Raw genomic sequence first — 576716 nt, 5'->3', positions numbered from 1 at the left:
TAAAATATATTTTACAATCTATCTTTAGCGAATATATGCTTGCATATTTTCCCCGCAAGATTAGATAGGAAAATGATTTTCTGTGAAACTGATTTTCTAACCCATCCTAAATTGTCCTTTGGATCATTCTGATCAGAAGCTCACACGGCAACAAAAAGTTTTTAACGACTAGTTTTCGAGCTACGGGTAATCAAAGCTGCGAACATATTACAGTTTTAATACCTACGTGACTAAGAAAATGGCTTTGTGTGAAACTATTTCATACCGTCCCCAAAATGTATTTCAGATCGTCCTAATCAAAAACTCTCACGGCCAAAAAATTTTTTGCTGAGTAGTTTTCGATCTACGGGTGATCTAAGCTACACATGTATTTTATTTATAGTACCTAGAAGTGTAGGAAAATGGCTTCCTGTGAAACTTTTCCAAACCACCCCCAAAATGTTCTTCGGATCGTTCTCATCAAAGGCCCTTTAATTATTCCTCTCTTTAAAAATAATTTTTTTAATTTTCTTATATATTAATATTTTATGAAATATTGGCGAAAAGTGAAATACCTTTTTTCATCGTTAATTGTTTATAACTTCTGCAAATTTTATGTGCCGAAAAACGCTTATGGCACATTTTTCTAGACATCAATCGGAACCCAACGAGGTATTACACGTATTTTTACAACCATTATTTCTATGTTTCTCCAATTTGAATTGTTAACTAGACTATGAATGTTGGACGCCAGTAATACTAACCTCGTGTCCATACGACTTGAGCAACCAATGTAAGGCTGCCTGGCTACCTTGTGTTCTAAGGCGCGATCGTCTTTTAATTGTGCAAGCAGAGGACAAACCTAACTGGAAGAAAGTCATCTGGGAGGATAAAGCTTTCATTAAATTGCATTGCCGAAATAAGAAGTTGAGCCTTGAGCCGTTGTTAATTCAAAAAACTCTTTCGATTTTTGATTTCCTGTAAAAATAGTTCCTTGACACTTGTTTTCTTATAAAAATCCTCAATTTGTAAATCGTTTTCCAATCTATTGCGCGTTTAAATACTGCACTATTTTCTACAGAGCATTAAATTAACTAGCTTACTTAGTTGTAGTATATACCTCGAGTATTTTTTTTATTACGTAGTATCAAACATGGACTTTGAACGAAAATAATTGTTTTAAAATTACTTTTAAATCAGTTTAATTGTTTGTATAAATATTTATTTGCACATATTAATAATCGTTAAAATTAAAATTATTATAATATGAAAACATTGTCTGGATTTCTTTCTTCAACTTATAGAATGTATCAAACAATTGTTTACCCTTTGAAATTCTAAGAATTTTATTTTTAGAATTGAAATCTTTGTTGATTTATCTTAAAATTTAAACCTTAGATATATTTTTTATTTGAGCGTAATGTGGCAGAATGAAAATAAAGGATCAAAATTCATAATAAGTTATTTGTTGGGATATGGTGAAGAAATTTAAAATTAAATAAAAAACAAATGAAAACAAACAATTGACTGAGTTAATTGTTGAAATACCATGTATAGACATTGTTGATTACACTGCCACATTACACAAACATACATGTCACACATATATAACTGATATTCCCATATAATACAAACTATACAATTTGCGCTCTCGCGGGTAAACAGTGATGTTTACGAAAAAATGTTTCAAACAAACGTTGTTTATCTTTTTATAAGAAACCGGACATGGACTAATTAGTTGATTTTATGAACACCTATACCAAAATTTTGTTTATAGTATCAATATTTTTAAGCGTTACAAACTTGGGACTAAACTTAATATACCTTGGTATATTTCATATACATGGTATAATTAATTTCACTTTGAAATAAATAATTAAATCATTTCTTCTTCACGAGAGATGAAGGCTTAATGTATTCTCAAAAGAATAAATAAACCAATTATTGGGGTTATTGAATTTATATACTAACGAAGTATACTTTTTTAAGACACTTTCTAACATGTAGTAATCACATGACGGTTTTTATAATAGTAAAAATATAAAATTGCAAAATTACTTAAAAGGGCTGGAGTGCTTATGCCCTATTTTTTACAAAATCATTCTTGTCAAACTGAAAATGCATCTGTGGTTCCCTTTGAAAATTTTAAAATATATGATCTAAGGTGGGTCCTGTAATAAATATGATTCATGATTCTAATAGATAATATGAATAATTAGTACTGATTATTTGATCTGCTATTCAAATACTGATTCTTGCATTCGTCATGGAGTAAAGCAAGCAATTTTTTTTAAAATTTGGTAGCCAATTTGATTTTATATTCAAAAGCTGGCAATCTTGCCACTTTGCTATCTGTCTCCATTAAACTCATGATATTTGGCTCACCTTCCTTCAGTCGAAGGGGAGATGTATGTCTATTAGATGAGGTCGTCGCTACTTTTATGTCCTTGATTGGGGTTAAGAGATCGACTGGATGGAAAACGGCAGATTTATAATGATATCTTTGACCGATATTATTTCGACGGAGCCGAAATCATTTTCACTGGTAATAAAATTTTCAAAAGTATAAACCTTTAAACGATTCAATTATTTGTGTTGCCTTTTAAATTGATTAAAAATGTTTAAATAAAAACTAACAATAATAAATTACAATATTTGTAATGATTGAAGTATTGAATGAAAAGAAATTACTATACAATTTTTTTCTGATAAAAATTTTCATTATCAATACTTCCAATTAATATAATAAAATTATGACACTTTTTATGACTAAATAATATAAATATAATTAATTATTTCATTTTTTTATTTTTTAAATTATATAATTAATTGTAATATTAAAAATTTTGAATTTTAAAACAGTTTTATAATAAATTAATCGTTTCTATAAACGCATTTCAATGAGTTGTCTAAATATTCTTTGCTCTTATTTTAATTTCATTGTACTAAAATTTTTTTATTTTGGCCTATGTAAAAAATTGGAAATTAACGTTTAACTACAATTACTACTTTTCCCACCAAAATAAATTTTATATTTCATTCTTTTTAAAGATAAAATATACGTAATGTTTCAGACAAACTTGTACCCAAGCCGATTCGATTATATATTTTCAGCTTCCGAATCTTAGCAGAATTGTCTTAGGTATTCTCATACTCGTCCTAATTAAAAAGAAGTAGAGAAAGACATTTTAAAATAGAAACTTGTCCTTTGTAAAACTTTTATTGAAAACAAAAAAATAAAAATACATACGACAGAAATCGATATGAAAAAAATTATTACTAAAAACGGACTTTAATATTATTTTTTTAATTTTATCAGGGACAGCTTTCTAATTAATGTGTTACTTTATTCTTAGTAGTTATGTGAAAACAGGATTTTAGAGGGGTGAAAGGTCCTTTCAGGTTTAAAGAGGTTCAAAAAAGCCAAAATGTTGTTTCTTTTGGACGTCATACGTCTCGAAATTCTCTGAAATTATAATTTTTGAATTAAATTTGAAACGGATTACACGATTTTGCTGAAATTGAGTAAGGTGAAGCAATTTTCACTAATAGACTACAAGCCCATGCTAAAACTTTTTGGATGAAAAGACTCACCAGGATTCATGTTGAAAAAGATGCTCCAACATATAACAGTAATTTTAAGCACCATGGCGTCAATTTTACGCATTGCAGGTGAGTACCCTGTTACAATTTGATTTTGTTCCCATAAGCTCTGCTTGGTTTTCTATGGTAACATACAAATACAAGTATTTCTATGATAACAAGACAAGTAATAGCAGTTGGAGTTTATCATGGATATAGGAATATTTTAAGAGTTTATACAAATATGCCTAGCTGACTTTGGAAAAATGGGAGATAAATAGAAGGATAATAATTAAAAGTCTTGAACATTGTTTGTCCTTGATTTATACATTTTGGGTAAAATTTGTAACCAATATTATATAAATGAGTGCAGTTTCTTTTGATTTTTTATAATAATTTTTGAAGGAGGAAGTTGCAAAATTACTAAACCATGATAGGGTACTTACCTGATGACAAAAAATTTTTACGGGCTGTAAATGGTAGCAAGCAAGATATCAGAAATGAATGGAAAGAGGGACGTTTGAAACGAATACGGAGAGAAAGTTCGAAATCAAACTTGGCTACATTACTTGAACAACAAACTCGAATATTGGCATCATTAGTACCTGACGAGATCTTGGAAAAAGTTGATAATTATAAAATTCGCCATTACGATGCTGTCTTTTTATATGGAGATGTTTCAGGTAAAAAATAAACTTTTATTTCTTTTTTAGTTCATTTGTTGAATCTTTATAGCACCTTTTTATGACTTAAACAACATTTAAAGTGGCTTGCCAATTGCGACAGAAATCGTATTCAACTCTCTGCCTTTCTCCTACGGACCCTACCAAAATATGTCATCTTTAAATGACAATATATTAGCCAAAAAATTAAAAAATGTTGAATAAAAAAAGTTCAATATTTTTGATAAAATATTTAAAATTAATTTGTGAAAATAATCCTAGTATACATTGAAAAATAAAATCCTTTGATGTATAAAATAGAAAATTTAAACGTTATTATTTACTTGAAATATTTTTGAATCTATCGGTCCCGATTTGTGCTAAAAATCATGTCTGAGAGTACCATTGACGACGTATTTAAAACAAATTCATCCGCTGATGACATTTCTGCAACTACTTCGGTCAACTCAACAGAAGCATCTAAAACAGTACAAGATAATGGAACGGTTACTGCATGTGATTCTACATCACTGTTATTTAATTTATCAAAAATTTTAAAAATGGATAAAGACAGTCCAATCAATCAAAATTTACATCGGTTTGTATTCCGTGAACATTTAGTGATTTCTGACTATCAACCGCAAAATTATTTAAGTTTGAATGGAGCTTCATTTACGCAGCAAGGTAAGTACCTGCAATTTATTTCTAAAACGGATTCACTACATATCTATAAACCGGAATTTTCTCGCGTTAACTACTTTTAGAATTGCATAAGCCAGTATGAATGTAGACTCGCCCAACCGTGGCTCATGTTTGGGCGAATCTTAATGAGTTGTAAAAACACTGACACAAAAAAGTCGCTTCAATTCTTCCAGTTTTTAGTTCTCCTTTCGTCTATTTAATCGCTTAAAACTTTAAAAAACGTATAAGCTTTATCCATTCACGTTTGTCCATTCAATTTGTTTATCGGATTATTAATAAAGCAGACAGTTTTAAATAATTTGTTTAATTGTTTTTGGCTTTAGTTATTTGTGCACCAGACTTAAAAGCTGTTGGTGGCATTGTAATTGATACACAATTAGTTGGACCTACACAACGTGATTTTTTAATATTTGTGTCGTCACAATTATCATACCAAGGCCATAATGGAGGTTCACATATTACGTCATGCGTATCGGCAAACTTACATACGATCGAAGAAAAACGTGTCGAATTTATTAATTTAGGTAATAAATATTCATCAAACAGCGAATCGATTGTTTCAAATTTAAATTTTTTATATGAATTTAGGTGTGAATTTGGTAAATGAAAAACATCTATATACAGCCTTACAAAATACTGGCTATTATATGGCTTCTCACAGCCGTTTAGAGACAACATTAAGTAACTATTGGTATCCATTTGATAAAACTCAAAATTTAATATTAGAAGGAGCTAATTTTATTTTAATGCGATATTTGGCTGTTGCCAAATATATCGGAGACTTTGAAATGGTTACCTTATACATCAATGGTTTGTATATATGTACTAATATTTCAACAAGGTTGAAGTAAGATACTATTTGTATTACTCCATCAGTTTTAGGTGTAAATCAATTTACTCAAAAGCTAAAAATTTCCAATCGATCTGTATATCTGGATTCTATATCTTCTGTATTTGTGTCTGTTGTCAGATTCCATGCCTCACAGATTCTTGTAAATACAGGATTTATATTTGTGTTACAATGCGTGAGACACGAAAAGGTAAATTAGAAAAGGGTTGACTCTGCCCCAGCCACTACTACATGAACCATTTGGAGTTGTTTAAGAACAACAAGAGTACTTTGACGTCAACGGACTTCAAAGAGGTCATCAAAGAAAGACTGGCTCAAGGGAGTCCACCTGTTCATGGCACCTGGGATTTGACAGAGTAGATGAAACATCGTTTCTGCCTCCTCCCCACTGAGACTGCTACTGCAATAGCCGTGGTACACTATCATATCCAGGCATTCAACATGCCTGCCGCCTAGCCAGTAGCATAACCATTAACTAACATTCTTTTTAATGCATCTCAAAATTTTTGTGGATTTTCAGGTGACTTATGTCGTAACATTTATATTTGTGATGGTCCTCTAAGTGTTATCGTTAATAATACAAAATGTGATGTTGTTAGAATGCAACGAATTATAGTTGAAAAATGTGGCATTGAACATAATTGTATTGTAACGTTATTACTAACTGGACAAATTGTGAAGCAAGAATGGCATAACTGTTCTTATGTGTTACATTTGAATCCATTGATTGATATGGAAAAAGATTCACCATCTCAATATACAAAATTTCCTACATTTTATGAATGGGAAAAAGACTTGCAGCTATTTTCAAAGTATTCATAAAAACATGTTATATACAGTAGCTTCTTACATTGTATAAGCCACATTAGAAAGCGAGCTATTAAAAAAAAGGCCAATCAATTTTTTCGTTCTCTCTACTACACTTCCTTCTATGCTACTCTGCGATCAATAACTAGTTGCCATATAAATAACTATTTGCGTGCGACAAGTAACGCACAGAATGAGCAATTAGCAACTTGCATAGCACGGAAAATCGTGCAGAACGAGGGAACAAATTTCGCATTCGCAAAAAGATAGGGGAGACAATTTTTTTATTGTTTTTGTTTTTTCTCAAGGAGAGAAAAATCGGAATTTTTAGTCTGTAGAGAGGCAAATCAAAAATTTTTAGTCTAGAGAGAGGCAAATAAAGAATTTTTAGTCAAATAAAAAATTTCATAAATTCAACCTTATTTTGGTATAAGCAAATATTTGGCCAACTTAATCAATAGTTATATCAAGGGGGCAAGGCAGCTCCTTAAGTATAAATTTAACATTCATATATTTAATACTCCTATATTTCTAGCGCCTTTAAATACAATTATCAGACCGTAAGTTAGACAGAAAATAGTCGGCTCAATCTCCGTCGCAAATCTCTTGAGTCGAGTAATGGGGGGGGGGGGGGAACGAATGTATAAGCTATCATATACAAACTGATGGTACAACTGAGACACGAAAAAGATAGAGAGAAAGATAGATGGATATATCTCTGCACCGTAGGGGCTTCGCCCGGTTTCAGAACCTACTAGCTATTTAGGAGTATTAAACATATGGTAACATTTATGGTATCATAATACATGCTCAGTAAATAACAAATTTCATTGTAGATATTTGGATTTTAAAACAAAACGGTTGGCTATATATAAAAATTATTACGAAGATCATCCAGATTTAAAAGATTTAATCGCTGATTATAGTCAAAATCTATTGTTATGTAAACCAGAAGATGTATTAGATTTTACATTAAAATATTTCCGTCGATTTTCTAAAGATCAATTACCATATAGTACATATTTTAAAAAACCTAATTTGTAATAAAAAATTTATTTTTGTCAATAAATATTCATTTATTTGCAATTCTACAAAATATTATTTTTTTTATTTAATGGTAATAAACAACTTGTTTAATTTTTCATTTTTCATTTTATGAGAGTGAAAATTATCTTTTTTTTGTCAATCACTTTTAAAAAGTATTGTAAAATACATTTAAAAACCATGCCGGTTCGCTGAAATAGCAGAAAGGAGGAGGGGGGACTATACTATAAAATTCTGTTGATTTTTTACCTGGCTGACATATTTCTTACAATTTATCCCCTCCTACCAAATAATTTCTGCTCCAGAAAGGATTGGCACAAAATATCGAGGACGGTCTACGGTGCATAGCCTCGTCAGAATTTTTTGCATTTTCGATTCCTATGTCTTTTAAAACGCAAAAATCTATATATTTGATATTAATTAATCAATATTAGACTAAGTTTTGGACTGATAAGATATATTTTTATATACCAAATTAATCCGAATATTTTATCTTGGTTGATGAGTTTGCTCTCTCTGCCATCAGTAGGTTTTTGTGTTATGTGAATCCGAGAACGAAACAAGGTATTATAAGTATAACTTTATTAATTTATAGGTTTTACCGAATTAAGTGTCCTTTATAATGTTGCGGGTAAAGGTGGGCCTTCAAAATTAACACAGATGTTAAATAGTTACATGGGTGCAATGATACAAGAAGTATTATCACATCATGGTGATGTATTAAAATTTTCTGGTGATGCATTTTTTTGTATGTGGAAAACTGATCGGAAATATTCATTGAAAGAAATTGTCCATGACGCAATAGATTGTGCAATTTTTATACAAAGGCGATGTGGATCGTATTTAACAGATGTTGGCGTAACCTTGAGAGGTCAATATAATATTATATTGTTGGTTTTAGCCTAGAGGTGGATTAACCTATACGTCACATTAAGGAATAAAGCGTTATCCAATTCATAAATCTATACTTTACCGACTGCCATCTTGTAAATCTTGCAAATCTACGCATTTGGGGCCATTTGGGGCATTGTTTTCAATCAAATATAAAGGGAAAAGAAAGTGCACCCGAATCATTTTAAATCAACAGTAAGTTAAGTAACCATCCCTTACCTACGAGAAACGGTATTGGCAGACAAAAACAGTGCAGACAAAAAAAGTAGAAGTTTACCGGATATAATATGGTGTATTTTTCTTGGAAAAAATAGTACATGTATTTTATGAAATAAATAGTGGCAGACATCTGGGCATTTTTTAACTTGTATAAAAGTTATTTTAGGGCTAAAATACCGAGTCCGTAGACACATTTGGTTAGGTTAATCCACGCAGTGGCAACCAATTTTTTATTTCCACTTTATCATTTTCATTAAGATTGTGATTTTCTATAACAATTTTCATTTAACAATTTTTATGGCGATGAGTTCACCATTGACGAATATACAGAATGTTCTATTTACATCTAGGCATATAACTATCACGAGTATGACAGAGTACATGCGTTAATCAATGCATCTAAGTAAGAGGTATTATAGGTGTTATATGAAATTGTAATAGTGACTTGTATCGTGGCTTATCTATTGTAGTTCATCTATTCAACTAAGAAACTCCCACTCTCCAAGCGTCTTACAACTATCTTAACGCATATCGAAGCTTAAACACATGTATATAATACCTCTCACTTAGATACATTCCTTAACGCATGTATTCTGTCATATTCGTGATATTTATATGCCTAGATGTAAATCGAACATTTTGTATGTGAAAATAAGAAACCTCTACCGAACAGGGCGTTCTTTTTTTACTGGACCTGAAAAATTTTGGATTTGATCGGACAAGCTTAAAATTGATGCATACACGTTTTTCTCCATTGAACCTCTCTAAGATAATTGCAATTTTCAAGCTAACGATTAATTGGTACCGCGATTCATCACAAAGGGTCCTAAAAGAGAATGCCCCGCTACCGAGAATTTTCTGACAAGAAATTATTTCAACATACACAATCTCTCAAAATATCAAATTATATCAACATATATACAAAATCTCAACAAGAAATTATCGTTTTTTAAACGAAGGCCCGAGGTCTAAAAATGATACTGTTTATTTTGTTTTATGATTCGAATTTGTATTTTCAGTTAAAATTGCTATAGCTGCAGGCCCAGTAATATTTTCAATAATAGGAAATGAACATTTGTCACATTATGTAGTAGCTGGAACTCCAATAACTGATGTTAAAGAGGCACAATCGCGTACTGACTCTGGTGAGATACTTATTTCACAATCGGCATGGAATTTAACCAATGAATTCGAATACTTAATCACTGATATGCATGATGGAAAACATTATAAAGTTACTGGTTTTAGTTCAAAATGGAAAAGTTCAGCACGTCGAAGGCATCAACAAGAAGGTTTACTAATACGGCAATAACGAATTTCTGTACAAGAGAGCGTACTTATGTGTAAAACTGTGTGCGCTCATCGCGTTATTGTCTGGCGAACCGCAGAATAAGCGTGACCCCAGTTCTTCACTGAGAGTTAAATTTTTTTTTAGTTATTCCATCGCATGAAGATAAAATTTTCACGTTTTATCTAAATAATCGTGAGTCCAGTAAGGCATCAGACTCGACATCTTCAAGTAATGGAACAGAACAATTACCTTTTTCATTGTCACAATTCTATAATGATGAAAATGAAGGCTTCACACGTAATTATCATTTTAATTAATCTCACTTCTCTTGAAAATATATTAAAAATATTTTTGACAATTATCATCTGTAACAGAGGCAGTCATGTTTCAATCGCGCAAAATCCTTACGAATGTTTTTTAACCTTCCAAATCTTTTTTTCTTCGATTCTGATAACTTTTACATTATTTACAGTTCGTCCACTTGTCGACAAAGCTATTAAAAATAATTTAAGGGAAAAATTGCGACAATTTGTTATACCACCAGTGATGCGTGGTGTTGAATTAAACGAACCATTAGAATTTTTAACAGAAGTTCGCCATGTTGTCATTTTAATTTTGAATATTATAATTGAAGAAACTATTTTAGAAAAATTTGTTAATTTAATAAATGATTCTTTTGAAATTATCTCTCGGTAAATTGTCTTATTTTAATTTTACAAATGCATCCTTGCAATGGCGTAACAAACGAAGAATTACGCCTTTGCGAAGATAATGATTATTTTGAGGATAAAATAGTTTTTTTTTGATAGAATTGTGGACGAAATGAAAGGGTGTGTGAATAAAATTTCATTGTTCGATAAAGATTATATGGTTCTATGCATATTTGGATTAAGAGGTATGAAAAGTTATATGGAAAGTCAAATTGCGTTGCAGTGTGGACATGATATTCGGCAGAATTTAATTGGAATTCCAGAGATCCAAACAGTTTCATGTGCTGTTACAACGGGTAAACATTTTTAGATAAATCAGTCTTTGGCAATAAGGCAGATTTTCATATTGATGAAGCAAGTATTATCCCAGGAGACCTGTAGATATAACCATACGAGATCGCTGTACCAGCATTTTGGTAGTATTCGATTACACACATTCAAAAATTAGATTACACAGTCCCCCTTAGAGGGAAGATATATACCTCAAAATAAAAAATAGATATGGAAAGAGGAAGCGCATTGGGTGCATTGAGAAACCGGGCAAATAGATAATGATATGTATCATTTTAGCACCCAAATAATATGATTAGTGCAAAATTGCGCAGATAAGACAATGTATATGATTGAATGTTTACAAATAGTATTATAACCCTGCAGTCATTCCGCTTACATTTTTCAACATACCTCCTGGGCTAATAAGTTTAAATCAGATTTATTAATTCCATTTTTTTTTTAAATTTCAAATAAAGGTTTAACTTACTGTGGAGTTGTTGGCCACACATTAAGAAGGGAATATACAGTGATAAGCATAACTGTAAACAAGGCTGCACGATTAATGATTGCTTACCCAAATAAAGTGACCTGTGACCGTGATACATTTTTACAAAGTAAATTAGATGCAAAATATTTTATACTACAAAAATATGTTAAATTAAAGGGCATTTCGAAAGTTGAACCTGTTTATGAATACCGAGAACACACTGCGAGTAATATGTAATTAGTTACAAAATAATCTTCTTCCACAATTTCAGTTAGAAATACTTCGTAAACAGCAATAAAAAAGTAGAGTATACATGCATTTGTTGCAAGAGGAGACAAGGTGGAACAGTTTACTCTATCTTTACTTCCTAATCCTGCAAGACAAAAGTTGGGCACTCACTTGTAATAAGGCTTAATTGCTTTTATTCTCGTTTGCAAGGAATATAGTGGATCTACTTTCCACACTTTCATTTTCTACCATTTTGTTCTGGCTCTCTTCCCCTATAAAATTTTTGCAATTTTCCCCAAAAGGTCTTTGGAGATATGACTTTTTACATATATGGTTTTTGATCGAAACTCAAACATTTTGTTCCCAAAAGTTTTGGCGACATTCAAAAAATATTTTTCTGGGGAAAAATTAATGCAGAATGACAAGTTGAAACATTTGCAAAGATTTTTATATCTAACTGAGAATGTGAAAGTAGATAGCTAAGTATTTATTTGTACATTAATGACAATACTCCATAATAATTTTTGAAGTAACAAAAAGAATCGAGTGAACCAATTCCCTTTATTGGATCGTGATTTAGAAATGGATTTATATAAAGAATTATTAAATAATTTTATAACAAAGAAAGCTTTTAAGGACGAAAATAGTCTTGCTACTGCAAACACTACCATTGGGTTAATTATACAAGGTGAACCGAAACAAGGAAAAACTACTTTGGTTTATGAAATGATAAATGTAACACCCAGCGATATACCCGTCCACAATTTTTATTTACAACACAAAGACCATAAAGTAAATATTACAATAATTAAATAACATAGAAATATCACAATACTTGAAAAAAAATTCGAAAATTATATTTAAAAAATATAAATACTCGTGAGCAGCAGTACTCCACCAATAAGGTCATATTTCTACTCCACCCCATTAGATGCTTTTTATTGATATAGAATTTTTGTCTTTTCTTGTTTTTGACTTTTTAAAAAATTTACACACAAAAAATCGGAAAAGGTTCAGAGAGTTGAAACTACAAAAATTCACTTCCTTATCATTAACTCAATTATATGGAAAATTTTCTACCCTCTAATTCAATTTGGTGGGGCTTTAAGGGAGCGTTAAAAGTAGAGGTGTCTATCTAAACCCAAAACTTTTTCTGTTAATCAGATATCCATTTTCATATTTTCGATCGACAGAAATTTAAAAAATGGAAAAAATAACTTACAAAATGAGACCTTTATATCAACCCCTTTTCCACTTGCAAACCTTATGTTTATCATTCTCCGATTCGAGTTTCTGCCCTAAACTTTACTCAGTAAAAATAGCCGCATCGGAGAAACGTAATTGTATCAACAACAACAAAAAATCACGCGGAAAGAATCGAGAAAATGGGGCCCTTCATTTTTTTTCATGAAAACACCCTTCTTCTTTAAAGCAAATCCAAAAAGATGCAACCCTATACGCTCAACTAATATCATAAAGAGAAAAGATTAAAATTTTTTTTTTTTTTGTACTTTTCTTTATAATGGATAAAGTCAAAAATTACTTAACCGATTTTAAAATTTTTTTACCTATAAAAAGCTACATTATCAACGAGTAACATAAGCTGTATTTTATTAATTAATTAAATAAGGTTGCGCGCCAAAAAATTAAAACCAATAAAATTGTGAACAGACCTGAGAAAAAGTGCAGAAGACAAAAAAGTGAAAGCTATAACGTGGTAGTTTTTGATAAACTACTATAAGTATAACATAAATGGATTATCTTCCATGCTTAAAGCGAGAATGCCATTGGCCTCCCAAATTATGACGATGATATTCCAGTCGACAATGCTTGGATTAAATCCCTCTAGTTCATCTTTACATTCACATTTTTACAGTAAACTAATAATTCAAATAAACTAATAGGTAGTTGATGATATTTTAAGGAACCATATACGACAATTCGAATAATATTTGGCTTACCAGTGGGCTTAAAATATGCAGAAGTAGGTCATGATGAGCGTGAAATGGCATTGATTAGACATTTAAGTAAAGTTAAAGAGACAGAATTGTATTGTGCATTGAATGAGATATTTGAAGTACGCTTCGAATACTCCGATATGTACAAAAAGATAACACAACACGAAAGGCATGCAATTAAAAGAAAGCTATTTGAACATTTAGTACAATCGGTATGTGTAAAATAATTTTATTAAAAGGAAATAAAACTGGGCTGCTTTATGCCCTGTACACACGACCTCAGTATTTTATGTCAGCAAGTTCATAAAACTGGCTTCATGTAAACAATATTAGAGGCTTACTTTTGAGGTGAAGCCAGCAAGCTAATAAAAAAAAATCAAAAAGCAAGAGAACTAACCCTGTCTACACGAGACCAGTATTACACGAGGCTTTCATATCCTCATATAGATATATATAAGCATTAGCCTAATGTCAAGCGAGCAAAATAAAGTCAGTACGATGGAATAAAATGACTTCTTATATCCGTGGCCTTAAGGCAAATTCAATTCTTTATTGACCAAACAATTAAAAAATGCAAATTAAGTAGTTAATTTGAATCAATGATTCATCTAAAATTGAAGGCAGAAACGACTCAAAAATCAAACCTAAATCATTTAATGTAATTTTCTATCTGCAATATATAGATTTTTCCAGTCAACAATGCCGCAAATTCATTTTTACACATTTGGTGCATTGTACTAAACATTTAAAGGTTAAGCAATAGACTCTCAACTTCCATGCAGCAAATTTTTTGTTCTTGCACAAAAAACTTCAAAAAAGGTTACAACTTTTGCCCAAACGCATTCTACTGTTCATACTCTTTAAATTACACTTGATGAGTTATTTTAAATTATAAAATCATGAACGAAATTTGGTCTTAAAGTTAAATTTAATAGAGTTCTATCAAAACTAAGTGGCACTGAACAAGAGAGAGTATAGATACGAGTGCACATACATATACATCATACACTCTCTCTTGCTCGGTGCCACTTAGTTTTGATAGAACTCTACAAATATAAGTTAAATTTATTACGTTTTGTAGTATTTTCCATCACTATGGATATTAGTGATCGATCATGCTGAATTTATCGACGATAAATCATGGATTTTATTAAACTATCTGTTTAAATTAGAACGATGTTTTACAATATTAACAATTGGACAGAAACCGTTATCTGAGAACGGTAAAGAAGTGATTGAACGTTTAAAAATGAAACAGATTATATTGCGACCATTATCAAAGTGGTATCATGCAGCATTAGCATGTCAGATGTTAAATGTTAGAGCAATACCAGTCGAATTAGAAAGGTAAAAACATTACAAACATGGTCTGGAGAACCAAATAAGGTCGTAATTAAATTTACTTATATTGATATACTGGAAAAATATCACAATAGAGATAAAAGGGCAGAATTTTCAGAAATCTATACGCGGTTTCTTATAATGACCGCGCTAATATAACACTTGTATATTAATAGTAAAAATCTAAATCAATATTTTTAAAAAAAGCCTAATTTTAGGAAAAACTTGAACCTATAATTATCATCTGATTGTTTTTCACTAAGTTCATTATTTACATGTTCAATTACAAAATTTAAAAGTTAAAAAAAATGTAAATATTAAACTTAAAAAAAAAAATTGTAAGATCCTAATTAAATTTTATTACCTTCGAATGCGTTTATTTCGATGGATCATTCTATACCTACATGTAACTAGATGTTAATAAGACCAGGCAACTACATGTTAAGACATTTCACAGTAATAAAAACTTATATCTATTAAAGGATGATTCAAACTAGAAGTAATGGCAATCCTGGTTGGATTCAAAATTATTTAATAACTTTAAATCAAATGAAAGTAATTTCAATACAAAATGCACGACCAGAAGATATTTCAGAATTAGGTCTAGTGATTCCACCCTCTGAAACATTGATCAGGTAATAATGCATAATGCCAAATAAATTAACCCAGTTTATTGTTTAAATACCTTCTATGTATTGAGTTCAATAACTCTAGGGGTGCACGTTCATTTTAACTATTTGTTATTGTTAATATTTTATGATGCAGTTCCCAATCATTTAAAGTTATTGGACTCGGAGAGAGGCATTTTCATCTTTGCCTTAGTCAAAATTTTTTTTCTCAATTTAATCTATCACTTCCAATAATTATTCAGTGACGCCTCTAATCTAAAAATGGTATGGACATATAAAGGGCACACAAAAAAGGGGGGATCCAAAGTGAATAACCAAATGATTAATTTTAGTCAAAATACGATGGTGAAGAAGCTTAAAGAACTTACTTGAAAAACGCCGGACATTATACTTACAATTAGTTTTATTTTAGGTCCTTTTCTTGACCATTTAATTAATATTATTATTATACCCATCGGTTTAAACTATATATAGCTTATTTCAACTTAAAGAGTTTTTTTCTTAATTTTCTATTAGAAAAAATTATTAGGCTTATATTTGTCCTTAAAATTAAGAATTTATGAATGTTTTAAGACAATCATCTTTAACACTTCACCCAAAAGAAAGTACATCTGCTCAATCAAATAATGTAAAACGAGATGATATTTGGAAACTGTTGGAACAATGTATTGTAGACAGTGAGACTGTTTTACCAAGAACGTTTATTGCAGAACAATCAGCTGAAGTTTCTCCAAATTTAAGAATATGTCGATTAGCATCCCATTTTAAAGTTGATGAATTCAATTCAGAATACAATTCGATGAATGCACTAATTATGAAAACATTTGATTCGCTATCATCTTATGAACAACATTTAGTAAAATGTAGTTCAATATTAGGTGAACGATTTTTGCGAACTATGTTGTCATACGTTATGTTAATTCAAGCCAGTCCATTTCGAACTGCTTCTGGTAAAAATTAATGAAGTTATTCCTTTTGAATTTTTATCATTTTTTATTTTTTTTTATTTATAGCTGTGAAGAATTTGTTCGATATAAAAGTTTTAACATGCGCTCGTGGTAATTTCGATGAATACTTGAGTTTAATATTGGAGTCGAATACATGTGATGATTTGAATGAGGGCAATGGAGAATTATGCCAATGTCAAGGATTAAAATATGACGGTTTGTTTTATTAATAAATCAGCTAAATCTAGAATAGACAAAAAATTCTAGAAAAGTAATAAGAGAATTGTTAAAATAATCTTATGATTAGTTTTATCTGTCATTTACAAGATTACCTTCTACTGCGAAAATTGAGGTTTCGGATTAAGTATTTTATTGTAAATTAGCAGTTACCCGCGTCGCTGCGCTGGGCAATTAAAACTTTAAAAACAAAGACTATCGCGTTATAGCCTTCTCTTCCTTTCCCCTTTTTAATTCCCCTTTTATTTGCTATTTAATGGGTTTTAATTTTTTTGTCAAGTACTTATTTTTAGAAACTTGTAAAGATTTACCGAAATATGCTGAATGTGGTTACATGAAATTCGAATCACATATATTTCAAGAAACAATTTATAGTTTACTAACAGATCACCAAAAGAAAGAAGTTCATGGTCGAGCAATTCGATATTTAGAGAAAAATACGCGACGTTGTAAATTTTGTGGAAGGGGTGTTTTTCATCGGTTTGATGGTATCAGTCGTTATCAAGTAAATAGAATTGTTTATTGTAATTATACAAAATTAAGATATAATACGTCTCACCCAATCACTAAATTCGGTCTACATTTTCAAATATCATACAGAAAGATTATCTTCAAATGAGTTGCCGACAACTGTTAATGTTTATTTTATAGGGTTTTTCCAAAAACTTCCAGAAATGATATAAAACTATCGGGCACGAGTATAATATTATTAGACATTTAGGTATACTCTTTACTAATTATTCTAGTTTTTGCTATATTCATCTTAAAAGAGTCAAATTTAAAAGTGAAAAATGAATATACATGAACCTACAGAGAGGGGGGGGGGCTGAACGTGGAATTACTATAAATATAAGTATGTATTTATGCCAATATACTGTTCAATTTATGGAATTTTTAGGCCAAAAATTCCTATTTTGTCCCCACTTATACCAAAAATCTCGGTTTTGTTACCCCTCTTTTGGATCTAAAATTAGGTACGCTCATTCTTTATGGCACAATATTATAGACATGACTATAAAGCACAATGGAAGGCATTCTAAAGATATAATAACGCCAAGGACTTTTATAAGCGGCATAATAACGACCATTATAGACCACTGGCTCTAAAGCATACATAAAGATCATTAGGGACTGCCAGTGTGGCACAATCAAGAAAAGAACAGAGACTAACCTTTTGTTGTCATTATAAATTCCTGCGTTATAAGTTCCATCGATTTAGGTCAGTTATTCATTGGCTATCTTTGTGGTTTGAAGTTAAAATTTCAATGGAGACTTACGTTTGACAATGAAGTCGGAGACTTATTTAAATGAGGACATTTTAGAACCAAGTTAATCTTGCCATTCTTAAACAGCTTCGAAAATTTTAAGAACAGAGATTTAGGATGGGTGAGTCCCCATTAAGTATCATAAAGGATCTTATTGGAATCGAAGACAAGAGTTTCACTTTAGGGTTGTTGATATAGCCTTACCTGCCACCTTATTACAAGTTTTGTATTTATAACTACAGGTTGATCATTGGAATCGAAATCAAATGATGTTTCATGCAGATGAACTCATACAGGCAACAGAAAATTTATCGGTTCACTCAAGTAATGTCACTACAAATCATTCCTTCGAAGGCATTAAATCATCGTTTTTAATATTGGATCCAATATCGTTTGAAACGATTTCAATAAGTTCAACCGTGCAAGCTGTTAAATTTTACAATGTTATAAAAAAGGATAAAAGTAAGAGATTACCTTACCCAATTTGTTAGAATGGTACATTCTAAAAAATCACTCCATGAAATCTTTGCGAAGTTCGTTTGTCAAATTTTGTTTCAGAGATTCATCAATATTCATCTATTCTCTCATAACATAACACTAAAGGGATTTCTATTAAGAGTGCTCAAGCATTTAAACTTAAATCAAACAAGCTATGTATGACATATCATTAAAATTTTATTTCAAAACGTAGTTCATGTCATTTTGAGTGTTATTTAATTCCAACCCTTGGGAGCATTCAATATCACCCCTCACTGAGCGTCGACATACGTGTATGCAAAAATGTAATTTTTCGATTACCATGTTGTCTGATTATTTATTGATGCCTACGTCATACAAAGAACACACCCTCCAAGTTTCAGGTCTCTACGATCAGCGATTTTAACTATACGCTGATCTGCCAGTCTGTCATTCAGGACAAAGAATTTTATATGTATAGACAATATTTAACATTGATACCCTATTAGCAATGATTTACAACACAAAATGTATAAAATTTTAACAACATTTTACAGATCGATCTAAAAATAATAAATTAAACAACGATAACTTGAATGTATTATCCCAAATACCCAAGTTTTCTGACAAAAATTTGGCAAAGTGTCAATGTAATTCCATTTTGAACTGGACATTCACCCAATTTATAATACATTTACGTGGCGCAGGTTAGTTTTTACAAAACATTAAAATAAAATAATTTTGATCCGTGTAAAAATTGTAATTTTAATAATGTAATAATGATTTGATATCTATTTTAGGTAGATACGATAAGCTGTTACAATGTAAATTAGATTATGCTCATTTCTGTATCCATAATTCTAATATACCATTGGCTTTCAAATTATTGGATGATGCCAAAACCTTACTTGAGGTATTTAAAATACGAGCATTATTTATAGTTTCTGCCCTTCACGAACTAGCTTAACTCAATTGCAATTCGATGATGATGTGACGATGATTGATTCCCTTCATAGTCGGACACATATTATTACCCTGAACCTCAACAACAGATGCGACTACGACCTTTGATCAACATGAGAAAGATCCGCTTCCAAGACTTGGTTACCCAGTTTAGTGTTGAATCTCATCCTTTTGGATTCTTTCTGACATTAGAGCTTGTCCTTTTTTATTATTGGACGGACTTTTTCTTGAATAGTTCTCTGGACAACCTTCAAATTGTGCCTCCTCGTTTTTAAAATCACTTACAAAAATAACTGGTCGTGTTTGATTTTTGACAATGAAAGGATAAACCAAACATTTCTTCCTTTTTTTTTGTAGCTTTTCAACTAGCAATAGTACATTCCTAACGATGCCATGGTGAAAAAGAAATTTGAAGAAAGAATAAGTCCTAATGAGTCTTAGAAACTCTGAAAAAGTCTTAGGAACTCTGAATTTCTCAACGTTTTTGTACTGTTTAATTCAGAGTTATCGAGATTAAATTTATTCATTAAGTCTGAATTAGACAGTCCAAAAACGTTGAGAAATTCAGAGTTATTGAGAGTTCCTAAGACTTTGCCAAGGTTTGCCTTACCATTATAATGATACAAATGACTTGTTGCAAACAAGTTGAGTTGCAATTGCGTTACTGTACCAGCGGACGAAGGTCCAAGAGTAATTAATCCGATTTTAAAAACTCATTCAAATAATATCCAAATGCAATTTCAGACTCAAACTATTTACGATGAAGATAATGCATTCGCAACATGGCTTATTCCAATTCATAACGGTCGTATTCACATGTTAATTGGTGGTGCTAAATTACAATTAAAAGAATATAATGCTGCATTAAAATCATTGCATACTGCCCTGTCTTATTTTGGACGTCCATTTCCAAAAACGAAAATTGGTTTAAAATATGCAATAAAAAAACAACATTACCGTCAAAAATTATTTCTTCGATTTCCACAAAAATTTATTCATAAAAAAACTGGAATGTATGGTGAATTTTGTGAAATTCTTTCAGATTGCTTGGGATACTTATACGAGTTGTATAAAGTAATTATTTTTAATAATTTGTGCTCTGATTAAATTGTCTAAGAACCACTCAACTTTTACACATAGAGAAAATAAAGTAGTAGGAAAGTTAGCTTTTAGAAAAAATTTAATATCGAAAAATTGGACAAAGGGTGAAAATAAACAAATAGGCAAACTTTAGGATTTAATATTAATAGGAACGATCTAAGAAGTGAATTAGAATATAGTATCTAATTTGACTATACCATAGGAAATGTCTGCATGGAATTTAGCCAGATTGGCAGGAACTTGGTGTTTAAACGAAGCATTAAGAGCTCGATTGAGTTTTCGCGCGATGTGTAAAGCGTATGCAATAATGATTGAAATTTGTACTTATTTTGATATGTCATCGGATCTATTGGAAGTGCTGGCGATAAAATTGTGTGCAAAACGACAATATGTTATTGAAACTAGTGAATTTCAATCGGTAATGATACTTTATCAGTCAATACTAGCAAACAGGTTAGTAAAATATTCGGAATACTTATTTAAAAAATACCTGAAATATATTTATGGAAAACTGAATAGATTAGACAAATGATAGTAAATTTTAATATTAAACGAGAAATTTCGAATTTGTGTTTTCATCTCTTCCCTGACTCCCTCTTGTGCATGCTCCGATTTTGTCCATTAATGACCTTCCTTGACCTTACTTGTCCTTTCACATTGACCACGATGCCATATTTGCTAGAGATTTTAAAAATTTGAGACTAATTTATCGTGTTTGGTGCCAACAGAAAGCCTCTTCTTGATTACTACTCCTCTTCATTTAATCCCTTTTTAGGGTTGAATCAATAAAACAGTGCTCGCAAAGCAAGCTCTGGAGCCATAAACTACGTGTTGGAATCCATTGTCGCCCTAATCCGTGTCGAAATTCTTCCTGAATGCCTTTTCCTAGAACACTCTTTACGTATTTAACCACCAAAAATATATATGTAGGTGTGTATTACCACATTACAACGGTTTCGAGTTGTTTTTATCAAGTTTTTTAATACTAGAAAAAATCCAGATTTAAGATATTTTAAAAAAACTAACTGAACATTCATGTATTTGTTCTGAGTTTAAAAAAAATATTGACTGCTTCTTCATTCTGAAGATATAGTTACTCAAAGTTAAATTTTTTGTATAACAGAAACAATTTTCTTTAGAGTATAATTATCTTTAGAGTGTAAGAGAGATGTTTATTATATACAGAATCACAAATGTCTATTATTATTATTTATCATACAAAATACATACATAGTACAATAGAGTTAAACTAATATGTTTGAATATGCATTTGTGATACATATATACGATTGCTGTATGATCTAGCATACAACATTTTTACAATATTGTAGGAAGACAACACCCTTAATACTTCACCACTCTTTGATGTAAAACTTTACTCTTACTTTCAATTTTTAGATTTGTTAAAGGTAAAATGTATGAAGCCAAAGAAATCGGATATATTATCCTTCATCTAGCACGTAAATTACATGATGTTCGAACAATCAAAGAAACAATACAACATTTAATTGATACATTATTTTTTCTAAATAAATTTACGGAAATCTTATATTACATTAATGAGATGTATTTTCATTCGGTGGACTATTGTGATGTCACACAACGTGTAGCTTATTTTGCAGATTGTATTCATTTTACATTGAATACTGGTTACGCCATTATTGATATGTCCCGATGTGAATACCATCGTAAACTCGAGTATGGATCAGTCGATCAAATTTTTTCTACTGATAGTGAGAAAAGATTCTTTGTAAATATGTGGCTATGGTAAGTTTTAAAAAAAGTGTAATAATAGACCGTAATTATAGGTTAACAGCCTCAGGCCAGAATGCTTATTTTCTTATTTCTACCCTTGAAGATATTGAGAAATAGGTCAGTTTCTAGAATGAGGATGAGGTCAGGCGATTTAACTTGGGTTTAAAAATATTCAGAAGTATTCTACGATTCCTCGTGGCAACATTTCAACATATCGTTACGATTTTGATTGTCTCTGTCATGTTTACTGAGTGCAAGGGACAAAAGAGTTGAAATAAGGGCCTAATTTATTAAGAAAGTAAGTCAATTTGCTTGGTTTTACAAGTGTTCTAACAATCGTAGTATGATGGTTGAAAATATTAGGTTCCCAAAAAATATGGGATAAGGTCCGAGAATTTCCAAGTAAGATAAAGGACCTAAAAAATGGAAAATTTCGATATGTTGTCCACGCAGTTTACTCGCAATTATTATATTCTTCGATTTTTGTTTTAACACGTATCAAGAAATCGATTGCATGTACTTGACAGAGTATTTGCTTGATGTATTATGCTGGGACAATGATTTTGAGATGGTATTCTGTTAATAGGTATGTCAGACATTCCAAATGGAATGGTGCAAAATTATATTACCCCCAGGAAATCACTAATAGATTCGATCAACCCAAACGATGCAGTTTATTAGACCAGTGGCTAACATTGCAATTTTTGGAGGGGTTAATCATTACATTGGTTTATAATGCTGATATACATTACATTGAAAGAGTTACAGAATTAAAACATCAAATTGAAAACATTATTAAACAAATGGACTTCATTTCGAGGGAAAAATCTTTTTTAAAATCACGGTAAATACATTGATTGATAATTTATAAAGAATAGTCCACGGGACAGCACTTTTTTTGTTCAATGATCAATATATACGTGTAACTTCGCGAGTGGTTTTTTTCAGCTAGTCTACTTAACTTTCTCTCTTTTTCGAAAGTGCTGCGTTTTCAAATGAGAGCATGATATAACGTCATATTTATGTTATCGGTCTGAAAAAAACGCAGCAGGGAATTTGTCGAACACTATGACCACTTGATAACATTAATAATTATTAAACAATTCAACAAAAATCAGCAATTTATGTATTGGAAAACAAAACTACTTGAGTATGGCATGTTCGAGGTGGTAGACAAGCTCATCGATGCAGTATTTTCGTCGGGAAAATATTTTATTGTTTAATAATTATTAATGTTATCAAGTGGTCATAGTGTCTGACAAATTTCCTGCTGCTTTATTTTAAAGCTTAAATATAGGACGTTATGATGTGCGCTCTCAATATTGAGGTACTGTCGAAATTTTCATTAGCTGTTCGAAACTTCTGCTACTTCACTCTCACTAGCACAGTGCCTATTAGTAGAATGCTCGATGGCATCTTAAATAATTTCCTTCTTGCTACACTCTAATCCGTTCAGTTTATGCTTACTATTCGGCCGTACAAGCTATTAACTATCGGAAGTAGTTTGATTATTCATCGAATAATCAGTATTTTTAATGTGGCTTTAATTAAATAATACAAAATTTTCAGCTATTATCATTTAAAAGCATATTATTTAAAAGTTAACTATGCCCACCCAAAAGTGGACAAATTGTTACAAGCAGCTAAAGATAATGCCTCCAAATTTAATGATTTATATGACCATGGTTTTGTAAGCCATAATGAATTGGTAAGTTATTTAAAATTAATTTCTCGATCTCTTTCTCTAAGTCTACGTTAAATTAATATCTTATCGCGAAAGGACCATTAAGCTTCGAAATAACAAATACAGGATATTCGAATCGAAATACTTAATTTAAAACACTTTTACTGAACACAACAAAATAATCCAATTTTGGATGGTAGATTAGGTGTAGAAATAATGTTTATTTTTATTTCAAAAATAGCGAAAAAAACGAAAAAATAAAAAAAAACTTTAGTATAATAATATGTAAAATGTTGTTTAGGATTTCTTGGGCTTTGTGCTTTTTCAGCATTCTTTGAATATTCTTCTTTTTTTTTCAAATTTTTCATCGTCTTCGGTGTTTACTTTATGAAAAATAGAAATGAATTTGATATAATTTTATAAATAAACAGGACTTTACTACGGTCAGAGTTACTCATAAAACGCTTTCACTTCATTTGGGATTGAAAGATTAATACCTTTAGCATAAGAATAAAACCTTCGAAATTTTTATAAAGCGGTTTATAAATTAAATATAAATGCAACATTTCAATTCTTAAGCTTTAAAGAAAAATAGTTTTTACCCGAAGAAACTAGGACACGCCTTTGTTTAATTAAATTTCCTAAATGACTATTTAATATCTTTTAACTCACCTGTGGGTACCGATTACTCTTTTTACTTAGTAATCTCTCCAGGTAGTTTTCGTATATTCCAATGAGATTAAGCAAGAGAGGTATTTTCTGAGGTGAGACTCACTCAATGCAAATAAAAAATATCCTACCAATTACTTATTTTTAATTAAAAATTTATCTATGGAAAAATATAATAATGCAATATAATTTAATTCTTTTTATAGACTGAAAAGCAATAATCTGTCTATTATTAAAATCACTTACAAACAAAAAAAATTACCTTTTTACTTTTTCAATTAAAAGTAATCCTCGAAGAAATTCAGAGATGCCCTGGTGGAAAAAATATTTGAAGAAAGAATAAGAAATTCTGAAAAAGTCTTAGGAACTTTGAATTTCTCAACGTTTTCGGACTAGTCTAATTCAGTGTTATTCAGAGTTCTTAATACTTTTTTAAAGTTTCTAAGACTTTTTCAGAGTTTCCTAAGACTTATTAAGACTCATTATTTTTTCCAATATTTTTTCCACCAGGGTGACGATAGAAAATTATCCCCAAAAACATTATCCCCACCCCCAAACCTTATGATTCGCATATGTATAGTAAATTAAAATTCCTCTTGTAATCCTTTTAAAAACAGTAAACTATTTTCTGTTTAGATTCTAAACAGGTCGACACTCTGTATTTAAACTGCTTTTAACACTTCGGAACATATCTTTTTTGTTAAAAGCCATAAAGAGTAAACCGAAGTCAAAGCCTGTCCAGCTATGATTTAACTAATTACAAATAATATCAAATGATATAAAAGAAATTTTATTAAAATTTGATTTGTAACTTCATTACAGTATTGGGAAGGTAAACTGGCTCCAGAATTGGTTGATCTATGGAAAATTTCATCGTCGTCAGTTCGAGATTGGCGTGTTTTGCTTGAAGATCCTTCGAAAATAATTTATTATACATTTGTTCTACCTTATAAACCAATTTGTTCTTAAAATACACATATTAAATTAACATGATCGTATGATAATATTTCATGGACATTAATTCCTTTGATTTTATTTCAAATTGATTTTATTTGTTTGTTTATATTTAGAGTGCTCCACAAAAAAATGTTACGTATCATGATACGATTGGTTACCATGAGTGTACCGTATTATTTGTAGATACGTAGAAAATGGTATACTTATTCATGAAAATTACTCCCATTTGCCGTTTCTAATCAAAACTGATTAGAACGTCCCAGCAAACGTGTACGAATTCTTTTTCTTCTCACAATCGGTAGGGGAAAGTGGTGCAAAATGATCCCCCGTTGGGACCGTTGATTTAAGTTATCTTTAAAAGCAATCTATTATATTTATCGATAGATGGCTTCCACGTGATCAAATTAATCGTTGAACAAAGACTTATGGCGATGTAAAAAGTATTTTGTTGCCCATAGCAACATTAATTTTACTGATTTTTATATTAGGTAAAATGATCTCTATTTTTGTGTAAAATTGTAATAAGTAAAATGATCCCTCATATTTCCCATCATGTTGTGTGTGTTGATTAAGATTTGAATGATTCTACCAATGATTTTTTTATGCTGATACTAATCGCGGATACAACATTAAAGCACAATTAAAATTTTATGAGAACGGTTTGGAATGAGATTAATTTTACCCACCTAGTTTTACAAAGCCAGTAAAATGACCCTTTTTGAGGAAAATTAAATGGTTCTAAAAATTTGAACAAATAAAAAAAAATTGTCTTGCCAATATTGACACACTTGAAAAAAGAAACCCAAAATATTTCGGCGTTATACATGCAGTTTGGCTATAAATAATTTTTTTTAGCACTTATAATTATAAATAAAGACGCATTTTTGAAAAAACTGACTTCGAGTTCTATATTTGAATTGCACAATGCTATTTTAAATTTCTTTTCAGTTTTCAAGCTTTTAAATCTTTTTCGTGGAAAGAATTATTACGCCACTGGAAGCAAAACAATATTATGTTTATTTAATCTGTATCGAATTTTATCCTTGTAATTTTATGTTTCCATTACATCAGTTTCATTTATTTGTTTTTGTTATTCAAGTTCCTATTTAATTGATCTTTCTGATAGAAAGTTATAATTTTCACGCCGAAAATCGGAACAAAAAATATTGCAATATCTTTACGTTTTGAGGTATTAACAAAGTGTTTACAACACATATTTAAATAAATTTTATGCATGAGTGCCACCAAATGTTGCTCGGTAACTTCTGAGAAAATTATGATTTAGATGATTAAGATATGTAACCAAGTTGGGGTCCGATAAAACGGAACTATTGACCTTCACCATACAAAAAAATTTAGAAAATCAATTAATCAAGAATTACTTATCAGTCCAGTTTACAATTTACCAAGATACATCAATTGTGGTGGTAGACTCAAAATTTATAACTATTACTATTGATTTTAATAAATACAACAGGTTACTTAAAGATACAATTATTGGTCTGCCATCCAAAGGTGATATCCACCACGGTTTTTTACGTCTTGAAATGGTGTTATCATAATAATTATAACTCTGCAGGGGGCAAACATATACACAATAATATCTTTTTGAATAAAAAAATAAGTACTTATCAATTTAAATCATTACAAAATATTTTTTATGTCTGCTCAAGCAATTATTCAAAACAACGTTTTAATTATTAAGATAAACAAAATAGTTTCTGGTTCATCAATAATTTAAAAATTTGGTTTACGTAGGTACCCAAGAAATTTTTTTATGGACAAATTTTTTATAAATTAAAATATATTATGATAACTGTTACTAACAAATAAATACATCCTCTTAAATATTTCGAAACGTAGTTGTTTATTTGACCCGATAAGTTTTCAGATTGAAGGAAAACCGTCCCGCAGGTAAGGTGAGACACACGTAAAATTATTTGACTGAAGTTTTAAAATAATTTTATAAACTTACGACAAGACTGTTGCGAGGCACAGTGGAGTATTTACACGAAATTTCTGGACATAATATAATGAAGGGATGTTAATGCTCAAAATTCATTCAAAAGACTAGTTAGATGCAAAAGTACTTTTTATTCGGCAATAATAAAAAAAAAAAATTTTCAGTCATACTTGTCTTCAAGCCCACTTCATTTTCTACTTCAATTTTTTTTAACTTTTTCAGCTTCTGAGACACTTTTTGTCTTATCTATAGCTATGCTTGCTTTTGTTTCCACGTAACGTGATTTTGGAATTATAAGTTACAAAGTTTCACTGGAAAACTGCTTGCTCCTTTTTTTTACTTTTGCCTTAAGCTATCTTAATCTCTTATTCTCGTCTTAAAAGAAAAGGTAATGTTCAAGCAAGATTTTTTTTCATAAACTCATTAAAGAATATTTTAACTTTGCCTTGTTAAAAAAATCTTTGCCCGACAAAACCTGAAACATAAACAAAAAGCTTTGAGTATGATAAATTTAAAGAAAACATTAACATTGAATAGTAATAAATAAAGCACAAAACTTCTTCTTCAATATAAAAAAAAATCGTACTTAATTGCACTAACAAACGCAGTAAACGTAAATTGAATGGCACGGTAATTCTAGAGCGACAACAATAATAACATGCATCTGTAAGAGCAGATAGTTTACGGCCTACAAAACAGGCGGGCATGAGGTTGAGGTAACTCAAGTGACCTGTTTGAGATGGAGTGGTGTTATCCAAACACCAAAAAACAACTTTCAATGCAAGACAAAAGAGTTTAGTTTTCTGACTTTTGTCCAGAAATTTTATTTCAATACCCCACCGTGCGCCAATGAAAAAAATATCAAAAGCTGGGTCGTCTTCGGCATGAACAAAATATTATTTTCGCCTTGTAGTTGAGGCTTTACTGAACAATTAATTCAATGACAGCAATTTATTGTTTAGTTCATACTACCCACTACTTCGCAAATGAGATTTTGTAACATTATAAGTATTTGAGCTTTTAATCCCATTATGATTTAGGTCGGTGGTTTACCGTCGCTGCTCTTTCTTAATTTACGAAACGTAAGAATTCTGTCGGTACATAAAGAAAACATAAGTACAAAGGCCCAAATACCGAATCTCATAGAACCTATGTAGTAGAAAGACTTTACATACAGAAATTCCCCTGTCAATAGTTTTTAATTATTCTTCAGATAAAAAAACTATCTACGCATAGACGTATTACTCATTTGTTGACTACAATTAAAATAATTTATGTACAAAATTCTGGCAATTTATGGAAAATTTAAAGATATTTAATAGTGAAGTGGAATATTATGTTGGAGGAAAATTTTTTGGAAATATTCGTCTTCGGAATTTATTTAAAAACTTTATTTGTTTAGGAAAACTGATAAAAAATTCTTAGTATTTGTGATATTATTATATTATCAGATATTAACATAAAATTGCATGAATAATTAATTAATTAATATAATGTAATAAATAATTAAAAATGATATTGTTTTCTAAAATATGAGTAGTAAATATTGCACAAGTTATATCTACATTTATTATTACCTACGTTATTACGAAAAATAACCTGCTGATATCGAAAAATTTTCTAATCTTAACGAACTTTTTGAGAAGCTGTAATTACACCAAAGCATCACCAATTAAGTTATAGGTGCAATTAGACACCATACAATCTCTGATAGGTACTCACTCCATCGTATTCGTATCACAGGTAATATAGTCTTTTTATACAAACAGTAACTATATAGTTGCTACTATAACTTCCATAATTAGAAAGTTCCCAAATTTTCAATTCAGAAATATCTAATTTAGCTTTTATTTTATTTTCTTCGCGCCGATTTTTTCATTAACGAACTTTTTAAATATCAACAAAAAATTTTATTGGGATATTTTTCGGGTACTATAGAAACATTTTGAATACCAAAGTCACAATTTATCCTTAATTCTTTTAATCTTTATTTATACAACTTTATTTGTTACGATAAATTAACAAGCAAAAAACTCGATTCCCTAAGTTTCTCATAGATTAACTAAAATGGATTTTTCTGGATAGGTTCAAGATATACAAGGAAAGCTCTTGAATTCAGCTCTATTCTAATTTTTTTACAATCAAAAATTTCTACTTTTAGTAGGATATAGTAATATTAAAATATCCTTAATTTTTGTTTGTCGAAAGAAACAGGTATTTTTTCAACAAGTTCAACTATTTTTTCCTTAAAAATTTACTTTTTTTTTTTTTAATTTACAGTTTATTTTATTAATATTTTAAAAATTCCAATATTATTTTGACTATTGGGATTTTGGACATTTTTTTTTTTATTACAAAATTATTTTGTATTAATAATAGCCTATTGAATTAAATAAAGATATTTTATTTATTTTAATCTTTAAATTTAATTTTAGAATTTATTTTATTTGAAGTATACCTTTATCAGTTTTCCACCTTTTTATCAAAATAATTTGCTGGTGTCTTCTCTAGATAATAAACCATACAGATTTATTTATAAATTTTTTAATTGTTTTAATATTTAATAATTTATTAGTAATAATTATGACGTAGGTGTTAAATATTAATATTATTATTATTATTATTATTATTATTATTATTTATAAAAATAGAATAAATTGTATGTATATCACGTTGTAAACTAATGTTAACTACTTAATTATTGTATCATGACATATGATTTATTAGTAAGGATCTATTACTAGCATACGACTTAGAAAATAGTTATGTAAAGTATATTTATTTGCCTGTATCACGGTTTAAGTTTCGCGCCAGTAAATTAATTTTTAAAACTAGTCTTTTGCGATCTAGTCACTAACGATCATAGCCAAAAAAGAAAAAACCAAGAAGGAATATTTTAAGAAGTTCAAATAAAAAGTCAACCATTATTTTTTGAAACTTTATTTTTAGCGCAGTTTGCGAAACGTTTTTTAATGTTTTAAGCTGGGGTTAACGAAGGCGAACATCATATATCAATGAACACAATGCATAGATTTTGCGAAATATTTGTTTGATATTTGCCTATATTCGTTATTCGATGTTTGCCTGGCCGCAACTTTAAAGAGCAAGATTCCTTTAATTAAATATTAGGTACCCATCGAACACTACTGAAACTAAGGCAAAAATACATAATTCTGTAGAATCCGAAACTAAACGATAAAATTTCGGTTTCCATAGAATAGTGACAATTATAAATAATTATAAAATTTTATTTCTTTTTTTGTTCTAATTCTTTGGCTTGCAGCACTTCCAGCTTCATGGAAAGTTTATTATGCTTTTAATCTCTATTTTTTTAAGCTCTTTTTGAAGTCTCCCAGAAAACGGTTATGGAACGGCAAAACTCGTTCAATTATCTCATTTACCTTGTTGCATCTCGTATGATTTTCTACTTTTGGGGCATTATCTCGATTACACAATTTTTTATAGTGTTAACTCTGGTGTTAATGAAAAGATCGGGCCTATGTTTCAATTAAGTAGTTTTATCTGTCTATCACGACCATCGTGTTTCGGCTATATGGTAATCTACACGGTTCTATGGTGCTTTTGTTTTTCCTAAATTTCATTTAACGACGCATTATTTTAAATATTTCTTATGCAAGATAACAGTTATTGGAAAAACAAAACTACGAATTGGAGTGTTATCGTCTAAATTCGAGTGGATTTTGTATTCGTATTATTTTCGCGTTTTGCATTCACATTTTTATTTTGAAAAGTTTTTAATAAGAGTCACTATTAATGCGAAGTAGAAAACAATTAAGTAATTGAAGGTTCTAAAAAGAATAGATACTACCTGTCTCCTAAAAAGAATTTTTTCTCCAATTCTTCGAGGTAAAGACTGGTTACTAGGTGGGAAGAAAATTAAGTTGAACTTTCATTTTAGATCTAAAGACCCAAATGAATTTTCAATACAATGTTCAAAATACAAATTTTACAATACATTTTAATTAAATTTTAAAGTGTTTTATTTAAAGATTAAAAAAAATCTTCTTAAAAATTGTATATGAATACGTCATATATTTTGATTAGACAATCAAATCTAGTCTAATCAAAGTCTAAAATTAAATAAAAATCAATCAATCACCATGTATATACCTACTTAACGAAATTTATCCATAATTATTTTAATTATTGACGACGCTAAAAAATATTTTATCTATAATGTAGAAATTCTTTATAGTAAAATGATAATGGAGAATTTAAAAAATGAAAAACCGTGGCGTGCCTAATGGTTTTAAACATGTGACGTGTAATAATAGAAAAGTTGCATTTTTTTAACTTTATTTTTTTCGAAAGTTTACTAAAAAATTGTTAATTGATTTTTTATGTAATTCTACTATTGAAAATTGAAAATTATTTTCCTAAACCAGAAATTCAAACACCAGTGACGTCAACACATCGTTTTAGCAACACCACCTCACGGAGAAATGATAAAATAACATGCAGAATGATAAATGGTTTGTCTAATTAAACTTAAATTTCCATAGAAACAAACTGAAAAATGCGATTCTGATTGGCTCACAGCATCCACGGGTGTAAATACGTCACTACCGTTTGTTTTATTCAAAACTCTTTTTATCAATGATTATTAACAAAATGGAATTAGTTTTTAAAAAAATTACTTAAATATTCTTTAGATGAATAATTATTTCATTTATATATTCAAATATATATTCGATTATTTTCTTTGGAGAAACGTAAAGTCACTTGTCTACGCTGATAAACCAGATAAACAATTTTTAACAATTGAAAATTGATTCTTTAGAATCAAAAATTTGTAATTATGCTTCAGAACTTTATCGAAAATGTTATGTCGAAGCTCAACTAACCTTTCTGGAGTTTTTCCGAATATTAAACGTTTAATAAGTTAAAAACGGTGAACTTTAAGAAGAAATCACAATGAGCTTTTTGACGTAAACATACCCAAAAAACCTCGGGTAGCTTTATTTGGTTCAAAAATTGACATTTGATTGTTTCTTTGGAGGGGAAGGGATATACAAAAATTGGACCAATAGGATTTCTGGCAACATCCGGAATATTAATCTATATGCTTTTCTTAACAAGAATCAATTGACAAAATGCGGTCCTCAACTTGAAAAATTGTGAACTTGTCTTTCAGTCGCGCCATACCATATTCTTTCTCTCAGAAAAAGCAATGGTAAAGCTTTATTAGCTGCATTTTAAATATATATTCCAATCTAACTACTTTGCCTATGGAAAATTTAGGTTCCAATCACTAGTCTACTGAAACATCTATGGAAAAATGCTTAACTTTCTGTGCAAACTGTCAGGAAACTCGAAACGATAAATTATTAATAAAGTGTATAAATAAATGTACGAATATTTGTTCTGTGATAGTGAAGGCTACCTCCCTTTTTTCATTTAGTTAAAGTGGAAATTTTCTGTTTACTTTTTATACAAATGGAAAAATGTATTATATTTACGTCAAATATACAGAAAGGATGCCTCCCACTTTGAAATTAAATATGTTATCTTCGTTGTTTTATTATTAACGAAGTATTTAGGAGATGGAAAAGAATTTCATAGCCAAAACAATTGTCAAATGAATCGGATTTTAATGAATCGTTATTTCCTTAGCTGATTATAATAAAGTAACATATTGACTATCATCCTTCCAATTATAATCTATATATATAAAAAGAGAGTGTTTGTTTGTATGTCCCCGATTTTCCCTAAAACTAACCATTGACCTTCGGTAGGGGATTATGTCATTGGGTAGCCCTTAGGCTCCCATTGTGAATAAGGGAGTTTGGTGGGGGTGGAATTAAAAATGATCTAGAAATTCATAGAAAATAGATTAAAAAAATAGTTCTAATAGTACAATAGGCCCCACTGTCAATAGTACAATTTTCACTAGATGGCGCTACTGGCGCAAATGTCTTTCGATTTTTCTCGAAAATTCTGGAATGTTCCATGGATTTCTATCGAATTTTCTAGAATTTTCTAGAATTTTCTCGAACATTCTGGAATGTTCTATGGATTTCTATCGAATTTTCTAGAACTTTCTCGAATATTCTCGAATGTTGTATGGATTTGTATTGAATTTTATCAAACTTTCTCGAACAATCTGGAATGTACCATGGGTTTCTGTAGAATTTTCTAGAATTTTTTCGAACATTCTGGAATGTTCTATGGATTTCTATCGAATTTTCTAGAATTTTCTCGAACATTCTGGAATGTTCTATGGATTTCTATCGAATTTTCTAGAACTTTCTCGAATATTCTGGAATGTTCTATGGATTTCTATCGAATTTTCTAGAACTTTCTCGAATATTCTGGAATGTTCCATGGGTTTCTATCGATCTTTCCCTTACTTTTCCGTACACACAGAGAGTGTAGACATAATATTGGGATCGGCCAAAAAAATCTTACTTCTAAATCTATCTTAGAGAATTAAAAAAAAAAGTCTTTCATTTAACAATTTTGATATTTAAATGTGCAAAAACAACCCAGCGAAGCGGGTTTAACAGCTAGCTTAGGTCTAAAATACAAACTTTCCAAATAATACATATCCACAAATAAGTGCTAATATTTCTAATTTCTTATGTAACTAAAACTAACCGGGAATTGTTTAAAGTCAAATAAAGTGGCATAATGTGAATTTCACAGCAATTTCACAATTCCACCATAGTGGTTGTATTATCGATATCTCGAATGATTGCGCTACCAAAACTGTCGGCTTTGTCAAGTATTTCTAGATAGATACAAATAAGACAAAGTATATGGTGATAAGCAAACAATAACCAAATGCGAAATAAAGGTGCAATTCCACTGAGGCAACATGTAGCAGGCGTCGTTGAAGTATGCTACACATAGTAATTCAATAGAGATAGAGGGAATACAAAACGACAAAAAATATGTCTCCTTGCCGCATGTTGCAAGTTGAACAATGTCGTCGTCTATCCAACAGTAAACGGATCGGATGATAACATGAAATCTGGACAAATTTAATTAAATTTTTTGCTACGACATGTCGCCCAGTGTTGCTTCAGTGGAATTGCGCCTTAAGAATTTATAATACAATGGTGGACCAATATGTATATACCTTGGGCTCTGATAATTGAAGACGGTAGATGTGCACATAAGATCAAGAGGTGTGTAACCCTCGCAAAGGTTGCTTTTAATAAATTCAGGTCGTTAATGCCAAACAAAAACATTTCTAAAAAAACAAATGACTTGGGTGCGTTAAAGAGTTATGTGTGGCTTGTTTTATTTTATGCGTTGTATAATTGCGGGCTGTGACAAAAGAACAGAAAACCTTCGGGAATACTTTTTTTTCGTATGGGACTGAGATGGAAAAAAGTAGAGAAAGATAATGAATTTTTAACCTTTCCTGTATATTTTACTGCAAAATAGGGGAGTAAAACACCTCCCTCCTAGCGTACATGTATACGAAACGAAAACATGTTTCGAGTTGCCTCCAATCCCAATCATCCACGCTTCCATATCTCCTTTGAGAAATTTCAATGATTCTAAATATTTAAACGCAATAGTAAAAATAGATTGTTTTGTTTTCCATTCGTAAACACGAAATGATATAAAAAAGAATCCAAAGTACATTTACTAATTTATTAATATTTATTGTTATTATATTTATTAAAATGGAATAAAGCTTTATGAATTGTGTACAGCTATGACGAAGAATATTGTTTTGTATTCTGATATTGGAGTTTGAACTCTAATTTTCTAATTAATTAGAAAAACGTGAGTGAAATATTATAAATTTTACATTGCTTGTATAAAAATGCAAATTTCAATTCAGCAAATTATTTATTTCCTTTAAAAATATTTATAGCGTTAAATCAGCAATAATTTAATTTAGGTACGTTATATTTTGAGTCTTGCTTTCAAATAATAGTTTCGTAAAACAATTGCGCATTATCTGTTATTACATTCGCTATATGGAGAAAACTCTATTTTTAAATGAAAAATAATCGTGTTATGGCAACCAGGGGAATTTTCTTTTAGCAATAGAAACAGAAATTTCCATATATTATTAATTGTGTCACAACAACTAATTGTAAGGCTATGGTAATTATAAAGGTTTTTCTGTTAAGGATTTGATTCTCTACATTACAGCTTTTCAAAAGCTTTGCGAAGTATCGGATGTTTATTTTTTCAAAATTTTAGTTATTATTCTACGCCAGACTACGAGTAGAACAAGAAATAGCATTGACTATTTGGTTAACTAGAGAACATTTTATGGCATTTATTTACAAGTTTCCGTATGGCATTTACAGTTAAACTTGAAACTTGATTCTTTGTAATAGAATTCATGAATAAAATACTCATATTATTTTCTGAAGCAAAGCAGATTACCTACACGGAAATGTCATAAATTGTTTAATATTACTTTTTTAAACGCGAATTATTCAAATTTTAGTGAAGGTCTTACACATCTAATCACAAATGCAATCAACTTAGGTACTAACTAGGTTTATGTACACAATCCGTTTTTGTACCATCTAGGGATACCAATATACCTAGTATGACAGAATACATGCGTTAAGCAATGCATCTAAGTGAGAGGTATTATATACATGTGTTGAGCATGTAGTTGTAAGACTACAGATACGATACGACAGATGGGGATTGTCCAATTATTTAAATAAATAAATGACTTCAAAAATAGGCATATTTAAGATTGATCTTATGGGAAAACGGTAGATGGATGATATGTTTTCATAGATTTCTACAAAACTAGTCGGTGGAAATATAAAAAAAAAAAAAAAAACATTTCAATTAAAGTTAAAACTTTAATAAATTATTGAAAACAAAAAAAAATCCGATGTGCCCGATTAATTTAGGATGTATCAGTACGATTGTGGAGAGATTGATGGTGAATTATGTTATAGCTTGACAATATAAGACGAAAAATAAGAATAAAATTTTTCGATATCTGGAGTAATTTTCAAAATATCGAAAATTGAAAATAAATAATTTCAACCACAAGTCTAAACTAGCCTTGGCGCTCGTACTACCTTAAATCAAATTAAAGCTTCAAATTTTATAAGTAATTTTTTTAGAGAAATCAATAAAAATGCTACTGCAATTAAAAATCTTTAAGGAGGTCATAAAACGTAATTCAAAATTTTAAAGAGAAAATGAAAAATCAGAAAAAAACAGCAGAACGGAATCTTGGAAAATACAATCCTCTCTCGTCATTAACCAAATCAATGTTGATTAAGGATCCATATTTCATCTGATTTCTAACATTTAAGGAAACTTAAATTCGAAAAAGCTCCTGGTGATGATGTAATAACCAAAATTGTGCTCCGTTATCATCCTTAACATTCTTATTCATCAAGTTTCGAGTTCTTATCCGTCAAGTTTCGCGTTTTAGAAAGAACCATTCAACAGGATATGTGGTCATGAAACGTGGAATTATGTTTGGTTTGTGACCACTGACCACAATTCCATCGAGCTTTACTCAAAACTTGTTCGAAAGAAAAAATGCTTTAGACATTTAACAAGATAAAATGTTCCACAATCTTCCCGGATAAAAACATACACCTTCTTACTCCTTTAAAAGAAATTGAAAAAGTTACAATGCACATGCTACAAATGAAAATGTCCAGAATTTGGGAGCAATCCACCGAAGGCAGTTGAATGGAGTACAGATAGGCAAAGAGCACACTCTCGACAAGCCCTCCTTCATCAATCCTGCAGTTTTTCCAGATGGTATCTTTCTCATCGAAAATGAAAGAATCAACTTCTGATTTCTGAAGGTACATGTATACACACTGTTGCTAGATTTGCTCTAGCTTGAGCAAATTTAGCAACAATGTATATACATCTTTAAACAAGTGTCAATCGCATTTTATGGGTTCAGTAGCTACAAATGCCTATATAAAAAATTAAATACATAAAAATTCAGTAAAATTCAGTAAAATAAACAAAAAAAAAGTTTTGGAGCCGTAGTTTCAAAAAAAAGCTTATCAAAATAACTCTCACCTATCAAAAATCAAAAAAAAAAGTTAATATTAAAAATATTGATGTTTCCTGTTTGATAAGAACTACAACTTAACTTTCTCTACGTAAAAAAAGATTAATTTCACAATATTTAAATTTTACATGTGATCTGCTCATGATAGTACAAAAACATTTTTTTTTTACTTGGAAAATTATGATAAATCTACAAAATTATGATTTAGATTAAAAATAAAGACGGTTTACTGAAAAAAAAAAGTTTATCTTATCTCTCAGACAATTTGAATTTATTAGATATAATATGAGAAATACTGTTACGTCCATATTGATTTTTTTTTCTCGAGTTTTAAAAATCGTCGACAAGAAGGCACTTACTAGACACACAACCCATATACTTTATAAACAGTGGCAATTATTGAACTCAAATCAGTATATTCAGCGCAATCGTACAGTTAACAGCTAATAAAGTATTCCTACAAGCGTTTTATTATTTATCAATTATTTTATATAATTTTAACAAGTTTTAATAAATATTTTGAAATAATTTTTCATTAGTGAAAATATAAAACGACGAAAGTTTTTAATTGTTGTAATATTTGTGCAAATTTTTTTTAACCGGCGTTATAAATTTTGTTATTGATTTTTTCCACAGTTTGAATTTTTAGATATTTTCAGGTATGTTAAAATAATTTTTTTTTCTTCATACCAAAAAAAAAAAATAAATAAATAAATAAATAAAATAAAAAGTTAATTAAATTCATACATAATTTTTGTAAGATGGTTCAATTTTTGTTGTATTTATTTACATTAAAGAAATTCCTTCTATTTAGTATCAAGTGAACTTTGCTCAAATGAAATACTCAATATTTATCTCAACATACTCCTACATATTATAACAAATTAAGTACGCATTAGCTATTTTAAATTTATTTCTATAAATAAACCTTCTAGTCGAAAAGGACTAGATATTCTTTTGTTATTAAAATCCACTTGTAAGATTTCAACCTTGTTCATAAATTATTACAACCTTTATAAAAGCAGGTAAATTTTTTTTTAAGTAAAAGGTACCATGGCCATTTCTTTTTATATGCAGCAGGAAAGATAGCCTTGTGACAATTTTTTTTCTCTACAATAACATTATACATTTTTTCTCTTTTAAATAAATATTTATTGTTGTCAATGTATTTATTGATCCAATTCTAGCTAACCGGCGCAGCGTTCATTTAACTCTTCGTACCACCGTACCTTCACACTTGCTTTCTAGAATAATCTTTCACAGTTACACATCTAGTTTTATGCGTTATAATTGAATTACAATCATGTGTAATGTGTATACAGTCTATAAATAGCCATTCAACGTGGTTACCAGTACAAAGTCCAAATACTTTGCTTGCATAAAGTACTGTTTATTTATGTTTTAATTTTTTTTCTAAAACTTGTTTTCAAATGTTTTGTAGATAAAAAATCAAGCACCTTTTTTTTATTTTATTAATAAATATTTTTTTAAATAAGATTATTTTGGTATGCAGACACAGACAGACCAATGTGGACTTTGTAACATAACATATACGATGAATTGAGGACATTATGCATTTTATTTTTATTTTTTTTATGCCAAATTATAAAAGATGTTAATTAATTACACTTGAAATGATGCATATAGAATTACATACATGTTTTGAAACAATATTTGTCCTGTTCTTTAACAGGAAAATTAAGTTTTTTAGTCTTTTCAAATATAAAGAAAATTTTACTCGATTTCCAATGGATTAAGGAAAATGTGTAAAAATAAATTTCGAAATAGCCAAAACTATTTTTTAATTGTTAAAGTTACCCTTGAGGAAAAATATTTGAAGAAAGAATAAGTCTTAGAAACTCTGAAAAAGTTTTAGGAACTCTAACTCTGAATTTCTAAACGTTTTTGTACTGTCTAATTTAGACTTAATAAGTTTGAATAACTTTGAATTAGACAGTACAAAAACGTTTAGAAATTCAGAGTTATTCAGATTTCCTAAGACTTTTTCAGAGTTTCTAAAATTTTTAAAGAGTTTTTAAGATTTATTAAGACTTATTCTTTCTTCAAATATTTTTCCCTTCAGGGTAGGTATATATTTATATAAAAAAAATCGCAGATTATTAAAGCATAAGGTTATTCCCTATTCCTTAAAACGGCTATCTGGGCCTAATAACACAAGGGTCTAGAATATTGGAAATTCGAATGTGTAAATAAGCTCCAGTCAACTCGAAAAGTCGATAATCTTTTTATCTAATAAAAAAAGATTTAACCAAGTTTCTAACAAAGAGGGAGAAATTTGGGGGCACGCCAAGATGCGGGACCCACATCTTTCACAGGAAAAAATCCAGCGTTATAAAATACTTTCTCTTCATAGAGTTGTTTCTATTTCTCACTTTCTTATAATATTTTTTGCACTCATACAAGAATATTAGTTAGAACTACTTGCGAGAGAATAGTTCTGGCAAAGTCTAAGCTTCTTCTCATTACTATTTCAAGGATCAAAATGATAATTTATTACAGTATGAGATTTTACAACTAGAGTTCTGTATTATCGATTTCCTTTAACTTACTTAAAAAGCTGCAAAAGCTAGAATTGCAGGCAATTGAATTCTTGGCATTTTTCAAAGAATATTCCCATTACAAAGCAAATAAATACTGAAGTATACAGAATTTTCTTTGTTTTAAGCATAATATTAAACAAAATCTTTTCTCTTTCAATTTTAACAGGATGATGAATTTCGAAAATTTTGATATTGCTATTCCAAGTGAACAAGTTGTTGAAGAAGAACCAGCAGCATTATTAGCCTTACAACGTTTTTGGCAACCAAATCGTCGTCAACATAGCTCATCATTGTTTGATGAACTTGATGGCTATAAAGAATTTTTACCAAGTGCTTCTACTCCTGAGGTTTGTACATACACATTATTGAAAATTAATTCTTCGGTATCCTATTAGGTTTTGCTTATCCTCTTGCTTAATCAATAAATTTTACACCTATTCAAATAGTGTTTTTTACAAAAGAGAAATTTAATCTAGTAGTACTACGTAAATAAAATATGCACTTTAAAGTGATAAAATTTCCCCTGCTAATTTTTTAATGATTGGTATTAAAACTGGATTATTATAATCAAACTATTTAAGCGGCTAGACATATCTGTGTTGTATCTCTATTATACACATTATTCAAACTTTATCTAATCAGAATAATTAACGCTCTTGAACTAAAAATCAATTAGTTAAGTACCCCAAGAATTTATATCTTTTATCTCATGTTTTCTGAATTGAAATAAAACGTGCCAGCTAAAAATAGTACATGTATGCAATACTAAAAATTAGGCCGAAACAATTATGTAAAACATCCGAAAAAAAAAAGTATTTTATAATTAAATGATTAAAAAAATTACTACGTTATATTTCGAAAACGGGACGAAAAATAAAAGAACGCGAAAATAAGTACGAGATCTTTTTTAGGGGGATTGAAAATACAATATTTAGTTTTTTTATTCGAGGTGTCTTCATGATTAAACGGGGGTAAAATTTGGCTTTTTTGACCTCAATTTTCGACACAATTTTATCGATGCCGAATTTTACTCATATAATCTACCAAATCGAATCATTAGAAATTTGATTAGCATTTATATACTTCATATAATTTAACCAAAAGTTATTTTTCGTAACAAAAAAAATCTAACAAAACTAAGATATTCAAATCATGGAACTAAGTAAGATATTCTAATCGATCAGATTTAAACAAAAGAGCACGTTTTAGGTGATTTATTTTTACGAAGAATTTAGATAATATTTTATATTCACGACAGATAAATACATTTAATTGGCACGCGAAAAGGCAAATCTAACATCTGGTAATAAATGTTTATAAACAAAATTATATTGACTCCTATTGTTGTCTATTTTTTGCACGGATTTGGGTAATTGGAGGTCAAATTAATAATTGGTACATTATAAATATTGTTCCGGACAAGTAATGTTTACTACATGCTTTGACGTAGGTTCCAGTTACAATTTACAGTTTGTTTATTGATGATTAATGCATGGTACTATATGCTTAAATGAATTCAATTGATTGCTGACGTCACAAAATTATTAGTCTGAATTAAATAATAATCATTTTATTTGTTTACTATATCAGGTTGACACTTTGACCTTTGATTGATAAAGTCGCACTTTAATTTAGTCAAAGGTTACAATACCAAATTTAAGGATGCACAATTTGAAAAAAATTAAATTTACTATTGGAAGAAATTTGTTTTACGTCAATGACCTTTTATGATAATCTTTGCAGTTAATAAACCCGTGAAAATTTTTTTTGAAATTAATTATTTATTCAAAAATGTAATCAAACAAGTTTTTTAGCTAAAGAATATTTTAAATAAAGTCTCATAAATATTTTTTCGAATGTAGACTGTAGAGTAGTTTGGGGGATTTAGACCAATCGTTTTTAAGTTGGCCAGTTCAAAAACATTGTTCGGAGATGTCCCTTTTTCTTTATATAGTCTTGCAACCCAGAAAATTTAATTTTTAAATCTCGATTAATGTTTAATAATTCAATAATTCAAGGCAATTAAAATTATACGTCTAGTATGCATTTATAGTTATGAAACAAAAAGGAACCCAAAATCGAGCCTTGTGGCACATCTTTAAAATATATACACACTTAAATCCTTTTAATATAGCACTCCCTAGCCTATATAGTTTGAGCTTACGCAAAAAAATAAGGCTTTCACAATTAAATATCTTTAGAAAGAAGCTTTAAAATTATTCCTTGCATTAAAAAATACTTTGTTTTCCCTGAATATGATTAATTCATATTTTTTAAATAAATTTATGTACCAAAGTATTCAGGAATAATAAAATTACTCTATTTTCACCTCAAATAACTTAATGATTTATTTGAGACAGCCCAAAAGAGTAAACAACATACTTTAAATAAAACGTAATATAAAATACTAGTCTAAATAATTATTATATTAATAGTATGAGTAATTAGTATAGAGAAATTTTATATTTTTAATTACAGGAAGGTGAAACTTCTGCCAAGAGAACTACGGAACAATCTTGTGTCTGTAGTGACCAAGAAAGTGACTGTGAACTGTGTGGAGATGAATTAGAAACACAGGTTAGCTATACAATTTTTTTTTTATATATACATATATTTAATAAAAAAAACATTTTTAACGGATAATTTAATTACCGTTATTTTAAACTGAATTAATTTTATTGCTATGTCAATTATTTTATTTTCGAATTTCAATCGTATATCATCGATGTTTGTCTCCAAGATGTGTTCACGTATGTTTAGTTGTAAGCATTGACAGTTATTATGTACTTTTTTTTTTATTATAGACCGGACACAAATCAAATTATCATAACACTTTTCATTGTGTTTGTATTTTCATTTTGGGATTTTTTAAATTATGATTTGTCAGTTCATTAAATCGAAATTGAGAAGAAAAGACGCTGATTTATCAAACAAAATTTGCTATCAAATGAAAGCTACAAAGATAATTATTTTTTTTATTTTAAACTCGCGATAAACGCGTATATCGTGTCTCGTTCAATTTTTATAGCTTGCCTATTATGTTTCTCATTGCTAGATGGATGATTCATTTGATTTAAGAAAGCCTTAGCCTCTTACCCAGTTAATACAAAACTGAAACAAAATTAATAAATGGCGTCTGGATGCTATCTATATGTTCTAAGATGAGAATAGCTGTTAAACAAAAGTGATATTTTTAAAAATTTGTTTCAAATTCAAGGTAAAGTTATTAACCGATGCACCATTTATCAATCACATAACAAGGAATGTGACATACGAAATTTTTTATTCGACTACTGAACCTAAAACAGTAGCGGAAATAAAATTTTAACCAAATCTATTAATAATTTATTTTTATATGAGTATTTACAAAAAATTAGCGGCTTTGGCAATGTTTTGTTTTGATCAGTCAAGGTCTTTTCATTTGCCAGAAATATTTTAAGGTATCTATTCAAATAAATAATACAATTTTCGTTAGTTGTCTTTTAACGATCGTTCTTAACTATTGAAATTAACGAACGATCTTTAATTTAATACTTTAATAACGAATAGCGGAAAAGTGATATAAAAATTTTCGTTTATAAAATTTAAACAAACGATGTAAATTGGAAATTGATTAATAATAATTAATAAATAAAATAATTCAAGTTATATAAAATCAACTTACATCGGTTATATAAAATATTTTAAAATGCTGATGGCTACAGATTTTTGCTTTGTGTCTGGTCAGGTAATTTAATCATTTTCATTCATATCGCATTATTTTAGATAATACTCTAAAAAATAAACAAATTATCCTTTGGAGCCTTAATCCCAGCATGGATTAAGATAAAAAAGGATTATGTTGATCGTTCCAGCTCAAACCAAAAAAAATAGAGTAAAAATCAGTGAGTTATAAACGATATGTCTCTGGTGGCATAAATTTTTAGAAACAAAAAATGTATAATTTTTCAACATTTTTTTTAAACGACATGTTTTGGTCATTATGGCTATGCTCAAACTGTGTGACCCGGTTAATAAAATCACAATTTTATAACCAATTAGTTAAAAATATGCATTTTTTGTAGCTAAATATATAACACTTTAGAAAATTTTTATTTTATCAATTCAAATAAGCGCAATTAATCATAAATATGAGAGTTGAACTTACTAAACTTTTTGAGTCATTATTAAGCCCTATGTATAATTTATTTTTTAATAAATTATTAAGAGCTTGACATATGATTTCAAAAATAATCTCTTTGATATATAAAGTAAGAGCAGTACGATTTTTAAAACCAATTTTTGGCCATTGAAGCGTTTTAATATTACTTACGTCGTTTAGTAATAGTAAATTTTTTATTTGTTCACAAATTTTAATTAATACTTTAGAAATAATTATAATATAATAATTGTCATCAAGATATTTTTTTTTCATTTATTATTTATTCTTTGTCAGTTTCATAAAAAGAAAACTGTTTTTATTTTTTCGCTAACAAAACGCTTCAAAAGCGTAGTAAAAATAAAAATTGGAAATATCGCTAAGAAATTTTAATTAAAAAGTAAAATGTTTTTTCTAAATTTATTTTTTAAATCGTACTGTTTATATATTTAATTTTTATTCTAATGTGAGACCATTTCAGGATGTAAAAATTTTTCCTCCAAATGTAATCCGGAACCATATACCTAAAACTATAATTAAAATTAAAAAAAAAAAAAACTATCATAGTGCAATTTAGTGCAGACTTCGGTCTGGATTTATCTTTAAACAGTGTGATTTTAAATCAAGTTTCGTGAAAATGATTTCGTTTAGCAAATGATTCCATTTTCATTTTACCAAAAAAAAAAAATTAACGAAAAAGTACCGAACGTGCTTTTTTGAAATAAAAAACAATTTCTTAATAGAAATTGAAAGGTAATTTTTTTTTTCAAACAAATTTTCACCATTTTTCACTCTTTTCAGGTGTATTGATTGAATGTTTTAATCATTTTTAAGAGAAATTATTTTTAAGTATAATTATCAGTGCTTTACCATTTTATGGGAAACATTATATTTTTTTGCATGTTTTCAAAAACTTTTATTTTTTTTACAATTGAATTTTATCGCAAAGATTTTTTTTTTTAATTTTTAAAATTTTTATTTAAAAAAATTCGTATTTATACTATTAATTAATTTTTGGCAAAACAATCGAAAATTTATTTATAAATTTACAAAAATAAACTTACATAAGCGTGACACGTGCGCATTCGTCGCGTTATCTTGCATTAAATTCAGTTGTAGGTTTTCATACATTTTTCATTGGAAACACATTTTTCTATTTATAGAATATTATTGTAAATGATCCGTAGCAAAAGTCTGTCTGTACCTCTCATCATCTTTGTTAATTTTAATTTTTTCTTTTTTTCTTTTGTTTCCATAAAATTTTCATCGACACTAATTTAATTTTAAGGCAATTCATTAAAAAATAATTTTATTGAAGAAAAAAAATCATCATTTTATTGAATTATTTTGTTGAAGCGTAATATATCCAATAAGAGCCTTTTTTTTATTCAGCTAAATAAATAATTATTTGAAGTTTTTTGAGTCTTTTACTATAACGGCAATAAATGTAAATAAGTTAAAAATTTTATGCAAGGCAATTATTTTCCAGAAGTATTAGAAAGTGCGTATAGATTTGTTATCGACACAATTTTTGGCGCCATAAAATCTACATGACGTCATTGTATTTGTTTGATTACAAGTTGATTTATTTTTAACCTGATAGCGTTCGTTGAGCCAACAGTGTAATGACGTCACTGTTTTTTTAATAGTTCCAAATATAACCAATTTTCAGTTTCTGATTATACTTTTTAATTAGAAAACATGAAACTTATCCAATATCGATCTAAAAAAAAAAATTAAATGAAAATGTTTTTAGTAAAGGACTCAAACAAATACATACATATTTATATTTTTTCCTATTAATAATTAATGAAAATATATTTATTGAAAATAAAAACAATCCTATTTTTTGAATAAATATTTTTTTAAATATTAATTCTTAACAGGATCTGTTTTTATTCACGTACATTGTTTTCTTTAAATTCAAAATTTTTAATTATAATAAATTATTAAAAAAAAATGAAATTACTACAAAAATTTTCAAAATCACAAATATTACAACGATACGTGTGTTTAATTTTCAGGAACATCTCAATCAAACTGTGTATGATGAGGTTCTTGCAAAAGATCGATCACCAGTAACACTTGATGCAGGAGCATTAGGTGATATTCCAGTGAAATATGTAGTACCACATTTAGAACCACATCAACTTCCAGTAATTGGTGTATATATTGATCCACGTGTCATTACTGGCTTCCGTTATCGTGTCAAGCCATTACAAGATTTTTATTCATGTCCAATTAAAGAAGCCGCTCTATTCCAAGGAAGGGCACTTAAATTATTAAGTATTGGACGTGGTTTTGCACGACGATTCACATTTGAAGCCGATCCAAACTGTTTAAATAATAACGAGAATTATTTCTGGAGTGATTCAAGACCAGAAGGTTTTTCATTTGAAATTGAAGCTGTATCTCCTGGTGATAAATTCACCGCCTTAGATGCTAATCATGAAGCACAAGGAACACTTGATGTTATTCAAAATGAGGTAAATATAAAATTAAAAATGTATAAAATAGTTTAAAAAAAGACGAGTTGTTCAATTTCAACACAGCCTTCTGACTTAAAATGCCAGTAGTTGAGAGTTCAATTCTCCTCAAACGCATATTTAAAAATGCATATGCATTTTCATTTCCGAGGCCCAACGATTAAAACTATTTTCTTTACTTGCAGGCTCCACAAATTGAAATAAGCAGTGTTGTAACTCCTGAAGGAGTTGAAAAGAAAGTAAAAGTGTCCTGCCTTTGCAAAGTTGAATGGTATGAAGATAATGGTGCCGCTAAAATCTTACCATTTACTGGAATTGCCACATACTTTAAGCCAAAAGGAAGCAACAGTGCAACAGTATTACGTCTTACCAACGTCTCAATTGGACGTAGCCGTAAAGGTTATACATTCCTTCCTGGTCATCAACGCAGTGCACGACGTGTTATTGTCAAAGGAGAAGACATTAACGACATTCCAACTAAGTACATTATTACTGGATTAGAACGATATGAATTACCAGTTTGTGGTACATATGTAGATCCACGAGTAATTCCTGGATTCTATTATCGCGTACGACCAGCCTTAAGCAAACATCATTTATTCAATGGACGTGCTTTACGACTCATCAGTATTGGATGTGGTTATGCTAAACGAATTACATTCCAACCTGATTCATTACTTAACCCAGAAAATTATTTCTGGAGTGACTCACATCCAGATGGTTTAGGTTTTGAACCAAGGGCACTTCACGTTGGTATGAAATTCACAATCCATGCCGATGGACAAGCTTTGGGTGAAGCAACAGTATTTAGAGCAGATTTTCCACAACGTGAAGAGAGCCAAAAAATTGTAAGTAAACAATTTTTTTCTTAATTAATGAGAGTTAAAAAAATTAAAATCGAATTTTTCTAAATTCTTTTTTTTTTTTATTTACAGGAAACAACAAAAGCGGGTAAAGCAATTATCACAAAATATATCCATGTTGATGTAACCTGCCATGTAAGATTAGCTATTAGTGGTGGAAATGCCTCCGATCAAGAATACCATTTAATGCGAGTGTATGGTTTAGCGGTAGTAAGAAAAGACCCAAGACAACCTGAAGCACAAGTAATTCGAGTAGACAATGTCGGTTTAGACTCACAATTGAACCTTCTCTTCTTCCATAAACAAACTGAATTAACATTCTACCCATTAGAAGTTTAAAATATAAAAACGAAATTTTTTCCTAATGTGATTTGCTTTAAAATATGATGTTTGCAACATACTTCTTACTGATTCGACATAAACAACGTATTAATTTCTGCGTAACTATTGTGATGATTTAGTTTTAAATTATTTACGGTACGATTTAGTTTTTTGTGACGTTGACGTTTTCGAATGTCACTGATAATTTTGCAAAGATCCATCGTTGAATGAGAAGGTGAATAAAAAAATGAATACATTATAAGATTTTAAAAATTGAATTTAAATATTTTATGAAATTGTTAAACAAATAAATGTAAGTCTGATTATATACTCGTTAAAAGGAGAAAAGGCGGCTCCATCATCCCAGCAAATGGGTTTAATAATTATTTTTGTTCAGTATTGAAAATGATTATTTTTTTGAGTTTATATTTATTATTTTAAATTTGTTGAGTTTTCGACAAACAATTTTTTTTTTAATTAAGTGATAAGAAAATGGTCCTAGACAATTTTGAAATACTTTTTTATATGTCAAAATTTACTGTAAGAAAATAAATGTGTCTTTATTTTGAATACTATTTTTTTGCTTTTATTAAAGTAACATTATTTTCCTTTTCGAATGTGAAAATGCTGAGTGTGCAGAATAAGTTAGCTGATTTAATAATTGAAATACAAGTAATAAAGTTACAGCAGGTAGGAAAATTAATTATATTTGTTTAAATGATAAATTAGTAAAATATTAAATATCTGACATGTTTGTCCCAGAATATATAATTGATAATAGTTCCAATCCATAAAAATAGTCTTAGGACTGACTAACCAAGTATGCTTTTTCAAAATGCCGTCAGCCATCTTGTTACCAAAATGTGACGTCAATAATATGTATAAACAAATAACAAACGTTGTGTTTCATCAAAAGTCAATAAAAAATATTCCCTTTTCAACTCTTACCAGAAAATGCGCAACCTTTTGTCGAGATTTTTGCTTGCCGGCCAAATAGCCTTACCGTTAGTAACCTGAGCAGTTTTATTTTCTCAGCGAATTCTCATTTTCTGCCATTTCTTTCCTTTTTGTTTAGATTTGCTCCAATCTAAGTGCAATCATCTGCATATGCCTTCGAGGCATACTCTTTATTTAAAGAATTACTGCCGTCTACTATTACTCTTTCCTGTACAGTCTCATAATTTTATATTTTTTCGCATTCAAAATGGGAATAAAGTACTCTTTTCTCATTTCAAAGCCACTTTCTTCAAGGGTTGTACATTTTATAGCGATCGAGCTCACTCCAAGAGATTTTAGGCATTCTCTAAGGTTGAGGCTTCAGTACAAGCGACCAAGAAAAGTTTTTTATAAATCGTTGATACAGAAATGTCTATTGAACTGTACATTATTTCACACATCCTGTGGACATTTCTGTATCACAGATTAAAAAAATTTACCATTTATGCTTCGTCGCTTGTAGGTACTTAAGCCTCACTCATATGGAATCTTCTCATTCTATTGACGTTTTACAATGTACTTATTTTATGTCCAAAACATAGATAAAATATAGTTGATTCAAAAATGCAGCAAAACTGCATCCTCCGTCCTCAGTAGATATAGATGTTTCAATCATTGTGACTACTACAAGTAATTCTAACTCTGAAATCATTATACAAATTCATGAATCTCTCTGAATTTTTAACAACAAAATACTCCAATACGACACATTTAATGATGATCTTTACTAGCATTTGTTTCACATTATCTGGAGATTTGGATCACATTATAATTGCGTGATATCGTTAGCATTCAAACGACTAGAATTAATTCGATGAGTTTTCACTGTTTCGATTAAAATTAATATTTATTATTTTCTAAAATTATTTATTTGCAATATTTTTACACAAAAATAACATTTTTTTAAGCAAATAATAACGAAATAATATATATAATAAATTTTAAAAGTTCTAATAAATTATATTTTTAGAAAATATATATTCAACATAGCTGTACATGTAAATAAATTTTCATAATCGAAACGGTATTCCATCTAGCTTGCTACAAGATGTAGTCATTAGATACACATTTATTTCTAATAAATTACAGAATCAAATTAAACTTTTGAATGATCACAGAAATATTTTTGCTTTTCGAAAATAGTTATTAGTTTACGTATTTTGACAAGCAGGAAAGATGTAGCATAAATTGGCCATTCAGATTAATTCTAATCAATAATATTTCTGTAAATATTCAAAAAAATTAATTAATTAATTTTGTTTCACTTTCAAATTCCTTCTTCAACATAATGGCACCAATTGATTATTTTTAGGTTTGGAAGAATATTCCTTTTAATTCGCCATCACATAATTTTTTCACTTCCTCTGAAAAATAAAATCAATTTGATTGCAGGATTTATAAAGATAAACGCATCATCTTATGGTTTTAAAACCATCTTATAAGTTTTAGATATATTAAATGATATATTATACCCCAATACTGATCAAGCCAAATTGGAACAAAGTCCTTGTAATTTTTAATACAGTTTATTTGGATACAGTTTCTTATGATTTAGCGATAAACTTAATAAATTGCAAAAAACAAAAACAAATTTGACGATTATCTATTTTTGGATTAAGCATTAATTTCTATTGAAATTGGAGACAAACAAATTTCTCAATTTTCTTTAGTAGGTACTTTGAAAAAATTACAATTTTTTTAGAACTTTGGTAAAACTTGATATATAGTGTAATTTTGTCCCAAAAAAATACAAAAAATCAGGTTCTTTTGACGATTGCTCGAATTGTTTTCTGTGATATTACTCAAAATTCTGTATAAAGTCTAACATTTTGGAGAGATTTTCTACAGTATTTAGAGAACTACTCATCTACTCACCAAATGAACTGGATTTTTGTATATTTTTTTTTCGGTTTTCTTTATACTATATTCTCCAAAACACAGGGACAAAAAAGCTGTCTATCATATCCTGGCAGTTTCCAGGAATTTTTAGCACACTATGTTGATCTTTTTTTTTATTTTTTTATTTTTTTTTTTACGAAAAGCATAATCTTTATTCATTTTTATACCATGTATATATGAAATATATATAGTATATTAAGTTTCGTCCCAAGTTTGTAACGCTTAAAAGTATTGATGCTACGAAAAAAATTTTGGTATAGGTGTTCATAGAATCACCTAATTAATCCATTTCCGGTTGTCCGTCCGTCCGTCCGTCTGTGGACACGATAACTCAAAAACGAAAAAAGATATCGAGCTGAAATTTTTACAGCGTACTCAGGACGTAAAAAGTGAGGTCAAGTTCGTAAATGAGCATCATAGGTCAATTGGGTCTTGGGTCCTACGGACCCAAGACCCAATATTTTAAACCACTGTTTACCCACGAGGGCGTTAATTAGGTGTAAATTTTATAGTATGTATTAATATAGGACTATCAGTTGTGTGTGTGTCTATTTAAAAGTGAATATCTTTTGTTATTTACGTGACGTCAAAAAAACAAACGATTGCGCATCAACACTGTCTATACATGGTATTTCAACAATTAACTCAGTCAATTGTTTGTTTTCACTTGTTAAATATATTTTTAGTCCTCTTTTTCGAGCATTCCTTTATAAGATGGTCCCAAAACTACTAATTATTGATATCAAAACATTACTTACCACTAATTTCAATTAAATTAGCATTCTTATGTTGAATAGCAACATAAAATTCACGTTTATTTGAAAATTTTCCGACTACCCAATAATCATTCAATGTCTTTACAACAGTCTCGCCAAATATTGAGTTTGTTATTGATTCGGATTTAATATCAGCAATTAATTTTAATGCCTCATGAGATATATTAATATTACCGGATTGTCGATTATCTAAATGTATTGTACTTTTATATGCTAAATTCATATTGTTAAAGAATACATAACGTGGTCCACTATCACCAACACTTGTTATTAAACTGGGTATTTGCTGTGAGCTACAATATTCAGCTATATCGGAACCTAATTTTGTTAAATTTGGTTCCATGTATGTATCTAATTTTGTAAATAATTCCATTGTTAAATCCGTTTTTACTAAAAAAAAAATCATATTAATTTTATTAGTGTCCGGGGCAGAGAAAGTTAATGCAATTAACAAATGTGGAAGGGTCTCCCACTTTAAGAAACTCAATCTAGTGATTATAAGAATCAACTTTCAAGTTTCTACATTTCCTGATCATTCCCGATTTTCTAGTATAGTTTATCATATTTTTCCCTTATGAGTTAGAAATCCATACAGATTAAAGTCACATAGTAATTTAATGTCATTTGAAGATAGAATTGTTAGCCAAAAAAACTTAAGTTTTGTATTTTTCTTCATGGAATTTAAAGCAATTATTCGAAAACTGTGTCTTAATTTAATTCAAAATTACTTCCGAGTAATTAGGCCTCAAAGTTGACGAAAATCCCGATCTACTAGTTAAATGACAAATATTTGTTAAGAAATAGCCTGAAATTCGAATTCGATAAATCGCTCTTTGTAGATGATTTTAAACGATATCTCAGAAACTATGAATCCAATCATGAAACGATTCCAATTTTTTTATTTTTTGGGTTAAAATTATCTTATGTATTTAAAAATCGAAAAAATAACAAACAACTTTTTGCTTCTATTATATTTTCCTTCGGAATTTATAATTCGGAATTCGGAATTTGTTTGACGATTGGTAAAATATTTTCTGTGATATCGCCCAAAAGCTTATATGAAATCTTATATTTTGAAGAAATTTACGGCAAAATTTCGAATTACTCATCTAGTCGTCGAATGAACTGTTTTTTTTTTTTTTTTTTTGCCCTCTTTACTTTATTAATTCCAAAATTGAGAAAATAAAGAATGTTTTTCTTGGTATTATATATTATCGATTAAATAAAAAATCAGGTAAAAATAAAATCGAAAATATAAATAGATCGTGATTTGAATACAATAATTGTTTAACGGTAAAGTCAAAAAACATAAAAATGCATTATAATGTTGAATAGTTTTTAAATTTTGTTTATACTTGAATTCCATAATAATTACCGTCAAATCATATTCCATGATAATTTTCGGTTTTCTCCAAAAGTATACAAAAGAAAAACATAATTTCTAAGTAAAGTGATTAATTAAATTCATTGAACAAGTTAACTCTCTGAATGTTTACTAAATGAAAGGCCAAGATCAAAACCTTGACGTGGCGGATGATCGTCATTTTGTGTCAAATAATTAGAATCAAGATACAAAGTTATACTTCCCCTCGCTTCTTATTGCAAATATTTTTTCATTAAACATAGGGTATCATAACAAAGTGGAAGACCCTACATAATAACATATACATACTGTCTAAAAATAATATCACTGAAGAACTAAATCCTCGATAAACAATTAAATAATATTCTTCTAATTGATTAGTTGCTGATGAATGTACATAAACTTTTGGTATTTTACCCACTGTACTATTTTCCGTTAAAGATTGTGGTCCTATTACATAACGACAATAGTGTAACGGTTGTGATGGTGAGAAAAAACCAGAATGGCGTGGCATTGAACCACCTTTTAGCTCAATTTCAACATGAGCTGGTAATAAAATTGTTACCATATATTGATAAATAGGTTGAAAATTACTTGGTTCGATTCCAGTCCAAATTAATGAATCGTTATACATAAATGCTGTTGATTTAATTGATGGAAAATGGTTTTGGATTTGATTTACAAAACATAATACATTTAAAAATGTTATGCTATTTAATGGTAAATATTGCATGCCATTAAATATGTTTAGCACATCGAAATGTTCAAATTTTAATGTTAATAAATGCTGAAATTAAAATTAAATGTGTTAAGCAGTCTTAAACAAAGACTTAGTCAAGTTTAAAATATTCTTAATACTATGGAAATAAAAATAATTATTAAAAATTCAGAAGTAAGTTTTCCATAGAAACAAAATTTCAACATCCAAAAATACATATTTGCAAAACTTTTTTAATGCTTTAAGATGTCAGCGCTACGGAGGCAGAAATAAAAAACTATATTTTTCAAACAAGTTTTGCTGTCAAACTATGTTACTTTGAGAGTGTGTCCCTTGACAAGAAAGTACTATTTCTGATTTATTTGTTTTCTGTCGCTGCGTGTTTTCTGCCAAGAAAATCTTATTTGTATCAAACCACTATTTTTGAAAAAGTACTTCAAAATGTTGATTTTGCTAATAAAAAGCCACCAAAAATTTATTTCGAAAAAATACACACGCTTTCTTGCCCAAAACTTATATTAAATTTTAAACCTTTTTTAAACTGTCAAAAACGCGGGCATTCAAATTGATGACGTAATATGGGTATCACTATACGAAATAACACAAATAAATTTGACAGATATATTCATAGACATCTGATTATAATAATTATAAATACTTATCTATGTATATATTGTACCAAGCTGTCTACACTGAACTAACTGATGGTCTATGACTCATACCGCTATGACTTTTACGTGATATACGGCTATGATTACGTGATATGCAGTTACGATTTTTAATTTTAATATTTTAAAAGAAAAATGTGCTTTTATGACTCGAAATCAGAATATTTAAGTATATTTTTACATAAATTATAACTTTTTTCAAATTTCATGATTTATTTTTGACTAACGATAATACCCTATTATTGTTGTCAAATTATGCTCAATCATGTATCAATTATGGTGTGCAGAGTGCTAAAAATTACTAATATTAGGTCTAGTTTTAAACGTCAGGTTAACTCAATTTTGACATCGTCTTGAAAAAGTATTCATCTACCATTGTAGATTTTAACATCTCCTTAATTCGACAGAAATAAACTTCTTTATAGCTTTTTGTTGTCGGGAGTTTTTTCTGCTAGAATCAATAAACTAACAGAGTGTGTAATTCTAAACAAATTGACTTACCTTAGGAAAGAATAATTCTAAACACTGCCTCAAACATTCAACACCTGAAGAGTCCAGTAGTGATTGAAATGTACCAGAAAGTAACCGAAACAATGCATACATTTGTTTTAAAACTGAAATATAAACATTATCCTGAATTTCATCACCCTGATATTCATTATATTCAGTACCATCCTTTGTTTTTGAAACATTTGGAACATTTACAATCTACAAATGGGATAATAAAATGAATATTGAATTTTGTAGGTACTGAATTTAATTTCTTTTCATACCATAACCATCCAAAAGTTTGGCTCGACTTGTAGATAAACCTGTCGAGTTTTTTGTGTATGAACAGAATTACATGGTTCCTTTGAATTGAATGTTCTTGAAAGAATTAGAAAAAATAATTAATTTGTTTTAATGCAAGACTATCTTGGAATATTAAGTCTTACTCTGTAAATTTTATCACAGCTTCAACTAAACCAATGCTACGAATTTTAGTATCAATGTCAGCACTGAATGGATGATAAAAAAGTATTTTCTTCTCTTCCTAAAAATATATTTAAGGATAAATAGAAAATTAAGCGTGTGATTCTGTACATTCAAAACGTACCTCGCCTTCTTTTAGGCATAATGTGGAATTGAAAATATAAAAACTTTGTAATACAATCCTATTTTTTTGTGTCATTATAAACAATCGTTTAAAATTTATTGAAAATTATTCAAAACTGATTAAAAATATTGTTTGATGGATGCACATTCCCATTTATGTCAAAATGTCAAATGCAAATTGTATATTTTAAACAGTTTTATGTATTGAACATTGCATATATGTTTTGTTTTGCTTTCCACCCACCTACTTTTCATGAAAAAATAATGAAAATACCAAAACCTGTTTTGGATATCACCTTAAACAAAATTGAACATCCATATTTATCAATATATATGTATCAAAATGACTCTTCCAATTAAAGTCATAAAAAATTTAAAATTCCATTAGAAAATTCCAAAATTGCTTTTTTTTCGTTTTTAATTTGTTCAATGAAAAAACTTGGGAGTTAATATTATATGAAAATATGGATCTCCAGAACACATTTGGAATGAGTTAATGAAAAATGATGTAGAAACTTTGAGAAAAAATGAAAAAACTCAAGAACTAGTTTTTCTCGGTTCGAATGAGTTATCGAGTGCTTATAAGCATCTTATATCTCTATAGATTTCCGTTTTCCGCAAACAAAATTGAAGCACCCACTTGTACTTATATTATGCAATATGTGCGAGTAGATTACTTTGCCACTCGAGTGCGTAATATCAGTCCTGAATAGCCGCACGAGTTGCTATGTGATTGTTAAAACCTTTCTGGACGATTTTCAATGATAAATATCTATTTGCCCATTCACTTAATAAATGACTTGCCTTCCGCAAATGGTAAGTTGAGTGCGAGAAGTAAATTTGACAAACGCGAGAGACGATAGCTATATTCTTTGCGGAAATCAGTGCGGAACAAGAATTTTGATGAAAAATCGACATTAGTTAACTAATGTCGAGTTTTCATCATACTTTGAAATAATGTGCCTCGATAATTGTTCAACAGGTTTCATCTAATTTTCTTATATTTGTTATGGCAAGTGTAAAGCTACGATATCTGTTTGATTATTTTTATACCATGCATATATGTAATATGCAAGATATACTAAGTTTAGTCCCAAGTTTCTAACGCTTAAAAATATTGATGCTACGAACAAAATTTTGGTATAGGTGTTCATAAAATCACCTAATTAGTCCATTTCCGGTTGCCGTCCGTCTGTGGGCACGATAAATCAAAAACGAAAAAAGATATCAAGCTGAATTTACAGCGTACTCAGGACGTAAAAAGTGAGGTCGAGTTCGTAAATGACCAACATAGGTCAATTAGGTCTTGACCTATGGGTCCGTAATCAATCTTGTAAACCGTTAGAGATAGAACAAAAGTTTAAATGTAAAAATCTTCCTTATCAAAAAATAAACAACTTTTGTTTGAAACATTTTTTCGTAAACATCACTGTTTACCCGTGAGGGCGCAAATTAGGCGTAAATTGTATATAGTATCTATTATATAAATTGTATATGTATGTGCAAGGTGATAGAGTAATCAACACTATTGATGCATGGTATTTCAACAATTAACTCAGTCAATTGTTTGTTTTCACTTGTTGGACTTACATTCACTGCAATCGCTGCATAGCAGAAAGTCCCACAACTAGTACTATATTTTATCTATAGCAGAAAGATTAGTATCCAAAATTCACTTTTGCTTCCAAATATTATTCTTATTCTACTACATTTCATAGTATTTATTTAAAAGATAATCATTTTTTAGACAAATTATAAAACTATTAATAACGTGTAACAACTTCTTATTTTACAAAATATATTTTTTCAAAAGATCAAACATACCAACGTAAGAATAAGCCACGCTGGCAACACGTCCGAAAAGCAGTGCCTCATGGTGGATTTGTGGCTTATGAAAGAATATTATTTTCACCTTAGTGGTCATGTAATGAGCAGAGTATTGGCAAAATATATTTGATAAAAAACAAAAATTTCTTTTATAACAAAAAATTAAAATTTACTTTAATTTAAATTAAACAATTGTTTGGAGAAACTATAACTGCACGAAAAACTTTCAGGTAGGTAATAATGAATCAGTTTTTTATATAATCGTATTTTATTAAAAAGGTAAATAATTTTAGAAAGGAAGAGTTGCAATTGAATAAGAAGAAATCCATTTAAAACAATACAAGTTCATAAATGTCCAAATATTAACCTTACAAATTTTTCAAAACCATCGGAATTCAAAATGGAGGGAAAAAATTTGCATACCATGATTATAAGAAAAATTCCTTCACTAGTTGTTTTATTCATCATAAATTAATGTTTTTTTATAAACTTTACATGAAAAAGGTTTTTCTATATTATATCAACCTTTCTCATGTAAAGTTAATGACAAGATATTTACTCAGAAACAGCGTTTAATTCAACATGAACGAACTCACACTGCAGGAAAAATTTTTTTATATGAAATCTTTAATAAAACCTTGATCAAGCAAGGGATACCGTACAAGACAAATGGAGTTTCGACGTAACTTCAAATCATTATTCATTGTGAAATTATGTTGCTTATATTTACTTTTGAATAAAAGTCCTGATGGTCACAACCTACAATAATGGTTTTTTCGCAGTCGTCGTTTCCAAATCAGAAAACCTATCGTAATTTCCGATATATTCAATTCAGAAAACTAGAATTATCGTTTTAATTATTAACATATTAATGAAACTACGTCTATGAAATTGTGACAAATCTACTGAGTTTATGAAAACTAATTTTTTTAAACTATATAGTGGTTTGTTTTTTAAAAATGAACATTTTTGGTATTTGAACTTCTCTTTTTTATTTGTAAACACCGACTTCGAAAATCGGGTCATTATCGGAACGCAGCTATAATGGACTTTTATAATATACACCATAGGAGTCTAAAATTTGATGGATCATGTACGGGGAGCTGAATTTATATGCATAGTACTAGAAACAAAATTATTTTCATGTAATTTGGTAATAAAAAATTTATTCATAAAAAGCAATTAATTCGATATAAAATATAAATGTATTTATCTCATCTAATCGAAAAATCTTTTTCGTATAAATTTTGTGATAAATAGTTTACTCAGAAATAGCAATTTAATTCAACATAAAAGCCATTTTATAAAATGATTAGTTATTTACTTTTAAGTTTGTTCAAGAATCACAGACCATGTTTTAAATATGTAAAAGTTTGTTGTGTCGAAATAAAAAGTTTTTGTAGACATATTCATATTGTTTTATATATTTTTATACCATGTATATATGAAATATACATAGTATTATAAGTTTAGTCCCAAGTTTGTAACGCCTAAAAATATTGATGCTACAAAAAAAAAAATTGGTATAGGTGTTCATAAAATCACCTAATTAATCCATTTCCGGTTGTCCGTCCGTCCGTCCGGCCGTCCGTCTGTGGTCACGATTACTCAAAAACGAAAAGAGATATCAAGCTGAAATTTTAACAGCGTGCTTAGGACGTAAAAAGTGAAGTCAAGTTCGTAAATGAGCAACATGGGTCAATTGGGTCATGGGTCCGTAGTACCCATCTTGTAAACCGTTAGAGATAGAATAAAAGTTTAAATGTAAAAAATGTTCCTTACAAAAAAATAAACAACTTTTGTTTGAAACATTTTTTTGTAAACATCACTGTTTACCCACGAGGGCGTTAATTAGGTACAAATTTTATAGTATGTATTAATATAGGAATATCAAAGTGAATATCTTTTGTTATTTACATGACGTCAAAAAAAACAAACGATTGCGCATCAACACTTGCGCATTATATGAGAATATCAGTTAAATATGTCAGATATGTATGTATGTGAAATGTGACAGAGCTATCAACACTGCCTATACATGGTATTTCAACAATTAACTCAGTCAATTGTTTGTTTTCACTTGTTTCTCCTTATTTTATACCATGTATATTTGAAATATATATCAAAGTATATTCAGTTTAGTCCCAAGTTTGTAACGTTTAATAATATTGATGGTACGAACAAATTTTTGGTATAGGTGTTCATAAAATCATCTAATAATACCTAATATGTACATTTCCGGTTGTCTTCCGTCTGCCTGTGGACATGATAACTCATAAACGAAACAGCAAACAGATATCAAACTAAAATTTTTATAACGTATTCAAGGCAAAAAAAGTGCGGTTGAGTTCGAGCAATATAGGTCAATTGAGTCTTGAGTCCGTAGGACATAATTAGTAAACCGTTAGTGATAGAACAAAAGTTTAAGTATAAAAAATTTTTCTTATGAAAAAATAAACAGCTTTTGTATGAAACATTTTTTTGTAAACATCACTGTTTACCCGTGAGGGCACAAATTAGAACAAAACTTTGGTGTCCATTTTCTCCAAAACTATAAAAGATAGGGAGTTAAAAATTTGCAGGTAGCTTTAATTACGTCACCTTGTGAAATTTTCGAAAAGCGAGCGATTTTAGGAAATACTTTCGAAAACCAAATAAATGAATTGTGTTGGTTTTTAAAACTCTTCTAATTTATAAAAAATAATGCAAGTACTGACATTCAACACTTTCTACACAGAGTATTTCAACAATTAACACAGTCAATGGTTTGTTTTCACTTGTTTTAAAATGCGTACCAATACGAAATTTCATGAAATTAGCTAAGCCAAATTTCGAACAACCAATGTCAGCGCTTAACATGCTTTTTATTTGTTGAAATTGTCGAACGACCAACGTCAGCGCTATAAGTTACATTAATACATGTTTTTTAATATGTGGTGAAATTGTCGAACGCCAATGGTAGCGCTAAGCTAAGTGACTAAGTTTTAAAATGTGGTGAAAACCAATAAACTAAAAGTCTTGTTCTGACTCAGTATTTGGAAATTAATAGTAAACCTTTCCATTTAGTTGAATGATCCGCCGACTTTGCTACTCTACAAAATCAGGCAAGGGTATTCAGTGATAATGGTTTATACAAGTCTTTGATTGTTATCCTGAGGTAGATAGAGAAAATTTGTTGTTAGCCTTTCCCAAAGTTTATTGAACCTATTAGTTTAATGGGGGTGTTACATTCATCTACTACAAGGTAATGCTTATATCATGTACTAGAATCATTCAAGCTTTGCATTTTTCAAAAAATACAAACAAGCTTAAAGTGGAGAAACATATAGCATTCGATAAGTAGAATCCAAGAAAAAAAAGGTATCACCATGAAAAATGGGATCAGAGAATTTAATATTAACCTTTTTAATTCTTCAATTGAATTACGATAAAAATAGAAATGCTTTAATAATATTTAACATTACCTACTTATTTAGCTCTCAACTAGGCAATTTGTATGACGTAAATATAGTAAAATGCACTAAGAATATCGTAAACTAGGCAATTTGTATGACGTAAATGTAATAAAATACTCTAAAATATTGAAAAAGTGTCAAACACCAAAGTTTTTTTATGTTTTATTTTTTGAAAGCTTTTTTTGCATAAACAGAATCTGTGATAAATTTTCTTAATGATGAAAACTTTTTTGGGCCTCACCGATTAATTTTTGTACAATTAACATTATTGTGAGTTCTACCATAAGGTACTGTGCTAAAAATCACAATTTTAAAATGAAATAATTCAAAATTTTGCCCCGTAAGAGGCCCCAAAACTGTGTTTATTATGATCAAGGGACTTTGAACTATCAAATAGCCGGACTATCTTAAGACGAGAGTTTTATTACAAAAAACAAATATATTCAATTTTTGAATCGCCGCTATTTGCTCGATTACTGTGAAAAATACAGAAATTTTCATATGAACCCTGTTTTTCAAAGCTCAAAATTTGTATATTCATTGCAGCTTATTTTATTGCATTTTACTAATCAAACACTGCCGTTCTCATAGCTCTCCACCCGTTTGTTTATATTTTTTGATAACTTTGTTGAATAAACTATTTTAAATGACTGTAGTAATGGTAAAATTTATTATAATTATATCGCGCTAGACCGCCACTAAATTCATAGATTGACAATAATGGATAATAATGTATATCCTAATTTCTATTTAATTAATAACAAATTAGCAATAATTTTGGTATTTCATAGAAATAATATCACTATCATATATTGGCAAACTTAGCACCCTCGACGGATTATTTATAAACTTTTTTTTTTTTAATCTTATTTTTACTGTTATAATTATTTCATTTATCACTCTTTTGAAATTAATAGTCGAAAACTGCGGTTGTAAATTGGATTTTGTGCACGAAAATTAGAGACTTAACATTTTGAGCTTTTACACTTATTTAAAAAGGAAACTTTTGAACTAACGACCAAAAATTTTAGCTGTATTTAACAATTCCTTGTTAAGAATTATTATAACAATCCTAAACGATATTTGTTTCTCAAACTTCAGGAATTTCAGGAAGGCCTTTCATAAATTGGCATGCAGCTTGGAGATAGTTGACATAATTTTTTTGTAAATCAATGGTTTTTGTATCCGACACCCGTAGTTGGGGAATTTCACGTAGAGTTGGTTCCTAGCTCACAGAAACCAGAGAAATTCACGCCACGTCACCTCACTTGCGTTACTGTAGATAACAAAAACCACTGACCTATACCTACAGAAACTTGTCCACCAAGCTGCATGACTATATTTGGAAAAATTTGAGTGACAAAGTTATCAGAAACCACAGACACTGACGTTTAATCAGATCACGCCACCTTACTTTCGTCGCTATACATCTACAGAAACTGACATAACGCTTTCTTACCAAGCTGCGTCACTATGTATTTGAACAAAAAATTGGGTGGATAAGTTATCAGAGAAACAAACAAACTCATCTCCCGGAAGACCAAAATGACAATATACAAAACTCTAATACGGCCCATTATTACCTACGGCAGTGAAAGTTGGACATTAACATTGGAGGATCAAGAAAGAATCAGGAGATTTGAAAGGAAAATAATAAGAAGAATATATGGGGCTATCCGAGAGAACGAAGATGACTGGCGTATCCGAACCAACAGAGAAATCCTTGAAATCCTACAGGGAGAAGACATTGTGAAGTTCATTAAATCACAAAGACTCAGGTGGTTCGGACACGTTCAGAGAATGGAAAACACACGAATGCCAAAGAAAATACTTGAAGCAAAGATATATGCCACTAGAAGAAGAGGAAGACCTCGACTCAGATGGTTGGACCAGGTGCTGGGTGACTTGAAGGTGATGAGAGTCACTGGGTGGGGATCTGCAGTCAAGGACCGCTTTGCTTGGAGGCGTATTGTAGAGGAGGCCAAGGCCCACCCCGGGCTGTAGCGCCATTTGCCATTGCCAAGTTATCAGAGATGATATTTGTTGTATTCTGAATAATTGTTATTATCAATTACTATCAATTTAATAAAATTCTAATAAATAATAAATGATTAAATTTTTTTTCGTAAATTTTAGTCTAATATATTTGGAAAAAGTTTTTGAAAAAACATCCACATGACTTTTCTCCTCAGGCGAATATGTTACGACAATTATACGCTTCGAAGGGGTATATTAAAAACTTGCTTGCAATATTTTGTTTTTAGTAAATGAATTGTATTAAATTTGGGTAAACAGTATTCAAAGTTTTTATTTTGATGTACCTAATTATTTTAAATTTTTCACAGCAGATCAAATTTGGATAATTCAGGTCTATTAAGCGGGCCGGGGTGATTTTTTCGCAATCGGGAGATATATGATATTGGATACAAAGTTGTTAATGTGACCAAAATAAGCTATCCAAATATGCAATAGCATTTAATCAAATCTATTTTATGTATCTTATCTTTCAATAAACTCGAATTAACTATAAACTTAATACCATTCGAGAGTAAAGACCCTATTAATCTCGAAAAATACATTGGAATTCTGATATGGTCACCAGTCACCAGTCATATCATTTGTCAAGCGTCAATGTAGATCTTTCCAGAAATCGCTTAGACCGCCACTAGGCTAACTTATTAAAAAACAAAATTTTTCTTTGTTTTCTACAATATCACATTCTAAAATTGTCCTATTTTTAACCCCCGAACCAAAAAAAGGAGTGTTATAAGTTTTACCGCTGTGTGTCTGTCTGTCTGTGGCCTCGTAGCGCCTAAACAGATGAACCGATTTGGATTTTATTGTTTCGTTTGAAAATTAATTTTTTGGAAAGTTTTCTTAGCTATACTTCAAGTGCGAGTTTAAGGTCCCGTACCCGGAACAACTAAACAATAACCTATGAACCTCCTGAGGTAAAAGGTAATTTAATGGGTCGCGTTCTTAGATACGTTTCAAGTGCGAGTTTAGGATTCCATATCCGATAAATTTCTCGAGGGGTTTTCAATTTCACTTGTAATAAAGCAATTTTGCAATTCTAATTCCAATCTCCGGAAAATTTATCCTTTACAATGTAAAGCAATAAATTAAAGAAGGTATATAAAATATGAATCAATTTTATTAATTATTTATCAATAAATAGAATGAACAACAATCAATATTCATTCAATTATTTCAAAATTGAAAATAATCATAATAAATGGGTGCTTAATAAATTACATGATTGTTTTTAAAAAATATATCTTTGACTATTTATCATAATTTATTATGCTGTAAGTATATATGTACTATTTACTATAACAATATTATAATGAATGTATATTATGAAAACGGAAGTGATTTCCGGGAGGGTGATACAATTACATGACAAGGGGAAAAGTGGGGTATATGAAACTATATAGTTTAAAACTAAAGCACAACAATATATCACAATTTTTTAACTATCATAGAGTTTGTCTATTTATAAATAGAAATATAGAGTATTTTAATAATTGTCGTATTTGTTCAACACGATATGTTTTAATAATATGTCGTCTACATAATGAACATGCCGTGGTTGATATCACTTTAGGAAAACAGATCAATAATTTTCTTATTAAGTAGGTATATTGACAGGTTTCAAGCCTGAAAATGGCCTAGATTGAGACCCTGATTCCAATATTTTTCATTCATTCGAAATATAACAATTCGATGTCAATATAAACACCATTTATGGCAATATAAATAAAACTGACAGTGCTTGATAAATCGCATATGAGTTTAGTTATTTGCTGAAAAATTTGTTTCACCCCTGACACCATTTATCAGTGTTTTTTTCAGTTTCATATCTTTTATATAATAGATACTATAAAGGACGCCAAGATCCAATTTGTATAGCAAATAAAACAATCGCCCAAAAGGACGCAAAAGATGTAAAGAAATTAATGGAAAAATTTTGTATTTTATAAAAATTAATATTTAATGATTCCTTTTATTACAGTGTTATGATTTTAATTTTCAAAGAAATTTAACAAAAAATATCAAGATTTTATTATAAGTTATTAAAAATTTTAACAATAAAACATCTGGGAAATACTTTAATTATTAAATTTACTTTGCAAAATATTAATATGTACTTTTGATTTTTTTTTTCATTTTGATTTCTATTTTATTAAATACTGTACTATTTAAAAAGGTCCAGTACTGTCTTTTTGCGAGGCTCTAGGCTCAAGATGTTTGGTAGCCCATGTAAGGAAATTTTTTATAGTATATATGGTAATATTACTTATTTAAGACACAACTCGAATCACTGGAAGAGTCTGGGGCCTCTCAGAGACTTCAGAGCGTCTGGGGCCTCTCAACAACGTGGGATCCTAAACTTGAGCCTATCTTGCCTATGCATAAAGACGGCATTGAAACTGTCGTTAAATTATTAACTAATTTAATTTTCAACCAGTTCAATTATAATGATGGCAGTTATAAAACGAAGCAGGTAATTTTAAAGTATTTCGTTGGAAATCTTGTACTTAATTTTTCTAATGATAGTTTGGGATTGATTCCAGACTCTAGCTATAGTAATAATATAAATTCAATTGTTTTAAGAAGAAAGGAACATCAAATTTGATAAACATATATATTTTAGAGAAAGTCCAGGCGATAAAGTGATGGTTATGGCTTAAACCAGGAAGTTTTATTTAATTAGTACAGGATCTACTTTTTTTAAAACCGGGATAGGTAGTTAATAATGGCGTATCCACACTCGCGTTTGAGAAAAATTGTAAAAAAAATTCACAAATATAATAACGTGCGGCATTTTTTGTGGGCCAATAAAAATCGATCAATAAGTTAGCACTCTTTATTATCTATTTGCTAATATTTTAATTTTTGCTATAAAAACTAGGAAAGACAACTGCCAATGAAGAAATTTACTCAATCTCTTAATCTTAAAAACCCGACATTTTTTCTTCTCTAATCTTACTACAGCTTTACACCGCGTACTTTTGTCTCCGCGATACAATTTATTGACTCATTAAAGTTCGTCTCAAAGGTATTTTATATTGGGTAGAATTGCGAGGCCCGATAGACGTTCCTGACTCATTGTTGAACGCAGATAGGTTTTAATTATTTTCAGTTTGCTGAAGCTTTGCTCACAGCTTGCAGATTTCGTAGAATGTGCATTATATTCTTAAACCTAACATTAAGAAACGCTTTTTGCAAGTCATATTGGCACAGATGTTGTAACAGATCTTTTTATAATTCCCAGGTGGTCCCCTGGACGGGAGTGTACGACTGTTTTTCAAGGACTAGGTGGCAGATCGCAATTGACTGCCTCGAATTTGCAGTCGCTAACATAGGAGTAAGAGCTTCTCTTGTGATTTCGCACATTCGAAGACAAACGAGATCCAGGAGAAAAGCTATTGTGATCTCATCGATACTAATGCCAAAAGTTCAGCACATCAGGAAAAAGATCCCACAACATTAGATAGAAAAATGGCTTTTTGTGAAACTCACCCTAACGTGTTCCTTGGATTATTCTAATCAAAAGCTCTCAAGGCTACAAAAATCTATAACGAATAATTTTTGAGGTACGGGTATTCAAAGCTACGAAAATATTACAGCATTAGTATATGACTAGAAAAATGCCTTTCTGTAAAACTTTTTCAAACTGCCTCCAAAATGTTCTTCAGGTCGTTCTGATCAAAAATTCTGATGGCTACAAAACTTTTTAAGGAGAAGTTTTCCAGCTACGGGCGATTAAAGCTACTCATATTTTATAGTTATATAGCCCGTAGCTCTAAAACTACCCGTTAAACAATTTTGTGGCCGTGAGAGCTTTTTATCAGAACGATCTGAAGAAAATTTTTGGGGTGGCTTGGAAAAGTTTCATAGAAAGCCATTTCCCTAGTTATATTGGTACTATAAATATAATATTTTTGTAGCTTTGAACGCTCGTAGCTTGAAAAATACTCGTTAAAAAGTTTTGTGGCCAGAAGAGTTTTTGAACAGAGCAATCTGAAGAACATTTTGAGGGAGAGTTATTGATCAGAATGAGGGTGGGTTAGAAAAGGTTTCACAGAAAGTCATTTTCCTATCTAATATTGTGAGATCCTTTGGCCGATTTTGTTTTTTGTATACCATATTTTTTCACCCCTACGCTTGGACTAAGTGTACCGTATGCATATAAAAAAAATATGTTTACATATGCAAGCTTTAATAACAATTTAAAAAGCAACCGTAACAGTTACTGACAGTAGCGGCAACAAAACAGTAACTTATGGTTGAAAACACTATAAACAACACAAAAATATATTACATGTGAGCATAATACATGTGTTCTTTTTGTAGTCTAGTGCATACACTATTTACACTAAGCACAGAAAAGGACACTACCCTTTTCTAGTTACACTCGGTAGACTACACCGAGAACAAAAAGAACAACTTGTATGATACAATTTTATTGTTATCTACATAAATATTAAAGTATATATAAAAATCAGTGATTTAATTAAAGTATTAATTATTATATGTTTTAAAAGAGAACGCGATGTAACTGTTTATAACTGAATTCATTCAAAATCCCCAACAAGTCTAGTTTGTTTGTTTGTTTGTTCAAAAAACCCATTATTGGTTGAATTATTATACTTTTACTTTGATATTGTATTTGTTGGAAGAAGACACTTAATAATAATTATTATTATTATTTTATTAAATTGTACGATTGTGTTTATAAAAGAACGCGCAACAATTATATAAGTTTTTCGATTTGTATTAGTGAAATTATTTTTTGAATGAAATATTGTGTTTGGAATAAAGTTTGAATTTTTTGTGTTTTGAAGTTGTGTGATTTAAAAGTGTTAATTGTTGTTTGGGTAAGATATTTATTTTCTTTGTAAAATTTATTCTTTTGTGATAAAATCCATGGACCGATTTTGCTCATTCACAAAATTAAAGTCACTTTTTAGCTTAATAAATTCTCAAAAACGTACACTGCCTGTGACCAACAAATCAGTATTTAGTTTTGAGTGACGAAGGGCACTCTCTCCATTAAATCAACATCAAAATGGTTTTTTTTATTATCAATATTTCTGATTGTTAAATCTTTTGATTAAACTCATCAAAGATTTATATTCCATTTTCCATTTTAAATATGAATTTAAAAGATTTAACTGCCGAAAATAATCGGCAGACTAGGAGAATACATGGTGGAACCCCATCAAAGAATTAGATACATTCTAGTAGCTTATAAATCCTCATATTTTTAGCGAACTCTGCAGTTTGCTCCATATTTCAGTGATCCATAAACGGGCTTTGAAGCCTCTGTAAAAATTATATTTTTACAGAACGCAAAAGATAATGTTTCATATATTGGTGGAAGCTGCGGAAAATTAAATGGAATATAGGATATCAATATACTGTTTAAGTACCCTGCGCTTCTTTTTTGCAAATGTTAGAAACGAACACTTTGAATTTCAATAAAAGCCGTTCCCTCTCTATCTCAGATAGATTTAGAAAATATCGTTATCAAATTAAAAACCCAGTATACCTAGAAAATGGTAGCGATTTAACGGAAATATGTTTTGAGTAGTTTTGTCTGGGAGCCTGCGTGGCGTTGTCCAAACTGTGCTGTAAAATATTTTCGTATACAGGATGTTTCTAGTTACAATAGCAAAACTTCATCAAATGGCATATAATGACAATTTCTAGATAATATGTTAAAATAATGATAATTAGCCAAAACTTCTTAAATTTTGATGTCCATTTTTTCCAAAACTATATAAAGATATGGAGTTGAAAATTTGCAGGTAGCTTCAACTAGTGGTCTTGAGAAAAATTCTCGAAAAACGAAAAAAAATCTAGAAAATACTTTCGAAATTTTTCGAAAAACATAATTGTGTTGGTTTCTGAAACTTTTCCAATATATTAAAAATAATGCAAGCACTGATATTCAATACTTTCTATACAGAGTTTTTCAAAAATTAACTTAATCAATTGTTTGTTTTCACTTTGTTTTTATAGTTTTTTTCCTCATTAAAGTAAGGAACATTTCACAACAATTCACAAGAAATCAAAATAGATTTATTAAAAAAATATTTTGTTAAGTTTGTTGAAAGGAAGTGGAAATATTTTTATTTTGAAAAAAGATAAAAATTATTTTAAACCACAAGTTATTAAATCAGTAATGACAGTATGACACACACACGCATATAGTTTGTTCTTTTTTCACTCGGTGTAGGACACTGAGTGTAAGCTGAACATGATGGTACTATGGAAGTGTAATAAAACTATCCTTTTTCTATTTACATTTAGTGTAAATAGTGTATACACTATTGTTCGAAGAGAATTTACGTGTGTGTATTCAACTTTGTAACATATAATCAACAACTTTTTCCTTGTAATACATTTCAAGTAAATGTGGAAAAAATACAAATTTTTTTTATCGCAAACTACAAGCGATTTATGTTTGAAGCAGAAACTACAGTTTGACTAATAAGTCTTTATTGTAACTACAGCGATTAGCAGACGACAAAAAATCATTTCTCAAGATTAGTACAGAATGCGTAGATCCTAGAATGCGTAGATGCGTAGACGACAAAAAATTATTTCTCACCATTAGTACAGAATATAGCGAAAATTTCTTCAAGAATGAGAGACTATTATCTTACACGAAATTATTAAGGTAGTACGAGCTCCAAGGCAAGTTAAGACTTGTTGTTAAAATTATTTGTATCTTATTTTCAACTTTGATGATGAATTTTGTTATAACTTCATGAATGTAGACGAAAATAAAGAATATAATTTTTCGATATCTGCCTTGGTTTTCGAAATATCGAAAGCGAAAAAATTTAAACAAAATTTTCAATTTTTGATATTTTGAAAATTACTCCAGATATGGAAAAATTTTATTGTTACTTTTCGTTTTATATTGACAAGCTATAAAATAATTCACCATCAAAATCGAAAATATATAATTTTTTAAATATTTGTCCTCACTATCGTGCTTATACATCCTTAATTAGTGGAGAACAACGATTTTTTTTTTGTTTTCAATAATTTATTAAGGTTTTAACTTTAATTTAAATAGTTTTTTTTTTAATTTTCCACCGACTATATAGTTATGGAGACATATATGAAAACATATCATCCATGTACTGTTTTTCCATGAGAACAATGTTAAATATGCCTACTTTTGAAGTCATTAATTTATTTAAATAATAGGTCAACACCGCCCCCCCCCTAAAATTTTCAAAATTGATTTAGACTTAGTCCAGTTCATATAAAAAAAAAAACAAGCCTTTTATTCAAAATTGCCCTGACGCTCCTACATCCTTGATTTGTTTACAATAAACAGTAAATCCTGAAGAAATATTTTCAGCTGAAAACCAGCTTTAAGATTTATGATTTTGTCTATGATGAGGCACCATTAATCGTTATTCATTATTCATTATTTTACATAAAATTTTAATTAAATAAAGATCTGTAGACGATAAAAATGTAAAAGTAGCACCCACATAATTCTGTATTTCATTGTTAATCGCCATAATAATTAGCAAAATTGTAAAAATAACTAAATTTGGATAGTATAAAAAGTGAAATTCGCATATTTTTTGTTTTGGAATACCAAACTAATTAACCTCATTCAAGGAACTGCGATCCCATAAAATAGAACGTCATTCCATAATGAAGCAAAATTTCTATAATTCTTTTTATCTGTCAATTGGAAATTTGATAATAAAGAAAAATTAAGTTATAATCATGGCTCAAGTGTCGAATTCATGGAAATCGAGTTTTTCGGGTTTTAAATAATATATATAATTTATTTACCTCCTGTATTTACTAACAGATAGACATTGATAAAACGTAGAAACAAAAGGCAGATTATTTACAACTGTCGAAAAGATTTGATTCTAAAATTCAAAAAATTGTATTCTATTTTTCAACTCTTTCGACAATTGACGTTTATTGCTACGTGTTTATCTTATCAATGACTTCTTTTTAATAGAAACTACACTAAACAAAAAAAACATCGTTGAAATACGAAAATCGAAAGTTAAAATTTCTTTTTTCTTTATTAATAAATTTATTTTTATCATTCTTCAAATGGCAGATAAAAAAAAAAAGGGAGTTACATAACTCAGAGGATTAAAATTATTTTGTTGAGAGCGCAGGATACAATATCCTTCTCGAATTAAGGAGCAACGACGCTTTGAACAGTCTAGTTTTCTTTTTTTGAAGCATAAAATCTTTGCGCTCATTTGTTTATGATGGAAGCTACAGAAAGAGAAAAAATGATATAAATTAATAAGACTTTTAAGGTATTTCCAGCATGGTATTTGCAGTTCCTATGCTAAAACTATAGTAAAACCCATTTTTTCGACAGAATTTAACAATTTTTTTTCACCGACTAAGAATAGGGATTACTATTAAATATCCGAAAGTTTTTGAAATTTTGACCGTTTAAAACACGAGAAAATACCTTTTCCCAATTTTGACAATTTACGTCAAAATTAATATCTCGAAAACAAACGACGTGGTGCTATTTTTTCTTCTTCTAAAAACATTCCTTTCAACTCTCCTATTTATAACCCCCGAATTAAAAATAATGGGGCGTTATAAGTTTGACCACTATGTGTGTGTTTGTATGTGTGTCTGTTTGCATGCCTGCTTGCCTGTCTGTCTGCCTATCTATCTGTCTGTCTGTGGCATCGTAGCACCTAAAGGGATGAACCGAATTTGGTAATTTAATGGAGAATGTTTTTAGCTACGTTTCAAATGCAAGTTTAGAGTTCCATACCCGATGATCTTCGAAATCGGCTCAGTTTAGAAAAGATTTTAAGGAAAAAGGTAATTTAATGGAGGATGTTCTTAGATATGTTTCAAGTGCGAGTTTAGGGTTCCGTATCCGAAAAATTTGTCGGGGGTTTTTAAATTTTGAAAATTTCACTTGTTTTCATTTCTGTGAGTTTTACATGCGTTGACCCTCGAAATCAGAACTTGGCAGCTGATTATCTCGCGATTTAAACGATCAAAATTCTGCAACTTCGGGATCTCACAGCTAACATTATTATGAAAAAAAGGCCAAATCTGTTGGCAAGTGCAGCTTTCATGGTGGAAATACCTTAAGAAAGAATTGAAGGTGCAATTCCATAATCGAAATATTAAAAAAGTTAAAACGTTTTTTAGTGGGAACCATGTTGTGCTGTCGATGCTTTAAATTTTAAATTAACATTAACCTTTAAAAAAATGTATTTCAAATTGATAATAATTTATACCATATGTTTATTCAGTTTTTTTAAAAATATTAATTATATCTATAACAGCAGAAGAAAGTTTTTTTTTGTACAAAAACTGTGAAAACGAAACTTATGGAATTTTTTTGCAAGCATTTACAACTAGTATTGATTATAATACGACAGATGATCATAAAAATTTTTTTGTCGATTCTTTGCCAGCTGATATTAAAAAGTGGTGAAGTGTGAAGAACAAGCCTTCCAATAGGTGGGAATTGTCTCTCATTAGAATACCTACTGATTTTTCATCCATTTCATCTAATCCAAGTTTGTTAAATGAAATATTTGGAATAGTAAATGTGATGTTTTGTAAACAGCGACGAAAACCGTTTTTTTTTTTTAACTTTGAATGTCCAAACTTATTTTTAGGGTTGGAACCCTAAATTTTTGGAACCTGAATGTTTCTCTCGTTCTGCACGTACTAAATTTTGATCTTAATCACATACATGACATAATTTTGCTCTAAATTGTCTATTCAACGATCTAATGAAGATCGATTCCATGGTATGACAATTTCTGACAAGTTTTTTAGTCTATAAGACCTAATAGACGTAAAGCAATAACGGAGCGAAAGTTTGATAATTTTTTTTAATGCATTTTTGAGGATTGAGAGAGATCAAGTTTGATAATATAAAATATTGAAGTTTCAAACTGTGGCCTTTTTGTCGGATTTGTGGAAATCAAGACTTTCATGTTTTTAACCCCCGGGTGTTAACAGTTTGACCGTGTGTATGTCCGTCTGTCTGTGGCATCGTAGCGCCTAAACGGATGAGCCGATTTTGATTTTTTTTGTTTCGTTTTGAAGGTAATTTAATGGAGAGTGTCCTTAGCTATTCAAGTGGGAGTTTAGTGTTCCGTGCGAAAAATTTGTAAGGGGCTTTTTAAATTTTGTAAATTTCACTTGTTTGTTTGTCGTATATGTTTCGGGAAGTTGTTGTGAAAAGGAGTTTGCAAGTGTCGAAAAATAGGTTTGTTTTAATTGCACTTTAACTCTTTCGATAATTGCAAACATGCTACCATTTTTCTCGTGTATTCAGAAAAAAGTTCTCCAAATACTTACACGAAAATCGAAAAACTATTTCCATAAATTTGACATTCAACAGCCACAGTTAAAACTTAAAATTAAAAATGCAGACAAAAATAATCATAGAAATTTCATTTCATTTTGGGCTCACGATCTGAAAAAGTTCGCAAAATCAAAAGAAAATTTATGACAAAAAGAGAAAAGAATTTTCAATTTAAAAAAAATTTTGACTAATAATATTATTTATAAAATGAAGTAATTAAAATTGATTTATTATAAATATTATTTTTACATAATTAATTAACTGGCAATTAATATAGTAACAGTAGGTATTATTATTAAAACGATTGTATACGCAGGTATTCATTATAAACATTTCGTGAAAATAAATATTTATAGTATAAAATGAATGTAAATTTAACGTTAATTAATTACCATTAATTGTATATCTAGATATAATTAACTATAATTTGTTTTCATATTTGTGGGCAAAAATGATCATAATGTCAATAGGTCACAATAGATTTAAAAAAATTAGAGCAAATTTGAACCACATGAATAATATATATCAAAAATTTGTTTACCGTTTTTGAAATCCTAAATCTTTAGCCGGTTTTCCACTAAACGCACAAACGAACAAACAAAAACAAAACTGCAACTTTTTACCAACTTTTTAAAGAGTGGCAATGTAACGGCCTTACAGTTTCAGTTTTGTTCTTGTTTTTCAACAATAACTCAACTGTCCGTTTAATAGAAAACCCGTATTACACCTCACGCTATGTCGCTATAAACTTTCATACTTAACATTGGGAGAAACTATTAAATCGTAAAATTGCAATGTTTCTTTAAATAATCAGGTCCTAAATTCAACACTTTGCAATTTGCAACCTTTATGCCTATCATTAAAGAGGCCTTCAGAAAATTCAATAGGAGAAAAGAGAGCAGAAGGTTCTAAGATATTATAACATTTCCTGTTGCAGTAGCAGAGGGTTAAGGTTTTTTTCAAAATTAAAAATTATAAAAAGGTATTTACGACCAACCATGACCCAAGATGGATTGAAAAAATTTGGCCATAATAAGTATCGTATGCTTCTTTGTTGACAAAGGGGGGGGGGCTGGCTTGCCAATTTTCGCACCCCGCTGCCCAATAAATTTTTTTATCTTGGAATTGTCCAATAAAGAAAGCAGATAACGGCTTGTAATTAGTTAGATATGATAATAATTTTTCTAGTAAAGGTAAAGTAAAACAAGTGAAAACAAAAAATTGACTGGGTTAATTGTTGAAATACCATATATAGAAAGTGTTGTCATGTAAGTAAAGAACGATAGTCACTCTTACACACAAAATAATAAAATATCCTTCTTCTCACTTCTTCAGTGGATATAGTATATGCTATAAACAAACAAACACGTACATAATATATGTAACATATATAAAAATATACAATATCTGAATACATACTATATAAAGTTTCTAACATAATTTGCGCCCTCTAGAATAAACAGTGATGCTTACGAAAAAATGTTTCAATCAAAAGTTGTATAATAGTTTACACGATGGGTTCTACGGACCCAATACCCAATAGACTTATGTTGCACATTTACGATCTCGACCTCACTTTTAACGTCCTAACGACGCTATAAAAATTTTAGCTGCATATCTTTTTTCGTTTTTAAGTTATCGTGGCTATAGACAGACAGGCAGTCATTCAGACGGACTACCGGAAATGGATGTTATGAACACCTAAACTAAAATTTTGTTCGTTGTATCAATACTTTTAAGCGTTACAAACTTGGGACTAAACTTAGTATAACTTGATATATTTCATATTTTAACAATATTGTACTAAAATAGTACTTTCAGTTTATTGAATTTTAATTATTAAAAACCTGCAAGTTAAAAATATACAAACTTATAATTATTATTTATTATAACTTTAGAGTTAAGATAAATATCAGTAGGGAGGTACCTACACTCTAATTAAAATTAAAAATGTAATAATAAACACGACATGAAAAGCATCCATCGTGCTTAGAAGAATCTAAACATAGATTTTATCAATATACACTGTGTTCTCCGATGAAGTTACCAAGTGAAAAACAGTTTTTAATATTAAAATTATTATGGTTTCCTAAACCCTTGGTTACATTGTAGTGAAACTTTGGTATCTTTTGGCACATTGTGATGAAACTTTTGTTGACTTTACCATACACACGTACTCATTGAAAAATTACATGTCAAAACTATTTTCTAAATTATTTACTCTAGCAAGTTTTTTTCTATGCTACCCTAATCTTCTTTATTCCTTTATCAAATTCCATGATTCACCCCTCATTTTCAAGCTTATTATGCCTAGGTTTGACAAAAAATATACTTACGGTCTAAAAATGTACTGCTTAGAAAAAAACACGCTAGAAAAAATGAAACGAAAAAATATCATAAATTTAATAAATTAAAATAATAAGTTTATAAGGCAAACATGTTAGTTTTTACAGATGCTCTCCTAATACTCTAGACATGTAATTACTACTTTTAATACATGTTCTCCTAATATTAATTTAAGAACTTTTGAGTTTGTTGAACGAGTACAGAGTAGCCACGGGTTACGGTAAACTATACGGGAGCTGAATAGGAAATTTTTATGTATTTTTTTTATATTTTTAATTCATTGTTTACACCGTTATAACACAGTAAAAAATATAAATACTGCTTAAAAATGCTGTATTTAAGTGTAAAAAAATATTGAAAATACATTATAATTTTGAGATATTTAAACGCAGTTTTTGGCGCTCTCTGTTGATGACGTATAAGTACGTGATCTGTCAATTGGTGACAGTTCAATGTATAATTTACACTTTAAAAAAATGAATTTACAACACAGAATTTACACTCGTTATTATTAAGTTTTCTAATAAAAAGCCGTAGAATAGTATAATTTAATGAAATACCATATAAAATGTAAGTAATTAATATAATAAAGTATGTCAACAAATTTGACAAGCCCGTACTATGATATCACGTCCGTATAAAAATTTGAATTTCCGTGTTAGAAATTTTTAAATGTCCTCACTGAATTTGTACTTTTATTAATTAATTTTAAGTACTTAAAAAGATATTAATAACTAAAATAATGGTTTAGTTGAAATTTCAGTCATTAAAGTTACGGGAGAAAAATATTTGAACCAAATTTAAATTTCATGAATATTCCCTATTCCCTACGGGTCGAGCTAGTCTGAAATATTATTCCTCTAGCCTGTTTTTTTCGTGGGTACGCGATATCTTTCTTATGCTTTTATCAAATTCCATGAATTACTCTTGATTTTAAAGTTTATCGTGCTGGCTAATGACGTAAAGTAGACTCACTGTCTAAAAATCTACCGCTAAAAACCGGCTAGAGAAATAATTTAATTTTGTTCATTATATAATTTGTATATCACATCTGTTATAAAATTGCTAATGAATAAAAAAAATGCTGGTTTTTGGTATGTTTTAAAACCGAAAATTAAGAGAGTGATAATATTTTTTACAAAATAATTTGAGCTTTAAAGACGGAAGATTCAGTTTTCGAATGAGACAAATTTCAGTGCGATGAATATTTCAGAAGATACAGGGTTTTAAAATCAGAAGTGCCAATTTAGCTTGGGCAGGGAATATCTTGATCCTAAAAGCTCTTTTTAATGGAAAATAAATAAGCTTCGAGTAGTCTGGTCTCAGTTTTAGTACATGGTGGCAAGGGATGAAAAAAATTCTTAAATAATAGATTCGAAAACAAAAAAGCACAAATTTTCAAATGAGTTATTGAGGTTCCAAATACGACGAATTTTCGCAGAGATACACCTATTTCATATTTTGGTAAAATTTTATGTTTTTGAAATTTCCTTTAATACTTCTGATGAGTATAATTAATTTACTATATATTTTTGTTTTTTACAGTTAACGGTAATAAAGAAATAAATAAGTAAAATGCTTTCTTTATTATTATTGTTGAAAGATTTCTATCTAAATTATCTTATTTTAATCTATATAGTAATATAATAATGATTTCGCTTTATATATATTATCATTATTATCGATCATAAAATATATTTTATATGCTCTTAATTGTAAACAACATTATCACTTAAGTTAGAAATAATTATACACAAATAAACGAAAACCTGAATTTTTTTTTTATATTTTAATTACCTAAATATTCTTATTTAGACTTTACGTAGGTGTCCAAATATATTATGTTTGCAAAACCGTTAGGAGACAATCTGAGAGTTGTCTAAATAAATTCAGAACGATGTAAATATTGATATTAAAATTAAAACCTTAATAAATTATTAAAAGCAAAAAAAAAACCCGATGTATCTCACTAATTAAGGATGTATGAGCACGGCAATGGGGACACAAATTTTAAAAAATATATACAGTCAAACCTGGGTAAGTGAGAACTGGATAAGTGAGAAAACTCTATAAGTGAGAGTAATAGCCAGGACCTGTCATTTTAAGCTCCTAAAACCTCTATTAGCGAGAAACAGAAATCTCTGTAAGAGAGAGACGTTATTCCATCATGGACCTCCGTAAGTGAGACTTCTATTTATCTATACCTCTATAAACGACATTCGAGTCTCTATAAGCGACAGTTTTTTATACCTCTATAAGCGACACTCATTTTATCATATTACATATTTACTACCCGTGTACCTGCATTAGCGAAACTCGGGTTAGTTAGAAACCTCTATAAGCGAAAATGGGATTGTGCTCCCTTGAACTCTCGCTTATCCAGGTTTGACTGTATATTCAATTTTGATGTTGCACTATGTTATAACTTGACATTATAAGATGAAAAGTAAGAATAAAATTTTTCGATATCCAGAGTAATTTTCAAAATATTGAAAATTGGAAATTTTGTGTAATTGTTAAGCTTTCGATATTTCGAAAACCAAGACAGATATCAAAAACTTTTATTCTTATTTTTCGTCCACATTCATGAACACTTTTTTCCTTAGAACACTTTTTTCATAAGTGATTATGCACTACAGGCTGAAATTTGAAACTGGTTGAAACTTCGTCTTCGGCAAGCCTTAGAAAATTCATGAGAATGGGACTTTAGAGTTATAAATCGATTTTATATTTTTACAATTGTGCAATTTTAATGGCCCTGCGAAAGAAAACTTTCCATTTTTCAAAATTTTCCCAATTAAAAAACATTTCGGCCTGTTCGTAATCACTTCTGAAAGACTTCTCTATACTGAGAAGATGTGAGTATACATTTACATTATAATGAGGTCAAATCAGGAATAGATGAGGACAGATTATATTCAAAATTGAATGCGTTTTAAATTTTGGTAGTACTATCGGCAATAGACTTTGCATTCAGAATTTAATGAAACTTGTCATAGTTGTCCATTATTATATCATAAATAACCAGTTAAATTTTTAGGGGCCTTCAAAGAACTGAAAATTTGAACGTAGAGTTTTGTGAAATAAAATAAAATCTGTGATTTCCCATAAGGATCAATGTTAAAATATCTTTAAAATATCTTTTTTTCAGTTCTCTGAAGGCATATAAAAATTTAACTGCTTAATTATGATATAATAATGGACAACTATGCCAAGTTTCATTAAATTCTGAATGCAAAGTCTATTACCGATAGTACTACCTTTTCCGGTAGTTACAACAAGAATTAATCAAGAAACAACTAAAACATTAAGCAAATTGAAAAAACTAATGACAAAATATGTTTTATGTCACGTACTGCAGAAAGGGTTTTCCTATTTTTGTTTATTTTTTCAAAAGTTTGATTTTAATTTTTAATATTATTGTAATTAAAAAGGTAAAATTTTTTAAATACTATGGTTTTCATATGTTCATGAATAATATTTAGACCGAAAATTTTGTTTAACCAAAATACATAAATTGTTATATTTTAGTTTTATTTTTGATTTAAATGGCTAATGGTCATAGGCGGAACTAAATTTATATTTATAATCTATCCATATAACATTGAAATGAAATATGTGACTTATTATTATTACTGTTTAATTAGGGATTATTTCTACGTTGAAAAATCAAAACTTTGAACATTTGCCTAATTTTCCTTTTCTATTTTATCAAGTAACCACTGACCAAGCTTAAATTTGGCGAATATTATTTTGTTCACTTTCGAAAAACACAGATTTTCCGCCGGGTGTCAGTGTTTTCCGCCCTGAAAGCCTTCTTCCTGGCTATAATAATTTTCGTAAATGAAAAAGATGTAAGACGTAAAGGAAATAGAATTGTATAGTATATTTTGGGAGGGCAGTTATCAGGTTTGTAGGTTTGAACGAATTATTTGTGATAGAGCTACATTTCTAAGATTATCTCCGCCCTTAATGACATGAATGGATGGTTGAGCCCATGAACAGGAAATGGAACGATACAGAAGGCTGTTAGATAATAACCTGGACATAGACAACCTCTTTAAAGATATAAACCTTCTGGTTTGGGTGCTTAACGGTCGCAGAAGATTTAAAAACTTTTTATCCTCGGCAGAATGTCTCAGAAAAACCAGAATGAGACATCTAGCATTCGGCTTGACAAAATGTGGTACTCAGTAAAGAAATAATTAAAGTGGAACTTTAGACCTTTCCTAAAGAAGACAAATAGAGAGAGAAAACGAACTAGATGCACCAGACGTTAGAGGAGACTTTGAATAAGAGTTAATCTGATGTCGGTAAAAAGGGCTACTTGTTCGGTGTCTGCTTCTCGTGATTACCACTACCACTACATTCCTTAGGCGAATAAACAAACGAACTTTTATTTGAGTGTTGTTTTTGTAAACAACTCTTGAAAAACAACTTTTGATATGTAGTCTCTATGGCAATTGCAGGTTATGGCGTCACTAAGTGTTTTTTTTTCTTTCTATTTGTACATTTAAATCCGTCACATTTTCGTAGTGATTGATGCCCAAATATTGATTTTCACATGATGTTTTGGCTCGAAAACGAAGGTCTTTTGAAGCAAAAAAAAATTTTTAGGACATAGGCCCACTGATTTCAGCAATAACAAGGTAGTTACACAATAGACACTTCCAGTAAATTTTTGGATGTACCAAAAGCACTTCGAATCGATTTTAGAGACCAAAAAAATGATTTCTTTAATAAAATATTTAAAATATCAATAAATATAAATATACTATACTTAAAAAAAATCATGACGTCATCTGTTATGACAATTCATAGTATACCAAACAGTGTATACAACTAGACAACGCCTGGGCCCAAAACTTGCGATATGATGAATGAGAAAGAAAACTGCCAATGAGTTCCTCTGTGTCCTTATCTAATCTGTATATCATTGGCTACATATTGTTTACATTATTGCTATTAAGTAAATAGATAAGAAACGATTTATGGAATACTATTTAATACATTAAAAGTTATTCAAAAAGTAGAAACGCCATAAGAAATTTTATATACATAACAAACACAATATAAACAGTCTAATTTTTAATAAAATTAACTAAAAATTTTATGGAGTTTAATTATTATTTAAATTTAAGTGCACTTTCATCTACCAATATTTGAATTGCAATATTTCTGAAAACACAAATTGTATACTTAGTATATTGTGTTTTTAGTAAAAACTGCGGCCACATATTGGAGAATATGCAAATCTGCACATTAAACACTTATTCATTTTTTAGAAAAAATAAAACAAAACTGTATATAACCAGATTCCTCGCGTTCTTTATGTAAATAAACTCTTTGGATTCAAAACCATTCATTAAAGATGTTTTTATAACTTTGCAAAAATTTGAACTTTTACATTAAATTTTTAATTAAAAAACGATTTCCATAACTTAGATGATATTTTTTGGACTTTAACTAACTTTTAAGACAAACAAAACAGGAAAAAAAATTTTTTTTGAAGTGTCTATTAACCATAGTATTTTCTATATATTATATCTTTTGTTAGGATCCGCTTAAATTATCTACTTTGGCGTTTATGGATTTGACATCTTTATAAGTAACTGTAGTTTTATTATTTAATTTTTAATTAATTATCAAAAAACATGCCCGCATCATAACATAAAATGCTACAACATTAGCAGGGTGTGTATTACGATGGATGGATGTTTACATTAAATTTATGATGACTTTAAAAATATTAAAATCATTTAACGTATTAATATAAAGAGGATAAAAATAACTTCATGGTTAAAATAAATTATAACAACTAGCTAACATACCACACAAAAAATACGTTCGCTTACATTTTTTAATAATTATGCATTTTTCCTTGTTAATTAAAGTGATGTTGCAGTTAAAATGCTTCTAAAATGTAGTAGTTAAAATTCCTACAATGAACATGCAATTCTTAAGCTATAGGATTATTCTTCGATTCGGATCGAATAATCAGTAAATTTATAATTTTTTACCTTGACTAATATCAAGCCGAGAGATAATTTTATTGTTTTTACTTCCTTTAATTTAGGTAACTCGTAGTCTCTGCTTGCCAGACGAAAAAACTTCGGATCGATTTTTAATAATCATTTTCTCGTGATCCAATCGAGCTGAAATTTTGCAAGCAGATTCGTGGTGACGATTAAGGAAGAAAAAAGAAAATTAAAATAAATTATCTTGAAAGAGAATAGTTTTCGGAACTAATTTCACTCTTCATATAATATTTATAACAAAAAAAGGGAATAAGATAAGAGGGGGTTCAAGGGTAGTTTCTGCCTATCGTAATATTTACTAATCTGTATATACAGTGTGTCGCATTTAAGATGAAGACACCTTTATTTTTTTGTTATTTATAAGAATATCAATTAGAAATTTTACAGTCATGCAAAGTGATGGATCACATTTTTTAAGATTCTTAACCGAAATCTGAACTTTAAACTCAGCCTACTACAAATTGACAAATAGGGTCGATTCTTAAATATTTTGTTTAGCGTCATAAATTATTATATCTTATTAGAAAAAGTTTAGAATATTTTTTTATACCCATAAACCAATTTTTATGACAAAAATTCCACTTTTAATTTTTTTTCATTATTTTGGTCTACACTCAAAATAATTACAAGTTTATTGAAACAATTGAATACATAGCATTAAAAAATTGTCAATTGATCCAGTTTTTAGATTCCATGCACACTAGTTACAAAATTAAAAAATGAACTTATAATAATATAATTTTGAGTAAACTCCAAAATAATAAAAAAATACGAATTGATCTGATATGATAAATTCATGAAAATCGGAAGGTATAAAATAGGTATGGGAAAATAGGTATGGGTATAAAAAAATATTCTATGCAACTTTTTCTTATGTTTTTTTTCGATATATATAAAAAAACTCTAACACTATAGGCAAAATATTAAGAATCGGTCTTATTTGTCAGTTTGTAGTAGGCTGAGTTTAAAGTTCAAATTTCGGTTAAGTCTTAAGTATCTTAAAATTTCCACCCTGTACGACTGAGCAATATTTGAAATCGATATTCTTATAAATAACGACACGCTGTATACATAAGCGAAATGCCTCTGACTGACATGACGACCCGATCAACTTGAAATTTAGCACGGTTACTCATTTCGCAATGTACACGCTCACTAAGAACGGATTTTTGGAAATTTAACTCTTTAGATGGTGAAAAAGGGAATGAAATTTTGTATGAAAATCTATCATTTTAGAATCCATTAAAAATACTTAGTTACCTAATCGATTTTAAAATTATTTCACGTATAGAAAGCTACAAAATGGGCTGTATTTTTTCTTTTAATTAGAATTCCTCACCAAAAAAACAAAACCCATGAAATTGTGAACAAAAGGAAAGGTAAGTGAGCGCAAGGGTAGTGAAGTCTACAAGGCTTTGTTTTTATATTGCATAATTATGAAAGTCATTTGATTTAAAAGATGAGGGTCTTTAAAATTAAACGTAATTATCAATCGGTAATAATTGCATACTATACAAGTTATAAATGTCGCGCTTTACTATAAGAATAAATAAGTACCTATATACAAAAGATATCGTGATAATTGTTAATCAGATACACTTTTACAAAAAATGTAATTTGCATACATAATTTAATTAAATTAATTATTATTCCTTGTTATTATTGACGTGTGCTGCTTATTTATTTAATGAATTTTATATTTTTACAAAATAAAAGAAGTCAATAATTCACGCATAAATTATTATGAAAAAAAAAGTAAAAGTAACAAGAAATATAGGTACAATCAATGCACCGAAGAGTTCCATGTCTAATGCTTATATTAAATAACTGATTTATGTAAAGTAATCAAACTAAATGGTCTTAAGTAAGTTTTTATGTTTGTAGAAATTTTTATTTTGCCATAAAATCAAATTACTTTAACACCGGTAATGATACCAGAAAAATTTATTAACTTCCTAATAGAATATTAAAAATAGCGTCAACTATAATTTGATAAAAATGACATGGGATTTTCAATCAAATCGATGATGCGAATACGATACTGCGTTTGAATTGCGCTAGATTTGAGAGTTTATTTTCGTGTTTCTTTTTTTTTAAGATACCTTTAAAAAGCTAATAGATAACAAAAAGAAATTGGGCTTCTAGAAAGTAAAACTGGTGTTCGAAAAGAATTCGGTGTAAAGAATTATTTCTGTAGTTAGCTTGTCAGAAGTAAGTCGCATAAAAACGCAGATTAATGTTGCCTCAACATCAACACATTACTCGAAAATAAATTGTTCAAACATTAGCGCTGGTGCCAAAAAATCATTTAGGAAGACACCCTTACTTCGCTGATCTTTTTTTCATTTTTTGTAGGAAACAGGAGTCCTATGGTTTTAGTTTTACTGTTAAGACAATGGATTAAAATCTTTAAATTTCTAAAGCTATCATCCTCCAATGTACTCCGAAAAGGACATTCCTTAAAGTACAACAAGCCAAGCCTATATTAGCTCTATTAGTTAAAGCGTAACTAATTCCGTGCGCGGTATTCCAAGGGTAGTGGGTTCGATTCCCGCCGTCACAACAACAAATTAATATAATGGTTATAATGGGCTGATGTAGTGCATGGTATATTCATAAAGGAACACTTAGCTTCTCGAAATAAATGAAGAAATGGAATAATCAGAGAATTCTCATTAATGTTGAATATTTCTGTCTCAATTCTACGCCGCTCAAGAAAGTCAACTCTAAAATAAAACCATATGTTTAATATTCAATACTTTTGAATACTCATATACATGTATTACAATGATTTAGTTTCGCCGTGACTTTTTACTTATTTTATTAAGGTTGATCGGACACTATACTGCAATTTTACAAGAATCTTTTTAACAGAAATTAAAAGTTTTTATCTGTAAGTTAATTGTTTAAATATGTAAATTAAACAATTAAATTAAAAAACCTTAATAAATTAAATTTTTTGTTTTATAATGGTCTATAATTCGAAGATTTGTCTAAAAGGCCAAAACCACCTGAAAATTTATTCTTCTCCTGATTTAGTTCAATATTTGAAGTTGTTTACTATCTATCTCAAAATTTTTCCAAAGAAAACTAGATTGTATTATATACTTTCAAATAGGTATATATAATTCGCAAAAGATTCTTTTGAGAAAGTTTAAATTACAGTAATAGAAATTATATGCACGAAATTTAAGATGACGCGTTTTTTACCAAGAATTTTAATATATATTTCGAAAATTGTATATAGACTTTTCTGCAAATACGCGCTTACATTAAAAAAATTAATGAAATTAAAAAGCTAAAAAATAAGGAGATAAATTATTGTCTACAATAAATATGTGAATATATGATTATGGTACCTACCATATTCGAATACATATATCACAACTCTACATAGTAAATCAAATATGGATTTGCGCTCCACTGGCGCAAAAAACATTTATAATTACAATAACATCAACATCAACAAATATAAAATATAACATACTATACGTCTATAACCATTATCATAAATAATATAACAATAATAAATCATTTCTTTAGCCATATTGTTGTGCATAAAAAGATTTTAAGTAGTATAAGTTTTTATTAGACAGTTTACAAGTAAAATTTACAAAATTAAAAAAAATCCCGAGATATTTTTCAGTTACGGAACCCTAAACCTGCACTTGAAACATAGCTAAGAACACTCCCCAATAAATTACCTTTCAAACGAAATAAGAAATATACAAATCGGTTCATCCGTTTAAGCACTACGATACCACAGACAGACACACATAACGACAAAACTTATAACACTCCCTTTTTTTGATTCGGGTGTTCAAAAAAAGTTTAAATTTGGTAGTGTCTATTAATCCAACTTGCTTTGACATCACATAACTTGGCAAAAAAAGTTCATGCGAGAATTCGTAAAAACGTATTCGACAGTGAAATGTATAAAGTTTCAAATGCGCATATTGAATTTCATGCAAAATAATTTTTCCACCCCGTGTGCGTTTTCAAATTTCTTAGAAAACTAAGATAACTATTCGCATTCATCCGAGCGAAAAAAAAAATTTATATTTATTATGTGCTTGAACTTTGCTCTCGTTGGAAATTATAATTTTCCATACCTGCATTTATAGAGAATAAAAAAAATGCAATTTTTTGTTGTAAACCATATATTTAGATAAATTACATGCATATAGGCCTTAGAAATCTTATTTTGATCACAATTTAGCGAACTAGTTACACAGATAAGTGAAAATATATTTGATATTTTTACTATTTTATTAAATTGACTAAAATGAAAGGACGAATAATGCATTAAAATTCAGGAAAGGTTGATCAAGAAATGTTAAAGAATTTTCCACAATAAATGTTACACTCCGTGTTCCGAATAAGTTCTAATTTACATAAAGAAAGGTAGTACGAGCGCCAAGTCAAGTTTAGACTCATGAAAATATATACTTTTTTAAATTTGTGTCCCCACTACCGTGCTCATACATTATTAATTAGTCGAGCACAACGGTTTTTTTGTTTTCAATAATTTATTCAGGTTTTAACTTTAATTAAAATATTTTTTTTAAATTTCCACCGACTAGTTTCGGAGAAATATATGAAAAAATATCATCCAACTACCGTTTTCTCATTAGATCAATGTTAAATATGCCTACTTTTGAAATCATTTATTTATGGTCGAATCACCTCCCTTAAAATTTTTAGAATTAATTTAGACTTCATATTAAACCTACAACCTTAAATTGAAAAGAATAATAATATTTAAATTCTATTTATCGAAGTCATATTAAAAGTCTTTAGGAATGCCTCTCAATATTTATTTCTGATTTCCAGGGAAAAAAGATGACCTCATGTGCAGCTGGTTAGATTACACTACTAAGTATATTATTCCTTTCTTACCTTTGTTCTATTGCATAATTAAAATAAGTATACTTTTAAGTATGTATAAATAAAGTATTGAAAAACAATTGGTAAATTTGTGAGGCATAGTTAAATGAATATTACATATGTTTTTTTTTTTGTTTACGATTAGTCTAATTAAATAATAATTCTACATAATATGCAAATACAATACTTAATCGTGTAAAAATTAAATTTAATAAAAATATTTGTGTTTTAAATATAATAAAATTTCTAATAAAAAATGTAAAATATTACAGAATTTAAAAAAATTATAAAAGCTAAAAGTTACATTACTATACAGGGTGGTTCAAGTTATAATAACAGGACTTAATAACGTTAAAATAATGACAATTTTTCTTTATACATATTGCCGGGAATGCATCCTTTACAGATACAGTGTGCTAAAATTTTGAAAGAAGAAAGATATTTTTGTGAAACGCTTGTTTAGTAAAATTGAAACTTTAATAGTATGAGCTAATGATCTTTCATACTTCAAGGCTTGGCTTATGATGATAAATTACGGAAACCAGCGATGATCCATTCTTGAGACATTTTATAACAAATTTGCAATCTTTCTAAGCTTGACAATATTTACAATGGTACCTTTTCTATAGAAAAGGTACCATTGTAAATATATACTAAGCTTATATTAACTTCACTTGTAACTAACGAACAATGTAATAAAATCTTAAAAGTCAATTTTAAGCCAAGTACTTCTAATTGTCCCATTAACTTCAAAATTTGCACTCGCATAAGGCAACGAGTGTAATATAATTTCGACATACTGTATCTGAAAAAGACGCTTTCCCAGCTATACTGTGGAAAAATAATCAACATTTCGATATTTGCTAAAATTAAGCGAATGGATGTCATGACAAAGCTTTTGGATGTATTACGTTGTGCTAATAACAGAGTAAATAAGTTTATTATTTTGAACATTCTTATAAAGATACAAGCTTGATATCCATCGGTTTCGCTTGGTTTTAAAATGACATGACCACCTCGTTACAGCCCTCACTATAACGATCAGGTGGTCATGTCTTTACTTAATAAGTGTATTTACGCTATAAGTGTATTTACAAATTGTCATTATTTTAACCTTATGTAGCATTTGATTAAATCCTTTACTGTAATAACTTGGACCATCCTGTACATTTAATAGGTACGTCTATTGTAATTTCTATCACAAAATGCATAATATATTACACACATGATGTGTTAATACATATTTTATTATGTTAGGTATCATACAATATTAAAATTAAATCGGTATTGTTATGCATTGTTATTATAATGACATACCGGACGGATATTGTATGTGAGAGTTCAAATACAAAATAGTATTTAAAGGACATTATTTATTATTTACATATTATTATAAAAATTGTCTACTTTCCTGCGTTAACACTAACAAATTCTGAAATATATGTAAGAAAATTGTTTGTAAATCTTAAACTATAAATTCCGATCGATTCCAGTGGATAATTTTCGCGTAAAAGGTGGCTGTTATGATTAATTTTCAATTTTTTGCATGTAAATTTTACAGCAAAAGTCAAATATTAATATAAACCAAATTAATTAATCAATCCTTATTACTTAAGGATTGGATTAAAATAATAATTTTTTATAGCTTAAATGCATAGTCTATTGCTAGGAATCTAAATTTGGTCTATAAGCTAAATTTATCACATAATACTGCATACCAACGTTTTGCTCTTAAAAAGTTAAAAAGTTCCAGCTAAATTTTGTGTAATTATAAAATATTAAGTATTTTTCGGTAAATCTTAAAGTGTAAAACACACTTTATTTTTGACAAAATAGTCAGACGTTAAAATTCGTCATTTGCATGTGCTAAAACCATCAGACAAAGGGCTCTTTCTAAACTTGGGTCATTTACATAAATCTCGGAATTATCAAAATATATTATAGTTGATGAGAACTAGATATTTGAAGCGGATTTTAAAACCGTGTCAATTCCTCGATCAGCTATTTGATTATTTCGACTACAATTTATAACTATAACTGTGAATATTTGGGGAGATAGAGATATATTACACGTTGATAATGTGGTAACTGTTTCACGGTGGCCAAGGCCGTCCTAACCCTGTGTCCCTAATCCGTTAAAACCTTAATCCGATAGCTGGATTTTTCCCCCATGAAGCCACTGTAGATAAAATCTTCAAGCGGGTGAGACCTTTTTATTGTCGGTCGAGTAATTCTTCAGTCCACGGATATTCTACGCAATCTGCTCTACAATTTGGGTGGCACCATAAAACGCCTATACTACTCGATAAGAAAGGTACACCCGACTGTGGTTAAAAGCGTTAAATTTTTGTCAATTTCAAGCGGTTTGATTTAAATGAATATTAATCCAAAAATTATTTCTAAACTCAAACGTATATAAATATTATATTAAACAAAATTATATAGGGGAAGGTCGTATAATGATCCCTCAGGGACCCCTCGTTGTATTAAGTGAACCATGAAAGCCATGTAGTATATTTATCGATAGATGGCTTCCACGAGATCAAATTAATCATTTTGTGTTCAACGTAAAATTTATTTATTTATTTTTCGTGTTTGTTTTCGCAAGCTAGTTTTACTCTTGGCTTCTGTTGACTTTTAATAATATTATAACACATTTTGATTGGCGTATAATAAATATTAAAATCAGTTTTTATGATGATTTTCATATATGTTATTCCAGGTAAAATGATCCCCTTTATATACGTTAAAATGATTCCTATTTTGTGTGTATAATTATAATAGATAAAATGGTTCCCCGTCATGTGGCTGGTCTTGAATAAAAGGTTAATCTAATCAATGATGTAAAAGAATAATAATATTTTATGTGAACTGATTAGTAAAAAATGTAATGGAATCATTTTATCCACATATTCTTTCAAGGTCAGTAAAACGATCCCTTTTGAGAAATATGCAATAGCTCTAAAACTTTGAACAAAGCAAATGAAATTGCCATGCCAATATTGCAACGCTTGAATAAAGAAACCAAAAATATTTCGACGTTATACATTTCTCGAATAGTTTGACTATAAATTACATTTTTCTTAAGGGGATCATTAAAAGGCACCTTCTCCTATGTCTATTAAACTTACAAACGTGTCAACTACCTATTATTCTTCAATACGGAATCCTTAAAAAATTTTGGAATTGCAAAGGATTTTATTTAAAAACAGTACAAAACGAGTTATATCTAAATATAAATATGTGTTCTTGTACATATAATAGTGTCTCTACATCCTATTTAATAAGGAAGCCGTTGCATTAATATCAATATTCTTCAAATTAAATTACGGTACTACATATTTAAATATCTACGGAACCATAAAACTTAAAAAAAAAATTATTTTAATGTCACTAAATCAATGTTGTTGATCTTGAAATACAAAATGCAGAAGTTTTTTATGTTGTGACTTTTTGAATGGGAGAAAGTAATTTTAAAAATTAAAACATTAAATATGTCTAACATATGGATGAATGCAGACATGAATACCCGTGGAAATTTCTATAAATAACTATACTTCACAGTCAACAAGTACATCCCTCATTCGAGTTTGCGATCGATAAGTGACATCAATTATAAATGTTTAAAAACCCCAGATTCATTTTTATCGCAATTTTTTTTATAACAATGTGTCTGGCCTTTTTAACCCCTCCAACGAAAAAACGATGTCTGCGGCGATCGTATCTCCTAAACGGAAGTACCGATTTTGATTTCTTTTAAGATAATTGAATCGAAAGTGTTCTTAGCTATGTTTTAAGAAAATCGAATCACTTTGGGGAGAGTTAATTAAAAAAAGTATAGAGAATTTATTGCCGCCTTTATAACATTAATATGATTTCGAAAATATCACAAATAATGTACATATCGTACCCGTAATATATAATTTTCCGATTCGCTGGACTCGGATGTCTGCACAGAATCCATAATTTCCGAAAGTTTTACTCAAAGTATTACCTAAAAGAAAAATGGGTGGTAATTTGTCGCCAAGTTTGTCCGATGTACGTTCTTTCACAATCTGAACAAGAAAATAAGAAGTTACCCGAGTTTTGTGAGCCCAGTCTTGAATTTTAGTTCAACCCAATTTTGATACATTCTATTAGTGGGAGGTTTCAAAATTCGCCAATATACTGAATATCTTCCAGCTTGAGCGCATACTTTTTTTGGTGACCATAAAAAAACTAAAGTTCGCTAAATAGCGAATATACGAACATTCGTCGAATTCCGATTATTTGCTTATTGAAAGTTTGGCAAATGTTTCGATACAAATCAATTATTTTTTAAGACAGCCGTTTAAATTTCTGATAGTGTGCATTTATGATACTGAAAATAATAAACAAGTCTTCCACACTATTCACTATTTTCCGTAGGCGGAACTAAAGTGAACATTTCAACATTTCGATATTTTCTAGAAAACGAATGGATGGCACGGCTTCTAGAGGTTTGTTGTGCTAATAACAGAATAGATAAGTTTATTATTTTGGACATTCTTATGAAGATATGCAATACTAAGTAATATCTTCACAAAACACAAAATAATGTTCTTATCAAAGTAGATAAATGTTTTATCCGGAGTAATATTTCAATGTAATATCTGAATCATATTATTGAACAAAGTATATCTATCTCTAAATAAAGTAGAAGAATTTATTATTATTATTATTTATCAAAATAATACTTTAAAAAATGTCTATTCAGCTCACTGCGAATGTAATTGATGATGGATGTTTTTAAAATAAATAATAATAATAATTATTATTATATTAAAATGAATCAAATATTATAAAGTTATGATAAATATTTTCTTGTTCACAAAAATAAGGTATTACGTATCTATTAAAACGTTAACGTATATCAAATTTTAATTAATATTAAAAATAAAATGTTGCAAATATAATTATTAATATTTATTATGATTCATCGCAAATGTTTAGGAGTTATATTGAAACGTTTAGAAGTTATATTAAAACACACTCTGCCTGAAAAAAAAAAATGGGTTTCCCCTTCGCCTCTCTAAATATGCTCATTTTGAAATTAAATGCAGCTTAAAATTAGGGTTGAACTAATACAAAAAACAAAAGAGCGCCTTTCGATTCATCTCGATAGACACGAATACATCCCTGTACTGTTTGAGAGTCTTAAAGGAATTCAAACAAAAATTTTATGTGTATTTTTAGTCGCCCAATAAATATAAAAAATGGATTCATTTTCACGTTTCAATAAATAATTTGCAGATATCGCTGAAATACAGCTAAGAAATTAATCGTCCAATGATCTCGATTTTTATACTTTTTTAGTCAAAATTACATTAAGGTAGTACGAGCGCCAAGGCAAGTTTAGACTTTTTCAACTTTGATGATGAAATAATAAAATTTTTCGATATCTACCTTGGTTTTCTAAATATTAAAAGTGAAGTACCTAAACAAGATTTTCAAGTAAATTAAAAACACAATACTTTGCTTATTATTCCATCGATTTAAATAAACCGGTGGAATAATAAGCAAAGTATTGTGTTTTTAATTTAATTAAAATATGTTCCACAAAGTAGAGCTCCAAACCATAACAAAATTTTCAATTTTCAATATTTTGAAAATTACTCAGATATCGAAAAATTGTATTCTTACTTTTCGTCTTATATTGTCAAGTTAAAACAAAATAATTCACACCCCCCCCCCCCCCCTAATATTTTCAGAATTGATTTAGACTTAGTCCAATTTCATATAAAAAAAACCAAGCCTTTTATCCAAAATTTTCCTGGCACTCGTACATCCTTAAGTATGTATTGAGTATTATACTTATCAATGACTATAAAAAGTTTTCGTAACCTATACTCGATAACGGATGGAAGTATTCTTATTTTACTGAGTCCACTTTGCGATTCGCCATATTAAAAATTATTTTACAAAATAAAAATAATAGGCTCTGCCTATAACGGAATTCGTTTCGTCTATGTGAAGTTAGGTTAGATTGAAAGGCTTAGTTAGCAGTGTTGAGACTCAGCCGGGAAGCTCATGACCAATTATTTTGTCAGTGTCTATTTCTCCCGTCTCTCTTACACCATTTAGAAAAACTTTTTTCCAATTTACCCATGTGGGAAATCGATTCTATAGTATTCTCTCGTTTCTTTTTTCTCGTCACCTTCCCCGAAATAGTTATCGTTTCATTATCTAAGGCAGTTAGTTGTTCGTACCTGTATGTAATCACAACCTCATTTGGTGTCTGGTTCTACCATGAACTAAATAACGTGAGTATACAGAAACCAATTAAATTGAGTCGATTTTAAACAATATGAGTCTGCAGATCACCAGAATGCATATTTCATTTGATTAGATAATAACTTCTATTTTCAAAAAAAAAAACTTATTATAATAATTAACCAATGTAATAATAATTATGTTACATGCAAAAATTAATTATTATAATTAATATTTATTTTATTTCTTATTATTTTGCAGTTCTTTTTAAACGAACCAATACAACAATAAAATACAAAGAGTAGCATTACTTGAACAATAAAATAACAAAAATAATTATTACGATATGGCAACCGTTGAGAATAACAACAAAAGTGGTGCTATTAAAATAGCTGGATATCTTGAAAAGAAAAGAAGAAAGGTAAGTAATGAAAAATGATATCATATATCGTTCAAACAACAAATACTTTTAAAAACAGTTTAACATATGTTCATTCTGTAACAATAGAACAATTGAAAATGCAAAAATGGATTTAAATTACTTTTACTTTCATTGAGATTTATTCTAAGATTGTTTGTGTTTATGAGATATGATTAATTTAATTATTATCAATTTTATTTAATTAAAAAAAAAAAAAAAAAAAAAAAAAAAAACATTAAAAGAATGCACCGAATGTATTGGAAATATTTTGTTGAGCGACTATTTTGCAGCCTTTCGATAAGTCTACAAAATATCATAGTCATTTTAGTCATTTTTTGTTGTAATTCTGACTTAAAAACTTCTGGTATTTAAGTCAAGTTTACTTAAGAACCTAGTTTTTGTTAAAATTAAAGGCTAGAAATTGACTACTTTGGCGGTACTTTAACTTATAAGAACCAAGTTTTTGTTAAAATTGAAGATTAGAAATGTATTAATTTTGGCGGTATTTTAACTGGTAGCTTTGAGAAAGTTGGACACAATGCAAAGTTTTGGATTTTGAAACCGCTTGAATTAAAATAGTGCCATAAAAATTATAAAAATTATTTCACAAAAAAGATGTTTTTAGATAACTTAATTCACAGACGTAAAACGATTTTCGAAATCGATAGATATATAAATAAATATATACGAGGCATACATACTTATGTTTGTTTTCCGCCTTCTAGTAGTGAAAAATAAAAACCAGAAAAAACTATATGTACATATCGATTGAAAATCTTACGCTCTGTAATTTGGACTGCTGTGTTTTTTTATACTAAAATGCATAGTTTTGAATAAATTCTTTAAAACTGCGGAAAATTTTTATTTTTCAGCTAAAACTTGGCATTGGTTGCATTGCTTGCCTCCAAGACTTCAGTAAATTTCCCTTTGATGGGAGTACATTAATGTCTTCTAAATGATTTTGAATTTAGGTCCTGGGAATCAGACAATGATTAATTTGGGAATCAGACAAATCTTTTAGGAGAAAAGAAATTATTGTACAGTAAAAGATGTTACAAAAATCGGCTAATAAATGAAAATGAAAGAAACTGCTCGCATTTTGCTAAAACCTCATAGAATGTGTTGTTTGTTTCTTAGGTGTCAAATATCATTAGTACCACATGAATTAGTGGCGCAAACGCTTCGATTTGTTAATAAACGATAAACATTTAATTCAATGGAACGATTAATGTTAAAGTTTACTCACAAAATTAATAAATAGACAACTGGAATTACATATACGTTATACATGTCGAAAAGTTTTCGACTATTTGACAGTTAACATTTACGTCATACAAGTTGCCTAAATAATAATTCTTTAAATGCACTTTAACATTGAAAGTTTCATTGAATTAAAAATTTATTGTTTATTGACAAATAGAAACATTTGCGCCACTAACTCAGGCCTTACTAATGATATTTGACACCTAAGAAACACATTCCGTGACCTTTTATCAAAATGCGAGCGGTTTATTTCATTTTCTATTAGTAGATTGCCACACGTATGGGACTGGGGATAAATGACACCCCCGTATTTTGATTTAAATTTTAATACAGGTACATGAAATATTTTGAATTATGTTAAAAATTTGCAATCATTTTCAAGCGTGTGGTCTCCAAATGGAAAAAATATTGGTTCGTATTAGAAGGACGATTATTACTCTATTATAAATCACATTTTGAAGTAACTAATTTATGCCCATGCCGTGGATCAATTAATATGGGTGTAGCCATCAGTGTACGACCATTGAATTCACAAACACACAGTATTACCGGTATTTACATGTTTGAAATTGTAACGCATACAAACAAACGAGTATTACTTGTAAGTACCTATACACCTAAAATTCATTCTAATCAAAAATATTTATCATCTGATCTTGAATAATAAATATTTTGAAGAGAACTAAAGAAAAACAAATTCAAGAACAATGGTTACAAGCTTTATTGGATGCGTTAGGTGGTCAACCGAAATTAGCATCAAGTCGTGTTCATCATTTTCGATATTCTTTGGATAGTTTAACATTATCACCACAAAAATCATCACAAAGTGGTTTACAATTTCGAAGACAATATACACTGCCACAAAATATTAAAAATATTGAATTGCATCGTACAAAAACATTCTTGGGTCATTTAAAATCGTTAACTGGACGTCATACACGGAGTTTGGATGCAATTTTAAAGAAATCGAAAGAAACTGAATTTATGTCAACAATTCGAGATGATACATCTGAATCATCAAGTTCTATTAATGAAAAAGGTATGTAACCTAAACCTAAATTTATTAAAAAATATAATAATTAAACCAATTTAGGAAAAACTACTTTTGTATCGAGAATCAAAATACTCATTCAATCAATTAGATACTTAAGATTGGCACGCAATTAATTTTATTTAGTGATTTAAAACGGATTTTAATTAATTCAAATTTAAAACTGTTTTTATGGAAATTGGTAATTCTTTTAAAACTCTGAAGAAATCTATACTTTTTGCACTTTTATACTTCTCGCCCTAAATTCCGTTCCCGATTTTAAGTAGGGGAAGGTGATCTATAATGATCCCCCTAAGAAAAAATGTAATTTACCAAACAATTCGAGATATTTATAACCTCGAAATATTTTTGGTTTCTTTATTCAAATGTTGCAATATTGGCATGGCAATTTCTTTTAATTTATTCAAATTTTTAGAACTATTCAATATTTCTCAAAAGGGATCGTTTTACTGATCTTTTAAGAATAAGTAGGTAAAATGACTACTTAATTGTTCTTTTAAATTGCATCAACGATTCGTATGAAAACAAAAATCATCTAAATCAATGGGGGATCATTTTAACGTAGGTAAAGGGGGATTATTTTTCTCGTAACGACATATTTTAATATCGTCATAACAACTGGCCTTAAAATTTATTATACGCCTATCAAAATTTGTTATAATATTATTAAAATTCAACAGATGCCAAGAGTAAAACAAGTAGCCTGCGAAAACTAATACAAAAAAAATGAAATTTTACGTTGTAATTTGTGTTATAGATCATAAGCAGTATAATTAATATTTTTGCTACGAAATACAAAATAGCTTATACATCGCCATGAGTCTTTGTTGAACGATTAATTTGATCACGTGAAAGCTATATATCGATAAATATAGTAGATGGCTTTAATGTTTCACTTATAGCAACAAGGGATCATTTTACCCTGAGAGATCATTATAGACCACTTTCCTCTAATATCTAATTCCAAAGACAGATCCTAATTATGATGGATTTTTTTTCACATAAAAATTTGAAAAATATGACCTTGAACCAAATTTTTTTGAAAAATTTAATAAGATTTGCATGTGATAGAGAAAAATCTTTCTTATTTTTATTTTGGTGACGCCATCAAGTACAAAAAATCATTTTTTTTCTCGATAAGGTAGCCAAATATATAAAGTTTAAAAAACATCCAGATTTATTAAAATTTTATATTTAGTTTATTAATTAAAAAAATTGCATAAAATTCACGTTCGATTGAACAGAATTCTTTCTTTTTATTTGATGACGTCACCAAGTATCAAAGAAATTCGAAATTATATCTTGAGAAATAAATAAATAATATATTTTTAGATTTGGATGAAAATGAACCACAAATAACAAAATATCGTAGTTTAGAATCAATTTCATTAAATAAAGGTCAAGAAATTTTAAAAAATAAAACCGATAAGAATGAAAATTGTATTATTGAAAACGATACATATGAATGTGTAACAGCAGTTAGTAGTAGTACATTATCAACAAATAATAATACAGACGAAGAAAATTGGCCAAGTGAAAATGTAAAAATAGAAATTAATGAATTATATGATGAAAATAGAAATGAACGAAAAGTCGAGAGTGTAATGATTGAAAACTCTCTCTACGAATTCGATAACGCTAAAAGCTCGCAAGATTCAAATTCAAAAACTAATTCAAACGATACCTATAACGCGGAAGAAATTTATGCCGAATGCGATAATGATAACGATATGAAAGCAGATTCAAACAAATCATCAGAATTAGATATTGAAACAAATATTGAGAAAAAAACTGATGAAAATAATGAAGAATGTTATTCAACAACATATGATTATCTTAATAATATGGAGGAAGATGTTTATGCTGATATTGATGAGAAAACGTTAACACCTGGATTACCACCGCCACGATGTAACAAACAAATTGATGATAACTGGCCAAGTGAAAAAAAGAAAAAAATGTTTCAATTGAAATTTAAATTTACTAAAAAAGATCCCACAAACAAAATAAACAAATCATTAACGCCTAAAACTAAGCAGGTGAGCACTCATTATCAATTTATTTTTATTATTATTTAATCGAAATTTTAAAACATAACTATTTTCTTTTAACAACCAAAATTATCTCTGGTCGAATTCGATTGGCTTGGAAAAGATAAAGCATATATCTACGCAATTAGACTATTACAGAGATGTCGAACCAATGACACGTGTGCCATTGATGGCACCGGACATAATATTTTTACGAACGCACGCTCGTTTGTTATTATAGTTACATTATTGACTGCAATTGGCATTTTGAAACAAATCACAAGTCCGTTAGTCAAAAAAGCGAACCATAGCAAAAGGAATTAATTGCAAGTAGGTACAATGAAATACAGAAATAAACAATCGACGTCTACAATTAAATATGTTGGCGAAAATTGTCATACGAGCGCGGCAAATTACTCCGCTGCAAATATCATTGCTCGACATAGTAATCCTTATCAAGAGAGAAGGTTTTTGAAGGAAGCTAGGTTTGCAGGCGCGCCTTCAAAGCCTTCAGGGCATCAAAGATACTCTTCTAGAGACACAATAAAAGAAATAATCTTAAACCTGGCCGGAATAGTAGCAGATCAGCAAAAAATTGACATTAACTCCGCTCCTTTTATATAGCTTTATCTTGACGAAAGCACTAACGTTATTAAATCGGCATGTTTAATTGATTTTGGGCTCATTAAGCATTTCTTTAGAAACAATGGTACGTTAATACATAAAGGTTTGCCACCCCTGCACTAAGTTATCCCCCTTTCTTAATAGTTTATCGTTAAAAGGTTGTTGTCTGTTAATTTAAAAAAATATGTACGAATTTATTTTTTCAATTTTCAGAAAGCAATAAGGAAAGAAAGTTTTATGAATAAATTGTTCAAACATAATAAAAAGAAGGCAGATAGTGAAGATTCCATTGCTAAGGACGATAATGGTTACATGGAAATAAATCCAATAAACGATAATGATGATAATGATAAAGTTTCACAGAAAACAATAACTCCTGTTACTCAAAAAAAAGTTTGTGGCGCACAAGTAATGTTAACACAGTCTACAATGCAAGAACTAAATGAAAAATTGAACCTAGAACGAAAAAAAGTTCTTAGCCGTTGTTATTCTGACGAAGTATGATATATTTGATTTGAATTTAGAAGTTGTAGTGCATGTTTACCTCTAGTCTAATCATTTTAGTGCATTGCTTTGTGAAAATGTGCTAATACAGTGCAACCTTAATATAACGAACCTCAATATAACGAATTCCTCGATTTAACAAATTTTTCGCAATCCCCTTGAATTGTCCATAAGAGTCAATTATCCTTAAAATATACCTCTACATTTCGAATATTTTTTGCGAACAGCCTCTTTATAACGAATTTTAGACAAGATAAAAAATTTAAATACCTCTAAATAACGAAATTCGTCAATTCAAAACCTTTATATAACGTATAAAGTCCCACCAATATATGACAGTTAGTATGCTCCATAGTAGTAATTCATGTCGCGAGAGGTTCCGACACTTTTTTCCTCTTTATAACGAATTTTAGACCAACTTAACCTCAATATTACAAACCTCAGTTTAACGAATTACTTGATATAACGAATATTTACTGGTTCCCTTCAGATTCGTTATATCGAGGTTGCACTGTAATTATTTTTTTTTAAAGCAGAATTTTCATATAAATATCATTATTTATTATATGGCCTTCAGTAAGCCCCATTTGGCGCAAGAGGATATTACACCCATTTTAAAAAAATTCGACAATTAGATTTCATAGTGTGCTAATAAGCCACTAAAAAACCCTTATTTTTATTCAATCAACAAGCTTCATAAAAATGCATTTAAATTTTACATATTCAAATTTCGCGCGTAATTTGCCTCAGTGTTCATGACGTCAGTTGGCTGTGTAATTAATTCGCTGATATTTTGTATAACAATTTAAACTTTTTAGATTACACAGCCGTATGACCTAATAACATGGCGGTTATTATTTCATGAAGTTAAAAAACAAAAAAAAGTGAAAACTTTGAATTGAAAAACTAACATTTTCCGACTGCTTTTTGTCTAAGCTATCTCAATAATATATATTTAGATTTTTTTTCAATAGAAGTAAATCTGATTGATCCGAAATAGATTTGGTGGCCAATTGCTATTTATACCATTTTGGTATTTCAAACATTTTTTTATTACAATTGCTATTATATGGTACATTAGGATCGTACAAAATCCATTAATTGTTGTTTCACAATTTTGAACTTTTTAGACGATTTTTCTGAACCCTCTGAAAGGATGTAGTTACAAAAAAACTTTTTTTTTAAGTCATTATGTTCAAGGGGTTTTTAAATTACTAACCCTTGAAACTTTTTTGAAAATGCAATCCTAATGACAATGGTTGTGTTTAGAATTTCTTAAAGTTTTTTCTCACGGGGGAAAGCCAGATTATTTTCCAGCAGGATTGAATGCCACAAAATTAACACTAATAGGTTGGCTGATAAGTCCCCGGTCTGACACATAGATGGCGTCGCTAGTATTAAATGCATATTATTTTTATATAGTACCAACCTTCAAATGATTCGTGTCAAAATTTGACGTCTGTAAGTCAATTAGTTTGTGAGATAGAGCGTCTTTTGTGAAGCAACTTTTGTTATTGTGAAAAAAATGGAAAAAAAGGAATTTCGTGTTTTGATAAAATACTGTTTTCTGAAGGGAAAAAATACAGTGGAAGCAAAAACTTGGCTTGATAATGAGTTTCCGGACTCTGTATTTTTTCCCTTCAGAAAACAGTATTTTATCAAAACACGAAATTCCATTTTTTCCATTTTTTTCACAATAACAAAAGTTGCTTCACAAAAGACGCTCTATCTCACAAACTAATTGACTTACAGACGTCAAATTTTGACACGAATCATTTGAAGGTTGGTACTATATAAAAATAATATGCATTTAATACTAGCGACGCCATCTATGTGTCAGACCGGGGACTTATCAGCCAACCTGTTAATATACTTATAATGTAGACCTAGATTCTTGAAATTACCTATATTTAAACGGTTTTCAAATTTCTATTCCAAAAAGAATGATACTGACAAGATAAATTGTAACTTACCTAGTCACTGGTCAGAGAAACTGCAATACTGGTGTCAAGGTAATCAATTTATTGTTACCGAATTTAATTATCAAGAGGGCAAAGTTACATACAGAATATTAGGTAACTCCTAATATTTCTATTACTTTCTTACAGAATGATGGAATTTATGAAGCAATTGATACAGGACAAACAAACAATAAAACAGGTATAAATCAGCTGTCTGGATTTGATGACTTTAACACTTCTGAAATGAATCGTACCATCCTTGTTTTAGAAGAAATACCAGGCTTACCACCACGTAAAGGGTCAAGGCAACGATCACGATCTCCATGGCATGACGTTCCAACGAATAACACACCATATTCCAAACAACGTAGTCATCACGAAACAATAGTTAGCCCAAATGATTATAATAATTTAGAACATAACGAATCGTCATCGAAAGCAAGCTCAAGTAATTTCGAACACTTGTACAGTGAAGTAAATAAATCTACTAAGAAAAAAGAAGAACTTGAAGAAAATAAAATCGATTCATCAGAACTGTCCGTAAAGCAATTGATTCATAGATTTGATGAATCGAAAGTTTGCGTTGATGATTCAAAAGATCAATTAAAGTCGACTAGTGCAGATGATGATGTTATCCTACGAAAAGATAATTGTTTAGTGAATTTGAGTGATGATTATGAAGGCCGAAATTCAGAGGAATTAAACGTATTATTAAATGAATTATCGAAGATAACAATTGCTCCATTGGTACAACCACGTGTAATAAATAGTTTAATTCAAGTTAAACCTACTCAAGACAGTAAGGATAATAAACAAAATCACCATAGCAGTTGTACACCATTATCTGACGAAGAGGTAACTTTAATATAATTTATCATACTTGTTCCTAATATTAAAGAAATTAAGACAAATTAAATCCACATGAAATTTAAGATACACAGAATTGATTTTTATCCAAATCGAAAACAATATTTTTTTGATTTTTAGGATTAAACTTCCAACCGATTTTTTTGTGACTTTTAAAACATATAAAATTTTCATAATAATTCCCGTTCAATTACATTCTCTAATAATTACCGATTTGGGGCCAATCTGAGCCCAACATATACTTTGATAACAATGTATCTAAATATAAAAAGTAATAATATTTTTTTAGTGGTTGGCTTTGGGTCCAATACGAAGAAGACGATATTCTGAACCTGACTATGATGTTCCAAGATCCCATCGTTCTTTAGATTTTGTACCACCGTTACCACCAAAAACCAATAGCACCATTTCTGAATTGAATACTACCACACCTAAATTTTTTAATCAACCACTTAATTCCACGCCAATAATATGGTAATTAAATAATTATACAGACTTATATTAAATATAGACTGATAGCTCATTATAAAAAATTAATTGCAGTGGTGTATTACGACACCATAAACATGCGGTAACTGCCTGCGTTTAGCTGAGGTTAGCGCTTAGTAATTTACTAAGCGCTCGCTAAGTACCAGTACCTGCATCATATAAAATATTTCATTTTTTCTTTAAGATACATGACGCTCCAGTACTATCTTTCCGTTATGTATACCTTACATAGGCTGAACGCAATCACTGCGTTGGAAGCTAAAGATATGGCAGGGAACATTTTTATAATGAACTGTTGGTCTATATATATTATTAACTCTGTAGTTTAATCTCATTTCGAACAAAATTAAACAAATATATTTTTAGTGATAGTATAGAACCACCTAGTATTGCTGCATGGTCTCGAAGTATAACACCAGATTCTTTAGAACCGAACGATACACATCACCATAGTATTCGAAAACATGAAGAGCTTGATCGAAGTATGGGAATTGAAACAATAGCAAAAAATTCACCGTTAGTTTCTATCAAAGAAAATGCATTTGGATTTTTAGAACATGATAAAAAGAATAATGATGTTATTCATGAAAAGTTTTTCGATTCACTGGAAAATACAACATCTTTTTAACCCTTCAAACCAAAGAATTGTATTTATTTGGAGTGTTAATCAAAGGATTCAGAAAATATCAAGAAAGTAAGATGCTACTCAAAAAGAAACGATTAATCTTCTTGATTAACCGATTCCTAGCATAGTGTATCAAAATTACATACGTATACGTACGGGCATTTGACCAGAAGTTGCATGCGTATATGCTAATACTGGTGGGCGGACACAAATTCTGAACTAAAAAAATTACGAATAAATCCGTTGATTAAATCCATAAAAAATTATTATTTTATTAACCTAATGACCTATAAAACCAAAAATTTTTAATGATTTGTATTATTTATTAATGATTGTGATGAGAAATGTATTTTTTGTATTTGTAAAATTTATAATTATTTTTAATAAATTTCCAACCTTACATGTATATCATAGACCTCCATAATCTCTAATATTATTTGAATAGAGGCCTATAAAATTGGGATCAATAAATTCATCGTCTCCCCTCTCTAATTTATTACACATTTGGACCCATTAATTTTTGTATAGTTAAAAACAAAGAGCGTCAGGCCCATGAGCACAGGAGGGAATTTGGGGGCCAAAACTCCCTCCCCCATTGAGTATCTGCCCACACAAATTTTGAAATAACAATATAGTACTGTGACTATACCCATTTATGAGAGGAATTTCCACTGACGAATGAGATATCAATGCATATTTTGAGCTCGGTACATTCTTTGCCTTTGAGTCGAGTACTTGGAACAGAAAAACTGGATATTGGCCAAGCTATTGAATTGGCTGATGCTGCGAAACATATATTGGATGAAAGAAGAGGTTCGCGTCATAACAGACTCAACGCTCGAATATACAGACTGATTCAGTTGAAAATTATAGATCGATTTTTAAACCATCGCAATATTTTCTCAAATTTTGCTTATCTCAATTTTTGGGTGCCAAAAAATCACTCAAAGCACTCGATAGTTGCAACAAAGATGTGTTTCCGAATGTCTACTAAATGCTTGGCGTTCTGGCAATTTTGCCTGTGACAACAGCGATAAATGAACGCGCCTTTTCAACATTGCGCCTCTCAAAACACACATTAGATCGGTTTAGCCATCGCTCAATATACATTGCGGGGTCTATGCACACAGAGTTTTGGAAAAGTTTTTTTCTGCAGCTTGTAGAATTAACTCATTAAAAAATAGTGACTGAAATCCACATTTTGACTTAATTAAATGTTCTCTTTCTCTAAAAAAGAATTTCTTGTTTTTATTGACTTAATGACCTAACATGGCGAACAAAAGTTTGAATCTCTACCTTAGATAATTCCTACGCACGGGCCTGGTGAGCGCCAACAATTAACCTTCCAAGTCCAATTAATTTCAAAAAATCTTATTTGTTCTTACCACATGCGCTACCATTTAGTAGTTAATCGACGACGCCTCTCTTTCTCGAGGAAAATGATTGGTTGGAATTAAAAACATCAAAATACGGCAAAAATAAAAAATCTATGTATTTCTTAACAAATCAACAATGCACAAACCATACATTAATGTTTCTTGTAATTTATTCCAACCCACAGATTGAGCATGCTGTATATTTGGTATATATTCACTCAACGTCGATTCATGGGCAATTAATGACCCATGTGTTTTCAAAAATATACTTAAATATGATTGAGCTAATTCATAGTCTTTATTCGAATTTAACATCGTTTCAATCATTTTAAAAAGTTGTAACATCACTTGAATTGATCCTCCATTTTCTGGAGCTAAATTTTTTATTTCAAAATCAATCATTTGCGGACCAAATGATTTAATCTTTTCTATAGCCTCGTTAAAATTATTTGTTTCTTCTGTTTTTTGTAAGATTTTCCCAAATACTGATAAATTAACAAAATCAATTGGTGTTAATAATTTTGTGGAATCATTTTGTTTTGCATCGGATAGATCAAATTGTATATTTAACGATGGAATTGTAGGTAAGAAAAATGGTGCTGCTTTTGGTTTTTTTGGTGGGGCACGTGGTTTGTTACGTTGTTTAATTATATCAATATTTAATAAATTTTGCCATCTGGAAGATGCAAATCCGGATAATGTTAACAATTCTGTAGATAGTTGGTCTGGGGATTTGTATTCGTCGCTATCGTCAATTTCTTCATCACTTTCGTCTTCTTCGTTTGTAGTATCCTTGGCTACACTAGGTAATATCATTAATGGTGCTTCTAATGACTCCGAAAGCGGCCTTAACGAAACATGTGCATATAGAGTTCGATTTGCCCAGAGGAATATTCCCAAGTAGTCTACAAGACTGGTTGCTAAGAATTCGCCAGTTGGTGAAAAGTTCAATGAAGTACATGCCGCTTCCAGCTAGAAATAAAAAAGTTTGCAATCAATGAAATGGAATCAAATTGAATTAAAGAGGTTTGTAATTGATGTTAGATATTTTTGGGATCGAGTTACGATTTTTTTCGGTCCTAACTACCCTACATATTGATTTTTATTCAATATGTAAACAAACTGTGTTTTTTTGTAAGTTTATCAACACCGCGAAAATTCTAAATTTTTTTTTGTTTTTAAATTAGAATAGTTTACGAAATAGTTCATAAAATCGCTTTGTGATAACATTTCCCTATAGAATTGCAACCGAGATCTCAGAAATTCCCCGTCCTATGGTTGGCTCCGAATCGAAAAACCATTAAAAATTTGTTTATGATTGGGATACAAATATTTGTAAGTCTTGGCATGTTATTTAAAATCCTAATGGAAATATTTAAAAATTAAATTAATTATCGTTTAAGATTTGATTATATAACGAATAGATAAGTAAAACTTCCAGTGAAAAATATAAAATACATTCAATACAGTTAAAATAGCTTATCATAAGATTCTCAAGGCTAGGATTAATAAGGTTTGAAAAGTATTCCAAATTGGGTTCCAAATATTCTAGGATGATTGATTCGACTTGCGAACTAGCCCTATACATAAAAGCAATAAATTGGGATGTGAAAAACAAATAATTGTATTGTTCCGTTTGGGAAGGAAAAAATAATAATAATAAATATTTCGATAGCTTTAATTTCAAGGTTAAACTCACCTTAAACTGATCAATCAATTGTGACGATGGAATATCCCAAGTTTTTGTAACACAATCCATACCCGTGGTCACCAACCACCGCGCGTCTGGGCTAAAAGTAATATCATTAATTTGACCTTCATGACGACCAAGTTTTCTCACAATAACTCTAGAATCAATATCCAAAATTGCACAACTACAATCATCCATGGCTATGGCTATTAAAGAACTATCACCAAGCCCTGCTCGAAAGAATGATACTGATTCACCTAGATGAATAGTCGTTTTAACTTTATCCGTATCATTTTTAAAATTCCAAAAATGTATTTTTTCATCTGCACCTCCTGTAACAACTATTTTATTTAGAACATCAATTGCAACTCCTCGAACGGCTCCTTTATGTGCAGTTGGATTTCCGTAAGTTGCACGATGTATCCCACTTTGTACGTTAAATCGATCCACATGTCCAGTACTATATCCAATAATTGTAAAATTACCACAATGACTTAAACATATACTTGTGGCTGAGACCTCCAAGTCTAAATCTTTATTTTTACGTTGAAATCGTTCTGGTATCAATTTCAAGTCGCCCATTTTTAATTTATCGTAAGACCATGTGGTTGTTACACTAAGTCCTAAATGTACGGCAACTATATTATCCCATTCCTTTTCTCGCGTTACTTCCGATGTAAATTCAACTATTGGTGGCATTTTTAAAGGATCTTCTTTAGTTCGACCTCTTCGTTTTGTAGCTTTCCGATTATATGATGCTTTGCCTAAACTTTTATTAAACTGTTCGGTTTGTGTATTAAATATTCGTAAAGTTGAATCAGCTCCAGCACTTAAAATATTATGGCCATTAGCACCATGGAAACGTATAAAAGATGGTGGTGCGCTATGGCCTTCACGGATACGTAGTAATCGGGGTCCTCCATCAGGCATATCAAATATCCATAATTTTAGTGTATTATCGGGAGATGATGTAACCATTAATGGTTCGTTTGGCAGACATCGCATTCCTACGAAAAAAAGTTATTCATTATTATACTATGTGTCCCATAACAAAAGCATTCATTCACTCTAATGTAAATGGTAAAACTCTAACAAGAAAGCCTCTCTAGTTTTTGAGTCTGATGTGCTATAACGATAGAATTTTTTTTTATCGGAATTAAGAGTTATTAAGGGTTATATAAATGAATTTCTAAGAAGAGTCTCTTTAATTTTTGAATCCAATGTGCCATAACGATAGAACTTTGTTTTATCGAAGTTAATGAGGATTCAAACGAATATATTTTGGGGAAAATAATCTTAATATTATTTTTTAAATACTCTTTGCTCTGACCAATATGTTTTCAAGTTAAGAATATTTGTGTCAAATTGGATTAAATTTGGACAGTGCCAGAATTTTTTTCTATTTTCAAAGTACTCGAAAAATTAATCCTTGTTTTTTTAGATTTTTTTGAGTATTTAAAATGCCAAAATTATGAACATTTTGTTTAATTAACGATTGGTCAAATAATTTCCGAGATTTCACTAGAAATGGCTCCGAAGTACAACTTTTGATAAGACAATTTCAGTCGTTATCTCGTAAACTATTAGTCCTATCATCAAATGAATCTAATTTTAATTTTTTGATTCCAAATTACTTTGTATACTGGGTTTTATCCAATTGCGAAATAAAATACAAAAAACGTATTCATTTGTCCGTAAAACAAAAAATTTTGAGATATTACTTAAAATTCTATTTTTGTAACGATTTCAGATGGTGTTTTAAAATCTACTCGCCCAAGCGTCAAATGAATTTAATTTTCGTGTTATTTGAACCTTAATTGCCTTAAATAGTACAAAAACAGAAAAATAACTTTTAAAGTTCGTATGATTTTGATAAAATTAAAATTTTTCGGACAAATGTATTGTCCAAGATCAATCCAGAATATTTCTCATATAGAATTTCAAACAAGACCATAGAAATTACTCATCATTTGGGTCAAACATGCCGAGTTTTATCAATTTCTGAGATATATCAAATTAAAATTTTATAAAATTGGAAGTAAATTTTTTTACAAACCGGTAATTGCTCCATCATGTGCAAGTGTTAGCTGATTTGAAACTCTACGTTCCTCCAAATTCCAAAAAACAATATGACCATTTAAACTACCAGTAGCCATAATAGGTTCGCCGTCCGTACGAAATGAAATTGTTGTAACAAAACCCCAATCTTGAACAAATTCCATAATCGTTTGATCCACTTTTAAGTTGTGCAAAATAATTTTGCCATTTGTCAATCCTACTGCAATGACATCAATAGCAGGCGCTTGCTCCAAACATGTAATCGCCGAATGCCATCCTTTAAATGTATAAATCAATTTACAAGTATTTATATTCCAAAGTTGCATATAACCCTGTTCACTTCCCAGAAGTATTTTATTAATGTACGTATTGGGATGAATTATCGCTGATATTTTAAAATCATCGTTACGAAACGTTAATTCTAAAAATAATTCTTCTGTTTTAATATCCCATATTTTGACGATACTATTCTCGTCGACTGATATCAAATGTGGTCCGAATGGTATCATTAAATGTATTTTAGCCGTGTGTCGTTTATAACAATGTTTCAGCTCGGTGCCTCGTCTCCAAGCGTATATAACATTCTCACATGCTGTATAAACATGATATGCATCAGATGTGATGGCTGTGATATCGGATTCATGCAATCCTCCAACGCTGAGCAACGAAAAATGTGATATTCCATATGTGTGAAATGATTTTCCAACACATGTTACTATTAAATTTTCTTTACGTCGTTGAATGTATCGTACTTGTACGGGTAGATGGTTACTAACATAACCTAGAGCTCGATTTGGAACGTAAATTTTACTTGCGGTTTTCGACATTTTTTAATTTTAAAACTAATTAGCTTATTTTTAAATTTCGTTAATGAATATTTAAACTAGAGTTATCATATTTTATTTATGAATAACCTCTTAAATACTTCTATTTGTTTTTAATCAATATTAACCACAATTTGAAATTCATATATACATTTACACGTGCTAATCACAACTTTTTTCAACTTGGTTCGATTGACATTTGACTACATGTGGGTGACGTTCTAATATTTATATTTAATACACATCTGTTAAGGTAGTATGAGAGCATCAGTATAATACGGAAGCCTGAATGGTTCATGATCAATTTATGAAAAAGTAGCGCTACGCTAGCTTTTTTTTTTATATATGTCCTACCCACAAGTATAAAACCAACTTTCAAAAAGTGCACTTGTGACTTGTGGTTATGGATACAAACCTTGAAAATGTCAGTCGGTGATAACTATTCTTTAGTTAGCCACTACCGAAACTGTCTGGAATTATTAAGCTTGTGTATAAGCGACTTACTAACACAAAACATTGAAAGTACGAACCAAAGGTAGTATTTTTCAAAAAAATTCAAATCGAACAAAAGTTGGCCAAGATGTACAAAAAATTGATTTTTTATACTCTATGACGTCATTAAAAAAATAAAAATTTGATTTTGCTCTATCACACCCACATTTTATCCTATTTTAATAAACCAAGTACGTAATCCCAATAAGAAGATATCCAAGATATCCAAGATATCCAAATATTGATTTTTTATACTCTATGTCTATAGTAATTGTGTCTCCATAGAGTTAATATTACCATACTACCTTAAAATAAAAAAAATTGAAGCGAATAGTTGTTTAAATTTGATGAACGCTACCGTAGTGTAGTTTCTGAGGGCCTAGAAAAATAAAAGCACCAGAATAATCTTGTCAAACTTTACATGTTTTGAAGTAAACACGTGTTTTCGTGTTCGTTAATTAATTAAAAAAAATGGCACTTCAAGATAAAATTCTATTAAGAAAAATTAAGAATTGTGAAAAAAAGAAAAAATTAAAACTATTACAAAAGAAAGAACAACAACAAAAAGAAAAAGGTAAAGTTTACTCAAATTGTTTATAATTTTAGGTTATGTTTGAAGCTTGTAAAAAAATTAAAGCATGGTATTTTTTTTTTAAATAGCTTCAAAATCGAATGAAAATGAGGAAAATGTTCAAACTCAACCAAAATTGATAGAAATTGGTGATAAGAGAAAGCGTGAAGATGATGCTCCGGTTAAAAAAAGTAAGTGGATATATAAATTTTTTACATTTATAGTATACCTAATTAACACTCGTTTTTTTTTTTTTTTTCAGAAAAACGCAAGAAGAATAAAAATAAACAAAATGATAACACAGAAGACGAAAATGAAAACAATGAAAACCAAGAAAGTGAGGAAAATGATTTAGATGACAATGAGAAACCAGCTCATTCACAAGACTTGGGTGAAAAATTACCAGGATCAAAAGTAACTTTAGAAATTTTAAGCGATCGCAAATTTGATTCATTAAAAGATGTAGTCTGTGAACATACATTGAAAGCAATTGAAGATATGGAATTTACGACAATGACAGAAATTCAGGCGAAATCCATACCGCCCTTATTAGAAGGCCGCGATTTAGTGGCAGCTGCTAAAACGGGTTCGGGTAAAACATTAGCCTTCTTAATTCCAGCAATAGAATTGATATATAAATTAAAATTTATGCCACGAAACGGTACCGGTGTCATAATAATTTCACCCACACGAGAATTATCAATGCAAACGTTTGGAGTTTTAAAAGAACTAATGAAATATCATCATCACACGTACGGTTTAGTAATGGGAGGAGCTAGTCGTCAAACTGAAGCACAAAAATTATCAAAAGGTATTTTCTTTTGATCTGGAAATTTCAAGAATTAATTAATTTGATTTGTTTAACAATTTTACAGGAATTAATATTTTGGTAGCCACTCCAGGAAGATTACTCGATCACTTACAACACACTCCCGATTTTCTATTCAAAAATTTACAGTGTTTAATTATTGACGAAGCAGATCGAATTTTGGATATTGGTTTCGAAGATGAAATGAAACAAATTATTAATATGCTCCCAAGTAAGAATTTGTTAATTCATCAATATTTACTTAGAAATCTTTAAATTAGGTTTTATTTAACGAAATATGGCTGGAAATTTTCGAAACAACTTTTTTTATTTAATGAAGTCTGTTTTAAAAAAACAAATTAACTTAATTTTCAAAAACTTTTCGATAATCCTTTTGCCAATTTCTATTTCTAATGCAGAATATTTTGATAGCAAATGCAAAAGGTTGCTGTGATAGACGATAAACTTTTGAACATTATTGAATAGACCTTTTTCACATTTTTTTTTTCTTTTTTTAAATGAAAGTAAAAGTCATGATAAATAGTCTAATTTTTTTCCCCAAATTTTTTGGGGGCCATATGACCGAGAAAACAGACATTAAAATTCAAATTGGCGAAAACGATACGGAAACACACGAATTTACACGAAGGTCGGTTTGACGTCATTTAAAGTTGATAATAATGATTTATTAATGCGACTGTTGACACTGATTTATTGTCATTGCTTGTCGAATTGACATCACAAATCACGTGTGCGGTGGAGCCAACAAAAAAAACCGTTTTAAATTATTTCAAATATTGTGACTTTTTAAGAAGTTTTTTGACAGTGTTTTTATTGTTAAAAATACGTAATTTTCGAGTTACAGGCTCTACTCGACCTATATTTTCATAAAAAATTAACAAAAAGCATTTCTGTTTTACATGAAAAAGGTCTATTAATTTCCTATATTATTATAATAGTATTTTTATAAAAAAAATTATTGGTATTGTTGAAGAGCCATCCATACTAAATCTTTGCCTAAAATTTTTAAAATAGCAAAATTAACTTCCGATTATATATTTTAGAAAGACGACAAACAATGTTATTCTCAGCCACACAAACGAAAAAGATAGAAGCATTAACAACATTAGCATTGAAAAAAGAACCAGTCTATGTTGGAGTACATGATGATAATGTTGAAGCAACTGTGTCGGGATTAGAACAAGGATACGTTGTTATACCATCTGATAAGCGTTTATTAGTGCTATTCACATTTTTGAAACGTAATCGTAATAAAAAAGTTATGGTATTTTTCAGTTCATGTATGAGTGTTAAATTTCATAATGAATTATTTAATTATATCGATTTACCAGTTATGAATATTCATGTAAGTATTCAAAAAATTTATTATTATTTTTTGTCTCAGAATCGGATTTAGATTACTATCTACTGGATTGCAAGCGTGCAATCTGTATATTAAGTAGTTTTTTACTCAAATCAGTAATCATTTTTGAATTATTTTTTACAACTAACGATATAAAAAAAAATTTTTAATAATTTAATTATATTAATATACATTAACAATAATTAAAAATCGTAAAAACATTTTTAAACAGTGAGTTGAATAAAATTAACTGTCAAATTCAATCAGCTATTGCTTAAATTTATAAACATACCCTCAAATTTTCTCTGTTTTTTACAAAAGGCAACGTACTTTTTATTTATTATTTTGATTGTAAATCAAATTAAAAATTTTTAATATAAATTACTATCATTTATTAATATTTGTTGGCATTTAATTATGATACGTTTTAATGTTTCCGATAAACAACAGAGATAGAAGCCAACCAGATGATAATATTAAAAAATTAAACAAAAAGTATACGGTAAATGTTTTTTGTCATGTGTCGGTGGCATCGTAGCTCCTAAACGGATTAACTAATTTTGATTTTTTTAGTTTCGTTTGAAAGTTAATTTAATGTATAATGCTATTAGATATGTTTCAAGTGCGAGTTTAGGATTCCGCTCCTGAAAAATTTGTCGGAGTTTTTTAAATTTTGTAAATTTCACTTGTGAATTTTTTCTAATGTACGTTTGAGACTTCATTCTATCTATTAAGATGTTTTTTCTGCAAGCTGAATTTTGTCGATTTTTTATAAACCCTCGATTTCCAGAGTTATTGTACTAGAACACTTAAGTATAATCTTTCGGATAAATATTAAATAAATGTTGGGTCAAGTTTAAGTGTTTTTACAAACTTTCCTTAACGCAGCTCTCTACTATCTCTACTATCAATTTGATTACATATAGGGATACAAAAAAATAAAGCCATTGGGAACAAAATTAATATTAACATTAACATTCTTTTAGGGCAAGCAAAAGCAAACAAAACGGACGGCCACATATTATCAATTTTGTAATGCGGATACTGGAATCTTATTATGCACAGATGTTGCTGCCAGAGGCTTAGATATACCCGCCGTTGATTGGATTGTACAATATGATCCACCAGATGATCCAAAAGTAAGTTGCAATTTGGTAATCTTCTCGAAAATGTGGTAATAGAACATTAGTAATAAATTTTTAAAAAATGGATCCTTTTAGGGAGTCAAATCAATTTTTATAATGATGAAATTAAAAAGGCGAATTTGATCTTAGTGCTCCTCGGTACTTCTTTTTTTGTTTACAAAAAAAAGTATTGTCAGTTGAGCTTTTGCAAATGATATAAAAACAAAACTGATATTTTTTTAAATCTCATAAATTATAACTAGAAATTTTAACAAAAAATTAAAATAAAATAAAAATTTTTTCCTCCTAGGAATATATACATCGAGTTGGACGTACTGCCAGAGGTGAAGGTTCCCGTGGTCATGCTTTGTTATTTTTACGGCCTGAAGAATTGGGATTTTTACGTTATTTAAAACAAGCACGTGTACCATTAAATGAATTTGAATTTTCATGGTCTAAAATTTCAGATATACAATTACAATTAGAAAAATTGATACAGAAAAATTACTTTTTAAATTTATCTGCAAAAGAAGCTTTTAAAGGATATGTTCGTGCTTACGATTCACATCATTTGAAAACGATATTCGATGTTGAAACGTTAGATTTACAAAAAGTTGGATCATCGTTTGGATTCACAGTACCTCCTGCTGTCGATTTAAGTAAGTATAACTTTTAATACACTTGCACAAAAACTTAGCACAGACTCAATCGCCTCAAAACACTACCAATTATTTTTGGACAGAATGTATATTTAAGGGTATTAAAAGTTTTGTTCAAATTTTTCCACGGTTAGAAAACCATTGGAAAAAATTAGTTTTTTTAGTTTTAAATAATTTTGCTATTTTTGCCAGCCAGCCAGCCACCCTGTTGGTATTATTTTATAATATAGAAATTAAAATTTTCAGAGGTTGGTTTTAAGAAGAATGACAGACCGCGTAAACGAACTGGGGGTGGTGGATATGGATATTATAAAAATTTAAATGCTCCTGCAGGTGGTAAAAAAGAAGTAGAAAAAGCAAAATTTTTCCGACAACCTAAAAATAAGGGAAATAGACAATTTAGTCGTTAAATTTGTTATTGTTTAAGTATTTTAATATTAAATAAAAGAAATATTATAATAAAAAATTTATTTTCTAATTTATACTATCCCCGTCTTTTGTTCAAGAAATTTTCGTCTATAATTTCGATTGTAAACATTATCTAAATTCTAAAGCAATTTTTACTTAAAAAGTGACCCAAAATATTAAACATTGGGTTCCACCTGTTGGACGAGTAATTTCTAAAAAAGCTATTGACTAAAATTGTTTATAAGAAGTGATATTTCAGAGAAATTTCGATAGTCGATACTCCCGATACTTCACAAAAGTATCGTTCAATCGAAAAATCAACAAGATTTCGATGTTGTATTAATTAGGGAAATTAGACTAAAAAAATAAAGTTAATCCTTTTTGCCAATTAGATAATTATTTTATTTTTAGAATGGCTGCGAAATAAAAAGCTTTTCGTTGCATATTTCCGGAATAATTAAAAAAATTTATATATTATCTCAAAAATTACTCACAACCGTTAAATGGACCATTACTGTGCTTTTTTGGTCAAAATTATCCTATTTACTAAATTTTATCAAGATCCCTTAATAAAGAAGAAATATTACCCCTTAAGAAAATTGAAAAAGAAAAACGGAAAACAAACAATGCAATATATAAATCGATTTGACAATCTAGTCCGTGGGACAGCATCCGTTTTGTTAAAATATTAATTAATACATGCTTGGAACTTCGTGAGAGGTTTCCTGTTCCCGAGCGTACCAAACTTTCTACGACTTTTTCGAAAGCACTGCGTTTTCAAATAAGTATGACAACGACACGTTAAAGCTATCGGTCTGATTTGTTTACCACCTCGAACATGCCGTACTTAAGTATTTTTGTTTTTCAATACATACATAGTTTACTTTTGCTTAATTTTTTAATAATTATTAATGTTATCAAGTGGTCATAGTGTCTGACAATTCCCACCTGAGTTTTTTTAGACCGATAGCTTGAATATGATAACGAAATATGACGTTATCATGCTCATTTGAAAACGCAGCACTTTCAGTCAATCACGAAGTTTCAAGTATATTTTGATCAATTAACAAAATGATTGTCAGATTTCTTGTTTTGTGTAGAGTATAAGGGAGACGAAAAGCATAAATATAATTGTGACATCTGGAGTCTGTGGCGATCAAATATACGATCAAGTTTATCGGCCTTTGCGGGGGCGATTATTAAGTTTGACTACTTTGCGGGGGTTATCAACTATTAAGTTGGAGAGCCTTACTCTGTAAAGGCGCTGAAACTCGTATACTACGATTTTCCATTATCTCTTATGAGCTGCTTTTCCTCTACTTTGATTTTGTGAAATGTCGCCTAAAACCATACTAATGAAATATTTTCTGGATTTTACGCTTACGAAAATTATTATTAAATCACTTTATAAGAGTTAGCTTAAGTTTTCACTTGTTAAATAAAATACTAAAAGATTAGAAAATAATCATTCGAATTTTTTTTTATTAAACAACGACATTTTCATATAAATACAAAAAATGAGAAAATATTTTATATTACAATTGTCAAAAGTTTAAAGACACAAAAAGAAAACTGAACAAAACATGATTAATTCACTTTTGATTCACATCACATAATATATAAATTAAAATAGAAAATATTTCAAACATCTTTTTTCACCATAAAAGTCATCACTTGTAATTTAACATCAGTGGGTAACGAGAACTCATTGATAAATGGACCAAATGTATTACATACATTATACAAACTTCGTTTCACCGCAGATTTAAGTGTCGTTTGCATTTGTCCATAATATTGTTCACGACTAGATGTTTTTCGTGTTAATGCAATCGATGTAGTTTTACTGATTTTTTCTAAACATTGTGATAATCGTACTAGAGATGTTATAATTGCTGGTAAATCTTTATGAACAATACCATAACTATCTTCAAAATACGATTTGGATGCTAGCATTGATAAACCTTGAACAGTCCATACAATCGGTTGACCTTGGGAAAGAATGTACTTAATTTTTGCATCTCGTAGTTCACCAAAAAAATAATTAACACCCGGTATACTATTTAAATACCCTTGAATTTTTGTACGAATCTTATTTAATAGATCCGTTAATGGATATTTTTTTTGAATGATTTCCATAGTTTCACCAAAATCCTGTGTTTGTTCTGGATATTTCGTACAGCCCATATTTCTTAAACGATATACAGTTGGTTCGTAATTAATACTTTTGCTGTTTGGGCTTGGTATTAACGGTTCGTATGATTTTGTAAAAGATTGTGGTGGATCCAATTTTTTTGGAACATTTGGTTCAATGATCTCTTCCGTTGTTACTTGTTGTAAAGATTCTGTGTAATCATTAATTAAACATAAACTTGCTGTAACAATTGAGTTCCAATTGTAAGGATGACCTCCAGGCTGTGATAATGTAAAAATAGATGCTCGCCTTGCCATATCATTAGCAGCTAATTTAAATAAATCTAAACATGCCAAATGTTGAATAATTGGTAATTTTCCCAGACAAATAGCTTCACTTAGCGTTAACACAGTAGTGGATGGGGTTGTAATCGGAAAATTATGCTGACGAGTTAAATTAACTTTGAATAATAATTCCATTGAAGACATTGTGAAAACAAATAATGATGCAAATAGCCAGGCACATAGAATTAAAGTTGGTTGGAATAATCCTTGTATGGAATCTAAAGGTTGATCTTCGAATTCCAAATATGATAAACTTAGTACATAATTACGTAAGTATCCTCCATAAACGTAGAATAACAGTAGATAATATCCAATAGGTAAAGATGCATTGAAAATACTTGTAGAAAATAAATTAAACATGGTAGATTTTATTTGCAAAAATGGGTTTTGTTCGATTACAGGAAAGAAAATGTTCTTGGCACTGACTAAATGTTCTTTGATGAAGTAATAAAATCCAATCCATAAACCACTGATTGTTAAGAATAAATTAGGCTCATTTAAACATTTTAAAAGTCCATTGGCACATATTTTTACAATTGAATTATAATTTTGGATTTGCAATAAAGTTAGATATAACCATACAGTCATTAAACCCGATAAGGTGTGTAATCCACACAGGATTATACTCCGAATTGACAATAAATTTATGATAATTGCAAAGCGTGTAGATAAAAATGGATTTCCAGATATGTACTCTTTACTGCAGATAACACCTTGTGCGAATGTTATACCAGCTAATGGCACTAGGTAAAATACAGTACGCCATGAAAAGATTGTATTAAAAACGATGCTCAATCCATCAATTGGATGCAATATATTTAAATTAACTATAGCCAAAAATAATGTTAGAATAAATATTTGCGATATAACACTCCATACCACAGCCGTTGATAATCTCCATAGTAAGATTTCTTTAACACCAATATTATTTCTTATAATATTATCGGATGTTCGCATGATTTGTGTTCATAACCTCAGTTTCTCAATTGTATAAATTCAATAAAAACGATTAGCTTTTGATTTTACTTATTTCACACATACAAATTTATATATTTTAATTTAAAAATGACTGAAATTTGGTTTCAGTATGCCCAAATTGACAGTCATAACTTTTAACCGGTATAAGAAAATATAACCGCCAATTTGAAAAATAAATCTTTCATAAATTAAACAAGGATACTCAGTTTCAAAATGTTGTGAATATTCTCTACATCTTTTATTCCTTGTTCCGTTTATTCATAGATACGAAAATAATATAGATGCTGTCACGAGACTTATTTTACTGAAAATTATGTTGGCATTATTGAAAAGTTCCATTTTGAAACTAAAAATTACGTAATGGTCTTTTCGATTTACTGAGAAAAATGAATCGATAAGAATGTACGTAAAAATACTCATTAAGTATAATGGAGGTAATAAAGACATCAGTTTCATTATTCAAAATCTACAAGCTATATACCATTTTGCTGCTTTATCACGAGTTTCTTTTATTTATGCGTCTTTAATATGCATTTATTCGTCTTCATATAGTTCGAAAAATCAATTAACTATATATCATTTTCTACTTTATCATGATTTTCTTTTATGCGTTCTTAATAAGTGCCTATAAGATTACAATCTTTGTTGTATAAATAATTTTAAAAAACTTACCTACACAATCATAAATTGTTATTATTGTTATTTTATTTTATTCGACATATTCAAGAAAATCAATTATTTTATATTTATCTTAATTTTTTCTTACCTGTAAAAATATTCTAGGACCGAATGTATCGAAAAACCTTTTATTCGACTTAATGGAGAAATTTTTAAATGCACTTAATATAAACATTTCGGAAACTAATTTTATTTTTGATATTTAATTAATTACAAATTTTTTAATTATTTGTTAAATTTCCGATTTTTAATTTAATTAAACAGTATAAATTGATCCATGCTCGGTTGTCATCGTTTTGAGGGACTATCCTTGGTAGATTACTCTTTTTAATAAAAGTTATGTGAAAATATATTACTCTGATTGCGAATTACTGAGTGCTTCATCTTCTTGTTCAATCTGAAAGTTAGTGCATCAATCGAAGTGTATGAGATACAGTGTTATCTAAAAACGGAATGTTACGATTGTTTTGATCAGGTTTGGAGTTCAAGTCTCACCTCTCTTTCTGATTGTATCTAGAATTCTAGCACAATTGATGAATATATGTTTCTATGATGGAAGTGCCAATAAGATACTTTTTATACATTGTGAAAACTAAATATGAAAAAAAAACCTTTAATAGTGGATTACTCCTTTATTTTTTACTCGTTCTAGTCGCTGTGAGCATTGATACAATATATTACAGTTTGCGACTCCATCTTAACAGTACTTAACAGCTTTTTTTTTTTAAGTTAACAAACAACATATTTTTTTTAATGATGCAGATGAGAAGTTTTAATATACATGCACGATTTATTTAATTGTTATATCCACGTCACTAACCCTAAATTGAAATATGAGAAAATAGTTGACGAAGAAATAAAATAGATGGCAGGCAATTAACAAAAATAAAAAACAATAGAAATCTGTTAACTCATATATATGCTTTAATGACATATTATCGTTATTAAGCGTTGTTGCAATAGTTATTTTGTTACCTATCATAAAATATCGCAGAACGTTTTTTGTTTGTTCCTAAACATGAATATTTATTATTGCTTGATATAAAATTTTTTTTTAATGATTATAAAATAAAAAATATACTATTTTCTCTTCACATAACTAATTAAAGGAATTTTTTTTTGTTCATTATTTTTATTTTATTTTCGAATTATTGATTGATTTGATGTGGTACAATAGACGTGGTTTTTATTTATTAATGTTTTGTCATCATGATAATATATAAATTAGTATTATTTTATTTTATTATGTGTAATTTTTTTATTTATGTATATATACAATCTACATAAAATCATTTCATTATATATAACAAAGGTATGACGCATCTTCCCGAGCGCCACATTCGCGTGGCAAGCGTCATACTATTTTTTTATTAGTATTATCAATTATTATTTCTTATTATAAGTTATGGTGTTTTATTTCTAAAAATTTGAAAATCATTTTTATTTCTTTGTAGTTTTTCTTTATAAATTCAAACAGTTTTTTAAATTCATACACAGATTCTGAACAAAATCTATATATAAAATTTTTTTTATCATATTAGTAATAAAAAGTTTTATAATGAAGAAATATTTGACTACCCATTAAAAAAAATGGTTTTCAAATTCGATTGTATGGTGACGAATAATAAATTACGTTTTGTAGTCATTAATAATGGAAGCATTGGCGGTGCTGAGTGACGACAGTCTAGACCTAGAAAACGGAAGAACGGTTTTGATTGCTAATGTTTATTAGTTTTTTGACAATATCCCTTTATCAAATCAAAAAAATCGTTCAATTATATGTTTTTTTAAATTAACCTAATCAAATTTATTTTCATTTTTGAAATGAATAAATGGCTTTAATATATGAAATCGTAATTGACTTTTTTTTTGTATATGACTAACTCTTAAAGTTGTATATGACATATAAATAGCAAACATTTAATATTGTTTTGTGAATTTTTATGATTTCAAACAGAAGTAATTATTCATATTATTATTTAATATTAAATGCAATTCTATAATTTTTTTGATAAAAGGATCATGTCATTTACCTTTTTGTGGTGATCGTAATATGTGATTTTTTAGTGTCCTACTCCTAACAAATAGCTTGTACTTATACATGGATGCTATGTTTAATATCAAAACAATCTATTCGGATAATTTAATATGGTGCGTGCAAAGTGTTAATTTTATTTATGCAACCATTTACTAAAATAGCAAATAATGTATTGTTGTTCTTTTTCAATTATTGCTGATTTTTACTCTTTTAATTATATGCTTTATTAAATAAAGAATATTTTTTTATAGTTATGTTTCAAATGTAAATAAATTGATGTTATATAACAATACATGTCATATAAAACTTTCTTGAAATTATTATTTTTAATTGAGTATTTTAAAAATCCCGGTAAATTTATTGAAACGTCATCTGAAACACGAATCAAGTATCTATGGAAATAGTTTTATCATCTATAGTCTGATAGTGATACGGTGTTGTTGAACGCCATCATTACCAAAAATCAATTTTATCTATGATAATAGTTTTATCTTCTATAGTCTGGTGTAGTTGAATAGTAAAAACAAACGAATTATGTTCGTAAATGTAGTTCATACTTCAAATATGTGACTTTACACGATTAAAAGTCTAAATAGCCACTCTTGACAATTCGAATTACTGTTTTGGTATGAAACATAGCACATATGTACATATTTTTTTTAATACTTATACACCACTAAACAATATTCGTATGAGATGTTTCAAAAAACAGCTCTCATACTCCACTTTTTTTAAATATATTTTTACTAAAATAAATTTTTTAATTATGATTTTTTTTACCTTCGGGTACTTAGGTATAAATTCCAATTGTTACAGTTAAAATTAAAATGGCAGTCAAGGAGTTTATTTAGCTTTAACAATTGAAATTATTACATTTTAATATAATTAATAAATAGAAAACAAAACTGTACATAAAAATATCATAAAAAATTACTTTTTGTATGTAATTTACCTTATTTTTGTTTTGGTAATAAAACATAAATCATAAAATTTACGAATTATAAAATAACTTATGTCTAATATATTTTTTTATTTATTTTGTATATAGTTTTGCACAAAATGATTCGCTTTATTTTTAGAATCATTTTGGCAAATTTTTTTTTTAAAATGAAATATATTGCAATAACAAATTCATATACATTTACCTATAGGACAGTGACGATTTATATTATTTATTAAATATTGTTAATACAGATATTTGAAAGAATTAAAAAATTCTTACGTACATAAAAATTAGTTTCAAAAAATTCCATGTTTTACATGTTCAATAAATAAACTATATAAATTTGGCAACATTTTACTTCTCTTTGTAGAGCTTATTCAAAGAAAAAAAGAGTTTAAATAATTTTCATAAACGTCTATAAAAAACTATAGACATATAAAATTAAAAAATAATTGATTAAATTGAGGCTGTATTATGCAACTCCATTTGAATTCTAAAACTCAAACAAAGTTTATGTTTTATATTTAGATCGGAGTTTCTGTTTTAATTTTTCTCTTTTATGATTGATAATAACATTGGCATACATACATTGTACATACATATGCTTTGAAAGTTTGAATTTCAATGACCCTAGAGATTTGCATACTGTTGGTATTTATTTTTTATTTAAAATTTTTTGCGATAGTCATCCAACGATTAAAGAAGGATCTTATAAGGGCGTTTCGTCGTCCGAAATTAAGGGTAAATAGTTGGTACTTAAGTATTTATATAATTTCAACTTCGTTTATTTTATCTATCTAACGCGATCTCACCATGCTATCGAAAAGCATTGCCGATCAGTATCAATCGGCAGAATGTGGACGTGTCGATCGGCATAAAAGTACGCAGATCGATACCGATTGACAAAGTTGCTAGAATGAAATATTGATTTTTTTATAGCGTCAATAAACAATATTAAATAGTAATGTTTCGATTTTACTAAATCTATGTTTGGAATTTTTTCTTCAATTGAAGAAAAAATATAATCTTGTTCACAGTATGTATGTACTTCTTTTTTATCGTAATTTATATTGGCGACTTAGATGTCAACGTTTTTTTAATATTATAATTCGTTTGTTGCTTAAAAAAATTATAGACAAAAAAAGTGAAATCGAATGATGTAAAACAAAGAGTTTTCTTATATTCGCCACTGATTGATAAATATAAACAAGTTTTAACAAGTAGAGATTTCTAAAAAACAAAAACTAATGTATATTACGACAGACATAAATAGTTTAAGAATAAATACAAAGAGAGCGATACTAATCAACAAGATTTTTTTTTAGTATAACAATTATATAATAATATAATTACAACCATAATCATGATTTTTTGTTCATTTTATTTATTATTTCTCTACTAGATCATTTCTTTTTTGTTAGTTTAAATGTTATGATAGATAGTTTAGAAATCTAAATAGTTTAATGTTTATGACTAGGTTATGTAAGAATTTTTTTTTGTGCACCATGTTTTTTTTATTACGTAAAATTATCCATTTGATTTACGTGTTTTTTTTTTTTTTGGTGTGAAATACATCCGATGACTTGTATTGTAAATCTAAAATCATTACTTTTTGTCATCTTGTTTCCTTATTTAATTAAGAAAAAAATTTGTTTGGAAATTTGAATTCGATTTTAAAATTTGAGAGGATAAAAATCATTGGGTGGCATTCAGAAGAAATTTATGATCTATAATCAATTAATGAACGATCAGTAAAAACATTGAGTCATTTGTTCTGTTATATTTTGTAATTGGATATCTGAAATCTAAAACTTTAAATAACGAAATTGTTATTTAAATATTATAAAATAATGTATTTTATAAAACATGATCACTGATGGTAATTTTTCGAATTTCAAATAATATAAAATCGATTATCATTTTACTCTCGATCATGTGACCATACAAAAATAGTTCACTGATCGTTAATATCTTCTGAATGCACCCATCCATAAAGTTTCAATTTGTTTAATTCAACAGCAAATAAAATGTGAAATGGCTAAATATGTACATTCAAATTTCCATATGTTTTTCACGATGTATTTAATAAATATTTTAATGAAAAGTGAGTACGCTAATTATTTTATTTTTTTTTTTTGTGTTACAAAGTCCTTTTTCCCTAATTATAATTTATTATATATTTTTAAAGATAACAGTTGTATTTAAATATAAATAACGGTTACGATTGTTATATTTATTTATTTTTTTGTTTCGAAACACTGTTCTTAAAATCACTAGTGCAATGTTATTATTTATTATTTTTGTTTTTTTATTTTTTATTTCTATGAAAAAAATAAACACACACACATAAAAAACAGCACTCGAAGTAGGCTACCGTTTTTCTTTTCTTTGTGATGTACTTAAAAATTGTTTACACAGTTACAAATTTCAGTGCTGTTTTTTAGGCCATTTATGATAAAAAAATAAATTCGAACAAAATTTTTTAAATTACTATATTCTATCAAGTTGTTTTTTACAGCTTTTGCGCGTGCATAAAATATAATAATCTGTTTTACAAATGTAGGCCAGAATAATTTTTTTTTTTTATTTTGAAAAATTACGTTTAAATATTTTTTTAAATTTTTTACGTGCAACGTAAAAAAGGCTTGAATATTTTTTTAATCATCTGTATTACTTTTTTGTGATATTCTTGATAGCGGTTATTTTAAAATTTATTGTGAAAAAAGCTACTAATAAATATATAATTGTGGCAGGCTCTTATATAACTTATAAGGTTCTTTTTTTTACAAATTGACTAAATCGGCAATATGCCATACTTCATATTGTTATCTCACAAATATTTATTCATTATTTTTATTTATTTTTTTAAGAAAAGGTTTTTTTTTTTTTCATTAATTAATTGAAAATATAACTATTTAGTTATTGATACCCGTAAAATGAAGACTTATTTTAAATAATATTTTTTCACAATTGTGCGCATTCGAATATATATGACACAGAAAAGTAATTAATGGCGGTAATATTCAAATTTATAAATAACCGCCACCAAACTATTTCAAAAATTTTTTTATTAGTGCGCAAAATATAATATGTATACATATTTTTTTGATATTTTTTGTAATATTTTTTCCGATATTTTTTTAAAACACTTTGGCTATCTTTTTGTTCGTTATTTACCTGTTTTTATTTTTGAAATTACAATAATTTTTTTTTTGTTTTTTAAATTTTTATTTCTATCGAAATAGAATAGTTTAGTGAGCAATTTTTAAAAACCTAATGTTTATTAACAAAATAATATATTTTCAAAAGTTTTAATTAATAATTTTAATAATTAATTGTATTTTATATATAAATAATATATATATATATATATTTTTTTATTAAATCTATGAGAATTTTTTTGTGGAGGTTTATTTTTGTATTATTATTATTATTTGGAGTTTCCTGTTTAACTGTTTTAAACACTTTAACAACATTTTTTTTGGGAATTGCACCTGCTTCCAAATGAAATGTTTATTTTTAGGTTTTTTCATAAAAATTTGTTCCTTTTTTTGTTTATCACACTGATAAATAACATTTCACACACACTTACAACATATTTATTGTTTTTCCTACAATAGTTTTTTTGTTTTTGTTATCTAGCTTAAAATTTAGTCCGTTCAGTTCTTATTACTTAAGTATATTTTTTGCTGAGAAAGATATAAGCAACTAATTTTTGATTGTCCCACCAATTTTTTATATTCAACACAAAAACATACTAATTTTTTTTAAAAGAAAAGTTAAAATTTAAAAAATTGTTTCGTTTAAATGTTAATTTTTTTTGGTAATTAATCCATTTGAATATTTCTAAGAGCAAACAATTATTTTATCAGATTCAATGGAAGACTAATTTATTTTGTCAATGTTTTTAATTTATTGTTTAGTTTAAACTCGTTATCCATGAGCAAAATAAATAGAGTATTTATTGATAATTCATACAAGTTAATGAAATACTTAATAATATTTAGTTGCTACACTCTTTTCGTAACAGTTTTTTTGTAATATTTAATATAATAGTTGCTACACTAGTTTTGTAACAGATTAGTTTCTTGTTTATAAATAACGCGTTAGTTATAATAAACTTTAAAAACAATTTTGTGATTTTGAAATCACAAAAAATCGGCTGTCGAAACTTTGATCTCGTATTAATAAGTATTTAATACGGTGGGAGGGGTAGTGTATTTAAATGAAAGCTCCCAATTTTAATTTTTTAATTTTTGTATACTCAACATGAAATGTCGACAAAAAAAATTACCTACATAATTTTTTTGGATGAATTTGGATACCTGTTTTAGATTTACTGTTAATTTAATTTTTTGGAGATGCAGAAATATGTACTAGTTCAAAAAATTTGTTAAATACAACTGATATTCATTTGTTTTGTTCTTTGCATTTGGCACATTCTTAAGGGAAAAAAATAGACAGATTGTTGCAGAGAATAGATAAACGAGCATTTTTCACAAGTCATTTCTGTATAGATAATGAGAGCTAGTGATTCGAGAGAACAATTATCTGGCTATTTACCGGTAAGTTATTTGGTTAATTAACCGGTAAAATAAGTTTCTGAATGATAATTAACCAAACATTTTTATAAGTGAGACTATTTTTTTTAAGTGAACCTTTTTAATAACTTACAAGTGATCATTGAAATTATTTATTCAATTTACTTTTACATAATAAAACTAGAATAAGGAATACAAAATTTCATTTAATATTTATATATCCCGCGTTATGCTTAATAGCTCCGATAATACGTTGTAGATATGATAGATGGCATTAAAAACTTCTTTGATTAATTGTTCAGTAATTTACCAGCAGTTTATATATTTTACTGGTAAAATCGCATCCCTAAATGAAGCAGCTGCATTCATGAATGGAATTTTTCGCCATTAGAAGTTGGTAAAGTTCGTTAATGTACCATAGTTTAGTGTTTCACCCAAGTATATTATTGTATTTAGCCTTTACTTTTTTTAAAAATTTTAAGATGAAGTCCCTTTCCTCAATTCTTTCTTTATTCATTTAAAAAAGTCAATTAAACATATAATGTCGATTTATAGTATTCAAAATAGGAAATTTTATTAAATAGCTAAAAATGAAATGATAACGCCACTTTTATGGTACAAGAGATGGTATAAGTTCGATTTTCACCCATCTGATAACCAGATGAAACATTTTTTATGAAATTTTATTGATTTTTAAACACTCCTTTCATAGTTTTTCTATCTAAAAGTATTCATGCCTATTTTTAATTGAATTAATTGTAATCAATTTTTTTCATTTTTTTAAAGCAAGCCTATACCATTATTTTCGTAATTAAATTATCTTTCTTTTGATACCGATATTACGATTGGATAACAGATCGGTGTAGATCTGTTCATACCATATGAACAGGTAGGTAAGTCAAATATAGATAACTATACCGATTTGTTATACAATCGAAATTAGTATCATTACGAAAATGAGAGTATAGGCATACCTGAAAAGAACCGTTGATAAAAATTAATTTATTAACAATAGCCATGAACATTTTTCAAGAAAAACTATGATAGGAAGGTTTAAAAATCAAAAATTTTATAAAAAATATGTCTCATAAGATGGGTGAAAATCGACGTTACACCGTCTCTTAGATCATTATAATCTCAGTATTACTCAAACTATGATACGCTATTACTGGAAAATTAATAATCACAGCAGGCTGTTCATTTAATAAACGATGTGTAACTACGGAAGCCACTATCAAGAGTGTCTCACTATCAATTTATGAGAAAGTGGCGCTACACTAGCATATTTTTTAACTGTGTACTACCCACAAGTATAAAATAAACTTAAAAAAAAAAACACTAGTTCATTTTTAATAAGGCACTTGTGATTTGTGGAGTTATGGAAACGAACCTTTTTGAAGATGTCGGTGATGATTATCGTTTAATTAGACAGTACCGAAACTATCTGGAATTATTAATAATTGTATGTCCGGATTAAATAATAATATGATAATGTTTATAATTTGTCTTATGTAGTTAGTTAAAAATTTTATTTATTTAAAAAATACAATGCTTTAATCGGTGATGTTTTTTTTTTTTGAATCTGCAAATTCCTAATTTCTAACCTTTCAAAGTATAATTAAGTGTTTATTATGACGTTTAATTAGAAATCTGCACATGACAAAATACCGACACCTTCAAAGAGGTCCGTTTTCATAATGCCACAAGTCACAAGTGCACTTGTTGAAAGTGAACTAGTGACTTGTTTAAAAGTTGGTTTTATACTTGTGGGTAGTACACATTTAAAAAATAAGATAGTGTAGCGCCACTTTCTCATAAATTGATAGTGAGCTATTCAGGCTTCCGTATCTAACAACTTGTGAAAATATTCCGACAAATAATACGATGAACATATTTGTACTCGATTTCACGAATGAAAATCGTCCGAAGTGTTCGGAAGTTTATTTTTTCCATTCTATAAGCAAAAATCATCTTTAGAGAATTTGTTTTTTAACATAAAAATAATCTTTTGTAGATTTATTAAAACAAAAGAAAAATTTGTATCTTACCATGTTGTTAAGTTTTTGAATCAGCTAAAGTACAAAATTGTAAAGCTTAGAAATATCGAAATGGAAAAATACACGAACGATGAATTCATTCAAAATGATCAATATTTTATAATATTAGTTATAATAAAAGTATTTCCGATATAATCACAAATATAATATTGGTGTATGTCAAATTGTAAATGATAAGGTTCCTTTGTTTTTTTTTTTACCTAATTCGGCGGGAAGTTTAAACTAGTTTTAAAAATGGAAAACCAAAATGTATTTTATGTAATAACAATTTCCTATCTAGTCCAACCCTGTTATTTAGTTTTTTTTTTAATATTAATTTATAGGTTGCTTTTATCTTTTACTTTTCATTTTTTTAAATTATTATAACAATTGTTTTGTGTTAAACATATTTTTTTTTTATAATTTTGCAAATATTTTTTTATTCAATATTTAATATATAATATATATAATTCTTAATTTCTAAAATATTTATAAGATGGTTTTACCAGATTCTTTGAAGAAATATATAAATATTTTTTTTTGTATTTGATTTCGTAAATATTAACATAGCAATTATAGTATTAAAAACAACTTTTTTATCATTAATTTTTTTTATATAACTTGCAGAATTTGTTTTACATATCGGGCGACATTGCTGCATTTTTTCCAATAAAAGAATATTTGTTTGTTTTTTTTTTTTTTTTAATCAAAAAAATTTTCAACACACACATGTGACTGTTTTTTTTTTGTTAATAATAATTCGATGTTTTTTGTTATTTGTATTTTTTATTAAATATTTGTTGTATAATTATGATAATTTAGTTAAAAAATTTATAATTAAAATATTAAAGATATAAAATGTAGAAAAATTAGTTGTAAATAATAGATTATAAGCAGACAAGTGTTGTCAGAAGTAGTTGAACTAAATATTGGCCCTTCAAGCCGTAGTTTTTAAACCGGCTTAATAATTACTGGACTAATATGTCTTGCATTTCCTTAAGCCACTTGTAAACTATTAAACTGATTTACTAGAACGTATTCGATTTCAATATGTAAGTCGTCGTGTCGTAATCAGTGGTAAAAGTACTTCGTTTATGACTGAAATTAAATTTTTTGATTTATTGCTTAATATTTTTCAAATTATGCTAAACATTAGCGATAATGTTAAAGTATGTTAGTTTATATGTCCTTTTTGAGAAATTTGTTTTTAACTGTTGATATATCATGCATAAGTTATTTGAAATTAGTAAAATGGGCCTTTGTCCTAAAATATTTTTATTGCTTTAAAAGACGTTCGTTATCGAGCCAAAACATCGTGTGAAAAGGAAAGTAACACTTGGTGGCGTCATAACCTGCAATTACCATAGAGACTATATATCAAAAATTGTTTTGCAAGAATAAAGACAAAAATATTTAATTGCTTATATCTTTTATGCTTATCAATCGATTTTAATTTTGATTTCAGATCTTGTCATCTATTTTAGCACAATTTTTAAATTTTAACGAAAAATACATTGAAATTGACATCAGGACAAAGGCCTAACTGACCTAAGGTTTTACAAACTTTTATCTAATGAAGGAATTTGTATAACACTTTTAGGATTTTTTTTTATTTAAAAATATATTGCGATCTCTGCTCGGGCAACAATTTTAATGTGTAAGAAAAAGGTGACTGTTGACATTGTAGCTTAGAGAGTACTTTTAACTTATAGAACCGTGTTTAAGGTTGTCGTATCGCTCCAGTATCACCTTTTTTCAATCTCCTTTTTATTTACATTTATTTCTTTAAGCAAAGTTTGAACCTAGCACGAAAAAGCTAATTATTTTAGGAAAAAACGTTCTACAGATTCCGGTTTTTTAATTTCTGAAATAAAAGTATCTTATTGTATATTTTTATAGTTTATTTGGAAAGAGAATGACTATCGAAAGTAACAAAAGGGAGAATAAATCTTGATTCAAATTTCATGTTTTTTCATTAATTATCACATGCCATACTGTTTACTTATGCTAGTTTTATATAAATTTTCACATAGAAGATACTTTTACCAATCAAAAACTGACACGAAAGACTTGCCAATCAAAAATTTGTTTTGTCTGCTCATAAAATGATAATTGTTGGATTTTATGGGTTTATTTCGTACCTCAGATTATAAAATGTGTTGTAATACTGTATTTTGATTGTTTTTTAATTTTATACTTTGACATTTAATTTACGGTTAAATTAATCAAATAAAATTAATTTTTTTTAAATATAAAATTATTTTGATGATTAAAAATAGATAAAAATTAATACACATTATTTTTTATATTTTTAGACTAAAATAAAAGATCAAAATAATTTCAAGAATAGTGTAGAAATTATTCAGGTACGTCATTTCGCCATAAATAGTACCAACATGAATAAAATAAATACAAATGCATCATAGTGTAAAAAGTGGATAAATCAAGTGCACATGTGTGCACCACAAAACTGTACATAAATAATTATATTTTTTGTTGTTTATTTCACATAATTAATTAAATACTTTTTTCAGTAGTCCATGAAATATAATAATAATTTACTCCATTCCATTAAGTATATTAATTATTTATTTTTTTTGAATAATGTAATAAATATTGTATGCAAGCCATTCTGGAGGCGTACATAGTTGCAATCGTGTTTGTTTTATTTTTGCAATATACACATATCACAATGAGCTTGTTGTGTGTTTGCATTTTTTTTGATATTGTTTAGGTCTTTTTTTTTTTTTAATTTTTTTTTTTAATGTTGGCAGTGGAATATATTTTTTTAATAATAGGAATATGAATATTTTCGCAAACTTTTGGTGTGTAACTGTCATTTGTTTTTAAATTTCGTTTTAATAAATTAATTGATTGCAACTCGACGCAGTTTTTAAAAAAATGTTATTAAATATATTAATTCATCATCATATCTAAATTTACAAATTAATTAAAATTTGTTATGAGCACCTTGTCTATAATAACGATAAGTTAACACATTTTTTTTTCGAAAGGCCATACGTTTTAACCATTCGTACAATGTTCGCCCGTTATACAGCCGTCATCAGACACTATCATCATTAACATAACGTTCTGCAGCTGATGGATCCAATTGTTCTGTAGTGGCACACACATGTGAAAATCGTATTGATGGTGGTCGTGTACCCATACCACCACCAGCTGTCGATGGTCCCGCCACCGGTGATACCGGTGGGAACATGTGTGTTTGTCCTGGAGGTGGTGGAATTTGTGTAGGAAGTACATTCGCCGAAGCTGATAGAGAGCCCATTGTGGAATGATGGCGTGTTATACCTAACGCTTGAGCTTCACCTAATAATGCACGACGTCGTAATTTACGTCGGCGATAACAACATATACACACCACCACTGTGGTGAATATAATTCCAATTGCTAGGATTTGATATAATTTTGAATAATCTGATGCTGGTGGCTCTATATAACCTGTAAAATTGAACAAAATAAATAATTTTTCAATATTTTTTATTACAAAATGTCTTATGTACTGTTGTGCATTTTAAATATTCCTGAATATGAGAATCTCAAATCGAAAGCTTTAAAAAAATTATAAATTAATTTTTTCATACGGTCACATACGGACAGTAAACACCAATAAGATGTACATTGAAAGTACTACGTCACGCCATATGAAAGGCTATGCAAGCTTACAAGTACAAAAATATGTAAACTTGCAAATACTTGCAAACTTGCATATACAAATATGATAGTATGTCACGGTTTGATGTCATTCAAGACAAAACGACACTCTACACTGTTTTAGAAGAAAATTTGAATTGGCTTTTTAAAATGCAAAATACATAAGGTAAATAGTATTTCTTTTAAATAATACTTTCTTGGTGTAAATCAGATACATTTTTCAAATTTAGGACAAAAGCCTATTCAATCAAATCAAAATTTAGAGTATATTATAATTAAGAATAACAGATATGTTAAATATGAGAAAAGTTTAAAACCTTGTCTAAGATCCCGGAGTATTGTAATTACGAGTTGGTTCGGTTGAGTTTGTCAACTTTAGAGGAGTTGGTTGGGTTCTGAAATTTTTAGCCCTTGCGTTTCTCGGTCTATTTTTTTTCCCAAATCCCACTAAATAATATCAAAATCGATAAAGGAAATAGCAGGTTGATATTTTCTTTTTGTTTAGAAGTAGATTTCAATGTGTTGTAGCACTTACTTATTAAGAAGTTACAATTTGATCATTCTTAAGCTTTTTCTCATAGTTTGATTGAAAGATTTAAAATTTGCACAATAGTACAAAAGAAACCACAATTGATTAAACTAAGATAAATTGAAAAGCTTTTCTTGGTTAGTATAAGGTATTTACTTTGTAATTGATTTGTTGTACAATAATTGAAATTGAAATAATTAGAAAACATAACCAATCTAAAATAATTAATTAATTAAATTTGATTAAAAAAAATAAAACACTCACATAGTGCGATAGCTGCATGCAGAAAGTGTTGATAGTTTTGTAGGCTGACGCAATTGATAAGAAGTAGAGAAAGACTTGTACAGTTGGGCGGTTGGAGGCGGCCGGGGCGGCGGCTTCAGGGACTTCCCCGAGACCTATACCACAAACACAGCATAGAGGTCAGTACCTTCCACCAACCAACCACCTAGCCGACCCCTCACCACTCGACTGTTTTTTTTGGTTCTTTTTAATACCCGCGTATACATTACGCTAAGAATTGACCGAAGAGAAAACTGGTTTGATCCGAAATTTATACTTTGATATATTGTTGTGTTTTGTGCCTATCTATCTAGAAACATGTGTCGAAAATGCTTCGAGATATTAGGCGTAAATTGTACAATTACGAAATTATTGTTGATATAGAATTTCAACAGCAGTTTGAAAAATATAAATCATCGAGAACAAAGTACAAATTTGTGGTTAAATCTTTTCCGTGTAAAACGAAGTTTATATTTGTAACATTAAAATCGAATGAATGAGTTGCCTCGATTTCCCTTGCCGTAAAAATGATTTATAAAAAAATGTAAAAATAAAACATGAGAATATTCGATAGAGTTCCTGGCATAGATAATAGAGTATTTATTTAGTATGCGAGAGCAACTCCAGATGAAATTTCTATCATCTAAGTAAATAGGTCTTTTAATGGATTTAAGGAATGTCTAATACATTCATATTTAATTTTTTTTTTCTTATAATCGCTGAATGTTTTAACTCGGGAGTCCCCTGTAGCAGCTCCAATTTTGATTATTTTCTTTTCAAAATGATTTTTTTTGTATTTATTTAAAATCAGAAACATTTCAGAAAGAGGAAATAATCTGGAGGGGAAAAATTCAATGTCCCGACTGATATACCGACGCCCAGTCTAAATTGCTAATGATAGAATTTTGAAATTTCGAGAGGATATTCTTTTTATACTGCTGGTGTAAAAATTTAAGGAAGGATTTTTCGAAATTCTTCCCCAAAGGAGTGAAATAGGGGATGCAAGTTTGTATGAATATATACAAACATTTTTGAGTTCACTGCTTAATCGATTTAAAAAATTATTTTATTTATAGAATGCTACATTATCAGCAAGTAACATGGCTATATTTTCTATTCAAAATAATTAGGGATTCGCACTAAAGATAAAAATCAAGTAATTAGTGAACAAAAGTGAAGGTAAGAGAATTGAAGGCTATAACGTGGATAACTGCTGGTTATTTATATTGTTTAAACAATATTTGTGAAACAAAAAATTTATTTTAACTTCACAAAAATAAAAATGGATTTTAACTTTTGGTGCTGAATCCTAACTTTTTTGAAAATAAAATACAACCCATGTTAATCGATGATAATGTAGCAATCATTCTATAGGTTAAAAATTTTTTAAACTCCTTTTTTAAAAGACACTTACAGAATAAAATCAATGTCCTCTCGAAATTTCAAACTCCTATCATTAGCGATCTAGGCTAGGCGTTGATATACCAGTCGGGACATTGCCTTTTCCCTCCTCCATATAATTTCTCCCGCCTGAAAGGAATATTATTTCGAACAATATATTGAGGACTCCATAAGAATGGCTATTTTATGTAGTCCTTGATGTGACTCTTATAATCAACTTGAGAGCTACAGTAGGCGAGGCAACTAATTCATTCTGTTTTGAGTCGACAATAAACTTTTATTTTATGAGGCTATGATCACATATTAATACCGGCTTACCTAGTATTATTAAAGAAATGAAAATGTATACTCGGGTATTCAAATAATTGGTAAAGAACCAATTTCACTTTTTTTTTTTAATTTTTATTCTACTTTCTACAAATGCATGCAATAATAATCGAATTTTTGTATAGAAATAATTCTTTTATAATAAGAAAATTTTAATTCCTCCTACAATTTATAATATATCTTTTAAATTTATTTGGAAATTTTGATTGACATAAAAAATAATTTGCTTTTAAATAGCAAGAATATTTTTATAATTAGTATTGCAAATTTAATAATATTTGAAACTTACATCCTTCTTCATCGGAGTTGTCATCATGACCGCAATTATTAACTCGATCACATTTTAAACTGTTCGCGATACAGTAACCAGATTGATGACATTGGAATTGTTCTCCGCAAGATGGACCACTAGTAACTTCTGTCCAAACAGCGCGCCAACCTTGAGCTCCTACTGATTTATCAGCAGTGATAAATCTAGATTTAAAAAAAACAAAAAAATTTAAAATCATTGCTTGTATTTTTGTATTAAAATATTTTTTAAGCTACTTACGCCAGCTTTAACATATTTGTATCTGTCAAATATTGCCATTTATCTGTTACGCCTTTTTCGCCACATAGTTCAATCGGAAGACCTTCCATGTATATTCGCATAACTGCCGCCGAACAACCTCGGGACACAGGTTCTCCTTCTACAGCGAATCTTTCGAAATTGAGTAATATTCGTTTTCTTGGGCGAACATGTACGTACCAGTTACATGATTTTGATGACATTCCTTTACTAGGTCCATCATAATTCGATGGGAAATTGGGACTTGATATTATACCGGCATCCATGTTACTTACATTCCCACCGCAATCGCCGAATATGGATTTGGCTGTTTCAAAGTTATATCGCGCTTTGAAACCACTGTATACACCTTCGGCGTCTGCATGCAAAATGACTTTTAATCCAATGGCACCAACATTTGATTCAACTGGTCCGGGTGCAGTCATACCACAATATCGGCCTAACAGTTTTTCCATGCCATCACGATATATGTTATAAATTTCTAACCAATCTTCTTGACACACAGTATCACTAGAATTTAGAAAACATTATTTAGATTTTTTAAATTAGAACTTTTTTTTTTTTTTTTTTTTTTTTTTTAAATTAGAAAATAATTTTAACTCACCCGTAACTACCAACTGTTGAATTTGCACTATCCGCCCTTACTTTGAAGTTATCAAAAACTAATATAACTTGTTCATTGGGCGTTGCTAGGAACGTGTACGTACAATTTGTGGCACTAGGGTAGTTGGACGGGTAACGGGGACTATTAAATTCACCTCGTTTCCTGCTGGTACTTCGATACGTAAACGTACAAGTTCCGTCCGGTGCAGCGGTACCCGGTATTCGATATTCTGTCATATAAAAAAAATTTATTTAGAAATTATACATTTTCTTTCACTGTAAAGAGTACGAACGCCAGGGTAATTTTGGATGAAAGGCTTGATTTTTTGTATATGAAGGACTAAGTCTCAATCAATTCTGAAAATTTGGGTCAAGGGGGGGGGGTTTCTGGATTATTTAAACAAATAAATGACTTCAAAGTGAGCATATTTAACATTAGTAGTATTATATTATTATATGTTTTCATAGATTTGTCCAAAACTCGTCGGTGGGAATTAAAAAAAAAAAAACAAACTATTTAAATTAAAACCTAAATAAATTATTGAAAACAAAAAAACCCGTTGTGTCCAATTAATTAAGGTTATAAGCACAGTAGTAGGGATACAAATTAAAAAAATATATTTTTTCAATTTTGATGGCCAATTATGTTATAACTTGACAATATAAGACGAAAAGTAAGAATACAATTTTTCGATGGCTGGAGTAACTTTCAAAATATTGAAAATTGAAAATTTTGTTTAATTATTTAGCTTTCGATATTTCGAAAACCAATGCAGTTTTCGAAAAATTGTAATCTTATTTTTCGCATACATTCATGAAGTTATAAATTCATCATCACCTTGGCGCTCGTACTACCTTAAAGAAAATTCGTACCTGTTTCGAATGTGTATTTTGCTTTAAATCCACGTCCTTGATTTTCTCCACTGCTAAATACAAGAACTAATCGAGGACCATCTGATACGAATACTGTAGGTTCAAGGACTTCCCCACATGCTTCCGTGTCAAATTTATCATATGAATCGGTTGCCTCTTGTCCTTTCAAATATATTTTTAAATAACCATCCGTGCAGCTGAAAAATAAACGCGGTTTATGATTTAGCTCATTCTATAATTTCAAGTTAGAAATAAAAATAAATGTGATACTTACTCTCCCTTCTCTCCTTTTGGTATGGCAAATTTTAGAAATTCTAAACGAACTCGTTCTAAGTGCTGTGCATCTTGCATTCCATACACAAAATAACGACATACTGTTTTTTGAATATATGGGTAAGGATAATTTGGACTAACAACAAATCCGGAACTTTCGCCCTTTGAAAGGATCTTTTGATCACATTCACTCCCTTTTATATGTTCACCTTCGTTTTTCATTATAAAATCTGCAAAAATTAGAAATTATTTAGTTAATCATATTAAAGAATTAATAAGAGTGGTGTCGAAGCTGGATTACTAGTGCTTAATTTTATTACTCTTGTGTATAGACTACAAGCCCATGGTAAAATTTTTCGGGTGAAGCGACCCACCAGGAATCACGTTGAAAAAAACTCTCCTATTAAAAGTAGGTTTAAGCACCATGGCATCAGTTTTGCACGGTACAGGTGAGTACAGGTGAGAATATGAATGTCACGCCCCTTGGTGTCTCACCCCTACACCATCAAATATGTACGGGGTTGCTGAATACTTACTCTGCATAAATATTCGAAGCGAATTACATAAATGCCGCACAGAAAAAAAAACACATAGTGCTTCAGAAATTAACTAGAGATCAAAATTTTTTTTTAACTTTCGGTACCGATGTTACCGGATTTATTTCTGTACGGAATTTATGTAATTCGCTTCGAATACTGATGCAGAGTTAGTATCCAGCAATGCCAGACAAATTTGCTAGTGCAGGAGTGAGACACCAATGGGGTGTGATATTCATATTTTCACATGTATCGCGCAAAACTGACGCCATGGTGTTTAAACTTACTTTTGTATATTGAAGCGTCTTTTTCAGTAGGATTCCTGATAGGTCATTTCACCCGAAAAATATTAACATAGGCTTGTAATCTAGCAACTTTATTGAAGGTAATACTTTTCTTGGAGATAAGAAGTTTCCCTTATTGACACGAAGCTTCTCATTAAGATTTCTATCAATAAAATTCTGGTTCTCAAGTTCTGTTTGAAGTAGGTTAGTGCAGTGTTAATCGATAGGGATCAATCAAAAGCCTCGCAATATCTTTGAACTCCTGAGAAGTTCAATAGTTTGGTCGTAACTATCTAAGTATGTAAAATCTTCATGATTAAGGTGAGCTTGTCGCACCCCCTCTTCGATTTGAAACATTACGTAGTATTTTGGTTAGATCATCACAGGAGTTTGCGTTCGAGATTGCTCCGATATCTGTAAGGCAGTTGATTCACTTTTATTCATTCTAGAATGACTCGAACAAAGCCAAAACAGAGTAAAAATTTCCATTTTGGAGAAGAAGATGCATTTCTTGCTTCTAGGTTCATAAGAGATAGATATTTCTACAGACTCTGTCTAACATGCGACCAAAATTATGCGTCTGATGTCAGTGTTAAAGTGAAATTTTTTCGAGATGAAAACTTACCTAATTTTACAAATGATTCTGAAAATTCAAAAATTCCTTTAAAACCGCGATTTTGCGTATTAGCAGTACGAGGAATGGTAGTAAAGGTAACCAACAAAGAAGATTCGCTAGAATAAAGCACCAAATTTCGCTGTTGTCCACAATATGTTCCAATTACGGCAGAACTATTATCCAAGCCGTCGTATATTTTAACGTAGTCAAAAGGACAACTGTAAATGGAAATTAATAAGATTATATAATATTCAACTAAACAATAAATGAATACAATAAATACATACTGTGGACCACCAAAGAATAAATCAAAATCTCGAAATTCAAGACGTATTCGTTGTCCTGGCTCCCCAATAAATTGATAATTACAAGTTAAATCTTTAGGATATACACCAGGGTAAGTGGGACTTTGTAAAAATCCTTGACGACGTCCCGGTCCTGATATAGTAAAACTGCAAGGCGTACCAATTACAGGTGTGCCAACTTCGTAAATAGCTGAAACAGATTCCAATCAACTTTAAATATTGCAAGTCCTTAACTAATTACTTTTTGTATTAGTATAAGATTGTCTTGTTAATTAAGGAAGTTTTAATCGTCAGTTCGAAAAACGGCACAGGCTTCTTCGTGCTAGAATTTTGTAAGGAATTCATAGCATCTGTTTGGTTCGGTGATGTAAGGCCACCCTGTATATTGGAAATATAAGATTGTTTTGTTTAAATATAAAATATTTTGTATTAACTTACAATCGTTTATAAAAGAATATCGGCCAGAAAATAAATCTGGTGTAGTCGCATTTTTATCAGTGGTGAAGGCAAGGGCAATGACTCTTCGCAATGATACACGTCTACGTGGTGGAATTGGGCCGCAATATCGACCACCCCACGGCGAATCTATCAACTGCTGACCTCCACTACCCGGTGGTCCTCCTGAACCCCCACCAACTTCTGCATATACATCCATGAATTCGTGCATACACCTATACATTATATAAAATAAAAATTACTCCAACAATTTAATTTTTTATATATATTGTTCGTTTATTCCAAAATAGTCTAGTCGACAAGTTTAAATTGGTGAAATATAGCAATAATGGTCGTAAAATGACGTGTGATAGCTTGTTGGATTCAGAATGAATTCTAGAAAAATGTTTCTGAAGCTTTTTTCAGCACATAAAAAAAAGTGCAAAAGTTATAAACAATTAAAGATGAAAGAATAGGTATTTGGTTTTTCGCCAATATTTCATAAAATATGATTATTTAAGTTATTAAAAATAAGGATTCTTAAAGATAAGAAGATATCCAATAAAAACTTCTACTAACGAAAGTTTATTTCCATCATATATAATTTAAATTATCGCTGAAAATAGGTCTTTTGCGTCAAGGCTTGCGATATAGGTTTTTAGATTGTTGTAATATGGTAAAAAACGAGTATGTCACACAAAATAATTTTTTTAAAGTACCTACTAAATATTAATGTAAAAATTCCAAAAAATTATGGTGTATTCTGAATACTTTAAAGAATTTATTATTGTTGGAAATAATTGGCGTAAAATTTGTTGGCTTCGTGGAGCCCTTCTTATAGATATACTTAACAAGATCACGTCAAAAAAGTTTTAATACTTTGTTTATAATAATTTATTTTAAGTTAACAAAAAATGCATCAAGCATTTAAAAAAATTATTATAATCAAAGTATAAAAATTTTTTGACGTGAACTTATTAAGTATGTATATAAAAAGAGCTGAACGAAGCCAAAAAATTTTAGGCTTTTTTAACATTTTTTTAAATTTACAATTAAGACGAAAATTCGAGAAAGTTTTGTTAATTTACAATTGTCTGATTTGTTGAAAAATTTACTTTAAGATTTTCCAACGGTAATAAATATTTTAATGTGCTTAGCATACATCATAACCTTTTCAAATTTTTAAATTAATTTATAAAATACCATAAAAAAATTATTTAGCTTGAGACACAAAAAAACGTATCTTCTCCTTAAGATTCTTTTTTCTTTCTTTTTTTTAATTTCTTAAATATTAATATTTTATGAAATATTGTCGAAAAACGAAATTGCCTTTTTTTAATCTTTAATTATTTATAACTTGTTCAATTTTTTATGATGTGAAAAGCGCTTTTGGCACATTTTTCTAGACATCATTCCGAGTTCAACAACTTTCACAAGTATTTTTACGACTATTTCTATATTTCACTAATTTGAACGTGTTGACTAGACTAAAGAACAGATTTTGGAGTATCAAAATTCTTGTTTTATTTTTAAAAAAATCTCCTTTATGGATAAAAACTATATGTGCTAAATACTAGATGCAAAGTTGTAATACTACTTATAAAAATTGCTAATATTAAGAATTCGAATTGTGTACTCAAGCTCCTAATAAAATTACCACTAGTGAATTAAGGCATGCAATTTTTTATTAAGGATTATGCAAATTTGTATGAATAAAATTTTCTATAAGTAAATATAATCACTAAAAATTTCACATTTCATTTTAATTTTTAGTTGGGTTGTATTAAAAAAAAAAAATTATTTATCTAACTCGTAAATTTTCAAAAATGATTCTATTATTCAAAAAACCTTCAGTGTGTTCTGAAATTCAAATTCAGTAGCTGGATTAATTAGAAATATTGTCAATTGATTAGCTAATCAGAAGCGTTATCACGCTAATACACTGTGCCCGTAAATTTTTTATCCATTATATATTTTTGACTTTAAAATAATGGAGGGGTTTTGTGATTTTAATATTTTCTCTTGAAATTTATATCCAGAGACTATTTTTGACATACAAAAATATTAAAAAGGTAACTTTCAGTAAAACTAGCTTCAAATTTGAACTTCTTAAGGGCAAAACAATATTTTGCTAACTTTCTCAGAAACTTCCGAGGACTTCAAATATAAATTCCAAGAGTAAATCGAATATCATTGCACCTCCACCACCTTAACATTAAAAAAATATATTGGAATGATAATTTATTTAGCAAAAAAGGTGGAATCTTATTTTATTGAAATTCAAAATTTGTTAAATATTTTCACAGAAGGATTTTTGAAAGTTTACGAATAAATTTTTAATGATATGCTTTTATTGCTCTGTATCTAAAATTAATGAGAAAAGAAGTTGTGAATTTTGTAAGCAATGTGTTTTATGGATTGAGTTTTCTAAAAAAAAATAGGTTTTTGTGCATTTTTGAAAGTGTGTATTTTAATTTGAAAATATTGGGTGCAGTTTTAATTTAGTTTTGAAAACTTTGTTTTTATTATGTTTCAACCTTATTGTGAAAGAACTCATTATGCAAGAAAAAAATGTTTTTGTGTTGCAATTAAATTTCTTAAAATGTACACACAAAAAAAAAATAAAATAAAATAAAAAATAAATAAACCTAAACGAAAATTACTGGACTATGAGCCTATAATGAAGCGATACATCCTCGTCTCTTTTTATCAGACTTCTTGAGAATTGATAAGCGCAAATTTTTCGATGTCGAATTTGTAGAAATCGAGTTTTTCGATTTTCGTATAATAGCTATTTTTTTGACTGATGAACATATATGTTAAAAGAATTATTGACAATAGTATATATATGTGAGAAAAAATGGCAGAAAACATGCAACCGTCGAAAACGTTGCAAAATGGGGCGCAATTGTCAAATTATCAGTAAAATCTGACAATAATTTTTTTTACTGTATTTTTATTAAGAAACGTGATTGTTACGTATACAGATATTTTTTAAGTAAAAAAATCCTTTTAAACTGTATTGAAATGAAAATTTGACTGATAAGTCTAATTTGACTGCTTGTAAAAGAATTATTAAAAAAAGCTTTTATGTTTAGATGATGGGATTATGACAATCAGTTTCCTTTATGTACATTTTATGGTGCTTAAGTAAAAAAATCTACCAGAAAATATTAAATATAATAAATATTGTGATTTTAAAAATATGTATATTTGAAAAGGTTTGAATTATAAGAAAATAGGTAAATAATCGATTAATTCTCAAGAAGAAATTTTTTTTTTGAAATTTATTCGTTATTGTGTTTGTGGCTGATAAAAAAAGACTAGTTTCAAATGATTTTTAATTAATTAAAATAAAAATAAAAAATTCTATAAATCAATGAAAATTAAATAAAATAATTAAAATATTAATAATATTTATAATTAAAACAACATTGTGTAAATAGTAAGTAAGCATTTTTTGTAAATTAAAAACTTGAAATCATAGACTTATAACGATTAAACACGAAAAACTTCAATTTTCCCTTTTACTACCCTATACTACTTAAAAAGAATTTAAGAAAATGAAATAATTTGTATTGTTAATTGTAAATTGTATGTTCAAGTAAATTAAATTAGTTTAATAAATGTGTGTTCGCCTATGCGCCGTATTCTAGTGGGCGAGTTTTGAAGTTATTAATCACATGCTTCAGCATTGCCACAAGGGATTTGAATCATTTTCTACCCTTTTTAATCTTCCCGTGCTTTAATATTATTTTTATAAACCCTTTCCCATCTTAAACGCAATGCTATAGGATATTTATCACTTCATTGTGACTGAATGAAAGACAAGAAAAACGTGATAGGTAAAAGAAACATATGGCTTAATGGTTTCCAATATAATTTACTTAAGTTAGATACTTAAATACTTTTCTATGCCTTTTCAAAATAACATATTTTTGTGCCTCATCCTTTCTTTGTTGTTTAGTGATGATTTAAACACCGTGTTCTGTTATTGACTGCAGAAACCCGGCTTACCAAAATAAGCTAATTAAGACAACAAAAAAAACTCCTAGTCCTAATTTAGTCCCGAATAAGTATTTTTCTAATGTTCATATGTTAATGAAGTATTTTGTGTACTTTTTAAAAATCGAATTCGAAAGTACAAGTCTATGATTTTTCATTGAATAAGTAATTAGTGTTGAATACAAAAAATAAATGATAATAAAAACTAATTAATTAAAACTGGAAATAATTGATATTTGGTGTAAACATAATAAATATTAATACTAATATTTTATCTAGTCAAAATAATAAACCCACAACTTTGGGAAATTCGCATGGACCTGAAAATTGAGACAACTTTGTAGTATATTATTACAAATAAATCATCATTTAAGCTAACAATTTTCAATAATTGGCCAAAATTTCTATGATCAAAAAAGGGTCAATGATTTCAAAAAAAGATAAAGTCGTAAATGTACAAGATACCAATCTTGTACAAGATACCAATTTCTCCATAATTATCACTTTTCCACATGATTCTTATGTAGAAAGTTCAGCCAATTAAAACGAATTTAATTGAACGTTTTACTAATCTCGAAGGTACACAAAAAATTCGTCGAGTGGAAACTTACTGATTCTCAGTTTATTGAATTATGTAATATCTTATGAATTCCTCAATATCCGTGAATGATCGTGAGTCGAGTATAAGGACTATTTTGAAGGAAATTGTATAATGCACAAATTTTGAAAATGACATATTCAAGATAGCATTTACCGTTTAAGAGCTGTATGAAAAACTCATTTTTTAAATTTCAGTTCCTGAATTTGTGGTAGAACTGGGATAAGACTTTTCACTTGTTCATCCGCTCAATTTAAACATTTGAACGTTTAATTGATTAAAAAAATGTCATAAATAAAATCTAAAAAGTTCTCATCGATCCAAGATGTGGAAAAAAATTTACGCGGAGTCAAAGGTCACAAAAACAGGTTTTTCGCGATTTTCAGGGAATTTTTAATGCAGTAAAGAAATGATAATGAGTCATAACAGCCTCCTTTACGCCAAAATTATTCACTGCAAAGCTGGCGTCGATTTGATTGTCCCTACTCTCTACCATGACTACGGACCCAACGGATATATGTAAGTAAAAATTGTATATATGTAACTTACACTGACCAATAGAAATGTATTATACCATGTATATATGAAATATACATAGTATATTAAGTTTAGTCCCAAGTTTGTAACGCTTAAAAATATTGATGCTAGGAAAAAAATTTTGTCATAGGTATTCATAAAATCACCTAATTAGTCCATTTACGGTTGTCCGTCCGTCCGTCTGTGGACACGAGAACTCAAAAACGAAAAAAGATATCGAGCTGAAATTTTTAGTACTCAGGACGTAAAAAGTGAGGACAAGTTCGTAAATGAGCATCAAAGGTCAATTGGGTCTTGGGTCCGTAGGACCCATCTTGTAAACTGTTAGAGATAGAACAAAAGTTTAAATGTAAAAAATGTTCCTTATCAAAAAAAAACTTTTGTTTGAAACATTTTTTCGTAAACATCACTGTTTACCCGTGAGGGCGCCAATTAGGCGGAAATTTTATAATATGTACTATACTTGATTATCAGTTATGTATGTGTCACATGTTTGTATGTGTTATGTGATAAAGAAATCAACACTGACTATGCATGGTATTTCAACAATTAACTTAATCAATTGTTTGTTTTCTCTTGTTTTTACTTGTATTAAAGCTTCAGTGATGTACGTGGCGTACTTATACATATTATGACAATTGCAACTCTTCCAACTTTTTGAATTGTTATATTTCAGACACGGTGGCTCTTAGGAAAAAAAGTATTCAGACATTTTTATATTTAATTATCTGATCTACAATTTCCGTCTGAACTTAGTTTTTGTGACCTTTGACCACGCGTAATTTTTTTCGCACGTCTCGGAAGGATGAGGACTTTTTAGATTTCATTTATGATGGTGTTTTGAACAATCCTACCAAATTTCAACCGGGTGCAAATTTTTGTACCTTCACTGACATTTTTTTATTTAATATGACCGGATAAGTAATGTGATTAAGGTTTGTTTTTATTTCAATCTCGATGCGAATTTTTTCTTTAAACCATTTTTATTTTTATTTTGACTGGATAAAGTATAAATAAATAAAAAAAACTGTATGTGTGAGCAATTCAAAACCATTATTAATAAACAAAATATCTGTTTTAAATAATTATTAGTATAGTGTGTCAACATTACTCACGCTGGGAGTTCTCCCACTGCCGCTCCACTATAAATTAGCAGCAATACACAGTAATAATTGAATTTAAGAGAGTCAAATTTTTATATTGGTTTTAAAATTATAGAAAATGATGATTTATGATTTGTTCATATCCAAGAAACTAGATAATTTTGATTTTGATATAGAAATTATTTCGAATATTTTTTTTTTCAAAAATCTCATATTTTCTTGGGTATAAACATAAACTAAGAATTTATCATAAAATTTTGAGCCTGTCAGATCATAGTTTATGTTCTGACATACCTGGTGCCTAGGGTAAATGGTATGCCCGTCGTCTCCTGGAGTATTCGGGAAATTCGTTATATAATCCGTCCCAACTCGTTAATCGCAGGTTTTCGGCCCAAACTCGTTATTGGGGAATTTTCGAGGTACCTGATACCCATGGTATCCGATTCTGTCGTGATATTCGTGTTCAGCAACCCCAAAAACTACCGAGTAAGGAGTTTAAACCGATTACGAAGTAAATTACCTGAAAAATCACGGAGATGACGAGGATAATGTTTACCCTGGGCATCAGGTACCTCAGAGATAAATTTTGACGCGATATTCGTGTTTAACGATCCCAAAAACCGCCGAGTAACAAGATTGGAATCATTACTATTAACCGAATTGTGAATTTAGTAGGTATATTAACAGTTAATTTAAATTGCAATTATTAATGCAAATAAATTAATTATGTCGCAAAATTTCCAGACGCATTCGATTCGTTAGAGCAATTGTAGTCCACGATGTAACTACAATGACAAAATGAGTGTGATCGGTGGCGTGCTCAAAATATTATGTCGAGTGCCATTAATGGAACGCGTCCCATTGGTTCACCTTCCCTGCCCTAGAGCTTAATACGCTCAAAATTTAATATTATTAATACGCATTAAAAAATATTCCTGTTAATATATACATATATGCTCAAAATTTTAAGATGAATTCTTAGTCTATTATTTTTATTGATTCAAAATAAAAAACGATGAATAAAATTGTTTAAAAAAAATTAATGCGTTTTATTAGAATGTGAATTCTTTTTTTGCATATCAATGCTCTATTAATATATACATACAAATCTATATATATAAATATTTACATACGGGATTTGTGTTTGATAATTGGGCATTGTAGGTACTGATTTAAGTAAAAGTACACATTTCTTAATTCCCTAGGAGTATCGTGTTTTTCAACAGTGATGCATTATACTCGTTTAATAATAATGCCCAATAATCCGTTACACATACGGTAATATATACAAGGAACATGTACATTTACATACAAAACATTCATACATTACATTACATATAAAATTACACATTCATACACGAGAGGGGATTGGTTTGGTTGAAGTGAAACTGCCATTAAATTATGGGTGGTTGATTATATGACCTTTATATGTAGTGTTTAATTACTTTCAAAAACATTCGTCGAAGTTTTCACATGGTATTAATTATAGGGTAAAATACGATTCATTCGAATAATGAAAAGATAATCATTATTTTCATTAACAAATAACAGCATATAATATTATGAACAGTATAGGATGATTTTCTTGTTAAAGATATTATGTTTTTGAAAATTATATTGCAAGGATTTTAATCTTTTTATGAAGGGTTTGTTTGTATAATAAAAGTATAAAAATACGAATCTATAACTGCAGCTGATGTGTGCGTTTCTATAGGCAGGCATGGGCGAGTTATTTTAAGACGAAGTCGCCATTGTTATAACTTTATTGTGTGCCATAAACTTTATTGTGTGTCTCTTTATCGAAGCCCGCATTGCTCATAGAGGTAGAAGCGAGATGGGTATACGATTCTTCTACCTATCTCAGTTTCTCTTATAGTAATGAGATAGGTAGAAAAAAAATGTTGTCTCTCTGTCTTACTCGTATTTTTCGTTGTTACTGTCTTACTCATATTTAATTTCATTTTATATATTACAATCTGTAGAGCTCAATTTCATTGATTGAAAGCGAAAAGTTTTTTATATGGACTCAGAGTATCATATTGATTACGAATTCGGAAACTCGTAAACAAAAGTGATACATTTTTTTGTATGTATAACACAAAAGTGATACATGGAGAGGTAATAGGGAATATTCGTGTATTTTTTTTATATTTTTAATTCATTGTTTACACCGTTATAACATAATAAAAAACATAAAAACTGTTTAAAAATGCGTTAATTAAGTGTAAAAAATATTGAAAATACAGAATAATTTGTAGATGTTTAAACGCAGTCTTTTGGCGCTCTCTGTTGATGACGTATTAATATGTGACGTGTCAATTGGTGACAGTTCAATGTATAATTTACACATTAAAAAAATGAATTTACAGAACAGAATTTACACTCGTTATTAAGTTATCTAATAAAAAGTCGTAGAATAATAAAACTCAATGTAATACCATACAAAATATAAGTAATTAATATCATACAGTATGTCAACAAATATGACAAGCCACATACTATGACGTCATATCCGTTTTAAAATTTGAATTTCCGTTTTAGAAGTTTCAATTTCTCTCACTGAATTTGTACTTTTATTAATTAATTTTAAGTAATTAAAAAGATATTAATTACTTAAATAATGGTTTAGTTTAAATGTCCAGCCAATAAAGTTACGAAAAAAAAATCAACTTCTTATATTGTTATATTAAATTTTTTTATTCTATATTTTATTACAAGAAAATAAATTTTTGATAAAAAGGTATACAATTTAGTAAAAAAATATATTTGAGTACCTCTCAATGGTAGACTGATAATTTTCTATTGTATAACATTGACGTAAGATGTAAGAATATTGTTTCACATTCACTGTTTTCACGATATCTTACCAATGATATTATCAAGATTTTGGGCCATTTTATTTTTTGCTTTTAAACGCACCTACAATATTTACCATTCTGAAAGCATCCATTAATATCCCAACTTCAAGACAGACAAATCTTACTTAACTACACATATTGTGATGTCGATTTATCGACCGACCGATCATTGTTATACTGAAAACGTACAGCATCAGACGATGGAAAAGAAAAATCATGATTTTAAGCCAGGATGTGGGCTACTTAGTTGGACATAAATACTATTAATGGATAAATTTAAATGTCGATTGAGTGAAGTATAAATATAAACAAATAAGTATACATACAAAAATTTACAAATATAAATTTTTTTTATAGAAAAATGTATTTTTATCATATTTCGCAAATATTTCGATATTTAGTATTTCGACAGCGGTTCCAGATAGCCTCACGGCTAATCCTTCCGCCATTACAATCGTGACCCCCCAATTTGTTAGGGTTTCATGATAAAAATAAGATGTGAAATCTATTTTTATCGGAAATACCAACTAACGGTAGAGTACAAGCATGAACGCCATTCATTTTCAGGGCTAGTTGCTTCAGCAGGTGAGTTGTTACACTATCCTTAACCGATTCTTACTTCCATGGCCACCGTCTTGCTGTCTTAAGCAACCAACACCTTTCATGGTATTTTTTGGTACATTTGAAAATATAATTAATTTTATTTCAAACTTGATTAATTTTTGGTTTTTATACAAAAGATAAAAGAAAGAGAAAAGTTTATTCGTCTAAATATAATAGCAAATAATCAGCCTTTAAAAAAATATAAAACTTGAGCCCTAGTAGATATATGTGGAAATCTGTAATTAAATGCGCTTTTGCAAAAAATTTTATTGGTGGTTCGCGGGAGGAAATTTTGAAAAAAGTATACAGAAATGGTTTTGAAGCCGGTGCAAATTTTTCCTTACAATAATTACATATCTTCAGTAGGTCGAAATATTCAGCCAGAAGTTTTTGGAAATTTTAAATCTGTTTAAAACCACTCTTTAAAATTTTTTTTGCGTCTGAGAGTTAACTTAAGTTATACTGATTAAAATTTTATTTCTTTTCAGAATAAATTATACACCCGGTATGTGTTCCCGAACATGTATTGCAATTTTTCCATGCATGGAATAAAATTCAGCAATAGTTATGAATGTAAACAAATCGTTAGATATTATGACGAGGAAAGCGGTATTCAACCATGATACAGAATGATCATTATTTTGATTTTTCAGTTCGCTTCTTTCCTACTGAAAAATTTCAATATTTCCAAAAACTTCGATACTAAAAGAAGTTTTAGAAAATTAAATATTGAACTTTCGTTTGTTCTCTTTTAGAGCTAGTTTAAAATATGGTGGAAGTGCCAATAAATATATACTACATAACAAGAATTCATATGTTGTATTATTTAATTGCGTTTCCACCACTAATCTATTAAACTGCAAGTATGAGTAATATTTTCGATTATCGTACATATGAAACTATGTATGTGGGAAATTTGTTTGCTGTTGGGAGTTAAGGTCTAGGTTACCTAGGAAACTAAAACTTTTTAAATCGATTTTGGTTGCCATGAATTTTGAAAATGGTAAAATCTTGTGTGTCAATTTGTATTTTTTGTCAAAATTTTATGTTTTATCATTAAAAAAAATTGAGTTGTAAAAGTTATCAGAAGTTAAAAAAAACAGAGATAATTTAAAGTAAGTATAATGCAATTTTTATGTAATGTCATATTAAATATCTTAACCAAACGTAATGTATTCACATATTGGGTTGGCTACTAAATCAGAAATATGTCTTTTTTAATATTGATACTACAATTATTTCATAGTTTCATTTTTTAAAAACTAAAGGAAGCTATAAAATTAAATTCTTTAAAGAATGCAACAAGTTTTTGACTTCTAAAATTAATACCTTAAAGTAAAATATTTTGTAAATAAAAAAAAGAAAGCGCTAAATTTATAATGTATCAAGGAACGAAAGGAATATAGTTATTACCGGGTGTCCTACTACACCTCTCGATCTTTTTACTGTGCCATTCTATATAAAAACCCTTTTCTTTTTGTTATACTCTAATATTTTGTACTACAATTTTTATACCATGCATATATATAATATGCAAGGTATACTAAGTTTAGTATTTATTGCACGAACAAAATTTTGGTATAGGTGTTCATAAAATCACCTAATTAGTTTATTTCCTCAAAAACGAAAAAACATATCAAGCTGAAATTTTTTATTTACAGCGTACTCAGGGCGTAAAAATGAGGTCGAGTTCGTAAATGAACAACATAGGTCAATTGAGTCTTGGATCCGTAGGACCCATCTTGTAAACCGTTAGAGATAGAACAAAAGTTTAATTGTAAAAAATGTTCCTCATAAAAAAATATACAACTTTTGTTTGAAATTTTTTTTCGTAAACATCACTGTTTACCCGTGAGAGCTCAAATTATGCGCAAATTGTATAGTATGTATTATATGGGAATATCAGTTATATATGCGTGACATATATGTATGTGTAATATGATAGAGTAATCAACACTGTCTATACATGGTATTTCAATAATTAACTCAGTCAATTATTTGTTTTCACTTGTTTTGTTTGAATTGTTTGTAAAATATTTCATAATAAATGTTTAGCGTATAACGTACGTTTGTAGTTTTCATTATTTGCATCAAATTTAATATATTCATTCTATTCAATTTAATATACACAATTTTCATTATAAAAAGTTTCGTTTCGAGGTAAGCAGGTAGATATTGTTGTACCTAAAACCTTAAAGTTGTAAACATATAATTTACACGGTTGAAATTAATGTTTATAATATTTTTTTTTTGTTTTAAAGTAACGGGAAAAAAGTTTTTATTATGTATGCGTATAAGCGAAAAATGAATTAAATAGAAATTGTTGGGCCAGTAAACAGCTTCGTGTGGTTAGTAGTTTCTCTATACAGGTTTACTGGGCCTACACATACAAATTACTCGAAAAACCAAGTTATCGTGAGTAATTTTTATAGCAAAAGTTTCAAGTTACATTTTTTCGGATATCGAATAAATTTTAACATTTAATTTAAAATTTTACTTTCCATATTTGAAATTAGCAGAATTACAATTTCTATCAACATTCATAGCAGAGCTAAAATTTGACAGCCAGCTACCTGGTTTGTAGAATTATTATGGAGATTAGAAAAACGAGTTAGGGATTAAACGAGCTACTTTATAAGAAACCTAGCTGACTTTCAAAAGAGAGGGGATCGGACTAAATATTTATTATCAATTCAGGTGAAGAATTCTCACTGGGCGGATAGAAAAGTTGGTTTAAAAAAATCTATACTAGTATGCAAGATATGAACGATTAAAATTTCTAATTCAACAAAGAGGAAGATATCCACTAGTGACGTCATACGTGGGTATAGTCATAGGAGATTACATATAAAACTTTGTTTTGCAAAAAAGAGATGGGTAACCTTTGAATACAATCTTTGATTGCTTATAACATTCACTTTCCAATTTTGTGATGATATCAAGTCTAGTTTTACATTTTTATGGGTAATGTGACCAATTCGACATCAAGAATATCCCCTTTTGAGCTTTGATAAACTTGATTAAGGAGAGACATGGATTTAGGCTGTTATTCGTAAGAATTCATGAGTTTCTCTGAAGTTCTTCATAGCCTACTTGATTTGTTCTAAATAATTGATGAAACTCCTTTTTTTTTGTAGCGTTCTTAACAAGTGAAATATTAATCGAAGTATCAATTTTAACGGATTTTATTTCTATTGATTCAAAAATTCAAAAATAGAAAGATGATTCTTTTAATTTTACATCGATTAGACTAATATGTAATAATTTTTTGGAAATGTGTTGGTATTACGCAGGGAAGTAAACCAATTATTCATAATATCAACTTGAGTAATTGCGTGTAAATTGCTGACCTCGGTATGGAGCCCTAAAATTAAAATTTATTTAAAAAAGCGTGGATTTAAGAGTATTTTAGCATATTTATATAAGGTTAAAATAAAAACTTTTAAAATTTATAAAAATTCTCAACACTTATAAATAAAATTATGAACTTCATTATAATCCAACTATGCATGCCATATTAAATATAAAATATATTTCAATAATATAAGACCATACAAGGTTTTATTTCGTTTGAGCTCCATTGTAAACATTTTGTGCAAGAGCATGGAGCTTTAAAGGTATAGAAATATTAATGTAAAAAATGTGTATTTCAATTTAAATATGCTATTTTTTAAGTAAAATTATATACGTAACAATAGAATTCTATGTATATTAGATGCATGAGGATGTAATATGGTGCTTTTACATAAATATAGGCCACATTTAAAATAAAAATTTTAATAGATACTTTATAGTTGGGTAAATCTACCGCTTTTTGATATTTAATTCGGAAAATTCGAAAAAAAATAGGTTTTAGAAATAGATTTTTTTTTTTAAATAGGCTAATTTTTTTGAATAGGTTTCCTTCGTTCTAAAAAGCAGGGGACAATTTATCTCTACATTGTTTTCTTAGGTGACATTTTCTTAAATATTTCTACTCCTAACGATAGAATTGAGGCGAATTAAAAAATTGCTTGCTATAGAACCCTGAACGTAGCATAAGAACCTCAAAATCTCAAGAAAACCGCAGTAACCTCAAATATTTATAGCCTCAATTTTGAGAAAAACGTGATTTTCTGAAAAATTTAAACAGCCCGTACACTTCAGGGCAAATCATTGGATTTTTACTTCTTTTTTTTTTTTTTTTTAAATTGCATTACAAAACAAAAATGCAAAAAACTCGAAAAATCCAGATTTGAAAAATTTTGCAAATTGATTATCAAAATTCGGTAGGTTTGCTCAACTATTATGTAAAAAATTACCTACCAAAGAAGGGTTTTTGACCTTTATTTTCATAAAAAATAAAATAAAGTTCGAAAACTAAAATTCCGGCGACCTCAAAATCATTCATTAAAAAGTATGAAATCAGAAAATGTTATCATCTGAAATAGTTATGATAAGCAAAATCGCCATTACAGTCAGGGGACCGTTATACAGCCGTTTAAGATTACAATGTTTTCCACAGGATGGTCCCTCGACTGTTATGATGATTTTACTCATTCCAGCAATTTCAGACGAAAATATTCTCTTGTTTCATACTTTTTAGAGTATGATTTTGCAGTCGTCGTGGTTTTAGCTTTTGAACTTAATTTTATTTAAATTATTTTGGGAATATGATTAGGGTAGCGGTTTCGATTCCTGCAGTCCCAACAAAATTAATTTAATTAATAGTTGTGACGAACTGGTGTAGTTCATGGTATATGAATGAAGCGGGTGCACGCAGCCTCTGAAATTGAGAAGCTGATAAATGAAATTATCAGCGGAAAGGTGGTAAAACACATATATGGTATCACAATGGGCTTTAGCTTTAAGTGTGTCCTTCGTGGACGGCCAATATAACCTAACCTAACCTATGAAACGAAGATAAGCAATTATTGAATTTTGAAAACTAAACATATTGCTTAAATATTATTCAAGCAATATGGGGGCTCTCGTCGAATTATGGAAATATCAATATTTTTTTATAGGTCTTGAAATTAAACTAATCGATTCTAGGTATTTTAGGAAATGTGGAATGTGTTTCATGCATTGTATTGATATAATATCTACTTTCATGCAAATCGAAGTAATGGAAAAAATAAAATATAAAATAATTCTATTGGATAAATAATATCACAAATCTTAAAAGGATAAAATTGGAAATTCAATGGATATTTTAGTGAAAAAAACCTATGTAATATTTAGAGGTTTTAAAAATGTGGGTGCAAAAATATTCCCATCAAAACATCAATTTGTAAAATCAAATCTTTAGTAGTCATAGAATTGATAAGTACTTCGAACGAATGTAATTGAAGGCTGAATTTCAGACCCCTTTTGTAAAAATGTTAAAGTTTTTTAAGAATAATTTTTATTAGGTAATTAGTTTTCTTTGGGTCAAATTGTTAATTAAAAGGCCACACACAACACTCAAACTCATTCAGAATATTCAATAACCTACACGTATCTTAGAAAAGTTTCAAATTGAAGAGGAACAATTACATAAAGATTTGAAAACACTTTTTAGAGTTTAATTTTGAGGTAATAATTGGAAACTTTTAAGGTAATAATTGGAAACTTTTCTAATTGAAGAGTATAGGTACATCAAAAAATAAATAAAAAACATATATGTTACGGTTATTCACATATTGTCTAAATTTTATTGCAGTTAGCCCTAACCAGCCTTATTTTATAGTATTAGAATTTTATTTTGTAAAAATTTTGATTTATTAGGCAATAACTGAATTTTAAATGTAAATAATATAAAATTATTCCATGATCAATTTCAGTTGAATATGGATATGTTTTTTTTAAGTCAGAAGTTATAGTTTGATTTATATTCTTTTTCGACCTTGAATAGAAAAATTGAAAATTTGAGGTTCACCGATATATGTAAAATTCTAAAATTATAGTTTTTTATTTTAATATATACTAATTTTGAAGTGTTTGATGTAACTATCAATTATTAGGCGTTGAACTAAATATAACGTTTGAAATGTTTTTGGTCACTTTTCGAGTAGTCAGAATAAAATTATAAATCAACGCACTTATAAAATCATTTTGTTAGTTCATCTATATCAGTTTAAAACAAATAACATATAGTTCGCAGTCTGTTGTCACTTTGTCAAGGTTGTCAAGGATAGTAGAATAATATAATCTGCGGACTAATAGCATCTATGGCTTAGAAAAACCACCCCGAAATCCTAGGATGTCTACGGACAACACGATCGGAAGCACTTGAGATTGTTCGTTTCATCAGGTGCATTAGGTGCGACTCTCAGGCTAAATCTGGTCTCACTCAGGACTAACAAATTACGGTCATACTCGTATCTTACTTCCAAAATACGACTACTATGTTCTCCCAACTTTGGGAACAAGTTCTCACTAAAGAGACTCATCAGACGGGAATGGGATGAGAACTTGGTTGATCCAAAGTGGTATTTTATTCCGACGGGTCTAAGTCAGAGAAGACTGTAGTCGCTTCCAAACAGAAATGATTGCTATTAACGATGTATAGACAGGATAGAACTCAAAACTTTAACGTGCAGCGACGTTACTATCAAGACCTACAGCAAAGATGTACTAAAATCATTAAGTTCGGTCTACCTAACCTCAAAGGTAACACGGAACAAATCAATGTAAATCATTTATATATGGATAACAGGTCACAGGGACCTCCAAGAGAATTTTGAAGACGTCCAGAAATTTTGAATTGTAAGAAATGGCACAAGGGTGTCGAACTGAGAGCTACTCTTGAATGAGGAAATCCCAAGAAAGGCCAATTTGTGGTACTGCAAGATAGATATGGTCAGAGAACAATCGTGGGCGTACCGAAGATCTCCTCTCACTTCAAAAGGTCTTTGTAAGCCAAACCAATGCAGCTATCACAAGACAATAGACGGTAGGCACGCTGAATGATTGGGCCAACCTTTGCCTAACGATTATTGCAGCAGCTGTCACAGTAAGAAGGAGGAAGCGATGCCTCATCTTCTCCGTCGCTGTCCAGTACTTGCAACGAGAGGGTTGACTCTTCTGAGTCAGCCTTTCTTTGACTACTCAATTTTTTTGTTATCACAACGGACTAAATGGTGTAGGTGTGTTTCACTCCAGCGTACGGGCACGTCCCCACGTACGGGCTTGTACGCACGATGCTCGTACTAGCGACTTGTTAGCCCTTGCAAGATGTGACCGTATGCATAAAAAATATAAAAAATCCATTGAAAAGTTTCCCAAAAATCATCAAAAATGACTGCTATTTTAGACTCCTTAGATTTAAGGAAATAAATTTAAAAAGAATATTAATACTGCTCGTCTTTAGTTACTTTGTGCCCGTACTACTAGTTAGATTTGGCTACGGACTTACACTCCAGGATAGCCACTCTAACCTAACCTAACCTAGAAAAATTAACTCTTCTTTGTGTTGAGTAAATTGTAATTATTTACACTGTACAATTACAATAAATAAATACTATAAAAATATTACATAATATGATTACTTCCATAAATTACTGAATTTCATAATTATGAAAGCGGTTGGTAAAAATATTTTAAAATAAGTCTTTCTTTGCTACGATCTTTTTACAGGAAAATAAGCCTAGATGAATACTCGACGTTAAAATCTTCTTGGAATGGCGAATGACTTAACAAATGTGCTTTTAGTTACGTGGAATCGATAGCTACTGTTTGTCTATATACGGTAGGTTTGCATAGATATCACACGCGCTTCATATACCTTAATTATGCTGGTAGACAAAACTTCCGGTCGATGCGTGTTATGCATAACTCGATATATATTACTAACCATTGTATTGTACTGCATACAAATCTGTTGTTTGGTTAAAATTTTATAGAGTAATAAAAGGAGCCAAAACTTATAGAATAGGATGCAGTAAGACCTTTCTGCCCTTTACATAATTAGGCTTAGAGTAGCTAATTTGTTGGATTAGAATCAATTTTTTGATATATTTGTGTTAAAAGACTTATTTAAAAAATATTAAATTCTACAATTACATATAATGGTAAATACTTATATTTACATGCATGCGATTTTTTATTTATTTATTTATTTATTTAATTTTAATATTAATTAAAAAAACAAAAACATATTATTTGTTTGTGATTTTGTTTCAAGTAATAGGGAATATTAATGTAATTTTTTTATATTTTTAATTCATTGTTTACACCGTTATAACAAAGTAAAAATTATAAATACTGTTTAAAAATGCTTTAATTAAGTGTAAAAAAATATTTAAAATACAGAATAATTTTGAGATGTTTAAACGCAGTCTTTGGCGCTCTGTGTTGATGACGTTAATATGCGACCTGCCAATTGGTGGCAGTTAAATAATTTACACTTTAAGAAATGAATTTACAACACAGAATTTAAACTCGTTACTATTAAGTTTTCTAATAAAAAGCCGTAGAATAGTATAATTTAATGAAATACCATATAAAATGTAAGTAATTAATACCATACAGTATGTCAATAAAAATGACAAGCCATATACTATGACGTTATGGCTGTTTTAAAATTTGAATTTACGTTTTTGAATTTTGAATTTCTCTCACTGAATTGGCATTCTTACTAATTAATTTTAAGTAATTTAAAAGATTTAATTACTAAAATAAATAATGGTTTAGTTGAAATGTCCAATCATTAAAGTTACGGGGGAAAAAATATTTGAACCAAATTTAAATTTCATGAATATTCCCTTTTTATGAAACGTCTAATCAAAACTGGCTTCATAAAATTCATTCAAATACGATTTGGAAAACATAATAGCCCGTTCATGTGAGATTACGCGGTACAAGTCCATCCTTAACTGATTTTGACTTGTTTCTACCAATTCGTTAAGAAGCCTATTGATTGTCATTAGCCCTAATGATTTTCAAGGACTTGCGAAAAAAATATTAGTTGGTGACGACGAAATTTTTGTTATTAATAAATATTTTTTAGTCTTTACAGTTGAAATATATTCCATTCGGGTTGTCAATTTTGGTTTCCCAGAAGCTTTATAGAATTATTCTGTTGATTTGTTTTATGTTTTATCCATTATATAAGATGTTTTTGTTTTAAGATGATAATAATATTTTTGTTTAAGTCAATTTAAAGTTTAATAAATTTGTTTACATCAGAAAATTATGTTTTTTGTACTAAATTCACGAAATAATGAAATTGATTTGTAAGATTTCAATATTTCGATTCATATGGATTTTAAATTATGGATAAATTGAAAGTGATTAAAAATACATATAAATCTGCGACCAATAACTAAGAATATTATGATCTCTATCGCAATTTTTAAAAATTCTAACATAATAATCTGATATGAAATGGTAAATGTAAATAAATATATATATTTTAATTAGTTTTGTTATCAATTAAGTATTAATTTTTATATTTTTTATATAAATTTGTATGCAATATTTTTATTTAATTTCTAAACATCGATATTCAATATCAAATAATACAAATTGTCACAAAAATGTATAATTTAAAAGTTAAATTTAGAACGTTAATCATTAAATAGGTATTTTGAATCGGTCTCTAAAATTTTTGAGAAAAAATAGCCTCATATACCATGTTTTAATCAGTATATAGAGGTATTATGTTTTTCATAAATATTTTAGATTGAAAAATCATCACGTAAGAAATTTCTTACTCATGTAAATAATGAAATACACCAAATTTAATTGTGACATATTTGTATTTAATTTAAAAAATAATGACATTTAAGCATATTTCCACATAATATAAAAAAAATTTACATGTATACAGGTTTCAGGGATAGAATTGATAAGAATAAAAAAAATTATATTATTAATTTTACAATTAAAAATCATTTTTATTAAAATCTCTTATGCCGAGTTACATCAATTTTTGGTCGGAAAGTAAGGAAGAAACAATATTTCTCAAACTTAGGGGATGCTCAGACAATAAAGAGGAATAATTATATTTCCAACACATTTTCCATGCAGTGTTTATCAAAATTATACGCTTAAAGTAATGAAAACCTTGAACAAGGCTCTGATTTCTAAAAATAGTCAAGATTAGTCTAGAAATAATCAGATCATGTAGTTGGTTACTTGAATTGAAAGTTGAATAAAATGGTCTCTATCAAATTGGGATTTAAAAAAAAAATTTTTTTCTTTTGTTTTGTTTCGTAAAAAAATTGCGTAACGTCATAATGTCAATTAATAATTGTATAAAGTGTATAATATTTAATTAACATTATTACGTCACAACGATATTTTACGATCATTGTTCTGGTCGGGTGTTTTCGTTTCTCTTTTAAAAAGTTCTTTTAAAACTGTTTGTAATTTTAAAATTATCATGAAAAAAAAAAAACAGTTTTGTTATAAAATATGTTCCATTTTTGTCAAAAAAAAAAAAAAAAAAAAATTGGTTCAAAATCCCAATTATTTCATTCAAGTTGCCACAGGATTTGATTTCTAAAACTATTTCTGGAATCTAGAACTATAACCAATTTGCTTATAAAGACTTAGGATGGACCGTATAAAAATTTCTTTTATTCCATTTTTTGTTCAATAATAATTAATAAAAAGTATTTAAAAAAAGAATTGACATCATTAATTTTTTTAAGAGTGTTTTGTTTCTTCTTTACTTCGGACCAATCGGCAATCTGATCAAAAATTTTGAATAAAGTAATTTAATTTTCTCGACGAACAAGGCTTTTTATAAAGAATAACTTTTTGTAGTAAAATTAATAATTTTTTTCTCTAGTCAATTCCTTCCGTAGACATTCTGTATAATAAATATTATTAAAAAATAAAATATATAAAATCAAATTATCTTTTTAAAATAACTTATTTAAAAAATAAATTGAATAATAAACGAAAAAAAAAATAAAATAAACGAATACTTACTCAGGTGGTGTACCACGAAGATTGAATGACGTAAAAGATAGGTCAACACGTTGCCCGGGGCCCGCCACAAATGTATATATACACTGTGTGGTGTGCCCCAGAGGATTGAAGAGTTTGGGCGCGTGAAATGTGCCCTCCAAAGGAGCCGCGCCCCGACTCACGAATGTCTGGTCACACTCTGTAAAAATTAGTTATAATTTAAAATATATTTAATTTTTTCACAAATTAAATAATTATTATATAGATAATTTTAATTGAAAAATATTTATAAAAATTAATTTCGTTTTGATATTCACTTTATATGAAGTAAAATGCTATTTCAACCACTTTTCCTTAGAAGGAAATGAAAAATAAATTTACTTGAGGGTAGTACTATCGGTAGAAGACTTTGTATTCAGAATTTAATGAAACTTGGCATAGTTGTCCATTATTATATCATAATTAACCAGTTAAATTTTTAGGGGCCTTCAGAGAACTTAAAAAAAAGATATTTTAACATTGATCCTTATGGGAAATCACAGATTTTATTTTATTATACAAAACTGGACATTCAGATTTTCAGTTCTCTGAAGGCCCCTGTTTTAACTGTTTAACTATGATATAACAATGGACAACTATGCCAAGTTTGATTAAATTCTGAATGCAAAAAGTCTATTAGCGATAGTACTACCTTAAAGGAAAATAGGATATTTATACTATTATTTGGAGCACTTGTGATTTTAGTTCATATAAAATAATTTTAATTTCAATTAATCAAAATTTTTTGTCAATATCTAAATAAAGTCAGTTGGAGTTCAAATTTTATTTATTTTGTTTAAAATAAAACTCCTTGGGAGGAAATTAATTAAAGAATTATTTTGAAATTCAATTTTTTAAATATTTTATTTAAATAATCATGTCATGTCATATAGATTCAAATATGACCATTATCAAATTATCTCAGTTTAATAATGATAGTATAAATTGAAGCATGTCATGATTATTTTTACAAAATGTATAAATAATGGGATTGATTGATTGATTGAATTAAAAGATTTGATTAATTGAATTTTTAAGTTTTCAAAAATATTTGAAAATAAAACTATATCTATAAGTTTGAAATAATTTAGTCTTAAAATCCGAAAATAATTAATAAATTGCGTAAAAAGTTTAACTTTATTTAAATAGAAATTTAATTACACATTATGTTCAGCAAGAAATACAAATTTACATGAGATTATTCAAATTTTCTTGCTGATAATTTAAATTTACATGAGAAAACTAAATTCTTCTTCAATCGTTGTTATATTTGAGTTTTATCACTCAACTTCAGATTCAAAGTACAAACCGATTTTTATGAGTTCCTATGGATTTGTAAATCGTATCCGATAAATTTTTTTTATGGTCTGGGACAAATGAATGTGTTTTGTTTTCGGCGTAGGATAGTCCACAAAAGAGGTTATTTGGTTGAATAATAATTTTTTCGGTACGGAATTTTGTAAATGAACGCTTTCTGTCTACGTTAAGTGTACGTTCCTGATACTACATTGAAATTCTAGATGATAAATCAAATGGAAATCCTTAACAAATAAATTTAGTGAAAAAAATTATGCTGATAACATTTTTACTGATTTTTTCACGAATGTTATAAAAATAAATAAAAATTTATCACTCTACTAAAAATAATGACTATTTTAATGGATTTTTATACTTTGATAAATCAGTTGTACCTACTTATTTTCAGGATTTTAAGACATCAAAATTTTCTGTTTTAAAATAGATAATAAAAATTAATGAAACATAAAAGTATATAAAATGCTCTCAACATGCATTCAAAAATATATCATAAAACTTGAAAGTGAAAAATTGTCCATGGAAACAACAAGCACAATATAAAGGATAGTTATCAAAAAAGTGTTATGAAAATTTGATTGATTGTTCGGTGCAATATATACGTAACTAATAGGTAAAAAAAGGAAAACCGTGTGTTAACATATTTTTTTTTTCATTCTATATTAAACCAATCAAAAAAAGTACAAACAATTGATTTTTAATAAGGAAGTGATTTTTTGTAAAAATGCCAATATTATTATGCCAATCCATAAAATTAAAATACAATAAAAATTTTTTTTTGTTTTTTAATATTAATTTTTCAGTAAAAATAAAATATATATGTATTTTTATAAACGCGAAAATGTCTTGTTTCTTTTCCGTTAAAAAAATAAAATCTCGTTTTGGAAAATATATTATCCAGTGGTAGTTTTAATTTACTTGGTCGAATTCTACTCTTTTAAACTTTGATATTTATCTACGTATTTTTCTTACTAAATTAAAAAATGTCGAAATATATTCAGAAATAGATGTCAATTAAATAATAACTTTACTGTATTTATTTTAAAATAGAAGGTTTGTGGTTTGAAGTCTTTTGGTGATACTTTTCTGACATGCAAATATTTCTTTAAAATTAGACATGCGTTTTTTTTTTACTCCTTGGGCTTTTTTTTTGTAATATAAAAATTAATTTTTGATGTTGAAAAATATGTATAAAGTAAAATTTCTTTTGTATATTATATACCAATTCAACGTTTGTCAAAATATATATATATATATACAGATTTGAATAACATGCATTGTCTTGGTTCGACATTTGTTGTATAGGATATATAAAATACTAAATGCCATAATCAGCAAATTGTTCTTCGTGTAATATGGTTTAAATTTTCACCAAAAGACTTTAAAAGCGTTGATAATACTTAACTATGTTCGCGGTAGTCGTTGAAATAATCAAAAACTTATTGACAATTCGCTTAGTGCAAAAGGGTATGTGGTATTTATTTAATGCCGCCTCACGGAAATATTTACACGAGTATATGGATAATTTTCAATGTTTACGTATTTTATTTTCATATAATAATCCAGAAACCTTTGGCTTGAGATATTCGAAATGTAGAAAGTATTAAAATGTTTTATCTGTGTTCGAAATATGCCGAAACATACGTTTCCTATTGTGGCCAGTTATTAAAAGCAGTCAATTCAACAATTTTTTTTTGTTTTCTTCCCGAAAAAAAAGGTCTAAGATTTTATATTCTCGCTTTCTTGCTTCCATTTTACATTCTGCAAGGTACAGTTCCCTTTTTCATTTTTCCAACTTAAACACAAATACTTGCCTTGCTTTTTTACAAATCAGGTCATTATTTCTATTCTTTAAAAAGTAGGCAAAATCGTAACTGTTTCGAGAATTTCTCATTATGTTAGCCAAATAGAAGTATTTTTCAATCCTCATCAAGATTCCTCTAAAAAAATTTCTACGGAATCGCAATATAGCAACCTTAGTATTAATATATCTCATACCTTTCTTATTTTCAATTATCAATGAGATAGGGCAAATTCTATACCGATTATGAATTTCCTTTTTTTCCCATAGCAATATTTAAATTTGTTTTCGAAAATACCACATGATTTTTAGATATTTGCTTAAATTTATTAATTTATTAAATTTCTTCTACTACGAACATAGTTAATAGTTTTTGTTTCTTCAAAAACTAATTAGAAATAAATTAATAAAGTATTTATTTGCCAAAATATGATAAATAAATTAAAATTAAATACAATGAAAAAAATTAATCTGAATGTATTAATTAATAAAAAAAACTATATATATTACATAATATTAATTATTAAAATAAAAAGAGCCGAAATTATTATTATTTTATAATAATTATGTATTATAATAAATGTATATAGATATATAGAATAGCATGATAATATTGTATTACATATATATCAACATACTTGGAGATTTCGTGGGCGTAGGACAAAAGGGCGCTAGGGGCGCGGGACTGCTAGTTGTGCCCTCGGCGTCGGGCGCCTCGTAGTATGCTGCTACACAGGCATATTTTATATATCATAATGATAATAATAATATACATACATATATATTTGTAAATAAAATGTTATTTTTTTAAGAAAAGGCATTTTAATTTTTTAAATACTTCGTTTTTGTGTTCATTATCTCATGATATAAATATAATATATCTTATGATATATAAACACACGCTGACATGAAACAACTTTACAACTTAATTGAACAATAAAGTCGTATAAGGTACAATTTAATAAGAACGAAGTGAAAAATGACACATCGATACAAAAATTCGATAAAATGTAGGGGTTTAATGGTACGATGTTAACCACAAGACAAGGTCCCATCCGATGATCTTCTTTCACTTCGCTATTATTTTTAAAAAGGCATTTTATATAATTAGGCAGCCGTTTTCTTTTAGACGAAACTTATTTTTATTGAAAGTGAATATAAGTTATCGCTCAACAAAGAGTTACACCATCAAGAGTTCGATAAATATTAAATTACTAAATGATTTTTTCAAAATTGTTTTATAAAATGCCTTTACTTGAAAAAAACTTAAAACTTTTAATGAAATAAACTTGTAATAAACTGTATTTGGTTTTCAAAACATTGCACCGTTTACAGTTTAAATTTTTTGTAAAGATCCATTTATTTATTCGCAGATTAACTTGATTTAATTCGAATCAAAAGAATTTGGAAAATAATTTTTACAGAATATAACAAAAAATATGACTGCTGAAAGTTTTAGAAGCATATTTAATCAATAACTGGAAATCGAAAGTGTACAATGTTCGAGCTAGCGCAATTGATAACTTTTACATCTTTTACTATAAATGCTGTGTCGTAAAAAAACTAAGGCGTTTTAGGCAACGAACAAAACTATGGTTTTTTAATGCAAATGAATTATTTTTGTTTAATAGCTATAACGATTAATGGAAAATCGCACGAGTTATGAAAATTGTTTTTGCAACCATTGATGTAATAATAATAATAATAATGGGGTTTAACCTCCGTTTCTCTGACATATACGCCTATAACAGAGGCCACCCACATCATTATTTGGTAATCTTTATTTATTTAACTTCATACATATTTAAAATTAAATTTTGATGTGGATGGATTCGGTTACTTCGTTCTTGGATTTCGGTAACTGCCGCTGCCTGGATTCGAACCCGCAACACTCTGTATATACAGTTGTAATGGAGGTCTATTTTTTGGCTTATTCAAGTTAGAGAGTAGTTGTATTTTATAAAAATGTTTCGTAGTTTTGGTCATTAGTCATTCATTGTTTAAAATTTTGTCATGCCCGATAGATAATGATTTCCAAAATACAAAATCTCTTACGAAAGAGATATTCAAAATAATTTTACATTTTTATAATGAAAATAAAACAGTTAACAATAACGAATGTAGAAATAAGAATCTAATACTTTTCTCAGAGCTTTCGATTAAAATTAAAAATTCAGAAATGAAATTGTTTTGCTGTTAGTCAAACTGATAGTCTTTTTAGACATTATATAAATCATTTTTCTGCCAAGTATTGAAACTGTTTTCGAGGTATAAAGAATGAATTGAAACAGTCTATATTTTGTTACACTCTGCAAAGCTATGCATTACAGTTTATTATTTATTTATTTAAAAAGAAAGCATTTAAAAGCAATAATTGACCAAAAAAAAAAGAAAATTAAAAACTTTTCGTTAAAGCGTTATTTATTTTGCAAAACATAAATTATATGTATTTATTAAAATATGAAGAATAAAAATAAAAAATTATTACAAATAGTTACAACATGAATTTTCGATTTGATATTATGAAAAATAGTGAAATGATGATATAGAAATTATGAATGAAAGAAAATACGTGACAAGAAGGATTTACATTAATTAAAAAGAAATATTATAATATAGACGAGAATATCTGTATGAATTGGATAATATTTACAACGAACGAATTTTTAGTGCTAGGGCCAAGCGAAATGTTTGACAGTTATTTCAAAACGATCGAAAATTTGAGTGGCTGTTGGCAAAGTCGTTCCTAATAAGTTATTACAAAACTTTTATATTCGGAGTAGTTTTTCTTTCAAGGTGGGAAACTTAAAATTGATTAATATTGATTAGGAAGACATCCAAATAAGAAGATAATTGAATTACAAATGCAAAAATTAATTATTTGAAAAATAACAGTTTTAAGGTATCGAACAACGGGCAATTCGTTCTTTCGAGCATTAGATAAAAATATGTTTCCATTTTTTAATTCAAGTATCGTATACAGGGATAATCCAAGGAATTGTAAAGTGGACGAGCTGATCTTGAATGACAAAAGTTTTAAAAAGGCCAATCTTAAATGGAAGGACGCATTTGTAGTACTGCAATTCAGACATAGTTTGAATACATTCGTAAGCGTTTAAAAGATTGTTTCTCACTTCAAAGGCCCATTATAAGCAAACTCGTTGCGGCTTGTAAAGCATACTGGTAAGGCGACAGGCACGTTGGACGTTTGGGCCTACCAGTGCACCACGACTATTGCAGGAACTGTCACAGTGCACTATCAATGGATCATTTGAGTCGGCTTTTCTTTAACGTCCATCTCTAATCTGAAATTAGTTGATGAAACAGTACTCTTGCTGTTCTTAAACAGCCTCAAATGGAGTAATTACATAGAGTAGTGTGGTCGAGGATGGTTTAATCCACTTTTTGGTATGACAACGGACCCTATGGTCTAATTGTGTCTCACCCCCAGGATGGCTGCTCTAAGCTAACCTAACCTCCAATTAATTTTCTCATATAAATATCTTCTCTTTTATTGTCAACCAATTAAAAATTTCTTTGTCCACGAAAAATAAGTTCCTGGCTATGAAAATTTTCGTAGAGAAACAGTTACAGTACACATGACTTTGACAATAGTCACTTAAATTACCAGCCGAGCCGTTCTCAAAATACTCTTATTTTTCATTCTTGGCCGTAGAGCTAACTGATAAATCAATGAAAATGAATGAAAATACGTTGGATATTTTTTTATTTTTTTAGTGCAATCCTATGGGAAATTAAATACAGTATAGATTTTATTAGTCGTACTTATAAAAAAAATAAATGTTATACTACTAATAAGGTAAAGATATACTCTCGGTCGATAATCTATCACGTCATCAATATGTGGGAAGTGTTATAACATATGTGTATCATCTAGTTTGAGGGTATATGACGTATAAACATAAGAATAAACGTGAGAATTTGGGTCAGAAAATGTAATATTTTCAAGAGCTTATGTTCATTGATTCTGGTCTCTTATAGTTTTTTTAACGTTATTACATTATTTTTTAAAATTCGATTCGTTTTTTAAAGATATTTTTTCTATAATTTTTACTTAGTAATCGGAATTTTAGAATATTAAAAAGCTTTTTTCCTGGCTTATTGATGTGCTTGGTATGCGATTTGTGTCTCCTTTTTATAGTATGACATGAGATTTGTCGTTCGAGTTTGCAAATTATTTGATTTTGGTATACTAAAGAATTTCCGTATTAACTGTAGTAGTGATTTTATAGGTACTAATTTGGTTTTTCATTTGTGATGGATCAAGAAGCATTGATTAAAAACGTACTTGTAACATACAATTTATGTTTGATCCAATTGTATGATATCGACATTGGAAGAAAAAGCTGTACCCGAAAGTTCCAAACAGGTATAGGTAAGTATCCTTTTGTATAATCCAAGTTTGCTATTAAATGATAATGGAGATACTCGACCAAACAGATAATACCTACTGTCCCCAACTTAAGCAGTCTAAGTCTTAGGAGTGTTTAGTGATCAGCTTGCGAGACTTGAGTGACTTATTAGTGTTGTGCTTCACTGGCGGTCCGGCATATCGTTGTAGAAAGGTAATGGAGAATTCTGCTTTAATAATTCTATGGGCTCTGATAGCTAAAATACCTGTATTTTTGGACACAAATTCTGGTAGTAACATTTAGTGAAACCAGCAGGTTAGACATATATAGTAGATGAAGTATCAGTTCTAATACGCTACCGTGAAGGGCGCCTTTATGTATAACTAATTCGAAAGCTTGCGGTAGGCTTAAAATTATTTTTGTTTGTTTCAAAGATTTTGTTTATTAGCTTATCTACCTGACTTTATAAAGAAATCTAAATGTTGGGTAGCAATTAGTCACCTTTTGTCCTGTTCTAACGATGACATCTGTCTGTCCTGTTCCAACGATGATTCTGATGATAATTTTCATAAGATATGTTTGGAACGGATAGACCTGTACTTTTAATAAAACCTGTAGGTATAAAAGCTTAATAAATCATTGCTTAGAGTAAGCCCATGGAATTAATTTTAAATCTCTATTACTTTGAATCAAAAATATAAAAATTTTTATAGTTCGACTTTCAGACATATATAATTACACCAAAATATATTCCCAAATATGTATATAATATTATCAAAATTCGTTTTTATTTATTTTTTATTAGTTACATTAATTTAATGTACATTTCTAACCTTCCTACTCGTTTTCTGGACTTCTCTCTCTCCTCAAGTCATAAATTATGTTTATTAACTTTTTTTTTTGTATAGAAAAAATACAATTTTTATATTTGTAGGAAAAATTTATGATTGCAATTATCATGTATACGATTTAGCCAAATAACTTATTATTATCAATATAATTTATCAACAGTTTTATTTTTATTGTTCCGTAAATTTTGAACATTATTCATTAAAACTTTGTTCTACATGTATTTTTTCAAAGTTTTGTGATCACTTTCTATCTATACCCAGTTTCTACTGGCTCCAAAGTCGTATGTAGTAAACTCTTTTTAATAACCCTAAAATAATAAATAAAAAATTTTAAAGATTTTGTAGCCTTTAAGAAGTCCATTCCAGTTTTCCATTTCAGAAGTTCATTATGAAAGATTTTTAGTGAAAGGAACACTTAGAAAGACTGAAAATAGTTGAATGCATGTAATCAGATAGAATGATTATTGCAGTAGTGACTAATTGTCAACATACATAGGCTCTCAATGCAAGAGTAGAAAATGATGTAGCATTTGAAGAGAATAAGAAACATGAATATATATATGTACAACCCGCATCCTCGGAAACCCCTATAAGTAAGTCGAATATACTCAGAAACGTATAAATTTGTCATGGGATGACATATGACACATTATAATAGCCACCCTACATTAAAATAGAAATATACCGAGAAACAAGGAGACATGTAGCCTAGCAATATTAGTAGCAATATTACTAGCAATATTAATAAGAATCGTTTGGATATTGTAGATTCAAAGCTTCCATCGACCATCCAATGAAGCAATTACACAAAAAGGCCAACCCATCAGCCAAAGTAGGATTGATAGTACTTATAATTCTATATTTGATCAGATAAATGATTTCATAATTTTGTATATGATTAGATTTAACGCTATGAGCAGATTTTTAGATTTAAAGCTTTGAGCAGATTGAGCTTATTGGTTTCTGTGTGTTGGGCACAGCTATATAAAACTGTATATAATGAAAATTAGAAAGTATGTATCGGGTACAGAAATAAAAATCCTCTCTTCACTTCATTTTCGACAAATAAAAGTCGAGTAAGTAAGTATATACGACTTACACATGAAAAGAGAAGTAATAAGATTTGGTATTTTATAGATATTTGAAAGAGGTAGACATTTTTTAAAGCCTTAAAGCAAATAGAAATCTTCTATTAGTATTAGGTAAGCAAAAAGAAAAAGGGAAAATAGCTTGAATGACGAAAATAATATACGGAACTGTTCAAAAAATACTTTCTACTCTCTTCTATAGTTTAATATTCGTATATTTTTAAAGTGATGCGTCGGATATACGTTAAATTATAATATCAAGTGACTGTGTTTGTGCGTTATCCATTATTTCAGCGGTCTAGAAACAAAATCTAAGCAGGTGAAATTTCCGGTTATAACGATGTTCATAACTTTTCTACAACCGCAAAAAACACGATCAATCTGAAAAACACAGCTTCTCTTAAGTATCACTCTTTTGGAAAAAATCCGTATACTCACAACACCATATTTTCACTGCTATTATTTTATTATAATCCTTAAAGTCTATAAAATCAGCCATTGCATGGATATTCGTGATAAAAATTACTTCCTTCATCATCATTTACTCACCATGATGATGAACCAAAACCAGCATGCAGTTTTTTTGATTATATAGTAGCTTATACAAATTTGCCTATCCTGTTTAAAATCTCTGTGCACGCTATTGAGTACATGTACTGAAAGGCATATTTTATTTTATCGTTTGAATGAGGCTAAAATTCGGGCACATCACTAATATTAGTATGGTGATATCTATAAATATCTTTATAAAAAGAAACGTTAAAATACATTTTTTTTCTTATTCCTGTTTCATGTTCGTGTGTGTATATAGCATTGAGCTGAACTTAAGTGGTTTTATATCGCGTTCTTTCTGGGTATGTAGTATATATTTATGCATGTGTTTGTACGTGAGTATATGGATTAAGAGCCAGGCCAAAAAAATTCGTTGATTTTACTAAAGATTATTTGAAGATTGTTTATAGTAGTTGTGTACACACACATACTGCGGTCAGTCAAGCGAATGATAGAACGGGGATCAGATATATGCTATCGAAACTGTTATTTATATGCAATATACAAGCTGTATAACAATTTTCAGCGTAATATATTCATTTAAATACCACGGAAATCATAAATGAATCTTATTTATTTATTGTACAACAATAATTACTAACTGACCAGCTCTTCTAACATTTAGCTGACTGGCTGTCATAATTGTTATCTATATGCAATATACAATCTGTATAACAATTTTCAGCTTTAGTAAATTCATTTAGGTATCAGCTAAAGTAAATTCAACGAATTTTTTTTGGTCTGGCTCTTCCATTAATAAATTTGTTTCCTGTATGGAGAAAACATTATAGAAAGAAGAAGCATCAAGTAGTTATTTTGTAGTGTTACCAGTGCTATAGTATAGAAACTCCTTGTATCTGTTTCTTCCTGAATCCGTAGATAAAAAATTTAAGTATATATCTTATATAGATCCAATTTTTGATAAAGAAAATAGTGAAAGTAGTATAATATCACGAAAAAAGTCTCTATAATGCAGTATCTAACTTGTGGTCCAAATAATTACGATCTAAGTAATTTTCGTTTACTTTTATTTCATGAACCGATAAACTTTTTAAGAATTTAAATTGAAAAGAATTGGCCTAATGAAAGTAAATAATACCACCTTTCTCTAATATATAAAGAGCTATCAATACTAACAGAATGTTGCTAACGGGTAGTCATAGGCCGTATTCAGATGAATAATTCTCATTTTACGAATAGAATAGTGAAGTTACCCCTATTAGCTCAGTTGATAAAGACATAACCAATTCCGTCCGCGGTATGCTTATGGTAGCGGGTTCGATTCCTGCCGTCCCAACAAAATTAATTAAATTATAGTTGTGATAGGCGCTTATCTTTTGGTGTAGTGCACGGTATATGCACGAAGGAGGTGCACTCAGCCTCTGAAATTGAGGAGCTGATAAATGAAATTATCAGCGGAAGGGTGGTAAAACACATATATGGTATCACAACGGGCTCTATAGCAGAAGAGTGTCTTTCGTGGACAGCCAATATAACCCAACCTAACTTGTGACGTTTCAATTTCCTAATTAAACAAAGAGGAAACCATTCACTAGTGACGTCATACATGGATATTGCCACAGAAATTACATATAAAACTTTGTATTGCTAAAAGGAGATGGGCAACCTTCGAATGCTATAACTTCTTCGTTTTTTAATCAATTTTAATTTCACTTTCAAATTTTGTCATGCTATCAAGTCTAGATTTACATTTTTATGGATAATATGACCAATTCGTTATCAGGATTAACCCCTATTAGGAAAATAATTTATTAAAGGTAAAAGAAATGATCCTGCATTTGTATATAATTTCATTATGACGAGTATATCTTTGACGGTTGGATGAAAATTTGCAATTTAGCACTAAGACGAAATTTAATGGAAGATTGGTTCTATTCTATTCTTATCACGAGGTGATTGAATCATAATTGAAAAATTTTTCCATCCCAGATTTATCACTGTTTGATGATGTTTAAATGCTTATCTTTTCGATAGATGATCCCTTTCAGGTCAGACGGAGGTAGAGATTTAAGTCAATGTTAAGTGCGTATTTCTTTCATAGAAAACTTATATGCCCGTTTTGAGTGTACTCCCTGTCAACAAGATAAATGGAGAGATTTTATCCAATTCAATGTGGTCTTAAATGGTGTGGTTTTTGTACTGACCTAATCGAATTTCTATTATAACACACAACACCTTTAACATCTAACCACCATTAAATTCAGATGTTAACAGTTGTTAGTGATGCTTATTCATATCTCAAAAATAAATGAATACCTCCCACATTTTTTTTAATTATATTATCTTTTATGGTATGGATTACTAGCGATATGCTAGCGATACACTTGAAATAAAGGATAATTTGGCTATTGATAGAAGAAGGTATCGAATTTCGAAGACACTCTCTCCTTATAGATTTTACTGCTTTATTCTCAAGTCGTATGATTAATGAAATTATTCACATTATCGAGTGTAATAATGGAAATTTCCCTTTGGGTTCACAAAGCTTTATAATACCAAATAAAACATCTTGGAGACGATCCGAAATTCTACTCTTTTAGTGAGAAACGTTAGTGAATTATGGAGAAATTTTAAGCTCTCGACAAAAAGGGTTGCGCAATATGTTTGATGTGCCTGGAGTGTGGGACGGTAGCTACTAAATGCATTGACCACAGTTGTTTTACTTAGGTTGGTTCATCCGATGGTTTCAGGATTCGAAGGTACTGATTACTTGGGAAAATAATATGGAAGTACATGAATAATATTTTGAAATGATTTGTAACAATTTCGCAATACTATATAATATTTTCGGAACTATCTTTCATTCTGATGTGACAATAACTCTTAAATGTGTTTTAACCCTACAAATGTGTAGGGTGAGGCATCTTTTAGTCAGATTTTAAGTATAATATATATATAAGGGAAACAAATATTTTTCAATTATTAGTACTTCATTTTCAAGAGTAAATCTTCTGATTAAGAATCTAATAGTATTTTATTCAAATACGAGGGAATATTCATGTATTTTTTTATATTTTAATTCATTGTTTACACCGTTATAACAAAGTAAAATATATAAATACTGTCTAAAAATGCTGTAATTAAGTGTAAAAAAATATTTAAAAAAGAAAATAATTTTGAGATGTTAAAACGCGCTCTCTGTTGATGACGTATTAATATGTGAGCTGTCAGTTGGTGACAGTTAAATGTATTGTTTACTACAGGTGTAATACCCACGTATGTAGTAATTATAGTATATATTCCTGGTAATACCAAACAAAATATAAGTAATATTAATATCATACAGTATGTCAACAAATCTGACAAGCCACATACTATGACGTCATTCCCGTTTTAAAATTTTAATTTCCGTTTTAAAAATTTGAATTTCTCTCACTGAATTTGTACTTTTATTAATTAATTTTAAGTAATTAATAAAAAAAAAAAAAAAAGAAAACCGACTTCAAAAGAAAAACTTTTCCAAAACAAATTAAAATACACTAAAAAGTAAAATAATAACGAAAATATAATTTAGTTAAAATTATTGTTATTTTTGGCGTCGGTGTCAGCCAAGGAAACAACTCTGACAGAACAGTTTCTATATTAGCTTGACTGATACCGACTCCAAAAATAACAATAATTTTAACTACATTATATTATCTTTATTATTTTACTTTTTAGTGCATTTTAATTTGTTTTGGAAAAGTTTTTCTTTTGAAGTCGGTTTTTTTTTTTGTTAAAAGTTTTTATTATTTTGTGATTTTTAGTGAGCCTGAAGTGCACTAACTAATTTATCACTAAAAAAGAATCATCGAAATCGGTTGGCGTGATATTGAGTTATTCGTCCTCTTGTCGTGCATACTCACGGGAAGCACTAGCTTTTAAATAGATTATCAAAATCGGTTAACCCAGTCAAAAGTTCTGAGGTAACAAACATAAAAAAAAATACAGTCGAATTGATAACCTCCTCCTTTTTTGTTTGAAGTCGGTAAAAAAAGATATGAATTACTGAAATAATGGTTTAGTTCAAATGTTTAGCCAATAAAGTTGCGGAAAAAAAATATTTGAACCAAATTGAAATTTCATGAATATTCCCTATTGCATCAGCTACATATAGTAGACCAACCCAATTTTAAGAAAATATATAATTGTTTGTTCCTCTGATGGGTTAAGCTTCACTAAGTCACTATATTTGCTTTCCTCAAAGCGTTGAGTTACATTTGTACTTGACTCAAATAAAAGTCTATTGGATTAAAAGTGTTGTGTGTTTGGTATATTGATAAACAAAGTTGATATAAATATTTCCCTACATTATTGATAGAATATTTCTTTCATCAGGAAAATAATACTGAATTTTCTTACATGAAAGACGATTTTACAGCCCCGAAATTATAGCTAGTTCCAAAACTTACCAAAATATGTTTCACTCTATATATTATTATTATTTGTTTTTACAGAAGGTAAGTATTAGAGCTTCCTTGCTATATAGTAGTATTGTTAGTATTAAAATGTATGTCATTTTATTGTCTAGATTCTACAATGTCTAGATGTTTACGTCTATTTAAACATTGAATTGTTGTTGTATATCTTTTGTATACTATACACCTTTAGATACTGAAATAATAATAATAATAATAACAATACATGAATTTATTCAAGGGTGATTATAACAGTTTAGATTAATTTAAAACCCTAGGGAATCATTTACTTTACCGCAGAAAACTCTATGATATATGCCATAGCCAACTAACATTATTGGCCGTTTAATTAACAGCTTAGCCTTTTTATAAGCGCTGGTTTACTAGCGGCTGGAAAAATATATATGGCTATTCAATTAAACAGCTAAGCAAATGACTTGAATCGGTAATCTTTAACTACTTGGTTAGTATAGTCATTTAAATTTAGTTCCACATTCTGCCACCTGGCGCTGAAACCTACACACTGGCAATATGGCTATGGTAAGTAATAAAATTGTTGGTGTTTCTCAAAGTTTGACTACGTTTACCCCAAAAATTGAGTGTGAGAGTGTAGTAACTACTTTGAGAGAGGCTATGACAAGCCAGTAACCTATCGGTAGGTATTCTAAAAATGTAGTTGTAAACCTGCTGTAAATCCGTGTCGCAATGATAGATGTGCTTGTTTTCAAAACAAAGTTGTTTGCGGTTCCAAATGCATTGGAAGTTTAACTTGCGTTACACTATTTGGTGTCATGGTTACCAAATAACAAAATGTTGTATTTTTTTAAATAACTTTAATAAACAATTTCTAAAGTCAGACATTTAATCTTTCTTTTTGTCAAAAGGTCACCATTTTGTGTGAATGGCCTAAGCATCAGCCAGTCATTTCATTAAATCTTGTATTACGCGCTACAGCTGAGTTCATTCAGAACGTTAGTTGAACTATTAGTAAAAAGGCAAGACTGTTAATTGAACGGCTAAGAAAAGAAATTTAAGTTGCAATAGTCATCCAAATCATTAAGTAACTCTGTTGAGCTCCATCATTTGTCCATAATATTGATCTACAGACATTTTTATAGCAAATTTTCATGAAAATACTTATTATTTTTGGGAACACTTTTTTCGTGTTTAATATGGAATAACCGATACTAATATTGAATAAACCGTTCTCTTCCGTTGAAAATAAAAAGTATAGTAAAGTTGTTTATTTGTCAGACTTGTTTTTACAAAATTTGTTTAAGCAAAACAATTTGTTTGAAACGATTGTATTTGTTTGACAAAACAGCACTTTTATAATTAGAGATACAAACAGACAGTCGTTTTAATTGAAAATCAATTCAGATAAAAATAAACCACAACGCATTGAAGCTCATCCAATTAATAATATTGTAAAATTGCGAAAAGAAAATTGTATATTTATTTGAAATAAAATATTTGTATATAAAATAAAATCATTCTGTATTATATTACTATATGAACTTTTATTTATAAAAGACGACATAGATTTTACAAAATACTGATGATAATAACTGGAGCAAACAATATTTTCATTGATTTATTTACAAACAACACACAGCAGCTTTCTCCCTTATATACATTGATCTTGTCAACATACCTACATACATAAACAGATATATATATAGGAGAAGGTGTAGTACCTGGAATTAATTTTTACATTTATTTGTTTTGAAAACCATTTTAAACAAGTGAAAAACGTAGTAAATGAATGTCAGTGTTTGCAATATTTTTTATAAATTAGAACAGATTTAAAACCAACAGAATTATGGCGCCTTCTCGGACGCCATTTGTATTTTTTCGAATATTTCGAAATTAATCGAAATTATTTTCTAGATTTTTGTTTTTTGTTTTTCCAGAATTGATTACTACAAGACCACTTTTTGAAGCTATCTGCAAGCTTTCAACTTCCTATCTTTTATAAGTTTGGAGAAAATGGACACCAAAGTTTTGTCCTAAGTTGTGAACCCTCGCGAGGAAATAGTGATGTTTACGAAAAAATGTTTAAAACATAAGTTGTTTTTTTTTATAAAGACCGTTTTTTTACACTTGATATTGTGTTCTATCTCTAACGGTTTACGGGGCCAAGACCCAACGGACGTATGTTCCTCATTTACGAACTCAACATCACTTCTTTTATCTTGAGTACGCTATAAAAATTTCAGCTTGAAATCTGTCTTCGTATTTGAGCTATCGTGCCCGTAGACAGACGTACAGTTGGACAGACAATCGAAAATGGACTAATTAGGTGTTTTTATGAAGAACACCAATAGCTAAATTTTGGTCGTAGCATGAATATTTTTAAGCGTTACAAACTTGGGTCTAAATTTAGCATACCTTGATATGTATATCATATATAAAGGGTATAAAAATATTGAAATGAAAATTGTTTACGTTTAGAGTACTATTAATTCTCAAAACTTTTTTTGAGAGTTTCAATGTTAAATATCTGTAAACCATGGTTCAAGAAGTGTGAGCCATAGTGCAAGATCATTACGTATCATGGCTGAGACTATAATGTATCTACAATCATCGCCACTGATTGTACCTGCAGGTGCTCTCTTCAACTTGTAATAATCACAAATCTCTCTAGGAAACACCATAATACCATGTACGTAATTGAAACTTTTAAAGCTTTACAGATATCCTCTTTATTTAGCATCTAAAGCTTCAGATACTTTTATTGATCTATTTGAATGAGACATCTTTTCCCTCAGTTTTAACGTCATCCTTAAGGTTATTCGATTGGAAGTGATACTAAGTACACTCTGGTGTGATCCATGCTTTTTGTCTTATACCATGCTTCATGATATAAAATATGAGATTCGACTAAATTTTTTAGGTGAAGAATTCTCACTGGACGTGCAGGTAAGTGAAGTTGATTTACTAGTATGCAAGATATGAACGTTTAAAATTCCGAATTAAACAAAGAGGAAGATACGCACTAGTGACGTCATACGTGGGTATCGCCATAGAGATTACATATAAAGCTTGGATTTGCTAAAGGGAGATGGGCAACCTTTGAATACAACCTTTGATTGCTTATAAGTTCTTCGTTTTTTAATCAATTTTAATTTCAATTTCAAATTTTGTCATGGTATCAAGTCTAATTTATGGGTTACATGGTCAATTCGACATCAGGACTTTTCCCTGTTCGTAAATTATGATTCAAGATAAAGCACTTTCCCATATATATATAGATAGACAGGACAAACCATTTGAGGTGGTGTTGTGTATTACCTCTTATAATAAATAATAATGGCAGTAGCATTCACCCAAATATTATAATATATACCTATAATAACATAGATAATACGTTTATATTGTTTGTGAATATTTACCAGCAGAGAATTGATGTGAAGGTCTTGAACAACAAACTTTTTACTCTTAATAAAATTTAATAAACCATAGATATCAATAGCTATAAAAACTGTTTGGTAGTGACATATTTGGGTGCGTCATTTTTTCATTTCTGTCTCAAAGTGATTGAATATTATATCAATATTGACTAAAATCAGGCAAAATTTATGAGTGAATTGCGGGAATGACATTTTTTTTCCACTGTTCTACTCATTAATCGTCTAAATAGTACATGGTTATTAGTAAACATTTTGCCAACGTTTATTTGGGCCTCGCGGTATCTATTGCCATACTATTGTTTGAAAGTACTTTCTTAAACGAAGAAAATTATCATATTTCCTTAAAACAGCAAACCCTTACGACTGAAAACCCTTTTAGAATATTGATTTTCGATGTTGGGCTCTATCACATAATTCATATCACGGTAAAAAATACATGATGTTTACTACAATGCTGGTATGGTATAGAGACAGACACTATAGAATCTATGTTAGACGTATCGGGAGTACCAGACGTTTTAGTAGTATCGGCAACCAGTATGTTCCTGACGTTACTATTCTTTCAATACAGTACTTTAAATGGTGTTCAGGCGGATACTGACAAAGTAATATCCACAAAAAATTTTTTACCGTGTACAGTTATCAAAGCGTCGGCAAAAAGACGGATTGTTTTAAAAAATATAGACGAATGTTACAAATTAGCAGCAAAAAGGTAGAAATTATCAAGGTCAAGTTAAAAGAATAATTTTAACAATATTACTATTCATTTTGTTAAAATATATGGCGTTCACGATCCTTGATAAAGTACAACATACAAAAATGCTCATTTGAGTTTAAATAATATTATTTTTATAAATTTTATGGAAGTTAATATATTTTTAGATAATTAAAAAGTTTTAGATATTAATAGGGAAATCCCTCAGCGATACTCTCAGATCCCTCAGTGATTAGTTTTTCAAAAAATTAAGTTATGATGTAGTTTTTTCGGAAAATGAAGCCCTTCTTCTTACTCATTTTTTATCAAGCTGTTATGAAGTTGAAACGTGGTACTTATGACGAAATGGAAAATAGTTTGAAAGGAAGCACCTGTGTTAATACAACCATACAAAATTGCATTTAAATTGCTGTATTCGATCTATTTTTTTTTTCGGGTCAAATTCAAAACAAGCCAAAATGCGCAGAGTCGACTACCAATCTTGATTTGTATATGTATCTTTGGAATAAATGTTTATCGATACGTTTGCAAAAATAATAAAAAAATAATTTTTTTTCGAAACGATATTTTTTTTATCCAATATGTTACCTCGATACCCAGAAGTAGAACAACTACGTTTCATCTCTTGATATTTGAAATTGCGAAAATAACGATAAGTAACTTTTTGTCATCAGGAATGCTTTTAGTATAATTGGCTTTTTTCCTCATCACCGAGCTAAGAACAAAAACCTAGTAAATAAATATGGCCTAGCATCATTTTCTAATAATTAAGGAATTTAATGTACATTAAGAGTAATTTTTTTTATAGTAATTATGATAATAGTCTTTTTTGTAATAATTATAATACTAGAAGGTAGAAGAGATATGCATTATATTTACCCAACTACTAAATTATATTTAGATATGAGAAATGAATCGATAATCAGGGACCTATATTTTCCTGAAAACTTTTCCATTTCCTGAATACCACTTTCTATTCAATATTACAATGACGGTAGCGGTAGAGAGATGATTTAATATACAAACAATAGATTTGAACAACAGAATATTGAAACGTTCATTTCTAGTATATAACATTTTTTCCTGCTACATATTTTTCATTCATTGTTTAAATTTCCAAAGAAATATGGTTTTATTTTATTTTATAAATATTCTATTTTTTTATTCTTCGAAAATAATTTTTAAATAATTCAATTCCAAAAAAAAAAATGTTAAAAGTCTGTTACTCGGTATTTGCTTTAGAAAAATAGTTAGAACGATCAAATCGGAGGTTTATGGAAAGTGAATTTTTCTCGATATGAAGCTTTTAGTTCATTGAATTTAAGATTTGAGTTCTGTGAAGCTGAAATCTCGAGAACGCTTTAAAAAAGCTAAATTGAAGTTTTCGAATTTTTACGATTTTTGTTAGTTAAGAGCTTGAACCTAAATCCAGCACTGCTTGTACTTGTGTAGGGAATTTTATTTTCTTTAATCGGCATGAATTTCGAAATTGATAAAAGTTGATTAAAAATTAAATTAAAGTTTAAACTATATTAACGTTAATAAATTAAATCGATTATAAAGAATTCACATTTGAAGGTGTTACTTTTTGGCTGATCAAATAATCAAGAAATTTTACAGAAAGAATTAGTTGCAAATAGTTATTTTTTTAAAGTTAAATACTAAAGTATTGGGATGGTTGTTTCCAGAAACATTTACTTGTTATAAGAACATCAACAGCAAAGTAATCACCTTTCTTTTGTCTTTAAAATTGCCAATTAACGTAGCTTTATTGTAATTGTAAGTGACAAAAAGGACCGTAAAATAGAAAAGTTGTGAGTCCTAGCTTTCACTGATAACTTTATGAACAGCAGAAGATAGAAGGGCTAAACAACTAGTCGCTATTAATAAGAAATGATATTTTAGAGTTCATTGTCATCTGAGAATATAAAATTGAGTTTAAAAACTTGATGACTTAATTAAAGTTATTATGAATTCATAAACTTTGTTTGATATAATTGAACAAAAAGCAAAATAACAGAGGGTGTAACTACGTTTTAGTTTATAATTATTAATTGTATTTTTAATTTTTATTTCATTTTAACCTTTTTAATTGTAATTTAGGTGTTTCGGTTTTAGGATTTTTTAATGAAACATGTAACATGCACTTCAATTTGACAAATCAATAATTCATAATTATATTTTTTTTAAATTTGTTAATTATACCTTTGTTTTAAATAATTTAAATTAGTTCGCCTCGAAAATACGAAATATCTAGAATGTTTCTACACCTTTAGAAAAACACCTACGCTCTAAGTTTTGGCGCTGCCGAAAGGGAGGAGTTTGCTAGAGGAGAAGTACATTAATTTAAGTTTTTCTAATCTAGGTTACCTAGGAAACTAAAACTTTTTCAATCGATTCAGGTTGCCGTGAATTTTGAGAAAATCTTTTTATAACTGTCAATTTGTATTTTTTGTCAAAATTTTATGTTTTATCATTTAAAAAAAAATTTTGTGTTGTGAAAGTTATCAGAAGTTAAAGAAAACAGAGATAATTTAATGTAAACACAATGCAATTTTTATGTTATGTCATGATAAATATCCTAATCAGACTAAATGTAATATACCTACTCACATACTGGGTTCACTACTAAATCAGAAGTATGTCTTTTTTAAACTAATACTACAATTATTTCAAACAGTAAAAACTAAAAGTAGCTCTTGAATTAAATTCTTTAAAGAATCAAACAAGTATTTGACTTCTAAAATTAATACCTTAAATTTTCAGGAACATATCTTTTAAAAAAAAAAGTATCCGCTACATTTATAATGTAACAAGGTACGAAAGGAATATAGTTTCAACCCAGTGTCCCACGATAAGTCGTGTTTTTTTTATTTAAAGTCAACTTAAAAACTAGGAGAACTTTATCTAGCTAGGAGAATAGTGGATCGACTTCTAAGATTAATATCCTCCACAGTTTGTATCGTATGTTTTATAAAGTTTTATTTTTTATTTTTTGAAATATACGAACATGTCGATGAACGTGTCTCGTTAGCACAAATACTCTAATTAGGGTGTTTGTATATATTCTTGTTGTATGAAGAATATATTGTGTAAATTGCCTTACCTGTAGGTAAAAAGGACGTTTATAAGAGCTTTTGGGAAATGGGGGATTAGAAGATTGAAATGGCGTAATATAAAAATAGTCTGTACCTACACAGACTTTTGCAACTGGTTGAAAATTGGATGTTATTATTAAAAGTGAAGGGATATTTTAAATAAACAAAAAGGAATTTGTTTATTTTGTTTACTCGTTTTTAATATCAAAACTGAGAAATGGATTGACGATTTTTCGCATTGCAATAAAGGGTAGAACAGTAACAAAAGCTTCCATTTATTACATGAAAAGATCTCATTACATCGAAGAAATCAATAAGTTTGGATAATAGAATACACGTGGAAATCAAACTTGAATTTTATCTGTGCTTTTAAAAAAGAAAATCACTTTTCAAATTTTCTTAAGATTTTCTATGAAATTCCGTGTTTTTGTTGGAGCATTTTGTTTTTAATAATTCACTCGTTAATAATAACATAATTGATAATTATTCCACAAACATGTGTGGTTTCGACATAGTTACGTTACGATGCATTCCATTTATATCGGTTAATAAATTAGTCTGTATATTCAATATAATTATTAATTTGGTACTTTGGTAAGTTCACAAACACAATTATATAATTATTATAATTACAGGTAGTATATTCAACGAAGAATATAGAATACATACAGTGTGTCCCCGGATTGAGGTAACTATACTTGTAAATTTTATTATTTTGCATTTTAAGAAAAAAAGTCATTCTTTATAAGAAGTTTTGCTTATTATGAAAAGTATGTAGGAATATTTAAAACTTCTAAATAATGTATAGGGTTGCCAAAAATTTGGTATCACTATTTTTTTTTTGGGTAAACTACCCTTCGTTTTTAAAAGTTGACAAAATGTTACGAAAAAAAGTTACTCGAAATTAACAATTATGACTCTATACAAAATATCAAGAAGATCTTTCCAACTTTGACAATTCCATTCTTATTGAATGTTTATCTGAGAAAATAAATTTTTTAATTTTCTAAACTAGTCTAAAAAATTACACTCTCGGATAGTACATGTTAATTGATTTATTATTATTTTCTTTCTTACGTTTTTTTTATAATTAGAGCTTTTGTTCCAATAAAAAATGATGCTATAATTAAAGTACACGGATCTTCTTAATATTTTGTATAGAGTCATCATTTTTAATTGCGAGTAACTTTTCTTAGTAACATTTCGTCAACTTATAAAAAAGAAGGGTAGTTTACCAAAAATAAAAACAGTGATTCCAAATTTTTGGCTACCCTCTACATTATTAAGAAGTTTTAAATATATACCTACATACTTTTCAGAATAAGCAAAACTTCTTATACAGAATGACTTTTTTTCTTTTAATTCAAAATGAGGAAATTTACAAGTATAGTTACCTCTATCCGGGGACACACTATATATAAATTTTAATGATGGTCATTTTTGACATTTATAAGGTAGGATCGATAAACATTTGAAGAAATTTTTTCAAAATTTCATCATCAGTACTAAAGCAATAGCTCCATTTCCTTCGAAAATTCTCTAAAAGTTGATGTATGCACTAAAAATTTCCCATGGCAGGCTGAAATCCAATTAGTAGGCTTGGAATTTGTAGTTTTTTTGTAGCTCTAACATCATTACCAATTTCATCCAGAAATTAACAATTTACTTGGTAGTAATTTACCTGGTAGTAATTGAAAAACCGCTTGAAAAAGGTGAAGAAAATATTTGCATTTTTTAGTACTATTATCAAGTGCACAATTAAGAAGTGAAAACAAGCAACTGACTGAGTGAATTGTTGAAATACCATGTATAGACAGCGTTGATAACTCTGTCACATTACGGATATAAATATACATGTCACACATATGTATCTGATATTACCATATAGTACATACTATACAATCTCCGCATAATTTGCGCTCTCACGGGTAAACATTGATGTTTACGAAAAATGTTTCAAACAAAAGTTGTTTAGTTTTTATAAGGAACATTTTTTACAATTTATCTTTTGTTCTATCTCTAACGGTTTGTAAGATGGGTCTAACGGACCCAAGACCCAATTGACCTATGTTGCTCATTTACGAACTTGACCTCTCTTTTTACGCCCTTAGCACACTATAATATAATTTCAGCTTGATATCTCTTTTCGTTTTGGAGTAATCGCGATGAAAGACGGACGGACAGACGACAAACAAACAGACAGACAGATAGACAACCGAAAATGGACTAATTAGGTGATTTTATGAAGACCTATACCAAAATTTTGTTCATAGCATCAATATTTTTAAGCGTTACAAACTTGGGACTAAACTTAGCATACCTTGGTATATTTCGTATACATGCTATAAATATTAAAATAAATTAATAAAAATGAATTGAATAACCAATTATTATGACATAAAATTTATTTACTATTTTCAGTTCATCATCATGATATAACTGTTGTAGGTAGGTAATAATGTTAAATGTTAATTTATATGAAATATACTTGCGAATAAACAACTAAGAACACATCTCAATGAAGATGATACTTTATTATTAGAGTAAAGTGAAATAGGTGATTATCGATTTTACTGTCATTTCTTGTGTCAATTAACTACAAATATCGGTTTGGTTTTATATGTATTTTAATAAACTGTTCCTGTTCTTTAGTTGTAGGCGTTCTAAATAGAGACTATGTATATAGGTATATACTAATGCGATGACTATATAATATATAGTTTAGGAGCTATAAGAGAATGCGAAAATGTGGCATGAAGTTGCAGTACTGGATTTACAATTGAATTTATATTTGTGGACAATATACATATGGGTCCTCTCATCTACTTATTTTTTATTTATCGTAAATCTACTAGAGCTCCACACGGGAGGGTTTGAAAAAAAAAAATAATTTAATTATTTTACTGTGGAATAGCCGGTGTCTTAAAATAGAACTACGAAAATAAGCTTAAACTGGCTTTCAAAAGGGTTTGGCTTATTGAAAAAAGCCTACTCTTTTCAGTCCAGTCATTCTATATAGACAACGATTGCTGTTTTTTTAAAGAATACTGTTTAATACCAATTGCTTCACGTCATTAGTGATTTACTCAATACATGAAGTATTTTATAGTCCCAATGAATGGACAAAAGCTTCGTCCATTTGAGATTATCCTGTATTTTATGCAGAAATGAATAGCTATCTTTAAAGAGCTCTCGTTGAAAAATGTGAAAAAATCGTTATTCCATCGGTTCTATTAACAGCTACCTTTTCTCGTAAATATGGGTGAAGTTCACATTGTGCAATGTTTTTTCAATCCAAAATATTCGATATCATGTAAAAAGCAGGACATCTCGAAAAACCTATGTTTCACCGTCAAATGCCCCCCCCCCCCACGGTTTCAATTTTTCTGGGATAAAATTATTTTATATAGTGAGTTTATTCGAAATTGGATTGCAAAGTTTTTCTTGTTTTTTTGCGATTTTCTTAAGGGAGAAAACATTGAAAAAATTTATTTTCAGAAAGTGAATAAATTAGTTAATTAAAGTAATTAGGTTTTCCAAAATTAGGTTTTTCTGATGATTGAATGAGTATTTTTTGAGATGCTGTTAAAACCATGATACCTTGGAGCGCATTTCGGTGATATATAGGAAAATACTAGTGATATGAATCCGATGGTTATATTTTGCGGATCAAAATTACCTCATAAAGTATGTTTTATCGAAATTTGAAATTCAAAATTATTCTCAATTTTTTTTTTGCTCTTCTCCAAAAAAGTTATTCTATGCGAATTTGATAAGATTCCTTAATTACAATAATGATAACTAAATGAAGACGATTATTTTTGTCAGGCACAGTCCGTATAAAATAGGGCATCTTTGACCGGTGACAAAAAATTTTGATTAAAAGAAGTAGTTATGGGTTGGTGCATCAAAGTAAAAAGTAAATATGAGTCTAAGACAATAAATATTATTTAGTATGCCATTTTCTATGGACATTTCTTTGCAATATTATATTAGCTCCTGAACTAATATACATAATATACATTCAAAATTGATAGTACATTATTCTCTAGACGTTATTGGTTAGAATATGAGTTCAATGTAAACAGATATATAGAGGAAAAAAGTTTATAGTACAAGTGTATATGTATTTAGTACAGAATGATTAATGGAAAATTGTACCATGGGAATTAATTAAATGTTACCAATTATAACAGTGTGACGTCATTTACATTTCCATTCAAATTAATAAACGAGCACATTTTTTTACGAAAATTTATTATGGAACTACATTTTTTAAATAATGGTCAAAAGTGTCTACGGATTATAGATCCCGTGCAACATTTTAAACCATTGAATCGAATGGATAATACAACCAGGAATTATCAAAATTAACGCATTCAATCTATCTGATGAAAGTGCTTATATTCTGGCTATACTGACACAATTTAAAATTTTTTATAAAACAAGTGAAAACAAACAATTGACTGAGTTAATTGTTGAAATACCATGTATAGACAGTGTTGATTCCTCTGTCACATTATACAGACATGTCACAGACATATAACTGATATAGCCATAACATACATACTATACAATTTGCGCATAATTGGCGCTCTCACGGGTAAACAGTGAAATTTACAAAAAAATGTTTCCAACAAAAGTTGTTTATTTTTTTATAAGGAACATTTTTTATATTTAAACTTGTGTTCTAACGGTTTATAAGATGGACACAATTGACCTATGTTGCTCATTTACGAACTTGACCTCACTTTTTACAGCATGCTGAGGACATGCTATACAAATTTAAGCATGATATCTCTTTTCATTTTTGAGTAATCGTGATAACATACAGACAACCGGAAATGGACTAATTAGGTGATTCTATGAACACCTATACCAAAATTTTTTTCGTTGCATCAATATTTTTAAGCGGTACAAACTTGGGACTAAGCTTAATATACTATGTACTTTCACTTAAACATGGTATAACAAGTAATTATGAAAATACGATAAAAAATTTAAACACAGAACCTACAGTGCTGAAAGATAAACGAAGTGTGGAATACGATAGGTTTGAGTTAAATTTCTGCCAGTTTTACAAATTTGTTCATTTGTTTTTAAATTTCTAAACTAGCTAATCTCAGTTATTTAGTCTTAAAAGTTGAAAATCTTTACGTCTTATTAAGTAAATGTGTTTCTTTTCTATCTCACATTCAACCTTCTACTGCAGTATTCTTTCCTTTTTACTCAGTTTCCTCGTCCAAGGTTATTGACATTAAAAACTATTTAAATTATAAGGCAAATGGTTGGAAACTATCAATTTCATCCCCTTTAAAGTAATCCCCTCCCGATGCAAAGTACTTATGCCTACGGATTGTTCAATCTTCGAAACACTGGTTGTAGTCACTTTCCGGGATTGCCTTCAGTTCCGTCTTCGCTGCGGCTGGACTCTCCTCTATCGTATCAAAACGGTGTCGCCAGAGCAGTCTTTGGGACTGAACAGCCAGAAGGCGCACGGCACCAGGCCAGGTGAATACGGTGGTTGCGGAACGATATGGGTTGAGTTTTTGACGAAATGATCACCACTTATGAATGCAGTATGGGATTGTGCATTTTCGTGGTGTAAAAACCATGAATTGTCTTTCCACAATTCCGGCCTTTTTAGGCGGATAGCGTTACGCAAACGACGCATAACGTTCAAATAATATTCCTTGTTGACTGTTTGGTCGGGCGGAAGGAATTCATAATGCACAACAAACGCGCGCAGTTTAAATTCAAATGTCATCTTATTTTTTGGACACAGTATGTATATAATCGACTCTCGGCTTTGTCTCTTCCTTGGTCTTGGTTGATTTTCTTCATAAACGAGCTTGATATCTCAAATTGACAATAAATACTAATACTAAATTTCATAAGTATTGAAAATTCTTCAAAGTCTCTCTTATCATGCTATCATTAATTGAGAATTAGCCTGTACATAGTGTTGGTCCACAAATATCATCAAAATATTCAAAATCACGTATTCATTTATGTGTGTTAAATCAGTTTTGATGGTAAATGGTTTTGAATTTCTATTTTATTTTGTTTATTTATTTGTTTAACTTTGTTGGTTAGTGAAGTTTGTTTCAAAATGAGAATATATGGAAAATCAATGAATGTTTTCCTCATATGTATGAAATAAATATTTAGAAAACCCTTTTAGATGAAATTCCTAGCTGGGAAATTATTGATAAATTATTTTTTGTATTAATAATATATAAATAAGCTATAATCGTAGTTATATGCTTATGTAAGAAATAGTTATAATAGTTCATATTTAAATATAGGCAGCATTTTTTAATAATTTTAATCAGAAAATTGATCTAAAACTACATATTGTTCGTGGTTTAACCCCTTTGGGGATGACTTTCCAGAAATCCCTTCTTAGTGCACACTTACGTAATTTTAGAAACGTGTGTACAAAATTTTATGCTTCTGGACTGAGTGTTTTCAGCAGTGCATTAATCCATCGGAACGGAAAGAGCGAATTGGACAAGAAGTTGTTCAAACCATGGCAATGCTGCGGATACAGTGAATAGCGTCCTGATTAAAATGTTTAAGTAAGTACTACTTAAATACTACTTAAATGCTTTTTTATGCATTTTATTAGATGATAACAAGTGAAAACAAACAAATGAATGAGTTAATTGTTGAAATACCAAGTATAGACAATATTGATGACGCAATCGTTTGTATTTTGGCGTCAGTTAAGTAAAGAAAAATATCCACTTTTAGACAGCAACACATTCATAACTGGTATTCCCATATAATACATACTATACAATTTGCATCCAATTTGCGCCCTCGTGGGTAAACAGTTATAATTGCAAAAAATGTTTCAAACAAAAGTTGTTTATTTTTTTATAATGAACATTTTTTATATTTAAATTTTTGTTCTATCTCTAACGGCTTACAAGAGGCATCCTACGGATTTAAGACCCAATTGACCTATGTTTTTGAGTTATTGTGTCCACAGACAGATAGCAGGCGGACAGACGGGCAGACAACCGGAAATGGACTAATTAAGTGATTTTATGAAGACCTATACCAAAATTTTGTTCGTAGCTTCAATATTTTTAAGCGTTACAAACTTGGAACTAAACTTAATATACTAGGATATATTTTATATATACATGACATAAAAAGACACTTTGAAAAAAATTTATGGGACCAATGAAGGGAAAACATTTGGTTTTTCTAAAAAAAATATAAATTAACAAATAGTGCATAGAATTGGAAGATGACGTTATTTGAAAGAAAAATATATTCGTTTTCTTAAAAGTTACATTCCAAATTGATTGATGAACTACAATAAAACTTGTTTCATTTCTAAATCCCGAAGTAAGCGCATTAGTCGATAAAAGAGCAATACTTATAAGACGAGCTGTGCAATAACGTAAGTATTGGTAAAAAAAAACCAACTTTTATTTGTGGTACAAAAACTCCTATTACATGGATTGATACGAATGAAATATATATACCTATATCGTACCAGTCACTATAGAAATTTAATTCTTCTCTTATACGATATTGTTACGTTAAGGGAAATGGTTTTTATAAGAAATATACCATTATATTTTCAGTCAATATAAGCTAATTGATTGTATATTTCTTTTACGTACATGGCATTTTCATTAGAAAAAAACTCAACGCTATAATGAATATATGAAGACATTGTACACTTTTATTTCAATTATAGTATTACAGCTTGTGACATTAATGGTGCTGTAATATGACCTAATTTATTTCTAGGGCTTATGGTTAGTGTGAATATCTGTAAATAAAGATGGAATAAACAATAAAAGATCCAAGCCTGCTACGAGATTATACATTAATTTCACTGGCTTCCGTGTTCTAAAACAACTAAAATCGTTAAAATAGGAATCGCTATACATTTATGACAGGAATGGGCATGGTTTTCATGAATTTTTACGATAACAGCTGATAACATATTTGTACATCATTAAAAAAATAATTGATAGAAGCTTTATTTTTATACCATGTATATGAAATATTCCAAGGTATACTAAGTTTAGCCCCATGTTTGTAACGCTTAAAAATATTGATGCTATGAACAAAATTTTGGTATAGGTGTTCATAAAATCATCTTATTAGTCTATTTCCGGTTGCCTGTCTATCGTCTGTCCGACTGTCATCACGATAACTCAAAAACGAAAAAATATATCACGTTGAAATTTTTAAAACGTTCTTAGGACGTAAAAAGTGAGGTTGACTTTGTAAATGAGCAACATAGGTCAATTGGGTCTTGGGTCCGTAGAACCCATCTTGTAAACCGTTAGAGATAGAACAAAAGTTTAAATTTAAAAAATGTTCCTTATCAAATATTAAACAACTTTTGTTTGAAACATTTTTTCGTAAACATCACTGTTTACCTGTGAGGGCGCAAAATATACGAAAATTGTAGTATGTATTATATGGGAATATCAGTTTTATATGTGTGACATGTATGTATGTGTAATGCGACAGAGTAATCAACATTGCCTATACATGGTATTTCGACAATTAACTCAGTCAATTGTTTGTTTTTACTCGTTTTTTTCTTTTTTGTAATATACAACATTTTGGAATCACCAACTTACTTTTTTTTTTAAATCGTCGATTGTCTGATTGTGAAATATATTCAACCGAAGCATTAAAGGAACGTTTTGAATAATTGAAAAATCATCGAATTTGGAATCGCAATAGCTCCTTTGAAACTTGTAATTTCTGGTTTTGGAATCTCTTGCTCACTCCTTGTCACTTTGCCTGGAGCGTTGAAAGGGTCAAATTTTATATGAAGTTTAAAAGCGTGCATAAAAATTATTTTGCAACAAATTTGGTAAAACCATTCGCAAGCTTATTTATTTTTCTTGAAAATGCGTTATAAAAATTCCCGTGCGAGCTTTTTGAATCAAGATATTCGCTTTCCAAGCAAACTTGACAGTTCTGGATTTCAAATCTTGTATCTTTTGAAATAATCATCGTACTAAAATTTTTCTCATGTAATTCGAAAACTTAAACTGCTTTCTTTTAAACTCTTGCATATTGTTTTGTAAACCACTCTCCCACTTCTGTTTTTAAAATATATTAAAATCTGAAATTTTCATATTTTAGGCGTTTTGTCATCTGACCGCCATTTTATAAAAACAAGCGTTACCTAAAATCTTATCTTGCTCATTTGAAAACTTGTACTTTCTAGTTTTGAAATATAGAACTTAAAAATAACCTCCCGCCGCTTTCTACTGAGGATCGAAAGGATGAGGTTTGTAAACTCTCTAGCGGTAGTAATTTAAGTCCGATTTGAATTAAATTTGGTATCAAGAAGGGTTTTGGTATTTGAAAAGTCAAGTTTGTTAACGAGAAGGAATATAAAAAAATATATTTTTGTATTGATTTTTTTCTAAACGCTTAGTTTTCGAAATAAAAATTCTTAGAAAACTAAAAATGCAATATTCGACTTTAAGAGAAATGTGTTTTTTCCCCCCACTCTTTGAGGGAATTCCCTTAGCTAACGCAGCTCCTGCGATGCGAGTTTTTTTTTTTCTTTTTAGAGTAGGAATGAAGATTTTAAAAGTTTAACAATACAGGCAAAGTTGTAATTTATTTGGATGCTTCAGTTACATTTCTTCGTAACTGTATATACCTTTATTCAATGGATCTTACGACTCTATAGGTAGGTATACTAATGAAAATAAATTTTTAAATTTTATGAAAAACTTTACAATATATGTTTTTAATTACTTTTTTTGCGTACACATATGCTCGCTTCGTATTATATTCCAGTCTTTTTTTCTTGCAAACAATAAATTTCGAATAACAAAAAGCTGAAGTTTAACAATGGATTTCGTCCATCTTTGTCTTTACACGGTATACAGCTCATTTTATTCAAAACCATTTTTCGTTTCATATTATATATAAATACCACGTGGTATACAGAATTTATGCGCTTCTAATGGTACGATGCTGGAGACACTACTGTAGAATGATTTGGTAATGCTTAACATTAGACTTCTTAAGTTTATAGAAGAATTGGTGGATATCACTTTAATATTCTATGTTATTTTCGAAAATACTTTCCTGTATGAGGCATTTTTAGGGACAAAAGCACTTTTGAAAATATATCACTCTTGGTATTCTTCCAAAGAATTATTCGATAGAAAAATTAATCGATTAGTTAAACTACTATTCATTGGGTGGGTAATCATGGTAGGGTCAATCAAACTAACGCTTGCACTCCCAGTGAATATCCTTGGGGTTAAAGGAAGCTGCTATGACAAATTTTCAATTGTTTACATGGTATAGTTAAATTAAAATTATTGAAAAATAACAATTAATAAAACGTGTTGCATTAAAAGTTGTGAAAATAAGAGACGAAATTGCATAAATAATATTTTTTAAATAGAAATTATCATAAGTATTTATTTAAATTTGTTAGAAAATAGTATTAAATTTTCAATGCAAACCATATATGCAATCTATAGACTTATATGTCCATCCATAAAATTATACTAATAAAGTGTGTCGTTACTATGGTAACTACCTGAAATTAAAATCATACAAGGAGCGAATAAATGTAATGAATATTCACAGCCTAAAGTCAGAATTTTTCGAAAAAACGATGATCTAGGCGCGTCCATTGTTTACGTACACTAGAAATTTGCTTATAGTCTTAAATATTGTGCGAACATAAAGTGGCTAAGCATTTTCAGCCGCACTGTTTTCTTTTTGTGAATAAAAAAGGCATCTTGTTGTATTCTCACTTGAAATAACTTATTATGTATGTTTTTTTCATTATACGACCTTTGACTTTTGAGTGAATATGGTGGCATAAGTTATACAAACGCTTATTATAATTATTACAAGAAGAAAACCGTTGGAAAACTTACTGTACAGTTTTGTAACTAGTTAGTTACAAAAATGAAACTTATTTCGTGCCTTTTGTACAACTTTTGTGTATATACTTCATAGAATACTTTTTTCTAGAAAGGTTAATTTTTCCCATCAAAGAGGAAATATATATTATAAATTTCAGTTAATCAATTTATACTTTATTTGTTTTTGAGTATATTTGTAGGTAGAAAAGGTAGAATCCGATGTAATACATCGAACACTCAATGAAATTTTTCATATACTATTATTATTATTACTAGACAATGTGCCCTTTTCTTACAGAAGCACAATACTGTTTTCAAAAAAATCTGGTACGTAAGTTCGTGATACCGATTTGTTTTTCATAAATAAACAACAAAGTTGAATATTGTTAATTGTTTTTGAGATGGTATGTTTTGCCAAACTAAAGGTGTAATTTTGTTAAAATATATTCCCTTCAGGGGATATATTATCATCTCTTCAAAAATTAGCTAGATCGATTTCGATTGCTTTGGCAATCCTTTTCAGAAGCACTAAACCCCCTAAAATATACAGCCCACAGAAATGCTCATAATTTGAATAATTAACTAAAGATTAATTAAAAGTTCAAGTTATCGATTATGCACAAAACTATTAGTACTTTACAACACCGTTCAAAGGTTTTTTTTGCTCAATAAATATCTTTACTAATAAGTTCGAAGTAAATCCACCAGAAGTTGATTTAGTTTTTGAAAGAGAATAGCTTATATTTGGCCGTTTTGAGCGACAAAATCTTTCGTTAAATCAAATATGATTTTTTCCCAACGGCATAGTATAGTGATGGAAATTTTTAGTTTGCTCGTATATTTTTTTTTATAGATAAGTTTTTATTTTTTGTTGTTGTTGTAAACAATTGTGAATATATATAAATTTTGTATTATTCATTGTGTATTAGACTAGGGCATTATTCGTTTTGGGCGCTCTTTACACGTTTTCAACACGTTTACAGCGTTCAAAAACATGCTTATAACCTTAATTGTAGAAGTTCTTCAAATAATTTTAAAAAGATCGAAGAAATCAAAAGATTTAAGCAAGAGGTAAAAAATTTATATTTCGGCTGAATAATTTGTTACAAAACAAGTAACCATGTAAATATCATAGAAACAACAATATCTAACATGGTAGACTATATACACTTTTAATTATCTTATAATAGGAAATCTATTCTTGTGTCCGCTACAAGCTTATACAATACAAAATAAAAAAACATCGAGAGGTGTCGTGGGAAACCCGGTAGGAACTATGTTACGTTCGTACATTGGTGCATTATAAATGTAGCGCTTACTTTTTTTATTTACAATATATTTTTCTGAAAATTTAAGGTATTAATTTTAGAAGTCAAATACTTGTTTGATTTTTTAAAGAATTTAATTTTAAAGCTACTTTTAGTTTTTACTGTATGAAATAATTGTAGTTTTAGTTTAAAAAAGACATACTTCTGATTTAGTAGTCAACCCAATATGTGAGTACATTACGTTTGGTTTAACTAGGATATTTTTTATGACATAACATAAAAATTGCATTGTACTTACTTTAAATTATCTCTGTTTTCTTTAACATCTGATAACTTTCACTACTCAATTTTTTAAAATTTTAAAACATAAAACTTTGTCAAAAAATACAAATTGACAATTATAAAAATATTTTTGTATTCCCTCAAAATTCATGGCAGCCTGAATCGTTTGAAAAAGTTTTAGTTTCCTGTAGGTATCCTAGACGTCGGTTTTTGGTGCAGTTTTTTTTTTTTTTGGTTTTAACTCCCAACCAGCAATAAAATATAGTAAGATAAGGAACATAGCTCCAATAAAATTGCGCTTATAAGAGAATGCGCTTATATGAATACATAATAGGTCTTACTTTCTGCAATTGTAGCAGCGGTTATGATAAATATTTCCAATCGTAATAGACTAGAATTAATCATAATTTTCAAGATTATTTTTGACTACTATTTTAAGAATTGATAAAGGTTAAGAATTTTTAAGTTTTAATATTATATCGAGTTTCGAGCAAACATATGGACAAGCATCACATGTCTTTCCCAACCAAATAAGTAGATAATAATAAATTTGTGGCTAGTGAGACTTGTATTCTACTCATAAGAAATAATAATATAATATTATAAATAGAACAATCAATGATATCGTACTTTCACAGTTCTTAGGGAGATAATATTACATTGTTATCATAAGTTTAAGACCAATACAAAAGTAAGAAGTGGATTTTCAACCACTTCTAAAGTGAATAAAAGCGTGAATAATGGGAAATATTCATGGAATTTTAATTTAGTTCAAATATTTTTTTCCGTAACTTTATTGGCTGGACAATTCAACTAAACCATTATTTTAGTAATTAATTACTGTTTAATTACTTAAAATTAATTATAGTACAAATTCAGTGAGAAAAATTCAAAATTTCTAGAACGGGAAATTCAAATTTTTAAACGGACGTGACATCATAGTACTGGCTTGTCAAATTTGCAAATTTGTTGACATACTGTATGGCATTAATTACTTACATTTGGTATGATATTTCATTAATTTCTATTATTCCAAGGCTTTTTATTAGAAAACTTAATGATAACGAGTGTAAATTCTATGTTGTAAAATCTTTTTTTTAAAGTGCAAATTACACAGTGAACTGTCATCAATTGACATATCACGTACTAATACGTCATCAACAGAAACCGCCAAAAAACTGCGTTTAAATATCTCAAAATTATGATGTATTTTAAATATTTTTTTACACTAAATTACAGCATTTTTAAGCAGTATTTACATTTTTTACTTTGTTATAACGGTGCAAACAATGAATTAAAAATATAAATAAAAAAAAATACATGAATATTCCCTATAATTATAAATAGAATAACTGAAGAAATAATTCTTACAACGTATTTTGGTTATTTTCAGTACTGATCATTACACATATTGACTATGATCTGTGTTATACAGTTTTCATTTCTCCCAAATGACTTGAAAATGTTATATAAAAAACTCCGATAGATATATTCCAATGTACACAAGTTTATTTTTCTTTTTTTTTCTGTTTATAGTTAAACTTTAAATGAAGATAAATGGTTCAAAGATTTTTTAGGGAAATAAAAACGGTTGGTAAAATATTTAATAAAATATACCTAATTTTTGTTTGTTTATAGAAAAACTAGAACCATAAAAAAATACAATTTTGATTTGAAGAGCTAAGATATTTTTTAAATTTGTTTTTTTAAATTTCTTTTAGTACTGTTGCGATATTTATTTCGAGTTCTATATATAAAACTTTACGTTTGTTTTTTCAACTACAGTCAATTAGGCGAGTTTTTGAAAATGTAACATGGAAATTTGTTTTATTTTTTTGTTATTTTATTTGTAAGAATGTCTTCGGAATATTGAATGAGAGAAATTTTTTATTAAGTGGTTTTCGTGTATCATTGATATATGTTTTTGCTTTTGCCGGCAACCTTTATTCTCGTAGCCTTGTAGAGGCCAATAAAACATAATGGTCTGTATGATAGACGGGAAAATCTATGCGAGATGGTTGCAACGAGCCTTTAAAAATTATTCGGAGATTTTGTTATATCTGTCGTTTTTCATCGGGACTCTTTCTCGTAACCTCAATCAAGGGAGAGATATAATAATTCAAGATTCAAATTATCCCAGGTAAGATTTTTCGACACGACTGCATTGTGAAACATAGACAAATAGATTGCGGTGGGCCTTTTTTGCTACTTTTTTGATATCTGTTCAAGTTTCGCAATGCAGCCATGTCAAACAAGCATCTCTGAAAGAAAACGGCAGATGAGATAACATCTTTGATTGGTATTTAAACCTTGTCGCAGTCAATTAGCCATGATAAACAAAGTGTTAAATAATCTATGTTGATAACATTGACTAAAGGATATAAAAATGTATATGATAGTAATTTCTATTAAGCAAATAATGAAGAATTTTCACATTTAATATAAAAAAAGTGCTTGGTCGGAGATTTTTGAGAGAAGTTTTAATTATTTAAAAAAAATAATTATTTGAATTGAAGACCAGGAACATTTTATCTTTAACATAGCATAACTTATATGAACTAACAAACCATTGTTTTAATTAACTACCTGAATATGCATATTAACAAATTTGTATGCATAAACATTTTCCTATACTGAATATAATTAACTCCATAATCAAAAAAATATGTAGAGCAGAGTTGGTTATATCATACTGCCATTAAAATCGTACCACTTTTAGATTTTACACAAAATAATCTAGTTTTTCGACATTGTCTATTTTACACATAATATTTTAGTTTATTATATTACTTGATTGAAATTTTTACTGTTTAAATTTATTTATTTAATAATTTTATACTTTATCTATTGTTATTAAATTAGAGGGGAAATTGAGAATAGGGGTGAAAAAGCATTCTTGTTGGTTTTTCCAAATATTTCGTAAACTAAGCAAAATTGCGAGTTTTATATAAAAAGCTAAATTTCGAGAAATTTTCCATCGGATTAGTATTTGTCAAAAAAAAAAAAAATTTTTTTTTCAGGAAAAAGAAAGATGCAATTTCAATTTTGATTTTTTTTGCATTTTTGCCTGTATCTTTTTTTCTGGACAAAGATAGGTATAAGCATTGTCGCGGATAAAAGAACGTAGATTAGAAATTCCGTTTTACTCAATGAAAATGTATTTCATAATTATTAGGAAATTTAATCTACTTTCTTTTGTCTGCACCAATACCTATTCGTATCTTTACCCAAAAAAAAAAATTGATACAGGCAAAAAGATAAAAAACAACAAAAATCGAAGTTTTGTATTTTTTTCCTGTTTGTTTCTGTTTTAACATAAAATTTTTGTTGTTGTTAAAAAAATCTGATTTGATTGAAAATTGGATTCTCTACAAAAAGTTTTATATAAAACTAGCGAACCCGTTAAACATTGTCCTGTGGAAACGTAACTCCAATTCATTATTAATTAATACCTATACTAAGCTTAGCTTGCCCGCTAATTCCGTTAAGCCCATCCGCTGGCCCGTCCCGCTAAACTCATTCCGCTTAATCTAAATTTTATCATTTGGACAGCCTCCCATCGGTCTGGCTGGTGTCTTCGGCAGTGGAACTCCCTGTGTTCGCAAATAGCTCTAATAAATACCTATTCACAATTCCTGAGTAATAATAAATAATACCTCAGTACTATTAACAAGACATAGTAAATAGGAAGTTGAAATAATAATGAAATAGATTATTTATATGCGCTTCCACCACATAATGAAATTTTATTGGTGCGGAACCCTCAAAAACAGTTATAGTCGACCCAATCTAAATCATCATCGTATCCACTTTAACACATAAATTTCATCAAAATCGGTAAATCCGTTAAGAAGGAGTTCAGTGGCTAACATCTACACACAATAAATATATATTTAATAAATTTCTCGAAATTTGGCTTAGTTTACGAGATATTTGGAAAAAAAACCAAAAAGGATGCTTTTTCACTCCTATCTTCAATTGACCGATTACTGCAATAAAATCCCATAATGCCTTAGTTCCCTTTGTATATGACATATTTAATGGCCTATTTGGTCACATTGAAAACAAGGTCATGAGCGTCTATGCATTGCATATGAAATAGCCATTAGAGCAATTAACTAGTATTTAATGAGTCCTGTGGGAAGAAGCACATCTGTTACATGTACATTCAATTAACATCCAAAAATAATCCGTACAAAAAGTATCAAAATAAAATTATATTTTATATAATCTAGGCTACTCAAACTTACCGCAAGAAGAAAAATGTCAAGATCTTAAAATTGAATGATGATTCGCAAACAATGATTTTTATTATCTTTCATGTTATAGTTTTTAATTCAATTTAACAATTTAACAAAAACATTATAAAAACAATATTAAAAAAAAAAAAAAAACAGAATATTTCTTTCACCTCAGTCTCACAAAACAATTCAGTTTGCATATAAAATATGGATGCTGTTATATAACTTCAGTGTGGTTGTTGGTCTTTCTCTATAAATGACACAAATAATTATGTATATACACTACCCTACGATATGTAGGTGCTTATATTATAGTACAATTAAATTAAATATCGAAAAGGAAAAAATTAATGCATCTTTGTACATTTTCCACAGTTGCTTATTAGGGTGTAAACACATTGTAAAAAAAAGTCGACCTGTTGGGGGGTTTTAATCAGTTTTTTTACAAATTACAAAAAACAATGCATCAAAAAAAAAAAAAAATCAAAAAAGTTTTAGCTGAAGTATTTGTGCACATTTTCGTTTTTTTTTTTTTGATTTTCTATTTTCAAAGTTGAACAAGATATGCCAATTTTAAAATGGAATTTTTCTGCTCATTCAATCAAATGAAAAAGTATCCATTTTGTAAACCGTTAGTGATAGAACAAAAGCTTTAAATTTTAAAGCTGTGTGTAACTTTTTTTTCTGGCTAACTTCAACTAGTGGTTTTGTGAAACATTCTAGAAAAGCAAACAAAATTCTGGAAAATACTTGCAAAAATTTCGAAATTTTTGATATTATTGAAAGTATTTTGGAGACGCCTTTACTTTTTTATGAGAGGTAACTTTTATGTTTAAACTTTTGTTCTATCTCTGACGATTAGAAATTTTTTTTTCTTTTTCATTTGATTGAATGAGCAAAAACTTTTAGAAAATACTTTCAAATATTTTCAAAAGAAAAAGACAAGTATTTTCTATAATTTTTTTGCGTTTCTAGAATGTGTCACAAAACCATTAGTTGAAGTTAACCCGAATAAAATCAACACACCTTTTATTATAATTTTGGAGAAAATGGACACCAAAGTTTTTCCTAAGTTGCACCCTCGCGGGTAAACAATGATGCTTATGAAAGAATGCTTCAAATAAAAGTTGTTAATTTTTTTACGAGGAATAACTTTTATATTATAACATTTGTTCTATCTCTAACGGTTTACGAGATGGATACATTTTCATTTGATTGGATTAGCAAAAAATTACATTTTAAAATTGGCATATTTCGGTCAATTTTGAAGTTAGAAAGTCGAAAACAAAAAACAAAAATGTGCACAAATACTTCAGCTAGAACTTTAAAAAAAACTTTTTTTTCTTTATTGTAATTTGTAAAAAAACTGATCAAAACCCCCCAATTACCCCCCGAAAAAGGGGGTCAGGTACATTCCTGAGAGATCAAACTTTTTTTATATAGTGTTAACAACCTAATAAACAATTGTGGAAAATTTCAAAGATGCATTAATTTTTTCTTTACTACCATGGTATTCTATTTAATTTTATTAGACTATTATGGGGGTATATATATATGAAAATGGTGGTGTTTTTTAGTTAAAAGTATATTATTATTATTATTATGCTTGGGATGTAGTACCCATACTTTGTCCTACAACGATAATGAGTACAATGAACACCGCTAAAAGTACCAAAATACAACAAATAGCCACCGCAACCATTATTTCCATTAGTTTTTATTTAATATTTTATAAAAAAAAAGTAAACTTTATTTAAATATGTATGTTAAAAATGTTTTCCACTTTTATTTTCCACACTTTTCACTTTTTTTTTAAACTCAAACCTTTTGTTCTATATTAAGGTACTTAAATATATTTTTTTTAATTTCACTAAAGAGATCACGCTTATAATTTTTAATTAAAATTTATGTATTCAAATAAGTTAGTTAGATTTTTTTTGGTTAGATTTTAAGAACAGATATTTTTATGCATACACAAGAATCTGCAACAGAAAAAATGAAAATCTTGTCTAGACAATACTTACTATATTACTAAGCCGGCTCAGTGTGCGAGTTAAATCGTCTTTAAAAGGTTCGGCTACTGACTGGGAGGTTGCGGATTTGAATCCAGGCAGCGGCAGTGTAACCAATTATAATTAATGAGGCGGTAAAATTGATCATACTGTCGTCACTTGGATAAGAATGAAGTAACCGTCTCCACTCACATCAAAGTATAAAATAAAATAAATAAAGATTAAAAAATTAATGATGTGGATGGCCTCTGTTATAGATAGATATGTTAACGAAGGTTAATCCCCATTAATATTATTATTATTTATTACTTTCTTGATTAAAGCGTATATTTTTCCCAATTATAAAAAATTTGCTATTGATCTTTAAAAAATGTGGATTTATGAAAAAAGAAATTGGTAAGCAAAACGTTTATAGTTATTAAAGTTTATAAGCCTCCCATTGTAACATTTATTCTGGTATCATTTCTCAGTGACGTGAAACCGGGATAACTACCTTATAATTTAATCATAGTGCAGAAAATACGTAAGAAAATGACTCAAATTTAAAAAAAAATTATCCATCCCGTCCGGTTTTTCAACGGGATAATTAAAAAAGTCTTTGAAAAAAACTGTTGGAAACTGTTTTTTGAAAAAAAAAAAGGAAGATGGAGACTAGCTACAATACAAACCCGTTCGAAACATTTTATTTTGACTCGCAGGAAATCCGTTCCCAAATCTTAGCTTTTAATGTTATCAAAAAAATATAAGGTTTCGAAACACCGGTTGCAATTTTGCAAAAAACAGGTATAGCAAAAAAAAAAAAAATAAATAAAAAATAATAATAATAAAAACGGAAAAAGTATTTTGAGAAAATAAAAAATAGAGGTTGTGGAGCTAAAAAAACAAAACAAATGAGACAGGCTAAAGTCAAATCCGTTCGAAACTTTACGAGAAATCACTATTTTATCGTAAAATGTATAAATTTTCGAAAATGTAAGAATAGGTGCTTCGGAAAAGGCGCGATATAATAATGTTTTTTCCGAAGGGATTTGATCAGTCTCATTTTTTTCGTTTTATTAGTCCCAAATTATTAATTATTTTTATCAAGATTCGCCGCTTAGTACCGAAATCTCCACCGAAGTTTCGAAACGTTATGTTATTTTGAAAGGAAAATTTGTTTGCAAAAAGATACCATTGAAAGCTACAATTTGCAACCAGAACGGATTTCCTGCGAGTCACACAAAATAAAAAAACGAAAATCGCAATATTATAGGGATAAAACCGTGTTTTTTTTTGTAATGTTTCGAACGGATTTGACTTAATCTAGTTTTATTTTCCCGTTTTTTTTTGTTTTTTTTGTTGTTTTAAACAAACCTGTGTTTTGGCAATTTTTCGATGTGACAACTCTTTTGCTTGTACTATGGATTGTGTTCAGAAAATATTTCGCTCCTACAACGCTCCCTTTTACCTAGGGTTGTTCACATGTAACTGCAACCATCTTTGTAAGCCTCAAAAACCAGAATAATTTCAGGTATTTTAACAAAGCATTCTCAAATCATGTACGACAGAGAGAAGAGAGTAGTTGACTCTGGGTCTTTAATCAAAGTAAACAACTGTGTATTTATTATATGTGGCTATTTATATAGCCCAGAATTTGTACAGATTTTTCAAATTTGGTTGAATCAATTGAAATTAGTCCGTAAAAAAAAGACCGATTTAAAAGACGATTCAAAATTATAATAGATGAATGTAAGACATTAATTTCTTTTTCCCATTAATCTCATTATACACATGAAATTTAAAGATATTTAATTAAAATAAAGGTAAAGTAAACAAAAAATTTTGTTTCGATTAATTAGCAGGTATACAGATCGTAAATTATTTTTTTATTTTCAATAATATTTGAATTTTATATTATATTGATATTATATTTTTTTGGGTTATTTTTGAATAACAAAAAACTATTTTTAATTTATAACACATCAATTATTAATTACATAATTTTCACTAATTTTATATTAAAATTTTAAAACTTGTAAAATTAATTCACAACCATTTATTATTATTTTAATTAAAAACAATTATATTTATCACATTTATTTATTGATGAAAATTCTACTAAAAATATTCCAATTGTAATTTGTTTTAACATTTATATAAAAATTATTTTTATTTATTTATTTTTTTAAATTTATATAAATTTATAAAAAATTAAAAGGTTTATTAAAACTTAAAAAAAAATTATTGTTTTAATTAATTATTGTTTAGGAAGGCCTCTACAGTAATACTGAAATACGTTTTAAAAATTATAATTTTATAAATTGGTCCAATTTGGTTCAAATTTTCGATTTTATTTAAAACTTTTCGTATTTCAACAAATATACATTCATTATTTTTTTTTTTTGTTGATTTGCGAGATTTTTGTACTGTTGATTATAATCTGCAAAAAAGAAAACTGTTCAAGATTTTTTATGTCATTTTAATCGATATTTTACAGAAAAGATACTTTTCATTTGACGAAATTAATTTTAATGGAAGTTGAAATTAACGCTTTTTATCTAGGAATTACTTACAGATATTATTAAATCAATCCAACGCAATGTTTAATTCAGTGGACAGTTTTGACATGGATAAATTATTTGTTCCGTTGGATCAAATTTGTTGTTGTTTTCTGAGTGATATTTATTACTATAAAATCCACGTAAAATAAGTTTAAGATTATGGTAAACCTACAGTATTGTAAAAAAGTTTTCGGTTTATTGCACGGTACATACATATAAACCAAAAATATGTTATTTTTAGCTTTACAATACCACACAACTACAAAAATGTATAATATATTGTGTGCAAGTGCTTCTTATAAATTTGATAATATAGATATCTATCGTCAATCATCAATACTCTAACTATAGTCGTCTCTGTTCATCAAATGATGGATCTTCGATGAACTCAATAAAATAAAAATTTTGTTTTAATATCATCAACCTTATATTTTATGGTATTATAATCCCACTCTCTAGATTTTTTGATATAGAAATGTCCAATTGAAAAGGATAACCTATATGATTCATCATTTTTTAAGCCAACTTTGAACGATAAAATAACAATAAAAAGCCCGATGACCTATGAATTTTTGTGATTTTTGGAAACTTTGTTAATGAAAAAATGTATTTATAAAGTTTTATTGAAATCCCTAGTATAATTCAATCCTTGCCTATCTCCTTAAAAATATATATTACCAGGTGTTTAGGTTTAATAATTCGACCATTTTGCATATAAGACTGTAAAGTGAGTTTAAAAATTATTTTTAAATAATTTATTTTCTAAAAAAAAAATAATAAATAATTTATATTGACATTATTTACAAAAGTTATACATTTGATAACATAAAAAGATTATGTTTTTCTCATGGTAAAAGTTTTCTATGAATGTTATGGAGAAATAATGTTGTATACATAAAAATCCCTTATACATTATTTTTTAAGTTATGCAAAATGATTGAAAAAGTTTTAGTTTAAGAAAACTTGTAAAGAATGAGACGAACATTTTTTTGTATATCTGATGATAATGTTTTATGGATTTTTATCTTACTTCTTTCTTGTAAGTAAATGAACGGAGTTTTTCTGGTTGTCAAAAAATTAAGCCTGTTGATGGAACGATATTTTATAGTAAAAGCTTTATTTGATCAGGAGATCGTATTGGCCTAAATATTGATCAAATATATCGTACAATTGGTTATCTTCTTGACTTTTTTTTACAATTTATTCGCTGTGTAAATAAATAAGCTTTTTGTTTAGCCTTAGTTAATAGGAACATATTTTTGTGTTTTAAGCTTTAAAATAACAATAATATAATAATTGTATATTGATAAATTCATCCCAAATGAAAATTTTTATTCGAGAAATTATTCAATTCATGCTTTAAAGCTCTACAAAAAAATAAACCAATAGTGTCTGTACATGAATTTACAAAAAATGTTCGTTTAAAATAATGTTTATGGTAAAAAAACAGTCAAGTATACGAAAATAGTGTCAAAAATAAATCAATAAGTATTATATTACCATATGTTTCAAAAAGCATGCTACGTACAAACATATTACAATAAGAAGTGGATACTTTTTAATGCAAGAATGCGTTATTTCTTAGTTTGTTAAATTATAAATGTTTTCTTATGTTTAGTCTCGTTAAAGAAAAAATTTGAATTTTTTTTAATGGATTTCGACCTGACAGCTATTTATATGATAAACGGGAACCCATACTACTAGACCAACTAATCGTAATATAATTAAAGTAATAAATATTAAATTATTCTTGGAGATCTTAGGTAAAATTATCGTGTTGTCATCAGTCAATTCAAAGTCAGTTAAAATTGATTTCTAAGATATTATTAAATTTTAAGATACAAGCGAAATTAATATAACCGAGTTAAAAAAAATCAATCATATACGAATAACACACGTAATTAATTATGATCACTGATGGATTATCTCGTTAATGGAGAAAAAGACTGGATAGAATAGCTTCAACGAATTTTTCTATTGACAATTTTACTCCATTATTCAAATAGGATTCACTTTGAATCTTTATATAAATCTATCTCAATTTTTATTATTTTTATTTTATTTTATTTTTAAAATATTTGATTTAATTTAAATTTAATTAACCCATATATTTTTTCTTACAAATAGTCTAAGATCCGAATGAGGATCGACCTTCACCCATCTGCTTACCGAATGAATGTTATTTTTTATGAAGTATAAATTGTTAACAAATATCCATGCAAATGTGGTCAAGACTACTTTTTTTTAGTGAAAATATCAAGAGTAAAATCTTTTGAAATTTTTTTCTGACTTGCATATCTAACGAATTTTGGTCTACTCGAAAGTAAAAGCCATAAGAAATATGCAGCACCTGAATTGTCTGCATCTTTTCGTTCACGATAATCGCATATATACAAGTTGTGAACAATAATTACGTGCATCTGTTAATTCATTGACTCGCATATCTAAATAAAGGTTATTTTGTTACAAATACGGTGGCATATGATTGGCCACGAAATATTGGTCAAAAATAAAGTTTACAAGCTTTCCAAGTTTTTATTATACCATGTATGTATGAAATATACATGGTATATTAAGTTTAGTCTCAAGTTTGTAACGCCTAAAAATATTGATGCTACGAAAAAAATTTTGGTGAAGGTGTTAGAATAGAATTAGAAATAGAATTTCCTAATTAGTCCATTTCCGGTTGTCTGTCCGTCTGTCTGTCAACACGATAACTCAAAAACAAAAAGAGTTATCAAGATAAAATTTTTATAGCGTACTCAGGACGTAAAAAGTGAGGTCGAGTTCGTAAATGAGCAACATAGGTCAATCAGGTCTTGGGCCCGTAGGACCCATCTTGTAAGCCGTTAGAGATAGACAAAAGTTTAAATGTAAAAAATGTTCCTTATAACAAAGTAAACAACTTTTGTTTGAAACATTTTTTTGTAAACATCACTGTTTACCCACGAGGGTGCTAATTAGGTGCAAATTTTATAGTATGTATTAAAATGGGAATATCAGTTATATGTGTGTGGCTATTTAAAAGTGGATATCTTTTTTTATTTACGTGACGTCAAAAAACAAACGATTGCATCATCAACACTGTCTATACATGGTATTTCAACAATTAACTCAGTCAATTGTTTTTTTTTTTTTCACTTGTATTTATATTAAAAATAGTCTTGACCATATTTTCTTAGGCAACCCATTACAGGAATATTTGCTAATATTTTACATTTCATTAAAAATTACTTTCATTCGGTAAACAGATGGATGAAGGTCGACTCGGATCTTGTACTAAAAACTTAAAATGTAAAAACGAAAAATATTAATTATTGCATGGGTTGTGAAATAAAGCAATAGTAAAATAACAATGGTCGGCTATAACAGTTTGATGTATAAAATAGATAATAATTTATATTTTGACAATATTTTTACTATACTGTATAGTATGATAAAAAAATAGTCAGTGATTTATATATTCGTAAATTGAATTCGACCATATCATTCTTAATCGTATTTTTTTCTATATTTGACTTTAATATTTTTATGTTGCTATAGGATTTAAAAAATACTAGTTAAAACCTGTTTTAGGCTAAACCCACACTGATACTATCTATAAAAACATTATTAGACATAACATTTTGGTACTTAAGAAGACATTACTTGTATATGAATCAATGATTCCCTTGTAGCTCAGTTGGTTAAGGCGTAACCAACTGAGCATCTGAAAATAATTGAGAAACTGATAAAAAAAAATTATCAGCGGAAAGGTGGTGTACACATGTATGGTATCTCAAAGAGCTCTATAGCCTAAGTGTGTTCTTCGTGGATATCCAATATAACCTAACCTTACGTATGTTTTTGTATAAAATCAAGATGTTTGATCAGGTTGCCCCTCTCTTATCCTTTGGCTGGCGACTCCCTTGTTTGGGTTTTTTTTATTTGTAATTGATTTTCAGTATAAAAAAACGTTTTCGTTGATCATTAAGTAATGTTTTGTCACAAACCGTCTTTAAGTTAAAGGTTTTCTATAACGACATGTTTTTACGTACATCAGAATAGTTAGAATAAACAATCACTTTTAATCAATAAAAATTAGTTTTGTTTCGTATCCAATTGAAAAATTAGCGATGTTACATACAGCTTAACAATTATATAAATTTATTTCGTTTACAAAACGAGATTAAACGTTTCATTATAAAACGAATTACAGTCAACAAAACCGGATATTAACTATATGATGAATTGGAAATAGAATTTTAGTGTTGTTTAATTTGTGTGTTCTGTATTTCTGTAATGGTTGGTTCTATTCATTTCTACCATTCATGATATTCAGTGGTGAGTGATGAGCTTTAGGCAAACTGTATTCTCTATTTTGTATCTATTTTGCATGTATCTATTTTGTATAATGTGTTATGTGAAACAATTAAATGAAATGTCGGTGTATCAAATTAAAAAAATTGTGACATTTCAATGAAATTAAAAAATATAATTCTTCCTAAAATACCTTTCTTTGTACAGTCACTTTTAAAATCCAAGTTTTTGAAAATTTACAATGATCTCTACAATTCGATGTCTTGTCTGAAATATGATTAAAAAATTAGTAAAAGTTAAGGTGTTTATCTCTGTACGATATTGTAAAAATGTTGTGTACTATACGAACACCAATAGAGTACATGCGTAGTGTACATACATAGTTAAATAAAGTATTCCTTTTAACTCTAATGTACAAACGCGAGGTATTCTCGTTGTCAAACTTCTGTTTTATCGTATTAAAGTCTGTATCATATTCGACATCTCTCTTTAACTACTTATATTATAAATATAATTGTTTCTTTTCAACAATAGGATTAAATAACTTTGAGTATTACAGGAATAGGTAAGGTAATTTTACCTCAAGAATGACATGGTCAATAATTTAGTTTTTTTTTTTTTTTTGAAACTGAAATACATGAATTTTTAATACATTAAGAACAAATACATGAATTTTTAGTTAGTTTTTGAAAATATCTTAAATCTAGTTTTTTTTCTAGAGTTAAAAAACTTGTTAAAACGCAACAAAACCCAACTTCTATTATGCTCTCCATGTTAATTATCCGAAATTTAATGAATTTTATCTCGAGTTAGAAACCGTAAATCGATTTGAAAATTTGAAATTTTTATGGTAACTTTATTATTATGTTCTAAATAAGTATTAAAAAATATAGAATTTTGTTGATATGCCTGCAACAAGACAACAGCCTTAAACCCACACTATTTCTTTCGGGCAACAGGATATTTCAGACTCTAGTCAATTTTGGTAAACTTGAAAGGAATTTCAGCTTGATTTAGTATCTACAACGTATTCAGCAACATGAGCTTTTGAAGAAAAAAAGTTCGCATGTTTTTTATTTTGCAATTTTTATTGGCTTTTTTGAAAATGTTGCATCCTATTCAAGTTATCAAAAAGAACGTGATAATCGTATTGTCTTGAGAATGATCTTAAAACACATTCGATTTATAATAACAATAATAAAATTAATAATTTACTAAAACATGGCATAAATTCTTTCATGTTCCACCTATTTTACGGGTTTTTTTATGAAACACTCTCATCCAAGGATAATTACATTAAATAACTGTATTTTATACAGTAGCTAGCACGATTCTAGCAAGTTTTATTATATAATAAATGTTAATATATTTTCTATTTAGACTTATAAGTCTAGGACCATGCAGAAAAAGCCAGACGAGACTGCTGTGTCTGAAAAGTTGCTTATTTTTTTAAAAGGAACATTTTTTATATTTAAACTTTTGTTCTGTCTCTAACGGTTTACAAGACCTTGACCTATATTGGTCATTTTCGAACTCGATCTCACTTTTTTATTTCAGCTTGATATCTTTTCATTTATGAATTATCGTGTCGGTAGACGGGTGAACGGACAGACAACCGAAAATAGGCTAATGAAGTGCTTTTAAACACCTATAGCAAAATTTTGTTCGTAACATCAATCTTTGTAAGCGTTACAAACTTGAGACTAAACCATTGACATTACATTACATAGACTGAATGTCAAACGATTTTAAACGTGCCAACATCTAAGGTAATTACTTAGGTTTAATCCATTGTAGATTCGTAAGAAAAAATGTAAATTGATACGTGATAAGTATTTTTTTTAAGTCAAGTTCAGTGAAATCACGATGTTTTATGCAAAACATTTTGTGATATGAAAATTTAACATTCAAGGTATGTTTTTTGATAAATGTCTCTACATTCAATGTATCATTCAATGTATATTTTTTTGATAAATATCCCTATATTCTTTTGATAAATGTATTTTTTTATAAATGTCACTAGCTTACCTAAGCAATTACCTCAGATGATGGCACACTTTTTACTGTACGGTAAGATAGACGATGCTCAGTCTATGTATAACTATAAAGTCAATGGACTAAACTTAGTGCATGATATAATACTACGCCGAGAACAGAGTCTATTTGAGTACACATAAGTGAAACATTTCGATTATAATTCATCACGCATGATTTCATATTGAATTGGTTTTTATGTAATAAAATGTTTAATTAGGTTATATACACTTGAGTAAAACATAGCATTAGTTAATGAAATTTACTTCTTACTTCTACCACTGCTTTGGAGAGAAAATAAAAACCGTAATCATGAATGATCAAAACATTGATGCTGATCTTAAGGAGAAACATTTTGAAGGTATGAACATAATAAACATAATAACATATTGATTATGTTGTACAATTTGATGCATCTAGATAATGAATATCTCATGAGAGTCATTTTATATTTATTTTTATTCGTATCAAAGTGATTATTTGTTCAATTATTTATAATCCAGGAAAAAAACAATAAATATAGATCGAACTTCAGAAAACTTCCCTGAAAAATGAATTTTTAAATAAATCTTCTATTTGTGGTTTTAAACAAAATTACAAAAGTCCCCATCGATCCATATGCCACTATAAAAGTTACTCGGGGTCAAATATCACAAAATACGATTTTTTGCGAACGGTCGCTGCTATCGAACAAATAGATATTATAAAATTTGTATATTAGAAAGTTTTCTACAAAAAGCATCAAATTACTTTCTTTTTTCGTAAGACTAACGATTTTCAAGAAAATTCGATTTACGCATTCCATTCTCATTCAAGAGTAAAAATGGAAATGGAGCTAGTTCATACTTCAAAAATTTTTGACGTCGATCCTCCAATACTTTTTTAATGCTTATTTCATTCATATATTTATTTCCTTTTTTTAAATAAAAATTTATTTGTTTACTTTTTTAAAAACCGTTAGTCTCACGAAAATGCATGTTATGTGTAAGAAATTCCAAATGTATAAATTTGATAATCACCTTATTTTTTTCGATAACAGTGACCGTTATTGAAACATTCACGAAAAATCGTATTTTGTGACCTTTCCGGGAATTTTTTTCTAAGTGTCTTTATTCTCTGTATTTTTATTATTATTATAAGCCACTTCGAAGCTGCATAAAGTCGACCAAAATCGATTGGACTCATGCTAAATTAAAAAAAAAAAATTTGGTCGAAAGATTTTTAGGCAGGGGCAGCTTTGTGTTGAACATTAAACTATTGTAAAGTTTTCAAAGATTCCACCTAGTGATGTTTTATTGTATCGACCTTACGAGGGGTGGAACAGTAGAGTCCTTGAATATTTTCCTTAGTTAATCCAAATATTATATGGCTAAACAACCTTCAAATATCTGACTAATATTATTTGGATGATAATGGCATAAATGCTGTTTTATCATAGAATATAAAACATGAAACAGTAAACATTATAGTATACTGAATAATGGTGGAGGTTTTCATATAATAATCTGGGCAATTTTCAAGTCTGATAATATTTAAGAAAATTAAAAAAGGAAATATTTTATATTATATTTGGTAGTTTGTATCTAAATAGCTGCTAGATGACCCAAATCAGCAACAGCGTAATTGTATTGAAAATCAGATATTTTGGCCGAAATAAAAGAAACTCGGATTAAGTATAGTAACCACGGACAAGTCTATTATAGGGTAAATAGATTATTGATCGCAAAGGAAATGCAGAAGAAGGTCTAAGACCTGTGCCGACGTTTATTTGAGTTCAACTTGTGTGTTGTTTTAAGGATACTTTTTTATATGGACTTAGTTTGGAAATAAACGTAAGAGTATTTGTTCGATATAAAATTTTATAGAGAACATTCCCTATAATTTAAATAAACTTAGAAGAGATCTAGTTTCGAGTATCATAAACTCCAATAACCAATAATATGTATTTTCATTGAACAAAATAACATTAAACTAGGATGAAGGTAATTTAATTATATATATCTTTACTGGGAACTTATAAAACATCATTATTATCAGTTACCCACCACCTATCAAGTGTTATAAACACAAGTTTTTGAAAAGAAAAACAACAAGAACAACTTAGACTTACGTTATAGTCAGGGGACAAAAAGCCAAACCGCATTCTTTATAGTCCGGGGAATAAACGAGTTTTGAACAAATTATCAACCGTTTAATATATTTTTGTTTTACATGAGGTGATAGGCTCTTTCAACAAACTTTTAATACTCCGTACTAACGGAAACGGGATTAAAGTTATTTAATTAATAATAAAACTCAAAGCATTATGAATGAGTGCAAAATTTGTTCATGATTACGTCAACGCTTTTAGATGTACGACCAAAAGAATCATTGTAGTATTATTTGACAAAATATAGGTATCTGTGAGAAATTGGTCAATTTTCATTAAAATTAATTAAAAGATGGAGTTATCTGAAATATATTGTCAGTTAGTTTGAAAAAGTCGATACATTCTCATATTAAAATTGGCAAAAAATTTATTATTTAAACCTACGAATCTTCTATTAGTACAGTAAAAGATGCTACAAAAATCGGCTAATAAAGGAAAATGAAAGACACCGCTCGCATTTTACTAAAACCTCATGGAATGTGTTTCTTAGGTGTCAAATATCATTAGTAAAGCATGAGTTAGTAACGCAAATGTTTCTATTTGTATATAAATTTTTAATTCAATGAAACGATTCATGTAAAAGTTCACTGAAAAAATTAGAGGTAACTTGTATGACGTAAATGTTAAATGTTTGTCAAATTATCAAAAGTATTTTGCATATATGACGTATACGTAATTCAATTTGCCTATTTATTAATTTTGCCAGTCAACTTTAACATTAACCGTTCCATTGAATTAACAATTTATTGTTTATTAACAAATAGAATCATTTGCGCCACTAACATGCGTTTCTAATGATATTTGACATTTAAGAAACACATTCTATTAGGTTTTAGCAAAATGCGATTCTTTCATTTTCCTTTATTAGTAACATCTTTAACTGTACTCAATAGTCACATACCAACTCTTTATACTAATTCTAAGATCAATAATTATTTACGGTAATGATTGGTAAAAATACTTTATACTATACTCTAAACTCTTGTAATAATAATTTTTTATTGAGCAACACTTAATACGTTGCTATAATAAATAGATGGTGGAGGTGCAATTATTTTAGGTAGTATATTCGTTTCAGACCTATATTATGCATTTATCTGCGCTCCCACCATTTTAGAGTCAATTTTTGTTTATAAATTGTCTTTATAACTCTGAGTATAAGATATTACCGAGAGCATCGACCGCGGACTAAAAGAATGAGTAAGAAAGTAAAATTGAAAATTATTTTTTCCTACAAAATTGAAGATTTCATGATATTTATCAAATTATAATAAATAAAATATTACATATAGGGCTATTCAAAATTATGTAAATAAGTATGGTGTAAGAAAGAGATTTCACAGAAAATTTTAGGTAGACTAGATTTTGAAATCTTTTTTTATTGAAAAAAGGTTTGGGTTGAAGTAGGTCTGGTATCTGAGAGTGGGTGCGTTAACTGTGTTCATTATTAAGAATACCGGAAAAAAGCTGCAAATATTTTCAATTTTGAAATCATTATAAAACTATTTATAAGTGAAGTATATATCAAGGTATTCTTAATTTAGTCCGAAGTTTGTAACGCTTAAAAATATTGATGCTACGGATAAAATTTTGTTATAAGTATTCATAAAATCACCGAATTATTCTATTTCTGTCCGTCCGTGGACACGAAGTCTGAAACGAAAAGATATATCAAGATGAAATATTTCTAGCGTGCGTTTTTATTATGAACTATTAAAACATAAGATTTACAATAAAACAAGTTTGTAAGTTTTACAGTAAATTATGAATATTGTTTTGGAAAGTGTACCAATATCGTAAGCGGAAAATGGTCACCATTTGTGAATATCATTTTTAACGAAACAAATTCATTTTTCAGATCATATTTTCATATTTAAACATAATTTTATTAAACCTTGTAATGGATGACATGAATAAATAATAATGTCACTTCAAATAATACAAATGAATTTGACGAAATGATTATATTTATCAAACAACTAGACCGGAATTATATATTTTTAAGTATATTTAAAAAGTTCATTTATTATTTAATCAAAATTTCTGTTCTCTTTTTAGCTCTTTGAACAAAGAAAATAACAATAATATTGATTATCTTATATGCGTGAAGCGTTCTTGTTCATTTTTATATTTTATGTGGTATCTCTCGCAATTACTTTTAATTACGATAAAAAATAATTATTTTTTAACTTATTAATTTCACAGTGAATGTTATATATAAATATAGGAAACATAATCCGTTGTATGTGATATGAGTGTAGGAAAAAAGGAGAAAAGTTTGTCCTACTTTTTATCAAGAGCAAATCATGCGATTAATTTGATTTTTTTTTGCTTATTAATCTTTCATAACTTTTAACATATACTCACATTGCTTTTTATAAGTGATTAGTTTTTTAACAAAATCATTAAAAAGGGTAAAATTCTCAAATTACTTGCAGTATTTTATAAAACGATTATTTTAGAAAACAGGGTGAATTGAATATCAACACCAATTTTCTTGCTTTGAATAAAGATTTGATAACATTAACTGTAATGTGAATACTAATCGATAAGCCGAAGAGTCTGAGCAGTATATTCATAAATGAAATAATGGGTATACCGTTTATAACTTTATTATATTTCTTTAAGTTAACGGAGGTGTAATTTTGTTATTAAATTTATTTTTAACATGCCTCGAAAAGACAAATACAAATATTTATAGACTTTTTATAATTTACATCATTGCGATCTCACGGTCAAAATATTCACTTGATATTTTTTACCCGACTGTAAGGGTAAATATCTTGTAAGTATGTATGTATGTATGTTTGTTTGTAAATTTTTGTTTACCTCGTGTCTTCCAAAGGGCTCAATGGATTTCAACATTTAAGGTATCATTATATTTGTCACAAAAAATCCTAGCGTTCATAGATAGGTGTTTGAAAAAAAATGGCGGATTATTGGAGCAAAATAGTAATACGTTAATAAAAAATGAGGAACAAAACCTATCGAGTATGGCTATAAAATAAAGGAAATTAAAAGGGTATTACAAAAATATATATAATTTATATGTTTAAATTTAACCAGGAATGTATGAATTGGTTTAAAAGTTTTAATATAGTATAATAAGAGGGATTTTTTATTGCTAGGACTTTTTTATTTTTATTAAAAGTCTAAAATAAAATAAACAATAAAAAAAAATAAAGACCCGACTGCGTTAAATAAAATCTGAAAAGAAAGAAACAAGTTCAATATTTTACATAGCGACTTTAACAGTCGGGAAAAGTAAAATACTGGAGTTGTTTCATTCTATTCAGATTTTATTTAACGCAGTCGGGTCTTTATTTATTTTTATTACTTATTTTATTTTCACTATACTAAAATTAAGTAAGGGGAAACCTCTTTATTAATGTGAATCTTTCTAAATATGGACTATTTTTCTCTTGATTCTGTTCCTTTAATCTTTCTACAAATCATTTTTACGCTCTCACAAAGCCATTTTCGAGTAAAATAAGATTTAAAGTTAGCTTTTGTAATTTATTTATTTTGAAATTTTGATATTTATTGAAATAAATGATAATAATTACAAGATTTTATGAGATTACCAGTTTTAATATATTAATTTTATTTTGTGTAAATATTATAAAATAATTTTTTAACTTGTTGCATATAAAATTTTCATTTGTAAATATGTTAACCAAATACCATCATTAATAATATGAAATTAAATAAAGATTAAACCTAAAAACATATCAAAATAATATGATGTTTATATAAGCTTTTTAAGTGTGTAAAGCTCTAACATGTGAAACCTATATGAACGTGGTTGATAAAAGCTCTATAAATTATCACTCAAAACAGATATCAGCATTTATAAACTTCTGTTTGAATTTTAATCTTTAAATTGGAAACTCTTTGTACTTACGTAGAACCACTGATAATAAACTTATGAAAGTATGTATCTAAACCAAAATTAATGTAATTAAACTATTGGAATTAAAATAATGAAATTATTAAAGGTCTTAGGTATAAAATTTACCTAAATCAGTGAATATATTAGTTAAACATTTATTGAAAAGTTCATCAAATTCTTGGCTAAATCTCTAAAATGAGAACGGGCATACCTTGACAGGTAAAGACTACAAGTAATCAGTGCTGGATTCAATGAGAAAAATACTATCGCTTTGTATTTATAGCGTTCGGAAATCAAATGTAACGATCTATTTTGAACTCAAGAATGATATCGATATCCAATCTTTCGTAACGTAAATGATAAATTATCGATGGAATGGTGGTCTGTATGCCTGGATATTGCTCTGAGCGAGCTTATGTTGGCTAAATGCAAATACAGTTTGTTGGATAGTCAATATTAAACGAGATCGTTTTTTTTTCTTATAATTTTTTAGAGGTGATATTTTTAGCTGCGTTTGATTTCTTTTATCTTTTTGACAAAATCATATTTAATCTATAATTATACGGATAAAATTTTTGTGTAGGCTTATATTCACGTGTCCACAAAGAGCTTTCCAGGTTGATAAAATTTTTCAAATTCAACATAAAGTACGGATAACTTTTTAATTCGTAAGCTCTTTAAGATCTTACTCAAAAGTAAGGTAATAAAAACGCTGAAAATAATTTTCTTTAATTATTACATCTGCTTAATATTGAATTATTTTGGATAATTATTCAAAAAGGAACAAATATTTCTCCTATTATTCTGAAATACGTCTTTTATTATTTTGTTTGAAAATTTATCAAAGAAAAGTATCTTTTCTATTAAATAAATCCATCTAAGAAATAAATATAACATTCAACTTACATAAATAAATTACTAAAAAATTATTTTTTAGAAAAAAATTTATAATTCACTTGAATTTAAACGGAAATAATTTTAATTTTTTTAAATACACTAAATAAATTAAGCACACGCTATTTTTAATTAATTAAATAATTATAAAATGAATTTTTAAATTAATTATCTTCAGAAAAGAAAAATTTTTTTTGTTAAGGATTTACAGCGCTAAAAATTTATTTTTTGAATATATATTAAAAAACAATAATATTATTTAGTGTTTTAGCAAAGATATATTAAATATATTAAGATATATTATTATTTATTAATAATATATATAATATATATATATATATTTTAAAGATATATATTAGCAGCCAGCAGTGTTTGCAACACAAAAACTTAACTGAAAGTGTTATGTTGTGTATAACGGTATAGAAGCACAGCGCGCCAATAATATAATATCCAGTAGCTCTCTATGGTAGGTAGATAGTATAGAAGGAACGAGGAGCTAAAATTCAACATTCAGTAGCTCAAATATATTACATTCTCTATGTCCATTTTATATATATTCACATATTTACTTTCTGTTATAAAGTTTTTACATTTACTCCGAAAAACGAAATAGAAAATTATCATGATACTTCCTAAAAAATCACTTTTTCTTAGGATCATCTTTAAATCGCACAAATATGCATTCTCATTAATGTCATTTATCAGCAGGTAAATTTTTTAATACCCTTTAAGGTGCTAAATTTTTAGAACTGAGCTGTTAAAGTTTGCGTTTTTAACCCTTACTGAAGTTTTTTGAAGGTATGTTTCAAATCCAATATTGAAGTGCTTTTAAAGGTATGTTTAATTATGAAACGATGCTAATTTTTAAAGAAAAATATAACAAACTGCACTCATTTTCCATAAAATACACTTATAATGATGAAATGAATGGAATTTGTGTGTTATTTTTTTCTTCTGTAAGTGATTCTATCTAAACCTTTGGGCATCAATATTTCAAAAACTGTGGTGTATGTCTAATAATTATACTCTTAATTTTCGTCTAATTTTCCCAAGTTCTAACAAAATCCACACTCAAAATCTGAAACATAAATTTCTAACATTTTCATACACTCAATTTTTTGAGAATGTTCTTAATGGTATGAGGTAGTTATATTGTTATAATACCAATCTTAAAGAATGTATGTCGATATCTTTATAATCCCGACGATGATTGGCGTAAGTATTTTCTTAAAAGCCACTCAATATACATAAGTCGCTTAATCTTTTCAGTTTCGTATAAATGGAATTTAAAAAGAGATCAGACTCCAAATTATTTTGTCAATCCGGGTAGGTGGTGGTTAGTTGACGAGGAAAATTATTCTGGATAAGAGATGATAAGTTTGTCAAAGTTTTTCGATGTGTTTCGAGAAATTGCTTAGTTTTCAGAATGAGGTTGGCATAGGTTTGACTTTCATCGATCGAATTTCTATCGTAACACTATCATTGAAATTGTACAGGCAAAATAAGGAATATATATGATTAAGTTGCTTGAATCATTCCTAGAAACTTGAAAAAGATACTGTTGAATCATTAGAAGGACTTCGAGACAATAACGAGAGGGATGAGAAGACGTTTGGGGAGGGAGATAAAATAGAAGTATTAAATATCAACAAAATTGAAGAAATTAATTTTTACTATATTAATTCAATAAATAAAATAAAATTACTGAAGCCAGAAGTTCTTGGACTGGATCCCGAAGGCTAAATCCACCACGGGTTGTTTGTTGTTTGTTCATATCTCTAGCACAAGCAAGAGAGTAGTAATACAAGCTCCCAATCTAAAGGTATCTTTTGTGTTGTATGTTAAAAATAAGATAATATTATGGGAACGTTTAGTATGTTGAACAAAGATGGAAAGAATATATTTTCATACATCAATAATGGTACACTGTACGAGAGAATATTATATGTCGCTATTATGTACCTTTCAAGCTACAGTGTGAACAGAATTGTAAGCTTACAGTTTAGAGCTTTAACGCGTCTGCGTATTATACATATATATAAAATATGGGGTTAGATGTAAAACCAAGAGTAAAATGTACCATGAACCATTCTACATTGAAATAGATGTATAGACGTATTATTTCAGAATGCAGGTAGAAATGTAAGACTGATTGTCAATGTGGTTTTGATCTCGAAAAAAAAACTTTTCTTTACGAAAGGAAAAATTTTCATTCTTCTGGCTGTCTATATATCAATGGTTATTGGTTATTAATGAGTTAGTTGTTATACCATATTTCAGTTTTAAACATACCGTTAAATTTTGTGGTGGTTAAGTTTCAAATGTGTAAAGTGATGTATCTTGAATCTAACAACATGATGTACCTTGAATCTAACAACATAACCACACGTAAACATGGTAATATGGGAGAAAAAAATTAAACAATCAAGTACGTTTTTCATACATGACCACTTATAGATAATAATAAGTTACACTCCTTCTGATTCATTAAAATACAAATGATTACATGTTGAAGATATCATCTTCAGATACAGTTAGTGAGGGTGATCCAAGGTACATGGGTTTGTTAAATAGTAAATTTGATATTGCACAGATTGCCATGATTCACAGATTTTTTCACTAGTAGTCTTATATTTAGATTATCCAAAGAAAATTGCCATTGTGATATTTAAGAATTTTTGGATTCTTTCAAAAACACTAAATCGTAAATTTTGGTTCTAGGCACTACACCTTCCCCTTCTGTATAAATGCTATCATAGCTTTAACCTAGAATATACAGGCTATATCAGTCTCTGTAATACTTTTTATATTTGAAGTTAGCTGAGAAATAATTTGAATGTTTGTATACAGTGTAATTTTAAACTTCTTCAGCAATACGTTATATTAGGTTTAATGGATTTTATCTTCTAAATACATTTCTAATTCATTGATACTTGTGAAGTCTTAAGAATTCTCAAAACCGACCAAATATGTAATGTTAATATTTTTGAAAATGCCGTCTTGTATTTGCTTATTCTTGTGCCTCATTTTAAGGGGGTGTTTGTATGTTTACTTCGACAATTATACATAAAAAATCCTGTTTTAAAATAATTACAGAGTTTTGTACGTATTTTAGGCCATAAAATACGCGCTATACAGCAATCCCTGCGTTCCTGTCTTATTTTATAACTTCGAAATTAATTGATCAAAAATTGTTTAAATTAGTCGCACTACTTTTGCGAGTCTATAATTTTACAAAAATCTAACAGCGTGTTCTAATTCACATAGCTGTGTGCCCATCAGAGCCTGACTTCACCAGCTCAATTTTAAACTTTTTCGATTCGCCTGTGATGAAAATCCGATCAATTGCGTAGTCATATTATAAAATTTATTGAAATTTATTTGGTTTTGTGCTTTTTCTTGCCGCTACGAGCGAAAATAGTTGCTTTAATTGTAGCATACATAGGTACATAGTTTTCATTTTCCTTTAAACATTTATATAGCTTTCCCATCACTTCTTTAATACTAATGTGCATTAAATGATATTAGCATTATTTATATGCATTTGATGATAAACGGAAATTAACAGATTTAAGGTGGTCGGATTAATAATTTATATTGTCAATCCGGGATGCCATAATTTATCCAGATAACCAAGTTAAATATCTGAATAAATTATGTATATGAATTGAGCTTTAAACCAAAAGTTATTATTTTTATTTTAAGCTCTAATTATGATATTCACTTAATAATATTGAAAAACCATAAGAAATAAAATATTTATTTTTACCTAAAAACAGCCTGAGATTACAATTGCCTAAGTCTTTGAAAATCGCCCTGAAAAAATTGCCTGTGCGCGTAAACTATTTATAGAATGATGAAAACAAATACAATAATATAGTTTCCAGAATTAAAAATTTTATGTATACTTTACCCCAGTGATTTTGATCAATCATTTAAACTAAAGCTATAACATTTTTTTAAATTTTCAATTAAAACTTTTAATTTTTCTGTTTGTTATATTTGTTTTTTATAACACAATCTACAAAATTGAAAATCTATTTTAGGAGGATAAATATTCCGATAATTATAGTTGCAGTTTTTTCAATCACATATAAAAAGACTTTAAAATCAACTATAATATTATCGGTATTATATATATATCTACATATCTTCATCTCTTTTTATGATTATATTTTATGGTTGTATGTGTGAATGAAATAGCACCTATTCTGTGTACAGGGTGTTCATTCAATTTTAACCAATATTGGAAATAATGTGTTGATATGTTTTGATAACAATATTTGATATATTAAATCAAAGAAAAGAAATGTAAGATAATATGGCACTGTAAAAAATACCCATCTATTTATGATTCATATATCAAGAATGTATCATCCAAGTCTTAATTAAAATTTATTTAACATTTTTTTTAAATTTTTTGAAAATGTTATTTTTAAAAATATGGTGGAAGCAGAAATAAATGTGTGATGTAAGAATTAATATAATGCTGCGACCATGCAACCAAGTTGAACACCAAACAACAGCGATATAGGCAAGCACCAAAAAGTGATATGCTTATTTTCGTTGTTATTAATATTCTTCTTTATGTCTGGCCGTAGCTTTGAATCCTTCCTGTGTTACTTTTTTCACAAATAAGTTTTTGTGTATCGAAAATACTCCTCTCGTTCAACACTGCTGTTTTTAAAAAGACGCCTTTGCAGAAAATAAGCTCTGTCTATGTTCTGATTATCTATGTTTTTCTTACAGAAACATACATACCAAGTGCTAAATTTACAGACAAAAACTGTGCTACATAAACACTGTTTTACTTTCACAAAAGTTGAGTAACAAGTTAGTACTTATAGTAAATGAAAAGTTTTATTGAGTGGAAATACCTTTCCTTGAATAGTTTTTTTCATCTATTGTTTAGCTTTATATATTTTCTAAAAGTCTTAAAATAGTTTTCTCTATTGATTTGAAAATTTTTTAGGATGATAATAGAAAAACTAGCCTCTCTTCCTTGATCATATCTGTTCGAATTCAATTTATATTTAGTTTGATGTTAATCGAATATTGCATTCTTTCTTTATTATCTAAGTCAAATATGCATTGCTTTGTAAATTATTCGACTTATATTAAATTTTTAACAAGATGGTGTAAGAAGCATTCAATTTATACATTAATACAAGTGTTCAGCGGTTTAAGATGATATATCTTTTTTTTAAGTATAATTATCAAGCAATTCCTCTCAAATTTAAATTAAATCTATATAAATTTGGATTTCAATTTAAGTGAAGGAGATGCAACAGTGAAAAAGATGCAACATTATTATTCTTTAAACATTTTTCTTTTCTAATAACGATGATAATTTCTAGTATGTGTAGAAAATTTTTTTATGTCTACTTTTAGTTTTTACTGTATGAAATAATTGTAGTATTAGTTCAAAAAGACATACTTCTGATTAAGTAGTCAACCTAATATGTGAGTACTTTACGTTTGGTTTGATTAGGATATTTATTATAACGTAACATAAAAATTGCATTGTATTTACTCTAAATTATCTCTGTGTTCTTTAACTTAAAAAATACAAATTGAAGTTATAAAAAGATTTTTGCATTTTCTCAAAATTCATGGCAATCTGAACCGATTGAAAAAGTTTTAGTTTCCTAGTTTACCTAGATGTTGGTTTTTGGAGTCTGTTGTAGTTTTTTTGGTTTTAACTTCCAACCAGCAAACAAATATCGAGCGATAAGGAACATAGTTCCAACATAGTTCAAATATTACTTCTGTTCTCCAAAAAGTACCATTTTAGCAACCGGTTTCCTAAACGGTACTCACCCGTCTCCAAAACTTTTTCATACTGATAATAATAAAATAAATAAATAACCTGCACAAAAAATGCATACAAAGTTTTTATTGGTACTAGGTATAAAATAAAAAAAAAAACTTTTTAAATTAATTAATTAAAAATATGTATGAAATTCATCCTGATGGAATTTTATAACAATCTAGAAACATTTAGTAAAATGTCAATATGGTATTCCTAATAGCTATATATATAAATGTCAAAATATCATAACAAACTTATCTGATTTTGGACGTCGTTATTTTTTGCAATTAACCATCATATAAAACTATTTTTTATCTAGATTATTGATTTATTATTTTTTTTATGGAACGATTACAAAACCAGAAGCTGTGATCGATTTGCAGTGAGCTTCTCTCTATTATTTTCGTTTTAGGTTCCTTATTGAATGGACAACAAATTACTAGAATGGCCTTTCAAAATTTTTCTTATATTTCAATAATTCTTTGATCCTACTCCTGTTAAGGATTGAATTCAACGCAATCATTTCGATTTTTTAAATCCATATTTTCTAATTTTTTTTTAACATTTCACGTATATTATCATCGTATCACATATAATCAAAAAACGGAATTACTTTTTTTCCACCGCTACTACCGCCTCTTGTATGGTTGACTACCGCCTCTTGTATGGCAGCGAAAATTGATAAATAAAAATTTTTATCAAATATCTAAAAATTTAAGTTACTTTAGGACGTTCCCAGAAAATTACGTTTTCTTAGGGTCATCTTCTAATCGTTTATATGCATTCTCATTAATGCCCTTCATCAGCAGGAAATTTTTTAATACCCATTACGATGTTAAATTTATAGATTTGAGGTGTTAAATTTTGTGTTTTTAACATATATTAAATTGTTTTTAATAGATTGCTTTGTTATGTAACTACGCTAATTTTCTTAATATTAGTTTGGAAAACTGCTATTTATAAGTTAAAAACAAGAAAAATATTTATCTATAAAGAAAATTACAACAAGCGGTATAAGTTTTTCTATAAAATACATTTATAGTGGTGAAATGAATGGAATTTATGCTAAGAAAATTTTCTCTAGCATAATTTCCAGTGATTTTCTCAAAATCTTTAGGAAACAATTTTTCAAAAACTTTGGTATATATCAAAAAATTTTTTTTTAATGTTAAATAGAGCCATTTTTTTGGGAACGTCCTTAAATGGGCTGTTCCTTATTATATGCATAGTATTTGTTATAAAAAATTAAATTGCATAAATTTCTTTACAGTTCAGAAAATTTAAGAACATGTTTTTCAATCCATTGTTTCATGTCATGACGTTGTTGGCGTAGGTCACAGCCAGCCTGTGACCAGTAATAATTGATATACTTAGTCTAAGATTCATTCATGTTTATAGATCAGCATCGTTTTCGCCCAAGTTAAAAAAAACTGGTAAGAAAATAATTTAAGGACGTTCTGTAGGTAGCTACAATATGTATATATCAGTTTTGTCTGTGACAGTAAAAACATACATATGTACAATTTTGTGGTGTTATATGGAATGGTAAATAACATTTTACACAGTGAATCAAGCCCACCTCTCTTCCTGATTTGTTTTTCTGTGACAAGAATATAATTTAGTTTTATGATTTCAGGGGCTGTTATATATTATAGTATAGGAGATGGATAATATTACTCACTCAACGACTATGCCTGCTATATGACCGTCTTTAATCTTTTATTATATATAATACTTACAAATAATAAATATAATATGAACAAAAATGTAGAAGATTCAATTAAAATCTTAGACAAAACAGAATCTATAATTAATGAAACAGTATACTTTAAAAATTCAACTGTATACTTAAAGAATGAAACGTATTGAAAAATTCATAATTTTCATCATCAAGACTGATTTTTTATGAAGTGAGCTCAAAATGGTTCTTTTTGTCTACCTCAAAGAGTATAGGATAGAGAAGAAGCAGGAATATAATTTTAAGTGACATCTGGAGTCTGTGACGATCAACTATTAATTTTGTCGGCCTTTGCGGGTATGACTATTAAGTTTGACTACTTTGCGGGGTCGAGTATTATCTATTAAGTTTAAAAGCCTTACTCGTTAGAAGCGCTGAAACTCGTATACTACGATTTTTGCATTAGCTCATATGGACTGCTTCTCCTCTAGCCTATCCTCTTTGGTCTACCTCTTAGATTAGAAAAGATTTTAGCTAGGAGTTAACATTAGAAAATTTTTGATACTGAAACCATTTTTATCGATTCTATCGCTTTTTCTTTAAACTCCTACAACTTAAGGATATTCTTGAGGAGCATTTAATTCGAAGAGCATTTCATTTATGCCAATTGAGAGACAGGTTTTCAAATTTACAAAAAATGTGTATTCCAGTTTCCTACTTTTCATAATCTGCAGAGATTGTTTCATATTACATTGATTTTGTGCATATGTTTATTGAGTTTACAAAGGTAAGTAGGCAGGCCAGTCTTGGCCGTGAATGTTTAAAACCGGTTGGAATTGTGTACTATTCCTTTTGTATTTAATTGTTGTCTCGAAAGACTAATAAATTCCACTATAAACAAAATTTTGAGTTTTTAACAATGGGAAGGATTTTGACGATTTTTTTCTTCACCGTATATGTTCAAAAAAGACATTGACAGTTCTATAAGAAAAACAAACGGCTGGTAGTTTGCCAAGTATCGAAAAGTTTGAAAAATGGGGGCGCATTTTCTACATTTGCATGTCAATTTTTTTTAACGAATTTTTACGTATCAATGAATATTTTTAAACACATGTGGCGAAATATATATTAAGTTTAGTCCCAAGTTTGTAACGCTTAAAAATATTGATGCTACGAAAAAAATTTCTGTATAGGTGTTCATAGAATCACCTAATTAGTCCATTTCCGGTTGTCTGTCTGTCTGTCGTCTGTCGTCAGTCTGGCCGTCTGTCATCGCGATTACTTAAAAACGAAAGCTGAAATTTTTTAGCGTACTGAGGTCATAAAAAGTGAGGTCAAGTTCCTAAATGAGCAACGTAGGTCAATTGGGTATTGGGTCCGTATGACCCATCTTGTAAACCGTTAGATATAGAACAAAAGTTTAAATTTAAAAAAATGTTCCTCATAAAAAAATAAATAACTTTTGTTTGAAACATTTTTTCGGAAACATCACTGTTTACCCGTGAAAGTGCAAATTATGCGCAAATTGTTATGGCTATGTCAGTTATATATGTGTGACATGTATGTATGTGTAATATGACAGAGTAATCAATACTGTCTATACATGGTATGTCAACAATTAACTCAGTCAATTGTTTGTTTTCACTTGTTTCTGTTGTTGTTCAAACATGTTTTTGTTTTCCAGATAAACGTTTTCATGGAAAATATTCATATTGGTAAACATGTTAAAATAAGGGTCCTAATGTCTAGTAATGTTTAAACAAATTTAGCTTCTTTTTTATTGAATAAAATTGTACATTATATGATCAAGTAATTAAAAATGAACAAAAGTTACAATCAATGTAATACGACTTACGAAAAGTATAAATATAGCATTCCTTTTTATCTACAATTTTATGACAATGAAATAAAATAATGGCTGTTCGAGTACTCTATTCATCGTTTATTATGTTTTCTAATATATTCAATTTCATCAATGTAAAATGTAAAATGAATATATGAGAAAATTCGTCAAAAACGACCAGATTTGGGAAACAATAATAACGCGTCTATTTCACTTGTCACATTCATCAGAATAGCTTTTATTTCAATATAAATTTATGTCCATAAAACATTTTGCCTTTGCCTTGAGTAAATCGAAACCTTAAAAATTTTTTTAAGTGGCTGGAGATTTTTGATTCCCAATTAAAAATCATTTAAATGATTAAAATTATACTTTTCTAGAAAAAATGTCATTTATTAGCTTTTTTAATCAAATAATTGTTAACTCTTAAATTGAAATGAAATATTTTCGAAAATTTTCGAAACATTTGAAAGTTTTTTCTATTTTTGTTTTTGTTTTTTAGAATCTTCCACTAAACCTCTTGTTGAAGCTACTTGCAATTATCCACTCGCTCTATTGCATAGCTTTGGATAAAATGAACATCAAAGTTTTGTACTAACCTGCGCCCTCGCGGGTAAACCACAATGTTTACGAAAAAATATTTGGTTACTTTTTTCATTAAAAACATTAAGCTTTTGTTTGGTGGATTTGTCCAAGATTCAATTGTTCGTAAATGAATAACCTATGTTATTCATTTTTAAACTTAAACTCAAACTCACTTTGATATCTCTTTTAATTTTTGAGTTATCGTGATCACGGACGCACAAACGAAAATGTACTACTAAGGTGATTTCATGAGCAGCAATACCAAAACTTTGTTTGTAGCATCAATATTTCTAAGCGTTACAAACTCCAGAAAATTTGTATCCCTTGGCATATACTTCATATATACAGGATATTATAACAGAACCGGGTTTAGAAATAAAAATGCTACAAGTAGAATCTAACCACAAATATGTTTACGAAAAAAGTAAAAATAAACTTTTGATATAAAAATTAACCCAGCTTTCAAATACTAGATCTCGTATACAAGAGAATCTCCACCTAACCCATATGTAAATCGGTTTAACTTATAAACGAGCTCATATAAAAAAAATCATTTCACAAAAAAAGATTTCCTTTTTTTTTAAACAAAACTATATATACACATATTTTGAATTGTTTTCTTTCTGACCTTTTTCACTTAAACTCCCAAAGAAAGCAATTTTGTAAATAAATAACATACTTTTTCATATGTTTAGTATCCATACACAGTTTTTCCTAGATATATGGTTTTCGTTCCGAAAATCGACATTAAAATTTTTCTGTTTATTTAATTTTTTTTAAATGTATGCGTGAATGTAAGTCGCCTTATTAGCTCAGTTGGTTAAGGCGTAACCAATTCCGACCGCGGTATGCTTAGGGTAGCGGGTTCGATTCCCGCCGTCGCAATAAAATTAATTTAATTAATAATTGTGATGGGCTGGGTAGTGCAAGGTATATGTATGAAGAAGGTGCACTCAGCCTCTGAAATTGAGGAGCTGATAAATGAAATTATCAGCGGAAAGGTGGTAAGAAACATATATGGTATCACAATGGACTCTATAGCCTAAGTGTAAGCGTGGAAGCCAATATAACCTAGCCTAACCTATGCGTGAATGTATATTTCCGTATTCATCTGTATTTCCATTTTATTGGCAGGTGATCACTTGCGAAAAAATAATTTGATTAATTTGAAATATTGACAAGTGTTGGTGTTTCATGACACTTCAATTGGATTTCTAGTCACATTAGATTGTAAAAAATTCTCAAAGTACAATGACAAAGCTCTTGGTGTAGATTCTAACACGCATATCCGACAATTGTTTATTTTAAAATGTCGTTTTAGTAAAAACTGGGGCATATAGATGGATATATTTAGTGTGAGATGTTTGAAACAGGTGTTAAAATAAGGACCTAACTTTACCTACCTACTTTTCGAGGAATATATGACATTTTTTTGCTTTTATTTGTCAGCTTGGAAGCAAGGATTCAGGTCCTTCGAAGTTTAATTTAAAACAATTTTGAAAAGTACTAGTTTCCTTATGATAATGAAGTCTGGCATAAATCTGGCTGAAATCTAACGCATTGTCCAGAATGAATATTGTTTATCGTACGGATTCACGAAATTGTATTAGTATGTGGGTATCGAATAAATAATATCCAGATTTCTGGGCAAGGGTTCGCAAACAACTGAGTATTCGTTTAAATGGTGGCTTCATTTGATTTCGATCATTATTTATATTTTTTAATTATATTGTAAACTAATGCCTACCTTAAAATTAATTTAGTTAATAGTTGTGATGGGCTGGTGTAGTGCATGGTATATGCATGAAGGAGGTACACTCAGCCTCTGAAGGTGGTAAAACACATATATGGTATCACAATGGGCTCTATAGCCTAAGTGTGTCCTTCGTGGACAGCCAATATAACCTAACTTAACCTAACCTAATGCCTACCTATTCAATGTTAATAAATAGTTTCTCTACAAAGCTATACAGACTATTGATGTTAGATGCGAAGAAGTCAGTGAGTTAGATGTAAACAGAGAGGGATGGAATTGCAATCAAAGTCCATTTTGTGAACTCTGGAACTGCACTAATAATTTGTCTGAAACGCGAAATATTTACTCTTGATTACTAGGCAGAGGAATATCATACAAGCGGTGGTTGATTTGGAGCCCCACTAAGTGTACTATTTTTTTTATATCTAAGAGTGGTTTATTTTAGAAATTTGGGGTTCTCAAGAGAAAAACGTTTTTTTTGATGTTTTTAATGCTTTACCCACTTTTGAACACAATCCAAGCTAGAGAATTTTAAATTTATTTGTTGGTTGAGTTAGTGTCAATTGCTTGTTGAGTGTATAATATTTTTAGCCTCCTTTCCTTTATGTCAAAATATCATGTTTTTCTTGGTTTTAAACTTTTGCACTCCTCTAAAACTCCATTAAAATGAAATAGAGCCTTCCAAGCTTTGCTTCTCGCCCTTAAATGTAAATACCTCATGTTTTCAAAATTTTCTATAAAAAAATCATTTTAAAACAAGAATTATCTAATGAGGACAAAATATGACCTTAATAATGACGAGCTTTGCATACCACGTGTATATTTTTTTTTAAAATTTCTTTTTATTTTAAAGAGGTTTGTTTAAAATTAAATTTTATGTGAATTTATTACAAAATTTATAACAAATGACATTGTATATTCATTATAGGAAAATTGAACATATTATATAAAAATGAACGGGTTAATAAATGGATTGTCATGGACATTAAATGATGTTGCTGACATAATGTTTGATATGTTGGAATAGGTAAATACAATCCTTCTATGTTCGTCCAATCATAATACTGTAATAGTTAAATATAATTTTAGATAAAGTATTCTCTTTATGCATGTTGGATACACGTATAGTCCGGAAGGTTTCGTTACAAATACAAAAGTCATAATAAGACGGGTTATTTTGAAAAAAGATAGTTGATCTGATATGACAAATAAGTGAACCGACCGTTAGCTGATTAAATAGTCGGTATTTTTTTTCATAAATAGTATAATTATACAGAGCTGAAAAACCGCCAGATGCATTGTAGAGGAGAGGGGGGCAATGCTCTATCAAATTTTGTTATAATTTTGTAAAAATAGCTAAAAAGTGTTTATTTATACAAAACCTTTAATTCGTGACTAAAGTTAATGAAATAAAAATTTTTTCAATATCTTTATTTCGTTTCAAGTAAATGAAAAAAAATTTTTTTTTTTAAACTAAGCAAACAGCCCCTCTGTTGTAAAATATACTTATAAAATAGTAAAGATGACGAGAAAACTAATTTTTGAAATATTTTTCAATGTCTTTACGTTTCCTAACTTTTACTTTAAACTTTCTATCAAATAAAAAAATGTTGAATTTTTAAGGAAATTTGAAAATGTTTTCGTACGATATTGTTTTACACATTTTAGATATTTCCAGAGATCTATCACCTGATTGCGAGCTGGGAAGTTCTGCAACTGGACCCTGAAAATTACAGGGCATTGTTCGAATAATTTGTTTCTTTACTGCGGCAGCTTACGGTTGTTTTCGTACTTTTGATTAATTAAACAATCATCTAATTAAATTTCAACCGGCATACTTTAATCTTATTTTTGGTGTTTTATTCATGCGAGCAGGTCACGATTTTTTTATTTGTGAAAAAAGTTTCAGTTGGCTTACTATTATTAAATTTTTTTAACCACTTCCGCAACCTTTCAAGCCCACTTCCACTCCGTTAACTGACTGAATCGATCGGCGTAAAAACACAACTTTAAATGCAACGATACCTCCCGGACTAGTAGTTATAATCTAAATCATATTTCATAGAGTGTTTTATTATTCTGATGGAAACAAAACTATCACATGTTTAATCACACTGACTTGTCTTTAAAGTTTCTTGATAGAACATATTCCATTACGTATTCTTGTGAAATGCAATTTGTGAGATGTTTGAAAAGCATACAAGTGTTTTTCATGTTACCTAGTTTTAAATTTTCGAAATTTAAAAGAAATGAAATTGATATATTTACAGTAAATTATAAATCTAGTAATGAACTAGAAGAGTGTAATAGAGCCTGTCATGGTGGTAGAATTCACTGGAGAAAGATATGTAAAAAAATATATGGAAATAAGTATGGAACCCTAAGCGATATATGGAAAGATTTGAGCCTAAAGTCTTCAAGTGTCCAAAGAGTAGTTAGGCTTCAAACTATTTTTCATCTATTAAATTATTTGGTCACTTATAAGCTTTATGATAATGGGTTTTCTCCTGCTCAAAGCTCCTGTTTATCTTAGAAGTCAATCAAGAAACACCGAAAAATCCGTTGTAGCTACTTCTATATTTGGATATATATTTCATTATCGTCAGCAGCATAAGCGAAAAATGTCCACGTAATTATGAAATTTTCGATGTTTTAAATGGAAATTATGTCGGTGTCAAACTACTAAACATTCGTTTGCACTTGCAAATAATAGAAATAAATCTGTAGCATGTATGACCCTCACTTAAATCCAATATTTGGATAAGATTTATGATTTTTGGCATCAAACCAGTGAAATATTCGCCCAACATGCTATAATTATTTCGAGAGCATATAACCATAATTATTAAGTTTGCATTAACCGCAGCTTCTTTGGTATAATTGAAAATCGCCCGTATTATATTAATTGATTGGGAGCTGTCCCATGTCAAACATACAATATGAGGGGACTAAAATTTAAAATTTTATTCGCAATGTAGATACATTATAAAATACTACGCATCAAATATAAAATACACATTTAGTATAAAATAAAATAGGAATAGGATAGGAATATCCAGGAATATTAAGTATAAAAAAACGTAAGAAAGTAAATGATATAGGTTGGAGGAATATAATACTATGGTTATTATTATGATCATATAATATAGTATATCGGTATGGAGAAGGTTCGGAAACCTTCAAGTCTTGTGTTCCATATTTTGTACCTTGTACTGTTAAATAACGGAGAGACGAAGAAGTAGCTGACATGATCTCATGCTCATCAGTTCTGCTCATCTCTTTCAATGCAAGGTTCAAGCTTGGCTATTATTATTTATATTGGTACCCATACCCGATTAGGATAATCGTGTAAATTGCTCAAAACCAGGAATAAACAATAAAAAATGCTCAACAGTCGGAAATGTTTTGATACTTAAGGAGGATTACAAGATTGTTAAAAATAGTTGTCTGTTGTTAATTAAAAAAATTTATGTAAGTACTCATACGAAAAATTCTTTGTAATGAATATGTTCATGCAATTTATACGAATTGACTTGTTTGTAACCGATACGTGATTAGATAGTTTTGGTTTTCCTCAGTTTTGCTTGTCTCGGTGCTCCAGCAAGGCTTAAACCCTGTATTAGGTCCGTTAGTATTTTCTCTGTGGTTTGTTCTTTAAAGTCGTCAGTGCCGAGGGAGGTATGTTATCGTGAATAACACTCTTACGAAACTTCCTGAGTGGCTTCATTTTAGTGTAACCTACAACGTTTACATTTACGTAAACGTTGGAAATTGGGGCGTTTCCAATGTGGAAAACGGGAAACAGGTCAATAAAACGACCTATTGAATGCAAGATAAATTTTCAAAGTTTTCGTAAATGAAAACATTGTAGGTTACACTGAATTAAACCTACTCCCGAAATTTCGTGCTTTTCACGAAAAAATACCCCTTCTCTGCACAGTAGGCTGTTACTACCTCTGAACAATTTCCTTAAACAGTACCAAAATCGACAAATGACGCTGTCTATACCCAGTAGATATCTAAATGTAATGGATACTGATGTTGGAAAGAGAAGGTAAACTAACTTATACTGTAGCTAAACAGTGTAAACAATGAATGCTATGTAGGTATCTATAGAATATAGTTTTATTATCTTAAGCTATAACTTCATATATTACAATATTAAAAGTTCATAGTTTCTTATTACTGGTCACAGCTTTTTTTATATATTTTTTTATTAAATTAAAATAAATGTAATTTAAAATAAGTGAACTAATTTTTTTTGGTGATTTTAAGTATACTCCTAGGAATAATATAGTTAATTTAAAAATATAATTAAAAAAAACTGCACTTAGCTAATTAAAGTTTAGTCTCTATTTCATTATATTTTTTTTAGTTGTTATTCTGTCTGCCAAGCTGCCCTGAAACTACTGTCTTTCTAATCAACTAATTTTAATTAAGAAAGAGGCAGGGGGAAGACAGAAGTAGCGTTAACAAGTATTTTGCTCTTGTTAATACTATTAACTTTCTGGAATCTATAAAAGATGTTTTTTGTGTAGACTAAGAATTAATAAAAGGTGATAAAATGTACTTCTTAACACTTCATTTTCAATGTATAAGAAGCGGAAATAAGGTAAAATTGCATGCCTTGTGGGAATCGAACCCCGGATATTATTAGTAGATATACATGGTATATAATATCATATTTAGTTTGTATTGACGTGTTAATAAAGTGTCGGGGAAAAAAGTGTGCGATTTTGGAAAGTGTTTGATTTTAAAATTAGTTTTTGTTATAAATTAGTCGAACCTTAAAACTTGCATCTTTTGCTTGTGAATTTATATGAAAAGAAGAGTATGAGAGAGAAAAACTGCACTAGGATAACCAACAGCAACAAATCAATCACTAAAAAAACAGCACCGACTTGATAGTTCAAATCCTGCGGAATGCTAATAAACTTTTTAATCAGGAAGAATGTGTACACCTGAAAGAATGTCAACCTACTGGATTCATCTTTTGAAAACTTAGTTAATTTTCCTAAAAATTTGTTTATGTAATTCAACAATTTAAACTTAAAATGCAAATTACTTGATTCACTGGAAATTATAATTTATGCAATTTTTTTCGGTTTTACAGTGTTTTCAACATCACACATTACTCTGCCCCTCATTGTATTATTGAAATATAAATGGTTTTATTCTTATTTTAAATTTTTTTTACGTTTACCAACATCAAAAGCGATAAAGTTTTTTAGTTTAAAATATCATTTAAAATGTTGTATACTTCGACTCTCTTGTGTAAAAATATGCATATACATATCATAATATACTGACTGAATTCACAAACATTTGTATTATCTTATAAATACTTACTACTAGGAAAATAGTAGAAAAACGAATTCAGAATGATGCCTATAAAAGTTAACAACTAAAATGTAAGCGGATATTACTCCTAGGTGGAAAAAATTAGGTGGAAAAATCATTACAATTTTTTTTTATAATTAGCTACTATAAGGATGGACGCATTATATTCGTAATTTGGAACTCAGTGGGCGAAGGATGCTGAAGGAAATAAAATATGTGCAAAATGCTGTGAAACTGAGAGGGAGGAACATTTAATGATATTTTGTGAAGAGTTGATGATCTAAATGCCAATTTGGAATGTGGGGTATATCTGCTAGTGGGGTATAATGTTGTAATCAATTCGTAATAAATACATTAGATTTACAGAGGAGTTAAACAAATTACTAACTAGTTGTCTAATTCTGTATAAATCTAAGAGTGATTTCCTGGCTTAGTACTTCCATTCTGCACTATTAGGTACAACGTACCTACATATTAAGCTCAATTAACTCAAAGATTGAAATACAATTGTCTAGTCTTTATTAAATGCTAATTGTGAACTACCCGTTTCGCGGGGCAACTTCAATTTTAAATACAAAGATTATTATGTTATAGCCTTCACATACTCCATCACTTACCTCCCTTTTGTTCACAATTTCGTTTAACCTCTAAAATTCAGATCAGTGTTTCCTTACTATATTATGCATTTATTATGTATATACAATACAAAACATACACAAAACTTTCCTCTTGAATCACTTTATCTTAGAAAAAATCGCATCCGTTGCGTAGTTTTAAAGATCTAAGCATACAAAGGAATTTAGTTTAGACAGGCGGAAACGACTTTGTTTTATACTATGTGTTGATTCCTCCCTGAGTTTTAATATCGCGCTTTATTATTTTGTTTTGTTCTATAACTTGAAGGGTAGCGCTTCTTATCGATTCTAAATTAATGACAGGCTGTATTAGTTGGGTACATCTACCAGATATTTATAAAAAATTCGTAAAATTTTCGGAAATGGCTAATTTTTTTACAGCGAAAGAAACCTATTAAAAAAATTAGCCATATCCCAAAATTTACGAATTTATTATGAAAATCCGGTAAATTTACCAAAATAGTATGGTTTTTGTCGTCGGAAAAAGATTTGTAAAGAGAGAGAGACGTTCCATTGGAAGGGAGTTCCATTGATTTTGACGTATGAAGAAATGCATTGCTAGTCATGGAAATGGTTTGAAAAATCTTAATTAATTGTCTAGCTCCAACTTTTCAACTTTGTGGACAAGAATTGCTTACATGACTAACAAATAGACTTTCTCACGTATATCAGTTAATATCAGTTTGTAGTGTATTTTAATATTATTGGACATTGGCCTTTATTAATAGAACGTACGTGACTTGTCTATATGAGCAGTTGAATAACTATTTCCAAGCGGTTTTCATATCTAAATTTGCCAAACAAACTTAAAAGTGACTAAAGTTACATGATCCTAGCTGTGGCATTACTATCGTAATATATAGAACCATGTTGATATTCAAATTTTTAAATATTCCACCTCTTTCAATTTTGATACAGTTTATCTAGTATTGCGATATTGTTTATGATGATATTCCGTCTATAACTTTTTACATAAAATTCTGAAATAAAGTCTACTAAAAATGGATATAAAATTTCATTAAATACTTCAGTATGATAAATATCTTTTACCGTAAAAATACTGTTTAATTCCATGCTGTGCTTATTTATTACCCAATAGTTACGTGACGAAATGATCACCCTTTTATGACATATAAAAATAATAGCCATATGGGAGAAAAACCACCAGAGACTATAAAAATTTACTCAAATAGTTAAGCTGCACTTAAATGCAAAGCATCAAATATGACAAGATCATAGACGTTGCGCGATATGATGAAGCAATGAAAATGTTAGGGATAACATTAAAGAGAGATAGTCTGACAAACCTTTGTGTTGAAATAAACCGTATGGAGGTGCAGAAGTGGGATTAATATAGTAAAATAGAAGATATATAGGAATCTAGATAATTATGGTTAAGATAACTACTAAATCATGTAGCGAGTGGATGACTGGCCCTGAAGAAGTGATACTTTGATATTTGTTTGCCAATGTTCCTTAAATGGTCTGAAAAAGCCGAAAAAATACTCTACGAGACGGAAGAATAGTTAAATTAAAAAAACAATATCAAGAATGAATGTATAGTCAACGTATTTGAAATAAAATTCAAATTTACTCTGACTATATTAAGTTTGCGTATTACCTATAAATGCGTATTTCGAATATAGTGTAGTCCGCATCAATACGAAAACGCTAATTGTAATTATTTTCCTGAGAAGTGTTACTCGTCGCTTATTTAGTGACTATTTCATTAGTGAACCACCCAGCCTCGGACGAAGGGTGGAGCAAGTGGAGCGGGCGTTCCAGGCACCAGGTTGCAATTTCGCATTTTAAGTGTTGAAATACAGATTCGATCACGCTTTACTTTGATTTAGGAGTAGAGCCGGTGCTGGAAACATATTTCAAGATAATTATGATTAACTAATACATATTGATTGTAACTACATTGTGATCGAAATATCTATTTATCGAAAATGAATCTGGGCATTGGAAATAGTTTGAAATGTTGTGAATTTCTAGAATCCCAACCCTAATGACTCGATTAGTTAAAAATAACTAATTCTTTACGCGGTATTCCAGGGATAATAGATTCCTATCGTCACAACATAAATTAATTCCATTAATAATGGTGACCGGCTGGTATAGTACAGATCATACGCATAAAGAAGGAATATTTGATCCTTAAGGAAAGTAGGTATCACATTGGACCCTGCATTCTAAGTGTGCATCTCATGCACAGCCATTATAACCGAACATAAGCATAGCTAATATCTAGGATTATGGCTCCCTTAAAACAGGAAGTAAACGTTGATGAATAAGTCGGTTTATATAAACGAGTACTTCTTAGAATCTGCAGAATTCAACATGACTAAAACATACCTTTCCGCTAATACTTAGGCATATTATAATAAACAAACTTCACAAAATAATATAAATAATATATAAACCTATATTTTCAGTATATACATTCAGTATTTTCATAAAATAGTTCCGAGAAATTTATTACAAGCAACGAGAGAGATAGATTATCATATTTCTAGGAAGCGGTGAAAGTATAAAGGTAGTTATAGATAACACGAGTATTATTAAATATTCTGATATGAAAAATATTATTATAGAAATAGTTTAAATATTTAAAATGTTCTATTTTTTTATTTTAGTCTAGCCGCTGTATTCCAAATTTAAACCTTTAAAGTGTGTATAATTTAAATTGTCTTTTAAATACGGAATGTTTGACTGGGAAATCGTGTAAAGATGCATTTTAAAAAGATGCAGTTTTTGAATAAGCTTTAAAATTTTCAATCCCAATACCTGGTGTTGATATTTAATTTCGTGATAACATTGAATAACTTTGATGATTATGAAAAAGAAACAGCGGATGGTAGTAAACGCCGGCATATGTATTAACGTACAGTTTTCAGTTTTAAAAGAACTTTTCTAAAGAGAAATGAAAACACCCGGCAAAAAAAATGTTCGTAAAAGATGGTGTAACGTCATAATGTTAATTAATAATTGTATAGAGTTTATACTATTCAATTAACATTATTACGTCACAACGATGTTCTACAAAGAATTTTTTGTCGGGCTTTTTCGTTTATAGTTCTTTTAAAACTTTTTCTGTCATTTTAAAATTGTGATGAAAAAAATAAAAAAATAAATAAAAACAGTTTTGTTATAAAACTTATAAATGATCTTTCCATTTTTGTCCAAAAAAAATTTGGTTCAAAATCCCAATTAGTGACGGTTTTATGTAGCGTGTGTTGCACTTTTCTCAGATTCTAACATTAATATTCGAATCAAGCAAGAATTTTTTTTTTAAATTGCAGTTTTGTTAACTTTATTTTCAGACCTTACTGCAGGATTCTGCATCAGGACTATTTATTCTTGTTACTTTAAATAATATTTTAATGCAAGTCATTCAAAATGTGTATTTTTAGTTATAATATTTACTCAAATATGGTGACAAATTGTCATGAAGGTACTAAATTTAATTTTATGTCTATTTCCGCAATTAAAAATTTAATTCTTTTTATAAAAAAATATTCAAAAGGCTCCTTTTATTCGTGGAGGAAGTTAACCTTTGTGGCTTAGTTATTTCGTACGCCATATGCCTAGGGTGGCGAGTTCGACTCCCGCCGTCACAATAAAGTATTAATTTCATTAATAGCTGTGATGGCCTGGTGTAGTGCATGGTATTTGTATGAAGGAGGTGTACTCAGGCTCTCAAAATAATTATAATCTAACCTACGTGAAAGAAATCAATTTCTTTGAGTTGCTAGTAGTTCTTCATTCTTACTTACTTTTTTTGGCATTTCAATTTTATAAAGCTTAAGTTTTTCCTCTATTTGAGATTCAAAGAATTAAAAATTCTATGATTTGGTCAAGTTTGGGAGAGTCAAATTCCTATTTTTGAAATAAATAAACAAGAAAGCTTTCATCGGGCAAACATCTTTCCTTTGAGTAAATGTTTCAATAAACAACAAAGTATAAAAAGAAAAAAGAAATTATAAAATTAAAAATAATTTCGTTATTTATTCAACAAATTTAAATAGTATAAAGAATTATTTATCTACGCTTAAAAGTAAAGTTATTCCTTTAGTTCATTCATTGTTTAAGAAAAACCATTTGACTAATAATGTTAAGTAAGCCAAGTAATAGGCAAAATAAACAGCGTTAGTATATAGGCTACACAATGTTTAAACACTAGTAATATAAATATACAGGTGATATCATTTCGAAATGTATATAGGGTTGGTAATTTTATTGCACATAATGGATGCAAACATGGAACATCTACAAATTATGTTATATTATAAAAAAGTGAACATTTAACCGCTGCCTTCTTATAATTTTATCTTAATTAGCTTTATGTTTGAGTTTTATTCAACTAATAAACACCCCCTCTGCGTTTTTTATACCATGTATATATGAAATTTATCAAGGTATACTAAAGTTACTCCCAAGTTTGTAACGCTTAAAAATATTGATGCTACGAACAAAATTTTGGTCGGGTTTAATATCACCTAAAGAGTCTATTTTCGGATGTCCGTTTGTCTGTCTGCCCGTCTGTCAGCACTATAACTCAAAAATTTCATTAGTATGGAGCAATTTCCCACAAAATGCAAAAAAACTCAGCCTTTAAACTTTTAAAAGATTCCAAAATATTCTACAATTGATATTAATTTCATTTAAAACATCTCAATATATGTTGGAGCTTTCTATATCATTATTATAATTTCTAAAACTATCCAGAATATTCTAGATTCAATCAAAACATTTTCAATTCATTTAATACAGTTTCATATATTTTAGAGTTTTTGAGATTATTTTCGAAATAACTAGACAAATTGAAAACGTTCTAGATCAGTCCAGATTAATGTAGACGAATAATAATAATATATTTACATAGGAAAAAAGTCCACAAAAAAAAAGTTTTATTCGAATAAATATATAATTTTAAAATTTCAACTTCCCCTAATTGCTTCACCTATGACGGTATGGCATGGAAAGTATTGAATTTAGATTCATTAAGTTGTGTAGGTACTATAAAGTCAAAATTTGGTAAGAATCGTTTATCCTTATGATTTACCCCAAATTTCAATTTTAATAATTGAAAGCAGTTTCTAGAAGACTATTTCATAAAAAGTGAAGAGACTCATCAATATCGAATTCAATCAATTTTGAATGATGCAAATCAATCAAACCCCGTTGATTATAATGCCTTCTTCTTTATTTTGTTCAATAAATGAATCGTACTACATTTTATGAAGCATATATGCTATTGTTAAAAATACAATCCGTATATACATGATATACACTTTGCTATTATAATATGAGAAATATTTTATGAGGTATCAGGTGCCCATATTCACTATTTATAATCTAAACTCCATTGTGACTTTAAAAACATATTTCTTATTCTATAAATTCTTACAGCTTCTAAATAAATAGAAATAATATTCATAGAAAATTTTTTTTTTAAAAGTAACGATACTTTTTAATATTTAGAAAAACTACAATATAAATATATAAATATTACCTTTACAATAAGTTTATACCATCGATCTCTTAATATTCAGAAATTCTGGAAATTTCATAATCCAAACGAACTTTTTCTTAGCTTTTGATTGGAATGAAATCAAATATTTTTTCTACCTTAACTAATTTATTGAGGTTTTATATGAAAATAAAGTATATAGAAAATTAGAAACTACACTTTTGGCAAAGGAAGATTTGATAATTATTTTTGAGAATTTCGACCAGAGTATGTAAGAAAAAATTTTAAATGATAGACGAAAATGATTGAATATTTAAATATGAAAAAAGTATACGATGAATTGTAAATTCAGACATTTCAGTAAAGTCTTCAGTTATTTTACATTTTAGATAATAGGGAATCACTAATTTTAAAATTAATGTTCAGGCTGATTTATTTATAATTTTGCTTCATGCGACTCCCGATCAGGGCTATTTAAAACATTATTAATCATGTTTCGATTTTACGGGGACAGAGATATTAACTCTCTCACAGTTTCAGTTACAAGTGGTTACTAACGATAAATTTTACACTGAAATGCAACTTAGAAGATAGAAGTACATGTCAGCAATGATTTAACTAGGGGGTTAAGTACATGCAGAAGTGATAGCCACTAAGGTCGGTCCTACCTTTCTTTTAGTGTCAAAGGCCTATATCGGACTTCTTGAATGTCTTAAATGGTTTATATTATATGAATTATGGATAATTTGAGTGGGTTGGAAGTCTTCTGAATTTCTGGCTATTTACAGAAGCTGTACTCCAACGACAAGGAAAGGTTTACTTTTGGTATCACAATGGACCATTTCATCTAAGCGTATTAAATCCGGTCGGCCATACTTATTCAATTTCAAGTTTTTAGGTGCTTGTGATGTCAAAATTTACAATTCATTAGCGGGTGATATAGATGATTTATAAAATAATATGATTTCAATGTTGTGATGTAAAAACTTAAACAAGACATTTTATTAAAATGAGACAGAAAGTGAAAAGCTCAATGTGAAAAATGGATATTATGAATGAAAAAAAAGTAGCAAAATTTTGCAGCACTTATTTCATAAGGATAAAATTAAAAAATAAAAGTGGCATTTCTTTTGATTTTTTATTGCAATTATCTTGTTATTAAAGTGATATATAATAAAAATATGGTGATATATGGTGATATATTGATTATTTGAAATATTGATATTTGGTGATATATTGAAATTTGATCTTTTGAAATATATTGATTGAAAAGATAATTACATTTAATAATTGATAAATAATGTGATTAATACATTAAATTATATTTAAAAAAATATTTATAAAATAAATCTGTTTACCAGTGTTGGCTTGAGGAGTGACGTAGAGCTGTAAACAGATAAGCGACAGAACCAAACTTCTCCCTGTGGTGAGCCGGAGTTCTGGGGCCATACTGTGTCCTGTAAACAAAAAATATTTTTATTATTATATTTCTTATTCAATTTTTGTTTTTAACATTTAGACATTTAATAGACGTTTTGATTTCGGTCAGTAGGTTATTACGAAAAAAATTTAGTTATTAGTTTTGTATCGATAATATAACATTGTCTAATAAAGTCAGCCGTGGCAATATTCCTTCTCAGTCTTTTATTTGCTACATTATATTATTATAGCATGCTCTGTAGAATACATGTACATAGTTAAAATATGAATGATTAAAGATTGAATTGAATTGAATCAATTGAATGATAAAAATTTTACCAAATATTTTATTATTTTTTTAGTAATTTACAAAAATTATAATCAGGGTCTAATTTTGGGCTTTGATATAGATTCGAAAGAACTTTCAAAGTCAAAATCTCTCGAAGCCAAGTGTGTTTTCTCACTTTTTCCGCTGATAATTACAGCTCCTCAATTTATTTGAGAGGATGAGTTCACCTCTTTCATACATATACCATTCATTACGCCCATATTAGCTATTAATTGAAGTTATAGTTTGTTGTAAAAACAGGAATCGATTCCGCTACCCTAGGAATAACTGAACCACATGGGTAAACTTCTTCTACTTAACTTTAAGTCAAATAAGCATCCTTTTGAATATTTTCATGTTTTTATAAAATAAAGTAAATAAAATTTTTAATTGCGAAAAATGACATAAAATTAAATTTACTATGAATCTAATGTTATCTAGAAATGTCCAAAAGTAAGAAAACAACAGCAAAATTTACAAATCTTAAAATTACATAGCGCGGTTGATTGTAAAAACCATTTTGAAACAATGGTTAAAAATTGTTATACAGGATTGCTCAAGTTATAATGGTAGAACTTCATCTTATGATAGACGTTAAAATAATGGATATTTCTCAATAAACTTATAGCCGAAAAACCGGAAAATCCTTTTCTAAATATAATGTTGAAAATTTGAGAGGAAAAAGGATGTTTTTGTGAATATCGCTAAAATGTCTTTTTAGAAAAACAGCGCTTTCTCGACTGATTTAATAATTCCAACATAAAATTTAAAAATTTTCCTTGAGCTTCCACACTATCATAAGCCAATTTTTACACAGCTAGGACTAGACTTAACTGGGACTAGAGTGGATTATATTTAAATAACTATGTTGGCCTAAGTGTGTCCTTGTTGGTAGCCAATATAACCTAACCTAGCCTAACTATGTTGGCCACTACATCGTTTGAATCATTCATGGATATATTTTGCACAAATAATACAATTTCAGTAGAATGTTTTATTATAAACAGATCTCCGAGCGGAAGTCTCTTTGTCAAGCACTGTACGCTTAACTTCATTCATATAAAATTAAATAAACGTTTTTGCTATTATGAAAACATTTCAAAAATATGCAAATGAATATAAATAGAATAAAGCATACAAATTGTAACTAGTTCCAATGTTGATTACTCAAGTAACTGTGAATGAAAATTATAGTTAAGTTTGTCATTATTCGCAATATTTTTTTAAAAATATAGTATTTAAAAGTACCATAAAAGTTACAAAAAGTATACAAATTGCATTTAAAATCATTTTGGGTAAAACTGATTCATACCGTTAGAATTTTATCCTCTATATTACCCAGCCATCGCTATGTTTTGCAGTCCATAGAAAAAACTTTTTATCTGTAAGTGGTAAAAAAACTATTTTATAATATTTAATTTTGTGAATTATATTCATCTCATAGAAAAATTACTTTTTTTGGATAAATTTTCTTTTTTTTGCCCCAATTTCCTAGATTAATTATATATTTGACGTGTAAAACTAGTTTTTTTCAGTTATATTAAATAAATTGTTATTTTTAGACCTTAGATAATATAAGCAGAAAAAAATATTCTTTTTGTCTTCTTTTTGATGAATTGTTTACGTTTGACAGTATAGAAAATGTAAACTTTGATTAAAAGTAAACTCGAAGTTATAGTAGTAATGAATAATTAGTAAAGTAAACCCAGAAAAAGTATAAATAAAAATATTATCAATGATAATAAATGAGAGCTCTAGGATATTTCGAAATGAATTTCGATTTTTTGCCACAATTTCCTAGATCAGTTTTTTGTATTTTATAAATACGTATTTCGACTACCAAGTAGTCATCAGTATGATTTGCTAATCGTAATTACTCTTATGTTACTCGTTGCTAATTTGGTGGCGGACTGCACATCGATGTTTTCGTGTACCTACAATTTGTACTGTTCAAAGTATCTGTAAAATTGTAGTGTCATGGAAGGTAATTGGGTGGCGTCAATGACACTACAATTTGACAGATACTTTGAACAGTATTAATTGTAGGTACACGAAAACATCGATGTGCAGTCCGCCACCAAACTAGCAACGAGTAACATAAGAGTAATTACAATTAGCTAATTCATGGATGTTGGATATTTTCTTTCTTATTGAATTAAGGTGGGGATGGATATTCTTGAAGAAAACTACGAAAATTACTGAATTTAAAATAACTTTTCATGTAATTTTAGCAAGATAAATTATACTTTAGACAGGCTTAGACAGGCAGCTTGCCAAGAAGGAAAGATAAATAAAGTTTAAAAAAACTAAAATATTTCGAAAGGATGTTTCGTAAAACATCGTGTGACGTATTAATTTAATTATGAATTGTATAGAGAAGTTAACAGATGCTTTTTTGCAATTTAAGAATTAGGATTTTTATTTAGAGGTTTGTGCATTCAGTTAAAATTAACAGTTAAGTTAATTATTCAGCAGGTGGAATTACAGTCAGCCAATGGGTTTTATACCGGACCCTTGGGAATTTTGAAGTAAGTTTCTAAATTTTATCGAAAATCGACGTTAATTTTTAAATTATTTACATTTAAATATAAATCAGTTAAAAAAGAAGAAGTAGCAGTAAATCTGTGTCTAGGAGAACATTAGTTAACATCCACTGTGCCTAAATAACATTTGTAATCTGTGAATTCTTTTGTAGATTTTATTCATTTTTATTTAACTTCTATTTAATTATATATAGCTTTTAAAAAAGTTTCCTTTGCCGATTTCAATGTTATATATGACCCAGAATTAAAATAAAATACAAGTGAAAAAAAACAATTGACTGAGTTAATTGTTGAAATACCATGCATAAATAGTGTTGATTACTCTATGAAATTGCATATATAACACAATTTATATAATACATACTATACAATTTACACCTAATTTGCGCCCTCACGGGTAAACATTAATATTTACGAAAAATGTATCAAAAAAAAATTTGTTTATTTTTTGATAAGGAACATTTTTTACATTTAAACTTTTGTTCTATCTCTAACGGTTTACAAGATGGGTCCTACGGACCTATATGTCAAGGCTAATTGACCTATTTTGTTCATTTACGAACTCGACCTCACTTTTTACGTCCTGAGTACGCTGTATAAATTTCAGTTTGTTATCTTTCTTTGTTTTTGAGTTATCGTGCCCACAGACGGACGGACAACCGGAAATGGACTAATTAGGTGATTTTAAGAACACCTATATTCAAATTTTGTTCATAGCATCAATATTTTCAATCGTTACAAACTTAGTATACCTTGCATTTTACATATATGCATGGTATAAAAATAGAATCATTTCTTATTCAAAAACCTAATTTTAATATGATTTAGTCTTTCAATTAAAAATGCAATTTTAATTTGTCAGACAGAGTTAGTCAGTTAGTTAACGCAACGTCTCTCAGATGCTAGATAATTTCAAACAAACCTAAGTTCAATTAAGAAAGAAACATTCGAAATTCAGCTGTCTTAAAATAAATTATTTAAAACGTTGCTGGTGCTCGTACCAATAGCATGTATACGGTTCGAATACTTTACCCACTCTAAAACTATCAAATGCATCTTGTATATAATAATTTAATATTACATTATCTGCATGCTTGTGTATTAAATTTGTAAATACATACAACAAAATAGAGCTTTTAGTTATATATAATATGTATGTAGAGCTTTGTACATAGCTTTATATTTATTATTATTTAACAACACGTTGGCGTAATGATTCTATATTATTACATAGGTACATACATGTAATAGACAATACTTGTACAGTGGGTAGGTACTTGTACATAATAATGTAAATATTATACCATCTCGTTCACAACTAAGAGATGCTTTTTAGTTTCGAAACATATTATTAAAATTATTTATATTTCAACTTTGTTTCCGGTTTTGAGTCATCTAACTAACGGAGACTAATTAGATCACATCATGAACTTTTATGTTAACTTATTTTCTATTATTTTTATTTTTAGCTTTTAGAAATTTAACGCTAAGGCGTCGGCATAGAATAAGTCCTTCTACATAGTTATTGGTATTATTCATAAATCAACTTTAATGCCACTATGAAGAATTAAAATTAATTAAAAATAATGAAGAATTCTGAAAGCTTTTTACTTAGTGTGTAATTTCCTCGTTTTCGCCTTCTCTTAAAAACAAGAAATAGCATATCTAGGGAGCAAAAGTAAAGAATGTCTCAGATCTCATGTTCATTGTGATGAGATCTGGGACATTTTTTACTTGCTCCCGTGGTGTGTATACTGTATGTTTATTTTTCTCCCCGACGGAGAAAGAAAGCGGAAACTTTTTTTTGCACAGCAGGACGAAAGTTGACACTTTTTGCAAATGTTGCACTGAATTGGCCAACATTTTTTTCTTACATACAAGTTACATAAATAAATTATAAATAGATAAAAAGTTACGTAAAATTTAAGAAAACGTAAAATGTATCCTTCTGGCAAAACTTTTCGACAGAATTTAACGATTTTTTTCACAGAATAAGAAAAGAGCTTACTTTTCGTCAAAATTAATCGTAGACCAATAGCCGGGCATTTTTTTTCTGCAATTTACTGCAGAAATTTTTGGCATGTTGTGATATGTTTAGGGGTATTCTCCGAGTGTAAATTCAAATTGGCGGGACGCAGAGGCGTGAGCTTCAGCCGCCATCTTCGAAAACATATTTTATCAAATATCTCGTGAACCGAGCATGGTACAACAAAAATAGTATGGATCATTTTCATGGAGAATAACATTTTCTAAGACTTTTATTCGGTATAAAGTATACGTTTTTATTTGTAGCGTTCCAAACTTTTCTTAATATGGTTATTGCTAAATATTAAATTATTTTTGTTGTACGATGCCCGGTTCACGAGATATTTGATGAAACATGTTTTTCATGCTTTGACAAAGAGTTTTTCATGCTTTGACCCTTGAAATTGCGAACATTGACAGCTGATTATCTCACAATCTAAGTGACCAAAAATTCTGCAACTTCTGGATCTCACAGCAACATTATTCTGAGTCTGTGAACTGGCCAAATCTGTCGACAAGTGCTTTCATACTGGAAAAACCATAAGATACGCCTTAAACCGTGAAACAATATCATTTTTATGTCTGCACTCAGGATAATATTACCACTAAAAAAAATATTTGATGTTTGTAGTTTTCTTTTGAAAATGCTAAAAATTCTTATATCAATTTTGTGTAGATACTTTATGTGTTTACTGTGGACATTGTGTAATGAAATGAATGCACTTATAGAGAAATCGTTTTAAACAAGTTTTATTACCGAAAATGGTTGAAAAAAGAATAAAAAAAGTTACTCATGACTTACATAGATAATGCTTTACTACTAAAATGTTTACATAATAGAACATGGTATAGTGTTTTGTCATCACCGGATATAGAGTTTTGTCATGAATGTCAATGCTCAATGCGTTCCTTAAAAATCACTTAATCATATATACAATCATTAAAATTTTAAAGTGAAATGTCATAATAGTGAGTAAAATTTTCTATTTTTCACCCCCGAATCAAAAAAAGGGTGTTATAAGTTTGACTGCCATGTGCGTGTGTGTCTGTCTCTCTGCCTGCAATTTAGTGGAGATTATTTAAGTACGATTTTAGGGTACCGTACCCAGAACAACTAAAAAATAGTCGATGATCCTCAAAATCGGTTGATTTTGGGGAAGGCTCTAAGGAAATAGGTAATTTAATGCAGAGTGTTCTTAGAAATGTTTCAAGTGCGAGTTTAGGGTTCCTTTAGTGAAAAATTTGCCAGGTGTTTTTTAAATATTATAAATTTTATTCGTGTATTTTCTGACTTGTATTTGAGTTGAATAATAGATCGAGATAGAACTCGCCTAAAGTGTTTGACTCCCCCCAAAAAAACTTATAATAATCAAAGTAGATGATTATTATCATGCAGGTTTACTTCGAAATAAAACGATTTAAAATTTCGAGTGTTCTTAAATCTGAACGCCATTTATATCTTTATAAAAGAGAAAATGTATAAATATCATACGAGCTAGTTATTTAACTCAAATTTAAAACCTATTCGAAAAAAGCCTAGAACTTGATAAACATAGACTATTACACATTCCATTAATATTCTACTTGGTCTAATACTTTTGACGTCATTATTCCAATCTAGTAGTGATTGGATAGGACGGAGCCATTGTACTTTATGAAATGTTAAATTTAGATTTAGTGCTTGTCAAGCCCATTTGCGATAAATAGTCTTAGAAAAAAATGAAGAAATTATAGTTTATAACCGTCATATTAAAGAGAAAGGTGAAAGAGTACAAATTTTTGAGAAAACTTCCTTTCATGGGAATAATTAACTATTCAAGAATGGAAGGTTGCCTTTTTCATTGAGTAATTCAGCAGTTTAAATGTAAATTGTTATTAAAAAAATATCAAAAATTGACGAAGATATGCTTGATTAAACGACCAAAAAATATTACTCTGCCCGTCAATGAACTGATATATCTTTATTTTATAACCTTTACTAAATTTTTTTCGACTTTAAAAGCTTATAGAAACAGTTATAATTAAAATTTTGAATAATACCTACGCTCATCTTTGGAAAAAGTTATTGCCAAGATTTTTATGACAAAAATTTTCATCATTATGCCACGGGTTTAAAAATACAGTTTTGAGATAATAACATTTGAACTAGTTTTAGTTTCAATCCACTCAAGGTACTGAAAAGTGTGAAATTTAAAAAAATTTATTTTCATTATTTATTTTTGTACCTGTACCTAAACTTAAAAAAAACTATCAGTACAATCCGGCACAATTAAAAACCAGAGAGTGTCGGATTCTTGGAATGTTAAAATTATTGGATTGTTTAGAAAAACGCATAATAAATATCATCACTGGCACTCGATTATCGGAGGATGCTGGACTATTGGATTAGCCGATCTATTCAAGTGCGATATTATTGAGATTGTACTGTATTTGTATAGGTCTTCGCCCTTAAGTTTAATGCTTAATAATTGACTTTAAATGGCATTTGAATTTGGATAAGTAAAATCATAAAACATTCTAAAATAAATACTTATCAATTGATAAAGTTTTTTATTGTATTAATTTTTTTTTTCGTTTTCATTTTAATATTATTCACAAATAAGATATCAATACCAATAGCAGATATTAATATATCCATGTAGAATAATATTACAAAATTTATTATTTTAACTTTTTTTATTATCCTTAAAAACCATAAAAATATATTATTTCAAAAAATATTTATAGAAAAACGAGTAAAATTTTTATGATTTTTTTTTTATATTTGATATTGCATATCAGACAACAGACATTTATTCATTCTTGATAAAATGTTATTATAAGTATCATAACTATTTTTATGATTTCTCTTGACTGGACAATGTTTTTTTTTTGTTTTTTAAATAATACATCGATTAAGGTAGTACAAGCAAGCACCAAGGCAATTTTAGATTTAAGGTTGAAATTATTTGTACCTTATTTTTACTTTGATGATAAATTTTGTTATAACATTATGAATGTGTACGAAAAATAAGAATAATATTTTTTTATATCTGCCTTGTTTTTCAAAATATCGAAAGCAAAGTAATTTAAAAAAAGTTTTCAATTTTCGATGTTTTGAAAATTGCTCTAGATATCGAAAAATTTTATTCTTACTTTTCGTCTTATATTGCAAGTTATAATATAATTCTCCATCAAAATTGAAAAATATATATTTTTAATTTGTGTCCCCACTACCGTGCTCATTCATCCTTAATTTGGCGGCCGCAACGGGTTTTTTTGTTTTCAATAATTTTTTAAGGTTTTGATTTTTATTTAAATAGTTTTTTTTGTTTTAATTTCCAGCGACTAGTTTTGGAGAAATCTATGAAAACATATTATCCATCTATCGTTTTACCATAAAACCCGTGTCTAAATATGCCTTCTTTTGAAGTCATTTATGTATTTAAATAATTGGGCAACCTTCCCCCTAAAATTTGCAGAATTGATTTAGACTAAGTCCAACTTCATATGAAAAAAGTCAATGTTTGTATTAAATATTGTCTTGGTCCTCGTCACATCCTTAAGAACAAATATGTAAATTAAGTGTTCGATAATCAAGAAGATAAGCCAAACTATTTTTTATTTAGTAGTTTGGCTTACTGGAAGAAGGTGTTCAGAAATCCAATGATAATTTTTAGGCAAGCAAGTGCCAAAACCTCATAATTTCTGTGCTATAGAAAGAGGAATGGTTCATGTTAAACGTTCATTGAATAAAAAAAAATATATATAAAAATTTGTAATAAAAATTTAATTAAAACTATTTTATAAACTTTTTTTTTTTTAATTTGAAATTAAAAATAAATAACTATATAAACGAAATTACCCATTGTAATTAAAACCATACATATTAACATACAATAATGTAATGTCCATTGACTCAAACATCATCATTCGATATCAAGTCATTTGAGGTTACTGTATATCTTTGAAGTATCTTTGCGAGGTTGATGTATTACATAGAATGCGTATAGAAGAATCGTTCAACAGACGATATTGTTAGTTAAGGAAGTACGAGCGCTTAGGCAAGTTCAGACTTGTGGTTGAAAATTATTTGTACCGTATTTTCAACTTTGATGGATTTTGTTGTAACTTCATGAATGTAGACGAAATATAAGAATACAATTTTTCAACATTTGCCTTGGTTTTCGAAATATCGAAAGCTAAATAATTGAAAATTTATATATTTTTTTAATTTGTGTCCCCACTACATCCTTAATTAATCAGGCACAATAAGTTTATTTTGTTTTCAATAATTTATTAAATCTATGAAAATAAATCATCCATCTACCGTTTTCCCATAAGACCCATGTTAAATGCTGCCTACTTTTGTAGTCATTTATTTACTTAAGGTAGTACCAGCATGAAATCACTTTTCGACAGATTTGGCCGAATTTTTTTTCTCGGGTTTATAAAAGCTTTATTTATGAATTCCTAAAATTTCATAATTTTTGACCGTTTAGATCGCGAGATATTTAAAGACAAAGTTCGCGATTTTGAGGGTCATGTCCCATTTAAAGCATGTAAAATGTCCGGTCTCTCCAACTATTTTTTATGATATTATTATATATTGAAGAAAAAGTAGAAAAAAATGTTTATACAATACAATTCTAAAAAAAAAATTTAGAAATTAATTTTCACTTTCGAGATATTAATTTTGACGTAAATTGATCGAAATTGGGACGTTGGCATAATTATTTCCCATTTTAAACGGTCAAAATTTCTGAAACTTTGGGAATTAATAGTAAGCATTATTAAATTCTTAAATTTAATTTTTCGTTAAATTCTGTCGAAAAAAAAATTGTACCATTGCTTTAACATAGAAACTGCAAATACCATGCTGGAACATCGTTAAATAACAGGACAATCCCCCTTTACATTTTCAGAATTGATTTAGACTTCTTAGTCCAACTTCATATAAAAATGATGCTTTTTATCCAAATTGCCCTGGTGCTCGAACATTTTTAATGTGTTAAATATCGAATATTTGATAATTTATTGCTGAATTAGATGATAACAAAATTAAAGCTCAAAATGATTTTTAAACCGTTTTAACTTTCTTTTTGCGGAAAGCATTTTCACGAAATCATGTTTCCAATAACAAATCTCGAACCTCAACTGCAACGGTTTTCTTAATATTTTTATTTCTGATACCATGAGTGCTAGAGAATTAGAGAACCGTTTAAGATAATCGAAAAAGGAACAATATTCAAATAAGACTAACCATATAGCGAAATGAGTGAAAAACAATCGAAAAGTGAACCATGTTGGTGGATATTTGTTTGTATAAAAGTTGCGGAACCCAAACGCAACATGAAAAAATTTATTCATAAATCGTTTTTAATTACATAAAAATGTTGAACAAAAAATTACAATTACAGTGTGAATAATAATAATGACTCTTCAATTCCATGTTATAATTTATTCTAAGCAGAGATATTTTGAAAATTAAATACACTACAAAATTAAATACATGAAATTGAAAAAAAAAAAAATTAAAAACAGTTGAAGAAATATGGTGGGAGCGTAAATAAATACATAGTCATAAAATGAAAGGGTATACTTTATTATTTAAATGCGTTTCCACCATTTCTGAATACCTGTTTGGCACAAGTGATTAAAAGTTAATTTTATTAAGATGTACTTTTTGAATAAGCTATCATTTTTAGTATTACTTCGTATAAATGAATATTGTGAGTGTTCCAATAATTTTTAATCAAGAAATTCCGAAATTTTTCCATTTTTACAGAACTAACCGACATGTTTTTAAACTTATATGGCGGAGTAAAGAAATTGTTTTTATATCTCCCCGAAGATGTCACGAATAATAGGGGATAATCCTGATGTCAAATTGGCCATATTACCCATAAAAATGTAAAACAAGACTTGATACTATGAGAAAATTTGAAATTAAAAGTAATTAAGAAACGAAGAAGTTATAAGCAATCAAAGATTGCATTCAAACGTTGCCTACCTCCTTTTAGCAAAACAAAATTTTATATGCAATATCTTAGGCGATATTCACGTATGATGGGGCTAGTGAATATCTTCCTCTTTATTTAATTGGGAATTTTAAAGTTCATACTTTGCATACTTTTAAAAATTAACTCCACTTTTCTATTCGTAAAGTGGGAATTCTTCATCTGATGTGATAAAAATATATCGGGACCTATTTTTTGCTTATTTATTCATCTCCTTTTCTTTTGTTTCTCTCGTCTCTGGTAATTCCTCTTAGAAAAAGTGGAATTTCTATGATTATTTTTTGTTTGCTTTTTGGAGAATTTATAGATTTATAATTTCATTCATTAATAGAGCAAAGGAAATTTAAACTGTTTTGAAAAATAAAAAATGATCAATCGATGGATTGAAAGAAAATGATTGAACAACAGCTGCATCATCTGTCTCTCATATCCTTAATTTTAACAGGACAGAATCCTGATGTCGAATTGGCCATATTACCCATAAAAATGTAAAAGTAGACTTGATGTCATGACAAAATGAAAGTGAAATTAAAATTGATTAAAAAACGATGAAGTTATAAGCAATCAACGATTGCATTCAAAAGTTGCCCACCCGCTTTTAGCAAAACAAAGTTTTATATGTGATCTCAATAGCGATATCCACGTATGAGGTATATCCACTAGTGGGATCTTCCTTGTCCAATTAGGAATTTTAAACGCTCATATCTTGCATAATAGGAAATATATTTAAAAACCAACTTCACTTTTCTATTCATGAAGTGAGTAATTTTCATTTGAAGTGATAAAAAAAATTTAGTCCGATCCCGCATTTTGAAAAATCCAACAGCGGAAACTACAAATACTATCAAGAATCATTCAATTACTTTGAGTATTGTATCTTTGAAAAAGTCGTATCTTTGAAAATTTCACACATATATCTTAAGTGATCAATTATTATCAAGCATATGCTCATTCTTTTTTTGTTTATGTTGAGCAAGCACCTCAAATATTCCCGTGCAATTTTGAAACATCCCCTAAATTTTGAGTCCAAGTACACAGAGAAAGTTGTATTTTTCTTTCATTTAAATGCTTGGTTCAGGAAAGAAAATTCTTGATTGTTGATTGAAAGTAAAAATTTTCTATCGTATAGAAATAGATCGCCAGTTACGATAATTTACGAAGAAGAAAAAAAATTTGGTAGGTCAAACATTATTAATGACATAGCATTTGTTGACAGGTATACCCAGTCTAATATTGTTTTGTTTGTAGGTAGGTACATATGAAGCATACAATAAATAATATGAAAGCATTGTTTTTGACATATGAATGTGTTTTTATGTTGGCATTTTAAATATCCAATATGCATCATGAATTGGATATTTGCATAAAATATATATTTTTTGTTTGTGAAAATATTCAATTCTACATAAGTGGCATCTGTGAACAAAAATTATAATAATTACCAAATTGATGAACATTTTTTTTTTTCGAATTAAATAATTAATCGGTTTTTAATTTTCAGAGCTTGTCAATATCAATAATATTATTAGTTAAAAGTTTTTAATTTTACAAAAAGAGTGAATCGACTAGTGCAGTAATACTCATATTTCCACTCGAAATTTTACAGTTTATTTACAATTTACAAGAATAGATAAAGCCAGAGTCACTATTAAAATAAGCCAAATATTATACGTGGCAGGATTACGAGGATTGTCGCCTACTTTAGATATCAAAATATAAGAAATACTTTGTATATTTAAGCAACGAAATAAAGCCTTTAAAAGAAAATGTTGAGTTGGAATAAATAAGAAACACTACAGTTTACTTTCTACATAAGATCTAATTACATTTATTATTTATCTTGAATCATGTCGCATATCAAAGTTGGAAATAGCAGAGGTAAATATTAAAAAGAAAATGAACCTTACATAATGTACTGATGGGACTAATCTTAAGATGCATTGCATAGATTTCTTTAAGGAAGAAAAACCTTAAAAAATATATCTTTTGTTGTGTCAATGTCCAGTTCTAAAAAGCCGGCGTTTTTAAGGTGTACTGAGTAAGGATAATAGAATCTTCCAATGTTGTAAATGATCTGGAACGCTAATTAACTATGACAAAGTGAAATTCAAGAGAGTATAAAGGATATTTTACAAGGCAGTGCAATTTGCTCCAAGCCTTAAAAAAAGTTCCACCAGATAGGATCAAACCTAACCTTACATTAGGCTGAAAAATTTTTGAGCATAAATAGAAATGGTATAATTGATTTGTTTAATACCAGGGGCGAGAAAAGCGCCACACTTGCTTATGTAACAAATAATACTGCCGAAAGTGCTTTAACCTACGTAGAACTGTAATGCATTTCAAATTGACAATACGAAAAAACTACAATGGGAATTTTTCCTTTTAGATATTAAGACATTCGAACGACAAAAGAATGAATTATAATAATTCGCATATTAAAGCATTTCAAAACACAATACTAATTCAACAAAGGATAAAAATTATATGAAAACAAGTGAAAACGAACAATTGACTGAGTAAATTGTTGAAAAACCCTGTATAAAAAATGTTTAATGTCAGTGCTTGCATCATTTTCTATAATTTAGAAGACTTTCAAAAATATCGTAATTATGGCGCCATTTATTTTATTTTCAAAAGTATTTTATATAATTTTTATCATGTTACGAAAATGTTTCACAAGACCACTTTAGCTTTTTAGTATCTTTTATAGTTTTGGAGAAAATGGATAAAAAAATTTTGCGCCCTCACGGGTAAACAATAATGTTTCTTAGAAATTGTTTCAAACAAAAGTTATTTTTTTTATAAGGAATATTTTTCATATTTAGACCGTGTTATATCTATATTGGCTTAAAAGATGGGTCCAATGGATCCAAAATCGAAATGACTTATGTTGCTCATTTACGAACTACGTTCATTTACAAACCTCACGTTTTTTGTCCTAGGTACACTATTTGGACACGTTAAAAATTTCAGCTTGATACCCCTTTTCGTTTTTGAGTTATAGAGTAGACAGACAACCGAAAATGGAATAATTAAGAGATTTCATGAACACCTATACCAAAAATTTGTTCGTTAGTATCAATATTTTCAAGCGTGATTTACAAACTTGGGTAAAAAATGAGTATACTCTCATATATAATTCATATATACAGGGTATAAAAACCATGGCAATTGGAATAAATTAGCCACGAAATAACAATAATCACTATACCACCTATATTGTACCATATCATACCAATTCAATATATATACGGTAAAGCCATCTTTTATCGGTCGTTCACACAATAAAACGTAGTACATGCTTTTGTCGTAGCATCTAACTGAGCGTAGCATGACTAGAATACAATATAAAACATGAACGAACGAGAAATATTTATATTATATATAGAAAATATAATGTGGTTTGTATCATTGGAGAGAATTTAAGCTTGAAGATTATATAGTATAAAAGCTTACCGCAAGGTGGCTGCTGAAAGCTTTTCCATACAAATACGATCGCATCGTTCTGTATTGTATGGACCTATACATAACAATAGTGATGTGTATATATATTGGCCATACATACTTCATGAATTTTGAGAAGCGCAACTGTGTAGTTTTTGGTACATATAATCGGTGTTAAAGGCGTTGGCGACGGGTGCGGCGTGTCTATAGTAACATTTACTTTTATTTTATATGTTGAAAATTTCTCTGAATATAGCTCTATATGTATATACATTTATTTTACTATGCTATATGTATTACCTTCCAGCCATCTAACGTTCATTATACGAACTAGAAATGAATTTAACAATATAAATATACAAGGTGTTCATAAAATTCCATCATTGAACAAATCAAGAGAGTCGGATAAAATCTTGGGAATTGAAAAGATAAGAGAAGTTAAAAGAACGAAGAGTGTGATTCGTCTGTAGATAAAATTTATTAAATTTAACTTGAAAACAAACAATTGACTGAGTTAATTGTTGAAATACCATGTATAGACAGTGTTGATTATGTAAGTAAAGAAAGAGTATCTTTCTTCTAATTCTTCTAACAAACACATACATAATATATGTAACGTACAAATTTAAAATATATACAACACCTGTATACCTACATCATACTATATAATTTTTCCAATCTAATTAATTTCTTATCAGACATTTTTTACATTCAACTTTTGCTGTATCTCTAACGATTTACAAGATGGGTCCTACGGACTCAAGAACTAATTGACCTATGTTACTCATTTACCAACACCTTACTTTTTACGCCCTAAGCACGATTTAATAATTTCAGTTTGGTATCTCTTTTAGTTTTTGAGTTATCGTGTTTATTGACAGATAGACAAGCGGGCAAACGGACAAACAGAAATGGACTAATTAAGTAGTTTTATGAACACCCTTACCAAAATTTTGTTCGTATCTTTTTTTTTCTAGATGCGATGAACCATTGAACGAGCTATTATCCAAATTCTGTTTTAGAATTTTGAGCGTAAATGTTTCTAGTAACTGTATCTAGTATAACTTGACCAAAAAAAAAAGAGACTATGAAAATTTCCTATATTTTTTTCAATTAATCTCGCTATTCATAAATTCCAACCAAATTTTAAGGAAGTTTCCACTTAAATTTTTACATCCTGTACAATTTTTTTTTCATTCTCATTCTTCTTCATTCGTTATCCGACTGTTACCGAATATACTGTTCACTCCATACATAAATCGTTGGTATAAATCAAATTTAGTCAAACGGTAATTTGACTATACCACAGCTTTCTATACCACATACACGTGAAATCGTGTTTGTATACGGAGATTAATTTAGCTATCTAAACATGGATTTTAATTGAATTTGTGTTCTGCTAGGTTTTGGTATAGTGCAAAGAGTATAGGGTAGAGAAGAAGCAGGAATATAATTTTAAGTGACATCTGGAGTCTGTGGCGATCAACTATTAAGTTTGTAGGCCTTTGCGGGTATGACTATTAAGTTTAACTACTTTGCGGGGGCGACTATTATCTATTAAGTTTAAAAGCCTTACTCGGTAGAGGCGCTGAAACTCGTATACTACTATTTTACATTAGCTCATATGGGCTGCTTCTCCTCTACCCTATGCTCTTTGGTATAGTGTTCTACTCCCTGACTAATCATAACAAGTTAAATTGCTTGAGAAATGGAAAGTATTATTTTTGAAGACTAGGATCATTCGTGGGCAAATGGAAAAGAATTTTCTATCTCTAAACTTTCCTCTTATCTCTTATTTGTGGTTTAAAAGTTAGATATTTGTTGAAAATAGATTTATGCCTGTACAAGTATGGACATTCAACTTAACTTTTTAGTTTGTTTTAATTTCTTTTAGTTAGACGTTACTGCTTTTCATTGCAGACTAAATATTGGCCAAATCGCTGACTTTAGTAGAGAGAGAGAAGGTATTAACTGGAAAAGATAAAGCTTCTATCTTCTTTCATTTTTTCAAAGTCAATTGGGTGGCATTTTTAGTCTACAATAGTAGAAAATAAAATTTTTTTTTAACCTCCGAACTAAAAAAAATGGGTGTAATAAGATTGACCCCTATGTGTTTGTGTGTCTTTTTGTCTGTCTGTGGCAACGTAGTACCCAAACAGATTAACCGATTTTGTTTTTTTTCTTTTCTTTTTAAAGGTTCTTAATGGAGATATATTTCTTAGATATATTTCAAGTGCGAGTTTAGGATTCCGTACCCGAAAAATTCGCTGGTTTTTTGTTAATAACACTTGTGGTTTACGCAATTTAGCGAGATTAGTAAGCAAATTAACTCATTATACCATGCAAATATGAAATATACATAGTATATTAAGTTTAGTCCCAAATTTGTAACGCTTAAAAATATTGATGCTACGAAAAAAATTTTGGTATAGGTGTTCATAGAATCACCTAATTAGTCCATTTCCGGTTTTCTGTCCGTCTGTCCGTCTGTCTGAAAACACGATAACTCAAAAACGAAAAGAGATATCAAGCTGAAATTTTTATAGCGTACTCAGGCGGTAAAAAGTGAGTTCGAGTTCGTAAATGAGCAAAATAGGTCAATTGGGTCATGGGCCTTTTTTAAATGAAGCACATATTCGGAATTTTCTCGCCCAAGATTGTCAAAAAGGCTCTTTTATGACTCAGCAATAATACTTAGTACATGTCTATTGATCTATTTTCGAAAAAAGAAAAATTTCACACACAAATTTTTTCGAAAAGCATCGGCATTATAAGATGAAAGTTTTGTTGAACTTTTAACTCTGCAAATTTGAATTTAAATTTTGCTTTAATTATGTGCTCGATTATAGTAAAATCATCTTCACAATTTTTTTTTTTTTTTGAATTTTTTTAACTAAAGACAGGCGTATTCATTTCAGTTTCAAGCATGATCATTGAATATAAAGAAAGCAAAAATATTTCTAAGAAAGATTTTTTTTCTTGTTGGGGGGTTAGTTAACATAATAAATATAAAATACAATAGTACGTATCTTAGACTAGTAAGCGAGTATCCATTATATTTGAAAGAGAATAGTTAAATTGGGCGTCAAAGTTCACATCTATATATAAAAGATATCGTTCAGTTTAACAATAGTACTAGTAGTACAGTAAAAAATGTAATAAACATCGGCTAGAACTGAAAAATGAAATAAATCGCTAACTTTTCCTAAAACTTGATGGAATATGTTTGCTAGTTGGAGTAATAATTGGTAGTTAAATCAAATAGTCCATCTAACGTTTACTTAAAAAATTAATAGATAGGCAACTTGTTTTGCGTATATCCTATACATGTATAAGAGCTTTTCGATTATTTGACAGTCAGTCATGAAAAACACAAACTTGTACATTTATAACATATACGTAATATAAATTGCCTATTTATTTATTTTTTCAACTATTCAAGTCAAATATTACGAAGCGCCCCATTTAAAAAAAAATTAATATTTTATTGTTTATTAACAAATAGAAACTTTTCCGTAACTAACTCATGGTTTACGAATGGTATTTGACACGACACTTAAGAAACTCAATTTTCCAGAAAAAATTCAAAGCGCCGGAGCTGCTTTAGCTTAGGGAATTCCCTCTTAAGCGATTGTAAAAATAACACTTTTTCGATAGTTTTTATTTCAAAAATTTAGCGTCTAGATGAAAAATCAAAAGTACATTTTTTCCTTTTTTATTTAGAAAAATTCAAAATTTTGTACTTCACTTCTACCACCCCCCCAAACCCCTGTTTATCTGTCGATTCTTCAAAACCTAAACCCTTCTTGATACGAAATTTTATTCAAATCGGACTTAAATTGCTACCGCTAGAGAGAGTACAGACACATAATCGTATACTTACAAACAAACATATTTATATAAATTGGTCATTTATTAGATGAACATTTGAAGATATTTTTTCAAAATTCCATCATCTGTACAAAAACAATATCTTCCATTTCCTTCAGAAGAAATTCGCTAAAAGTGAGAGGTTTAAATATCATTTTCCTTATATCTGTTACATGTTTGACTGTACTCTAGATAAAGAAGTCATCTATAAATTAGTTCTTGACTTGGTTAATATTACATATATATATATATATATATATATATATATATATATATATATATATATATATATATATATATATATATATATATATATATATATATATATATATATATATATATATCAGTTATATAAGTAATGAAGGCTAAGCTCTGGATATAAAAGGGAATTTTTTTTAAATTTATGTTTTATTACATCAAGCAGAGAAAACTCATTGAAAAGTACTAGAAGCCAGCCTTAGAAAAGTACTAAATTTTCGTCTTATGCTGAACTTTTTCACATTACTACATATTGATTCGGTAGGCGGTATATATTAACCTAACACAAAATTACAGCCCGTAACAGGGGTTTGTTATTATAAATAGTGGTTGAGGCATCTAAAAAAGTTTCATAAGGAGATTACAGATGTGAGTTTAGAGAAAAAAAAACCATTAGCCCAAAAATTGATGAAGATAGTTTAAAAAATAATTTTAATATCTCCTTTTATTTTAATAAAAATTTTAGTATCATGTCAAGTAAAATAATGTTACAAAGACAAAAGTGTACCTAAATATATTACCAGATAAGTACTATGAAATAGTTCAGGAGCAAATGAATGAAATTATCATTTTTTAGATATATTTGCCTATCCATAAAGGATATGGCAGTTTGTTTTTTTATCTTAAACGCCGATATTCAAAATACCGACTCTTCAAAAAATATTTTCGATTTAAGATCTCTGATTCCACAGACACTACTTTAAGTAATTGATCTTTGTGTTAGGATATAAAAAAAAAAACGGCGATGGTTGGATAAAAAATTGGAAATTAACCTTATATGTTTGTTTTTTTGTTTTTTAATTTTTGGGTTTTGAGGGTTAGTTCGAATTTCTTTTTAAATATATCCATTTGATTCGATATATTACCCGTAAAACGAAAATTTGACTATAATTACATAAAATCTCAGTTCTTATTATAAACAATATTAATATAATTAATTTAAATAATTCGTATCGTCGGAGCAGCATTAGCTAAGCGAATTCCCTCAGACATTGAAAAATAACATAATTTTTCTAAAAATCGAATATTGCATTTTTAATTTTTGAAGAATTTTTATTTCGAAAACTAAGGCGTCTAGAGAAAAATCACAAAAGTACGTTTCTACTTAATATTGATCAAAAAATACAAAAATATTTTTTATTTTGAAAAAATTCAAGGCTAAAAATATAGAAATATCTTGATGTTAAATTTAAAATTAAAGGCAAGAGTTTTCGTTTTTAACATATTAAATATTTTTAAGATCAGACGAACTAGAGCTAACCTCTACTTGTTGACAACAGGAATTCTGGACGAATCTCGTCTTTCAGGAAGAACGATTATTCCTTTAAAGCTCCTGTACTAGATAAACTAATATTATTATGATTATTATTTTGTTCTAGTTAATTGGATTACATGGTAAATGAAGTTATATTTTTGTTATAAAATGCATCACACCCTTCAATTGACTTAGTTTGTGTTTGCTAAAACAATGCAGAATATTGGAAAAAAACGAGTTAAAATTAAAAAACTTACTTTATTTTACTAATTTTAATTTTACTTTATTGTTTGTTCGTATTTATGAGACCTAATTATATTAAATTTTTAGTTTTTGTTAGCAACTAAAAGAGAAAAAGATTCCTATGCGCTTCTTCTAAATTGTACCGCAATATTAAATAGAAAAATGGCTACCTGTGAAACCCACCCTAAAATGTTCTTTGGATCATTCGGATCAAAAAAAGTCTCACGGCCATAAAAATCTTACTCGTGTTGAATGAAACGAGTAGTTTTCGAGCTACGGGCGATGAAGGCTGCAAATATTATGTTCTTATTATGTTGCAATAAGAAATTTAACCTTCTTCCTAATTATTTAAAAACACTAATCTGTTCACAAAAATTATTAAGATGAAAATTAAAAAGTTAGATTAAAACAAAGACTGATTAATCACTATTTAATATTATATACTTATTGAGTTTGCCATATACCTATTGCTAAGTATTATTGGTTCTTTTTTTAAATTCAAATTTTGTGTTATTGTTACCTTGTTGTGTATATTTTGTATTATTTTTAACCACCGAACTGAAAAAAAGGTGTGTTATAGGTTTGCCCGCTATGTATGTGTGTCTGTCTGTGGCATCGTAGCGAATAAATGGATGAACCGTTTTCCATTTTTTTTGTTTTATTGAAAGGTTATTTAACGGAGAATGTTCTTAGCAATGTTTCAAGTGCGAAATTGGCGATGATCTTCCAAATCGATTCAGTTTGGAAAAGGCATGGCATATAGTTTTAGTTGAATGGTCAAATAAACCTGGCTCCATTCATTACGAAAAGTGAAATAGTAAAATAATTAAGTAATTGTAAACAATAATTCAAAAGAACAGTCAATTCAAATATTTCAATTTCGTTAAAAATATTTCCAAAAATTTGTCCCAAAAAATGATAGCTCTCTAAGTATCCTTTTCATCTCATCTGATGTCCTTGACCATGACTTTGATATTGATTTCAGAGGAGTGTGTAAGAGCTTTATTATAAGTTTAAAGTGTTTTTCTGTGCGTCTGTGTGTTTCTCAATGACATCGTATCCCCTTAACGGTCGAACCGACTAGATTGAATGCATTTTATAGCTAAGGCTCCAAAAATCGGTTTAAAAGGGATAATCGCATTTGATCTTAGATATCATAAGAAATGGTTCTGGAAAGTTGTGGAATATACGCACTCATAAATGACAGTGATTTTAAAATTATTCGAAATTATTTGAATATAAAAAATAAACTAGAATGCGAAAGTAGGTACACTATCGATTTTTCTTTCTATAAAATAAGATTCATTATCATAATGATAAGAAGAAAAACTTCATTTAATGACAATTTAAAAAAATAATAGAAAAAAAATCATTCTATTTTACGTACAATGAGTCCAAGGATGAAGTTGGATGGGAAATTATTTTAACATTTTTGTCGATAATGTTACATATAAAGAACCAAAAGTTGTTTAATTATTCAATTTACAAGAACTTTCATGTCGTGTATTAAATATTTAATGGCTTATATCATTTTCAAATTAGCAAAAATAAAGACTCTTTCGGGCGTTGTCTAGATTCGAATCCTTGTAAGTGAGGTTGGTGTATATCAGTTATATAAAAAGATATATTAAAACTGATACCTTTACCAATTCACGGACTGATTGATAAATGTACACAATTTTTAATACTATTCAGTTATTTATTATTTTATACTAATAATGTTTTTGCTGTGTTGTTAAATTTTCGTTATCTTGTTCTTTCAAGACTATACTATACTGTTTAAGACTATACTTACTTGCTGTACTGTTTTCAAAAACTATGATCTTTAATTAATACACAATTATTTATAATTAATTATGATTAAAGTGCTTAAAATAGTTAAATTTCAGTCCCCTTTCTTTAAATAATTTAACTTTATGTTTAGTTTTTAAATTAAAATGTAAGTTCCATACAAATTTTCACGTCCTCACCAGTTAAGCACACCCTCATGTATGAAATTGTTAATTTATTCGGAGAAATACAAAATATAAAAACTTCTTTTCAGCTAAATTTTCACAAAAACAGTATTAAAATTGATATTAAACTCAAAATTCAAGTCTTTTTTAACAGAGCAATAATTTACACGTCTATACTGCAACACGAATTCCAATTAGGCTTTAGGACATCATATGAAACTATGTACAACATAGTCATAGTAGAAGCCCTTATGAAAAAATGAAAAGGCGAAAACTTTACTATTGTTTTATTTACTTAACAAAAGTTTTTGATTCAGTCGACCGAAACATGCTATGGCATAAACTGCAAAAGATAGGAATTTCAAGTAAAATGTTAGAAATAATTAAATCGATTTACACTAGTGCGAGGTGCTGTACTAAAATAAACTTTTTCAACGTGTCAAAAAGCATCGAAACCTCAAAAGAGAGAGACAAGGATGTCAACTTTCAGCGATCTTATTTATTCTGTTTATGAATGACCTACCAAATGTCCTACAAGAAGTTGATACAATAAAACCTTGTATTAAAATCTTAATGTTTGCTGATGATTTAGTGCTTTTTTCGGAATCGTCAGGTGGCATGAATCGGACATTAAATACAGTTTCTGAATACTGCGATAAGTGGCGGCTGACAAGCCAAAAAGAAATGTTTTTCATTGGAGAAAAGAAAATCGAAATAGTTAATAAAGTTACTTGTTGAAAAAAAAAAATTATTCTGACATACATAACTTTGATCTTATAGCTGATAATAATTTCATTATCAATTTTAAGATAACAAATACTTCCTCTGTATTATTGAAAAAACCAATGAAAGAACATAATGCTTTATCAACTAAAATGATGTTAATTATTAAAATAAATACTAGGATAGTCGAAATAAAATTGTAAATTAAATAAAATGTATATTTAAATGACAGAATTTTGAACAACATCTTGAGTTAAACCAAGGATCCAATTCTGAGCTCTCAGAAATCGGGTATTTATCAAATTTTATGTTCAAATTGTGATAAAATACTCCAAGAACAAACAAAACGACAGACGACAATTCGCGAAAAGGACCGTAAAAGCGATGTCCAGAATCATTGAATCGAAAAATCTTGCATTGCGTACCATGTTTTAAGTACAGAACACAAAATTTTACCAGCAAAGTTAGTTAAATCTGTTAGGTATTACAATAGCTTAGATGCTTACGAAAGCATTTTAATCCAACAGGCACGCAATAAGACTCTCAACTGGATCGATAAAATGGACATCTGTTTAAAATAAGGCCATAAAACAATTCTCTCGTCAGTTATAGCGAACTTAGACACACACATTTCACTAACAGTACCAAATTTTAATCCAAATTACAGGTATAAATTACGATCGATAATAATTTTTCAAACCTACTAAATAATTTGCTGTGAAATGTTACAAAAAGATTGCCGGCCCTGAGAAATTAATTTTTTCAATTTTGTGATAATTTTTGTATTTTATTTTTTTAAGTGTTGCTATAATTTGTTGGAAATGTTTTACATTTTATCTTTTTGCTTTGTAAAAAATGTTTGTAATGTGTAATATGAATAAATTAAACTACTGGCGATAGTTGCGTTTCAATCGAAATATCGATGTTTACCAAGATGTAAGTCTGTTGTAGGTTTTTTAATTATATTTTTTAATAAAATTTCTTAATATACAATTTTATTTCGAGTATCGTGGTATTTATTTCAATAACTCTCAGAAAAAATCAGAAAAGATGGCCATGAAATATTTTATATTGACTATTTTTATAGAAATCTGTAATTTATGGTAATGTCAAATGACTACTTTTATAGAAATCTGTAATTTATGGTAATGTCAAATTAAATTAATTTAAAATTTTTTTAAATTTTTATTAATATATCTTTATAAATTATATCTCATGTGTTACTCTGAAGTATGAGCTATATTGTGAGTTTTCATTGAGAGTTTCATTAAAAACCATTCGCTAGTTTTAGCATGAAAGCGTAACAAAGAAACAAACATGCTTACTTTCGCATTTATAATATATAGAGATATATTATAAATTTTGAATACTGCTATAGAGAAAATATACATATAGGGCCCTTTATCCAATTCGATTTAAAACATATGTATTCCTCACATGACAATATTTCATGTGTATACCAAGATGGAAGACTAAATATTTCTATAACGCAGGAAAGTCATTCGTATTCGTATTTAAAAATGAGAAAATTCACGACATTTTTGCCTCACCTTGTCATATAAAATGCCATTGATTGAAAAACTAACCTAGAAGTTACTAGAATTTCCACCATCATACAAAGTGCTTCAAATGCACTAAGTATAACATTAATAGTAAAATTTGCCTCTTTTTTCAATCCTTTAACACACTGTATATTACAATCAAATTGACACACGACAAAAAAAGTTTAATTCTGTTTTTCTCATCCTCAAAAGGTTTTTTTTTTTTCGGTTATATAACCAAATCAAAAGGACATCAATCTAATTTAAACTGTTAAAATGTCAAAATTGAAATAAATTAAAAAAGACTTGATAATAATATATTTTCTAATAATAAAATATGTCTTACATTGTAGTTGTTAGTGAATTGTATAGGTAATCGTTCAAGCTGCTATAGCAGTATTGAATGTGTCATAAAACATATAATATAAACAAAAAGAACGTTAACTTTAAGAAAGAATTTAAGAAATTCAAGTATAATTTAATCTTGAGGTTTAGGGAAGTATTTGCTGAAGATTGCAAATCAATCATTTAAAAATAATAAGCGAAATTTAAAAAATTTTTAAATCCACCGACAAATTTTTCGGGTGCGGAATCCTAAACTTGCTCTAAAAACATCTAAGAACACTCTTCATTAAACTACTTTCTTCCTTAAAGTCTTTTCCAAACTGAGCCGATATTGAAGATCATCGTCAATTTTTACTTTTTTGGGTACAAAACTCTAAGTCGCACTATAAACATAGCTAAGAACACTCTCCATTAAATTACCTTTCAAATGAAACAAAAAAAAAGTCCGTTAAGGCGCTGGGATGCCACAGACAGGCAATACCTTAAAAAAGTAAAAATCAATTAAAAAATTAAAAATTGTAAATAAGTTATGTTTGTCAATCGCTGAAAAACGATAAAATTATGCTGTAATGATTGAAAATGATGTTGGAAAATTAGTGGAATGAAATTAAAAGGCTATTATTACTTTTTTTACATTATTACTGGAAATTAAAATTTGGGAACATTAATTTAATGTTACATTTTTTACATTTCAACGAAACTTTATTGTCATAAAGTGGTTTGAAAACTCTCTTTGTTTGAAATTCCTTATCGCTGCTCTATCATTCTTTATACTATAACAATATCCACCAAATTAAGCATAACTAGATAGGTCGATTATGGTTTGCTTAAACATGCCGTTTAAGAAACTACCCAGTCAGCCATGAGAGTAAAAACAGTCTACCCTTGATGAAAATCGACATAGTCTCATTTATGGAAAATATTATTCAACACTGATAGTTTAATTAAAGTGTATTTTGACGTAAAGGTTACTGTTATGGCAACTTGAACTGTACATAAGTATCTATAGTATTTTATTATTTTTCACTTTTCTTTTCACCTTTAAACATTGATGCCTCGTTTCTTTAATAATTCATCAATAATAATTTATATCAAATTAAGTGTTTAATTTTTCATTAATTATATATAGGAAAATTGAATATACATCTATATGCTGTTTTTTAATTGGTTTTAACAGGTATTAATAAAATTAGATAATCATTAAAATATTTGAATAATTTCCATTAATTATTGCATTTTATACCCTACGTACCGGGAGCCCTTTAAAAAGCAAAATTTATGTTCTGTTTACATTTTTTTAAATTAAAAAAGATAAGTTTGGTAATAAAGAAAATTAAAGTCTCACTTAAAACAATGTTAAAATCTCAATTTTCTTTACAACAAAACTTTCCGTAATCAATCCTTAAAAATGCAGACAAAACGAATCATAAAAGTTTCGCTCCATTAAGGTGATTGTAAACCTACAGTATTGTAAAAAAAAGTTTTGGTTTATTACACGGTACATACATATATACCAAATACATGCTTTGTAGTCAAGCAATGAGTAATTTTTAGCTTTACAATACCACATAATGGCAAAAATATATAATATATTGTGTGCAAGTGATGTTTATAAATTTGATAATCGCTCTTTAATCATCAATACCCTAACTATAGTCGTCTCTTTTATTGAAATCCGTAGTATTATTTAATCCTTGCATACCTCCTTAAGAACTCATTGTATATTATAGTATTCTTTGAAATATTGTTTCGTAAATTATCATCGCAATTTATGGGTATTTAAACCATTTTTTCTGTAAATCGTAAATTTACTTGTTTATGGAACTTTTTTTTGTTCATTTTGAACTTTTAAAAGTAAAAAAAGAACGGATAATTATTTAAAAAATATTTTTAATATTTAAAAAAAAAATTTAAAATTAAAAAAAAAAAGTTTTTTTACTAGAATAAGTATTGTCATCGAAAATAAAATCGATATCGTGGTTTCAACGGAAATACACGTTTTGAGGGTCCCTGATTCCAAAAAAGTGGTTTTAAAAAATAAAATGTTGCGTCCGTCGGTATGTCGGTATGTATGTTACCAAGCTGGAGCCTTCAATTTTAAACCGATTTTTCTCAAACTCGGTATATAGGTTCAGTTTGGTTATAATTCCAGACAATTTTTTCATTATTTCCCTAGGCCTTTTTTTAAAGGTACTTCCCTCTAACAATTTCAATTAAACTGGGTACAAGGCTAGACCTTAAGGTGTTCCTAGGATTGGTATAAGCCACAAATCCGGGAAAATTCGAGAAGGCCCACATCATTGGGATAACCTTTTTTTGGGTTTTCACAAAAATGGCTCTATTGATTTCGATTAAACTTGACACAAGGCTCGACCTTAAGGTGTTCCTAGGATTGGTATGGGCTACATACCCAGGAAAATTTGAGAAGGCCCACACGCTTGGGAAAATCTTTTTTTTGGGCTTTTCTCAAAAATGGCTCCAACGATTTCAATTAAACTTGGCACAAGGCTAAACCCGAAGGTGTTCCTAGGATTGGCATAAGCCACATATCCGGGAAAATTCGAGAAGGCCACACCCTAGGGAAAACATTTCAAAATATAGGAAAATTGGATTTGCTTAGCCTCACCCTTACCAAACTACATCTTTCTAACTATTATATTAAACCCAAAAAATACCCAAGCAACTATTTACGTTCAAGTGCAAGTGCAATAAAACCTCAAAAATCGCAAAAATCGCATGATAAAATCGTATAATTATTCAAATTGTTCACAATCAAATAAATCAAATAAAGAAATAAATAAAACTTAATTAAGCCAAATTAGTGAAGTTAAGAATTCAAAAGTAAGAGTAACTTTTACAGACTCTTAACGACAAAAGCGGTTCAAAACATAAAACATAAAAAACAGCTTCTTCACCCCATAATTTTTTTATCGTTATTTTAGATGATTCAATGTAAATGCTTGAATCAAGCGCTACCTTGTTGATAGCGCTTTTCATACGATGGCGTTGGATAAATACTTAGCATCAATGGTGCTACGTTACAATGTATTTAAACCCCCCCCTTCATCATAAACATAGCACGAAAATGATGTTGGAAAATCAATTTATTGACCCCCTCCCCTGGGTAAAAAATATTACGTAACACCTGAACGTTCTCTATATAATACTGAAAATTTTGAATAATTCTGTATAAATTCAAATATCCAGTATGCAGTCAAAAGACAAATTTTAATTTAATCTAACTGTGTAATGTGTTCGTTTATTTTTTGCATTTACAAACCGCGTGTCACTAACTGAGTCTGACTACATATTATATTACATACATATATATATATATATATATATATATATATATATATATATATATACTACACATCTGACACAAATGCGGTGAAAATTAATTTAACATTCGCCTTTCTTATATTCACATTAGCTAAAAATTCCGCACACTTACCGCATCTATGCATTTTAAATATTTTTACTACAATAATTTTTAATTTAGGAAAAAAAAAAAAAATTAAAAAAAACAATGAATTGAATTAATTGTTGAAATACTCTGTAGAGACAGTGTGGTCGTTTTTGAAAATTTTTAACACACTTTAAGGAGCTTGTTATATTCTTATGTATCTATGAAACGGAATTTTTGAACGTGATTCTCCCCCACATCAAAACGTCAGATTGAATCGCATCTGGAAGGAATCAACTTCGCACACTTATTAAGGACCGATGACAATACAATCATTAGGATAATCATACCCGATTATCCTGATTAGTATCTTCAGGATTATCGATTTTATAATGTAAATAATTCATACAATTTTGGTGGAAACGCAGATAACATTCCATAATATTAATAAATACTTAATAGTTTATAAAACATAAAAACACGATTTTGTAGCTAGGTGAACTAAAAAATAGAAAATAAATAATAGTTTTAAAAAAACTAACCAAATATGCTACTGTTGCAACTATCAGAACTTAAAAGTAGAAAATAATTTACAAAAAGAAAAAAAAATTAAGAAAACACATTTTATCGTAATAAAGCGTGGGATGCATCTTAACATGTCCTAGTTTGCGCCCTCACGGGAAAACAATGATATTTTAAAAATGTTTCAAACAAAAATTATTTATTTTTATATGAGAAATGTTTTTTACATTTAAGCTTTTGTTCGATATTTCTTTTGTTTTTCAATTATCGTGTTCACAGACAGAAGGACCTATTCCAAAATTTTGATTGTTACATAAATATTTTTAAGCGTTACCTACTAATTTGGGACTAAACTTATTATACCTTGATATATATTCCATATATACAAGGTATAATGATAATATAAATTTTTTAAATTAAAGAAAGAGGTATTCTTCATATCATAGTAGTTTTCTATATGCTACATATTTTTGTGTTTTTACTTCAATGCTACTCACAAATATAGAGTGTCTCGTAATGACGGCATTCGGACAATACGTACGCAAAAATTTCCTATCAATTAAAATAATATTTACGAGAAGCCACAAGATCCAAAATTCATTGATGATTCCCAAACTTCTCATATAATTTATCATATTTTTCTTGATTATTTTGAGTTACGATTTTTGTAATATTTGGAGATGGAAAATTAAATCAAATATAATTTGCAAGTCCGACAAGTGAAATTTACAAAATTTAAAAAAACACTTGAAACATATATAAGAACACTCTCCATTAAATTACCTTTTTTCGTTAATGTATTTTGAAGATTGTTGCCACTTTTAAAAAATTTTTCGGGTACAGAACCCTAAACGTACTCTTGAAAAATAGCTAAGAACACTCTCCGTTAAATTAAATTAAAAAAAAAATTAAAATCGGTTCATCCATTTAGGCGCTACGATGCAGCCAAACACACAGACACACACACATAGCGGTCAAACTTATAACACCACTTTTTTAGTTTTGGGGTTAAAAAGTGTTTGTCTGTGATAACGATAAAAATTGAACACTTTTCAATAATTTTGGGTACAAGGATTTTTTTAATATAGGTATTTATAAAAAGGTGAAACTACTACAGCAGAGTTTTTTTATCCCATGGATAAAAGTAGACAGCAAACACTAAATCATTATTTCTCGAAAAATACGTAAATGAAAACTATATTAACAAGCTAAAATTGTTGTTTAAAGTAATCTTAACAATTGATATGAAATACATCCAGGTTAGATTACCGATTCATGTTTTGGGCTAAGTATTGGTCTAATATTATTCAAATATAGTAATAAACTAAACGAAAATATCGTACATAACTTCAGAAAAATTATTTTTGTCTTGTTACGCTATCTGATTCTTATGCAAATATATTATAGTGATTTATAATGACAACAAAAGTTTCTTTTGCGTTCAAAAAAAAAAAAAGAAAGATATGCCACGCCATCACATATAAAATGTGAGACATCAATAAATTTTAAGAACAAAAAATATATATTATTCAACGATATAAATAAAACAGTTTATGCAAATTCAAGTGTAATAAATTATTTTTAAATGGAAACTAAACACACGTGACCACTACTACGCTTTAAGATACGAGAATATATGCAATTATGAATTGAATTGCATGTACACGGAGTAATTATTTCAGTACGGAATTTTTATAAAATTTAATTCTGATCGTTTTCATTACATGAGGTGTAGTATATCCCTATCCATATCCCTATATATTATAAATGTGAAAGTAAGGTTTGTTTGTTTGTTTGTTTGCTTCTATCGCTTTCACGCAAAAACTAATGAATGGATTTGAATAAACTTAACAATAATATAGGTCATACATCAGAATAACACATATGAGCTATGAGCTATAATTTACAAAGATATATTAAACAAAAATTAATTAATTAAATTAAATTTGACATTACCATAAATTACAGATTTTTGCAAAAATTTTTTATTGTAATGTCAAAAAATATTTAAATCCTTATCAATATTTCGAGTGTTATAAAAAGAGCACAAGTGAAACCAAGAGAGGTGGAAGCTATAATACGGTGGTCTTTATCAATATATTTCTTTTAAACTCAGCGAAGCGGGTGGGTATCACGCTAGTCTTACAATATATTTATACTTCAAGTTTCATTAGATCTAATTTTCCTTTTTCTTTTTAACTAATTACACTACTTTACATGGTTTTTGTCCCTTAAATGAAAATTGTTTATTTCTTAACAATAGTTAATAATGTTGACTTAATTTTTTTATCACTTTAGATGAAGAATTCCCACTTCAAGAATAGAAAAGTGAAGTTGGTTTTTGAAAATCTATAGAAATGAATGTTTTAAATTCCAATTTAACAAAGAGGAAAACATTGACTATGACGTCATTGCACAATTCGCCATAGAGAATACATATAAAATTTTGTTTTACAGAAAAGAGACAACAATCTTTGAATGTTGATACCTTTTTCATTTTTTAAACATATTTAACTTTCAACTTTCAAATTTTATTATGGTATGAAGTTTACTTTTACAGTTTTACGAGTAATGTGGAAAATTCTAGGTTAGAAAACAACCCTATTGGCGTGCACAGAGTTTTAAAAAAATGAAAATTGAAGACGTCACGTTTTCAAAATATTTATTATCTTTTATTTACAAAAAACAGTACAACAGTATTAAAAATGAATCGCCTTAGCTTTTATTTTGTATAAGTATCTGTGGCCCTTAAAGTAGGCCAGTAATAATCACCTTACATGGCCTGGTCCAAATATCGTTCAGAAAGGTTTGGAAAAATGGAGCATAAATGCTAAAAACCTTTGTTGTGCTTCAGGAAGGCTATAGGAAAACTTGAGCATAAATGCTTAAAAGCAATGTTAGTTTTATCTAAAGCCTGAAAGTATAAAAACAAATATTTATAAAGTCTGCAAATAAAAAGTGATGATAACTTGATTCTTAAAGTGTAATAAAAATGAAACAAATATATGTTTGGATTTAGTTATTGCCACTAAATAAAACGAAATGAAATTCACTGAAAGCAAATGACCTTTATTTTAGTTTGTAAACTAGTGTTATTAATCAATCAGAAAAGTACTTTTTGAGCATTTTAAGAGACATTTTCAAAGCTCCCAATTTATGCCTTTTGTAAAATTTAGAATGAAAACGTATGTATGCCTTTAAAAGAGAAAATTGTAGCTAACATTTCTAACTTAAGTGACAGAAAAAATTAATTCCCCCTCCCCTCAAGAAACGAAAATTATATGAAATGTAGGTGGGAAATTAACTAGCTCATTGGTACAACTGAAAATTAAATTGTTTTTGATCTACTCTTAACGACCTGTTATTAAAGACTTGAAAAACTCATGATGCGTAATTGTCGTAAGAAAGTGGCCTTCTATCAAATGCATAAGGATTAAAAATAAACTGTATAATACCTGATGGGAACGTTGAGTAGATATTTTAAAATCGTAATAATAAGGAAAAAGTTGATAATCATGAAAATACTCAGATTTTCATCAAACATGGAAAAAACCACCCCTATCAGTTTTCCAATCTAAAAGCACACCGCACTGAAATTAGTTAGCCTATGGAAGAATCTCACAACGTCACAAGCACACAGTAGACAGATTGTGGCGACATTTTAACACCCCTTTTTATGATAGTTAAAAAATGAATAAAAAGTATAATATTTTTTATGATTTTGTCAATTTCATTGTTTTCTAAAAGATAAAACTTTTAATTAAATTCAAAAGATTGAAACGTAATTTTTTTTAAGGTAAATCCTTAAAAAAAGATTTTTTGGTGCAAAGAAAAATGTCTTGCAGTAAGTTATCTTTTTTTCTGAGTAGGTATCGAAAAATTTGATCGAATTCTAAAAAAAACATGATAAAATTTGGAAGTCTCAATCTATAATGTTTTCATAGGAGTTGTCGTTATCTTATAACTAATGATTGGACGAAATAAATTGATGATCCAACAAAGTTGATATAAAATAAAAATGGTATTGTCGAAAATATAGTAAGAAAAAAACGAGCAGACCAAATATTTAACAAACGTTAAATTAACCAACTAACAAAATTGAAATGAAGACTACCACTCTCTGGCAGGCAGGGCTACAGCTACATATCATATGGATGAAATAAAATCGACTTGTCAAATACATAAATTTAAAAACCAATGAAATGGAATTAACTGATTTTACAATGTGTTTCAAAAATACTAAGTTCCAAAATTAAAATTTTCCGCAAATAAGTAAAATCTTAATCTGCATAAAATATTCAAATGCTTTTGATGTTTAAAAGTTGTTTTAATGTCCAAAACTTCGTAGTAATAGTATAAATAAGTAATTTTTAATTTTTTTTAAAGAAACAAGTGAAAATAATCAATTGACTTAGTTTTTTTTATTACACATTTATGTAACTGATATTTCCATATAATACATACTACACAATTTGCGCCTAATTTGCACTCTCACGGGTAAACAGTGATGTTTACGAAAAAATATTTCAACCAAAAGTTGTTTATTTTTTTATAAAGAACATTTTTTACATTTAAACTTTTGTCCTATCTCTAACGGCTGACAAGATGGGTTCTACGGACCCAAGAGCCAATGGACTTATGTTGCTCATTTACGAACTCAACATTTACGAAAATTTCAGCTTGATATCTTTTTACGTTATTATATTATAAATATAATAAAGTATTGTGATCGAAAAAAAAATCGATATCGGGGTTTCAACGGAAATACACATTTTGGGGGTTCCTGATTCCAAAAAAGTGGTTTTTTAAAAATGTTGCGTCCGTGTCGGTATGTCGGTATATCGGTATGTCGGTATATCTGTTACCAAGCTGGAGCCTTCAATTTTCAACCGGTTTTTCTCAAACTCGGTGTATAGATTCAGTTTGGTTATAATTCCAGACGATTTTTTCATTTTTTCCCTAGGCCTTTTTTTAAAGGTACTTCCCTCTGGGCCAAAACAGGATTTTTGGGGTTTTCTCAAAAACGGCTCTAGCGATTTTGATTAAACTTGACACAAGACTAGATCTTAAGGTCATCCTAGGATTGGTATAAGTTACATATCCGGGAAAATTCGAGAAGGCCAACACCCTAGGAAAAACCTTTCCAAAAGCAGGAAAATGGGATTTTCTAGGGAGAGGCTGAGGGGACAGCAGTGAAACTTCGTATCAGGGTTTATATCAACAAGGTCCTGGGTTTGATATAGCTCCTCTTTCGGATTCCTCTTCCTGGAGGGGATGAAATCGTCAAAAGTGGTCAAATAAAAATTACCCAAAATTGAACAATATTATTTAAAATGTCTTTTTAAGTAACTTTTGTAACTTGGTAATCTTTGCCTAATCTAACCCTTACCAAACTACATCCTTCTAAATATTATATTAAATCCAATATCCTGTTCCTCATTACTTGTTTTTAAATAATTCTTACAATTGGTTGCTTTCAATAAAAATATTACAAGAATAATATATCAATTTTATAATATACCAAGTGAAAACAAACAATTGACTGAGTTAATTGTTGAAATACCATGCATAAATAGTGTTGATTACTCTATCACATTGCACATACATATACAATTTATATATTACATACTATACAACTTACGCCTAATTTGCGTCCTCATGGGTAAACAGTGATGTTTACGAAAAAATGTTTCAAACAAAACTTGTTTATTTTTGATAAGGAACATTTTTTACATTTAAACTTTTGATCTATCTCTTACGGTTTACAAGATGGGCCCTACGGACCCATAGGTCGAGACCCAATTGACCTATGTTGCTCATTTGCAAACTCGACCTCACTTTTTACGTCCTGAGTACGCTGTAAAAGTTTCAACTTAATATCTTTTTTCGTTTTTGAGTTATCGTGCCCACAGACGGACGGACGGACAACCGGAAATGGACTAATTAGGTGATTTTATAAACACCTTTACCAAAATTTTGTTCGTAGCATCAATATTTTTAAGTGTTACAAACTTGGGACTAAACTTAGTATACCTTGCATATTATATATATATGCATGGTATAATAAAGTCTGGCAAGATGTTTCGGACCGTTCATTTCGTTTTTGAGTTATCGTGTTGACAGACTTCTTAAAATATTTAAATACATATCGGAATCTTCTACAATTAACCATCATCATCATCAAGTTTTGATTATTCAATACGGGATAATCCTGATCTCAAATTGGCCATATTACCCATAAAAATATAAAAATGTAAAACTAGACTCTGGATTAAATTTGAGAATGAAATTAAAATTCATTAAAAAACAAAAAATTTATAAACAATCAAAGATTGCATTCACAGGTTGCCCATCTCCTTTTAGCAAAACAAATTTTATATGTAATCTCTATGGCGATACTCACGTATGACGTCACTAGTGGGCATCTTCCCCTTTGTTTAGTTTCCAATTTTAAACGTTCATATCTTGCATTATAGTAAAAATTTGTAAAAACCAACTTCACTTATCTATTCGTGAAGTGAGAATTCTTCATCTGAAGTGATAAAAAAATTTAGTCCGATCCGATTGAAATAACTGCACGGTTAAGTTTTCAACGTAAAGAATTTAAAAGAGAATCTGAACTTAAATATAAAAAATAATTATAAAAGTTTTTTTTTTAGGTGACACACGTAAATTGAAATTTGATTTTATTATGAAAAATTTTTAAAATGCGATAAAAAAGTAATATTGGGGCTTAACAACAAAAAGAATATATGAAAAAAGTTTAGTGTGTAACAGTAGGTTTCACATACACAACACATTTCACATCACCACAACATTCTGTTCAAGTATTACCAGTGAAACAGGATTTTAGTTAAATGGATAAGTATCATGCTAGTCAAAATTAACTTTTACTAATTAAACATTGGTTAGTTTCTCATTGCAAACCTTATTAGTATATAGAGTTGTTTTGTATTTAAGATCAATTTTATCCCATTAGGTTACATTAGGTTAGATGAGGTTAGGTTATATTAACTGCCCACTAAGGACAGCTAATATATGTGTATTGCCACATTTCCGCTGATAATTTCATTTAACAGCTCCCCAATTTCAGGGCTGAGTGCACCTCCTTCATGCACATACCTTTAACCGCTACACTTGCCCATCACAACTTTTAATTAAATTAATTTTGATGCGACGGCGGGAATCGAACTCGCTACCCTAAGCATACCGCGGACGGAATTGGTTATGCTTTAACCAACTGAGCTGATTTTGTAAGTTCGCAAAACACAACAAACTGCCGAATTCAATATTAATGAACAATTTTTATGGTTTACGATAAAATAAGTTGATTTTGTTGCGAATTAAAGATCAAATACTTTCAATGTGGCATTAGGTACTTATGTTTCCTTAAATTCATTATTAGGCCCGGCAAAATCTGTATCATTGAGCTTGGATAATTTTCGCAGGATCCCGTTTAAAAAATGCAACTCGGTGGAATATCGTTTAAACTAATTTTTCTTAAAGAAATAAGTTATATGGAATAATCGCTTCGGAAAATTATATCATATAATTGGGGTCAAAATTAACAAAAAAAATGTTGTTGATTTTTCTCTAAACCCTAGAGTTTTCGAGTAAAAACTTCGTTAAATTTGAAAAAACGCGAATTTTACGATTTTCATTCCTCAAAAAGTCTATGAAAAATCAGATTTTTAATATGTACAAAACTTTTATTGCAGTTTACTGAACAACATCTCGTAAAAATTTTTGGTTTAATTGCATTTTAAGCGTTTGATTGTTAATTGTTAAGAGAGCACGCGAAAAACTATTTTCTGTTCTACACATCTTAGAAAAATGGGATTTTCAACAATTGATTCGAAAAAAAGTCATAGATGTTTTACTTTGTAACAATGGTAATTTTCTTAGAATTGATTTGGTACCTCATATTTCATAAATTAAGAACTTAAAAAATATTTTCCTGTAACGAAAATTAAGGCAAACAGAACACGTTTTTTTTCTTTCAAAGAATACGTTTAAAATGACCGCTTGCTACTTTTCTAATTTATTTATTAAAATTTAAAACAAGCATGAATGCCGTTTTAGTCCAGTAAATAGTGTACTTCTTCTAAATTGTGTTTTCCCCCAAATATCTAGGATCTAATATTTCGAAAACAATCGAAAAATTTAACTCTTATTACCATATAGATCTTATTATCATTCATCATTTTTCTCAAAAAAAGTGTAAAATGGAGAATTTTTTCAACTTATTCGACCAGTTTTTTTAAATGTTCTGTAAGGGTGCATAGATAAAAATCCACATCTTACTTGGTGCCGCTAGAAACTTTGGCCATTGCTATTGGCCAAATAAACCAAATATTGGAATCCATATCTGGGATGATTTATGGAAAATTTAAAACTTTGAAAATATTCGTAGGGTCGTGGATCACGATTCTGAAGCCAGAATTCCAATATATTCCTCCTTTTGGAGTAATTCACGCCCTGCTAGTTCATAACAGCAACATTATGTAAATATTGGTATTGCTAATCACCATTTAATGCTGAAATGGCGCGACTAATACCCTTCCTTATTGAGGAACTACCTTAAAAAGGGTGTTTACAAGTTTTGGTCGTAAAATACAAAATCCTATCATTTTGGGCTTCAACCGTAGAAAGTGTAACTATACAATTCACACACTATATTCACTATACTACTAATATGTCGCTAACATGATACACACGCCAAGCAAGCAAGCAGGCGAGGCAAATATGAGCACCATATAGTACCGATGGTGAAAATGTTACACATATTGAACAAAAAAAGATATATATGTTTGTGGAAAAAAAAATTCACACACATAGAGGAGTAGACCATAGTAGACTAATATTATGAACCTATAAATTGCTGAATTTCACCAAGTGGACGTCGTCGACATGTTTTATCACATAATAATTGATATACCCATCTATATAATATAAAAAAAGTATATAAAAATCATAAATGAAATTTTTTTTTACACTGCTTATTCTTTTTGGTTATATCTCAGTTTGAGCAAAGTAAATAGCTGTATAATGGAGTAAATAATGTTTTTTAATCGAAAAATTATTCATTTGAAAATGAATAAGAAAATACGGATTTTGACCATCCAATTTTTGTATTATGAAATATGTTCGGAACTCTAAAAACTTTAAATAATTTCTGTCGATAGAATGTTTGAGACTGAGAAAATAGTGATCTTTTGTCAATTTCCGAAGCCCTAAATGATTTATTTCTGTACGGTATTTATGTAATTCGCTTCGAATACTAATGCAGAGTTAGTATCGAGCAACGCAGTACATATTTGATAGTGCAGGGGTGAAACACCAAGGTCTGTAACATTGAAATTTGTACCGCGCAAAACTGACGCCATGGTACTTAAACTTACTTTTACATTTCAACCAAAATTTTTTTAGCAAAGGCTTACAGTTAGATAACGATCCCAGAAATACGAACAAAAATATTGATAAAATATTGAAAAAATTATTTATAAGCCCCCAATCTTCGTTAATCATTTGCAGATCTTATGCCAATAGTTTAATGGGCCTCCTGGTATAAATGATCATATTTGAGGGTGAAACCAAAGACAAAGGGTGAACATCAAGAACATATAACCGTCATTTGAAATTTTTTCTGTCCATTATAATTTAACTTCTGGTTATTTTTAGTGAATTGTCGAAATAAATGGAGCTATTGCTTCCGTACTGATGTTGGAATTTCTTAAAATTTCTTAAAATGATCATCAATTCTACCTAATAGAGGTCAAAAATGATCACCGTTAAAATTTCTATGTGTCTGTACCTTCTCTAGAAATCGCAATTTAAGTCCGATTTGAATAAAATTTGGTATCAAAGGAGGGTCTTGATATTTCCGAAAGGTAAGTCTAACAAGATAAACAAGGGGTGTGGTGCGCTCAAAGCAGCACAAAATTTTGAATTTTTTCAAAATAAAAAATATTTTCGTATTTTTGATCAGTTTTAAGCAAAAAATACTAGCACCAGTAGTAGAGTAGTTTTTTAATCTCTGAGGGAATTTGCTTAGATAACGCAGCTCCTACAAATTAATCTGTAAATAACTATATATTTAATATTGGGAACTAAAACCACCACCCAATTTTTCCAAAGGATCAAAATTTCAATTCCAGCGGTAAAAAATTAGCAGGCTCTTTATATACTCGATATGCAAAATCAGAAATTATATTTGTATCCCCAAAATCTGCTCTATTGTATCTTATTGACATCAAATAAACATTCTGAAGTATAATCTTTCCCTATACAAATTAAATTTTAACACGCACAATATTGATTGATCCCTTGAACGATGTATATTGACAATAAACCTTTAGCTACTGGTGTTAAATTCAACTAAATACAAATATATATATATATATATATATATATATATATATATATATATATATATATATATATATATATATATATATATATATATATATATATATATATCTTTTCCAATTGTGTTCCATCCTCTTGTAATCAATTCAAACAAAATATCTATTGAAACGTGTAAAGGAAAAAACATACATTTATATAGAGCAGAGCGACAAAGAATAACACGATGACACATAGATTATTCAAAATAATACAAAAATGATTTGCATTGATAATGTTGGAAAAATTATCATTGTGATGTTATGACACAAGGTGTTTTTACTCTCATTTACATATGATGTTGTTTATAAATAAAATAACATATACATACAGTGGATCCGCGGTAATCCGACAAACGTTTTGCAAGGTGGTGTTAAATTATCGAATTTGTCTGACTAAAGAATACACATGCCACAAGTAGTACGACTACTGTAGTCCGGAAGTTTTTGAAAAAGAAAACCTCGTAATCAGACAAATTGTGATAAGATTTCAATCGTTTTCTAATTTCAGCTAAGAAGGTTGGTAATTAAAATGCAGCTTTATTGTTTTCTAATATAGCTGCATTTTAATTACCGTTATAGTTATGTCGGATTACAAGGGGTGCCGGATTACCGTGTGTGTACAGTATATACATATTATATATATAGGCCCCAACGTGGCTCATTTATGAACTTGACCAATTTTTACGTCCTGAGCACGCTACAAAATTTCAGCTAAATATCTCTTTTCGTTTTTAAGCTTTCGTGGCGACAGACGGACAGTTGAAAATGGACTATGGGTGAAAAAGTTTGGTCATTTTCATAAATGATATATATTGGACTTAAAAATTTTGTGCAATAAATTGTAGAAAATTAAGCAGCATTAAATTAAATTTTTTATTACCGTAAAAAATAGATAATGTAGAATGAGACATTAACAATCAAAATGTGAATAACTAACATGCTGCAGATATACCGAGGAAAAATTATTTTTTATATACCTCTAAAACGGTTCCTACCATTTGTTTCAAATACAACGCATTAAATCATTAGTTTATACCCCATTTGTTAAAAGATAACCATAAAAAAAGTGAAAACAAACAATTGACTGAGTTAATTATTGAAATAACATGTATAGACAGTGTTGATGACGCAATCGTTTGTTCCATGACGACATGTAAGTAAAGAAAGATATCCACTTTTAGATATCTAGCCACACACACATAATTGATATTCCCATTTATAACATATACTATAAAATTTGCATCTAATTTGCGCTCTCGTGGGTAAACAATGATGTTAACAAAAAAATATTTCAAACAAAAGTTGCTTATTTTTTTATAAGGAACATTTTTGGCATTTAAACTTTTGTTCTATCTCTAATGGTTTACAAGATGGGTCCTACGGACACAAGACCCAATTGACCTACGTTGCTCATTTACGAACTAGACCTCACTTTTTACGTCCTGAGCACGCTGCTGGCATCTTGATACCTTTTTTTGCTTTTTGAGTTATCTTGATCACAGACGGCAGGTGACAGACAACCGGAAATGGACTAATTAGACGATTTTATAAGCACCTATACCAAAATTTTGTTGGTAGCATCAATATTTTTAAGCGTTACAAACTTGGGACTAAACTTGGTATACTAAACTTAGTAAATTTCATATACATGGTATAAAAACAATTTATTTTGCAGTTGGGTATATGTATACATAGATACAATATCTTAGTATTGTACATACACTGTCGTCATAAATAGTGCACGAGTTTGTTTTTCACGAGCATGTTTTTATGGACTTGGCTATAACGAGTGAACTAACTTTAACAAATCGAATTTGATAGTTAAAAATAATGTTCTCAGCAATTATTTTGAGAATTTTAGATAAAATAAAATTGTACTCTATTTTCATCGAAATGCATATTATTATATTATGGTATCCATCGTATTCATAATTATATAGTGTATCATATAAATAAACCAATATAATATTAAAACACATAGACATTCACATTCATTTAGTTTTGTTCGGTGGCGTTTTATCCAATAATTCTGAATGGTTAACAGCAAACATATTTTGGAAATGTAATGAGATTTATAATATCAAATACGATTTATATCAAACGTTATTATATTGGACTTTATAAATATACAGAATGTTCACGATGCGAGATTTTGTGTTTAAGTAAAAATCGATTGAGGGATCTCCAATCATTTAAATAAATAAATGACTTTAATAATAGGCATATTTAACATTGGTTTTATGGTAATACGGTAGATGGATGATATTTTCATGGATTTCACCAAAACTAATCAATGGAAATTAAAAAAAAACTATTTAAATTAAAGTTACAACCTTATTAAAAATATTGAAAACAAAAAACCCGTTGTGCCAGACTAATTAAGGATGTATGAGCTGCACCGTAGTGGGTACACAAATTTAAAAAAAATATATTTTTCAATTTTGATGTAGATGTTATAAGTTGTTGTATAAGACGAAAAGTAAGAAAAAATTTTTCTGGAGTAGGTAATTTTAAATTATTTAACTTTCAATATTTCGAAAACCAAAACAGATATTGAAAAATTGTATTCTTATTTTTCGTCTACACTCACGAAGTTATAACAAAATTCATCATCAAAGTTAAAGCTGAGGTACAAATAATTTCAACCCTAAATGTAAAATTGCCTTGGTGCTCGTACGACCTTTAATATGAGATTCCTTTCATAATAATAAAACTAAAACATTTGTAAGAAATGAGTGTTTGCATCAAGATTGCAATGATGTATAATGGTAATGTTTCGAGAAAAGTCCGAAGGTATCATTTTCAACAAGCATTGGTATTTATAACGTACAAATTTCTATCAATTTCTCTTTTAATTCTCAACTAAGATATTGCAGATATCAACGAAAATTGAAATTATCCCCGTAATTCTTAGCACAATAATGTATGTATAGCAACCTTCTTTGGGCTGTGTCCATTAATGTTGTCAAATTTAAACTAAACAGAATATGGAACTGTTGTAAAAAGAAGTTCAGAGTTTTTAAATGTGTAGCAAATACTTCACATTTAACGGAATGCGTAGCAGAAGTATGCGTAGCAGAAGAATAATGTATAGAACAAGTCTATTTGCTATTCATATGCTTTTCTATAATGTACCTTAAATATTTTACTTTTTTTTCATTGGTTTGTAATTTTCAATTTAAATTAACTTTTTTTAATGTGTAGTCGTTATTAGTCAGAATTTATTATTTAATTTTTGTTCATTTTTTTTCCACTTTTAAGGAGTATTATTATTTTATACCGATTATGTTCGAAAATTGATTTTTGTTATACCTACATCATTTAATAGAATTTCTGTATAATTTTGTATTAGTACCAACTGCTGCAATAATCGAAAGATTCAAATGCAATATTATTATTTTAATATTTTTATACCCTGTAATATATATCAAGGGAAAGTTAAGTTTAATCCCAAGTTTGCAACGCCTAAAAATATTGATGCTACGAACAAATTTTTGGTATAGGTGTTCATTAAATCACCTAATTAGTCCATATCCGGTTGTCCGCCCGCCTCTCCGCCTGTCCGTCTGTCTATGGACACTATAACTCAAAAACGAAATGAGATATCAAGCTGAAATTTTAAAAGCGTGCTCGGGATATAAAAAGTGAGGCTAAGTTCGAAAATGAGCACCAAAATTCAAATGGGTCTTGGGTCCGTAGGATAAAAGAAAGAGAGTTGAAAATTTTCAGGTAACTAGTGATGTTGTGAAACATTCTCGAAAAAGAAAAAAAATCTAGAAAATACTTTCGAAAATTTTCTTAAACCAAATAAATGGCGACCAAAAAGCCGCCATAATTATGTTGGTTTTTCAAACTCTTCTAATTTATTGATATTCAACACTATCTATGCAAGGTATTTCAACAATTAATTCAGGCAAGTGTTTTTGTTCACTTGTTATTATTAAATTTAAAAGCCTTATAAGTTTTTGTTAGAAAACTCAGATATAACCCAGGGAGTCAATTCCAATAATCGATACACTCTGTAAAAGAATACTTTACTACCGTATGTGAAAATTATTGTGATTATTATTGTACGTTTCTACGTGTTATTTACATATTTGAATATTTGGGTGACAGACTTACGAGCATTTGTATGTAATGTATGGATGTGTGTATGTATTAGTCCGAGCAATTTAGATATTTGATTACTTAAATTCTGAAACGAGCAGTTTTCCAACGTAAATTTGTAGGTTTTTGATTTTCAGAAAGGATTTTCGAGACCCGTACTCTCACAGCACTATATATTTCCAATTAAAAAGTTTTTAAATATAAGCAATTTTTTTAAGAAGATGTTTGTGTAAAAATATTGCTTACATTTAAAAACTTTTTAGATGAAAAGATTATCTGTAAAATATACCTAGTCGATCTTATTGAGGATTTTCCTGGTATATTTTCGCTAAAAGAATACTTGATCTACATATTTATATCATTTTATTACCATCACTTAATTGTTTTTCGATATTTAAGATAGAAATATCAAAATTCTAAAAAATCGTTCATAAAAATATAAATATAGTTATCTCTTGTCTTGATGTGGTTATTGTTTTAAATGAAAACACATCGATTTAGATATCGAGGAGGGAGTTCAAAAATGGTATCTAGATAGTTAAGATAGACGATACAGAAAATAGAAGGTATCCACTCTTAATAACACTTGACCTGATGTGATTTTTGTTTTAAGTGAAAATACGTCGATTTGAATATCGATGGAGAAGTTTCAAAATGGTACCTACTTTGTGATATCTCATTTGAAAGGGTAGTAAATTCTCTATTTAACCATGATAAAACATTGTAGATTGGGGACACTGTTGAATAAAATTACAGTCATAAGAAATTATTTTATGCCATGTTCGACAAAAACAAAATGTATTTTTGTCTAGCAAATAATGGTAGCCATTTCTAACAAAATAATTTCTTAATTAAGACTGTAATTTAATTCAACAGTGAATCCAATCCAAATATCTTCTGTGTAGTCTATCTAAATCAATCTATCGAATTCATTATTTTTATCGTGGTTGAATAGAGATTTTTAAGCTCTTTGTTGGGGTGGATAGTGGTGAATGGTACATAAAATTCTCTAGGTAATATTTTTGAACTTTCCCGTCGATATCCAAATCAACGTGTTTAAACTCATAAAAATCACATCAGGTCAAGAGTTATTAAGAGTGGATACTTTTGAAATGAACACACTGTATATAATTTGCAAGGTGTTGTGAGAGTATGGATCCTAAAAATCGTTTCAAAAAATTGTAAACCTACAATTTTGCGTTTAGAAACTGCTTTTTTCAGAATTTAAGTAGTCAAATGTCTAATTTACTTGGACTATGTATGTATGTGTGTATGTATTGGATGAGATATTTATTTATTCTGTTGGATGTTGACAAAATAAGATAGATTGATTATTGTATAACAGTTAACAGAATATGGTAGCGTAGATGCATCTACAATAGTAGTAAATACACTGAAAGGCATACGAATAGGAGTAACTGGCAATTTGAAAAATCAATTCATTGTCAATAATACACTAGCTGGCAACGTTTTCGAGAGTTAAAGAAGACTGAATTTTATATTTCTGTTCATTTGAATCTAGGTAAGTAGTTGCGTTCATTAATGTGGGATGCGGTTGTTTTTAATTATTTGAATATATTATGTCTGGTGCGATGTTGTAATATTGTTTGAACTGAAAACAAGAAAATGATTTCAAAATTATAATAGAAAAATGATGATATAATCAGCAATTTTCGCAGCCTTTTTGAGAGCATAAACGTAGTAAACGGAACCACTCTCAGATGCCAAACGTACATTTATATATAAATGTACGTTTGGCATCTGAGAGTGGTTCCGTGCGTTATTTCAATAAGAAAACTAATATCTAAAATCTAGCCTTTTTAAAATGAACTTTTCGTGACATTCGTCAATCAGCTCTTATACCAATATAAAAAATTTAATAAAAATTACCATAGAAGGTCGGAGCGCTGTGAATAATAAACAATATTGGAAACTGAACTTAAGCGCTTAGATTTTTCAAATCTTTTTGAAAATAAGTATTTATTATTTTATTTAAGAAACATAATTGTAGAAAATAGCCCTGAAAAAGTTCCAGAAGCCCATTTTAATCTAAAAAATTTTCTGCCCCATTAACATGCCATATAGCCTAAAATATGCCATATATCTAAAAAAGGCGAAAGCGTACCTTTTGATAGTCATTCTAGAAAGTATTGTGCTATTAGTAAGAGTTCATAGTTTTCGAATACTGGAATAACTGTGTGAATATTTATGACTAAGTTTTGGAAGATGGATAAAAATGAGTTTGGTAACCGAAAAAAATTGTTTTTTTCTTCGGTATGTAAGTACCGTAAGTAATACTAAGTTATTGTCTTGAATTTGTCGTATTGTGCTTTAACTTATGTAAAGTGTTGTCAATGACAATGTTTTTTACTACAGACAAAAATATCACAGAAAAACACCCAAAAAAAAAATTATTTCCATTACTATATTTTCATTAACAGCAGTTTGGCCAGAGTTAAAATCATTTTCAATAAATGACAGACTTAGTATTATTCATTCTCCAATAGCAGGCCAGTGTTAACTTATGGTTGTGAAAGTTGGACAGTTAATAAAAATTTGTGGAAATCCTTGGAAGCGTGTGAAACATGGTGTTGGCATAGAATATTGAAAATAAAGTTGACTAATTATACCTCGAATGATAAAGTGTGGACAAAGGTTGAACTGAAAAAACAAGTATTAAATAGTGTTCACAAAAGACAGCTTTTTTGGGACATATAATTAGGAAAGGGAAATTATAATTTGTAACACTATCGGGAAAGATAGAAGTGTGTAAGAAACGAGGGAGAACACAATTAAGGTACGTAGATAGCCTGCCATGTGAAAACGCAAACGCCAATCAAATTATTCTGGCATACGATCGAGCTAAATGGAAGAGCATGTTGGTCAACGCTTGTAATGTACAAACATGACACTTATTATTATTATTATTATTATTATTATTATTATTAAAAGCAGGACAAAAAAATTGCAGAATTTTTGGTCGCGATGAATATTGAAGATTCTAGAACTCATGAATCCACAAACACGATAGAAAAGCCTAAAAAAGGACTAAAATTACGAAAGCATCAAACAAATATATTCACAGTAGTCAAATATTTTGTGAAACAAAATAGAGAAATTCTGTTTTGAAATTTTCAAACGCAGTATACAACAAGAAAATTAAATAGGTTTTTGCTACACACTGCAGAAATGATTTTCATATAAATAAAGTTATATAATTTAAATTTTCCCGCCATAAAACAATAAAACTTCAAAGTATACTCTTACATACACAAAAATACATATAAATACAATTTCAATGAGAGTATAAGGTTCACAAATATAGTATGTATGTATGCATGTATATGTTATATGTATGAGGACAGGGACGCCAAAGGCGGTTAAGGCGTCGCGGCCTCGAATGGACGCAGGGTGGAAAACAGTAACTGGGGCGTGGCACACCGGCGTCGATACCCTTCTACTCACTTTATATGTTATACCAAAAACCATATTATACACAATGACTAGTCATAGTTATACACACAGTATAATAGTATAGTATAAGTTTACGAGTTGTACGAGTTATATCGAGTATATGTATGACATTTGTGCTCTCCTTGGTGTGCTCATATACCAAAAAATTTGGTGTGAGCTCCATACAACCTCTGTATATAGATGAGGTCCACGTTACCCCTAACCAACTATGCAGATTTCTGGTCTAGAAATTTGAAGAATTTAAAATCAGACATATATAATCATAAAACAAGAGCTAAAGATAAAATCCGTATTCAAAAGTATCGAACAAAGAGATATAGCAATAGTCCGATATGCAAAGGTAGCACATTATATAATCAGAGCTGCCTGTCGACATTAGAGCTATACAAGTGATTTATTAAATGTACAAATATGATTAATTTTCTCTGTATGATATATTTATACTCTTATTGAGTCAAAAATAAATTGATTATTATTATTATTATCATTATCTATAAACGAATTTTCCAAAGAGGTTAAAACAGCTCGGTTAGCAGAAATAACTTTGCAAGATTGCATATGAAGTAGAAGGTCCTACGTATGAATCTGGGATAGCGGAATAATCCATCGTGAGTAATATTATTTTTTATCCAAGCCACTTTGCCGGAATTGTCTCTTAAACTTAAAACGCGTTTTTCTAACTACAATTTTGGAGGTGGTTGAAATTATATTTCAAGTTCAACTCGACCGATTTCTTTGGAATTTGGTGGGTATCTTCCTTTTAAATCTCTCTATCGTCTGAACTTCGAATTTAAAAATTCGAAAAGTTCATCAGGATTTTTTATTTTATTTCTACACCCTAACGAAGATCACACCATAACGACATCTTTACTTATTAAGAATTTTTCAAATTTTTTTTAAATTCAGATCAATACAAAACTGGAATTGTGTCAACCAGCCTTGTTTTATTGCCTTGTTTTTTTGTAACCCCCACTTCAACAGCCTGTATTTCGACGAGTTTTAAGTATTTTCTTTTTGTATTTTGTCATTAAATATAATTATGTCAATAAATATCATATGAAAAAATATAATAAATTAAAGAATAAAATTTTGACTACATAAATATTTTTCATTTTCTTATAATCTTAGTTTGAAAAGTGCCTACAATTGAGGCTTCTAGACCAGAATACCCCCTCCTTAAATAGATTCCACCGAACATGAATTGGTTCAACCAGTGGCTAGTTTAGTATATTTTAATAATAATGGGATTTAACCTCCTTTTCACCACATCATTATTTGTTGATCTTTATTTATTCTAACTACATTCATATTTACAATTATGATGTGGGTCGAGTCGGTTACTTCATTCACATCCAAGCGACGAAAAAGTGATCAGTCCTACCGCCTCCATTAATTATAATTGCTCATACTGCCTCTGCCTGGATTCGAAACCGCAACTTTAGTCTAAGTAGACAATCGGTCAAAGACTAACGACTTAGATCGCTTGGCCACTTAGGCTCTTATAGTATATTTAAGGAGATATAGGGAGAACTTTTTGTTGGAAACATAAATTCGTTACAATTTTCTTGTATATGGAGGTAATATTTAACAAACTATAATACACCAGTTTGTGTAACTAAAGTGTATAATAATAATAATAATAATAATAATAAAGCCAAAGTAAACCAACAGCGTATCGTATACGAACGACGTTTTGGTTTAATCTTTAACGATTGACTACTATACTTATACTGTACAACGAACGTTCATATGTATAAAAGCCACATTTTAAATAAATGTGTGTTTCTTTTTTTTCTGTTAAATGATTGCTATATATATATATACAAGGATCTCCAAGCCCCCATCCTCTTTCTTATATTTTATTTTATAAGAGATACAGACAAATTTAAAATAATAAATTTCATTCTAATAAAAATACTAATAACTTTTGATCCAATATTGATAAGTGGTTGTTTGGACTATGTCGTCTGGTTCTACAAAGTAATACTTATCCTACTCGCAGTTTTAAATACCGTATACTTGTGTTAAATCAAATACAAAAACCAATTACGCTATCTGATGGTAAAAAGTGAAACTATATTGAAAAGTAAAGCATATACATAATTTAATGCATATGTATTTTCTACCTCAGGATCATCAGATTATTATGCTATAATTATATGCTATCACTACAAATCATGGAAAATTTGTTATTTAATTAAATTACAGGAGTTCTTATTTAACCCCCGAACCAAAAAAGGAGTGTTATAAGTTTGACCGCTATGTATGTCCGCCTGTGTGTCTGTATGTGGTATCGTAGCGACGGATGAATCGATTAGGTTTTTTATTGTTTCATTTGAAAGGTAATTTAACAAACAGTGTTCTTAACTATGTCAAATTCGAGTTTAGAGTTCCGTTCTCGGAAAAACCAAAAAATTAGCGATGATCCTCCAAATCGCTTCAGTTTGGAGAAGGCTCTAAGGAGAAAGGTAATTTAATGGAAAGTATTCTTAGATACGTTTCAAATGCGAGTTCAGGGTTCCGTACCCGAAATGTTTCTCTGGGGTTTTTTAAATTTTGTAAATTTTACTTGTTTGTAAATAGTTTCAGTATCGTATATTGAATGTAAATGCACAAAATGTTTACAAATTTGGTGGGAGAGCAGTGCCGCCATTTTGAGAAAAGCCGTTTTGGCTATATCTCCGTAATCGTGTACTTAAGGCCAAAAATGGTATTAACTTCTATTGTAGATAGTTATGTTTTCTAAGATAAAAAGAATTAATTGAATTCTTAAAATTTATGACATCAAAAGACCTATTAATTTACCGTGAAATAGTATTCTCTCCTTCTTTAATTGACTAACCAAATGCTATGTCTGGCACTGCACCTTAAATAGTGTTTGAAATAGAAAAAGTAAAAGAGTTGCTTTTGTAAAGGTATAATATAATGATAATTATATTCGTTAGTGGCAAAGCAAATAAAAATTCAATTCAATGTTAATTAAAACTAAAACATTATTTATACACAGACAGTCAATCACAGTTTATACCAAAACATAGCACAGTTCCTTAACCAAAAGTTTGAAATAACTGCGAATCAGTTCGTGTAAAAGTACGAAAATAAGCATGCATGTATTGTATCTTATAAGTGTCATATGTAGAGAATTACCTGCTTTTCAGATTATGTCTTATAATATTATTTATATTATAAGAACAAACAAGATTTACAAGACCTAGACCGATGAGTAAGACAAAGACTCTAAGCCCATTACAATAAGTTATTCAAAGATAGTCAAATACTATCTTCGTTTTGGTTTTGATCTTGGTCTCGCTGGTCAATAGCTTTCTTTTAATATAAACTGCTGGTAAAACCAAAAATATGCATACAAAAACATTTAAATCGAAAACTAAATTTCAAAAGTTCAAAACTTGAGCCATGGTTAAAGCCTCATTTTTCCTTATTAATCCTTCAAATGACAGAAAAAAAAGATAGTGAGTCATGGGGACTGTCAACGAAAGTGAAAACTTAAAACAACTGTTTTTTTTAAATAAATTTTGTAATTAATTATAATATAAATAATTGTGTATATAAAAAACTATTATAAATAATATAAAAAAAAAAAATTAACAACACACAGTATTTTCAAGCAGTCACGATCACCCATTGCTTAACTTTAGAAATCGACTGAGAAGCGTTGTCTTCAATGTGGTACGTATGGAGCGTGACGCGTGACAATGACGTAAGTTTCATCATTTTTGTTCACCCAAAAAAGTGATCTACGCGTATAAAGAAATTTTCACTTAAAAGAAAAACTGTTTAGTTTTTTCTCATTATCAACTCACGGTCTCTAAGATCCCGCAATAATATGTTTGTTGAAAATAAAATGTAATAATCTGACAACACAGTACAGTGTATAGGTATTTGATTGATAGCTTTTGTAAAATCCGTTTTGTAGGTTTTTAGATTATTTTTTAAGTCGTAGCGAGTAGCTAGTATTTTGAAGTATTTATTATTTGATTGAAATAAATAATATCATCTACGTCAAATTGAAAAACTATGGAGCTAACCATCTACCAGATTCACACAAAGCAAGAAAATTGTTCTACTAAACTACATGTACGTAGTTTTGGTATCCAAATATATGTTCTCAAATACATATAGTTCTCGAATCACACTGGAATCCTACAGCCGCGCCAAACTATTGTAACTCTAGCAAAATATTTCTTAAGCTAGATTGGCTTAAAACAATTAGGTTCTGTATCAACCATTCTAGCGACTGTTTGGTAACGATATGATACTTTTGGGTCCTTGGTAACGCATTCTCAGACAGATTCAATCAATTCATTGGAAAACTTTGTTTGTTGATGAACGACATGTTGACGGTCTCCCACTGTCCCGTGCTCAATAAAATTTCACATCAAACGACGAAATGTGTTAACAGACGGTGCTTTTTTGGAGATTTTCGACGATATGCACGTTGAATTAACACGGCCGATCGGCTTTTTTCAATAAACAGCGTCGCTTTTTTGCCGCGTTGTTACAATGTGAAGCGGTTAATGGTTAAAATTGTACTGAATTGACGTTTCAAAAATTGTCTTATCAACTCCATTGATTGACAAATGCCAAAAAAGAACGCACCCTGTACAGTGTACAAGTATTGGTACACCGAAATGTACGATAATTAATGAATTTGATTTATAGTGCACCGTTTTGTGTAACACAAGCTTGTTTAGACTCGTAACATATCTAGCTTCATTTTCATTAATTTGTCACCATAAAATTCAGTAAAATCAAAAAGAAGTAATTTTTCTATCATCGAAATAATAATAGACTTTATTGGACATACAATTTTTAGAATACTCGGTATACTTATATTTCTGTTGTTTTCAATTTGTCAATTTTTAATTAACTGAAAATAAATTGAATTTTTTGTATTGTACTTTTTTTGTTAGAATGGTTTCTGAAAATATCAACCAACGAATAATTATTGTGATGTTAGTTTTAATTTTTCCTATGCTAGTTTTCTCTATAATTACGATATAACTGTCATTATTGAAATTAAAAGTTCAATTTTTTACCAATTATTTATGATTTGAAAGCAGAAATACGTGAACCTATACTTCCAACACTGCTAGAAAATGTTTGAATACCCACCCGTTGCAGTACAATACATTAACTGTTAACTGTTGTTGAAATTGATGTTTTATTACAACGCGTTGATAATTAATGACCAATTTAGAAAACATATTAAAATAAAAACATGACAATATTAGTTTTAATATTCATGGAAAGAATAACAATATCACAAACATTTCTACTAAGAGCCATTTTCTTCAATGTCTGCTAACCGATTGAATAAATCGGTTTCAACTCTCGTTTTGAACCTCGTGCCATCCTTCGGTTTTGGTTCTACGACACAGAAAACCTTATTACATGGAAAAAAAAACCGCTCTGTAAAGAAGAAAAGAGTAGTTTTAGGGGTGTTTGTCCTATTTTCCGTAGCGTTGTGACGTGGGTAATAAAATTTTCCGAGCGTTTTTGTTAATTTGATTTTACTCAATTTGAGTCAATTGGTGAAATTCGATCTTTCGACATATATGGAACAAAAAAAAAACATTATTTTGTAGTAATTTTTCCAATTTTCGGCGAGGTTGCAATGAAAAAGTTGAATTCTTTCCACATGTTTCAAGTAATTCCCCTTTAAAAGTCGAAAACCGTATCTTTCTAGCACGTCTAGAAGGGCTTTAGAATTTGTATCGTTAAGTGAATCAGTGTGTCAATCAGCTTCAAACAGGGCTATATTGTATTTTAGATTCTCAACTGGCAATTTTCTCGGGTTAGATATTTTTCTATATGACACAATAATAATATTACAACCATTAATGTATCTAACATGTTATAATATTATAAATATGACAACAAGCATTTTATACCATGTGGACAAACTGTATACATCATCATCATCTCCATGGACCATCATCAGTCGCGTCCATCGTTTACTTAAATACTATCTCTCTAACAACTGCTTATGTTTGCTTTGGATGACATCTACTTTTTCTATTAAAGTTAAGAGAAGTATATTTGTGTAAAAGGAATTTGTAAAATGTTCGCGGAGCTCTCTTATGCAATAACATTACAAACAATGAATTGAACTGAATGAATTATACAACGCATTTCTAACAGAAAACGTATCAAATTTCTATGTGTCCACTTTGGAGTCGCTTAAATTATATGTATTACCTTTAATAATCGGTCCCAAAGAAAACCCGTATTTGGTATTAAAATCTGAAGGAAATCTGGCAGATAATTAAAATAATAATATAAATAATAACTCAAATTAATTAATTCAGGCAGAAAATTAAAACTACTTAAATTACTCGTTGTAGTTGCTTCGGTGTCACTCTTTTAAGTAACCAATGAACAACGAACAAAGATAGTACCGAAGGTAAAGCGTAGGACCGCAGGTAATTCACAAAATTGAATTTATTTTTTTCTGTTTTTCTCTGCTAGTGGAGATACAATATAAATTTAAAAAAAGAAGGAGTTTAAAATTGTAGTAGTTCGGTTTTTCTATAATGTTAAGTCACCAGTTCACCAGGACGGTTTGCTATAATCAGCTCTTCTACAATATCTATACGCAACGATTCAAGGTGGGAAAGTTTGAATTTGATTTACCTTCAATTTAAAGATTGTCATGTTTAATCTTTACACTAGTTCCTTACCCGAAAAATGAGCCGGGCTTAGCGCCACTCTCATTAATCGTTAAAATACTTACAAAAAATATTTCTAGCATCTTCTCGTGTTCTTCACTCATGTTTATTTCAAAATGAAATAGAATTTTTTTTATTAAATCTATCATACAAACCGGAAAGTGCTTCATAAAAGGAGTATGGATTTGGTATTTAAAAAAAGAGTCGATAATCATAAATTCATTACAGTCAAAACTGGTAGTATCTTATAAAAGTACTTTAACTGGCAAAGTCAGTCAAAAGTACTTTTGATCGCAAACTTTCTTTTAATAGTACTTTTGACTGAAAACAGTAAAAATAACAGTGAAAAATAGCTTGAACTTACTGATAAAAAAAACCACTCGGTCATTACAACTGACCGATAAAAAGGACCGACTTGTTTATTCAATAAGCTTCCTCTCTGGCGATCAAACCAGAAGCGTCAGTCAAAACCACCCTTAACCGCAAATTTACAATCAAATGCACTATGAACCAATGATTTTCACACAAAATTACTATACACCAACCTGTGCAGTCAAATGTAATTTTGCCTGTATTTTTAGTTAGAAGTACTTTTGACCCGCTAAGAGTTTTGACTATGACGTGTACCTAGAAATCAATTGATCGGTTTTTTTCGAAGTAAACGTGAATTATAATAATTGGGATGTTTTTTAAAAGGATACTGAATTGATGTGAATATCAGAGTCCCGATCTATTTTTCGGGTTAGCGACCTCTTTGTACGATAAATTTCGTTAGACATTTTACTTTTGAAATTCTCATAAATCGTTCTATTCGTTAAGAAATAAAGAGTATTTATTTTCAATATTTGATCAACTCTCTTTATTAATAACACAAGTAGACTGTTTCATGATGTTGACTAGCATAGCTTCGATAAAGTTTATATACTGACACCGATCTGTAAATGTATACTTTGATATTAAATAGATGATACTAGAGAATGTACATTTACTATACCAAACAATTTCATTTATATAGTTACCAAAGTACAAGGCAAGTGGTTTTCTTTTCCATCACCTTACAAGTAGTTTTCTTACACAGAAAAATATATTAATAAAAATCTTCTTTGTAGTTTCAATTTTGAGATATATATTAATTTTATCATTTATCATTTCATTAATATTTGTGACATCGTTAAATAAATATTCGCCTGGCAATATTAATAAATATTCTGCATTCATTTTAGTTCGGTTGAGGGATTCTTGTGTTTGAATTGTTTTCTATGTAAAAATAAACAAGTGAAAACAAACAGTTGACTAAGAAAGAAAGAGATTTTTTTCGTTTTTCGAGAATGATTCACAAGACAATTGCAGTCTTTTCAAGACAAAAACCAATGAAGTTATCACTTCGGCAAGACCAATCAAGGGCCAAGCAACGAAGACCAAGACGCAACTCTGCAAGTCGAGGACCTAACGTTGCAACACCAAAACTCAAAACAAGACTTTTACCAAACCTGAAACTAATTTTATTATACCAGAGTAAATTTTTCTTTTGAATTTTAAGTAAAACCAGAAAAATTTAAAAAAACTATAACTATTCTTCTAACCTTCGGTACAAGACAGTTTGGGTGACAGACTATGATTATCTGTTCTCATCATTTTAAATAAATAATATATTCGTAGATAATTGATTAATTTTGTAACGATTATTAAGAGTAAGACTCTAAAAATAACACAATAAGATTTAATCAATACTTAAAAGTTCAAAACATAAGGCTGGTTATGACATTTTCGTAGCAAAATAAACATATTTCCTGCACATGACTTTTTTTAAACACACTGAAGAAAACGTCATGTAAGTAAACGAATTCCAGGTTAAAAATATCAAAAATTCAAGCTTTTTAAAGCCCTTTTTGAGAGAATCATGTGATTAGCCATAACTTTCTTTCATCTGATTTTTTATCTTTATCTCACGATTGATCACTAAATTGGCCAATTTTGAGTTTCATGCCTGTGAGATCCTTGGGGCCAAAGCCACAACCTATGATATATCCAAATTTCAGAAATCTTAAGTAGCTCAAAAACCTTACCAATCGTTTCATGTTCTCAGACACGACATTTTTCTGGCAGTGTGATATGAACGCTAAGGCCGCTTGAGGCAAATCTATGAAATTTTCACTGATTTATCATTTAGAAGCGCATAACCAGCTGAGATTTTTATCTTGGAAGTTTAAGTACGTTCTATATACCTTATTAAATAAACGAGCTCATCGCCCATATTAAACCATCATATACACTGTATATATAATAGGTACGTATAGAACCATTCAATATCTCTCAATAAAACATTTCATTTTTCTTTTTTTAAATGGAAAAGGTTTTTCAAAAGTATTTTTATTTGATTTTGTTAACAAGGTACTAAAATTATATGTGTTATATAACATTTTGATTTTCGTTAAAAATGATGATACAGATTGGCCACCACCTCAAAGATTAAACTCAAAGAAGTTTCTTTTTACGCTATATAGGTTGAAGGGCTTATTCAGCTATATTTGGAGGTTTGTAGCTAGTTGTGTAACTTAATATTTAATAATTTCTCATTTCCGTCTCTTGCAGACCATTTAGAAATGGGCAACAACACTGCATATGTTCCATTCAGGATATGACTTATAATCTTGAATGAATGTAATTGCCAGCTTTTCGATTATACTTCCATCATACATGTCCAAAATGATATAAATAGTGGGAGTGGTAAGTCTAAAATCTCTACGCGGCCTAATGCATATAAACTATTGCAATCTAGCGCATATAAACTATTGCAGTCTTTTTCTTGGTGGCGTGACATTATTTTACTCAGGTTGATTGTCTTACCTCTTGGGGTTAGGCCTTTCACCTGTAGTATAGAGCAAGATATCATGCCACTCTCATGATAGTGATTGTCAGTACTACCAAAATAATCCTACAACCTTATCTAACCTTAACTGTGAACAGTTTTCAACATAAGGCATCTTCTATATTTTGAACACTTCTGAGCCGATACCTAAGACACTCCCCTTTTTTGTTACATCGATGTAGGTGGATGACTCCTGTTTTTCAATTATTGATTAATTTTCGCACTCCTCTTTTTGGCTTTTGACCCGATGGGGGGGGAGCGGGAATTTTTGATTTAGAAAGGGGCAAATTAGAAAGTTTTGGATCCAAGACCCGCAAGTACGCATATTGTCGAGATCCTCAAGATCATTCAAACCTGTATAAGTATTATTATTGGGAAAACTGCTTTGTCTTGGGAGAATCCATCCTATACATGTATCTATCTGTGATCGTATGTGTGTGAATGTTTCATACGGTGCTTTTTTCTCATCTTTTTCGTGTGGTATAAATAATATAGAATTTAGAAGAAATACAAAAAACCTTAAAATCATAGTATAAAGTTCTCTTCTCTCCTTATAAACACTTTTTTAAATAAAGAGTATACTATTTGACGTTCTTCTACGTTTTTCTTCGATATGCTTGTGCTACTGCTATGCTGCCACGCCTCTTGAATGTAATATATGTGTATACATACATCCATACAACATATATATGTATGTTTAGTATTAGAGTGGTTTCTTACGTTTCTTGGATATCCGTTCAGCAGTGAGTAAATATAATGTTCTTCATTGATTTCGAGAGAAACATTCTTTTTTTTTTTAGAATAGTGAACTTTTTATAGCAAATACTCACACATTCACGTCCATCAATCGTTGTTATGTCGTATACAATATTTTAAAATTGAGAACAAATAATTTTTGTCAAATTTTTGGAGCATATTATTGAACTGAAGTCAAGGCTATATAAAGATATTTCTTGTTTCACATTTTTCGCGTACTCCATTTTTTCACAGCACATCTTTCCGTTATTTTTTTATTTTGGGATCATACAGATTCGAATCGCACATCCAATAGCGGCTACCGAGTTAAAGATCCAAACGAGTGTAAAAAAGTCGTGGATTTGAGCCAAATTCCAAATCCAACAAATAGTTTTTTAACGCTTTATTAAATTGATTGATTGCATCACTGGATTGAATTTCCGTGGCAGTTTTTGGTATAATTTGTATCCAGTGTAAATCGGTGATTTTTCAAAAAATGAAAGCCCTCGTGTTGTAAAATTTGTAGTGATGAGCGAGACCAAGAAAAAAACCAAGACCATACTAATCTTGGTCTTGATCTTAACCATTGTATCTTGGTATCGGTCTTGGTCATGCAGAATCGAGTCTTGGTCTTGGAGAGATGAGTCTTGGTTTCGGCCTTGGTCTTGGAAAAATATTCTCAGTCTTGGTCTTGGGCAATTGAGTCTTGATTTTTATCGTGCAAAAGACTACTTTTATTACAATGGTCGTCGTATATTACATTAATTCCTTATAATTTTAGTGCAAAATTTGTGCGTTTTTCCGCCGATGTATGCTGTACTATATTTGATCACTTCGTTTTAGTTCATAATTCAATAAAACTTCATTTTCTTTGTTTTTGAATCATTTTTTTATGTTCAAATAATCTTAAATTTTAAAGATTATATCATAATTTTTTATTTCAATTAAAGCGTGTAATTAATTTTTTTGTATACAGTTACATACAGATGAGATAAATTATTAATATCTAAATATAAAGAAAAAACAAAATTATCTTCTAACAAGTGACTACTCAACAGTGAAGAGTCTAAAAAACAATTTTTTTTCCTCTTTAATGATACTAATTATAAATAACGATGAACTAAAGGTATATAAATCTAAAATATATAATAAATAATAGATTGCAGCAGTGTATATAAATATACGAGAACGTTAATTAACAGCATAAAACTGAACGGTTACTGTTATAGAAGTTACTTGTAGCCAATAAATATCATCTACAGACAGCAGTTTTAACAAAACCAAAGCTTTTTCTATGTGAAAACTTGTTACATAAAATAAAATTGGAAACCCGTTAAAGCGAATCAATTGCATAAGTTACATTGTTTTAAATGCGAAAGTTTTTAACAAAAATTATAAAATGAACCAAACATTATAAAATTTAAAAATAATAAAAAATGGTCGATTTGTGGGGATTTCAAATTTGACATATCCTTGGGATATATAGCAGTAATTAAATCATGGCATCATGCAATATTAAAAATTTTAGTTCGATGTTTAGAAACCTTTTACTACCAAACTAAATCAGTTCAATTCAATTTGATTAAAATCAAGCTCAATGGAATTGATTCCAGATGACTGACTTACTATAATAATAAATAAATTAGATGGTGGAAACATGAAGATAATGTGCATCAGTGGTTGTTATAAGATGTGCATCTGTTGTAAAGATACCCATGGCTAAGAGACTATTCGAGATATGTTCCAATATATTTCGATATGCATTGCAAACGAAGTAAATTCAATGTAATGTCCGGGCGGTCTTTGACAAACAGGTACTACTGAAACTGAAAAATGTTAAAAAACAGAACCCTCTTTAGTATAAAATATCTTTGTACACAAAATCTTGCCGGAAAAAATGAAGAAATGCTCATTCTTTTTGAAATATGGATCAAACAACTGCCTTCTCTCTCAACAGTCAGAGCTCACAATCTTAATTGATGATATCGCATTAATGATAAGTTGATATAATAATTTCGCTAGAATACTGCCCTAATTATGTCGTTTGGGGGAGGTGGAATGAAATACCTTGACGTTTGGGGAAGGGAAATAGTACAAGTTTGGCCTCCGAGTAGGGCTGAGGTCATAGTTGTACTAAACTGTTGATATTGATATTGATCATCCATCATTCATTGTCCCCAAACGATTTGAAATTAGTTTAAATCTGTATTTCCCGCGTATAGTTGGTGCTTCGGTCGCTCGTATTTGTTTTGAACTCTTTTCAGCGTTTCCAAATGTTGAATGCCTCATCAGGCTATTCCTTACAATACCGATAGCTAATAGTACAGGGAAGAGATCGTTCAGCGCATTAAAAAGCGTCAAAAATTATTTACGCTCATCGATGTGTCAAGAAAAAGTTAGTGATTTAGGCTTACTGTTTATCGAAAAAGACAAGCTTGAAAAACTTGACTTAGATGATGTCATTCTTCATCAATTTGCGACTGAGAAAAGTAGAAAAAAGTTGTAATTTAGATAGTAAATTATAAGTTAACTGTAAAATATATTGATTATACAAAATTAACTAGCTATTCATTATTTTGAAATATGGGGGGGGGGTATTTTACAATGAGGGCCCCAAAAACCTGAGGTTGCTTGGGGCCCCGTCAGAGGTAAATCCGGCACTGTATTGATGTGTCAATTATCATAGAACTTTAAAAGTTTTCAATGAAGGAAGATTATCAAATTCGTTTTCCGATTGCAGTAAATAATAATTGGTTAAGATTTTAGTTAGAAAACATGGTCTCAATTAAGCTTCATGGCTTAGTTGGACGAAACATAACCAATTTCGTACTTGTTTAATTAATGGTGATCAGTACATCGTATATGCATGAACGAGGTATAACCAGTCTCTCAAAATAATTGCGGAGCTTAAATTATCAGCGAAAAAGATATTAAAACATATAATTGTTACTTAATGGGCACCAGGACTTCGAGTAAGTGTTAACATGCCTTAACCTAACCCCTAATTTACCTAACTACATCGCACTGATCAACAAAAAAACATCTTTTGTAAATTGAACTGATTTTAAGAGAACATTAAAAAACGTCATATTTAGCTCGGTTTTTTGTGGACATCAATAAAAAGTCATATAGCTCAGTTATAAGTTTATTTACATTAATAAATATTTATAATTTTAAAAGCTTAATATTGAACTATTTTTTCTTATATAATTGAGATCTACAGCTTCTCTTCTTTACGCCCAACAATAGTCCACTAGCAAACCAGGAGTCCTCTTTCTTTGATAATGCTGTTCCATGCCCACTATATCCTAGCGGAAAAGTTCACTGTGCTCATTACTAACGCCTTCCATACTTTGAGGCACAAATTTTAAATGTGAGATCTGAATATGTGTTTTGAGCGATATTTTACTGCCAATAACGTACATGGCTTATATCATATCTTTTACAAGTGTTTCCTAGTTTTCATCTGTCACATTTCCGAGAAAATTAGTTAAAACATGAACCGTGGATTTCCAAGCCTTACTCTCTTCTTTATGCAATTTACTATTAAAAGTATTGTCTTTAATCAACTTTCGTATTTGAGGTCCTATAAAAATACCTTCACACAGGTTCGTGAAAAAACCTTATTGACCAGTAAGTGTACTTACACTCATAAAATTTTGGTCCATTTTTTGGGAAACACTGAATTGTCACAGTGTATGCTGAAAGACTTTTAAGACACATTTGAAATATCATTATAATCACTAGAAAATTATCAGAATTTTATTAAAAGGAATTCTATATTTTGATTATTATTGAAACTTTCTGTAGACATAAATCTAATAATGTATTTTGTATGCAACAAAATAATCTGAGATGGTTTTTTTTTTATATATATTTATTATTTTAAAGTTGAATATCTAAAAACACGTCTTTAAAAACACTTCAGTTAGAGCTAGCTAGCTAACAAAACTAGTATATTGTATATACATGTACGTACATTAATTAATTATCTTTTCATTATGATTGTGCCTCATTAATCTTCATAAATTGTTATTACATTATATGTATTATATAGCACATGTATAGACTTACAATAATATTTACAGGGATGTTTTGCAACAAACTACAAAAAATTGTTGAAGTATTCTAAGGCCTGTGAATATTAAAATACATTTTACTAACATACCTAATGCAATAAAAATACTAGAGAGATACTTTTATGCTAAGTAATCGTAAAGTTTCAAGTTTGACTTCTTAATAAACATCGATCTTCAATACGGTAGTTGCCTGATGTCGATTTTTTCATATTACGCTATGGCAAAATTTGAAAGTGAAATTAAAACTGATTAAAAAACGAAGAAGTTAAAAGCATTCAAAGATTGGTGCCCATTTCCTTTTAGCAAAATAAAGTTTTAAATGTATTTTATATGTATTTCTATGGTGTTATCGGACAATGACGGCACTAACTTACATTTTCGTCTTTGTTTAGTTAGAAATTTTTCATTTTGCGTACATATAAAGATTTTCAAAAACCAACTTTACTTTTCAGTCCGTGTAGTTAGAATTCAATTCAACAAACCCATTCTTAAATTTTCAAAATTGATTGAGAGCGTAAATGGCCGAGTGGTCGAAGGCGTCATTCTTAGACCATTTGACTACTTAGACTTAGGTTGCGGGTTCAAATCAGCGGCAGTGTGAACAATTATAGTGAATGTAGGTGCAAAATTGATCGCATTGTCGTCGCTTGGATAAGAAAGAAGAAACCGATTACACTGACATTATAAATGTAATTGTAAAAATTAATGTAATTTAATAAATAAAGATTAACAAATAATGATGTGGGTGGCCTCTGTGATAAGGCGTATGTCAGAAAAACGGAGGTTAAACCCCATTATTATTATAATTACGCTCGTACTTCCTTCAAATAATTCCAATTTATTTTGTATATGTATCAAATTGGTAAACTATCCCAATAACAACTTATTTATTTGCATGATTTTTGTATAAATAACTAGCTTGATACCCGCCCTCTTCACTGGGCTTAAAACTTTAAACCACCGCTTTATAGCCCCCACCTCTCTTGATTACACTTATCCCCCTTCCATAGCATCCCCCCTCTGTGATAAGGCGTATGTCAGAAAAACGGAGGTTAAACCCCATTATTATTATAATTACGCTCGTACTTCCTTCAAATAATTCCAATTTATTTTGTATATGTATCAAATTGGTAAACTATCCCAATAACAACTTATTTATTTGCATGATTTTTGTATAAATAACTAGCTTGATACCCGCCCTCTTCACTGGGCTTAAAACTTTAAACCACCGCTTTATAGCCCCACCTCTCTTGATTACACTTATCCCCCTTCCATAGCACTCGAGTGATTGTTTTATACAGCTAAAATATATGCACAGTTTTCAATTTTTTTTCAGTGTAAACTTGTCATAATTCATTGAGTATATCAGAAAAGATGGTCGTGAATTGTTTTACATTTACTATTTTTAATTTTTACATAAATATTTAATTTATGGTTCAAAATGATGATCCTAGATGGAGCATTAAAATGTCAGATTAAATTATTATTCATTAAAAGATTTTTTAATTTCTTTTTTTTTAAACATATCTGTATAAATTATAGCTCATGTGTTATTCTAATATATTGTTGTACAGTTTCATTTAAATTCATCCGTTAGTTTTTGCATGAAAGCGAAACAAACGAACAAACAAACATCTTTACTTTGACATTTATAATATATAAGGATTTTGTCTCAAGATTTGTAGGAGTAATGTATATTGGTGTTAGTCAAGGATTTAAAAAGACATTTTCTAAATAATTTTTAAAAATTATGTTTAATATCCTAGAAAATTGAAAATATCATAAGCATTTTTCGTAGAACAGTGTGTATATAAATCAGCATCATATGCCGTAAAATAATTGTAAATGTAATTATCGTGCATATAATGAACTGCTGTGATAATATATGTACATTGTATGCATGTGTACTATAATGCAATTATCCAACGTCAATTAGTCTATTTAAAAACATTTGTTATAAAGAATTACAATAGCATTAAGAGAGTGTTTCTCAACAATTTCAGTAATGAAACATAGTTTTGATGATACTTCTAGTTTTCATCATTTCAAATATGATGAAAATTGTCAATTCTTCTGGTATGTACTAGTGATGTACCGGATCCGCAAAAAAGTAAATCCGCTGATACGGATACAGTTCCCTTGACCTCACTTATAGCCCTTCTAGCCTCAATTTCAAAGGTTTTAACTTTTTAGTGCGGAATTCCCAAATTTTTTCATAATAAAATGCTCATGTTTTCACTGACAATATAGATTTATACTGGGGAAATAATTTTTTAAATTAGCCCAGTAGTTTTTGAGTTTATTCATTACAAACAAACGAAAAATCAAAAACAAAAAATAAAACTTTTCGTCTTAATTTGTGTAGATGTACTCGCACAATTTCAATTGATATCTAACTATTGTAAATTTTTTGTGAAATTAGATTTTGACTTCTTCAAAGAAAACAAATAAAAGCAAACATTGACTTTGTTAATTGTTGAAATGCACTGTATAGAAAATGTTGAATGTCAGCTCTTGCATTATTTGTAATAAATTATTTTGGTTTTGGTTTTCGAAAACTTTTAAAAGTATTCTCTAGAGTTATTTTTTTGTTTTTCGAGAATCTATCACAAGGACATTAGTTAAAGTAACCGGCAAATTTTCAACTCCCTATCTTTTGGAGAAAATGGGCACCCAAGTTTAAGCCTTATTTACGCCCTCTCGAGTAGGTAAATGTGTTTACGATAAAATTTAAACTTTTGTTCTATTTGAAAGGAATTACAAGATCCTACGGGTCTAAGACCCAAGTGACCTATGTTTTTCAATTACAAACTCAATCGCACTTGTTGTGAGCACGCTAAATAATTTCAGCTAAGTGATTTTATTAGCACCTATATCAAAACTTTGATATATATTTCATATATACAGGGTGTAATAAATTCAATAAAATGTGATCAATCGGAGTCCCTTTCATAGCTTTAGTATTATTTACCAATGAAATACCTACTTATTACTATGAATAAGGATATAATTAAAATTATTTAATAAACTTTTTGATTTTGAAAAAACTTGAAGAGTTGATTTGCTTGAAGAGTACATTTCTTCGAAGAATCAAATCTTATTAATTTATTAATTTGATTTCACATGTCAGCAACATCATTCAGGGTTTAAACTTTGTGTATTTAAGGGTCTGTTTTTAAAATTTTCATTTTAATTAGATATCTACCAGGTGTTCCACATAAAATAGTACGATTATTTTGACGAAAGAGTCTGTCCAAAAGGTTTTCTAAATTTTTTAATTCAAGTAAATTCTGCCGGCTTCTAAATTAATCTTCATACTCTTTAACTGAACGTTATATTTGATTACTGACGAGAACAACAGTTTCTTGAAAAATGAAAAGGTTACCTACAAATTTTCACTCTAATAAACATAATTACAAAGTTTTTGTAATTAAAATTTATAACGGAAAACAAATAGTAAATTATTAAGAATTTGTAAAATTTTACGTGGTACACCCGGTATTCATTCATCGAAATGTGTAAATACGTGTAAATTGTGTTGACGTCTTATTCATAGTTGAAAATCTTCTGAGAATTTTAAATCATAATAACTATTATACAAAGATGAATCAAATTATGAAATTACCTATATTTTCACCATTTCTCTCAAGATTTCCTTTATATATTTCTTGCTCCAAACAAATAGAAAAATATAGATGCGATTACACACTAAAATTACTCAATAAACAAAGTTTAATCGAATTCTATAAAAAAATTTTGTATGGAATTATCGTTTTTTGTCTCCGATTAGGATAAAATTTGTTTTCTAGATTAATATTACACGAAAAAATGCAAAAATAAGATCTATTTGACGATTAAGGATGTACGAGCGTCAGGGAAATATTGAATAAAAGTCTTGATTTTTTTAAATATGAAGGGAGGTGGGTTTGCTCGATTATTTAAATAAATAAATGACTTCAAAAGAAGGCATATTTAAAATTGGTCTTATGGGAAAACGGTGGATGGATGATATGATGTCTTAAATTTCAGTGGAAATTGTGCTCGACTAATTAAGGATGTATTAGCACGGCAGTGGGGACACAAATTTAAAAAAATATATATTTTCAATTTTGATGGTGAATTATGTTATAAATTGACAGTATAAGACGAAAAGTACGAATAAAAACTTTAGTTATTTTGAAAATATCGAAAATTTTATTTAATAATTTTGCTTTCGATATTTCGAAAACCAAAAATTTATAAGATATCGAAAAATTTTATTCTTATTTTTTCGACTACCTTCATGAAATTGAAAATAAGGTGCAAATACAAATCTAAACTTGTCTTGGCGCTTGTACTACCTTAAAAAGGCAGTTTCTGAATTGCGACTCAAAATTATCAACGAAGAGCGATAATTCGCAGCATCAAAATTTATATGGCCCCCTCCAAAAAGTTAAACGTTCAATTTTAAATATTTTTTATATTATAAGCTAATAATACTATTCATTTTCGTAACTATTATGATGCATCCGTTATATAAATAGCAATTGTCGTATATAGAGTTCATTTTCATATATAAAGTTATTTTCTAGGAGAGTTTTGGATGTTTCTTAAAGATAAACAGAATACATAAAACGCCGAAGGCTTCAGTTTTAGATACTTCTAAGTATGTTTACTAGTAAACATACAACACTTACATCCACTATTATGTAACCGAGAATGCTCAACTAAAGCTATCAAACTTTCATGTACATGTTCTTATTTCTCATCTCAAAGTATTTCAGATTTTGTCAAATTTTAAAATGTAATATAATCGCTTATCAAGTTAATTGTTTAAACATCCAGTAAAAATTCAATTGAGTACCAGTGGTTGTATTGTTTTTAATTAAAAGATTTTGATATTATTATAAAACTTAATTATAATTAACTTCAATACTACAGGATGTTTCTGAAACGTTTTAAACTTAAAAACGTTTTAAAACACAAAGGTATTTAACTAAAATGGCCATAATATAGGTGAAGAAAATATTATTTTATATCTGTGTTTAAATATATTTGAATTTTATCTCTTGAGAATGCACGAAAGTTCGGAAATTTTTGAGAAAAAATAATAAAACTTGTATTTTAGTATGTACTTATCTATTGTATTATAATATGTACTACCAAAACCCTAATATAAATTCAATTAAAAAATGTGATTTTTGGCGTATGTGTTTGACCAGAAAAATAATTGTAATTTTAATTTCTACGTTAAAATGTTTCTAATTGACTACATTACTACTACTTAAAAATTATACTTTCATTACAATACAATACACTTCTAAATAATACTACTTAACAAAAAACTGCTATAATCTTTTTCTACTTAAAATAATTATTCTCTCAAAAATTTATTCTTTCAAATATATCTTTTTTTTAAATTTCTATTATCAAAGAAGAGTAAAAACTGAATATGTAGAAATATTTTGGACAGCAACGGATATTAATTTCTCTTCATGATATAAGTCTCACTTAAATTTATCACCCAAACATATATCCATGGAAAAACTGACCTTTGAGAAATGAAAAAATCATAACAAAGTGGTAGAAAATAAATTTTAATATTAATTTTTTATAGTAGAATAGAGTAGGTTACATAAAAATTTGTTTTGTTGCTAGGATCACTTTAAAGTAAGTTAAAGTGATATGGGTATATGAGTTGTTTGGTTATAAATTATAATTGATTATAAAGTGATTTTATCAAGCTAATAATTTGGTGAAGTGAAAATATAAAATAATTGAAGCAATTGGAACGATTGTGTTTCGCTAAATACAGTTTAGTGGAGTGATTTTGATTAAATTTAAGTAATAATTCGATCTCATAGTATTAAGTAACCATTTTTATCAACGTCAAGTTTTGATGAAAAACAAACTTAATTAACAGTTACTTTGAATAAATCTGGATTAATTTGTATAACATATAGTGGCCGAGAGCTCTAAGTGAACTGATTCTAATTGAAATAGTTGTGTCAAGGGGAGTTCGATCCTAGGCCGTGCGCATAAATAAAATTGATTTTATTAATACTTCTTTTATTATTTGAAAACAATAAATGTTATAAAATAAAGTTATCATTTATATCATAGAAGTGGTGTATACATATAAAGCGGGGTATTGGCGTAAATGATTCAATCAGGCTCATAATTTTTTATTTATTATTAGCTTCTTTTTTTGTATCGGAGTAACTGCATTGCATTTAATTAAAAACCTCAGTACAATTGCACGTATCTATTCGGTGAATAGTGAAATGGATAAAAAAATCGAAGAAATGTTTTGTGCTATTATGAGTAGGTTGGACGAGTCGGAAAAAAGTGTTAAAGGGGACCTAAAGGAAATTAAAGATAATTTGGTTGCTCTGCAAACAGAAAATGTGTCTCTTAAGGAAAAACTTTTGGATCAGCAAAACAAAATTACTCTTTTAGAAGACAATGTGGCCAAACTACAAAAAACAATTAATAGGAAAAACATAATCGTTCATGGTATTAACTATGTTGACGGGGAAAGTACTGAGGGACTTGCGAATGTACTTCTCAACGAACTTTGTGAAAGAATGTCTTTAGAAATATCTATGGATGACTTTGACCAAGTATTCAGATTGGGTAATAGAGGGCCTTTAAAAGTTATATTAAAAGATATGAAGGTCAAAGATCAAATTTTTAGACAACGAGCTAAATTAAAAGGCACCAAGATATACCTGAACGATGATTTGCCACTAAACTTGCGTATTAAAGCAAAGCAAGAGCGTTTGAAGCGGAAAAAAGAAAATGGTAGTAGCAAAAGACCCAAACCAGAATCATCAGTAGAAGAAGATCAGTTCTCTCAAGAAGAGCATCATATTCGTGGCAGTCTGCCTACGGCTAAAAAAGCCAGAGAGGCCTTCAGTAACAGCTCAGGAAATAAAAAAATCCCATCTGCAAAAAACTAGGAACTCTAAATTTTTGTTTTTGGAATATCGAAGGCTTGTATAAAAGGTTAAACGATGAATCATTTTTAAAATACAAAGAAAAATTTGATTTTATTGGTCTCACTGAAACTTGGATGCCAGAGGGAAGTAAATGTAATGTACGGGGATATGAATGTATTTTAAAGAATAGGCATAGATTTTCAGAGAAGGGTCGGTATCCCGGTGGTATAGCATTATTATACAAATCGGAATGGGAAAATAATATTAAGTTCTTAAATACTGAATTGGACGAAAGTCTGTGGTCGTTATTAAGAGTGAACAAAATGAACATTTTATTGGGAATAATTTATATACATCCTGAAAGCTCACGTTATGCGAAACACAATATATTTACTTCTTGTGTAAACTGTTTACTTTGCATCTTTGTATTTTTTCTAACTTTTTAGTTATACGATTATTATATTATTATTTCTGTTATTATTACTAGTATTATTGCTTTCTTAATTTTTTATTTTTTTTTAACTATTTGTCAGGATTTGTTATTTAAGTTCGAACTTTGTTTGATTCAAATTTTATTAATTTATATCAATAAAGCTTATTATTATTATTATATCCATGGAAACAAATTTTAAACAGTTGAAAATTACAGAAGTATTATCTTTTAAAACGAATCATTTAAAAGTATATATGTATAGGATGTCCGGGATTCGATGGGCATAGCTTAAAAGTATATTCATTGGAAAATTTTAAGTCGAAAGTGAACAGTAAGTTAATCTGGTAAAATGAAAGTAACTTAATCTGGTAAGTAATAAGACCATGTAATTGTTTTGTTATATCGTTGTTATAGTGACATTTGATTGTTTATGTTGGTATTTTTTATTTTTTAAATTGAAATTTTAAGATTAATTTAATGGCTACGTTTACAAATCCATAATATACCGAATATTCACTTTATTTAGGAATATTTTGACCGAAATGCAAGATTGAGGGAAATCCTAATAAACAAGGGTTTGTATATGTTCATCGTCATTTGTTAGAAAAAGATTTTGCTAAAGCTAATGCTGAACGTCCCGTACAGAAAGACCTTTCCGATGAAGAAAAATGCCCGTTAGTAGTGTGAAACATTTTCAATTATTAAAACATTCGACTATTTTACTCAACAAGGTTCTTACTTTATTTTTTAAATTTTTAGTGCACGTAACTCCTTAAGTATTGGGTTTGGAACAAAAATTTTAAAGATACTTTCGACTTTAAACTGTGTCTCAATGAAAACGATTTTAAGCTATGTCCATCGAGCTACTCTATATATAATGTATTAATTTTTGATAGTAAAATTTTGATGGAGTAGAAAGATGGTAAAAAATTTGGTAGTATCTATTATTTAGAAGTAAAATTTAATTAAAGCACAGTTCTTAAAAAGTAGAAAAATATTAGAATAGAAATATTTTAACGTAAAACTAATACAAAATAGTTTTTTAAGTAGGAAAATTGTGCAATAGTAAAGTAGAGAATAGAATTATTTTTCTGGCATGTTGATTAATCTACACCTTTGATATTATTTCCCACATTTTGATAAATTATAGCTCATTTTGTGAGACATTCTTTTTGCTGTCTTTATAAGACAACCTATAAACAAAGTCCATATAATACGTCTGTTCTCATACGTATACAGTACGTCATATGCTATGCTATTCCTTTATTTATTAAATTTAGAAAGGATAAACAAGTCCCTGACATGAAAAAATATTTTCTGGTTTTTAGTTATGATTTATTAGATTTTACATAAATTCTCTAGCTGTACCATATTTCAGTTGTTCTCTCTATGTTGTTATATTTCGTTATTTTTATATATTATTTATTTGATGTGTGAGCTCTTGCTACTGCTGCTTACTACTGGAATACTGCCGCTTCTTCTTAGATTCTTTACAGTGCGTAACACTAAATGATATAGTTTTATCTTTAAAAGGAAAGAAACATGATTGTTATATTTGTCACAGTCAAAGCTCTTAGCCAGTTGAAAGTAGTTTTAACTGAAGAAAAAGAGACAAAAGTACTTTTGACTGCACAGGTTGGTCAATAGTAGTTTTGTCTGAAAATCATTAGATAATAATGTTTTTGACTGGTTAACAGTGCCTTTGCGGTCAAAAGTAGTTTTGATTGACGCATCTGGTCAAAACTACTTTTAATCACTAAAAGGGGCTGCTATGAATAGCTCAGTCGCGCCAAAACAACTCGGTTATTATAACTCTGGAAAAACAACTCATCACAAAAACAATCCTGTGCCAAAACAAATCGGTAAAAAAACAACTAGCGTTAACCCTGTGATTTCGTTCCTTCAATAATCCGCATAGGAGTCGTTATTGTAATGAGTTTTTTTTGTACCGAGTTGTTTTTTTTGCATCGAGTTTTTTTTGTGCCCAGTTGAGTTGCTAGTAATAAGTTGGAATGGAAATAACTATTTATGTAATTAGTATTGCAAAATGATTTCTTACAAAGGTTTGGTTTTGGTATTATAAATGATACAAAGAAAAAGTTACAAGTAATTAAAAAATTGATAGTAAAATAACGAAAAAAAATGTAGTTTTTTTTTTTTTTTTGTTTATTAATTTTAAATGATGTTAAAATAATTGAAGTAATAGTAAGCAAAAATCAGTTAGTCAAAACCACTTTTGACCAGCTTCATTAGGCAAAAGCACTTTTTTGACTGAAACAACGATTTGTAGAATGACAAATCGTCAAAAGCCTGCGGTCAAAAGTACTTTTGATTGATTTTGCCACTTAATAATAGCTTTGACCGGTTAAGAATTTTAACTGTATCATATACACATACTTATATTTATTTTATTATTATATGCATACGCTTTTTTTATCCTACTTTCGAATCTAAGGTGTTTAGAGAACAACTTATCATTGAGGATAGTTGAAGAAGTAAATTTGTTTCTTTCAACTGTGAATATGTGTAATAAATCATTAAATTAACGAATAATTAATTGGTAAATAATGTTGTAGATTTTATCTAGAAATCGCTTCCATTTTGATCCGAAGGATTGAAGTTTAAATAATAGCCTATAAAAATTAATAGAGCCAAATCCTTCTCTTAAGAACTTTCCTCGGGAAGTACCAAAATATCACGTTTTCTTAAGACCATCTTTAAATCGTCTATATGCATTCTCATTTATGTACTTAAGAGCAGGTAATTTTTTTTATATTCCTTACGAAGCTAAATTTTTTGATTTGAGCTTTTAAAGATTCTATTTTTGACATGAAAATCCTCTATTGAAATGTTTTAAAAGGTATACTTTATTATGTAACAAGGCTAATTTTCTTAATATTAATTTAGAAAACTAATACTCAGTAGTTAAATATTTCCCTAAAGAAAATTATTACAAGCGTTGTTTTTCCATAAAATACATTTAAAGTGATGAAATTTCATGTTTTCGTGTATTATTTCTGCTATAATTTATTTTCTCTCAATGTTTAAGCATCAATATTTCATCCATTTCGTCTAATTTTCCCCTGTTTTAACAGAATCTAACATGAAAATTTGGAACAGAAGCCTCAAATAATTTCATACTGAATAATTTCATTTCTTAGCGAATTTCCTTAAAAGTAAAAATATTTGAATAAGAGAAATTAGTAACATCAATTTTATTACAAAAATACTTATTTATGATTAATTTAAATCCATAGAACGAGAAAACCTGATACATTGCAAAGCAATCTTAGTCAAAGCACTTCCGAATATTTGTGAAATTCTCGAAGATCTCGAAGTTTGACCATCTATAATCGAATGCACGAAAAATATGATTTATCCATGACCATTTAAGTTTTTTGCATTCAAATATGCCGAGCATATGCGATGAGTCTGTGATCTTATACATATTATGCTACTGTAAACTTTAAACCATGTATTAAAATTTTCGATTTTGTGTACTGTTCACGAACAAACTTAAATAATGTAATTTATTGCATAAATTTCTACACAGCAAAAAAGTAAGGAACTACTTGATGAAAAATTTTTCCAGTTGTAAAAATTTAATGCCATGGATTTTCAAATATTGAAGAAGGGGGGGGGGCGAAATGTATGAAAAATATTTAAACTTTTAGGAAAAATAAAATATATACAACTAAGGTCTGAAAGTTTAATTCTGTTTAGTCTATTTGTTAATGTTTAACTTTTTTGAATGTAACTTCTATCTATCTAAAAAAAAATTTTTTTAATGATTTTTTTGAAGAGCAATTAATCATTTTCAATTTCCAAACATCTGAAAATTTTCTAAAAAACTATTTGCATTAAAATTTCCACGACGAAGAAGACAATAAAAGAAAAAGAAGTTGAGAGTCACAATTTTTAATTTAAACAAGCCATGTGAATTGTTTATATTTTATATTATTCAAATTTTTATTACCGCTTATATGCAAACTTCCTTATATTCTGTTTTTACTTTGTTATATTATAATTATAATAAATTATTGCGAACGAAAAAAAATCTATATCGGGGTTTCAACGGAAATACACGTTTTGAGGGTCCCCGATTTCATGAAAGTGGTTTTTAAAAAATGTTGCATCCGTCGGTATGTCGGTATGTCTGTTACCAAGCTGGAGCCTTCAATTTTCAACCAATTTTTCTCAAACTCGGTACATAGGTTCAGTTTGGTCATAATTCCAGACGATTTTTTTCCCTAGGCCTTTTTTCAAGGGTACTTCTACCTCTAGGCCAAAACAGGATTTTTTGGGTTTTCTCAAAAACGGCTCTAACGATTTCGATTAAACTTGGCACGAGGCTAGACCTTAAAGATTAGTATAAGCCACATATCCGGGAAAATTCGAGAAGGCCCTCACCCTAGGGAAAACCTTTCCAAATACAGGAAAATGGGATTTTCTAGGGACTCCTACTTTCTGCTGAGGGGACAGAAGTGAAACTTCGTATCAAGGTTTATATCAACAAGGTTCTAGGTTTGATATAACTCCCCTCTGGGACCCCTCCCCCTGGAGCCGTGGAGCTGGAGGGGATGAAATCGTCAAAAGTGTTCAAATCAACCCTACCCGAAATTGATGAAATATTATTTAAATGTCTTTTTAAGTAACTTTTGAAACTTAGTAATCTTTGCTTAACCTCACCCTTACAAAACCAGCCAATTTTTACAATTGGCTGCTTTCAATAAAAATATTACAAGAATAATATATCAATTTTATAATATAAGAAAGTCTTGTCTGATGCTTCGGACCGTTTATTTCAATTGTATAAGGAATTTGAAATGAAACAACTTTCCTTTATAAATTGACTCCACATGATTTTGTCTAAATTGTTTAGTCGAAGACATATAACAACATAAATGTAGTTTTTTTTTTCGAAGATTTTCATCAATTTGCTTTTGCAATACACCTTTTAATGTCTAACACCACAAGCCTTTGCTGAAATTTTGCGGGCGATATTATCCATCAGAAATCATTTTAAAAAAGATGCTCCTATATGTAAAAGCAAGTTTAAGCACCATGGCGTCATTCTGATGCGGTACAGGTGAGTACTGGTGGGAATATGAATGTGACACCCCTTGGTGGCTCACCCTTTCATCACTAGATATGGAGTTACTAGATACTATTTCTGCTTAATTACTCAAAGCGAATTGCATAAATGCTGTACAGAAATTAACACGTTGGGCATCGGAAATTGACGGGAAATTTTTTAAATTTGGGTACCGAAGTTACCAGATTTGTTTTTGTACGGAATTTATGTAATTCGTTTCAAATACCAATACAGAGTTAGTATCCAGCAACGCCGTACATATTTGATGGTACAAGGGTGTGACCACAAGGGGTGTGATATTCATATTCTTACCTGTACTCACCTGTACCGCGCAAAAATAACACTTGTTTAAACTTACTTTTACAAATAGAAGCATCTTTTTCAACACACCTGTAGGGTCATTTCTCCGCAGCCGACAATACTTTAACAATATGATCATCTTAATTACATACAGAATTCTAAAAAGTTTTAGTGTTTGAGTTTATCGCCTGTGATGAGTAACTCATGAAATTCTTGGACTGAATTTTCTTAAAAATTTCTTTTCCGAAAATCTATTCTGTTTTTTCAAATTCCATAAACAATAAATCTGGGAATTCTTCGTTTGCCCACAACTATATTATTCTTAGTTCATTTCCGAAAAATTGTAGAGGAATCTCATTTCATCTGACATGAATGAGGCGGTATATGATCAGTTTTCTTTTAAGTAGTGACCTCCACTTTCATTGACACTGTAATGCATGGTATAACAACATAAAGAAAATAAAAATGAAGAAATAAGACAAACACAAAAAAACAATGACAACAAATGATATATATTACAAATTATAGACTATAAATCTTTAAAAAAAAAAAAAAACAAATACAAAAAAAAAACTTTCTGTTGTCACACTTTTAACACAATAACATAACCATTGCTGGCTGCGTTTGTTTGCGTCTGTTTTTCTGTTCGTTTGTTTATATGATGTTATGTTATATAACGATATGTTTGTGTCATTGGTGATATAAAAATTAAATAAAGTCTTTAATATTGTATATTTATTTGTACAGAATGATTCAAAATAATTGAAAAAGGCAAAATCTATAAAACTATCGACGGGAAACAATGAACATTACTTTGTGCCTAGTATAAAGTCTATTTAACAAATTTTCTTACAGACTGAGAGGCAATGCATTACCGAAACTAGAGGTTTGGAGTCATAACATTTTGCAAATAAGAATATTACAATATTGATCATCTAAGGTGCTATTCGCACCGTACATGAATTTTATTGAAGGCGTTTCGATACACTACTTTATTAACATAATTGTATGGATGTATATATAATTGTACTGGTTGCATTTATGGTTTACATTAAAAATATATTATTAATTTCTAGCAAATTTAAATAAGTAATTATGATAATTTACATTTAAAAAATAATATTTTTGCAATTTGGTCTCTTATTTTCAATAAGAGACAATTTTTAATGCAACAAGTTTAAATAATTGTAATTTGTAACATCAAAATTATCCACTGGAAGCGCTAACGTCGATTTTATGAGGTCCCCACCATGACTACGCACACAACGAATAATAAGAGATAAAACTTTATATAAATTATAATCGGAATTCGAAACATGGAAGTTTTTGCTACTGCTATGTAACTCGGATTTATATGTGTTGCTATGTTGTTGTTGTTGAGATATTGCCAATAGGTTTCATCGAAAAACTGGCTTGTATTAATATATTTTTATATCGTAAGCGCTGAGAAAAAAAATTTTCTCAGCTTCAAATGATTAAAACGGAATATCAAACATTTTACACTTGATAGCGCTTTCATAATTTTATTTTATTCCTCTTGAAACAACCTTTAAATTAAATTAAAAAACACATTGAAATCGAATAATATATTTGGAATTTACCATAGATACTATAGACTAATACATAGATAGGCCAACTTTAAACTTCTTTTTTGTTAGAAATTATCAACTATCGCTTAATTTAATTCATTGGCTCAAATAAAGTTTTTACATCTCATTTATTACAGATATAGTTGCCTTAAAGGAAATTTCAGAAAAAGAATATAAAGACTACAGGTAATGGCTGTAAAATATGCTCCAAATCTTTGATACATTTTGTATATATTTTCGGATGATAAACATATTGAAATGACAAATGTATTATAATCATATAAACTATAACCGATTAAATATATGAATTTATACAGTAAAAAATAAATGAAATAAATAAATTTGATTATATTCCACATACAGAGTGATTATAAAAGATTGTCTGTTTATGTATAAAGTATACAGAAAAAGTTCACACTGCTAATACAAGTGATAAAATTACAAATTTTCATTGTTATTTAAAATTTTATAAACTTTACACATATATCAAAAGTCACACAAAGTCAAAATCCCAATTCGTTGTGTGCGTAGTCATGGTAGGGGCAATAAAAACGACGCCAGCGCTTTCAGTAAAAAGAGGATAAAGGAGGCTGTTATGACTTATTTGCAGTTGTTTACATGTTAATGTTATAGAAAATGTCAAATTAAAATTATTGAAAAACACTAATTAATTAAAAATAATGCATTAAAAATTGTGAAAATAAGAAATCAAATTGCACAAATATTATTTTTTCAATGTAAATTATCATAATTATTTATTTAAATTTGTGAGACAATAATATTAAATTTTCAATGTAAGTCATAAATGCAATCCATACAATTATGTATGCATCCATACAATTTTATAATTAAAGTAGTGTATCGTTACCATGGAAACGCCTCCAATAAAACTCACACACGGTGCGATTATATAGCACCGTTGGCTGTGTAAGAAGTTCTTAGTTCAATAATTTAGTAATGATTTAAAGATATATGCAAGTTCTTAAGGACTAATCCTATTTAAATTTTGACTGGCTTTGGACAAAAAATCAAAACGTCTATTTCATTATATGTGCCAAATTTTTAAAATAATTGATTATAATGTTCGAAAATTCATGACACAATAAAATTAGAGATAAACATAGAAAATTATTTTGAAGAAATTTACTTTACTTACTTGATTTTCATGGTGATTTTATAACTTATTTAGGAGGACAACTTTTGTTCATCATCAAAGAAGCGTTGATCAAATGGAATATATTGGATACGTACCTGGAACAAAAAAATTTGTTAAATTATAAAGAAAAAAAATTTAATTAGGTGATTGTAAAATTTTAAGTCTCGCAAAATTATTAAACTATAAAGTTGTGTGTTTCCGTTCTCATAGAGCTGGACCTTCTTTTACTAAAAATTCAAAGTCTTTTTAAGCTTAAAGGTTAATCTTTTAGTAATGGTCTTACAATAAAGCCCTTAAGCCCTCTTTCTCTTAATTCTTCACTAATCAAAGTTGGACCATATAAATAAAGATATACAATAGGTTGGGACATTTTAATAACCTTAAATGTTACATTTTATTTGGAAATATTTGATAATACATTAAATTTATAAAATTAATTTCTTGTTACGCCTAAGGGGAATGTTTTCAAACATTTTCATTATTATTATTAAATATTTCAATACAATTCCAATATCACTTTTCTATTCGCAACAAATTGAATGCAAAGCATTTTAAAAATCTAATAAGTAAAATATTGACGAAAAGTACAAAAAATGTCTTTATACTTATCTACAATGTCTACAACTAGTTTCAAAAAGTATAAGGTCGTATGTACCAACCGCAAATTCATGGTATTCAAATAAGCAATAAAATCTTTTTATGAATCAACAAACTTATAAATCCCAAAAACAAAACAAAACCAATTCTGTGGAAACTTACTCTCAAAATATTTGTATCAAACTTATTATCTTTCCCAAGACCCATCCGGTGACACTCTACTCTGTGGAATACGAAAACCGAATAAAACCAAAGGCGAAAAGGCGAATATTATTGTATATTTATTTTAGTTATAGCCTGTGTGTTAGAATCCTTCAAAAGTGTATTCCTGTATAAAGATCGCTCCGAGTTTATTCAATTATAGTTAAACTAGCTCGACCTTGTGATAAACATCAATAGTAATTTACTCTATTTTATTTATAGGCAATTTTATTACAGATATGGTAAACAAATTACATAATGAACAAAACTAAATGTTAATATTATTTTTCTAGCATGTGTGCCAATCTTCCGCTAGTAGCCAGCACGATAAGCTAAAAATGAGGGTTAAATCCTGGATTTGATAAAGTAATGAGAAAGTTATTTCGTGGACAGGAAAAAACGCCCTTGAGAAATAATATATAAGATGGAATAATAATATTATGTATCCTTTTTTAGCCCCCGAACTTAAAAAGGGTTGTTTGACCGCTATCAATGTGTGTCTGTGTGTTGTAGCGCCTAAACGAATGAACCGATTTTAATTATTTTGGTTTCATTTGAAAGGTAGTTTGCAAGCTCAGAGTTCCGTGCCCAAAAAAAAAACTAGAAAATTGGAGATGATCTTCAAAATCGATTCAGTTTGGAAAAGGCATGACATATAATTTTATATTTACATTACGTATAAATAATTACTATGAATTTTGTAGCTAAGTTTCCAAAAATTGGTTTAAAGTAATAAATCGCATTTGTCGGGGGTTTTCACTTGTTTTTTTTTACTAAAATAATATTCAATAATATTTCTCAAATATTTCAAAAATATGTCCCAAAAAATGATAGCTTTCTAAGTATCCTTTTCATCTTATCTTATGTCCTAGACCATCACTTTGATATTGATTTATGAAGGAGTGTTATAAGTTTAAAGTTTTTATATGTGCCTCTACACAGTCGAACCGACTTGATTGAGAATATTTTATTGGTAGGTTTCCAAAAATCGGTTTACAAGGAATAAATCGCATTGGTCGGGGTTTTTTTTTTTTTTGTAAATTTCACTTGTTTTCTTACTAAAATAATATTCAATAATATTTTTAGTGTGTAGTACTTATACAATATATTACAATATGTTGAAATATATAATCGTTATTTAAGCGTTATTAATAAAATATTAAAGAAAACCTTTAAATATAACATTTCAATGTACGCATCAACGAATACGATTTTCATCAGAGAACATTTTTCTTCTTGGAATGTATAGTAACCACATCAAATCATTCAACTTCAAATTAACTTTCATTTTCCCAAATAATATTTCAATTGTTTGACTTTCCTATTATAAGTACCTATTGTTGTGTAGGTGGGAATAAAAACGCTGAAATATTATATGACAAACTTAATGCTTTCTTACATTTTTCCCATTCTTTTTTAAAATAAAACTCTTTTTTCGCCGGGGTTTGGGTTTTTTATTCATTTATTTACATGAGTGGCAGATTCCAGTGCTTCGTTTTCATGCCTATATTAGGGTCTATAATTCAAACCAATTGCATAAAAATGAATTTAATGCTACTTGGCTAGTCGATGTTAAAATATCCTCGATGCTTCTCTATTCCTGCAAAACCTCTTGCTATAGGTATCAGTATGGCCAGTTCACTGGACACTTGTATTTAATTTGCCTTGCACGTCCCTCGTTCATTCATCATATCCTCCCTTGAATGCACTTATCTTCCAGGTAAATAATTAAGATAAAACCGCAATGGCAGCATGCAACCTTCGGACACAGAGCTAGGTTCGCTCTAATAAATTTTTTTTGCAGGCTTCTTACTCCCGCGTTTCCTTTCTCGCTTGACTCTCATTCGCTCCCGATAACTCCTCGAGGAGGCATTCACCTTCATAGAATATATAATGTAGAATTACATAGTAGGTATAAAAGTAGATAAAGCTATTATGGAAATATCATTATGAGAATAAACCATTCTTAATTTTTGAAACAATTTATAATGAAATTGACAACCCGACCCGGCTTCGCACGGGTGCAATGCTGATACTAAATATACTAAGACTCTTTATATACCAAAATGTTTTTATTTACGTCATCAAATTAGAAACCTCTAAAATTATCAGTGTTTCTCTACTATATTCTACATGAATTATACATATAAACCTTCCTCTTGAATCACTCTATCTATTATAAAAAAAACCCATCAAAATCCCTTGCATAGTTTTAGGGACGGACAGCAAGAAGGGACTTTGTTTTGTACTATGTAGTGATATATAGGGCGAAGCATATTATGGTACATTTTTTAACTAGCAGTTATTTCGACACTCGGAGCTAAGACAAGTGACAGAAATTTGACATTTGCAAATAAATGAAAACCATATAAAAAATCAGATATAAAAAATTGTTTCAAGCAAAAATTTAATCAATTGAAAGACTCGATCAAACAAAAATGCATGTTTATTTTTAGGTGGATAGGTTCTAGGTTAACTAGGCTCTAGGTGTGGTGAGCCTGATATTTTTAAATGGTTTATATGCGATAACTGTTTTTTTACTTGCGTCAATCGTCGAGCTATTATTTTAGGTCGCTATTATCTGGAGTCAAGTGCAAATATTATATACATCCAGAGACAATTTAGTCAAGCCCAATAGAATTAAGCTATGTAAAGAGGCTTTGAGGCTCCTCAACCCACTAAAAAATTTACTAAAAATTAAGATGTGAGAATGGGCTCCTGTATATCCAGCCGAGGCAATTATATGAACATCATTCTCTCCCATTCTTAATCGCAAGTCATACTCTTGAAAATAAAGTACTAATCGCTGGTAATCAATGCCTCACGCCATTTCATGCGTGCTCTTGGTGACCTTTTATCTGATAACAAACACGATTTTTTTCATCCAGGCATTTTCGGGATTATTCTCAGCCGACGCTCCTAGCGCTCAGACTAATCCAAAGATACCTAATTCATCAAAACAACCCCGTCGTTTCGAAGATTACAATCAACATACAAATGAAAAAAAACGAAAAATAAATTTTATCTTTTTATAATATTTAGCGTAGAAAACACCCACAAACATGAAGTAATAAAATTAACAAACCTGTTAAACACACTACGTCTAGAGACTGTAGTGATGAATAGGAAATAAAAATGTTTTTATAAGCTATAATAATAATAATCTTCTTCGTCTATTCATCAATCTCCATAAAACACCTTTTAAAACAGTCATTAAAAATAACCTTTAATATTATCAATTATACGGAGGAGTTTGATGTTTAGGTTGTTATGATACTTCATCCTGTTGATAAATAGGAACCATCCTACATGGATTTATTTGGAACGGGAAGTGAGAGGAGTATTTCAATATTTGTATTGACAACTCGCATAGCATAAAATAAATAATAAATACTCTTGTGCTTCTGAAATAAGTTTCCAAATGAGTAATCATATTATACAACACTGAATAGCCTTTTTAACATTAATTAACATAAAGTTAAACTTATATAAATATATCGAAAGGTAATTTTTAAACATAATCGTACAGTTTGAAAACATATATCAAGGTAAAAATAGAGTTTTTAAAGATTATAACAGTTTTAATAGAAAGTATGACCAACGTTTGTTTATCAAACATGGTACTTCATTAACTGATAGAAATGTTGTAGCTTTTGCACGATGCCACAAGAAGGAGTTTAATTCATATTTCGTAACTCTAAGGACTTCTTTCAAGTAACAGAAATTCAGTATTATGTTTCCGGTAAACGATATAAGTAGATATACGCTCGATAAATGTTGAAAACTTGTTATCGAAAATATTGAATTATTAAAAACGTAATATTGAAAATTCATTTTTATATATTCTGGAAAGACATTTAATGTAAATAAATCTGGAATTACATCTGATGTAAATGCAGATGACAGCTGATGTAAATGTCAAAAAAATATTTTAATAAAATATTTTATAGCAAATTTAAAAAAATCCCATGTGAAAATTATAAATATAATTATTTAAACCTAATTCCTAAGAAATAAGGTTGTAGCTTTTATACTTTAACGTATGTCTGGCGGGCGCTGGCTCTTACTCTATTAGTCATATCTTGTAGTTATATATCATTATTTTATGTCATTTTAAATTTTTGCTTTATAATTTTATTGCTTTTGTACTGATGATGGAATTTTGGAAAATTCGTTTTCATTGACCCTACATCGACGTTATTTTTGCCATCTTGAGAAGAAGGGTTTTAATATTTATAGGGTCAAGGTCGTTAATGAGAAAAATCGACGGATAAACAAGGGGTGATGGCAAGGGATCCGCAAATTACAAAATTAAGAATTTTTTCAAAATAATATTTTTGCATTTTATGATCAGTTTTAAATGTGTTATTTTTTAAATCTCTGAGGGAATTTGTTTACCTAACGCAGCTCCTGCACTACGGATTTTGTTATATTTATGAATTATTTTTAAAAGAAGTTTTAATTGTCTAGTCCTAGCTGATTTAATTTTTGACATAATATTTTAGTATAAATAGCAGCAATTTTCAAAAGAATTTTTACTGCTTTTAAAATTATCTTAAATTGTGACGAAACATATGTCACAATAGATTTTTATTAAAAAATCCTAAATTATAGTGTACTACTTCCATGTAAAATAAAATAAAATAAATAAATAAATTGAATTTATTAGGTGTATATATTAGATTCATTTATTAGTTTATATCCATTTGACCCCCAAAATTGGAGTAAGACTGACAATTAGAAAAAGTTTTTAAAAATTGAAGCTGTTTTTCACGAACATATGTTACTCTAGCTTATATTTCAAGACTCTGGAATTCAAAATACAAGTAAAAGCAATGTTATACAGCTTAATTGAATTATTTTACAATAATAATATTCCTTATTATTTTATATACAATAATACTGTTTTTGATTTAATGGCGTTGAGGAATTCTTGTTTTTGTGTATGTATGTAGAACGTATTAGAAGGACATACAATAAGGACTTAAAACAATTTTCCTGCTGTATAATTTAGTTTAATTTATTTCTAATTGCATGCTTTTGTCCATGCATATAATAAAATTGACGCCCACCGGGTGTCAACAGAATCATTTAAAATACCCTAATTCTATTTTTATTAACAAATTTATTCTTAAAGGAAATCAGTGTTTTTGATTTGTACCAATGATATAGATTTGAAAATGAATATTATTTTTAATTTGTCTGAAAGGTGCATATATATGATGGGAATAATTTACGTTCAATTGAAGACCTAACACGAAGAAAAATAAACAATTGTTAATTGTTGAAATACCCTGGACAATGTTGAATGTCAGTGCTTGCATTTTTATACCATATATATATATATGAAATATACATAGTATATAAAGTTTAGTCCCAAGTATGTAACGCTTAAAAATATTGATGCTACGAAAAAAATTTTGGTATAGGTGTTCATAGAATCATCTAATTAGTCCATTTTCGATTGTCGGTCCGTCTGTCTGTCTGCCTGTTTGTCTGCCCGCCTGTCTGTCAACACGATAACTCAAAAACAAAAAGAGATATCAAGCTGAAATTTTTACAGCACGCTCAGGTCGTAAAAAGTGAGGTCCAGATCTTCTTTTGTAAACCGTTAGAGATAGAACAAAAGATGAAATGTAAAAAAAATTCCTTATCAAAAATAAATAAATTTTGTTTGATACATTTTTTGTAAACATCAATGTTTACTCAAGAGGGCACACATTATATGTAAATTTTATAGTATGTATTAATATGGAATTATCAGTTATGTATGTGTGACATGTATAGATGTGTATTGTGATAGAGTAATCAACACTATACAAGGTATTTTTACAATTAACTCATTCAATTGTTAGTTTTCACTTGTATTTTATAAATTTAATAAGTTTAAAAATCAACACTTTTATGGTGGTCTTCCGGGCTCCATTTGTTTTAGTCTTGAAATTTTCGAAAATTTTTTGAAAAAATTTCTAGAATATTTTTTAGTTTTTCAAAAATCTTTCACAAGGCTCACTAGTTGAAGCTACCTACAAACTTTCAACTTTTCTTCTTTAGGAGAAAATTTTGTCCAGATTTGCGGATAAACTACTATTCTTACGAAAAATTTCAGTCAAAAATTGTTTATTTTCCCATATTGAACATATTTTATATTTAAACTTTTGTTCTATCTATTTTGTTCCAGACAGGCGGACAAAGGGGAATGTTATAATGAGGTGATTTTATGAGCACCTGTACCAAAATTTTTATCATCAATATTAATAAACGTAACAAACTTGGGATTAAATTACGTATACCTTGATATACATTTCATATATGACAGGGTGTAAAAATCAACATTCAACGTATAATTAAGGGCATATAATAGACCCCATATTTTCTTATATAAACTTGCATCATGGCTATTTTATTTATTTTTTATTTTTCCGGAATTAATCTCTATCATTCTTCTATCTTCCAGCTTTTAAGACTAGTTAATAACTTTGCGTTAATCAGAAATTTCAAAATTTACTTTTATTTTAAAGTGCTTTTCGTAGGCTACTTAGTGTGCCTATATAAAATCTATCGATTGCCGTTTCCAATAGTCAAACAAATTGAATATTCCTTATTTACCATCAAATAATGATATTAAATGTATATGTTTTCTGTAGAAGTAATAAAGGAAATAGTTGAAGGGTAATAAGATAATATGACATGAAACAACAATAAGAAAGGAAGATAAACGGAACATATCAACAAATGTATCACAAAAAAAGAAATCCAAGGATAAGAAAATTAATATATAATTTTATCTATATCGTCTTATGTATATATTTTTGTCATATTAATAAAACGTGTTGGAAAACCTATTAAAAATCAACGGTATTTTATTTCTGCAACAAATGACGATGTTTTCGACAAACTAATCAATTATTTAGACGCTATAAAACTGATATCTCGCAAATTCTATTGGAAATGAATTTTAGCCGGTACCATTTTACCTGATCTAAACTAGATTTAAACTTTCATGAATATAAAGATTATAGGACCAAAATTTAATTGAAAATGGTGCTATAGCATTATCTTTTTTTTTATTTCGACATCGATTTTTAGAATTAATTTTTTTCAAATTTTTTCAATTTTAATAGAACATATTGTTAATTGTGGCTCAAATATTATGAAAATAAATTTATTTGAAAGTTTTTTCTGTGTTTTTGAAGTCATGACTTTGGTTTTTACGAATTCACTCAATTTGAAGCAGATGCTTGTCAAAGAACGATTCCACCGTGTTCAACAGGATAAATACAGGAATGCAAAAGTTGGAAAAAAAAGGTCTTAAAAAACGAATTTTTACGATTTTCTTAAAATCGAATCTTTGCAGAAAGAGGAAAAATCATTTAAAACCCCCTTTCTCACGGCGTGTTTATTAATCTTCCTGTGCCTTTAATAGAAGGTTTTTAATGTAGTATGGTTGTTTCACTCAAACAATTTAGTAAAAACTGAAAAATGTATACTTAAAATGTAATGACTATGATGAAATGTACGATTTTGTGGTAACTATACTAATTATAAACCATAAAGGTGTAAGCAAGTATTCTCTTTATTATTATCCATTCTTTACCAATTAATTAAAATTTCATTTAATTAAAAATTGGATATTTATATTCATCAAAAAATGACTTTATTGAAAACCTCAAAAATTTATATTCAAAATAACCTAAACATATGTTTGTCATTTTGTATTATTTTTAATAAAGCAATGTCCACTGTACAGTAGAACCTCAATAGAAAAAGCCTATATAAATTCTTTCTATTTTGTTTTGCTTTACTACTTTTTGCAATCTTTTCAAGGATCTATTACAATCAGGCCAATTCAATTTTAAGCTGCTGTTAAATGTATATTGTACTATACAAGAATACTTGAGTAGTTAATACGTGATGGATTATATTATTTACAGTTTATTCCATGACAATTATCGACCAAAAACTAATCGCTATGTCATGCTTGGTTTTGGTACTAGCCGGCAGTTCTTCAAATTCTTTTTTTTCTTTTCCTACTAAATAACGGTGTACATTTGTATAATTTAAAAACACTTGTTTATGAGGTATACTTCGGTCACGAAACCGCCGCTGATATTCCCGCACTGATGTTCTTGAATTTTCGTCACAATATCCGTAAATAATGTGAATAACGGCATATTCTTATCATTGATTTTAGTATAAGATGACAGTTCCTCACAGGCTTCATGTTTACATATTACATGATTTTAGTACACATTAAACCCCATTTATTTCCCTTAACTTTTAGGTTTTTAAAAAAAACTAATTCTGATAAATACCATCAAAAATCTGAATAACGGACTGCATACGGGAGTTTTCGATCCTTTAACACTATAGATTTAACACAAAATTCGCTACACTTATGATGGTATCATATAGGTATATAAAGCTAGGTAAATTTACATGGTGGGAAGAAAGGGATTGACTTGATGTTTCACATTAAAAGTTTATACGTAATTTATGCCCTGAAGAAAACTCTTTTGGGATAACAGGTACAAATATACAGAGTGTCCTGTGACTTGATGTATATAGCTGAAAATCTTATTCTTTGGGCAGTATAAGTCGAAAGTGCTTTTTATACCTTTGTCCAAAACATAATAGTTAAAAAGCTATGGGCACTAATGAATTAAACCAATGAAGTATGGACATTTTTGTAGTATTTTGTAGCAGTCAAGTATTTTAAGTGGTGTGTTACTCGTTACAGTACTAGGGGGACTATTTTCAACCATGTTAAGAATGGCTCCTTCGTCGAAATATTCTTGCGATACAGGACGTTCTGCATTAGCTTTACTAAGGAGGTTTATTAGGAATTCTTCGATCAAGAAACCCCGGCTGAAATTCCCGTGCTGACGCTCTTTCATTCCTGACACAATATCCGCAAAATAAAGAGAATAACGGTATATACTTGATTTGTAAGCGTAGCCATTAATTAAAATTAGAACTTAAAAAAAAATTGTCTAAGAGACGGTATAAGTAAGGTCAATCTTCACCCATCTGATAAGCAGATGAGACATAGTTTTTATGAAATTTTATTGATAATTATTCACGCCTATCACAGTTTTTCCATCGAAAAGCACTATTTTAAATTAAATTAATTATTTTTGCAGGCTAGCCTATACCATTATTTTCGTAATTATATTATCTTTCTTCTGATACCAATTTCGATTGGTAAACAGTTCGGTGTAGTTGCATATATTAATTACCTGTTCATATGGTATGAACAGATCTATACTGATCTGTTAACCAATCGAAATTGGTATCAGAAGAAACATAATTGATTTAGGAAAAAAATGGTATATGCTTGTCTTGCAAAAAAAAACTCATGGAAAAAAATTACTTAATTTAAATTAATTTAATTAAAAATAGCCATGAACACTTTGGTGTCGGCCCATCAAGTTACAGGCCACCCTGTATATATAATATATAAAGTATACAGTATACATTGGTGCTATGAGGTAAAAAGGTTCCCCAAAGCAATATTTGAAATTCTGATGATAAATTCATTAAAACTTATTCAACTTATGTTAGTCATTGTGTAGGTACTTACCTTTCTACATAAACCACCGCCCCCACCCCAGGTGGTTACATGTATTTGTGATTATATATACAGTATATTATTATTACTCTAGATAACTTCGCTAGATAATAAATATATGCAGCGATAAAGAAAGTTTCTAAAAAATATAACCAAATTATTTTAAAAAAATAGATTCTTTTCGAAAACATGTTTTTAATTGAAAGTTGTTTTCAGGGGCGGCAAAACATATTTGAGGGGAGGAGAATTTTGTATACAAACAAAAATTTTACAATTTAACGGAGAAGGAAGAGTTATTTAGAGGGAAAAGTAGGGAAAGACATGAAACCATTTGTTAATGGTATATAAACAGTAAGTTAATTTATATCATATCTGACACCAAATGAATATCTCAGCCACATTTTCAAATATGTATTATAGTTGCCAAAATATAGGGGGTAAGGGGCCTGGCATTTCCAATAAAATTTTAAGGGGAAATGGTAAAAAGTGCCTTGCCTGTCCATAGTTGTTGCCGCTGGTTGTTCTACACTTATTTATATCATTTCTTTTGATTTAAATTCGTACATTCAAATTCGTGATCCCATTATCAAACTTTTAATTTAATGATTCGTTTTGTCTGTATTTTGAGGAATGCATAAATTTTTTAGAAAGGTAATTTATAAATTAACATATCGAAGTTTTAGCCAAGGCTTTAGCTTCAAAATTAAGGTTAAAAAAATGCAAGAAGTTTGATTTTAAAGTTGTTGAAAAATTGATCATTTTCAAAAATCGAAAACATCCTACCAGTATTGTTTTGCGTCGTATGTTTTTAATAAATTTCTTTAGCAAATACGGTAGAGAGAAAAACTACAAAATACAGAAATTGAAACATTCGAATCTCAAAACTTGATTTCCATAAAAACAACAGTCGATCAGAGTGTCAATTTTCTTTATTATCTTACTCAGCACTACCAATGCTTTACGCTTTATCCTTCAAATGACAAATTGTTGGTACACTGCCAAAAAGATTAATGTGCATATTTAACTTTTAATCAAAATACTCGGAAAGTCATGAAATTTTCATCATTGATAAATGTATCTCATTGATAAATACAGGGTGGACCATTTTAATCTATTATGCAAATAGCTTGTATTAGCATCTGTAGTTAACCATTCAAAAAATAACTTTAGCAAAAGTTGCATAGTGGGGAATGTCATGTTCTGACATCGGATTAGAATTATTTTTCTGGGTTGCTTTAATAGTCCATTTATACCTTAAATAGTAAGAGATAGAGTAACACTCAAAAAAGAAAGTTGATGCTCATAAAAAAACTAAAATTTTTTATATAAAACATTTTTTCCAAAATCGTTAGCCTTCGGAGGAAATGCGACTTAAAAATAAATGATGATTGCATTTAATCGAAAGAAAATGCTTAAGGTTTATCAATAATTGTAGGTCAGTCATGGGCACAGGCATGTCATGCCCTCTGACAACTTTTGGTTTAAGCATTTTTCTTTAGATTTTCTTTCGATTAAATGCAATAATGGCATTTTTTTAAGTAGCATTTCTTCCGAAAGCTAGGGGGCAGTTCCGAAAATTTACCGATTTCCAAAGTTGTATTCATCAATGATAATGTATTAGCTCATTGATTATTTTCATCAAATAGAAATTCGATAAAGCCAACATAACTATAGTATTGAAATATATTAGGTTTTCTATGCGTATATATAAGTATAATACAGAGTTCACATTATATATCGATAACATCAAAGATAAAATATAATTTAGATTTTAGATATTCACTTGGGAGTAATATTGTATTAAATTAGTATCATAGGGCAACAGTTGTTTATTGTGAAAATGACTACTTTATACCAAATGCAGTATAAATGTCTATGTATGTATGGTGGGAACACCCACATGGATACAAATAAACTTTCTTTCATATATTTATATTACATCTTTCACGAAAATTATAAACAGCTTTATATATTTTTATATTTCATGAATTTGATTTTTAGAGTCTTTTTATCGGTAATTATGCGAAATTATAGGACTTATAAACAAATTCAATTATTAATCGCAGCATTAAATCACAAAATGAATCGGCATAGAAAAGGATCAAAAAAGGTAAAAAAACATCAAAAAGTCAAAGCCGATTGTATTGCTCAAATATTAACAGACATATTGAGCTATAGAAATGTTTTTTTTATCAGCAATATTGCTGGAGTTTAAAAATAATCAAGTGCATGCTGTTAACATAAAATAAGGTACACACTTAAAATTAGGGTTCCATAGTATAAGCTTAGCGGTAAAACGTAGTTTTGTATCAACAAAACTCGAAGAGCAATTTTTACCGGATGTTCGTAGTCAAATGTAGTTGATTTCAATATCATACTTCTTTTTCACCAAAAAAATTTGCAAAGACCTTTTTTTTTTACTCATTTGACCTCGTCACTTTATATCCGTAGAAAAAATAAATGAAATGTACATGGATTTATCTGTCGAATTCAAGATAAATTTTATCAGACGTATATTTTAGCCGTGTACATTCCGGGTGGTGAATATTTTTTGTCATAAAGTGTTTTTAGTTTGTGAAGGTTTTAGTTTGCTACCTTGTAATTCAAAAAAACTTCAATTGTAATAATGAGACGATACTAATTCATTTTTTGAATCCATACTTATACAAAATTTGCTGGATTTAAATATATTTTCTCGATTTTGTGGTCATTTTAATATTTTTAATTAGAAATGTAATTTTGGTAATTTATTTTTAACTCGATAAACATTTTTAAAGTTTTTTTTTTTTTTTTTAATAATTATCTGAATACATTATACTGTTTTATATGTTAAATATAATTTCTTAAAAAAACCATTTTATTTTGAAGTCAATGAAAATTCATTCTTGACTGTTAACTCCCCTTTTTATTTTCACCAATGCGGAATTTGTAACTTTACTCCGATTTGAAAAGCAAAAATTTTATCCTATCCTATTTTATAATGTGAGATGATGATAGCTCTTGGGGCTATGATTTCAATGTTTAAATCTGTTTAATCTATCTATATATATAAAAATGTTATGTTCGTTTGTGTATTGCTTATGGACTGAAAAAATTCTGCATCGATTGAGATCAAATCTTTACACGATATAAAACCTGTTTCGAGGATGGTTTTTATCTAAATTCAACCTCCAATTGGTGAATGATTGGGGGCGAGTGTAAGTGAGGATAGACAAATACAGATCAACGTTTGCCAAAATGTCTTGTTACTAGGGTTTTTTTAATTTAAAGTGATTTATAATATTTATAAAAATAATTCTAATTATTATTCTCATAAGCAATATGTTAGGAATATCGCTTTATTAATGCTTATAAAGCCATATATTTAAAGCTCGCACCGGCAAAAATTGACAAACCATTAAGGATAGAAACTAGAATTTTTTAACCGATTTCTAAAGCAAACACAGTATACAAGAATTTCTTACAAAATCAAATATGTTTTTCCTATTCATGAACAATAGATTATTTTCAAATGCATCCAAGTGGTGGGGTATCAAATAAAAAAGCACGACGTGTACATTACAAAACTATTATCCCAATGCAAGGGGATATGAGGAGAGGGGCGTAAGTTAGGGCGAATGATATAATATTTTCAAATATACCCAAGTCTGATACTATATAAAAGGGCATATCTACATTAAAAAACTTTAAGTTACATGAATATCAGTTCAGCCTCTTTTTATCGGATTTTATTAAATTTCATAAAATTTGCTAGATACTTCTCATCTATTTTCATGCAACCATAATGTCCCACAACGAAGCGTGGTGGGATACAGCTAGTCTTACATAAAAATGACTTTTCTATGAATATAATGGTTTCTGTTTTGTGAACCACCTTTGAAGATATAGTATATACAATATACAATGTTTAAATGTATCATAATTAGAAACTACTATATACAAAAGTATATAAAATATAATATATTAGACACTTGAGGAAGAAAAGATTATAAATTTCAATTATTTTTGAAAACAATAAGAATTTATATACAAAGTTAGAACAACAACGTGTCTGTTTTACCAGACAACCAAAATATAATATTCTTTAAATAGTCTACGTATTTTCATTTGTAAGACACACAACATCATTCAAAATAATTATGAGTTTACAAAGAAATTATAGTTTATACAGTTTTAGTTCTAAATATATCAAGATGCGAAAATGGGCGAAATTAACTTGAATAATTATAAATCTCAAAGACTTATGGGCGGTTTGAGACTTGTTATCTGTTAGCTTTGGAGTAAATAAATGAAGGCTTAGATTTCTGTGAAAATAATAGATTTGCAAGAATGCATCCGATAATCACATTTAATCAGTTTTGGTAAAGCCATTGTAAAATAACCAAGTTATCTGCTAATCGAAGATGATCAAATTAAAACAAATTCCCTTAAAAGTCATTTTTAATCTAAAAAAGTTTAAAATTTTTTTAGTCAAGTCTGGTTGTAAACGTAAATAACAAACGACGCCAAACTACGTTTTGCAAGAAAAAAAATATGTACCACCTGCAGTTCAGAAACTATGAACTCTTGACATTAGTTGCTATCATTTTGAAACTATAATAAATTTGAACAACTGAAGCCAACCCACAGCTCCATATGTCCAATATTTTTTGAGATATGATGCTTGAAATTTACCTACTGGTTTTCAAAAATGTTAAAATTTTGAGTTTTGCATAAGTTAAACCGTTACAGATAACACAAGTTTAAAAGTAAAAAAAAGTTCCTCATAAAAAATAAACAACTGTTTGTTTGTTGGAAACAATTTTTCGTAAACTTATTTGTTTTCTCGTGCGGGGCAAATTAGGGAAATACTCTGTTGTCCATTTTCTCAAAAAACATTAAAGATTCAGAGATGCAAATTTGTAGGTAGCTTCAACTAGTGAGCCTTTTTTATGCAAATCCATATCATAGCGTATATAAAAAAGTAACTGTATGCAAGATTTCGGCTCAATCGGTTGAGGTAAACTTCTTAAATATATAATTGCAAGATTTAACCCGTAACATATATATACAAATATTGCAAGTTAAATAAAAGCATTAATAATTGGTTGATTCCTGTTTAAGAATGCATGAGCGCCAGGACAATTTTGGATAAAAGGCTTGATTTTTTTTATAAGAAGTATAAATCAATTCTGAAAATTTTACGGGGAGCGGGGTGTTGCCTGATTATTTAAATAAATAAATGACTTCAAAAGTAGGCATATTTAACATTAGTTTTATGGGAAAACGGTAGATGAATGATATGATTTCAAAGATTTTTCCAAAACTAGTGGATAGGAAATTAAAAAAAAAACTGTTTAAATTAAAGTTAAACCTCAATAAGTTATTGAAAACAAGAAAATACGTTGTGGTTGACCAATTAAGGACATATGGGTACGGTAAACACAAGTCTAAATTTGCCTTCGTGCTCGTTCTACCTTAAATAGATTTAAAAATAATTGATATGAATACTGCGAAATTCTTAAGTCTTCGATACTTCTGAATATTTGAGGAAATTCTCAAATTAATTTAATGCATTTGCATAAAAAATCCTATCTATGCAATACTTAGGTACAACAAAAAATTCATATATTTTATTACATATGAAAATAGTGTAAGGTTTTTGAACATACATACAACAAATTTTATATGAACACATTGCGCAGTTCTTTTTACTGTAAAATATGCGCACGTAACATTTTGTGTTCTTATATGTTAAAGTTCGGGCGCGCCTTTATCTTATATATGAATGTCTACAATTTTATATGTTATCCACATATAAATATTGTGTTCATTAATCGAATATTGTGTAGACATTCGTTCGAGTACAAGAGTTTAGTAGTGTTTGGTATATACACAAATACGATAGATATTTATTTATAAGAAAAACGAATACAAATTGTTTACATTATTTTAAAAATGTTTCATTTCTATATTTGTGCAGTAAAGTGTTTATTTAAGGGAATTTATGCAGAGTGGTCTATTATTGACTGCAAAACGTGGGCCTACAGAATAAGCTCATAAAGACGACGGAAAACGACGAGGTCTACTTTGCGAGATAATTAACAAAATAAATTAATATAATATTAATAAAAAGTAAATAACTTTATCGAATCACAGTTCAATAAAATATTGAAGGCTGGTATTTTGTTATTACATAAACTAAGAAATAATAATAATAAGATAAGAAGAATAAGTAGGATGTGTGAGATTGTGCATAATTTAGAATAAATTTTGGAATAGATGAGCATTAAATCAACTTATTAGACCATTTTCGTCAATTTGATTTTTTTTAAATCGAATAGTAGATAATAAATAAATGAATCATCTTTTAAGATACTACGAGCACCAAGGCAATTTTAGATTTACGATTACTAAATTTTTGTCAAGTGTCTCAACTACCGTGCTCATACATCCTTAATTAGTCGGGCAGAACAAGTTTTTTTTGTTTTCAATAATTTATTAAGGTTTTACTTTAATTTAAATGGTTTTTTTTTTTTAATTTCCACCGACTAGTTTTGGAGAAACCTATGAAAACATATCATTCATCTACCGTATTACAATAAAACATATGTTTAATATGCCTATTTTTGAAGTCATTTCCTTATTTAAATAATCGAACAATCTCCTCAAATTTTCAATATAGGTACTATATTCATAGAATTTTAGAAATTTTTCGACAAGCTCCTATTGCATCGACTGTTGCTTCGAAATATCACCTCTCGTAAACCATTATAACATATATCTCAGATAGTACTCGCCTAATCATTTAAGGAATCCGATTTTTGTTCTTTTCTGTCAAAATTACTCTAGATAATGATTTTTCTCCAAATTGGAGGGAAAAAAGTTTCCCCGATTAATTGATATTTTTTTGAGGGATATCTCATTGAAAAAATCGATAATATCGAAAAAAAAATGTTTCGGAAGTTTGTGTTATTCGGCATATAGAGTTTTAACCCAAGTTTGAACGACTAAATCAATAGTTTTTGAGATATCGTCCGGAATTCTAGATCCTTAAGCTCTTATTCGAAGGAATTCTGAAGATATTTAAATATATATATACTCATGTCTTCGTCATATAAAATCGTTTTTTATGTTATTTGAGCCACGAAATTACTCGAAAACGATTTTTTTCCAAAGAGACAACAAAAACTCCCTCAATTTTTTTCAATGATAAAAAACAAGTAACTGATATATCTTTCAGAAGAAAATTCTAATCTCACCATCATTTTAAATATGATGTGTTATACAGGATTGTTCAGTAAAATGTTAACCACCTGCAAGTATTTTACTGTGTTCATTTAATTCTATTATTTTAGTGTATCTATAAGTAGTAACATCTTACTGAACAACCCTGTATATAAAGTTTTTAATAATAATAGAATCTCTCTGTATCATTAAATTTGTTTAAAAACATCAATCTTAATTGTCAAATTAGTCATTGGTGTAAATAGGGCTTTTATATAGAATTACAAAAGTAATAAATTATGAGAATAATATATCTATAAAAAAAAAACAAACGCATAGCACATCCACAGTCAGAGACGAGCCAATGGATACAGCGAAGAGCACTGTGAGCAGAAACAAATGAGAAGGATCTGTTTACTGTATAAACATAGAAACAGGAAGAATCAGGGACGTAATATAATATATTAGGGTAACGTGTAGTACCCCAGGTACAACCAGCCATTTAAATCATTCCATTGGGAGAATCACTAATTACGTCAAGGCGTATGGAATGACTAGTCCATGAAAAGAGTCGGCTATTTTATATTGGACGGCCCATTCTTAGATTTGAATAGAATTGTAAATTACAATTGAATAATATCCATCATATCTGACTGTTATCGTAGTTCTATTTAAAGCCATCGATTGTCCCATGACATATAAGTGATCCGTAGATATTGCTATATGTATGCGATGGCAACTATTTGATGACAAAATTTGCTAACTAGAAGGTAAGTAATGAAGAGAATTGAAATAATCCATGTGCTTTCAAGTAAAATAGAAAAAATAGTCTTATGTATTTGACGGTCAAAATTTTCGTTTGTGCTTTTTTGTCTTAATCATCACATTTTACTTATATAACTACTTATTTGTACGTATTTTTAATGCTACGTATCAGTTTTAAACATAAGATGTTCGAGAGGTAAAGATTTAAAAAGGCATAGTCATCTAATATGGTTCAAACAATGCACTATACTACCGATCTATGACATTAGAGACGCCATAAATTTAACCAGTATTTCTTTCTTTGTTCTAGGTAACCATTTATTGGGAAATCGAAGTACAGATAGAGAAAAAGCAGTTTCATTGACACAAGTCTCAATAAGAATAACAGTTGAAGCTGTATTATGCTGGATGCTCAGAGAAGAGGAACCTGTTCCTGCTTTCTGTAAGTGTAAGTTGTTGGGTCTTTAATTATTACATACATTATACGATTCCTAGAGTGAATTGTGAAGAATATATGTTGGATCCAATTACTAGGTACAGTAGGAATGAGCATCAGAAAGATTTGGTACATCCATGCTACATTATGATATTTTACTATGAATCACAAATATATTACCATAAATTGATACAAGTTTTTAACGATAATCAGTGACGGATTTACGGAAAACAGCCCAGTGGGCAGAATCTCCCAAGGGTTATTGAAAATATAGTTTAGAGACATTTTATTTAGTCTTAACTAAGTCGTTACTGGACTTAGCGCCCCTTTGCAGTGATTTTTCATAAAAATTTGTCTCTTCCCCCCTTAGTTTTTAGTCTTCGTAAATGCACTTTGGACTCTCTTGTGGTGAGGGGCCATGGGGAAACTACTCCTTTGTAACCTCTTAAAACCCGCACTGACGATAATCATTGATTTTTTAAATACCGGTGCAAACTTTTACTGAATGGTCAGAGAAGAGGATCTTGAACGCTCTTGAAGAGGAACTTTTAGGCTTTTTAATCAAACACGAAAATAACGCCAATCAGATACATTCAGTGATGGTGATTGCAGGTATGTTTTGATGTGATGAATGGTACATCATCACCATAAATCACAAATCACTTACCACTAATCGATCGTTTTGACAGATAAGGTTTTATCGATAGCCATTGATTCTTCCATTATTATATTTTAAAACAATGCTTTAAAAACACATTAATATAAATTTTGATCCCTTGATACTACACTCTCACCTATTTTATTGGTATGGTCTATACTGTAACAAGTTTAAGTGGAAATTTGATATAATATTCGTTCGTTTATTCATTCGTTTCGTATCAAAACCAAACATAAAATTGTGTCATTTAAAGGTTTTTTTTTTGTGTGTTCTGTTACACAATTGTTTTTCATCATCATATTCGTCCTCTCTAGTATTTGTTTGAATGGAAATCAAATTCTATGTGGAAAAAAACAAAATTGCTTAATATAAAATTTTAATTATTTGTATGATTTCTTGTTGATATTCCGACTATTGTTTTTGATAAAGGATATTAAGTTTAATGATACAATTATAAACTGATATATGTTCTTAAGAACCGATTTTGTTCTGGTGTCATTTTTTAACAATAGTGGTTTTGAATGCATTTTTTGTTCTTGTATACGACCATCTACCAACAGAGATAATCCAAAAACCAGCAGGAAATTTACTTAAAGTAAAAAATTTTATAATATTTATTTTTATTCAATTATTTCAATTTTGAAAATTTTAATAAAAAAAATAGTTTAAGGATGTATTAGCACGGTAATGGGGGCACAAATTTAAAAAATATATATTTTCAATTTTGATGATAAATTATATTATAACTTGATGATATAAGACGAAAAGTAAGAATAATTGAAAATTTTCTTTATTATTTCTTATTTTGCGTCTACATCCATGAAGTTATAAATAACAAAATTCATCATCAAAGTGGAAAATAAGATCAAAATAATTTCAACCCTAAATCTACCCTGCTCTTACATCCCTTATATGGACGCAGATACTTGGTTTATTTCTTTTCTATGCCATTGCTTATATCTTTACTTTCTATTAAAAAGTTTTTTTAATTTTTTTTTTTTTTTCATTTTTCGTTTTTTTTTTTTTTAATTCATTCCTAGTGAAAATTATCAACAACTTTCAAAATATGCCGCTTTTTGAGATTCCTCCATAAGAGCTAATGTATTTTATATCCATTTTCAGTGACTATTTTCTTAAAAATTTGAACGGATACCTATGCGGAAATTTTAACCACATATTCCTTGAATAAATGTCTGGCTATAAAAAATTTTGGCCTTTAAATCAAACATTGCTGACATGCACATACATTCTTAATGAAAAACAAAACTGTTTGTAGAACCAAAATCTTAATATTTTAACGCCGAGCTATATTGTTCTTCCTTACTACTACTAAAAACTGGCTTTTGCTGTGCACGTATTAGTAGTTGCACTAGCTGTAAAGATTTTGATCTAAAAAAAAGGTTGCTACACGGAAAGAAATGCATGGCCTTTATTACAATGCTGGTATGGTATAGGGACAGACACTCATAAATGGTATATGATATTTCTCTTTATACTATTACAGTAAGATCCATAACTATGGCTTTAATTACAAAACTATATAGTATAAAAACTTTGACGCCATTTATATTAGTAAATAGTAACTTCAACCCGACAGTATGCTTTTGAGTCCCATACTGCATTGCAGTTGTCGCAAAGCTACTTGTTTTTCCCGCTATGATTTTTGGCATGTTTATCCTTAGTCATTATTGAACTACGATCCTATTCAGTATAGGTGTAAACGCTATGTACAAAAATTCAGCTCATTCCGTTAGATTCCGAGGTTGACCACTTTATTTGACTTAGATGATCGATTTATTATATTTATTTGCACTTTTGTACACCATCAACAGCAAATATTTCTCTTTTTTTGTTGGAAATAAATGATTTTTTATTAAAAATTTGTTTTCTAAAAACCGTTAAAAAAATAATGATTAAAAACTCAACCTGTAAGTTTAAATATCAAAATAATACATGTACAACAACATTGTTTTAAGTAAAATACTTATTTATAAAACATTGGAAGGTTTGAGATGATGATACTCATAAGGGATATGTACTCTGTTACCTCTTATATATGTGATACATTCAGCTAGCTACTAGCTCTATATTCTATTCGTTGTGTGCGTAGTCATGGTAGGGATAATAAAATCGATGCCAGCGCTTTAAGTGAAAAATTTTGGAGATAAAGTGGGCTGTTATGACTAATTTGCAATTATTTACATGTTAATGATATAGAAACTGTCAAATTAAAATGATTGAAAAACACTAATTAATTAAACTTAATGCATTAAAAATTGTGAAAATAAGAAATCAAATTGTACAAATATTATTTTTCAAATGTTAATTATCGTAATTATTTATTTAAATTTGTGAAACAAGAATATTAAATTTTAAATGTAAGTTTTCAATGCAATCCACACAATTATATATGCATCCATTAATTCTATAATTAAAGTAGTGTATCGTTGTCATGGAAACGAAATTCACGCTCGGAGCGAATAGTTCTGTAGCTCTGTTCGTATACACCAAGAACAACAATATCACATTGTAAGTGTGTGTATTATAAAACATACATATATGTGACACAAGATCACGATGCCATTGTTGTACTGTACTGAAGACATATAAATTCGAACATACGTCTATCGTACAATTTGATACATAAATTTTGCACCAAATTTTGTGGAATTATACTACAAAATAGGGGATAATCCTGATGTCGAAATGGCCCTATTACCTATAAAAATGTAAAGCTAGACTTGATTTCGTGACAAAATTTGTATGTGAAATTAAAATTGATTTAAAAAACGAAGAAGTTATAAGCAATCAAAGATTGCACTCAAAAATTGCCCATCGGCTTTTAGCAAAACAGAGTTTTTTATATGTAATCTCTATGGCGATACCCACGTATGACGTGGGTTCTTCCTCTTTGTTTAATTAGGAATTTTAAACGTTCATATCTTGTAAGGATTTTTCAAAACAAGCTTCACTTCTATTCGTGAAGTGAGAATTCTTAATCTGAAGTGATAATCAAATTTTAGTCCGATCCTCTATTATGTTAGTTTTGGTTAGGTTGTAGAGACTATCTATATCAGGGATGGCATGTGACACAATATTTTGGGCACGCCACCGATCCCAAAGTTCGCAATGAAGTATTTTATAAAGAATAAACGTACTCTTTTTTGTTTTTTTAGTTACATTAAGGAATACAACTCGTATTTTAAAACAAATCACAAATCCGTTAGTCAAAAAACCGATCACAGCAAAAGGAATTAAATGCAAGAGCAATGAAAATAAAAACAAAAATAAACAGTCGACGTTTATGATTAAATATGTTGGTAAAAATTATCCTAAGAGCGCGGCAAGTTCTTCGGCTGCAAATGTCATTGCTAGATTGCTAGTATGAAACATCATACACTAGCCGGGAATATGACAGATCTACAAAAAATTGACATTAACTCCGCTCCTTTTATATTGTTGCTTTGTTATGATAAAAGCACTGACGCCACTTAATCTGCACGTTTAGCTGTTTTTGCGTACGAAACCCAATAATCACGAAGTCATAATTATTGGAGGGCACATGGCCTCAAAAAGCATTTCTTTAGAAAAAATTGCACTTTCATCGTTCAATCTTTCTGTTTCTTATGACGGAGGTCATGAGAAGGCATGTTGGATTAGTTAGCGAAGGTTTTAGTTTTAAATTAAAGTAGTTTTAAAATACCTTATACCTAATCTTAAAGCAAGCACATTTCATTAAGTTAACTGACCTGCGTAATTAATATATTAGAGTTTTTCATCAAGAACGAACTTTCGATTATAAAATGTGTTCGAAATTAAAAAGTTTCTTAAATTTGATACAGCTGTTTCAAAAATCATTAGCAGATTAACTGAAATAAATTAAATTTAGACATACATACAATTTCTCAAACAACCTCCTCTCCTTTCTTACGTAAGATTCAATCTCGTTTTCCGTGTTTCATTTTCTCATGTAAACATTTTTAACCCCTCTTCCCCAAATGCTTACGTAATTAATGAATGGCCCTGAAACGATCGAATAATCCTAAACGGAAAAAAAGGTGACGATATTTCAGTGAATACTCAGACGAAACAATTTAATTTACTCACGGTTTCACTGTGAAACAGTCACCAGAAAAAATTGATCTAGGCATTGGAACCAATTCAAAATTGTATTTCATGACTTTATGGAATTGTTTCTTGCGCTCAATCTTTTTGAATAAAACTGTACTTTCATCGTTTGTTCGATGTATTGTAGAATAATAATAATAATACTAAAGTCGTTGTGCTGCTTCCTTCTCCAATTCTCTCACACTCCTAATTCTTTCATGCTAACTGTAGTATTCCTTAAAACTCCAACTCCTACTACAATTCTATCATGCAAATACAATCTACGCTTCACATATCAAAAACGTTTATCTTAAGTTAACAGTAAAACATCTGCAAATGTCACTATAGAAATATTTAACTCTTTCTATTACAAATAATATCAACATATATTAAACATGTATAGGGACTTTCAATAAGAATGATACTTTTTAATATTTGAATGAAAAGAAAACAATTCAACTATCAAAGTAAATTGTGCTTTTGAAGCTTTCACATTGGTGTGAACAAAATATCTTGAAAATGACAACCAAATGACCAAGACTTCATTCGAATTTTTGTGTAATTCCTATAATGAAATAATTGAACTATATTAATTTGAATGTATTTTTTGAATATTTTATTACTTTCTTTGCACTGGGCTATGAATTTAAAAAAAATGAAAAACTAAAAATTAGCATTCAATGTATAATTAATTCATGTCATAGGTTAGGTTAGGTTAGGTTAGATTAGGTTATATTGGCTGTCGACGAAGGACACACTTTGGCTATAGAGCTCATTGTGATGCCATATATGTTTTTTACCACCTTTCCGCTGACAATTTCATTAATCAGCTCCTCAATTTCAGAGGCTGAGTGCACCTCCCCCATGTATATACCATGCACTACACCAGCCCATCAAAACTATTAATTAAATGAATTTTGTTCCGACGCCGGGAATCGAATCCGCTACCCTAAGCATACCGCAGACAGAATTGATTACCCCTTAATCAATTGAGCTAATAGGGCGACAATTTATGTCCTAGAATAGGGTACTTTCGGTAGTGACAAATAAATTTTGTTTGATAAAAATAAAATTTATGTAGAAAAAATACTTATATATTATGCTTTTGAGTCATAAAGGCACATTTTTGTTTTATTATATTAAAACTAGATCGATCAGTACGGAATTCCGCTCCCGTAGTTACCGTAACCCATGGCTACCCTGTACTTATGGCTAAAAACAACAAACAACAAATTGCATAGAAAAGTGGTGAAAAAAAGAAAAAATGTTAGAGATAGAACAAAAGTTTAAATGTAAAAAATTTCCTCATTCAATTTTCATTTCCTTATCAAAAATTAAACAACTTTTGTTTGAAACATTTTTTCGTAAACATCACTGTTTACCCACGAGGGCGCTTATTAGGTGCAAATTTTATAGTATGCATTAATATGGGAATATCAGTGTGTGTTTAGCTATTTAAAAGTGGATATCTTTTTTTATTAACGTGACGTCAAAAAACAAACGATTGCTTCATCAACACTGTCCATACATGGTATTTCAACAATTAACTCAGTCAATTGTTTGTTTTCACTTGTGTCATCATATTTTCCCTATGGAGGTCGCAAAAAATGGATTTTTCAACTCTTGTCCTAATATTCGGATGGTCTAAAAGAAAAGAATCAAAAACAATATTAAAGTATTATTATTTTAATGAAATTTGAGGCACTGGTCAAAATTTTAAAAAATTAAAAAGAAAAAAGTTACGACTCTTTAATTTTTTTTTTTTTTTTTTAAATATTCCGCCTTTAAAACTTAAGATCTCATGATCAAATCAATTGCTGAAATTTTATGATTTTTTTGGTCCATTTAACTTTTAGTCAAGCCAAAGCGCAAGAAAGAAGATTTCGAGTAATAGGGTAAAAGCAATACAATATTCTTAGAATGGGAATATTTACACACAAGAAAATAAGCCACACTTTTATCAGCGATTCAATAAGATTCAAACGATGTAAACAAGGAAAAAGCTTTATAGTTTCAATATTAACGAAAATCATTTATTTTAAAGCGTTCATTTCGAAAATAAAATATTATTTTCGAAATTTATATAAATTCTAGTTAATGATCGAACAACCTTTGTTATTGATTGAATATAGATAAATTAGAATTTCACAAGTTGATCGAAGAAAATAGCAAAAAAAAGAATATGTAATATGTTCTCACAAAAATCTATCGTTTTTCATTTGTACTTGGTGGGGTGTGGTAGTACAGCCGTTCACTTATGCAATTTATTTTAAAGTGTTTTGAATACAGCCATCGCGAACACACTTATGTTCTAGTAACGCATATCACATATTTTATTCTTACACATATGTAAAAAAGTATCACGCGATTTCCACACAACCTCTATATATAAGGATCCGAAGTCTATTAATTGGACCAATCGTAAAAACCGTAAGACCATAAAAATGGTTCCAAATTTAAAGAGACAGGAACAGTAATAAAATAATAATACATTAAATTTGAAAATATGATATAGAACATATTTCTAAATGAGCCAACCTTTCCATAGCTCTCAGCGATCCTAATAACCTCAACAACAATCGTCTAATTTTCAATTGTGTCCAACTGTTTAAGCTTTTTTTTCGAGATGTACCGTTAAATGAACGCAAATAAGTGAATCAGTTTTCTGTTTTCTAATAATAATATAGTTTTTATTTCATTACGAAAAATAAATTAACAAACAAAAATCGTTAAAGTAGTTCGGCTGTAACATGATTAAAAATAATATTTGTATCACGTAAATGTTTTTTTAATGCTTTAAAAATATCGTAAAAGATAAAATTTTAGACTTCAATTTGACTAGTTTTTGACGTTTATACGTCAAAAATCAAAGTTTTTTTTTATCTTTTCTTTTTGGAGAGCGCCTTTAGGTAATGTTTTTGTTTTTTTTTTTTTGTGCATAAACAGAATTTGTTATAAATTTTCTTCATGATGAAAACTGTTTTGAAGCTCAATCTACGATTATTTTTTGTACAGTTAACATTATTGTGAGTACTTCCATAAGGTACTGTACTAAAAATCACAATTTAAAATGAAATAATTCACAATTTTGCCCCGAAAGAAAAAAATGAGCATTCACCGTACTTGCTCAAATAGCCTAACTACTTCAATATTAACATTAAGAAAAAAGGAAATCTGAAAACACGTATTTTATCTTCTAAACGCTTCTAGTTCTTCTAGTATATGGAGGTAATAATATATTACTGTAAACGTATATTTTTTATCGTAAATTATACTTTAAATCATAGTGATTTTCATTCAATTTGATAAATATAAGGTGATCATCATCATTGAACAATTTTCACACAAAAAAGAAATTTTTTTTCAAATGTGGAAGAACTGTTCTTTTATTGATTGTTTTCTATTGTATATTCTTCTACTATATACGACAGACATTTTCACATCTCGTAAATATATGTAGATACTAAGATCTTCTATATCTTTTCAACCCGGTTTTATCTCACTTCCTGTGAAAAACGTTCTTCAAACTAATTCTTAAGATATCTCATTTTTGGAACTTTACATATTATATATACCCTTCAATTTAAATCATTAATTGTTTGGAATTAATATGTTCTAAAAATTATCAAAATCTAAGAAATTGAGGTAATCAAACTTCTTCTGACTCAAAACTTTGGTGAATTCACTTATGCTCAAATAAGATTTGCATATAAATGAACATAAAACAAGTTTTGCTCTGTAATCAGGGGTGTTATCATTTATAATAATCTCTGTATATTATGAAGGACAAAGTAAGCATGTTTGTTTGTTTGTTTGTTACGATTTCACGCTAAAACTAGCTAATGGTTTTAAATGAAACTGTACAGCAATATAGCTCATACTTCAGAATAACACATGAGATATAATTTATAAAGATATATTAATAAAAAAAAAAAAATTTAAATATTAATATTATTTGACATGACCATAAATTACAGATTTCTGTAAAAATAGTCAATATAAAATATTTCACGTACATCTTTTCTGATATACTCAATGAATAATTACGACTATTATACATTTAAAAAAATATAAAAACCATACATATATTTTACCTGTGTAAAACAATCCTTACTATTATTTCTAGTGTTATAGAAAGGGGATAAGTGAGAGAAATCTTTATCAATCTTTACTTTTAAACCCAGCGAAGCGGGTGGGAATCACTCTAGTTAATCATAATAAACAAAAAGCACAAAATCAAAAAAATGTATGTAAGAGGAGCTGAGCTTTATCTAACTTTAACTAACTGCATCTAGCTATAACAGTAAAATACCAAAAAGTTTTTCTAACAAAAATAATTACAAATTTTAACAAATGTAATTTGAAATGTTACAAGTAATATTTTGATTGTATATTGTGTCACAAATGGTTTTGTTATGGTCGTAGAGATATAGTAAGTACATATGTACTTATCAACCAACTCTTCTATATCTATAATATGCATACAGTATCCAATAAGTATCTATTCACATTGGTATGTAGATATACCTAAAAATTAAATACAAGGTGTTACAAGCATTCGTATACTTCAATTCTAAAAAGTCTTTATATATTATTCACCAGAATTTTAATTAAAATCAATTGATTTTGATGAAACTTAAATGTAAAATCAAAAGAAATAGAAATTAAATATTCTTCTTTTAAAGCTAAAAGCAAAATAATTAAAGAAATATGTCAGTAAGAGGGAACCTACAAAACTGTAGCCTAGAAAAATTTTAATAGAATTTTTCTACATGTGATCAATTCCAAAACCTCTTTCCCTCATTCTAGTCAAAACTAATACATTTTTTTAGACCAAGGCAGGAGCGGGAAAATGGACCACTTTGATCTGTCATTCTCACTTTCTTCACTTTCTATATTGCAATGTATCTACGTATATACATAAAACTAGCTCAAGTCGTGAGTAATTTCGCAATGTGGTACCCGTGGCTAAAAAGAGGGTTAAAAAAATGTATAAGTGAGTAATGAACTTCCTTTTAATTTATAAGCAACTTTATTACAGATATGATATACAAAGTACATAATGAACAAAATTAAGATTTCTCTAGCCTGAATTTTTCCTAAACGGTGCATATCGCGAGTTTATTTATCTTCAATAACCAACACAGCTTGAAAATGGGGGGTAAATAGTACCTGATGACCGATCGGTATTTTTTTAGTTAAAATTTTATCACAAATATAAGAAATAAGAACCGTTTAAATTGTCTCCATGCAAATGTCAATTTAAATGTCCCGGTAATATATTTTATTTCGTTAACTACGATATACACCTATAGATGTCCGGAAGAGTAATATTTTGCAGTGTATAGTTCAGTTTTTCCTGAAAACACGAATAAAATGATGTTTTTAAAAATGAAACCCAGCTAGATCGTCTTTTCGCCCCAAAAACCCCTGCATACTCATTATGATGAAAATCGTTCCATTTCCGAGATCGTTGACAAGAATTGCTTGTTTTAATATTTAAGATATGGATGGACATTAAATTTCCATTCGTCTCTTATTTCCACAATTTCCAATCCAACAAGTTCATTTCATTCTTATTTATCAATAATTTCAATTTGAAGAAGTGAAAGATAGTCATATTTGATAGTCCCTTCCACCATGTATTCTGCCAATACACCTACATGATAAAAATTATAGTATTAATGACATTTTTTTTTTATTATACTTTTTTTTCAAAGCATCCTGTATATTAATGTAGTTATTGTAGGTTCTTCTATTCACATTTGAAAAAGGCGGATAACTATACTGAATATTAGTTTTCATACTTTTTTTATAGCATAATGTTAAATAACTTTTACGATTTAACAAATGCATACATATACCTAAATGTTAGTATCACATAGATGAAATAAATGTATATTCCCACGCAGATAAACCTTTTGAACGTAAAATATCAACGGAACAATCACATATCTATTTGATTTTTTATATTTTAACTGGGAAAGTTGCTTGCATTAAATGTACAAAACAAAAATATGTTTAAAAGCATTCCATCAAAAATAACATCGGATTATAAATTGGTCAACGTAAGCAAGTGAATATTTTTTCGGTTTCAGATATTTTTGACAGAAAAGAGAGCAAAGGACATCATTGACTCATATTCTTATTATCGTAAAGCATGTAGAAAATTAGCTTACTTTGCGCGTGTATCGAATTTATAGAAATTTAGTTTTTTGATTTCGTGTTTTGACGATTTTTTTTGTCTATCGTATATGTTGTAAAATTAATTTGCTTTAAAGTTCAATTGCGTTTTGCGTGTCTTTTTACTTATTTTGGAAACTAATTTCATTGTGTAATGTAGTTTGGTATTTATAATTGTATACTATACTAGAATTTTTACATTCAGGCCACAAACACCTCTAAAAACAAATTTACAGGTTTATCCCAAAAAATGCATGTGTATGTTTTGCGTTTATTTTTGACCGAGTATAAATCGGTTTTTTATTTGTATACACATAATTAAGAGACTAAAAAAGTGCTTAGTTATGATATGATTATAAAGCTTATAACTTGAGGAATATTGATAAAAGTTTTTTAAATGGTAACATTTTTTAAAGCACTTATTGACTTAAAATCAACGACTTCAGCCGGAAAATTATTATGTGACTTCATCATGTTGATTCTAAAATATTTTTCTCGGGTAAAGTTCTGAAAAACTTTACGTTTTCTTCGCGGAAAGACGTATGAAAGGATGCTTAATGGATAAAGAAAATTCTAAATTTTTTTTATTATTTTCATTTTTACGGTATGGGATATTGACGTAAAGATGTCAGCGTCTCAGCCTCATCTGATTTTTGCATTGAATGAAAAGACAAAAAAAAATCATATTTGCTCCACTAGTCTTTTATAATTGTGAAAGTTTTTCTAGTTTTTCATATTAACTTTGTGTTCTTATATAAATTATGTACATATAATTTTATCGCGGTTAACTTTTTTTTTAAGAATTGCACATTCGCACACTACAAGGATACTTAAACGACATAATTATCCAAATTAAAATTAATTTTTTTTTTAATATTTTAAATACTTCCTTAAACAAATTTTGGTTGTCAAAAATTGTTTCATCAACCTCTTATATATGTGTGACATTGTAAATAACATTTCCGTTAGATATGATATATCTATAACAGTTTACACCTTTAGTTATTTTTTCAATCGCTATAGATAGAGTCTTTCTAAACATTAAAATAAAAGAGTGATGTGCCTTTCCACACTTCAGCTGCAACAAAAATAGTATGAATTATTATTTTATTGTGTACCTATGTCATGAAAAATTGCGTATGCATACGTGTTATGCATAGTTGTAATTGAAAATATTATTTAACATTGATTGTCTTATGACGTATTTTTGCCCACACAATATGTATATAAATTTGCATAAATTAAAATTATCATATTTCCAAGCTTTTCCTATTTTCTCTAAACTGCACAAAGAAAGAATAATACAACAAACAACATCTAACAATAACAATTGCACATTCTCACTCGATTCTCAGAACAAATCAACACAAAATAAAGATAACAAAAGTATCACGTTTAGTTCTTTTACTTCTGCATCCACACATCCACACCATGTTGATAATAACAATCTTTTGAACAGACCCTTCAATAGTATGGGTTGATATCTACTGGATATATTTACGTAGGTGTAGAAAGAAACAATAGAATGATAATAGAGAATATATTGTTATCGTTGATAATATTTAAAAGAAAAGTTCACAGTTTTAAGGAATCACGGAGAAATAGGAAAGTACTGTGTGTTTATCTTGACTCGTTCGCTGACTTACAGTGGAGCGGAAATCACAGTTTATAAAAGTAGAATTTACATTATGACTTTAAAATTAATTTTCGCTTTAAACAATCATTGAATTTGTAGATAATTAAAAATTAAGTTAATCAAAAAAAGACCGAAATATATGCAAAAAAAATAATACATTTTCAGTTTTTATTTATTTATCAACAGATTTCATTTGAAAACAAAGGGATAATTAAAATGGACCATATTAAGGTCTCAAGTCATATCCCAAATTTACAAAATTAAAGCTCCAAAAAAGTTTTTTAAACTATTTGGTATTTAGCTTGAAAGTTTTAATAGTGTGACTCCAATAATTGAATACCTAATAATTGTGAAAGTGGTAATGCCACACCTCAAAATATAAAGCAATTTAATTTTTGAGATGAAATGTAACTTTAAACTACAAAAGCAAAAATTAACTTTATCATGAGTACCTATTTTATTAGAAACTTCGTTAAATTTATAATAATATGAAATTAAAGTTAATAAAAGGTAAGTCACTGGTTTTGTGTTTGTATCTAAAAGGATTTAGACAGAAAGTTGAAAATTTATAATTACATTCTCTGTTGATTTTAAAATTGCATTTATAAACAATTTGTGAAAAGTTTAATTGATTATTATTGGAATTTTACAAACCTATTATGTACCTGTTTGTACACAAAATTAATTAGTAGCATACCTTTATGTTTAAATAAATTTATTGCTTAATTTATACAGGATGATTTGAAACAGGAGCTTTAATAGATCAAATAAAAAATAGAGGTATGGATTCTAAGAGGAAGAAGATTCTACGAAGTTATCTTAACAGTTCCTGAATTCAATATCGGTACCATTAACGAGATGAACACTTAGTACTTAATATTAATTAAATTTAAATTTCTATAATAATATTTGCGTTCATAGTTCTAAAATATAAAATTAGAAACTTTTTTAAATGAATGAATTGAAAATTTGAATGTTAATTTTCAACAACACTTTAACTAAAGGAATTTCTACTAAAACGTATAAAACTGAGATATGTTCAATCCTTCATTGACATATTTATGTTATACATAAAAAGAACAACGCCCTTTTAAACAAACCTCAATCGAATACATATATTCGATATAAACAAAAACGAAATAGTGTTATATAAAAACGCCAGGGAAAAAAACCAATGTTTAAAATAATCAAAATTCTAAGAGCGTTTATGATTTTTCATAAAAAATGGATCATATTCATGTATTACTGTCAGATAAAATAAACGAAAAATCAATAGAAATGAAAGTGTCCAATAATGTAATAGTCCAGTTCAGGAAAACAAAGCTAAGCATATATAAATACAAGGGAGAGGTAGACAGTAGAGAAGTGTGCAGCTCTGAAAACGCGGTGATACAAAAAACTCCCAAACTATTTTCTTATCATCTTTATATACACAAAAAGCATTAAAAAAATAACATAATTTATTTTTTCAAGTGAATTGAAACATTGTTTTTTAACTGAAATAAATTTTTTTTAACAACTTAAGGAAGTGCGAGCGCCTTTTTAAATATGAAATAGGATTAAGTCTAAATTAATTCTGAAAATTTTAGGAGGGGAGTTGCCCGATTATTTAAATAAATAAATGACTTAAAAATTAGGCATATTTACCATTGATCTTATGGGAAAACGGTAGATGGAAGATATAATTTCAAAGATTTTTCCAAAACTAGTCGGTGAAAATTTAAAAAAAAAAAAAAAAACTATTTAAATTAAAGTTAGTACCTCAATTAATTATTGAAAACAAAAAAAAATACGTTGTGCCCGACTAATTAAGTATATATAAGCACGGTAGCAGAGACTCAAATTAAAAAATATATATTTTCAATTAAGATGATGAATTATATTATAATTTGACAATATAAGGCAAAAAGTAGGAATAAAATTTTTCCATATCTGGAATAATTTTCAAAATATCAAAAATTAAAAATTTTGTTTAATTATATAGCTTTCGATATTTCGAAAACCAAGGCAGATATCGAAAAATTTTATGATTATTTTTCGTCTACATTCATGAAGTTATGATAACTTCATCGGACTTATTGGATGATTTTATGAACACCTGTACAAAAATTTTGTTGGTAGCATTAATATTTAAAAGCGTTACAAACTTGGAACTAAACGTAAAATACCTTGATATAATTTATTTCATATATACATGGTATAACAACACTATCACTATATTATTGAAGAAGACAATGTACAAACTTTTTACCGAAATCGTTAAACATAGGAAAAATATATGTTTGTTTGATTTTAATTTGCGAAATAAGGCGACATCACTCTATCATTGAGATCCTTAAGGTATTTCCAGCATGGTATTTGCAGTTTCTATGTTAAAGCAATGGTACAATTTTTTTTTCGACAGAATTTAACGAAAAATTAAATTTAAGAATTTAATAATGCTTACTATTAATTCCCAAAGTTTCAGAAATTTTGACCGTTTAAAATGGGAAATAATTATGCCAACGTCCCAATTTCGATCAATTTACGTCAAAATTAATATCTCGAAAGTGAAAATTAATTTCTAAATTTTTTTTTTTAGAATTTTATTGTATAAACATTTTTTTCTACTTTTTCTTCCATATATAATAATATCATAAAAAATAGTTGGAGAGACCGGACATTTTACATGCTTTAAATGGGACATGACCCTCAAAATCGCGAACTTTGTCTTTAAATATCTCGCGATCTAAACGGTCAAAAATTATGAAATTTTAGGAATTCATAAATAAAGCTATTATAAACACGAGAAAAAAAATTCGGCCAAATCTGTCGAAAAGTGATTTCATGCTGGTACTACCTTAAATGTTTGGTAAGTACCATATCTTATTATGATGGTAGTTGAAGCATCGACCCTTCGTCTATCTTGGTGTATGACGATTTATTTAAATTCTTAATAAAAGAAATACATATGCTGTAGATTCAGTGGCTTTTAAATGGTGAAAAATTTAACTGAGAAAAGATGGGTTCATTCTTGAAAAATGACAACAATGTAGACAAGTTTCACTGATTTATTTTATATTCTATAATAAGTTTTATTAGCGTTGTATGCCAATACAAGAGAAGCTAGTTCGCGAAATTTAGCATCTTACTCTTGGGCAATATTGGATGAGGACCTCAGCTGGGCCTTCCAGAAGAACCAAGTTGGGTCTATAATCACTTGAGAGCAAAACGTTATTTCCAATCGTAAAATGACCTTGGTTGGTAGTTTTCTTCAGAGAAAAGTCTAATAAGAGATCAATCTTGACACAATTTCTATTAACAAAATCACTAATGACGCCAATCAATCAATATGGCAGTCATAGCACTCTTAAATCAAAAAAGAGCGGGCTATTTTTTATTAGAGAGTTCATTCATACATTTGAACAGTACTGTTGTACATTACTGTGGTTTCTTAATATCGTCAAAATATTTAAAATTTTAATAATTGGAGGCCGAAAATCGAAGACTTCCTTAGAAATAAAGCATGAAGGGTAAGATCAAAAAGGATTAATAAGAAGGAGAGAGGGGCAACCGTTTGTGAAGTAGTCAAAGGATAAATTCTTTTGTTACTTTACACATAGAAATGGTCAAGTATCGACCATAAGCGATACTTGTCGTAATAAAGTATTCAAAAATAGTTTAATCTACATATTTAACAATAAATACATTCTATACATCCGAAATCATGAAAAAGGCTTAGCTAAATATATGCTAAAACCCAAAAGAAAATTTATGTATTACCAAAACATTGAAATACTATACGATAACATTTCTTGTACACACATTAGTCGCAAAAACGAAGCAGTGAAGTTCGAAAAATTTGAATAGTACCTAAGTCGAATTTGAAAACGGTTTTCTGTTTTCATTTTATAATTGCATTTTAAATTAACCGTGAATATACAAAATTCACAATTCGGTTATTATTGATAAAAATGATTCCAAACTTCTAACTCGGGAATTTTCGGGCTCACTGAACACGGATGTCGCGTCAGAATTAGTCTCCAAACTACCTGGTGCCCCGGGTGAGCGGTATTCCCGTTATCTCCTTGAGTTTTCGGGAAATTCGTTATATAATCGTCCAAACTCGTTACTCGGACGTTTCTGAGGTCGCTGGGCACGAATATCGCGACAGAATTGGAGGTACAAGGGTACCCCGGCACGATGGTGTCTCCGATTGTACAACAGGTACCTCGGATATCAATTATGTCACAAAATTCGTGCTCAGTTATTCCAAAATTCTCGAGTAACGAGTTTAGACTGATTATGCACCGAATTTCCCGAAATTTCCAGTAGACGACGGGGATACCGAATACCCTGGGCACCCGGTACTTTGGAGACCAATTCTGATATTCATATATATCCGCGTTCAGTTGATGTTCAAATCCGACTTACTGTACAAATTTTTCGAACTTTGATCGTTTTTAGTGCTTCGTTTCTGAGACTACACATCACTGATACTGATAAATGTGATATAATGGTATTTTATAATAAATAGAAAACTATACAACAAAATTAGAAAATGTTTTACAAATGAATGATTACCCGCATATTTAACACACACACACACAGACTTACACTCATACATATTTTTAGGTAGGTAAATAGTTGTTTACCATTTAAAATGCATGAATAAATTGATTTGTTACATATATACATATATACACACATACAATATACAATATCCTATATATCCTATATTAATAACGACCTTTAATATTGTTGTATATCGTATACTAAGTAATTTAAGTTTTGCTATTTAGTTAATATCTATAATGATCAAATAGTTTAGACAAACTACTTTATTTTATTTTATACGTTATAATTTTACAAAGTGTATCAGTATGATTTATGTTTAGCCGAAAATAAGAGATAGCCATCAAAACTGGAAACTACAATACTTTATTTAGATGTAAAAATTATTTTAAAAAAAGTAATTGAAAATGAAAATTTCACTGATTTATTTTATATTCTATAATACGAAAATTAACAATATAAAATAATTCACTGAAATTATCATTTTCAATTACTTGTTTTAAAACGAGTTACAAAGGCCCTTAAGATTTATGGTTTCTAATCCCCGAACTAAAAAAGGGGAGTTATAAGTTTGACCTCTACGTCTGTGTGTCTGTGTGTTTGTCTGTCTGTGGCATCGTAGCGCCTGAACGGAAGACCCGATTTTAATTTTTCAAGTACGAGCTAAAATTTCCGTACCCGAAAAACTAAAAAATTGGCGATGATCTTCGAAATTTATTCAGTATGGAAATGAATGGTCAAATAAACCTGGCTCAATTTATTTCGAAAAGTGAAAGGGTAAAATAGTTAATTCAAAAGAACAAAGTCAACTCAAATATTTCAATTTCAATTAAAATATTACCCAAAATTTGTCCCAAAAAATCATAGCTCTTTAATTATCCTTTTCATCTCATCTGATGTCCTGGACCATAATTTTGATATTGATTTAAGAAGGAGTGTTATAAGTTTAAAGTGTTCTGGGCGTATCTGAGTGCCCGTGTGTTTTTCAGTGGCATCGTAGCCCGCAAAAGGTCGAACCGACTTGATTGGGAACATTTTATAGCTAAGTTTCCAAAAATCGGTTTACAAGGAATAAATCGCATTTGTCGGGGGTTTTTAAATTTTGTAAATTTTACTTGTTATTAAATACCTAGAAAAAGCAAAGAAAAAGTGTTCGAGTGTTCGCCCAAAGGAAGTTGATTCTTTATTTTTTACGAAAATAAATAATTTGTATTGTCCCTTAAAAAGGCTTATTTTTCAACTACGAACTATTATTCGTAAGTTATCAACTTCTAAAGTTTCAAATTTACTGAGCTGACGACGCCACATCTTAGAATAGATACACAGGATTGGGTTAAAATTATCTAAATAATTTTCATTAAAATCGAAAACAAAAAGTTTGAAAAAATCGAAAAACTTCATAAAAAAAGTTTTCTTTTATTTTTACCTAGCGAATACGGGTGCACTAGGCTATAAACTCTTTTGAATGACTATTTTCGAGGTATCAGGTATCAGGTATCAAATGAAACCAATATATCTTGAAAAAAATTAGATTTCTTTGCACCCAATAAGTGCAAAGAAATCTAATTTTTGAATCAACAAAATTAATCAACAAAGTAAGGTAAAGTAAATTATTTTAATGTATAGTACTTAATACTTAGACATATCATATGTATACATACACAGCTTTGAGTTTGTCTAAAATCTTTAAATCATTTAAATCAATTGGTACGTGCAAAATTCTAAAGGGGAAAGTTATTATAAACATCTTGTCAAAATTTTATTTCATATTGTAAAGTGTCCTGAAGTGTGTTTCGAATAAACCAAAGTCTTGGTGATAATTGGTGTGTGGCCAATATTAACGGCTAGATTTTGCCTACGACTTTGCTCTTGATTATGATTTATTTTAATGGATCCCATAATTGATTGATTTAGAGAACCTCACTTTAACTCACTTATCCACTCCATATACTACTCACAAGGCCAACTTCGAAAACTCATATGCTTTTCTTCAATCTGCTTGTCCTTGCTTAATCCGCCCCTTAAACATCAATTTTACTCGCATCCCCTTGGAACATAACGCGGCCTTCGGTCTTGGTCATAAACTTTTGTTTTGAACCATGACCACATAAACTTACATACCCTATTTTACCCCTTTGAAAAATGAATTTTTTGAAAATAGTCATACAGTAAACTTTTGTTTAGAGCCATGAGCTCATATATCATTTTTTACATTTCTTCATCTTTCATCCCTCTTGTACGAATATTGTTTTTGTTCACATTTTCGATATTAGTGTTTTACTCAACGAAAAAGACGTGTATTACTTAAGAATATATGGAATTACAGCAAGTTAAGAAGAATGGTGCTACACAATTTCCTTAATAATGTAATCAAACGTGATAACTTATATATTTATAACTTCAGTAATGTCGTCCTTTAAAGAATTGTGTCCTATACCTATCTCTGTGGCAAAAATAAACACAGACAAAAAGCAAAAATCACAAAAAAACGAAATTTTGGGTTTTTTCCCTGCTTGCTACTGTTTTGGCATGAAAATTATTTTTATTTTAGAAAAATACTAATCCGATGGGTAATTTGTTACTCTAAAAAAAGATTTATATAAAATTTATCGAAATTTTCCCTTTTTTACGAAATATTTGGAAAAAATCAAAGGAGATGTATTCACACCCCTATCTTCAATTTCCAACCTCTAATTTAATAGCACTCCGCGACTTTTTCTCCTTTAATAACCCATTGAACGATTCCTGCAAATAAAACACGTGAACGTTAAAACACGTCTTAAGTAGTTCCCTATTGCCCCATTCTTTATGCCATAATCAATGCCCTAATAGAATGATGGTACATAAATGTAAATGAACTTTAAAAACATTCTCTATATAATATAAACAGTTTCTTATGTAATCTGTATTTTATTTGTATAATTCGACATATTGTAGATAAGTTCAAAAACATGAGAGAAGGTTAAATAGACAACGACGATTGTTTCATACCCTTGGGATAGAAATCTCTATGTCATCAAAGAGTATACCTACGCCTTCGAGATACTATAGCTCCCATGTGTTCATTTCGTATATCTATATACATAGATATTTGTATATTACAGTGTGACCCCTTTACCATACATGTATGTATTAAAAAAAGGCAAATAGTTTTAGAAACAAGATAAGAAGTTCAAATGTAATTTTATAATGTGTAATATAATCTTGTTGTCACAAGCATCTCGATTATATTCCATTAAACTCCAATTCATTCTCTTCAACTCTTCAAAATCTTCAATTCGTTCAATGATGCACACAATTATTGTTATTGGCTTACATATGTGAAAACAAAACAGTAATAATATTATTTGCTTATCCAATCGAAAGATCTTTCAAATAATTTTATCAACTTTTTAAAATTATTTGCATAAAGAGAAAGATTATGTAGTTTGCTGAAGGTAAAAATGATCTAAGATTCAGAAAGACGAAATTGTGGAAACTAACTGTGGATACACTCAATGCTCTTGACAGAGATAGGAATCCATATCAATCAAGGTAGACAGATTCTCAAGACTGTAAAAATAATCTGTAATAATAAGATCTGTGATAGAGGATAGTCCTGATGTCGAATTGGCCATATTACCAATAAAGATGTAAAACTAGACTTGTTACTATGAGGAAATTTGAAATTGAAATTGATTAAAATACGAAGAAGTTATAAGCAATGAAAGATTGCATTCAAAGGTTACCCCATCTCCTCTTACAAAAAGAAAGCTTTATATGTAATCTCTATGGCAATACCCACGTGTGACATCACTAGTGGGTACCTCTTTTTTGTCTAGTTAGGAATTTTAAACGTTCTTATCTAGCAAAGATTTTTAAAAACCAACTTCACTTTTCTGCACGCCTAGAGAATTCTTCACCTGAAATGATAAAAAAAAGTTAGTCCGAACCCCTTTTGACGAACAAGGAACTGGTATATATACTAACGCTTCTTTCCGAAAAAACGAGACATTCAGTCGCAAAGACAGAAGTATGGTAGCAGTATACCAAATGACGTTAAAGTTGATTTACGCTGTGAAGGAACTACTGCTGGGTATAAATTTTCAAGAATGTTATCGAATAACCAAACAGTTTGGCTATAATGGATCTGAAATAAAATCGAAACTAAGTGAATTGAATAACAAGTTTAAAAATACCTAGAAAAGTTTTTGGAAATTGAAAATGTATCCATAACAAAAAGTGTAGACTCACGTTAGATACTAGACGTTGCGATAATGGAGCTACTTATACTCAAGCATTAAGTCTATGATATAGCTGCAAGTTTATAACGAAACTTTATCAGTAGAAAAAAAGACATTAAAATAGAAATTAAATATCTTGTAATGTCTTATATGCCACGGGGAAAGTGAATAAAAGATTTATTTTATGAATATCTTGTCAGAATTTAATACTCAGCTAGTGAGTTAGCTGAAAAGTTTGGATATAAATGTTTGCTTTAAATTTTGCATGCTTAAGACGTTTCTCAATTATTTATTTCAATTTTGTCAACCTAAAATGTTCAGCAAGAGACCGATGCCCAATCGCGGTCAAATAAACAATTAACGGTAAATTTAATGAAAAGAAGCCATCAGTAAAGACCTTAATATCAACAAATTTGCCCAATAAGTTACGCAGGACTCAAAATACGTAATTTTTTTTATTATTTGTTAATAACTGCTTTCTCAATCTCATTCTAGCCGCGAGACCGTATAACTGGTTTACGTTAGATCCAAAAAGCCAATAAATTATGATATAATTTAATGATAACTGATCATTTTAAATCAAATTTCCAGCTGGTTTCATTCGATCCAACGTAAAATAAATTCAACAAAAAAGACCTCTATACTAACAAATATTCAAAATGAATTAAAATGGTGGAACAATTAGCCCAAAAAACCCTTAATTTGGATATAATTTGTGAATTAATGACTTCTCGGCCACATTTTGATCTTGTGATCTGTTCCATTTATTTCCAGGAGCCCAACATGTACACAGGACTATCTATGGTTGCTACTGGATTAATTTTAGAATACCTATGATTGTAATAATCATTATTTTATCATTCACTTTTATTAATAAAAGGTAGTGAATACTGATTTAATAATAATAATAATAATGGCATTATTCATTTTGATCGTAACATATATATTTTTAATGACTATATAATGATTGAGTTTAGTTTAACGATCGGTTTTAAAACCATTTTATTTTATCTAACAATATAATAATTATTTTATAAGTTGTACTTGTATTAGGTTTATTTAAAGTAGGTAGATACAATTAGTTTTAAGTGTATGTATTTTTTATATGATTCATTAAAATGGTAGTCTTCATATTTAATTACCTACCTAATGCAGTTAAATAAAATCATATTGTTCAAGACATATAAAATTATATAATTTGTAATAGTAAGAAATATATCCATAGATACCCTTATTTGGGTTTTTTGTCACAAGCCTGAGCAGACTTTTTTTCGTAAGGTACCAGCGCCTAAGATGGACCCATTCTTAAGATTTTCCACTTTCAAAATCTAATACTTGTAAACATTCAAATAAGTTTAAAACAAAACTACTTAAGTTCAAGGGTTTCATAAAAAAGTAAATATTGCTTGCATCCTTTGTTGGGTTTCATTAAAAAGAAGTAGTTATTATTGCCTGGAAAAATTCCTAAAAGGACCCACCACTAGAGTTTCAAAGGTGGCCTTGGAAACCTTTGTGGATTTAATGTTCAGCAAGAATATTTATACAATGTATATATGAAATATTCATAGTATATTAAGTTTAGTCCCAAGTTTGTAACGCTTAAAAATATTGATGCTTTGATATAAGTGTTCATAAAATCACCTAACTAATCCATTTCCCGTTGTCTGTCTGTCAACACGATAACTCAAGAACAAAAAGAGATATCAAGCTGAAATTTTTAAAGCGTACTCAGAATGTTAAAAGTGAGGTCGAGTTCGTAAATGGGCAACATGGGTCAACTGGGTCTTGGGTCCGTAGATTCCATCTTGTAAACGGCTAGAGATAGAACAAAAGTTTAAATGTTCCTTATAAAAAAATAAACAACTTTTGTTTGAAACATTTTTTCGTAAACATCACTGTTTACCCGAGAGGGCGCAAAATAGGTGCAAATTCTATAGTAGATATGTATTATATAGTAATATCAGTTATGTATGTGTGACATGTATGTATGTGTAATATGACAATGTAATCAACACAGTCTATACATGGTATTTGAACAATTAACTCAGTCAATTGTTTGTTTTCACTTGTTTTCTTTTATGTTCAATATGCAATTAAGAGCTTACTAAGCGCTATTTGCATGCTTATTATTAAGATATAAGAGATTTTCGTCGTTATTTCACAGATCTTTTTATTTATACCATCTCCTAAAAGCCCGTTCGAATAAAAAAATTTTGTGTTTATTTCCAAAATTTTGCTTGTTTTTACTTTGAAAAATTGTCTAAAAAATAAGAGAAAAAAAAGATGTTAATTGTTTTTATTTAGAGAGTTTTGTTTCATAGATAGATTAAGTTTTGCTAAGCCTAAGATAGCCCACGGTTATATTATGACAAACAAACCGTTCTATTATGACAAAAGTCAAAGAAATGAGGAAATGTAGGGCTTCCATTCCGAAAAATGTTGATGATTTTACGACAACTGTCTACTGACAAATGCTTAACCTTGGTCATTTATCGGGTGGAAGATTTATATCTTCTCATTTCTTTATCTTTAATTAATCGTTAAAAATAAGTTTCTTTTTTTAATCAAATTGAGCATAAAAAATATTTTATTGCGACATTTCGAACTCTCTGGCGGGACTTGGAAACGTATACGGATTGGAAGACCAGTAACTTACTCATGTATTGGGTCAGCACATTAGATAAAATGTATTCTCCACCTTGCTCAAATTGTTCAAATTGTGCGAAAATTTCTGTTACCAGCTCCCCTACCAAATTCTTTATAATCTGGAAAACGCAATTTAGCATCAACGCGAACTTTCCTCGCTTAATCCTAGAATACTAAATTGTTTTGATAAATAAACGCATCGAATTTAATTTGCATTATTAATCGATAAAACTATTCAAATTCGATATCAGTTTTGGTTCGAAAGAGTAAAAAATATGTTCGGCAGGAGTTTAATATTCAGATTTAATTACATCCTCCCTACCACAATTGTTTAAAGAAGATTATTTAAATATTCTGATGAAAGATTTAAATCAACCAATAAAGCATAAATAAATATTATTTTTTATTAATAAATATTAGAAATGTATTTTAATAGCAGCTAACTGCATATATACACATCTATGAAAATACAATTGAATATTATTAATATCCTAACCATTAACTAACAGCTAACTATACTTCACTATTCAATGATACTTATATCCGTTTAAAGTCTACAGTCTACAGCTACAAGCTAACACATCCGTTTTAATTATTACTATTCTTTATTATAATCATCATTCAATAATATATATTATTAGTACGGATGTAACAAATTTATGATGGATTCATTATGAATATTTTCATTATAATTCGATTAGTGTCAATTAGTGAGTATTATTTATTTATACTATCCTATCATACAAAATCAATTATTATTCAAATGAAGACAGATATTTCTTTTTCACAAAAGGTCCGATAGTATGTCTGAGATTAGTTCACTTTATTCAAAGTTCACCAAGGCCAATCATACTCAACTTTTCCCATTTAGCTTAAAAGAAGAAAGAATTTCAGCAACCCAAGTACGTGTTTCTAGAGTAAAGAAGTGTTTTCATAAATATCGTTGGTTGGAAGCAGCTATGGTTTGAAAACTTTTTCATTTTTACTGAAAAAATTCTATGATAGAAAGTCGCATCAGACCCCCGACAAATTTTTTGGGTATGAAATCTTAAACTCACACTTGAAACATATCTAAGAAGACTTTCCATTAAATTACCTTTGTCATTAAAGCCTTTTCCTTGATGATCATTGCCAATTTTTCAGTTTTTTGTGTACGAAACCCTAAACTCGCACTTGAAATATAACTGAGAATACTCTCCATTAAATTACCTATCAAACAAAACAAAAAAATGAAAATTGGTTCATCCGTTTAGGCGCTGCCACATACAGGCAGACAGACAGACACACATATAGCAGTCAAGCTTAACACCCCTCTTTTGTTTTGGGGTTAAAAATTGAAATAAACGCACAATTTCATTAGAAAACATTTATTGCGTTTTAATAGTTCCTGTAAATAAAAAGTTTAAAAGTGTAAATCTAGACATTTAGAAGATATTCTTGACATTAAGACTATGAATAGCCGAATAAGATTTGGTGCCCGAATAATGATTTTTTTGCATATGCATTTTTTAACACGGAAATATTTTTCAGCCCTCTCCGAGTCAGAAGCAATAATTGGTTTGATGATAGAGACTAACAAGTGAAATTTACAAAATTTTAAAAATCCCCCATAAATTTTTCGGGTACGGAACCCTAAACTCGCATTTGAATCATAGCTAATAACACTTCCCATTAATTTACATTTCAATCGAAACAAAAAAAAATCTTAACCGGTTCATCCGTTTAGGCGCTACGATGCCACAGACAGACACACAGGCAGACAAACAGACACACTGAGACACAGACACACAGGCAGGCAGACATACCTAGCGGTCAAACTTATAGCACCCGTGTTTTGGTTGGGGGGTTGAAAAGTGATCAAATACGTGTGATGCAGCAAATATTCATATTTTTCTGTTCGATTTTCGGAATCTGTATAATTTTTTCATTATAAATATAGCATAGATATAGATTTTTTATTCAAACTAGAATAATAATATATATCCATAACCATAGTCTAATTTTCTGTAAAATTGATTTAATATAAAAAGGTGACCTATTATGAATAATTTCAATTATATCCTATTTTTGCTTATTATACTGAAAAAATGTTTATCATACAATTGATTGCACATCTTGTGTTAAAAACAATTCAACCAGGTTAGTGTTTGTTCATCGGTTAGCTTAATAATCATTTAACGCTTTTACTTTTTTCCTCGATATAAAAACTAGAACATATAATATAAAATATAGTATAAAATAATATGTTTTCAGTTTGAAAATCGATGTTTAGTTTACGAATCAAAACTTGAAGTGTTTGGATTAAAGATTTAAGCACAAATTTTAACGAAATGATACTCGTTTCGATATTTTCAAAATAATCAAAGCTGAAAATAATCATAAAAATTTCAAGTCAATGATAATTTTTTTATGAGATAAGAATAAAATATAAAAACGATCAAAAATAGCACAATCTTTATAAACCAAACATGTAATCCCAATAATTTTGGTTCATTTTTCAAATATTTCATCAAATTTAACGTATCTTCAACAAATTGAAATACACAATCATGGATAAAACATTTTGTTTTGTGAGAAAATTTGGCCAAAATATCAAAAAAATTGATTTTTTATAATGTATGCCGTCATCAAAAACCAAAAAATTTAATTTAACTCTATCACACCCAAACTTTATCCAATTTTTATAAATCAAACATGTAATTCCACTAATTTTGGGTCATATTTTTCAAATATGTCATCAAATTTAACATGTCTTCAACAAATTTCATAAATACACTATTATGGGAACCACATTTTTATCAAGGGCTTCTAGTGAATATCTAACATGAAAAATGAAAAATATAACCCTAAATTCATAGGTTTCATAAAAAAATTCCTTTAAATTCGATTAAATTCGGCCAAAATATCAAAAAAATTGATTTTTTTAAACCCTATGACGTCACCAAAATCCTAAAAATTTGATTAAGATCCATCACACCAAAATTTTATCCAATTTTAAGAAACCAAACATTTAATTCCATTAATTTTGGATCATATTTTTCAAATATGTTATCAAATTTAACTCGCTTCAACAAATTTCATAAATACACAATCATGGGTAACACATTTTGTACAAGGGCTAATACTAGCGAATACATGAAAAATGAAAAAAATGACCCTTAATTAGTAGGTTTCAAAAACGAATGGTGTTATTAAAAGTTATCTTTAAATGGTGGAAAGTATTGGCTATTTTGCTTCTGAACTTCCTTAAAAGGACTTATAAAGGTTAAGACGAGCAGTTTTCGGAAGTAATGAATAAATACGAATTTTTTCCGTTCCCTCCACCATTTTAAAATTTAACTCCAATAAATACTTTTTGTTTGCACTTTTGAAGATGGATCAAAAAGTTTGATAAAAAGTTAAATTCGAAATACGAGACACGGTTAAAATATCAATTTTTTTATCAACAAACTATATAAATTTAATATAGGTATCAATCCTCAAAGGGGGATAATTTGAAATGATTCAAAGAATCAGAACGGTCTATAAAGCATCTGCTGCAACAAAGGCGAGCAGTAACATACAAAAACTAAAAATTTCGTTAAAAAATATCCTTAATTATTGTAAAATATTCTAGTAACTAATGAACGATATTAAACGACGCTTTTCTTGGCTAAAATCTCGAAAATTCATCAATCTACAAAAATAAAATTTGTTTTTTTTAAATTTATCCGGATAAATATTAAATTTTAAGTTTGGAATTTTCTTTGAGTAAAAAACATCTATATATTATTATTTTAGGTAAATTGATCTCATAAATTTTTGCCATGTGTTATTTTGTCGGTTGTTATGTGTTATATTGTCAGCAATGCACATTTCATTATTACTTTGGTTGCTGTGTTATTGTTGGTAAGTAATTTCATGATGCGTCGCATTGTCCATTTGTTATTTATATACGGTAGGTATATATGTTGTATTTGAGTTATATTGTTTAGTATACGTAGAGAAATACAGAGTTATAATAATAGTTCACAACATCATATAATGCGGCAAGTTAGAGAATTATATACTGGGTACTTAAATAAACCCACAATATAAATACATAATATGAATTCGAAAGTGTGTTTATTTGTTCGCTTTGCATCTTAAAAACGGGAAAACGAATCGACAAAATTTAATGGTCATAGTTACAGAAAGGCAAAGGAAAACATTCAAATCGTATTACAACTTATAAAAAAACTAATTATAAATAATTCATTGCAACTGTTTTGAAAAATAAAAAACGACCAATCGATGGATTGAAACAAAATGGTTGAAAGAGAGCACCATCATCTGTTTCTTATATCTTTAATTTTAATCGGAGATAATCCTGATGTCGAATTGGCCATATTACCCATAAAAATGTAAAAAAAAACTTGATACCATGACAAAATTATTAAAATTGATTAAAAAAAGGAGAAGTTATAAGCAATCGAAGATTGCATTCAAAGGTTGTCAGTCTCCTTTTAGCAAAATAAAGTTATATAATCTTCATAGCAATACCCATGTATGACGTCACTTATGGATATCTTCCTCTTTGTTTAATTAGGAATTTTAAACGTTAATATCTTTGCATACTAGTAAAGATTTAAAAAAATCAACTTCACTATTCTATTCGTAAAGTAGGAATTCTTCATCTGATGTGATACAAAAATATGTCGGAACCTATTCTCTTGCCTATTTATTCATCTCCTTTTCTTTTGTTTCTCTCGTCTTTGGTAATTAATAAAGAAAAATGCGTTTTTAATTGTAGCATGTGTGATCATATTTATGGAAAGCAAATTTCCTGTTTTCGACGATTATTTTTTGTCTGTTTTATTCGATTAAAGAATTCCTTAGCAACGTTAATTTTCAAACCCTTTCAATAATAGAAATTTCCTACTTATTGTTTGCACATATTGTGTAATTCGACTTTCTATTAACAGAGTAGGCATAAAAAATCATTGAAAAACTCTATTTTCATAAATTCGACGCACGGCTTACAACTAAAACTTCAATTTTTTTATTACCTTATATACTTTGTGCCGCCTGAAAAAGGGCAGAAAAAATAATCGAAATATTCCATTAAGAACTGGCCTCTTTTAATTCGTTTCGAGTTTAGGTCATTTAGAAAAAATAATTAATTGTATCTGGTTAAAATTATTATTCTACAAAAATTTATTTACAACTTTGGCAGAATGCTAGTGACCTCGAAATATAAAAGAGAATGTTTTTTTTTTTTTTGTAAATAACAATTTTAGGTCAAAAAAATAAGACAAAATAAAAATGCTGAAACACAAAAAAAGAATGAAATAACAAACTGCATATAAGAATGTATGTTTATATGTAATTTTTTTTAATGAACGATTTTCCTGAATACATTTTGAATCGACGCCAAATATCTAATTATTATAAATGCATAATTTAGTTTTGACATATTATCAGATACGGCTCGCTTGAAACGTTAAGGATATTCACAATGTACAAACAAATATTTGGATAACAATATATGATGTCAAAAATATATAGTATGTAATTTTACAAATTCAATTAAAGACGAATTAACTAGTGCAATTTCTCAATGGTATCTAAAAAAAGTTTTTGACTATTTATTTGCGTATCGATTTAAAGAATTATATCTCCCAAACGAATCGAACCCAATTCAATAACACCAAATGAATTCAGGAATAAGAAAATTTTTTTGAAATCTGAAAAACAGTATTTTCCTTATATCGGTGCATGTGTCTCAACCAAAAGTGGTGGCAACGGGATTAAAAAAGGTCATAGAACTTTCGAAGTTCTACATTTGAGTTGTCGATAAACGTCAATTTGCTAAGAGGTTCGGTACTCTTGTGATTATTTACGGAATTTTGAAATTGGCGACCTCTGCCCCGAATAGCATAATGTTGAGAGTCCCAAGTATCATCAAACATTTTTGAAAAGGCGAAAATTATTCACATCCGACGTCATTGCCCAACTTTTGTCATAAGAAATTTGAGCACTCCTATTGCTCGAAAAGTAGCTCGAAATCTTTCAAAGTATCGTTCGGGAAGAGCCAGTCTCTTTTTTTAAGAATTGAATAAATAAATAAATAAAAAGCACCGGATTTTCTAATATGACACTGCTGTTTTCTAGTACTGCTCTAGAAGGTCAAATTTTCTTTTGCGACTTCTACGATTTGAAATCCATTTTCCTCAAAGTACAACTTTTATTCTTTAAAACAGCCGTAATGTGTAGATGAAGTACTGACTGACTATTATATGACAAGGCTTAATAGGCACTCTGGAACAATCACTTAAGCCTTGCCTATCTTAGTCTAGATGAAAATGATATATGTTTACAGAAATTTACGAAACAACTCGAAGGGATTTTTTCTAAAAGTTCGCTCAAAAGAATCAATTTCAATGAACGCCCTATAATTTTAAAGTAAAATTCTGTATGTGTGGAACATATTCCCACATATATGTATATACCATATTAGTATATATACATATATTGTATGTATACGTTGTGAATAGTGAATTTTATTCAGTAAGGTTGGCACTGGTGCCTGCCTATAGTATAGTATTGTATAGTACAGTATAGCAGATTTGCCTAGCTTTTATACTATATAACTATTTAGTTATTAGGACTTTGTTTATTCTGCATTGCAGTTCTGAATATCTTTTTTATTATATTATATTAAAACTGTGTTTTGTTACACTACGCTCACAGTAGACTGTGAGCCTACAATGAAATGAAATTGACATGATTCTACTTGTCTGCCTAAAAACTGAGCCATTCATGTATCGAGCTTATAATATCAAGTTTTTTCGTGTTTTTATACCATTTTTAATTGTCTTCCGTATATGGTAAACATTTTTGACAATAGGATAAATAATTTTTTATCATTTCAATATTAACAAGTGAAATTTACAAAATTTAAAAAACCTCCGATAAATTTATCGGATACAGAACCCTTAACTCGCACTTGAAACGTATCTAAGAAGACTCTTCATTAAATTACCATTTTCCTTAGAGCCTTCTGCAAACTGAACCGATTTTGAGGATCGCCTATTGTTCAGTTGTACCGGGCACGGAACCCTAAATTCGCACTTGAAACATAGATATGAGCACTCCCCATAAAATTACCTCTCAAACGAAACAAAAAAATTCACGATGCTACAGAGAGGCACACAGAAGGCGTTTTTGGAAGAGAATTAAGAAGGCGTTTTTGGAAGGTGAATTTTGTAAATGGAAAACCTATGTAAATAATTTTATTCGTTTATCCTTCTCACAAGCAGTATGTTAGGAATGCTTCTTTATAAATCAAAAGTCTAAAATTATATTGTATCGTTGTACAAAATCAGTTTAATCACATTTATTTGAAACAATAAATGTGATTAAAAAATGTTACGAAATTGACGAAAAAAAACCTATTTCCCAAAATTCGACTTGTGAGTCCCGGTAAAAACCTCAATGATGAAACTACGAAACTTATTTTTATCAATTCTCTAAATGGAAAGCAAAAATAATCATAGAAATTTTGCTTTGTTATGAGCACATGGTCTAATACCATACCATATCATACCACATACCGTATTATATTATTATAACAGTTTTATAGTATTCCGTTCACATCAATGGAATAGAATGGAGGATACAGACGCATGGACGACAGTATGACTAGTGTCAATCTGAATACATTCAAAGTTTTTTAAAATTGTAATAAATTTTTTAACTGAAATTATGTTTAGTACATAAACATTAATATTGCCAATTTTAGTTGCTAACAGTTTTTGTAATTCATATTCAAAAACCAGACTACCACGATTTTTCAAATTGAACGATCTAGGGTCAAACTAGCAACTAATTAATAATTCTTTCTTCACCCTCTTTTCTTTCTTTCCTTCATATTTAATACTACACGGTAAGAAAATTTTTGCCGATATCACTTTGTAAGTATTAGTGTAAACGCAATGTTGTATGGTTTCGATGATTTCGATTTGCTCTAAAATTTTAAACATGATAATTTTACCATTAAATCTACCGGAACATGACCAACAGTTAGAGCGCATGAGCTGATGTCAGTATGGATGTCAGGCTCATATCGACTGGTGATCCACAATACTTTTGGTGAAAAGTACTATTTAACACTGTAGTCACTGATGCTACTAATGGCATACCAGCATCATTCATTAAAATGACAAAGTAGCTTAATAATTATAGAGAAACGAGCAGTGTGACAACAAACATAGCGTTTACAAATATATTGAATAGGTATTTGAAATGTAATATGCAGCATTGTCGCATCTACAATGTAATATGCTCAAGATCATACTTAGTCGAGTTGAACTTTCTTCTATTTACTAATGAGAGTGACGCCAAAGTTCTTAAACCATACAGTATTGTAGATAACACAATAGTTATGGATCTTACGGAAATATTAAATAGAGTAAGTATTATCAGATACTTTTTTAGTATCTGTCCCTATACCATACTGACATTGTAATAAACGCCATGAATTTCTTAACGTGTATATTCTTCGAGTACTATCACAATCACAAATCCCAAGAAATTACAAGTTGTAGGACTTCTACTTTAGTCTCCGCAGAATCATATTTCAGCACATCAACTTCTGTGACCCCAAAGGATTTAGATAAGATTTTAACAAAGCGCAGTTTCATGTATCAGGAAAAAGATTAATTCTACGAATTTTTTTAAATACACATTTTATAAAATAAATTCAATTTCAAACAAACAATATTAGTTTAAGCTCTTCGAAAAATTCTTAGAAAATTTGTACATATAATTTAATGTAGTTATTTACAATAAATAAATATAATTTTTCTTCTTTCATATAATTGAAAAACGTTCGTTATACGAAATAGAATAGTACAAAAGAACTTGCACCGGATAAACCGTAGATAATAAAATTAGAATTAATTGTGTAAGGGAAAAAAGACATATAAATTTTTATTTTTTACTTTTTAATGATGTATGAGCACGGCAGTGGGGGCAAATTTAAAAAATATATTTTTTTTAAATTTTGATGATAAATTATAACTTGACGATCTAAGAAGAAAAGTGAGCATAACATTTTTTGATATCTGGCGTAATTTTCAAAATATCGAAAATTTAAAATTTGGTTCAGTTTTTGATATTTCGAAAACCATCTTATTTTCGTCTACATTCATGAAGTAATAATAAAATTCAACAAATAACAAAGTTGAAAATAAGATAAAAATAATTTCAACCCTAAATCTACTCGCTCTTACATTCCTTTTAATGGACGGAAACACTTGATTTTTTTCTTTTCTATGCCATTGCTTTTATGTTTACTATCTATTAAAAAGTTTTTTTTTTAAATTTGTTTTCAGTCATTCCAAGTGAAAATTATCAAAAACTTCAAAATTATGTCGTTTTTTGAGATTCCTCCATAAGAGCCAATGTATTTTATATCGATTTTCAATGACTTTTTTCTTAAAAAATTGCACGGATACATATGCTGAAATTATAACCACATATTCTTTAAGCAAAAGTCAACCTTTAAAAAAATTTTGAGCCTTTAAATCAACATTGTTGTCACGCTCATACATCCACACAATATGTTATTAAAAGTTACTCACATTAGTGATATTATGCATCCCATAATTTTTTTTTTCTAATTTTGATTTGAATGACTGAACTATAACACCTTATACACACATCCATGGTGCATTTCTCTTCGTGGTATGAGAGTATAAACAATAATTTTACTGATAAAAGATAGTTTTTCTGAGAAATTCAATTTACTAGATTTAAGTTAATTTCTATTTGACCTTCAGTTGATGTTCATTCAAAAATCGCTACCCAAGCTTAGGAGGTTTCATTCAGCTAAACGTACATCAACGTTTGTTTATTACATACTAGATCCGACCTCTGTCTATTATGAATATATGAATATAATAGCTCTAAATATAATATAATTTTGCTTACCGTAAATTTTTCTATTTTATTAATATTTACCAAAAAGGTTTCTAATTTAATAACGTCTACCCCCCCCTCCCCGGTATCACGTCACATATTTTTCAATATTATAATTAGAAATAATTAAATTAAAACAGCAGATTAAATAAACCTTAGAGATGGAGTTAGTAATACTTTTAAATCCTTATACCATGTACATGAAATATACCAAGGTATACTTAGTTTAGTCCCAAGTTTGTAACGATTATAAATATTGATACTATGAACAAAATTTTGGTATTGGTGTTCATAAAATCACCTAATTAGTACATTTCCGGTTGTCTGTCTGTCTGTCGTCTGTCGTCTGTCCGTCTGTCCATCTGTCATCATGATTACTCAAAAACGAAGAAACATATCAAGCTGAAATTTTATAGCGTGCTTATTACGTAAAAGTCAAGTTCGTAAATGAGCAACATAGATTAATTGAGTCTTGGGTCTGTAGGACCCATCTTGTAAGCCGTTAGAGATAGAACAAAAGTTGTGTATTATGTATTATATGGGAATATCAAATATATATGTGTGACATGTATGTATGTGCAATGTGACAGAGTAATCAACACTGTCAATACATGGTATTTCAACAATTAATTCAGTCAACTGTTTGTTTTCACTTGTTTGTTTTCGTATGAATTTCGAACTTTTTATATTTTAGATTTTGACATGTGATGTTACAAAGTTTTGGACCAACCCTTCCCATTGTCGCACAATTTCACATTTTGTTGACCTCTCCCCTCCCCTTAGCAAGTGAAGTAATTTATAACTGGCCCTTTATTTTTGAAAGTTTTCGAAAGTTAAGAAATTTATCCCAAAATCGATATAACGATAGAATAAGAAATTGGTGGAAATTAAAGGCTATTATTAGTTTTTTTCATTCTATTTGACTGTTTCTAAGTTGTCTGTCTTTATGAGAATCGTCAAAGATAAGTTTGATGATAAAGTCAATTGTGATTTTAACCGTGGATCGAGTGCCGTAGACTTTACCGAATTTCATAAAAAGAATTTCATAAAGAATTTCATGTAGAAAGTTATCAGCAAAATAGTTCATAACACAAAGCCGACTACTTCTCTAAAGGATTGATAAAAGGAGCTTGTATTTTACAATTCCACTTATTTTTTTATGTTGGAAATATGTTTTTTGAACGTTAAACGTTTTCTATTTCTATATGTTTGAAACTCAAGCCATGGTTAAAACTTATCATTTTGCTTTCTTACTAAGGTACATTATCAATCAATAAGCTAGTCAAAAATATCGTAAAAACTACTGTCCTAAAACAACCCAAATACGAAGGTGTGAAGAGACAATTTAGAGAAATTTCACACAAATAAACTTTTAAAACAAGTAAAAACAAGCAGTTGACTGAGTTTTGTTGAAATACTATGTATAGACACTGTTGATTACTCTGTCACATTACACATACATACATGTCACACATATATAACTGATATTCCCATATAATACATAGTATACAATTTGCGCTCTCACGGCTGAACAGTGATGTTTACGAAAAAATGTTTCAAACAAAAGTTTTTTATAAGGAACATTTATTACCCAATTAACCTATGTTGCTCATTTACGATCTCGACCTCACATTTTACGTCCTAAGCACGCTATAAATTTCAGCTTGATATCTCTTTTCGTTTTTGAGTAATCGTGATGACAGATGGACAGACAGATAATCGGAAATGGACTAATTAGGTGATTTTATGAACACCTATACCAAAATATTGTTCATAGTATCAATATTTTTAAACGTTACAAACTTGGGACTAAACTTAGTATACCTTGGTATATTTCATATACATGGTATAAAAAGCTAGGTAATACACAAAATATTTTCTATACATTACAAAAGGTATCACAGTGTTTTTGGGGGGGAGAGAGTGGTAAAAAATAAGGTAGCATAAAAATGTTTTCTATTGGGATTAAAATATTTAACCAATTTAGAAATATTTTTGCAATTTACATTTATTGTTGTAAAGAAACAACAACAAGCAAACATATTTGGCTTATAAATGTTATTATACACAGTTTTCCATTTTACAAAAATATAAAATGGTTCTTTGTTGTTTGTGTTTCTTTTTTTTTTTTAACAAGAAATAAAAATGAAAATGCTTATTCAGACAAAAAGGAGAGACTAATATAGAGAAACTAGAGTGATACCCACCCGCTTCGCTGGGTTTAAAAGTAAAGATTGATAAAGATTGCTCTCGCTTATCTCCTTTCTATAACACTCGAAATAATGGTAAGGTTTGTTTTACACAGGTAAAATATATGTATGGTTTTCTATTTTTTCATTGAGTATACCAGAAAAGATGGCCGTGAAATATTGTATTTTGACTATTTTTACAGAAATCTGTAATTTATGGTAATGTCAAATTAAATTAATTTTTTTTTTTTTAATTAATATATCTTTATAAATTATATCTCATGTGTTATTCTGAAGTATGAGCTATATTTTCATTAAAATTACTGTACAGTTTCATTAAAACCATTCGCTAGTTTCAGCGTGAAAGCGTGACAAACAAACAAACAAACATGCCTACTTTCGCATTTATAATATATAGAGAATATATAATAGAGAATAGAGATAGAGATAGAGATATCCACGTATATCCAAATAGAGAGGACATTGTTCTGAAAAATTACTCCCACGTGGAAATGACAAAACACTAATATTAGTTTTTTGTTGTTATAATGATATTAAATGATGAGTTTATTTATTACAGATGGATGAAATATTAGTTTCGTTTTCCTAGAAAACTTTTAAACAAATCTTCATTCAACTATACCTGGACCTTATGTCTCATCTTCTCTGTCACTGCCCAGCTTTTTCATGAGGAGATGGACTTACTTGAGCCAGCCTCTCTTTGACGACCTCTCCGACCTAAACTCCGTCGGCGTCAAAGCTCTTCTGGTATTCTTAAACAGCTCCAAATGGTTCATGGAGTAGTGACCGGGGATGGGCCAGCCCTTTTTCGGTATCACAATGGACCCTATGGTCTAAGTGTGTCCCAAAACTTCTTCTTCCTTTGATAAGGAGCATTCGCATATTCGCTTTCGATATTTCAAAAACCAAGGCAGATATCGAAAAATTGTATTCTTATTTTTCGTCTACATTCATGAAAATTTTGAAATAGACAGGTACGTTCAGACAAATCCTAATTTTTGGGCCAATCGACTTTCACAATTTTCGGGTCAAAACAAAGGATTTTTATAAATATTGAAAAATTATTATTTAACCCCCGAACTAAAAAAAGGGGTGTTATAAGTTTGACCGATTCACCGCTATGTGTGTGTGTGTGTGTGTGTGTGTCTGCCTGACTGTGGAACCGTAGCACCTAAGCGGATGAACCGATTTATTTTGTTTCGTTTGAAAGGTAATTTGATTTATTTTGTTTCGTTTGAAAGGTAATTTAATGGTGAATGTTGTTAGTTATATTACAAGTGCGAATTTAGGGTGACGTTTCCAAAAAAACTAAAAAATTGGCGATGATCTTCAAAATCGGTTCTGTTTAAGGAAAAGATAATTTAGTGAGAGTATTTAGAAATGTTTCAAGCACGAGTCTAGGGTTCCATAACCGAAAAATTTGTTACCAGCTAAAATTCGAGTTTCTAAAAAAAAGTCTTAAGTAATGATTTTTTTTATTAATTTTTATAAAATACCCACTTCCATCATCATAATATTAAAACGATAACATTGGCACACACGTAAAACACAAATATACAGTATCATGTAGTTCAGTTTTAAAAATGACAAAGTAAAAACTAACAATATTTTTATGATATATAATATTTTGTTTTTCCAATGTTTGTTCGTTTATACAACTACAAAAAACATTGCAATAGATAATTGAAAGATTTGATGAAAAAGCAAAAACTGTTGTATGTATGTATTCTCTCTTTTTTTTATTTGTGTTTTATTGTTTTGTTCACGTTTGTTCCTTTAACGCTTGTTGTAGGTAGTGAACGATGGCTGGCTCCAACATCATCAACGACGGGCGGCGGTAGATTGACGATTTATAAATAAATATGGAAGTACACCTATAAGTGGTACAGTCGTAGGTGTATGTGTAAATATTGGTGAATTAATACTACAGCTGCAGGAAAAAATTCTACATTTTTTTAATCATGATGCTTCTATCAGGCTACCTCATATGTACAATCCTAGCTCAAACTGTTAAACTCAACTCAATTATTAAATGCGGACGAATGCATTCGACTAGATGTAGGAGAAGAGTACATCGGCTTCATGAAAGCTGTTTACATGTTGAACCGCATGCTGTATGGCACAGATCAACAAATAACTTCGTGCAGTTGAATGTAAACTACATAGAGTCCAAGTCACGACTGCATATTTGCAGTTCGTACGAATGAAACTCGATAGTAAATTCGATATTCGAAAATTTGAACAGTAAGGCGGTTTTGAATGCGGTTTTCTGTATTCGATTCGTTAGAGCTTCAAGAAATTTTGTGACCTAAATTGATTTATAAGAAATTAATAATTAAAATTAAATTTGACCGTAAATGTACTAAATTCACAATTCGGTAAATAGTGATAAAAATGATTCCAAACTGATTACTTGAGAATTTTTTGGGGTCACTGAACACGAACATAGCATCATAATTGGTCTTCGAGGTACCTAGTACCCAGAATAAACTATATCCCTGTTGTCTACTGGAGTTTTGGGGAAATTTATTATATAATCGATTCAAACTCGTCACTCAAAACTTTTTTAAGTCGTTGAACACGAATATCGTGATAGAATTGGTTTCGAGGTGCCTGGGAACATCAGGTACCTCGGAGACCAGCTTTGCATATTAATTATGCAAATTGCATATTTTTAATTTCTTATAAATCAATTTAGATCAAAAAATTTACTGTCGCTTTTACTGTCTTACTGTTAAATACGTCTTACTGTTCAAATTTTTCGAACCCCGACTGTTTTTACTGTTTCGTTTCTGCGACTATTAATACTTACAATTGTTTCAAACAACTTTATAACAATATTTATTTCACAATTATATATTTTTTTAATTTTTAAAAGGCTTCAAAAATAATACTGATCAAAACAGTTTTTTTAGTAGCATTTAGTCTAAGAGACGATATTAGGTCGAACTTCACCTATCAGATAACCAGATGAGATATATGTTTATGAAATTTTATTGATTTTTAAATACTCGTATCATACATAGTTTTTCTTTCGAAAAGCGTTCATGACTTTTTTTAATTAAATTAATTTTAATCAATTTTTTCCATGAAAGGTTATTGGCAGACAAGCCTATACCATCATTTTGGTAGCTAACTTTCTTCTGATACCAATTTTGATTGGTAAAAAAATCGGTGTAGTTGCCTATATTGACTTAATTGTTTATATGTTATAAATAGATCTACACCGATAAGATAACCAATTGAAATTAGTATCAGAAGAAAGATAATTTAATTTTTTTTAAAAGGCTACATGGAAAAAATTGTCTAAAATTAATTTAATTAAAAATAACCCTAGACACTTTTCGATAGTTTCAGATGGATGAAGTTCGTCTTAATACCGTCTTTTGTACCACAAATTTTCGCTTGAAGAAATTATAGTGTTTCAAGAATTTATTGTATCTCCAAAAAGTTTAACATACACTAATCAATCGGAATTTAAAATAGTTGTAGCCTAAGGAATCTTAGAGAAACATAATGTCCATACAAAAAGGAGTTCGACCCTTGAAACGAAAAGATACTGCTACTCTTATAGCCGCCTTCCTTAACGATATAAAGAAACCCTGAAAGCCTTACGAAAAATAACAAAATTGGTTCGAAGTATTGATCAGTTATGCTTAATCTCTTCTGAATTGATGATGACGTTTGCACTAGCTTTATTTTCCCCATTAACTTCAACTCTTTTGAATATTTAAAAAATATTGAATCACACCCTATTTCTTAACATTTTAAAAGATAAATTGAGGAAAACAGCAAGAAAATTAAAAAGAAAAATGGACCAAACAAAACATATGTGAATTGTATACCTTGTAAAATTCAAATTTCCTAATTTTATTAACGTTTTACCGCTCGCGCTGGTACTATATTATGATACATGTATTGTGATTGTCACAGTTTCTCTGTCAATATGTACACACTGATGAGTTTATCAATAAATATTGCAAAGACAAGTCGTTTTTTCTATTTTTATATTATTATTATTATATTTTTAGTGAAACAACAAAAATATTAAACTTTTAAATGATACAAACAATATTTAGTTTACTTTTATAACTTTTTATTTGTTTTTATTTCATATTAAAGTAATTTTTCTTTTCTTAGTTTGTAGGTCGGGAGTTTGTGCCATCATATCTACTGTCACCTGAATTAGAGATAAGACCATTAATCTTTTCAGAAGTATTCAGTAAAGATAACCGATTTTTTTTTCTGCGATTTTAAATTGAAACTTCCCATTTTCCGAGAGATTTGACAAATATTTTCGATGAGATAAGATTTGTGATTTTTCTGAAAGATAGAAATTATAAACTCTTACATTTCAGTAATTTCATCATTTTTCCATTCAAATTTCTAATTCGTTTACTCCCCTTTGTTTTTCTTTTTCATAATTCGTCCTTTGCACTATTTGTAAAAGCTTACACTCTCAGAAAAGTTTCCTCCCATAGCGGCAAAATCATTTATGCCTTTCGATAGACGTCGGAGGTTTTTAATTCACTACCATCCAGCTATCATACGATCTTTATTCATTTGTATGTAGACATTTAGCAACACAACTTTGTATTAAATCTCTATAACGCCCGATTCGTTGAAGAAGCATTCTAGGCCTATCATTTTTTAAATCTTAAGAATTTTAAATGAAATTAAGTGGAAGTTTATCAAGAAAAAAAAGAAAGTTTATCCGAATCAAATTAAAGGGTGTTATAAGTTTGACCGCTATATGTGTCTGTCGCATTGTAGCTCCTACAAGGTTGAACCGATTGATGATATTCAAAATCGGTTTATTTGGGAAAAATCTGTAAGGAAAATAGTAATGAAATGTAAATTGTTCTTGGCTTCGTTTCAAGTGCGAGATTGAGGTTCCGTACCCGAAACATTTGTCGGTTTTTTTTTTTAATTTCTTAAATTTCACTTGCTTAACATGCTTTCTACTTCGAAAAATTTATTATATTGAAGCATCGTCTCGGAAAACAAATGTTCTGACCTGAATAAATGAATTTCAAAAATTCAAAAATGTCTTACTTCTACCATTTTTTACTGTCACATCTTACGAATTTATTGCTATTTCATTGTATATGACTAGAAATCGAGTAAAAACAAGTAACTTATAGTGTCTATTTAATGTAGACCTCACCTTGAAAGCGCTGGGGTTTCCAACGATATCATTTAATAAAATAATTGCTATATATATAAGCTCAATTGATATTTGCCTGCATTGCTTTCAGAGTAAACATGCTAGTCACTTTTTTTTAAATAAATAACACCACTATAGCGAGTGTCTCCATCTGTAAATAAGTGTACTCATATAGTATTTGTTGTTTAAGTGCCAAACTGATAAAGCTGTCCAGAATATACAACAATCTGATAAAAATATTATAGAATATTTTTATAAAATTTGTATGTAAGACATAATTTATATCGAGAAATTGTTTCTAAGAAAAGAAACGGTTTATTACCGAATAAAACTATTATTTAAAATAGATATGCGAGAATTAGTTAATAACATCGATGAATAAACGGATACATTAATGGCGGCAGAAACAAGCGCCTAAAAAGCTACTTTTTCTCCCCTTATACAAAAAATTATGTGAAAAAAGCCACAAAAATACGATTTTCTTTGAATTGAAAAGTTGCAGCTACGAAGTAGTATGCTATATTAGAAAAATTATTTTGCCATGGGATAACGGGCGACTTAAAATAGAATTGCGATAACGACTTTAACTGAATTTCAGCAGACTTCGAATATCAGCTGCTTGCCATAATTCGTAATTTTCGCCATAGTACCGTGTGTGTTCCCAATAATATCAACAAATCCATTCTTCGAAACAAAATGGAAGTAGAAAAACGAATAGAAAACATTTCTGTCTTTTTCTGTCACTTTTTTTCTGTTTCTCTTTTCAACAAAATATTATTTTAGATACGATATCATATAGAAAGTTTAAGAACACATCTTTCCCCTTTCATTTCGAATTTTCGTCTCTTTTCTCAAATTTTTGTGTCTCAAACAAATTATTTTAATAAATATGGTGGGAGCGCAAGGAAATACAGCTAGTCAATTATATTTTAATATTTCAGTTATGATAAAGTCAGGCAGAAATTTCATTTTCAAAGAAACACAATAAGTAGATAAGTGTGTTTATACAAAACTTTCGAGCCGATGTTCTTGATATTTCAAAGAAGATTATATCACGATGACAGATTTTACAATCTGAAACCGGACGTTGGAAACTTGTACATTATTTAGAAGTTTTAAATATTCCTACATACTTTTCAGAATAGGCAAAATTTTCTTTAAATAATGACTTTTTTTCTAAAAATGCAAAATAAGAAAATTTACAAGTATAGTTACCTCTATCCGGGGACACACTGTATATTCCTCTTGAAGAACTTAATAATATTCGTATACAAATATTTTAGAAGAAATTTTAAAATTTCAATATCGAATAAATAATTTTAAATTCTTAAAGACAATAATGCAGCAGCATTCTATATACTCGTTGAACTTAAAAATAAAAATTGAACTCAAGAATGTAATAATTTTTACCTTTCTGATAAATTTACTTGTTTTCATACCGAAAGTAGAAATAAAAACCTTTGTTTGACAAAAAAGATTGATTTAAATTGTCTTAGTCTCTTACACATGTATTGTATTTGAGGTAAAACTCAAAGGCGTTTTGGTTTAGATTCTTTGATTGCTTTAGATTTCTCATTTAACATTTGATAAAGTTGAATCACTATTCCAACTATAGAATTCACATGAAAATTGCAAGTTTTATTTACTGCCAATCCTTTATGAATTTTAAAACTCTTGCTAAACAATGAAAACATGTTGTTTTCATATATTCCTTTAACCCTAAACTACCAGATCTCCTGCTAACTTAAGTATGAAAATCAGAAAGTTATTAATCAGGAAATTAACATCTTTATCTACCAAAGAATTTAAAAAATAAGTCTCTGATGCACAGGCATAGACAACATAGACTCGTTACTCGTTATGTATGATAAATAGGTATATGTTGCTATGCACAGTGTAGGGCAAAATAGTGTGTGATTTCGAAGACTATGACAAAAACATAATGTAAAATTCAAATTATTTTTTTACCACCTTCAACTACTTGATACTTGAAAACGCTTTTTTGTTAAATAAGTTCTGAGAATTAATTCTGCTTTTAAGGCAATTTAGGATTTCAACTACTTCTTATCAGATCCGATTGATTGATTGTTTTGTGATTGAATGAATGACAGGATAAACGTGATGGACAAAAGGAAAACGTACCCTACAAATTTATTTTATCAACAATATTAACTTAAAGATTTTTCTAAAAAATTGGCTCAGTTGATTTTTTTTAAAAAACCTTTCTTAAGATAGAACTTATATCTCAAATGTACACTTCAAAAAATTCTAAACGATTTACCGTATAATTTTGATTTAATTTAATTTTTACAGTAGAATCCCAATAAGTTTAAAATCAACAGATTGTTAAATAACTTGAGTTGTCATTACTCCCCCTAGTTAGTGAGGAAATCCGATGCAAAAAAGCCCAATGTTACATATAACAGCAGGGAAGAGTAGAATCCAGAAAAGTGTTTATTGAATACACTACATCAATGGTGTAACATAAACTGGAACGACGATCACTGAGTTATGCATAAGTTGTTGATGGTGTAATGTTCTGTATCCATGATGTTGACTGCAGGTCTATTTTTCTGATATTATTGACGTTGATGATGTCAATCAGTCAAAAGAACAAGGTTAAACATAAAAGTGTAATTTCAACCAAAATGTTACCAATTGATCCATATGGACGAGATGATCCTTCGCTTGATACTGACTTCTTCACTTGACTCTTAGTCTTACGTCTCTAGTGTGTATATATATTTTTGATTCATAGAGACAAAATCTCAAGGGCTCCGCGGGAAAAGGAACAAAATAATTTATTAATTTGCAGAGGTTTTAACGTTATGGAGGTTTAAGTTATCAAGACTCTATTGTATTATCATAATTTAGTTTCTATCTCTGTTGTTAATCGGAAATATTGAAACGCATTGGGGCCACAAATTTGAAATATAATCAAATTCCTTATATTATATTATATATAACGCGTTTATGAAAGGTATCATAATTAAATGTTTTTAATTGTTAATAAATATAACAATAATATATATTATAACTTTTTATTCATAATCAAAATAATGCTGATAACAGCTGATCATTGAATTTGACAGTGAAATTTTAGTCAATTGAATTTTAGAAATATTTTTATGATTTTTAATTATTCTTAATGCGTATACTCTTAATGCATTTTAGTATTATTTTATCGTCCAAAGTTGTCTGAAAAATGATGAATCATATAGGCAATCCTTTTCAATTGGATATTTCTATATCAAAAAATCTAGAGAGTGTGATAAAAAACTATCTAAGATATTTATATAATCTTGTAGTTTATAATAATGCCATAAAAAAATAAGGTTGTCGATGATTTTAATTTGAAAAATTTTAATTTAATTATGAGTTCATTGACGATCTATCATTTGATGAACAGACATGACTATAGGAGTATTGATGATTGAAAAGCTAAAAATAACACATTATTTTACTACAAAGCATACATTTGGTTTATATGTAAGTTCCGTGCAATAAACCAAAACTTTTTTACAATACTGTAGGTATTTTCAGTGTGAAAAAATAATTTGGAAAAAATTTATGGGATTTCGTTATACAACGTTTTCATAATCGCGCATTTGTCTGCCCCACTCTGTACTATATAGACACACACATACCTTTTTCACCTTATATTTCACCATCATGGTAATAATAAAATTTCTTCTACTCTTAGCGTGGTAGAGATACTATATGTATGTATGTATGCATGCATTGTTTATCATTTAAAATCAAGAATAAACTTTTATCCTTAAGCCAATTTTACATAACTAGTAAGTTAACGACATAGTTTATCTTCAAAGTTGATATGATGTGAATCTAATAATCTCTCATTTTATCATCCTAGACACGGCATACCATCATACTTTGGGTGTGTTTGTGTTTCTCTCTCTGTTCTGCTCTCTCCTAAATATGCACGATACCATAAAACTGACAATTTTATCACATATCCAGTGATCTAGATAATTTTTATATCGTTCGTTTAAAGTAGTATGAGACTGTTTTAAATCAAAAACACGTTAACGTTAATATTTCCGCTTTGGCTTTAACTCTTTCAGTTTTGGTATTGAATTTTTGTTAATATATCAGTTAGACCACAACGGAGGCATATACCTACTACATTTTCTTTGTTTACCAGAAAATTTCCTAAAAAATTCGTTTAAAACAAATAAAGCAAATTCCATACCCTTATTTTTTTTAAACTGTAAATGTACCGATTTTGTCAATTTTTCTACAATTAAGTTAAGGTTGGGGTACAATCAAAAATTTTGCCCCCGAGAATTTTTTTGTATATAAGAAGAAGTAAGCATGTAACCAAGATGTATTTTATGCACGGATATTTTGCCTATGAGTAAGGAGGAATTATAATTTATTCGTTTTTTTTTTAAGCAACTAGCTGTGCCCGGCTGTTTTACCCGCAATTAAAAGATAGTGGTGCTACCCGCGATTAAAAGAGAGAGGTGTTAACCCCGATTAAAAGAGAATTTGAGAGTTTTTATTGTTACTGTGTAAATTATTCAAGCCTTCTTCAGAAAAAAGTTCTGATAATCATTTTCACGAACTTTTACAAAACTCTTTAAAAACACGTTTCCTGTATGCTGTCCCATAGGGACCGTGTATTTTTTCGAGATAAAAAGCCTATGTACAATTCCAGACTATAATCTGTGTCTTTGCCAAATTTCATCCAGATTCGTTCAGACGTTCTGGCATGATTAAGTTAAAAGCATCCATCCATACTAGCTTCATATCCACCCGCTTCACGGAGCTAAAAAGTAAAAACCACGCCTCCACCTCTCTCGATCTCACTTATGCACTTCCATAACATTCGAAGGGATTGGTTTACACAGCTAAAATATATTCACAGTTTTCAATTAATATTTTAAATTTCTACAGAAATCTTTAATTGATGGATCAAAATGATGATCATATACGAGCCAGTAAAATCTCGGACAAAATTTAATATTTTTTTTAATATATCTTTATAAATTATAGCTCATGTGTTGTTCTAGTGTATGAGTAATATTTTTTTAGAGTTTCATTCAAATCCATTCGGTAGTTTTTGCGTGAAATCGTAACAAACAAACAAACATCCTTACTTTCATATTTATAATATATAGGGATATGGGTAGGAATATCATATTACTTATGTATGAACTTTAAATAATCACACTATACAAACAGAAACTGATGAATATTTTCTTCCACCTTGATATTTTCTTTTGGCAAAGAACGAACATACAGTGACACACTACTGCCACCATCATCGTTGGCCATCGTCGTCATCATGAGCAGCAGTAGCATCATCATGAACATAGTATCGTCATCATCAAACATCATACTACCATCATCCACCATCGCATCGCATCGTTTCTGGTTAACGCCCTTCTGTTACAACACATTCATCGTTCTTCTTGTTTGATAATAAAATTAACAAGACGAGTAGTGAGTAGTGATGTTTTATGATGTGGCAGTGATTTAAAATTGTTCTGAATAAAAGTCGTTCACAATATTTTTATGTTGAATGATCGCTTATTCTTTAAATAAATATACATTTTTAAGTATCTAATAGAAGATTTTTGTTTTCCCTCCGAAAATCAAAAACGATGTCAAGAGTCAAAAACTGTTTAAAACTACCCAAAATAAAAAGTCATATATATTCGCATAAAATTTTCCACCAGAATCACAGAATAATATTAATTTTTTTCAATAACTAATTTTCAGCAAAAACCTGTGCATTACTTTATTTAAACGCTTATACAGGGTGGGCCATTTTAATCTATACACTTAAATATCTCGTTTTGTAGTTAACCAATCGAAAATTATCTTAATTTTCCAATTAAGATCCTAAACGGTAAAAGATAGAATAAAACTTTCAATTAGTAAATTGATCCTCAAAAAAAAAAAAAAAAAAAAAATTTTGTCTAAAACTTTTTTTCGAAAAACGTTAGCTTTCGATGGAAATACGACTTAATTTTATTAAGCCTTACTTATATTTAATCCAAAGAAAGGACGCTAACTACGGAAAATGCTTTAGCCAAAAGTTTAAAAGTGCAATAGAGAACATTCACCTGTGTCCATGACTCTTATGTCAGAACATAATGCCCCCCATCAAACTCTGCAACTTTTGTTTAAGTTTTTTTTTTTTTTGGGTGGTTGACTACAAAACAAGACATTTGCGTGTATAGATTAAAATGGCCCATCCTGTATATCAAAACGGTGAGGTTTGATAAAAATTGTCAAGAGTTCAAAAATACTTTGAATCGTCCAACATATAATATCTTATGGCTTTCTACTTAAATTGTTGACCGAAACCACAAAATAATCGTCATTTTCGTCCACAACGTCATCATTTTTCAAGTGCTTAAATCTCGAGTGAGGTTAGGTAAAAAATGTCACTAATGCTGAAAATTGTTCAAAATGAAAAATCCAATGGTTTTTTTGAAATTTTAAATAAAGAAAATGTTGTGTCCGGAAGTGGTGTACTTCTATCCCATTTTATAGACGTAAATAAAAAAAAGCGCAGGTTTGTATGAATATGATTTTCTTGAGTACATTCAGACAAACTTGTCCCACCGACTCTCATAAAAACCAATTGGCGAAGAGTTGATTCCCGGATTTTTTTCTCAGTTTTATACCTCGATTAATGTGCACTTGTCTTTATCTGAAAAAACAGTTTGTGCGTAAACTACATTAAAATAAATTATGCCAAGTTTTTCAAGAAATAACGATCACCGTTTCTGAAAACAAACACCGTGCCTGAATATTGCAACAAAATAAAGTTATTCATTAAACAAGCAGTTTGTGGGACCTGAGAATTTAATGGCAAGAAAATTAATGATAATAGTGACCACCATTTTTTAACGACAACTATAATTCATAAGTTGCGTCAAATGTGTAACGAATTAATTTCCCTCGATTCAAGAACCTATTCCATTACATCACATTCGGAAAGTGACCAGAGAATATGGGATTGCATGAAAATATAAGTTTATAAAAACAGAAGCAACTATATACAATCGTTTTTACAACAAAAAAAACTGCCATTTACCTACATTCGTAATAAGACAAGAAATCTGCATAAAATAACACGTTTATCATAAAAAAGTTTGCGAAAATAAATTACAATAAAAATGATCACCAGTGTAACAGATTTACGCGATTTTCGCATAAACAAAGTTATTGTCCATTCCTCTAAAAGTTGTATCCACCTTTGCATGTTTTATTTTGAATGATCGCTTATTTTTTAAACAAATATAACATTTTTATTTTATATATTCACCATTTTCATGTTTCAGTTAATGCATAAATAAACACGAAAACATCATGTAAAGTAAATTGGTGGAACATTTTAGAGTAGATATTACTAGAAACGCTGTTGTTTTTTTATTATATACAAAATTGTATGCTTAGTTGATTTTAAGCTTAATAATTATAATAAACATAATCGAGTTAATTATGAATTTTTAATTCCTTTCTTGCTAGTAATTTATTTATTGGAATCTATTTAGAGCGAGAAAAATTTTATTAGTCCGAAATAGATTGTTAATTAAACCTGCAAATATCCAACCTCTCTATTGAGGTTTTTATCTATCTTCTAAGCCTCCTAGATTTTAGATCTGCATAATTTAGATTTGGTTATACCTCTGATATTTTACAATTTTGAAGGGGATTCTTGGGCAAAGACTAAACCTCTCGAGAGTTAAACTTGAGCGTGTGGTGGCTTTTAATCTTCAATACCTCCTAGGTTCTTGATTAACTTCTATCTTATACATATTTTACAAGATTTAATTTGTAGAAAAAGAATATGTCCTCGAAATATTAGTTCTAAACACAATAGGCAACTGACACTAGATAAACACTACATGTAATTATTTTGCCGATTTTTTCCAACCCTGAAAATAATTTTACTATAAAATAGACATTCTGAGTTCTTATTTGCTGCATACAGCTACTTGTCGTGCTTGTTGACCTCAAATTCACAATTTGCGCTCTACGCGATGATGCCTTATCGCCCGGTTAACATATGAAAATTGATTCCACAATTGTCATTTTTTACAGATGTTATCACAAAACGCTTTAAGAAAGTCGAGTATTTTCTATATTCAAAGTGTGCACTTTCGAAACTAATTTATATCCAATCAAGAGTTTGAATTATGCATTGAAAATCGTCTTGGATTCTAATAAAACTGATTTCACATGCACATTTTCTGATATTGTTAGCCTGTAAACAAAATAACTTTCGCCTTACAAAATGTAGGGTCAACTCTAAAATTAGAAACCTGTTATACAATCGTTATCAGAAAATGTTGGTTTGTAAAATTAGCTAGACAGATTAAATCCTTTGATCAATTATTTCAAAATATTTGTTTTATATTAAAATATTCTAATAGTAATTGTTTCGTTTTTTACTCCTATTTTTTTTCAAAATACTTGAATTCACTTATAATTTTCAACAGTAACAATTTCAGAATCACACTCGCTTTAAACATAGCAATTGTCAATAAAATATACCTAAAGATGATATTTCGAAATGAATTTATTTAAACATCTCACAATATCTGCATATATTTATTTATATAGCGGTACCTTATCTCTCTTATACTTTCTCCTATCGTTCTACCATCATGCCTCACATCGTTCGCATTTCAAAACACGTTTTCCTTTGAAAACGTACTAAACATATTTACATAATTTCTTCTTATATTATAATTCCTAATAACATTTATATATAAATGCAAAACACATCGACAATATATCTATCCCCTATTGATCTAACCTCAAAAATGTTTTTTAGTATATCATTTAATAGTGCGAATATCTTTAAGATTTTTCGTATATTTTTATTTGTGTAGATATAGCCACACATAATTTTAATGAAGGTTTTCCTCAAATAATATGGCATTTAAAAAAAAAATGAAAAACGGAAGATGGTGAGGGATCCATATCATTGTGTTTGCTTCTAAGAAGTATGCAAATTATTTAAATCTTGCATTAATTGAGAAGAAATTCAGCAAGTGATAACATAAAACACGCATTATATTTGTTGAAACATCTATGATTTTTTCAGCTCTGGCATGTTCTTTTGATGAAAAATGAAATTCTGAAAAACATTTCGTAAAAAAGCAGAACAATTTTCCTTGACTAAAAAGTTTCTGTCAATTGAAAGTTTGAAATCAGATATCGCACTTAATTAAGAGATATTAATTAAGATTATAAAAAAAGTACGCGAAGAAAGATACTACTACGTGTTCGATTTTATATCCACACTGTTCACTGACCGGATTTCTCTCATATTAGACAATACTGAAATACTTTTTATTTCTTCCTCCAAATTAGAAGTGAGAAAATAAGGCCCTCTAATCTATCACCACTTTACGACCTCTATATATGGACACACACATACACATTATTTTAAAATGGAATACAAATTTTATATTTTGGAAACAAATTTCATATAATTAATAGTTTTGGACGGCACACGTAAGTTTCTGAATGTATTCACCAGTTTGATATTGCACACTTAAGATTGCTTTTCCGAAACTTTTGTCAAATATAGAATTTTCCGAAAACCATCAATTGTTTCGATAAACAACATATTCGTATTTCGATAAACAAATATTAAATTTTTTTATTTGAATTTTATTTACAAAGCAAATTACAAATCGAATAAATGAGATCAGCTCACTATAATGGCTTTTATTTTAACACTAGCTTAATACCCGCTCTATTCGCTGAATTTAAAAGTAATGGTTGGTCAAGACCACCGCGTTATGGCCTTCACCTCTTTAGCTCTCACTTATCCCTATTCTATAACACTCGAAATAGTGTTAGGTATAGTTTTACACAGGTAATATGTACAGTTTTCAATTTTTTCTTAAACGTAAAATAGTCATACAATAGTAAATCAGAACAGATGGCCGTAAATTGTATCTTTTTTAACATTTTCATAGAAATCTTTAATTTATGGTTCAAAATGATGCTCATAGATGGTATAAAACGAAATTTTAAAATATTTTTATTGTTATTATTATTATTACTGTATTTGAAGCCTAACGGATGGTGGTCATAGATGATGTAGTGATATGTTAACCTAAATTAATAGTTTTTAAATTTAATTTTTGAGTTTCATTCAAATCCATTCAGTAGTTTGTTCGTGAAAACGTAACAACTAACACACGAACAAGCATATATAGAAAAATATATAAAATATATAGGGATAGAAATTGGTTATAATTGGTTAGAAGGATTTAAACAACCCCCTACATGTATAAAGGCAGGCAGTATATAATAGATTTTAAGAAAATAGTTAAGAATTTATAGAAAAAAAAAAACGAATGATTATAACTCTCAAATGTGACATGTTCTTATATGTTTAAAATATACCACTAGTTCGATTGACATCTAGGCATATAAATATCACGAGAATGACATAATACATGCGTTAAGCAATGCATCTAAGTGAGAGGTATTATATACATGTGTTGACCCCTATTCTCAGCAAGCATACAACAGACATCGAAGCCACGACACAAGTCACTTTTGCAATTTCATATAACATCCATAATACCTAATCTGTCATACTGGTGATAGTTATATGCCTAGATGTAACTCGAACTAGTGGCATACCTATGGGTAAGCAGGTATAAGTAGTTTGATACATCCATACATCCTCACAAAATTTCACAATTATAATAGATCAGGATGGGGATCAGGATCAGAATAGGAAGGAAAAATGAAACAGACTTAACAAAAATGAAAAAGAGAATCTCAGTGTATCAAATGTCTCTATATTAATATTTATTTAAGAAAGTTAGTTAAACTATACTCAAAGTATATTTAATAAAACTATTTCAATGTTCAAACTCTTTGTTAATATTAAAGGGCGTGGTTAGTTTAATTTTCTCATTTAAGAGAAAATTATTTCTTTTTTAACATTTTATTTATGCACGTTTTATAATTCATAGTTTCATAGCTCATATTATTATTTAATATGAATTATGCATTACAATAAAAGAGTAAGAGCCCACGATAACCAATTTACGAATGAAGAATTCCTGGCTTATCTGAAATTAACTCCTCATTTCTTGTTTCGGTACGATCAATAATCGAATTGAAACGAAAATGCGAACAAACAATTGACTGACTTAATTGTAGAAATATCCTGTATAGCAGTGTTAAATGTCATTTCTTGCATTATTTTTATATAAATTAGAAGAGTCTTAAAAACCAACACACGGCGACTTTTCGAATATTTCTAAAGTATTTTCTAGAATTTTTTCCAGAATATTTTAGAAGACCACTATTTAAAGATTCCTGCAAATTTTCTACTCCTTACCTTTTATAATCTTGGAGAAAATGAACAACAAAGTTTTGTCCTTATTTGGGCTCTCATGGATAAATAATGATGTTTACAAAAAAGTGTATCAAACAAAAGTTGTTTGATTTTTTATAAGAAACATTTCCTATATTTAAAATTGTCTTTCACGTCTAACATTTTACAAGATGCATCCAACAAACTTGACCTATCTTACTCATTACGAACTCAAACTAACTTTTCGCGTCCGAAGCACGCTATAAAAATTTAGCCTAATATTCCTTTTCATTTCTGATTCACCATGTTGGCAGACGAACGGGCAGTCGAAAATGAACTAATTAAGATTTTAAGAGCACCTAAATCAAAATTTTGTTCATATTATCAATATTTCTAAGCGTTACAAACTTGAGACTAAAATTATTATACTTTGATATATATTTCATATATACAGGGTATAATGATACCTTGCTGATAGTACCAAAACCAAAATAGAAGGAAAACCTTGACAATGTTTAGGAACGACATGTAACAGCCTTGGAGGAAGCTCACTACCTCTTAGTTGCTCCTTCTTCAACTTTGTTAAAAGGTAAGAATGTACTGTTGACCTTAAGAAATTTAAAATAAAATGTTCGCCAAAAAATTCAAAATGAGCCAATGTTATCTCATCCACTTTGTTGTGAGAGCTGTGGGTTTTATAGACCCGATGATTATTGTGTTAGTTTGTGTCTTAACTAATGCCCTGAAATAGCTGCATTTGTAGAAGAGATAGCAAGTTAATAACAGTTATTTTGAACATATTTTGTATATAGTGGAAACATCTTATCTGAAGATATTACTGTAAAACTTGTGCAAGATGTTATAGTGAAGTATATTTATATCATTAGCTAGTCAGACGTGTAAACATTAGGATAGTAGCATAGCAACAACAACAATAACACAAATACATAAGCTACCCATCACTCCAACAGCTAGCTAGCTAAGCAGCAACCAGATGTATAGTAAAGTAAGGATTGCGAACGACGAAGACGAAGAAGAACAAGCTCTAACTCGAGGGAAATTTAATTTGGTGTCGAACGAACGAGCACCTTCTTTTATTGTATGAAGAATGTATATGTGAAATTTGTAATTTTACTTCTTTCTTCAATATATGCATATTTACTATCTCTTATCCTATATACAGAGTGTTCAAAAAATATTGTTCACAATTTCGATAGCAGATTTAAATTACCATCAAAATGTAAATCTGCAATTTTTAATATAATTTCTTTTGGACATGAATTTGAAGTATACATAGTTAAAAAATATTGAATTCTATTTGGGGGATGGAAAACATTAAAAACTACCCCCAAACTTTTTTGAAAATATCTCCAAAACATACGAAGAGATGGGAACAGGATTTAAATAAATAAAAAAGTAGATGGCGTAATCACTTTTGACGTACTTGCAATAGAAACCAAAACATTTATAACAAACAAATCTAATTTATAGTTCAGCCGCATAAAAATATTCCATCTTTCTAGCATGTACAGAACTGAAAAAAGTAATTTTAGGTGGTTTTTCCGATTTTTCGGGGATAAATATTTTTATATTTTATGCGGCTGAACTGTGAATTAGGTTTGATTATTGCAAATATCTCGATTCTATTGCAAATACGTTAAAATTAATTAGAAACAAGTGAAAACAAACAATTGACTGAGTTAATTGTTGAAATACCATGCATAGTCAGTGTTGATTTCTTTATCACATAACACATACAAACATGTGACACATACATAACTGATAATCAAGTATAGTACATATTATAAAATTTCCGCCTAATTGGCGACCTCACGGGAAAACAGTGATGTTTACGAAAAAATGTTTCAAACAAAAGTTGTTTAATTTTTGATAAGGAACATTTTTTTCATTTAAACTTTTGTTCTATCTCTAACGGTTTACAAGATGGGTCCTACGGACCCAAGACCCAATTGACCTATGATGCTCATTTACGAACTTGACCTCACTTTTTACGTCCTGAGTACGCTGTAAAAATTTCAGCTCGATATCTTTTTTCGTTTTTGAGTTATCGTGTCCACAGACGGACGGACGGACGGACGGACAACCGGAAATGGACTAATTAGGTGATTTTATGAACACCTATGACAAAATTTTTTTCCTTGCATCATTATTTTTGAACGTTACAGACTTGGGACTAAACTTAATATACTATGTATATTTCATATATACATGGTATAATGATTTTGTAGAAAATTTTTATATCTACAGTTTTTACTAAAAACTTTTTTCCATATTTTCGTTGTTTTCGAGATATTTCCAAAAAAATGATTTTACGGGTAGTTTTTAATGTTTTTCTACCTCCTAAATAGAATTCAATATTTTTTATGTACTTCAAGTTTATGTCAAGACGAACTTAATTAAAAAATGCATACTTCCGTTTTGATGGTAGTTGAAATCTTCATTTTATTGGACTCAAATAGAAATTTTACAAACCAAATTTTACAGCTCTACATAAGCTTAAAGAAGGACTGGGCTGATGATCTTTTTAATCAGCATAACGAACAAAAAACTGTTTTTAAACATAGCTAAAACTCATCCCCCATTAACGAATAGGAATTTTTATTCCAAATTTTGTTGGGTTATTTCACCAAACACGTTGTATGCCTCACTTTTAGTAATATATTTTAATATTATAAACATAAATATCGTCCGGCAATATTATTACGGCCGTTTTCAATACTACCGCCATAATTTAAAATGCACTCCAATTATTTTCCAAATACAAAATAAATGTCTACAAAAATGCACCTTCTTTCCAAACAGATTTTCTATTAGAAAGTTTAAAATCCGATGCAGTGATGAGTCATGTTGACATTTAAGTTCATCCTTATTTCAGTTTGTTTTTATTGTGTTATTTTATTGTTTTACTGTGTATATTAAATTAAAGTTTTGGACTTTATAATAACTTTTACACATCTGGAAAACATTTGGAAAAAACAAAATTTTATGCAAATGAAGAAATTTGCTTTTCTTATATAGGGACTGTAAAATTTTCTTGTTTAGCTTTTTATTTTTTAACATATGGCGACAAAATACATGTTTTTATCCACAATTGTGGTAAAATTGCAGAAATTTTTTAGTAAAAATAAAAAAACAGCGTATTTCATCAATCGAAATTTTTGTTCGTATCCACAGCTTTGAACTTTTTTTTATTGGTTTTGCTATTCTAAATAAAAGAGATAATTTTAAAGTACACATATCTGCAAAAAATTACTCAATTTCAGTCGCCCAGGGCTTTTTGAGTTTTTAATATCCCGTCTCATCAAGTTTTAAAAAAAAATGTATATTTGCTTTATAGTAAATATTTCGATTCAAAAAACAATGAATAAGCTTTCAAACATGCAAAGATCTCTTCTTTGCATGCTTTGCTTCTTCTCTTTCATAGACTTAGAAATAAGCTTTAAAATTATTTTATTTAGAAACAGTCAATTTTTTCGAGATCCAAGATTCATTAGATTTTTCCTACATGCATCGTTTGTTTAAGGGGCAGCGTATTAAACAAATATTACAATACATTTGATAATGTCGCACTCAATGACAGTTTAAGTTAACTTTTGTTGTTTTCAAAAACATACATAAAATGATAAAATAATAAGAATATATTTATAACAATTTAATGAATGAGATGAACTTATTACTTTACAAAATTTAAATGAAAACAATTGAAATCAAACTTAATATTCCCAACATCCTTTTATTATAGAATTATAATATATTTTAACATACATTAGTTATGCAAATTTTCAAGTACACCATCCATATTACAAAGAGATATCAAAGTTCAACAATTTTGATAAAACTACTTTGCTTCTTATAATAATCGAACATTTACATACAAACAATACTATCATTTTGTTATACAGTGGAACTTGGTTAAGTGAGACCTGGGTTAGTGAGAAACCTCCATATCTGGAACTCATGCTGAGGTTCCAACACTTTGGTACTGAATTAACTCAGTGGGACGAAGCAAACCTCTATATATGGGATTCGATCTTTCAATTTTATCGTCATAGTTCCTATAACTGAGACAGCGAGTGAATTTCATATGCATTAACCTCTGTAACTGAAAACTGAGATAACATCGTTTTGTTTGTTTACTTATTTATTCTTATTCTGTCCGCAAATTCCCTTCAATAACCTTCAGTTAATTTGGCTTTAGTATCAAACAGATGTTTAATTGAAAATTCCAAAGCGAAGACTCAAATCCTAATCAGTACGTAAAAAACTGAAGTTAATATCCGTTTATGAAAGTGAGAATTCACGCGATGAAGTCTGTGTCGAACTAAAGTTACAAAACCTACTCTTTGAAGAATAATTCAGAATAAAGATAATATTCAATCGCAATGTTCTGAAGAGGAGACAAGGAGAACTAAAACATGTACCTTTGTTTATCAGAATATCCTGAACTTGAACAGTATTTGCTAACATGGGTAAAGCAACTTTGTATAACAAAAACGTTCCAATAACTGAACTGATGATGAAAGAAAAGGCGATTTTGCGCGAGGGCTTGGTGTTCAATACTTTTGTGGCAGTAATGATATTGATAATACGTTATTTTATTTAAAAATCGCACCTCTATAAGTGAAATAACCTGTATTCTGACTTCTATTAATGGAGCCCTCTGTATATGAGACAGATATTTATTTGTCCCTGGATATCTGAGACACTGGGTAAGTGGAATACCTCTACAAGTAAGACAAGCTTGCAAGTCCCTTGATGTCTCATTTTACCAGGTTCTACTGTACTATGTATGTAATTTCATATTTAATTCCAGCTATACTGTAGTCCGGCTACATATGAGCTATCAAACATACCCAGATGTTAATGTTAACTCAACCCATATAATCTTACACCAACCCATTGAGTTAAAGTATGAGATATCACGGATTTTGGGGTAGTTTTTGAACATTTATTGAAAGAGAAATTAAAATATGGCTAGCCGGATTATAATATACTGCTGAAATTACAATCCGGCTACAACATATGTACATAATATATCCATTAGATTGAATTTTGTATGCAAGTTTCAGTTTCATATCTGTACATACAGTTATGCAGTTTAAACTTTATACCTTTCTTTAAGTCTCAAATGAGTAAAATTTGTAAATGTAGATGCTTTTGTCTATATATCGGAATATTCTATCTAAGTCATAGTATAGCTTTTCAAACCATGAAATATTAATTTCAAGTCTAAAGAACAAAGTCATCCTAGACCGGATATCTAGAGAATCCGGATTCGAGTGCCGGCTTCTGTATAATTTTTTCGTTTCGTTCTCTTTGTCCAAATGAAAATACGTAATGGCATTTTCCATTTAAGTGTATATTCTCACTCTCATATGTTAAGTGGTATAATGTGTTAATATAACAAAAGTTATTAAAAGTATCATGAATGAGAAACTTTGACTCATAAAGTACAAAAAAATTTGGAATAAATGTAAAAAATAGTTTCATAATAAAAATAGGAACAAAGTTGTTTAAAAACTAAAAAAACCCATAAATAAAAACACGATACACCTAAAACATAAAATTAGGGCTTTCGTGGTACATTGAGATTCACGAAAACGACCAATAGCTTTCGTCGTATTTTGGGCAGCTTAATCCGAAAATTTAAGTCGTATTTTCGACAAATTATCAAGTATTTTGTTATAAACAATTTAATTGTTCATAACGCTACCAGTCATGTAGACAATGATTTTTGCAGTTATAACTCCGCAAACAGTTATTATTATTCTTTAAAAGTAACACCTAGAAAAAAAGAATTTTCAAAAATATAACCTAGAATAAAAAATATTAAAAAATTTCGTGAATCGGGAAAATAGCGCTTTTTAAGATATTTTCGCGTATATCTCGGATTCTAATGAATAATGTATAAAACTCAAAGACATCTTATTTTCAATCTACAGGTCAAAATATTTAATTTAGGTGTCGGGAAATAAGCCAGTATCGTTTAAAAGAATGTTACACCACTTCAAAATCATGAAATTTAACGAAAAAACTCATGTATTTTATTTAAACGTTTTTTTTTATGTACAATTTAATAAAATACGAATATGTTTTATTATTTTCCTATAAAAGAAAAGAAAATATTTTATGCTAAACAAGACATCTCTTACTTGATTTTTCCCGGAGATATGATCATTTGAAGTTAAATATCGTTACTCGCGTGTGTGACCTGTTCGTGGCATTAACTGTGGCAGCCTACCGTAAAGCAGTTAATTCCAGTTTCAGCTCGTTTATAACAAGCGTATGCAAGAATATAAGTGTCAGCCCGGAAGGAAGCCTTTTCTCGTATTCCTTGTACAACTTTACTAATCATAACTAATCATAAAAATTTCCAGTTTACTAATTTTTAAATAAACATGTTAATTTTTATCTTTTTACGTACCACTTTTCTCAGTTCTTTCAGCACTTCTTGATGTTAATGCGAATCGATCAAGCACGCATACATAGAAATCAATATAAAACGGCGTTAATACATTGTTCTGGCTATGAAACATAAGGATATATTGAAAACTTCAAGAACTTCTCTGTGGCAATTTTACTTATAATCGAGAGATTTACGAGGCAATATCTTTTTAACAATATACCGGATTCAAAAAGTGTTAGAAAACTATCTTCCTCGAATTTATCCTTTATACCACTCTATCGCTCCAATGCAAGAGTTTCGGGGTATCCTGTATAAAACATATAAATTCAAGTAAAAACATAATTTAGTAAAACAAATAATTTTCCAGTTTCGTAACTATACAGAAAATCAGCGGGATGCAATAGATTATTAAACGTAACTTTTTATTATGTTCCTACATGCTTTTAATTTTTTTTTTTTTTTATTGTTTAAACAAGTGAAAACAAACAATTGACTGAGTAAATTGTTGAAATACCATGCATAGACAGTGTTGATACATAAATGTCACACATACATAACTGATATTCCCATAATTACATACTATACAAATTACGCCTAATTTTCGCCCTCACGGGTAAACAGTGATTTTTACGAAAAAATGTTTAAAAAAAATGGTTATTTTTTTATAAGGAATATTTTTGATATTAAAACTTTTGTTCTATCACTAACGGTTTACAAAATGGGTCCTACAGACCCATGACCCATTGATATCTCTTTTCGTTTTTGAGTAATCGTGATGACAGACGACAGACGACAGACAGACAGACAGACAACCGGAAATGGACTAATTAAGTGATATTATTGGGACTTAACTTAATATACCTTGCATATTACATATATGCATGGTATAATAAACTAAATATACCTTGCATGTTACATATATGCATGGTATAACAAACTTGGGAATGGTATAAAAATTTTAAACAGAGATTGTAGTACAGCTACTAGTAATCATATTTTATGATTTAATTACAAAAAAAAAAAAATTAAAACTTAGTAAATTATTTAGTTTTTTAAGCGTCTTTCGTTTTATTAAAAAAGCAATTTTTATACCATTAATATATGAAATATACATAGTATATTAAGTTTAGTCCCAAGTTTGTAACTCTTAAACATATTGATGCTACGAAAAAAATTTTGGTATAGGTGTTCATAGAATCATCTAGTTAGTCCATTTCCGGTTGTCTGCCTGTCTGTCTGTCATCCGTCATCCGTCGTCTGTCGTCTGTCGTTTGTCGTCTGTCCACCGTCATCACGATTACTCAAAAACGAAAAGAGATATCAAGCTGAAATTTTTGTAGTTTGCTGAGGACGTAAAAAGTGAGGTCAAGTTCGTTAATGAGCAACATAGGTCAATTGGGTCTTGGGTCCGTAGGACCCATTTTGTAAGCCGTTAGAGATAGAAAAAAAGTTTAAATGTAAAAAATGTTCCTTATTAAAAAATAAACATTTTTTTTAATTATGGCAAATTGTATAGTATTATATGGATATATCAGTTATATGTATTTGTGTGACATGTATGTATGAGTAATGTGACAGTGTAATCAACACAGTATATACATGCTATTTCAACAATTTACTCAGTCAATTGTTTGTTTTCACTTGTTTTGTTTGTAGTTTATAATTAAATATTCTTTTCCAAACAATATTAATCTTATATATTATACAGTTCCCTTTATTTTTGCAATATATGAGGATATATTATATTTAGTCTAAATTTTGTAATCGTTACGAATATAAATGATAGAAAATATATATTGATACTTGAAAACACCCAATTCGCACCGTGTGTGAGTTTTATTGGAGGCGCTTCCATGGTAACGATACACCACTTTAATTATAGAATTGTATGGATGCATATATAATTTTATGGATTGCATTTATGACTTATAAATATTATTGTCTCACAAATTTAAATATATAATTATGATAATTTACATTTGAAAATTAATATTTGTGCAATTTGATTTCTTATTTTCACAATTTTTAATGGATTAAGATTAATTAATTAGTGTTTTTCAATAATTTTAATTTTGACATTTTCTATAAGATTAACGTGTAAAGAACTGCAAATTAGTCATAACAGCCTCCTTTGTCGCCAAAATTTTTCACTGGAAGCGCTGGCATCGATTTTATAGTCCCTACCATGACTACGCACACAACGAATTGGTTCATTTCTGTCAACAAGATAATACAATAATAAGCAGAAATTGTTCATTTCCAGACAATAAAAATTAGAACTTTAATTTTCGATAAAACATTAGAGCATTAAAGTATTCAATTATAAGAAACGAGAGTTCATGAAACATTGAGAAATCAATCAGTAAAAACTGAGATTGCATTTCATTTTATGTACTCATAAAAAATTAATAAAACTTGTAATCGAATCTTTTACAAGGTGCATCAAAACAATGATGTCCAGGGCCAGTCAATGAATCTTTATAAAAAAAATTTCGACGGCTATGTTAAAAGCTAGCATAAAGAAATTAAAAAAATTTGTGCGATCTTGCTCAGGGTGTGAGACCTACCTATTCTCGGGGGTGAATAAATTTAAGATGAAAATGAATTAGGGGTAGAAAAGTACCATTAAAACATATTTCGAAAAGTCAATGCTTTCCGAGTTATTGGCTATTGAAATTCGGAATATTTATCTTCAAATAATTGAAAAAGTTGACATTTTTTGAAAAATATATATCAAACACTTTTTAAAGCATTATCTGAAAATGAAAAAGTTTCAAGTCATTGGAGTTGTAATGAAATTAAAGTTTCACGGACGTTTCTTTTTATGTTTGCTTTAGTACAAAAACTGATAACTTTGCAACAGGAACTAAAATGAACTAATGCTAATCGCTATCCAATTAACTTTATTTAGGTACTGGCAACACGCTCAAAAAGTTCTAGCAGATTCGGATATAAATTTTTTGAAAGATTGCAAAAGATTTAGAGAAAAATTTAGCTTTTTTTTCCTTTTAATTAATTAAAAAATATTTTCCATTCTAATTACTAAACTGCCTAGATTACAAGTTTTTATCTCTTATCTTTATACTAAGCCTTTATGACTCAATTATATCACTATAATCACATGGCACTTCATTTTTGCCAAACTGCGTAATATTAGCCAAAAGAGAGGCAAGCATACTATATTACGAGTTTATTTATAATATCAAGAGTTTTTATAGTCCACAACAAACCAACTTACCCACCCCCACCCCCACAACGAACTGACAAAATAAATAATAAAACTTTTTCAACTTCTCATTTATACAATAAGAATATAATAAAAATATTTTTACCACAAAATTTTTATACCTCAAAAAAGAAAACTAAAAAATATAAAATTTTAAAATACAATTCATCGTTTTCAAAAACACAATACAAAACTATCGTATAATAATATAAATAAATAAATCTGTCAACAGCAAAACTCAAATATTTAATAACACAAACATAATATAACATAACAGATTTTTGAAAATAAAAATTTGTTAAAAAACTTTTAAGTCAGCAAATTTATTTACAGCTAGAATGAAAAATTAATTTTATATCACGTATGGAAAAGGAGCAAATGCTTGCTAACTTTGAAACAAATACCACCACTTAATATTCTTTAACCCACTGACCTTCGCTCAAGCACCTTTAAAAAAAAGCTTTATATTCTTTGAAAATTAAGGCTGCAGCCTTTGGTCTTGCTTTGGGTTTTCGCTACGCTTGAAAAAGCTAACTAATTAATTACATGGGTAATTTTGTTTTTCTCTAATATTTCTAATTCTTAAACATTTACCAAGCTAATTAAATTTTGACTTCACATATATTTAATGTCAATTTCAGTGTAGGATAACATATCAGATTTTATGTTACACGTCGTATACGACTACTGTAAGGCACGCTCGCTTTTTTATTTCGCTTTTACTAAAATTATAATAGTCGCAGAAACGATGTAATGAAGTTCGAATAATTAGAACAGGAAGTCAGATTTGAATGTGGTTTTCGGGATTCGATTCGTTAGATCGTCAGGAAATTTTGTGACCAAAATTGATTTATAAGAAATTAAAAATATGCAATTTGTATAAATAAAATGCTTTTTATAATTGCATTTTAAATTATCCGAAAATTAGTAAACTCTCAATTCGGTTAATAGTGATGTAAATATACTAAATTCGCGTTAGCGGGTCGCTGAACACGAATATTGTGGTAGAATTGGTGTCCAAGATACCTAGTGCCCAGGATAAACGGATCAATTCCGGTAGGAGTTTTCGGGAAATTCATTATAATAATCGGTCCAAACTCGTAACTCAAGAATTTTTTAGGTCGCTTATACGAATATCGTGACAGAATGGGGCATCAGGTACCTGTTGCCCGGAGTACACAGAGTGTTAAAGGTACCCTGGACACGGGATACTTCGTAGATCAATTTTGTTGCAACATTCGTTTTCAGCGACTCCAAAAACCACCGTGAACAAGTTTGGAATCATTTTCATCACTATTAACCGAATTGCGAATTTAGTATATTTACGGTTAATTTAAAATTCAGGTATAAAATACATTTAATTTATGTAAATTTCATATTATTCACAAAATTTCCTGACGCTCTAAAGAATCGAATACCGAAAACAGTATTCAAATCCGACTTACTGCTCAAATTTTTCGAATTTGCCATTTTTAGTGTTTCGTTTCTATGACTATAAGCGTGGATGCCAAATGCAGTTTTTATTTTTTGTTTTTTCCTTATAATTCTATTTAAAATAGTTTCTAGTTACGTACTGGTAATTTCTCTATCTACATTAATGAAAAAGTACTTACTATGTACAAAGCCTCAACAACTAGAAAACTGCTACACATCGAATACATTTTCTATGAGTAGACGTTTGTTAAAATTAAGATATACAAATCACGTTTGTATTTAAAGAGCTTAAGACTCAATTATTAATGTATAAGAAAAATATAACACAATAGAGCCCACCATATACAAGCAGAAATAAAATACGAAAAAAGATGACTTTCCAAACAACGAATCTTTTATAGAAAGAAAGTTTTTATTGGGTGGCTCAAAAAAAACATTAACCAAAAAAAATGTAGCTTTAATTGATATTAACTATAGAAGAGGTTGTTGAGAAATGGTAGTTATAACAAACTAGGGCAAGTACAATATTGTTTCAATTTAAAAATCGAATCAAATTTCTCTAATAATTTCCCAATCTTCCAGTATATTTTATTATACTTGTTTTTTAAGAAATTCACCTAGAATAAGGCCATGCTATTAAAGTTTAACGTCATAAGAAGGTAGGCTATTATCACAAACAAAATATTTATGATTTTTACGAATTTTTATCCGGTTGTTGTGTGATCCCTAAACTTAAATAATTCGAAAAAGTGGAAAATTTATTTTGTCTCTGTTGTCTTTCTAGAGTGATTTTGATTCAAAATTGACGAATTTCAATTCATTTGATTATTTTTCTGAAAAATTGAGTGAAACCGATCACATAAATTCCTCTTCCTTCTTCAATTTTCTTAAGTCAAGGCATCCCATTAAAAAACCGGGAAAATCACTCATTTTTTATCAATTTTTTTTGAAATTTTTTAATTAACCGTTCAAATCACACAAAATCTAAATTTTGTGTTGAAAGTCAACATTTTGAAATATTCTTTTTCTTACCCTAAATGCGGTGTTATCACCTTTTACATATTTCACCAAATGCATAGATATTAAGGCACATTAGACTTAAGAAGATTAGAGATGATGTCCATAAAGCTTGCTACAGATATTCACGTCATTTCAACTCAAACTGCTACGATACCAAACAGGCCAGTTCTTTAAGAAATTCATAGTATGGTAGACAAAGTTTCTGAACCACTGAATATATATAAATAAAATACTTATTGACCCTATAAACGAACTTATTCTACTTTAGTAGTAAAAACAACTGATAGATTTTTGTTTTATATCTGTTTTTATTTTTCAAATAATTGGAGCTTTATCAACTTTATTGTATGCTGTCTTAATGATTTATTTTATCAAGCCAAAGCAGAATATTAAAGAACAGTTTGTAAATGTTGTTAATTTAGAAAAGTTACCAAAAACATGCGAAATGACTATCAAAAAACCTATTCTATATTCTATTATTCCTGTGTAATATTTATAAAATATGGTTTAGCGATTATGACCAATTTTACAAATCAAAATAAAATATGAGGCTACCAATGTTCCTATGATAGCGCATATTAAAAAAAATAAGCATTCGATGACTAACTCATTTCATATTTCGTGGACATGCATAAAAATATCACAGAAAGAAAGCCAAGCTTACTTATTACTTACTTACAAGCTATACAAATACATCGCCATTTTAACTTTGTGTTTTAGTTTTCAGTGACATAGTGCATGCTTTATAACAAAATTGAAATAATTAAAGAAAAATAGCTAAAATAGTATTTATATTTAATTATAAGCAGTACACTTTCATACCAAAACGGTTGGATATTTCTGTTTTTTTAAAATTTCTGTTTTTTGCTTTTATATGCGGCTGAGCTATAAATTAGATTTAATTATTGCAAATATCTCAGTTTTGCAAATACGTCAAAGGTGATAAGAAATGATATTAAAAAAAGTTTTGATATCTACATTTAAGCTTTTCCACATGTTAGTGTGTTTACGAGATATTTTCCAAAAAGGTGATTTTGGGGGTTGTTTTTCATGTTTTTCTACCCCATAAATAGAATTCAATATTTTTAACTATGTATACTTAAAATTTATGTCAAAACGAACTTATATTCAAAAATGCAGGCTTCCGTTTTGATGGTAATTTAAATCTTCATTTTATTGGACTAAAATTAGGTATTCTTCATATGGCCATCTTATTCCCCCAGAGCAAAGTCATGAATCAATCACGAAATACTGAAGGATTTCTAATTTCATAACCTGCTGCTATAAACTAAATACCATTGAATGGTAATAGTCAAGTAAAAGCAATCTTTAGATAAATCTTAAGAGGGTTTTGAATCAGAACAAGACGTGATACTTATCAAATTATGAGTATGAAAAAAATGTGAATTACGTCTTTTTTTGTTAAGTCAAGAAGAAGAAATATTTTAAGAAGGTTTTGATTTAAAACAAGACGTGATACTTATCAATTCATGTTCTGAGAATGAATAAAATTTGAATTGAATGTTGGAATGATAGTAGACGACAGTAAAAAAAAACCATAGCATATCTAAAATATTTTGAAACAGTAGCATGCTTTTGCAATGTGCGTGCATCATCACACAGTTGCAAGAATATATGTTCTTAATAAGGAAACTGGTCAAAAAATACTTTTTTCAAAAAAATAATTACTTTCTATACTCTGATTTTTAAATAATCAAACCTTTATTTTCTTGAATAAAGTATTAAGATTGTTTTTTGGGTTTTTTATTTTCTTTCAAATAATTTACTAATTTAGACTTCTTAAACTTAGGTTTAGAATTCTGAATAGTAATTCTTAGTTAAAATAGAAATAGTTAAACAAATACTGTTTGTTTCAAAATTTACTCTACCAATTTACAAAATTTAAAAAACCCCAGACAAATTTTTCGGGGCGGAACCCTGAACTCGCATTTGAAACATATCTCTCTCTCTATTAAATTACCTTTTAAAGAAAAAACAAAAATCAAAATCGTGTCATTCGTTTAGGCTCTACGATGCCACAGACAAACAAACACACACACATAGTAGTCAAACTTATAACACCTCTTTTTTTAGTTCGGGGTTACAAATCAATATAAAGATAATTTTAAAAGAAATAATTTTTGTTGGAAATATTTTTCTGCAAATGTCATGCTTTTCGAAAAAAAAAAGATGTTTAAGTTTTGACTTTCGTCAAAACTTAAAACTTTGGAAAAACTTTGTTTTTTTCAATTTATATAAAAAACTATTATAAATAATAAAAAAAGGAGCAAAAAGAAGTGTTCACTTCAATTTAAAGCATTTTCGAATCACCAAGCCTTTTTACATTTCTACATGAAACCCACGGATCCGTAAACAAGATAAACTCTTTAATTCAGTCATATTTTACCTAATTTGATCATAAAACCAAAACTGCAACCAGACGATATAAAATAGGGTAGCCTAATTGACATACAAACTATGAATTCATTTCAAAGATCGCGGGCATCAACTAGTTTAGCATACTTGTTAAAAACTATTTTCCATGTGAAATCATAATAAAAAATTATTATAAATTAAAGATATTTTACTTGATACAAATATAATATGCATACATACAAATATCATTTCATATTATATTGTATTTGAGACATTTAAATTGAAAATATTTCACTAGAATAAAAGAAGAAAAAAAATTATATACATATATACAGATATATATCCCAGGAATATACAAGAAAGACAGCAGAAAAAAAGAGAGTATGGCAAATATATTCATTCAAATATATATGTAAGTATAGACTATGAAGAACAAACCGGAATTCAATATTCCCGGTATAAAAGTATAACAAAAAACGGAAATACACATCCATACAAGTTTTATAAAAATTGGTTGCCCATTTCTTGCATACAAAGAATATTATGCACATAACATTCATTCTTGTATCTATAACAACTGTTTCTGTATATTATATAGATATTGGTGGTTCTGACTTGCACCTTTTTCGTCATAACAATTTTATTCTTCAATTTTTTTTCCACATATAGGGTGTTTCCTAATTTTAAACAGGTCATTGATCATCAATCAATATATATAAAATGCTAATGTTAGTACGTGAAGACAGGGTTTTCTCTATGATCACCTACTCCAATCAACTTCGCGTTGGGGCGGTAAATATCCCTTGGATGAATGAAAGTGGGTGGTTGTGGGTGGCAAAAATGTGAAAAAATATATATCTGTCCTTTTTTTACTCATGTGAACTTTCGAAAATTTTCAGAACAAATTTCTGGAATGATCTAGAAAGTTACAAAATGTGTGTAACGGTCAAAATCGATTCGAAATTTTCTAGAAAATTCTGGAAATGATCTAGAAAGTTTGTTTAAATTGACAACTACAATCATTATCAACTTTAAATTGACAGCCGAGAGTTGTTGGAACCATCTCTGGGCGACTAGTAGAACTATCAAACCAGAACAAGGCACCAACTTTCTGGGCTTTTATCCAAAATTAAAATCTTTTAGTTTCAACCAAGTTTAGTGTTTTTTCAAGGGTTTTTTTTGTTAAAAGTAAGTTATTTATATTAAAATATTCTGCCTGGATATAAATTTTACTAAATTTAACGATTTTCTAACAAGAAAAATGATAATAGAAACCAATAGAATAGAATAAAACCCTTCTCTCGAACATTCATTTTAACCAGAAGCCTCTAGAATAATCTCAGGGTATAAAAGGAGACTCTCGGTGACTTGAATCAGTTTTTCTTGAGAAACCACAGAGTTCGAATCTAAAAGGAAACCAAAGCGAGAATAAATGGAAAGCATATTAATCAAATTAAATTTTTGAAAATGTTTCTAACTTTGAAAGTGATATACAACTAAATTTTCTGGTACTAGAAATTTATAAATTCGACGGTATATTATCCAAAATCCAGCGACTTTCCGTCAATCTGATCGTGTTTACAGTCGAGAGAAGATTAATTGAAATTAAGAGTGAACAGTAATGAAACAAATTCAAGTGATTTTGACAAGTGAAAAAGAACGAACTATTTGAATATTCTAGAGTGTTCTGGTACTAGAAATTTCGATATTCGACGATATATAGAAATTTGTAATATTTACGTTAAAAAATGGATTCTTAAATATTATTTATACCATTAAACATGCGATGTATTTTAACCTGAGCAACGCCGGGTTGGCTGCTTGTATTAAATAAAAAATTTAAAGAAATTCTGGACATAAAACGTATGATCGATTCATTTGTGGCACATCAGAGACGCAGATACACCCCTCTTTTTAGTAGACAGTTAAAAATATTTATTTAAGAAAAAACTTCTGAGCTTTGAAGGTAGAAAAGCCCCAAATGCGAGTCACAACGGACTTTTATTCAATTGTTAGAATCACTCCAAAAACATTTCTAGCCTACTTCTTACTAATTTTCAGTCATATTTACTTCAAATTATAAAAAGGTAAATTTTTTTCGTTTAATCTAGGCGCCATTTATATCAATAAAATTTTGACACCAATACCGTAAGCTCCCAAGTTTCCAACCGTTCCACATACTACAATCTTTATCCTAATTCATTCTAAATTTACATACCTTGTTGATAAAATTTATGTAAATATCAGTTTTTTTAATGACATCACCAAGAATAACAAATCGTTTTTTCGATAAACTAAAGAAAATTTGATCAATGTATTTAAACTATTATAAGCATTTTAAAATAAGCATTTGGCTTATTAAAAGTGGAAAAAAAAAGAAATTTGAATGATTATTCTGATGAACTATTTATTGCTTTAATTTGTCTTTCCACGGTAAACATTTAAATAAAATTATTCTCACTATTATTCTAGCCAAATTCTCGCCGTTTAAATTTTCCGTATTCAGCCTGTTACGTTTGTCTTATTTTTTAAAACTACACACATATCTAATTAATAATGAAATTCGCTTCTAGTTAACCATAAACCAATTATTATTAATAAATTATTTTTAATAAATATTATGAGCTATATAATTAACATAATGACCAATTGAAATTGAAATGTTATCCACTCGTTCAATTGAATGACATTAACAATAATAAACTCATTCGTGCAATTAACGATAATAATATGCAAATGTGGTAAACATTTAGAACAATACAGGATCCAATTCAATGCACAAAAGTCTAATCACGGAGAGATATAAACGTCGACGGTTAACATGTTTACTAAAACACCTATATTTACTCTGAAGTCTCCTCTAAATTTTTTCATCAATACAGTTTTTGCTTTTCTCATTAAAAGTATTTGAGTAATAAATATTAAATTCACTTACCATATCGCCAGAGTCGGAAGCAAGGGCGTGCGGGGGGGAATGAAAGTCCTAGGACCCCTAGCTTCACCTGAAAACAAAAAAAATCTATTTAAAGAACAATATGCGAATAATATAATAATAAGTTATAGTAATAAAACCAAGAAATTGTGAAAAATTTTCATTTATGCACGAACTATTCTCTTTTTTCAACATTTTGAATCTGGCACAAAAAACTATCGATTTCAAAAGTTTCATGCTATCAATTTCAAAAGTATAATAAATTTTTAGTAAATAAAAATTTATGTTACAAGCCTGAAGTTTCAAGCGTTTCTGTAAAACTTTTTCTTATTTCCACGTGGTCCATCGAAGACAGAACATAGATAATTTACATTTTATTCACTAGTGCGAATGTCACAGACAATTCAAACATGGATGGAACAATTTCGCTAATTCTTTTTTCGTTGAGTTAATTATTTGTCTGTAGAAGGTTAATTGTAACACAAAAGATTAAACACAATCAATGGTGGAAACGCATATAAATAATGCTTTGTATTACCTTATTATGTACTTATGTATTTATTTGCGCTCCACCATATTTATCTAAAATTGTGAACAGGTATTTAAATGGTATTGAGGTATAATTTATTGTTATTCAGGTATTGTGAATAGATATTTATTAGAGATAAATACTAGCGTAGTGGCTCCACTGCCGAAGGCTTCAGCCAGGCCTGTCTGAGAGATAGTAGTAAAATTTGTGTTTAGCGTGCGGGCTAAGCAGAGGGTGGACTTTCAAGCTTAACGGACTAAGCGGGTGAACTAATAATGAATTGGAGCTGCAGATAGATAGCTTTTAATGAATTGGAGTCTCAGGTTAATTAAGATTAATAATCGCTCTAGCTAAGTTCACCGGGGTCATCTAGATTCTAACAAAACAGCCAGGTTGCAAGTATTTCAGAAACGTTACCATAACTGGCAAGAAACATTTAAATTTGTGAAAATCGATAGTAAAACTTCAATGAGAGTATGTTTTTATTCGATTTTAGTTGTAATTTTATAAGAAACAAAATTTTTATTCTGAATGAAAGAAACTGAAATCACTTTCCATTGAAATTAGAAGATGAAATCATGTAATTATCGATCTGGCATAGCCGATTTACTTATCAAAGATTTCAAGTTTGGCATGCCATAAAATATTTGGATTTTAGAAAGATTGTAAGAGTAATCTAAACACCTAGTAAGATAATATGCTATAATATAGTTAATATTGAATGTAAATCGATCTAAGATATGCAAATTAAATGATCTCAATATTATTAAAATCATGTTTATTTGTTTACATAATAAGTAATATGATCGATAATATTATTATTACTAATGTGTTTGATTTTATCTGAAAATAATAAACTCACAATTCACGGCACTAATTACTTAAGTAATAAATAACAGTCTTCACCGGATGTCTAAAATATCAGTACTTTCATTTAAAAAGAGTCGTCAGAATTTTATTCAAGTCTAAACTCCAACTTCCATTGTCTAGGTTCCTATATTTTTATGTTATATTTGTTTCATTTTTAGTCCATTTTGATAAGTTTATCTTCCTTATCATCTCGGTGGATTCCTGCAAGTCCAGGCACACAAGAAATAGTGCAAACTTTTTTACGATAATGATTACTACTCTATTATACCACAATATGCTTAAAAGCCATCTGAGAATGCAATTTAGTCAAGTTGAAAGTACCAAAATTGTCAATGTCAAAATGTGTGGCATCATGAAAATTTTTTTAGCTTGTCATGCAAGTTTTTATGTCGTTTTGATCACAGTATTTATTACACCATGTATAAGCATTATTCTTATTATAGAACCATAAAAATTTATTCCCCACGCTTGACCTAAGAATCAACATGTCTACAAACAAGAAATATGTCTACAGACAGGGATGTGTGACTTTGTGAAAATGAGGGTGAGTTTTTCTCCGGTGAGTTTATCAATTTTTTGATGACGCTAAAATCTTAACCAGTATAGAACATTTTGATTAAGTCGTTCAAAACTTCTTAGATATATGAGACACGAATACCCGTTTGTATGAAATATTCACATCTTGGCAAGGATTCAAGGGTCCAACGAAGTCCCCATAAAGATGTGTTAGAAATACGTGTATTTCTACACTGTCTTCATCTAGTATTTTATCGACAAATTCTTTAGAATACAGGGTTGTTCAATAAGATATTACCACGTAAATGAGAGTCATTTTATCCAAAAATATTTTACCACTTTATTGAGAAAGACACATGGTTCAATAAGATATTACCACTTAAACGGAGAAGTCGTATATTTATTAACGACAATATATACTATCATATTACGTAATAAATTTTACTAACATTTCTCTCATATTAAGTTTTTAAAATACATGCCCCACCCATTTAAATGATAACAGCTTTTTGCACAAAATGTTTTTCATTTAAGAGGTAACATCTTATTGAACATTCCTGTACGTAGCATACGTAACTCAGTCTGCTACCAACTAATATCTACCTAATTAATTCATGCATCTTGCATCATGCATGATAAGTTGATGGAAATATCGCAGTAGAAATATATGTAGTTAGATAACAACAATAATGATATACACACAGTTAGTTAAGTTCGAATCGTGTAGATGATATTATAGGTGTTTGGAGTCATGGAGATGTGTAGGAGTTTAATGTAGGTATTATTATTTAGTAATACCGAGTGAAAATTTAATCGAATTTAATTGAAACAAAGGTATTTCATCCAACCCACACAATGCTTTCAAGAACATCTTAATCTTAATCTTAATAACACCAGGATATTTCTTAAGTTCCTTTTTGCCTGCCTGCCTTTTATGACATTGAGGCAAAATTCACCAAATGCGCACGGTAACTCATCATAAGTAAAAGTTGCTAACTGTCATTATTTCAGCTGGGTTTTGATGAACGGAAAGTGGCCCAAATTACAGAAGAAATCGTTGCTATTAGGAAAGTAACGATCGCTATGTATGAGCAAGAATCTTATCATAGTGGAAATGGCATCCTAGGTCAAGTTGAATGTCTGAGTAAAATGTCCGCTTATATACCCAAAAAATTTTTGCTTGGAGCATTTTTATCGATAAAACTTATTTGTTAACTCTATATGTGACATAGTAGTGTCTGTATATTTTTGGGCTCGTTTTTTTACATTTTTTCAACTCCATCACGTTAAAAATCACTTATTGATTGGGTGGTAAAATGAATTTAAATACATGCAGGACCTTGAACAGTATTAAGACTTTTATTCTTGTTGCAGAATAAACGATGAGTTGTGAGAGAATCCACAAAAACTTATAGTTTTAAGATTCTATATTATAAACCTTCAAAGTACATATAAACTTTTGTATATAAAATTTAAGCTAAGAACATGTCAGTTAATATTTATTTGTGGCGGGTGAGTCGTATCCTTATCATTTTGAATTAATGAGAACAAAGTTTAAAATTGACAGGACCATAGCCTAAAATTTTCCGGAATGGATATAGGGAGGAACTTCTAGTGTTTGCAAATATCATCAGTCCCATTATATTTAATTACGATTATAATATAAAAGCGATATAATAACAAAATGCTTTCTGAAAATCTAAACTAAGTTATTTTGATCAATGGGATACACAATACCTTATCGACACATACTAATACAAACAGATAAACGTAAGAGCCAGCTTAAAAATTTACATTCAATTTTTCATAAATGCCACACCCAAAAATGATTATTATTCTATTATCAATCTCCCGTTTACCATTAAGCTGGTTTAGACAACTTTTTGCAAGATATTTCAAGTGATTCCATTACCATATATGCTAATCTTAGCATAAAGTGAATGTTTTACAAATTAAACGGAAAAACTTGATTAATTGTTTTAAGTGATTCTTTATGTAGTAACAATATATAACTAAGAAAAGTTCATTAGCTATTATGTTCTATCCGCAATATATATTGTATGTAACATTGTTCTTTCTTACCCAAAGAGTAGGTACTTACAGTTACTTATTCAGAGCCTTAAGGTAAAAAATTTTAATTGATAAACTTTGATAAAGTTTTCTTCTCAAATATAATCTAGAAAAATTTATTTTCATTATTCTTATATCAGTGGTGAAGATTATTTTTTTACTATATAATATATAAAACAAGTGAAAAAAAAAACAATTGACTGAGTTAATTGTTGAGATGCCAAGTATAGACAGTGTTGATGACGCAATCGATTGTTTTTTGACGTCACGTAAATAAAAAAAGATATAAACTTTTAAATAGCCACATACATATAACTGATATTCCCATTTTAATACATACTGTAAAATTTGCACCTAATTAGCGCCCTCGTGGGTAAACAGTGATGTTTAAAAAAAATCGTTTCAAACAAAAGTTGTTTATTTTGTTATAAGGAACATTTTTTACATTTTAACTTTTGTTCTATCTCTAACGGTTTACAAGATGGGTCCTACGGACCCAAGACCCAATTGACCTATGTTGCTCATTTACGAACTCGACCTCACTTTTTACGTCCTGAGCACGCTATAAAAATTTCATCTTGATATCTTTTTTTGTTTTTGAGTGATCGTTTTGACAGGCAGACGGACAGACGGACAGACAACCGGAAATGGAGTAATTAGGTAACACCTATACCAAAATTTTTTTCGTAGCATCAATATTTTTAGGCGTTACAAACTTGGGACTATGTATATTTCATATATACATGGTATAAAAATAATAATAATGCTATTTTATTAATTCTATTGTTTTTGGTAAATTCGAAACGATATTATTAATAAATTAAAATTAATATCACGCCTTTTCTTTAAAATAATTAATAACGAAAAAAATGTTTTTATTGTTTTTATTACTTTCGTTTAGTAAAATATAAGTTTATAAGACTTAATAATATTTAAGAAAAATCATACCAAAATGATCTACTTGTTAATTATAGTGTTTTTATACCATGTAAATATGAAATATACATAGTATATTAAGTTTAGTCCCAAATTTGTAACGCTTAAAAAAATTGATGCTACGAAAAAAATTTTGGTATTCATAGAATCACCTAATAAGTCCATTTCCGATTTTCTGTCCGTCTGTCTGTCAACACGATAACTCAAAAACGAAAAATGATATAAAGCTGAAATTTTTACAACGAGCTTAGGACATAAAAAGTGAGGTCGAGTAAATGAGCAACATAGGTCAATTGGGCCTTGGGTCCGTAGGAACCATCTTGTAAACCGTTAGAGGTAACAAAAGTTTACATGTAAAAAATGTTTCTTATTTAAAAATAAACATGTATTGTTTGAAACATTTTTTTGTACGCATGACTGTTTACCCACGAGGGCGTAAAGGCGCAAATTTTATGGTATGTATTATATGAGAATATCAGTTACATGCGTGTGGCTATGTAAGAGTGGATATCTTTCTTTCCTGTCTTGTCGTCAAAAAACAAGCGATAGCGTAATCAACACTGTCTATACACAGTATTTCAGACAATTGTTTGTTTCCACTTGTCTTTAACTGTATTTCTTCAGGGGCTTACTTTACCAAAACAAAAGTTTAAAGAACTAAAGAAACACGCTGTTGTAACTAGCTGAACTAAACAATAGTAAATAATTTCTGTAAGTTCAAAGAAATTTATTGACAGATATTGGTAATAAAAAAGTCATTATAAAATATCTCAAAAAGCATCCCACACTGTTTTTCAACTTATAGAAATTATTTTCTACTTTTTAGTACAGCTAGTTCGTGTGTATTTGGATTTTAATCTATTATTTTTTAGTTCAGCTAGCTTCAAAAGCAAGTTTTTTAGTTTTTATTAAGATTATAGAATCGGACAAGCTCATTAAATTATTATTTTTTTTAATCGGTCCTTGATAAGTGCGAAGTTTCAATTCAATCCGACGTTTTCGAGTGGGTGAAAATCACGTTCAAAGTTTCCATTACATTAAGTGTGTCGCATTTTAGATGAAGACATCGAAATCTGAACTACATACTTCTACTACAAATTGACAAATAGGATCGATTTTTAATATTTTGCCTAGCGTCAGAGATGGTTAGAGATATCGAAAAAAAATTAGTATATTTTTTTATACCCATATACCGATTTTCATGACAAGTTTTGCATTTTTTATTTTCTCATTATTCTGGTCTACACTCAAAATTATTAAAAAATATTATATTCAATTTCGTCTCTTATTTTTTCAAAATCTAAGGCAAGTTTAATTAATTGTTTTCAATAATTTTAATGGGGAATCGGTCAAGCAGGGAGTTTCCAATTTCAGACTGTAGGTGGCACGCAAGTGAGAGTGGTACTTCTAGCGGTAACCCGCTTGGTAATCCTGCTTGACCGATTCCCCATTTGAAATTTACTATATCATTTTCATGTAAAGAATTGAAAATATGTTTTTATAATCATATTTTAAATAAAACGCATGATTTATTGCAAATTTTATAATATAACAGCGCTGCGGTCAATTTAGCTGTCCCCTCCACCTACTATACTACCTGCCAATATGACATTACACGCTTTATCATTTTAGAGACTAATATTAATAAAATTGAGCATATAAAATTATTAAATTGACACACGGTATATTTATTCGTCCATAGATATATAATGTTTGTATAATGTGGAGAGGTAAATGGAGGTTCTGCATATTACACTTTATGTTATTGTTGTTATTCATTGATGATCTAACGATACCACATTATAAAATTATATATATTATCGATTATATATATTATATTACAATGCATTCACACTTCTCATTCTTTATGTTTTAAAGTGCTTCAAGAAATTGGAATTATTGTTTTATATTTATTGTATTTTAATGTGATTCAACACATACAATTCGAACACCTCAAGCTTTTACATATGTATACTGCTCCATACAGGTACCTCTTTCAAGAGTCAACTAGTATTTCTAATCTATTGTATTAAACTGCTTGTCTTTAAATTATACTTACCTATATTTTGCAAAATTCCTCTGAAAATAAATATTCTTAAAATTAGCTTTGAAACGTGATTTATTAATCAAATAAGGTTCAAAGCCCTATTCGTTGTGTGCGTAGTCATGGTAGGGACAATAAAATCGATGCCAGCGCTTCCAGTGAATAATTTTGGCGTTAAAGAAGGCTGTTATGACTAATTTGCAATTCTTTAAATCTCTTAAGTGTCAAATTAAAATTATTGAAAAATAGCACATAATTAAACGTGTTGCATTAGAAATTGTGGAAATAAGAGACCAAATTGCACAAATATATTGCAAAAAATATAATTTTTTGAATGTAAATTATCATAATTACTTATTTAAATTTGTTAGGCAATAATATTAAATTTTCAATGTAAGCCATACATGCAATACCAATCCATGCAATTATAAATCCATCCATACTGTTCTATTAATAAAGTAGTGTAGCGTTACCATGATAACGCCTCCAATAAAACTCATACACGGTGCAAATAATATAAATATAAAAAAAGCTACACAATCATTGACTTATCATTGGCACTGTAATTGGAAGATTTAGGAAGGGATATGGCAGCATCGAGATGATTGCGCCATAGCTTGAAACGTGATCGAAAATTAATAAACGCTGCAATTTGCGACTACTGAATCATAAAAAACACCTAGTTTGCATAGCCACTACAAAGCACATTTTCTGTATCGATGAACAATACTAGAATAGTAAACCGATTGCGTTTTAAAATTTTGAGTCAAGGTTCTCCTAATAATTTGTTATAGAAATTCAGACGATATCTCAAAACCTATTCGTCAAATGATTAAATGAACCAATTTTTTGTAGTTTTTAGGTCAAATTTACCATAAAAATTGAATTTTATCAAATTCTATAAGAAAAGAAAAGATTATGGCAAAAAAATCGAAAATCGAATTTGTTGTTTTTAACTTCGGCAAAACTCGTTATAAGGTTATTTTGCATTTCTCCTTTCGAAGCGATGAATTCTAGAACACAAATATTGTATCTTACCTAACATAACCCTGCATCATATCCAAAAGCAAAAAAAATCACGACTAAAAACTTGAAAAATGAATTAAAAATTTAGCCAAGATTGTTTACTGTACATCAGTTTTATATACACAACCATAAAGAGAGTCCTGTCTTACCGCTTAATTACATATTCAGAATAATAATAAAATTAAAATATGCAACCATGAATGTGCCAGTTACTATTTTAAAAAAACTCAAAAGCAACCCAGCTCCATTACTAAGATCATATTTCCCCCTCATTAGGTGCTTCATTATAAGGTATATTTTTTTGGAATGATTTTTTTGTCTTTTCATGTTTTTGAATTCTAAATTTATACATATAAGAGTAGGAAGAAGAGCTGGTAAATGAACCTAACAAATTGCATTTTCTCAACATTAACTTCATTTCCAAACAAGTTATCAACACTCAAACTCATTTTGGTTGGAATGTGAAGGTGCGCAGAGTCATAAACACAATGAAAAACATTAAATTACGAGATAACAGGTGACAACAAACAATTGCCTGAGTGAATTGTTGAAATACCCCCTGTATGCAAAGTTGAACGTCAGTGCGTGCATTATTTTTGATAAATTAGAAAAGTTTAACACAATTATAAATTTGATTTTAGAATATTTCGAAAATTTACGGAAGTATTTTTTAGAATTTTATCGGTCCACTAGTTAGGACCGTCAGTTAGGTTAAAATTACTTACAAATTTTCAACTCCCTATCTTTAATAGTTTTGGAGAAAATAGACACCAAAGTTTTGTACTATTTAATAATGTTTCAAACAAAAGTTGTTTGAAGTTTTTTTTTTAATATTTGCATTTTATGAAAGGAATATTTTTTATATTTAAATTTTTGTTGTGTTTCTAACGGGTTACTTAGTCAATATGATGGGGCAAAGGCGCAATTGACCTATGTTGCACATTTTCAAACTCAAACTGACTTTTTACATCTTAAGCACGCTAGACGAACGGAAGGAAAGATGAGCGGATGGACGAACAACCGAAAATGAATTAATTAGCTATTTTTTTGAACCCTTATACCAAAATTTTGTTCATATCATCAATATTTAAGCGTTACAAACTTTGGGCTAAAATTAGTATGGCTTGATATACATATATTTTATATATTCAGGGTATAAAAAAGAGAAGAACGCTGAAAAAGTTACACCGCCAAGAATAACTCCCTTGACTGAACTTACATTTTCAATCATGTATCTAGCTTAAATTTAAGAAGCTGCATAAAAAAAGAGGTTGAAAATCCCATTTAAAATGCTGAAATATATACCAGACAAATCTCAAAGCCCCATAAATCTGGTTCTGATGAAACGTATTTTTACATCCCTGTTAACCTCCAATACAGTACAAAAATCTACTTTTTTAATTATTAACAATTGTGTGAAAACAAACAACTGATTGAGTTAATTGTTGAAATACTATGTATTCAGTGTTGGTTACTCATATACCTATCACATTACACATATACCTATACATGTCACGCATACATAACTGATAATCCCATATTAATCATACTATAAAATTTGCATATAATGTGTGCCCTCGTGAGTAAACAGTGAGGTTTATAAAAAAATGTTTCAAACAGAAGTTGTTTATTTTTTAATAAGGACCATTTTTTACATTTCAACTTTTGTTCTATCTTTAACGATTTATAAGATGGGTCCTACGAACCCAAGGCCCAATTGATATATGTTGCTCGCGAGTTCGACCTCACTTTTTAACCGACTTCAAACAAAAACGGAGGAGGTTATCAATTCGACTGTATTTTTACGTCTTGAGTACGCTGTAAGAATTTCACCTTGATATATTTTTTCGTTTTTGAGTTATCTTGTTCACAGACAGAGGGACGGACGGAGGAACAACCAAAAATGGGCTACTTAGATGATTCTATGAACACCTATACAAAAATTTTTTTCGTAGCATCAATATTTATAAGCGTTACTTGGGACTAAATTTATTATACTATGTATATTTCATATATACTTGGTATAAAAAGCTGTATACGTAGGTCATTTATATGATAACGAAGAGTTTATATAAAAAGTGTGGGTATGTATTTAAAATATATTATTGGAATTAAGTATAAGACCACAACAGTATGGATGGAGTATCTGAGATGTAGTACTTTAAATAATGATAATAATAACAAACATTGAAACACAACAGCGACACAATATTGTACTGCATGCAGCAAGCGAGCACAATATATAAGTATAAAGAGAGCTATAGTGGAGTCGATGACATGAATAAATATTAAAAAATATCAATTTACATAAGCTTTTAAAAAAGAGCATCAATGTATCTATTCAGCATTGGTTGGTTGTATCATATACCGTAACACTTTCTAATACCTATACATTTATATGTATATTGAACTATACAGTTGTTCCTGCAACTTGTATCACGTAGTTTAGAGCTTCAGCAATTATTAAAATGATATAAATGATGCTTAAACTATAACCACACAAAGAAAAGACCGAGAGAGGCGATCTGGAAATATAGTAAATCGTATTTATGTGTTGAGAGTGCCAAGGCAATTTTAGATTTAGGGTTGAAATTATTTGTACCTTATTTTCAACTTTGATGATGCATATTGTTATAACTTCATGAATGTAGACGTAAATTAAGAATGCAATTTTTCGATAACTGTTTTGCTTTTCGAAATATCCAAAGCTAAATTTTCCATTTCGATATTTTGAAAATTACTTTTCGGATATCGAAAAATTTTATTCTTACTTTTCGACAAATATTGTCGAGATATAGTATAATTCATCATCAAATTGAAAATATGTATTTGTATCATTTGTGTCCCCACTATCGTGCTCACACATTCTTAATTTGGATTTTTTTGTTTTCAATAATTAATTAAGGTTTTAAGTTTAGTTCAAATTTAAGTTTTTTTATTAAATTTTTACCGGCTTGTGCTGGAGAAATCTATGAAAAGATATCATCCATCTACCGTTTTCCCATTAGAAAAATGTTAAGTATGTCTACTTTTGAAGTCATTTATTTATTTAAATAATCGTTCAACACCGCCTAAAATTTTCAAAACTATTTATTAAAAAAATCAAGCCTTCAAAATTGCCCTAGCGTTCGTACATCCTTAAATAAAATTTTAATACTAAACAGGGTCTGTATTCGAAACTTTTCAGAGAGACAGTGCAGTTTTCTCTTATTCGAGGAGAAAAATGTTCTGGAGATATCCTTTATTTACCATTAAAGTTTCCCCAAAATTCAATTTAGTGCAAGCTTTTTTCCATGACAAAGTTCAAATTTAAAATTAGTGAAAAATATTGAATTACTGACAGTTTAAGCTAATTTGGAGAATTTACTATTGAATGAATTATAATTTTCTATAGCCAATTGCTTTAAAATTGTTTTCAATAAGTATTAATTTTTATAGTAAATAAATGGTGGAAACGCAATGAAGTTATCTTATATATATATGTATCAATTCTTAGTATGTACATTTATTTGCGCTCCCACCATATTTTTTAAAGCTACTTTTTTACTATATCATATACAATATACTATATCACGAAAAAATAATTTTCGGTTTTGTGTCAATATTTCATGTTTTGAAGAACCCTAATTTTAGAAGTAATCTTGAAAAATGTAGATTATGTGTTTTCGGAAAAGCTTTAGGTTTTGAGGTTTTTTTGATCCTCATTCTAAGAAACTGTGTACGTATAGCGTTTATTTTTTTTAACACTACAGATCACATCGCTTGACTGTTGGTAAAATAATTCAGTAGAAATATTGAAAAAGAAACAAGATCTACAAATTATTTACTTTATAAAGGCAAACAACTTTGATTTGAAAGTTTTTTTCCTACAGTCAATACTAGTTACCAACAACTACGTTTTCAAATACAACTTCTATCGAAATATTCTAGAGTTGATGTTGAAATTTGTCAAGTAAAATGATATACATTTCTCTTGTTTTATGATTATTTTGAATGAATACAGACTAATTTTTAACATTTAATTCTTCAATTTTATTATTAAAGTGTTTAACATTTAACTTTCAATAGATTATTTCTGTGGTAAAGTTCAGTGCAGTTCTATTTTAACTTTTTTAAGAAAGTTAAAAGTTCAATGTTTAATTATTTTAAATTTTATCAAGGTATTAGTTTCTAGTATTACGATGTCTTGCCAACAATGAGCAGTAATCTAAATCTATTTAAATTTAAAAACAAAAAACCTTTGTTTGAATTTTTTTTTTAAAAACGACAAATCCCACTGGATGAAATTTAAAACCCCACTGAATGAACATAAAAATATATACACCAAATAAATTGAATAAAAATATTAATATTATACAAGTAATGAAATAATTGAAGAAATTTTTAAACCAAAACCCAATAAAATGTAATTAGATATGTCTGTCAATTAAAATGTAATACAAATTACATATATAAAATAGTTATTAGTAAATACATAATATTTAGTAAATATAATGATACAGTGATGATATTACGATATCCTATTAAATTTCCTTATTAGTTAATTTTTGATGTAACCAAATGTGTATCCTGTATTATCCAGTAATATTTAAATGATAAACACATGTATATTATATTTATATATAGTTTGGCTGTTGCTATTGACAACAGCCATTATTAATAGATCTAAATTAAAACTAGATTAGCTAGATAACTTCATATTCGTCATGGTACGCCTGTTGTCAATCTCTATAGAAATGTTAAAGTCTTAATCAAAAATATTTAACTTAATAAAAAATGAATCTAGGTTTCAAGGTGGCTTTAAAAAACAAACTAATACAAACAAACAAAAAAAAGATTCTGTAAAACAATTAGAATTGTAGTAAAAATTGAAAAAGTCGTATTATATTATACGACATATAAAATTAGTTTAAATTAGTAAGTGCTAGTTGTGCTAGCACTACTTTTCAAGAAGGTGCTAAAAACACAACGAGTTATCTTTTTTTGTTTGTTACTTTAACAATAAATGAGCCTATCTACCTATAGATCAAAACGATAATAAGCTTAAACTAAATCGACCCGTGCGGAATTCCGCTCCCATTGTTACCGTAGCCTGTGGCTACCCTGTACCCGTGCGTGGCTAAAAACAACAATCAACAAATTTCGTAGGAAAGTGTTGAAAAATATCAAAAGTTCTTAAATTAATATTAAAAGAACATGTTTTAAAAATAGTAAGTATATGTCTAGAGAATTAGGTTATCTGTAAAACCTAACATGTTTGCCTAATAATGTTTTGAGTATTATATGTATAGAGAGAATAAAGTTATTATTTAAATATATGATATTTTTGTTTGTTTGTTTTTTCCTAAGCGGTACATTTTTAGACCGTGAGTATATTTTTCGTCAAACCTAGACATTATAAGCTTGAAAATGAGAGGTGAATCATGGTGAATCATCCTAAAATTTTTCTTGGGTCGCTCCTGAATGTTAATGTATGTTATATACAATGTTGTTATTTGAATGGATAAAAGCTATTCTTAATGATAACAACCTGTACATATATTTATGATATTTGACACTGACCGAAAAGTGACGAACGATTTAATACCTACCTAAAACGTCCTATATACGTTATGAATATTATGAAATATGATTTATTGCGATTCAATCATAATAGTATTTTATTTTTTTTATTCATACATATTTTTGTTCATTGCATCATTTTTGAATTATTTTTGTTATAACAAAACGCGTTCGAATTTATCATACTCCAAATGTTATCCATAAACGCTGTCCATAAGACCCGTATATGTAGAGATTATTGAGTTTTATGTTTTTTGGTTCAAAGATTGTGAATTTTTTGGTTCCCTGCTGAACAATTTTTATCCTACTTTTGCTAAGACCATATTAAAATCCTGATTATAGATCTATAATTTTGTAGTCTAAGCCTCCAAAAACTCTATTTATGTGAATTTACAATATAAAACTCTCATCGAATCAATGTCATGTCAGGTTTTCCATTTAATATATTTTATTTTATTTATCATAATTAAATATGTGAAAATCATATCAACTATATATATATATATATATATATATATATATATATATATATATATATATATATAGATGATTTTCTATTAATATTTTATTCATTACATTTGATATATACGTTTTAGGGTTTCAGAATATTGTAATAGAAATCCTATAATTGATAAAAAAGAAAATCAGTTCTATACATTCAATTAAGTGAATTGTCTTCAAAAATGTGTTATTAATAGAAATATTCTATCAATAACTACCACGTTTTGATACGGACACGGAAATAAATGATGCTGTATATTCTTATTTCATTCATCTTTGTATTTGTGAGATTTGACGTTCAAAAATTAGTTCATCAACACTAAAATTCTCAGGATATGCGTCTAAGAGATGGTATAAGGTCGATCGGAAAATATACCATTATTTTCTGTCTAAACCGAATTTCGAATGGTTAACAGAGATCGGTGTAGATCTATTCATATCATATGAACAGGTAAATCTATATTGGTATCTGCATCTCTATATAGGTATCTATTAACCAATTGAAATTGGAATCAGAAGAAAGATAAAAGTGGTATAGGATTGTCTGAAAAATCATTCATGGAAAAAATTTATTTAGGTTAATTTGATAAGAGAGTTTAAAAATCAATAAATTTCATCAAAAATATGTCTCATCTGGTTATCAAATGGATGAAAATCGACCTTATAGCGTCTCCTGTACTATATTTTGTAATTTTGATCCAACATCGGGGTCATTTGACGATGAGTCGCATATTTTGTGTTGCTACTCCTTTTAGCGTAAAATGTGAAAAATAATAATAATGTACCTTATGATCACTTTTAATTTTCTTGATAGATAGCGTAATATAGACAGAAACCGCATGAAGAAAAAAACTTATTTACCGAGCAACCAAGCAACCGAGAGAATAGTCCCCATGGTACTTTTGTTTTCAAATAAAACTGAAATTCACTTTTTATGTATAAAAAGTAATAAATTTTGTCCTGACTGTGAATTTTAATGTTGTTTATTGTATGTATCTAAATTTTTCAAACCATCTCAAACTTTCTTTCTCGAATAAATCAAGAATCACGTCAATCTCTTATCGAAGTAATCGATTAATCGAGAACATGCTTTTTGGGGAAAGTCGATTAAAAAATCATATCGAAATGTAATCCTGCACGTTTTGTGTGGTCGATCGAAAACAGCAACCGTTTTCACTACGATATTCTGTAGAAAGGTCCAATATACAAACTTTAAAAAACTTTTTTTTTATAAGTCGATACGATTATTGTTACAAAAAAATAAAAATAAAAAATAAAATAAAACTCATCGTAAATAAAAGTTTTTTAAGTAGTGGTGTTGTTGTTACTATTTGCAAAAGCATTTCAAAGAATTTCACTTAATCTAATTTTCTACATAACATTTTAAAAAAACTTTATCTTGTTACAAAATAATATTGATAAATTTTTGTTTTCTATGTGTGTGTGTGTGTTTTATTTTTTTATTTTACTTTAGGATGTTTATAGGGTCTTGAAACCCTATAATACTTCATTAACCCTTATAACATTGCTTGTATACACATCTCATTTTTACTGTATCTACTCGAAGGATGTATTTTATATCTCGTATCACACATTTGTAACAAAAGTTCATGTAGTTCATTTGGACCAAACCTGTGTATAGTCGCAGAAACAAAACACTAAAAACGGTAAAAGTTTGAAAAATTTTAACAGTAAATTGGATTTGAGTGCGATTTTCGGCAGTCGATTCGTTACAGCACCAGAAAATTTTGTGACTTAAACTGATTTATAAGAAATTAAAAATATGCAATTAGCCTAAATAATATGCATTTTTTAAAGGTTTTTCGAGTCGTTGAACCACGCGTATCAGAACGAACTGATAAGCACTGTGACTTAGCAAATTGCCCATGTCTATGTTCTTTTTTTTAAGTAAACCACTTGTTTTTAAATTTAATGAAATATATGCGTTTAAAATGAAATTTGATATAACATGCGTATTAAATATCCAGTTTTTAGTAATTAGTGACCTATACAAAAACTACGCTAGATTTCCCTCCAAGAAGTATCTCTGATAAAAATATGCTCCAATCGCTACTGATAAGCAAAACTTCATATTCTAATTAGCCAAGAAATTTTTTTTAAAGGAAACGTATAAAAAAATATAATTTAATTAAAATGAATAAATGTGCAGTAGAATTCACAGATTACAAACGTTACTTAATCACAGTGCGTTATGTTCGTAACACGTTAAATGTTAATATACAAAAGTCTATAATAATAGAAACTTTCTCATGAATGTTAATTGATGTTCTTCTAGACACAGAGTTGCTGTTACTCCATCTATTTTACCTAAAACTTAAATCTTAAAAAAACCTCTGTTAACTTCTGTATACAATTCTTAATTAAAATTATAACGTCACACGATGTTTTACGAACATTTTTTCTTCGGTCGTTTACGCTTCTTTTTCGAAAAGTATTTTAAAACTGTATGTAACTTTCAATTAGGGGATCGGACTAAATTTTTTTTATCACTTCAGGTGAAGAATTCTCATTGGACGTGCAGAAAATTGAATTTGGTTTAAAAAAATATTTTCTAGTATGCAAGATATGAACGTTTAAATATCCGAATGACGTCATACGTGGATATCGCTATAGAGATTACATATAAAACTTTGTTTTGCTAATAGGAGATGGGCAATCTTGGAATGGGCAACCTTGCTTATAACTTTTTCATTTTTTAATCAATTTTAATTTCATTGTCAATTTTTGTCATGGTATCAAGTCTAGTTTTACATTTTTATGGGTAACATGGCCAATTCGACATTATCCCCTATTATTGTGAAAAATAAAAAATTATAAACTTATATGCATTTTGTCGACAAAAAAAAGTTGTTCAACAACTCAATTGAATAGTATATGTTATATACTAACGTATAATGTATACTGGTAAAGCAATTTAGCTAGTGTCTCTGTATGGAGAGCATTGAATGTAATCTCTATCATTGTTCATTAAAACTGATATCCGGAGTTTGTACTTTTTTTTATTATTCAATTAATATACAGCCAACATTGTAATTGTGCACTCTGATATTTTCAGTCAAACTAATATAAAATTAAAATCAAGAAATGTAGCGACTAATTGTTTAAATACATTATACATACTATAGTTTTCAATCTGTTTTTCTATGTACTGTTTAGTACAAGTAATATACACGTTGTTACCATTAAGAGTGGGTATGCATCTATTCAAATTATAACGTTTGTAGTATTAAGTTTAAATGTTCACACCTTTGAGTTAACAACAATTTCAATTTTAATTTTTTAAATCAAAATAATGATTCTGTTCGGCCACATAACCGAAATCATATTCAAAGATAACTGGTAAAAAATTAATTTTCCAATAAAGCTAGTATATCGATATTAAAAACATTTTTCTTTGTTATACCATGTATATATGTAATATACAAGGTATACGAAGTTTAGTCCCAAGTTTGTAACACTTAAAAATATTGATGCTACCAACAAAATTTTGGTATAGGTGTTCATAAAATCACCTAATAAGTCCATGTTCGGTTGTCTGTCCGTCCGTCCATCTGTCAACACGATAACTCAAAAACGAAAAAAGATATCAGGAGGACGTAAAAAGTGAGGTCGAGTTCGTAAATGAGCAACATATTTCAATTGGGTATACCATTAGAGATAGAACAAAAGTTTAAATGTAAAAAATTTTTTTCGTAAACATCACTATTTAACCGTGAGGGTGCAAATTAGGCGCAAATTGTATATTATGTATTAAATGGGAATATCAGTTTTGTGTGACAAGAATGTATGTGTAATGTGATAGAGTCATCAACACTGTCTATACATGGTATTTAAACAGTTAGCTCTATCAATTGTTTGTTTTCACTTGTTTTATTTTAATTTAAAGTTGTGAACCTCTAAAAAACATCATTAAAAAGATAGTATTTCAACAATTGGCTCAGTCAATTGTTTTTTTTTCACTTGTTTTATTTTAAGTTAATGTTGTGAACCTCTAAATAACATCCCTAAAAAGATAATGAACTCGAATAGAAACACGTTTATTATCTCAACTACAATAAAGCTTGTTTGTGAAAAAAGTTAATCTCAAATATTTTCTTCAAGTATTATAATCCTCCAACTTCAAACTCAAAGTTTATTGAAGATTTCTAGATGCAGCTTTTTTAATTTATTCTTAATAATTCATGAAATAATATGGTATAATTAATTCCAATAGAACTGCAGTTAATTTTTTTAAAGAAGCAAAAATTTCCCCTTCTGCGTATTCACCAATAATGCATACAATTTACCAGCGGTGGATTTACACTAGGGGCAGTCGGGGCTAGTGCCCAGGGTGGCAAATTTTCTAGGGCGGCAAAATTTGGAAAGTGGAAAAAAATTTTTGTTATTGTCATCAAAATTGCACAATAGAAATTTTTTATTCTTTTAATTAATCATATATCATTTAATAAATAATTTAAGAAATTCGACCCATACAATATTTGTCATATCGAAATTTGTGATAAAAAATTTTCACCTTAAGTGAAAATTTATCTTCGAAATAATTTAATTAATTCATTTGAAGATTCGAAATGGTAATATTTGACTTTTTAATTTGCTGGAATCATAAAATTTAAATTTGTTTCTTTTTGGAAAATTAAGAACGTTTTTGAGTTATTTTTGCATTTAAAAAAATAAAAAATAAATTTTATCATCAAATTTCTTAAAAATTGAATAATTTAAAAAAATAAAAATAAAAAAATAAAAAAACTACATAACTTTTTTAGTGATATTTCAATGATGGGGCCTGTTTTTTTTCAGTGCCCAAGGGCGGCTACTAGCTGTGTTTGGATCTCCTTTTCGTTTGTAATCATTATGAGGGGTTAAATTTCCAAAATTTCTTTGAAAATTGTATTTTACAGCATTTATACTTTTAATAGTTCGAAATTCAGAGTTCAAAAATACTTAAATGTATATCTAATTAATTAGTCTTCAAGAGAATAAACATTCATCTTCATTTTAATTGCTCCATTTTTATCCTATATTAACTCCTCTGAAGAGGAAATTTAAGAATTTCTAAGTCTTCAGTTTTTATTTAGAAAAAAAGTGTGAATTGCGTAATTTTCATTGTTTTTCCTTCCTTTCAAGGTTTGAATTTCCATAATCCTTTGTTACGTTAATTTCAGGAGTCTCATCTATTATAACCAACAAAAAACAGTTTTGTTTAATTTTATTGGCAGCGAGAAATTTATTTCATTACATAATTAATTAAAAAGACGGTTTTAAAACAGTTATCTTAATAGTGACTAAAAAGTGCATAGACAATAAATTATATCGTTTTCATAAAAAGAAAATTAACCCATAAAAACCACATTCAATTCTCATACTACCCTACTTTTTACAATAATATTTTCTATCATTATCAGAAGCATAATGAACTTATCAGATGTATAACTACAATTATTTTCAGGGTGATTCCTTGAAATAAAATTAAATAGGCTTTTAAATGCCACAATTTCAATTTTTTTCATTTTTCGATTGGAATAAACAAGAGTGAGATTTCCATTTTGTAATCCAGTATTATCTTAAAGAAACTTTAGAAGTGAGTGTTAGAAAGATTTGAACCAGCAAAGAGATGCGGCAAAATACTAAACACGTATTCCGAGTTGTAGTCTAAAAAAACTTAAATTCAGGCTGAACCTATAATAAGTTATACTCAATCCATTAGGCTCTAAGGTATTGGACGCCTTTTAATGCTTCACATACGAGGAGACTTTATCATAATGCAACATAAAGCGTGAAGAGCAGTTAAAACCATCTCTAGGTCATTCGTGATCCATGCTAGAAATGGGCCTGTAAAATCCCAAAAATTCAATAATGAAAAATGAAATTTGTTATTTTGTTACATAAAATACGAAATAATCCTGTTATTAGACAAATTTTTCTAGATAATTGATATTGAAGGAGAGAATTTCCAGGTTTTGATTTCAAAATGGACACTTATAAAACAAAATAAATAAATACATAGACAAATTTCTAAATAATCACCCTATATGATCTTTTCTATATTATATAACTAAGCTTAGGACAAAAACAATTCATATAAGATACGACCGGAACTTTTGTCAGCGGTATACATCTACCTGATAATCGTATAAATGATGAAGTGTTCAACGTGCCATAAACTTCTTGGTGGATGAATGGCTCGCTGGTTTCTCTATCTTCTATTATTATCACAACGTATTTATTCATTCGATGGATATGCTGCGTTTACAATAAGAAAAAAATAAAAATCATTCAATTCAGTATTATTATCACTTAATAAATACGGGACAATGGAAAAAAGTCAACGTTGGCTTTCCTTTCAATAACAAATTAAAATATAAACCATAGTCTTTGCCATTTTGACTTTGACTCTATTTCAGGTGAATCAATCCAACTTTTATGTGAGTTTGAAATGCAATATGCCAAATTTAAATTTTTACTAGGACAGGGAACTTTTACTGGGATCTATTTATAAGTTTTTGTCTGAATAAAACGTCTCTACGTTAAAGATTCACGCCTTGCGAATCTTTATATTTCCATTCGTATAGTAAAACATTTTTCATCCAAAGGTCGTACAGGCTAAAAAATGATTGTATTGTTTTGCAAGCCAAACTACTAGCAATCAAAAAGTTACAAATCAATTGATTCCGTCACAATCTACACGGATAGTTAGACGAAAGTAGTTATTAGTTATGAAAAAGTTATTTTGCACTGGATTCCGAGACACAATAGTGTGCAGAGGAAAATTATACCAGATGAACAGCTAAATCAAGCACCTGAAAATACATCAAACTCAACGATAAGCTATCTGACCAAAGGCTTTACGAAAATAAAGCTAGCGAAAGAAACCACAAGCCTACGAGTGAAAGAACTGCTCTTTGCAGACGAAGAAGTCAAACCTAACCTAAAAAAAACCTACAATGATGTTTTTGCTAGTATTACAATTAAATGAAACATGGACCTTGCATCAAATCGGGTATTTTGGTTTTTTTGATATGTTATGTGCAATGTAAAGGCAATGATATTTTCAAGTTGTCGACTTCGGTAAACAACCGGATCATGCCGAAAAATAATAAAAACCTCGAAAATTTTGACCTTATTTCATTTTTTGCCGATTTTGACTCGGAAGGACTGGTTTTTCCTTAAAAATTGAAGTAATTATTTTAAAAGAAGGTTAAATTTTCAACAATTTGAGATAAAACCGGATTTTATAGGACCAACAGTTTTGGAGATCAAAGTTTGCCTATTTTTTCCAGTTACACAATTTTAAGCAAAATTCCATGTTGTAACTGTTGAGATAGAACAAAAGTTTAAATAAAAGCAACTTGTGCTTGGAACATTTTTTCGTAAACGGTTTTCGAAAATTTGGAAAATTTTCGAACATATATTTTCTTGAATTTTCTAGACCACTAATTGAAGCTACCTCCAAATTTTCAACTATCTATCTTTTATAGTTTTGGAGAAAAATTTCTAATTTGCGCCTTCACGGGTAAAGTGATCTTTACGAAACAATGTTTCAAACAAAAGTTGTTTGTTTTTTTGGATAAGAAACATTTTTTATGATAAAATTTTTGCTCTATCTCTAATTGTTTACAAGATGAAATTTTGCAAGAAATCGTATAACTTGAAAAATAGACAAAGTTTGAAAAGCTGTATCTCTTAAACTATCGATCCTACATAAAGCGACTGAATCTCAAATTGTTGCAAATATAACCTTCATTAAAAAAAAATACAATTTGTGATGAAAAACCAGTCATTCCAGCTAAAAATTGCCAAAAGTGATATACGGTCTAAATTTTCGAGGTCTTTCTTATTTTTCGGCATGATCCGGTTGTTTGCCGAGACCGAAAACTTGGATTTAATATTGCCTTTACATTGCAAACAACATATCAAAGAAACAAACATACTTGATTTGATGCAAGTGTCACCCCTTGTTCATATTTAATTGAAAATTTTGCATATTAGCAATATTTTTTTTCGAATACTTGGTATATCTACAAAACTTTGTTGTGTCACAGAGAGAAGAAAATATGTATGAAAACGCGGCCAATGTTTAATGATAAGGACACAAACATAGTATCATACATATTGTACACTGTATACTGTATACTGTATAGTATGTATAATACCATATCGTATATACATGTGTGAGGTGCGTGCGTGTTGTAAAGGCGGCGGCCAAATACTGTGTTGTTTGGAGACGCTGATGACGATGATGATTTTGACGACGGTGGTGGAAGTGGGGGACACACGCAGGGGGGCGCGGCTCGCGATCAATAGCCGCATGCAGGCGCTTCGTTGCTACTTCACTCTCTCACTATACAGAGAGTTATATTATATGTATATATATAAAGTTCTCTTCAATTGATAAAGCTCATCTTTTGTACGTATGCCCTATGTACGGAATACATGTACGTATATATGTATTTGACTACATAGTATTTTATATTATACGTTCGTTTATTTTATAAGCGGGTTTGAACTTTGAATATACATTTCATTATGCGTAAGTTGGTATGTTTTTTTTAATTGGCTGCAAAAATGAATTTTTGTGGTAATGGATAATTTAAATTTCTGTAAGGATGTACGAACGTCAGGGCAATTTTGGATAAAAGGCTTGATTTTTTTTGTATGAAGTTGGACTAAGTCTAAATCAATTCTGGGAATTTTGTCTGATTATTTAAATACATAAATGACTTCAAAAATAGGCATATTTAACATTTGTCTTATCGGAACACGGTAGATGGATGATATGTTTCATAGATTTCTCCAAAACTAGTCGGTAAAAATTAAAAAAAAAAAAAAAAAAAAAACTATTTAAATTAAAGTTAAAACCTCTTAATAAATTATTGAAAACAAAAAAAAAGCCCGTTGTGCCCGACTAATTCTATATCTATGGTCATTACTTACATACTGCAGAAAAGAGACAAGCTCACTCTATGTCAGAATGTATAAACAAATTTCTGTCACGGGTACAAAATATTAGCATTTAGTTTGCCCTGCATAAGTTTTTTGACTTAGTGTACTAATTAAATAATAATTCAATGTAATTCTAGGATTTCGTACCCTTTTACGTATTTTGATTTGATTTCTTTCAATGTTCAATTGAGCTTAATTAAATTATACATAAAAAGAAACACAATAGGTATTACTCTCAATACTTCTAATAATTTTGGGGCTAGAAACTTCGAAAATCACATTCCAAATCAAATTATTTTGTCATTGAATTGTGTACTTAAGGATGTATGAGCACGGTAGTGGGGACACAAATTTAAAAAAAATATATTTTCAGTTTTTGTTATAACTTGACAATATAAGAATAAATGTTAGGTTATATTGGATGTCTACGAAGGACACACTTAGACTGTAGAGCCCATTGTGATACCATATATGTGTTTTACCACCTTTCCGCTGATAATTTCATTTATCAGCTCCTCAATTTCAGAGGCTGAGTGCACCTCCCTCATACATACCATGCACTACACCAGCCCATCACAACTATTAATTAAATTAATTAGCATACCGCGGACGGAATTGGTTACGCTTTAACCAACTAAGCTAATAGGAAGACGGTAGAAGAATAAATGTAAGAATACAATTTTTTGATATCTGGATATCTGTTTAATTATTTAGCTTTAGATATTTCGAAAACCAAAGCAGATATCGAAAAATTGTATTCTTATTTTTCGTCTACAATCAGGAAGTTATAGCAAAATTCAACATCAAAGTTTAAAATAAGGTACAAATAATTTCAACCACAAGTCTAAACTTGACTTCTCGCTCGTACTACCTTAATTGATATATAGAAAAAAAATTGAGTTGAAGGTGTATACTTTAAGGATAAAACTTTTAAGTAACTTTTTATACCATGTATATATGAAATATATCATAGTATATTAAGTTTAGTCCCAAGTTTGTAACGCTTAAAAATAATGATTCTAGGAAAAAAATTTTGGCATAGGTGTTCATAAAATCATCTTATTAGGTCATTTCTGGTTGTCCGTCCGTCCTTCCGTCCGTCTGTGGACACGATAACTCAAAAACGAAAAACGATATCGAGCTGAAATTTTTACAGCGTACTTAGGACGTAAAAAGTGAGGTCAAGTTCGTAAATGAGCATCATAGGTCAATTGGGTCTTGGGTCCGTAGGACCCATCTTGTAAACCGTTAGAGATAGAACAAAAGTTCAAATGTAAAAAATGTTCCTTATCAAAAAAAATTAAACAACTTTTGTTTGAAACATTTTTTCGTAAACACCACTGTTTACCCGTGAGGGCGCCAATTAGGCGGAAATTTTATAATATGTACTATACTTGATTAACAGTTATGTATGTGTCACATGTTTGTATGTGTAATGTGATAAAGAAATCAACACTGAATATGCATGGTATTTCAACAATTAACTCAGTCAATTGTTTCTAGTAAATGTTTATCCTAATTGAAGTAAATTGAAAATTTGACAAGTATATCTTAGACTTTCAAAAAAAAAAGAAAAGTGAAAACCTATGATACTTTTCTCCATAGAAGAAAACAAATCGGCCAATAGTATTGTAATGTAACGCACTACGCTTGGCTGGTGGATTGCCAGTAGGAGGCCAGTTCCACTTTATAAAATACTAGCTACGCCCCGCGGTGTTACCAGCGATTAAAAGAGAATGGTGTTACCCGCTATTAAAAGAGATTTTGATCGTTACTGTGTAAATTAATCAACCCTTCTTGAGAAAAATGCTCTTAAAATCTATTTCATGAAGTTTTACAAATCCCTTTAAAAACACGGTTCCTGTATGCTATCTCATAGGAATCGTGTATTTTTCCGAGATCAAAATTAACCTATGTCATTTTTTGACCACTATCACTACCTATGCAAAAAATCATACCGATCCTTTGCTACATGAAAAATTAAAACAAATCTTTCCCACAGGAACCATAACTTTTACCGGAATTAAAAGTAATTCTAGACTATTTTTGGTCTATCTCTGTACCAAATTTCAGACAGATTCGTTCGATCGTTCTGACTTCTTTGAGTAACAAGCATCCATCCATCCATCTAATTATAATATAATGTTTGAGGCGGGATCAGATAATGTTTGAGGCGGGAAATTGATAATAGGGCATGTTAGTTGGATCTAGCAGGGCATTAAACTCATTTTTGAAAAAGTCTAAATTAAATTATATTGTGCTAATAAACCGATTAGCACAATTGAATAAAAAAGTTTTATGCTATCGGTAAGTGACATTAAATTTTACATTTTACGAAAACTCTCGAATAATGATAATTAATGGATCTGTGGTCACGACGTCATGCTATGTAAACAAATACGCTGATATTGTGTTTAATAATTGTTTATAATTTAAACTTTTTTTGTTTAGCAGTATGATGGTAGTAAAATGGCGTACTATTATATGAAATTTCAAAACTTTGAATTGAATTTTAAAATTTATATTGTTATTTTATGAACTTAAACATTCTTCTTTTTGTCTAGGCTATCTCAATAACATATTTTTAGATTATTTCTTGTATAGAGTAAAATATCCTATTGTATAGGCAAAAATTACAGACAGGGTGCTTTTTCAAGCTGACATATGCTTGAATCTCCGTAAATAAATTTAATCGAGAAAAATTCTTTAAGCAAAAAATATTAGTCTCAAAGACACACATCTTATACCGCATCGACTTCGTTCTAAGTTTTCAGGTTCAATTAAAATCTCACTCTGATTCATTACCGACAAACATTAGATAATTGCCTTAAAATAGAGTGTTGTTCTTTATAAATGGTAAAGCGAATAATTTAGACAGTAATAGATCTAGAAAAATCTAGCTTTTTGTGCGTTTATTCAATTTGAACAAAAATGGTCTTTATAGAAAAACAAACCACTTTTATTGGATTTATTGAACAATTTTTTTCCGAAGAGTGTCTAGATTTCGTAGAAACAATTATACGAAAAAACAATTTTGGTTAAAACTTTTAGTCCGTTTTTGTATAAACTGTACGGTTTGTGGAAAAATGTTTCGGACAAAAAATGTTACTTTTTTAATCAATCAACAACTGTCTAATTTAAATTGTTCATCTATCGATTACCAGTTACGGAGTAGAGTGGCCTTTACATTAAGTTTGATAACCTAGATCAAGTTTAATGCCTGCGTAAGATATGCGCCTATAGACACAACATTTTTCGCTTGAAGTATTTATATCGATAAAAGTTATTTATCGAGTTTCAAGCATACGTTAACTTAAAAAAGACACGTTTTATAAGAAACAGGTATCGCTTTTGAAAATGTAAAAGCATTCGTACATAACACTGTATGTTGCTATGGATACTTAAAAGAAGTGTTAGCTTAGTGTAGCAGCTTAGTGTAACCATCGTTTCATTAGAGGATAAATTTAAAAATTTTCTTACTACCTCTGTGCTTAGCTATTAACTGTGCTTTTATTTACTTTCTTACGTATTTAAGAAGAGCCTTCTTAATCGACTTCAACAAGAAGGAGAATCACACTCCCTCCATCACGATTTGTTTACTTTAATAGTTGTCAGTGCATGTAAATGAGACAATATTTAATTCCCTATAACGTATTATATTCTTTTTAAATACACCTCAAAAAATATAGATACGGTTTTTTTTTAATGATGAATACATACTTGAAACTTCGTGAGTGGCTTCCTTATTCAGGTTTTTAATGTTATCAAGTGGTCATAGTCTCCGACACATTTTCTGCTGGTTTTTTCAGAACTATAACTCAAATATGACGTCATCATGCTCATTTGAAAACGCAACCTTTTCGAAAAAAAACCGTAGAGTAAAGTTTAGTAGACTCGTCAAATAAAAGCCATTCAAGAAGTTTTAAGAATGTATGTATTTATCATTAAAAAAAAACCCGTGGTATCCCACAGTCTAAAACTTCTCATATCAATGTTCCTTTAAAATTTTTTGGGCATTTATTTTAAATGGGTTACTTATATAATGTATATTTTTTATATCGTTCTATTGAGAAAGCAATGACAGCCATGTAACAAAGCGTTTCAATGAGAAAATTCTAATTAAATTGAAAATATATAAACAAATACTTTATACGTTATTAACCGTTAGACTGTGAGAATATGTAACTATTTGATTATTTTTCCTAGAATATTTGGGGAGAGGAGTGAATTTTTTACTAATACAAACAAAAAATGGTTATAAAAAATACTGTAGGTAGAGAATTTTGAAAATTTCTTATTATATTAATATATTATCCATTTTTCTAATATAAAGGCTTTATTGGTAGAGTTCGTTTAAACCAAAGTGGCAACAAGCAAGAGAAAATGTATGATGTACATACATGCGTTGGTATCTACACTCTCTCTTGTTCAGTGCCACTTTGGTTTGAACGAATTCTAGCATTTATACTGACTCCATTGTAAGTTTTATGTACAGCCCATTAGCCAATTTACAGGTTGTCTTTTTTATGTTGACATATGCTTGAAACTGTAAAAATAACTTTTATCGATAAAAATGCTTCAAGCGAAAAATGTTAGGTGTGTAAGCGCATATCTTACGTAGACTTTTAATTTGACCAAGGTTTTCAAGCTCAATGAAAAGTTCACTCTACTTTATAACTGGCAATCGATAGATGAACACTTTAAATTAGAGAGTAATTATTGACTATAAAAGTAATATTTTTCCACAAACCGCACAGTTTAGACAAAAACGGACTGAAAATTTTTACCCAAAATTGTTTTTTCGTATTAAAATTGTTATTTTGTGTAATTGTTTCTGTTAAATCTAGGCATTCATCGAAAAAATTTTTCCAATAAATCCAGTATAAATGGTTTGTTTTTCTATAACGACCATTTTTATTCAAATTGATTGAACATACGCAAAAAAAGGTAAATTTTTGATATCAATTACTGTTTAAACTAGTCGGTTTACAAAAACTGTCTGCGTATTTATGTAGAACAACTTTTTAATTTAAAGCGTTCTTCTAATATTTGTCTATTATGAATCAGAGTGAGGTTTTATTTGAACCGGAAAACTCCTCTGATCGAATTCGATGCCGATGTCCAAACAGACCAAATTTCCAAAAGATTATGGCAGGGTCTTTTGTAGTGTATATTTTATCACATATACTAATCGAAACTTTTCCATACCAATTTCTTTAATTTAATTTCAAGTTTTTCGATTATATTTACATATACCTACAATATAAATGACCTATACTTGAAAAGTTTTCACCAAGGAGACCATTTTGTCGAATAAAAACAGTATAGAGTATGTACAATGCAACTTTATAGATTTCTTTAAATTTATTTTTTACACACAGAATGTATCAACAGAAATTGTATCATTAAATTTTAAGTAAACAGAACGATAAAATAGTTTATATATCAACAAAAATAACATGCATGGACACAGTTTTGTCCTAATAACAAATTCATTTTAAACGAATCAGCTATTGGTATTGAAAATCCTCAAACAATATTTTGAAAGAGTGTTTTGGAAAGATTGCCATGCTTCCTTTTGCAAGGAAACATGGCAATTTTCCAAATTTGGCAAGTTTTTACGGTGATACAAAATTATACCATAAGTTAAAACAAGTGAAAACAAACAATTGACTTAGTTAATTGTTGAAATATATACGCTGTATACAAAGTGTTGAAGATCAGTGCTTGTATTTTTTTTTTAATAAATTTCACAAGAATATTTAGTTGAAATTTTTAACTCTCTATCTCTTATAGTTTTGGAGTTTATGGACAATTTTGTCCTAATTTTCGGCCTCACGTGTAAACAGTGATGTTTACGAAAAATGTTTCAAACAAAAGTTGTTTATTTTTTTATAAGCAACATTTAAACTTTTATACTGTCCCCGTTTACAAGATGGGCCCTAAGAAACCAGGACCCAATTGACCTATGTTGCTTATTTACGAACTCAACTTAGCTTTTTACGTTCTGCGTAGACTACAAAAATTTCAGCTGAATATCTCTTTTCGTTTTTGTGTTATCGTGTTGACAGACAGACAACCGGAATTGGACTCTTTAGGAGATTTTATGAACACTTATATCAAAATTTTGTTCGTAGCACCAATATTTTTAAGCGTTTCAAACCTGGCACTAAACGTATTATACCTTGATATATATTTCATGTATAAAAATCAAGCCATTTGCGAATGTCTAATAAGATTAATGGTCTGATAATCAGTCTACTACGATTTCTTTGTAGCATCCTGTTCTCATTTAATATTCTTTTCTCACTTTTTCACATAAGTAATTGTATTTATTGAATTCTTTATATAATATAGATGTTTTCTTTTTACACCATATATAACACAATAACAATTCTAAAACTCTAAAATACTGCACAAGTATGTTTCAATTAACAAAACTCCATAAATATAACTTGAATTGAAAATGTCTCAATACCAATTCAATAATATTAGTACAGTTAAAGATGTTACAAAAGTCGACTAATAAAGGAAAATGAGAGAAATCGCTCTCATTTTGCTAAAACCCGCATGGAAAGTGTTTATTAGGTGTCAAATATCATTAGTAACGCATGAGTTAGTGGCGCAAATGTTTCTATTTGTTAATAAATAATAAATTTTTAATTCAATGAAAGGATCAATGTTAGAGTTCACTTAAAAAATTATTAATTAGGCAACTTGTATGCCGTAAATGTTAAGTGTTTGTCAAATAATCGAAAACTATTATGCATGTATAACGTATACGTAATTCAAGTTGCATATTTATTAATTTTGTAAACTTTATTTTAATTATTTATTTTGTTTAACTTTAACATTAACCGTACCATTGAATTAACAATTTATTGTTTATTAACAAATAGAAACACCTAAGGAACACATTCCATGAGATTTTAGCAAAATGCGAGCGGTTTCTTTCATTTTCCTTTATTTGTAACATCTTTAACTGTATTATATACATATACTGTGCAATATTGGTTGGTAACACACAAATGTACATAAATTTATTAAATTATTAAGATTACAATTGAGTTAAAAACAATTCTATTGTAGTACCTTCTTTTATTAAATAGAAACTTATTTCATTTTTAAAAATTTTAATTTTTAATTCAATTACGTATTTTGTGAAATATAAAGTACAGAAAATTATGAGCTTACGTCAGAGGTGAATTATCCATAAGGTAAAATAGGCACGTGCCTACAAGCGCGAGGCCACAAACAGACACGCTCGTGGAAGTTGATATGGACATTTGTACAAATGTATGACAGTCTAATACATATAATTTCTACAGAAAGGGAAAATTTTAATAAAAATGAGCAGCAAGCCTTGGAACTTCAATAATCAAAGAAAATGAAAAGGACACAAAGGTGCTACGGAAGAGAAAGCTCGCAGCAAAGGAATCTGATGAAGCGTAACAGTATATCTAGTAATTATAGACAGACTTGTGGTTGAACTTGAAAAAAGGCAAGAATTGTACAGCAAATTTTCGTTTTTAAGTACTTTGATCAATTTGAGTACTGAAAATAGAGGAAGTATGTTAGTAATGGTGATTCTGGTGATTTAGAAAAGTGCTTTTTTGATTAATGTATCCACGTTTTTATTTAACAACGATAGCTCGAGCGGGAGAACTGCCCCCAACAACTAACGAGATTTTACAGGTTCTAAGAAATATAGAGCTTGAAACTAAAGAAATAAAAAAAAGTCTTTATTGATAGATTTTTTTTGCGGGCGGCGCTAATTTTTAAAACTGCCTACGCGCGCATTTATAAATCCGCATCTGCTTTAGGTACTGTTTTTCCTAACTGTACTGATTGTTTATCAGTTAAATAATTGACTGTTCACAAGTTTTAATTTGTGAAAAATAAATGTTCTGTAATATTTTTTTTTTGTTCCATATAATTCATTAAATGTTTCAAATCAAATACGATGAGTGGTTACTTAGGATAACATATAACGTGTTTTATAAGTACGGTTTTTATAAGTTGGATAAGTGCTTAAAACATTCCTCTCGTCAATAATTTATTTCTAAACAGTTATCAACAGCTCGTTTTTGCCTTAACGTACCCACCTCCACGTTCCATACATGTAATTTTACAAAATTCTTTAAATAAACTCTTACATATCTCGGGAGTGATTTCTTGAAGCTTTTCCCTTTATATCTGTTCCAAATGATCTACATTTCCAAACGGCCATTCCTATCGAACTTTTATAATTTTTGGACTTCCTGTACACTTGATGTCAAAAGTGAATAGCAGAATGTTAATATTTCCGAAAGCAGAGATTTTGGTAAAGAGTCATTCTTTTTTCGTTAATCTTATAATAAAAAAGTTTTCCATATGAAGCCAATTTAAGAAGACCGCTGCATATAGTATAGAAGTTGTGTTTAAACTTTTCACATAACAACACATTATAAAGTTATTTAGAATGAATGCAATTAATAATCTTGATAATAGATTCGCACTTGTTTAAAAGATAAATTACAATGCATTTGAAGCATAGTAGGAGACAGAAAAAAATTAATTGTTTCGACTAAATTCTATACTAAACTTCTTTCTTAAAATTTGAAATTTTGTAGTTCAGAGTTAATTGTCAACGTTATCCTTAGTTACAGAAAAATGTTAGATTGAAAAGTGAATATAAAAATTATTCTGTTTAACTTTGCTATTACAAATATTAGAACAGAAGAGCTTCTCGCCCCGTTCAATCTTCGCCCTTGTTCATACGTCACTATTAGTAGTTGTTTTTAGTACGTTTTGATATTATTATGCAACGATTGACACTAATCCGATATAAAAATGGGCATCAATCCGATATAAGCAGATATACTTTTGTCGTTCGTTAGACAGATTCGTTCAGGAAAAAAAATCACTTACGTACGAAATATATATTATATATACAGAGTGTCCCAGGTTATAGCAGCAAATGGTAAATAACGTAAAAATATTGACAATTTCTCAATACACTTATAGCCGGGAAATTTTTATCCATCACTAGGTACAAGGTGTTAAATTTTTAGAAAAAAGGATATTATTCTGAATATTTCCAAAACGGCAGCTTAGAAAAATTGGCCCAATCTAAAAATAGTGTTAATACAAAGATATATTATCCAGTGTTAATACAAAGATAACTACATTGCATGAATTTTGATGTCAGCAAAAAATCCTCCCCCCCAAAATTAATCCCGTTCCCAATAGATCCCTCCATAATTTTAGAGGAACGGGGGTGAAAAACTTAAAGTTTATCGAATAACTTCATAAATTTGAAGAAATTATCCACCAAATTCAAAAAAACGCATCTCTCTAGTATATATTGAAGAAAAGGAATAATTTGGGGATGTTTTTCCGATTTTCCCGGGGGATTACGATGTTGAAAATAAAATTTTTCCAAGTATTCTGTTTGACTTTATTTCTGGTTGACTGGTGAAAACGCTATCTTTCTAGTAGAATAGAAAATCGTTATTTTAGGGTGATTTTTCCCATTTTGGTTGGAGTTTTCCGATTTTTCCCGAATGTTTTAAGCAATTCCCCTTCGAATTACAAAAACCGCATCTTTCTAGCGCGTCTAGAAGTCCATTAGAATTTGTATCGATATATCAGTCAACTTCGGGTAGGATTATACAGCTATTTAGAACTTGGAACTCTCAATAATCAAAGATTTGTATAACTATTAATGATAACTATTACGGCCAGGTTCTGTAAGAGTAGAGGTCTCGAAAATGCTTTTTAAAAATGACATACGTAACATAACAACGTTTCTCAACGTAACATACAACGTTACGTTAAGAAACGATTCGTTTCAGAATTTAATGAACCAAATTCCTTATTTGCCCGGACTACATGATAATACATCTCTAATTTGTAGCTAACCAATAAACAAAAACAAAAACAAACAAAAAAACGTACTACAGAGATTATATTTAAACAAGAATATAGATTGTTACATATTTATTTTATCTGTTTTTCATGATCATTTAACACAAACATTTAGAAGGTAATCATTTGTCATTATTAAAACATCACAATTGTTGTTTAAATACTAAAGTAGATAGAATTGCTGACCGCATACATACATACACACATGCGTAACATGAACATCTATTACTAAACAGGCTGGTGTACCAAACCAAAAAACAATGTATTTACTAGCCATAGACTCCTGCGAGAAAGAATGTGGTGTGTGCGAATCCTACAGAAAAATGTGTAGGTGTATGGGTATCATTAAATGCCAATATTTCTTACGAGAAAAAATGCTGCAATCTATATGAGCTTTATTATTAATTACCCCACTGATGTTAAGTATTCTTAAAAAAAAAAAAATATGAAATCGTATCACAAAAAAAAAAACTGAAAATTTGTGTGCCAATTAATGAGTATTAAAAAGGTAGTACGCGAGCCAAGGCAAGTTTAGACTTGTGGTTGAAATTATTTGTACCTTATTTTCAACATTGTTGAATTTTGTTATAACTTCATGAATGTAGACAAAAAATAAGAATATAATTTTTCGATATCTGCCTTGGTTTTCGAAATATCGAAAGCTAAATATACTCCAGATATCGAAAAATTGTATTCTTACTTTTTTCTTATATTATCAAGTTATAACTAGTGTCCGACCGAAGCTTCGGCTTCGGCTTCGGGTTCGGCCACCTTCGACCAAAAAACCAACTTCGGTCTGAATTCAGGCCGAAGCCGAAGCTTTGGCCGAAGGTTCTTAGCAAACGTCGGAATTGAACGAATTGTTCTAAATGTTATTATTTTGAAATAAATTTCAAGGTAATTTTTTTAATCATCTTTAGATTGACTTCTAGATCAACTTCGCAAGATCATAACCTCTAAATCAACTTCTAGAGATCAACTTTAATATTTAAGTTTTAAAATCATGTTTTCAAACCTTCGGCTTCGGCTCGGCTTCGGCTTCGGCCGAAGGTTGTGGCGATAGCCGATTAATCGGCTTCGGCCAAAAATCAACCTTCGGTCGGACACTAGTTATAACATAATTTACTATCAAGATTGAAAGTATATATATTTTTTTAATTTGTACCCCCACTACCGTGCTCATACATTCTTAATTAGTTGAGGACAACGTGTTTTTTTTTGTATTCCATGATTTATTAAGGTTTTAACTTTAATTTAAATTTTATTTTTTAATTTTTGCACCGACTAGTTTTGGAGAAATCTATGAAAACATATCATCCTTATACCGTTTTACCATATAAAACCAATGTTAAATATTCCTACTTTTGAAGCCATTTATTTATTTAAATAATCAAGAAACCCGCCCTAAAATTTTCAGAATGGATTTAGACTTACCCTGCTGTATAAATTTCAAGTCGATTCTCTGTATGGTATACGATAAATTAAAAACTGCCCTTTTTATATGTTGGTATATGAAGAAGTCATAATAAATGTAGGTTTTTAATCAATAAGTGCTTTTAAATTTTTTTTACAATTCACATAAAAAACTTTTATCAATATATAAGTTTTAAGCTTTAAAATCTTTCCAAAATTAAGAACTGTGCATAAAAATGAAAAACTCTTTTTGGTAAAAACAATGACTTTGGTAGCTAATTTCTCCTAAACCATACAGAGAGTCCATATTAATTTTGCATAAAAGACAGTATAAAAGGATGACTAATTGACAAATGAAATTTCAAATCTTTGGTATCATTTTCTATTTAAGGTATCGAAATACCTTTAACAGTTGAAATGAAAATGATAACAAAAATTTAAAATAATATTTATCAATAAATCACCCTTGTATAAGCCTTTTGTGAAAAATTCGTGTGGATTCTCTGTACGGTTAATGAGAAATGTGCTCATTTTTTTGGTAAAAAAACTAACTTTGATTGATAATTGCTCATAAACCGTTTCGTTTCGTATGAATTACTCACAAAAGACGTATAAAAGAATGATTAGTTGATAACATTTCAAACTTTTTGTATCATTTTCATTTTTTCGGTATCGAAATACCTTAAGGCCAAATTGCAATTGTCAAAAATTTATTCGCAAGTAAACAAATTTTTCTATTTGATTTTGTGGTAACTAACATGAATTAATATTTAGTCTAATATTTGCAAAGTAATCGCTATTCGTCATTTTAATGTTCTTCCTTTTAATAAATTTCGGCCTCATTACCTACGGTTAGATAAGTTATTACATTCAAATAATAATTTTTGTATTTAAGGCGCATCAAACTATGTATTTAGTACACTTGATAAGCTGGAAAATGTGGGAAAGTTGCGGAACAGCTTCGATTTCAAAAATCCTTGTTTATTCATGGTCCTTAGAACTTCAAGAATATTAAGCAATTAAAGATGGTTGCAACCGCATTAATACCAACCCTAAAAATCACAGAGATTAAATAGAATTTAAATTCAAAATTTCACGTCGAAAATCATATTTCGAAGGTTTTTGGGATTGCTGATCAATTCAAAAAGCAACTGAAGATAGTTGCAACCCCACTAAACCCACACATTGATACCCTATTAAATCCTTCCCTAGAAGTGACAGAGAGACAAAGAGAAAAATTTTTTCTCAAAATTTTTAAATTGTCTCTCGGAGGTTTTTCGGGGTCGCTGATCACAAATTCGAGATCAAAAAGCTACTTAGGATAGTGGCAACCCCAGAAAACTACCCTAGAAGTGACAGACATAAAAACAAATTTTGAAATTCTTAATTTCACTCCGGAAATAGTCTTTCGGACATTTTGAGATCTTGTACTAATTGAGAGCCATCTGGAACTACTGAGATTACGGATGTTGAACTGATTTGCCCGGCTGAAATGATAATAGAACATAATGAAAGTTACGATGAAGAGAAACTTCTCTACGATTAGGATGGATGTCAATTATATTACTAATAGTATAAGATCCGAATTAAGGTCGACCTTCACCCATATGTTTACCGAATGAAAGTTATTTTTTATGAAATGTAAAATACTTACAAATATCCCTGTTGTGGGTTGCCCTAAAAAATATGGTCCAGACAACTTTTAATAAAAATATCAAAACTTGGAAAGCTTGTAAATTTTATTTTTTGACTGATATTTTGTGGCAATCATATAGCACCGTATTTGCAATAAAATTATCTTTATTTATATATGTGAGGCAATGAATTAACAGATGAACGTAATTACTATTCACAACTTGTATAAATGCGAAAATAGTGAACGAAAAGAGGCAGACAGCATAGCTGCTGCATATTCTTTTTGGCTTTTACTTTCGAGTAGATCAATATTCGTTAGATATGCAAGTCAGTGAAAAATTTCAAAAAATTTTACTCTTCATATTTTCACTAAAAGTAGTCTTGACCACATTTTTTTAGGCAACCCATTGCAGGGATATTTGTTAACATTTTATATTTCATAAAAAATAACTTTCATTCGGTAAACAGATGGGTGAAGGTCGATCCTAATTGGGATCTTAGACTATAATGTTTTTTTTGTAATTATAAATAATAATAATTGCCCTTTTTATGTCTAACATTCTGTATATTTTGTTGTATTCATTTATCATATATTTTTTAAATATCAAATCGAGAAGCATTTACAAATTCAAACTGAAAACCAATTATATTAAATTGAGTGTTTACATTTATTTTGTGGAACTGTATTTATTATCATAGAAGGAGTGTCGCCAAGCAAGCCCATATTAGGGCTTCTATTTCTAAAACTCAAAATAGGGTATTCTATTCTACTTTGTTTGAAAAATTACTTCAAAATGTTGATTTTCCTAATAAAAAACCACAAACAAATATATTTCGGCAAAATAAACACGCTTTCTTGCCATAAAATTAAATTAAATTTTAAACTTTATTTTTCTCGCAAAAACGCTGTCAGCCATTTTGATGACGTAATATTGGTAAAAACAACGATCGTGAATGTAATTATTATATGTATAAATAAAGTTGATGGTAACATAGCCTACAATTACTATGAAAGCCATCAACAGATTCATAATTAATGCACATTTTTTTTGTCTATATGATGTCACATCATGGCGGCTCGTGTTAAAGGTCACGTGATATATGGATTAAAAATTACGACTTTTAATTTTAATATAATAAAACAATAATGTGCTTGCTTTTATGACCCATAATCAGAATATTTAAGTATATTTCTACATAAATTTTAATTTTTTTTCAAATTTCATAATTTATTTTTCATTATCCTATTCTTGAAATTTTTATGTTGCTTACACTCGCGAAAATGTGCGATAGTCTGATCTTGCACACACCAAGAACTCCAAGATGGACTTATGGGACATACTGTATACATAATATAAAAATTTTAGTATTCAAATAAAATCATGACAAGAATTTAATATAAAAGCAAATTTGGCAGACAATTTTTCTTTGCAAACTATGCAACAATTGCCTATATATACACGATATGTAAAATAGAGGAGAGTGCAGTACCAGAGATTGAAGTTTACCGATTGAAGTCTTTTTTAAGCCAATTTTTATAAATATATCAATGAAAAAACCTCTATTAATAGCACCATTATTCTTATGCACAGTTTTATTAGAGAATCTAATATTAAACAGGTAACAATAACAAATTCCATCACAAGTATTATGATTCATACTACAAGATCATAATGTATCAAGAACCACACCTTATCACTAATACACCTAGAATCACCCCCACCAATCGTATCTGAAGGTACTCTGTTCAACGTTTAATTTTTACTCTTCAAATGGCATAGTATAATGATTTTAAACTTTGAAAACTCTACAAGTTTCTTACAAGCATCCACTTACTAAGCTTTCGCGATAACATTTTCAACTGGTATTTTTATTGACAAAAATTGAACAGTCAACTTATTAATAATGGAAGAAGACAAGCAAAATTTTTACTTTGAAACACCAAAGACTCATTTTTCTTCATTTATTGGAAAATTTTTTCGAAGAGTACGAAAAAACTTTGTGTACATTTGTGGAAAAACTTTCAAACAGAAAATGTTACTCTTTTAATAAATAACAACTTTCTAATTTGTTCGTCTTCCTTCTAAGTGTTCGTCTATCTATTACCAGGTATGGAATAAAGTCAGCTTTTCATTGAGCCTGAAAATCAGGGTCATGTTTAATGTCTGCACAAAATGTGCGGATATTAACCCAACATTTTTTGCTTGAAGCATTTTAATCGATAAAACTTATTACTTAAGTTTCAAGCATATGTCAACTTAAACACATAAATTGTAAAATATTTTTTTAGAGGTTTAATTAAAAATAAAACAAAAATATAATATTTTTAATATCAATGAAACTGGTTTTACTGGAAAGATAGATAACTATGTGCTATTAATTGGCCGAACAAAATCATTATTATGATAAAAAAATTTCTGTCAAAACAACTGTCTGTTGTCAAATTGATTATCAAACAAAAGAGTCTTGTCAACTCAAAGATGCGAACCTCTAAAAAGAACACCCTATATTCGAGGTATTACACACTACCCTATTATTCGATTGTTCATATTCAGCGATTATACAAATAGATAAATAGTAAATATTCATATTATTTACTATTACCAGTAAACAAGTAAACAAGTAAATAAAGCAGTAGCAGTAGCATGATACGATCAAACATATTCATCAATATAAAACTTTTATATATTTGTCTATGAACACAATATTGAGTTGAGTAAGTATAAGTGAAATTAAACAATTGACTGAGTTAGTTGTTGAAATGTCTTATATAGACCATCCATTTGCTGCCAGGAGCCCCCGACTCCAGGAGAACCAACTTGGCAGAGAATGGATGATCATTCAGAATTCGCCATTGTCGCCCAGTTACCGAGATGTGTGCTCAGCACTTCTGATATTCCTAACTGCCCCTATCACTACTGCGAAAGCTGAGCGGACTTTCTCTAAATTAAAGTTGGCCAAAAACTTTTTGTATAGCTCAAGGAAACAAAATAAACTCTGTAATTTAGCAGTACTGCCCATCGAAAATCAAAAAGCCCGAGATTGAGATATAAGTTCTGTGAATGAGTGCAGTCCGCCACCAAATTAGCAACGAGTAACAGAAGAGTAATTACGTTTAGCTAATTCATACTGATGTAGTAGTCGAAATACGTATTTATAAAATACAAAAATCTGATCTAGGAAATTGGGGCAAAAATCGAAATTTATTCTGTGGAAGAGGTTTTAGTTATAAGTTCTTGCGTTTTTGTGTAGCTAACGAAATGTTCCCAAAGCGCTTGTAAAATATTGCGAATATACCATGACAATCATGACTGTTCCTACTATAAGTTAGTAGGGGGACATTCATTATTGTTCATTAATTACGTAAGCATTATAAGCATATAAATAGTCAAATAGTTAAAGTTAACTGCGCTAGTTGCATTAAACGACGTTGCTTGGCTTATTGACGTCGCCCCTGCAGTGCTTAATGCCAGATAAGAGTTTCTACGCGTATTTTGGAACCAGTCAGGATCAGCATTATTATTTCGCTGCCAAGAAGGGGGATATTTTTAACCTCAAGTTGTATAACACATTGGTAGCTAGTTTCATTATTTCCAGGGCTAGATATCATAAAGAGAGAAATTATTTTCTACTTTATTATTTAATTACTTATTTTCTATACTTTTTTAAAGAGAAAAATTATTTTCTACTTTTTAGTACAATAAAAGTTTGCCTCTAAAAAAGTATTTGTTAACCCCCGAACCAAAAAAAAGGGGTGTTATAAGTTTGACCGCTATGTGTGTCTGTTTGTGGCATCCTAGGGCCTAAAGTGATGAACCGATTTTGATTTTTTTGTTTCGTTTGTAACGTAAGTTAATGGGGAGTGTTCTTAGATAATATGTTTCAAGTGCGAGTTTAGCGTTCTAAAACAAAAAAATGATCCTCAAAATCGGTTCAGTTTGAAGAAGGCTCTAAGGAAAAAGGTAATTTAATGGAGAGTGTTCTTAGATGCGTTTCAAGTGAGAGTTTAGAGTTTCGTACACGGAAAATTTATCGGGAGTTCTTAAATTTTGAAATTTCTATTATTAAAAAAAGTTTTATACATGTGTCGTCAATAGTGTTACTGTTTTAAAACTTTAATTATGCTAATTGATTGATTGACGGTATTGGAGCATAAACTCAGATGAAAATATTCGTGATATTTATTATGTTCATTGCATATTAACTATAGAATTATTAAATTTAAATAAACATATTTTAGTTTCATTAGATTGTATTTATTGTTATTTACAACAATCCAACAGTATTGATAGTTCTATCAATACTGTTTCATACAGAACTACCAATAACAACGGTCCAATAATGATAGTAATCATATAATACTAATGTATCTACATGTATATAGCAAAAAACATCATTTTAATACATTGATGAATATTATAATAACACATACAACAAACAATATGTCTACAAAAAGACATTAAATGCAATATATACAACAGCATTTGCATAGATGGGCTAGTATCAATAATTCCATGCAAAAATCATAAATGCAAAAACAAACGAAAATTAATTACTTGGATTAGATCTGGGCAACCGTGAACGCCCAAATTTATATCAGCTTTGTTAAATACACCTCGATATTCTAAGTAATAGTTTATGTCATAAATAAATGTGCAAGCCAAAACGTTTAGCGAAACCATACGAATAAAGCAATATATTTTCATCAGATAGTCATGATACGCTCAAATCACTTAATTCACCTGATACGCCAGTCAAATTCTACATTAAAATTGCAAAACGTGATATAAAGCTGCTTTTTGGTATGTTATTTAGACCCCTACGTTTTGCAGAGCAAAAAATTTGTGCTCTCTGCGTAATCAGTGAAAAACTACAAAATTTTCGGACTTTTTTCTATTTTTGCAGTTCAATTAAAAAACTATGAATTTTTGACAATAGTTGCTACCATCTTTTGAAAGTAAATTAAGTTTGTACAATTGAAACAAACTCTCATCTCCGTATGTCTTATAGATTTGAAATATGGTGCTTGAAAAATTTACATGGTTTTCAGAACTGTTAAAGTTTTGAGTTTTGCTTATGTTAAACCGTTAGAGATAGAAAAGAAGTTTAAATTTTAAAAATATTCCTTAAAAAAAATAACATGAATTAACGGTAAAGATAATTAAATAATAATAATAAAATATGAATCATAATCAATAATCAATAATTCATCTGATAATTATTACTAAATTACAGAAAATTATTGCATTTGTCGAGGGTTTTTAAATTTTGTAAATTTTACTGGTCTATTTAACATTTATTAAAAATGAAATCTTATATATTATTTCTCTAGTCTATTTTCTTCCTCCCGCGAGTTCTTGCTTATTCCTTTAACAAATTCCATGATTAAATCCCTCATTTTAAAGCTTATCATGACGAAAAATAGATCCACGGTCTTAACAAATTTAACTAGTTTAAATTGAATAAAGTGAGTAAATATCATTATAGACATTTATCAGTAAGTAAATGGTGGAAACGCAATTAACTTATCTAATATATCCATTCTTCTTATGTAATATGTATTTATTTGCGCTCCCACCATATTTTTCAATCATTTGTTTATCGAAATTTTTGTTGTGGAACGGTATATTTTTAATGAAATTGGTTTCATGAAAGGCTCTAAACATATTCAAATTACAGAAATTTAGGTATTTCAGTGGTAACTTGCTTACAAATTCGAATTAATGTGCTGTTCCGATCCGTGTGTATTTGTCCTCAGTAAACGGAGAGACATTTCTTATAAAGTATGAAAGTAGTAGTCTATAAATGATAACTGACCTCATTCAAAACTTAAAAGAATAAATAATAATAATAATAATAATAATGGGGTTTAACCTCCGTTTCTCTTACACATACACCTATAACAGAGGCCACCCACATCTTTATTTACTAATCTTTATTTATTTAATTACAAACATATTTACAATTACATTTTGATGTGGGTGGAGTCGGTTACTACGTTCTTATCTAAGCGACGACAATGTGATCAATTCTACCGCCCCCATTAATCATAATTGTTCACAACTCGGCCACCAGGGCAATTTTAGATAAAAAGCTTGATTTTTTTAAATATGAATTTGGACTAAGTCTAAATCAATTCTGAAAATTTTAGGGGGGGGGAGGGGTTTTCCCGATTATTTAAATAAATAAATGACTTCAAAAGTAGGCATATTTAACATTGGGCTTATGGTAAAACGGTAGATGGATGATATGTTTTCATAGATTTCTCCAAAACTAGTCGGTGGAAATTTAAAAAAAAAAAAACCATTTAAATTATATTTAAAACCTTAATAAATTATTGAAAACAAAAAAAAACCATCGTGTGCGATTAATTAAGGATGTATGAGCACGGCAGTGAAATTTAAATTTGAAAATAAATATTCTTTTGCACAGTATATTTTATCATTTTACGAAAAATTTGGATACAGTGGTATGTTTTGGAATGAAATATTTTGCAATTCAATATCTAAAGCGAGCAAATGGGACATAGGTGTAATTGTTCTAAAAGATAAAAGTAAAGTGTGGGCTAAACGGGAGGGGGCTAAGCAATAGTATTAGCTATTAGCTGCAAATGTTGATTTAGATTTAATAATCGCTGATCAAAAGTTATAATCAAAAAAATTAAATAAAGGTGAAAGAAGTTCACGGGGTTTGCTAGTAATCAATAAAAATTTTATATTAATACAGATAAATTAGATATAAAGGTCTGCCTAAATAAAAACATGCACATGTATTTTATACGAATTCTTTTAGTTATTTAATTCGAAACTTCAGAAAATCAAGATAACTCGATTTTCTATATATTTCACACATCAAACTTTTTTCATTAAGATATTTTCAACATAATCGAAAAACGTGTTACTTTTCATTCTTGATGATCAAGCATAAAATGAAGTTTTCGACATACGATGTAAAAATCAAAATAACGACATTTTCACGCGTGTTGTTACATAGAAAAAACTACGTATTAAAAAACTTTTTTATGTATAAAATAGTATAATGTATAAAATTAAAAAAAAAAAAACCATTTATCACAAATTTCAAATTCAATACTTTATTTTTATACTACAAACTTTTATTTAATTACAAGCTTCTAATAAAACTTTGGTTTTGTGTTTGTTACTTATGGTCAAATCTTAGAATCAAAATTTTCAATAGTTCTCAGTAGCTTTAAAAGCTTTTGAATTTTACTTACGAATTATATTTCAATGATAATACATGCAATATGATGTCTTCTATCGGATCTCGTGATAAGAAATTCGATAGGATTTTGATGGAAGTTTAAGAAGTTTATATAAACCATTCTAAATAGCAAATTTATTAAATACTATCTTGATACTCGCTTGATTGATTGAGATTGTAAAGATTGGTAAGGATTACTGCCGTCACCTCCCTTGCTCTCACTTATCCCCCTTCAATAATACTCGAAATAATGGTAGGGATTGTTTTACACAGGCAAAATATATGTAGTTTTCAATTTTTTTTAAATAGCCATGAATTGTTTTACATTTACTATTTTTTCCAGAAAGCTTTAATTTATGGTTCAAAATGGCGCTCATAGATGGCGCAGTAAAATGTCAGATTATATATTTTTTAAATATATCTTTATAAAATACAGCTCAAGTTATTGTGATGTATGAGGTATATTGTTGCAGAATTTCATTCAAATCCGGTATCAAAGGCGTTTGATACCGTTTGGCACGAAGGGTTAATATTCCAGTTAATTCAATTAAAATTACCTGACTATATAATCCATTTGTTATACTCTTATCTCAAAAATCGTAAGTTTAGGGTATGTATTAGCAAATCTTGCTCAACAGATGGATCAATTGAAGCTGGTGTACCCCAGGGCAGCATTTTGGGACCACTTTTATTTAATCTGTACATAAACAACGTACCCAAAATTCCCAAAGTAAATCTAGCATTGTATGCGGACGACACGGCACTATATACGCAATCTTGGAGGATTGACACCATTGCCAACAGACTGAACACCGCAATTAAGAAAATTATTAAATATTTTCAACTTTGGAAAATCAAAATTAACACTCACAAGACAGAAGCCATCATATTTACCAAACGAAGACCCACCCTCAATCATCATATATATGTCAATGACGAACAAATACATTGGTCGAAGTACGTCAAATATTTAGGAATACACCTAGATTCAAAACTAACTTTCACTAAGCACATTAATGAAGTAAGATCGAAATCTTTAGGAACTATTAAAACTCTATTCCCAATATTTAGCTCTAAATCCATCTTGAGTGAAAAAAATAAACTTCTTATATTTAAAACTATTATACGACCAATCTTGACATACGCTGCTCCTGTTTGGAGTAGCACTTGCAAAACAAATTTTAAAAAAATACAGTCAGTTCAAAACAGGGCTCTAAGAATCGTTGGAAATTATCCACGATTTTATAGCTCAAGAATCATTCACAAAGAGCTGGACCACCCATATCTAAAGGAGACAGTCTACGATATGACAAAAAAATTTTTTGAAATGTCCTCTGTCCACGAAAACGAAGAGGTAGCCAATATCGGAAACTATACTAAAAACGATTTATCACACAAGTATAAAAGTTATAAACATAGAAGAACTAAGCATCTACTATTATAACAAAATTCAAATTTTAAATTTCATCATTCCCAAAATAAATAAATATCAAATTCACTGATAGCTTTCTCCGATTTATTTCAAATGATACATTTACATAAGAAGTAGGGTTTTTTTATATTATGTTGCACATCCTTTTTTCCCTAAATCTATCCTTAAGAATACATTGTAAAAAAAAACATAAAAATTGTTAAAATTAATACGTAAAACAAAACTTGGAATATACCAAAGATAGCAATAAGAGATGGTAATAGAACATTGGAACATCTACGAATATTTGTAATACTTAATTGTAATATTATAATCTGGCAATAAATTCTTTTTATCTTTATCTTATCATTCAAATCCGTTTGGTAGTTTTTGCGTGAAAGCGTAACAAACCCCACAAACAAACATACTTACTTTTACATTTATAATATATAGAAATAGGGATTGGCCATAAACCTTATTATCTTAGATAGGATTTTAAACGGGGAAAAATTGGATAGCAGCAAAATTTAACAAAACAGCTTGGGAATGGGGCAACAAAATTGAAGATACATGGATTGACATAAGGTTTTTAATGAATTGTGTATCCGATTGATCTTCAATATGGAGAGAAGACAAAAGGATGTGAGAATGGCGTTCGAATTTCAGGACTATGCCATGGTTAAAGCTAAAATTCTATAATTTACTTCAAAAAAAATGCAGAAATAATCTCAAATTGTGATAAAAACAAGTTGTCAACGTTTTGTCAAACTCAACAGACCAAGAATCGAATTATTCAGTCAGATCTTCAAAGTGCAATGTTAGTGACTCGGGAAAAATGCCTCTTCAGGACCAATTCAATTTGGTATCAAAATATTCCCCGGTATTTATAGGATTAAAAATTTCCATGAGTTACACAGATTTTCAAAATTTTTCAAACCCCGTTTAACAACGTTTTTAATACTAGACGTAAATATTGCAGGAAAGTATGGGGGTAATCATAACTGTCTTCTCTCGTAATTTTTGCATTACAATGAACAATTTTTTAAAGTTATATGTCCAATTTTATAAGTCGAAATTGAATTTTGAGAATTTATCTAAATTTTGCAATATTTCTCTAGATTTATTTGACTTAAATTTAATTACAAAATAGCAAAGGATTCAAATCCTCAGGAAAATCTGAAAGTTTCTCTTCTCGATAAATTTCTCTTCTATGAAGTATCACATAAAATCATATCCACCCTTCTTCGCAGCGTTTCCATTAGTCAAGACTCGACCCGCTTAAGGAGGTCGTTTCGTTGGCTGGAAGTAAATTGTACATTTTTTTAATTAACATTGGCGGCGAAATGACCTTCTTAATACAATTAAGCATTTGATTTCTTAAAAATATAGCATAGCAAAAAATATTGTCTTAAATCAAAGTACTTACTTGCTGCCTTAAGAACAAACTTTTTTTTCAGTTTATTATTTATTTCTCAATAAATTTGACGGTAAAGTATATATTTTAGTGAAAAAAAAGAAACCTGAATATTTAGAAAAACTAATTTTCCTTTTTTTTCGCTCACATCTAATCGATAACTAGTAGTATAACTCAAGAAAAGTTGGTAAGGTCTTACTTTCTCGTGAGACTGTCAACAAATGTTTAAAATTTTAAAAAAATTTTCACAAAAATTTACACGGTAAATTATGATCGAATCTTCTATACGATAGATAAAGACTTAATTATAAAAAAATTTTCCTTTTCATCTATTTTTTAATTAACATTGTCGGCGAAAGAACCCCTTTAAATTAATCTTCAAAAATAAACATCGTTTTGCAATTATCTCCAAACAAATAAACTTTTAACAAGCCTCTTATTCCCGAGAAGTAAAAATTGCCTTAACAATAAATTTAATAAATTAGTAAAGTTTGACCACACCCAATAAAATTTATTTAAAAAAAGAAAAAATTCCTTCAAAATTTGTAGAAAATTTATCCTTTTTCCATCATTGGTGCAGTTTTTCGATTTTCAAATAACCTTACTTCGTTATTTATTGTTTGCACCCTTAAAACAGGCAAACTACGAAAATAAATCCACGTGAAACCTTTTCCGTGTGAACACACATTTTGAGAAACAGTTAAAATTAATGCCATCCTTTGATGCATGCATAAACTTAAGGAGAAAATCTTATGCCCCACCCTTGACCCCAATTATAACCTATAATGCATTGTTGTATCTCATAAAAATTTACAATCAGTTTGAACGTTTTTTTGATAAAATTCATTGTAAAACCTCTCAAAATATATTTTAATATACAATTTATAAATCGGGAACACAGATTTGAAAGTTTTACTGAAAATTATTTGTTTATTATTCAAATAATTTTTTACGTCAAATGTTTAATAAAAAAAATTATTTGGACTATAAATTTTAAAAAAAAAGTTCATTTTAATCATTAACATAAATAACGTTATAAACTTTATAATTGCTACACAAAGTAAATACTAAAAAAAATTTCTCCCCTAGTATCAAATAAACCTTTTAATTTGAAAAATACTTAAAATTTTTCCAAAAACGTTCATCTAGATTTATAAGAATAGGACCCGCCCTAGTTCATACACCTAAACAATTTGGTTAACTTATTTATAAAAAAGTACAAAAATTTTCAACACGCCCTTATTTTTTAACGTTTAAAACAATTCAAGGAAATTTAACTTAATGCTAACTTAAGATTGTTTAAAAAAATAAACCTGACCTACCCTTGAGCTTCAGCTGTCACAAAATCCGAAGCTTCAACTCCGCAGTATACGTGTCTCAATCGAGGCATTCTGCTGCAATGTATGCTGAAATAAGAATCTTCGTAGCTCAAATTACTGTTTGAAAATAAATTAAACACATAATCTCTGTTCACACCACCACCCATTATATATATTTTTTTTTTAAAACCAACCTTTACATCCAAAAATTAACTATACCATTATTACTCAAAATAAAAGAACGTAAACAAAGCGATTTTAAAAAACTGTTCATTATTTTTTTTAAATACACTTAACACCACACTTGGTCGTCTATCTTTTACTTTGGGGAAAAATTTGATTTGGTAGATAACTAAGAAATTAGCTAAAACGCGTGAATTATAAAAGATAAACAGAATTGCCTATATATAACAACATATGTCAAGAGATATTCATCTCAGAGCATCCCTTCTTGCTATTAACCAATTTTTGAAAACAAAAACTAGCACACAATTCCTTTATTTGTGACACAAATGTAAACACATCGGCATTTATAACAACATGCATGTTGCAATTTTCACAACCGCCCCACCCGTCTTTTCACGGCAGTTTTACACGACGAAACGATGAAACTCACGTTTCAAATGAAACGACGATTCACCAAATATTATCTACTTTTATGTTTCATTGTGTTGAATTGAACAATAAAAAACAATTTCTTAATTAAATCCTTTTTTTTTTCAATAAACCTTTAAATCCAAAACACACAAATTGTTTTTATTCTTGAATTTCAACAATTTATTTAAACTACAACACTTCAAGCATTTAACAGTTTTCGTGATTTATTTAAATAAATTAATCTCACCAAAATTTTTTAATATATATTTTGTTTTTAGTCCTACCTATTATTAAATAAAAAACAGTCTGCTCTCTATAAAATGCCCCTCACGGCGGCCCACTAGCTCTGACTGCACGTACTCAAAGGCAGTGCTGCTAATCATTGTGATATGGGAGGGACTGTTCTATCACAGTCTAGTGTCGTTTTCAAGCGATTCTAGGCCTGCTTCTTGCGTTTATCTGTAACTAAGGCTAAAGAATGGGAGCGGCCGCGCCGACGCCTGTTTTACAAACCGAATTTATACGATTTTCACCGAAAATTTTCATTAAAAACCACGACGCTTATCTACTAACTCCTACCGTTGACCACAATTTGCAAACTGGTCAAGGCTAAAACTCAGTCTGGTAATTTACATAGTTTTATATACTTATATTTAACCCTATAATACCTATTTACGTACCCAAAGTTTATCAGAATATTTTCTCTTAAAAAATCTTATAAACATTTTCATACGTTCATTAGACGATGAAAAATAAATTTCTCCGGAGCGAAATAAATGAGAAACTTAGGTTTAAATGCTATCAATTCACAATCTTTTATGAAAATCAAAAGCTTGAGAAAAAAATTGAGAAAAACTTTTTTTTTAAGAATATTTACCAAAATATAATTAAATTTGAAGAAGTTTGTATTTGTTAAAATTATTTAACACTAACGAGAAAAGCCGAGATTAGATTATCTCAAAATATAATAAAATTCTTATATCTAAAATATTAAAAATTCTAATTTAGAAAAATCTCTCAATAATGTTTCAACCCCGTTAAAAGATAACGCTGCGAGATTAGGCAGAATGTGCACTAAAAATTTTTTAATTTCAAATCGAAAAGAAATTTTATGTTTAATTCGATTTTTTTTAAATTCAGCTCACGAAATCGAAAAATCCGTTTATAATCTTCCCAGAGCTCGGAACGTAAAAACAAAATATTAGATACGTTCTCGGATAAAAAATTTACACTGAAAATATCTTATTTTAGCATGCAAAATAATTTATCTTAGGCTCTACCAGGAGTGGAAGGATTATGATGTTAGGATTTAAAAATAATAATCCCAAATTTTAATAAATTCACATACAACTGTTTATTGAGACATAATATTAAATTAAATCAGTCCTCACAGAATTAATGTTTTGACACAAGTGTATTTTCATTATTTTTTATTTATTTTGTTTATAAATTAGCCCGGATTTTGAAAAAACCAGTCAAATTTCTAAAGTGTATTTTTATTCCGTCACACTAACTTTGTTTAGAGCTGATCAGGACAGAAATAAGCAAAAAAAAATTAAAAAGTATAAAAGCAAATTATTGATTACTTAAAAATTGGAGAATCCATTGATTAATTGTAAAATAGTAATAAATATGTTTAGGGTTTTGTTTTTATTAGATAAATTTTTGTATGTTTCTTTGCGCAAACGGTGTGATTGAATTTAGCTGTAAAATATTTATTATTATAATTAAGAATAAAACAGCGGCGGAGTCTTTTTTTTGTTGTTTCCAAGCTATTTTCTCAGGTGACTAAATATATTAGAATAAAATATTGGTCATAATGTCCATAACCAAAAAACAGAAGTATGCTCTAGTTTTTGAAGTTGTTCCTCTTAAATTACTGCTAAAATACATCACATCGCAAAATGCATATTTGCAGGAATAAAATATATTTATATAGTAATCATATAAAAAATCACTCGAATCGAGTAGTCAATTTTAGCGCACATTTAATTAAACATTTAGATGTCCTCAATTAACATTTTCTTATCTTTCCCTATAATTTATCTCCACACTCATAACCAATATCAATAAAAAATAACCTTATATATTAAAAATCTTTCCCGAAAAATAAATTTTTTATCTAAATTAAATTTCTATATAAACTTCACAAACAAGCTGCCATCTCTCGGCACATAAATTGCGACAAACCTTTAAACAACATTCCAAAACGAATGATCGCAATAAATATACAGAGTGACATTCTTTATATATAATTAAATATGCGCTTACATTTTTTTTTTTTTTTGTCATCGCATAACAAAAGTGATGAGCCATTCAGCAGGAGCAGAGTACTCACAACAAGGGTAAAAAAATGTCACAAATGCTCTGCTGCTAACCTCCCATATTTAACTTACTTATCCATACAAAATATTCCTTATTGTGTCAAAATTACAAAAGTTTTTTTTAACTACATGAACGTTTCAGTCAAGACGTTAACGTCGCTAGGCGCGTCTTGGTTTTTACTTATCAACTACAAAAAGTTACTTCAGAGTTTATTTTTTCGTTCATATTTAAATTGATTAAAATAGATTAAAAAAAAGAAAACAATTTTTTTAAGGTGTACTTACACTCGCGCATATTTAGTGTTTTAAACCAATCATAGGTCTTGATAAAATTTCTTAATAGAATAAAATTCCAAAATTATTAATTTATAAAATAAAAAAATTTAGTTTTACTAAATTTTTCGACATAATTTTCTTTTTTTTTATATTTTTAAAATATTTAAAAAAGGGGCAACGATATTTTTAATAAAAAAAATGTTATATTAATAAGAATTATCAACATCCTATCTTATTTATTAAAGCATCATCAATAATAATTAAAACAACATATACAAAATTTTAATAATTACCAAAATCAAACTTGAAAAAATATTAATGAATTATACAAAATTTTGATGTCTAGATAAACTTGTGGGGGAGAAGTCAATAAAAATAAGAATAAACACTATTGCAAAAATGTCTTTGTGGAGACAAAATAGTTCAATAAGTAATAATATATCCAGAAAAAAAAAACGAAATATTTTAGGGGTTGTACGTACTAATTAATTATAATTATTTAAATTACAAATGCATAATAGCCTACTTAATTGAAAATTAAGGTGCTTAGCTAGAAAGAATTCAATAGGGTTCAGTCAATTATATTATTAGTAATCACATCGCAAACAATTTACGTCGATAACAATAACACAGTACTTATTAATATAAACAAAATTAACAATTCATATCAAAATATGCTTCAAATCCAAGCGTTACGATTACTAATTAATAATACACGGCTACTCACTAACTAAACACCTGGATCGCTAAATGTCTCCACAAGCGCATATGCAAATTAACAAATTATTAAAAAAAAATATGCTGCGGGGGGTACGAGAAAGGGATTTTTTTTAAGAGCGATGATACTGATGGACAAATGGATGATGTTAACGCGAGTTAGGGACACCGCCTCACATTTGGCTGCTAGGGGCCGTTTTTTTTTTTTCTACTTTCTACGGTTGTTATATACAATGGTTGATTGGAACACACGGATGGGCGTGGACACATCTAGCTCCAAGATTGATATGAGTCCTGATGCCATGCTGCTTGATCCCCTCCGCCATTTAACCCACCAAGCGGCTGCTGTGCCAATGGAGCGCTGCCCCAGCCACCTTGTTGATAGCGTCGCTTTGAATCCCCCTGGTTTTGATTGCCCCCGTCCAGTTTTCGCTTACCTAAAATGAAAAGTAATTAATATCAACTTATCAAGATATTAATTATCCAGTAATAACATTAAATTTTGGAAAAATTATGGTAAAGTTAGAATTTAATGTACACCTTAATATTTTTGAAAGATTTCAATCGATACTTATGCCACTAAAAAATCAAGACAAGAGTGGTGAAAGCATGTTTTTTCATCGAATATTTTATATGCTTTAAAATTAGTTTCAATAGGAAAGTATTCATGAAAATAACTTTGTACATCTAAAGTCGGGATGGTTCAAGAATTTTCAAAATTCATTAATTTTCGATTTTTCAGTAGATGTTTTTCCGAAAATATTTCAGAAATTCATACACCTTACAATTTTCCTCAAGCTTAACATTAAAAATGTAGAAATTTTGGCCAATTTACAATGTACTTCTTACAATTGATTGCTCAAAAAATATTTAATTATAGATAAAATATTTTAAAATTTTAGAAATTGCTCGAAATCTATCAGAGAAATTTCTCCTCGTCTATTACTTTCAAGGATGTCTCAGAAACTATAGATCCAATCATCAATTAAACTTTTTATATTTAAGATTAAAATTATTGAATCAAATTTGGAGACAACAATTTGTTCGATTAAAATAAAATTTGATACTTCTTGATTCCCCTAGTTATTCTCGATCAATCATATTCTCCAAATTTCTCGATTTGTGCCTACTTTGAAGTTCCCATAATTTTTCCAAAGTTAAGAAAATATGTTCATTATAACTGGATTAATAAAACAAGAATATAATTTCAAAAAATATTGAAAAAATATTTTTATTTATGAAAGAAAAATTAAAAATGGATACCATTGGCACTAGAATAATGAATAAAATTTATAATTGTTATTAAATTATTAACATAAAAAAGTTGATCAACGATATTTTAAACTAAATTTAATGACAGCCGCGTGATTTTAAATGTGCTGCTACCCCGTGGCGAATGAAAACAGTGCCAACGGTATGCTTAACAAAAATAAACTAAATTACTTATACCTAAGGTAATATATAAGTTGGTTGGATAAAAGGTTCCAATTCATGTGCCCAAAATTAAGCAACTACCAACATAGCTGGAAAGGAAAAATAAGGACAATAAGGACGCAATTAAGGACATTGAGATAATGAAAGAGGTAAAATTAAAGTTAAACAAGTCTCAACTTTTTAGTATAAGATACAAGCCACAAAAAAGTTTCAGAAAATTCCACGAGGTAAGCAAAAAAGCAGAGCTTAGCACATATTTTCATTAATTTTGAATTTAAAATATCGTAACTACTTATTAAGCATCTATCTATTCATGATTTTTATTCCATGAATCTACTAAATGCTACTACAGCCATCTTCATTGAATAAGACAAAATCTTATAAAATGTAATTTATTGCACTAAATATTTGTAGTTAAATGGCTTTATTCCTATTGCAAATAAAAAAGTATGAGATTTGTATAACTAAACCAAGGAATTACATGAATTATTTGCAAATGGAAAAATAATTGAAGGAAAAATCAATTGAGGCTTTTTCTGTCGAACCAATAAAAGGTTTCCTACTTCTTACATTCTAAAAAACAGTTTTGATTTGAATTCATTAAAACCGCGTTTTTAAAAATGCGTTTTTCCAAAAACACAAAGTTGGTCAGTAAAACGTTAATATTAAATGGTAGGGGCGAGTTATAAATTTTCTGTCGCTGCAAACTAAATATGGCCACAGAATTGACTTACGAAGAGACTAGTTAGCCGTTTTGATTTTTGAAACTGCTCCCTTTCTTCTTATTTCGATAGTCAGTCGTGTGGCGGCCATATTTAATTTGCAGTGATATACAAATTTAAATTATTCCTTACCATTTACATGTTAACATTTAACTGAACAACCAAGAATTAAGAATTTTTTTTTCAACATTTTTCAATCGCGTTTCTACCGGATTCTTATAAAAAAACTTTTAATAACATCTTACTGAACAACCGCGTGTTTTTGTTAAAACGTTTTTCCAATCAAATATTACTCGCTTCATTCAAAACTTTTGGGAAAAATGACACTTCAGATAGATTTTCAATTTCATATGTTGTATATTTTCCTAAATTATAGTTTTTCCACTTTAATGAATACATAAAAATAATTTTGTTTAAATTATCAATTTCGGGACTGTTCTTTAAGAATTTAAGAGTCATTTTTACCGTTCATGGATTCGACTATCATAATTTTTAAAAATAATATTGAAATCTGTCGTCTTCTCACCTGGTAAACTTTTGGCGTTGCGCTGCTGCTGCTGAGGTGGGCCACGGGGAGGGACGGCCTGTCTGCCACGGGCCCCCGCCGCGCCTCCCGGTCGTGCCCCCCGGCTGGCCCCACGGCCCCCCGCCACTGGCGGCCCACCGGCCCGGCCACGAGCCCCCGCCGCTCCACGCCCACGACCACCCTATTGCACATAGCACAACGCCATTATTAATTACTTATAATAAAAATATTTTAACTATCCTGTAAGCTAATTCTACTAATCTTATTAGATAGGTGAATTTATATTTGAACAATTTTTCCTACAAATAAATTCAACTTTCTTTCAAGTTTTCGTCTTATTTATAATAAATAACATCCCCAAAAAAAATAAACATTGAACTATATTCTGCATAAACTGGATCACTCCAAATTATGTTGACCCTTTAACCCCATTATTATTTATCACTGAAAAGAAAATAACAAAAGCGTTATTTGGAATACAGTGGACCCGCGATAATCCGACAAACGTTTTGCAAGGTAATGTCGAATTATCGAATTTGTCGGACTATAGAGTACTGCCACAAATCTCCTTGTAATCCGGAACTTTTTGAAAAAGAATGCCTTGTAATCCGACAAATTACATATCAAAGTGATTAAGATTTTCTAATTTCAGCCACGAAGAATTCATGTATTTATAAGAAATCTGCATTGTAATTACCGTTATAGTTATGTCGGACTACAAGGTGTGCCGGATTAGACAGGGGCCGGATTACTGCGGGTGTACTGTATGCCAATATTCAAATTTTGTTGTCAGTTTGTCGATTTTTTGAATTTTGGCAATTAATTTTTGTTTGCTACCATTTTGACCTAAAGGGGGAAAAGGGTTAATCGAAAATTATCAATGACTTGCAAAAATATGCAAAAGTAACAATTAAACAAAATTTCTGTTTATAAATACAAATATATAAGATCTTGGGCCAACTCTACACAGTCCGAATGGCACATTTTGAATTCAAAGTATCCGGTTGTAAAAATTAATAATCTACTCATAAATTATACAGTAAAAATCGACAAATATACATAAAAATTTTATAGAAATTTAAAACGAATTCATTGTAGGTCATTGTTTGTCAATGACCACTTTATATGTTACTTATATTGCCTTTTTTATGCCAAAATCAGAGGGTAGCGTATAATTCGATAATACGCTGACGTTAAATATTCAATTTTTAGTGGATACACAAAACTTACTACTGGCCTAAAGAAGTAATCATTATTGATTACCAACGTATTAAAAAATTAAAATTTAAATGATCCGAATGAAAACTTTTTTTACTCTTCCATATACGAATTGGAATTGATCATTATTATTTTGAACAACTGTTATCAATGCATATTTGCGTTTGTTCTGGGAGGGAAAAGGATATAATGAAAGGGTTATATTACCAGGAATGATCAATGGATATATTTTTTTTTTTTAATTGTTCCAATTAAAATCCAGCGGTAGCAAAACAAACCTGATTTTGAGGTCCATTAGTTTCTCCAGACATCTCGAAATAAATGGATGTAGCATCTTCAATATCCTAATTATATTATATAACACAAATTTTACCTTAACCATTAACATACATAAATAAACCAATTTTTTTGTATGACTGTTTTAAATTGAAATCTGATAAAAGTGTAAAAATCGCATAGTTAATCATCAAAAACCGTCATACAAAAATATGTTATAATGAATGGGGTGACGTTCACAATAATATCCTTTTTATAACTTGACGAATTTGAATTATTTCAAACAACAATACTTATTCCAATATCTACTGCATTCAAAAGCGCTTTTCTAAAAGTTTGAAGTTTTTCTTTTTGCGTTAACATTTCACATTCTATATGCGATTGATGGCGCAGTTAACGTTATCCTGAATTCAATTTTGGTACACCTAATTTTCAAAATATTCAAATTAGTATTATTCAGTATTATTTTAATGTCAAGGTAAAAATATTTAATATAAACGAGATACTCTGTAATGAAGTATTGAGCTAACCAAAAATTAGTTTCTTTGCACGATTTCATCTTACGATAGATAGATAAGTAAAAACTTTGCTGGTATACTATTGATTCCTTGTTCGAACTGTTACTTTTCGCGTTTTTACTATTTTTAACTGAATAGGAAATCCATGCACCCATGCACTTCAATTTTTGTCTTGATTGGTGACGGTCAAATATCTTTCCTTTCAAAAAAAAAAAGGTATGACAACATCTCATTGAGAATTTATAAAAAAATTCTTCAATTTCTTCATCAGGATAACTTTAATTGACCATAATCATCTAAAATCTCTTTTTTTGTTGCTTCAATCTCGTACAAAGCGCCTTTATTATATACAGCTACCATCAGACCATTCATTATAACATAATTATAATGGAATTTTACAAAATTAAACTGAATTAATTTCGTACAATTCCATCTAAACATCGAATCAAAAAATTTAGCCAAATAATCAGTATTGCCAATTCTTTATGGTCCTTAAAATTTACCTATAAAAATGTGATAAATATACAAAAATCACACGCTTTAAAGCAATATAAAAATAAAGCATTTTACAAATTATGGTGTTACAAGCGAAAATACTTAGCAAAAAATTTCTAAAAGCGTTAATAAACAATGAAGTTGAAACATCAAACAATCCTCCCGCTTTGGTGTTTCTTATGAATTTTGGACAAATCATCTGCAAAATGATTATCAAAAAAAGCGAAAACAAGCTTAAAAACTAAAAAGCATTATTAAAACTAATAAGCACTAATAAAAAAGTCACACATTTTAATAAGCGATAAGCATTATGGTAAAAAGCAATTAAAAAGGATTAAAAAACACTGTTATACAGCAAAAAATATAGTTTTTTTTTTAAATAAATGGAAATTTCTTTTTAGATTTGGTTTTTTATCACTCAAACCAAAAGTAAAAAAAATAATTTAAGCATCGGATAACAAACAAAAAATGTGAACATAAAAATAGCGACAGCTGTGAAGAGCAACCTTTGTTTTTTTTTAATCACAAACGACAGCGGTACACAATCATATCTGAGCCTCAGCAAAGTTAGATAGAGCACCTGTGGCGTATCTAAATTTCCCTATGTGTTCATTATCCTAAAAAAGATTTATCCTTAATAAAAAAAAAGTGTCCCTAACCAGTATTATTTATTACTTTTCCCGGCCTCTTAAAATTTTTCGACAAGCCTTTTCTGTTAATTTTATAAAATGTTAGAAATTTCGATGTTTTTGAAAAATAAAATTATTTTACAAGTAATCGATTTTTTGTATATTCTGCAGGTGGCTCAGATATGAATTTGGAAATTTGAATGTGGCATTGTGTTTTTTTTCGATATTAGTGAATTAATTATTCCATGCTTTAAAATAATTTACATTGCAAATAAAAAGAAAAATTAAAATATACAACTAATTTAAATTGAAAAATTATTAAACTAGAAAAATATCAATGAAAAATGAAGGCACCCAAACTGTTAGTAAAAATTGATTCAAAATGGCAAAAGAACAAAGCAATTAAAGTTAGATTTTTGCATGGCTTGAAAATTAACACTCTGCCACAGTCAAACTGCCGTCTAATTTCTTTTCCTTTCTTTTAATAAAAATTTTGTGTACAATTACTTAAAAATAATTTAATCGCAATGGTATACATGTAAACTCCAATTGTTCACTTTCTTTTTAAAAACATTTTAATAAATTTTAAATAAGAAATTCGAAAATGAACAATTTAAGAGAACATAAACCATCACACACTTGCAATATAAGGACAAAAAAGAAATGACAACATCGATCATAAAGAGCGTTAAATAATATCGTGGGACCCACCGGCTGAGGCTGTCTGCCCCCTCGGCCTCCACGTGGGGCATTCGTTGCCACGGCAGGCGGAGGATAATCAAAGTAAAAATCTTCGTAACGGTAATAATCATCATAATAAGGATCACTGTAGCCGCCTCGATAGTCCCCATACCCGTAATAGTCGTAATCATAATCTATAAAAACACACAACAACAAACAGACCCAATTTTAAACAGATTCGCCGATTTTTTTAAAAACCAATTAACATTATTTTAAATTATCATCCTGGGAATTTAAGTTTAATTAAATTATAATAAAACAGAAAATATTTCACACCCAAATTATATTCCACATCTTAAATCTTGAATTCATTTTTTTTGAAAATGTGGGATTCATATGAAATATTTTTTGAATTAAAATGGCTCGTCCTGTTTATATAATATATTCTTTCACTACTAAATGATAATTTTGTAAGCATGCCGGGAAAAGACATGAAAATATAACAAAAATAAATGAAACTGAACTAAAAATAAATAATACTTTTTAAAAATCTACCAAATAAAATATGAACTAAATTTTTATAAAATATACAACTAAAAAAACTAAAAATAATGATCAACATAGTAGAAACTTACACCAAGGTACTAAAAAATTGTTTAATAAAATTAAGGATGAGGATGAGAGAAATAAATACAGGATTTTAAGGGAAATCGATTTAACTTACCAATCCATGGTTAGCTGTAATTTTTATTTTATGTAAAAGGCTTCACAAATTGCATTTACTACTACAAATTACATCCCTATCCTCTACTTAGTTGATTTTTATGCTAGACTTTTAAGTTAACGTCTAAGATTGGGAACTGACTATTTTAAGATATAATGCTGAAGAAAATGTTTTCAAAGGAAAAATTTGTTTGTAACGATTTATGAAATACGGTTTTTAAATATGACTAAATCGATAATGGTGCTGAAATTCAAAATAAGTATTTTTTTATAATTTATTTTTAAAATAAAATATAATGAATCGTTAGAAAAACAAGACTCGTCTAAAGAGGTCATTCGGTCATCGCTATTTCAACTTCATCGTTATTTTAACCTAGAGCTGATAATCAAATACACAAAGATTAACGGACAGAGAGTAACCATTCATTACATTACAGTCACAAAATAAATATTTTAAAAATAGGAAAAATTCGCCACCATTTCAGTTCCCAATACTACCGAAAAATTTCAATATAATGCAATTTATGTAGACTTTCTTTTACTAATATACTTAATTCACAAAAATTACAAAAATTTACTCTTGGGGAATAATACAAATCTCAAATTACTCAAAATTGTCACTTAAAAACAAAGTGAAATAAATTTTATAATAGCCAGTCTGATGTTTTAAAATAGGAAAAATATAAACCTAACAAAAATACATAAAAAAATCTGAAAAAGTAAAAGGAATCTATGCTAGAGCTAGCAACACATGCGTGATTAGTCTGAGACAACCGCCAAATACCCGCTCTCCCTTGCAGTGCCATTACATATCCTATAAGATTTTTGTCATAGGCGTTTTGTTAGTACACTAAACAATAATGTCTATTTTCAAAAAAAATAATTGAGCCAAGTATAGATTTTTTTTATAAAACTGGCTTAAAAGGTACAAATTATAAAACAAAAAGGATATATTCTAATATCCAAAATAATTTTTTCTCAAACTAGGTCTTTTTCATGTTAACAAAATCTAGTGAATGAATTATTTAAAACCAAAAACAAAAAAAAAAAAAAAAAACAAAAATTAAAAACAAAATAAAGACGTAATTTGATAGTTTTTCAAATTTTAGTAATATTTTAAGATGTGGTAAATGGTTTAGGATATTAATTTACGGTTTTAATTTAGAAGATGGTTAATAATATATATAACGTTAAACTATCTACTACTTGATATTAACTTACCATAATCGCCACGACCCATTGGACCTCGCATTGCACCAGGTGCTGCCCGCGGACCAGCACCTGGACCACGTCCAGCTATACCTCCACCACTCATCATGCTAGGTAATACAGGTGAGCACCTATAAAATTGTATGTTAGTTAGAAAAACATAAAAACAATTATGATAAGGCATATTTAACGCTGTATGTATACCTTCTGGGGACGATTTCTTATAGCTAAAGTTTACTAACTCAGCTGTGGAAACTCAAAAACAAGATTCAAGATTTGTTTCTAAATATCTGGAAATCTTTGTAAGCAATAGTGGAAATATTTATTACACTATAAAATACAGAGTGGCAATTCAGCTTCCACTGAACATAGATTGAGCGCCTTTGAGTTTCTTTGAGGAAATTTTACTTCATCTTTGCTATTTTGACAATACTGAAGTGGGGAAAATTTTATGAGCTTATACGTGTGAAAAAAAAAATAAACTTACCCTCCACGAACTTGCATCATTTGCATCATTCGTCGTTCGCGTGCTCTTAAAATTTCTTCTTTCTTTTTTTTATCGGACGGAGGTTTTGCCAATGATACTTCAATATTTGAGCCACCCATTTCTTTGCCATCTAATCCTTGCATAGCCTGTTTGGAATATAGTTTAAAAAATTATTATTCAAAAATATTACTTTATTGAATAAGGAACAATTCTCTGCGGCAATCGTGATAGCTAATGACTCGACACACTACTACACCCTTCGCAAAATCGCGGCTAAATCAGAATACGTCTCGCGTAAATTAATTTCGAATTTAGAATCTTTTTTTTTAAATCAAATTGTTAGACCAAACAATTTACCTTAACTGCATTATCTCGATCTTCGAAATGTATAAACGCATAATCTTTAATTTTTTTGACACGTTCTACTTTTCCATATGCCTCAAAAGCTTCTTTAAGCTTTTCTTCACTGATGTCTTGCGTAAGATTACGAACGTATAAAACTTTAACTTTACTCATAGTCTGTTCATCAGGTTCTTCTTGGGGATCAGCCCAATCCACAATAATATCGCAACCCCAAACCTAGATGTTTATAAATGACCAATTTAAAATTTTTCATTGATTTATTTGCCAATTAAATAATCGCCAATCGTTTACCGTTGTTTCACTTTAACTTACTTTAATTCTACCAGTGCCAAGTCTTCTTTTAGCTAAAGAAGCCGCTTTATGGGACTCGTACTCCAAAAAACAAAAACCGCGATTCTTCTTCTTGTCATCTGGTGAGCTGTATATGATTACCTCCATCAAGCCCGCTAATTTAAAAATAATTGGGAATAAACATTTTGTTTCGATTGGATAAAAAATTCGATGAAATATGAGGTAGTTTATTAGGAAAAAATGTCTAAACACTTTCTTGACATTGTCACAATCCAACAATAAGAATATAAAAAAGGAAATATGATTCTGGCAGAAAATTGGGAGCCCGGGAATCGAGCGACAAAGTCCATATTATTTTTCATTTATGCTTTTTATAAAGGAAAGGTATAATTATTAGAAAAAATTTGCACTTTTAAAAATATGAGCATAATTTTACAAATGATGATATAATATAGACTTTGACACCCTATCCCTGCACCCTTCCAACATCCCTGGTCGGCAACACAATTTTAAATTGATTTATTAAATGAAAAAATGGAGGGTATAAAACGAGTTTTGGGAGCAATCATGCCGCTTTAAAATAAAAATAAAAAATCAGTATCCCATGTACTGATGAATTCGATTAAAATCGAATTCAGAGCATTGCAATAAAACTGTTAGTCGGGATATAAGTTGGCACAATGATGCTCTTAACTTACGTGCGTGTTTGGAAAACTCCTCAAATAGATCGTCCCGATCTCGATTCTTTGGAATATTGCCGACAAACAAGCGGTGATTGTTATAAGAAATGGTTACGCCAATCTTTTTGCCTTTTCTAATTTCGTAATCATTCAGCTGCAAGAACAATGTGGAAGGATAGCCAATTAAGCTGCTCGCCTAGGGTTGGCGGTGGGGTGCAGGTTTCAGGTAGAGCACTAAAGGTTATAGAAGTTGGAGTAACATATTGTTGGATGGAAGCAAGTAAGGAAAAGGAAATAAGTTAGCGGGGCGAGCCCGGCGCGTTTCTATCTTTTTTTTTGTATCTTTGGTTTTTTTATTTTTATACACATTACCTGTTAATTTACCAAATTCGTCCAGTATCTCCTCTTTGCCTTTAGACTTTGGTATGTTGCCCACAAAAAGTCGTAGATTCGGAACACTAATGTTAATTTTCAGACTCTTGCCGGGTTTGATTTCGTGATTATCGAGCTGTGGGATAAGAAGAAAAAAACATGCCAAATTTTGTTCGCATAAAATTAATAACCTATATAAAGGCCATATCAAAAAAAAATTAAAAAAAATTATAAAATAAATAAAAAAAATACAAACAAAAAATAATAAATTTAGTAATAAAATTATTTAAATAATCTTATTCGATCAGCCAAAATCGACAATTTTGCACCAACAACTACGGAAAACGGCATGCTATTCTTTTTTTGCATTGTTTTCTCCAAAACGCGTTCCTTTAACGATTATTTACGTTTAAACTATATTAGCCTGAAAAATATAACCTAGCAATTTTATACTACATTACACAAAATTATGTTTTTTATCCAGAGCTTAAGCTGTTCTACAAATAATCCAATTTGAAAATACATCGGAAAAATAAAAATAACGTGATTTTATTTTTAATAAAATAAAGAAAAAAATAAAATAAAAACAAATCAGCTTAAGCCCTGCAACCGAGAAACTTTGGATATCCCATCCCTAATAACCAATTAAAATATCTACATTTTCAAAAAAGCATTCATTGCAATAAAAAAACCAAAAAGAAATGAAAACGATCGATGAGTTTTTCTGAAGTGGCCACACAGCACACAAATCAATTTCGAATGAGAAAAGCCAAATGAATTATTGTAAAATGTCGTTGTGGAGAGTACGTAGTCTCAATTTTGCCCCATGAGCAAAGAGGAGACCTGAAATAAATTGTTATAGAAGCCGCTTTCAGCGTGTACTGCCAATCTGCTGAAGTGTAACTTGTTCCAAAAACAATCTCGAATGTCGATATGCCAATTAAATGCCGAATTAAATAAACAAATGCTGAAATTAAGTCCACTATAAACGGACATGCGTAATATGTGTATGATTTTTGATGAATAGCACATATCACCAGCATTTTTCTAAAAAATCATTATTTCTTTATTGTCCTGTATTTAAAAGACATTGAACTTCAGAAAAATCGCGTAAAGTCGGGATTTTGATATAATTTTCGTTTGATATGATAATGAAACAGGAAATTCCGTATCAAACCGTTTGTCGCAAAAAATTTTACGTGAGATGAAAAATCGTGCAAAATAATTTTTCTAATATCTTTTTACAATAAAAAGGGAGGATAAAGTAAGTTTTTTACTCATTGCTTTACGTTTAAATTGATGGCTATTCAACAAATCTGTCAAGATATTCCCTATTCGCAAAGTGTTAATATGCCATATCGAATCCTCAGACCCTCAGTGTTCTCCCTAAAGAATTGGTCTTATTATTAAACTTTCCTCGAAATTCAAAAAAAGCTACGACCTTGAAAACCAACCATTATTTGATTTGGTCTTTTTGAAACAATTATGTTTACTGCTCCATTTTGGTTATCGAAACATCAAAATTAAGCTTTTTTTCTTGTTAAATAATATTTCCTTGACGGATATTGTTATCATTCTGCGTTAGTAATGAGGGTCGTAAATAGTATATTTGTTTTCGAAAATCCTTTGACATTACTCAAAAATAATTTCTCGATCTTGTATCCTACATGAAATTGTTTACGGCATTCGATTGGATAGGAACTTCATCCATATATCAAAACGCAACTTTTCCGTAATTTTCCCAAGTCCGGTTAATTACATGTCTATTAAATATAGAGTCATAAAAAAATAATGTTTAACTTAAAAATACTCGTAATTATGTGAAAATTTTGTGTACGAGCGTTTAAAATTTTGAATTGTATAACTCGGACCTTTTCTTTTCACATAAGTTAAAAGGATTATGTATGTGAAAAGAAAACGTTCGAACTACACAGAATTTATAATATCGGGCTCGTAAAGTATAAGTGATGAATGAGGAAAAATACAGAGAAAGCCAGAGAGTGTAAGAAAGAGTTATGAGAGGGAACAATAAGAGAAATTAAACTGACGAGTAACTCAATAAATGAGTGAAAACATATATATATATAGAAATAGATAGTGTGGCTTCCGTTGAAAAAGCCAAAGCTGCAACACAATAAAATATTTAATGGCTCATATGAAAAATAAATACACATTTAATAATAAAACAAATCGAAGAACTGAATGTTTTTCGGTTTAAAAAAAGGTGAGGTACACAAACGCCTAATTTGTTTTAACACTGGCTAATTGCAATCACAACAAAATTCTACATTTAATTTATATATTAATCCAAAAATATTGTGTCACATATTCGATCTTTTCTGAATCATTATGATTCTTTTAAATTTTTATTTAAAATTGAAGAGTTGCAAAAGCTTAGTATTATTTACACTTTCAATTTCTTTTTTTTTTTTTGTTTACTCCAAGGTAAAATTTATAAGAATCATGTATGATGACTAAAAGTCATTCCAATTCAATGTAGTTACAAATCTCACTTTAAAATTTTCAGACTAAATACACCGATATGTGAAATGATTCTCGATAGCCAGAGTCCTTTATACGCGTTCCAAAAAAAGGCCACACATTCAAAATCTACACATATTGAAATCAACAAACAAAGTTATCAATTTTTTTTTATATAGTAAACAAAATAACCTAAACTGTTTTGATTGACGAAACACGTTCTCGTTTGGTCATTGCGGTGTTGCGATCAGAAATTATGACTGAATTAAATATAAGATAATAAAATAATAGCTAAACTGTGGCAGGCATACCGAAATTTACAAAAACCCAAAATGGAAAATCATTTTGTAACGGATTCTAAAAACCGGTTAATAACTTACATTTGCTAAAACTAACATTTTAATTTGTTAATGTCTTCCCGTCTGATTCAACTTAAAATTAAAATATTTCTATACTAGCTAGATACGAACCGAGCAGATATTTTACAACGAGGTATTATAAATTGCCTATATTATTTGAGAAGTGAAATAAATCAATTCGCTTTGAAATTTTTGTCAACTTATGAAAAATGCTATAAACAGTACTCAATTCGAAAAGTTGTAATAATACAATTTTCACGAAAATAGCGAGATTTATAAATACATTAAATTAGCATCGAATGACTCATTATAATTAAACACATTTAACATTTAAAAAACGCCAAACCATTCCTTTTATTGAAAAATAAAAGCGATTACAAAAAATCGCATGGCAAATTTGTTCTGCAGACTGAAAAATTTATTTTTAATGAAAATTGCATTGCCAATGAAAAATTTTTGTTTAGTTATCATCGCTTGCTTGATTTATATGGTGTAAACTTCTTGGGTCAGCCATCCCGTTGTGTACCACACCACTGCATTCTTCTGCATCGTGTATAATGATATTAAGAATATTTACTTTTCAATAGTTTTTCAACTTAAAAAAGAAACCCTTTATTCAAAAAATACCACACAAAAACTTATTCAATTTTCTTTTTCATTTTTTATTTAATTTTTAACTCCAAGTGTAAAAAGAGCTTTATCCGCTTCCACAGCGGATGAATCAATTTCAATTTAGTTTTTTATTTGGAAACTGTTTCAACTATCTAAAGATTAGATGTTTTCTTAGCTGAAGAGATCTCAACTATACAATGAATATAATAGACTGCCATAGTAGTAGATCTTCGTAAATTAAAAAGTCCGCGGTAATGATAAAAATTTTTGTACGATATTAAGGTCGTTGTGTCTTACATTTTGGTGTGCCTAAAATGTTCGCAATCTGTGTGACAAAAAACTCTTAAGGACTGCTATGTATGTATGAGTAAAAGTAAAAAATGCCACTCAAAAAAGAAGATGGTGATGGATTTTGCTATTTGTAATTTCATTGCATTGCAGTTATGGTTCATTTTGTAATGTAACATAACTGCGATATAAATCGAATCGAATTTACCACTGTATTCTTAAAATTTAATCTCGCTCGAGTTCTTTTTTAGTTTCCGAGTGAAAGTTCAAGTAACTGAAGATTTTACGAAAACGTTTCATTTAAACGGATCTCCGACATTTTACGTAGGAATTTTTTTCTAATTTTTTCTGGTATTTGTCCTGAATTTAAGAATTGAATAAGTTTTCCGGTAAATCTTAATTAAATTTTAAGGTTTTGATAATCAAATACATTTAAAATTACATAAAATTTCAAAAAATTACAATCAAATTTGCAACTACCTTACCCCTGGGTTTTTGTTCTACAACACACACAACACCCGAATGTTTTGAAAATAGTAAAAAGTATGATTTTTTTTTACAAAATTCCAATTATTTTTAAATAATCGATGAATTTGAATTTATTTAAAACATACCTCTTTAACAGCTTGTTGTGCAGCTTCTCTAGTTGTAAATGTTACAAAAGCATATCCACGATTTGTTCCAGTCATGGGATCCATCATTAATCTTAAATCCCAAATCGTTCCACAATTTTCAAACAACGGAATCAATTCATCTTCATACATATCCTAAATCATAATTTTTTTATATAATCTTGAACATTTTTTATATCAAATAAATATACAGTGGGTCGGTCTACCGAGCTGACGACATTCTGTGGCGAATAATTTTACGACAAGAAAATATTCTTTAACCATAGTACACCACTTTACCCACGGTGGCCAAAAATAACAACAAAAAAATGTGAATAAAAAAAATTGGTTTTGACTACGGGACGTTGTCGAATAAAGTGGTACAAACCCCGAGTTAGTCGAGAAAAGATTACCAAGGACTAATTGTTGATTTTTTGGCTAGTTTGGCTAATTCGATTTAAAAAAAAAAAAAAAAAAAAAAAACAAACAAACAAAAACAAATTAATGAAAGAGCAAATTAAATTTTGTATTTTTCTAAAAATCAACTAATATAAATTTCGTTAATTTTTTTATATTTTAGAATAGGCAGTATTATATTAAAAATTTTTATTTCTGAATAAATTTTGTTTATACCAAAATTCTAATACTTCTCAGTTTTCTAAAAACATGCATTCCGGTGCCGTTAAAATTTCTGATAAGAATTTCTAATTACGTTTGATCTACCCAAATTTTTTACAAATAATGGTAATTCTCTTAATCATTTCCGTTTTTTTTTTTATTTCTTAAGATCCAAACAGCGATTTTTATTAATGAATCGTAAAATAAATAGAACTAGTAATAAATAGTTTTTTTTTTTGTTTCTATGTTTATGGGTCATTCTGTAGCGTCAAGACTTTTATAGTAATCTAAATCTGTGACCACACTGTATGTACATTTGAAAACAAATGATACCTTAGGAATTTTTCCACAAAAAACTTCACAACCATTACCAGGAGTTGGACCTTCCCATCCAGGAGGTGGACCCCCATATTTACGTTGCCCAGTTGTAACATCTAAAGTATAACCAGTTCTTTCTAATATTTGTTTAATTTTTTCCTCATCCGGTCCTTTTATTGGCGCAGGAGCTGGTACACTAGGTCCTTGAGTTGCTCCAGCTCTACTTTTTTGTCTATATGTTTTCATAACACCACATAGGTATGCTGATTTATTACTAACATGTTCTAAATTCGAATCCAAGAATTGTCCAAGAACATTCAAAGCGCCATCGACTGGAAACTCTTTAAGCGCATCTAATGCTCGTGCATCGAGATCTGCATGAACCAATTTTCCTGTTTTATATATTTCATCCAACTTTCCAGCAACCTTTTCGTCCAGTCCATACTCAATTAATTTGGAGTAATCCTCCGTTCTTTCAACATCTCCACCCCCACTGCTGTCAATATCAACTTTAATATCTTCTAATGAAACTTCTCCGTTGCCCTCCGCCATTACTAGAAATTATATTTAATACATAATTTCTAAGTAACAAAAAATATTCACTAGGCTGTCTATACAGTCATAAAACATAACTAAAAATTTCTAGCTTCTTTGTTTAAAAAAAAAAAATTTTTACTGACGTAAAGAAATTAAAACTATTTTCTTAAAAAAAATCTAAAAAAATTATAATTAAACATAGAGGGTGGTAAAAATAAATAAATTTAGCATTCTAAATCATTTTTAAATTTAAAAATAGCAACATAATTTTTTTAAATTAAATTCGCGCCAATGATTACTAACTAATTCAAAAAAAAAATGTCTAGAAATTAATTCAAAAAAATAAGACTAAATAGTGCTGCCAACCCTATCAGACTTCATAACTTGAAAATGAACAGAACGATACAAAGGATTTACAATTGAATATTTGAATTGTTTGTGTGAATTTTAAAATAGCAAAAAGCAGAGACAAGACTATTATTAAAATCATATGTGAGAAAAGGACAACAAAAATGGCAACATGCAAGTGTGATAAATTTAAAATACAGAATTGTGCTTTTGTTCATAAAAGATAATAAAAAATAAAAGTTTTCTTTTAAATCTAATAACAATTGATTTATTTTAAAAAGTAATCGCAATAAAGTTTGAAAAAAATTGATGATTACTTGATATAGACAAAGATCACACATTTGAAGTAAATTTCATCAAATCATTGATTTTGCACCGGCCGGCGGGGTATAGCATGAATGCATTCATTTGCAAAAATTGCACAATATTTTTAGTAAAACACAGTCACTACCATTGAAGTTATGCACTGTTTTCACCTCACTGACAGAATTTTAATGATATTGGTATGAAAAGCTGGCCAACATGTAATTTACAACATTTACCTTTTTAATTTTTAATTATTTATTTGTACGCCAGAAAATGGCGGTCGGCGGCAAGGCGACCAACGTCAACGTGATCTCTGTTTCTCTTTAGTTTGCCAAACGGAGGTAGATGCATATAGGTGAGGAGTATAGAGGGGTGTCATATATGCGGATTGTGTTGGCAGACGCGCAAGTTATACTCTCGTACCCAGCGGTATTAAACGCGCCAAATTCAATAGGTGATTGGTTGAACATTTAAGTTTAAACGAAACAGGCCGATTCATAACGAATTACCGGCAATATTTATAAATGTTTATATTATCCAGACAAAATAATTTTTAATTAACATGAAATTTAGAATAAATGTATATCAAACGTACTTGCTTTTATTGATGTATATTGTACTCGTTTGAAGGAACTTTACGTTGGGTCCATGAAAACGCCGGTATATTACCGGGTAAATTTTGCAATCACACTTATTATAATAACACCACTGTTTTGAAATATTTTTAAATAATTGATACGTAAACAATAAACACCAAAAATAAATCCAAATAAAAACAATAAATATTGTTGAAAACGAAAACGCTTATTATATAAAATTAACACTTTTTTGTTTACAGTACATAATTTTGTATTTAAACAAATCTACATTAACAACTTCTTGATAAAAATACTTTAACGGCATGTCCAAATTCTTGTTTCTTCTGTTGCAAAAGTTTTTTTTTTGTTTTAAAAAATATTGCTGTAATTTCACATTAACAAAAAGATACAACGATGAATTTTTTTAACAATGTTATTATAAATTTGCACACAAAACAATTATTTTTTTAAAGAAAGAATTAACAAAAACACATAAAAAGAACACAAAAAATTTAAAACTAAACGATATTAAAAACTAAAAAATATTCAAATCAACTAAAAAATTTCATATCAAAAATTTACTGATATTTAAACTAAATATTGCTAAAATACTATTTGATAAAATTACAAAAATGTGTGTGACGGAATTTTTGAATGCAATTTTAAAAGAAGCTGATGTAGTTCGCGACCGACTCCCACGGTGCTAAGTAATGCAGTCGCAAGCTGCAGCTCACAAAACTTGCAGAAATACGTTGGTAGGTTTCGCGATTCTATGTCCACCAATCCGCGATCACCGACCGCGAACTTGTTACTCCCCTCCTTAACACCGCATACCCCTCAGACAGCTTTTTGCCATGCACCAAGTTTCTAAACATATATGTTCACCCTACATACACGTCTGGTTCAATTGTATAAGAATGATATAGCTATATAGTGAATGTTAATGTAAGAAAGAGTTCGATAGAACTGCATTCATAAAATGCAGCTAAATTGACAACATATATACAAAAGTTGGCTTCGCAACCCTTCAAGTAATAATCAATGCACTTAAGATGCTATGAATTCATGTAAAAAAACACAACAAAGACAGTTATACAGTTACACTTTACCAAATTAACCTTTTTCTTCATTTAACATTTATATTTTATCATTGTTTTTTAGATATTTCAAAATGTACTTATCGTCTGACCCTATCAATGTTTTTATTTATTTTTTAACCAAATTCATAAATCCAATAATCTTTCAAATAACTGATTTCTTTAATAATTCGATCATTTAAACTAATACACATTTTAAATATTATTTCAATTTTTAATTGAAACATTTTGTAGACAAATCTAATAGCAAAAAACCAATATCAATACTTATGCGTCGACACTCGATGTTCTAAACGAAATCTGATAAACGCCTCACAACCTCTATACACAGATACTTGTCTAACTAGTGATAAAAATTTTCATACATTTTACTTATCTCAAGGACAGTTTATTTGAAGAAATGTGTTGGAGAATATAAAATTAAATTTTCGTGTGAATTTTCAAAACGTGTGATTCGTCAATTCACGTTGTGGAAATTAAATATTTTTAAATTTGAGAAGAGACTTAGAAAGGTTGATCGATATTGGAAATAACCTAATAGCAGACATTAAATTTTGTTGGTGTCGGGATTTTATTGTAGACTATAAATCTGTACATGGAAGTTAAAACGTGTATGTATAGTATAGTAAGATTTGGTAGCACAAATCGATGAACCGACTGTACCGCCGTCTTTTTGAATTGTACAACCTGTCTGTGATTCCCTCTCATCCGCGACCCTCTCTGATCATAGAATAATCTCTGGTGAGAGGACCACTTTCAACACTATATACATACATAAAATTACACATACAACGATTGCTATTGTTGTTATATAAAGTTGATTTTTATTTTATCTATTTTAATATTTTAAATTAAAAATTATTACATAGATCTTGCGCAAATCAAGTTTAAAAACATTTCGACCAAACTTTTTTGAAAATTTTGCTAACTAGTAGTGCAAATCACATACTGACTCAAGTGTCAAGTAGGTTCAATTATTTGGATACAAGAAATGGCCTATAAAAGTTCATTACAAAATCATGTGCGAAAAAAAAATTAATTGAAGGTCGAAGAAATCGCGAAAATAGGCTTTTTTCAAATATCTCGTAAACTATAAAGTTTTTGGCAATTTTAGCTATTATAAAATTTGTTTGCGGGTTAATTTTACATAAAAGTTTCATATAAGATTTCTATAGAAGCAAATGGTTTTCGAAATTTACTGGAAAAGTTAGTTACTTTTCTACTACCCGAAAAATACGTTATTGTATATTATGAATAGTATAAAATAATGGGAGGCTACCGTGACTTCATCCACCGTTATAATTTTCAGTTTCTTTTATAAACGCTTAAAATTATTGATACAGAAAAAAATTTTGGTATAGGTATTCATAAAATCATCTAATTAGTTTATTTCCGGTTGTTTGTCCGTCTGTCCACACGATAACTCAAAAATGAAAGGAGATATCAAGATGAAATTTTTATAACGTACTCAGGACGTAAAAAGTGAGGTCGAATTCTTGAATGAGCCACATAGGTCAATTGGATCTTGGATCCGTAGGACCCATCTTGTAAACCGTTAGAGATAGAACAAAAGTTTGAATGTAAAAAATGTTCCTTATAATAAACAACTTTTGTTCAAAATATCTTTTTGTAAAAATCACTGTTTGCCCACGAGGGCGCTAATTAGGTGCAAATTTTATAGTATATATTAATATGGGAATATTAGTTATGTGTGTGTGGCTATTTAAAAGTGGATCTTTTTTTTATTTACGTGACGTCAAAAAATAAACAATTGTGTCATCAAGACTGTCTATACATGGTATTTCAACAATTAACTCAGTCAATTGTCGGTTTCACTTGTTTTCTGTGATGTTTATAAAGAAATAATATTTCTTTTGCAATGGAAAATAATTCGTGCCTCACTTGTAATGAAACAAAGTTTTTTCAGCCAAATATTTTGAGAAATATTACTTCCACGGATATTTTGTACAAAACCTTTTTTCATGTAAAACTAACTCACGAAGAAATTTTATAATATCTAAAACTATCGTAAAGTTGATAGTTTACAAGATATTTGAAAAAAACCTATTTTCGGGACTTTTGACCTTGAATATACTTTTAGCGCACATAATAAAAATAATCCCGATCAAAAAACTTCACTTGAATTTTTTAAGCGGATCGGTTGTTTTATTGCCTCAATTATCTGGACTATTATTTATCATATACTCGCTTTTTTAACAACTACTTATTAGTAAATGGTAGTGATATTTTCGAAAAATAATATTTTTTTTAACCGACTTCAAACAAAAAAGAAGAGATTATCAATTCGACTGTATTTTTTTTCTGTTGTTACCTCAGAACTTTCGACTGAGTGAACCCATTTTGATGATTATTTGAAAGCTAGTGTGTTCCCATTTCATTTTGGTCCAGTTCTGACAACGACATCCATGAGAAAACCATAAAAGTTTTAAATTTGCATTAAGTATGCACGACAAGAGGAAGAATAACTCAATATCACGCCAACCGATTCGATAATTTTTTTTAGTGACAAATTAGTGTACTTCAGATTCACTAAAAATCACAAAAAATAAAAAAAATTTCCAAAACAAATTAATATGCACTAAAAAGTAAAAAAATAACGATAATATAATGTAGTTAAAATTATTGTTATTTTTGCAGTCGGTGTCAGCCAAACTAATGTAGCAAACTGTTCTGTCAGAGTTGTTTCCTTAGCTGACACCAACTCCAAAAATAATAATTTTAACTACATTATATTATCGTTATTGTTATTTTTTTACTTTTTAGTGCATTTGTTTTTCTTTTGAAGTGGAAGAGTTTTTCTTTTGAAGTCGGTTTTCTTTTTGTTAATAAAAGTTTTTTTTTTTTTCTATTTCGACCATAAAGAACAAATTGTCTTAAGAAATTTGTTTATAATCATCTATATCACAATGAATTGTATGAAGTACACACACAAATTCTACGTACGTAGTAGTTTAGTTTAGTCTGTATGTACCAAGTATACACATACTTTACTGAATACTGACATCAGATAGCACACAGCAGCCACTGTGGACTAGAGAGAGTACTATGTACATGTAGTATCTTCAGCTTCAGTTCAGTATGCACAAAATATACAAATACCATACCAATATTATTTGAGTTGTAGATGTAGTGGGTGGTATATTTATATTTTCAGTTACTGTATTATATTATGTGACTGACTCATTCAACTGTCTATGACTAGGTAAGGTACGACTGACTATGACCATACACAAAGCAAAAGTATTGTAATCATTCACATCACAGCAACGAGCAAAAACTATTTTATCAAAAAAGTTCAAATACAACAAACATTAAACAAACAATTATTAAGATATCAATTTTTATTATGTTTATTGTAGTCATTGTTGTACCTACTTAGTGTTGCCAGATTGGGCTATTTCTATTTTCAAATGGGGGATAAAATTTTATTGCTGGTTTCAAGTAGCCATTTGGGTTATTAGAAAATTACTCCAGATATCGAAAAATATTATTCTTACTTTTCGTCTTACATTGTCAAGTTATAACATAATTCACCGTCAAAATTGAAAATATATTTTTTTTTTTAATTTGAGTCCCCACTACCGTGCTCATACATCCTTAATTTGTCGGGCACAACGATTTTTTTTTCTCGTTTTCAATAATTTATTACTTTAAATTAAATAGTGGTTTTTTAATTTCCACCAACTAGTTTTGGAAAAATGTATGAAAACATATCATCCATACATACGTTTTCCCATAAGACCAATGTTAAATATGCCTAATTTTGGAGTATTTATTTAAAAAATGGGCAGAACCCACCAAAAAATTTTGAGAATTGATTTAGACTTAGCTCAACTTCATATAAAAGAAAATCAACCTGTTTATTTAACATTGCCTTGGTGCTTGTACATCCTTAAATGTTTATAATAAAATATTTTAAGTTAACTTACGAGAAAAAATTACGGTTTTTGTAGAAATTTTTTTGGCATCATTAGTTTTCCTCACTGTTAACGTTCGTTAAGTAATACAACTAACAGAATCAATCAAAAAAAAGTTGGAAAATTAATCCGTCAAAAAATGTGATGCTTAAACCTTATATGGTCGTTCGTTTCAAAATCAACTAATAATTTTTTTTAATTAATAAAATAGGTACTTGTAGAAATTCCAATTCAAGTTTAGATTAAATAATGATGGATAAAAAGAAGTTAGCTTAAAATCTCTGCCAACTACGAAATTAGCAACTACAGGTTAAGATCAAATTCAAGGTCACTAAAAGATGTACTTTGAAAACAACGCAACCGCATTTTTCTGTCAATTTGATTTTATTTCGAGTCGATTGGTGAAAACCCAATCTTTCTACAATTTATAGAACAGAAAATTTTTCGGCGCTTTTTCGCGCGATCTATTAACAATCAAAAACTTAAAATGCAATTTAGTCCAACAATTTTTGCGGGATGTTATTGAGTAAGCTTTAAACTACAAACAAAAATTTTATTCTGATTTTTTTAAAGACTTTTTAAAGGATGAAAATCGTAAAAATCGTGTTTTTCAAATTTTACGAAATTTTTACTCAAAAACCGAAGGGCTTAGAGAAAAATGTCTGAGAACATTTTTTGTTAATTATGACCCCAATTATATGATAAAATTTTTTCCGAAGAAATTCGGTCCATATTACTTATTTGCTTAAAATATCCTACTGAGTTACCTACCGGCAACCTGCACTTTTACGTTCAGGAGCTAGTTTTAAACGAGATCCTACAAAAAATGCGAAAATTAAAATCATGCTCAATGACGGATTTTGACATTATATTTTAATCATCATAATCAAATTTTAATAAGTAACAACAAAAATTCAAACGGTATTTCCTTTGATTACGCTTTAAAAATTATTGAGTTATTGCCTGACAGTATTCATATTTTCATTTGACTTATATATTTGCTATAAATACGGTGGTAATTTCTAATTTTAACAGTTCTATATAAAGAAGTATCTCATGCGAAAATGTAATCTAAATTTAGATATGCAAAATAATCAAACATTAAATATAGTTTGAACTTAGGGTGTGAAAACATCCACCACTATTTTTTTGATCCAGTTTATTATTATATTGTATATTAGGGGATTAGTAGAGTGGTATGTATAGAAATAGCCGTATTTTTTTTTTTATATAATCAAAATATTTTCTCTACTATTAACTACTATAACACTGAGAAAGTAAAAATATAATAATAAAAGGGGCCTATTATTTATCTAAAAAAGCTGTGTATGTATATGTCTTCTTAGTTCTATTGTTATAAATTTTAATAGTGGAATATCAACTATCGACATACACATATTAGGTACACAACATAATCAAAGGGTTGAAAAATTGTTGTTATAATACGTATTTTATTATAATAGAAAAATAGAAATGTGTGCTAATAGATAAATTTTAGTGTTTAATAGTGACGTAATTTTCTATTTTTTTTCTATTAACTATAGTAGGAAATCTAATAAAGTAAATCCTTTCTATTAGCACTGATTTGTTGTTAATTATTAACAGAGAACCATAAAATAGGTATAAATATCTTAAAATTTCGGAATCCAGGGAAAGTCAATAAATCTTTATAAAACTAGTCACTTTTCAATTTATTTAGGTACTGACAACATGCTTAAAATGTTCTATCAGCTTCGGATAAATATTTTTTGAAATATTGCAATTTAAATGCAAACAAATTTTTCGAAAAATAAAAAAAAATATCTTGATCGTTAAATAACTCGAAAAAAAATAAAGTTCCAAAAAAGAAGTTTAGAAACGAAAATATTTTGCTGAGGAAAAGCTAAATTTTTTCCACCGAGACTTTTTTCTGTAATTTTATTATTGTTGCAATATTTTTAAAAAAAATTTATCCGAAACTGCTTGAACTTAAAGCCTATTAGCAGTACCTAAATAAAGTTAATTGGAAAACGGAAAGCATTAATTTTAGTTCCCGTGGTAAATTAATCAAATTTTGTAATGAATAAACCATAAAAAGAAACGTCCGACACTTTTTTCATCATAACTCCGTCAATTTTTATGCAAATGACTTGAAACTATTTTCATTTTCAAGGTTTTTTATAGTACTTTTCTTCCTAGACACTATTATACCTCATGGCCTAGGAATTTTTTTTTTTGAGCTGTTGATCAAATTCTACTGAAAAATTTTAATGGTTTCTAACTATTATAGTACCTAAATATATTTGCAAAGTTCAGAAATGGTTGAATAACAAGCCCATTCTAGTAGTAGAATAAAACAGCTGAGTGAAAGTTTGACGTCTAATTACACTGGGTCATCAAAATCCGAGAGATTTTTTCCGTACAAGTACTAATTTTCAAATTTCACAGCAATGTGAAGGATAGTGAAGCCTAAAAATGAAAATTTTAAAAGCCCTTAAGAACCAAAACAAAGTTCAAAACTTAATCGAACCAGAACAACATACCTAACACACGTTCATTAAAAAAAAAATAGAAGCCGAATACATGACTAGTGTGTCCCGATGTCGATTTCAACGAATCTTAATAATTTTATCTATTATTTCCTTCAAAAACTATTTTTGATATGAAGTATCTATAGCAGTTCAAGTTTTGACGTCACCATGTGCTATTTTCCTCTTTCTATTTGTAATTTTTAATCCTTCGTATTTTCGTAGTTTTTGATGTTGCCTTGGTTTGATAACGAACGTCGACAGGCAATAAAAAAATTTTAGGGCGACTGAGACAAAAAAAGCTACAATTTCATTTTTATACTTCAATAGCCAGAGCAAAAAAAGTAGTTTCATAATGCAATTTACTGCAGAAATTTTTTTCATATTGGAACATATTTAGGGGTATCCTGCGAGTTTAAATCCAAATTGGCGGGACGCAGGGGCCTGAGAGTCAGCCGCCATCTTGGAAAAAACGTTTTATCAAATATCTCATGAACCGAGCAGCGTACAACAAAAATGGTAAGGAAAAATTGTAGGGATCATTTTCATACAGAATAACATTTTCTATAACTTTTCTATGAAAATGATCCCTACCATTTTTTTTGTACGATGCTCGGTTCACGAGATATTTGATAAAACGTGTTTTTCAAGATGGCGGCTGAAACTCACGCTCCTGCGTCTCGCCAATTTGGATTTACACTCGGAGGATACCCCTAAATATGTTTTAAACATATTTCTGCAGTAAATTGTAGAAAAAAAATACCCGGTTATTGGCCTATTAAATTTTAAACTAGATTTCGAATAATTTTCATTTTCAAAACTCGCCTTTTCGCACAATTTGAAAAAAAAAATTTAAATGCGTCTAAACATTATTAATCTTACATGTTTTAGAAAATTTATCTTCAATACTGAATTTTTAGTGTAGAAGCAGATTTGCAATTCAGTTTCTTTAGACACATTCGAAAATTTGAAGAAATGCCTTCGAAGTTAATGTCGTCATGGTTTTCCGATTCTTTTTATTTTCGTAATATTCATTTAACGTATACGTGAGTCGATTCGTAATTCGAAAAATTCGATTTTACGTTCTATGTTCCAATATTAAGATTGAATATACTACAATCGTTAATATACGCGGTTCGATTGACAAACCTCTGCTAGTAGGTAAAATCCAGAAAGCCTAAGGCCTAGCTCTATCAATAGGCCCCTAAATCCAGAAAAATTTCTAAAAATCTAAATTAGTTTTAAATCGCTTTTAATTATTGTCAAATAAATTCCATTTATCAACATTGCGATAAAAATTGTTTAGCATTTCTATACAAGTTTATTACAGATTATTAGGAACTTTTACAACAACAAAAAACATGCCATCCACAATACATCATATTTACATTCCCTAAATTTTTTAACACCAATTCTCTATTCAAATAAAATAGGCAATAGGTTATAAGCAAATAACATGAATAGACCAACAAAATAGTTTAAATGTTGATGACAAGTATTATTCTATTATATTTCATCTATTATAATAGAAGTAGTTACAACTAAGTACTTATGATAAATAGATAAAAAAGAATCCGGATCTAACACATCTAACACACAAAAATGGCACGAGTTTGGCATTAGGTATTACAGACGACCAGGTAACAAAAGGGGACCTATTTACTACTACTATTATTACTACTATTTATCTAGGAATAAATGGTTCAATAATCAAGTTTTTTTTTATGGGTCAAGTATTACTATAAAAACCCCAAAGACATTAAGGTGCCTATACACTAAAGCTAGAGTTATCTAGCTAACTGAATACACTAAACCTAAAATTCACCCAATTTAAAGCAGTCTAAAAGTCACCAAGGGTTTATCTCCGTGGATAAAGAAAAGAAAAGCGGTTGGATATTCTGAATCAAATCTTGCAATTCTTGCCGCCAAATGGTTTTTCCTGTTGTCAAATCATTTCGGACTCGATAGTTTTTTTCATAAACTTTTTCATAAATCTATGAATTAACGAAAATTAGGACCTAAGCCATTATAAGTTTTTATACCATGTACATATGAAATATATATCAAGGTATACTAACTTTAGTATCAAGTTTGTAACGCTTAGAAATATTGATGATACAAAATTTTGGTACAGGTGTCCATAAAATCCATTGTGACCATTTCAATCTGTTCGTTTGTCCGTCTGTCAGAATGAAAAATTAAGAACCGAAAGGGTTGAAATTTTTTAAAAATTACTCAAGACGTAAAACGTACTCTAGCTTCAACTTTTGTCTGAAAACCCTCTGCTCAAAGCTAGAATCAAGAAAACAGAAATTTTCATCTTCAATTCAAATGTCGGGCCCATCTTTTTTTTCTCACTTCGGGGAGCAAAAAAATTTGTGATATTAGATTTTCATTTTATACAGGGTGAGCCATTTTAATCTATACTCCTACATATCTCGTTTTGTAGATAACCAATCAAAAAATAAATCAAACAAAAGTTGCAGAGTTTGATGGGGGACATCATGTTCTGACATTAAATTAGACCTAGTTCTTCGAGTGTCTTTAATACCCAATTTAGATCCTAAACGGTGAGAGACTTCAACTTTAAAATCGAAAAAGTAAAAACAAATTTAAAAACTACTATTTTCCCTCATTTTTTCAATAATCTAAAACGGACTTAGATTATACAGACTTGATCCACATAGTGTATAGTGTACGGGTACCTTTAGATACAATTCATACATAAAAAAAACTACATATTTGTAATTTGTTAATTTTTAAATAGTTCAAAAAAAAAAATTTTGGCATTAGGTATAACATACGACAAGGTAACAAAAAAGGGGGCTACTATTTACTACTACTATTATTACTTATCTAGGAATAAATAGTTGAATAGAAAACAAGTTTTTTTTTATGGGTCAAGTATTACAATAAAAACCCCAAAGGCATTAGACACAATTCATACACACACACAAAAAAAACTATTAATTTGTTGATTTTTTAAATAGTTAAAAAGTAAATAAATACATTTTTAGCAAAAATAGTCAAAAAATTATTTATTAGCAAATTTTTTTTTTGTCTGTTTTAATTTTATTAAAAAGTTCTCATGTGAATTGCGCCAAAAAGTTTAAAGGGATGCAAATTAAATAAAACCGTTAAATATATTATTTATTTTATTATCGTAATGTAATGCGAGTTTAAAAAAAAAATTGTACGTAGAAAAACCTCAAAGAGATGTCAATACAGTTGGGATGGACACAAAAATCTTCATGTGTATTGTATGTGTTTGTATCATCTCTCCCCTTTCTATATATAAAAAAAAGACGCAAAGAAAGGGTTATTTTCGTTGAACAAAATAAGTGACCATGCAAGTACTCCTCATTATATTAAATAAACTGGACACAAGCAACATTATAGGTAGATTTTATAAAAAGACAGCTGGTGATTAATTGATTATTTTTTGCTATCATCACACCTAATTGCATGTACCTACATTTTTTCGTGGATGCGTGTGATACAATTTGAAGAATACATGAAACATAATTTTTTTTTTGAACAAGTAATTTTGCAACCCTATATTATTCGTTATTAATGAAAATTGACTCGATGTTACAACGGTTTCGTAATAGGTTTTATAACTACATTTTTTTATAACAGTTAAACTTGTGCGAATTTTCTCCCAAAAACAAATGTATTAATTAGAAAAAAGAAGCCAGTATAACAAGAACAAGATCAATGCTAGAGTCAAATAATATTATAACAGAAGCGCAAACTTAAAAACGAGAAAATTAAGGATAATTAAAAGGACTTCTATTTTGTGATTTGAGATTGTTACATGAATAGAATATGGCATGACCACATACGAACAATCTCAAAATATCTGATTTCGGACAAATTTTTCCAAATCACTCATTTAATCGTCAAATGTACTTTAGATACCAAAACTAGAGCAATTGTTTTTTTAACTTATACTAAAGGAATTGATCCTCACTAAGTGCTGAAATTATAAAGTTTCAAATTTTTAGAATGGATTCTGTTAGAAAATTAGACATAAAATTAAGAGTAAAATTTTTCGATATATACCATTGTTTTTGAAATATTGATGTCTAAATATTTGGAGAAAATCACTTAGTATTTTATGGAAAAACGAGTTCCGCTTGTAATTTTCTTTATAGGATAATTTGTAATGCTTTTAACTAATGCAAATAATTTTTCCAAATTAATTTTAAGATAATCAGCCTTGTTACATAATATTATACCTTTATATTCAATATAGGATTTACAAATGTTAAAAACGCTGACTTTAACAGCTCAAATTTATAAATTTAACACCGTAAGGAGTATTAAAAAATTTACCTGATTATAAAGGGTTTGAATGAGAATGAATATAAACGATTTAAAGATAATCCTAAGAAATCCGAATTTTTTGTGGTCCTTCCCGAAGAACGACCTTAAATCAAAATTTTCATCAAACATCACAAAAAATGTGTATTTTTATTGAGACCTTCATCAAATTGGTGACATTACAAGATCATTTCCAATAATTTCATGTTTTATTTTTTGGATCAATAGTACTCCATAAACTGGGTTTTCTTTAGCAAATTTCGAAGTCAAAAATTGATATATGATATTTCCAAGAGGTTCCCTTAAGAGAATTGAAAAAATTAAGAAAGAGGAAAGCTGTATCTTCAGAACCCCTATATTATCAAAAATATAAAATTTTTTGTTGCCAAAAATATCTTGAGGCAGCTTGTAATTTTTTTTAAAGTAAAATTAAATATTAAAAAATGAAAATAAACAAGTAAGGCAATTTGCGAGGGAATTCAATCCTTCAAGATGCTTGCAAAAGTACTTTTTTGTAATTTTCTTGATCACCTGGCATATTTTTTGTATTTATTTGCTTTTGCAGTTAAGTACTTTTGCAGGCATTTGTTTGGCTAAAATCCCTGGCAAATGGCTTGGCTTGTTTATTTTCTTCTTTTTTCAATGTTTAAGTTTTCTTTTAAAAAAATAACAAGTTGACTCAGTTGAAACAAAAAAATTTTATGTTTGATAATATCCATCAGCCAAGTCTACATTTTTGTATTAAAATATTATGGGAGAGGTATCTGACAAATTTTCAGATTGCTCCAATTATCTATCCAAAAATGTCTACCAGCTCTCGTGCTATTTCAGCTAAGCCACTGTTTGCAAAGAAACCACAAGGTGGCACAAAGGTCATACGTCAAAAATACTTTACGAGTGTATAGACTCAACTTGATTGCCCAACATTGCCCAACAAATATGTATAGGACCACCTTTTACTTTTTGGAGGCCCTGGGCACATAAGGCTTACGAGACAGTTTTTTTTTTGTGAATCTTCGTTTAACGGCTAGATCGAGAACGCTCTCCATTTTTTATGTCTATGGTCATCACTTAAATACTGCAGAAAAAGAGACAGGTCACTAAGTCAGAATGTATAAACAAATTTCTGTCACGAATACAAAATATTAGCATTTAGTTTGCCGTAGGTAAGTTTTTCGACTTAGTGTACTAATTAAATAATTATTCAATGTCATTGCAGGATTTTGTCTCATTTTAAGTATTTTGATTTGATAGTAAATGGAATTTCTTTCAATGTTCAATTGAGCTTAATTAAATTATACATAAAAAGAAACAATAGGTATTATCAATACTTCTAATAATTTTGGGGCTAGAAACTTCGAAAATCACATTCCAAATCAATTATTTTATCATTGAATTGTGTATTTAATGCGTACAATGAAAGGCGACTGCAAAGAATGATGCTCTTGAGGGCAAGCCGAGGTCCCTCGTCGATTGTGCGGCCCTGGACACTTTCCCAGAGTAGTCAGTGGAAAAGAGAGGGCCCCCAAATTAGTTTTCGACTACTGCTTGATTTTCACTACGAACATGTAAAATACAATATTATAATATATTTGTTTCCCCATCAACACAGAGAATACAAAAAAATAAACGATGTATTTCATTTCTCGTATAATCATTAAATCAATATGGTTAAGAGAAAAAAAATCCCATTTAAAGGTGTAAGATTACTGTGAAGTATTTTTTCCCTGTATTATACAAAAAAAAAATTTTTTTTTATCTTGCTATAGAACTGCTGCACACCATATACGTTTTTTAAATTCAAACAAAAACGGGCGGATATTTTGTTTTTTACTTTTCTTTAATTGCTTGTTTTAAATGGAACAGATGGTTTTGAAAAACCAGTGAAGGGAGGATATTGACGTCATGTAAATATGTGCGTAATAATAATACCTATATAAGTATATATGGTTCAAAAACAAAAAAAACTATTTTATGTAAAATGTAAAAATAATTCATTTGTTTATGTTAAATAATATAATTATTAGAAAATAATTAATAGTTCAACTAGCTTAGATCTTCACACGCTTCTAATTTCATTTATCGGGGATTAAATAGCGAATACACTATTATGAAATACCATGTGTTTATATAGCGATATGTAAATTCCGCACTCCAAGTTCAGTTTACATAATTAGCTACGCTAGTGTGGCTTACAGAATTATTGTTTAGATTTCATTTTTAATATTGATTATCATTAAATGATACTCCAGAGTAAACGAGGATAACACAATCTCTTAAATTCTTTCCTATAGCTACGATTGACACGAAAATTTGACGGTAAGAACATAAAACCCCAAGAAACAAAAGTTATATAGCGCCGAGTGGTGCTTTTAACCAGGGAGTGGTTTTCCACCCCTTCTAAGGGGTTGGAAAAATATATGTTTAAAATGTCAACTCCACATGGCCAAATGAAGTCCAATTTTTCAGTTATTTAACGTTAAATACTCCGAATTTCAATTGCCAATAACTCGGAAAGTATTGACTTTTCGATTCAAAAAGTCAGTACTAATAAAAAACCTTGAAAATGAAAAAGGCCACTTGCACGAAAATTAACGGAGTTAAAATGAAAGATTCTCGTACCGTTGTTTTATTCAACGCAAAAACTGCTGAAAGTTATAGCAATTTCGGATGTATATTTATTGAAATATTGAAAAAAAAACTGTATAATTCGAGTTATTTAAATAAACAGCAATAACTCGAAAAGTAGACTTTGCAAAATATATTTAAATGACACTATTTGGTTAGATTTTGTTGTTCTATCGATTTCCGTTGCCATTTTTAACATATATTTTTCCACCTCTTAGATGGAGTGGTTACCACCCCGTGGGCAAAAGCACATATAACTTTCCTAGACGGTGGACAAAGCTTAATCCCAAATTTTCAGGACAATCGGAGCAATAGGAAAGAATTTAGAGATTTGAGCCTCGTTTTTACTGAAGTATTTATGAGATTATCAATACGAATGATTAAAAAATAATAAATTGTTCCCTAGCACTTGAAATTGAATCGTAGAAAAACATTTAATTATGTCAAATAATAATTATTAGAAATATAATTTATAGTTCAACTAGGCTTCACACACTTCTAATTTCAATTATCAAGGATTAAAATAGGGAATAGAAATAGACTATTTACGAAAATACATATTACCTACCTACCTAAGTTTATATCAATCCCCAATTTCATTTAAATAGATAAACACATTTAATGTTAACCTTGAGGGTATTTTATTATTGTAAGGTATTTTACTATAAAATAGTAAATATAATCTTATTGTCGTGCCTATGTCTGGTCTATTATAACTATTTTTACCCTGCTACCAAAGTCATTAAAAAGGATTAATAAGTGGTTCTGAAATAATAAACACAGTTTTTATATTTGTCTGTCTGGAAAACATAATTGCTATAATTGTTATTTTCAAAAGTTAACTATAATCCTTAATAAATATATATTTAATGAAAACTTGTAATCCGTAATTTTTCTTGTACCTTAGACATTTACTACATATACAAAGTATCTAATACTTTAATAATCCAGGGAATAGTTAACAATAAATAAAGATCGAACTTCGGAATAATTCCCGGAAAGCTGTATATTTTTATTTTTTTTATCTATTTTATTTATTATTTTTATTTGTGGCTCTAAACCTGACCCGTGGGCACGGGAGGTGTTTTGGGGGTCGTAACCGCTCCCATTGAGAATCTGTTCACATAAATTTTGAATTAACAATATAGTTCTGTAAATGCATTTATTTATGAGACGCATTTCCACTAACGACTCAGATCCATGCATATTTTGAGCTCGGTACATTCTTCGACTTTGTTTTTGAGTCGAGTACTTAACAGAAACCTGCGAAACATATTTTGATTGAAAGAAGAGGAAACGCTGGAGAACAGTTCAGGGAAATTTTCAAAACCATGAGTGTTATCTGCGATGAATACGAAATAGAATTGCAGAAGCCAAGATCATAACAGGCTCAACGATCGGCTCGCGTCATAACATACTCAACGCTCGAATGCACAGACTGATTCAGTTAAAGATTCAATTATCGTAATATTTTCTCAAATCTTGCTTGTCTCAATTTTTGGGTGCCAAAAATTCACTAGAAGAACTCGATAGTTGCAACAAAGATACGTTTCCAGTTGTCTATCAAATGCTCCGCGTTCTGGCAGTTTTGCCTGTGACAACAGCGGCGAATGAACGCGGTTTAGCCCTCGCTCAATATATATACATCGCGGTGTAGAAGTCGATGCACACTGAGTTTTCCAAAAGCTTTTTCTGTAGCTCGCATAATTAACTTTAAAAAATAGTGTCTGAATATTATCTAATTAAATGTTCTCTTTCTCGAAAAAGACTGGCCCCAGACCAATGCCAGTGCCTTATTATAAATCCATCACTGCAGCGTTTCTTATTATTTGGCAATGATGCGTTATTAAAAAAAAAAAACGTAAACAGTTAACTTGATATCAGAAAATGCAACAATCATCCCAATCTGTTTCAAAGGAAGTACCTACCTACAAAAATTTTATAAAAATGTATAAAATATAAACGGCTGGCTATAAATAGATTTATACATATTAATAAATATAATATGGATAAAAATTGATATACACAGGTAACGTAAACGATAAATGTAAGTAAAGTAATATACAGGGTGTCCCCCCCCCATTAGTACCGTATGCTTTTGTTAAATCAGGTAGAAAATAAAATTCAAAAACAAAAAGTCCTCTACAATTTTTTGATCCGATGTACGGATAGTTAGCTAATAATTAAAATAGACAGCCAATCAGAAGCATTTTAAGTAAAAATTAAACCCACTGAGACTGACAATGATTTTTGATAGATTAAAAATAAATTATAAAATAATTATTGTTATTTAAAAAAAAAAAATTCATTAAGTATTCACTTTCAACAGAGTAGAGCTTTTAAGTTATTGCTATCAAAAATTATTCAATACTTAATCAATTTTTTTTTTTTTTAATATCAATAATAATTATTTCATAATTTATTTTTAATTCTATCAAAAATCGTTAATCAGTCTCAGCCAGAGTCGAGTGGTTTTACTTTTTAGTTACAATGCTTCTGATTAATAGCTAACTATCCGTGCATCGGATCAAAAAATAGAAGATGACTTTTCCTCTTAAAATTTTATTTTCTACCTGATGCAACAAAAAAGTGAGGTACTTACGGGGACATCCTGTATACTCAGTACATACTACATACATTACATACATATATCGTTTCGTATCGTATCGTTTTAAACAGTTTTAATATAAAATAAAATACATAAAAAATATAATTATTTCCAAACTGAAAAGAACATATGTGCAATTGAACAACAAGTTTCAAGCAAATACAAATAATATATGAAAGAGTAATGTTATATGTATGTATGTATGTATAGATGTACATAGGCCAAGCAAATTGAAATAAAACAACCCGTGGTGAATATGGTCTTTAGAAGTCAAATCAAGCACTTTTAGAGATAATATAATAATATATCACTGTTCGAGGAGAGTTAGAAAAAGGTAAGGCTTAACATCGGTTGGAATGCGTACTGGAGAGATATCAGATCAGAAAATGGACAATTTGTCTTACGGCTAGTTCTACCACTCACTCTGTTTTGGAAAAATCAAAATTTATTATTTGTCCAATAAAATGAAGATTTAAACTACCATCAAAACGGAAGCCTGCATTTTTGAATTCCAGTTCGTTTTCACATAAATATGAAGCAAGCATACAAAGTTAAAAAATATTGAATTCTATTAAGGGGGTAGAAAAACATTAAAAACTATCCTCAAAATCACTTTTTCGAAAATATCTCGAAGACATACGAAGATACGTCAAAAATTTTTACACAACTCAAAATTGGGTTATATTAGCGATTAGTCCCCGGACAAACATACACACAATTGTGGGTTACCCTGTCTACAAACATATACTCATGCATTTGTTATAAACACATCCACAGTCTTTACAAATCGATTCTATTTTGCATCCAAGAGTGTCAAAATCCCAGCAGAAATATGAAATTCATAATTTCGAGCGTTGAAAAATGCTACTCTGAAACGAAGATTATGAACTGCGTCGATTCGAGGATTCGTAGAGAAAATTACTGGGTGGCTACACAATCCATACAAATCACGAATCATTTAATTCTTATAAAAAATTATCACGTAATTTTTATTGAAAATTAAAAAGAGTCATATGGGTCAGAAAATAAGGCACTTGATATGAGATGCTGGGAAGCCCGAATGTGAAACAACCTTTGAGAATGTGGCCGGATATCACCTAAGGAAAATTAACACAGCCCAGGTGATCGAAGGAAAATTAAAGCCCTAGGATGCAACTACATAACTCACATCAAGGTATTGGCTGACTATTATTGAACCTAAAAGCACAAGAGAGTTGACCAAAGTCAGGGAATTTAGGATAAACCGTATGACTATTTTCAAAATAGTTGCAAGTGCTCAAAGAAATTAAATAAGAACGTCTTTTGAAAGTATACAAGCTATTGTCCCAGGTTTTCTATTTATGTCAATAGAAAATATCGTTGAGTAATTCACAAAAACTATTATCATAAGATAAACTTGGAATTGAAGGTTAAAAAATTAAAAGCTCAACAAATTTTTTGAATTTCACAGACCAATATTTTGGCTAACTATTCACGAACTCATACCTTGAGTTGGTGAAACGGTTATTTGTTTGCTTGCAAGACCGTTAACCCCTATTACCTATCGTATATCCCATCATAGAATTCATTCAGTCATCAAATTTTGATTAACTTAACGGGACAGAATAGGAAATCCTGAACTATGATCGTTTTAGTATAGGGCTATACTGCCAAGGTTGTCGTATAAGGCTGTAGCACACCAACCTACGTAAAAAAAATCAAAAAATTTCATTTCGATTTTCAGAGCAAATACAATAACTTTAAATCAGAAAATTAATAAAAATATTGTAATGCAATTTTTTTAAATAAATTTTGCACTATATACATGAACAAAAAAAAAAAAAAAAAAAAATACAATATGAATATGTCCATGACAGTAGTTTGACCGTTACAACAACTTACGCATGAGAACCTATAGGCATTTTTATATAAGAGCTGGTTCACTTAATATACTGGGTACTGGCCGAACCAACAAAAACTGCGATGGATATACATACGATGGATGGTAAGCAATGGTAAGTATAAGTAAGTACATCCCTTTTCTTCTCCTTCATATGTGATGTGTGTCTACCGATTTACTTTATATTATTTTATATAATAATAATAATAAATGAAATACTATTAAAGGTACATGTTTTATTATTTTTTTTTATAAATTTTTTAAAAATATAATAAACACAAACGATTCTCCACCATCCACAAACATCCATCGTCTTATTTTATTTAAAAAGGGGGAGAATTTTTATATACAATTTTTTTTAGAAGTAAAAATTAAAAAGAAAAAAAAAAGTGCAAACAGAGAATGAATATTTTTATTTGAAATTTTATTAAGAATATAAATAATGTTTGCGACAATATCGTCTAGGAGATTTCATCATCCGGTGTTTAGTGTTGTCTACTGAAGGGAAATTTTTTCAAAATTTTTACGGCATAATATTACAAAAGATGTGAAAGACGAGTTTTAATATCAAATATTTCCATTTAAATGGAAATAATTGTTAAAATTGATGAGAATTAGTTTGCAAATCGGGCGGGAATTACGCTACAGTGAAAAAAATTATAATTTATTTATACTTCAGAAGAAAATGAGAAGTAAATACTGAGATGATAATAAATATGGTGGAAGCGCATTGAACATCAAATTTTGACTTGCGATCGCAACAAAACTAAATAATCTAGCTGATAATCTTTAAAAACTAGGATTGATATTCATTAAATAATATATCTAAAAATCATTTCGATTAAACATTTAAAAATTTAACGGCATTGAAAATCTAAAATTTCTACCATACCACAGACAGATACAAATGAAGAAATGGGTCAAACTTGTAACACCCTTGTCTTGTGAACGCTACAAGTAAAAAACGACCTTGATAGCGGTATTTGTACTTATATTACAAAGATACTTTAAAAAAGGACCTAGTACTACTTTTCGATTTTTAAATAAAGTCCCCCGGAGAAATTTTAATAAAAGATAACTCACGGTACAATATTAAATTTCAAGAATTTTCTACTTAAATTTCTGTTTTACGTGGAAAAGGATAAATTTTATTGGAAACTTTGAACATTTAAATGGTTAGGTACTGTTCCTGAAATGATCGCTTGAGGGATAAAAAAAGTTTTTTTTTAACTTTACACCAAATCAGAGCTCTCAATTTGTGGTATTAAAAAAATTTTTCAGTTATTTTTATTTTATTCACTAATTTTTACAACCGATGTTTGAATTGAGTAATATTTTAAAATCAATTAATCTAAGAGGATTTTTTTTTGCAAAACTTTTGTTGTGAATTCTTAAATTAAGCTGTTTAGTTATCAAGTTAGAGAATATGCCATTCTCAATAATTATCTAAATCGCGAGAAATTTCAGGCCTAAATTTTTCTACAATCATATTTTAAATTTGATAAAAAGTCATAGGTACGACTATTATTCACATAATAATACGATTTAAAAATAAAAAATTTATTTAATATATATTCAAGTCTAATTTTAAAATCTATCGCAAAGTATTTCTGATAAAAAAATGTTTATATTAACTAAGATCTGATAAAAACGATAAATGGATACAAAAATACTAGTTTTTATTATGAGCAAAAATAAATTTTCAACACACATTTCGAAAAGTTTTGTTTCTCGGAGGCAACGAAGGCAATTCTAGGATAACTACCTAAAATATGTTACTAGATAGATAAATTTAATCAAGGAAAAAACCAAAAAGGTTAGTGTTAAAGGCATACATCTTATACAGGCATCGAATTCGGTTAAAACATTTTTTTGTAAACCGAATAGTTTAGACAGTAAATTAATAGCCTTATTAAATTACTAGCTTTTTGGGCATTTGTTTAACTGAACTAAAATGGTCTTTATAGAAAAACAAACCAATTTTATGGGATTTATTGTAAATTTTTTTCGAAGAGTGCCCAGATTTCGCAGAAACAATTATACGAATTAACAATAGGAAAAAACAATTTTGTGTAAGGGTTTTCAGTACGTTTTTGCCTAAACTGTACGGATTACGGAAAAATGTTCCAATAAAAATGTTACTTTTTTAATCAATAACAACTTTCTAACTTAAAAAGTTCATTTATCGATTACCAGTAATGAAGTAGAGTGAGCTTGAAAATCTGGGTCACGTTTCATCTTTTCGTAAAATGTGCGCCTATACACTCAACATTTTAAATAAATATCAATTCAATTTGAACAAAAATGGTCTTTATAGAAAAACAAATCATTTTATTGGATTAAAAACTGAAACAATTATACGAAATAGCCATTTTGATACGAAAAAACAATTTTGGGTAAAACTTTTCAGTCCGTTTTTTCCTTGTTGTCTGTATAATATTTTTCAGCAAACCTGTACGGGTTGTTGAACAACTTTCTAACATAAAGTGTTCATTTATCGAGTGCCAGTTATGGAGTAGAGTGAGCTTTTCAATTTTCATTAAGCTTGAAAACCTAGGTCCAGCTCAATTTCTACGTAAAGGCGCAATTCCGCTGAGGCTACATGTAGGATGCAGCATTGACGCATACTACACACGAAGCGACAAAAAATGCAAGGCTACAAGTTGACTGTTGTTGTCTGTCAAATGCGTCATCTCTCGACATGAATCCAAGTGTCGAACGGTGTCGGAGTCTAGTGAACGTATCGGTGCGAATTGTAGCATGTAACATATATAAAAATATAGTAGTGCATACATTGTTTTTAATGACATGTTGTACCAAACTGATGTTGGCTGAATGGAGAATCGTTTTAGCCGCATGCCACACTCATGTACGACAAAGCGCTTACGACATGCGGCAACAAGTCTGCATGCGACATTTAATTGAATTTTCTGCTACGTTGTCGCACGCCTACAATAAAAGCAACACTTGGCAACAAATATCGAGTGACATGTCGCCCAGTGTTGCCTCAGTGGAATTGCGCCTTAAGATGTGCGTCTACACAACCACCATTTTTCGCTTGAAGCGTTTTTATCGATTATTAGTTATTTTTCGAGTTTCAAGAATATTAATTTAAAAAAGGTACTCTGTATATACAGGGTGGGGTGTAAGTTTTATATACAGTTATAAGTATTGGTTTATATTATAATCGTTGATTTGTATGTAATGTATTTATTTATAAATTTCTAAGTTATTTAGTATGATTTTGGATTTTTCAAACAATTCCCTCATCTATAAATTTGTAGAGTTATCATTCCTTGCATCCACACCAAAAACACAACCTGTCTGCAAACCTCATACGAAAATATTGATATTGAGTCAGTCATAATGAAAATCCATGGAGCCATATTCAAATTGTTTATTATACGTTAAAAATCAACTATAATAAACATGTATACTGTTTATCCACTTATGTCCCACTCTGTATATTAAAATATTCAAAAAGAATAGTATTGAAAGCGTTTTTTTAGAAAAAACAAAAAAGTTTTCTGCATTTTTAATTTCAGTTCAAGAAATTTTCTTGACGAATTTCCATTCTAAGTGTGTCTTTTTTTTTTAATAAAACTATGCAGATAAAGCCCTTTCCCGATTGGATCTAATAGCCCACATTTTTAATAGTATGAAATTGGAATGACTTATTGAGCTTTTTTTGTGACACGAAAAATTATTTAACCCAAAAATGAGATTATGCAGATATTTCACTGCCTATATTGTAATCCACAGATAGGCAGTGTTATTCGGATAAGATTAAGGTAGTACTATCGGTAATAGACTTTGCATTCGGAATTTAATGAAACTTAGCATGGTTGTCCATTATGATATCATAATTAACCAGTTAAATCTGAAAATCTGAACGTCCAGTTTTGTGAAATGAAATCTGATTTCCCATAAGGATCAATGTTAAAATATCTTTAAAATATGTTTTTTTTCAGTTCTCCGAAGGCCCCTAAAAATTTAATTGGTTAATTATGATATAATAATGGACAACTATGCCAAGTTTCATTAAATTCTGAATGCAAAGTCTATTACCGATAGCACTACCTTAAATGATACAAAATTTCAATAAATCTTTAACTCTGGATTTAGATAAATACTTTTTGAGAATGGCATCGTACTATTTTTTATAACTAAACAACTCAAGAAATCACAAAATTTTTTTAATGAAATCCTTATCTAATTGATTTTAAGATATTACCTCCATTCAAACATAGGTCGTAAAAATTAGTGAATAAAGTACCTAGAAAGATATTTTTTTTCAGTACCAGAAATTGAATTGAATGCTATATTTTTCAAAATTATTAGGTATAACTGTATGCCTGTATTATTATAAGAGCATAATAGGAATGTTAATATTTGCATTGCAATTTTGAATACCCTGATAGAAAAAAAATGCATAGGTACTTATACCCATACAAGATAGATCGGGCGATTTTAATAGAAAAAATGGAATGATAATATAGCCTCTGCGCTTTGAATAGCTCATATTTGTAGCTGAATGGAAAAAGATAAAGTCAAATTTCTATCAGAACGTCTTTCTTACAATTTGTATTCGAAACATTTTTCAGATAAACTTAGCAGAAATCGAAAGACTTTGGTCTTGATTTCCGCCAAATTTATTAAAATGGAAAAATGTTTCGAACAAAAGTGGTTTCTTACTTCATCAAGAATAACTTTACAATATCAATTTTCATGCATTAGATCATTTCGTATTCTGCATCTCTGAGTATTCAAAGAGCAGACAATTTTTGGTTTTTTCTGTTAAAATCGTCTGATCTAATAGTATATGCAACCAAATGCAACACAACAGAGATAGAATACATTATGGTATGTATGCTATTTCATGTGTTTCGTGTGTATGTGAAGTATATTGAAGTCTACGCGATCCTAGTGTGTAAGATTTATAATATATTTAATAGAGTTAAACGTATAGGTTATTAATAGTAGTGCAAGTGAGTTAGCTAAATAAAAACTGGTTTAAGGTAGGTTTTGCAAAAACTGATTATAAAATATAGCAAAGAGAGAAGGGTCTTTGACCGTCTTATACATCGTCGTCGGTATACCTATATTTGAGATGGTAAAAGTGAAAAATTTTGTTAAATAAACTCACTGATTGGCTGATTTTGCCCGAAGAAATCTATAAAACTTATTTACTGTACACCCGATTTCCTTAAAAATTTTGTGACGTAGACGCTCACAATAATGGATTTTTTGAAATTTAACTTAAAGGGGTTTAAAATTGAATGGAAGTTTGTAAGAAAATCCGTCAAATTTTAATACAACTAACCCGATTAAAAAATATTCTTTCTCTTACAGAATGCTACATTTATCAGCAAGTAAAATGGGCCTTACTTTGTTTTCAAAAATATTTTGCTTACACCTTATCTTACAAACCTAAATTTTTAGGATTTTCTGCCTGATGAAATCTCACCAAGGACTTCTAGAATCCTTACTAAAATACCCGTACATTAATGATAATATTATCAGTCACCAGTCACAATAAAATCATACTAGATTAAGGTAGTACGAGCACCAAGGCAATTTTAGATTTAGGGTTGAAATTATTTGTACCTTATTTTAAACTTTGATGGTGAATTTTGTTTTAGCTTTATGAATGTAGAAGAAAAATAGTACAATTTTTCGATATATGCTTTGGTTTTCGAAATATCGAAAGCTAAATATTCAAAATTTTCAATTTTCGATATGGAAGGTCTGTATTTATTCTGTTGTCATATTTAGTGCATGTAATGAGAATATGTTTTGTGGTTATTGGAGCTTGGCAAGTATTGCACAGTGGTGGGGCTGTTTTTTTTGAGTATATCGGTTGGTTTGGTATGAGGATTAGGAAGTCCATGTACTGGTTTCAGTTTTAATTTGTCTTTGTTTGTTATCGGCACCTCCAGCCAAGATTGGATTTTGTTTTGGTCTATTTTATGTTGGCATAATTTAATTAGGCCGTCGTTCGATATATTGGGGTTATATATTCCATTTTTTAGAGCTTCTTTAGCGGCTGTGTCTGCGATTTCATTACCTGCAAGGTAATTACCTTCGAAAAATTGTATTTTTACTTTTCGTCTTATATTGTTAAGTTATAACATACATAATTCACTATCGAAATTAAAAATAAATATTGTTTTAAATTTGTGTCCCCATTACCGTGCTCATACATCCTTAATTAGTCGGGTACAACAGGTTTTTTTTTCCAATAATTTATTAAGGTTTTAACTTTAATTTAAATAAAAATTTAATTATTGGTTTTACCATAAAACTAATGTTAAATATGCCTACTTTTGAAGTCATTTATTTAAATAATTGGGCAATCCCCCTAAAATTTGCAGAATGGATTTAGACTTATTGGAACTTCGTTTTACAAAAATCAAGCTTTTTATTTAAAATTGCCTTGGTGCTTGTACATCGTTTAATTTGTTAATACCAGATTAATCAATTTTACCGTAACATATACATAATACATACACGTTGGTATTGTAGTGTGCCACTGAATGTCAACCTTGAGACGCATTAGAGAAAGTGAGCAAGCACATCATTACTAATTGACGCATTTTTCTAGATTTCTTCTAAAAAAAACTATTTCAAATAGTGTACTGCATACGAAATGAAAATAGTCCCATTTTCGTACAGTTTTCACCTTTTTGATTACAAGGTACTGTATCAAACAAAAGGTTAAACTGTTACGGAACGAGATAAGGCGGAAAAACTTGACGCACTCTTCAATTCAAGATGGAGGTATGTTTCCCCAAAGGTAGCATCCAGAATTTTTGAAGTTTGGCTCTCACCAAGGATTCCCTCCCACCCCCATTATATATCAAAATATCTTAATTTGATTGAAGTAACTCATTTTCCCGAAATTTGTATTTAAAATCCTGTTTTTTTTTGAAGTCCTTGCAAAAAGTAAAATTTTTTCTTTTATCCTCAGATGAGCATTATTACACCATATATATAAATTCCCGAAATCATGCATAATGTTTGAACTTGGAGATTTTTAGCGATACTTTGGAGATCTTTTGCAACGTTCATGCATAGATAGTTTTCACAAAATCATTAAAAAAAGTCTGTCTTTGTGAACGAAGAAGCAATGGTTTTTCTTGACGTGTTTTCTCCTACACGCCTTAATAATTTGAGTAATAATTTGACTAAAATCAGAGTATCTTTTATATTTTGATAAAAACGGCTCTAAAATTAGATTTTAATTATTTTGAAGGCTATCACACCTGACGCCACCTACTAATATCTAATTATTACTAATTTGAGGATGTACGAGCGCCAGGGTAATTTTAAATAAAAAGCTTGATATTAATTATATGAAGTAGGACTAAATCTAAATTAATTCTGAAAATGTTAGGGGTGGGGGGGGGGTTGTCTGATTATTTAAATAAATAAATGACTTCAACAGTAGGCATATTTAACATTGATTTTATGGTAAATCGATAGATGAATGATATGTTTTCATAGATTTATCCAAAACTATTCGGTGGAAATTAAAAAAAAAAAACTATATAAAATTAAAACCTTAACTTATTGAAAACAAAAAATAACCCGTTGTGCCCGACTAATTAAGGATGTAAGAACACGATAGTAGCGACAAATTTAAAAAGATATATTTTTATTTTTGATGGTAAAGTTTGTTATAACTTGACAATATAAGACGAAAAGTAAGACTAAATTTTTTCGATATCTGGAATAATTATTTAGCTTATGATATTTCGAATACCAAGGCAGATATCGAAAAATATTATTTATATTTTTGTCTACATTTATGAAGCATCATCAAAGTTGAAAATAAGGTACAAATAATTTAACCCTAAATCTAAAATTGCCATGGTGCTCGTACTACCTTAAGTCTCAAAATCTAATTATTGCAGGCCATTTAAACTTTTTAAAATTTTTCCATCTACATAATATTTAATAATTTTATTGAATTTAATAATAAAATATATATAAACGCATTCTATTTTTGAGTTTGCAAATTAAAAATATAAATATAGGGCGGCCTACAAATAAACTTTAAGAGCGTATTTGAGTAATTGTAAATAGAACTTTTTTTTCACTTTCATTTATTTAAAATATTTATTCAAAATCAAAGATTTATTTACTTAGTAAGCTCTGAATAGTACCTATACAAATGGAATAGCGGATACTAATTATAATGTACGATATGTTTTATGTGTTGTAGACAAAGTTTTTCTATAATTAAAAATATAAATATTCTTCAGATAATTTTAAATGAAAACAGAGCTGTAAAAATTACCATAGTATGCAAATTGATATTATGCCAGTTTCCCACTAAACAGACTTACAAAAACAAAATACTAAAAAAAATAACTTTTCGCAAACTTTTTGAAGACTGGCGTGTTTTGAGACAGTTGAATAATAATACCTAATCATCAAATATTGGTTTTTTAAATTATTATTTTAGGTCGGTTTCAGTCTTATTTTAGTTTTTCAGATTCTAGAAAACACAAACAATAAACTCAACTGTTCGTTTAGTGGAAAACCGCCTTTAGAAGTCGAGATAAACTGCACGATTTCTGGAGCTCCAGATCAAACCTGGAGAGCTGGCAGCCCTATAAAAAACTATCTATAGAAGACTAAAAATGTGCTGTGAAGAAGCAGAAAAACATTTTCAACAAAAATAAATTCAATTATGTTTAAAAAATTAATAATAAATTAAATTTGTTAAAAGATTGTAAATTTATTTGATAGTAGTAATTAATTACATTCAAGAAGAAATTACATTTATTTAGAACATTGCTTTATTCCCGACCATCTAATAAATGTTCGTAATCTTAACTCCTAACTATTCGGTTTTGGAAAAAAGTATAAGACGCATTTTTAGAATAAAATCCTTAAAGCTACACCGTTTATTCGTGTGACACCCTGTATAATGTTATTAAAATGAAATTTACTTATGCCAATCAATTCTAAAAACAAATTATAAATATACTGATTAAATAATAATAAAATTGCAAATGTTTACAGATCGTTATTTTACGATAACGTAAATGTTATTGCATACCAAAAATATTTTCCCGCCTTTATTATAAAAATATGACAAAGCCAGATAAAAAATAGTCTTTTTAGCAAAAGGTATAAACATTTTTCTTGGCTGGTTATTTTCCTTCAGTCTGGTGCTGCAAGAAAAAAATTAAGGAACCATGAGGATGTAATACATAAAAGGAAGCGATAAGATGGCACATCGTCCATTTTAAGATATTTCGATACCGAAAATATGAAAATGATAAAAAAAAATTTGAAATTTTATTTATCAATTAGATAATCATCGTTTTTATACACATTTTGTGGAAAATTCATTTCGATTCTCTGAACGGTTTAGGAGAAATTAACTTTCAAAGTCATTTTTATCAAAAAAGGTAACATCTCATAAAAAGCACAGAGAATCAATATGAATTATTCTCAAAAGACGTATGTTTAAAAGAATATTTAATTGATAAATAAAATTTTAAATTTTTGTTATCATTTTCATTTCAAAGGTATTTTGATACCGTAAATTGAAAATGATACCAAAGATTTGAAATTTTATTTATCAATTAATCATCTCTTTTATACGTCTTTTGTGAAAAATTGATATCGATTCTCTGTACCGCTTATGCTATCAAAGTGTTTTTCATTTCAGTTCTTAATTGAGTGATGATTTTAAAGCATAAAACTGAGGAATATTGATAAAAGTTTTTTTATGCAAATGGTAATATTATTAAAACCAATTATTGACTAAAAATTAACATTTATTACTTCTTCATATACCACCATGTATAACAACAAGGGGCTGTTCTTAATAATTTATCGTAAATCGTTCAGAGAATCAATTTTAAATTTATACAGATATGTTAAAACTGCCGTATTCTTTTATCAAATTTCATAATTTACCCTCCGATAAGTAAAGCTTATCGTACTGGCTGACTGAACGGGCTAGGAAAAACAGGTTAGAGAATAAGATTTAATTTTGTTCGGTATGTAATTTGTATATCATATATGTGATCAAATTGCCTATAAATAAAAAGTAAATTACCGTTAATACCGTTAATACCGCACTTCGGAATTCTGCTAGTTTGATCTTATTACACTTTTAATAATCTGATTATAGTGTAAATGGGTAAATACATTGTCTGGTGTGCAGTAGCGTAACAATTTTTTTTAAATAATTTTAATATTAAATATAACTTTATTATTATTTTTAGTCGCATCAATAAATGTTTTTCCTCGAAAATCCTCAAGAACAGCTCCGATTTTAATGATTATTTTTTAAGATGTTTGGTTTTTATGATTGCAAGTAGAAAATTTGTAATTTTTTCAAAATAAAATTTTTTTTAATTTTTATAATAAGTTTTAAGCAAAAAAAGTACTCTTGCGATTTTTTCTCTGGATGCATAGTTTTCGAAACAAAAATTCTTTTAAAAATTAAAAATGCAATATTCGATTTTAAGAAAAATGTGTTATTTTTTCAATCTTTGAGGCACATTCGCTTAGCTAACGCAGCTCCTGCACTACGAATTTTTTTATAGAGCTTATAGAAATTATTTTCTTGTTAGTTTAACTAGCTACAAAAGCGTGTTGATAGTATTTTCGGGAATGGAAAACACTTTTAATCCTGATGATTCTGGTCAGGATAATCAAAACTAACTTTTAAATTATTGTATTGACATCGGTCCTAGATAAACGTGAGCGAAGCTTCAATACAATCCGAAGTTTTGAAGTGGATGAGAACTTAGAATCACGTTTAAAGATTCTGTTAGCCGTTACGTGGTACATATACCAAGCAAATAAAAGCGTGTGAAATCTTAGAATCGCTGTTACTGTCATGAAACAATTACCTTTGTCGCAAACATTCTTTGATTTGAGTCATACTGATTTTCATTTTACTAGTCATAAAAAGGGTTTGTCTATGCTAGTAATAGTCATCTATTTCCATTACATCCCCCTTCATGTGAACTTCATGTCCATAAACTACAACAAACACTTGTTAACCATTAAGAACAAGTGTGAGTGAGCCAGTGAATCATAACTACTAACTATACATCCCTCTTCCACCCGCAATATACACCTTTTGTACCAACATAAACATTTTTCAACTATACGTTTGTGTTTTGTATAGTAGTTATTTTGATACAAACATTCCACTCCCATTTTTAATAGTTAAGAAACTTTTTTTTAACCAACATGAAGAACAAATTTAAATGATCAAATAAAATATTTAAAAAAAAATATATTAGTGTCTGTGATTTTAAAAACTCAAGTGTGTTCAAAAACAGTTCAAAATGTTATTAAATAGTTATACATTTATTCTGGTAATATTAACGGTTTGTGGCACTATACACGCCCAATATGATTGGCATCAGCGAGATGAATTCGATTTTATTCGAGCTAAGCTTGATAAAGTCACAAAAAATAATTGTGAAATCAAACATTTAGAAGATTTATACTTGCCCGAAGATTCAGTATCACATTTACCCGATATTAAAGATATTAACATAAATCCAGTATTTCCAAATCGAACACAATTGCTTCATTTACATAACATGGCAATGAGTCGATCGTTTTTCTGGAGTTACATACTTCAATCGAGATTTATTCGACCAGCGATTAATGATACATACGATCCAGGAATGATGTACTATTTTCTATCCACAGTAGCTGATGTATCCGCTAATCCGTATATTAACGCTAGTGCTATATACTTTTCCCCGAATATGTCATATTCGTCGTCATATCGAGGTTTTTTCAATAAAACTATGCCACGATTTGCACCCAGAACATTTAGAGCGGATGATTTCAATGATCCAATACATTTAGAGCGGACATCGACACTTAATACGTTCACTGTTCGAGATTTGGGTGCCATACCCCACGATGCCCAAAGTATGGATTACACATCAGAATTTTATCGAATTAATGAGTGGTATAAGAAATGGTTGCCGGATGATATACAAAATCGTCATGATACTAAAACTACGTATCAGATAGAAATTCGATACGCGAATAATACGAATGAAACATTTACGTTTCATGGGCCGCCTGGTGCTGATGAATTTCCAGGTCCTGTCAAATGGACACGACCCTACTTTGATTGTGGTCGAGCAAATAAATGGTTAATTGCTGCTGTTGTACCAATTGCGGATATTTATCCAAGACATACCGGATTTAGACATATCGAATATCCAACGTAAGATTTTATGATTTAATTTTTCCTTACAGTAAATTATTGTATTCATCCCAAAAATAGAATTTTATCTTTTAACTTCTTTTAAGAATATTATTCATTGTCGTTATTATGCATGACCAAATTTTTGGGACGATATAATTAGTAAAAAAATGATGCGATTGATTTTAAAATTGATTATTAAAATAAAGTTATTTATCATAAGCAAAATTGTAGAAAATATTTTATAATTTAATTTATGCAATAATTTACTCAATCAGAACAATGTAGATCTGACCTCTCAAGGTTCAACTTAACTACGATTTGGATGTAACCATCGATGATTTTTTTTAGGTACACAGCTGCTACCGTATTAGAAATGGATTTTGATAGGATAGATATAAATCAATGTCCTCTGGGGAAAGGTAACCCAGGTCCGAATCGATTTGCGGATACTGCAAGGTGTAAAAATGATACAACCGAGGTAATTTGAAATGTCGAATAATTATTTTCAGACTAATATAAATTTTTTGATAAAATCTTTTAGTGTGAACCATTACATGGATGGGGCTTTAGGAGAGGGGGATACCAATGCCGATGCAAACCCGGTTGGCGACTGCCGTACGTTGTTCGTCGACCATATCTTGGAGAAATTATCGAAAGGGCTACCGCTACACAATATGATAATAATTTCAACTGTTTAAAAATAGGATGTAAGTAATTTATTTTAAATAAAAGGCGGGTTTATTTTAAATAATTCTATTTTCTAGGGGTTCAAAAGTTACCTGTACAGTGGGAAAAGGCACCGCCTCACATTAGAGCAAAATATATGGAAAAGTATTATGAATATAAGAACTTTTCAACTGGACCTCAATCATTACACACGGATAGGTTAAATATTCATGCGGCTTTGAATTTTATACTTGGAGTTCATGAAAAGAATTGTAAAAGGTAATTATATAATATCACAAGAGCAAATCTTTTAATAAAGTACTCAAAAAATTCGACCATTTAAACCAGTGGGCCTCTAAACTTTTTTGTCTTGTAGACCATTTGGCAATTTAACATTATTTAGATTCCCATTCAAGCAATACCGGGTTAAGACAGCGAGAGACGGCTACGATTTTTTTAAATATTTTTTAGTAATTATGAATTTATCGTGTGAATTAACAGAAAACTTGCCTCCATCTTTTCGCTTTTTTTAATCAACACGCAACTCCTTTCAACTTGAATTTGACTACACGAGGTCGATATAGACCACTTTGGGAATGACTGACTTAAACGTACAGTTTTCTAGATGCTTCGGGAATTAAAAATATTAAATTTTAATTACAGCTTCCATCCAAATGATTTAAAACTACATGGTGATGTGAAATATGGCGCTGAAGAGCAGTTCCAAAACGAAGCAAAAATGGCTGTGCGCTTAGCAAATTTCATTAGTGCCTTTTTACAAATCGTAAATCCGAATGAAGTATACAGTGGAAAACGTGTAGCCGACAAACCATTAAGTGAAGATCAAATGATTGGTGAAACTTTAGCGTTGGTATTAGGTGACTCAAAAATTTGGGCTGCTGGTACATATTGGGAACGTAATAAATTCACAAATCGTACATTCTTCGCTCCATATGCTTACAAGACACAATTAAATACACGTAAATTTAAAGTTGAAGATATTGCACGTTTAAATAAATCTGATGAGATTTATACAAATTATGATTGGTTCCAACATTTGAAACAACGATGGTCCACAAATTTTGATAGTTTGGAAAAGTATGATATGAGAATTAAAATACGTTTTAATGAAACTGGAGAGTATTCAAAGAAATATGAACATTATCCAAATTTCTATCGTGCTGCTAATTTAGCACATGGTTACTGGACAGATCCATATTTTGATTGTGGTAAAGGAAAATTAAATAAATGGTTAATTACATATGCGGTACCGTTCTTTGGTTGGGACAGTCTTCGCGTCAAACTAGAATTCAAGTAAGGCTATAAAATAATATTGTAAATGTTAAGGCTGTTGTCTCCCTACAATATTGTAAACATAAGCCCGAAATTTACGATGAACTCGTTCGTCTAATATTTGTTGTGTATGATTAATATATGATTACATTTTTATAGGGGTGTCGTTGGCGTAACAATGGATTTATTACAATTGGATATCAATCAATGCCCAGACAAATATTACGTTCCAAATGCTTTTAAAGATACTCATAAATGTGATCAATTGACGTCTTACGTAAGTATCAGCATATAAAAATCCAATTTTACCTCCTTTCTAAACTTTTAAACATAAAACCTGTATTTACGTTTTTTTTAAATGATTTTTAAATATAATTTATTTTACAGTGTGTACCAATTTTGGGTCGCGGTTATGAAATTGGTGGTTACAAATGCGAATGTTTACAAGGATACGAGTATCCATTTGAAGATTTAATAACATATTATGATGGACAATTAGTTGAAGCTGAATTCCAAAAAATTGTTGAAAATGATGAAACACGTTACGATATGTTTAAATGTCGATTAGCTGGTGCTGCTGCCTTAACGAACAATGTATTTATATTTATCCCTCTATTTTCATTGTTATACTTAATTTATTTTAAGCATTATTGATTTTTTGATCTTTTACGAGAAAATTAATCCGTCCAATTTGTTAATTTTATATTCGTCCAAAAAAAAAATTATTTTTTTTATTTTTTAACTTAAGTTTTTTGTAAATTTTATGACTTTAATTTTTTACAATTTGTACCTTACAAAGAAAGACTCTTCGATTATGTAGAATCTCAATTATGTGAAGATTATTTTGAATCTCAATTATGTGAAGACATAGGCATCGATTTGGTTGTTCAAAAAGTGCATAGTACATATTTTTAGTGCCTTAACGAATATGCACCTTAGTAATAAATTCACGACACTAATTTTTAATATAAAATCGAAATACAGTAAAATAAAAATCGCCTTAGTTTTAGCATAGTTCAGTAAACTTAAGATTTTTTTAAAATTCGTATATATGGCGTAACACTAAATAATACTCAACAATTTATGAATATATAAAGTGCTTATCAAAGAATCATAATTCTTGTACTCGAAATTAAAAATTAAAATAACCATTTTGCTTTCAAAATTAATAAATATGTGCTGGGACATTATCTACCCGGGTATGATACGAATACGAAAAGTAACCGATACTAATTTTAAATTAAGTAAAATAGTGGTATTCAAACTCTAAGCAAATTTACGAAACTGATCAACTCTAAGCAAATTTACGAAAACAGTCGCCATTTTGTTTGCTAGTTTTCATGGTGATCATTCTTTTTCAGTGACAGGGTGGAGTCGACCAGAACTTGTAGAATGAATTCGACTATTTGAGGAACAAGACGAAGCTTCAATGTTTTAGGCGAACTAGTTTCCTATATGTATCAAGATTTGCATAAAATTTAATTTCGTATTAAATGCTATAGGCCCCCACAAGCCCATGTTGAAATTTTTCAGGTTAAATGACCCACCAGGAAACATGTATAATAAGATGCTCCTATATGTAAAAGTAAGTTTAAGTACTATGGTGTTAGGTTTGGGCAGTATAATAGTAATTCATGCGAAAATATGGATGTCACATCCCTTTGTATCTCAACCCTGCATCAGTAAAAATCTGTACGGCGTTGCTGAATACTAACTCTGAATAAGTATTCGAAGCGATTAACATAAATGCCATACAGAAATAAACGAAGGTACCGGATTTATTTCTGTACGACTTATTTTATTTCTGTACGAATACTTATTCAGAGTTAGTATACAGCAACGCCGTGCTTATTTGCTGGTGCAGGGGTGAGATACCAAGGAATGTGACATCCATATTTTCAACTGTACCCACTCGTACCGCGCACAACTGACGCCATGCTGCTTTAATTTACTTTTACATATAGGAGCATCTTTTTCAACATCTTTCCTGGTGGGTCATTTCACCCGAAAAATTTCGGCATGGGCTGTGGTCTTTACAGTGTGAAATTTTTGCTAACATGGGGACGCATAGTTATAATTTTAACAGTTTTTTCCCATTCCTTTATTTCAAAACAAATAAATCGTGGACATTTAGGTTGATATTTACAAATTTTTTGTTTATTAAAAAATGTTAATACGTTGTGGATATTTTTATTATTTACAAAAATGATTCAAAAACAGATAATATCCAAACCCAACAAATGGCATCTCGATTAAATAAGCCTTCTCAACGTGCCCAAAAAATGTGTATACTGCAAATTTTTTGAAATATGATTTTAAGAAATACTGATGTATAAATCGATAATTCAATCCATATCATATTGTAATTTCAAAGAAAGGAAGTTGAAAACAAGTTCTGGGCATAGTATATTTACAGCTTTTGATTCTGTACTGTTTCCTGGCTGAATAACATCCGGGATTCAATTTAATGATGTTGTAATGTTATACAAATGGGCATGATTCGTGTAAATGGAAACTCGTGTGAAAGATTTTAAAATAAATGTTTGCACATTTTTGTCAATTTTCCCTCCAGATATTTTTTTACGATCATTATTTCGACATTTGTATTTAAAAAAATTTGGTAGTTCAATTGTAAATCGATGCTTTTGCAAATAAAATTTATTTAAAAAAAAAACTCTGTATTTAAGTATATATTAATTAAGATTTGTTTTATATGAAAAAATTTTTAAACAGTAAATTTTATATAAATGTTTTAATTTTTTTTAAGAAAATGTTATAAATTTCGCACATTAATTGTAGATAATTTTATAACCATACATTTTGAATAAAAAAAAAATTTTGGATATATGATTTTATCACTTACCAGTTATAATCATGTTAACGTTCTGGCGTTCTTTTTCCTCTTACCAAACTTGTGGAATTTCTAAAAAAATAGATTTAGTATTTTTTAATTTTCACGTATTCTAATCTTTAACACATGCCTAAACATACACGAAACACAAATTTTAATACTAATTTGTTGATCAACTGGGGGATACGAATAATAAACGAAATTTTTTTGTTTTACAAAGCCTACTTTGTAGAAACTAAGTAAAAAAAATTTTAAACAACGAACTTTACTTTATAGCTCAGGAAATTAAGACAAAAAAACGACCGACCAGCTTAAAAAATCCAAGTGAATTTTTTTCACCAGGATTATCTTTATTTGGTTGTAAGAAATGACCTAGAAAAAGTCCATTGCAAATTAATGTACGCCAAAAAAAATTACTGAAGGTTAAAGGTCTCGAAAATAGATTCTTTTTTCAAATATATTATATAAGTATTATAGATTACAATCCCAAGCTAAAATTTTCGGGTAAAATGACCCACCAGGAATAATGTTGAAAAAGATGGTACTATATGAAAAAGAAAGTTTAAGCACCATGGCGTCAGTTTTGCGCGGAAGAGGTGAGTACAGGTGATAATATGAATGCTACACCTCTTGGTGTCTCACCCCTGCAACAGAAAATATGGACGGTGTTGCTGGATATTAAATCGACATAAGTATTCGAAGCGATTTACATAAATGCCGTACAAAATAAATATGGTAACTTCGGTACCGTAAGTTAAAAAAAATTTTTGATTTTCCGTCTCTTTCCGAAACTCTACGTGATTTATTTCTGCACGGCAATTATTTACTTCACTTCGAATACTTTTGCAGAGTTAGTATCCAGCAATGGCGCACATATTTGCTGATGCAGGGTTGAGACACCAAGGAGTGTGTCTCATCTGTACCGTGCAAAACTTACGGCTTGGTGCTTAAACTTACTTTAACATATAGGAGCATCTTTTTCAAAATGGTGAGCCTTTCGCCCGAAAAATTTAGCATGGGCTTGTAGCCTATTAAGTTTATGCCAGTTTAGCTGTTATAACAATTTGACCACCCCCCCCCCCTTAATTATAATTGCTCACATTGCCGCTACCTGGATTCGAACCAGCAACCTCACAGTCAGTAGTCAAACGTTTTAAAGACAATGGTGCCCTTACTCAATAGTTTACGAGATATTTGAAAAAAACTTATTTGCAATGGACTTTTCATAGGTCAATTTTTGCATTCGAATAAAGATAATACCGGTGAAAAAACTTCACTTGAATTTTTTAAGCAATACAACCTATATTTCCTGGGCTATTTATGGTTCAAATTCACTTTAACGTGATATATAATGTTAGATGATATTGTGGATCGTACAAGGCAATGAACACGCTAATAAAAAAATTCAACCGTCCAGAATTTTAGTCATTTTTTTTTACTTGGTAACCATTATTTTCATGTATTAGACCCACTGAACTTTAATTCGAAAATAAAAAAATTTGTTTTTCGACAACAAGAATATTTAATTATCCAATTTTTCATTTCAAAGGGATTTATTAAAAAAAACTTTTCCATTCGGGATTTTTTGTGACACTATCAATTCCATGATAGGAGAATCACAACGACTTTTGACAACACGCTATTTAATTAAATCAGATGCTTAAAACTCTCATCAAATTAGGTGAAATTTACTGAAAGATGCAGCAATTACTTATGCCAATTTTTAGCTTTTTATCAATTGTAGGCACTGAAATATAGAGATACTGGAACGCTCTCTAGCTCGCTAGGAGCGAGGAGACAGAGAAAGGAAATGACGGGTATACATGTCTTTCTCGTATGTATGTATGTCACATGCTTTCTTTATCAATGCGCATGAGCAGAAGAGTTAGAAAGAAACATGTATACCCGCCCGAATCATGCTGCACCGTCCTCGCTTACCACTCGTAGGGCGCTATAGGCAGTGAGCGTTCCAGTATCTCTATATTTCAGTGATTGTAGGATAAATATTTTCGATGCGCAGAAAAATTAGGCTAGCTCAAAGTTTTGGGCGTAAAATTTCCGATTGATTTGTATTGTAACTTTTTCTTATCTTTCATATTTTATGAAAAATCTACATCAATGTACAATTTTTTTTTTCTTGAAAACTATGCATTTTAGGGAGAAAATACTTTGAATAAAAATTTTTCTAACCAATCTGTATATTTTGATTGTTCCGAATCTTTCGGATTTTTTGAAAAATTTATGTTTAAATACCTACATACTTGAAATTTCGCCAGTGCTTTTCTTTTGACCTGTCTACCAAAGTTTCTACGATTTTTCAAAATTGCTGCGTTTTCAAATGAACATGATAACGTCATATTTAAGCTGTCGGTCTGAAAAAACAAAGCAAGAAATTTGTCGGACACTTTGGCCACTTGATAAGATTCAGCAAAAGTGAACTATTTACGTATTCAAAAACAATAATACTTTAGTACGACATGTTCGAGGTAGTATACAAGCTCATTGGTACAGTATTTTTGCCGGACAAAATATTTTATAGTTTTAATAATTATTAATGTTATTAATTAAGTGGTCATAGTGTCCGAGAAATTCCCTTATAAGTTTTTCATAACGATAACTCAAATATGACGTCATCATATCCATTTGAAAACGCAGCACTTTTGAAAAAAAGTCGTAGAAAGTTTGATTGACTCGCCAAAAAGAAATCACTCACGACATTTCAAGGGTGCTGTTCCGCGGACTGTAGCCATGAGTAACAGGGTGCTATTCATTTAGTGTGTTTGTTTCTACACGGTGCTAAGACCTTTTAATTTTTAATCTTTGCAAGATAGATTTTGACAAATTTTCTTTGTGCTATTATAGTGGTAAATGATAATACAACGTTAAACTTGTGTCTATTGCAATTCGTTCATGGCGCGACATTATGATTAGTATATTAGGTAATACCTTCGGTAATACTTTTAACTCAAAATGACATATATTGGCAATAAAGTTTGAATCTTACCTTAAAATTTTGTATAATTTTTACTTCTTACAATTTTTTTCGACTGATTTATTTTATATTTATTTGCGATAAGAATTATTATTATTGAACATGATAAAAATGGTTATTATGTTTTGTATGGTATATGTGCGATGCTTATACCATATTATTCTGAATTTTTAATACCAACGAATGTTGGTTTCCAAGTACATTTTCGTATAAACAAGAACTCCTGTGATGCTAGCCCAAATAATGATAAATATACTTATGTAATAGAACGTAAGCTTCCATATCATAACATTTACTAAAAAAAATTTTTGATGTAAATATCTAATAGTTTTGAAGAAAATAAGTAATATTTTTTTTACTATTTGGTTAACATTTTGTGACAAGAATTTAGAAAAAATTCATGGAGAAAAAAATGAATAACTATAGTGTTAAACATAAAAGACTGGGAGACGCAACATCAAATGTGCCGTAATGTGTTTTTAAGAAAGATTTGACGGGCTTAATAGCTACTTAGAGGACATGGAGAAAGAACGCCCCACTGCCGGGTACTTTTTTATGTTAGAACTGAAGTAATCATAAAGTTTACAGCAAGATTTTAAATTTAAATCTCATTCTCTATCAGAAGGTATGACAAATCATTTTCGATTTGCATAGGAGAATTTACGCTCATTAATTTCTATCAAGTTCATCTACAGAGTGGGCCATTTTAATCTATACACTTTAATATTTCGTTTTGTAGCTAACCAACCAAAAAATAACTTAAACAAAACTTGCAGAGTTTGTCGGGGGACATCGTGTTCTGGCATCAGATTGCACCTAGTTCTAGTTTCTTTGATAGACAATTTACATCCTTAACGGAGAGTAACACTTTAAATTAGAAAGTTGATTCTCATAAAAAACTAACAATTTTTGTTCAAAACATTTTTTTGAAAAACGTTAGCTTTTGGAGGAAATGCAACTTAAAAATATGTCATTGCACTTAATCGAAAGAAAATACGCTTTTGTCAATGAACATGAAAACTGAGAAATTCTTTACTTGCTCTCGTGGTGTGTATACTATTTTTCTCTCCGACGGAGGCAGAGAGTGGCAACTTCGGTTTTCATAGCGGGACAAAAGTTGACACTTTCTGCCCGTAGTTGAGTAAAAATTTTTGTGACGTGAGAGCTTTTGATCAGAATGATCCAAAGAAAATTTTAAGGAGGGTTAGAAGAAGTTTTACAGAAAGCCATTTTCCTATCTAATATTGCGGGGTCCTTTATTAATACAGTGGAACTTCGATAACTCGAACCTTAAGGGAAATGTAAAAAAATTGCGAATTAATGAGTTTTCGATTTAACAAGTAGATCAAAATACAGAGGATTTAATTGCTAAAATTTCGACTTAGAAAGGCGCGATTATATTTTACTAACTACGACTTACGGATTCTGCTTTTTGAAATGTTAGTATGTATTATCAATATCATGCAGGGAAATGACATTTTGTTCGAGTTACTAACTCGAAAGAATTCGAGATAACGCGTATTTAGGAGTTCAGCGGAAGAGGATGGCATTATTTTTCGACTTACTGAGGATTACGACTTAATGAGGTTCCACTGTAATAGTTTTACATATCATTCAATATTCTCGGAGGCAAAATCCAGTGTCGTTGAGTGATATCTGTCACCATCTCTCAGTTTAAGTGGACTTATTACTTAAACATCCAAGTAAATAAACGCTAACCGCTTTCTGTTAGTATAACATAGCCGTGTATGCTATCTTATTGGCAATGCCGTGAACGCTATCTTATTAGAAATGGATAAATAAACAAAGATAAAATATAATTACTAAAACTTTTAATGTTTATTTACAAAAAGCTAATTATACAACAATATATTTTCGCAAATACATTAACGCTAAATGTTTCGCTCCACTCAACTTATAACATAGACTTATATTAAAAGCCGCTTCACGTTTTAAATCTAAATCATTTCTACTTTTCTGTCTCAATAAAGGCGAATCAAAATCCAAAACCTTTTTATAATAATGAATTGCCAAAGGATACACACCTAATTGATGATAAGCCCTACCAAAATTATAATGTACTTCATGAAAACAATCGGCACCACGTAATTTTTTATAAATTGTTAAAAATGCATGACCTTGTACAACCAACGAATGTTTTTTTGCTGTATTCTTTTGACACGCCATTTGAAACAGTGTTACAGCAATTAAAAATGCCGCGAGGGGGGATTCAAAAGATCGAAATGTATTACAATATTCACTTAATGCATATTTATATGTACCCGCGACCAGACAGTTATTTCCATGTAAAATATGAAGGACCGGGCTAACATTTTCACGTGAAAGTAATCGCATCACAAAACGATGATTTCGACAATCATCCGGTGTTTGTAGCAACGCGTTAAATAAATTCCAAATGTTTACGTTATGTACGTCGCTTAAAATCATCGCCCGAAGTGTGTTATATCCATTATACGTATCTTTACTGTAAATACTTGATATTGCATGCGCTAATTCGATTTGTTTCTTGTAAATCGGTTCTTTCGTAAATTTCTTCGATAACAAAGCTGATTGATTAATTCGTTGCATTAAATTCATTTGATTAGCTAAATATGAAATATTTAAAATATCATTATAAATTTTCCATTCTTGTTCAATCATTAATTCTGTTTTTTTCTCTTTATCTTTTCCTTTTTTCTCACTTTTAATCGGAACTTCATTAATAAAAACCTCAGAAATTGGATCTAGTGATAAAATTTGATTATCATCGAGACTAATATTAATATCTTGTTGCAATTCTTGAATAATTGAGGAATCGATACAATGACGCAGTAATAACAGTAAAGCATCACGGATATATTCTTTAAATTTATAATGCTGTCGGAGTAATTTACACCGTTGAATCAATACATGAGGATCTAGATCTTCGATTAAGAGTTCTTGATCTAATGCAACAAGAGCCTCATTTACACGTCCTTGTTCACGTAATAATGTAGATAATGTCATTCGTACATCAGCTAATTGCGGTGCTAATTCAATAACCTGTTTATAACTTTCAATCGCTTCAGTAAATTTACGACAAACCTGTAAACATTCAGCATGCCGTAACCAAACAGCAGCCATACTGAATTTTTCAGTTTTAACTAATTTATCAAGAATTAAAAATGCTTGGGAATGTAAATTTTCTTGCATGAATGCTTCAGCAATATCGAATAGTAAATCACCAGATTGTTCGACATTAAATTTTTCTACTTCATTTTGGATATTTTCATTAAGATTGGTGAGTTTCATGTAGATTAATGTTATTAAAAACTTCGCATGTATGTCAATTGGAACTTCTTGAGGCACTTCATAATTTAATATCACAATATTTTCTTCAACGGTTCCATCTGTATTTTTATACGTTTGTTTCTCTGCTTCAATGGAGTACGAACAATATTCTACTAATAATTCAATAATTTGATGAAAAGCTTTACATCCCAGCAAAAGGTCAATCATCCGATTTACGTGCTCTAAAGTAACATGTTGTGGACACTTTTGAAATAACATTTCCATAGCTTCTTTCGCTTTTTGATTATGACCCCCTTTAAAGTATCCTTCAGCTACAATCAAAGCATATTTGATTAATAAATCAGAATGTGTTTCACCATCTAAGACATTAAGTAATCGCATTCCTGCTTTCAGATACATGAGTGTATCGGTCATATAAGTTTCATAAACTTCTAATCGTCGTAAATGATACATTATATTTTTGGGATCAGCGGTTATAGCTTTTGTTAAACATACAGAAGCTTGCCGAACATCATTTTTTTCGAGTGATATGTTGGCAAATCTAATCCATTCTTCGCCGTTGTGTGAACTTAAATGTGCTGCAATTAATGATAATTGTAAACTTTTTTCAGGATGATCAGCTTCATAAATTTGTGCTAATGTGTGAAATGGTTCAGCAGCAGTTGGAACTTGTCGAATAATTTCAAAACAGAGTTTTTCTGCTATATCAGTTTCACCGTGTGCATATCGTAAATTTGCTTCTCCCATAAGACCCTACATTTACAAAAAAAAAAATAATATTTAAAAAAATCGCCAAAACCATTGATTGATGTACTAAATTAATAGATTGTCAGTACAATTCTGGAGTCGATTGCTTTTTTAATTTTTCTGATAGAATTTCAGACTATTTTTCGAAAATTGTCAAACGCTTATTACTATGTATTATTATTATTATTATTTTTTTTTTCGAGCACTAATGACCGTTAAAAATAATTTTTATTCAAAACCAAACATTATTGTGTCTTTTATAATTTGACTATAATCCGATTTTTGTGAATTAATCGAAAAACCAAAAAAATACCAAATACATTTTTTCTTGTTTTTTTGTTTTTCAGAGCATTTAAGACCCAAAAGTCATGAAAATCCAATTTCTTTGACCACTAGACAAATATTTTTTAAGAAATTGCTTGGAAGTGGTCCGAGAAATTACTCTTCAAGTGGAATTTTAGACAAAATTTCAGAAACTATGCTTTCGATCATGAAAATTTCGTTTTGTATTTTTTGGGTCAAAATTACCGTTTGATCTGAGTGTTATTGAAACAAGAGACAAAAATAGTGGGTCGGTAATGTGCGACACACTCAATTACGCCAAGCATGCAATGAAGAAAGCTTTTAATAAATACCTTCAAAGCTAATGGTAATTTACTCCGTCGTACAGATCTACGTTTAGGCTTTTTAGTGATTTTATCTTCTGATGTCGATTTATCTTTACTTATTATTTCATCAATAATAACTTCTTCGTCTTGTTGATCTTCAGCGATATCATCGTTTAGTTCATCATCTTCAACTTCAGCTTCACTATCTTCCCCCATACATTTTGTGTAATCGGTATAAGTTAAAGCTCCACTAAGTAATTTATCGACGACTTGCGTTTCAGTCTCTTCATTTTCATTTACTTCACATATTTCAACCGAATGAGAAGACCCAGCTTGATTTAAAACGGCTGACATTAGTTTTCCAACTATGGATTTATCATCACCAGAAGATGTCATTTTAGCTTTAAAATAAAAGAGACATAAGTGTAAATTATTAATGACAGTCGAATGCCTCGAGTTTTTCGATATCGCACCCCTTTTCGTGAAATTGGAATCATTCTAACGAAAGTGCCTTAAACTTACCTACTTGTATTTTTGGAAAAACATCCGTTTTAGAATAAATAGAAACAAAATATAAAGTGTAGCAACATATCAAGAAATATCGTTAAAGGTTATTGAAACCGTAACATGTTTCTTTTTCGTTTCTTGGTTTATTTTATGGTAAAAATACAAAAATGAATGTCTTACCCATTATTCTTATTTTTAGTGAAATCAAAATGTTTTCAAAAATAAAATGCAAATAGCCAACATTTGGATTCTTTAAAATTATCAATAATATCAATTTCGAATTACAATCGAATATTTATAACCTCACAAAAAATATAAACAAATAGAAAAATTGAAATGGGAATATCACAGACTAATAATATCTATGCGTAGATAATGATCTACATTATTGAAGTCTATGGGGAACATAAAATAGTTTGCGAGTACTAGAGAGCAAAATGGCGACCGCTAGATATTCAAGTAGAGATCAAATTTAAGTATCAGCATAAATAAAAGATTTAGTTATATTATAGTATCAGCAACCTCCATGGTATCAGCTATCAGAGCAATATAGGATCAATGTTCCATACTATATATATACTATTTATAGAATCAGGGATTCCCGTGGTCAGATCACTTTTTGTTCGTTCCTTTTTCGTTCAGTCTTTAATGTATCACCTAGTTAATACGATCATAATGTCTTTAAAGGTCTAGATCGCAATTAAACTTTTTCCAGAAATTCAATAAAACTTTTTTAATTGAACTAATATTTTTTGGACAAAAACAATAACTAGAAAACTTACTGATTTTTCTTGTAAATCTTTGTTTAAATATGATTCAAATTTTTAGAAATAACTTCAAATTAGTATAAAGAGATCTGGACGCACATGCGCTAGTGCGGAATATTTTAAGAGTAGAGGAGGAAGGAGTTAAAAATTTTATGCATATCACGCCCTTCAATTGTATTTTTTGGAAGAAGATATGTTTCATTAAAAGAAAAGTTAAAACTACTATTAACCATTTTGAATACTTTTATTCACTTTTTACACAAATACATCAATTTATAAGAAAAGACTTTGGAATTTATAAAATAAAAAAAGAAAATTTAATTTTCCAGTCAATTATTAATATGATTAAAAATAATTTATAAATTCTTTACATTCTACCTTACAATTAATATTATTTTATTAATTAATAGTAGTAATACAATAAAATAAACTTAAACTAAATCAGCAATATTCATAGGCATTTCATCAATTTGTGTTGAATAATATTGTTCAATATCACGTAATATTCTAATATCATCTGATTTCACAAAATTAATGGCGACACCTTTACGTCCAAAACGACCTGATCGACCAATACGATGTATATACAATTCACGATTATTTGGTAAATCATAATTGATTACTAATGATACTTGTTGTACATCAATACCTCGTGCCCATACGTCTGTTGTGATTAAAACACGACTTTGTCCAGATCGAAATTCCTAAAAAAAAAGTAAGATTTTATTAATAGTTAATATTATAAGTATTATCAAAAACAATAAATGAGAACTCTAGGACTTTTCGAAATAATTTCCAATTTTTGCACCACCAAATGGTGAGGGTTACAGAAATAAGGAAACACCTGCGATGGAAGCCACCTCCCAAGTGTAATAATCGATTGAATAAAAACAATGGTCTTATACGTCGCTGATATTTTTACATTACGTTCAAAACAGCATTTTGAACGTAAAATTTGAACATCAGCCAGCAAGAGGGCCAGAATTTTGTTTGGATGTTCTTCCCAGCATTTAGATCTACTATCCCTTGTTGCCTAGCTGATGCTCTTGCATTTGTTTGAGTAACCTTGAATCTTTATTTTCCGCAACAACAAATTCACGTACTTCTTCGCGTATAAGACATGCATGTTCCTCTTACGCTATTAAGGGAATTACTCGTTTTTTTTCAAGACCTAACAATCATAGGTAATAGCAATATTTGAAATTCATTTCAGCACGGTTGGAAATTTAAAAGGCTGCTGTAAAGATTGTATCTAAAAATCAGGGAGCTAGGAAAACTTTTAATTGTGTGGCAAGTTTAAAATTGATATTTAGCTAGGAAGATAATTGAAAACATTTAAACTCATTTTTCTTCAACGAATATATTCTTAATATTGCCGCACAATGAAGGAGATACCCGGCTTTGAATTTTTCATAGAGAAAAAAGTTGTTAGGCACGGCTATAACTCTGTGTTGGAGGATTCAAACTGTAATATTTTATTTTATAAATTACCTTCATGATATTATCTCTTTCTTTTTGAGGCATATCACCATGCATTGAGCTGACTGTAAAATTTGCTTCTCTCATTTTTTCTGTTAACCAATCCACCTTACGTTTCGTGTTACAAAAAATAACAGCTTGTGTAATTGTTAATGTATCGTATAAATCGCAGAGCGTATCAAACTTCCATTCTTCACGTTCTACAGCCACGAAAAATTGTTTGATTCCTTCAAGTGTCAATTCATCACTAAAAAATTAAAACAATACAAATAAAATGGCAAGTTTTTAGTATATTTTGTAATAATAGCAGCGATTAAGCGTAGGACACAAATTTTAGATGCTTATCAGGACGTGTCTTAAAACTTTTTCGTCTACGAAATTTTCGGGTACTTCTTTATGAGGATAAAATTTTTAATTGCACGACAAGAAGATAATTGAATAAAAAAAATGTAAAAACCATTTTGTCAGACACTCAACAAAGCCGGTGTCCGCCTAGCACTTTAAAAATTGCAATTTTTAAAGTGTTGGTCAAAGATTATCAAATGATTTTTGCATATTTTTATTCAATTATTTTCTTATTTGAATATCGTCTTCAATTTTCATCAATTTTATGTTTCCCAAATGATTTAAGTTTTTCCAAGTTCTCTGAAAGAGAAGACTGTGTAATTCTCGTAGAGGAAAAAGTTGTAATACAAGATCTTAATAATAACCTCTCAGATTTCCAGGTGTTCTGAAATAACATACCGTTTTACTAAAATTCGAACAGGATCTGTCATAAACTTTGAAGTCATTTCTAATATTTCGTGGGGTAGAGTAGCGGAAATTAATACGACTTGTGTTGCTGGTGGTAAATAACGATATACATCATAAATTTGTTCTTTGAATCCTTTGTTTAACATTTCGTCAGCTTCATCCAACACCAACATTTTAATGTTTCTTGTACGCAAAACTCGACGTCTAATCATATCTATAAGAAAATTAAATCAGTTTATTTAATTTTATATAAATGAAATTCTGATCAGTTTCAAATGTGTAAATATAAGATAAAAGCTACTAGAGACATCGAGATGCTAATTCTTTAAATTTCTTTGCAATAATTTATTTTAAGCTGTATTTAATGATGATATTTAATTGATTTTTTCGATTCGATCCAATATTTATTTTGTGATTACGATTCACGTTAAAAAAGAAATTACAAATATATAAAAAAATTCAGTCTGTTTTTAGGTTTTAATGAATAACTAGCATCTAAAAACCATGAAAAAGTCCTTAAAAAAACGTAATTTTGAATCAAAAACTACACAAAAACGTATTCATGTACCGATAAGACGAATAATTTCCGATATATCGCTTAAAATTCTGTACAAGAGTGATATTTCGAAACTATTTCGAAAATTACTCGTCTAATCGTCTATTTGAACTCAATTTTAGTATTTTTGAGTAAATATTACCTAATAAATCGAGTTTTATCAATTTCTGAAACAAAATTCTAGAATCAATTTTTCGTATGAATGCCACATAATCGTGCCCCCTTTAAATATAATCTGTTAATAAATTGCAAAATCAATTGTTAACTTACCAAACACTCGACCAGGAGTTCCACTAACAACATGTTGTCCATAATCTAATTTACGTATATCTTCACCTAAATTTGTGCCACCGATACAAGCATGACATTGTACGTTCATAAAATCACCAAGTGCCAATATCACTTTTTGTATTTGTGTTGCTAATTCTCTGGTTGGTGATAAACATAAAACTTGTGTTTCTCGTACTGTTGTATCAATCATTTGTAGTATAGAAATGGAAAATGTTGCAGTTTTACCGGTACCAGATTGAGCCTGGGCAATTACATCACGTCCTTTCATTATTGGTTTGATCGAACGTTGTTGAATTGCAGATGGTTTTTCAAATCCTATAAAAAAAATTAACAAAAATATATATTCAACGGCCTATCTATGATCAAGTTTCATAAAATTCAAGTTACACAACTCAGTAAACGTAGGTCTTGAAGAATATTAATGGGCAGAGTTATTACGACAAGAATGCATTATTTAAATTTTTAAGAGCTATTTTAATAGTTAGATTATGGTCGTAGGGTGGCATGTACTATTTCCAAGGACACAACCGGACACCCTTAATAAACCTGTGTAAGTGATTAAATTTTCAAGCTATTATGGTTTTTGTCATGTTTCAAATGCACAGGTCTTCAAATTTAGATTTTTGTCCATTCAAATTTCAAAATTTGAACTCTTACTGTCTAACTACGGATATAAAAATGTTCAGGACGTCTTCGAGCAACAAGCTCACCTGGCTCACCACTTTACAGACGAACACCTTACATTTTCAACCACTGGATTAATTAAGAGGCCATGGCTCTAAAAATTGACCACATAAGGAATAAATATATAAATAAAGCTGTTCAGGAGGTGCTTAGGAAACAAGTTCATCACTTGGCAGACGGGCACCCCATTTGCCCCATTTTGGATATAACTCCATTTCTCTAGCTTTTACATTTATATAATAATAAATAACCAATAGTTAATAAGAATCGAATCGACCTATTTAGAAGTTTTGGTTTTCAGTAGTGAGCAATATCAAGTTTTCGATTGAATATTTAACTAAGTTTCAAAAACATTTCTATAAAGTTGGGATAATTTACTTATTTTATGAACTTGTGGAGAAAGTTCACTGTAAATTAGAGTTGAAATAATTGTAGTGTAAAATCATAACCTTACCGTATGCATAAATACCCCGCAATAATTCTTCACGAAGTCCCATCGTATCGAATGCAGAAATAACTTCCACATCTTCACTTGTCTCAAATTCAACATTAGACAAATCATCTTGAATTACACGCCGTGAGCCTTGTGACATTTTTATTTATATTTTATTGTACGCTTCGTAAAATAAAATTATGATAGAAAGTTCAAAAAAAAACACTACATGCCATGCACTGACAAATGTTGTTGAAGTCGTTGATTTGTTATATGTAGTTGATTTAAGTTGATAAAATGGCTGCGTTCAAAGTGTTTCAGCTGCACTTTCTACGGTTGAGTAAACGTGTTGGGAGGGGAATGAATAAACCGATTGAGCCACTGAGCTGATTTCAGTTTGTCGACGAGACGAAGTGGGATGAAATAAATATCTATCCCAATTTATCCGGCACTGTAAAATTTATTAAAATCGTGCGTAGTCCTTAATTAAGTACAAATAATGTAATATAGTATCTTAATAACAGTGCGTATGTTAAAAATTTTGTGAAAAATGTTTTTTTTATGTGATTTTTGCACCGTGTTGTCAGCAGGTGGACTGGAATGAAACTTCAACAAAATAGTTTATTATTCATTTGTTTGCGTTTTTTGACATAAGCGTTTTTAAAAATGATGTGTAAGGGTCGTCGACTGATATGGGGTCAGTAATGAGATGCATATTCAAGAATCTCATCAGACCCAAGAAAATAAACAGGCAAAATGTTCCAAAATGACAGAAGACGGACACAAAAAATCTGGCATGAATGGAATCATTGACGGTGGTAGTGGAAATGTGGGGGCAGCAATTAATAAGAATACCTCTCGAAATGATACTGAACATCGGGCAACGGGAACAGCTAGTTCAACGGGTGGTCGACTCAAATTCTTTAAAGGTTAGTGTCTTCTAAATATCTAATTTAACTAAAATACTGTTAAGAATATGTCGATGCGCTCTGTTTCTTTGCTCTTCATGCATTGTTTCAGTTAAAAGTAATTGTACAATTGTTTGTAAATAGAAATCAGAACCAGCCAATTGTTTTTAATTTTTTATGTTTTTAATTACTTTTTTTAAAACTTAACATTCTTTTATTTATTTTTTTATTGTTTAAGATGGTAAATTTATTTTGGAATTGGCAAGAGCTCGTGAAGGGGAACGTGTATCATGGGTATCCGTTCCTAGGAAAACGTTTTGGCCACCACAAGCTAGCACTGGAAGTACACCACCAACCCATCGACAAGAAAGTAGCACTTCGCTCAGTGGTAGTATATTTTTTGCTAAATTTTGAGAAAGTAAACTAGAATAAACGTCAACACTTGCAATTTTTTTGGTTTTAAATATTTGGTGAACATTTATTCAAAAAAAAGCTCACGGGGTTCATTTTTAAATATTTACTGAAAACTATACTCGGCTAGTTCACATGGGGTCACAACCTGACGATAAGTTCTTTCGAATTTGATGTAAGAATACCAAAAATGCACAAACCTATATTAATTTGACCCCACTAACTCAAACTAAGACATGCTGAATACCTGCATTTGACTCAGATCAGCTCACTCCAGGTTAGCAATCGATTTAAAAATAAAAAATCTGGAAACGAGGAGATAATTTGGAGATTATAGAAAAGTCAGGGGAAATTATAATAATGAGTGACTAAAATTGAATTCTGAAGATATTAATCTTCATCGATATCTTGGAATGTAGTGTATATTCTGCATCAATTTTAACTCTAAAATCTTCGCTTTTGAGTTTGTTTTTTATCAGAATATTACGCAGAAAGAGTATTTCATATTTTTCAAATAGGATAATTTTAAATTATGATACCGGAAAACGGTCAGAACAATTATGCAAAAGTGAAGAATTTTCTTATCAATTCGCCACCTTCAGAGTAATTACCAAGTTTTCATTTTAGGCTTCTTTATTCAGACGTTTAAAATACGGATCTTAGTAATCAAAAGGTGGGATTAAATTAAATCTATTTCGAATAAGTGGTTTTTTAATTTTCGATCAAATTTGTTAGTTTTGCTATATTCCACCACCCGGTTTTTAGTGCAAGTTCGTAATCAAACCGAAATATCATTCTTATTATTTATTTTCAGTTTATTTTTTCTTATGTATTTCTGTTTATAATTTAGTTTTTTTATATTAAACTTTAAGTAAATGACTTGAAATTATCAAATTGACCATTCGCTGACTCCGCGATTCAAAGGTTACTAGCCCCCTGTATTAGAAGAATGCTTAGTAACTGCAGTCGAAGCAGGATAAGCGAGAAAATTAATTTAATGAATTTCCAGCCATTGTAATTGTACAAGAATGCCTCTTGTCTCATATCTTTTATTATTTAACTTCTGTAAGTAAAGAGAAAATCCTTTTCTGTATTTGCAAGTAAAAAATCTGTTTTGAAATCTCGCTTACCCAGATTCAACTGCATTGGTATACATAAATGTAATTTAGTTTATTTACTATTAGACTGGGAAACTTAATATCACTGTGTCGTTATATAAATTTAAGAAACCTAAACTGTAAGTCAAAAAGAGTATAGTGAGAAAAATTAAAAATTTGGCAAAGATTAAAAAAATACCTTAAGATTTTCAAAGTATAAAAAAGGATTATAAAAGTTCTTGGGGAAAAAAACTTACTAAGATTTAATTTTTTCAAATTTTTCTTAAATTTCAGATTTAGATTAACATTTAGAAATTAAGAAATTAAAATATATTATTATTCAACTTAAGATGAGCATTTCTGTCATCTATATTTTAACAAAATGCAAAATCTGTTTATTTTCGCAACTTTTAATGAATTTAGCAATTATTTTGCAAACCAAATTTTTACTTATTACGTCCACGGGCGGGTCCATTCAACAGTTACTTTAAAGAAATATAAACATAACATATCCATTCTAATAAAGTCTGAAGGGGCTAAATCTATATAACGACATATTTAAACCAATTACTCCCATTCTAATAATAGCCATAAATAAAGTCGATAAGCAAAGATCAGCTGTTTGTTCCCGATGATATTGGAATTTGAAAATGTTGATTTAAGCCATATTTACGGGATTTGTGTATTCAAGAAAGCTTTAAGTCGTATTATGAGCTTTGTATATCCTTAAGTGTTTAAAATTGTAAAATATTTATTTTAAAATTATTATTACAATTGCGTAGATTAAAAAAAACAATAAAAATAAGAATTTTTGTGATTTTTCACCCTTTTACAACTTGTCAAAATGAAGCGCTTCATCAACAAACAAAAAATGTTTATGGTTAATAGTATTAATTGTCAATGCGAATTATGAAATACGATTATGTGGGCGTTTTTTTATTTTCATTATGAAAAATCGTAAAAAACATTAAAAATACATGTACATATTTTAGTTTTATGGTACAAAACTAGAGTAGGTTAAAACAAATCTCACATAATTTTAAAGCTAAATACGTGAAGAATCAATATGAGCCCTTAAATCAACCATTTTACGGACGTTATGGTCTAAGCGTGCTTCACTGTAAGAGAGTCACTCAACCTAAACCTTGCCATGTTCAAAACGGCCGATCTTTGTCGATCTCCTTTTCTGTAGTTTTAAAAAAATAAAATAAATTATTTTATTTATTAACAATAATCTTTTTTCTTTATCTAGTGTCCGATGATAACAGTTCCGTACAATCATCACCGTGGCAAAGAGATCATTCGTGGAAACAAAATTCCCCCCGATGTAATGTATCATCAGAGATGACCTTCTTCTACCACCGTCCATCAAAACTGCAAGTGCCCGTTTTACGTCATAAACGACGTCGTCCCTTCGATTCCTCCTCAAACATAAATAATATAAGGACTTCGTCAGAACGTGGTGAACGAGACGAGTGCGATAGTAGTGTGCAATCTAATAAAATAGTGAAAGTAAATAATACAGAGGATATAAAAAAGGAAGAAGGAATAATAAGTGGAGGAGTAGTTGTAGGAGGAGGGGGAGGGGAAGGGACGATTGTTAAAAATGATAATAATTCTAATAATAATAATAATAATAGTGATAGTAATAAAATAAAAGGCGTGAATAAAAAGAGACAGAAAAAGTTAGTTGATATTGTAAAACTATTGTGGGATAAAAAACCACAAATTAATAATTACAGTACATTTAAATCTGTATTAATGTCGAATATTCGTCATGAACAAATGGTATCGCCACGTAAACGGATTCTACGTGAATTGGAACGTGTTACAATTGATGATTTATCGAATAAACGGTCTAGAGCCAAGCCAGCTCAAAGTATAACGTTTTCTACTGCCACAACAGGTTCAAGTCCAAGCCGTGCTCATAATGGTACGGCCGAAACATCGTCGTCGAAAAATACTAGTAGCTATAGTATTACCTCATTATTGGGTCATAAGAAAGAGGAAGAAGTCTCAAATCCAACGCCTTCCATATCGCATACCGAATATCATAATCATTCAACACAATTATCGCCGAATGTATCACAGCGTGTCCTTGTAAACAACGTATCTGTGTCACCGAAGAATATAAATTATTCACATTCACCGAAAATAATCTCTCATCATGATTCACCAGATTTAAGTCCGAGTCCAGAACATTACAGATATGTTCCACATCAAAATATAGCTCATAGCTCACCAACTCATGCATTATCACCGCCACCAGACGTTCATAAATTGTATCGTGTACATGGATCACCGAATCAATATAATTCGCTGCACGGTTTGGTATTGCACCAAAAATCACCACAGTATTATACGCCAAGTCATCGATCTGCAGCTGCGTCGCCAGGCTCGCCCCGATCTCCACTTGAAGATAGTAGCAGATCTCGAGAACATCGGTTTATTGAACCGAGTTCGGAAAAAATTGATAATGTGGGACATCGTGTATTAGAAATGGAACATTCATTACGTCCCACATTCATATCTCCATATCTGTACTCCCCTGGTCCATCACCATATATCAGTCATCCAGCGTATTATAATGCTGGTCCGTATCGAAGTCCATATCAAGCTCCGTATCCAGGGGAACCGTTAACACATTCTCCCAGTTCTCAACCTAGGAATTATTCAACACATCAGAACTGGAGTCATGTTAATCAGAATCATGCTCTCGATGCGCTTAGAGATGATATCGCTTCAGGTTGCGTTTAATTTTTATATTTAATATTCATTCTTGAGTTATGATTTAACCGATTTAAAAAAATTAATCTAAAAATTCGTTGCTGTTTTGATTTTAGTATACAGTACGGACGGTACACATGAAAATTTTAAGCATAATTGAAAATTTTTAAAGATTAATTTTGAATAATTCTATGAAAATTGAATTTTTTTACAAAAATTTAAACTTTTTAGAATTGACATGACAGTCAGGAGCAACGAAAACATTGGGCAAAGAAATTTGGTATATTTTTAATTCTGGTTACGTTATTGAAATGTATTGTTCCAAATACTATTATTCAAAAAGCGTGTGATACAAATAACGTGCTTTTAACTCCGGTATAAATGAGCTTTTAGCAGTTTATGACGCAACTTTAATTAGCAACATAGAGAACGCACACTTATGTTTTTGATATTAAAATAATGGCCAAGGACACAAGAGCGCTAAAATTACGTACACGTTGAAAATTAATGTTTTAAACCAATATCTATGAAAAATCCATTGAGGAAATCGAAGGTATTGTTTAAAAAATATTTGAGAACTGAAACAATTTACAAACACGGATGGTAATAGACTCCCAATGTGTACAGTTATTTTTGAATACATAAATAGCTAAAGGCGTGAAATATGAAATTGATGTCAATGTGAATACCTCCAACTCATATTACTTACCTCAGCCTAATTAACATCAATAGGCAAAAAAACGTTTATTAGTAACATTAAAACAAGTTTACCATTATTGTGGACACACTAATATAAATGTGTAAACACACTACTATAAATGTGTAAAAAATTCTCTTAATTTGTCTCATTTTAAGAGATTTATTTTCTTAATAAACTTATACTTATTGATTTTTCATTTTTTTGAAAATCTGTTGAGCTTAAAGCGAAAAATTTTGAGCATAGAAACGAAATTTTGGTACAGGAGTTTTTAAAAAATAAGCACGATAACGCGAAAACAAAAAGAGATTTTAAGACGTGGTATATGCTTACAATGCTACTTCGATTTCATGCAATCAGAAGTCGAACAAGAACGTAGAGCACTATACGCTCTGGCTAGAGAAATTTTAACAGTATACGATGTGAATGTAGAAATAGATTATCCTCCACAGAATAATAATGTTATTCCTCTCTACTTACACTCACTCAGCGTAAATAGTGAATTCACTAGGATATAAAAAGAACATAAGTAATTAAATTTCAATTTTGTCCCAAATACCTTGATCAGTTTTTGTATTATATAAATACATATTTCGACTGCCAAGATTCCTGGTGGAAAAAATATTTGAAGAAAGAATAAGTCTTAAAAAACTCTGAATTTCACAACGTTTTTAGACTAGTCTAATTCAGAGACTTTCAGAGTTTTTTAAGAATTATTAAGACTTATTCGTTCTTCAAATATTTTTTTCACCAGGGTAGTTATCATCAGTATGAATTAGCTATTCGTAATTACTATTATTGTGTTCGATACTCGTTGCTAATTTGGTGACGGTCTGCGCATTTCAGCACATTTAATTCAAAATATCCAAGAGTTCTCATTGATTATTGTTGATAATATATATAACATAAGTAATATTTACTTTAGCAGAAAGAAAATAAGTTTAAAAATAAGCAATTTAAAAATTGATAGTCAACTCATTATGGACATGGCAATTTAAGAATTAACACTGTTAGTTATTTTTCTTCCCTTTTATGAATGCTTAATTTCAAAACTTACGAGCTTATTGTTACAGTCCAGGATATAAAGTTACTTTCCTTAAAATTTGGGTTATAATGTTTTTGACGTTACAAAATATAATTTTGGTACAGATCTCCGTCGAAGCCAAAGGAAGCTCAGAAATTCTGTATTCCTTTCATGGTGGCATTTAAGGTTTTAGATCCAAACATTTTGTAATTGGATTTTTAAAGGTCTCAGTATTTTCCATACAATGCTACAAGTGAAATCAACGAAGACCCAAAATTTGGCAGAATAGTTGTTCAGTTGAGAATATACAATCAAAATCTACTATCATTGTCAGTTACATTCTAATTTAAATCGAGTACCTTAAAATCTCATCGTATAAAGTATGCTTGCCTTAACCATTTTTTAAATTTTAATGCCAGCTCAGTTTCTCGTGGCACTAAAGAAGAATCTCTAATTTCCATAATGATTAATAGACTATTTTCGGAAGATTCCCCACTTTTAAAAAAACTTCAATATACTTCTGTAATACCATATTAAAAAACATTCGACAGTAAAAATCATAGCTCAAAAACTGAATAAAATGTGATATACAAAATTAGAAACTTTTTTAATTAGTCTTTTTAACTTTTCAGATGTTCCATTGAATTTATCTAAACATGCGGGTTGAACGTAAGAAATCTACTCCGTAAAACTAGTGACTCTAAAGAGTGCCTTTTTAAGAGAATAAATCATTATTTTATTATTTAATGGACAATGGTTTTATATTTTTTGTACATAACTCGAATCAGTGTTTCAGTAATGCTTTTAAAAGAAGAATAATGTTTTTATTATTATAAATAATAATAATCTTTCATAAAAATATAATAGTTTTTATTTGAATCCCTTCTTTCTTCCTGAATTAAAAAAAAAAGTCCAAAAAAGTTGTTTTAAAATAATATAAACTTTATACTTGGCGGTTAACAAATTAAAAATACATGGCTGCGTTCATTTCATACCAATAACAAACTATGATATGTTCAACACCCAATCAACATTTCTATAGAAATGAATAGCTACGTGATTGTCTCGCATTAGTAAGAAAATGGCGTCTCAGTGTTTGGGTCTTGTCGTGTGCATGCTATCAAAATAATTTTGAAATAAAAAAATTTCGAACTAGTTATAATAATTTCAATGTGATTAATGACTATTACTTAAGTGTTTTTTTTTTTGTGTTCGATTGTTAAGATGACGGCGAACATGTATCGTGTTGGAGGTATGTAAAAATCTTTTTGTTTTGTGACCGGCTTCTTCTCGATAAAAGTGTGGAAGATCACCTCTTTTATCCCCCGCTTGTGCGTCTAATATCAATTATATTTTTTAATTAGAGTATCATCATCATTGTTTTTGATGATCCTAAAATTGACCAACGTAGTTTACCTAATTTTCATATCGTCTGTATTTTTTTGTTGTAAATTTTTACCGTTGAATAATTATTTGTTTGTTTCCAAATTGTATAATTCAATTTGAATAAATTATTCATTAATTTCTGATTCAGTAATTAATTTACACGTTTTACCAAATACAATGTTCAACATGTTTACATTCTAACTGCTATGTATAAATTTATTGACAATTTATTATTAAATAAAATATTTAAAGGTTACAATTCAAGATCACTTTTAGTTTTTATATTTTTTACCTTGCCGTAAGTTTACCTGAAAAAAATTTCTAAAGGGATTTCATAGAAGAAAATCGAAAATTCATGCGTCTACAGATTTGAGCTGTAGCACAGGTAGACGACTGCGACTATTTTTTTGTTTCCCGCTTGATTTTCCATATTGTAATGTAAAGTTTTTCCTTATTGTTTATAATTTTTCTAATACATTATTTTGTTATTGAAAATTTTTTAAATTTCAAATAAACATGTGAGATTTTACTTTGAAACTCAATTTGTTTTGGGCTTTTTATATTCGAAGTTGAAGCTAATTGAGATTTTAACTCGACAGACAAATATTTAATTAATAGTGCCTATTTTGTTACATTTGATCTATAAAATTTCATTCGAATTCATTCTTGATAAAATTAATGAACTGGACTGGAATTAATGAAGTCCAATCTTAAATTTTGCTTCAATACGACTGTCTAAGAAAATTTTAATTTGGTTTTAACATTTTATTTCTAATGAAAAATGAACTGAATATTGATTTTCTATAGATCAAAAAGCTTCTTAGATCGAAAAAATACCTTTTAAAAAAATTTTTCAGACCAATGAAATTTTTACGTCAAATCCAGGGTCAAAACCAATGTAATATAATATATAAAATTATATGAAACCCGTTGAGAAATCAATGGATTTTTATAAATAAAATTAATTGCACTTAATAATAAAATTTAAAAAAATCATAAATGACAATTAACATTGTTAATATACATTTCAAGTCGGCGTTGCTAGGCAACAGTTTGAAATCCATTACAGGATTGAGACATTAAAATTGTCTGTCTCTTAGTATCTAAACCAATTTTTATGAAATTCAATTGCTGGAAAGACATTTGTACTATTAATTTATTTTCTCTTGGAAGATATAAAATGATAGAATTTAGATCCAAATCAGCTAATCAGAAAAGCTTCAAGAGCAACGATTTTTAGGAAAATAATTTTGTCCACCAAAAATGGTTAATACGTCGAAAAAAAAGCGGACAACAGCTGGGAGAGATTTTTTGTCTGCGCCAAAAACCGTGTACAAACTTCCGTTTTTACAATATTAGTGTAGATTATAAACTGAGTGCCATTTTCAATGAAAGAAAATTACTGTTGGATATCCGTCAACATTTTCTGACATTAACTTAGCAATTCTTATGTGGATTAAAGATGATATTTACCAACTTGTTTTTCTATGTGCGTTTATAGAGAAGTTAATTTTAAATGAATAGAAAATTGAAAAATTTTGTGAAATTCTGAACATATAGATAATAATTATTAACTGTTAAAAGTTAATGAGAAATATCGAGTTATATTTTCCTTTTAGTCACATCTATAGTCTTGTATTTTGTCACTTTTTAAACTGGAAATACACGAAATTAATTTGATAACAGTATATCTTTTATCTTAAGGACGTACGAGCGCCAGGACAAATTTGGATAAAAGGCTTGATTTAAAAAAAATGAAGTTGGGCTAAATCTGAAGTCTAAGTCTTAAATTTTAAGGGGAGGGGGGTTGCCCGATTGTTCAAATAAATAAATGAGTTCAAAATTAGGAATATTTAACATTGGTTTTATGGCGAAAACGGTAGAAGGATGTTATGTTTTCATAGATTTCTCCAAAACTTGTCGGTGGAAATTAAAAAAAACCATTTAATATAAAATTTAAAACCATAAAAAATTATTGAAAAAAAAAAACAAAAAAAACCGTTGTGTCCGGCTAATTAAAGATGTATGAGCACGGTAGTAGGGACCCAAATATATATTTTCAATTTTGATGGTGAAAATAACTTGACAATATAAGACGAAAAGTAAGAATACAATTTTTCGATATCTGGAGTAATTATCAAAATATTGAAAATTGAAAATTCATCGTCGAAAGTTGAAAATAAGGTACAAATAATTTCAACCTAAACTTGCCTTGGTACTCGTACTACCTTAAAACATTCAAAATCCTTTAAACTTTTATATTATCATAATTTTTTTTATTTCTCTATTAACAAGTCTCATGAATGTAAGTCCTTAATTATGCTAAGTACACAACTGTTTCTTCTACGTAATTTCTCGTAAGTCAAAGCATTTTCTTTCAAGGCATTCGAACATTTTCTCAATTTAGCCGCAAGCATAAAATTTGTGAACATCCGTTGTTGTTCTATTCGTTGTGTGCGTAGTCATGGTAGGGATAATAAAATCGATGCCAGCGCTTTAAGTGAAAAATTTTGGAGATAAAGTGGGCTGTTATGACTAATTTGCAATTATTTACATGTTAATGATATAGAAACTGTCAAATTAAAATGATTGAAAAACACTAATTAATTAAACTTAATGCATTAAAAATTGTGAAAATAAGAAATCAAATTGTACAAATATTATTTTTCAAATGTTAATTATCGTAATTATTTATTTAAATTTGTGAAACAAGAATATTAAATTTTAAATGTAAGTTTTCAATGCAATCCACACAATTATATATGCATCCATTAATTCTATAATTAAAGTAGTGTATCGTTGTCATGGAAACGAAATTCACGCTCGGAGCGAATACATATGAAAATATATAACAAGGTATGCTAATATTAGTCCCAAATTTGTAACGCTTAGAAATATTGATGATATGATAATTGGTTCATGTCCGTTTGTCTGTCTGTCTGCTTGCCCGTCTCTTAACACGACAACTCAAACCATTATTTCGTTTAAAAAACGAAATGAGGTATCAAGCTGAAATTTTTATAGCGTTTTCAAGACGTAAAATATGAGTTTGAGTTCGTAAATGAGCGACATAGGTTATTTGGGTCTAGGTAAAACAAAAGTTTAAATGTGAAAAATGTTCCTTAAAAAAAATAAACAACTTTTGTTTGAAACATTTTTTCGTAAACATAATTTACTCGCGATAGCCCAAATTAGAATAAATCTTTGGTATCCATTTTCTCTCTTCTTGTGAAAGATTCTCGAAAAATGAAAAAAAAGTACTAGAAAAAATTTTCGAAAACCAAAACAAATCACGATCTAAAGACCACCAAAATTTAGTTGATTTTTTAAATTTTCTAATTTTTTTAAAATAATGCCAAGCACTCACCTTTTATATAGGGTATTTCAACAATTAACTAAGTCAATTGCTTATTTTCACTTGTTTTTATTCTAATTATAAAGCAATTTGATGGAAAATGTAAAAATACAATAGTTTTACAAAAATGTTGAGTTATGTATTTGTTATTCAATTATTTTAGAGGCATTAATTTTAAATTTGCTTTCAATTGAAAATTTTTTGATAAAAAAAGAGGAGGGTGTCAATTGAGTGAATTTTTAGTGACTGTATCTCATTCAATGACTGCATATTTGGACAAGCACTCGGACTATAAAATTTATTTTTTTCAATGTTATTTACAAAATTAAAATTTCTTTTACAGATTATGTATATTTTGAAACATCCTCAACATCACCTTATCAAATTCGAAGGATAGAGGAACTAAACAAAACGCCGTCTGGGAATGTAGAAGCAAAGGTGATGTGCTTTTACAGACGTCGAGATTTACCTAGCTCGTTAATCCAACTCGCTGATAAACATCAAAGTGAGTTTTTAATTTTATGTTTTTTAAATTAATTGTTCTTCGTTTAAAATTTCAATATTTATTTTAAAAGAGTAAATTAATTTAATTAATGCTTTTATGTAAATCAGTAACTCTCGTTTGTTCAGTTTCAGTTAATTTTTTATATTTATTTTATCAAAGTTTAAATATTACGTAGATACTAAGTGTGTGAGTTTGAAAATTAAATTAAATTATTGTAAATTACATTGGTCCCTAAGATGGGTCGGATCTCTGATCCTGACGGCACTCACATCAATTATTCATGGTGGCCCACATTACTGCAAGACCTGGGTGTTCTAAAATAATTTGAGTCATATTCAATATGATTATCTTTGTTCGTTATTTATTAAAATTTTCGTTCCACTATTTTCTAAGCAATTTAATAGTAACTCCTGATCCACATCTCGCGGAATATCCTCGCCGAGTCTGTCGTCAAATTTAGCCAAAGTGAAGCACTTTTAAAAGGGCTCACATGTTTGGCCTTTAGGGCGCCACAAAGGACCAAACAAACATACATAGGTTGGAAATGAAAGTCGACACATTATGTTAATAGACCACAAGCCCATGCTGTAATTTTTCAGGTGAAATGACCCACCAGGAATCATGTTGAAAAAGATGCTCCTATATGTAAAAGTTTAAGCACCATGGCGTCAGTTTTAAGCGGTACAGGTAAGAATATGAGTATCATACATCTTGCTGCCTCACCCTTGCACCACTAAATATGTACGGCGTTGTTGGATACTAACTCTGCATAGGTATTTGAAGCGAATTACATAAAAGACGTACAGAAATAAATCTGGTAAATTCGGTACCGGAAGTTAAAAAATCTCTCGTCAATTTCCGAAGCTCTGCGTGTTTATTTCTGTACGGCATTTATTGTAATTCGCTTCGAACACTTACGCAGAATTAATTTCCAGCAACGCCGTAAATATTTGGTGGTGCAGGGGTTAGATAGCATGGGGTGCGGCATTCATATTTTCACCGGCACTCATCTGTACTGCGCAAAAATGACGCCACGATGCTTAAATTTACTTTTACATATAGGAGCATCTTTTTCAACATGATTCCCGGTGGGCCATTTCACCCAGAAAATTTCAGCATCTCATCAGCACCTCCGCACAAGTTCCTCATCAGCGCCTTCGTCATGCCCATACGTCATTTATCAAGCAATTTCAGTTTTGGATTTATATAAATGGTAATCAGATTTAAAGGAAAACAATTTAACATTTTTATATTTCGAAGTAAACATGAATAAAAATTATCAAAGTTGATTAGAAGTGTTTTTTTGGAAGGAATTTAACAATTGATGTGAGTAAAGTCAGGATCAGAGTTCTGATCCACTTTTCGGGTTAGGAATTGATCGAAATGTCGAAATTAATATCAATGTAATTAATGGAAACTTCCAAAAACGAAATTTTCTCAGATTCCCCAAAACTGCCTCTCAAATACTTTTACTTTCATTGGCGTATCTTTGGAAGTTTACACTGCACTCGTCTACATCAATAAATTGGTAGTTTTGATATGCGTTTTTTATTCTATAAAATTAGTGTAAACGTACCTTTAATTAAAAACGCATATTCTATATTCTAAATTTATATTTAAAAAAAAAAAAAACAATGTTAATTTTAGAGCAGTATTGCTGTCAAATATAGAAACTTTTAGGGTCACCCGTACATTATAAATTGGTTGTAATTTCACCCTGTATGGAATTTTTTTTTAAATCGGCCTCTAAGTCAAACGACAGTAAGGCCATTCAGTCACTGATTCTATACAATTGCGAGCCAAATGCAACTTATTTGCTAAGTATAAAAGTGAATGTTTGAATGGGTTATACGAATAAATTTAGCTACTAACGATGATAGCGTTGCAATCGAAATATAATTTTATTTCGAGTATCGATGTATTTATTTCAATAATTATGCTAAAGTTCAATGAAAGTTCTACAGACTGTTGTATGAAGTTGAATTGAATTAAGTCGAATCGCAGTTGCATTGCGATCCTTTACTGGGACCGAATGTCAATTTAACAAATATTAATTTTATCATCGTAATATTTATACAAAAAAATAAATTTGCATGATTTTTGTTATTAGTTGTAAACCGTTTTCATTTTATTTTTTTGGTAATGTTTATAATTCTTGTGACTTATTTTGTGTTTGCTACGCTAGTATAGTTTAATTTTTTGCAATGTTGCCATTAGTCTAGGATGTAGCATGTAAAAAATCCTTGAGCTTTGTCGCGTGGTAAATAAGCTCCTGAGTCTCTGGTTAAGCTCCTGGTTTATCAATGATAAGTGACTTTACTTACAACTTATCAAAGAAAATAATCCAAAGGGGTTAGATCTCACGATCTTGAGGGCCAATTAACAGGTCCGGATTACTTGAAATTATTCAAATTTCACAATTTCAACAATTTATTTATACTCCAGTAATGAAGTATAAGTTACTTATACTCCACTAAGCGAATATTATATACTTTAGTAAACGCTTACACCTCTAAATTCTTTCCTATAGATTCGATTGATCTGAAAATTTGGGATTAAGCTTTGCTAACCTCTAGATCAAAAGTTATATGGTCTTTATTGATGATTTTGCCCAGGGGCAACGGGAATCGATAGATCGATGAAATCTAATCAAAAAGTGTCATTTAAGAATATTTCGAATAATCAATACTTTCCGAGTTATTGGATTTTAATTTTATTCTTTTCCGAGTTATTTAACGATAAAAACAATTTTTCGAAAAAAAAAATTGTTTTTATCGTTAAATAACTCGGAAAAGAATAAAATTAAAATCCAATAACTCGGAAAGTATTGATTATTCGAAATATTCTTAAATGACACTTTTTGATTAGATTTCATCGATCTATCGATTCCCGTTGCCCCTGGGCAAAATCATCAATAAAGACCATATAACTTTTGATCTCATTTAAATTTCAAAAAGGTGATATTCGAAACTGCTAGAACTTTTTGAGCATTTTGTGAGTACCTTAATAAAGTAAATTGGAAAGTGGCAAGCATTAATTTTAGTTCCCGTGGTAAATTCATGAATTTTTGTGTTGAATAAAACATCCAAAAAAGGTACGAGAAAGATGTGAGCCTCAAAAAAATATCCATTTTGAGGGGTCAAAGTTCGAACATGGAGAATAGTACGCGCCTTCGTAAACTTATATTTTTAGCAATGTAATATACACTCAAAGAGAAAATTCACTGCAAAATCATTTAGGAAAAGCTTATAATCTATTCTAACTTTCAATTTTCGATTGAAAAATTTTGATATTTGCATGAACAGGCACTTTTCACTTTCTTGGCAAGGAGAACATTTTCAGAACGATATAATTTAAACAAGAACAAGAGATACTCGAGTAGCAATATTAATTTTTTGCCATAAAAGCGTTGAGATCTTAACTAAAAGATGTACCAGCATTAAGGCAATTTTAAATAAAAAGCTGATTTTTTAAAATATAAAGTTGGGCTAAGTCTAAATTAATTCTGAAAAGGGCTTTTTTTTAGGGAGGATTGTCCGATTATTTAAATAAATAAATGACTTCAAAAGTAGGCATATTTAACATTGGTCTTATGGGAAAACGGTAGATGGATGATATGTTTTCATCGATTTCTCCAAAACTAGTCGGTGGAAATTAAAAAAAAAAAAAACTATTCCAATTAAAGTTAAAACCATAATAAATTATTGAAACCAAAAAAACTCGTTGTGCCTGGCTAATTAAGGATGTATGATCACGGTAGTGGAGATACAAATTAAAAAATTTATATATCGTCAATTTTGATGGTAAATTATGTTAATATTTGACAATATAAGACGAAAAGTAGGAATACAATTTTTCGATATCTGAAATAATTTTTAAAATACCGAAAATTGAAAATTTTGTTTAATTATTTAGCTTTCAATATTTCGAAAACCAAGCCGGATATCGAAAAATTTTAATTTATTTTTCGTCTACATTCATGAAGTTATAACAAAATTCATCATCAAAATTGAAAATAAGGTACAAATAATTTCAACCCTAAATCTGAAATTGCCTTGGTATCTTAGGAACCCAATAAGTAAAATGGGAATATTTGTCATATGCAAAGTTGTAGGAAATAAATTTTACACCAACCTATTTATAATGAAATATTTATTGATTACTATTGATCTGGCTCCAAAGTACATATCCTCTACAACTTATTTTTTTCTAACAAATCTTAATAATACCTAATAAATTTTCACGGAACACTGATTGTGAAAATATAAATGGCGCTTGTTGAATTTTTTTTATTTCTCCATATTTCTAGATAATTTAAGTGTTTCTGCATTGTAATACATTATCGTGGTTGTGAGGCATAAAAATAATCATACTACACCTACACAATTAATTGATAAATATAAATTTTTATCAATTTTGAAATTAAATCGATAAAGGTAATTATATTGATTTTAGTATTTATAATCAAATACCCTTCCAAATTTGTTTTATAGATGTCATTGGTTACAATTATCATGTTAGTTTATATTGTAAACTTAAAACTATATGTAAAGCAAGTAAAAATAAAACTAACTGAGATAATCATTTAAATATCTTGCATGTGATTGGCTATACATAAGTGAAATTTAAAAAAACTTCCGACCAGTTTTTCGAATACGGATCCTTAAACTCTTACTTGAAACATATCTAAGAACACTTTCCATTAAATTACCTTTTTAACTCCCGGACTAAAACAAGAGATGTTATAAGTTTGACCATTATGTGTGTTGGTCTGTCTGTGGCATCGTAGCGCCTAAACGGATTAACCGATTTTAATTTCTAAGTTCTTAGCTATGATCTTCAAAATCGATTCAGTTTGGAAAAGGCATAACATATAATTTTAACATATAATTACTATGGAAATGAATGGTCAAATAAACCTGGCTCAATTCATTTCGAAAAGTGAAATGGTAAAATAATTATAGGTAATTCAAAACAATAATTCAAGAGAATGAAGTCAACTCAAATATTTTAATTTCAATAAAAATATTTCCAAAAGTTTGTCCCAAAAAATGATAGCTCTCTAAGTATCCTTTTCGTCTCACCTGATGTCCTTGATGATCACTTTGATATTGATTAAAGAAGGAGTGTTATAAGTTTTAAAGTGTTTATCTATAATGCGTCCGTGTGTTTCTCAGTGACATCCTAAACCTTACACGGTCGAACCGAATTAATTGAGAACATTTTATAGCTAAAGTTACAAAAAGTAAATCGCATTTGTCGGGCGTTTTTAAAATTTTGTAAATTTCACTTGTTCCTTAGAGCATTGAACCGATGTTAAGTATCATCGCCTATTTTTTACTTTTTCCAAGTATAGAACCCTAAACTCACACTTAAAACATAGCTGATAACACTCTTCATTAAATTACCTTGCAAATCAAACAATAAAAATCAAAATAGATTTATCCGTTTAGGCGGTACGATGCCACAGACAAACACACATTGCGGTTAAACTAATAACATCGCTTTTTTGGTTCGCGGAAAATACGCTTCAAATTTATGGCTAATTGTAGGTCAAAGTCATGGACACAGACGATGTGTTTTCTTTCGATTAAATGCAATAAAGACATATTTTTAAGTCGCATTTCTTCCAAAAGCTAACATTTTTTCGAAAAAATGTTTTAAATAAAATTTTTTTATTTTTTTATGAGTTTAAAGTCTATTATCTCTGAATTACTTTATGAAAATAAAGTAGAAATTTAGTAGAGCTAATTGATCGATTCACGGACGTCTTATAGTTTTGGGGGTTCGTTTTGGATAATAAGTTAAAAAAACTTTTCTCAAGTACCAAATTAAAGTATATGTCAAAATAAATAAAAATTTATTACGACAGTTTAATAATATATGAAAATTCATCAGCAAAGAAAATTCGTTACATAAGAGTGTATAAGAGATGAGTTTTAAGGATATTGGCAACGGAACCCTAAAAAATGGTTATCAATTTTTGAGCTGAAATTGAAGAGTTTGCGATTCAATAACAACAGAATGTTTTCTAACAACTGTGATTGAGTAAAATAAATATATACTCTATAATAATTTATAAACAAAAGAATATTCATCGAAACTGCCATAAAAAATTGTAAAACTAAAATTTTGTTTATAATTTAAACAATTACAATTGGACACACATGGTGTTGGTGTCAGCCAATTTATATTCTTTTGTCGGTGTATAGATCACAACAAAACAACAGTGGTCCCTGAGATGGTCACAGCAGAGTCTTTGGTGGCATATTGATCGCTCTTCAACCCCAACGCGAACAAGACTCATTTAGAAATGACACCCTATAATACACTCACACCACATGCATGCCTACTACTCATACACAATAAATACAACATAGTAGAGTGAAATTACGCCTTGTGTATGGATTAAAAGTTCGAGCAACGAAACTTTGGGGTTTTTCTTTTCACATCAAAATAAGTATTTTTTGAAATTTTTTACTTTCCCGGAGTGGTGCAACATGTTTAAAAAACAAAATGGCGTCAAAAATGAAATTTTTTTCAGAAATTTTATCATTTTTATTTTATATTCGCAAAAGGAGGCATCGGTGCATATCCAAATTTGGTAGGTTTGTAGTCCATGTTAAGAACTACTCCTCATAATTTTTTGGTGGGGTTTCGTCCCTTCCCCTCCCAGTTATATATATATGTATACATACATATGGTAAAACAGTTCATTTGACTATAACTTGAAAAATATTCGATTGATTTTAATGAAACTAATATCAATAGTAGGTTTTATTACTTACAACTTTCGGTTAAAATTTTAGCAAAATCCGTTAAATAGTTCGGCCAAAATTTCCAATTTAGGAAATTGTTTAAAATGGCTGCCATTTTATGCCATTTTGTCCTACGAGGTTAAATTTTTTTTTAAATTGTAGCATTTTTTATTATCTTTCGATTTTATAATAAGTGGCTTACCCGTAAAATGACTCCTTGATCCATATTTTTGCGAAAAACGGAAAATTTGGCACTTTCTGGAAATAATTGTTTGGGGGGTGTATGGACTGGCTTTGGGGGGTGTTTTCTGCTTTGGCATGAGAAAACTATTTTTAAAAGAGGTCTATATGGTTTAAAGCAAAATTTTAAGTTTTAACCCCCGCGCTGTAAGGGGGAAGGGGTGTATGAAATAAATGTGTCTTAAAAGATTTTAAAAAGAGGTCAAAATAGTTTAAAATGCTAAAGTAACCCAAAATTTTAGATGCTTTTATTAATATAGCACTTTTTACAACATCCTCCTCTTACCCTCCCGCTTTCATATTTTTTGCAAATTCAAAATTTTTATGACGTATAAAGAGGTTTTGGGGATCGCTGATCTCGAACTTTTGGCCCAAATAAGTACACCCCCTAAAAATATTACAATTGTTTTTAATAATCTATTGCAAAATTCGAGATCAGCGACCCCAAAAACCTCTTTATACGTCATAAAAATTTTGAATTTGCAAAAAATATGAAAGCGGGAGGGTAAGGGGAGGATGTTGTAAAAAGTGCTATATTAATAAAAGCATCTAAAATTTTGGATTACTTTAGCATTTTAAACTATTTTGACCTCTTTTTAAAATCTTTTAAGACACATTTATTTCATACACCCCTTCCCCCTTACAGCGCGGGGGTTAAAACTTAAAATTTTGCTTTAAACCATATAGACCTCTTTTAAAAATAGTTTTCTCATGCCAAAGCAGAAAACACCCCCCAAAGCCAGTCCATACACCCCCCAAACAATTATTTCCAGAAAGTGCCAAATTTTCCGTTTTTCGCAAAAATATGGATCAAGGAGTCATTTTACGGGTAAGCCACTTATTATAAAATCGAAAGATAATAAAAAATGCTACAATTTAAAAAAAAATTTAACCTCGTAGGACAAAATGGCATAAAATGGCAGCCATTTTAAACAATTTCCTAAATTGGAAATTTTGGCCGAACTATTTAACGGATTTTGCTAAAATTTTAACCGAAAGTTGTAAGTAATAAAACCTACTATTGATATTAGTTTCATTAAAATCAATCGAATATTTTTCAAGTTATAGTCAAATGAACTGTTTTACCATATGTATGTATACATATATATATAACTGGGAGGGGAAGGGACGAAACCCCACCAAAAAATTATGAGGAGTAGTTCTTAACATGGACTACAAACCTACCAAATTTGGATATGCACCGATGCCTCCTTTTGCGAATATAAAATAAAAATGATAAAATTTCTGAAAAAAATTTCATTTTTGACGCCATTTTGTTTTTTAAACATGTTGCACCACTCCGGGAAAGTAAAAAATTTCAAAAAATACTTATTTTGATGTGAAAAGAAAAACCCCAAAGTTTCGTTGCTCGAACTTTTAATCCATATAACAGCCTTTTTTTGCTTAGATTTACTCCAGTAACATGGAAAAGTTATTTCATTCTATATTCCAGCAGCAGTGGAGCGAATTCAACCAACTCCCTTCAATCCCATCACCCAACCCCCACTCCCCATCCATGTACGTTACCATACTAACTATATACATGTACAGGATGTTATAAGGGAAGATGAGCCATGAATATCTATTGTACTCACAGTATTCCAAAAGTTAATTTTTGCTTAGGGTTCTGTAGCGTATTTAGATAATTCAAAATTTATTTAACAAACAAAAAAACAATATATTAATAAACACATTAGGAAAGCAGGACGATTTCAATTTTATGCGCAAATTGGCAAAAAGGAAACTCGATCTGACTATTTTCATCAAAATTATTCAATTTAAAAGTTTTTTTTTGTTTTTTTTTTTTTTAAGTAACGTCATAGAATCTAAAGAAAAATGTAGGGAAAACTTTGTATATTTATGAAACTAAAAGATGATTTCTTAAAAAGAAATAACTAAAAAATAACACTTTTGCTTCTAAGTGAATATGTCGTGAAGTTAACCAACTATCCCTACCCTATTTCTCTAATTTTCCACAAAAGATGCTCAAAGATAATAAAGAAAATCGAAATAGTAGCTCTATATATATCTTTTCAAAGAAATTGATTTGAATACGTCTTAGCTGAGTCAAGGAAAACAAACTTTAAGAGTTTATATCTGGTGAAGAGGCACTGAAGAAAGATTAAAAAGATTAATTTTTCTTTTTCTTTTAAAACATACTCTGCTCTACCATACACATTTAAGATTGTTGCCTCGCTATAGGCATAATGTCAGAAAATTTTAATTTCTTTTATATTTATTAAAATGCGTTTTTCTCAGCTTTAACTATTTCGAAATTCTTGCCCTGATAACTGGTTGTCAAGTTTATCGATTTTGTTATAGTTGATCTTATTTTGTTCATCTTCAGTTTCTTCAAGTATTGACTGGCCGAAATTTTGTTTTTTTATAGCATATTAAAGTCAAATTTTCGAAGAAAAAAAACAACAATAAAAAATGAAAAGAGTCGCAACTTTTGTTCTTTTCAATTTTTTTAAATTTCGACCAGTCATTACTTGCTTGAAAAAAATTATTTATACCAACCGATATGAGGTTGTCTGAACCTCACCACGAGATCATATATGGCGAATGGTGCCACGAATGTGAAACAACTACGTACGGGCTTGAGGGGTGAAGTTGACACAAGCGCATGAGTTGTTTGTATGAAAGTAAAATATACTGTCGAACAAATTTCAAATATTGTTGTTTTGAAATGAAACCTAGTTTTAAAAAATCTGTTTTTGATTGGTTCTACCACTTAAAATATTATAAGAAAATACTGATGTGATTGTTACGAGCAGGTAAAAGAAAGTTTTATACCTGCTAGTAGGTTTATTTAAAATATAAACTACATTTCTTCAAGTCAGATTTGAACCAGCGACATATGAATTACTAGGTATTGATTTTAGTGTCCAAAGTCTGCAGCCTAACCAACTGCGCTATCGATGCTTGTTACAAATTTGGTTAATACATAACAAAAATATATTGTGTAATGGTGCGGAACCCTGGATTCGTAAGCTGAACTCGCACTTAGTCGATTCTTTTGTTAGCTAAAAGTAAAAATAAATCAATAATAATAATAAAGTATTTTGCCCACCATTCTTGTAACACATTGTATATATACTATTTCACCCATACAAACGAACCTAAACAGCGCACATCACCATCAGTACCACCATCCAAAACCAGCATTCCCCATGAACCACCACCCCTTTCTCGCCAACATAATATCCCATCCTGTTTTATTATCACCTTCAAAGCTTTTACCACCCATTCATTCAATGAAAACACATCTTTGTGTGTCGCATTCAAATTTCCTATCTTTTCAAATAATCTGATACAATATATGGAGTAAATATTTGGAGCTAGAAACACTCCAATATCATTTACTGTGCTTGAGAGTGCTTTATTTATAGCTCCGAGATAATAGTGGCCCATCTAGTTACTTACAAAATTTTATTAAATTTGATATTTATGTTTTTGTTTTCGCTATCACGTTTCGAGGAGTCGTTTTCATTTTCCTTTGTACTAAACTTTTCGATATGACTAGAGACTTATTGTAAATATTATCAAAGATAGTAAATGAGATCTCTAGGCTATTTCGTAATAAATTTCGATTTTTGCCCCAATTTTTGTATTATATAAAGATTGGTTATCGAAATACGTATTTATAAAATTGATATAGGAAATTGAGGCTAAAATCAAATTTTATTATAACACTTGACTTTGGAAATAAATCTGGTAAAATTTTCATCTGATTTCATATTTCTGATATGAATACATATCAACTCTCTAGTACGAAAAATGGGTTGAAACTTTGATCTGGATACTACTCACATTAATCCCTTGGCTATTTTTATATAAAAACAAGTGAAAACAAACAAATAACTGAGTCAATTGTTGAAATACCATGTATAGAAAGTGTTGATTACGTAATTCTTGTTTTTTACGCCATGCCTTCTAGTCCTTAAATGTCAAAATTGGTCATAATTAAAAGAAACAAAAATTGAACTTGTTTTGCAAAATCGTCTTTTTTTTTTAAAACAACAAAAAAAAAGTTTTTTTTTTTGTCAAAAATTCATTTAAAAATGTCAATACAAATTTTTTTTAATTTTTTGACAGATTTTGGACATTTGGAGATTGGTTTTAGCTATTTTTAACAAGTTGCACACACATTTCGAGTAAAATGCGTAAAAAGTTTTTTTACTATGTATATATGAAATATATCAAAGTATACTAACTTTGTCCCAAGTTGTCCGTTTGAACACGATGACTGAAAAACGAAAAGAGATATCAAGCTAAATTTTTTTATACCGTGCTCAGTACGTAAAAAGAGGAGCTAAGTAATATAAACCGTTAATAGTATGTATTATATGGGAATATCATCTATGTGTGTGTGTGACATGTATGTATATGTGGCTATCTTTCTGTACTTAAATGACGTAAAAAAAAACAAACATATACATGGTATTTCAACAGTTAAATCAGTCAATTCTGTTTTCACTTGTTTTTTATGTTTAACACTCAATTTATTTACTTAACATTAGTCAGCGGTTCCTGGATCATATATAAAAAGCCAAGTAATTCCTCATAAACTTCCAGTTCCGCAAGTTGCTGTTTTTTAGCTTTTAGATTTTTAGAATTTGTTATTACGCGCGTAAAATAACAAGCGCAAAATTGGCTATTTCAACTTAAAAAATGATACGAATTTTGCTTTATAATTTTTTGAATGTATTCTTAGCACCTTAAATAATATAAAAATTCAAGAAGATGTATAAACGACCCTTTAAGGTATTTCCAGTATGGTATTTGCAGTTCTTATGCTAAAACTATGGTAAAATACAATTTTTCGATAGGATTTATTAATTAAAAAATAAAGTTTCAGAAGTTTTGACCGTTTAAAACACGAGAAAATTTAAGCCTAATTTTGACAATTTACGTCAAAATTTATATCTCGAAAACAAAACGACGTGGAGCTGACAAAATTTTACGGGCTCGGAACCCTAAACTCGCGTTTGAAATATATCTAAAAACACTTTTCATTTAAATTACTTTTTCCTTAAAGCTATCTCCAAACTAAATCGATTTTGAAGATTAATACCTATTTTTTTTGTTTCGGATAAGGACTCCTAAACTCGCACTTGAAATATAGCTAAGAACACTCTCCATTAAATTACCTTTCAAACGAAACAAAAAAAATCAAAATACGGTCGTTCGCTGAGGCGCTACGATGCCACAGGTATACACACACACACACACACACATAGCGATCCAACTTATAACAACCCTTTTTTTTGTTTCGTCATGCTTTGACCCTCGAAATCGTGAACTTTGCAGCTGATTATTTCGCGATCTAAACTACCTAAAATTATGCAATTTCGAGATCTCACAGCTAACATTATTCTGAGTTTGTGAAATATGCCAAACCAGTCGACAAATGCTCGACATACCCCAATACCATTTTTAACCTCGCGAATTAAAAAATAGGGTGTTATAAGGTTGACCGCTGTGTGTGTGTGTCTGTATGTTTGTCTGTGAATCGATTTTAATTTTTTTGGTTTCATTTGAAAGGTAATTTAACGGAGAGTGTTTTTAGGTATGTTAAAATGTGTGCGAAATTAGAGTTCCATTATCGAAAAAAAATAAAAAATTGGCGATGATCTTCAAAATCGATTCAGTTTGGAAAATTGAATAATAATTTTAATATATAAATAATTACTATGGAAATAAATGGTCAAATAAAAACCTGGCTCAATTCATTTTGAAAAGTGAAATGGTAAAATAATTAAGTAATTTAAAACAATAATTCAAAAGAACAGAGTCAACTCAAATATTTCAATTTCAATTAAAATATTTACAAAAATTTGTTCCAAAAACTGATAGCTCTCTAAGTATCCTTTTCATCTTATCTGATGTCCTTGACCATCACTTTGATAATGATTTAAGGAGTGTTATAAGTTTAAAGTGTTTATCTGTGCGTCTGTGTGTTTCTCAGTGGCATCGTAGCCCCTTAACGGTCGAACCGCCTTGATTGAGAACATTTTATAGCTAAGTTTCCAAAAATCGATTTAGAAGGAATAAATCGCATTTGTCGGGGGTTTTTAAATTTTGTTAATTTCACTAGTTTCGAAATTTTACCTTTTTGACTGAAATAATATTTATATGATGCATGTGATATTATGAAGGCAAGCACACTTCAATTATTATTAAAAATAACATGTGTAATTTAGTATTGTTTTACGCGTTATTCAATTGTGTACTATGCAGTATGCAGTATATTATAAATAAAACATACTTAAAATGAAAGTATACGAGTATGTATGAAATATGAATTATTGTTGATGAAAGGTTGTCGCCCTTTTTAATCATCAAAGTGTAAAATCGTTTATTTCAATCATATTTTGGTCATACGGAAGTCACTTTATATCACTTGATGTTAGGAGACAAATCTAACGCAAACACAATAATTTCGGTGGATTTTTATATAAATATAAATTTAAAATTTAAAGAATCTCCCGACACAAAATCAGGTCTGTACCTTCTAAACGAATGAATCAATTTTGATTTTTGTTTGTTTAAAATCTATTTTGATCGGGAGTATTCTTAGTTACGTTTCAAGAAAATCTGCTTAGTCGTTTGAAGATGACAATCCGTTTATTAGTTTTAAACTCGCATTTGAAACATAGCTAAGAATACTCTTGATCAAATTACCTTTGAAAAAAACAAATAAAACTTTTCATTTTCATCCGTTTTGGAGGTACGATACCATAGCCAGACACACAGATACACAATAAATATAATTAATATTGTATACTCGTAGCAATATAAAAGTGATATTATTGAAATTAGAAATATCGCTACCACAACAAGCTTATTTGCAACCTGCCTGAACCTGAACCTATCATTTAGTTGGCTCAATAAAAAATTTCTGATTTCCCCTCTTAGGCCAAATTGTTTGATACAGGAGTATCTAAAAAAAAATATTGAAATTACAGACTTTTCTACTAATTGTAGACAGTGATTTTTATCCAAATTATTTATAAATAAACTTTAGGATCTGGTTATCTATGGTACGCTTAGTAAAATTACCGTCGAAAATATCTCACAATTATAGGATTTCATATGGAATTTTTATCGATACGATAGAAATACTTGAAAAATCAACAATTGAATGCAATTTTTTTATGTTTTGGTTCAAAATTACTCTATCCACAGAGTTTTATTAAGTTTCGAAACAAAAAAAATTTTTCAAAGCCCCTTTACGATTATGCGAACAATCGAGAAAAATTTTTTGTTTTCAATTTAAATGAAACCATATATAGACAGTGTTGATTACACAATCCTTTGCTTTTAACATGTAAGTAAAGTAAAGAAAGGAATCCACTCTTACACACTAAGTAATAATAGTATCTTTGCTCAGTAAATAAATAGTATGTATATGCTATAACAAACAAACAAACCCATACATAATAAATATTTCAAACAGAAGTTGTTTATTTTTTTATAAGGAACATTTTTTACATTTAAACTTTTGTTCTATCTCTAACGGTTCACAATATGGTTCCTAAGGACCCAAGACCCAATTGACTTATTAAGCTCATTTACGAACTCGACCTATCTTTTTAAGTCCTAAGCACGCTATAAAAATTTAAGCTTGATATCTCTTTTCGTAATTGAGTTATCGTGTTTACAGACTGACAACAGCAAGTGGACTCTAGGTGATTTTATGAACACCTATACCAAAATTTTGTTCGCAGCATCAATATTTTTAAGTGTTACGAACTTGGAATTAAATTTATTATACCCTGATATATTTCATATATACATGGTATAATGAGTAGGTATGAGATATTTTGACCCAAAAATACAAAAATTTTCATTTGACAATTGGATGCGTAGTTTCTGAGATGTCATCCAAAATCCCATATGAAGAGGGATTTCTCGAATAGATTTCAGACATTTTTATTCAAAATATTTTTCTAATTCAAAAAGAAAGTAGATTTTTACGACTTTTGGGTCCCAATTCCTTTAGAAAATTCAAAAAATTAATTAATTAGGTGATTTTATGATCACCTATACCAAAATTTTGTTTGTTACATTAATATTTCGCGTTACGAACTTGGGACTAAACTGAATATACCTTGATATATTTCATATATACAGAGTATAAAAATTTGAGTGAGGCATCGATATTTGGATAGAGCTTGAATTTGTAAAGATTTTTAATCGACTTCAAACAAAAAAGGAGGAGGTTATCAATTCGACTGTATTTTTTTATATGTGTTAACTCAGAACTTTCAACTGGGTGAACCGATTTTGATGATTCTTTATCTATTTGAAACCTGTTGCCTCCCGTGTGGTCCCATTTCATTTTGGTCCAGTTCTGACCAACCCGGCATCCATGACAAACCATAAAAGATTTAAATTTGCATTAAGTATGCACGACAAGAAGACGAATATTTCAATATCACGCCAACCGATTTCGATGATTTTTTTTTTTAGTGACAAATTAGTCAGTGTACTTCAGATTCACTAAAAATCACAAAATAAAAAAAACTTAACAAAAATAAAACCGACTTCAAAAGTAAAACTTTTCTAAAACAATTAATAGGCACTAAAAAGTAAAAAAATAACGATAATCTAATGTAGTTAAAATTATTGTTATTTTTGGAGTCGGTGTCAGCTAAGCTAATATAGCAAACTGTTCTGTCAGAGTTGTTTCCTTGGCTGACACCGACTACAAAAATAACAAAAATTTTAACTACATTAGATGATCGTTATTTTTTTACTTTTTAGTGTATATTAATATATTTTAGAGATTATCGATTCTCTTAAAAAAAATTTCTAAATCGGTATAGTTTTCCTTTTTACTGTTAGGAATACGTCAAAAGACTCAATCCACTATACATCGTTATAAAAATGCATTGAGCGAGAGATGTTAAATGTTTAAGATTCCATAAAATAATAGTAGGTACAAATAATTTGTTTGGATATGTCGCATTAATGTTGTAGTTTTTTGTGTCGAAATTTTTCTAGTTTTGGAATGATCTGTTTATTTTTATTTTTTTCGTTTATTGTAATTTTGCACCCCACTGAATGCTATTGAATATATTTTTAGAATTTCTGTGTTCGTTGTTAAATTTGATTTTTTTTTTTGTATTTCTCTACATGTGAAAATAATGTAACACAAGTCTAATCCCATTTTCAGTGGCCAATAGTGATGAGTCGCCAGTGGCGATGAAACTCAAAAAGATGTGGCTGAAAACGCCAAGCGGTGTGGAGGCAGACGAGCCTCCCGCCGTAATGGATCACAGCCTCTTAGGTGAGTAATCACCATACACTATTCCTTCAACTTTCAAAACAATATTTGTTGAAACAAATGTTTTTAAACAATTTCAAAATATCTTTTTGAATGGAGCAGGGGGTACATGTCTAAATAATCAAGGGGGGAGGTTATGAGGGTAGTTATACGGCTAAATATTTAGGAAGAAATATTTACAACTGAAATATCAAATTGTAGAATACTTACTTTTTTTTGATAAACAAAAATTTTTTTGAATGTTTTCGAATTATACAGTGTGTAACAAGGGCTTGAATATTTTTATAATAAATTTTTCAAAATTTTAGAATACAGTTATTCTTAATGAAATTCTACCTGATTATCGAGAAAGTAAGGTTGGTAATATTTTCACACGGTAAGATTTTGGTGACTATACTACAAGGATCAGAAAATTACTACAAATAAATATTATTATAATTGTTTCTCCAAGAAAGAAGTAAGACACCAATATTTATGATTTTATAAAAAAATTTTAAAGAACATAAATCCGTCTAAAAATTTCTAAATAATTTTCAAATCCAAATTTTTTTTTCATTAATTGTTACGCATATCGGTTTTTAGAACAAACTTAAAATTGAAAAGTTGTATTTGAAAAATAAACTAGTAAATTGTAAATTTATCTTCCAAAAAAAGGTCAAAAATCACTTCCAATTCTTGCCAATTCGATCTAGACCAACTAAAACTACCGCAAAGAGTTTTTTTTTTATTAATTGTTGATTTAGCGCAGGTTAGATTGGTTTTTGGTAGCTTGTACACAATTTTACGGTAACATTTACAATTTTAAGTTTTTTAAATCGATTCGTTTCCGAACACCCTGTAGGTGTAATCGACGATTTGTATGCGGTGACGTTTATACAGAAATTGTTAGATAGGTAACAATTTTTCTGATGATTTTCTTTTTTTTTTTTTGTTAGTTACTAGACACTTTGGTACAGAGTGTCATAGACCTAGAAAATCTGGAATTTTCAGGGAATTTATTGCAACCTGGAAATGGTCAAAAACCCCCCCCCCAATCCGTTTTAACTCGACCTAGACCAACTAAACCTACCACAGTAAGTTTTTTTAATAGGCGTTGATTTTGCGCAGGCACTTGTAATTATCAGAGAATTTATAAATCATTTTTCTGTGGCACCCTGTAATCTGATAAAAATTTGGCACATAGACAAACTTACTTTATCGAAAAGTGATACTTAAGAAAAGACTGCCTTCTTGTGGGAAAATTAAAAAAAAAAAAAAACAAACAAACAATTCCCCAGTTATAATCAAATGGTGGTACAGTTTCCCGCCAGCCTGTTTCTTTCTCGACTGGATAGAAAATCATAATCAAAACATTTGTTAAATTGGGGGTTTTTTTAAATTTTTAATTTTATATTAATAGTTCCTTAAAATAACAATAACAAAATACTTCAGTAAATGAGTAAAAAAAAATGGTCTGTTAGTGATTGAAGCAGACTCGAATATAACACATGTAATATATTTTCTCGAAGATAATGCCATTACTTGTGGATCTATTTTTTGAAACTATCATTTTTTATGAAATAGAGTCAGATGGTTATCCCAGGATATTACCTTTACCACCACTCACTTATATTCCTTTATTTTATAAAATACGAAAACATAGTTGGAGGATGTATGTATGTATGTGTTTATGTATATATATATATATATATATACGTGTATTTGTTAGTGGATCAATAAGCTTAGCTCTGTGAAAAACCACCCCTAACTAACTCATACCATCACTGAATGTCTAATGAATGCAACACTACACCCAACTTTATGTGGCCCATCGCAACATCATCATCTGTAACACACACACATACACACACACACATACGAATATGTATGTGTGTATATACAGGGTGTTTGAGATGGAGATCAATCTTTAAAGAAATATGGTCAAGAGTCAAAACTTATTATTTGAGCCCAATATACTTATGTAGTCATATCATTTTAAGAATTTAAAAATTAAAAAAAAAATTTTTCTTAAAATATATATAGGGTGTTTCAAGATTTAGGTGCGTATTTTCTAACTCAAAATAAGCAAAAAAGTTCATATAAACATGTATCAGAAAATAATTTTTTACTGAGATATTGCAGCAAAAAGATATATAAGGTATTTCTAGAGAGGTGAGAGAGAACACGATACTTTAGAAAAAGAAAAAATATAGTTGTCTAAATAGTAGTTGTATTAGTGCAACTGTAAAGTCTGCCAACTTTAACAACAAATACTCTGCTACAGTGTGATCATTTCAAAAGTATCCACTCTTAATAACTCTTGGCCTGATGTGATTATTGTTTTGAATGCCTCTAGCCACCCCAACTTTTAAATTTCAAATGGCGTCCCTACCTTGTTATACATCATTTGAAAGAGTCTATTCGCCATGTTAAAAAAAATGAAAAGGATCGATTAGTACTTAAATAGACTGCCCAGAAGATTAAATGCATACCCCTCCTTCTTCTGTGTAGTCTATCTTAGAAACCAATCGATCGATTTTATTTTTTTATGTATAGCAAGGTAGGAGGTCCATCTGAAATTTAAAAGTTGGGATGGCTAAGGGCGAAGAGATGAAACTTAAAATTCTCTAGGTACCAGCTTTGAACTTCCCCCTCGATATCAAAATCGACGTATTTTCACTCAAAACAATAATCACATCAGGTCAAGAGTTGATACTTTTGAAATGATCACACTGTATATTTCTCATCTGTGCAAACAGCATGGCAGGACATGGACTCAGCACAGAAGTAAATTGAAGAATGTTGCCGCTTGTACAATGCATTTCTGGATTTATTGTTATAGTTAGTCTCATGTTTGTAACGCTTAGAAATATTGATGATACGAACAAAATTTTGGTATAGGTGTTCATAAAGTTACCTACTTAATCAATTTTTGTATGTCCATTTCTCCGTCCGTCATCACGGTAACTCAAAAACGAAAAAAGATATCAAGCTGAAATTGTGTTTGAGTTCGTAAATAAGCAACATAGATAAGTTGTGTTTTGAGTTTGCAGAATCCTTTTTGTAAACCGTTAGAGAACAAAAGTTTAAATGTAAATAATTTCCTTAAAAAAAATAACTTGCTTGAAACATTTTTTTGTAAGTTTATTTGTTTACTCGTGAGGGCGCAAATTAGGCTAGAACATACGTTTAAATTTTATCCAAAAATATAGATGATACAAGGTAGAAAATTTGTAGGTAGCTTCAAATAATTAGTGATTTTCATACCAAACCTTTCGGATAATATGAAGGGGGGGGGTGGAATTTTTTCAAAATTTGAGCAGACAAAATTGTATTTGACATAAATGTTTTTGTTTTTTTTAAACTAATATGAAACAATACAATGTCTGGTATTCGACAATGACTATCCCTAATTTGTTTATTAACTTTTATCTAGCTTTGTTTGCAAAAACGCGAACTAAAAATGTTCAAAAATATCTTCTAAATAGTATGGATTCCCTACCGTTAATGTGTTAATATATCGACAAATTTTAAAATTTATAGCAGCTAACAGAGACAGATCAATAGTCCTAAAAATATTTTTACAACTTTGTCATTGAAATATAAATTTTGGAATTTTGCGTGTTATAGTTCTTTCAGACGCATTTCATAAGAAATACCTTAACCATACAATATTTACAATAATCAAAGTAGCCTTCATTTTGTTGATTGAAGCGTTCAACACGATGAGTCTTTGGCACTTACAGTATATGAGTCTTGATTTTTACCCGTTAATGCGACTTCCGCGTTTCGATTTATAAAATTTTTTCACGAAGGGCCGCACAATTTCTATGCTTTGCTCCACCTATTTAAAAACATGCCCGTTTGCTCTGTAAAAGTGGAAAAATTTACTTACCTGAGTGTTTAACACTAACTGACAGATTTTTAATCACCTACCTAATAATTAACTTCATTCGACGTTTTAAAACTCCTTAAGCCACGGGTCCTTGATTTTGAAACTGACTAACATCTGGCTTTAGAAAAATCAATCTTTAACTCTCTGTACTTCTATTTCGATAATGAATTATTTTTGGACATATTTAAACTTTTTTCCTTATTTTGAACTAGAGAACATGTATATTAAAAAAGTGTTTGTATGCAATTTTGAAACACCCTGTACAGTTCGGAAGCCACCGTCAGATTTCGATCAGACAATTGTATGTCCATGGCGTAGGGAATTTATTCTTGACATTAAAACATTACAAAATGTCTATTTGAACATGAGTCCGAAAACACTCTCTTTCGGAGTTACAGGTGTTAAAACTACCAGTGCCGTTTTGGATTATTGCCGCATCACTTGAGTTTTTGTGAGACACATTATGTCTTTCAGATACACAAACGCTATTTTAATAATTTTAACAACTTTTGCCTGAAACAATATTTAGGCCGCAATGAAACATGAAACGCAATATTTAGGACTGTAAAACGCAATATTTAGGAATTTTTCGAATTCAAGAATAAATTTCTAAAGTTATTAACACATATTTGTATACATTCTGTATAAGGGGGCGAATAAATAAGCTAACTTAAAAAGTGTATTTTTTTAAACAATTTTAAGCCGAAAATGCATGTTAACACTTTTTTTCTAAGCTCAGTAGTTAAAGAAAATTATAAACAATATAGACCTTTTTATTCAGATACTAATTACTTAATTATCGATAATATCTTTTTTTATTTCCTGGACTATTGGACATAAGTGTTAAAAATGTTGACGGTTTAACAACGCTTATGGAATATATTTGAAGAAAGTTTGCGAATTCATTCGCGGGATACTCTGTATAAGTTGATTGAAAATAGTCATGTACTAATCGTGGTGGTCACATTACTGGAAAACCCTGGAAATATCAGGGAATTTCGTGAATAAATCGAAAAGTCGGGTAATTTTATTATTTCCATAACAAAGTACTAAAATATTTTTATAATTTTTTATTCCTTCTAATTTTTTCCAAAATTTTGTATTATGATTCCTTTTCGTTATTTTGTAAAACTTTCGTTTCATTTTCTTCAAAGAAATTTAAAAATAATAATTTAATAAAAAATTTTTGAATTATTTAACTGGAAAACCTGGAAATGTCAGGGAATATCATTTTCGAAAAACTGTGGCCACCATGTTAAAGGTGAGAGTTAAATATTCAATATAATTTTTAGAATTATCATTTTTTAATTTCCTTGTAAGTTTGTAACGGTTAAAAATATTGACAATAGACAATAAAACAAAATATGTAATTTAATTAAAAGATATATTTTCGCAAGGGTCGCAATTTTGTTTGAAATCATTTTTTCGTAAACTCAATAAGAGTAAATAATAATATATCTGTTCAAACATTTTTTATAATGTGGGTGTAGAATGGAAAAGTATAGGAAATTCAGAAATGAGTACGTTGTGCAACAAGAGGCTTTTTTGCTTGATATAGAAATTATATCAAGGTAACAAAAGTACCACAAAAATGTATTTAAGGTTTCTTAAATTTTTTTAAAAAGAGAAACAACCACTTTTGAAACACCATGTATTTTGGTAATGAATCTCTTTGTGTATGTAGAAATTTGTACATGTTTATATTAAAAGTAAGATATGGTAATCGCATCAAATAAGGCCGAAAATAGAGCTGAAAAGGTCTCGGAGCAAAATCAAATTTGAGGGCCCTATCCAAAAATCACTCGTTATAATAATATTGATTATGTAAATACAAAGTATAAAAAATAACAGTATTATGTCGATCAAAAAATTTTTTTTCACATCTTATAATAAACTTGCAGGAAAAGTCATGATATACTTGCAATCTTGCAATGGTTTACAAGATTTAATCTACAGTATCGACAGCAACTGGGTACTGCCTCGGTTGCCCTATTGTAGTGTCACGGTAAAAGAACAAAACCCCATCAAAATTAAAAGTAAAATCAGGGTGGCGATTGTTCAGGAAATGCCAGGGAATTTAAGTTTAGGCCAGGAAATATAATAAAACATATTATGAGCCTCAGAGATGGGGATTTTTTTCATTAACTTGCTTTGTATGTCCAGGTGAAATTTTGTAATTGATTTTAAACTAACTTCCCGATGAACTAGAGATTTGAAATTTGGAACATAGCTCGGAAGTGGTTGACAATGCATGAAAATGTGAAAAAAGAATAAGAAAAACGAAAGATTAAAAAAAACATTTTTTTAGAGTTTGGGTGGAATTTTGTAATTAATTTTAAACTAACTTCCCGATGTGCCAAGAGCTGGATGATAATGTATTCAAATAACCCTAAAAAACAGAAAAAATTCATTAAAAAATTTTTAATATACAATGTTTTTATAACGGACTAAAAACTATAAAATAATTTTTGATGGCTATTAATATTTGTAAGATTGGAAACGAAAAACATGGGGCGTTTCATCGTAAAAAACCTGTACCTACCAATTACATGCGCCACATGTGTTTCGTTTCCAATCTTACAATTATTTTAATAGCTATCAAAAGTAAAAATTATTTTATACTTTTAGTCCGATATAAAAATATGATGGTACATTAAAATTTATTTTTACTTTTTTTTTCTGCTTTTTAGGGTTATTTCTCATAAAAGTTTGATTTTTTGGACTCGATTCACCACTGAAAATTATTTTTATCAGAATTTGAGACAGACAATTTCTATATTTGTATCATAATTTTAAGATTTCAAAAAGAGTCAGATAATTTCGAAATAGTCAGGGATAAAGAATTTAATCTGCCAATTAAATCATTCGCGATCGAAGAAAACCTGCCAAACGTGAATCAGACTCATATATTGTAGCACGAAGTAGCGCACAATACAGGTGTTACCAGATACTTTTTAAATTAGCCCAGGAATTTGTATAACGGATTTAGGAAACATCCTTTACATATACATACAATACAAACATATACATATACACAGCAGTCGGTGGTGTTTGGGTTTGGTTAGTGTGTGATGAGAGGGTGTCATTAGTAGTGGAGTGAAGTATGTTCTTCCATCATCTCACCCAAAATTACTACTCAAACAAAACGACGAGGCATGCTAGAGCTCTACGCTACTAGGCTACCTACGATACAGTTAACTCTCTAGGAATACTAGTTATTTTCACATATGTTTGCAACGGTCAAATATACATAATATACCTATGTACGTAATTTTATTATTATGTACAATATAAAAGGATATAGTAGTCATGAAAAAAAAAAAATTAAGTACTTTTTTATTGGAACATTCTGTATTGAAATAATTTTGGAATCTGGATCAATATTTATTCCACCTGGCTATAAAATATAAATTCTTATAATAATCGTAAGCAGGTTTTAGTCGTATGGTCCGAGCAAATTAGTTATTAGTTACAGCCAGGCCCGTGTACACGGGAGGGGTTTTGGGTTTCGAAACCCTGTAAATGCACCCATTTATTTCCACTGACTAGTCATATATCTATACATAAATGATAAAGTACGCGTCATAATAGACTTAACGCTCAAATAAACAGACTTATTCAGTTGAAGATTATACACCAATTTTTGAATCATCGCAATATTTTTCAAAGAAGTAGACTCTTGTATCAGACTTTTTAAACTAGACAATTAAATTTTACACGATTATTCCCGTGACATCTGGGTCGATGAAACTTTTAAAATCACTCGAAGCACTCGATATTCACAATAAAGATGCAGACAAATTCTTCGTGTTCTGACAGTTTTGCCTGTGAGAATAGCGACGAATAAACGCTCCATTTCAACTTTGCGTCGTCTCAAGACATATCTTAGATGGACAATGGCTAAAGATCGGCTTAACGGTTAAATATCGCTCAATATACATCGCAATGTAGAGGTCGATGCGCACAGAGCTATGAAAAAGGTTTTTCTATACTTCGCAGAATTAACTTAAAAATAGTGACTGAAGATCACATTTTGACCTACTGAAATGTTCTCTTACTTGAAAAATGAGTTTCTTGTTTTTATTGACTTCTAAGACCTGATAAACAAAAGTTTGGACTCCTCCCTGGGATTATTCCTGCGCACGGGCGTGCTCACAGCCATTGACATTACAGTTATATAGACTGAGTGTCAAACAATTAAGCTTGCCAACAACTGAAGTAATTGCTTAGGTCAAATCCATTGTAGATTCGTAAGAAAAAATGTATGATACGTGATAAGTATTTTTTAAGTATAAGTAAAACATTTTGTGATATGAAAATTTGGCATTCAATGTATATTTTTTTATAAATGTCCCTATATTCAATGTATATTTTTTTGATAAATGTACCTATATACTTTAAATGAATGTATTTTTTTGATAAATGCCCCTAGCTGACCTAAGCAATTACCTCAGATGATGGCACGCTTTTCACTGTACGGAAAGTTAAGCGATGCTTAGTCTATGTATATTATAAAGTCAATGCTCACAGCACATGGCAAATTACATATACAGGGTGGGCGTTTTTAATAAATATTCCTAAATATCTCTTGTAGTTAACAAATCAAAAACGTTGAGATATAGAATAATTTTTTAAAATAGAAAGTTGATCCAAATAAAAACTAACAATTTTTTGTTAAAAACAATTTTCCAAAATTGGAAGGACAACAGATCACGAACAGAACACGTCTCTATCTTTTTGTCCACATCTTAGATTTTTTGTATTAAAAATTTCCCATTTGGATTGAAGCGATCTTTAATATAAGAAACCCTAAAAATTCTATAATATTCGAATATTTTAAATTTTAATTAAAAATTATTTTCTATAAAATAATACTCTCTTGAATTAATCTTCGATTTTGTTAATTTTTGAACACTTGATAATCTGGTAACTGCATTTGAATGAAAATAGGTCATACTTGAAAAGTATAATCACTTAGATGAGTTATAAAAGCTATATTTTTCAAATATTCAAATCCATGGATTATTGTTGATTCATTTCAATATATAACCTATTGACTTTTATTTTAAGTACAATTTTATGGCTATAAAGAAATTAGTCTGGTAAAAACATATTGCTTTCGGAAAAAATTGTCTGATTTCAAATAGGCCTTATCTAACTTCATCGACGTAAATTTGATTATAGATAGCTATCATGTGTCTTCGATATTATGCAACATTACCTTAACCGTACCTTAAAAAATAAATTCGTATCTTTGCCCGCAAATTAATTTTTAATTTGCAACTCAATATAAAGAGATATTATTCATAATTACTTAAAATCAATCAGATGTCCCTGTTTCTATTGAGGTAGACTAATAAAATATCGTTTGAAGAAATTTCGAAGATGTTTTAAATTTATTATTAAACTAGCTGTACCCCGCCAGTAAATTTTATGAAATTTGATAAATAATTTTTAAAGTGCTGAACTGATTTTCATGTAACTTACAGTTTTTTAATGCACACATCATGCCTTTTAGTTTGACACCAGACTTGGGTATATTTGAAAATATTTGATTGTTCATGAATTGGATGAACATGCGTGTCCATAACAGGATAAAAAATTTAGTAGTATAATCATTTTCTATTATTATTTACAGGTGCCTTAGAAGAATCATCTGCCAGTGGTGTAGGAAGTCCAGGTAGTGGAAATACAACAACTGCACCGGTAGAAAGTAAACAGCGACATCAAATGAAGCATCGAGAGTTATTTTTATCACGCCAAGTTGAAACAATTCCTGCCACACATATTCGAGGAAAATGTTCTGTTACGTTATTGAATGAAACTGAATCGTTATCTAGTTATCTTAATAAAGAGGTAGGTAATGACTAAACAATAACATATTTAATTTATATTTAGGCGAAATTAGAAAAATTAGAAGGAACATTTATTTGCGGATTGATGGTCAATTTACGTAACTAAGTTGCCGTGTTTCTTTTCAGTTTTGATTTTTAATATTATTCAGTCAAGTTGAACACAGGCAAATTAAAAATTTCCCCCTAAAATATGACTTCAGGTTCATGTGCCGAAGTCGTATTTAATTATACAATTCATTTTCGAAACTTAAGTCATCTGGAACAATCTCCAACTTTATACAATTTTTTTTTTACAATTAAAAAAAATATGACAATTTTCTTTAATTTGTTTGCAATCACCCTGGTATTGTGTTCTTAAAACTTTTCGCCTCTTGTCAATGATGGATACTTTCTAAATGACCTGGACGTTCAAGAAAGCATAACATTTTCTAAAATTCTTTATAATCTTGGTAGTTGATGTTCGAATATTTTTTTATTCTTTATATTCTTCTATCGTAAAACTAAAGAGACAAAAAATCATATCGAAATAAATTCGATTAGAAGATAGTTTTTCCATGATTAATAATACTATAAAAATTTTATAATATTATTTGAAAACGTTGGTTTCATTTTTGTATAACAAATATCAAGTGAGTTATCCTTTATTTGTAATAAAAATTTGAAATAAACATTACGGTTGGCTTTTTCGAAAGATATTGTTTCGATATAATAGAAAATTTTCCTTTCACTGTACACGAACAATTTTAAGAAAAATTTTTTGTTTGAAGGAAAATTTCCAACATTTATTCAAAAGAAAATGTTAATCGCACTTGATTTCCCGATAACATGATAATTCTTTAGTAATCTGAGACAATTTTCGAAAACAAATATTTTTCAATTTTGTGTGGTATGTATTAGTAATTTTATATGTCGTTGACTTTTTGTTTTCATTAATTTTCAGGACACATTTTTTTACTGCCTAGTATTCGATCCTACACAGAAAACATTATTAGCCGATAGAGGAGAAATTCGCGTTGGAAGTAGATATCAAAGTGATATAATTTCGTTATTAAAAGAAGGTAATTATTTTTTTCTTTTCTGTTAAAGGCGTTGGATTCGTTTTAAAACATAATACCTTAAAAGGAAGATTATTTCCGGCGGAAGTTTGTTCGGCGATTACTCTAAGATATATTAGGGTACTTATAAATATATCAATATACTTTGTAAATAATGATAAGTAATTAAGATCCAAAAACAACAATTGAACAGAGCTAATCTATCTGCTAAGATTAATGATATGATTTGAAATTGATGATGGAGATAGTTGAAGTTAAGCTTTTATCTAAAAAAGTTTCGGTGGTTACAAGAAAATACTCGTTATCGGAAAACACTCTGAAAGCACGGTGATTGCGCGTTTAAGTAAGAGAAATTTGCATAAGAAAGGAATTGGAAAAATTAAAAAATCAGCAAAGATAGTTGTAGATAGTTGAAAGGAGGAAAAATAGCTCATCAAAATTTCCTAAAATCATTGAGAATTATCTAATAATTTGATTTACGACCAAATTTTCACAAAAATGTATCAGAAATTGATAAAAAATCAAGAAAACGTTACTTGAACGCATTTTTCGTCGAAATATTTGTTTTTATTTTCCCTTACATAATACTTTCCATAACACAAATAATTAAAATGCAAATTTTTTCATACTACATATCTTCGATGATTCTTCGATTATTAAAGCTGCACCAAATTCTATTTTTATATAACAGTAGCCAAATTAAAACAAATTTTCACGCATTTTTGATCAACCGGAAATGTCGTTACTTTGCTTATAACCACCGAAGCTAATCCTAAATCTCGACTATTTGCAGCTTCAAAGAGTCTTTTCTCAATCAGTTCAACAATTAGACTGTTAGAAATACAAATAATCTCCTATTAGATTAGTCTGCTACCTTATAGGCTTCGCGTTAGTTGACTATGCTATTGAATTTGTTTTATTTATAAATCATTTATAATGTTAAAGGTGAACCAGATCCTCGAAATACAGAACCACCATTAGAAACATTAGTATGGACACCGTATCATGGTTTAACGGATCGACAAATAGATCAATTTCTTGTGGTGTCAAGGTCAGTTGGTACATTTGCCAGAGCATTAGATTGTAGTTCGAGTGTTAAACAACCGTCATTACACATGTCTGCAGCGGCTGCGTCAAGGGATATTACGCTTGTTAGTATTTTTAAAATTTTTATTTAAAACCCCCATCCATGTTTACATCAAACTTCAAAAAATTGATTTGTTAGCTTAGTTAAAATACATTGTTTATTGAGAAACATTGAAATAATTTGCTATTATTTTCACTAATATAATAACAAATATTCTCGGCTAACAACCTATGGGTATATTTGGGAAAAAATATAGAGCACCATAAACAAACTCCAATAAGACTTAAAACGTGTTTGTAACTTATCCTAGAGATGGACGATATCAATTCTGTCAAGGTCGATCCATGAGGTCTTTCATTTTACATCGATCTTTCATGATAAAAATCGACTAGTGGCGCCTATAGACAAATTTCAAATTTATGAATCTGCGGCTGCGCAAAATGATTATTTCTTACATTTTTTATATAATATTGTAAAGAATCTTCAAATATTGTTTTTTTATTGTAAAAAAGTAAAATAAAATAATGTTTTAAAAAGCGTAGGGCGAAATATAATTGCAAAAAAACCTTTCATTTCAGACATTTCTTTTTTTTCTTCAATTTTTAAGGTTTTTTAAGATCGATTCATTGTAGTTGATTTTTGAGTGAATTAATTCTCAATAAGCCGATTCAAGAATCAATTCTTTTGAAAGAATCTCCCACCCCTACCTTATCCTATAAAGTAAAAACATTTAGTATTTTAATGATTTGTTTTTATATTTTTAGTTTCATGCAATGGACACACTACATCAACACAATTATTCATTATCTAGTGCGTTAGCGTCATTAGTGCCATCAACTGGACCTGTTCTGTGTCGTGATGAGATGGAAGAATGGAGTGCGTCAGAAGCGAATCTATTTGAAGAAGCTCTAGATAAATATGGAAAAGATTTTAATGATATACGTCAAGATTTTGTAAGTTACTTTACACCCATGGTCTATTAACAGTTTTATTTTATTTTTTAAATTTGTGTATATAAAAAAAAAATGAAAATAACTTCAAACATTTTTTAATAAATTTTCCTATTTTATAGTTACCTTGGAAAACGTTAAATAATATTATTGAATATTATTATATGTGGAAAACAACAGATCGATATGTTCAACAGAAACGAGTGAAAGCTGTCGAAGCTGAATCAAAATTAAAACAAGTCTACATTCCTAACTAGTGAGTAGTAACTATCAAATTTTCTATTTTTTTCAACTCCAATATTTATCTTGTTCACTTTGAATTAATTTTGTTATTTTTGCTTGTAGTAATAAATCAAATCCGGTTGCATTAAATAACGGCAAGTCTGGTATAGTTAATGGCAGTAGTAATGGAAACGGTGATCCAATTGTGTCTGCTATTGGTAAACCATGTGAATCATGTAATGGTAAGTTGTATGCGTACTAATATTATAAATGTGAAGTTTTTTTTGCCTTTCTGAAGCATTTTCTGTGCTTTTGCAGCAAAACGACCAAACCAATTTTGATGCAACTTGGTATGCATCTTCAATAGGATTTTTAAAAAAAGATTAAGCATATTTAAGGCTTCTTTGTCTATTAAAAAAAAAAAAAAAAACTAGTGTAAACCTTAATATTTATACCAAACTTTAAGTATTAGATCTGTGTTTTTTTAACCCTTCATAGAAAAATATAAGACCACCGAACTCTTATAAATTATACTAGTTTACATGGTTTTTATCCTTTTCTAAAAAAAAATCTAACACATCACGTTTCCAAAATATTTTTTTTTTGTTTTTACAAAGAAAAGCCCATAAAAATATTGAAAAAATATTGAAAATGAATCATCTTAGCTTTTTTCTTGTATTTGTGTCTCTTATATACAATAGACCAGCAATTAACCCTTGTGTTCCTTAAAATAGTCCAAAAATAAACACATAACATGGCCTGGTCTCAGTATCTTTCAGAAAGATTTGGAAAAATCGAGCATAAATGCTAAAAATCCTTGCTAGTGTTATCTAAAGCCTTGAAAAAGTTTAAAAATAAATATTTAATTAAGGTCTGAAAATAAAATGTGAAGATAAGTTGATTCTTTGACGTAATAAAAATAAAAACAAATATATGTTTGCATTTAGTTATTGCCACTAAATAAAACAATATGAAATTCATTGAAAGAACATGATTTTTATTTTGTAAACTAGTGTTACTAAAAGCAACATCTCGATAGACACGAAGTAAGGTTTAATTTTTTTTTTCAGCGATTGTATCACAACAATGGTACGCCTGGGGTCCAACACATATGCAATGTCGCTTATGTCAAAGTTGTTGGCAATATTGGAAACGATACGGTGGTTTAAAGGCACCATCAAAAATCGGTGAAAATGATATTGAAATGGCTGCAAAAAAGAAACTCAATAGTGGAGAGATTGAGGATGAACGATTACTGCCAGCTAGTGCAATGTCACAGCATAGACCACATAGGTATGCTTCAAGTTTGAAAAGTTAGGTCATCTCTGTATGATTTCGTGTCCTTTATAATCAATCCATGCCTGATTTTATTCCCTCCACAATCAAACTACGCGTGATTAACCTGCATGAAATGTGATTTTAAACAAAAAATTATTTTTAGGCATTATCAAACGGCACACGGAATAGTAGTTCGATCAGGTTCACCACGGCCGATAATGAAAACAAGATCAGCATTTTATTTATATACGACACCATTAACGCGAATATCTAGAAGATTATGTAGACATCTAATGCGACCACGACATGCGGCTAGAGCACCGTTCTTCGCAATAAACATAGCTGCAGTGAAACAAGAATGTTAGTATAAAAACTTGGTTCCAGCGTGAGCTCAATAAAATAATACTCAATTTTATTTCGATTATTTTCTAGGTGCTCTTGCAATGACCGGTAAATCATTATTAGAACTTCGAGCGTTATTAATTTATAGAAGGAAAGAACGGGGTAGTGTTACTGATATTGCTACAAGACTTGGTAATCCTGGCAGTGTGGTACCTGAATGGTTAATTTTAACGGATCGTGATAATATGCCCAAACCTGTACATGTAGCATTTCCAAAACCACCGAAAGCACCAGGTAAATATTATTTTCATTAGGTTTCAAATTATGATTTTGGGATTTTAATTATCTTCAGAGAATGATTTGCGTCTAAATAACTAACTTTTTACGATTGTACATTTTTGGAATATACAAGAAAAGGAATACTCAAAAAAACCCAATTCATTTCACGATTAGACGAATAATTATACAGATACGACAGAAAATTTTTCAAAAATATGGGATTGTATATAAATTTTTGGGCGATATCATTCCATCAATCGTCAAATGAACTCGATTTTTGAACTTTTTAACTCAAAAATTACCTTATGAACTGAGTTTATACCCTGAAATATGACGTAGGAATGATTTTCGTATTTTTATTTATGATTTTTTTTTTTTACATAGATGGTAGTCTTTTATATGAACGTGTTCCTAATAAACCTGAAGCTGAAAAAATACCTTTAAATAGTATGTCTCCATCGTTAAAACGAAGATCATACGAAGATATAAATGGGGTTGATGGTAAGTATTAAATTTTTGCTAATTATTTGTTCCTTAATTTGATTTGATCTTTTTTTTTTTTTTTTTTCAATTAATTTACTAATTGCACATTACTTTTGTTTTAATTTAATTCAAAAATTTTCAAAATTCTTTTCTATTATTTTCTTTAATTTTTCTATTATTTTCTTTAATATAATTTTATTAATTAACAAATCTCTACTTTTATTGGCTTTTACTCGGATTTGGATTGGGATGATGGTGGTAAGTGTGCCTTTTATTTTTATATTTCTATTTTCATCAAAATTTGTTAAATATTTTAATAAATAAACTATTATTAATTTAAATTAAGTGATTAAGCATTTTACGGTGGAAAATGTGATAGATGATGCATGTTTTATCACTATCACTACATAGTATAAAACAAAGTCGCTGCCCGCAGTGTGTTCTTATGTATGCTTAGATCTTAAAAACTACGCAAAGAATTTTGATGCGTTTCTTTTTTATATAGATAGAGTGATTCAAGAGCAAGGTTTATATGTTAATACATGCAAAATATAGTAGAGAAACACTGATAATTTTAGAGGTTCCTAACGTGACGTCGTAAATAACACATTTTTTTTTATATAAAGACATTCTGCAGTATATTTATTATCAGCATTGCACCCGTGCGAAGCCGGAGCGGGTCGCTAGTTTATAATAAATTCGTAAAATAAGTATACAGATTGTGTCATATATATATACATAAAAATGGAGTAGAATTGAAGTTCAAATGAACTTTTCTTCTTATTTTAAGGAAATGATTTTCTTAATTTTTTATGATTACAATTTTTCCGCACAATCAACATTTTTTAAGAACCCTTAAAGGAGAATTTCCATCCGCATATGTAAATTTCTATAAAGGAACAGTTGTTGACAACAGCCAGTCAAATTTCTAACTGTTCTGAAATTGCTACCAAATACCGCACTTGTTTCTAAATTAATCAAATAGTTGCCTTTACATAATACGCCCATAACTAGGCACATGTATTAAAAATTATATATAAAGTTATTTATAATATGCTTTCTTAGAATCGAACACATAATTTGAAATATAATAAATAATTGACAATGAATTTTTCCACATTCTAGGAGCCATTGCTCCACCAGCTGCAAAACGACCAAATAAGGATCCAATGCCTTTACACAGACCTTCACCTGAACAATATGCTGCAATGGTTGCTGCCGCGGCATCAACAGGACAACCTTTACCTAGACATATTGCTCATGTAAGCACGGTGAGTATGATAAAGATACCGTTGATTTTTCAACGTATTTTCTGTTTCGTAAAAATAATAAAATTTATTTTTTTTTCTTTTAATGTTTAACACTAGCTGAATGGCAAATTGAAAATAGCACATATGGCACGAACTGGTTCCGGTAGAAAACAAGTAATTACATCACCCGATGCTCCCGATGATGTGTATTTCCGAGCTACTGAAGCTAGCAGGTATATTAATTATTAAAATTTTTTGGTTGTAAAATTATTTTGCATATTTTGAAATACAAGAAAGCCGCTTCTTCAAAACGAAAATTATAGAACCGCGACTTTCCAGTTTCAGAGATAGATACAGAACTTGTTCTATAGTTTCCACTTTCGCATCACATTCTCCACAGTTGTTGTCATTTTTACTAATCCATTTTGAAATTGATCCCAATTTTCTTTAATTGTTTCTGTGGTAGTGGTTATCAATATTAGTTCACAATTTATTTTGTATTTAGATTCCTTTCTTTTTGTTATCCAAATCCAGAATTTTTTGTTTACATAAACGTTGAAATATTTTGTTGATTTTTACAGAAAAGCCAGACGAGCTGTAACATCTGTAGAATTAAGACGAGCAGCGAGAAAACCCTGGAAACCAATGAGCGGCGTCGTTGCCACGTTGCCAATAATACCACCAACAGTCACACCACCAACTCTCCCTTTAATTCCAATAATACCAACACGTGCAATCACCACAGAGGAACCACAAGTTGTAATTCTTGATTGACCTCATTCACAGCATTACTACAGTTTTATGGACAACAGCAATCCACGTTAATTTATTTAAAATAAAATAAACAAAATGTCACAGAATGTTTAGAGTTAAATTATTAATACACATTATACATTGGTCGTGTTCAGAACAACAGAGTGCTGAGTATGTTAGACACTATGGCATAATTGAGTACAATGTTCTTCGTCATAAACTGCTGACTTTTAAAGTCATTATTTGATAATTTTCAAAATGGTTGAAAATTTGAGAAGCTGTTGTTGAAAGTCCTGCTTAACAACTTTTCCCTCTACAAAAATGTGCACACCAGAAACATCTCTTTCAAAGAGCTTGGAATATTTTTAAATACACGCACTTTGAAAATTGGTCGCGCATTTCGTTCTTTCAAGTGTCGGGCAAAATGATTTTTGCATTTGCTTTATTGCCATACAAATATAATTTTTCAGCCCCCCCCCCCCTGAAAAAGAAATGAACCCACAGCTATTCAAATTCACATGGAAACAAAATTGTTTAGCACGACTTTTGCAACAGCTTCTTAAATTTCTAGTCGTTCTGAAATAATTATCAAATACAACGTCTAGCCCTAGTTAGACCCATAAATCATGCATAATGACTTTTTAGTCACCAAGGCTGTTCAAAACAAAGAACGCTATACTCAATTATGTTAAATGTCTAACTTAACAAACACACTTAGTTGTTCTGAACGCGACCTTTTTTTTTTAAATTCAGTTTAATATATAATGAACAATTTTTATGAATGTGATTTAAAACAAAACAAAAAAAAAAAAAACTACTCAAAAAACAAAAAACAGTTGTGTAAAGAATAATATTGTGCTTAAAAGACGTTTTTAAATGTAAGAACATAATTATTAATTACAATAATTATTAACATTTAGATTAATTTATTCTCTGAATGTGTTGTGCCCCTTTATTCGCACTGCAGTGATTGGTGTGTACAAAGATACAATGAAAACAAATAATAATAAAAGATAGAAATTTCATTTGCCTTTTTGTGAAAAAAAAAGTTCTTTTCAAAAAAAAATTTATTCATAGAAGAAAGAAAAAAAAAACGAAAATTATGTTTGTGAATTTTTATACTTCAAAAACAAAAGAATTATGGATAAAAAGTTTCGTATTCATTCGTAAGGGACATAATTTAAGGGTCTCTTTTAATGCATTATTTATTACGAGGTGTCTAGTTCTACGCTAGTATGATGATAATTTTTCATAATTCACATGCGTGAATTTCGTCGTTTTAGTATATAATAGTTAGATACTTACTAAATAATCCAGTCAAAAACAATCCTGAGGGAGAACTGCGCAGAGAAGCTGTGAGCTTTCTGCGCGGCGCCTGGCCTCGACAAAATCCTATAGCTTCATGATTATAACAGCATCTCTTACTCGAAGACTTCGGGTGGCAGGTTGTTCTAAAGGAAAGCACAAAGGATCCCTTGGTCTAGGTGCTAGGAACCCACTTGCGGTACTAATCTTTTTGTTATAATTATTATCCAGTCAAAATAGACATTCTATTTTGGAAAATACCATTTTTTTAAATGACCTGAAAATTGGTATAAGTAGATAATCCCTGTCAAAAAAATTTCGGCAGGTATTTTGCCGACCTCATAGGTCTCCTTTTTTCACGAATATCGTGAAAAAATAATGAACATCAACTTGGTTTCTAAGAGATTATCATCATAAACCTATTTTTCTAGTCGACACACTAATTCCGTTAGCAAACATTGAGATTCCGTCATTTTTTTATTGAAAAATCGTGAAACTTTATGCTTAGTAATTTAAGTAGAATTGTCACAAGGAAAATGATTACTGTATGCTTTGCAAATTAAAAATACCCACCTTTTTTTTTTGACAGAAGGTATATATTTTTACAAATGAAATGTCGTGTGCCTATTCTGGGTGGCAATCGGTCTAGAAAACCAAGAAATGTCAGCGAATTTTGAGATTCTAAACACATCAAGGAATTTTAATATCGGATAAGACAAAAAAAATACTGAGTCTCTAGAATTGAATTCTGGGAACCTGATGTAAATGAATGTATATATTCTACATCAATTTTAATCACCAAATCTCCGTTTTTTTGTTCGATTGACGTTGGTCAATACTTTTTATTGGAATATAACGCAAATAGTGTTTTTTAAATTTTTCGAATAGAATAATTTCAAATTATAATATGTCAAATCAGTCAGCAATTTTTGCTAGAATCATGGAAAAGAATTCAGAGAATTTTATTAGAACAATTCGGTCGCTATCCTGCCATTGACCTCATTTATGCTAAGACATTTCATTTTTATTGATTTATTTGTCCATACCAATTTTCAGGTCTGTTCGAATTTTCTCGAAAATTCAATTTTTATTTTGACTGGATTCATAAATAAATGCATTAGGAACGTATCAACTGTTTAAAAAAAAAAAGGTTCCGCGAACTTATTATACATTCGTCATTCACGAGAGAAACATGAGAAATTATTTTTCTAACTTAATGTGACTAGACACATATTTATTATTTTTAGTCTAATTTTGAAGAAAAAAATGATATTAAATTGGACATACTATACACTAAATTGGAAAAAAACACTACTTACACATAACTATATTTCCCCTTTTCCCTCTTGTTCCCCAATTTTGTGTGTCTGCGCTGCATGTATAAAGTTACAATTTTCATTTATTTTATGTTTATAAATGAAGGATACAAGCAAATTAAATAAAGCAATTTATTTGAATTTTAGATTTTTCATATTTTTTTACTTTTGATTTTGATAATAATGGTCCAAATGACCTTAAGAAAATTGATTAGGGAATAGACCTTATTCACATTTTTATACCATGTATATATGAAATATACATGATATATTAAGTTTAGTCTCAAGTTTGTAACGCTTAAAAATATTGATGATACGAAAAAAATTTTGGTATAGGTGTTCATAGAATCACCTAATTAGTCCGTTTTCGGTTGTCTGTCCGTCCGTCCGTCTGTCTGCCAACACGATAACTCAAAAACGAAAAGAGATATCAAGCTGAAATTTTTATAGCGTGCTCAGGACGTAAAAAGTGAGGTCAAGTTCGTAAATGAGCAACATGAGTCACTTGTCTTGGGTATCCGTAGAGATACCCATCTCTCTTGTAAACCGTTAGAGATAGAACAAAAGTTTAAATGTAAACTTTTGTTTGAAACATTTTCTTGTAAACATCACCGTTTACCCACAGGGCGCTAATTAGGTGTAAAGTTTATAGTATGTATTCATATGGGAATATCAGTTATGTGTGTGTGGCTATTTAAGAGTGGATATCTTTCTTTATTTACGTGACGTCAAAAAACGAACGATTGCGTCATCAACACTTATTTATGTACATGGTATTTCAACAATTAACTCAGTCAATTGTTTGTTTTCACTTGTTTTTTCTTTTTTTTAAATGAAAGTAATTGTCTTGATTAATGGGCTAATTTTTTTCCCCGATTTTTTTGGAGCCATATGACCGAGAAAACAGACAATGAAAATCATTAAATTTCAAATTGGTGAAAAACTTGATAATAATGATGTATTAATATGACTGTTGACACTGTTTTATTGTCATTGCTTGTCGGATTGACATCACAGATCACGTGTGCGGTGGAGCCAAAAAAAATCGTTTTAAATTATTTCAAAGATTGTGAATTTTTTACAATTTTTTTCATAGTGTTTTTATTGTTAAAAATGCGTAATTTTTGAGTTACAGGCTTTTCTCGACCTATATTTTCATAAAAAATTAACAAAAAGCATTTTTGTTTTTCATGAAAAATGTCTATTGTCGAAATAATTAACTTAAGGTAAAAGCTGTAACTATATTCCAAATGAAAAAAAGAAAAGGTAACAAATTGTGGAGAATAAATTCCATGTTTATTTGCTGAAATAACTACTTAGGAATCGTTTAGGTACGGATGGGGGGTTTACCTTGCCAGCAACCGGAGTCAAATTTTGAAATAACAAGTGAAAACAAAAAATTGACTATGAGTTAATTGTATAGAAAGTGTTTAATGTCAGTGATAGAATTTTTTTTCATTTTTCTAGAATCACAAACGCACTAAATGGTGAAGCCTATCTAACGGGTAAACAATTATGTTTACGAAAAAGTGTTCTAAACAAAAGTTGTTTATTTTTTTATAAGGAACATTTATTACATTTAAACTTTTATTCTATCTCTAAGATCTATCTAAGAACCAATTGACCTATATTGCTCATTTATGAACTAAGTTTTACGTCTTGAAAACGCTATAAAAATTTCAGCTTGATATCTATTCGTTTTTGAGTATTCGTGTTCACAGACTGACGGACAGACAAACGGAAATGAATTATAATAATCTATTCGTTGTGTGCGTAGTCATGGTGGGGATAATAAAATCGATGCCAGCGCTTTAAGTGAAAAATTTTGGAGATAAAGTGGGCTGTTATGACTAATTTGCAATTATTTACATGTTAATGATATAGAAACTGTCAAATTAAAATGATTGAAAAACACTAATTAATTAAACTTAATGCATTAAAAATTGTGAAAATAAGAAATCAAATTGTACAAATATTATTTTTCAAATGTTAATTATCGTAATTATTTATTTAAATTTGTGAAACAAGAATATTAAATTTTAAATGTAAGTTTTCAATGCAATCCACACAATTATATATGCATCCATTAATTCTATAATTAAAGTAGTGTATCGTTGTCATGGAAACGAAATTCACGCTCGGAGCGAATACCAAAATTTTGTTCGTATCACCATGTTAGTAAGAGTTTCTTGTTTTTATTGAGTTTATGGCTTAACATGATGAACACACCTCCCCCTCGATGATTCCTGCACACAGGCCTGGTTCAATTTTATTTTGAGAACCAGCTTGGCTAATCGGATATTTTAGAGCACTTAAAACGAAGTAGATTTTTAAAAAAAAAGTGGTAGGAATATTTCGAAAAGGCAACATAGGTTTTTATATTCGCACCTTGCTCGAGTTTTATTTCAGGCATTTCCATGGTAACGACACACTATTAATATAATTGTGTGGGTGGATATAATAATTCTATGGTTTGAATATATGATTTACAATGAAAATTTAATACTACCTTCTCACAATTTTAAATTAGTTATTATATTAATTTTCATTAAAAAAATATTTGTACAATTTCGTCTCATATTTTAACAATTTCTAATGCAACAAGTTTCAATAATATTAATTTGACATTGCTATATAATTTACATATAAAATAAGTGGAAACAAACAATTGACTGAGAGTTATTGCACCTATACCAAAATTTTGTTCGTACCATCAATACTATTAGGCGTTACAAACTAGGGATAATAACACCCTCCTTTGACGCCAAAATTATCCACTGGAAGCACGGGTGTTGATCTGATCCTCTCTACCATAACTACGTCCGCAAAACAAGAAAAATTGCCGTTCTCAATTTTCGCGAACTGATCAACCAGAATCCTTTCTATTTAACGGTAAGTATTGTGCATATTTTTTTTATTCTAAAACTTTTTCTTATAAAACAAATATTGGTTCGTAACATTTTACGATATACGAATGAAATCATGTAAAATTTAAGAAAAATAAAGAAAAAATGTCGTTTTTTTATGCAATTTTCCTTTAATTATAAACCGGTTACATAAATTAAAAAAGAATCAAGTAAAAAATTTGCAAAATACTTTTCCTCTAACTTTCACTCGAGGTGAAAACTGTTTTATAAGGATCTGAATTGAATTTATTTACTACTAATCAATTTCTGAATGATGATGTGGTATTAAATATTCAATTGAAAGCATCTTCGGATAGCGCCGAGAAAAACTCGCCATTCAAATTAACTTTTATAAATGAAGAATTTTATTTTTTTAGACCATGCACTAGTTTTGCTATTCGGAAGGAAACAAACAATTACACATTTAATTGGTAAACATATTTATTTATAACTAAATTTCTGTACAATTTTTAGGTTGATTACATAATATGTATCAATAATTCTTCTATTTTGCTGAAGGTTGTGGGCAACGATATTTCAACATTTCAATTTCAGCCTCAAAATAACTTGTTTTATCGTATGAAAAGTATTCGGGATTTTTATAAGCACCGTTCTTTGATGTACCTGTTAAGATTTTTTCACTTGATTCTTTAATACATGCTGAACTCAATCCTTGAACTTCAGGTATGACATTTGCTGTGGTTACGCTTGGTGAAGCAGTCGACGAAGACGAAGTTTCTTTGTTGTATACAATTTGTCCACTAGCAAGATTTCGGCTAAAAATTGATATTCCACGAATATTACGGGAAATTATTGATAAATTCATTTTTGCTGTCAAATATTTAATTTAGTGAGAACTTGCCTATACTCACACTATGTCAAAAATTCAATTTTAAGCCGCATTCAGGTCAACATAGCGAAGAGTAATTTTTCCAAAGAATCGAAATAAGGAGCGTCTTTAGAACTTCAAAGTGTTAAGTTAGACATATTATTTATCGATTATTTCTTCTTTAAAAAAAACCTTCTCCCGATAAAAGTGATTAATTTCTTACTCTATCCACGACTTTTGGTAATTATTAATAATGATGGATAATTATTAATAATTATTAACTCGTATTACCGTAACATATAATGAAGAAAAAAAGTAGAAATTTTTTCAAATCGATTATTATTGAAAAGAGAAATGTCGTTATTAATTAATCGACTTTTTCCCCTAAATATCACATCCCTAAAAGAAAAGATAGTATTGTTCTCTTTATTGCTTTATCAACTCATATTTAATTGTTAAATTTCTCCCTAGAATTTTGATCGCAATTTCCCAAAATTACAAGTGAAATTTTAGTGATTTTGGAAATTTCACATCAAATTGTTTGGTTTAGTATAATTTTCGCGTCGTGAACATATTTAAAAACTCAAGGTTTTTAGATGTGTAAAACAAAGAAAAGGACAGTACGATAGAATACAGAGGTATTCATGATTTTGGAAATTTCACATCAAATTGTTTGGTTTAGTATAATTTTCGCGTCGCGAACATATTTAAAAACTCAAGGTTTTTAAATTTGTAAAACAAAGAAAAGGACAGTACGATAGAATACAGAAGTATTCTGTATTCTTTGATAGTTCTGAATAATATCTATTCTAACGTATCATTAAATGTTTAACGCTAAGAGCATTACTGCTCTGAGTTCGCTCTTTCCTGTGGTTTTTACAAGATCTTTAGATACGTTGAATTGAAAACATCTTAATATATATAAATCTCGTGTCACAATGTTTGTCCTCAATGGACTCCTAAACCACTTAACCGATTATAATAAAATTCGCACACCATGTGCAGTTCGATCCAACTTGAGAGATAGGATAGTTTAAATCTCAAATTATAGTCGCAATTTTAATTTATTGCTAATTATTTGTTATTATTTGACAGTCACAATTATCTGTTAACTCCAAATGATTCTAACAGATGTCGATACCTTTCGACTGGGTTGAGTAAGTAATCAATAGATGGCGCTGCTATGGTAAATCTACGAACGTGTCATATAAGCTACATTTTAACAGCATAATTACCACGTGTTGTTGACGCTATAAAATTAATTAAATTTATTTTGTATTGTATTATGTAGTGTATGAATTTAGATATTCCAAAGATAGCAGGAAATCTTCATGGTATAGGGAAAGGGGGATTGTTTTACTCCAAATTTAACGCGTGCGGGCCACGGGCAGTAATGAATAAATAAAAACTACTGAATCGATTTTAATCACATAGTATACCCGTGAACATATAACTAATTCGGTTTATAACATCAACATATATAATACTAAACTAAACGATTTGATGTGAAATTTTGAAAATCACTAAAATTTCACTTGTAATTTTGCTTAATTTCGATCCAAATTCTAAAGACAACTTTATGAATTAAATGTGAGTTGAGACAGAAGCTCAAACATGAATCGGAGATTAACATAGAGGTATAAAGACTAGGAAACGCAATAACGTGAATTCTTGATCGCTGAGACAGATAAGAAATTATAGGCGTTTGTACGTTAATTTGTTTG

The 576716-nt window shown here is 29.2% G+C and overlaps 14 protein-coding genes across 29 annotated transcripts; 6 read left to right on the top strand and 8 right to left on the bottom strand.

Annotated features, from left to right (window-relative positions):
* Window positions 1-38257: 38257 nt before the first annotated feature.
* On the top strand, window positions 38258-48574 carry LOC123292094. Of its 2 annotated transcripts, XM_044872623.1 has the most exons (6): window positions 38258-38312; window positions 40381-40561; window positions 42693-42791; window positions 46377-46838; window positions 47024-47686; window positions 47774-48574. In XM_044872623.1, the coding sequence occupies exons 2-6, from the start codon at window positions 40382-40384 to the stop codon at window positions 48038-48040; spliced, it is 1671 nt and encodes a 556-aa protein (XP_044728558.1). In that variant the 5' UTR covers window positions 38258-38312; window position 40381; the 3' UTR covers window positions 48041-48574. The 2 variants fall into 2 exon arrangements, with proteins under 2 accessions (XP_044728558.1, XP_044728559.1); XM_044872624.1 differs by lacking the exons at window positions 38258-38312; window positions 40381-40561; window positions 42693-42791 and adding an exon at window positions 43814-43941.
* A 1605-nt stretch (window positions 48575-50179) lies between these two features.
* On the bottom strand, window positions 50180-55697 carry LOC123293252 (vacuolar fusion protein CCZ1 homolog). Its single transcript, XM_044874012.1, has 7 exons — window positions 55539-55697; window positions 55378-55475; window positions 55216-55309; window positions 54944-55150; window positions 53366-53843; window positions 51676-52083; window positions 50180-50382 (listed from the first exon to the last, which is right to left on the bottom strand). Exons 1-7 carry the CDS (start codon window positions 55611-55613, stop codon window positions 50327-50329), a joined length of 1416 nt encoding a protein of 471 aa, XP_044729947.1. The 5' UTR covers window positions 55614-55697; the 3' UTR covers window positions 50180-50326.
* An 11987-nt stretch (window positions 55698-67684) lies between these two features.
* LOC123291689 (putative uncharacterized protein DDB_G0282133) lies at window positions 67685-102808 on the top strand. 2 transcript variants are annotated; one of them, XM_044872064.1, is made up of 10 exons: window positions 67685-67703; window positions 92953-93112; window positions 94758-94976; window positions 95054-95414; window positions 96759-97465; window positions 98294-98578; window positions 100693-100744; window positions 100814-101400; window positions 101702-101886; window positions 102268-102808. In XM_044872064.1, exons 2-10 carry the CDS (start codon window positions 93038-93040, stop codon window positions 102527-102529), a joined length of 2733 nt encoding a protein of 910 aa, XP_044727999.1. In that variant the 5' UTR covers window positions 67685-67703; window positions 92953-93037; the 3' UTR covers window positions 102530-102808. The 2 variants fall into 2 exon arrangements, with proteins under 2 accessions (XP_044727999.1, XP_044727998.1); XM_044872063.1 differs by having other exon boundaries at window positions 100693-101400.
* Window positions 102809-103994: 1186 nt separating this feature from the next.
* LOC123291431 (WD repeat-containing protein 36) lies at window positions 103995-108649 on the bottom strand. The gene is made up of 3 exons (XM_044871723.1): window positions 107649-108649; window positions 105602-106599; window positions 103995-104874 (listed from the first exon to the last, which is right to left on the bottom strand). The coding sequence occupies exons 1-3, from the start codon at window positions 108475-108477 to the stop codon at window positions 104014-104016; spliced, it is 2688 nt and encodes an 895-aa protein (XP_044727658.1). The 5' UTR covers window positions 108478-108649; the 3' UTR covers window positions 103995-104013.
* A 714-nt stretch (window positions 108650-109363) lies between these two features.
* LOC123291935 (probable ATP-dependent RNA helicase pitchoune) lies at window positions 109364-113916 on the top strand. 2 transcript variants are annotated; one of them, XM_044872402.1, is made up of 8 exons: window positions 109364-109540; window positions 109627-109728; window positions 109800-110348; window positions 110413-110577; window positions 111410-111711; window positions 112695-112847; window positions 113143-113491; window positions 113738-113916. In XM_044872402.1, the coding sequence occupies exons 1-8, from the start codon at window positions 109438-109440 to the stop codon at window positions 113899-113901; spliced, it is 1887 nt and encodes a 628-aa protein (XP_044728337.1). In that variant the 5' UTR covers window positions 109364-109437; the 3' UTR covers window positions 113902-113916. The 2 variants fall into 2 exon arrangements, with proteins under 2 accessions (XP_044728337.1, XP_044728338.1); XM_044872403.1 differs by having other exon boundaries at window positions 109412-109540; window positions 109627-109732.
* Window positions 113917-115472: 1556 nt separating this feature from the next.
* On the bottom strand, window positions 115473-117488 carry LOC123292117 (nucleoporin NDC1). Its single transcript, XM_044872671.1, has one exon. It carries the CDS (start codon window positions 117329-117331, stop codon window positions 115541-115543), a length of 1791 nt encoding a protein of 596 aa, XP_044728606.1. The 5' UTR covers window positions 117332-117488; the 3' UTR covers window positions 115473-115540.
* Window positions 117489-130364: 12876 nt separating this feature from the next.
* LOC123292458 (cubilin-like) lies at window positions 130365-452271 on the bottom strand. The gene is made up of 15 exons (XM_044873126.1): window positions 452100-452271; window positions 404763-404829; window positions 315905-315999; window positions 239532-239630; window positions 158902-159079; window positions 144551-144577; window positions 138299-138531; window positions 137843-138050; window positions 137565-137773; window positions 136121-136349; window positions 135847-136043; window positions 134975-135203; window positions 134353-134880; window positions 134092-134276; window positions 130365-131050 (listed from the first exon to the last, which is right to left on the bottom strand). Exons 4-15 carry the CDS (start codon window positions 239620-239622, stop codon window positions 130653-130655), a joined length of 2712 nt encoding a protein of 903 aa, XP_044729061.1. The 5' UTR covers window positions 239623-239630; window positions 315905-315999; window positions 404763-404829; window positions 452100-452271; the 3' UTR covers window positions 130365-130652.
* Window positions 452272-456065: 3794 nt separating this feature from the next.
* Window positions 456066-509823, bottom strand: LOC123292461 (heterogeneous nuclear ribonucleoprotein R). 10 transcript variants are annotated; one of them, XM_044873130.1, is made up of 12 exons: window positions 509710-509823; window positions 471937-472475; window positions 470989-471141; window positions 466281-466416; window positions 465604-465737; window positions 465286-465507; window positions 464929-465074; window positions 464454-464572; window positions 462540-462703; window positions 460189-460254; window positions 458693-458873; window positions 456066-456447 (listed from the first exon to the last, which is right to left on the bottom strand). In XM_044873130.1, exons 1-12 carry the CDS (start codon window positions 509720-509722, stop codon window positions 456281-456283), a joined length of 2040 nt encoding a protein of 679 aa, XP_044729065.1. In that variant the 5' UTR covers window positions 509723-509823; the 3' UTR covers window positions 456066-456280. The 10 variants fall into 10 exon arrangements, 9 of the variants coding, with proteins under 9 accessions (XP_044729065.1, XP_044729064.1, XP_044729068.1 ...); XM_044873129.1 differs by lacking the exon at window positions 466281-466416 and adding an exon at window positions 466635-466770 and having other exon boundaries at window positions 509710-509816; XM_044873133.1 differs by lacking the exons at window positions 466281-466416; window positions 509710-509823 and adding exons at window positions 466635-466770; window positions 473708-473864.
* LOC123292459 lies at window positions 503871-509507 on the top strand. 2 transcript variants are annotated; one of them, XM_044873128.1, is made up of 8 exons: window positions 503872-504905; window positions 505236-505365; window positions 505429-505594; window positions 505652-505832; window positions 506217-506867; window positions 507006-507123; window positions 507234-507440; window positions 508208-509506. In XM_044873128.1, the coding sequence occupies exons 1-8, from the start codon at window positions 504001-504003 to the stop codon at window positions 508208-508210; spliced, it is 2361 nt and encodes a 786-aa protein (XP_044729063.1). In that variant the 5' UTR covers window positions 503872-504000; the 3' UTR covers window positions 508211-509506. The 2 variants fall into 2 exon arrangements, with proteins under 2 accessions (XP_044729062.1, XP_044729063.1); XM_044873127.1 differs by having other exon boundaries at window positions 503871-504905; window positions 507234-509507.
* A 4723-nt stretch (window positions 509824-514546) lies between the features above and the next one.
* LOC123291824 (general transcription factor 3C polypeptide 3) lies at window positions 514547-518046 on the bottom strand. The gene is made up of 3 exons (XM_044872248.1): window positions 518023-518046; window positions 517363-517736; window positions 514547-516733 (listed from the first exon to the last, which is right to left on the bottom strand). Exons 1-3 carry the CDS (start codon window positions 518024-518026, stop codon window positions 514547-514549), a joined length of 2565 nt encoding a protein of 854 aa, XP_044728183.1. The 5' UTR covers window positions 518027-518046.
* Window positions 518047-519024: 978 nt separating this feature from the next.
* Window positions 519025-523083, bottom strand: LOC123291826 (eukaryotic initiation factor 4A-III). The gene is made up of 5 exons (XM_044872249.1): window positions 522827-523083; window positions 521668-522003; window positions 520833-521055; window positions 520101-520335; window positions 519025-519313 (listed from the first exon to the last, which is right to left on the bottom strand). Exons 1-5 carry the CDS (start codon window positions 522963-522965, stop codon window positions 519041-519043), a joined length of 1206 nt encoding a protein of 401 aa, XP_044728184.1. The 5' UTR covers window positions 522966-523083; the 3' UTR covers window positions 519025-519040.
* Window positions 523084-523203: 120 nt separating this feature from the next.
* LOC123291499 (protein hairless) lies at window positions 523204-530464 on the top strand. The gene is made up of 4 exons (XM_044871806.1): window positions 523204-523734; window positions 523952-524101; window positions 526474-527967; window positions 530302-530464. The coding sequence occupies exons 1-4, from the start codon at window positions 523515-523517 to the stop codon at window positions 530334-530336; spliced, it is 1899 nt and encodes a 632-aa protein (XP_044727741.1). The 5' UTR covers window positions 523204-523514; the 3' UTR covers window positions 530337-530464.
* Window positions 530465-530755: 291 nt separating this feature from the next.
* On the top strand, window positions 530756-569659 carry LOC123291959 (metastasis-associated protein MTA3). 3 transcript variants are annotated; one of them, XM_044872438.1, is made up of 17 exons: window positions 530756-530921; window positions 534754-534915; window positions 551098-551211; window positions 560721-560938; window positions 561878-561995; window positions 562938-563143; window positions 563844-564032; window positions 564152-564285; window positions 564375-564493; window positions 565322-565544; window positions 565693-565889; window positions 565962-566165; window positions 566535-566651; window positions 566859-566891; window positions 567759-567904; window positions 568001-568116; window positions 568465-569659. In XM_044872438.1, the coding sequence occupies exons 1-17, from the start codon at window positions 530894-530896 to the stop codon at window positions 568655-568657; spliced, it is 2517 nt and encodes an 838-aa protein (XP_044728373.1). In that variant the 5' UTR covers window positions 530756-530893; the 3' UTR covers window positions 568658-569659. The 3 variants fall into 3 exon arrangements, with proteins under 3 accessions (XP_044728373.1, XP_044728374.1, XP_044728375.1); XM_044872439.1 differs by lacking the exon at window positions 566859-566891; XM_044872440.1 differs by lacking the exons at window positions 530756-530921; window positions 534754-534915; window positions 551098-551211 and adding an exon at window positions 548258-548262.
* A 4927-nt stretch (window positions 569660-574586) lies between these two features.
* Window positions 574587-575053, bottom strand: LOC123292297. Its single transcript, XM_044872892.1, has one exon. The coding sequence runs from the start codon at window positions 574987-574989 to the stop codon at window positions 574669-574671; it is 321 nt and encodes a 106-aa protein (XP_044728827.1). The 5' UTR covers window positions 574990-575053; the 3' UTR covers window positions 574587-574668.
* Between the last annotated feature and the right edge of the window lie 1663 nt (window positions 575054-576716).

Source organism: Chrysoperla carnea, chromosome 2 (genome assembly GCF_905475395.1).
Source record: "Chrysoperla carnea chromosome 2, inChrCarn1.1, whole genome shotgun sequence".
In the NCBI taxonomy this organism is placed as follows: Eukaryota; Metazoa; Arthropoda; class Insecta; order Neuroptera; family Chrysopidae; genus Chrysoperla; species Chrysoperla carnea.
The sequence above is the reverse complement of the archived record's forward strand: the minus strand, read 5'-3'. Positions and strand labels throughout refer to the sequence as shown.

Excerpts from the sequence above, each read along its gene's own strand:
- LOC123291935 (XM_044872402.1), top strand. The coding sequence starts at position 109,438 with ATGGCACTTCAAGATAAAATTCTATTAAGAAAAATTAAGAATTGTGAA. Across the intron at positions 109,541-109,626 it reads ACAACAACAAAAAGAAAAAG|CTTCAAAATCGAATGAAAAT; the intron begins GTAAAGTTTACT and ends TTTTTTAAATAG. Across the intron at positions 113,492-113,737 it reads ACCTCCTGCTGTCGATTTAA|AGGTTGGTTTTAAGAAGAAT; the intron begins GTAAGTATAACT and ends TAAAATTTTCAG.
- LOC123292461 (XM_044873130.1), bottom strand. Across the intron at positions 464,573-464,928 it reads ATGATGCAAGTTCGTGGAGG|GTGCTCACCTGTATTACCTA; the intron begins GTAAGTTTATTT and ends ACAATTTTATAG. Across the intron at positions 460,255-462,539 it reads GGGGCAGACAGCCTCAGCCG|GATATTGAAGATGCTACATC; the intron begins GTGGGTCCCACG and ends TAATATAATTAG.
- LOC123292117 (XM_044872671.1), bottom strand. The coding sequence starts at position 117,331 with ATGCGAACATCCGATAATATTATAAGAAATAATATTGGTGTTAAAGAA.
- LOC123292459 (XM_044873127.1), top strand. The coding sequence starts at position 504,001 with ATGTTATTAAATAGTTATACATTTATTCTGGTAATATTAACGGTTTGT. Across the intron at positions 504,906-505,235 it reads AGACATATCGAATATCCAAC|GTACACAGCTGCTACCGTAT; the intron begins GTAAGATTTTAT and ends GATTTTTTTTAG. Across the intron at positions 505,366-505,428 it reads GTAAAAATGATACAACCGAG|TGTGAACCATTACATGGATG; the intron begins GTAATTTGAAAT and ends AAAATCTTTTAG.
- LOC123291824 (XM_044872248.1), bottom strand. Across the intron at positions 516,734-517,362 it reads AATTACCATTAGCTTTGAAG|GGTCTTATGGGAGAAGCAAA; the intron begins GTATTTATTAAA and ends TTGTAAATGTAG.
- LOC123291431 (XM_044871723.1), bottom strand. The coding sequence starts at position 108,477 with ATGTCGAAAACCGCAAGTAAAATTTACGTTCCAAATCGAGCTCTAGGT. Across the intron at positions 106,600-107,648 it reads ACATGATGGAGCAATTACCG|GAATGCGATGTCTGCCAAAC; the intron begins GTTTGTAAAAAA and ends TTTTTTTCGTAG. Across the intron at positions 104,875-105,601 it reads AATTGATTGATCAGTTTAAG|CTGGAAGCGGCATGTACTTC; the intron begins GTGAGTTTAACC and ends TTTTATTTCTAG.
- LOC123292458 (XM_044873126.1), bottom strand. The coding sequence starts at position 239,622 with ATGGCCCCAGAACTCCGGCTCACCACAGGGAGAAGTTTGGTTCTGTCG. Across the intron at positions 159,080-239,531 it reads CACTCCTCAAGCCAACACTG|AGTGTGACCAGACATTCGTG; the intron begins GTAAACAGATTT and ends TAATTTTTACAG. Across the intron at positions 144,578-158,901 it reads CTTCGTGGTACACCACCTGA|TGGAGCGGCAGTGGGAGAAC; the intron begins GTAAGTATTCGT and ends GCTAATTTATAG.
- LOC123291959 (XM_044872438.1), top strand. The coding sequence starts at position 530,894 with ATGACGGCGAACATGTATCGTGTTGGAG. Across the intron at positions 530,922-534,753 it reads GAACATGTATCGTGTTGGAG|ATTATGTATATTTTGAAACA; the intron begins GTATGTAAAAAT and ends TTTCTTTTACAG. Across the intron at positions 567,905-568,000 it reads ATATTGCTCATGTAAGCACG|CTGAATGGCAAATTGAAAAT; the intron begins GTGAGTATGATA and ends GTTTAACACTAG.
- LOC123292094 (XM_044872623.1), top strand. The coding sequence starts at position 40,382 with ATGATGAATTTCGAAAATTTTGATATTGCTATTCCAAGTGAACAAGTT. Across the intron at positions 42,792-46,376 it reads GAGATGAATTAGAAACACAG|GAACATCTCAATCAAACTGT; the intron begins GTTAGCTATACA and ends TTTAATTTTCAG. Across the intron at positions 47,687-47,773 it reads GTGAAGAGAGCCAAAAAATT|GAAACAACAAAAGCGGGTAA; the intron begins GTAAGTAAACAA and ends TTTTATTTACAG.
- LOC123291826 (XM_044872249.1), bottom strand. The coding sequence starts at position 522,965 with ATGTCACAAGGCTCACGGCGTGTAATTCAAGATGATTTGTCTAATGTT. Across the intron at positions 522,004-522,826 it reads GCGGGGTATTTATGCATACG|GATTTGAAAAACCATCTGCA; the intron begins GTAAGGTTATGA and ends TTTTTTTTATAG. Across the intron at positions 519,314-520,100 it reads AAAGAGATAATATCATGAAG|GAATTTCGATCTGGACAAAG; the intron begins GTAATTTATAAA and ends CTTTTTTTTTAG.
- LOC123291689 (XM_044872063.1), top strand. The coding sequence starts at position 93,038 with ATGGCAACCGTTGAGAATAACAACAAAAGTGGTGCTATTAAAATAGCT. Across the intron at positions 95,415-96,758 it reads AAGTTCTATTAATGAAAAAG|ATTTGGATGAAAATGAACCA; the intron begins GTATGTAACCTA and ends ATATATTTTTAG. Across the intron at positions 98,579-100,692 it reads GCCGTTGTTATTCTGACGAA|AATGATGGAATTTATGAAGC; the intron begins GTATGATATATT and ends ACTTTCTTACAG.
- LOC123293252 (XM_044874012.1), bottom strand. The coding sequence starts at position 55,613 with ATGACACAAAAAAATAGGATTGTATTACAAAGTTTTTATATTTTCAAT. Across the intron at positions 55,476-55,538 it reads TATGCCTAAAAGAAGGCGAG|GAAGAGAAGAAAATACTTTT; the intron begins GTACGTTTTGAA and ends ATATATTTTTAG. Across the intron at positions 52,084-53,365 it reads AGTGATATTATTTTTAGACA|TAAAAACGGATTTAACAATG; the intron begins GTATGTATATGT and ends TTTTTTTTTTAG.
- LOC123291499 (XM_044871806.1), top strand. The coding sequence starts at position 523,515 with ATGCATATTCAAGAATCTCATCAGACCCAAGAAAATAAACAGGCAAAA. Across the intron at positions 524,102-526,473 it reads AAGTAGCACTTCGCTCAGTG|TGTCCGATGATAACAGTTCC; the intron begins GTAGTATATTTT and ends TTCTTTATCTAG. Across the intron at positions 527,968-530,301 it reads TAGAGATGATATCGCTTCAG|ATGTTCCATTGAATTTATCT; the intron begins GTTGCGTTTAAT and ends TTAACTTTTCAG.
- LOC123292297 (XM_044872892.1), bottom strand. The coding sequence starts at position 574,989 with ATGAATTTATCAATAATTTCCCGTAATATTCGTGGAATATCAATTTTT.